The sequence below is a fragment of the Phyllobates terribilis genome, unplaced genomic scaffold, assembly GCF_046119375.1.
Source record: "Phyllobates terribilis strain yellow unplaced genomic scaffold, ASM4611937v1 Scaffold_2__4_contigs__length_985480577, whole genome shotgun sequence".
Lineage (NCBI taxonomy): Eukaryota > Metazoa > Chordata > Amphibia > Anura > Dendrobatidae > Phyllobates > Phyllobates terribilis.
The window spans coordinates 334,923,218-335,462,896 of NW_027362762.1; the positions used below are offsets into that span (position 1 = coordinate 334,923,218).

At 43.5% G+C, this 539,679-nt stretch overlaps 2 protein-coding genes across 2 annotated transcripts; one reads left to right on the forward strand and one right to left on the reverse strand.

Moving 5' to 3' along the window:
* Positions 1-39,560: 39,560 nt before the first annotated feature.
* On the reverse strand, positions 39,561-465,187 carry GABRA5 (gamma-aminobutyric acid type A receptor subunit alpha5). Its single transcript, XM_073664538.1, has 10 exons — positions 464,565-465,187; positions 461,568-461,725; positions 391,323-391,444; positions 292,425-292,492; positions 282,365-282,585; positions 182,578-182,660; positions 163,850-163,993; positions 139,369-139,521; positions 46,350-46,561; positions 39,561-41,451 (listed from the first exon to the last, which is right to left on the reverse strand). Exons 2-10 carry the CDS (start codon positions 461,648-461,650, stop codon positions 41,125-41,127), a joined length of 1,413 nt encoding a protein of 470 aa, XP_073520639.1. The 5' UTR covers positions 461,651-461,725; positions 464,565-465,187; the 3' UTR covers positions 39,561-41,124.
* On the forward strand, positions 272,887-276,707 carry LOC141242243 (uncharacterized). Its single transcript, XM_073668842.1, has 5 exons — positions 272,887-272,983; positions 273,100-273,314; positions 273,716-274,041; positions 276,064-276,227; positions 276,671-276,707. The coding sequence occupies exons 2-5, from the start codon at positions 273,119-273,121 to the stop codon at positions 276,705-276,707; spliced, it is 723 nt and encodes a 240-aa protein (XP_073524943.1). The 5' UTR covers positions 272,887-272,983; positions 273,100-273,118.
* Positions 465,188-539,679: the final 74,492 nt, after the last annotated feature.

Sequence of the window (539,679 nt, forward strand, 5' to 3'; positions counted from 1 at the left end):
CTGGGACACTTTGGAGAAATGGCCGTACCTCTGGTTCCATGACCAAATCAATGTAGTGCCGAGCTGTTAGTATGCCTGGAATGAAGACTAGAGGCGTCCGGCTAATATATCTTATTATAATTATTGTTAATATGAGCATTATTTTATTAAATCTAACTATCATTTTGACCTTTATCATTCTATCAATCTCTCTATTAGGCCTCATTCAGACATCTGTGATTTTTATTGTATGTAAAAATACAGACTGCTGTTTGTCAGTATTTTGGATCTGTGTTTCACTAGCGTTTGGTCACTATTTCAATATTTAACATCAGTGTTTCATCAGTGATTTTTCACATATGAAAAAAAATCTACAAAGCATCTCTTATCCATTATTACAATGTTAACCATACACGATTGTTAATGTGTGATGTCAGTGATTTTTACAGTCCCATAGACTGGCATGAGTAATTTTTATCCATGACTTGAATAAAGATGGATATTTGTCCGTTTTTGAGCAACATACACTTAAATGGGTTCTTGGACTTTCCGTGAAAATCACGGATATAATACATATGTGATTCACAGACAACTGATTGAGGCCATACTACAATCTACTGGGAATATTGAACACGAACAGTTGAAACCAGAAGTTTACATACACTATATAAAAAGACACAAATGCATTTCTTTCTCAATATCTGACATGAAATCAGAATAAACCTTATCCGTTTTAGGTCAATTAGGATTAACATAATTTTTAATATGTAACAAATGCCAGAATAATGAGAGAATGTTTTAAGGCATTTTTATTACTTACTGCAAAACTGGTGTAACTGATCCAGGTTTGTAGGTCGCCTTGCTCACATCTGCCTTTTCAGCTTTGCCCATAAATTTTCAATAGGATTGAGATAAGGACTTTGTGATGGCCACTATAAAGCATTGACTTTGTTATCCTTAAGCCACTTTGTTACCATTTTGGCAGTATGCTTCAGGTCATTGTCCATTTGGAAGACCCATTTCTACCCAAGCTTTAACTTCCTGGCTGATGTCTTGAGATGTTGCTTCAGTATTGCTACATAATCCTCTTTTCCCATGATGTCATCTATTTTGTGAAGTGCACCAGTCCCTCCTGCAGTAAAACAACCCCACAACTTGATGCTGCCACCCCCGTGTTTCACAGTTGGGATGGTGTACTTAGGCTTCCAAGCTTCTCCCTTTTCCTCCAAATGTAACAATGGTCATTACGCCCAAAAATATCAATTTTAGTTTCATCAGACCACAGGACATGTCTCCAAAAAATAAGGTCTTTGTTCCTGTGTGCATTTGCAAACATTAATCTGGCTTTTTATGTTTATTTTGAAGTAATGGCATCTTCCTGGCAGAGTGGCCTTTCAGCCCATGTTGATACAGTACTCGTTTCACTGTGGATATCGACACAATCTTACCAGCTTCCGCCATCATCTTCACAGGGTCTTTTGATTTTGTCCTTGGGTTGATATGCAGATGTTGGACCAAAGTACGTTCATCTCTGGGACACAGAACCCGTCTCCTTCCTGAGCGGTATGATGGCTTCACTTTTTTTCATTCCTATCTGTTTGTACTTGCGTATAATTGTTTGCACAGATGAACGAGGCACCTTCAGGTATCTTGAAATTGTACCCAAGGATGAGCCAGATTAGTGCAAGTCCACAATTCTCTTCTTAATATATTTTCTGATTTCTTTAGACTTTCCCATGATGCTACACAAAAAAGCAGTGTGTTTCTGGTGTGCATTAAAATACATCCATAGGTGTGTCTCAGTGAATGTAAACTTTTGACTTTTGCAGTAAGTAATAAAAATGTCCTAAAGCATTCTCTTTCTCTCATTATTCTGGCATTTGGCAAATATTAAAAATGATGGTAATCCTAATTGACCTAAAATAGGAAAGGTTTGTTCTGATTTCATGTCAGATTTTGAGTCTTTTTGTGTCTTTTTTTATAGTGTGTGTAAACTTCTGGTTTCAACTCTATATGGTTATTCTAAAGTTCTTTCTTCAAGAGCGCACCACTCTGCCGACTTTCAGTTTCATGTTTGCCAGGGGCATGTTTACCACGCTTGCCAAAAGGTCAGATTATTTTGATAGACCCATTGATTTGCATGGGTGAGTATAATCTGATTTATGGAGGAAAATCGTGCATGCTGCAATTTTTTCCTCGGACCGCCTCTGAGTAAAAAATCAGACTTTTGCATGGCCGCATAGAATAACATCGGACTGACAAAAGATCAGATTGCAGTCAGACCGAAAATACGGTGGTCTGTATGAGCCAGGACCTGTTTCCAATAGCCACAATAGAAAAGAAAAACTTTTAAGAAAATGCTAATTGAAAAGAATGTTGTAAAAACTGCTCAGGAAATGACCAAAGAATGCTAAGAAAAGATCCTACAGATCAATCTCCAGAAAACAGGAATGATTTCCAAAGCAATTTCTGCTCAAAAAATTAGCATTTTTGAATCTCGGAAAACAACACAGTGTGACCATACCTATAGGGTACGTGCATACCAGGTCTTTTTCTTTCTTTAGCATAATTTACCATATTTTTCGGACTATAAGACCATAAGACGCACCCCAAATTTTAGGGTGGAAAATAGGAAAAAAATATTTTTTATAAGATGGAGGTCCGTCTTATAGTCTGAATAGGTATCTTACCTGGGGGGGCGGTGGAGCTGGGGTCACAGGAGGCAGGGTCTTTCAGGAAGCCGGCAGAAGTGGAGGCATGCTGGTACCTGGTGGCTGGAGGCCTGGCGCTGGGGGCTTGGTGCCCTGGTACCTGGGGGCCTGGTGCACTGGTACCTGGGGTGCTGGGGGCCTGGTACCTGGGGTGCTGGTGGCCTGGTACCTGGGGTGCTGGGGGCCGAGGGTTCTGGTGGCCTGGTGCTGGGGGCTGGGGTGCTGGGGGCCTGGTACCTGGGGTACTGGTACCTGGGGTGCTGGGGGCCAGGGTGCTGGGGGCCTGGTACCTGGGGTGCTGGTACCTGGGGTGCTGGTGGCCTGGGTGCTGGTGGCCTGGTGCTGGTGCCTGGGGGCTGGGGTGCTGGTGGCCTGGTACCTGGGGTGCTGGTGCCTGGGGTACTGGTTGCCTGGTACCTGGGGTGCTGGGGGGCCGGGGTGTTGGGGGCCTGGTACCTGGGGTGTGGTGCCTGGTACCTGGGGTGCTGGGGGCCGGTAGCTTGGTACCTGGGGCCTGGTACCTGGGGTGCTGGTGGTCTGGTGCCCTGGTCCTGGTAGCCTCGTACCTAGGGTGCTGGGGGGGCAGGGGCCTAGTGCCGGTGTATTGCTGTGGTGGTGGAGCGGGATTGCAGGGCGGCGGCGGAAGAAGAGGTGAGGCAGACCGGTATCTGGCTGTTGTTTGTATTTGGTCCAGATTTTAGACACAGCTGACTGTGAACAACCAACATCTTTTGCAACATTGCGTGATGATTTACCTTCTTTTGAGAGTTTTATAATCATCTCCGTTGTTTCAATTGACATCTCTAATGTTGGAGACATGATTCATGTCAGTCCACTTGGTGCAACAGCTCTCCAAGGTGTGATCACTCCTTTTTTAGATGCAGACTAACAAGTCGATCTAATTTGAGACAGGTGTTAGATTTGGAAATGAAAATTTACAGGGTGATTCCATAATTTTTTCCTCAGAATTGAGTGATTCCATAATTTTTTCCCTCTGCTTGGTCTGAAAAAAAATACCCTTACTGAGTACCACATTTTTAATCTTGATTTCTTTTAGTGTTTCTTAAAGCCCTGAAGTTGCCATTTGAAATGACTTTAGTTTTGTGCCATGTCTGTGATCTGCTTTTTTTCAACAACATTAAACAACTGAATGAACATCCTCCGAGCCCGGTGATTCCATAATTTTTGCCAGGGGTTGTAAAATAAATGCTGGAATGTTGTTATATTTCAGCAAAATGCTGAATTTTGCATTTTGATACATCAATATATTGTTTCATTTTTTTTGTCTCCTCTGCACACTCTTAGCGATTACCTAGGGGCCTGAACTTAGGGTTCTTATAAATAACCTATACTCCTTAGCATTGAAATCGCAACACCAAGAAAGAAAATCACAGAATTGATAGCTACAGTATGTTATTGGTATACAAGTAAAGAAAAAAAAGGAAACAAAATTTTCAGAATATTTTGATTTATTCAGTATCAAATATGAGCACCATGCGCAGAAATACATGCACTTAATCACCTGAGCATGCTATTAATGAAGTTATTAATGGTTGTTTGAACAATATTCTATTATGCTGCCATGGTCTGCATCATCTCCAGGATTTTCTCCCATTGAGTACATCTTGAATATCATGGGTTAGCAATTGCAAAGGGAGCTGCCAGTCGTGGATCTTGATGATTTGCGTGCCCAAGTGGATTCAGTATGGCAGAACATTCCTAATCAACGATTAGTAACCTCATTGAGAGCACGCCAAAGTGTGTAAGTGTGTGTATTTCTGAATGTGGCGAAATATATATATGCTGGGATCAGCTCTGCTATGGATTTAATTCACTAATAAAACATAGAAAGATCTTTTGAATTATTTTAAACTTTAACCTAGATGTGTTATGTCAGCAAGTATCCCATTCTTTTATAAGTGCTAGGCCTAAAGAGGTAGCCTGCCAGGCAAATTAAAATTGTCTTTTTTTAAATTATATAACAAAAGAAAATAAAAAAAGTAGAGAGTGCAATAAAGTGGGCAAATTGCTAACAAATCTGCTGTTTTTTGGCTAGGCTACTCAGGAAAAACAAATAATGAATATATTTTATAAAAATAGGTAATACAGTAGAATAAATAGAGGAGGATTTAGATAAATTGACACCCAACCCTAATAAATGTAAATGTTTACAAATTTTTTACCAATGTTTGAATATGTTTCAATTTTGTAATATTTCTAGCAAAAAGTGGGATGGATAATCCCTTTAACTCCTTTCTGACAGGATACATACTAATATGTATCTGCGTCCTGGGCCTTATGGACCAGATACGTATTACTACGCGCGATGTTTAATACGGGACCGCAACTTTGGTCGTGGTGATCACATTAAATTTCCGGCGCCATCTTACCTCAGGGGAGATGGTATTGGCATCCCAGGGGGTGTCGCTTCCCCCCCCGCAACCACGATCGCTGTGATTGGCTGTTCAATTCTGAACAGCCAATCACAGCATTTCTCACTGTTTCCGGCATTCAGATTGCCGGAAACAGTGATGTGCAGCCTAGGATCGGTGCTCCTAAGAGCACTGATTCTAGGTTGTTGTCTAGCAATGCCAGCCCTCTCTCCAACCCGCTCTGATTGGTGCGGTCACAAATTACATCGATAGCACCAATCAGAATGCCTACTGCGAGGTGACCTGCCTGTCACCTCCCTGTGACCCCCTCTAGTGTCTTTCCAGGCCCCAGCCATCTCTGATTGGAGCGATTGATGATGACATTGATCGCTCCAATCAGAGTGCCTGACCAGGAGGTGACTGGGTGGATACCGGCCTGTGACCTGCCTGTCACCACTCTATCACCCCCCTGTGACCGCCCTGCAGCTCCTCACTCTTGGTGAGGTTTTGTACAGAGCGGTCACAATTTTGATCGCTGGTGTGCTGGGCCTTGTGGTGTCACAGAAGCCTCTGTAACAACACAAGACCATCTGTTACCTGCTCCGGTCTCTGCTCCTGCTGAGCCTGCTGTTTCTCAGGTCTCCTGCTGCTGCTCCCATCGCTGATCGACTGCTATGGTCTCCTGCTGCTGGGCTCCTGCTGGTAAGCAGCTCCCGCTGCTGATCCTGCTACAGAGCCTGCTCCTGCTGCTGATCCTGCTCCAGAGCCTGAAAAAAGAACAGAGAAGATTTTGGTAAGTCCATCTCTGATCTCCCATCATCCACCACCAATCCCCTCCCCCCTCTTCTTACCCACTCCACCACCTCTTTACCCCCCCCTTCTCATCCCCCAGTTAATTTTCTGTGCGTCACAGATCAACGTCCGTGCTCGACTTTTTTTGTCCCTGTCCATTTTTTCTACCCCCCACTGTGTACCACGTCCATGCATGCATCTAGCAGCCGCCGAGAGTTGATCGGTGATGCAAATCACCGATCAGCACTCGCGCTCGCTACCTTACACCTTTTTTCCACTTACCTTTTTTTTTGTAGAGGGCGGTCGCACTGTCCGATTGTGCGCCATACTTGGCCTTGCGGTGCCACAGAAGCCTGTGACACCACAATCATCGCTTCTGCTCCAGAAGACATCTTACAGAAGACATCTTACATAAGACATCTGACAGACAACTGTAAGTAGAATTTTTTGATCCCTCCTCATCCACCCCAATCCCTCTCTCCCACTTCCCCCCTTCCTGTCCACCTTTCTGCCACCAAGTGCTGATCATTACTTGATCAGTACTTGATTACTCGACATTTGTCCGTTTTTTTTCATGCTTCCTGCAGCGGCCGAGCGCTGATCAGTGACCACAGATTACCGATCCACACCCGTGCTCGCTGTTTTACACACTCCCTCCCACCTTTGCACCACATCCGTGCGCACATCCAGCAGCTGCCGAGCGTTGATCGGTCACATAGTTCACCGGTCTCCACTCGTGCTCGCTATTTACACCACCTACGTTTGTTCCTTTTTTTCTAAAAAAAAGTTCACACCAAGCACACTGAAACTGTTAGAACCCTCCTGTTAGTTTTTGCTATCTTGTGTTTTGCGGTCACGTGACCTGCTGCCTATATATTCCAGCTCCGCCCTTCTGGCTTTGATGGACTTCAGTGTTGTTTTGACTGCCTCTCTAGCCTGGTGCTTTTGTGCCTATCTCTCTCTAGCTTGCTTGGTCCTCTGGGACCTCTAGTACTTTTTGTCAGTTTATCTTTTGCTCTGCAACAACTTCTGTTAGGAGGTGTCCCAATTTTGTCCCAGTCCTTAGTTCCTTTAGGGACCCCTCCCTTTCTCTATAGGTCTCCGTTCAGACTAGCCGAGGACGAAGGCGGGTCTGTTCACAAGGAACAGGTAGCCCGCTACAATGTAGGGGCTCAGCTTAGTCTTACTGTAGGGACAGCTCTCCCCATCTTTCCTTAGCCTGTGTTGCAAATCATAACAGTAAGTCCAGCCCAAACAAAAACTTTAAGGAAAGAAATCCGGGGATCAGTATGGTTTCTGTTCAAGATTTGGCTCAATGCCTGTAGGGATTGTCTCTGGAGGTGTCCGAGCTCCGGCAACACGTGAGTAGCTGCTCTGGAGCGCATTTTGTGGAACCAAAGGTTGGACTGCCTGATATTTTTTATGGTAAACAACAAGATTTTTTTTCCTTTAAAAATACTTGTTTATTATATTTTCGTTTGAGACCATGGTCCTCTGGGAATGAATCACAGCGCATTGGGTTTATCATGTCACGTTTGCGCAAGGAACCACAGGGGTGGGCCTTTTCTCTCCAACCTAATGATCCGTGTTTTAGGTCAGTGCTATGGGGCTATTGTATGATGATCCTGATCGAGTCTCATCTGCTGAGACAGAACTGAGACATTTGAAGCAGAGGTCAGGTGATGTTGAAAATTATTGTACACACTTCAGAAGGTGGTCCTCAGAAGTGAAATGGAATGATTCGGCGTTAAAATATTTTTTTCTTGCTGGTCTAAGTGAAAGGGTTAAGGATCTGCTGATTGCATTTCCAGCACCTGAGACCTTGCAGGAAGCCATGCAATTAGTTATACATGTGGACAGGAGACTGCGTGCCAAGATTAATGATGAAAAAAATCCTGCAATGGCAGCTCCTAGTCCCCAGAGGGTCTGCTCGGACGGCGGAGAACCGATGGAGGTTGGGGCGATGTCACTCCACTCTTAGGAAAGAGACCGGAGGTTTTCCAAGGGATTGTGTTTTTAGTGTGGTAAAACTGACCATTTGATTAAGAACTGTGAGCTTCGTTTAAGTAAAGAAAAAAAAAAGGTCAGTTACGCCCGTATTGCTTGTTTGAGCTCTAAGGGAGTATTTCTTTCAGGAAGTACCTCATTGCAGGAAGATTTGATTGAATTTCAGGTATTTGTGGATTGTGGTTCAACACTTATTGTGATTGATAAGGGGTTTTTGGAAAAACTTAAATTGGAATCCAATCCTTTGTCATTACCTATTTCTGTGATTGCAATTGATAACACTCCTTTGAAATGTATTACTCACAAGGTTGGGCATTTCCCCTCACTATCAATGGTATTCACCAAGAAATTTTGGACTTGGTGGTATTAAATAATTTACCCTCTCCAGTCGTTTTAGGTTTGCCTTGGTTAAAACTGCACAATCCTTTACTGGACTGGTCTACTAATGAGATTAAGTCTTGGAGTCCTAAGTGCTATGATAAGTGTTGGAATGGTCACATTGCGGCTGTGGAAAAAGGGGAATTACCTGTTCCTATTCAGGATTTTTGCAAGGTTTTTTCAGAGGAGGAGTCGCAAGTTTTACCTCCTCATAGGGACAATGATTGCACCATTGAGTTTGTTCCTGGAGCTACTCTTCCCAAGAGTCACTTATTTAATTTGACTATCCCTGCGAGAATGGCCTTGGAGGAATACATACAGACGAGCTTGGCTGCTGGTCACATTAGACCTTCTAAGTCGCCTGTGGCCGTTGGATTTTTCTTTGTTAAAAAAAGGACGGGGGATTACGTCCATGTCTGGACTTTCGTCAAATTAATAAGATTACCGTATGCAATTCTTACCCATTGCCGTTAATTCCTGACTTGTTTAACCAGTTAGTGGGGGCCAAGTGGTTCTCTAAAATTGATCTCCGGGGGGGCATACAATTTGTTACGTATGAAGGAGGGTGATGAATGGAAAACTGCTTTTAACACTCCGGTAGGTCATTTTGAGAATCTGGTGATGCCTTTTGGTCATACCAATGCATCCGCGTTTTTTCAGAACCTTATTAATGACATCCTGAGACCATTGATTGGTAAGAATGTGGTTGTGTATTTGGATGACATTCTGATTTATTCACCAGATCTGGAGTCCCATTGGCAGAGTGTACGTGAAGTGTTGCAGTTATTGAGTGATAATTCACTTTTTGCTAAGCTGGAGAAATGTGAGTTCGCTGTGCAGAGAATTAGTTTTTTGGGCTACATTATCTCCAGTGAGGGCTTTGAGATGGACCCGGTGAAGGTTCAGGCTGTGCAGGAATGTCCTAGGCCTATTGGTTTGAAATTGATACAGAGATTTTTAGGTTTCGCCAATTATTACAGGAAATTCAGTAAGAATTTTTCTATAATTGTTAAGCCGCTGACTGATCTCACCAGGAAAGGTGCGAATATGGTCCAATGGACTACTGAGGACATGGAAGCTTTTGTGTATCTCAAGGAGATGTTCAGTTCTGCTCCGATCCTTATGCAGCCTGATGAGACCAAGCCTTTTTTGGTCGAGGTTGATGCTTCTTTGGTGGGGGTCAGTGCAGTTTTGTCTCAGGAGAACAAGGATGGAGTACATCCCTGTGCTTTTTTTTCGAGAAAAATTTCAGAAACCGAACTTAATTACGATGTTGGTAATCGGGAATTGCTGGCTATTAAACTCACGTTTGAACATTGGCATCATTTCTTGGAAGGTGCTAAATTTCCTATTCAGGTTTTCACAGATCATAAGAATTTGATCTATCGGGATGCTGCCAAGCGCTTGAATGCCCGTCAAGCTAGGTGGGCACTTTTTTTTTCTCGGTTTAATTTTTCTGCTACTTACATCCCTGGTACTAAGAATGTTAAAGCCGATGCTTTATCTCGCAGCTTTTCTCCCATGGTTGCTACCGAGGAGGAGGAGAGCATTTTACAGGAAGGAGTTGTGGTAGCAGCATTGGACTCCGTTTTGGAAGATGGGATTCTGAAAGCCCAAGAGGATGCCCCATCTAACACTCCCCATGGGAGGTTGTTTGTGCCTAGAACCTTTAGGAGAGATTTGTTTGTGGAGTATCATGTGTCTCGGTTGGCAGGTCATCCAGGAATTTCTGAGACTAAGAGACTTATCAGTCGCAGTTTTTGGTGGCCTGGGTGGCAGAAGGAAGTCATCAAGTAGGTGCGTCAATGTACGGTGTGTGCTAGGTCAAAGGCTTCACATACCCCTGCTGCGGGGTTGCTTTGCTCTCTGGAGGTTCCTAGTGCACCTTGGACGCATCTGGCAATGGATTTTATTACTGACCTTCTTGTGTCCGAGGGTTTCACTGTCATCTGGGTGGTCGTGGACCGTTTTAGCAAGATGTGTCATTTGGTTCCATTCATTAAGCAACCCTGCGCTAAGACACTCGCTAAGGCGTTTGATAAGGAAATTGTCAGGCTCCATGGCGTTCCCACCGACATTGTTTCTGATAGGGGACCTCAGTTTGTGGCTCGCTTTTGGCGTGCTTTTTGTGACAGGTTGGGAGTCCATTTGTCATTTTTGTCTGGGTATCATCCTGAGTCTAATGGACAGACAGAAAGAAAGAACCAGGATGTTGAACAGTTGTTTTGTGGCAGACAATCAAGAGGGGTGGTCTGAGTTTCTGCCACTCGCAGAATTTGCTCTTAACAACCATACATCCTCCTCTGCTGGGTTTTCTCCTTTTTTTTGTTGTACTGGGAGACATCCGTCTTTTGGTTCTTTCTCCAAATTGGGGTCGGCTGTGCCGGAGGAGGAGAATTTTTCCGGTGATTTGGAGAAAGTTTGGATTAATGTACGTTGTAACCTTCAAGAGGCTAACAAAAAGTCCAAGAAGTATTTTAACAGGAAACGTAAAGAGGTTTTGTTTACTGTGGGTGACATGGTTTGGTTGTCCTCAAAGAATCTGCGGTTGAGGATTCCCTCTAAAAAATTGGGTCCGTAGTTTGTGGGGCCATTTAAGGTGCTTCAGGGGGTTAACCAGTCTGCTGTTAGGTTGGAGGTCCCCACCTCCAGGAAGATTAATCCTGTGTTTCATGTTTCCTTGGTGAAAAAGGCATCTTTCCTTAGCCTGTGTTGCAGATCATAACAGAAACACACACACTCTAAATAAAGTCCTGACACACACACACCACATACATAACAAAAAATGGTCCGCTCATCCCAAACTCACTGTTCAGCGGAGGAGGCACATGCTTTTCTTTCCTCCAACACTGACAGCGAGGGAGAAGATCCCACATTTCTTTATTTTTCCGACTCCTCGTCATCTTCATCCTCCTCCTCCTCTTCCTCCTCCACTTCCTCCTCAGTTGCTGCTGGACCGCCACGCAGTCGCCCCAGGAGAGAAGATGAACCAGCGCCTCCCACTACTGATCCCATATGGACCTCGCCCTCCAAAAATTATGAGCCGTTGATTCCTGATTTTGTGGCGGAATCAGGAATCAAGTTTGACACAACTGGCCTCACAGAACTAGACGTTTTCAAAGTGTTTTTCTCTGAGGATTTTGTAAACCTCATGGTGGGCCAAGCTAATTTGTACGCTCATCAACTTTTGGAACAAAACCCCTCTTCATCATTTTCTAACTGGTCTCCTGTAGACGCAGTAGAAATGATGGGGCCTGGTTCTTCATATGGGGATCCTGAAGAAGCCAGAAGTTCGGAAATACTGGAGTATTGACGTTATGTATAACACTCCAGTGTTCCACATGGCTATGATCCGGACACATTTTGAGGCCATCCAGAAGTTCTTGCATTACAACGATAATGCAAGGTGTCCTGCACGCGATGACCCGAACTTTGATCATCTTTTCAAAGTTCGGCCGGTCATTGAGCACTTCAACAACAAGTTTGCTGAAGTGTACGTGCTCCAAAGGGACATCTGTGTGGATGAGTCCTTAATCCCTTATAAGAGGCGGCTTGGATTCCGGCAGTACCTGCCCAGTAAAAGGGCCAGGTATGGAATCAAGCTGTATAAACTGTGTGAGAGTACCTCACGGTACACTCACAAGTATAGAGTTTACGAAGGGAAGGACTCCCGGATTGAACCCCCTGAATGACCCCCATGTTCTGAGAGTGAGTGGGAAAATTGTGTGGGATTTGGTGCACCCACTGCTGGATAAAGGATATCACCTCTACGTGGATAACTTTTATACAAGTATACCGCTCTTCAAGTCCCTCTCTGCACCAGGTACCACAGCCTGCGGTATGGTCCGCAAAAATCAGAGAAGCCTCCCAAAGAAGCTAATTGGGCAGCTGCTCAGAAGGGGTGAGAGCAGAGCCCAATGTAGCGACCACCTGCTGGTGATCAAGTACTAGGACAAGAGGGATGTCCTTCTCTTGACCACTAAGCACCCTCAGCACTGTACGAGGTTCCACTACACATGTCGTCAAACCAGACTGTGTAGTGGGATACAACAAGTACATGGGGGGGAGTTGATCTCTCTGACCAAGTCCTCCAGCCATACAGTGCTTTGAGAAAGGTCAGGGTGTGGTACAAGAAGCTGGCCGTGCACATCGTACTGATGGCAATACACAACGCTTTCCTTCTGTCACAATGTGCAGGCCAGACTTCTATGTCATACCTTCACTTCCAGGAGGTAGTTATCAAGGCCCTGATATTTGGAGTGGGCTCCAGCACTTCTGGAACTGAAGGACCTCGAATTGTACCAGCCCAGCATTTCCTGGGGGTGGTCCCTCACAGCGGAAAAAAAGGTAAGTGAAAAAAGAGGTGCCAAGTGTGTACCAAAAGGGGAATACGCAAGGACACCATTTATCAATGCCCCGAAAAACCTGGCCTGTGCATGAAAGAATGCTTCAAAAGGTACCATACTTCCATGCACTACTAAATTAATTTCTGACGTATGATAACCTGACGAACACTACACAACTGATGTAGTTCGTCAGGTTGTCATACGTCAGTTGTGTACTGTTCGTCAGGTTGTCCTACACAACTGACATATGACATGGGGGTTCAAGGTGCTCACCAAACATGTAGATAAATTCATTAGGGGGTCTAGTTTCCAAAAAGGGGGCACTTGTTGGGCATTTCCACTGTTTAAGCACATCAAGGGCTCTGAGAACGTGACATGATGCTCACAGACCATTCCATCAAAGTCTGCATTCCAAAGCGTCACTCCTTCCATTCCGAGCCCTGACGTGTGCCCAAACAGTAGTTTTCTCCAACAAATGGGGTATCAGCTTACTCAGGAGAAATTTCACTACAGATTTTGAGGTCCAATTTCTCCTGTTACCCTTGTGAAAATATTTTTTTAACATTTTTGTTGAAAAAATTAGATTTTTTTTTATTTTCAAAAGTCAACATTATAATTTTCTGTGAAGCACCTAGGGGTTCACGGTGCTCACCACACATCTAGATAAATTCATTAGGGGGTATAGTTTCCGAAAAGGGGGCACCTGTTGGGCATTTCCACTGATTAGGCACATCAGGGGCTCTGAACACGTGACATGACTCCCACAGACCATTCCATCAAAGTCTGCATTCGAAAGCGTCACTCCTTCCCTTCTGAGCTCTGATGTGCACCCAAACAGTAGTTTTCTCCAACACATAGGGTATCAGCGTACTCAGGAAAAATTGCACAACAACCTTTGGAGTCCAATTTCTCCAGTTACCCTAGTGAAAATAAAAAAATTGCGGCTAGAAAATCGTTTTTGTGGAAAAAAAGTGATTTTTGTTTTCACGCCTCTATGTTATAAACTTGTGCGAAACACTTGGGGCTTCAAACTGCTCACCACACATCTAAATAAGTTCCTTTAGGAGTCTAGTTTCCAAAATGGGGTCACTTTTGGGGGTTTTCCACTGTTTAGGCACATCCGGGGCTCTCCAAATGCGACTTGGCGTCTGCTGTAAATTCCAGCGAGTTTTGCCTTGAAAATGTCAAAGGGTGCTCCTTCCCTTCTGAGCCCTGCCATGTGCCCAAACAATGGCTTTCTCCCACATATGGAGTATAAGCGTACTCAGGAGAAATTGCACAACAACTTTTTTGGACCAGTTATTCCTGTTACCCTCATGAAAATAAAAAAATTGGGGTCTAAATAAAATTTTAGTGAAAAAAAGTTAAATGTTAATTTTTTTCCTTTCACGTTCGATTAATTACTGTAAAGCACATGAAGGGTTAATAAACTTCTTGAATGTGGTCTTGAGCACCTTGAGAGGTGCAGTTTTAAGAATGGTGTCACTTTTGGGTATTTTCTGTCATAAAGGCCCCTCAAAGTCACTTCAAATGTGATGTCATCCCTAAAAAAAATGGTTTTGTAAATTTTGTTGTAAAAATGAAAAATTGCTAGTCAACTTTTAACCCTTATAGCTCCCTAATAAAAAAATATTTTGGTTCCAAAATTGTGCTGATGTTAAGTAAACATGTGGGAAATTTTATTTGGTAACTATTTTGTGTGACATATCTCTCTGATTTAAAGGCATAAAAATTAAAATTTTGAAAATTGTGAAATTTTCAAAATTTTTGCCAAATTTCTGATTTTTTCACAAATAAACGCAAGTGATATCGAAGAAATTTTAGCATTAGCATGAAGCACAATATGTTATGAAAAAACAATCTCAGAATCAGCGGGATCCGTTGAAGCGTTCCAGAGGTATTACCTCATAAATTGACAGTGGTCAGAATTGTAAAAATTGTCCCGGTCATTAACGTGCAAACCACCCTCCAGGATAAAGGGGTTAAGAAACCATTTCTAAAAGCTTTAGGAAACTTATGCTGCCGACCTGAAGAAAATTTAAAGGTAACCTATCAGGCTGGATAACACTATTAGCCTGGGATAATCGGCAGGTTAATAGCTTTAGGAAGGTGCCCAGCTGCCTTACTAAAAATGTGGCACCCGGGAGATAAAGAAAATTATTTCTCCTGGGGAGTCACACAGACTTGATGGTGTGGCTACAATCACCATTAATAGCAGTGTGAACAGTGCCTATAAGCATACCCTGGCACCTTGACTGACAACCAGTTCTGCAGTGCATCAGTGCTTTCAGTTAAAGTGCTAGGGCATGCTTACAGCCGCCGCTCACAATATAGTGAACAATGGCTGTAGCCACACTGGCCCACCTGTATGACTAAAAGCTAGCGGCTCTTGGGAGAAATAAAGTTCATTTTCTCCCAGGTGCCGCTCTTACAGTACAGAGTCCTTTTACCTTCTTTACAATATTAACCTGCAAATTAACCTATTTCTCCAGGTTAATTGCTTTAGCAGGACCCTTTCTCAGTGATATGTGATCACTGCATGGAAGGACTGAAAACTACATCTTACCAGGAGGCATCCGTGGCTCTTCTTTTGATTAGCCATCCAAGAACACAACATTACGCATGCATCACATCGCAATGATGACATTACGCCAGGCCAGATAATCAAAAGAGGAGCAGGGGAAGCTGTCAAGTAAAAGGCCTCTCTCAGAGCTCTTGTGCAGAAGCCACAAACCATTGACATGGCCAATGGACCAAATTTATTCGCACCAACTCTATCTAACAAAAATGGTGAAGTACTAGTATAGTCAGGTATAGTGACATAGGCTTATCACCAGGAGAGTAATCAGGACCATGAGAGAACAAAGTAAGAAACCCAGGAGTCAAATCCAAAGTATAACAAAAGGTACCTTGTGGACAATCCAAAGAGCAAGGTAGGAAGAATATTTAGGACCAAAGCCAAGGTCAAGGTCTGAATCAATTAGGAGTTAAAATAATAGTCACAAAGCACAGCAAAAAAAGAGGCAAAAGTAATTATCTTCATCTGCAAGCAGGGTGTAACAGACCAATTCCATTTAAAATTACCCACCACTACCACTAGGCATGCCATCATCAGTCGGCGTTGATCTTCACATAACCCTATTACACTGGCTGTATTGTAAAGAGGAGCTCATGGGAGTGGATTGTAGTTAATATTCATGGTTTTTAATAGCGGGCACATGTGACCGCCAAGCAGCTGCAGGAGCTGCGCTGCGGCTACACTGTGCGCGCTGTTAAGGAAAATTTTTCTAGCAGTGGGCACAGTGTAGGCAGCAGCAGGCGCTCCTGCCTCCTGTGCCTAGCTCCTCCGCCACTGCGCTGCCGCTGCCGCACCCTCCACAGTATATATATATACATATATTCGGACTATAAGACACACACCCCACTTTCCTCCAAAAAGTCTGAAAAATATGGTAGATTCAGGGTTAGTGAATACACTATAAAGTTTTATTGTGTTCAATAGGTATATAATTCATAGTGTGAATATTTTCCAAAAATTGCCTTGTGGCTATGTATGCCAAAAGGATAGTTTTTGCACACAGTATATGTATGGATACGCAGTTGCTGGAAAACTTTATTGAACACCTTTCAAGATCTTTAACATAAACACAGCCATAGCAATATCCAGGAGATCTCAACACATATGGCTATGGGAAAACGTGTGCTAACCAATGTTAACCAAAAGCCTTTCTATGAACACACTGCACTAAAATGAAAAAATTACTTAAAAAATTTCAATCAATATTATCAGGGGAAGATTACTACTTTGCCAGTGTTTATACACAGGTGATGTGTATCAAAGAAACAAAACCTTTTTGGCAAGTGTCAGTATAATAATTATCCCAGTATGAAGATTAGCAACAAGTTTATTGTTTGTTAAATTAAAAAGCTATAGATTTTTAACAAACCTTTCCAAAATCATCCTTTTTTGGAAGCAGCAATTGGACTGCTGTTTGGAAATAAAAGAAGCAAACGCTTTTTTTATTAACAAGCCATCTAAAAATGATCCCTATTTTGGGATCAGCAACAGATTTGCTGTTCGAGAAATGAAGAAGTAATAACTTATTAACAAGCCATCCAAAAATAATTCCTTTTTATGGGAGCAGCTACAAATTTGCAGTTTAGAAAGTGTTTAATTAATGGCTCCTTAAAAAGCAGTGGAAAAAAAAAAACTTTTTTTAGAAGCAGTTTGATGCTCATTCACTGTTTACAAGATAGGGCTCCCAGTTGCAATATATAATTATTGCATACAATGGACAAGTAAGAGTTGTGGTTGGCTGTCTGTTACCAGTGGCAAACAAGGAAATTGGCGCTTATAGTAGACAAAATTTAGTGATGGTTTATTAAACAGTACTGCCTCACAGAATATGCATTCTGTAGTGTGAACCACTACAACCTCAGGTTACACAGCCTGCCTGCAACCATGGCTGACAGAAGCATTAACACAGCTAGGTGTTTCACTCATGTTTTCCATCTGAATGTTTATCTCATCCAATAAACTAAGGGCAAAGCCAATGGAGGGGTCATTGACATAACTGAATGCCAGGAATTTTTTAATATAAACTTTTATGGTGGCGGAGGAGTAAGATTGTGCAGAACACCGACTCAAACTGACCCTATAAATGTCAGAGGTAAAAACATCTTCCTGTGATGAGTGATATGCCATATATTTCTTAAAACCCTCTGCTCCTTTTCCACTGATATGCTTTTTAGAGGCAAAGGAGGCCAATTGTAACTTGTATTTAGTTTTGCTGCTGTCCAGATGCCAACAGTGGTGCTGCTGCTAATGGCACTTCATACAATACATAAAACACATACTCTGGTTAGATATGATCATCCAGAGTAAAGAAGAGAACCCCGCCACCTGAAGGAGCTAGAGGCAAAACGCGCATCAGGGTGAGGTTCCCAGGGGTGTGTTTATATGTATTACACGCTTCTGGTTTCTGAGCTTAGAAACAAAAGTTGTGGGAACAAATATTTCCTGGATGTGTCTTGGTTCCCGGGGTTGTGCTTACATGCGTTGCACACCTCTGGTCTCTGAGCTCAGGGACAAATGCTGAAGTAACAATTGTGGCAGCAGTCAGGATGTAGTGACAGTGATTGCCCATAGGGGGTGAGTTGTGTGTTGATTAACACACCATGTGGTCTGAATTTTTCATTTATTATTTAATCAAATATGGTATAAATACCATGACTGGTATAACGTGGGGCTCATACCGCTGAGGAAGCCTGTAAAGACGTAACACATGGGGTTTCCCTTTTGCATCTTCAGGTTTCCACTCTTTTTTATTCACAGGTTGCTACATTGCCAATTTATTCCATATATCTCTAGACACGCAATAGTCATGGGTGGTAGATAGGATCTGATTATTAATCTAGAAACGGACCAAGGGGCACACTACTGGTCTAGGGGTATATTGTATAGCTATAATATTTATGCTGTATAGTTCTGCATTAGGGTCGCACATGTGATATGTATTTTGAATGCATTACAGTTATACTTACATGCCCTTTTTAACATGTTATATGTACCTTAATATGTATGTTTGTTATACTTGTATGCAAGAGGCATTTGTTGTAAAAAACCTGTGTGCACAACCAATTTGTCATTTGTACTTGCAATCTTTTGATTAGTGGCTTACACAGAGGTGGAAACTTCATATGTACTCACACTTCCTCATTGAGGTTGTTGTTTGTTTTTAAATGGTTTTTAATGGTGTCCATATGTTTTCCTAATAAACTTTGTATATACTTTTTGGCTAACTCATGGTTTTATGGGCTACATTTATTAGTACTATAGAAATATTTTATGTTCCGGTGCTTCATATTGCACTATAGTAGATAACAGTTCAGGAGTATCATTTGTGGGTACAATTGCACGGAACATTCTTATATACCTTTGTAGTATGCTGACCTTTCCTTTTGTTTCAATGTCAGGGTGAAGGGACACCGCATCCATATCTCCTCTCCCGCCTATCTGGTATCATCTTTTTAAAAGTATAATTTATATAATTTACTTTATATCTCCACGTGTGGGCTATACCTATGAGCATAATGATGTTATATGCTTCTAACAGTGGCAGTCTATTTCTATCGGATTTTACTATGGTAATATCTACAATCTGTTGCAAAGAGTTTCTCTTGCCCTCTACAGTTACTGTTTACTATACAGTTCCTTTGTATATATCTTATTCCCTTGACTTTATTGGCTCCACACTATGTATTTTTTTATTTTTTGTTATACCATAGGCAGGATGATTCATTTGATATGTCTCAATTCATTTTTATACCTTTTAGAGATAGGATTATTTATGATCTGATTGGATTGATGTGATCGTTGTGACAAATTTTTATGGGGAGTCACTTGTCTTTATTTAAATAAGTACCCCATTATTTTAATCATTACCTCCTCTCTCATCTAGCAGTTATTCACTTAATGTTTTGGATATTGTGGCTTCCCTCAAACTAGGCACTCTATAATTTTTTATTTTTTTCTACATTGGTTTTCTGATAAAGATTTATTGATTTTAATTATGATGGTTCTGTTCTTTACTCTGGATGATCATATCTAACTAGAGTATATGTTTGATTTGATTAACTTTTGTCAATTATTATAACCCCTATTATCCCCCCTAGCCAAAAAGTACACAATAAGATATCCTAGGTAAATAGTATACATCCCAAAATCCAGTAAATGCACCAGGCTGCTGTATTAGTGTAACATGTACAGGAACCAAATTGGAAAAATTTGACTAATGAAACACCTGTGCAAAAACAGACATGCACAGTTAAATGTCTAGATTAAGGATTTGTTTTTAAATTCTCCCTCACTATCTCAACAAATAACATGGCAGGAATTGCTAGGTAGGTAGGAAAACATTCAAAGATCGAGCAACTGCACCAGGCCTCTGTTTATTTGGTGTAGTAGTATGTACAGTTGTCAAATTGTGTGCAAAAAAAATCTGTGTTAGATGGTTCTTAAATTTCTAGTTTTTGCTCATTTTCTTTTGCATTTTACTGGCACCTTAACAAAATAATGTTGCGCAAAAAATGGAAATATCAGCATGGCTTGTGACAGGCACATTTTTTCTGGCTGATTCTGGGTTAAGAGTTTTTTTTAAACATTGTATGGACTTTCTGCTTTATAGTGCATTAAAATTTTTAATTCAAATTCAGTAAGGCAAGCCATTAGTACAGCGCCATTATATTATCTATCTTTCTTTCCCCCTATCAACTGAACCTTTAAATTATTTGCAGAGTACTATACTCATCTTCTTCAGTGCCGCCCTTGTACAAGACACATTAGTCTAAAGTCACTATCTCTATTGCTGACCTATGAGCTTCAGTATCCTCTTACTGTCCTGAATCACCCTAAAATGGCTGCTACAATCTCAACCTAGACTTTTATACAGGTAGTCCCTCCTGATTGGCTGTACAATACCATGTAATGTGATAGCTGCAAGACATTGTGGGAAAGCTTGCCTAGGTAAGCCTGACAGCATGTGACAGCATGTGAGATTAGTTTGGCTGATGCAATCTTGTTCAATTTGTAATACAACATCAGCCATTTTTGCCGATACACATAAAGCGAAATACAAGTTTTTCAATTTCATCAGGTTCAGTGCCTGAGACCATGTGAGCATTCTCTGGCTGATGCAATCTTATGCAATGAGTAAAATGTTTTTGGCTGTTGGTGTTAATCAAATCACACGTTAGAAAATGGAAAAGGAAGGTTCAGCACATCCATCTGGTAAAAAAAAAATAGTTTATTACAAATCCATGAAAATTAGTGAATCCTTTCAAAAATGTTAAAACTGACGTTACTATGAGTAAGGGCATTTGTCGAGCCAGAAACGTGTCATTTTTGGGCATTTTCTATGGATCCACTCGTTTTAATTGATTTCTAATAAATAATTTTTATTTTGCTGGATGGATGTGCTGAATCTCCTCTTTCATTTTAAAATTTTCTGTGATACACAAGCAGAATTCGGCACCTACCGATTTGATACTCTCAGCTGCTTATCCAACAAGCAAGCGTGGTGAGCTCTATCCTTTGTTAAATGTTCAAATTTGTTGGGACAAGCCAATTTTCTAAAATTTTACACAAATTCACTTTTCATCTAATCGATTTGTTCTTCTACAAATTGCCGTGAGGGAAAAATCACCAAACGAAGGAAGGGCAACCAAATTTTTTAATCCCTTAACCCTAGAACGCATACCTGGGGCCTTGCAGACCCGCCCTGTTAATTGTTTTCTATTTTCTGCAAGATTACTTTAGTTAGAATTTTTAAACTCTAGGTATTCCTCAGGTATATAGTTGTTTGTCATTTTTGTTTGAGTTATTCCATGTTATTTGCACACGGGCCTAAAAGGCCCCAGGTATGTGAAAGTGTAGATTTTTATGGCCATGCGTTCTAGGGTTAAAGGTGTGTGACACACATGTATGGCACTCATAGGGAATGGGTGAATGAAATAAACTTAGGAGATGAGTTTGCCAGATTCCCAGCCATCATTTGCCTCTGACAGCTACAGGTGGAGCCAAGCACTTTAAGAATCGATTTGGGATTTGCAAAAAAAACTAATCCATCACCATTTCTTATACTTCTGAAGCATCAGAGAATGGGCTAGTGTTTTTATACGTGGACATGCAGGCTTTTCTATAATGCCCTGCTGCTGTGACATCTAGTGGATTATCATTCCTTGTACAGTGATGGTCAGTACCTGGGCTATCACAAACCCATGGTTCCCAGTAGAGCACAGTTTGTACGATAGAGTTGTTTTCCATCTTCAGAGTCACTGGGTAAGTGTCTTTATTTTGTAGAGTGTAAACTCTTATGATCAGTGAGGTTCTCTTTCTCACATCTCCATATGTGTATTCTCTGAGCAATTACAAACTTTCTAGTACTGAGACTTTCGCAAATTTATTTGCTGTGATTTCGAATTTCAAATGATCTGCTCATATCCACTTCGTAGGATTTCACTCGCCCAAATTATTTATATACAGTTATATGAAAAAGTTTGGGCACCTCTATTAATCTTAAGCTTAATGTTTTATAAAAATTGGTATTTTTTCAACAGCTATTTCAGTTTGATATATGTAATAACTGTTGGACACAGTAATGTTTCTGCCTTGAAATGAGGTTTATTGTACTAACAGAAAATGTGCAATCTGCATTCAAACAAAATTTGACAGGTGCATAAGTATGGGTACCCTTATCATTTTCTTGTTTTAAATACTCCTACCTACTTTTTACTGACTTACTAAAGCACTTTTTTTGGTTTTGTAACCTCATTGAGCTTTGAACTTCATAGCCAGGTGTATGCAATCATGAGAAAAGCTGCTTAAAGTGGCCACTTGCAAGTTGTTCTCCTGTTTGAATCTCCTCTGAAGAGTGGCATCATGGGCTCCTCAAAACAACAAAGATTATTCAACATAGTTGTTCAGGGCAAGGATACAAAAAGCTGTCTCAGAGATTTAACCTGTCAGTTTCCACTGTGAGGAACATAGTAAGGAAATGGAAGAACACAGGGACAGTTCTTGTTAAGGCCAGAAGTGGCAGGCCAAGAAAAACATCAGAAAGGCAGAGAAGAAGAATGGTGAGATCAGTCAAGGACAATCCTCAGACCACCTCCAGAGAGCTGCAGCATCAACTTGCTGCAGATGGTGTCACTGTGCATCGGTCAACTATACAACGTGCTTTGCACAAGGAGAAGCTCTATGGGAGAGTGATGCGAAAAAAGCCGTTTCTGCAAGCACGCCACAAACAGAGTCGGCTGAGGTATGCAAAAGCACATTTGGAGAAGCCAATTTCTTTTTGGAAGAAGGTCCTGTGGACTGATGAAACCAAGATTGAGTTGTTTGGTCATACAAAAAGGCGTTATGCATGGCAGCAAAAAAGCACAGCATTCCAAGAAAAACACTTGCTACCCACAGTAAAATTTGGTGGAGGTTCCATCATGCTTTGGGGCTGTGTGGCCAATGCCGACAACGGGAATCTTGTTAAAGTTGAGGGACGCATGGATTCCACTCAGTATCAGCAGATTCTTGACAATAATGTTCAAGAATCAGTGATAAAGTTGAAGTTACGCAGGGGATGGATCTTTCAGCAAGACAATGATCCAAAACACCGCTCCAAATCTACTCAGGCATTCATGCAGAGGAACAATTACAATGTTCTGGAATGGCGATCCCAGTCCCCAGACCTGAATATCATTGAACATCTGTGGGATCATTTAAAGAGGGCTGTCCATGCTCGGCGACCATCAAACTTAACTGGACTGGAATTGTTTTGTAAAGAGGAATGGTCAAAAATACCTTCATCCAGGATCCAGGAACTTATTAAAAGCTACAGGAAGCGACTAGAGGCTGTTATTTTTGCAAAAGGAGGATCTACTAAATATTAATGTCACTTTTCTGGTGGGGTGCCCATACTTATGCACCTGTCAAATTTTGTATGAATGCAGATTGCACATTTTCTGTTAGTACAATAAACCTCATTTCAAGGCAGAAACATTACTGTGTCCAACAGTTATTACATATATCAAACTGTGTAATGCAGCAGCTTGCTAGCATTACTGTAAATGGTCCAGGATGTGTTTACCGGACCATGTACTTTCCCCTTTAACTGACTGGTCACATGACTGTGACAACACCCAGGTCCTGTATGCACAGTAAAGCTCTGTACACATGACTGGGACAGCACACAGGACCTATACACACAGCTGACTGATCACATGACTGTGACATCAGCAAGGTCCTGTCAGTATGTGGCTGTCTGTGCACAGCATATATAAACCTGCTTAATTTGAAACAGGTGTGTTCGGTGTGAGGCGTGAGGCCTGTTCCCCATGTGTGTGGGATACCGTGATACCGTTTGTGAGAGGCCTAGTGAGGCCGAGAGTGAAGCCTGGCAGCCTGAAAGGCCAAGCCTGGATCCGATGCATGGATGTCAGTGGCCTTTGAGGGAAAGCCGGCTTGTGGAAGAGTCCTGAAAGGCGCAGGCTGGATGTGAGTGGAGACATACCAGTAGCCTTAGACGGAACGACGGCTGGAGACCCCTACCTGGGAAGCCGCAGAGCCACAGTGGTAGCAGAGTAACGGACTGAGACAGCTATACCCGGCAAAGGTAATACCCGGTGCTATATGGACATTGTGATATGAACATTGCTACTTTATTACCTTGCCGTAAGCTGTACCCTGGAGCAAGTGGGCCGATGTGCCACTTGGCTCATGAATTGTTTATGTGTGTAAACCTGCCGGTGGCGGACTAAGATGAACTGTGTGTGAACAGCGGTTTATGAAGTGCCATAATAAACTGCAACACTGTGTGAAAAACGTAAAGACATTGCACGTGTGCATTGATTGACGCAGCGAAGCGAGTTACCCCCAGTATGATGACGAGCGCTGCCTTACATATGGTTCGAGAGTGCGGGCAACGGCAGCCCGGTTGCTAGTGGCAACGACAACCCCGGTTGCTAGGGGCAACGGCACAGGACGACGAGTGTGGATAAAGCATCTTGCGGCAACTCGGCGGGGTTGCGAAGATTGGCGTCGCACTCAAACCTGGTTTGCTGTGGCTCGGCGGGGCTCACGAAGTATAAAGCATCTTGCGGCAACTCGGCGGGGTTGCGAAGATTCTCATCGCACTCAAATCCGGTTTTGCGGTGTCTTGGTGGGGCCACGAAAATTTTTCCGGGAGAGCGATGAAGTGCTAGTGTGAACAGTGTACCGCGATGGCTGTGAGCAAAGCAGCAGATCTGTCTGGAGCTATTGAGCGGTTGAAGGGCCGGTTGGGACCGGAGCAGGTATTTGGGAAACTTTTACTGGACATGGTGCAGGAACCGCAGGAGCTGTGGGCACCATATGGAATGGCGGCAGTGGACCATTCTATGGACTCTCCGGGGGCGCCAGTGTTGTCCCAGAGTGCCCGGGGAGGTGGTAAGAGATGTTGTGAACTGAGTCCTAAGACTACTGCTGATTTTTTGTGTAAAAATTACCCTGCCGGTGTGGTTGTTAAAAAGGGGGCGGAGTCTAAAAAAGGGGCGGATTTTCACAAGAGTGTGGAGTGTAGAAAACTGAAAATTGTTACTGGTGGTGGGTTGGTGCCTCCTAAAAATGACAATGTGACCGTTGATAACGGGGTAACTCCAGTAGAAGGGGGTGACGTCAAAGTGGGAGGTGACCTGTTAGTCCACAACACCATGGGTAGTGACACAGACCCCGTAGCTGACTGTGACACTATTAAAGTAAAAAGTGAGTTCAGTCAGGAGGGGCTAGACGAGGTGAGAGAGTCCCCATCTCGTAGACGGCGCAAGGGCCACAAAAAGGTTGCTCCTGTAGACTTGGCTGAAAATAAAAATAAAGAGAGGGTAGTACTGTGTGCCTTTGCTTCAAGTGTGGATCCTCCATTAGAGGTAGAAGAGGAGGTGACGTTGCCAGTAGCAACCTCCGGTACGGTACCGAGTCAGAAGGATCTGACAGCCCTGGAAGGGGAGGCGGCCAGTCGTGACCAAGAGCTGGAACCTATCGGCCAGCAGGGTCAGAGTGACGGGCAGCAATTATGTGGAAACCTGGGGAACGTGTCCTCAATCCAGTTGATCCTGGAGTCTGAACAGCAGAAAATACACCAGCTTGTGAAGGACTTACAGCGAGATCTAAAGGGAAGCAACGAGGAAATTAACCAGTGGAAGGAAATGTTCTACGCAATTAAGGAGGACCGCCGCAAAATCCAGGAAGAGGTTTTGCAGTTGAAGCTTGAAAAGGAGGCGCGGCAGAATGGTGTTTCTGGACGCGAACAAATCCTAGAACGACTGCGCAAACAGCTCAACCAGGAGCTGTGTGACTTCAAGAAGGAGTGTGGTGAACGCAGTAGGGAACTGCAACAGAGTAAGAGAGATTATGAGGATCTCCTCAAGGTGAAGGAAAAACTAGAGGAGGATAAGGTGGGTGCAGAGCAAGTGCGCCAAGCGGTTGAGACCACTCTGCAAGACACCCGTGAGGAGAATGATGGTCTCCGGGGAAAGACCCTAGATCTGGAAGCTCAGGTGAAGGAGCTACAGATGTCCTGTGATGCTCTCCAGAAGGCGGAGACGTACCTTAAAGAAACAGTCAGCAAGATGGAAGCTGAGCGGAAAAAGATGGAGGAGTCTGTCGGAGAATCCACAGACCAGGGCCAGGAGTTGGCCACTGGTGAGGGGAGGTGTGAAGCAGATACCTCCTCGAGTGATGCGAGCTTGGATGATTCGGTGGAAGTAAGAGCCGAGATCAGGGAGCTCAAGGAGTTGCTACAAACCCAGTGGACGCAAGAGAAGCGTGAGAGACTGGCTATTGAGAGCCGAGTGGGCACATTGGAGACGGAGAGGTCTGAGAGAGCTCTGCTGCTGGAAGAGCAGTTGAAGCAGGAAGAGCTTCAGAGACGGGCCGCTGAGAGGCGAGTAATTGAGCTGGAAGGAGAAGTTTTGGAGCTCAAAGGTCGCCTAGCAAAGTGTCACATGGTGAACGAGGTCTCCTTGGAGAAGGGAAAAGGCAAACAAGTTGCACTTACTCCCTTAGACCATGAGAAGGTAGACCTGAGGAGAGCTAAGAGTATGGTGTTGGAAGATAAAGGTGAAGTGGAGGTGGTCAAGATGAAAAGTTGTGAAGTGGTAGTTGTGAGTCAGCTCAGGGGAAGCATCCAGGGTGAAGAAGCTGGAAGTCAGTTGTCCCTGAAACCTGAGCTGGTTGATCGTCTGGAAACCACTGGTGAGACCGAAACGTCTCGGTACAAGTGCCTCGTAGATGTACCCGAGGACTTGAGAGAAGAATGCACCCGTGAGTTCGTGCATGAAGAGTTTAAGAAGGCTGTGGGAGCCTGTAAGGTGTACTTGACCTCAGAAGCTAAACAGCTGGTGGTCCTGTCCACGACCGAAGTCACAGTGAAGAGGGTGGCGATCCTAAGTGATATGCACTGGCGATGTATTCGCACGAAGCGGTTTCTCCGGTTGAAGACGGAGCAAGCCGTTAGACAACTGGAGCTTAGGAGGAAAGCTCACAGTATGCGTGAAGAGGTCATCCGGGTGCCTCATGTTCTGGTGAGAAAGCTCATTGGGAGAAGCGGTCGAGCCATGCAGATGATGGTCAAAAAGTCTGGTGTGATGAGAGTAAGCAGTCCACGTGATCAACAGGACTGGATACCAGACGAAGACGGCATGGTGTCCTTCACCGCTGTAGGAACAGAAGAAAGCCTAGAATATATACGCATGCTGATTGAGTACCGAGTGACCTACCTGCAGGAGGTAGAACAATTGAATCTCGCTAGACTGCGAGTAGATAGACAGCATCATCTGAGCAGCAGAAGATGGAAGCCGTCTAGAAATAGTGAGACCCGACAGAGAAAGGGCCCCCTAAATAACAGAACAGCTACAGCTGAAGTTTGGGACCTTTTAGGATGTCCTGAGAGTAGTGGGTGTGGGTTTAGAGGTAGTGAGACCTCCAGTAACTCCGGTTTGAGCAGCCCATACAAACGACCCAATAGAGGACGGGACAGTACGGAGTCGAACCGGACCTTAGATACCGGGGCATGTGAGTCGCGCTGCTGTATTGACCGCTGGGAGCGGGGAAGACCTGACAGGGTTTCGAATGACCGCTGGGAGCGGGGGAGACCTGACAAGGTTACAACTGACCGCTGGGAGTGGGGGAGACCTGACAAAGTTACGACCCGGAAAGGTGACCTGGCGAAGTCAGTGACAGTGACAAATGGTAGGTCCCTAAGGAATGGGCTAGTGTCATTGACTAAGGTCCCAGGGGCTGAGTAGCACAATTGTAAAGTTCATGGTCTCTATGTGAGCTGGGGGTTATAATGTTATTGTGTATATTATGTGTTCAACCCCACAAGTTTGAACAGAGGGGGGGGATATGTAATGCAGCAGCTTGCTAGCATTACTGTAAATGGTCCAGGATGTGTTTACCGGACCATGTACTTTCCCCTTTAACTGACTGGTCACATGACTGTGACAACACCCAGGTCCTGTATGCACAGTAAAGCTCTGTACACATGACTGGGACAGCACACAGGACCTATACACACAGCTGACTGATCACATGACTGTGACATCAGCAAGGTCCTGTCAGTATGTGGCTGTCTGTGCACAGCATATATAAACCTGCTTAATTTGAGACAGGTGTGTTCGGTGTGAGGCGTGAGGCCTGTTCCCTATGTGTGTGGGATACCGTGATACCGTTTGTGAGAGGCTTAGTGAGGCCGAGAGTGAAGCCTGGCAGCCTGAAAGGCCAAGCCTGGATCCGATGCATGGATGTCAGTGGCCTTTGAGGGAAAGCCGGCTTGTGGAAGAGTCCTGAAAGGCGCAGGCTGGATGTGAGTGGAGACATACCAGTAGCCTTAGACGGAATGACGGCTGGAGACCCCTACCTGGGAAGCCGCAGAGCCACAGTGGTGGCAGAGTAACGGACTGAGACAGCTATACCCGGCAAAGGTAATACCCGGTGCTATATGGACATTGTGATATGAACATTGCTACTTTATTACCTTGCCGTAAGCTGTACCCTGGAGCAAGTGGGCCGGTGTGCCACTTGGCTCATGAATTGTTTATGTGTGTAAACCTGCCGGTGGCGGACTAAGATGAACTGTGTGTGAACAGCGGTTTATGAAGTGCCATAATAAACTGCAACACTGTGTGAAAAACGTAAAGACATTGCACGTGTGCATTGATTGACGCAGCGAATCGAGTTACCCCCAGTATGATGACGAGCGCTGCCTTACAACTGAAATAGCTGTTGCAAAAACACCAATTTTTATAAAACATTAAGCTTAAGATTAATAGGGGTGCCCAAACTTTTTCATATAACTGTACGTATGTAGCTCCTTCAAAGACAAGTCAGGTAATACCCTTACCTGGCCAGTCAGTTCCTCTGTTAATATTTAAAGGAGGCTGAAGACCTATTGTCAATCTGAGGCCTCTACACTCCAGCTCTATTCCACACCCAGTGTCATCTGCTCCTCCAGCTTCTCATATTTTCACCCTGTAGATTTCACTTCTGATTTTGCTTTACAAATACTGATGCAAAATACTGGCCAAAATACTGTCTCAAAAAAAGATTTATTAGTAAAATCCCAATTACATTGAAAGTAAAACAGAAACCTCTAAGAAGACTTTTTTAAGATTAATTTTCTTATTTTTATATAAATGAAAAAATTCTTGAAAAAAGTATAAATTCAACTTGAACTCAATCCTCTGTGGATCAATTAGCTCATCTTTACTGCTTACAGATTTATTTTCCACTTCTTTCCTGAGTCTGAATAGTATTTCATGTTTAGAACACACAGGTGCACTGAACAAGTGAGCAAATTATTCAGAATATTCTATTGAACTGATGAGGGCACCACATGAGGACTCTTAGTCAGAAGCAGCCCTTAGATTTTTAGTTTTTTAAAAGAAACTATATGCAAATCGCCTCTTCAGAGAAAAAGAGGACTTGTACTCTATAGCGCCACCTATTGGAAGTAGCAATCCTACAAGTCACAATCAACCCTTTAACGAGTCGTGCAATATGACTTAGGATAAAAGCCAAATCAGAATCTCAATTTGCAGACACGGTGTTTCGGGCTGTTGGCCCTCGTCACTGCAAAGTATGAGAACTGATTTGGCTAGGTGAGAGGCTCTGGACTGAGGTCTAAGGGGTAAAATAAACTAAAAATCTTGCAAGAAACAAAAGGGAGGATTTAGTGCTCATCAATTACAAAATTCAAGGAATGAGTGCTCATGAATTACAAACTCCAAAAAGAAAACAAGTTATCCCTACTGTATGTCTAGGATGGGATAGGGAAATACTTGCTAATTACAATTGGTTCAACCAGTGACACCTCAAGGACTCCAAAGAATGGGAATCTTGAGAATAGGTCTCTGTGGCTTCAACTTGAACGGAGCAGGGATGCTTGACTTCCGTTCCTTTCATTGTCCCTTAGAAAATAGCTCAGCACTGCACTTGACTTTTTTCAACAATCCTATTGACAATGAATAAAGCTGAGGCCAATCAGACCCCCAGCAATTAGCAAGTAATCCCTTATCACATGGCTAGGGGCTTATTTGGTTTTTGGAATAACCATTTAACCCAAACTGAGTGCATGATGAATAAAATGGTTAAGTTGGGAGCCATTCAATCAAATCAACCTGATTCTGTCCCTGGAATATAAACTCGCATCTAATATTATACTAATGTTCACTGAATTTAGAATGTAGGCATTCATATTTTTGAAACAGAAGAGTACTGGGAAAGAAACCATGTGAACGCTCTGTAATGCTGAATCTTCTTTTCTTAAGTCTTACACTTTATTTTACAGCATTTATATCTACTATTTTTGTATGTTATCTTCTTTAGTTACCACATCAAAAAAGTGATGTGTATATGTGATCATATACATCATTAAAACACTATACCCAAGTCAATTCATGTAAGTCTTTGTATGAGTCGAGACTCAAGAAAAGAAATATGCTTTAAACGAAAGTGAATTTTAGCCTTCCATTAGTATTATAATAGCTATTGCAGAATGTATTTAGGTGTCAGGTCGGTAATAGATGTCATACAGCGAATGTGATTCAAATTACAGCCAGCAGTGGTTTTCTCTTAAAAGCAAGCTCAGAGGTGGAAAAAAGCATCTATAAAGCGCCAACCCGAGACACACGGAATAGTTTCAAATATTATTTTTCAACACTAGAATCATACACTATGGTTTTGTAACTACATATTGACATGTTGAAAATTACATGACATTGGATGAGAAACTGACATTACTAACACTGTAAAGAGCATGTACCTGCCTAATGTCTTCTTCTAAGTGTTTTCTGATAGAAATATATTTAAACTAATCAATTCTAGCATGTAGTAAATGCTGATAGAAAACCTTTTCCAGTTCTTTAAACAAATGAAGATAAGACTGACTGAAGATCAAGACTACTGCAAATATATCTATTTTATGACTTATGCACATCTCCTATAATGGCAACACTCATCAGTCTGTAGGCTATAGTGTACTGCTTTCTGCTGCTGACTTTCTTTTAAGAAGCATTCTTTCTTTTCTCTATTAGATTGTATATAAATCCAACATAAAAAAATGGTTTGTATCCTTGGGAGGTCGTGACTCTACCATAGAATATTTGCTTTTGTTGAAGAAATATCTTAATAATACAGTACAGTACAAATACATATGGCAGCACAAAGAATGAATGTCTTTGTCTCCCTTAAATTCCATAAAAAACATTTTTTGGTGGAGTTTGGAGTGGGCATTGGAACGGATGTTATTTTTGTAAGCCTACAATTAAAAAAAAAAAAAAGAACAAAATGAAAAGACAGGTTGACTTTAATTTACAACATGTATCAGATCATTCAAAAGACACGTAAGAGCATATGTTATTATGAGTTTTATTAAAGTTAGTGTAACAATAAAAACAGCTTTAGTATACAAAGCATACATTTAGCTTGAGAAATTGCAATATATTTGACACGTGTGAATATTTATAAACAACGTTAAAAGAGACATCCTAGTTTCTTTAATATAAAGAATTACTGAATTCGATGATCCTTTTTATTTGGGATAATTGAAGCATACAATATCTTTAGGTTTAAGACATATTGTCATTGTTACATTCTTAATACAAGATCTCTCAATATCATTGGACATGACAACTGATAGGAATCAAGTGAGAATGGCAATTCTTCCCACTGAAAATAATTTGAAATGATGTTTATTATTTTTTTAATGATCTGCAGGTTCTTACAGCTTTGCTGTTTCGGCTCGCTGACCCTATTAAACACTGTCAATCATGCGTTCTTAAAATGAGGTTGTAATATCAATATGGCAGTGCATTAATGCATTGGAGAAATGATAGCACTGCACACTCATTGATTCATTTTTATTAAATGCTGATATGAATAACATATAAAGAGTGTGCATAAAGATTATATTTTCTAATATATTCCATATACTTGTGAGAATGGATGTCTTTTTATAGTATAAATCAATCAGCCATAACATTAAAACAACCCATGTAATATTCCCGACATGCCACCAAAGAAGATGAATTCCACTAGAATTTGGAAGATGTTCTGCAGTATCTGTCACCAAGACATTAGAAGAAAATCTTTTGAGGATGGCAAGTCTGCATTAGTAAATATTTGCATTCTCTATGAACAGTTTATGAATAAACTAAGAATTGGGTGTGTTATTGGATGTGTCCCTACACACTCTGATTTTGTCCAATTTTTGATGACTCTTTTAATGGAACAGTCAGACGGCTGTATAACTCGGATGAGGATCGCAACACAACATTCAGACTGGCCGGCGGCTCTCCCGACTAGAGCGTGACATCATATATTTCAATGCAGCTGTCACACTCGTGTCAAGAGAGCAGCCGGCCAGTCCAAGCATTGCGTTGCGATTCTCATCCGAGTTGTATGGCCATCTGACTCTTCTCTAACAAGGAGATTATCAACACCCAGTTGTCAATTTATTCCAAAACTTTTATTATGATCAGCTCTAGAAGCCCTGAAAGTTGCCAGATGGTGCTTACTTATTTGGACTTATTTTGCCAGCTCTTCCAACATATACTAGATTGGATTGAGATCTGGATTATTTGAAAGCCATTCATTACCCAGAACTCTTTGTTATGTTCACAAAATTGTTACTTATTTTTCGGTTATCCACTTTGATAGGTACTAACTGCTGCATAACAGTGGTCGGCTCCTGGTACCTAGTTGTCAGATCCATACCAGGGTTGCCAACTTGACTTCTTATTTTTTCTGGACAGGTTATCAAAAAGTTGCAGACAGAAAATATTTTTTACGAGCACATTGTGAAACCATAGTAAATCATTTTGATTATATGTGAAACATGTCTACTGCCTATAATTCTGATCATAAGACATTATCTCCATTCCCTGTAAACTGTAAAATTATGATAATTACTGTCAAAATAATCTGTAAAAGTTTCTTCAGCTTCAAGAAAATCACGGACGCCTTCAATCTTTTGTTTTACGGACAGAGAAACAAGTGCCCTATTTTTATGGACTATCCTGGATTTTCTGGATGGTTGGAAACCCTGATCTATACACTTGCAATTTTTTCTGCTTCCAATACACCCACTTCACCAAATATATTCTGTTCTTTGATTGGTGCCATTGTAATGGGCTAATTACTGATATATACTCTACATCTTTCAGTGCTTTTAATGTTATGACAGCTTGATATAGATTGTATAATAATTTACATAAGAACAATTCCCTAGATGAGAATTAAAAACAAATCGTAATCAGAAGCAAATTTTTTATTCCTTTAACAAAGAAATATTGTGAATACCCCAATTGTTCACTTGCAATAAATTCGGGTAAAACAAAGTTTATTTATCCAATTATTTTATTTGAATTTTTGTCTTGTCATACAAATCCTTCCATCGCGCAGTTGTCTCTTTTATTGTTTGCGGACAAATAGAAAATGTGATATAATGCTGCATATTTGATTGTTATTAATAATCATCCAACTAATTAAAATTACAGTTTAAGGTTTTAACTGATGATTATAGGTTACAAGTGTATGTACACAAATCTCATGCTCGAAGTGTAGTTTAGAAACAAGCAGCCCTCAAGATTTGCTCTCAGTACTCAGGTGGTTACTAGTGTAGGTTACCAATTATGAAAATGTTCCTTGGTTGTTTTGATGAACTTTATGTTAACTTGGGAAATGCCTCTAATACATAATTATACTTTTATTCAGACAAATTAACTATTTAGCTTATTATGTGTCATTATGAATACATAGGATACATTGCACTGTACTGAAATATTACTTGTGTGTTATATAAAGCCGCTAAAAGCAATTACATAACATTTTTTTGTAGCTGATATAAACAAAAGTATAAAAAAAGGCAAGAAACAAGGTGTAAAAGCAATCTTATCAATGTTTTCATATCCAACAAAATATGAAGAAAGTGTAAAACTCCTTTAAATTAAATAAAAAATAATAATATTGTAAATCCCATAAAACATTAAATACTCACACATAACAATCTGCATAAAACTACTAAGTTATTTATTAATTTTTGTATCTTATTCTAATATCTAACCTGATACATGGCCCTATCTAAGACTTGCAGCCATACACATGAGTATACTGAGGCTGCAGCAAGATTTAGAGTGGAATGCAACTAAGCAAATGCTTTACTACATTTAATTTAGAAGAATTGTAAGTTAAAGAAAAAGCAATCAAGTCATTTCACATTGATGTCTTTCTTTATGTGGGTAAGTGGGATTGTGTAATGTAAAATCAAAAGGTGGAAAAATTAGGCACAACAACACAATTTTTGTATCAGTAGAAAGATTTTACCTTACTTTGTTAGTATACTAGATAAAGCTATAGTGATATATTTCTTTAGCATGGAGCTCTATTCCTCTTCTTCACCACAAATATACTTGAAACATGTCAGTTGATTTTTTCACCACTAGGGGGCAAAACTGTATGCAGCTAAATATGCAAGTAGGTACAGAAAACAATTATCAATTTGCAGATGGATCCCCTAGTGGTAAAACATACAGTATGTGTTAGCCTGACCCAGAGGAAAGATTCTGCACCAAAGAGCTAAACCCTTATAGCAATTTAAGTTAACTTACTATATTTAAATTCCTGAAAACCTGCTGATTCTGCTTCCAAAAATCTTAATAGCCTAATGTATTCTCATGTTCTTGTCTATTTTGATAATCTGAGCCACGTGTCAAGGCCTTTTACAAGGTAAAACAATAACACTGACTTTCAGGGCATCCACCTTTTGTAGGCACTAGTGTTCTTTCTTCTAAAAATAGAGCTATTTAATAACTATTTAAAAGAACCCTGTCATCTGCCCCTTTAAACCACCTCCTTGTCTGTTGTACCCTTTTAGTGCATTCTAACAAACCTCTGTTTTGCTGATTAGAAATTGATGAATAAATGTAAAATTTATTTAAAATCCGAACTCGCGCTATATAAATCAGTGGGTGATTAGTTGGGGGCATTGATTTCCCCAAAATAATCCAGCATGTCCCTATGGACATGAGTGACATAACAAGTAAGAGTGATGTCATCACTGGCTTTTTGTAAAACTCGCGGCTGGCCAAGATCTGCAAAACTGCTGCTTCGCTGGGCCTCCCTGCACCAATAAAGCTGAAGAGTGTACAGTCGACTTCACTGCGAATTCCCAGGGAGGCAGAACATGATGCGCATGCACGTGATTTTCAATAAACTAATAGTGACAAATAAACTTGTGCAATTCTCAATAATGGAAAGCTTGTAATTGCTCAGAATATACATGTGAGGGAGAGGAAAGAGAAAAAGAATCCTGCTGGCCATAAGAGCTTAAACTTTCTAGCAGAGAGAGATAGAGAAGATCCCCCTGATCATAAGAGCTTACACTCTACAGAAGAGAGAGAGAGGACCCCGCTGACCATAAGAGCTTACACTCTATAGGAGAGAGAGGACCCCGCTGACCATAAGAGCTTACACTCTACAGGAGAGAGAGGACCTCACTGACCATAAAAGCTTACACTCTACAAGAGAGAGAGGACCCTGCTGACCATGAGAGCTTACACTCTACAGGAGAAAAAGGACCCTGCTTACCATAAGAGCTTACACTCTACAAGAGAGAGGACCCTGTTTACCATAAGAGCTTACACTCTACAGGAGAAAGAGGACACTGCTGACTATAAAAACTTACACTCTGCAGGGAAGAGAGACATACCCAGTGACTCTGGAGATGAAAAACGGCCATACAAACTGTGCTACGCTGGGATACACTGATTTGTGATGGCCCAGGAACTGACCACCACTATACAAGAATGACGTTAGTGCACTCTTAGCAATGTGAGAAATGGTGATGACAACGTTTTTTTTTTTGCGAACTGCAAAGCGAATCTAAAAATATTCGAATTTGCGGGAAACCGCAATCTTCAGGAATATTTGACTCAAACTCGATCCTCAGTGGATAGATCCACTCATATCTTTTCGCTAATTTCCTTTTACATTAAGGCAGTGTGAGCGACAGTTATAGAGTTAGAACGAAGCTGATAATCTACACAACGTTTAGAAAGCATCCTTAGGTATAAATATTTGCTAGCTTACTCTTTACACAGATAAAAACTGCGGATTGTTGAAATGTAAAGATACATTTTAACAAAGCAATAAAGCAATTAAAGTTTGAATGAAATGTAAAATTAGCAGAATATCATGCAAAGGTAGCACGATGCAGAAATGATTGTAAAAGCTGCTTTAATCCTGATTTCACCTTATTTGTGGTATACACATTCATATTGTTTTGTTAAGATTATCATAGTGCTTAGTACTGAATGAATTAGTTTAAATGATGCAGGCTAGAATACAAAATGTATAAACTGATGAAGCTGATGATTTTATAAAAGCATAAAAAGCAATTACTTGCAGATATATCTCAGCAACAAAGTAACTATTGAAATGTGGTGCATTACCATACTACAAGCAGTGGTCTGAATGCTTAAGTACTTAAAGGGAACCTGTCACCAGAAAAAATGCTAATAACCTGCAGATATGGGGTCAATCTGCAGGTTAACAGCGTTACAAACCTGTACAATGCCTGCACTAAGCCGAACGCTGCGAGGAAAAAAATAAGTTTATTCCCTTCGGCAGCGCTCTAGTTTCAGTCACGGGGGCGGCACCAGCGCTGGTTCAGTCATCGCTCTGAGAATACAGATAGGCGACTATAACAACACCCTCAGCCCTGACACTGGCTCAGCATTAGGGTCGGCTGTGACTGAAACCAGAATGTTGCTGGTGCTGGTGAGAATAAAGTTAATTTCTCCCCGCAGCGTTCAGTTAAGTACAGGAGCCAGGCAGGTTAATAATGCTATTAATCTGCACATTAACCCCATATCTGCAGGTCAATAGCGTTTTTTTCTGGTGACAGTTTCCCTTTAAGTAAATTACACACTGGTAACCGAAGACACAATATGTCTCCCATCTAAGCAAAACATTCATAATATGTAATTTCTTAATTTCTAGTTTTAGAAAATAAAGATAGTATTTTAATAATTGTGTTTGCTCTACAGTGATGCATATTCATATATATATATATATATATATATATACTTATTTATATATATATACAGTACAGACCAAAAGTTTGGACACACCTTCTCATTTAAAGATTTTTCTGTATTTTCATGACTATTAAAATTGTACATTCACACTGAAGGCATAAAAACTTTGAATTAATACATGTGGAATTATATGAAAATATGTCTTATATTCTAGGTTCTTCAAAGTAGCCACCTTTTGCTTTGATGACTGCTTTGCACACTCTTGGCATTCTCTTGATGAGCTTCAAGAGGTAGTTACCGGAAATGATCTTCCAACCATCTTGAAGGAGTTCCCAGAGATGCTAAGCACTTGTTGGCCCTTTTGCCTTCACTCTGCGGTCCAGCTCACCCCAAACCATCTCGATTGGGTTCAGGTCTGGTGACTGTGGAGGCCAGGTCATCTGGCGTAGCACCCCATCACTCTCCGTCTTGGTCAAATAGCCCTTACACAGCCTGGAGGTGTGTTTGGGGTCATTGTCCTGTTGAAAAATAAATGATGGTCCAACTAAACGCAAACCGGATGGAACTGCATGCCGCTGCGAGATGCTGTGGTAGCCATGCTGGTTCAGTATGCCTTCAATTTTGAATAAATCCCCAACAGTGTCACCAGCAAAGCACCCCCACACCATCACACCTCCTCCTCCAAGCTTGCCGGTGGGAACCAGGCATGTAGAGTCCATCCGTTCACCTTTTCTGCGTCGCACAAACACACGGTGGTTGGAACCAAAGATCTCAAATTTGGACTCATCAGACCAAAGCACAGATTTCTACTGATCTAATGTCCATTCCTTGTGTTCTTTAGCCCAAACAAGTCTCTTCTGCTTGTTGCCTGTCCTTAGCAGTGGTTTCCTAGCAGCTATTTTACCATGAATGCCTGCTGCACAAAGTCTTCTCTTAACAGTCGTTGTAGAGATGTGTCTGCTGCTAGAACTTTATGTGGCATTGACCTGGTCTCTAATCTGAGCTGCTGTTAACCTGCGATTTCTGAGGCTGGTGACTCGGATAAACTTATCCTCAGAAGCAGAGGTGACTCTTGGTCTTCCTTTCCTGGGGCGGTCCTCATGTGAACCAGTTTCTTTGTAGCGCTTGATGGTTTTTGCAACTGCACTTGGGGACACTTTCAAAGTTTTCCCAATTTTTCGGACTGACTGACCTTCATTTCTTAAAGCAATGATGGGCACTCGTTTTTCTTTACTTAGCTGCTTTTTTCTTGCCATAATACAAATTCTAACAGTCTATTCAGTAGGACTATCAGCTGTGTATTCACTTGACTTCTGCACAACACAACTGATGGTCCCAACCCCATTTATACGGCAAGAAATCCCACTTATTAAACCTGACAGGGCACTCCTGTGAAGTGAAAACCATTTCCGGTGACTACCTCTTGAAGCTCATCAAGAGAATGCCAAGAGTGTGCAAAGCAGTCATCAAAGCAAAAGGTGGCTACTTTGAAGAACCAAGAATATAAGACATATTTTCAGTTGTTTCACACTTTTTTGTTAAGTATATAATTCCACATGTGTTAATTCATAGTTTTGATGCCTTCAGTGTGAATGTACAATTTTCAAAGTCATGAAAATACAGAAAAATCTTTAAATGAGAAGGTGTGTCCAAACTTTTGGTCTGTACTGTATATATATATACAGTGTATATATATATACATAAAATATATACTGTACATATACTGTAAGGGTGTAGTATGTGTATATATTATGTGTATATATTATGTATATGTAAATGAGACTGCAACAACAGACAGAGAAAATCCTGGAATTATGAAAGTAAGAGGATCAATAGACGAGATTATAATATGCAAGTGATTAAAAAGTGAAAACAAAATTTTCAAAACATCTCGATTTATTTAGTATCGAGTATGAGTGCCACGTACAGAGATACACTGATTTATATATTTTGGCATGCAATTAAAGAAGTTATCAATGGTTGTATGAGGAATGTTCTGTCATGCTGAATGCACTTGGGCATGCAAATCATCAAGATTCACTGCTGGCAGCAAACTTTGCAATTGCCGACCAATGACATACCAGATGTGTTTGATTAGAGATAAGTCTGAACACCTTTCAAGCCATGGTAGCATGTTTCGACAACTCAGGCTTCTCACAGTAGCATGAGCAACAGCAACATGTGAAAAACAGCTACTTTGACACTTTGGAGAAATTGCCATAATAAGAGTTCCACAAACAAATCAATGGTACTCCAAGCTGTTAGGGCACTTGGAATGAAGACTAGAAAGGTCCAGATACCAAACATGATGCCACTCCATACCATAATTCCACTTCATAACATTGCATATGTGGTCTTGTTAGATTTGAATTATGGCACGTAATGATCAATTCTGTACTGCAAGTGAAATTGGATGTCCCATATCATGTGTAAGGTGTCAAACAGTGTCTACACAAACCACCAGAAGGTGATTGCATGACAATGGGCTAAAAGCTAGCTGTCAAGCTAGAATTCCTTTGACTGCAATGGAGGCTGTAATGCAGTCAAAGGAATCCTCTTTACCAATGAGTCCAACTTTCTTCTTGGATACAATAATAGCTGGAGATTGGTTTGGAGAACACATGGGCAATACCATGAAAAAAGGCTTCAAAGGGAATGTGAAAAAGTTCTATTAGCCATTTTTCAGCTGAACAACGCCAGGCTGCTTGTTGCTCATGCTACTGTGAGCAACCTGCATGGACTAAACATGCTAACGTTGGCTACAGCGCCTACGGACTTGTCTTCTATAAAACACACCTGGGACATCATTTGTTGGCAATTGCAAAGAGAGCTGCCAGCAGTGGATAGTGATGATTTACGTACCCAAGTGCTTTCAGCATGGCAGAACATGCCTCATATAAAGATCAGTAACCTCATTGATAGTAGCAAAAGAATGTAAGGGCATGTATTTCTACACTCATACTTGATCCTGAATAAATGGAGATGTTTTGAAACTGTTTCCATGTTTTCATTGTTTGCATATTAACATGTCTATCGATCCTGTGATTTCCCCAATACTATGACTTTTGCTTCTTGGTGTTGCAATTTCAATGTTGAGGAGCATATATATACAGGGTGGTCCAAAAGTAGGTGGACAGAAAGTGTAATAAGGTTATGAAGGGGGAGATTTATCAAACATGGTGTAAAGTGAAACTGGCTCACTTTAGCAACCAATCAGATTCCACTTTTCATTCCTCACAAAGTTTATAGTCAAAAACCAAAAAGTATCAGTGATTTGAAAAATTACATCAGAGATGTATTTCAAGAAATCAATACCCAAAGAAACTGGTGCAAAAATGTTTGTCGAAACATAAGAGGCAGACTTCAAAGCTGTGCAAATTGTAATGGAAAACAGTTTAGTTTGAGCACCGGCGTTGATAAAATTTAAGGGCTTTTGTATTATTATTCAGAATAAAATGTAATTGTCAATGTTAAGCTTGTGCTAGTAAATATAATTTTATATAAAAATCAAAATAAATGTTATTATTTTCTGGCCACCTACTTTTGGACCACCCTGTATATATGTACACCCACATCAACAGAGCTTTTCTCCTTCATGCTTACATGCTGTACACTAGTTACTGAAAATCTATTGTTGAACTCTTCTCTCACCAAAATCTGTAGAGAAATATGGCACATACATTAAGAACATTGCCAAATGGAGTTAACATTTAGGATTGTGTAACAGAAAAAAATAGACTAAACAAATTTATGGAAATAATTAGGAGAAACTTTAGGAGAAACATTTATTTCACTGTGGCAAGACAGACCCATATTTGTCCTAATAAAACTAGATATTTACTATTTTTGAATAACTATTAAGAATACTAAATATGGCTTAAGACCTAAAAGTTCACAGAAATTCCCTACTATTTTTCTTCCATAAGTTTATTCAGTTTTAATCAGTGTCACATTATAAAGACGTTTATAATGGGTTTTCCAATATTGGGCAACAAGGGAAAGACCTAGGATATAATAATAAAAGATTAAGTATTCATTTGTTAATTCTGCCTTCCTTTCCAGATCTGCAGCTAATCTAAATCTTATATTATTTTATCTTATTTCACCTATTGAGCAACATTTGCCCAATCTCAGACAATCCTTTTAAGTTTGTTGTCTGGAAACTAGATACAGTATTTACATAAAATATTATTACATGATTTCAATTTTAGCAACGTAAATAGGACAGGTTTTTGGTGTTACAGTTTTTTCTTTCTTTGAAAAAATAAAAAATGAGGTAAGACATTCAGATGAACATGAGCCAGTAACTATTCATGCCAAACAAGCAAACAAAAAAAGACGTTAAGTATTCCACAAAAAAATGTCCTGGATATACTGTATTACTTTCATTGGTATAGTCAGGTGCAAAGATATGGCTCAGATGTGTATTGGCAATACTTGGGATGATTTAGATGAAGCCGCCCCCTTAACGACAGGTTCCCTGTTCAAATATGTTGCCCAATACACAAGATTGAAAGTTCCAAACATAACGGGAAAAACTATTCGAGACATTTTGTCAATCTTACTGACACTGTTGTAAGTCTTTTTGTTTTCTGGGCACTTATCCTCAACTTTCATATGCAAAGAAGCTGGGTTTGAGATGACAGATGAGGTAAGGTCTTTGGAAATATTGGGTGTGTAGGTTATTCTTCCTCCTCCATAGGTGTTGATTGGCTTTCTTCCAAGAGATTCTTGCTCTTTTTTCTGTTTGACATAGGAAAATGTAGATAATGATTGAAGTATTGATACAACTTGAAGTTCAAGACATAATGGCTTTCATAATTTCTTTTTTGAATGAATACTTAAGAGCATCTTTAAGGTTTACGGTTACAAAGTGCTGAGAAAGTCAACTTTTAATGTAAATAAGTCTGCAAATGGATTCAGTGACAGACCAACTCTCTCATCATTCTCCACTTAGCACCACACTGTAAGCTTGATTGACATCTGTCTAGTACTACTCTGAACAATAACATAGTGTTGCTGACCAGTAGTGATCAGCAAGCATACTCCTATAAGGGGTCATCCGAGCATGCTCGGGTGCTAACAGAGAATCTTCGGTGTGCTTGAAAAATAGGTTTGAATCACCGCAGCTATCCATGCATGTGTTGCGGCTGTTGAACAGACTTGTGACATGCAGCTGCGACGATTCAAACCTATTTTTCGAGCATGCTGAAGATACTCGATTAGCACCCAAGCGTACTCGGATAACTCCTTTTCCGAACACTCTCACTCATCAATACAGACCAGACATCAAAGAAGTCCTTATAGAGAGGCACCAGATAAGAAGTAAGAGGAGAATCAGTGCATTCTCTGAGAATTGACTCAGTGTATTATTTAGACAAAGATTTAAAGTTTATTTTCTATGTGATGGAAGATCCTTTTGCAGCTGGAAATTCATGTTTATTAATGTTGAGCGAGCATACTCGACACTGCTCGGTACTTGCCCGAGCATCTCACTACTCTGGATGTTCGGCGAGCACCGAGCATTTCCGGGTTGCTTGGGCAGGAGCTCGGGTCTCCGCCCTGCATGTTTGGCGCTCTTTACAGAGCCAATGAACATGCAGGGATTGCCAGCCAGTCACTGTAATACTGCAGCCATGTTGATTGTGGGCATTACAGTGATAGGCTGGCCACACGGTGTCACCTCGAGTATTTAAAACCAGGCGCCGCCGTCTTGGACACAGTCGCTCCGGATCAGACAGTGTAGGGAGAGTGCTGCTCAGCTAGGGAGAGATTTATACTGTTAAATAGGTAGTGTAGGGTCTCTAAAGCCTGCAAAATCAAACAAACAGTCCTTCTGAGGACTAATATCCATCCCAGATAGACAAGGACTTGCACGGGGATAGTTGCAAGTCTGCATCTTCTGATGCGGCAAGGATCACTTCTGATGGGCTCACTTTTAGGCAGTGACCTTGGTGTCCGAGAAGCTTCCAGGGGTCTTCCCCATGCTGTTCCAATGTCTTTTAAGCACTGTATGCATGTGTCACACAGCACATGGCCAGATAAGGTTGTAAAATGTTAAAATGACATTTCCCAGTGAATGCATTGGTCATGGTTGAAAGCAATACAAAAGTGCTAAAACGCATAAAAAATGCTACTTGTAAACATAGCCCAAGGTGTGGAGGAGTATTTTTGTTTTTGGTTATTTATTTTACCTTATACACAAGTCTTTACCCTGGAAATGATGTTCCTTAACATATTTCACAGGAAAACAGTTTCAGTTTTGTTTTTGAACGTTTTATTGTGAGCCCGTAAAAGTGGCTTAATACCTCTGACCACGTTGTTGACAGCAGTGACCTGGGGGTCAGAAATGCTTCCTGAGGCGATCCCCATGCTGTCCCCATGTCAATTGAGCACTGTCACTATCGTTTTGGGCACTTTTTAGGCTTGCTTTCTACAGACTGCCGGGGGTGCCGCCGCAAAAATGCTCGGGTCTCCCATAGACTAACATTGGGCTCGTTCCTCGGGTCAAGCACCCGAGTATCACGGTGAGCTCGGCCCAAGCATTTTAGTGCTCGATTAACACTAATGTTTAACCTTACATTTCAGTAATGTATTTAGATTACAAAAAGCTCCTGTCAGTTTCCCTTTAACAAGTCAAGGAACAAGTTTACTCTGGTGTTAAAGGGATATTCCTATACACAATATACACAAAGAGATTCATCAGGACATGCAGCAACACAATTTCATAAAAGGAAAAACTGATTAACAGGTGTCACAGTTTCCTGGCCCACTGGGATTTAAAAATGCATTCAAGAAGAATAACCGCAGCATTCCATGAAGCAAATTTACCATATATGTTAAAAAACCCACAACATATGCAATGTTTCATCCTTAAAGGAAACCGGTCATGTCCCAAAATGCTATAAACCTGGAGATATGGGATTAAAGTTCAGGTTAATAATATTTTGAAGCCATGTGGCCACCGTCCTGAAAGTTTGGAGCAAATTAAATTTTTTCCTCCAGGCAGCCTCTGGCTTTCAGTGATCAGTACATAGAGAGTGGTGGCTGTAACCACACCCCAGCACTGACTGACAGGTAGCTCTGCACCGATGCACTGGTAATCCAGCTGTCAGTCAGTGACAGGAGATTGGGTACAGCTATGTATTGAGCAGTGGCTGAAGCCACACCGGTCGCACCTCCATGACTGAAAGCCTGAACATGGCGAATGGAATAAATTTAATTTCCTCCTGGCACCCCTGCAGGTTAAAAGCATTTTTAGACATGACAGGTTCCCTTTAAACATGTTTAACAAGGATCCATTTAGAGTTGAAACATGGCATATGCTGTGGTGTTAATAAACACATATAGTAGATTTTCTCCATGGAATGCTACGGTCATCACTCTTATACCCACAAAATATGCCATAATTGTTCAATAGGTGTAGGTACCATAGTTGCTTGGCTATTTTATGAACCCTCACAGAAGTTAATGGAGTGAGCTGCTCATCCGCCATTTTATTTATGGACGTAAGATAGGGACCTGCGCCTATCAGACAACCAGAATATATGGCATCAATGTCCAATAAGAGAATCATTTTTTAAGAGGCGTAAATATTTTTTTGTGTCACCCGTCAGAGAGCTATTAGTTTTTGATCTTTCCATTGAAGTAGCTGTATATACAGTTCTATTATATGCCCTATGCTCTCATTTCTCTATTAAACTTCTCCATTCTGTCCGATTAGGAAACTTTCATATTTAATTACCTTTTTCATCATAATGTACTTTCTATATATGCCAGTACATAATAATATGCCTACTTAGGACATACCTTTAAGCTCTAATACGCATTGAACATGATTCATCACAATGCTGAGTCATAAAAAGTTTAGCTTTAATGCAGAGCTTTTGAACAATGACCATATGCCTTATTCAGTGCAGGATTAGAACAGGCTGCTCTGAAAGTGACAGGTGAAATTTTTTCACGGACGCATTGACTTGCATTGCCGATTTTGATCCCACCCTCAGATGAAAATTCGACATGTCTCCGATATTTTCTGCAGACCTCTCGGTCCAAGGAAAAAATCGGACATCAGTTTTTCACATACAAGTGCTGATTTTTTACCCATAGCACCTATGGGGCTGTTTACATGTCAGATTTTTTTCTCGGACCGAGTGGTCCGTGTCAAATCATGGAGACATGTCAAGTATTGATCTGATAGTCAGATCAAAATTGGCAATGCAAGTCTATGGATCAGTGAAAAACTGACACCATTCAGATGCCATCTATGTGCTATCCATTTTTCACTGACTGATAGAATAAGGTTGAGAAACTTCTTTTTTCTTATCAGTTAAAAAAATTGATGAAACTCTGACCAAACTCTAAGAAATATCTTATGACACTGATGAAAATCTGATGAAACACGGTCCATTTTTCTTGTACTTCAAAAAACTGATGTCTGAAAAATGCTTAACTCTGCAGTGGGTATCACTACAAACCTTAAACGGGTTTTCCATTTTTGGAAAATCCCTGTACCCGAGCTGAAGATAATTTTAAAAATGCAAACTGTTTTTTACTTACAATCCCGGTTCCAGTTCGGAGTCTCCGCCATGGCTCCCGATGTTTGTTATTGTCAATTCTGCAAACGTCACATGAACTCATCGACTCTGCCTGAGTAGATGGCATGAGTCGTCAAGTTCATTAATTGTCAGCAGTGCTGACAACGTGACATCAACACTGCAGACCATAACAGACACCAGGAGCAATGGCGGGAGACTCAGAGCCGGACAGGAAGGGTGAGTAAAGCTCAATTTGTTTTTTTCTAAAAAAAAATGTTTGCCTGGGAATAGAAGTTTTCTGAAAACCCCCTTAAATGTGAAATAACTTCATATCTCATATTTTTACATTCCAGTCGCATTCTTATTTTTATCTTTTATGGTAAAAGCTTTCATTTGAAAAAGTAAAATAAAATTAATAAAAGGTTTGTAAACATGAAACAAATGTACAGATTTCAGTAACAAAGTGTATTTGAAATATAAATAAAATACCTTTAAGTAAAAGCAATTTATGATTCAAATATAGAAAAATCAGAGGCTATAGGTTGCTTGTTTTAATAAAAACAATTCAAACAATTGTTGCCTAGCTGGGTACAGCAATGGGTATTAAAAGCCTGTTGGCAATCATCGAGTGCAGACAACAATGAAACATGTTATATATAGATCTTCTTACTCTTTTCTAGTGTTCCTCCCTCCCTTTCATACATACAGAACTCAGAATGCGAGACATCAAATAGGTCTCAAAAGTTTTAACTTTATTTTAGCATTTTATGCACCTGCTTTTAGACTACTGCTTAAAAATGAGTGCATGTAAACACGAGGGAACAGTCCACCTGGGGCAGAATAATTAACGATATGTTATTTACAGCAGTACAGCTAATATGTATTTTTCCAATATGTTCTGTGCTTTCCAAAGCTGTTCTGTTTTTATAAAATAACTCTCTAATTTGTTATCAACATTATTTTTATGACTAAAATATAAGAATTTGGCCTTTTTAGAAATGTTCTAGCATCACATTATCTAGTTCATATTTTCCCCAGTGTAATTCTTAAATAAATGAAGATATCGAGTTATTCAGGTTTATAAAATTTAAGTAAAAGAAGCACCTTTATTTTTGCTGCCTCAAGAGCTTTCTTTCCATCCCAGGCCCAGCTTCTTTTGGTAAAGTAGTTGACAGTCGCAAATTCAATGAGTGCCGAAAAAACAAAGGCATAGCACACAGCTATGAACCAGTCCATCGCAGTGGCATATGCAACCTTTGGTAGTGAGTTCCGAGCACTTATACTTAGTGTTGTCATGGTTAGCACTGTTGTAACACCTGTGAATAAAAAGTAGAACATTTCAGTTTATAATTTTTGTTTGTCTAAATTCAAATTTATGTAACATCGATGTAAAGTAACACTGAAAACAAGTGGTAATACGTGCAAGTAGTAAGTGTAATAAATTATTTAAAGTAAATGTATGGCATATAAAACACAAACTCAGAGAAATGATTAATAAGAAATATTTAAAGGATTTTACACAGGTTTGAAGAGAACCCAACTTCACAGATGAGTCTATCCTTCAGGGAAGCTCTCCTTATACCAACAAGCCAACACAGATAAGTAACTAACATAATAGAGGTAAAATAAGGAATTTATTTTCATAAAGCATTGTTCTCCAACTAATGGTTTGAAAGATGTATGCGGCTTTTGTTTTTAAAGATGGCACTATATATCCATTAATCAACAAACTCATTGTGCAATATGCTTATTTGCCTGCGCTTATCAGTGGCCAGTCAGTTAAGATACAATTTACTCATAATAAAATTAATCTGAAGTGCTTGACAGTAATACGGCCCAGCTGGTGGAATCTATGTGCCACCCAGAAGGGAAACATTATGAGAAATGTTATGGGTAGTGTAATGTCATTATTACCAATGCTTCTGCTGTCAATACACCTCTCCATAGCAGAAGCAAAGGATTCTGAAAAATGTGATATACAGTGGCTTGCGAAAGCATTCACCCCCTTTGCTTTTTACCTATTTTGTTACATTACCTTTGTTTAAATATTTTTGTAATCCGATTTGTGCGTGATGCCTCAGCACTAAATAGTCTAAGTTGGTGAAGTGAAGTGAGAACAATATAGGCATAAATTAAATGTATGGGATCAAATAACTAAAAATTAGCATATGTATATGTATTCACCCCTTTTGTTATGAAGCCCTTAAAAATTTCTGGTGCAAGCAATTACCCTCATAAGCCACATGCTTAGTGAAAGGAAGTCCACATGTGTGCAGTCTGTCACATAGTCTGTCAGTATATACACACCTTTTCTGAAAGGCCATAGGGTCTGCAACACCATTATGCAAGAGGCACCACTAAACAAGCAACACAATGAATACCAAGGAGCTCTCCAAACAAGTCAGAGACAAAGTTGTTGAGAAGTACAAGTCAGGGTTGGGTTATAAAAATATATCCTAATCGCTTATGATCCCCCGGAGCACCATCAAATCCATTATCATGAAATGGAAAAAACATTATACCACAACAAACCTGGCAAGAGAGGGCCACCCAAAAAAACTCTCTCCCTGGGCAAGGAGGGAATTAATCAGAGAGGAAGCACAGAGACCAAAGGAGCTGCAGAATTCCAATGCAAAGACTGGCATATCAGTCCATTATGGAAGAATGGGCAGAAAAAAAGTCTTTACTTACACACAAAAATTGTAAAGCTCATTTTGAGCTTGCGAAAAGACACGTGGGAGACTCCCCAAATGTAAGGAAGGAGATGCTGTGGTCAACATTTTTTTTTGGCCACCAAGTTAAATGCTACATCTGGCGCCAAACCAACGTAGCTCATCACCCCAAGAACACCATCTTTATTTGGCAGCAGGGACAGGGAAAATTATCAGAGTCGAGGGGAAGATGAATAGTGCGAAATACAGGGATATTCATGAGCAAAACCTGTTTCATTCTCTCAGTGATTTGAGACTGGGATGGAGGTTCACCTTCCAACAAGACTATGACCCAAAGCATACTGCTAAAGCAACACTCGAGTGGTTTAAGGGGAAACGTGTAAATGTTTTCACATGGCCTAGTCAAAGCCCAGACATTAATCCATGCAACTGTTGACTAGTTGCATTTAATAATTGTGGAACACAACTGTGCTACTGGCTGTCGCCGCAATTTACTTAAAGCATCTGTACTAACAGTGACCTCTTTATTTAGATTTAAGCTTTGTCAAGGGTGGGTGAATTTCTAATAAAAAATTGGTTACGTTTATAAACATAGTTTATAAATAAATGAAATGTCATACTTTTGAGCAAAATGTATGCTAATCTCATACATGGCATGGGTGACGGACATGGCAGAGCTGTAAAAAAAATCCTAATATCATAAATAACAATGTAGTTTCCACTAGCAGCAGCTCTAACACCACCAGTAGTGCAGACAGCAACTGTCTGGGCAGTAGTACTACCAAACACAAGTAACATATGGCCTCATTTGCCTCTGGCAAGTGCATTAGTTGGGAATATGGATGAGCGGACCCATGAAAGATCTGGTTCATCGGATTTGACCAAAATTTAGTCTAAAGTTCGGTTTTGTACCAGAACTTGAACCCAATAGAAATCACTAAGGACCCAAACTTTGGAGCTGGAAAATATTTTCTCTCTCTCTTTCCCAAACTGTAAAATGGACTTCCAGGGTCTCTCTCTACCAAACTGTAAAACGAACTTCCAGGCTCTCTCTCTCTCGAACTGTAAAACGGACTTCCAGGAGAAGTACATGCTTTACAGTTTGGGTTTGCTCATCTTTAGTTGGGAATAAGCAAAGGACATATTGGAGTATATGTCCCATTCCTCACTTTAATCACAGCTGGATGATGTGCCCTCTGACAGTGACACCATCAGCTGGAGTAAATGTTCTGCTCTGTTCATCTCTGTCCATATCTACCACCACCATAACAGATAATGTTGTAGATAGCAGAATTTCCAATCCATAAATGACACCTGTTTTTATTCTGCCCCAATGTTCCATAACCCACAGTACCCTGGTGACAAAGAAACATCATACACCAGAAAAACTTCTTCCAGTTAATATTTTGCCATACGTGAACAGTCAGCCTTTGTTCTTGAAAGACATGGTGCTGGATGAAATGGACAACACAATTCTAATAATACTGTCTGTAGTAGTAGCACTCTGAGCCAGGGCAAACCTCAGGGGAGAAATCAGGCATGGAGGGGTTAGGGGCAAGGAGCACTGGTGAAGAACCTGTGAGCTGAATAATGGATGACGATGAAGATGATGATGTTAATGATGATGGTGACCCTGTGTTGGTCAGAACCTGGGAACCAGAATGGGCTGATGAGAAGTTGAGGTTATTGCAGGAGGAGGTTGCTGGCATCGTTAATACACTGCTTAAGCTACATGCTTTAAAAACATCCTCTAGGGGCTGCCACCAGCACCTGTGGATGAAGCTCAGATAGCCATATATTCCATGTCTATCAATTAATCCATAATATAGAAATACTGTTGCTGGGGCTGCCATTGCTGGTCCTGCACTGCCATACATCTCCCTGCCTGCCCCAATCATAATTCTCTACAGTGTGGTTTTTACTGCAGCCACTGCACAGCCACACCAGCCACACACCTCCTGGCTGCCCTCTGTGTTTCATAGTGCTAGACTACACTGCTGCCACGGCTGCCATTGCTGGTCCTAAAATGTAAAGCATCTGTTTGCCTGTTTCGTCCTAACTCTCTACTATGGTGCTTTTGTCGTAGCCACTGCACAGCCATGCCAGTCTCACATCTGCTGGCTGCCCATTGTTTTTTATAATGCTTGACAGTACTAATGATGCTGAGAAATGTACTGTAATGTTTTTGTACCCTCAAGAATCAGCTCTCAAAATAGGGCTAATATTTTAAAAGAACTGGTGACAACAAGCCATAGCTTCTTCACGAATCAAAATAGTACTCCTGTTTTGTCTACAGAATAAAGAGGATAATTTTTGAAAGGCTTCATAAAAGACTTTTGTAATTGCCTATTTATTTTGTGATTAGCAAGCAAGTTGTAGACCCCCAAAAATAATATTTTTGTTTCTAGTTGATATTGTTTCTTCACATTCAAAACAGTACAATATACTTATTTTGCTTGCCTAAATAAAGGTATACGTTTTGTCGCCTTATGAAAAAGCTATTGCTTCTTCATTTAGCAAAGTGAAAAGCTTTATACTCTCCATACAGGGATAATCGTTACACCCAACCATGTGAAAATGCTACAGCTTCTTTTAATTTCACCACCCGTCTATAAACAACAACAATGCATGCATCTGCCCGCCCAAATAATTTTTAGACCCTTTATACAATTTAGGTATCCTAAAAAGTCTGCTAGTTCAGTAGGTTGTTAGATATGCTCTAGGTTAGTTCTGGTTACCATCTATTTTCCCCTAGCCATATAGGTTAAAGTCATTAGGATAATATAAAGGCAGTGTTTGCATTACAGAGCTCAATTTGTGTTCAATTGACTCCAAGGGAAACTCAACTTTGAACACATTTTCTGAGCAATTAGAGTTTTTTTCAATATTGAATTTGTGCTAATTTATTTGCCGCAAATAATATTTTTTAGGGAAATTCAGGGAAGCTGCCAAATTCAAATTTTAAAAGATCAGCTAATCTCTATTAAATACATTAAAATTATCAAAAATTCTATAAAGTTACAGTTATTAGTTTCTACATATACTCTAAAAATCTATACTTTTTATTTATTCCATTGCTTTATTAAGAAAGTGTTCCACAATGAGTGGCTTGGGAGCCATCTGTAGCTCACGTGCTTCATGCATGTGTCTCTTCAGCTGTGGACAAATAGTATTATTACTGATACTATTGCATACTAGTAGCATTAGGGATTTCATAATATTTATGAACATTGCTAAAACGTTAAAAATCTAATAATTTTCAATTACCACTACGAAAGCCATATCACTTACGGCATGGATATGATAAGCAGGGCTGCCACCAGGAATTTTGGGGGCCCATACTGGCAAAATTTTCAGACCCCCTTGAGACTCCGCCTAGGCTCCCCCCTAGCTCGGCCTCCACCCTTCGAAGTTTCCACAGTCCCACTGCCCACTCTTGGAAAACACTACTTTCTGCACCACGTACTCACCAATCACACAATAATAATTTGCATTGAAGACCATATCACATACATAGCCAGCAGCTTTTGTTTTGGCCAAAAGATTTTTTAAGCCGCCACCATGACAAGGTAGATTCTTTTTGCTGGGCCTTACTCTACTCTAACCTATTAAAAATTCTGCCCAAATGTGTCCATTCTGCCCCCATGTCTCTCCATTCTGCCCCCAATGTCTCCATTCTGCCCCCAATGTCTCCATCCTGCCCCCATGTCTCCATCCTACTCCATGTCTCTCCTTTCTGCCGCCATGTCTCTCCATTCTGCCCCCATAGTGCAGCTTTACAAAAAAAGTAAAAAAAATAAAATTCTCCTTACCTTGCCGAGGTCCAGCGATGCCCTGCTACCCCATCATCCGAGGCAAGGTCTCCGGCGCATGACAGTGACGTCATACACCGGCGAAGTGTGCGCTGACGTCAGCTGCCGGCCTGTGATTGGCTGGCAGCTGTTAACTTTTGCCGTGCGGAAGATTCAATAGATTTCCACTGAATGTGCGTCTGAGGATGCACCTTCAGTAACTGAACTGGCAGCATCCTGCCGCTGGGGTTCGGTGAGCAGAAGAGGGGCCCCTCTCCTCACCGGGCCCCATACAGCACTAAGGGCTGTAATGCCCTGATGGCGGCCCTGACAACAGCATTATAATCTCTCTCTAAAATAATTTTATTTGTACAGTTTAAATTCCCTAGATAAGACATTATCCAAGCATAGTAAGTATCTACAAAAAAAACATTTTGAAGCAGCTCAAATAACATTTATTGCATCCATTTAACAATGTAATTTTATTGTTGGTCTACTAGTACTACTACCCCAGAATGTTAACTAAGCAGCTCTATATAACAACACTCAGGAATAATGCAAAAAGAGCATGATCTGAAATAACTAATATATCTAACAAATTATATTTGGAAAATATCACTTCAGCGCATTTACGGTATTGTTAAGACTAAGATGGATGGAACTCCTACATACAAAACAAGAGGCCTACAGAAAAACTTACAGAAGAGAGATTTATTATTGCATTCAATCACAGTTGATTATAATTACTGTTTTGCATACATTCAACCCTTATGCAAACCTACATATCTCAATTTATTCCGCTCCTATGTAAGGTAAACTTACATGTCTCTTTGTAATTAGCTCCTGTGCAGACCTAAGTATTTCTATAGTTACCATGTCCACTCTTCATGCTTATCAAAAGAAAGAAATAGATAGGGAAGACAGAACAGGATAACACATGACTACCTGACACAGAATTCGTTTGAAGTCCGTAATCTTTGGCAAAGGAGCTGAAGTTACAAAGAAGCTTTATTTATTCCTTTATTATTTTGGATAAGCACAAACAAGTGGTATAGCAATTAGAATGATGATATTAAGTATTCAATGCCAGTTGTATAAATACAGCAGTTGTATTTATTTATTGTATTTTACTTGTTTAATTTGCACAGTGCTTTATATACATCATTATCATTGTCTCCATTGGGGCTCACAATCTAAATTCCCTACCAGCCTGTTTTTGGAGTGTGGAAGGAAACAGGAGAACCTGGAGGAAACCCACAAACAAAGAGAGAACATACAAACTCCTTGCAGATGTTGTCATTGGTGGGTTTTGAATCCAGGAGCGCAGCGCTGCAAGGCGACTGTGCTAACTACTGATATACAGGATATCCAGTATCAGTGTGTTGCCCTCTATGGTTATGGTAAAAGAATCAACATTTGAAGAGCTGACCCCTATAAAGACAGAATAATTATCAAAATTAAAAGGAACCTGTCACCACAAAAAATGGAATTAATCTGCAGATATAGGGTTAATCTACAGGTTAATAGCATATTAACCTGCCCAGCGCCTGCACTTAGCCGAATGCTGGGAGAGAAAATAAACTTTATTCCCCCCTGCAGTGTTCCGCTTTCAGTCACGGGGGCAGCGTAGGCACTAATTTAATCGGTAACGACACCCCCAGCCCTGACTGGCAGCCAGCCCCAATGCAAAGTGAGTGTCAGTTAGGGCCAGGCACAGTTACAGAAACTGCTCTCTATACTTAGAGCGGTGACTGAACCAGCGCCGGTGCCACCCCTATGACTGAAGCTGGAACACTGCGTGGGGGATTAAAGTTAATTTCCCCCCGCAGCATTCGGCTAAGGTTAATAACGGTATTAACTTGCAGATTAACCCCATATCTGCAGGTTAATAGCATTTTTTGTGGTGACAGGTTCCCTTTAAATAAATTATAAAATGTAAATAAAAAAATTGTAAATGATAATTTATTAAATATTATAAAATATGATAGCACAGAATGTAGGACCTAAAAACAAAATGATTTGTAGTTAGAGTTAATACCGCTCAAGCTCAAATATAATATAATTATTATGTTCCCTTCAGACACATATAAAAACAAATTGAAATAATTTCAGTTATTGAAAAAAGTAACCTGAACATAGCTAAATGCAGCCTGGATTGCAGTAGATTACCACAATGGAACATGCTTATTCCAGTTATTTACCATTGTGTTAAATAAAAAAGAACATGTTCATTGAAAAATATTGAATAGAAATCATGATATCAAACTTAGATTCTAAAAGAAATCAACAACCCCTCATTGTTGAGCTTTAAAAAAAAACCTGAAGTGTACGTAACTATGTTTGCAATGTCAGATGTCTTTGTTAGCAACCTACTGTATATTTTTTTATAAACCAGAAGAAGAATCAATCTTTTAATAAAGTTTATACAGAAATTTTACATTGTCATTGTATTTTTGATTTAGAAAACTTTGTACTAAATCTATATTTCAAGAGTCAACAGGAGTTTTCAGCATTTTAAAAGTTGCATCATGGCGCCTCATGGACTTCTTCAGGAGTCACCTCTTTTAGTATGGCAGTTCAAGTTTCAAGTTGATGGGCAACTGTTATGTCTGTGTCTTAGCCCTCTTCAACAACCTCTGCCGCTAGGTGGTACCACACTTGCACTAATGACAGTGTTGTGAGATGCAGGTGAGGTTCTGTTTAATATGAATCTGGTGGGGATTTGTGGTACCACTGAGACAGAGAATCTATGCCTTGATATACTGTGCTGATTATCTTTTAGTATGGCAGTTCAAGTTTCAAGTTGATGGGCAACTGTTATGTCTGTGTCTTAGCCCTCTTCAACAACCTCTGCCGCTAGGTGGTACCACACTTGCACTAATGACAGTGTTGTGAGATGCAGGTGAGGTTCTGTTTAATATGAATCTGGTGGGGATTTGTGGTACCACTGAGACAGAGAATCTATGCCTTGATATACTGTGCTGATTATCTTTTGTAATCAGCTCTCTGGTGTGAGCCTTCGGTGGAGCCACTCCCTATTTAAACCTCTAGCAGCAACCCTGTCACTGTCATAGTTTATTTCCCTGGTCTGTTGGTCTTGACCTTGAATACTGTATATCCTGGTGGTTATATCATGACCATGGGTTGTTTTTTGTTTACCCAAATGGCTTATGATACAGGTAATGATCCGGCTTCCTGACCCTTCTGTCAGCCAGCTTGCACCAGTCACTCGGTGGACGTAACTCAGGGGGCCATCAGGGAGCCCTGTGCAAGTCCCGATCCCTGTTGAGGTGTTAAAGGCCAGGATAAGTGGAAGTCCTAATAAGAACTGCAAGCCTACTACAAATCAAATAACAGTACAGTATAACTGACCCAAAATTAATTCTAAGAAATGGTTGTTCAAGTGCAAGACCTGGCCCAGTTGATCCAGGATCTTGCAGAGCAAGTTCAGCATCGTGAAGTCGCCCTGGCCCAAGCCACTGTAGCATTTCCCTTGACTATTCTCGAACTCAAGGTAAATTTACCAGACCATTTTACGGTAGACCGAAAAGCAAGGGTTCATCAGATCTTGCGCATCACCATTTGGGATAGGTATCTTTTTTAATGTTAAAAAAGATGGTGCTCTAAGACCATGTATTCACTACTGGGAACTCATCAAAATTACTGTAAAGTATCAGTATCCCCTGATATTCTTCCTTGATCTCAATAATCAGCTGTTTGGAGCCTGTGGGTTCACAATTTGATCTCGGGGGTTATAATTAGATCCAAATAAGGGAAGGCGAAAACATTTAATACACCTTTTGGAGTGAGTAATGCCTGAACTGTTGTTATGTATATAAGTGGTCAATATGTGGATGACATTTTGGTTCATTCATTAAATTACACATCATAGAATCATAGAATCATAGAATGGTAGAGTTGGAAGGGACCTCCTGGGTCATCTGGTCCAACCCCCTGCTCAAAGCAGGATTCACTAGATCATCTCAGACAGATGTCTGTCCAGCCTCTGTTTGAAGACGTCCATTGAAGGGGAACTCACCACCTCTCGTGGCAGCCTGTTCCACTCATTAATCACCCTAACTGTCAAAAAGTTTTTTCTAATATCTAATCTGTGTCTCCTCCCATTTAGTTTCATCCCATTGCTTCTAGTCTTTCCTTGTGCAAATGAGAATAAAAATGATCCTTCTACAATGTGACAGCCCTTGACATATTTGTAGACAGCTATTAAGTCTCCTCTCAGTCTTCTTTTTTGCAAGCTAAACATTCCCAAATCCTGCAACCGTTCCTCATAGGACATGGTTTGCAGACCAGTCACCATTCTGGTCGCTCTTTTCTGAACTTGCTCCAGTTTGTCTATGTCTTTTTTAAAATGTGGTGCCCAAAACTGTACACAGTATTCCAGATGAGGTCTGACCAAAGAGGAGTAAAGACCGATAATGACTTCATGTGATCTAGACTGTATGCTTCTGTTAATACATCCCAGAATTGTATTTGCCTTTTTTGCTGCTGCATCACACTGTTGACTCATGTTCAGTCTATGATCTATTAGTATACCTAAGTCTTTTTCACATGTACTGTTGCTTAGCTCTATTCCTCCCATTCTGTATATGCTTTTTTCATTTTTATTGCCCAGATGTAGTACTTTGCATTTTTCCCTGTTAAAAACCATTCTGTTGGTTGCTGCCCACTGCTCCAGTTTATTTAGGTCTTTTTGAATCCTCTCTCTCTCTTCTCTAGTATTAGCTATCCCTCCTAGCTTTGTGTCATCAGCAAATTTAATCAGTTTACCCTCAATTCCTTCATCTAAATCATTGATAAAGATGTTGAACAATACAGGTCCCAGGACGGAGCCCTGTGGTACCCCACTTGAGACATTCATCCAGCTGGATGTGAAGCCATTTACAACCACCCTTTGAGTCCGATCACTAAGCCAGTTATGAATCCACCTAACAGTTGCCTGGTCCATTGCATACTTGGTCATTTTTTCAATAAGGATGATGTGAGATACTTTGTCAAATGCTTTGCTGAAGTCAAGATATACTATATATACAGCATTTCCCTGATCCACCCAGTCAGTGATTCTGTCATAGAAGGAAATTAAGTTAGTCTGACATGACTTGTTAGTTACAAACCCATGCTGACTCTGGTTAATCACTTCATTCTTATCCATGTACTTACATACATGTTGTTTAATAATTTGTTCAAAGATCTTTCCTGGTATAGAAGTCAGACTCACCGGCCTGACTGATATATATCAGAGCTAGACAGGCAGTGTATGTGGCAGACTGCAGTGTATAATACACAACAAGAGGGTCCATTAAACATCCTGTCTGCTGCTGCAGTAATAATTATCGCTATTTCTAGACAGTCCCACATTATAGGGGCCAGGGCAAATTTTTTTTTATCTTAATCCTGATTATTTGCTTAAAAAGAAATCCAGAGTACACCATTTTTCTATTCACTGCACAATAAAGCCAGATCTGTTCCATATTACAGTGATAAAAATCCAGAAATTTGAACTGAACGTGGAAAATATCGGCCTCCTTTTCCATTCTGTGTAGTGTGTTGGTGAAGCTATTCACACTAGGTATCCGTGTAGAATAATATTAGTAAATTACAGGCCTACAATTTAAAGCCATGGTTCTCTGTCAGATATATCATCGAAACGACTTCTAAAAGCATACATTTCTTCCATTTTCATTCCATTGCAGTGTGTCGGTGATGCTATTCACATTAGGTCTCCATGTGGAATAATATTAGTAAATTACATGCCTACAATTTAAAGCCATGGTTCTCTGTCAGACATATCACCCAAAAGACTTCTAAAATCATACATGGACTACATTTTAAAGCTGTGGTTCTCTGTCAGACATATCACCGAAAAGACTTCAAAAATCATACATTTCTTTCATTTTCATTCCGTTGCAGTGTGTCGGCGACGCTATTCACACTAGGTATCTGTGTAGAATAATATTAGTAAATTAAAGGCCTACAATTTAAAGCCGTAGTTCTCTGTCAGACATATCACCGAAAAGACTTCTAAAATCATACAATTCTTCCATTTTCATTCCGTTGCAGTGTGTCGATGATGCTATTCACACTAGATCTCCGTGTGGAATAATATTAGTAAATTACATGCCTACAATTTAAAGCCATGGTTCTCTGTCAGACATATCACCCAAAAGACTTCTAAAATCATACATGGACATGGCTGTGGGCAAGGTGAAATTGTGCCACAACAAACACCACATCTTCAGGCTCAACCTTCCTGTCCCAATTACTAGGGGACCTCTGAGCACCACTATTGAACACAGAGCAGTGGGAAAAGGTTATCGGTTGGATAGCAGATAATGCTTCTAGTCACTTAGCCACCATTACTTCCACCATTACCTCCACCCTGTCTTACACAAGTCTCAGTAGCCGTGAGTCTGGACCACATATTCCTCACCCTGATCCTCCTTCCGACGGTGGTAAGGTGCAATTACTGTCGCAAGAGGTGGATGATGATAATGAGACACAATTGCCAGAAAGTCAGGAGGAGGACCAGTGTGTGGAAGTGGAAGACAAGGTGGTGAATGATATAGTAACTGATCCAACCTGGCGGGGGGACACACAGATTGAGGACAGAAGCACACAGGGGGAGGGAGACAGAGCACCCAACAGGCAGGAAGAAGCAGTGTGGTGGCCGCAGACAGAAGGCGGGCAACCATTCCCTGTAACACCAACACAACGGAAGTTGCCAGTACAACTGTTAGGTATTCCCGAGTCTGGTTGTTTTTTAAAGACTCTATAACCCCAAAAAGGCCATTTGCACCACCGGCCAGGCCAGCATCAGCAGGGGTAGCAAAACTACCAGCCTGACCACCACCAGCATGATCAGTCACATGGCAGAAAAGCACCCGAGGGTCCAGCAACAGTGTCTGCGGGTGACATCACTGTTTGTTCCGCTGTTGTGCGTGCAAGCCAATCCCCTGTCCATGGCGCATGCCAAGATGCCCCCCGCCCTGCACCTGTCGTTGCACACTCTCAACTAGCACCATCAGCAAGCAAGTCCACGTCCTTGTCCCAGCGCAGCATTCAGTTGTCCCTACCCCAGTCCTTGGAACATAAGCGCAAATACGCAGCTAACGGCCCACAGGCCACATTACTAAATTCACACATTTCTCGAATGCTTGAAATGTTGCCTTTTAGGCTTGTAGAGGCGGAAGTTTTCTGCAACCTGATGGTGGCGGCCATCCCTCAGCACTCGGTCCCCAGCCGCCACTATTTATCCCGGTGTGCCGTCCCCGCATTACATGAGCAAGTGTCCCACAATATTAGACAAGCCCTCAACAACACAGTTACTGGGAAAGTCCACCTAACAATGGACACGTGGACAAGTGCTTGTGGGCAGGGACAGTACATCTTGCTGACAGCACACTGTGTTAATATAGTGGAAGCTGGGACCCAGTCGGACCTTTGGATGGAATATGTCTTCCCGACACTGAGGATTGTGGGTCCTGGGTCAATCAGGGTTGCCCTCACATTCTACAGCTCCTGCACCTCCTCCTCTTCAGCATCCATCTCCGAAATGACCACATCAGTTGCAAGCTGGAAGCACTGCAGCACTGCCTTGGCCAAGCGGCAAAAGGCTGTGCTCAAGCTAATATGCTTAGGTTACAAACCACACAACGCTGAATAGTTGTGGACAGCTCTGCAAGAGTAGGTAGATCTGTGGCTGACCCCGCCGACCCTACAGCCAGGCATGGTCATGTGTGACAATGGCCGGAATCTGGTGGCGGCTCTGAGGCGAGGCAAGCTCACACACAGTTTCTCAAAACCTACCCGGATTTTCTGGTTCTTCTTGTCAAAGTACGTCAAGTGTGTGCTAATTTTAGAAAGTCAGCTACAGCTTCCGCCGCCCTTGCCATGGTTCAGCAGCCTTTGCAGCTTCCAGCTCACCGACTGATCTGTGATGTCCCCACTCGTTGGAACTCTGCATTGCAGATGTTGGGAAGGATTTGTGAGTAGAAGAGGCAGTTGTTGACTAACAGCATCAACAAGGCCGTCAGTGTTCAGAACAGACTCCATACATAAAACCTCAGGAGTGGACATGGAGGTCAGACATCTGTACCATCCTCCAAAACTTTGAGGACTCCAACAAGATGGTGAGTGGCGATAACGCCATAATTAGCGTCACCATCCCGCTTCTCTGTCTTCTGAAATGCTCTCTACTCTCAATTAAAGAGGATGCATTGCAGGCGGAGCACGATGAGATGGATCAAGGAACCATACAGGGTGATTACACACAGCCCAGCCTTATCTCTTTCCAACGTGGATTGGGTGACAATGAGGAAGAGGAGGAAGAGGAAGAGCTAGTTTCATGCGCTATAGACGGTACTACCTGCACAACTGTCATACCGTCTGTTCAGCGTTGATGGCCTGAGGACAGGGAGGAGGAAGAGGAGGAGGATGATGAAGAGAGCATGGTCAGTCAACCTCTTGGTTGGTCAGCCTCTTTGCAATCTGGCACACATGGCTGAGTTTATGTTACGCTGCTTTTCCCATGACCCTTGCATTGTCCAAATTTTGGGTGACAGTCATTACTGGTGGGTGACGCTTCTAGACCCACGCTGCAGGGAGAATTTTATGTCTCTTATTCTCCTGCAGGATAGGCCTAATAAAATGGTGCAGTACGAGAAGGCCCTTGTTGCGGAATTATTTAAAAAATTCCGATCTACAAACGCTGGCGGCAGAGGTCACAGTTCATTGGATAACCAAGGAGTACAGGCGAGAGAGACACAAATGCAATCCAGCAGAGGCAGGGGGACACTGTTAAAGTTCTGGGACAGTTTTCTCAGACCCTCCCATCGCCCTGAAGCATGGGGTACTCTCCCAAGGAGTGCAAAGTTTTGGAAGATGGTGAGGGAGTACCTTTCCGACTGTACCAACGTCCTCCGTGATCCCTCTGTGCATTATAACTACTGGGTATCCAAGCTGAACACGTGGCATGAACTGGCTCTCTACGCCTTGGAGGTCCTGGCATGCCCTGCCACTAGCGTTTTGTCAGAGCGGGATTTTAGTGTCGCCGGTGGAATTATAACCGATATGCGCATCCGCCTGTCAACTGAAAATGCTGACAGACTGACTCTTATAAAATTGAACAAGGGCTGGATTGGGCCAGACTTCTCAACACCAACGAATGATAACAGCGTAACATAAACTCAAATACAGTGTCTTTTTTATGGGCGGTCTAACTCTATTCCCATGCACCTCTGTCTTCACACCCAGACATGGGTACACGCTTCCTGATTTTGTCTATTTGCTCTTCTCCTCCTCCTTCTCCGCATCCTCATCCTCCACCAACATATCACCACCATATGTACCATATCAACATATCTACGTCTCTTGCAAGGGGCATTGAAGTTCCTCCAAATTTTTGGCAGCCGTTGCTTCAGTGCATAGGCAAACAGAATGGGATACCCACTTCCTAATAATGGGAACATTGTTTTCAGGAGGACCTCCGACCTCTACGTCTCTTGCAAAGGGTATTGAAGTTCCTCCAAATTTTTGGCAGCCATTGCTTCAGTGCATAGGCAAACAGTATGGGAGACCCACTTCCTAATAATGGGAACATTGTTTTCAGGAGGACCTCCGACCTGTACATCTCTTGAAAGGGGCATTGGAGTGCCTCCAAATTTTTGACAGCCATTGCAGTCACTGCATAATCAAACAGTATGGGAGACCCGCTCTTTTCTAATAGGAATATGTCGTTACTGAGGCCCATCTCTATGTGTCTTTAAAGTGTTATTGGGGTTTTTCCTAAATTTTGGTAGCCGTTGGACTCACTTCATACCTTATAACTGTATAGTAGACCTTCTCCTTTCAAATGGGAACATGTCGATACTGTGGTCCTGCTCTATGTGTCTTTAAATAGTTATTTGGGCTTTTCCTAAATCTTGGCAGCCGTTGGACTCACTGTATACCCTACAACAGTATTGCAGACCCGCTCCTTTCTAATGGAAACATGTAGTTACTGTGGCCCTGCTCTTTGTGTCTTTAAATTGATAGTGTGGTTTTTCCTAAAGTTTGGCAGCCGTTGGACTCACTTCCTACCCTTTAACTTTATAGCAGGCCCGCTCCTTTTAAATGGAAACATGTCATTACTGTGGCCCTGCTCTATGTGTCTTTAAATTGTTAGTGGGATTTTTACTAGATTTTAGCAGCCATTGGACTCACTTCATACCCTATAACTGTATTGCAGACCCGCTCCTTTCTAATGGAAACATGTCGTTACTGTGGCCCAGCTCTATGTGTCTTTAAAACGTTAGTGGGGCTTTTCCTAAATTTTGGCAGCTGTTGGACTCACTGCATACCCTATAACTGTATAGCAGACCCGCTCCTTTCTAATGGAAACATGTCGGAACTGTGGCCCTGCTCTATGTGTCTTTAAATTGTTATTTGGGCTTTTCCTAAATTTTGGCAGCCATTGGACTCACTGCATAACCTATAACAGTGTAGCAGAAACTCTCTTTTCTAATGGGAACATGTCGTTACTGTGGCCCAGCTCTATGTGTCTTTAAATTGCTAGTGGGGTATTTCCAAAATTTTGGCAGCCGCTGGACTTACTGCATACCCTACATCTGTATAGCAGACCCGCTCCTTTCTAATGGAAACATGTCGTTAATGTGGCCCTGCTTTATGTGTCTTTAAATTGTTCTTTGGGTTTTTCCTAAATTTTGGCAGCCATTGGACTCACTGCATACCCTATAACTGTATAGCAGACCCTCTACTTTCTAATGGGAACATGCCGTTACTGTGGCCCAGCTGTATGTGTTATTAAATTGTTAGTAAGGTTTTTCCTAAATTTTGGCAGCCGTTAGACTCACTTCATACCCTATAACGGTATAGCAGACCTACTCCTTTCAAATGGAAACATGTCGCTACTGTGGCCCTACTCTATGTGTCTTTAAATTGCTATTTGGGCTTTTCCTAAATTTTGGCAGCTGCTGGACTCACTGCATACCCTATTACTGTATAGCAGACCCTGTCCTTTCTAATTTGAACATGTCGTTACTGTGGCCCAGCTCTATGTGTCTTTAAATTGTTAGTGGGGTTTTTCCTAAATTTTGGAAGCAGTTGGACTCACTTCACACTCTATAACTGTATAGCAGACCCGATCCATTCTAATGGAAACATGTCATTACTGTGGCCCTGCTCTATGTGTCTTTAAATTGTTAGTGGGGTTTTTCCTAAATTTTGGCAGCCGTTGGACTCACTTCATACCCTATTACTGTATAGCGGACCCTCTCCTTTCTAATGGGAACATGTCGTTACTGTGGCCCAGCTCTATGTGTATTTAAATTGTTAGTGGGATTTTTTCCAAATTTTGGCAGCCCTTGCAGTCACAACATGGGCATTACCACTATAGGAGACCCGCTCCTTTATAATGGGAATATTTTTTTCACTGACACCCTCCTCTATGTCTCTTCAAAGGGGTATTGGGTTGCGTCCAAATTTTTGGCAGCCCTTGCAGTCACTGCATAAGCAACAACAGTATAGGAGACCCACTCATTAATAATGGGAACAGCAAAGCATAGCCGGCTGATGGCTCTCTAACAATAGCGAGGGCCAACTGCTGGCCCATTCAAAATAGTAAGGGCCGCCTGATGACCCTATAAAAAAAGGCCACATGGCCATATAAGGTTGTAAAAAGTTAAAATTACATTTCCCAGTGAATGCATTTGTCTTAAAAAATGAAGTAAAAAAAAAATAAAAACACAGTAGGATATTTGTTTAGTATAAAAACCAGACTCGCCAATGTAACCTCAATATAATCTTATTGTTCAGCTCCTGCACCTCCTCCTCCAGTTTGGCCTCCATCTCCGAAATGACCACATTAGTCACAAGCTGAAAGCACTGCAGCACTGCCTTGGCCAAGCAGCAACAGGCTGTGCTGAACATAACATGCTTAATGCTTAGGTGACAAACCGCCCACCACTGCAGAGTTGTTGAAAGCTGTTACACAGCAGCTTGATCTGTGGCTCTCTGAACATACAGCCAGACATAGTCATGTGCGACAATGGGCAGAACCTGGCGATGGAGAAATGACAGCAGGAGTAGATACGGTTTCCCTCTATGACAGTCCTTTTACCGAGCTAAAGAATATGGCTGTGGTGAAATACAACTCCCACTGAGAAGCAGTTTCAAACTGAAAAACATTGGGCCCACCAGAGGATTTGATTCTGAGGGCTCACCTTTCTTCCCTGCTGCAAAGTTTGCGATATCATGAACTCTCCTGATGGAGAAGCCAGGGCCCACCCGAGAATTCTCTGGTGGGACTGTCCAACCCTGCCGAGAAGCAGTCCTAGCTAAGAAAAGTGTGTGGGAAGGTTTCCGAACACTCTATGGCTCCTTTTTTACTGAGGTGGAAAACCATGCAAAGACGGGGAGGACATACAAAATCCTTGCAGATCTTGTCCTTGCTGGGATTTGAACCTAGGATCCCAGCGCTGCAAGGCTTCAGTGCTAACCACTGAGCCAATGTGCTGCCATTCACCCTCTGTTATCTAACAGGCTGGAGAAACTTGCACCTACTGCCACTCTATCTTCAGCTCCTTTGTGAGAAATGAATGTATTTGGGCAGCCACTCAGTCTACCAAATAAAATTCCTGAGAAGGAAATTGGGGATTGCTTCGCTACTGGTACTGGGGGCAGTGCTAATACCATGGCGTCATACCATAGTTCACTGGAAATATTACAGGCTGGTAGGAGGCAAGCAGATTACCACAGAAAAGTACCAGCAGTAATGTTCAGGGACCCTTGCTTGTGGAAGGCAGAGAAGATTCCGGTAGAAATAGTGGTGGCTGGGGACAGAGTATGGACACCCGGCTGCTACGCTTCCGTCTCCACGAGCCTAAAAGGCCACATTTCAAGTGCAAGAAGGTGGCAAAAATTTGACAGTATAGTTTTGCAGCCTGTGGGTGGGTGGCTAGCTGCATACTTGGGCTTGCATTCCAAGTAACAGAAAACTAAGCAGATGGTGGCCTCTATCATCATCATGGCCTCACCTCGGCACTATGAACACTCCTGAAGGAGAACCCAGGGCCCACTGGAGGAGTCTCCAGTTCTCTGGTGGGCCCGTCCTACCCTGCTGAGAAAAGTTTGTGGGAAGGTTCCCAGGCACTCTATGGCTGCTTTTTTTAATGTGGATTGGACGTGCTTAATTGCATGTTATCTCTGAAACCGCATTGCAGATTAGACCATTTCCCAACTCTGTAGTCATGAAATTAAAGGGCAAAGAAAGATGTTTGTGTGTCAAAGCACCACCGCCAAGTGCAAATTGATGTTGGACGGGCTGCCATTGCTTATGCGACAAGCTGCTTTAGAGGACTTCCTGGGAGAAATGACAGTTGGAGTAGATACAGTTTCCCAAGTCAGTCCTTTCACTGAGCTAAAAAATATGGCTGTGGTGAAATACAACTCTCACCGACAAGCTGTGGACTGGCTCCGTATCATCCCAGGCCATATTCACTTGTTCACGTGTTTGTGGTTAGGCGGTCCTTCCCAGTAAGTGCACTGGTGAGGGCACGGGTAATGTTGCAGGACCCGTGCTTGTGGGAGGTGGAGACGACACTGGGACAAATAGTGGCGGCTGGGGACCTAGTATGGACAACCGACTGCCGCCGCCATAAGGTTGTGGACAGCTTCTGCCTCCATGAGCTTAAAAGGCCACGTTTCAAGTGCAAGCAGCTGTCAAAAATTTGGCAGTATAGTATTGCATCCTGTGGATGGGTGGGTGACTGACTACATACTTGTGCTGCATTCCAAGTAACAGAAAATGAAGCAAATGGTGGCCTCTGTCATAATCATGGCCTCACCTCGGCACTATGAACTCTCCTGAAGGAGAAGCCAGGGCCCACCGGAGGAGTCTCCGGTTCTCTGGTGGGCCTGTCCAACTCTGCCAAGATGCAGCCCTGGCTAAGAAAAGTGTGTGGGAAGGTCCTGGACACTCTATGGCTGCATTTTTAATGTGGACTGGCTCCGTACCATCCCTGGCCACATTCACCTGTCCACATGTTTGTGGTTAGGTGGTCCTTCCCAGTAAGTGCAAAAGGGGAGGGCACGGGTAATGTTCTGGGTCCCGTGTTTGTAGAAGGTGGAGATCACATTGGGAGAAATAGTGGCGGCTGAAGTCCAAGAATGGACAACTGGCCGCCGCCGCCATGAGGTTGTGGAGAGCTTCCGAGTCCAAGAGCCTAAAAGGCCACATTTCAAGTGCAAGGAGCTGTCAAAAATGTGGAAGCATAGTATTGCAGCCTGTGGGTGGATGGGTGGCTGGCTGCATACTTGTGCTTGCATTCCAAGGAATGGGGTAGGGACAACAGAATGCTGCGCTGGGACTAGGACATAGACGGTGATTGTTGCAAGTCTGCAACGACAGAGGCATCTTTGCATGCGCGAAGGATCACTTGTGATGGGCACACTTTGAGGCAGTGACCTGGGAGTCAGAGATGCTTTCAGGGGTCTTCCCCATGCTGTTCCCATGTCTTTTCAGCACTATATGCATTTGTCTGATGATGTGTCACACACATCATGGCCAGACAAGGTTGTAAAATGTTAAAATTACATTTCCCAGTGAATGCATTTGTCTTGGTTGAAAGCAATGCAAAAGTGCAAAAAAGCATCAAAAAGACTACGTGTGAACATAGCCCAAGGTGTGGAGGAGCATTTTTGTTTTTGGTTATTTATTTTGTCTTATATACTAGTCATTACCCTGGAAAGGATGTTCCTTAACATTTTTCCCAGGAAAATTTTGGTTTCATTTTTGCATGTTTTATTGTGAGTCCGTAAAAGTGGCGTAATACCTCTGACAACATTGTTGACAGCAGTGACCTGGGCATCCAAAAAGCTTCCAGGGGTCTTCCCTATGCTGATCCCATGTCATTTGAGCACTGTTCCCATTGATTTGGGCAATTTTTAGGCCCTCTGCAGACTGCCGGGGGGAGCCGCTAGAAAAATGCTCGAGTTTCCCGTAGACTTACATTGGGATCGTTACTCAGTCCGAGCACTCGAACTTTCCAATTTGCTTGACTCGAGCAATGAGTACCCGAGGATTTTAGTGCTCGCTCATTACTAGGTTTCACTAACTTCTATTGTAAGTTTATTAAAAATGATTGTCAAACTATTGACTGAATTAACTAATAAACTGGGAGCGTGAGTAACTGGAAACCTGAGGCAGGTTAAAGGAATGTTTCTCCTCCCACCATGTATTGGTCCAACCTGATCTAAAGCATCCTTGTGTAGTGGAGGTAGATGCTTCAGAGGTTAGAGTTTAAGCAGTGTTATTACATGGTATACCTTATATGTAAATAACAATATACTAACAGCAGCACTACATGCTCCTTTTAAGTGATAGTAAATAGGTACACAATCCATCACTCAACTTCAACGGTATACTTTCTATTCACCAAACTTTAATTTGCCAAAAAGTTTCATTTGCCAAGAAGAATTATGATATTGGTCATTGTGAAATGTAGGCAATCAAGTGGACCAATTGAGGAAAGGCACAATATGCTAGAAGGTATCAAACATAAAATCTCTGTTATCATGATCCACAAAAATTTAACCTATCTAGATTCAGCCAAAAGATAGAGCTAGATGATTTTTATTCTTCCTAAGGTTTGATTTTGTGGTGACACTTAGACATGGTACTAAAAACATTAAAGCCAATTCTCTAAACAAGTTTTTATTCCAGCTTAACATATAGTTGTGTCTTCTGTTTCACTATATATATTGAAGCAATCCATAGATCTCAAGAGTTAGGCGCTGACAATACTCCTATATCAAAATGAGTTTGCTACTTCTTGGTTTCATCTGTGAGTTCTTCAGGAATCCAAAGATTCAGTATTTGCAGGCCAGCTTAAAAATAACAAGAATATTTGACTGATAGTCAATAATTTTTGCTGGCCATCTATTGATCTTATTTACAGGGAATATTTGATTGGATGTGAAGTCTGTGTCTGAGCCAAAACATCACAAAACTGTCCAGATGGATTTGTTCAGTACTTACCTAGTCCTAAAAGTCCTTGGACCCATCTCTCAATGGATTTCATTACTAACCTGTCATCCACTGATAGCAAGACTGTTATTTGCATGGTGATTGACAGATTCAGCAGCGTTACTTTATCCCAAAGTGTAAGCTACCTAACTCCAAGAGTATGGTATTTGTCAAACACATTGTACATCTATATGGAATTTTGGAGAATTTGCTTCCGACAGAGGAAGTCAGATAATTTCCAAATTCTGAATGGAATTGAGTAATAAACTCAGTACTGAAATGTCCTCTTCATATGCCTACCAACAGGAACCAAAGGTCAGACTGAACATGCTAATCAGACACTCAAGCAATATCTTCGGTTTTATGTCTCTGATTATTAGTTTGAATTGGTGGAACATCTTCCTTTAGCTGAGTTTGATATTAATAATCAGTATAAAGAATTCATTAAGACTTCTCCATTATTCTGTAAAATTGGGTATCATCCTTGATTTGTCTTGTTCAGACTTTGAGGCTAACAAGTCCATGGATAAGTTGAAGCTTATCACTTCTGATGTCAGTGAGAACTTGAGAGGGGCATAGGTAGGCAGATCTCTTCTGCTAATAAGCAGTGAACAGGTGATCCTAACTTTGGTGTTGAAGACAAGGTGTTGTTATCCATTTTTCACATTAAACTTATGGCACGTTCAAAATTTATTATATGAAATAACTGACATTATTAACCGAGTAGCCTTCTGCATGAAAGTTCTTCCTTCGTTCTGGATATTCAATGTGTTTAACAAATCCCTGCTTAAGGTACATTGCAATTTGCCAGTTCACCCTGTTAGAAATCCTCCTCCCCCTGTGTTAGCAAGAGGTAGTGCGAACTACAAAAAAAAAAATCTATTTTCCTGGGTACTGACAGGGATCCTACATCATTTTGTACATTGTAAAGGTTATGGGCCAGAGGAGACATATTGGGTATCAGCTAGTACCATTAATGCCGATAACCTGATCAAAAACTTCTCTCAGTCATCTACTATATAATTGTCTTATCCCGTCTGTCTGTCTGTCTGTCTGTCCAGGAAATCCCGCGTCGCTCATTGGTCCGGCAGCGGCCAATCAGCGCCTCGGGATTTCTGAAAAAAGATGGCGGCCGTTAGCGGCTCATCTGCGGTACGGAGCTTAGCGGCGATGCAGCCGGGAGATGACCGGCGCGAGGCGCTCATCTCATAGAATCATAGAATCATAGAATGGTAGAGTTGGAAGGGACCTCCTGGGTCATCTGGTCCAACCCCCTGCTCAAAGCAGGATTCACTAAATCATCTCAGACAGATGTCTGTCCAGCCTCTGTTTGAAGACGTCCATTGAAGGGGAACTCACCACCTCTCGTGGCAGCCTGTTCCACTCATTAATCACCCTAACTGTCAAAAAGTTTTTTCTAATATCTAATCTGTGTCTCCTCCCATTTAGTTTCATCCCATTGCTTCTAGTCTTTCCTTGTGCAAATGAGAATAAAGATGATCCTTCTACAATGTGACAGCCCTTGACATATTTGTAGACAGCTATTAAGTCTCCTCTCAGTCTTCTTTTTTGCAAGCTAAACATTCCCAAATCCTGCAACCGTTCCTCATAGGACATGGTTTGCAGACCAGTCACCATTCTGGTCGCTCTTCTCTGAACTTGCTCCAGTTTGTCTATGTCTTTTTTAAAATGTGGTGCCCAAAACTGTACACAGTATTCCAGATGAGGTCTGACCAAAGAGGAGTAAAGACCGATAATGACTTCACGTGATCTAGACTGTATGCTTCTGTTAATTCATCCCAGAATTGTATTTGCCTTTTTTGCTGCTGCATCACACTGTTGACTCATGTTCAGTCTATGATCTATTAGTATACCTAAGTCTTTTTCACATGTACTGTTGCTTAGCTCTATTCCTCCCATTCTGTATATGCTTTTTTCATTTTTATTGCCCAGATGTAGTACTTTGCATTTTTCCCTGTTAAAAACCATTCTGTTGGTTGCTGCCCACTGCTCCAGTTTATTTAGGTCTTTTTGAATTCTCTCTCTCTCTTCTCTAGTATTAGCTATCCCTCCTAGCTTTGTGTCATCAGCAAATTTAATCAGTTTACCCTCAATTCCTTCATCTAAATCATTGATAAAGATGTTGAACAATACAGGTCCCAGAACGGAGCCCTGTGGTACCCCACTTGAGACATTCATCCAGCTGGATGTGAAGCCATTTACAACCACCCTTTGAGTCCGATCACTAAGCCAGTTATGAATCCACCTAACAGTTGCCTGGTCCATTGCATACTTGGTAATTTTTTCAATAAGGCCGCGACCAATCACCGATCTTGGCTCCACATTTAAACACCGCTGTACCGATTGGTCGCGGACGCTATTTAAATGTGGCGCCAAAATTGGTGATTGGTCGCGCCCAGCGTCGGCGACCAATCAGCACGGCGGTGTTTAAATGTGGAGCCAAGATCGGTCATTGGTCATGGCCGATATTTAAATTTGGCGCCCAAATCGGTGATTGGTCGCGGGTAGCGCCAGCAACCAATCAGCGATTTTTAACACAAATGTCCGGACCTTTGTAACACCATGCGGATACTGTGGGGACATCAGCGGCTAGGGAGTCAAGGGAGGACCGGGGAGCGGCGCTGCGGGTCGGGATACTTCTGCTGCGAGCAGTCGCTCATGTCCCGGCTTCTTGCAGCGGAAGTACCCGCACAGGCAGCAGCGCTCCCCGGTCTTCACTAATACGATTCCGCTCCCCGCTCCTCACCAATACGATTCGCTGATTGGTCGCGCTCTCCGCACGCGACCAATCAGTGATCTCGGCGTTAAAGTTAAACACCGCTCTGCTAATTGGTCGCGGCCGCTGCCCGCGACCAATCACTGATTTGGGCGCCACATTTAAATAGCGGCCGCGACCAATCACGATCTTGCCGCCACATTTAAACACTGCTGTGCTAATTGGTTGCGGACGCCAGCCGCAACCAATCAGCGAGCTTGGCGCCAAATGTAACACCCGCTCTGCTGATTGGTCGCGGTCGCCGGCCGCGACCCATCAGCATTATTGGCGCCAAATTTAAACCCCGCTCTGCTGATTGGTCGCGGCCGCCAGCCGCAAACAATCAGCGAGATTGGCGCCAAATTTAAACCCCACTCTGCTGATTGGTCGAGGCCGCCAGCCGCGAACAATCAGCGAGATTGGCGCCAAATTTAAACAACGCTCTGCTGATTGGTCACGGCCGTCAGCCGCGACTAATCAGCGATTTTGGTGCCAAATTTAAACACCGCTCTGCTGATTGGTCGCGGCCGGCGACCAATCAGCGATTTTGGCGCCAAATTTAAACCCCGCTCTGCATCGCTCTGCTGATTGGTCGCCGGCCGCGACCAATCAGCAGTATTGTCACCAAATTGAAACCCCTCTTTGCTGATTGGTCGCGGTCGTGACTAATCAGCGATTTTGGTGCCAAATTTAAACACGCTCTCCAGTCCTCACTAACACGGTTCTCTGATTGGTCGCGACCGCCGCCCGCGACCAATCAGCGATTTTGGCGCAAAATTTTAACACCGCTCTGCTGATTGGTCGCGGTCGGCGGCCGCGATCAATCAGCGATTTTGGCGCAAAATTTAAACACCGCTCTGCTGATTGGTCGCGGTCGGCAGCCGCGATCAATCAGCAGTATTGGCGCCAAATTTAAACACCGCTCTGCTGATTGGTCGTGGTTGCCGAACGTGACCAATCAGCGATTTTGGCGCCAAATTTAAACACCGCTCTGCTAATTGCGCCCGGTCAGCCGCATACCTATTCTAGAATACCCGATGCGTTAGAATCGGGCCACCATCTAGTTGTCTAATAAACATGATCCTAAGGGACCAAAGTCCTCTTTTTAAAAGGAGAGCAGAGTATGCATACTGTTACATCTATGTCTGAACTCTCTCCTACAGCTACCAGGTTACCACAAACAGCAACAGTTGTATGAAAATATCTAGAAATAAAGAACTCAGTAGCTTACCCTTGTATCAAAGAGTCACCTATGTGATCTTTACTGTTCAGGTGATCCACATAGTGAGGACTCCTCATTAAAGGAAAACTATTGTCAATACAGAGGGAGGGTTCCTGCAGTAACTACTGAGAAAAGTCAACTAGGTATGATGTGAGTACTGGGAGAATAGGGTAAACTGTGAAGACTTCAGGAAGGGAGAGGAATATTGAATGGGAAAAGGTGACTAATGATCTAACAACTTGCATTACAGGGCAAATTTTGCAATCATTACTGTTAAACAGTGATCAAAAAGTAACATGTATAGTGTGGTAGATCGGCTCACTCGGCTGCTTAATGAGGTAGTCAAAGGAATGCTTTTTGTTTAAGTCTTCAGCTAGTTTATTAAAACATGCTTCATAAACCAGTCCAAAACAAAATAGACATGTTCAGTTTGGTTTGCCTAAATAAACAGCTTACATTACAGTCCATATAACTACAGGGTCCCCCGCTCAGAAATTAGGATTCAGATCCTTTAAGCAAGAGCCCAGCTCTTTAGGTCAGCTCTCCTTTAGAGCCCCAGAATAGAACAATCATTAAGTGCAGACTCCAGAGGCTTCACTTTTACCTCATGGACCACACTCTAGGGTGGAGATATGGTGAACAGCCATCCCGCCCAACTCTTTAGCTGTTCACAACGAACCTGGCCCTGTCATGGCCGATTAACCCCTGTGAGCACATAATATGCTGGAGCAAACTTCCAGGTTCATATCACTGAAGCTAATAACCTCAGTGATGCATATCTCCTCTCCAGCACATTACCAGTGACCCTCTTACAATGGCTATGTTTTCCTTACTCTTATTTCCAATTGTAGTACTGTTAAAATATAAAAAATACTACATCTTCTATGCTATAGACTAAAAGGGAACCTGTCATGTCGAATAACGCTATTAACACATGGGTATAGGGTTAATGGTCAGTATTCGGTCATTAATTTTTCTCAGGAGTGGAAGCCAAAACCAGGAGTGGGTGATAAATGCAGAATTGGTGCCCTTGTTTCTATTATACCTTTTCTCTGATTGTTCCTCACCTGGTTTTGGCTTCCATTTCGGAGACAAAATACTGACCGAATACTGATAGTGGGGCCGTGACCTAATTCTGGAACTTACTATGTGATTAGCTCACTCATCAAACACTGTTTTTTTTCTCGCCTGTGTCTGTTCAGTGTCTCTTTTTTGCTTTCATCATATTGTACTTTATTTTTAGATTTATTTAATAAAAGTAATGTTTTTACCAAGGGCAAAGGACATTGTTGTATGTTGTTCCTGGCACGTATTTTTTCTTTTTTTTGGTTATAAATCTCACTGCAAAAAAAAATAAATATATTGTAAAAAATAAATACTGTTAGAAAGCTACTAAATCTGATATAAAGCTCCCAAATCTCTATAAAGTCACAGACTGTATCTGAAAAAAAGAAATCATCAGTCGGTTATATGACATCCAAATACCTTACAACCTCTATACAATTTGCAAATAGGGTCTGATGAAAAAACTATAGAGCTACACATTAGATCTGTAGTCTTTTCTAGCAATTATAATATTCTATCTGGAATATGAATCTGAAACAATCATTGGGTGAAACAAACAGCAATAAATCAAACAGCAAGCAGGGCAAAGTTTATTTGACAGCACTGCCTATATCCAATCTGTTTACCTGTAATGGGGTTTCCTCAGCATCTACTTCCCAAGTTGATTCCCAAATGTGATATTTTTTTCTAAAACGTGCAATCTAAATAAATAAAGGATGATATAACCAATACAAGGAGCTATACATTGAATGTATTTTTAAAATTATACTTTTTTCATATCTCATCAATGCAATTAAATAAAACAAAAGAATATTCCAGGATAAACTAGCATACTGAAAGAGATTATTAAGCTAAATGTGCTGGTATTCGGGTGCAATCTGCACCAATAAAAGTGTCTTTCATGGCTTGCATAACAAAATACATGCACCGTGTCTGACAAAGGGTTCATGACATTACCACCAAAGGACATTACCTAATCTAAAATTACACTGTCTAAAAATTAGCACTGATTAATATGCTCCATATTTTTATGCTAATTGCAAGGCCTGAATGGGGTGATGCATACTTCTGTATTTGGTGTGTAAATGGTCACTGTATTTTCAGGCAACATATTCTGATTTGATAAGACCAGTGTAATTAATGGCACAAATCAGGGGTACCAAGTTATAAATTCTGTATCGAGGCTCATAATCTTTAAGTAATGCCTTTCTTTGCTTTAGTCATGTGCACCAATAGGTTTTCCGGCCTGAGAAAAGTCCGCAGTCACTCTGTGGGAAACCAGATGTAGGTGAGCATAGTTTTTTGTTTTAATTTTTCTTATATTATTGGGCATGGGAGTCAGGAGGGGGGGCATTATACAGTGTAGAGGAGGCTGGGAAGTCCATCATACTGTGTGGGGTGCTGTGAGGGACATTATAATGTATATTGGGAACTAAAGGGATATTATACTGTAAATAGGGAGCCGTGGGGGGCCATCATACTCTATATACAGATATGTGGGGAACATAATAATGTATATAAGTAGCCATGGGGGGGACATCATAATGTGTATAAGGAAGTATGGGGTCATTATTCTGTATATAGGGGATCTGTGAAGACATCATACTGTATAAAAGGAGCTGTGGGAGCTATCATTCTGTGTATATGGGAACTGCGGATGCCATCATAGTGTATATAGGGATTTGTGTGGGTTTCTTGCTGCATATAGGGTGCTATGAAGGCTATAATACTGTGTATAAGGAGTTCTGGGGGCCATCAAACTCTCGTGAGCTGTGGAGGCATCATGCTGCATTTAGCAAGCTCTGGGGGCATCATACTGTATATAGAAGGTTGTAGGGACCATTGTACTACGTATAGGTGAGCTGTGTGGGTCATCATACTGTATATAGGGAGGTGTGAGGCCATCATACAGTATATAAGGAGCTGTAGGGGCTTCACACGCTATATAGGGTGCTATGGGGACCATCATACTGTATAAAGGGAGCTGTGAGGGCCATCATACTGTATATTAGAAACTGTGGGGAGCCTCAATGTATATAGGGAGATGTGTGGGCCATCATGTACATAGAGAGCTAAGGGGTATCATATGTGTACAGGCAGCTGTAGGTGCATCATACTTTATATTGGGGCTGTGGGGAATCATATTGTGATTGAAGGGGCTCTGGGGGGCATCATATAGTGTATTGGTGAACTCTGGAGCCATCATATTATATTTGGGAGATTGTGGGGCCAATCATACTATAAGAGGTGGTATGGGGGCCATCATACTGTATGTGGGGCTATGTAGGCCATCATACTATGTGGGGGGCTGTGAGATACATCATAAAGTGTGGGTGACTGTGGGGGCCATTGTACTGTATGGGGGCTATGGGTGCTAACTTAGTGTATGGGGTACTATGAAGGTCATCATTATGTGGGGGGATATGCAGGCCATCATACTGTGTGGGGGGCTGTGTGGTCCATCATGATCTTTGGGGGCATTTTGGGGTGTGTCATAATTTATGGGGGTAATTGAAGGGATTTTGTAGTAGGCTAAGACAATAATGTGCCTCAGTAGGGACAAAATAACTGTTTAAATACCGCATTACATGTCCCCTTCCCCATCTTCAACACCTGGGAGGTATGCCCTTCTGTGACTGCACCTATCTGCTGTGGTAAGACATTTGTTATAGGGTACCATAATTTATATGTACTTTACTCCCCTGCTCGGGGGCATTATTACAATAAAGAGGCACTGGGGATCATTACTATAAGGAGACACAATACGGGAGGAGGTCGGGGCATTAAAAAGAGACACACTGGGGGATCATTATCAACGTAGTGGAAGCATAGGATGCAATATACAGGGGGTGATTTTTAAAATTAGGAACATATAGTGATTTTATTACTATAAGGAGTTATAGCACCATACGATTTGTGTAGAGGTAGTGAGATGTGAGGAAGGTGCTGGAATGCAGCAAGCCACAGATGGCTCTGTGTTACATTTTGCAGGGAAGAGTTCTGAATGGAAGAAGTGGCCATTGTGATCTGAGCCGAATGGAAAAATAAAGGGAAATTTAATGACTATAATCGTCTGTAATGGAATATGTCCGCCATGACAAAATAGTTAAAGCTGAAGCTGACAAATGACTGCTCACTGGCAGCAGCCTACACCTGATGCAACAAGTCACGTTACTCTAAGGGAACATCGATGCTGATATCTCTGGAACAGCATCGCTGTAGGAGTTGAGTATCCACTGTTTTTATTGTAAGATCTGAATTGATTAATCTGGGGTTGTCTGTTAGTGACCAGTACAAAATTAAAATAACAGATGCTCACCTCCAGCATCGGCGCCATTACAGAGATCAGCTCGATGTCACATGAGCACTGCAGTGGGATGAGCAATACAGCAAAGCAGTGTAGTGCTTATGTGGCAAAACAATGTCATACGAGGCCTAGGAGACCAGGGATGACATCGGTATGCATGGAGGATATCACTGGTATCTGTGAAGTATACACATATATGATGGGAGGAACATTGGTGTAGAACTAATATTATATGTGAAAATCACAGATAGAACACGTACGTGATTCACAGACTCCTTAATGGGGCTTAAGATATGCATATATACATGCACAAAATTGTTGGTACCCTTCTCTGAATATAAAAAAATCACAGTGGTCACTGAGAACTCAAAACTGACAAAACTAACTTTCAGTTTAAATGTATTGAATATCAACTACGGAAAGTCAGAAATTGCTTTTGAATTGTGGTTCAACAGAAACATTTAAAAAACTAGCTAATGAAAATGGCCTGGCCAAAAATGATGGTACCCCTAAAAAAGATTGAAACTAATTTGACAATAAGGAAATATTAAACAAAGATGTGTCTTGTAATCAGCATCATGAGTGTCTACAAACTTGTAATCATTCAGTCTGCTTATTAAAATTGTTAAAAGTAGTCACTGTGCTGTTTGGTATTTTGGTATAACACTGAACATGGACCAAGACAGCTAAAGAGAGCTGTCTCAGGAGATTAGAAAGAAAATTATAGACAAACATGTTAAAGGTAAAGGCTATAAGACTATCTCCAAATATCAATAGATGTTCCTGTTACTACAGTTGCACATATTATTCAGAAGTTTATGGTCTATGGGACTGTAGCCAACCTCCTTAGATGTTGCTGCAAGAGGAAAACTTATCACAAATTGAAGAGAAAGATAATATGAATGGTAACCAAAGAGTCCAGAACAACTTTGAAGGGATTACTGGTGAACTCCAAGGTCAAGATACATTAGTGTCAGACTGCACAATCCGCCACAGAGTTCACTGCATGGAAGAAGACCAATGAGGAAACCAATGTTGAAAGCAAATCATAAAAAAATAAAACTGGAATTTGCTAGAATGCATATTAGCCATAAAGCTTCTGTCAGAATATGCTTTGGATAGATTAGATAAAACCACAGCTTTTTGGCAAGTCACATTAGCTGTATTTTCACAGATACAAAAAATGAAGCTTAAAAAGAAAAGAACATTATACCTACTGTGAAACATGGAGGAGGCTCAGTTGTGTTGAGTCTTTCAACAGGATAATGACCCAACATAAACAGCAAAAAACATCCAAGAATGGCTAAGAGCAAAGCATTGGACTATTCTTGAGTGGGCTTCTATGAGCCCTGATCAAAATCCTACTGAAAGTCTGTGGAAGGTGCTGAAACATGCAGTCTGGAGAAGACACCCTTCAAACCTAAAACAGCTGGAACAGTTTACTCATGAGGAGTGGGCCAAAATACCTAATGCAGAAGTCTCATTGACAGTCATAGAAATTGTTTGTTTGCAGTGATTGCCTCAAAAAGTTGTGCAACAACATATTAAGTTAAGCATATGATCATTTTTATCCAGGCCATTTTCATTAGTAGGTTTTGTTTGTTTTTATTTTCTGTTGAAGCACAATTCAAAAGCATTATCAGATTCTCTTTAGTTGATATTCAGTAAATTTAAACTGAAAATTACTTTTGTCAGTTTCAAGTTATTTCAGTGACTATTGTGGGTTTTTCTTACTTTGACAGAAGGATACTAACAATTTTGACCACATCTGTAGTTGCTCCCCAGCTTACATTAAAGTAAACATGACAGCTGATACATGCTGCCCGATCCACAGGCACTGGCTGTATGATCTTATACAGCTATGTTTGAGTCTGAAATGCTGCAGTGTCTCAGAGAAGTCCCTCAGGACTGTGCCCCACAGGAAACTAGTCAGACAGGTGGGTCCCCGGTGGCTTCTCCACATCTGATTTACTTGAATAACAGGTCTATTCCTACTGAGAACTTGCCTGTCTGACTAGTCTCTCATGCAGCTTTTAAAGTATGTTCTTCTCTTAAGAGTCAAATCTACATGACTGAAATCATGGAATCAGTGCATGATACATGCTGCCCACTTGTTGATCCGCAAGTGTCAGCTGTCAGGTTCCCTATACATACAACTAGTTAAAGGCAATATTTTCATTCTAACACCATTGTTGTTGCTTGTCACTAGTGTTCGAGTTCGGTTCGGTTCGTCGAACACCCGTGTGTTCGCCGAACTGTTCGTCGAACTGTTCGTCGAACACCTTCGAACACCGTTAAAACCAATGGCAGGCAAACAAAAACACATAGAAACACATAGAAAACACCTTCAAAGGTGTCCAAAAGCTGACAAACTGCTCTGAAGACACAACTAACACATGGAAAAGTGACAAGTACATATAGTCATGCGAAAAGAAAAGAGGTGGAGGAGCAAAAGGAGTAAAAGGAGGGGGAGACACAGATATAGGCATGTCATGTTCTTCTAAAATCCAAAAAGTGAGAAGCCGACACGTTCAGTCCGCTCCTGCCCGTGCCACCTCCGTGTCGCCGGGTTTGTGCCAGAGCCGCGGTGAACCCTGACGGCCAGCCCCCCTCTCCCAATACTGGTGCCTGTCTGCTGGTGGGTCGAGCGAGCCCCCCTGTGGTGGAGGCAGCTCTAAGCTTTTTAATTTAAATTGTCTCTCTAATTTGAATGAATACACTTTAAATCCATTTACAAGGATCTATTGGAGGGCAAGTCTCATGCCAGCAACCGCGTAATTCCAGCTCCAGTAGCGTCCACTAAAGCTGCTGCAGTTAAAAAGCTTTTATAAGGATCGAGCTCGGCTGTCCACCGCAAGGCATCCTACTGCCAGTCCCAGCCCCTATGCCTTGGGGTGCCTCCTGATGCTCTTCACTGAGTATCCCGTGGTCCCGAAGCATTTCCTTTGAAAAAATTAAGTGTCAAAACTACAGGTGGTGTAGCTTGCTTAACAGCCGGGATAATCCGCTGACTAGCAGACACTGCTACTAGGCACAAAGTATTTCCTGGGCTAGATGCAGTTAAAAATTTGTAATTAGATACTCTCGTTGGATGCTGAGAAAGCATTCCATAGAGTCTCCTGGCACGCCATATATGATTCTCTTAAAAAGCTTGGGGTAGGGGTCTAGGGGACCCTTTTATAGCCAAAATCACGGCCCTGTATCGCAATACGTCACCTAGGCTGAAGATAAATGGAACTGTAGCACCCTGAGGGCTCGGTTGCTACAGAGGTATTGCACCTCACCGAGAGGTGTGATATCTCACTCTCAGGTAAGGATGGAGTGTGGATCAGGACCCGACACCTGCATGCATTACACCACATTGCCGTGGGGCAGGGCGACCAATATGCCCCTGAGATGGGCACGACAGTCCCTGTCCCTGGCTGGAGTGGGGGGAGGGAACACTGAGGAAGGGGAACCCTGTAGTGCAGGAGCAGGGAGGAAGCAGTTCCTGGGTGCATTGAGAAGGGAGTATAAAAGGTGGGCACCATCTTAGTTCAGTGCAGAGAAGTCTGAGCAGAAGTGGCAGGGAGCAGGGGCTCTGCATGAGCTCTGCTCCGGAGGCGGGCCTAGTAACAGAGGCCCAGGCCTGGAAGAGGGAGAAGGAAGGAAGAGGAGCGGAGAAGGCTCCAGGAACGAGGAACGAAGGGATCCCAGGGGTGCGGACGGGCGAGTCGCCACCGCACGCCCGAATCCACCTGCGTGGAGGGGTCAGGCCAAAGGGGGAGACCGGTCCCCGAAACTAGTGGAGGCAGGAAACGACCCTCAGCTAGAAACAGGAGGCTGTGACATTTTATGTGGCGCAGCCCCTCGCTACACCCGCTAGGAAGGCACCACATAGGGTCAGGGAAACTGGCGCCAAGTTTACCAAGAGGAGGCCCGAGGCAGCCAGACAGAAGGGTTGGTAAGAAAGGCCAGACAAAGGACACACAAAGGGGGTCCTGTGAAGCGCTCCAAAGTTATCTGGGAGTTGTCTGAGCCCCTCACCTGGTGAGCACAGTACGACGTGGGCAGCCGTTACCTGCAGACGTGGTCTGGATAATAAGAACTGTGAGTAAAGGCCCTGGACTGCATCACTGACTCCGTGTCGTTACTGCTGCTGCCCTGCACCATCACCCCCATCCTCCGCATACACTGCCCTGAGGCTATACTCCTCCCGTGGGGAGTTATGCTACGCTCTGCTGCACCCACAACACCAGCCTCAGCGGTCTGCCCTGGAGCGGCGGTTCACTCTGACCGCAATCCACGGGTGGCGTAGTCGGACATTTAAACATCAAAACCACATAAATAGTTCCGCCACTGGTTTGACCGCCCTGAGCCACGGAACCGGGTCGCCGCCACGGAGACTACAACCACCAGCATCCACCAAAAAGGGTCCGGCTCCGGGTGTCCCAAGGCCCAGGGGGCGCGTCAGAACATTTTCATCACCTTTCACAATCACCAATGGGACAAGGCAGGGATGTTCTCTGTCCCCTCTCTTATATATCCTAGTGACGGATCACCTGCTCTCATCAATTCGCCATAACCCCAATATTAGGTGGATTGAGGTGGGAGGCACCGAGTACAAGTGCTCTCTATTTGCTGATGATGTCCTAGTATATATCACTCATTCACATATATCCATCCATGCTGTTATGGCTGAAATAGATCACTTTGTTACATGGTCAAATTTTAAAATCAATGCAGCGAAGTCTGAGGCCCTCGATGTCTCCCTCCCCAAATCCATATAGGATTCCATCCAGTCCAACTTTCCCTTTGCCTGGCCCTCACAGGGTATCAAATACTTAGGAATTCCTATTCATAGAGACCTCTCCCATCTATGTTATCTTAATTTTGGGCCCTTTATTGAACAACTCCATACAGACCACGGTTGGCAAGTTAGAACTGTAAGATTCACTACGTGAACCACTGGTGTTTTGTGGAAAAGCACATGTACACTGTGTTACAAATTATTATGCAAAAAGTGTTTAGGAGTGATAAGGGAAGAATTTGTTTGTTTGTCAGTTAAACTCATTGATGGTGATGTGTGTCAGGGCTCTTTATATCACTGTAAGCAATTGCAGACACCTGTGCTAATTAGTTTGGCAGGTGTGTCCAATGAAAGGCAAGACTACTTAAGAAGGCTGTCTCACATTATTAAGCAGCCTACATTTTCTGCCAAAATGGGAAAGAAAAAGGATGTGTCGGCTGCTGAGAAGCAACAAATTGTGGAGTGTTTAGGTCAAGGCATGACTACAATCAACATTGTGCGATGATCAGGATGAAGTGTCTTGGCAATCAAGAAGTATGTAGCTGATTCACAGTACACACGTGTGCGTGCTGATAAGGGCAAATTGAGGACTCTTTCCTACAGGCAATTACGTCAGGTTAAAAGAGCAGCGGCAAAAAAGCCTTGTCATAGCAGCAGACAAGTTTTTGAAGCTGCTGGTGCCTCCAACGTCCCCCGAACAACAAGATGCAGGGTCCTTCAGAGGTTTGCAGCTGTGCATACGCCATCCTGTCGACCTCCTCTATCCACTTCACACAAGCAGAAACGGCTCCAGTAGGCCAAACATTACATGAAGACTGATTTCAAAACTGTTTTGTTCACGGATGAGTGCCATGCAGCGCTCGATGGTCCAGATGGATGGAGTGGAGGATGGCTGGTTGATGGACACCCCACGCAAACACGGCTACAGCGCCAACAAGGAGGAGGTGGAGTAATGTTTTGGGCTGGAATCATGGGGAGAGAGATTGTCGGCCCCTTTAGGATCCCTGAAGGCGCTAAAGATGAACTCCATAATGTATGTGGATTTTCTCAAACAGCACTTCCTGCCATGGTTCAAGAAGAAGAACCGTGTATTTCACAGCAAGATCATTTTTTTGCATGATAATGCACCATCTCATGCTGCACATAAAACATCTGCATCTCTGGCTGATATGGGCATAAAAGGGGACAAACTTATGGTGTGACCCCCATGCTCCCCTGACCTCTACCCCATTCAGAACCTCTGGAGCATCATCAAAAGGAGTGTCTATGATGGCGGGAGGCAGTTCACATCTAAGCAACAGCTCTGGGAGGGTGTTCTGTCCTCATGCAAAACAATTGAAGCAGAAACCATCCAAAACCTGACAAATTCAATGGACGAGAGAGTTCAGAAGCTCCTTTCGAACAAGGGGTCCTATGTGAAAATGTAACATCACCTAGAATAAAGTTTTGAGTTGATAACTGTTTGATTTCAGTTTCTAATAACCTGCTAATGCTTATAATTTCAAAAATGACCATTTTTTTGGTCTTTATTAAAATGAAAAGGTTGATCGAAAAGTTTGGGGGATCTAAGAGTGTGGCAACCCAGTAGTCATGATTACTTCGAATTCTGACAATATGAGGGTCATGTTGCAGGTAGTGCAGCAAGAAGGCACTTATGTGTCTTGCGCATCTCGGAGCCCCAAAATTATTTTCCGGGCTAGATGCAGCTAAAAATTATTATTAATTTTAAATCTGGTGGAGCTTAGTATAGATGGCCTAATAGGATCAGTGCTGCACACTGCTACAAAGCCCAAATTATTTTCCAGCCAAGATACAGATAAACATGATTAGTAATTTGAAAGCTTAAAACGGTTGGTAGGGTGATTTTAACCAATCATCCATCTTTTACTCTCCCCAGGATGACACAGGGGTAGAAAAGTCGTTTCGGATCCATGATTTGTTCATCTTTATGAACGTGAGTCTGTCTACATTATCAGTGGAGAGCCGCGTGCGCTTATCTGTCAGCACACCACCAGCAGCGCTGAACACACGTTCAGACAGAACGCTGGCTGCGGGGCATGACAAGATCTCCAAGGCGTAAGTGGCTAGCTCCGGCCATTTATCCAGATTGGAAGCCCAAAAAGAGCAAGGGTCCAGTGACACAGTCATGGCTTCAATGTTTACTTGGAGATACTCCTGTACCATCGTCTCTAGGAGTTGACTATGTGTCAGACTTCTTGTCTCCTGTGGCCTTGCAAAGGATGGGCTAAAAAAGTGGTGAAATGATTGCGCAAAATTGATGTTACCAACAGATACTGTGGTTCTGTTATGGTTTGAGTGCTGAACACTTGACGGTCCCACGGTTGGCAAGTTGGAACTGTGAGATTCACTACGTGCACCACTGGTGTTTTGTGGAAAAGCACATGTAAGATTCTGCAACAGTCTCTGCTGATACTCCTGCATGCGTGCATCCCTTTCTATGGCAGGAATAATTTCTGCAAATTTACTTTTGTACCGGGGATCTAACAGTTTGGCAACCCAGTAGTCAGGATTATTTCTAATTCTCACAATTCGAGGGTCATGTTGCAGGTAGTGCAGCAAGAAGGCACTCATGTGTGTTGCGCATCCAGGAGCACCAAGTCCCTGTTGAGTTGGTGGCGAGGTAACAATCATGCTTCCTTCCTCTGTCCTCTCCCCCCAACCTCGCACAACAGAAATGTGATCAAGGTCTCCCTCATCTGATGAGTCTTCCATCAGTTCGTCCTCCACTTCTTCCTGGGCTCCTGCACCTTCCTCACTAGTTTGGCTGCTACCATGCGCCCTGGTAAAACCATCTCCCCCACCCTCACATGCCTGCCACCTTGGTGCTGCCGACCGTCTGGACCTTGCAGATGTTAGCCCTTCCGCATACAACTCCTCCTCCTCTAGTTCCTCCACCTCCTCTTGTGCCACCACCTGACTCCGAATTCTGTTTAACATGTGCTCCAGCATGTAAATCACTGGAATAGTCATGCTGATAATGGCATCGTCAGCACTAAACATCTTCGTCGCCATTCAAAACTGTGCAGAAGGGTGCATAGGTCCCTGATCTGAGACCACTCCTCCAGCGTGATTTGCCCCACGTCTGGATCTCGTTGGCCCAGGCTATATGTCAGAACGTATTGCACCAGGGCTTGTCGGTGCTGCCACAGTCGCTGCAACATGTGCAGAGTTGAATTCCACCGGGTAGGCACATCTCATTTTAGCCGGTGAAGTGGCAGGCCCAACGACTTCTGTAGAGATGTAAGTCGCTGAGCTGCGGGATGCGAACGGCGGAAGTGAGCACACAGCGACCGTGCCCTCTGCAGAAGGCCATCTAGTCTGGGATCGTGGGCTAAAAATTGCTGGACAACCAGGTTCAACACGTGAGCCATACAAGGCACGTGTGTGACATTGCCCCGGCGAAGGGCCGCACCCAGGTTTGCAGCATTGTCGCACACGGCCTTCCCTGGTTTCAGGTCCAGTGGAGACAACCATTCATGAAATTGGTTCTCCAGAGCTGACCACAACTCCTCAGCTGTGTGATTCACATTTCCCAGACATTTCAAAGTAAAAACCGCCTGATGACTTTGAGCCCTACTGCCAGCATAGTAAGGAGGTGTGCAGGATCCCTTCTGCGCAGTTAGAAAGCTTGTGGCATGACCAGACAGGCTTTGGGTGCAGGTGGAAGACCGAGAGGAGGTTGAGGAGGCAGAAGCAATGGAGGAACTTTGACATAAAGAGGATTGACGCACAACTCGTGGGGATGGCAAGACTTGGACAGCAGCCCCTTGTCCTGCTGTCACCATAGTTACCCAGTGCCCAGTCAGCGACATGTAACGCCCCTGTCCATGCCTACTCGTCCAAGTGTCTGTGGTGAAATGCACCCTGTCACACACAGAGTTTCTCAAAGAAGCGGTGATGTTGTGTGCGACATGCTGGTGGAGCGCAGACACACCTTTCTTTGAGAAGTAGTGCCGACTGGGCATCTGGTACTGGGGCACTGCGACGGACATAAGGTCTCGAAAATCCTCTGTGTCCACCAGGCGGAAAGGCAGCATTTCTGTAGCCAAGAGCTTGCAGATGGTGAAATTCAACCTCTTAGATTTCTCATGGCTAGGAGGAAATGGTCTTTTACTTGTCCACATCTGAGGGACCGAGGGCTGGCTATTGTGCTTAGATGGGGTTGATAAGGGTGTCCCCGGCAAACTGCCTGTCTGTGAGGAACATGCAGGCGGACATGTTAGGTTGCCTTGATCCAAAGGTGGTGCTATCGATGTCGGACAGCGCTCAACACCAGCTGGTGTTACCACCTCCAAAGAAAATGATGACCTGCCAATCACGCTGGCTGTTGCGGGTAAAGAGGTGGCAGGTCTGCGCCCCAAAACAGGTGTGACTGCTATCCCCCCAGTCACAGAGGATGAAGAGGCCGCGGATGCACAAGATATGGCAGACGGTGGTTGGCCCGGCCGGCTAGGCCGCATTGTAGCACACTGAGCTTCCCACTGCAACTTATGCTTCATGTCCATGTGCCGGTTCATGCATGAAGTACTCAAACTATGTATTTTTTGGCCTCTACTTAGCTTTTGCTGACAAATGTTACAGATAACACGAGTTGGGTCATCTTTATCGATCTGAAAAAATGGCCAGGCTATGCAAGGCTTAGCACCCATGCGACCTGAAGAGCCACCACGACTTGTGGTGAGAGGCAGAGTTGTGTTTGAGGATGCAGTTGTTGACGGGCTTCCAGTACTACGTCTCTGTCCAGGAAAGCGCAACCTGACCTCGTCGTCACTAGCATCTTCCTCCACCTCCTCTGCTGACCTCATCTCTTGGCTGACTGTGGGTTGACAGTAAGTGGGATCTCCAACCTCATCATCATCACCCTGTGCGTTATCACACCCGTCGTCCTCAGAGCCAACCTGTTCCTGCCCAGACAAAAAACTAAAGTTGTCGCTCCAATCAGGTATTTGAGTCTCATCATCGTCTTCCTCATTGTCTCCACCAACAGGAGTTACAGTTTGGGAATGAGGGTCTACATTATGGTCAGAACCTTCTCCGTCTGGTCCTGGATCCGACTCATAAAGATTCTGGGCATCAGTGCAGATCATTTCCTCGTCTGGATTCACAGAAGCGCTGGAGTCGACCTCTGATTCCCAGGCTATGGTATGAGTAAACAGCTCTGCAGACTCAACCATCTGTTCTACCTCATACTCAGACGGGCAGCTGGAGATTTGGGAGCTGTGAGGAAGCAAGTGCGATTGGGGTGACACCTTTGAGGACTGGAGTATTTGTGATGTTGAAGTTGATGTGGAGGAGAGCCCACTTAAAGGAGCACTTGATATCCGTTGAAGCACCTGCTGTTTTTCTGCCTCATCTGGAATTTGTAGCGATTGGCGTGGCCGTAAGAAAGGGATCTTATCACATTGTCCGCTAAAAGAAGTAGACATTTTAGTTTGGCTGGAAGATGGTCTTTCTTCTGCAGATGTTACTGTTGCTTTAACACCTACCCCACGGACACAACCTTTTTTCCCCTTCCCAACACGCCTATTCCCCTTTCCACCAGCAGCAGGCCTTTTTCCACTCATTTTGCTGGTTAACTAGTTCACAACTCTGGAGTTGTTTGCACAAAAAAAAAATGGATGGGAACCGAGCAGAGCTGAGTGGCCAAACTGTGGTATTAGGCCAAAACTATTGGCTGGGTTAGATGCAGAAAAAAATTATATTCAATTTGCAACCTGATGGAGGTCAGTATAGATGGAGTAATAGAATAAGTCCCACACACAGCTAGAAGCCCAAATATTTTTTCAGAGCTAGATGCAGATAAAAATTATTTTTAATTTGCAACCTGATGGAGGTCAGTATAGATGGACTAATAGAGAAAGTCCCACACACGGCTAGAAGGCCAAATATTTTTTCAGAGCTAGATGCAGAAAATAATTATATTCAGTTTGCAACCTGATGGAGGTCTGTATAGATGGATTAATAGAACAAGTCCCACACACAGCAAGAAGCCCAATATTTTTTCAGAGGTAGATGCAGAAAAAAATATATTCAGTTTGCAACCTGATGGAGGTCAGTATAGTTGGACTAATACAACAAGTCCCACACACAGCTAGAAGCCCAATATTTTTTCAGAGCTAGATGCAGAAAAAAATTATATTCAATTTGCAACCTGATGGAGGTCAGTATAGATGGAGTAATAGAACAAGCCCCACACACAGCTAGAAGCCCAAATATTTTTTCAGAGCTAGATGCAGATAAAAATTATTTTTAATTTGCAACCTGATGGAGGTCAGTATAGATGGACTAATAGAGAAAGTCCCACACACTGCTAGAAGGCCAAATATTTTTTCAGAGCTAGATGCAGAAAAAAATGATATTCAGTTTGCAACCTGATGGAGGTCTGTATAGATGGATTAATAGAGAAAGTCCCACACACTGCTAGAAGGCCAAATATTTTTTCAGAGCTAGATGCAGAAAAAAATTATATTCAGTTTGCAACCTGATGGAGGTCTGTATAGATGGATTAATAGAGAAAGTCCCACACACTGCTAGAAGGCCAAATATTTTTTCAGAGCTAGATGCAGAAAAAAATTATATTCAATTTGCAACCTGATGGAGGTCAGTATAGATGGACTAATAGAATGATGCTATGCCCAAAAGATTTTACTTCACTAGGTGCAGTAAAAAAAATTGGTATTCTATACACAGGTGGTATATCTTGCAACACAGATAGGCTACTCCACTGATTAACACACTCTGCAATAGGCCAAAAAGGATTAGCTTTGCTAGATTCAGCCAAATGCTGTGAAAAATACTTGCACAGCACTGGCACAGACCTGCCTGGCAAAAACTGATAGGAACTGATGTAACCTAGTCCTGAAAAGGACTCCAATTACAATTAGTCTTTACTCCCACAACCTATCTATTTAAGAGCACAGACCTGCCTGATAAAAGTCGTAGGAAATGCTGTAACCTAGTCCTTAAAAGGACTGCAATCACAACTGTTCCCTACTCCCAAGCTATCTGTAGATTTGTGCGAAAATTGGCTTGAAATTAACAAGGTATAGCGCACACAGCAACAGCGGTGCCATCTAACATGCAGCTGCAGCAGTGAGAAAATGGTGGCGACGGGGAAAAAGGCTTGGTCTTATAGGGCAAGGACATGTGACATACACTGCCAATGACACATGCCCTTGCTTGTGTGAAAAAAAGCACTTCGCTCCGTGTGTGCGCTGCTGATAGGCTGACAGATTGCACCTCCCCACTGTAAATGCGGGAAAGAGAAAAAAAAATGGAGATCTTCATTATTCCTGCAGAGATCCATCCCCTGCCCCTCCCCCCACCCCGCTGTACACTCAAACTGCGTATTAACATTAATTTTCATCATTACTGAGAAAAAATCCAGTTATGATTTTGGTGCACGAACAGTTATCGAACATAACCTCGAACAGCCGAATTTTTCTCAAATCGTTCGTGTTCGCCGAACGGCTCGAACACCGCCCAAAACAGCTCGAATTTGAGATTGGCGAACAGTTCGAGTAGAACAACGCTCATCTCTACTTGTCACAACAGGAATATTCCTAGGCAATGTGAACCCATTCAGAGTCAGTGCTGTGAGTTATTATTTCATCTCTGCAGGTGCCAATTTTATCAGTGTTACTACTTAAAACAGACAATGTTCAGGGCAGGTATTAAGTGACCATATCTCTGCATACAGTGTCAAAGGTCTTTGTAGCTTCCAGACCTCTTTCTTCAGCGGGCATGTGAAGATAATGAGTTTCCTCTCAATTATTACCTTTCCTGCAAAGAGCCTCCTTCTGAGAGCTGCTGATGACTCCTTAAAGTTATAAAAAGTAAAAATGTAGTAGAGATGCTGCTGGCAGGGAGATAATATTCAATGGAGGAGATTTGGTGTTGCAGGGGAGATAGGATTCAGTGCTATTCTACAGAGAGTGAGATGGGAAAAGTTATATTGTGAAGGGGTGGGGGTACTGTAATTGGCAGATGGGGAGCTGAAGATTTATACTTACAAGCGGATTGGTGGGTGGCTTGTGCCACAGAGGAAATAGGAAAGATAAACTGCAGTGCTGCAGAGAGCAAAATTAAATTCAGTAGGAGGGGGGCTATTATTGTAACATGTGATTAGAGATGGGCAAACCTAAACAGTAATGTTCGGGGTCCATACCGAACACCTACTGTTCGAGTACCGACCCCGAACACGGAGTTCCTCAGAAAGATCATGTTACTGTTCGGGTGCGGGTGTCTTTCCCACGCTGTCGTCTGTGTGACAGTACAGGAAACAGGGTCTCTGATTGGTGGCAACATCAAGCTTCCTAGGCTATTAATATCAGCCAGCAGCTGTCTGTTTAGCCTTCGCTGGTTAGAATTTATAAGGGGACCCTACATCAATTTATTTTCAGGTGTCCCCTTGTAAACTGTCTATTGTGTATCTATCTATTAATCTATTATCTATCTATTATCTATCTATCTTGCAGTCTATCATTCTATCTGACTATCTATCTGTCTGTCTATCTATCATCTATATATCTATTACCTATCTATCTGCTGCAGGCTGATACTAATAGCCTAGGAAGGGGCCATTAGGCCCAAACGTTCCCTGCCTATTAATAACAGCTCATAGCTGTTTCATTAGTGTTTACTGGCTAGATTACAGGGGGACCCCATGAAAAATTGATGTAGGGTCCCCCCTATAAAATCTAATCAGCAAAGGCTAAACAGACAGCTGTGGTCTAATATTAATAGCCAAGGAAGGGGCCATGGATACTAGCCCCCTCTGAGGCTAATAACATCAGCCCTCAGCCGCCCCAGATATGGCGCATCAATAAGATGTGCCAAATCTGGCGCTTAGCCTCACTCTTCCCACTTGCCCTCGTGCGGTGGCAAGTGGGTTAAAAGGGTTGGGGTTCATGTCAGCCTTATATTGGCAGCTAACATGAAGCCCAGGTTAGTAATGGAGAGGCGTCTATAAGACGCCCTCATTACTAACCCCATAGTAACATTTTGGAAATAAAATTATCCTAAATAAAAGTCCACACCATTTTTTACATATTTAAATAAAAATAAAAAACACATCTATACTCACATAACGCCTAATCCCCTGAAGCGAATGTTCCCTGTAAAAACAGAAAATAAAAAAGCAACCTTATACTCACCTAACGCCCAAACCATTTGAAGCCACTGCCATCTGTAAAAGAACAAAAATAAAAAACAACCATATCCCTCACCTGTCCGACGTGATGACATAATCCACAGTTTCCCACGGCGATTGGATCTTTTGTAGGACAGTGTCACTTCAGCAGTCACTGATGTGACTGCTCTACAAAACAGCTGGCTACACACTGACACTGGAACTCGCCACATTAGGTGTCATAAATTAAATATTAGTAATATACAGTACAGACCAAAAGTTTGGACACACGTTCTCATTTAAAGATTTTTCTGTATTTTCATGACTATGAAAATTGTACATTCACACTGAAGGCATCAAAACTATGAATTAACACATGGAATTATATACTTAACAAAAAAGTGTGAAACAACTGAAAATATGTCTTAAATTCTAGGTTCTTCAAAGTAGCCACCTTTTGCTTTGATGACTGCTTTGCACACTCTTGGCATTCTCTTGATGAGCTTCAAGAGGTAGTAACCGGAAATGGTCTTCCAACAATCTTGAAGGAGTTCCCAGAGATGCTTAGCACTTGTTGGCCCTTTTGCCTTCACTCTGCGGTCCAGCTCACCCCAAACCATCTTGATTGGGTTCAGGTCTGGTGACTGTGGAGGCCAGGTCATCTGGCGTAGCACCCCATCACTCTACTTCTTGGTCAAATAGCCCTGACACAGCCAGGAGGTGTGTTTGGGGTCATTGTCCTGTGGAAAAATAAATGATGGTCCAACTAAACGCAAACCGGATGGAATAGCATGCCACTGCAAGATGCTGTGGTAGCCATGCTGGTCCAGTATGCCTTCAACTTTGACTAAATCTCCAACAGTGTCACCAGCAAAGCACCCCCACACCATCACACCTCCTCCTCCATGCTTCATGGTGGGAACCAGGCATGTACAGTCCATCCGTTCACCTTTTCTGCGTCGCACAAAGACACGGTGGTTGGAACCAAAGATCTCAAATTTGGACTAATCAGGCCAAAGCACAGATTTCCACTGGTCTAATGTCCATTCTTTGTGTTCTTTAGAACAAACAAGCCTCTTCTGCTTGTTGCCTGTCCTTAACAGTGGTTTCCTAGCAGCTATTTTACCGTGAAGGCCTGCTGCACAAAGTCTCCTCTTAACAGTTGTTGAAGAGATGTGTCTGCTGCTAGAACTCTGTGTGGCATTGACCTGGTCACTAATCTGAGCTGCTGTTAACCTGCGATTTCTGAGGCTGGTGACTCGGAAAAACTTAGCCTCAGAAGCAGAGGTGACTCTTGGTCTTCCTTTCCTGGGGCGGTCCTCATGTGAGCCAGTTTCTTTGTAGCGCTTGATGGTTTTTGCAACTGCACTTGGGGACACTTTCAAAGTTTGCCCAATTTTTCGCACTGACTGACCTTCATTTCTTAAAGTAATGATGGCCACTCATTTTTCTTTACTTAGAATTTGTATTATGGCAAGAAAAAAGCAGCTAACAGTCTATTCAGTAGGACTATCAGCTGTGTATCCACCTGACTTCTGCACAACACAACTGATGAAGTGAAAACCATTTCCGGTGACTACCTCTTGAAGCTCATCAAGAGATTGCCAAGAGTGTGCAAAGCAGTCATCAAAGCAAAAGGTGGCTACTTTGAAGAACCTAGAATATAAGACATATTTTCAGTTGTTTCACACTTTTTTGTTACGTACGGTACAGACCAAAAGTTTGGACACACGTTCTCATTTAAAGATTTTTCTGTTTTTTCATGACTATGAAAATTGTACATTCACACTGAAGGCATCAAAACTATGAATTAACACATGTGGAATTATATACTTAACAAAAAAGTGTGAAACAACTGAAAATATGTCTTATATTCTAGGTTCTTCAAAGTAGCCACCTTTTGCTTTGATGACTGATTTGCACACTCTTGGCATTCTCTTGATGAGCTTCAAGAGGTAGTCACCGGAAATGGTTTTCACTTCACAGATGTGCCTTGTCAGGTTTAATAAGTGGGATTTCTTGCCTTATAAATGGGGTTGGGACCATCAGTTGTGTTGTGCAGAAGTCAGGTGGATACACAGCTGATAGTCCTACTGAATAGACTGTTAGAATTTATATTATGGCAAGAAAAAAGCAGCAAAGTAAAGAAAAACAAGTGGCCATCATTACTTTAAGAAATGAAGGTCAGTCAGTCCGAAAAATTGGGCAAACTTTGAAAGTGTCCCTAAGTGCAGTTGCAAAAACCATCAAGCACTACAAAGAAACTGGCTCACATGAGGACCGCCTCAGGAAAGGAAGACCAAGAGTCACCTCTGCTTCTGAGGATAAGTTTATCCGAGTCACCAGCCTCAGAAATGACAGGTTAACAGCAGCTCAGATTAGAGACCAGGTCAATGCCACACAGAGTTCTAGCAGCAGACACATCTCTTCAACAACTGTTAAGAGGAGACTTTGTGCAGCAGGCCTTCATGGTAAAATAGCTGCTAGGAAACCACTGCTAAGGACAGGCAACAAGCAGAAGAGACTTGTTTGGGCTAAAGAACACAAGGAATGGACATTAGACCAGTGGAAATCTGTGCTTTGGTCTGATGAGTCCAAATTTGAGATGTTTGGTTCCAACCACTGTGTCTTTGTGCGACGCAGAAAAGGTGAACGGATGGACTCTACATGCCTGGTTCCCACCGTGAAGCATGGAGGAGGAGGTGTGATGGTGTGGGGGTGCTTTGCTGGTGACACTGTTGGGTATTTATTCAAAATTGAAGGCATACTGAACCAGCATGGCTACCACAGCATCTTGCAGCGGCATGCTATTCCATCCGATTTGCGTTTAGTTGGACCATCATTTATTTTTCAACAGGACAATGACCCCAAACACACCTCCAGGCTGTGTAAAGGCTATTTGACCAAGAAGGAGAGTGATGGGTTGCTACGCCAGATGACCTGGCCTCCACAGTCACCAGACCTGAACCCAATCAAGATGGTTTGGGGTGAGCTAGACCGCACAGTGAAGGCAAAAGGGCCAACAAGTGCTAAGCATCTCTGGGAACTCCTTCAAGATTGTTGGAAGACCATTTCCGGTGACTACCTCTTGAAGCTCATCAAGAGAATGCCAAGAGTGTGCAAAGCAGTCATCAAAGCAAAAGGTGGCTTCTTTGAAGAACCTAGAATATAAGACATATTTTCAGTTGTTTCATACTTTTTTGTTAAGTATATAATTCCACATGTGTTAATTCATAGTTTTGATGCCTTCAGTGTGAATGTACAATTTTCATAGTCATGAAAATACAGAAAAATCTTTAAATGAGAAGGTGTGTCCAAACTTTTGGTCTGCACTGTATATAATTCCACATGTGTTAATTCATAGTTTTGATGCCTTCAGTGTGAATGTACAATTTTCAAAGTCATGAATTACAGAAAAATCATTAAATGAGAATTTGTGTCCAAACTTTTGGTCTGTACTGTACATGGGCCATAAAAAATGAACTACACAAAAAACAGGCATACAAAAAAATTATCTAGTAAATGCGCCAAGAGAAGTGCAGATAAAAAATGTATAGGCAGACATATAGATTAAGAAGTTGATGAAGTCAGAACATCTTGTGTAAGACAAGCGTAAAGTATACAAATCACTGGGCACTAACATCCTGACCAGTGTCATGAAAGAAAGCTCAATAGCAAATGCCGGAACAGTAAATACTAAGATCAGAACACATTAGGTGGAACTAATATAAAGTACACTTGTCCCTATGCATTAGTCTCCAGACCAGTGTCATAGAAGAAGCTCATATGCTCATGCCAGCACACAGTGCAGTGTGAATCAATGGAATTCTAAAGGAATTCTGGTACCCGAACCAGAATTTTTAATAGCTGTTCGGCCAAACCCGCCGGACCCGGACATCCAGGGGTTCGTCCATCTTTAAATGTGATCCAGCAGGATGATAGTTCGAAGGGAGAGGGTAAAGCTGCGGGAGGTATAGAGAACAGAAAGTGCAGTGATGAAAAGATTGAGAAGGAAAAATTGTCATGATGTGAAAGGCAGGGCAGATGATGCCATATTGAGAATATTTTGTGCCATAGGTAGTGGGTAGTAGATAATGCTGCAGAAGAAAAAAATTAAAATGTGATATTCTTAGGAGGAAAAAAGATGATAGTGTCTGAGAAGATATGGTGCTTTAGTGGGGAGAGGAGATAATGGGGTGAAGAAAGACATTTGTTACTTCATGAGGAGAGAGAGGAGATTGTGTTTTGAGAAGGAAGATGTGGTGCTTTAAGGGGACATATAATGCCTCAGTGAGGAAGGGCATGATGGAAGATAATGCAGTGTCAAGTAGCTGAAGGTGCTATGGAAGTGATGTTCCAGATGCACTACAGGCTGTGTGTAGCATTTGGTACTAAGGAGTGCCATCAAACTGTTGGAAGTGGGTCACACAGAAGATATCTAGAAAATGATTGTATGTATTTACTCTCTAGGGATTAGTGAGACTACATCTGATAATAACTTGTTCCAGACCTGGTCATTTTCCGCATTCATAACCATGCAATTTTTTTTTTCTTTCAAACATGAGGATTTTGTCCACCTTAAAAAAATATGGCTATAAACAAATTGAGTATTACCCTCCCTGGGTCCAGCGCCAGCTCTCCACTGCTACACCAGTCTCTATTGTTTGCAACACTGACGTTGCATCAACAGTGCTGCAGCCAGTCACTGGAAAATAAATTAATAGGGTAAAGATTTTAGAGGTAAAGAACACTAGAATATTGTGTGAAGTCAGATGATAATACACAGCGAAGAGCAAAAGGGTAACAATGTTTTGAACTTTTGATTTTCAGGCTCCATATGTCACCATCTACTCCTGCTTTGAATGTGAGACTACTATCAATTTATAGACAATCATCCTGGCTATCTCATACATAAATTTGACTTGTAACTATTTAGCATATGATTAGCTATTCAGATTCTTGTCATGTCACTGCATTGTTTCTGTTTTGCTCCTAAAAATCTAAATTTTATTTTTTTTTATTTTGTTAGTATTTGATAAATCCACCTTTGGCTTTCAACACTGCCTGAATCCTTCTGGGCATGCTCTCAATCAGATTCAAACATGTCTAAACCGACATCTAATCCCAGGTCTCTTTTATATGTTCCCAAAGTTGGTGCATTACTGGTCGACACACTTGGGTATGTATAGAGTTTTTTCTTCAACTCTACCCACAAGTGTTTGATTGGGTTAAGGTCTGGGGACTGTAGGGGCCAATTCAGCAACTCTACTTAATTGTCATTGAACCATTTTTTTGCCAATCTTGATGTATGTTTTGGGTCGTTATCCTGCTGGAACACTATGTCATCCTTTTCATACCCATAGTACTCAAGTGTACAAAGTAATTAGTCTTGTAGGATACTCACATATAGCTAAGTATTGAGACCACCATCGATCCTGGTCAAGTATCCAACGCCTTTGGCTGTGAACCAACCCCATACCATCAGGCTTTCTTCACCGAACTTGACAGTTCATTCAATTTCTCCATCCATTAGCCTCTTTTTCCTTTGCTTCTTCCAGACCCATTTGCACCCATCAGAGCCTAGTCTATTGACTTTTGTCTCATCATCACTCAAAATCACCCGTTTCCAATCTTCTACTGTTCACTTCTACTTTTTTACAAACTCGAGCCGACGCTTTTTATGATATCGAAGTTGAGGCTTCTTCACATTTTTGTGAGCCACCATTTAAGACTTGTGTAAAATGTGTTGCACGATGCTTGCGTGGATGTCTGTGATCTCACTATTACGAAGCATATGAGCCACCTTCACTGCCGTGTTTGTTGCACCAGAACTAATAGACCTTGTGATGAGCCAACTTGTTGACTTCAATATTTTGCCTGGATGTCCACCTCCTGGCTTTTGAATGGATGGATGGACTTCATTTCATATTCTTCCAACTGTCATGACAGTCGCATGATGCAGTTTGGCAATTTTCTTGGCCGAGAGACTATTGATGAACTGGATGATGCTGTTTCTCTTTTCTTGGGAAATCTTCTTCATGGTTGCTTCTCGATTCAAACCAGTGACCTTTCCCTTGGGAATCAACCTAATAACACACTGAGCTACTAAGCAATGTGAGAACAGGTTGTATTTTGTAGTATTCAGGAAGAAAAATATTTTTCCACCACCAGGAGCAAAACAGTAACAATGCAGTGACATGACAAGAATCTGCATAACTAATCATATGCCAAATAGTTGTAAGTCAAATTTATGTATGAGATAGCCAAGATGATTGTCTATAAAATGGTAGTAGTCTCACGTTAAAAGGAATAGTGGATGGTGAGATATTGAGCCTGAAATTCAAAAGTTCAAAACTTTGTTAACCTTTTGCTCTTCACTGTGCATTATCATCTGACTTCATAGAATATTCTAGTGTTCTTTACCTCTAAAAATCTTTACACTATTAATTTATTTTACAAAAGCAAAGAATATTCAGCTCACCTATATGAGGATATGTTATGTGGAAACTTGTAGCGCAACAAGACATTGATAGAGGCAGGGGTAATGATCCAGCATCAATATCTCCAATAAAAATCCAAGTTTATTGTGCAAAAGTTTGAAGTCGTAGCTTTACCATTAAAAACGTTCAAAAATCATGGCAAAATCATGCTTTGAAACTATTGTGTTGAACAGGAAAACCCGGTATAACCTGCGATTTTAATGGTGAAGCTGCAACTTCAAACTTTTGCACAATAAACTTGGATTTTTAGTGGAGATATCGATGCTGGATCATTACCCCTGCCTCTATTCATTTATTTTATTATATATTCCTATAAACCTCTAGTATGCAATAGGCAAGGTGACCAAGAATGTCAACAGCTATATCACATTCTGCAATAGTTCTTCTGCAATAGTTCTTGATTTTCTTAATGTGAGCTCTGTGACTTGTAATGCTAAACAGGAAGGTTAGGGGTTAACTTCTATCTCTGGTTTGTGCTAGCTCCCTGCTATTAGCCCTTTGCATGGCTGCTGGCTATTTAAGTTTCTGAATCCCTGTTCCATACTGCCAGTAATAATGTTCACCTTGATCTTGTCCACATCCCTGCTCTCGGCTCCTGTGGAGCTGTTTTGACTATTATATTATGTTTTCTTACCTTGGCTCATATTCTGACCACCCGCTTTCATTCTGATTCTCCGATTCTGTCTCTGACTTTGGTAGTAAAGCCACTTAATGACCCTTCTTGCCAGTCAACACCCTACTACATGGCTTCTATCCAGAGGCCCCTGTCTAAGTCCAGATTCCTGTACAGTGAAGGCCAGGGCAACGTCTGGGATCTTGTGGACAGATTGGCTAGTGGTAAGCCTGTTTTTAGAAGACGTAATAAGAGCTGCCAGGCTACCATGCTAAGTGACCATATGACAGATACAGGTGTTTCTCAGAAATTATAATATCATCAACTAGTTAATTTATTTCAGTTCTTCAATACAAAAAGTGAACCTCATATATTATATAGAGTCATTACAAACAGAGTGCTTTATTTCAAGTGCTTATTTCTGTTAATGTTGATGATTATGGCTTACAGCCAATGAAAACACAAAAGTCATTATCTCAGTAAATTAGAATGCTTTATAACAACAGCTTGAAAAATTATTTTAAAATCCGAAATTTTGGCCTTCTGAAATGTATGTTCTGTAAATGCACTCAATACTTGGTCGGGGCTCCTTTTACATCAATTACTGCATCAATGAGGCGTGGCATGGAGGCGATCAGCCTGTGGCACTGCTGAGGTGTTATGGAAGCCCAGGTTGCTTTGATAGCAGCCTTCAGCTTGTCTGCATTGTTGGGTCTGAAGTCTCTCATCTTGCTCTTGACAATACCCCATAGATTCTCTATGGGGTTAAGGTCAGGCGAATTTGCTGGCCAATCAAGCACAGTGATACTGTTGTTTTTAAACCAGGTACTGGTACTTTTGGCAGTGTGGACAGGTGCCAAGTCCTGCTGGAGAATGAAATTTCCATCTACAAGAAGCTTGTCGGCAGAGGGAAGCATGAAGTGCTCTAAAATTTCCTGGTAGACGGCTGCGCTGACTTTGGTCTTGATAAAACACGGTGGACCTACACCAGCAGATGACATGGCTCCCCAAACCATCACTGATTGTGGAAACTTCACACTAGACCTCAAGCAGCTTGGATTGTGTGCCTGTCCACTCTTCCTCCAGACTCTGGGACCTTGATTTCCAAATAAAATGCAAAATTTACTTTCATTTGAAAACAATATCTTGGACGACTGAGCAACAGTCCAGATCTTTTTCTCCTCGGCCCTCCTGGCATTGTCTATTGGTCATGAGTGGCTTGACACAAGGAATGCAACACTTGTAGCCCATGTCCTGGATATGTCTGTGTGTGGTTGCTCTTGAAGCAATGACTCCATCAGCAGTCCACTCCTTGTGAATCGCCCCCAAATTTTTGAATGGCCTTTTCTTAACAATCCTTTCAAGGCTGCGGCTATTCCAGTTGCTTGTGCACCTTTTTCTACCACATTTTTTCCTTCCACTGAACTTTCCATTAATATGCTTGGATACAGCACTCTGTGAACAGCCAGCTTTTTTAGCAATGACCTTTTATGGCTTACTCTCCTGGTGGAGTGTGTCAATGACTGCCTTCTGGACATCTGTCAAGTCAGCAGTCTTCCCCATGATTGTGGAGCCTACTGAAACAGACTAAGGGACCTTTTTAAATGCTTAGGAAGCCTTTGCAGGTGTTTTTTGTTAATTATTCTAATTTACTGAGATAATGAGTTTTGTGTTTTCATTGGCTGTAAGCCATAATCATCAACATTAACAGAAATCAACACTTGAAATAGATCACTCTGTTCGTAATGACTCTATATAATATATGAGTTTTACTTTTTGTTATTGAAGAACTGAAATAAATTAACTTTTTGATGATAAACTGTCTAATTCAAATTTTGGCAGATTTGCTCATCCCTAATGTGGATAGATCTTAGTTAATCCATAAGGAGTGTAGTGACATAGTTAAAACAATTTTCTGCATGATTCCACAGGATTGGCACACCTAGATGCACTGGCATACAAAGTAAATACAAATTGCCAGTGGTCAACACTAAAATGACATTTCAGATCTCCTTCTCATTTGGTTTGGAATGATAAGGCTTCCAGTTGTTGATATTATCTCTCTTGGATATTAGCCAACCCAGATTAACAAAAATAAACTTTTATTTTGTGTTAGTGAATAAAAAAGAACACAGAAAAAAATATAGCCGTACCAACACCAAGTCTGATTACCAATCCACTAGCAGGAAGCAGCAGGCCTCCATGATAAAGGCAGGGCCAGCATAGGTGCAAAATACTGATGAAAACAGCCACTCACAACCCTACTAATTCATTGAGGTAGTATTAAACATGAACACAGATGGGGCTTGAATAGGACACCAGTCACACAGATACATGTGATGCACAGTGTCTGGCTTACAGCATATTGATGACGCCCATACTATTAGATCAGGCGCTATATAAGTGCATCCCACCACACAGACGCCCCAATTCACCCAACCAACTCTAAAGGGCCTGGCTGCATCCTGTATAAAAATTACAAAAACAATGAAAAATAAAGTATAAACAAAATACATTACACAAGGTATTGGTCGATATTTTGGCCAAAATACACAATGGCTAACATGGGACAAAATTTCAAAAACCAACACAGAAAAAAATACAGCCTTACCAACACAAGATCAGATTACCAAAGCACTATCAGGATGCAGCAAGCCCCCATGATAAAGACGATGAGTGTCTGTTTTCATCAGTATTTTGCACCTGTGCTGACCCTGCCTTTATCATGGGGGCCTGCTGCATAATTTTAGTGTTTGGACTCGCAAGTGTGAGGACCCTTGACGTGGGTTGCGAGCTTGTGTATTTTGGAAAAAATATTGACCAATACCTCATGTAATATATTGATTTTATACGTTATTTTTCATCTTTTTGCATATTTTTATGCAGGATGCAGTCAGGTCCTTTAGTGTTTGATGGGTGAATTGGAGCATCTGTCTTGGGTACACTTATAGAGTGCTGGAAAGAGCGCCTGATCTAATAGTATGGGCGTAATCAATAGGCCATAAGCCATCACATGTATCTGCGTGACTGGCGTCCTGTGCAAGACTCAACTGTGTGCATGTTTAATACTACACAGCCACACCCTCCATGAATTGTTAGGTTTGTGAGTGGCTATTTGCATCAGTATTTTGCACCTGTTCTGCCCCTGCCTTGTCATGGGGACTAGCTGCCCTGTTAGTGCATTGGTAATCTGATCTGGTGTTGGTAAGGTTGAATTTTTTCTGTTATGTATTTTGTAATTTTGTCCTGTGTTAGCCATTTTGAATAAATAAGTACTTGTTGATATCTGTAAAGAATGAGTAAGATGCCTGAATTGCAGCTTCTTTGTTTGTTTTTTTATACCCTTAACTATCTTTGGACTAATTTTTACAAATTTCAGAATATGCCAATAAGCTTAAGTATTTTTACAAAAGATAATGGTAAAAAACAATTCCTTTTGAAATTTGAGTTTGTTTAGAGTGTCCCCTCTGTGTTCTTTAGCTTGTTTAATAAGTTATATTAAAGGTTTATATGACCATGAACTTCAACTGGAGTGGACTGTAAACATTATGCAACTTTTAGATGAAACACTGTAAGCTATCATTCCAGTTCCTCATTTACTTACATTTTAGGTAAAACTTTCCACTGAATGTAGAACTAGATACTGTGTATTTCATTTTCAAACATTGACTCTCATTAGAAAATAAACTGCACTGCACAGTATCCATAGTATTTTGTTTTTCATACAGTTGTAAATGGATTCAACTATCCTTTTTCAATACAGCTGAGTTATAACAATAATACTTGAGTGGAATATACAATTGTGAGACATTTCATGTCAGATGTTTCATTGTGCCAATGAAGTTCCAAATGTTCTGAAGTACTACATTATTTTCTGCTTTAGACCCTGAAATGATAGAGTTGCAGTGGTACTACAACTTTCTCTACTTTGAAAGATTATAATGGGACAGTTTGAAAAGCCTAGACAATACTATGAATAAAGTCTAGGTAAAGCAAATGATTGTAATTTTAAATGTGATTTATTTTAAAGAGAACCTGTCACATTGTACATGATGTCTGATCTGTGGACAGAGAAGAAGAAGCAGAATGATATAGTGGCATCCAAAAGTTTGGGCACCCCTAGTCAAAATTATTGTTATTGTGAGCAGTTAAGCAAGATGAAGATGAAATGATGTCTAAAAGTCCTAAAGTTAAAGATGACACATTTCCTTTGTATTTTAGGCAAAAAAACATACATTTTCATCTTTTACTTGTTAAAAATTACAAAAAGGAAAATGGGCCGATGCAAAAGTTTGGGCACCCTGTATAGTTAGTAACTAGTAGCACCCCCTTTTGAAAGTATCACAGCTTGTGAACGCTTATTGTAGCCAGCCAAGAGTCTTTCAATCCTTGTTTGAGGGATTTTCATCCATTCTTCCTTGGAAAATTCTTCCAGTTGTCATCTTGCATGCACTGCTATTTTGAGGTCTAGCCACAGATTTTCAATGATGTTCAGATCAGGGGACTGTGAAGGCCATTGTAAAACCTTCAGCTTGTACCTTTTGATGTAGTCTATTGTGGATTTTATGTGTGCTTAGTATTATTTTCAATTTGTAGAAGCCATTCTCTTTTTCACTACAGCTCTTTTAGAGATGGTTTAATGTTTACATCAAGAATCTGTTGATTTGTTTCTAAAATGTATCAGGCTTGTTTAGATGTTATTTTACATACTTCTGACCTTGAATTTTATAGTGAGCAGGCAGGATAGGCTTTCTTCTGATGACTCTTCCAGGAAGGCCATATTTGTGGAGGTGTCTCTGTACAGTAGAACAACTTACCACAACTCCAGAGTCTGATAAATCTTTCTGAAGGTCTTTTGCAGTCAAGAGGGGGTTCTGATTTGCCTCTCTTGCATTCCTACGAGCAGCTCTCACTGAAATTTTGCTTAGTCTTCCAGACCTTTTCTTGACCTCCACTGTTCCTGTAGTGAACACACTATAACCCTAACAGGATAATTAAGGTTTAAAACCTTGGTCAAAGTTATCTGAGCACACAAATCTCCAAGGGTGCCCAAACTTTTGCATTGGCCCATTTTCCTTTTTGTAATTTTTAAAATGTAACATATATATACAGTGGGGGAAATAAGTATTTGATCCCTTGCTGTTTTTGTAAGTTTGCCCACTGACAAAGACATGAACAGTCCATAATTTTAAGGGTAGGCTAATTTTATCATTGAGAGATGGAATATCCCAAAAAAAAATCAAGAAAATCAAATTGTATAAATTAGATAAATTTATTTGCATTTTGCAGTGAGAAATAAGTATTTGATCCCTCTGGCAAACAACATTTAATACTTGGTGGCAAAACCCTTGTTGGCAAGCACAGCAGTCAGACATTTTTTGTAGTTGATGATGAGGGTTGCGCAAATGTCAGGAGGAATTTTGGTCCACTCCTCTTTGCAGATCACCTCTAAATTATTAAGATTTTGAGGTTGTCGCTTGGCAACTCTGAGCTTCAACTCCCTCCATAAGTTTTCTATGGGATTAAGGTCTGGGGACTGGCTAGGCCACTCAATGACCTTAATGTGCTTCTTTTTGAGCCACTCCTTTGTTGCCTTGGTTGTATGTTTTGGGTCATTGTCTTGCTGGAAGACCCAGCCACGACCCATTTTTAATGTCCTGGCGGAGGGAAGGAGATTGTCACCCTGGATTTTTCAGTACATGGCTCCATACATTCTCCCATTAATGCGGTGAAGTAGTCCTGTGCACTTATCAGAGAAACACCCCCAAAACATAATGTTTCCACCTCCATGCTTGACAGTGGGGACGGTGCTCTTTTGGTCATAGGCAGCATTTCTCTTCCTCCAAACATGGCGAGTTGAGTTAATGCAAAAGAGCTACATTTTTGTCTCATCTGACCACAGCACCTTCTCCCAATAACTCACAGAATCATCCAGGTGTTCATTGGCAAACTTGAGATGGCCTGCACATGTGCCTTCTTGAGCAGGGGGACCTTGCGGTCACTGCACGATTTTAAACCTTTAAGGCGTAATGTGTTACCAATGGTTTTCTTGGTGACTTTGGTCCCAGCTGCCTTGAGATCATTAACAAGATCCCCCCGTGTAGTTTTAGGCTGATCTTTCACCTTACTCATGATCAAGGATACCCCACGAGGTGAGATGTTGCATGGTGCCCCAGATCGATGTCGACTGACAGTCATTTTGTATTTCTTCCATTTTCTTACTATTGCACCAACAGTTGCCTCCTTCTCACCGAGCATCTTACTTATGGTTTTGCAGCCCATTCCAGCTTTTTGCAGGTCTATGATCTTGTCCCTGACATCCATAGAAAGCTCTTTGGTCTTGCCCATATTGTAGAGGTTAGAGTTTGACTGATTAATTGAGTCTGTGGACAGGAGTCTTTTATACAGGGGACTGTCTGTATAAAAGACTCATGTGGGAGTCTTTAATGTAGGTAACAAGTTGATTAGGAGTTTCTAACTGGTCTGTAAGAGCCAGAACTCATTTTTGGGGGATATGCTATCAATGTTAAAATTAACCTACCATTAAAATTATAGACTGTTCATGTCTTTGTCAAATTGTGGGCAAATTTACAAAAACCGCAAGGAATCAAATAATTATTTCCCCCATTGTATATATACACACATATATGTATATATATATATATATATATATATATATATATATATATATATATACCGTACAGACCAAAAGTTTGGACACACCTCATTTAAGGATTTTTTTGTATTTTCATGACTTTGAAAATTGTACATTCACACTGAAGGCATCAAAACTATGAATTAACACATGTGAAATTATATACTTAACAAAAAAGTGTGAAACAACTGAAAATATGTCTTACATTCTAGGTACTCCAAAGTAGCCACCTTTTGCTTTGATGACTGCTTTGCATACTCTTGGCATTCTCTTGATGAGCTTCAAGAGGTAGTCACCGGAAATGGTTTTCACTTCACAGGTGTGCCCTGTCAGGTTTAATAAGTGGGATTTCTTGGCTTATAAATGGGGTTGGGAACATCAGTTGTGTTGTGCAGAAGTCAGGTGGATACACAGCTGATAGTCCTACTGAATAGACTGTTAGAATTTGTATTATGGCAAGAAAAAAACAGCTAAGTAAAGAAAAACGAGTGGCCATCATTACTTTAAGAAATGTAGGTCAGTCAGTCTGAAAAATTAGGCAAACTTTGAAAGTGTCCCCAAGTGCAGTTGCAAAAACCATCAAGCGCTACTAAGAAACTGGACCGCCCCAGGAAAGGAAGACCAAGAGTCACCTCTGCTTCTGAGGATAAGTTTATCCGAGTCACCAGCCTCAGAAATCACAGGTTAAGAGCAGCTCAGATTAGAGACCAGGTCAATGCCACACAGAGTTCTTGCAGCAGACACATCTCTTCAACAACTGTTAAAAGGAGACTTTGTGCAGCAGGCCTTCATGGTAAAATAGTTGCTAGGAAACCACTGCTAAGGACAGGCAACAAGCAGAAGAGACTTGTTTGGGCTAAAGAACACAAGCAATGGACATTAGACCAGTGGAAATCTGTGCTTTGGTCTGATGAGTCCACATTTGAGATCTTTGGTTCCAACCACCGTGTCTTTGTGCGACGCAGAAAAGGTGAACGGATGGACTCTACATGCCTGGTTCCCACTGTGAAGCATGGAGGAGGAGGTGTGATGGTGTGGGGGTGCTTTGCTGGTGACACTGTTGGGTATTTATTCAAAATTGAAGGCATACTGAACCAGCATGGCTACCACAGCATCTTGCAGCGGCATGCTATTCCATCCGATTTGCGTTTAGTTGGACCATCATTTATTTTTCAACAGGACAATGACCCCAAACACACCTCCAGGCTGTGTAAAGGCTATTTGACCAAGAAGGAGAGTGATGGGTTGCTACGCCAGATGACCTGGCCTCCACAGTCACCAGACCTGAACCCAATCAAGATGGTTTGGGGTGAGCTAGACCGCACAGTGAAGGCAAAAGGGCCAACAAGTGCTAAGCATCTCTGGGAACTCCTTCAAGATTGTTGGAAGACCATTTCCGGTGACTACCTCTTGAAGCTCATCAAGAGAATGCCAAGAGTGTGCAAAGCAGTCATCAAAGCAAAAGGTGGCTTCTTTGAAGAACCTAGAATATAAGACATATTTTCAGTTGTTTCATACTTTTTTGTTAAGTATATAATTCCACATGTGTTAATTCATAGTTTTGATGCCTTCAGTGTGAATGTACAATTTTCATAGTCAAGAAAATACAGAAAAATCTTTAAATGAGAAGGTGTGTCCAAACTTTTGGTCTGTACTGTATATATATATATATATATATATATATATATATATATATATATACACATGTATAAAAAAATTCAGGGGCAGCTCTCCAGAGTAGAAGAGTAGAGAAAATATTTAATAGGACATAGTGATAGTGGCGACTTTTAATTACAAGTGAGGACCTTTCTCAAGCACTGTTAGCAAAAGTAGAGGGATATTTAAAGGTGCATCAATTGTGGCAGTAATTAACACCTTCATGATGGAGCCAATATTGACCTTAATGACCAGGCCAAATTATTTAAATCAGACCAGTGTCACTTTATGTAGTAATAACTCTAGAATGCTTCAACGTATCCCAGTGATTCTGAGACTGTTTTTAATTACTTATTGTACTTTATATTAGTGGTAAAGTTCAATATTTTTTGCGATTATTTGTGAAAATATCAGAATTTTGGCAAAAATGGAGAAAATTTAGCAATTTTCCAACTTAACATTTTTTTATTCTTAAACCAGTCAATCATGCTGTACAAAATAATTAATAAATAACATTTCCCATAAGTCCACTTCACATCTGCATCATTTTGCAAATTCCATTTTATTTTGTTAGGATGTTATTAGGGTTAAAAGTTTACTAGCAATTTCTCATTTTTTCAAGAAATTTTAAAAACCTGTTTGCTTAGGTAAAATACACAAGCAAATAGAGCAGCTCACCACACCTGCATAATTTCCATTCCGGGTCCTCGGCAGCCTAAGCAGGCATGAAGATAAATGTAATAGATGAAAATGTTGGCACGCTGTCCTCCAGAATGATCTCTTTTTCTTTATTCAAAAAATCATGTGCATAGACATTGTTTCTAAAATACGCATCAGAACATCTTACACGTTTCGGAATAAAATTAGCTGAGCTATGATTAAGGAATTTTATTCCGAAACAAATAAGATGTTGTGATATGTATTTTTTAAATGTTGTCTATGTACAATTTGAGAAAATCAGGTCATCATGTTGAAAATTTTCATTTTTCTTTTCAAAAAATGTTGCTTTAACTGTGAATTTGTCACTTTTGCAAGAGGTAACACCAAAAAGTTGACCCCACAATTTGTCTCCCACTTTTTTATGAGTGCAATGATACCCCATGTAGTCAAAAAGTTCTGTTGGGACAAACGGCAGGGCATGGAACGGAAGGAGCACTGGCTAGAATAGATTGTGGCGCCATGTCGCATTTGAAATGCCTCTATGATGCCTAAACAGAAAAAACTCCCCACAAGTGACCCCATTTTGGGAACTACACCCCTTAAGGATTTCATCCAGGTGTATAGTTAGCATTCTGAACCCACAGATACTACAGAGAATTTGAGAACATTAGGTTGTCATATTGAAAATTTTCATTTTTCTTCACAAAAATGTTGCTTTAATCCTTCACTTTTGCAAGATGTAACACCAAAAAGTGGACCCTACAATTTGTTATCCATTTTCAGTTTGTAAATGTTTTTCCCAGCAATATGCGCTCCTGAAGAATGATGATGGAACTTGATATTCGGATTCAAAGATAATTTTTATTTCAAACTAAAATACAACCGGTTTCGACTTCTTTGAGCCTTCCTCAGGTATAACATCATGCATCATCCTTCAGGAGCGCATATTGCTGGGAAAAACATTTACAAAGTGGTATCGCCCTTGAAAGCACTGTCCAGTGCTCTCATCAGCTCCCAGATTTCTGCAGCAAACTGAATGGAAAGAGGAATGGAGTAATCCACTGATTGGATTTACATGCAGTACCTCAAGACACCAAATAGGTGAGTGGATTTATACTGCATATATACCCTTGGAATCTAACTACTACACTTAGAAGCCTGCGCTTCCTATTTTCTCTCCCTACAATCCCCTCTTGTTTCATATTTATCCATTTTCAGGTGAGCATAGCGATACCCCACATGTAGTCAAAAAGTTTTGGGAAGCAAGACATAGTCTTAAAACAGTCAAGCTAAAATAAATGGTCAAAATGTTTGTTAGTAATCAAGTTGTGGAACATTTGTGGGGTCCACATTCTGGAGTATACAGATATGGGTATGTGGATGAGAATTAGTCTGAATAATAGTTTATTTAGTATGTGAGTGATCTGGAATTAATTGTCACATGACCTTTTCAAAGACATTTGTGGGGTCCACAATCAGGAGTATACAGACGTAGGCATGTGTATGAGAATTTGTCTGAATAATAGTTTGGTATGTTTAGTATGTGATTGATCAAGTTCTGGAATTGTCAGATGACCTGACTTTTCAAGAACATTTGTGGGGTCCACATTCTGGAGTATACCGACGTGGGCATAAGGACTACAATTTGTCTGAATAATAGTTTGGTATGTGATGACCGTGACCTGGAAGTAATTGTAAAATGGGGTAAAATGTGTTTTACTGATGAAAATATTCTCTTCATTACTTTTTCCATAAAAATTACTCTACTAGGGCTCACTAAACAGAAAATATAAATATTAATTATTTGAAAAAATAAGACCCTACCACACAATTTGGTGTAATTCATGGTAATTTAATAATTTTTAGATGTGTGGTGGGTCATAAAACAGGGGGAGATACAAAGACCTGGTTGTGATTGGCACATGGGGCAATAATACTGGGATACTCCTTCTACCATGCTTCCTACAAACCTAGCATCTTTTTTGAGGATACTTTTGGGTGGGAGTGGCAGGAATGGGGCCTCTAAAATAGCGCTCTGAAAGACTACAGACATCTGCAGAGTCAAAGACTGGCTCCTTTGCCGTCGAGTCAAATAGGTGACACTGGACAATTTTCTCTGATTTTCTCAGCTTCTCCATGTCAACAAAGCAGCTGTTACTTTTCCACTCTGCTCTGTCCATGGGGCATAATTTCTGACATCATACTGAATAACAGCCAGCTTACAGCAGTTAGGCATCAGGGAGCCGGCAGTATAACATCGGCAGGCACACCCTGTCAACAGAGCAGAGTGGTAGAGAAGCTGGTGATCAATGTACGTGCTGGAAATGAACTCCACTCATCAAAACAGAGCCACATCTACCAAACAAGAATTAAAGGGGATCATTAAGAAATGCATTCTCTAGAATATCTTTCCAAAATGTATTAACCCCTTTAAAGCCTGGGGCGTATTAGTACGCCCCAGGCCATCACCCCCGGTTCAGTGAGCCCGCACTGAACCGAGCACATGTCAGCTGATTATTACAGCTGACATGTGCTCGCAACTGCCGTGGGTGGAATCGTGATCCACCCGCGGCTGTTAACCAGTTAAATGTTGCTGTCAATCTCTGACAGCGGCATTTAACAGCGCGGCGCCGGAAGCGTGTCACTTACCCCGCCCATCGGTGACCCCGCCCATCGGTGACCCCGTCATGTGATCATGGGTCACTGATGGGTGGGCATGACAACCGTGGGTTGTCATGTAATGATCGCTATGAGCGTCACCTAGTGGTCGGCGCTCATAGCACAGGAGCATTTCTGCTACATAGAGGTGATCTGTTCATCACCTCTATTTAGCAGAGGCGATCTGACAGTTGCTTCTTCTAGTCTACTATGGAGACTACAGAAGCAAGCAAAAAGTGTAAAAAAAAATGTTTTTAAAAATATTTAAAAAATGTAAAAATATAAAAGTTTAAATCACCCCCCTTTCACCCCATTCAAAATAAAATAATAATAAAAAAAACACATACACAACATTTGGTATTGCCGAGTTCAGAATCGCCCGATCTATCAATATAAAAAAAGAATTAATCCGAAAGGTAAACGGCGTAACAAGAAAAAAATTCTAAACGCCAGAATTATGTTTTTTGGTTGCCGCAACATTGCAATAAAATGCAATAATGGATGATCAAAACATCGGATCTACGCCAAAATGGTATCAATAAAATTGGCAGCTCGGCGCGCAAAAAATAAGTCCTCAACCGGCCCCAGATCCCTAAAAATAGAGACGCTACGGGTCTCCAAAAATGACGCCATTTTTTTTTTTAGCAAACTTTGGATTTGTTTTTCACCACTTAAATAAAAAAGAACCTATAGATGTTTGGTATCTACGAACTTGTAATGACCGGGAGAATAAGAGTGGTAGGTCAGTTTTAGCATTCAGTGAACGTGGTAAAAAAATATATATATATCTGTGGTATTGCACTTTTTCTGCAATTTCACCGCACTTGGAATTTTTTCCCCGTTTTTCCGTACAGAATATGGTAAAACCAGTGATGTAGTTCAAAAGTACAACTCGTCCTGCAAAAAATAAGCCCTCACAAGGCCATATTGACCAAAAAATTCAACCGCTATGGCTCTGGGAAAAAGAGGAGCAAAAAACAAAAATGCAAAAACGGAAAATCCCAGGGTCCTTAAGGGGCAGTCACCCCCAGTCAACAGAGCAGAGTGGTAGAGAAGCTGGTAATCAATGTACGTGCTGGAAGTGAACTCCACTTATCAAAACAGAGCCACATCTACCAAACAAGAATTAAAGGGGACCATTAAGAAATGCATTCTCCAGAATATCTTTCCAAAATGTATTAATACATACCAGAACAGGACAACACACAAATAAAACTTATGTACAGCACTAAGGTGCCATCTAAAAGAATGAGCCCACAATCCCCTACTTACCTTATAATACAGCAGAGCGACCAGTATAATAATAAAATACTAGGTCAGTATACAGATGAGCACAACAGCAATAAATAGACTTGTACGGGGGATTATGATTTGTGATTTGTATCACAAATTGACGTATATTTGTAATTATTTTGCGGTACTGACACACAGCTCACAAAAAACACAGATATGTGAACAGCCCCATAAAATATAATGGATAACTGTTCTATCTTTGAAAAACATAGATAGAATACGTATGTGAAAATGGATGTCTGAATGAGGCCGTAGGTCAGGGTCCACAGAAACCCCTCGTGTATCACGGTCCCTGTTTTCTCAGTAGTGTGTCTACTGAAGGTTTGGCTCTAAACTATGAAAAAGGATATGGTAATAATTTACACAATTTTTAAATCGAGTGAATACCGTATTTTTTCAAAATATAAGACACACTTTTTTTCCTCCAAAATTTTTGAGGAAAGTGAGGGGTGTGTCTTATAGTCCGATATATATATATATATATATATATATATATATTTATATATATATATTGGACTATAAGACACACCCCCCACTGCGTCTGTGGGTGGTGGGGAGTGTGGGGGGAGCTATAGTGGCGGAGGAGTGGGGCAAAGGAGGCAGTAGCCCACTGCTGCATCCTACACTGTGCCCGCTGCTAAAGAAAATGAATATTCACTGCTCCCCACGCCCATTGGCGTGGAGAGCAGTGAATATTCATTTTCCTTATTAGCGCGCACACTGTACTTGCAGCGCGGCTCATGGTATGTATGGCACCTTTCATCCTTCATCCTGGTATGTATGGCCCCCTCATCCCTCTTCCCGGTATGCTTGTCACCGCTCCATCCTGGTATGCTTGGCACCCCCTGATCCCCATCACACTGCACACAAAAAATAAACAATTATACTCACCTCCTCTCTGCACCACCGCTGCGTCCTTCTGCATAACTGCCATGCGCCCTCACATTGTGAGATGCTGTGCCAGAATAGTCACTGCTCCCCACGCCGGGACTGTGTGCGTGGGGAGCAGTGACCATTCACTCTCCTTAACAGCGTGCATACTGTACCCGCAGCGCGGCTCCTGCAGCAGCTCTGCGGTCTGTGTGCCCACAATTAGAGACCATGAATATTCTCTACAACCTATTCCCATTGGAGTGGGTTGTAGTGATATTCATGGTCTTTAATAGCGGCCGGCTGCACAGAACATGCGGATTATCATTGGGGACCATGGGGCACGTATTACCAAGCATTTTTTAAGTGTTTTCGCTTTGGAAATTCCATGGCAAAAACGCTTGAAATATGCATAGTGAGCACGCAGCCTTAAGGTGGCACAAGGAGTTTTATTAAGGTAGTACTGCAGAACTCAATGTTGTTGCCAGTACTACCTTAACTGATGCTCCGGACTTTAGCAGAAGTGTCTCTACTCCAAACATACAGAGTCAAGAGAGAGGACCCACTGGATGAAGCTCCAGTGCTCTGCTCAGCCAGTTCTACACTGCCCATAGGCCCCTGTATTTGCAGCGTGGAGAGATTTATATAGGGGGATACTTGTGTAATAATTATCGGTGAATATGTGGTAACCTTAATTTAAAAAAGGCGTCATTATCTCCCAGACAATTTTACCCGGGATGCCATTCATCTGGGGATAGTTTGGTGAGTTTGTTTGCCTTCATATATGAGAAAGGTGCATGTGTACCCTGTTGTGTTCTGGCATATTTTATATAATTTTGTACCGTATTTGGAGCGCTTGGAGTGGATGAATTGGTGGAATGACAGCCCTTGAAACTCATCAAGGACTCGTCAACTGTAACATTTTGCTCACGGGTATAGGAATTTAAAAATAAATGCTTTAGGAGGGAAATTAGAAGTCTCAATTTACTAAGGTGATCATAGTTGAGGTCATTTTTTGCAGGGCTTGGGAATTGTCACTAAAATTAAGGAATCTCATTAGGGTTTCATGACAAGCTTGGGTCATGACAGCTGCAAATACCGGGTTACTGTGGACAGATTTTGTTGCCCAGTAGGGAAAGGTTTTTTTTTTTTTTTTACTAAACCCATGTTGAGGGTAAAGCCCCCCAATTTTTTTTTAATTTCAGGGACATTTGAGGGGATCCATGAACAGGAATGAAAGGATGGGGGTTTTTGGGAAATGTATTGTCAGGCATATAAATTTGTTTGGTGGACAATTAATTGTAGGACTTGTGGGCTGACAAATATTTGGAAAAAGAGGGTAAAATTGGTGACATCTCCTTTTATTCCAGGGGTTGCTAGAAATGGAGGAATTTGAGGGGAAAATTGATTGTCAGGATATCACAATGAAGAGGGGACTATGGAACTTAGCCCAGCCTCTGACATTTCAACAGTGACAACTGACTCCGCTACCATCAGGCTGTGGCATCCCATGGAGGAAGAGGAGTCATCACTGGCTAAAACAGTTCTGCTTCAGAAGAAGATTCGATTTCATTCCCGGAACTGCCGGAGCAAAGCAGGGTGTATTGCTTGCTCCTCAGTGAACATTCTGCGGGCCATTATTTTGTTTTATATGAATGCCTAACATAAAAAAACTAACCTAATCTAACACTAGTAAACCTAACGTAGCAGTAATTTTTATTTTATTTTACTTTTTTCATATTTTTTTTTTTTACCTTTGAAGAAACCCTAACTGTTAACAACAAAGAAAAATAAATAAATGAAAAATATAAAAGAAAAAAATAATAATCTGACTAGGGGGCATGATAACGGGGGGGGGGGAGTGGTGCTTAGGGGGAAAAATAGGGAATCGGGGAATGATTTATTGAAACTGAACTAAAAGTTTGATTCTATTTTCACTGACAAGACAGCCCTTTCGTCATATTGTATCTCTCTTCTCTCCCAGAACAACTGCAAAGGGGAGAAAATAGAGGCACAGCCCTAATGCTGTGTTGTTTGATAAACATTTTGCCTTTTGATAGGGTCTATCACAGTGATCAAACGTTAGGAACCATTCACTGTGCAGGCAGGTAGATATTGCATGTGCCCACCATTTTGCTTCGGGAACAGGAGGAGTGGGCCTGGGGGATGGCGGTACCAGTACCAAGGAACTGTGGGGTGTCTGGGGACACCATTTCTCTCTCCTCTTATATATTAGATCATGTCAGAGGACAGAGAAAAGAGGTATATTGGCGGGCGTTAAGGGGTTAAATAACATTAAGGTTTTACATACATCATCTATAATATATCCAGGGATGTGTCATTCTGTATGAAGCCTCTATAGACTGTGCAAGCACTGCACTTGCCCAGTCTAGCCGGAGGCAGAAGAACACATCTATCCAGACCGGGAGCAGGGCGAGGAGTGTGGCACCGGAGATAGTGGTATGCATATACTGCGATCTCCGTCGCCATGAGGATATACCGGAGAGTAAGTATGGAGCAGTGTGGTGCCGGAGTTAGCGCCTGTGCGTGTGCGCAAAGCATAATCTCTAGTGCCATTTTGTTGAAGACAAATTCGCAGTGTCTTCAGAAAAATAGCGCCGGATAGCATGGTACGCGCACGCACTGACTCTGGCACAATTTTATTTAAATACTTACCTACGCACAATGCCGTCTCACACTCGCCCACTGTCTACGCCCGCCGTCTCCATCCGCGCTGACTGCACGGGTGGAGGAGGGGCCTTTGGCTCCTTCCTCCACCAATCAGCATATGAAACAGGTGACGTGATGACGTCATTTCATCACGTCAGCTGTGAACTGCAGAGAGTCAGCGCACGGGAGACAGGAGGAGAGGCATAGGCAGAGCGCTGGGGGAATGGGACCGAGGTTAGTATGTGGTGTTCTTTTATTTCATGTGTATGGGAGGCTATGGGGATCTCACCCTGGAAATGAGAAGGCTATGGTGGTCCAATGCTGGACATGGGGAGGCTATTGGAGTCTCATGCTGGACATGGGGAGGCTATTAGGGCTCTCATGCTGGACATGGGGAGGCTATGGGGGTCTCATCCTGGACATGGGGAGGCTATGGAGGTCTAATACTGGACAAGGGGAGGCTGTGGGGGTCTCTTGTTGGACATGAGGAGGCTGTGGGGCTCTCATGCTAGACATGTGGAGGCTGTTTGGGTTTCATGCTGGACGTGGGGAGGCTGTGTGGGTCTCCTGCTGGACATGGGGAGGATATGGGGGTCTCCTGCTCAACGTGAGGAGGCTATGGGGGTCTCGTGCTGGACGTGGGGATGCTATGGGGGTCTCCTGCTGGACATGGCGATGCTATGAGGGTCTCCTGCTGAACGTGGGGAGGCGATGAGGGTCTCTTGCTGGACATTTGGGGGACTATGGGGGTCTGCTGCTGGATGTGAGGAGGCTATGGGGTCTCCTTCTGGAAGTGGAAGGCTGTGAGGGTATGCATGTGCGCATACCACGCTATCTGGCGCCATTTTTTTTGAAGACCCTGTGTCTGTAAATTTGCATATATGGTGTCTTCATTAAAATGGCACTGGATAGCACGGTATGCGCATGCGCTGACTCTGGTGTCATTTTATTGAAGTAATGTACTGCAATTTCAACATAGCAGCGCGCATGCACCGAACATCGCCATTATTCCTATGGCCGGCACGTGCGTTCTGCTATGTTGACGTTGTAGCACATTACTTCAATAAAATGGCGTGCACATACCATGCTATCTGGCACCATTTTATTTAAGACACTGTATATGTGAATTTGCAGAGTCTTAAAAAAATTAGACTTGAAATGTACCAATAAAAATGCTCGCCACCAGGGCATGGAACGGGTTCAATAGCTAGGGTACATATCAAGTGAATATGCAAAAACATCAATTAGAAATATACATTGTGATCATGATGCAAAAATCTTTGATATTTTATGATATAATCCATATAGAAATGTTATCCTTTAATTGAACAACTCATATGTGCACAATTATGCTAAGTGGTCACTAATAGAGATGAGCGTTGTTCTACTCGAACTGTTCGCCAATCTCAAATTCGAGCTGTTTTGGGCGGTGTTCGAGCCGTTCGGCGAACACGAACAATTTGAGAAAAATTTGGCTGTTCGAGGTTATGTTCGATAACTGTTCGTGCACCAAAATCATAACTGGATTTTTTCTCAGTAATGATGAAAATTAATGTTAATACGCAGTTTGAGTGTACAGCGGGGTGGGAGGAGGGGCAGGGGATGGATCTCTGCAGGAACAATGAAGATCTCCATTTTTTTTTCTCTTTCCCGCATTTGCAGTGGGGAGGTGCAATCTGTCAGCCTATCAGCAGCGCACACACGGAGCGAAGTGCTTTTTTTCACACAAGCAAGGGCATGTGTCATTGGCAGTGTATGTCACATGTCCTTGCCCTATAAGACCAAGCCATTTTCCCCGTCGCCACCATTTTCTCACTGCTGCAGCTGCGTGTTAGACGGCACCGCTGTTGCTGTGTGCGCTATACCTTGTTAATTTCAAGCCAATTTTCGCACAAATATACAGATAGCTTGGGAGTAGGGAATAGTTGTGATTGCAGTCCTTTTAAGGACTAGGTTACAGCATTTCCTACGACTTTTATCAGGGAGGTCTGTGCTCTTAAATAGATAGGTTGTGGGAGTAAAGACTAATTGTAATTGGAGTCCTTTTCAGGACTAGGTTACATGAGTTCCTATCAGTTTTTGCCAGGCAGGTCTGTGCCAGTGCTGTGCAAGTTTTTTTCACAGCATTTGGCTGAATCTAGCAAAGCTAATCCTTTTTGGCCTATTGCAGAGTGTGTTAGTCAGTGGAGTAGCCTATCTGTGTTGCAAGATATAACACCTGTATATAGAATACCAATTTTTTTACTGCACCTAGTGAAGTAAAATCTTTTGGGCATAGCATCATTCTATTAGTCCATCTATACTGACCTCCATCAGGTTGCAAACTGAATATAATTTTTTTCTGCATCTAGCTCTGAAAAAATATTTGGGCTTCTAGCAGTGTGTGGGACTTGGTCTATTAGTCCATCTATACTGACCTCCATCAGGTTGCAAATTAAAAATAATTTTTTTCTTCATTTAGCTCTGAAAAAATATTTGGGCTTCTAGCAGTGTGTGGGACTTGTTCTATTAGTCCTTCTATACTGACCTCCAGCAGGTTGCAAATTGAATATAATTTTTTTCTGCATCTAGCTCTGAAAAAATAGTTGGGCTTCTAGCGGTGTGTGGGACTTGGTCTATTAGTCCATCTATACTGACCTCCATCAGGTTGCAAATTAAAAATAATTTTTTTCTGCATCTAGCTCTGAAAAAATATTTGGGCTTCTAGCAGTGTGTGGGACTTGGTCTATTAGTCCATCTATACTGACCTCCATCAGGTTGCAAATTAAAAATAATTTTTTTCTGCATCTAGCTCTGAAAAAATATTTGGGCTTCTAGCGGTGTGTGGGACTTGGTCTATTAGTCCATCTATACTGACCTCCATCAGGTTGCAAATTAAAAATAATTTTTTTCTGCATCTAGCTCTGAAAAAATATTTGGGCTTCTAGCAGTGTGTGGGACTTGGTCTATTAGTCCATCTATACTGACCTCCATCAGGTTGCAAATTAAAAATAATTTTTTTCTGCATCTAGCTCTGAAAAAATATTTGGGCTTCTAGCGGTGTGTGGGACTTGGTCTATTAGTCCATCTATACTGACCTCCATCAGGTTGCAAATTAAAAATAATTTTTTTCTGCATCTAGCTCTGAAAAAATATTTGGGCTTCTAGCAGTGTGTGGGACTTGGTCTATTAGTCCATCTATACCGACCTCCATCAGGTTGCAAATTAAAAATAATTTTTTTCCTCATTTAGCTCTGAAAAAATATTTGGGCTTCTAGCAGTGTGTGGGACTTGTTCTATTAGTCCTTCTACACTGACCTCCAGCAGGTTGCAAATTGAATATAATTTTTTTCTGCATCTAGCTCTGAAAAAATAGTTGGGCTTCTAGCGGTGTGTGGGACTTGGTCTATTAGTCCATCTATACTGACCTCCATCAGGTTGCAAATTAAAAATAATTTTTTTCTGCATCTAGCTCTGAAAAAATATTTGGGCTTCTAGCAGTGTGTGGGACTTGGTCTATTAGTCCAACTATACTGACCTCCATCAGGTTGCAAATTAAAAATAATTTTTATCTGCATCTACAGTACCTCTGAAAAAATATTTGGGCTTCTAGCAGTGTGTGGGACTATTTGTATTAGTCCATCTATACTGACCTCCATCAGGTTGCAAATTCAAAATAATTTTTTTCTGCATCTAACCCAGCCAATAGTTTTGGCCTAATACCACAGTTTGGCCACTCAGCTCTGCTCGGTTACCATCCATTGTTTTTTTGTGCAAACAACTCCAGAGTTGTGAATTAGTTAACCACCAAAATGAGTGGAAAAAGGCCTGCTGCTGGTGGAAAGGGGAATAGGCGTGTTGGGAAGGGGAAAAAAGGTTGTGTCCGTGGGGTAGGTGTTAAAGCAACAGTAACATCTACAGAAGAAAGACCATCTTCCAGCCAAACTAAAATGTCTACTTCTTTTAGCGGACAATGTGATAAGATCCCTTTCTTACGGCCACGCCAATCGCTACAAATTCCAGATGAGGCACAAAAACAGCAGGTGCTTCAACGGATATCAAGTGCTCCTTTAAGTGGGCTCTCCTCCACATCAACTTCAACATCACAAATACTCCAGTCCTCAAAGGTGTCACCCAAATCGCACTTGCTTCCTCACAGCTCCCAAATCTCCAGCTGCCCGTCTGAGTATGAGGTAGAACAGATGGTTGAGTCTGCAGAGCTGTTTACTCATACTATAGCCTGGGAATCAGAGGTCGACTCCAGCGCTTCTGTGAATCCAGACGAGGAAATGATCTGCACTGATGCCCAGAATCTTTATGAGTCGGATCCAGGACCAGACGCAGAAGGTTCTGACCATAATGTAGACCCTCATTCCCAAACTGTAACTCCTGTTGGTGGAGACAATGAGGAAGACGATGATAAGACTCAAATACCTGATTGGAGCGACAACTTTAGTTTTTTGTCAGGGCAGGAACAGGTTGGCTCTGAGGACGACGGGTGTGATAACGCACAGGGTGATGATGATGAGGTCGGAGATCCCACTTACTGTCAACCCACAGTCAGCCAAGAGATGAGGTCAGCAGAGGAGGTGGAGGAAGATGCTAGTGACGACGAGGTCAGGTTGCGCCTTCCTGGACAGAGACGTAGTACTGGAAGCACGTCAACAACTGCATCCTCAAACACAACTCTGCCTCTCACCACAAGTCGTGGTGGCTCTTCAGGTCGCATGGGTGCTAAGCCTTGCATAGCCTGGGCATTTTTTCAGATCGATAAAGATGACCCAACTCGTGCTATCTGTAACATTTGTCAGCAAAAGCTAAGTAGAGGCCAAAAAATACATAGTTTGAGTACTTCATGCATGAACCGGCACATGGACATGAAGCATAAGTTGCAGTGGGAAGCTCAGTGTGCTACAATGCGGCCTAGCCGGCCGGGCCAATCACCGTCTGCCATATCTTGTGCATCCGCGGCCTCTTCATCCTCTGTGAATGGGGGGACAGCAGTCACACCTGTTTTGGGGCGCAGACCTGCCACCTCTTTACCCGCAACAGCCAGCGTGATTGGCAGGTCATCATTTTCTTTGGAGGTGGTAACACCAGCTGGTGTTGAGCGCTGTCCGATATCGATAGCACCACCTTTGGATCAAGGCAACCTAACATGTCCGCCTGCATCTTCCTCACAGACCGGCAGTTTGCCGGGGACACCCTTATCAACCCCGTCTAAGCACAATAGCCAGCCCTCGGTCCCTCAGATGTGGACAAGTAAAAGACCATTTCCTCCTAGCCATGAGAAAGCTAAGAGGTTGAACTTCACCATCTGCAAGCTCTTGGCTACAGAAATGCTGCCTTTCCGCCTGGTGGACACAGAGGATTTTCGAGACCTTATGTCCGTCGCAGTGCCCCAGTACCAGATGCCCAGTCGGCACTACTTCTCAAAGAAAGGTGTGCCTGCGCTCCACCAGCATGTCGCACACAACATCACCGCTTCTTTGAGAAACTCTGTGTGTGACAGGGTGCATTTCACCACAGACACTTGGACGAGAAGGCATGGACAGGGGCGTTACATGTCGCTGACTGGGCACTGGGTAACTATGGTGACAGCAGGACAAGGGGCTGCTGTCCAAGTCTTGCCGTCCCCACGAGTTGTGCGTCAATCCTCTTTATGTCAAAGTTCCTCCACTGCTTCTGCCTCCTCAACCTCCTCTCGGTCTTCCACCTGCACCCAAAGCCTGTCTGGTCATGCCACAAGCTTTCTAACTGCGCAGAAGGGATCCTGCACACCTCCTTACTATGCTGGCAGTAGGGCTCAACGTCATCAGGCGGTTTTTACATTGAAATGTCTGGGAAATGTGAGTCACACAGCTGAGGAGTTGTGGTCAGCTCTGGAGAACCAATTTCATGAATGGTTGTCTCCACTGGACCTGAAACCAGGGAAGGCCGTGTGCGACAATGCTGCAAACCTGGGTGCGGCCCTTCGCCGGGGCAATGTCACACACGTGCCTTGTATGGCTCACGTGTTGAACCTGGTTGTCCAGCAATTTTTAGCCCACTATCCCAGACTAGATGGCCTTCTGCAGAGGGCACGGTCGCTGTGTGCTCACTTCCGCCGTTCGCATCCCGCAGCTCAGCGACTTACATCTCTACAGAAGTCGTTGGGCCTGCCACTTCACCGGCTAAAATGCGATGTGCCTACCCGGTGGAATTCAACTCTGCACATGTTGCAGCGACTGTGGCAGCACCGACAAGCCCTGGTGCAATACGTTCTGACGTATAGCCTGGGCCAACGAGATTCAGAAGTGGGGCAAATCACGCATGAGGAGTGGTCTCAGATCAGGGACCTATGCACCCTTCTGCACAGTTTTGAAATGGCGACGAAGATGTTTAGTGCTGACGATGCCATTATCAGCATGACTATTCCGGTGATTTACATGCTGGAGCACATGTTAAACAGAATTCGGAGTCAGGTGGTGGCACAAGAGGAGGTGGAGGAAGTAGAGGAGGAGGAGTTGTATGCGGAAGGGCTAACATCTGCAAGGTCCAGACGGTCGGCAGCACCAAGGCGGCAGGCATGTGAGGGTGGGGGAGATGGTTTTACCAGGGCGCATGGTAGCAGCCAAACTAGTGAGGAAGGTGCAGGAGCCCAGGAAGAAGTGGAGGACGAACTGATGGAAGACTCATCAGATGAGGGAGACCTTGATCACATTTCTGTTGTGCGAGGTTGGGGGGAGAGGACAGAGGAAGGAAGCATGATTGTTACCTCGCCACCAACACAACAGGGACTTGGTGCTCCTGGATGCGCAACACACATGAGTGCCTTCTTGCTGCACTACCTGCAACATGACCCTCGAATTGTGAGAATTAGAAATAATCCTGACTACTGGGTTGCCACACTGTTAGATCCCCGGTACAAAAGTAAATTTGCAGAAATTATTCCTGCCATAGAAAGGGATGCACGCATGCAGGAGTATCAGCAGAGACTGTTGCAGAATCTTAAATGTGCTTTTCCACAAAATACCAGTGGTGCACGTAGTGAATCTCACAGTTCCAACTTGCCAACCGTGGGACCGTCAAGTGTTCAGCACTCAAACCGTAACAGAACCACAGTATCTGCTGGTAACATCAATTTTGCGGAATCATTTCACCACTTTTTTAGCCCATCCTTTGCAAGGCCACAGGAGACAAGAAGTCTGACACATAGTCAACGCCTAGAGACGATGGTACAGGAGTATCTCCAAGTAAACATTGAAGACACGACTGTGTCACTGGACCCTTGCTCTTTTTGGGCTTCCAATCTGGATAAATGGCCGGAGCTAGCCACTTACGCCTTGGAGATCTTGTCATGCCCCGCAGCCAGCGTTCTGTCTGAACGTGTGTTCAGCGCTGCTGGTGGTGTGCTGACAGATAAGCGCACGCGGCTCTCCACTGATAATGTAGACAGACTGACGTTCATAAAGATGAACAAATCATGGATCCGAAACGACTTTTCTACCCCTGTGTCATCCTGGGGAGAGTAAAAGCTTGATGATTGGTTAAAATCACCCTACCAACCGTTTTAAGCTTTCAAATTACTAATCATGTTTATCTGTATCTTGACTGGAAAATAATTTGGGCTTTGTAGCAGTGTGCAGCACTGATCCTATTAGGCCATCTATACTAAAGCTTCACCAGATTTAAAATTAAAAATAATTTTTAGCTGCATCTAGCCCGGAAAATAATTTTGGGGCTCCGAGATGCGCAAGGCACATAAGTGCCTTCTTGCTGCACTACCTGCAGCATGACCCTCATATTGTCAGAATTCGAAGTAATCATGACTACTGGGTTGCCACACTCTTAGATCCCCCAAACTTTTCGATCAACCTTTTCATTTTAATAAAGACCAAAAAAATGGTCATTTTTGAAATTATAAGCATTAGCAGGTTGTTAGAAACTGAAATCAAACAGTTTTCAACTCAAAACTTTATTCTAGGTGATGTTACATTTTCACATAGGACCCCTTGTTCGAAAGGAGCTTCTGAACTCTCTCGTCCATTGAATTTGTCAGGTTTTGGATGGTTTCTGCTTCAATTGTTTTGCATGAGGACAGAATACCCTCCCAGAGCTGTTGCTTAGATGTGAACTGCCTCCCGCCATCATAGACACTCCTTTTAATGATGCTCCAAAGGTTCTGAATGGGGTAGAGGTCAGGGGAGCATGGGGGTCACACCATAAGTTTGTCCCCTTTTATGCCCATATCAGCCAGAGATGCAGATGTTTTATGTGCAGCATGAGATGGTGCATTATCATGCAGAAAAATGATCTTGCTGTGAAATACACGGTTCTTCTTCTTGAACCATGGCAGGAAGTGCTGTTTGAGAAAATCCACATACATTATGGAGTTCATCTTTAGCGCCTTCAGGGATCCTAAAGGGGCCGACAATCTCTCTCCCCATGATTCCAGCCCAAAACATTACTCCACCTCCTCCTTGTTGGCACTGTAGCCGTGTTTGCGTGGGGTGTCCATCAACCAGCCATCCTCCACTCCATCCATCTGGACCATCGAGCGCTGCACGGCACTCATCCGTGAACAAAACAGTTTTGAAATCAGTCTTCATGTAATGTTTGGCCCACTGGAGCCGTTTCTGCTTGTGTGAAGTGGATAGAGGAGGTCGACAGGATGGCGCATGCACAGCTGCAAACCTCTGAAGGACCCTGCATCTTGTTGTTCGGGGGACGTTGGAGGCACAAGCAGCTTCAAAAACTTGTCTGCTGCTATGACAAGGCTTTTTTGCCGCTGCTCTTTCAACCTGACGTAATTGCCTGTAGGAAAGAGTCCTCAATTTGCCCTTATCAGCACGCACACGTGTGTACTGTGAATCAGCTACATACTTCTTGATTGCCAAGACACTTCATCCTGATCATCGCACAATGTTGATTGTAGTCATGCCTTGACCTAAACACTCCACAATTTGTTGCTTCTCAGCAGCCGACACATCCTTTTTCTTTCCCATTTTGGCAGAAAATGTAGGCTGCTTAATAATGTGAGAGAGCCTTCTTAAGTAGTCTTGCCTTTCATTGGACACACCTGCCAAACTAATTAGCACAGGTGTCTGCAATTGCTTACAGTGATATAAAGAGCCCTGACACACATCACCATCAATGAGTTTAACTGACAAACAAACAAATTCTTCCCTTATCACTCCTAAACACTTTTTGTATAATAATTTGGAACGCAGTGTACATGTGCTTTTCCACAAAACACCAGTGGTTCACGTAGTGAATCTTACAGTTCTAACTTGCCAACCGTGGTCTGTATGGAGTTGTTCAATAAAGGGCCCAAAATTAAGATAACATAGATGGGAGAGGTCTCTATGAATAGGAATTCCTAAGTATTTGATACCCTGTGAGGGCCAGGCAAAGGGAAAGTTGGACTGGATGGAATCCTATATGGATTTGGGGAGGGAGACATCGAGGGCCTCAGACTTCGCTGCATTGATTTTAAAATTTTACCATGTAACAAAGTGATCTATTTCAGCCATAACAGCATGGATGGATATATGTGATTGAGTGATATATACTAGGACATCATCAGCAAATAGAGAGCACTTGTACTCGGTGCCTCCCACCTCAATCCACCTAATATTGGGGTTATGGCGAATTGATGAGAGCAGGTGCTCCGTCACTAGGATGTATAAGAGAGGGGACAGAGGACATCACTGCCTTGTCCCATTGGTGATTGTGAAAGGTGATGAAAATGTTCTGACGCACCCCCTGGGCCTTGGGACACCCGGAGCCGGACCCTTTTTGGTGGATGCTGGTGGTTGTAGTCTTCGTGGCGGCGATCCGGTTCCGTGGCTCAGGGCGGTCAAACCAGTGGCGGAACTATTTATGTGGTTTTCATGTTTAAATGTCCGACTACGCCACCCGTGGATTGCGGTCAGAGTGAACCGTCGCTACAGGGCAGACCACTGAGGCTGGTGTTGTGGGTGCAGCAGAGCGTAGCATAACTCCCCACGGGAGGAGTATAGCCTCAGGGCAGTGTATGCGGAGGATGGGGGTGATGGTGCAGGGCAGCAGCAGTAACGACACGGAGTCAGTGATGCAGTTCAGGGCCTTTACTCACAGTTCTTATTATCCAGACCACGTCTGCAGGTAATGGCTGCCCACGTCGTACTGTGCTCACCAGGTGAAGGGCTCAGACAACTCCCAGATAACTTTGGAGCACTTCACAGGACCCCCTTTGTGTGTCCTTTGTCTGGCCTTTCTTACCAACACTTCTGTCCGGCTGCCTCGGGCCTCCTCTTGGTAAACTTGGCGCCAGTTTCCCTGACCCTATGTGGTGCCTTCCTAGCGGGTGTAGCGAGGGGCTGCGCCACATAAAATGTCAGAGCCTCCGGTTTCTAGCTGAGGGTCGTTTCCTGCCTCCACTAGTTCGGGGACCGGTCTCCCCCTTTGGCCTGACCCCTCCACGCAGGTGGATTCGGGCGTGCGGTGGCGACTCACCCGTCCGCACCCTTGGGATCCCTTCATTCCTCGTTCCTGGAGCCTTCTCCGCTCCTCTTCCTTCCTTCTCCCTCTTCCAGGCCTGGGCCTCTGTTACTAGGCCCGCCTCCGGAGCAGAGCTCATGCAGAGCCCCTGCTCCCTGCCACTTCTGCTCAGACTTCTCTGCACTGAACTAAGATGGTGCCCACCTTTTATACTCCCTTCTCAATGCACCCAGGAACTGCTTCCTCCCTGCTCCTGCACTACAGGGTTCCCCTTCCTCAGTGTTCCCTCCCCCCACTCCAGCCAGGGACAGGGACTGTCGTGCCCATCTCAGGGGCATATTGGTCGCCCTGCCCCATGGCAATGTGGTGTAATGCATGCAGGTGTCGGGTCCTGATCCACACTCCATCCTTACCTGAGAGTGAGATATCACACCTCTGGGTGAGGTGCAATACCTCTGTAGCAACCGAGCCCTCAGGGTGCTACAGTTCCATTTATCTTCAGCCTAGGTGACGTATTGCGATACAGGGCCGTGATTTTGGCTATAAAAAGGGTCCCCTAGACCCCTACCCCAAGCTTTTTAAGAGAATCATATATGGCGTGCCAGGAGACTCTATGGAATGCTTTCTCAGCATCCAACGAGAGTATCTAATTACAAATTTTTAACTGCATCTAGCCCAGGAAATACTTTGTGCCTAGTAGCAGTGTCTGCTAGTGAGCGGATTATCCCGGCTGTTAAGCAAGCTGCACCACCTGTAGTTTAGACACTTAATTTTTTCAAAGGAAATGCTTCGGGACCACGGGATACTTAGTGAAGAGCATCAGGAGGCACCCCAAGGCATAGGGGCTGGGACTGGCAGTAGGATGCCTTGCGGTGGACAGCCGAGCTCGATCCTTATAAAAGCTTTTTAACTGCAGCAGCTTTAGTGGACGCTACTGGAGCTGGAATTACCGCGGCTGCTGGCATGAGACTTGCCCTCCAATAGATCCTTGTAAATGGATTTAAAGTGTATTCATTCAAATTAGAGAGACAATTTAAATTAAAAAGCTTAGAGCTGCCTCCACCACAGGGGGGCTCGCTCGACCCACCAGCGGACAGGCACCAGTATTGGGAGAGGGGGGCTGGCCGTCAGGGTTCACCGCGGCTCTGGCACAAACCCGGCGACACGGAGGTGGCACGGGCAGGAGCGGACTGGCCGTGTCGGCTTCTCACTTTTTGGATTTTAGAAGGGCATGACATGCCTATATCTGTGTCTCCCCCTCCTTTTACTCCTCCACCTCTTTTATTTTCGCATGACTATATGTACTTGTCACTTTTCCATGTGTTAGTTATGTCTTCTGAGCAGTTTGTCAGCTTTTGGACACCTTTGAAGGTGTTTTCTATGTGTTTCTATGTGTTTTTGTTTGCCTGCCATTGGTTTTAATGGTGTTCGAAGGTGTTCGACGAACAGTTCGACGAACAGTTCGGCGAACACACGGGTGTTCAACGAACCGAACCGAACTCGAACACTACGGGGGTGGCTCAACACTAGTCACTAACCCTCACCAGATAATCATATTTCAAATTATTAGCTCCAAAAATGGCATGCTACAGATATGCACATGTCCATGAAACAAAAATAAAGAGAGAAAGAAAGAATCAGCTTCCTAGCACTGCGCATGCATCCAGACATATTGAAGTCCAGCAGCAACCTTTGTTGTAGTCACTCACATTGCACATGTCTGCACATACGCCAAACAAAACCGAAGTCAGAGGCACCATCTTGGTTAAGTGTGATACTCTTAGATGCACATGCGCACACGGAATCCAACCGCCATTTTAGAGAAGGAAAAGTCATCAAGTTTTCCCTGAGGTATATGTATCTCAATTAACCTATGGAGCCAGATCGGAGGGTTATAGAGACAAGTCCCCTATCTGCTGGGGCTGATTTTCCCAAACCCCTGGATAAAAGGGAGGAGAATTAAAGCCATCTTCTTGTACCCATAATCCAATCAGAGCTAACCACTACCAATATAAAGAATAGGATACAACCTCAGGACCTTGCTATCATCATATACATTGGCTAGTAAGAGACACTTAGTATAAAGAGGAACACTTAGCATAATCAAAGCAATGAAGAAAAAATAGGAGAGGTGGCGATAGAGATGTGGCAATAGAAAAAAATTGCTCAATAGTAAGGAATTAGAATGGATTTATGGATTTATAGGCGTCAGGGATTCAGGTGATCCAGATTACTCACAGAGACCACCCACTGTGATCTCTTGAGCAAACAGCTCTCTGCTGCCTCCTATCATCCGGACAATTGCACGATTGGCTGACAATCAATATAGGAGTCTGCAGGCTGTTCTCACTAAGTACTTATCAGCAAGCTAGCAGTGAGCGTACAGCATACACACCACTTTGAAACGCATGGAATATATGTATATATCCTCGTACTATCACTGATAGCCTCACCTACTTAATATTATTCGCTGCCACCACTGATCAATTTTAGAATATAATACAGGCCTGATAGTACGCATGCTTTCTGGTAGCGAGTATGGCTTGTGGGGGAGGAGCCATTACAGGACAAAAGAAACAGGACTATTAAATTTTATATTTAATCCCAAAAGGGAGGCAGTATTTATGAAAAATATACAAAAGGTTTTACAAAGGGAGACATTACAATACAGAATATACAGTTACACAAATAAAATGGGATTAAAGAAGACCTTACTATGCAGATTGCAGAGATGATTCTGTTTAGCTGGAGGGGAGGCGCTCCAATTGATTTGACCGTTATCGAAAGGGACCCCTTGTTTATAGAATGTATACCTCCCGGCAATGAGTATGGACCCATCTTCGGCTGGGTCTTTTATGCCGAAGGGGAGGGACCTGCCCACACACCCACTGTGATGACATCACGTGGGCGGGGCTCCACCCTTCATATCTAACTTCCGTGATAACTCCTCGCGGGTTGATCGCAGAAGCGTGCGAGTGATACCATATTTTCCAATATGAATTTACCTTTCTTTAGAGACCACACAGGGCATAGCTACGGTCTGTTATTTTGTACTTTTGCATTACAACTGCCCGGAAAGCATACAGATTTGGAATTAGGCGTATTGTTCCTTAGATGATCCTGCCACTAAAAATGTGTCCCATTATTATCAGAAGTATAGAACTTTCGATATTCCATATTTCGTGTCGGTGCCGGCAAGACTGTAGATTTCTGTTGAGCAAAAGGGGGATGCCCTAGGGGTAAGAGATAATTGTTTTGAAGCCAGGAACTGCATCCCTCTCACCTAGGTGTATATTTATCACAGGTCTGTTCTGCTAATTAGGTTAGGGGCTCCTTTTGTACTAGCATTTGCGTATTAGCCACTTCTCCAGTGTGTTATAATTTGCATAGCAACAGCTCCTTAGATGGTGAGCTTATTTGACATGGTATAGAGGAGGGGGAATGAGGGATTTCAGGGGGAGAGAGAAGTTCTTAATATTTTCTATGACAATAGGCTAAACACTCAAAGTCTTAATGGTCTAAATGTGTATGTATATATATATATATATATATATATATACATATATATATATATATATATATATATAAATAAATTTATTTTTTTAACATATATGTATAAGTATATCATTATATATTTACATATATATATATGTAAATATTTCATTATTTATTATTTCACTTGAAAATAATATTTTTTTTGTAGCAGTCGCCCACTCATTTCATGTTCACCTTCTTTAACGTTATCAGACATTCATATTTTTCAAGGGAAATTCAAAAAACCCAGAGAATAAAGAGAGTGTTCCTGCAATGCTTTATCATTCATTCTAAATGAATAGAAAATAAAATATGACATAATTGCATCAACGTTTAAATATTTCATTTTATTAGCTATCTGCTAATCATCTACTTTTCCTGTACAAGAAGTGAAACTACTTTCTTTAGTTGCAAAAATATAAATCTTTTTTTTTTCTTGCGGCCGTAACTACTCAATACTATAGGTGCACTGCTGTCTGTGAACTATGCCTCTTTAACTACCTGACAATTAAAGAATTAATCCCTCTAATGCAAGAAGTCTTTCTAGCCATCTATCACATACTATACAGAACAGCTTGAAAGGGCACGGAATAGAGTGCACACAATGCCACTTCTCTATTCTGTTCCTGGATCCAAAATTCATGTGGGAGATGTTCTGTGCAATTGTAACAATCATGCTGACCCTATTTCGGGCTGCAAGCTTATCATGTGTCTTTGGCTATGTGCCCACGATGCAGAAATGAAGCAGAAAATTTCTGCAGCATTTCTGCATCTCCCTGGCAGAAAAAAACGCATGCAGAATGTGCATGCGTTTTTCCTGCAGAATACATGCGGATCCACATGCGGATTCACATGCGTTTCTGCATGCAGATTGACAAGCGCTTTCCTGGTGATAGCATCACTTGGAAAGTGCTTGACAACTAGGTCACACTGTATAAATCCATGCAAACAGCATGGATTTATACAGTGTGAACCGTAAAAATTAAAACAAATAAAGCTATACTCACCCCGGAGGCCCCGGCGTGGCTGCAGCGCTCGTTACTGTCTGGTTCCTGGCTGCCGGCATCTCGCGAGACAGAGCGGTGAAGGGCCTGCGGTCACATGACTGTGACGTCACCGCAGGTCCTCAAGCGATGCCGGCATTCAGAGACAAGAAGCCGGACAGGTGAATATAAACTTTATTTGTTATTTTATTCTTTTCTTACAGGTACAATGGTACCCAGGTCTGGAAGAGAGTCTCCTCTCCTCCAGAACTGGGTACCATCCGCACATAGAGACGCATAGAAGCCGCTTGTACAAATGTACAGTCGCGGTTTCTATGTGTCTCAATGCAAGTCAATGGCGGGAGTTCCGCTGCGCTTCCGCAAAATTAAATGACATGCTGCGGATTTTTGTACGCAGCATAAACGTTGCGGAAAAATCCGCAGCATGTGCATAGAACATGCGGAATCCCCTTGGGGACCATGGGGTGCGGATTACCTAGCGTTTAACAAGCGTTTCCGCTGCGGAAATTCCGCAGCATAAACGCTTGAAAAACGCTACGTGGGCACACAGCCTTTAAGTTCTAATGTACAGTACAGACCAAATGTTTGGACACACCTTCTCATTTAAAGATTTTTCTGTATTTTCTTGACTATGAAAATTGTACATTCACACTGAAGGCATCAAAACTATGAATTAACACATGTGGAATTATATACTTAACAAAAAAGTGTGAAACAACTGAAAATATGTCTTATATTCTAGGTTCTTCAAAGTAGCCACCTTTTGCTTTGATGACTGCTTTGCACACTCTTGGCATTCTCTTGATGAGCTTCAAAAGGTAGTCACTGGAAATGGTCTTCCAACAATCTTGAAGGAGTTCCCAGAGATTCTTAGCACTTGTTAGCCCTTCTGCCTTCACTCTGCGGTCCAGCTCACCCCAAACCATCTCGATTGGGTTCAGGTCTGGTGACTGTGGAGGCCAGGTCATCTTGCGTAGCACCCCATCACTCTCCATTTTGGTCAAATAGCCCTTACACAGCCTGGAGGTGTGTTTGGGGTCATTGTCCTGTTGAGAAAAAAATGATGATCCAACTAAACGCAAACCGGATGGAATAGCATGCCGCTGCAAGATGCTGTGGTAGCCATGCTGGTTCAGTATGCCTTCAATTTCGAATAAATCCCCAACAGTGTCACGAGCAAAGCACCCCCACATCATCACACCTCCTCCTCCATGCTTCACGGTGGAAAGCAGGCATGTAGTTCACCTTTTCTGCGTCGCACAAAGACACGGTGGTTGGAACCAAAGATCTCAAATTTGGACTCATCAGACCAAAGCACAGATTTCCACTGGTCTAATGTCCATTCCTTGTGTTCTTTAGCCCAACCAAGTCTCTATTGCTTGTTGCCTGTCCTTAGCAATGGTTTGCTAGCAGTTATTTTACCATGAAGGCCTGCTGCACAAAGTCTCCTCTTAACAGTTGTTGAAGAGATGTGTCTGCTGCTTGAACTCTGTGTGGCATTGACCTGGTCTATAATCTGAGCTGCTGTTAACCTGCGATTTCTGAGGCAGGTGACTCGGATAAACTTATCCTCAGAAGCAGAGGTGACTCTTGGTCTTCCTTTCCTGGGGCGGTCCTCATGTGAGCCAGTTTCTTTGTAGCGCTTGATGGTTTTTGCAACTGCACTTGTGGACACTTTCAAAGTTTTCCCAATTTTTCAGACTGACTGACCTTGATTTCTTAAAGTAATGATGGCCACTTGTTTTTCTTTACTTAGCTGCTTTTTTCTTGCCATAATACAAATTCTAACAGTCTATTCAGTAGGACTATCAGCTGTGTATCCACCTGACTTTTGCACAACACAACTTATGGGCCCAACCCCATTTATAAGGCAAGAAATACCACTTCTTAAACCTGACAGGGCACACCTGTGAAGTGAAAACCATTTCCAGTGACTACCTTTTGAAGCTCATCAAGAGAATGCCAAGAGTGTGCAAAGCAGTCATCAAAGCAAAAGGTGGCTACTTTGAAGAACCTAGAATATAAGACAGATTTTCAGTTGTTTCACACTTTTTTTAAGTATATAATTCCACATGTGTTAATTCATAGTTTTGATGCCTTCAGTGTGAATGTACAATTTTCATAGTCAAGAAAATACAGAAAAATCTTTAAATGACAAGGTGTGTCCAAATTTTTGATCTGTACTGTATGTATGTGAATCTCTAAATCTGCAAAGAATATTCTTAAATATGTAATAACTCAGCTTAGTTTACTGATAGAATTTTGTACACCCACAGCATTACAAAAACATAAAGAAACGCCTATCAAACATTTATGGTATACACTTTTGATATACTGTAAATGTCATAGAAGGTAATACCTCCTTTAATTTTCATTGCGGCCACTGGGATTGGTTCAGCATGATAAAGTTGCTCTAGGACGTGTCTCTCCTTCATATTCTTCTTCTTCATTCTTATTTGTGACAGGCATTCCTGTAGTTGTTACCTATAAAAGTTTGAAGATTACTCCTTCCGTTCTGCCTGTCACAAAAGATTTACAACAGGATTTTTCCGCGTTCAGTTTGGCCTGCAGCAGGTATTTTCCAGGGGCACCATGAGGAGGAACGGACTTACCCCCATACACTGCTTAGTCTTCTTCTGCTTATAATTTAGATAATATCTTTTGCTCTGATTTTTAGTCTTATGCTTCATGTTCTTCTGCTTTTTGTTCTGCAGCTTCTTGTTCTTCTGCTTCTTGGTCTTCTGTCTCTTGTTCTTCTGTATCTTGGTGGTTGTCTTCTTGTTCTTTGTCCTCTTGGTCATCTTCTTCAGGGTCATCTTCTTGGTCTTCTTTAGGGTGGTCTTCAGGGTCGTCGTCTTCAGGGTCATCATCTTCGGGGTCGTCGTCTTCTTTGGGGTGGTCCTCAGGGTTGTCGTCTTCAGGGTCGTCATCTTCGGGGTCCTCATCTTCTTCGGGGTGGTCTTCAGGGTCGTCGTCTTCAGGGTCGTCATCTTCGGGGTCCTCGTCTTCTTTGGGGTGGTCTTCAGGGTCGTTGTCTTCAGGGTCGTCGTCTTCGGGGTCCTCATCTTCTTCGGGGTGGTCTTCAGGGTCGTCGTCTTCAGGGACGTCGTCAGGGAGATCCAGAGTGATTACCAAAAACCATTTCAAAATGCTTGAACTTGGAAATGTAGCAGAAGGTACAAGAAGGCTGAGGAACTGCCAAGAACCAGCTGACGGTACTGGAACCCGGATGGGTAGCAGAAGGTACAAGGCCAATGGAACTACCGAGGACCAGCTGATGGTACTGGAACCCGGTTACTAAGCAGGAGGTACCTGTGCCAGAAAGCACTACCAAGGACCAGCAGACATTGGTGGAACTTGGATACCGAGAAGGAGGCACCTAAGCCAAAGGCACTGCCTGGAACCAGCTGATGTTACTGGAACCCAGGGGCATATATTCAAGATTGACTTCCAAAGAACCAGCTGGAACTCAGATAGGCAGCAGAAGGTACACATGAAAAAAAAAGTTGCAAGGACGCGAGCCGGCCGGAGTTACCGAAACCCAGTTCTACAGGGGGTGCTTGTCCTATTGACACTATGGAACCAGCCTTCATTGCCAGATCCCGCAGTCCACATAGGAGTCACCTAAACTGCAGGCACCATAGAGTCGGCTAACCTGACCGCAACACAACAGGACAAAGTATTGGAGGCAAAGTAACGTTGACACTACCCGGAAACAGCTGGCGTGCTGGAAACAGGCTGGGCAGGAGGGAGTACCCGTGCTAAAGACACTGCTGGGAAACAGCTGGCGGTGCTGGAACCTAGGGTAAATACTAAAAACAGAGTGGAGCCAGAGGCCTAATTGGAGCAAGTTTAAAATCAATAGTAGTGTCAATGTGGACAGAGCAGGAGAAATTGCCGGACACACAGCAGGGGATCAGCTGACGTTACTGAACCCCAATAACACTGGAGCAAGTGTTGACTGTGCAGACGACACTTCTGAGCAGCAACTGGCGGTGTTGGAGCCCAGGGATTACAGTTCAGGTGGTAGAAACATGAACACAACAGGAGACCTGGATACTGTTGCCAACCAATTATTTAATCTGGAAGAGGACTGGCAAATTCATGTGAGATCCAGGCCTTGTTCATTTTCAGAAAACTAAGCCGGTCAACGTTATCGGAGGATAGTCGGATGCGACGGTCTGTTAGTACACAACCTGAGGCACTAAAGACGCGTTCCGATAATACACTAGCAGCAGGGCAAGCCAGCACCTCCAATGCATACTGGCTAAGCTCTGGCCATGTATCCAGCTTAGAGACCCAAAACTTGAAGGGGGAAGAGCCGTCTGGGAGTACACTGAGAGGGCAAGACATGTAGTCTGTCACCATCTGACGGAAACATTGCATCCTGCTGACTGGAGCCGTCTGTGGTGGTGTAGACATTTGTGGCGGGGACACAAAACTTTGCCACATTTGGGCCATACTGGTCTTGCCTTGTGCTGAGGCGCTGCTTCTGCTCCCTCTTTGTGCAGAGATTCCTCCACTGTCTCGATGCACTGAGCTGCTTTGTAAAGCACTAGCAGCACTGCTCTCGGTTGGAATGGAGAACATGATGGAATGCATCACTGTGTCTTGGTACTCCCGCATTTTACGCTCCCGGTTCAACTTTGTTATGAGGCTTTGTAAGTTGTCCCGGTAGCAAGGATCTAGTAGGGTGGACACCCAATAATTGTTGAGAATGTGGGCGATGCGGCGGTCATTTCTCAGGCACTGCAGCATGAAATCAACCATGTGCTGCAGACTGCCAACTGGCTAAGAAACGCTGTCCCCTGCTTGAGGCGTGATCTCTGCCTGCTCTGCATCACCCCACCCTCACTCTAGATACTGACTACTAGAGCATTGTGTACCTCCCTCCTCTGGACAGATGTCTTCCTCCTCCATTGACTCCTCCTCACAAAGTGTCCCCTGCCTAGGCCTTTGTGAGGAACCACGTTGCACAGACTGTACAGAAGCAGATGGCATCTGTGACTCCTCATCCTCCATCTCTTCAAAAACCTCCTCCCTTAGTGCTTGCAGTGTTTTTTTCTAGCAGGCAGATAAGGGGGATAGTCATGCTGACTAGTGCGCCATCCGCGTGGAATAATCGAAGGCACGTAAAAAGTGGAAGATGTCCTTCATAGAGGCCCACTCAGTGGTGGTGAAGTGTGAACGGCGCGCAGTGCGACTTGTTTGTGCCTGCTGCAGCTGGTACTCCACTACTGCTGCCTGCTGCTCACACAACCTCTCCAACATATGTAACGTTGAATTCCACCTGGTGGGTAGGTCACATATGATGCGATGTTCCGGAAGGCGTTGTCGGCGCTGCAGAGCTGCAATGCGCGATCTTGCGATGCTGGAACGCCGCAAGTGAGCGAACTCTATGCGGACTTTGTGCAGCAGTGCATCAAGATCCGGATAGTCCCTCAAAAAACTCTGCATGACCAAGTTGAGCACATGTGCCAGACATGGGATGTGAGTGAGGTTGCCTAGGCCCAGAGCTGCCACCATATTTCGGCCATTGTCACACACTACCATGCCTGGCTGGAGATTTGCTGGCACAAACCACACGTCCCTCTGCTGCTTGATGGCATTCCACAGCTCCTGCGCTGTGTGGCTTCCATTCCCCAAAGAAATTAATTTCAATACGGCCTGTTGACGTTTGGCCACGGCTGTGCTCATATCGGTCGTAACAGGTAACCGTTCATCGGTCAATGTGGAGCGCTGATTCAGAGGAACTGGAGTATGAGGAGGAGTCAATGTGTACAGACTGGATTCCTGCAATCCTTGGAGGTGGCAGAACACGTACAGCGCCAAGATCTGTACCCAGCTTCACAACATTTACCCAATGGGCAGTGAGGGAAAGGTATCGTCCCTGTCCATGCTTACTGGTCCACGCACCGGTGGTCAGATGGACCTTGCTACTGATAGCGTTTTGTAGCGCATGTTTAATTTTTCCCTCCACATGCTGTTGCAGGGCAGGGACGGCTTGCCTGCTGAAATAAAAGCGGCTGGGCATGTTGTATTGTGGGACTGCCAATGCCATCAAGTTATGGAAGGTGTCAGTCTCCACCAGCCTGAATGATAGCATTTCAAGGGACAGTAGTTTTGCAATGCCAGCATTCAGAGCCTGTGCTCGGGGGTGGTTTGCTGAGTATGGGCGCCTTTTCTCCCATGCCTGTGCTAACGATGGCTGTAGACTGGCCTGGGAGTGTGAGGATGACAGGAAACGTGGTGCTGTGGGTGTAATAACACTGTGTCTCTGTACAACAGTGCCAGAGGATCTTCCATGGCGATCCTGTGAGGAAGCCGAACCAGCTGTGTGTGAGCTGGAGGAAGAGGCTACAACACGAGCTGAAGAGGTGGTAGGTGGTGCTGTAGGTTGGCCTAGGTCTTCAGTGTGTCTTTGTAACTCCACCACATGCTTGGTCCGCACATGTTTCCACATATTTGTGGTATTGAGGTTGCTGACACTTTTCCCTCTTTTCACTTTTTGATTACACAGCTTGCATTTGACAAAGCAAATGTCATCTGCAACTGTGTCAAAAAAGGACCAGGCACTGCAAGTCTTGGGAGCGCCCGTTTTGGGTTTTGGAACATGCATGCTCCTAATGGGTGCCGAAGTGGAGGCTACAGGCAACCAAGTCTGCCCTCTCCCTCCTTTTTGGGCCATTCAGGGAATCTCTTCCTCAGAGCTTCTCCCACCACCTTCCTGTACCTCACGCCATGATGAGTCAAGGACCTCATCATCTATACCACCCTCTTCAAACAACTGCTTCTCCTGGGTATTCTCGACAGCACAGTATGCACCAGAAAGTGGCACCTGAGTCTCATCATCAGAGGCGTACTGAGGTGTGCTGACCATAGGCACTGGCCCACCGGCCACTTCAGATTCAGAGAGACAAAGCGGTTGCGCATCACTGCATACTACCTCTTCTTCAAATTCTAGAATTCTGCTTGGCTGGCCCCCTCTTTCCAAGCCAAGAGATTCAGAGAACAGAAGTAGAGATGGCTTCTGTCCAGGGCTCTCTGACTGCCTGGGCAATTTGGCAGGTGGTGAAGAGACAGATGGGTGCTCTTCAGTGCTCAGGATCTGAGTGGATCTGGAACTAATTGAAGTCGATGCGTTAGCTGCCATCCATCCGACAACGGCTTCAATTTGGTCCTCCCGCAGCAGTGGGGTGCGGCGAGCTCCTACAAAGCTGTGCATAAAGGACTATTCTCTGGTAAAACTGGGGGATGCTGAGTCACTGGTGCCCGCAGCAGGCACAGAATCCCCAAGTCCTCTCCCTGCAGAAACTCCAAGCCCACGCCCAAGACCACATGCCTTACTCCCTGCCTTCTTCATCTTGGTAGACTGATAAAGATAGGTAGAAAAGTACTAAGGGCTTAGTGTGCTTATTCCTGAACAGCTGCTAACAGGTATAAGAAACACTAATTGAGCTAATGTGGCCTACACAACTGTAAAGTGGAGTGTTTGGCGAACTTTATTTACGTTTTTTTTTTCACAAAAAGACACTGAATGTGCCCAAAAATGTAAAACCGATAGTATCACAAACTTGTTGTAGCTATTACAATGCAGGAAGGTAACCTACAATGCAATAGCTGAGGCTACAAAAAATAAGCTAATACTAATCTGGCTGGGGCTGCAGGGCACAAGGCTGCAGAAAGGCTCCTCTATCTACTCCTATATAGTTTGCTTGCAAGCAATCTAGCTGGATACGGATGGAACCACACTAACAGGAGAAATCAGGAAAAATGAGCAGCACTAATGCAAAAAAGGACAATGTATGAGGCAGTGACGCACGCTGAGCGGACTACAACCGGACATGGCTGCAGAACACACTACAGCATGAGCTGCACTCACACACAGAGACCTCGCAGACAGCCATGAACAGTGCAGAGAACTGTGCACTAGTGCTGCAAGGCAAAAGAAAGCTTCTCTATCTACTCCAATATAGTGTGTTTGGAAGCAATCTAGCTGGATACGGATGGAGACCCACTAGTAGGAAAAATCAGGAAAAATGAGCAGCACTAAAGCAAAAAAGGACAATGTATGAGGCAGTGACGCATGCTGAGCGGACTACAACCGGACGTCGCTGCAGAACACACTACAGCATGAGCTGCACTCACACACAGAGACCTCGCAGACAGCCGAGAACAGTGCAGAGAACTGTGCACTAGCGCTGCAAGGCAAAAGAAAGCTTCTCTATCTACTCCTATATAGTGTGTTTTTGAAGCAATTTAGCTGGATATGGATGGACCCACACTAATAGGAGAAATCAGGAAAAATGAGCAGCACTAATGCAAAAAAGGACAATGTATGAGGCAGTGACGCACGCTGAGCGGACTACAACCGGACGTGGCTGCAGAACACACTGCAGCATGAGCTGCACTCACACACAGAGACCTCGCAGATAGCCATGAACAGTGCAGAGAACTGTGCACTAGCGCTGCAAGGCAAAAGAAAGCTTCTCTATCTACTCCTATATAGTGTGTTTGGAAGCAATCTAGCTGGATACGGATCGAACCACCTTAATAGGAGAAATTAGGAAAAATGAGCAGCACTAATGCAAAAAAGGACAATGTATGAGGCAGTGACGCACGCTGAGCGGACTACAACCAGACGTGGCTGCAGAACACACTACAGCATGAGCTTCACTCACACACAGAGACCTCGCAGATAGCCGTGAACAGTGCAGAGAACTGTGCACTAGCGCTGCAAGGCAAAAGAAAGCTTCTCTATCTACTCCTATATAGTGTGTTTGGAAGCAATCTAGCTGGATATGGATGGAACCACACTAATAGGAGAAATCAGGAAAAATGAGCAGCACTAATGCTAAAAAGGACAATGTATGAGGCAGTGACGCACGCTGAGCGGACTACTACCGGACGTGGCCGCAGAACACACGACAGCATGATCTGCACTCACACACAGAGACCTCGCAGACACCAGTGAACAGTGCAGAGAACTGTGCACTAGCGCTGCAAGGCAAAAGAAAGCTTCTCTATCTACTCCTATATAGTGTGTTTGGAAGCAATCTAGCTGGATTCGGATGGAACCACACTAATAGGAGAAATCAGGAAAAATGAGCAGCACTAATAAAAAAAGGACAATGTATGAGGCAGTGACGCACGCTGAGCGGATTACAACCGGACGTGGCTGCAGAACACACTACAGCATGAGCTGCACTCACACACAGAGACCTCGCAGCAAAAAAGGACAATGTATGAGGCAGTGACGCACGCTGAGCGGACTACTACCGGACGTGGCTGCAGAACACACTACAGCATGAGCTGCACTCACACACAGAGACCTCGCAGACAGCCGTGAACAGTGCAGAGAACTGTGCACTAGCGCTGCAAGGCAAAAGAAAGCTTCTCTATCTACTCCTATATAGTGTGTTTTTGAAGCAATTTAGCTGGATATGGATGGAACCACACTAATAGGAGAAATCAGGAAAAATGAGCAGCACTAATGCAAAAAAGGATCATGTATGAGGCAGTGACGCACACTGAGCGGACTACAACCGGACGTGGCTGCAGAACACACTACAGCGTGAGCTGCACTCACACACAGAGACCTCGCAGACAGCCGTGAACAGTGCAGAGAACTGTGCACTAGTGCTGCAAGGCAAAAGAAAGCTTCTCTATCTACTCCTATATAGTGTGTTTGGAAGCAATCTAGCTGGATATGGATGGAACCACACTAATAGGAGAAATCAGGAAAAATGAGCAGCACTAACGCAAAAAAGAACAATGTATGAGGCAGTGACGCACGCTGAGCGGATTTCAACCGGACGTGGCTGCAGAACCCACTACAGCGTGAGCTGCACTCACACACAGAGACCTCGCAGACAGCCGTGAACAGTGCAGAGAACTGTGCACTAGCGCTGCAAGGCAAAAGAAAGCTTCTCGCACAGCGGTTTATAAAGTATCCTGGGTAAAGCACAATAAAGCAAATCGCTGGCTCAAACTGTCCCTCAGAACAGCAGCGTCCTGTCCCTAACTGAATTCACAGCAGAGTGAACCCAAAATGGCGGCGGCGACTTTTATAGTGCATCATGACATCATTTCAGCAGCCAATCACAGCCATGCCATTAGTTAACATGCCTAACATGCCTAACAGGATGTGCCCACACTTCTTAGGATCCTCATTGGCTGAATAAAATCAAACTGGCTCATTGCATTATGGGAACTTCCGATTCCGGTATTCGATATTCTAAAAGTATCGGAACTCAGTATCGGAACTCCGATACAGCGAATATCGGTCGCTACCCGATATTTCAGTATCGGAATGCTCAACACTAGCAATGACTGAATAGGGATATCTCATTGTTCATTTACTGACAACATGTATGTTAGGTACAGTTATTGGCATTTTTGTTAGTTTTCTTTTAAAACAAGTCATTTTTTAAATCACAGTATGCTCGAAAAAAAGTCACCCTTTTTCCTATTTTAACACAGCATGCTCTATCTTCAATGTGGACTATAAAGAAAGGCTGTTTTTTTTTCTTTTTTAAAAGAAAACATCCATCCTCTAACACCATAATCCTTGAAGTATTAGCGAATGCTCCCAGATGGTGAGCCATTATGAACTGATAGGTCTGCTTTAACTACAAAGGAGAAGTTAATGAGAAGTACAATTAAGTACACTGAAATATATCAAATATATCATTCAGCAACAAGTGCCGGTTACTATACAATATTGTATCTTCCTAAGGATGACTTTACACTTACCGAATACTGTTCGAGCAGGAACTGATTCTCTGTTTAACCAAAATGACACCTGGGATAATATGACGGTCATTATACAGGGCAGATAGGTCTGGATAACGAAATAGCCAATTTTTCTTTTTAAATGGAAGTGTGCAGTCATCACTGTGTATTCACCTAGGAAGGAATGAGAGATACATAGTAACATGCCTAGTCCAAATTACTTAAATACATTGCAAACAATCCTGGGCACAGGAAACACAACACCAAATGAGAAGTCAGAACGTAGAAAAAGTGATTACTGAGAGCATGATGAGGTCTAGAAAATCCATTGATGACTGATGCTTTCCCTGTGCAAAATCGGATTTCCGTATTTTACTAATCCCTGGTTACAATCTGTGTCCTGCTCTTTGTCATGCATCCTGCAATCAGAATCCTCCCTGCCCAGATGGACTGTATATGGGCTGCACTACCCACTGCGCTGGGCACACAGCACTCACTAGCTCCGGATACAGGATTCAGCAACAGTGCAACAGGGACACACTGCAGGCCTAACTTTTTTGGCTCTCACTTCACTTGGATACTCAAGACATGTCTTACTGCATCGTTTGCCTTTTCTCTCTGCTGCTCCTTCTACGTGTCAGAGGAGAATTACCATTTATTTCTGAAAACAATGCGGCCATGATGGTGAACTGGTGAGCTGACATCATGTTTCATGAAATAATCATTTTATAGAGAAATCATAACGTCATCACTAATTTATGTTTGAAAAGTTTCCAAAAGTGGAGGCTTTTATTGAATCCATTGCATTATACATAGACGTGAACAACATGCTTAATGCAATGCAGGCATCATAGTATGGAGAAGAACTTTTATAATAACGGATATTGGAATGTTCATGTTCTTGCTGCATTTATTTGTAGACCAACTGTGCAATGGTCACTGTAAGTATATAAAGAATAAGTATATTACCCACTGAGTAGCGGATATGGCAGGCATCAGCATCTTTTTTATTTTTAACACTATCATTTCCAGAGTGTAAAGCTTAGAGGGAACAATGATACCATTACGTGTTAATCCTGTATTATATAAGAAAGAAGCATTTATGTGACCTGAGGGCACGTGTTGTCAGGATTCCCTACTCCTCCTTCTCCCCCAGCATACAATCAGATCAGCCGAGGGAAGCACGGAGCTACCAGAGCAGCAAGCTTTTAAGAGGCGATCAGCACGTGTCCCATCCGGATTAAACCTTTCTTTTCATCTAATGCTTACACATCTGGCGGTTGTGTCTGCATACAGTGAGGTACCCCGGCTGCTTGTGCACCTCAGCTGACACATGTCTCATCGTTTTTGGGATGATGTTTATGTTGGAGATTTTTTGGGTGACTGGGGCTTTAATTGAGAGAACCGTTGGATTTTATTGATTTTAGGATTTTTTTTTAAAGGTTGCTTAAAAACAAACCATATGAAGTGAATGTCACCATTTCACAGTGTACATAAAATTAATGCAGTTCATATGTATTTCAGTCTTTGCACGTTGAAAATTTGGCATTATTTATTTTACTCACTTATGTAGCGCTTTACAGATCTTATCGGCACTGTCCCCATTGGGGCTCATAATCTGGATTCCCTATCAGTATGTCTTTGGAAGAAACCAGGGAGAACATACAAACTCCTTGCAGATATTGTCCTTGGTGGGATTTGAACCGAGGACCTCAGTGCTGCAAGGCTGCAGTGCTAACAACTGAGCCACCATGCTGCACTATGACCAAAACCTTACAATTCATGCCTAATTGCTGATCTTTACTACATGGACTGATAGGAGTAGGATGAATGACTTTTTATATACAATTTTTATACATTATTTACTGTATATACATATACATTTATATATGTGTATAAATATATATATATATATATATATATATATATATATATATATATATATATATATATATATATATATATATATATATATATATATATATATATATATATATATATATATATATATATATACATACAGTGGTGGCCAAGAGTATTGGCACCCCTGCAATTCTGTCAGATAATACTCAGTTTCTTCCTGAAAATGATTGCAATCACAAATTCTTTGGTATTATTATCTTCATTTAATTTGCTTGCAAGTAAAAAACACATAAGAGAATGAAGCAAAAGTCAAATCATTGATCATTTCACACAAAACTCCAAAAATGGGCCAGACAAAAGTATTGGTACCCTCAGCCTAATACTTGGTTGCACAACCTTTAGCCAAAATAACTGCGAACAACCGCTTCCGGTAACCATCAATGAGTTTTTTACAATGCTCTGCTGAAATAGTAGACCATTCTTCTTTGGCAAACTGCTCCAGGTCCCTGATATTTGAAGGGTGCCTTCTCCAAACTGCCATTTTGAGATCTCTCCACTGGTGTTCTATGGGATTCAGGTCTGGACTCATTGCTGGCCACCTTAGAAGTCTCCAGTGCTTTCTCTCAAACCATTTTATAGTGCTTTTGGAAGTGTGTTTTGGGTCATTGTCCTGCTGGAAGACCCATGACCTCTGAGGGAGACCCAGCTTTCTCACACTGGGCCCTACATTATGCTGCAAAATTTGTTGGTAGTCTTCAGACTTCATAATGGCATGCACACGGTCAAGCAGTCCAGTGCCAGAGGCAGCAAAGCAACCCCAAAACATCAGGGAATCTCCGCCATGTTTGACTGTAGAGACCGTGTTCTTTTCTTTGAATGCCTCTTTTTTTTTCCTGTACACTCTATGTTGATGCTTTTTCCCAAAAAGCTCTACTTTTGTCTCATCTGACCAGAGAACATTCTTCCAAAACATTTTAGGCTTTCTCAGGTAAGTTTTCGCAAACTCCAGCCTGGATTTTTTATGTCACGGGGTAAGAAGTGGGGTCTTCCTGGGTATCCTACCATACAGTCCCTTTTCATTCAGACGCTGACGGATAGTACGGGTTGACACTGTTGTACCCTCGGACTGCAGGGCAGCTTGAACTTGTTTGGATGTTAGTCGAGGTACTTTATCCACCATCAGCAAACTCTTGCATTGAAATCTCTCGTGAATTTTTCTTTTCCGTCCACATCTAGGGAGGTTAGCCACAGTGCCATGGGCTTTAAACTTCTTGATGACACTGCGCACGGAAGACACAGGAACATTCAGGTATTTGTAGATGGACTTGTAGCCTTGAGATTGCTCATGCTTCCTCACAATTTGGTTTCTCAAGTCCTCAGACAGTTCTTGGTCTTCTTTCTTTTCTCCATGCTCAATGTGGAACACACAAGGACACAGGACAGAGGTTGAGTCAACTTTAATCCATGTTAACTGGCTGCAAGTGTGATTTAGTTGCCAACACCTGTTAGGTGCCACAGATAAGTTACAGGTGCTGTTAATTACACAAATTAGAGAAGCATCACATGATTTTTCAAACAGTGGCAATACTTTTGTCCACCCCCTTTTTTAGGTTTGGTGTGGAATTGTATCCATTTTGGCTTTAGGATAATTCTTTTTGTGTTTTTTCATTGAAGACAAATTAAATGAAGATACTAATACCAAAGAATTTGTGATTGCAATCATTTTCAGGAAGAAACTGAGTATTATCTGACAGAATTGCAGGGGTGCCAATACTTTTGGCCACCACTGTATATACTGTATGTGTATATATATATATATATATATATATATATATATATATATATATACAGTACAGACCAAAAGTTTGGACACACCTTCTCATTTAAAGATTTTTCTGTATTGTCATGACTATGAAAATTGTACAATCACACTGAAGGCATCAAAACTATGAATTAACACATGTGGAATTATATACTTAACAAAAAAGTGTGAAACAACTGAAAATATGTCTTATATTCTAGGTTCTTCAAAGTAGCCACCTTTTGCTTTGATGACTGCTTTGCACACTCTTGGCATTCTCTTGATGAGCTTCAAGAGGTACAGTGGTCACCAGAAATGGTCTTCCAACAATCTTGAAGGAGTTCCCAGAGATGCTTACACTTGTTGGCCCTTTTGCCTTCACTCTGTGGTCCAGCTCACCCCAAACCATCTCGATTGGGTTCAGGTCTGGTGACTGTAGAGGTCAGGTCATCTGGCGTAGCACCCCATCACTCTCCTTCTTGGTCAGATAGCCCTTACACAGTCTGGAGGTGTGTTTGGGGTCATTGTCCTGTTGAAAAATAAATGTTGGTCCAACTAAACGCAAACCAGATGGAATAGCATGCCGCTGCAAGATGCTGTGGTAGCCATGCTGGTTCAGTATGCCTTCAATTTTCAATAGATCCCCAAGAGAGTCACCTGCAAAGCACCCCCACACCATCACACCTCCTCCTCCATGCTTCACGGTGGGAACCAGGCATGTAGAGTCCATCCATTCACCTTTTCTGCGTCGCACAAAGACACGGTGGTTGGAACCAAAGATCTCAAATTTGGACTCATCAGACCAAAGCACAGATTTCCACTGGTCTAATGTCCATTCCTTGTGTTCTTTAGCCCAAACAAGTCTCTTCTGCTTGTTGCCTGTCCTTAGCAGTGGTTTCCTAGCAGCTATTTTACCATGAAGGCCTGCTGCACAAAGTCTCCTCTTAACAGTTGTTGAAGAGATGTGTCTGCTGCAAGAACTCTGTGTGGCATTGACCTGGTCTCTAATCTGAGCTGCTGTTAACCTGCGATTTCTGAGGCTGGTGACTCGGATAAACTTATCCTCCGAAGCAGAGGTGACTCTTGGGCTTCCTTTCCTGGGGTGATCCTCATGTGAGCCAGTTTCTTTGTAGCGCTTGATGGTTTTTGCAACTGCACTTGGGGACACTTTCAAAGTTTGCCCAATATTTCGCACTGACTGACCTTCATTTCTTAAAGTAATGATGGCCACTCATTTTTCTTTATTTAGCTGCTTTTTTCTTGCCATAATACAAATTCTAACAGTCTATTCAGTAGGACTATCAGCTGTGTATCCACCTGACTTCTGCACAACACAACTGATGATCCCAACCCCATTTATAAGGCAAGAAATCCCACATATTAAACCTGACAGGGCACACCTGTGAAGTGAAAACCATTTCCGGTGACTACCTCTTGAAGCTCATCAAGAGAATGCCAAGAGTGTGCAAAGCAGTCATCAAAGCAAAAGGTGGCTACTTTGAAGAACCTGGAATATAAGACATATTTTCAGTTGCTTCACACTTTTTTGTTAAGTATATAATTCCACATGTGTTAATTCATAGTTTTGATGCCTTCAGTGTGAATGTACAATTTTCATAGTCATGAAAATACAGAAAAATCTTTTAAAGAGAAGGTGTGTCCAAACTTTCGGTCTGTACTGTATATATTATATATATATATACATATATATATATATATATATATACATATATATCTATAATATACTTACCTTGTAATGTCTTCACATCCTGTTCCGTCCAGATGTGTCCGGATCCTAGAATTCCAAGCGGCGGAAGTTCGTCGACCGCCATATTGGGACACCCAAGTGATGGGTGTCTCAATATGGAAACCGGTGGTGCTACCAGCCTCTTGCGCGGTACCACCTGCGGAATACCGTCGCGAACACTCCGTACACTCCGCCGCCAGGATCAGCCGAATAATTCACTGACCGCCGCCATTTTTCTTCAGGAGGAGTGCTTGCGCAGTTTTAATGTGACCGTCGCTATCTGCCTGCACAAAGATGGCAGCGGTCTGATTTACTTGCGCGAGGAGACAGCTCAAATGAGAGAACACATGAGGGAAGAAGACAGCACAGGGGTGGAGAGAGAGCAGACAAGGGGGAGAGCACATGGGGTACAGAGGTCAAAGAAGAGAGCACAGACAGGAGAAGACAACAGATGGGGGAGAGAGAAAGCACACAGGAGGGAGACAGCTCAAACGGGACAGCACATGAGGGGAGAAGACAGCACAGGGGTGGAGAGAGACAGCAGACAAGGGGGATAGTACATGGGGTAGACAGGTCAAAGAAGAGAGCACAGACGGGAGAAGTCAGCACATGGGGGAAAGAGAGAGTAGATAGGTGGGTGAGCACATGGGGGGGAGAGATTCTCAATGCTGCAAAGCCTGCCCCCATCGTGACATTACTGCCCTCCCGATGCGATAGCATCGGTCCTCCATCTAGTATATATTTTTATATATATATATATATATATATATAGATATATATATATATATATATGGACGGTAAAACGTATGTACAGAATGTGTGTCTTTCTATTGCATATCAAATGGCATTTGCTACCAGCTTATTATGCTATTTCTACATCCTTGGTTAAAGCATAAATTTTCTTAAACGTGCAAAAACAATTTAAAAAATACATATAATAAAATAATACCAATCTGGTCACACCTCATTTGTAGTATCTTTACTGTTACCAAGAGTTGCCCTCTCTCGTGCAGAATTCGCTTGTAGATTAACTCATTGACCACATTCATAATAGTATACAGTCTGTTTGTTAGAAACAAATACAGTTCTTTTTATTAGAATAGAGAAATGGTTATTCCTTCACAAATCACCAGCATTTGGATGTACTGTAAGCAAGGACTTATGCAAAACGCTCCAATGCACAAAGATTTAAACAGATTATTATTCAGAGCGCGGATAAATCCGACACAACAAGGATCAACTGCCAAAGTGCATATAATAGTTCAATTACTGATTAAAATTGCTTATACATAGTGTGTATATATATATACTGTATATTGATATATACTGTATAGTACAGTATATACAGTATATTTACACATATACACAGGCAAAGATATGGATTGCAATTATTGCAACTGACTTGTGGACAATTACGGCATTTTTTCTTTTGCAATTTTTTATAATACACAGTAATAGTTCACCATTCCGTGACAGAGAGCCCTTATAGAAATGAAGTCCTCTTGGTCACCCTTACACTGTTACGCAGTAAGGATGCCCCCTGAGTGCCTCTTCACTGTCATACTGATTTCCCCTTAGAGCCCTCCATACAGTAATGATGTCTATTTCATGCCTGCTACACAGTAGTGATGACCTCTTACACTCACTATAGAGTAATGGTGACCCTTGTGGTGTCCTCACACACTATGAGAAGTATGATGGCCCATAGTACTTTTCCACAAAATATTGCTCACCTTGAAAATATAACTAATGATAAGTCAGGAACACAGACAACTGAACACAGGCAGCAGCCAGTGGAAATACATTGGTCCTTTGTGACTAAAGTCATCTGACAAATGATATAGGGACTTCAGTATACAATAAGAAAACAGACAATAGCCCTATATAAATACATAAAAGACATAGCTGATAAACCGTGTGCATATGTATACGGTCAGCATAAGTTCCACTCAAAAAGCAATATAACATCAGAAGAGAAAAAGGAGTGATTTATATCAAGAAATTTTTATTATTACATATCAAAAAATTACATAAATATATCAAAGTAGTCGTCACAATTATTAGCACTTTAAAATGGGGAGCACAAAAGGGAACCAGGGAATAATAGCACTAGATGATACGTAAAACCACATAGCCAACCCCACATGTAGATGTCAAATATCAAACTGGTGCAGTGGGGACCCCTAAGGCAAGAGGCTCACTCAGATAACAATTATAACAGGACAAAAGGTATGCCAAGTAACATCAAAATAGACAATAAGCCACCTAAATGTAACCTTCACTCAGTATTATAAGAAGAGCCATCTTACCAAAGGATGCGAGGGATTAAAGTGCTGAGTGCAAGATACCCATGCAGACAAACGCCTCCAACCGTGAGGCTTTCTCAAGAGGCAGATCTATTGATGTGTGTGAGGACCATAAATATAGTAAACGGGAGGATCACGTGACGTATCACGTGATCATCCCGATGACGCGACTTCCACATAGTGGCGCATGCGCCGCGGGCCTCCTGTCGGGCGCGCGTGACCAAGCCGTCACGCCCCCTTGCACGTGTGAGCCACACAGTGCAGGAGACGGCAGATAGCGGGGCACGCGCTCCAGAGGGAAGCCACATGGCACGCATGCGCACAGCGTGTGTCGATGTTCCAGCAACCAACCCTATGACAGGGAATAGGAATGGCCCACAGCTATCATTACAGCTACGGGTAAACCACCATTTATACTGGTCGATCCAGTCACTTTTATACCAGCAGCCCATCCCATAGGAGATATAGCAGTATAAGTCACCCCATGTGATATTTGGGGGTGACAATAGTAACCACAAAAGACTACATAATAAATATTACCTAGGATAAAAGGGTGAAAATTATAATCCCTGGTGGGCTACATAGTATGAGACATCATACATATTATATTCATGCATCCTATAACCATGAATGGTTATGATGTTATATTTTGATGCAGATGTCCAGCATAATGGCAGTTGTTTGAAACAGCGGAAGTGGTCCCAAAGAAGATTTTCAACGGTTGTACAGCACATCAATACTAAATAAAGGGACAATAAAAAAATATTAATTAAAAGTTAGCAATACAGCCAAAATTAAAAGAAAGAAACTCTGAAAAAACACACATGGGAGAAAATTCCAGAGAAAACAGGAGAATAGAGCCAACAACCACAAAAGTTTATTTAAAGAAACGCAGCAAAAGTTAGAGCCTCATTCAGACCATGTGGGCTCACGGTGTCCAGATTCACGATCCATCGTGCCTCCCTCTGAGCAAGGCGCTGTTTCATATTGCCACCCCGAGAGCCGAGACGCACCACCTCAATGCCGCGTATAAGCAATGTTTTTGGATCACATCCATGAACGGCCTTGAAGTGTCGTGGAAGCGTCTTCAGCTCCCGGGGGTCGATCACCTTCTTGGCCGCGCCAATGTCCCGCACGTGCTCACGCACCCTGACCCGAAGCTCGCGGGAGGTCAAACCAATGTAAATCAAGTTACAACCACAGGTGGCATAGTATACCACGCTACTAGTGCCACATGAGATGTACTGTAGGATTTTGAATTCCCGGGAGCTGTCAGAGGACATGAAAACAGCATTGCGCAGGACATTGGCGCAGGCAAGACAGTGGCCACACGGAAAGCATCCCACAGTGGGACCACGAGAGACAAATGGGTTAGATACAGGGGGGACATAATGGCTTGAGACGAGCAGGTCCCCCAAATTCCTCCCACGACAAGCAGTCATAGATGGGAAGGGTGCGAGATGGTCACGTAATAAAGGTTCGGTCCCTAGAACCGCCCAATGGCGACTAAGAATCTGACACATCCCTTCCCATTCGTGGTTGAAAGAAGAGATAAACCTAATCGTCCCAACCCCGTCCCCACCTCCCATCTGGCCAGCCCGATCCGGATATAATAAACCACTGCGGGACGCACTCCGTGCCCTATCATAGCCACGTCTGATGCTTCGGTTGCTATAGCCGCGATTTTGAAAACGTCTAGTGAGGTCGGCAGCCTTGGCTTCAAACCTAGAGTTAGTTGAACAGATACGCCTCATCCTCAGGAACTGTCCGATCGGGACAGGCCGGATCGTGGGTAAGTGGTGGGCAGACTTGGCGTGGATCAGAGAGTTTACCGACGTAGACTTCCTGAAGACGTCAGTCTGGATGGCAGAAAATGCATCTATCTCCAAAGTCACGTCCAGGAAGTCAATACGTTTGGTATGATAAGTATAGGTAAGTTTAATACCACGCGAATTGATGTTTAAATATCCCATAAATTTCTCAAGCTCCCCTTGCGGATACTCGGCATTGAGGTGGTGCGTCTGAAAAGTGGCTTGCGCCTCGGTGCACCTCGCCACAAATTTTACTCCAGTCAAGGAATGAAAAATGATTTCTGGTGTAAGGTACACCACATCTCGTCATGAATTAGATTAGTTGTGGCATCATGCCCCATTCTGTTTCTGTTCTGCCCCAGTTCTATCCATTTTAGTGCAGTTGGTTAAAACTAGTGCGAAATTGCCCAAAATTGCTAAAATAAACCTCAAGTTATGCAAAAATTTTGCAACTTTTCAAAGTTTTTTTTGCCAGATTTCTGGTGAAAACACTTTGATGAATCAAGGCCATAATGATATTGTGTGTTTGACAATATTGGAAATTAAATCTACGCACATTCCTCAACATTTTATTGCTTTGGGAAAAAATAATCACACTATTGAAAAAGCTTTCAATACACTTCAATGTTTTCCACATTTTATGCATATGCCGGCATGTTTTCCATATTCTGATATAACAAGACTAGCTATTGAACCCGTTCTACGCCCGGGTGGCGAGCATTTTTATTGGTATATGGTCTCCCATGCTGGTGTGTGCTGCCCCCCTCCTGGTATTTGTGCTGCCCCCATCCTGTCCCCACCATCCTATCCTGGTACGCATGGCACCCCTCATCCCCAATCCTGGTATGCATGACACACCTCATCCCCATCCTGGTATGCGTGGCACCCCTCACCCCCAATCCTGGTAGGCATGGCACCCCTCATCCCTATCCTAGTATGCATGGTACCCCATCCCTCATCCCCATCCTGGTATGCATGGCTCCTCATCCGAATCCTGGTATGCATGGCACTCCTCATCCCTATTCTGGTATGCATGGCCTCTCATCCGAATCCTGGTATCCATGCCCCCTCATCCCCAATCCCGGTATGCATGGCACCCCTCATCCCCAATCCCGGTATGCATGTCACCCCTCATCCCCAATCCCGGTATGCATGGCACCCCTCATCCACAATCCTGGTATGCATGGCACCCCTCATCCCCAATCCCGGTATGCATGGCACCCCTTATCCCCAATCCTGGTATGCATGACTCCCTCATCCCCAATCCTGGTATGCATGGCACCCCTCATCCCCAATCCTGGTAGGCATAGCACCCCTCATCCCCAATCCTGGTATGCATGGCATCCCTCATCCCCAATCCTGGTATGCATGGAACCCCTCATCCCCAGTCTTGGTATGCATGGCTCCCTCATCCCAAATCTTGGTATGCATGATACCCCTCATCCCCAATCCTGGTATGTATGGCACCCCTCATCCCCAATCCTGGTATGCATGATACCCCTCATCCCCAATCCCGGTATACATGTCACCCCTCATCCCCAATCTCGGTATGCATGGCACCCCTCATCCCCAATCCCGGTATGCATGGCACCCTTCATCCCCAATCCCGGTATGCATGGCACCCTTTATCCCCAATCCTGGTATGCATGGCTCCCCTCATCCCCAATCCTGGTATGCATGGCACACCTCATCCCCATCCTGGTAGGCGTGGCACCCCTCACCCCCAATCCTGGTATGCATGGCACCCCTCATCCCTATCCTAGTATGCATGGTACCCCATCCCTCATCCCCATCCTGGTATGCATGGCTCCTCATCCAAATCCTGGTATGCATGGCACTCCTCATCCCTATTCTAGTATGCATGGCCTCTCATCCGAATCCTGGTATGCATGGCCCCTCATCCCCAATCCCGGTATGCATGGCACCCCTCATCCCCAATCCCGGTATGCATGTCACCCCTCGTCCCCAATCCCGGTATGCATGGCACCCCTCATCCACAATCCCGGTATGCATGGCACCCCTCATCCCCAATCCCGGTATGCATGGCACCCCTTATCCCCAATCCTGGTATGCATGGCTCCCTCATCCCCAATCCTGGTATGCATGGCACCCCTCATCCCCAATCCTGGTAGGCATAGCACCCCTCATCCCCAATCCTGGTATGCATGGCATCCCTCATCCCCAATCCTGGTATGCATGGAACCCCTCATCCCCAGTCTTGGTATGCATGGCTCCCTCATCCCAAATCTTGGTATGCATGATACCCCTAATCCCCAATCCTGGTATGTATGGCACCCCTCATCCCCAATCCTGGTATGCATGATACCCCTCATCCCCAATCCCGGTATACATGTCACCCCTCATCCCCAATCTCGGTATGCATGGCACCCCTCATCCCCAATCCCGGTATGCATGGCACCCTTCATCCCCAATCCCGGTATGCATGGCACCCTTTATCCCCAATCCTGGTATGTATGGCTCCCCTCATCCCCAATCCTGGTATGCATGGCTCCCTCATCCCCAATCCTGGTATGTATGGCTCCCTCATCCCCAATCCTGGTATGCATGGCACCCCTCATCCCCAATCCTGGTAGGCATAGCACCCCTCATCCCCAATCCTGGTATGCATGGCATCCCTCATCCCAAATCCTGGTATGCATGGCACCCCTCATCCCCAGTCTTGGTATGCATGGCTCCCTCATCCCCAATCTTGGTATGGATGATACCCCTCATCCCCAATCCTGGTATGTATGGCACCCCTCATCCCCAATCCTGGTATGCATGATACCCCTCATCCCCAATCCTGGTACGCATGGCTCCCTCATCCACAATCCTGGTATGCATGGCTCCCTCATCCCCAATCCCGGTATGCATGGCATCCCTCATCCCCAATCCTGGTATTCATGGCTCCCTCATCGCCAATTCTGGTATGCATGATACCCCTCATCCCCAATCCTGGTATGCATGGCACCCCTCATCCCCAATTCTGATATGCATGGCTCCCTCATCCCCAATCCTGGTATGCATGGCTCCCTCATCCCCAATCCTGGTATGCAATGCTCCCTCATCCCCAATCCTGGTATGCATGATACCCCTCATCCCCAATCCTGGTATGCAGGTCTCCCTCATCCCCAATCCTGGTATGCATGATATCCCTCATCCCCAATCCTGGTATGCATGGCACGCCTCATCCCCAATCCTGGTATGCATGGCTCCCTCATCCCCAATCCTGGTATGCATGGTCCCCTCACCCACCAATCCTGGTATGCTTGGTCCCCTCACCCCCCAATCCTGGTATCTGTGGTACCCCTCACCCCCCAATCCTTGTATGCATGGTCCCCTCACCCCGCATTCCTGGTATGTGTAGTACCCTTTACCCCCCAATCCTGGTATGCGTGGTACCCCTCATCCCCCAATCCTGGTATGCATGGTCCCCTCACCCCCCAATCCTGGTATGCATGGTCCCCTCACCCCCCAATCCTGGTATGTGTGGTACCCCTCACCCCCTAATCCTGGTATGTGTGGTACCCTCACCCCCCAATCCTGGTATGTGTGGTACCCCTCACCCCCCAATCCTGGTATGCATGGTCCCCTCAACCCACAATCCTGGTATATGCATGGTCCTCTCACTCCACAATCTTGGTATATGCATGGTCCCCTTATCCCTCAATCCTGATATGTGTGGTAACCCTCACCCCCCAATCCTGGTATGCATGGTCCCCTCACCCCACAATCCTGGTATATGCATTGTCCCCTCACCCCACAATCCTGGTATGTGTGGCCCCCTCATCCCTTTCACACTGTACACACATACAAAAAAAATAAACAGTTATACTCACCTTTCTTCTCTGTACTCCAGCGCTGCTGCGTCCTGTTCTGTTGGAGGCTGGGGCAGGAGTGCAGCACCGGAGCACCGTGCTGTCGGGCGCCATTTTGCTGAATACACACTGTAAATGTGTCTTCAGTAAAATGGCGCCGGATAGTGCTATGCGCACGCACCGATCTGACGCCTCACTCCTGCCCCAGTCTCCGGCGAAGAGAGGCACTGCGGCAACGCTCCTCCCGGTCAGGTAAGTATGTAAGTATGGCGCCGGAGATCGCGGAATGCGTTCAGTGCCTATACATACCGCGATCTCCGGCTCCATACACTCCTCTTACCTGTAACGGCTGGATGCCTGCTTCTGCCTGGAGCCAGACTGCGCGTCACGCATGCGCAGTCTATCGAGGCTTCAGACAGAGGGACGCATCCCCGGTTATATTATAGATATCTGAAGATGTCATTTATGTGAACCCAAATATGTAAGACAGTTCACAGACCAACACAGGAATAATTTTGACTTGATTCTACTAAATTCTTTGTGAAGAGCTTTAGACAACTTATGAAGACAGATTAGTCTCACCAATGGAAGAGGTGGGGCATGCAAGGCAACCTTATTCTAACTAAGAACTGGCAAAGAACAAACTTATAGGTAAAGCTTTAAACAGTACAGCATACTCAAAACTGGGCTTTTAACAGGAATTAGAATGACAACTACAGCAGATGGAGGCCGTGAAATATGTCTACAAGATTTTTCAGGAACAATTCATAACCAGTGTGGTGTCTTTAGCAGGTCATACACATGTGTAAGCTGAAGCCGGAACACTCATTTGCTCGATAGCTATTTCTTCTTAGTCCCCCATACAACTGAACATTCAGCTTGGCCAAGCATTCATGGTTTTTCAATGGGGAGAATGAAAAAGATACTGACAGTCACCTCTGCCAGTCAGCTCTACAGTGAGTTTAACACAGTGAATAAAAGGGTTGGCTGATTGAATTATAACTGCACAGCCTTTATCTCCTTTAACATCATCTGTTGGGGAAGAGTTGTTAGGCCGTCAACCACAATAGAGTGTCCTCCACGGGTTCAGCTGATATTAGTCTAAAGTGTATGTCTAACCACTCTTGCAAGTTTATTGCCCAGGAGCCACCACATGTGGAACAGATTATCTCCGGGTGTACTAGACACTATAGACACCGTAGAAAAGCGATTTAATTTATTCCTTACTTCTCATTATAAGATTCTGCTGTTTGTTCTTCTGAGTAAAGCAGGAAAGGATTACATCAAGAGGGGGATTTTCTGAGCTTGTCTTGTATACATATACTAGCTCTAAATTAAAAATTGATCAATAGCTGATGGTATTTATACAGGTATTGTGCGAATGAAAATTTAAAGCATCCATATTTTTTAAAAAAAGTATTTTCTTTCCTTTGCTGTTTTCTTCTGAGGAATGTTTTGCCACGCTGAATAGACTTGAGCACGCAAATCATGAAGATCTGAGTCTGACAGCTTCCTTTAAAATTGCCAACCAATGACATCCCACATGTGCTCGATGGAAGACAAAGCGTAGGCCAAGGTAGGACATTTAGGCCATACAGGCTGCTCACAATAGCACAAGTAATATGCAGCATGGCATTGTCTTGTTAAAAAGCAGCTCTTAGAGCTGGAACATTTCTTGGAGAAATGGTCATACCACTGTTACCATGATTGATCCAATTTAACTGCAGGTAAAATTGAATATCACACCATGCCTGAAGTGTCAACAGGTGTCTAAGCAAACTATCAGAAGGTGTTTGCACAACATTGGGCTATGAACCAAATATCCAGCTATAGGTGTTTCATTGACTTCATGATACCGCTTATAAAGACCATCATGGTGTAGAACAAGTCAACAATGGAGACAATAATAGAGGTCTATCCTTTTCAGCGATAAGTCCCGCTTTTGTTTGGACGTAATGATAGTCGTAGATTGGTCTAGAGAAAACGTGGGCAATGCCATGATAAGGACTTTACAAAGGAACATCTTATCATTCCTTCACCCTTCATTATGGTGTGGGGTGGCATGGTGTATGTTAATAAAAACCTGTAGTCTTCTTTGCAGGTATACTAACAACTCGGTACATTGATTTGATGGTTTAAATCAGGGGTCCTCAAACTACGGCCCGCGGAGGACTTTCATCCGGCCCGCTGGGCTATGGGCGGAGGAGAGGAGAGCAGTACCATTGCCCGCCCTTCCTCCCGCTTGCTCAGGGCCCCGGCAGGCGGATACTTACCTCTCCCCGTGCCTCCGCAGATCCGCTGTCTTCCATGCTCTGCGCTTCCTGTGACGTCTCCGAGTGCTGTCACAGGCAGCGCAGAGCGGGACAACGCCGCCGCAACGCTGGAGTCCAGACCAGAGCAGCGGCAGCAAGTGAGAAGTGAGGTGAGTATTGGATTTTTTTTTTTTTAATGTATGGAGGCATAGGTCATTATATGGAGGGTGACATCCTGCAAGGGGTATAATATGGGGGGGTGACATCCTGCATGGGGCATGATATGGGGGGAAAGGGACATCCCGCATGGGGCATAATATGGGGGGGTGACATGCTGCATGGGGCATAAAATGAGGGGGTGACATGCTGCATGGGGCATAATATGGGGGGGTGACATGCTGCATGGGGCATAATATGGGGGGGTGACATCCTGCATGTGGCATTATATGGGGGGATGACATGCTGCATGGGGCATTATATGGGGGGGTGACATGCTGCATGGGGCATTATATGGGGGGTGACATGCTGCATGAGGCATCATATGGGGGGGTGACATGCTGCATGGGGCATTATAAAGACAGGGGAGTGATATCCTGCATGGGGCATTATATGGGGGGTGACATCCTGCATGGGGCATGATATGGGGGGTGACATCCGGCATGGGGCATTATATGAGAGGGAAAGGGACATCCTGCATGGGGCATTATAAAGACAGGGGAGGGATATCTTGCATGGGGCATTATATGGTGTGAGAAAGGGACATCCTGCATGGGGCATTATATGGGGGGTGGCATCCAGCATGGGGCATTATAAGGGGGGAACAGCCTGCATGGGGTATTATAAGGGGGGGAACAGCCTGCATATGGCATTATAAGGGGGAAACAGCCTGCTTATTGGGAACATTTACCTGCCCATTGAGGACCTATGCTGCCTATTGGGGACCTATGCTGCCTATTGGGGACCTTTGCTGCCTATTGGGGACATTTACCTGCCTATTGGGGACATTTACCTGCCTATTGGGGACTTATGCTGCCTATTGGGTACATTTACCTGCCTGTTGGGGACCTTTGCTGCCTATTGGGTACAGTTACCTACCTATTGAAATACCGGTTGATTTAACTTTACTTGTTCTTCATTTTAAATATTGTATTTGTTCCTGTATTGTTTTTTTTACTTCAAAATAAGATATGTGCAGTGTGCATAGGAATTTGTTCATAATTTTTTTAAAAAACTATATTCCGGCCCTCCAGTGGTCTGAGGGACCGTGAACTGGCCCCCTGTTTAAAAAGTTTGAGGACCCCTGGTTTAAATAGTCGTACATCCATTTCTCCAAAGTGTACCAAGAGCTGTTTTTCAACATGACAATGCAAGTCTGCAAGTAGCTTGTACAACTCTATCATTGGTCGACAATTACAAAGGCAGCTACAAGCACAGGATCTTGATGATTTGCTGCCCAAGTGGATTCATGATGGTTGGACATTCCTCAGACAACCAATAATATCCTCATTGATAGTGTGCCTAGGGGTTTAAGTGCATGAAAATATTGTTTACATATTGTTATCATTTGCATATCATTAACATGTCTATCGATCCTGTGATTTCCATATTACTACAACTTTTTCTTTTTGATATTGCAATTTCAATGTTGAGGAGTTTATGTTTTAGATGTGATAGACCTGTGTTTACTATACTGTATATTCCATACAGCTGATGATAAACTATTGTTCTGACCTAGAATGTCACATCTGTTAGCAGGAAAATCCCAATGTTTTATACATACAACTTTCACATCAGAGCATATGTTAATAAAGGATGAGTCCACATTTACAAGTGACTAGAGTTGAACAAAAAGATTCACAGGACCCTAGTACAGTGGCCATGTTAATAGTTCATGGCTGCCATACTTTGTGAACCTTTCTCCTGCCTGTATCCCTGGTGTCTCTTCTGATTACATGGACCGGTGTAAAGTCATACAAGATGTTGCACCAGGCCCACTAATTAGAAGTGGATCTGGGGATGTCGGTATGTAGGATGAGGTTCACAGAGCTGCTAGACTAGGGTACTGAAATTTTTTTTACTGAATTCTACAAGTGACCCATTTTTGCAGATTTTCTGGGCAGATTCTGCATTGAAAATTTGCAACAAAGTACAGTTCAATGCCTGGGACATTCACAAAAACCGATTTATAAAAAATAAGAAAAGTTCCTTGCAGATTTGTGGGCATAAGGGAAAATGTTCAACTAAGCTGTTAGAAGTAGAGCTGAATTGATGTCTCAGCAATTTGCCATCAGATGGCACTCAATCATGGATTCCTGTCACCAACATAATGTTTAGTTAATTTTGGGAAAAGGAAACTTCAAATTATTCATCATTAGGAGAATATATGGCAAAGGAAATCTCATGCACACGGATAAGTCATGTACAAAGAACCTATAAGGGGGAGCTCAGTTACCATGACAATGTATCATGCTATATTATAAAATGTCTCCATAATGCTGCTCCAAATAATGCAAGTTATGTTTTTTTTAGATGATTCTATACATACTCTGCAAGACCACATAGCACTCAATGGGTGGTTATCTCAGATCCATGCAATTCATGCAATGCTGTATATGCATGAAAATCTAGAGTAATGAAGTAGGATTCCAAAATGTTTAGATTTATTTTGTTTAGTGTATATCTACACAATTTGTTTCAAGAAGTCATAAAATAAAGTTGTTACTTCCCAAAAGCTCACTGCCCAGGAATTATACAGCATTTAATTTCTTTATAATACATGCTGGATCTCCTAAGTAATATCCTTTTATATACTTACCATGGATAATAGTCCAGCCAGAAATAGTCTTACATTATCTCATTTATCTTTATGTTATGTTTGCCTTCACTCCGTGTGGCCTGCTGACTATTACAAATGTATCTGTCCTCAATGACACAGAGGACTGAAACTGTATTTTCGATACAGATCAACAAAGAAGAACCATTAACTAGCTTGAGGTAGAGAGATGGAGTCTGTGTACAAGATTAAGACCAGCAATAGAAGCAAAACTTCATGCTGGGTTTCTGTGTTCAGCATTTATCAGTTTAATAGCAGCAGTATCAGAACTATTAACACCGTGACATGAGATTTCACAAGGGATGCCATGCATTGTCAGTAGCTCTGAGGTGCCTGCCTATTCCCTAAGTGTTATATCCAATAGTTTTTGGAAATAGCTTGAGTGTCCATTAGACTTAAAGTTCAGACCAAATATATTTGGTCTATATAAAGTACAGACCAAAAGTTTGGACACACCTTCTCATTTAAAGATTTTTCTTTATTTTCATGACTATGAAAATTGTACATTCACACTGAAGGCATCAAAACTATGAATTAACACATGTGGAATTATATACTTAACAAAAAAGTGTGAAACAACTGAAAATATGTCTTATATTCTAGGTTCTTCAAAGTAGCCACCTTTTGCTTTGATGACTGCTTTGCACACTCTTGGCATTCTCTTGATGAGCTTCAAGAGGTAGTCACCAGAAATGGTCTTCCAACAATCTTGAAGGAGTTCCCAGAGATGCTTAGCACTTGTTGGCCCTTTTGCCTTCACTCTGTGGTCCAGCTCACCCCAAACCATCTCGATTGGGTTCAGGTCTGGTGACTGTGGAGGCCAGGTCATCTGGCGTAGCACCCCATCACTCTCCCTCTTGGTCAAATAGCCCTTACACAGCCTGGAGGTATGTTTGGAGTCATTGTCCTGTTGAAAAATAAATGATGGTCCAACTAAACGCAAACCGGATGGAATAGCATGCCGCTGCAAGATGGTGTGGTAGCCATGCTGGTTCAGTATGCCTTCAATTTTGAATAAATCCCCAACAGTGTCACCAGCAAAGCACCCCCACACCATCATACCTCCTCCTAAATGCTTCACGGTGGGAACCAGGCATGTAGAGTCCATCCGTTCACTTTTTCTGCATCGCATAAAGTCACGGTGGTTGGAACCAAAGATCTCAATTTGGACTCAACAGACCAAAGCACAGATTTCCACTGGTCTAATGTCCATTCCTTGTGTTCTTTAGCCCAAACAAGTCTCTTCTGCTTGTTGCCTGTCCTTAGCAGTGGTTTCCTAGCAGCTATTTTACCAGGAAGGCCTGCTGCACAAAGTCTCCTCTTAACAGTTGTTGAAGAGATGTGTCTGCTGCTAAAACTCTGTGTGGCATTGACCTGGTCTCTAATCTGAGCTGCTCTTAACCTGCGATTTCTGAGGCTGGTAACTCGGATAAACTTATCCTCAGAAGCAGAGGTGACTCTTGGTCTTCCTTTCCTGGGGCGGTCCTCATGGGAGCCAGTTTCTTTGTAGCGCTTGATGGTTTTTGCAACTGCACTTGGGGACACTTTCAAAGTTTTTCCAATTTTTTGCACTGACAGACCTTCATTTCTTAAAGTACTGATGACCTGTGAAGTGAAAACCATTTCCGGTGACTACCGCTTGAAGCTCATCAAGAGAATGCCAAGAGTGTGCAAAGCAGTCATCAAAGGAAAAGGTGGCTACTTTGAAGGGCCTAGAATATAAGACATATTTTCAGTTGTTTCACACTTTTTTGTTAAGTATATAATTCCACATGTGTTAATTCATAGTTTTTATGCCTTTGGTGTGAATGTACAATTTTCATAGTCATGAAAATACAGAAAAATCTTTAAATGAGAAGGTGTGTCCAAACTTTTGGTCTGTACTGTATATATATATATATATATATATATATAAATACATGTATATACAGTACAGACCAAAAATTTGGACACACCTACTCATTTAAAGATTTTTCTGTATTTACATGAGTATGAAAGTTGAACATTCACACTGAAGGCATCAAAACTATGAGTTAACACATATGGAATTATATACTTAAAAAAAAAGTGTGAAGCAACTGAAAATATGTCTTATATTCTAGGTTCTTCAAAGTAACCACCTTTTGCTTTGATGACTGCTTTTGCACACTCTTGGCATTCACTTGATGAGCTACAAAAGGTAGTCACCGGATATGGTTTTCACTTCACAGGTGTGCCCTGTCAGGTTTAATAAGTGGGATTTCTTGCCTTATAAATGGGGTTGGGACCATCAGTTGTGTTGTGCAGAAGTCTGGTGGATACACAGCTGATAGTCCTACTGAATAGACTGTTAGAATTTGTATTATGGCAAGAGAAAAGCAGCTAAGTAAAGAAAAATGAGTGGCCATCATTACTTTAAGAAATGAAGGTCAGTCAGTGTGAAAAATTTGGAAAACTTTGAAAGTGTCCCCACGTGCAGTTGCAAAAACCATCAAGCGCTACAAAGAAACTGGCTCACATGAGGACCGCCCCAGGAAAGGAAGACCAAGAGTCACCTCTGCTTCTGAGGATAAGTTTATTCGAGTCACCAGCCTTAGAAATCACAGGTTAACAGCAGCTCAGATTACAGACCAGGTCAATGCCACACAGAGTTCTAGCAGCAAACACATCTCTTCAACAACTGTTAAGAGGAGACTTTGTACAGCAGGCCTTCATGGTAAAATAGCTGCTAGGAAACCACTGCTAAGGATAGGCAACAAGCAGAAAAGACTTGTTTGGGCTAAAGAACACAAGGAATGGACATTAGACCAATGGAAATCTGTGCTTTGGTCTGATGAGTTCAAATTTGAGATTGTTGGTTCTAACCACAGTGTCTTTGTGTGACGCAGAAAAGGTGAACGGATGGACTCTACATGCCTGGTTCCCACCGTGAAGCATGGAGGAGGAGGTGTGATGGTATGGGGGTGCTTTGCTGGTGACACTGTTGTGGATTTATTCAAAATTGAAGGCATACTGAACCAGCATGGCTACCACAGCATCTTGCAGTGGCATGCTGTTCCATCGGGTTTGCGTTTAGTTGGACCATCATTTATTTTTCAACAGGACAATGACCCCAAACACACCTCCAGGCTGTGTAAGGGCTATTTGACCAGGAGGGAGAGTGATGGGCTGCTACGCCAGATGACCTGGCCTCCACAGTCACCAGACCAGAACCCAATCGAGATTATTTGGGGTGAGCTGGACTGCAGAGTGAAGGCAAAAGGGCCAACAATTGCTGAGCATCTCTGGGAACTCCTTCAAGATTGTTGGTAGATCATTTCCAGTGACTACCTCTTGAAGCTCATCAAGAGAATGCCAAGAGTGTGCAAAGCAGTCATCAAAGGAAAAGGTGGCTACTTTGAAGAACCTAGAATATAAGACATATTTTCAGTTGTTTCACACTTTTTTGTTAAGTATATAATTCCACATGTGTTAATTCATAGTTTTGATGCCTTCAGTGTGAATGTACAATTTTCATAGTAATGAAAATACAGAAAAATCTATAAATGAGAAGGTGTGTCCAAACTTTTGGTCTGTACTGTATGTATAGGTGGATCTAATTAAATTAGAGTATCATCAAAAAGTTAATTTATTTCAGTTCTTGAATACAAAAAGTGAAACTCATATATTATATAGAGTCATTACAAACAGAGTGATCTATTTCAAGTGTTTATTTCTGTTAATGTTGATGATTAGGGCTTACAGCCAATGAAAACACAAAAGTCATTATCTCAGTAAATTAAAATAATTAACAAAAAAACACATGCAAAGGCTTCCTTTTTTCAATATGACAACTTCAGGCTGCATGCTGCTCATTCTACTGTAAGAATCTACGTGGCCTAAATGTTCTACCATGGACTTCAGCATCCCACAACTGTGACGTCATTTGCATGCCCATGAATGGCAAAAAAGAGTTACTAATACATCATACAACAGAGAAAGGTCTAATAGATGTTGGAGGGACTAACCAACGCCTTAAAAAAAAATAAAAACTGCAGAAAATTTTATAGAGCAAAAATAAAAGATACAAACTTCTTTTCCCCAGTATCCCAGTGCGGGTGCTCCAGCTATCTCCTTGGTCTTTGTTTGCAAGCAAGCAGCCAGAAAGCAGTGTTGTCAATCAGCGGCCACGGCGGTGTCATGCTGTTCGTTTCTGGCATTACAGCTCAATGGAAAACAATGATAGCATTAGTATGGCACATGACCCCTGAAACCACTGACTGACTGCAGCGGTCACATCCTGGGTACACTTGTAAACAAACATCTAAACATGTTCACTGGCTAAAGGGATTTTTTTGTTATATAACAGTTGCTGCAGATAGCGTTTCAGAAGTTGGACGACTCCTTAATAAGAGTGCAGGGAGGAATTTGAAAGGTAAATTTTAGACAAATATTTAGCTGCAGGATTTAAAGTGAAATATTTAATACTTAATATTTAGAGATTTAATATAAAATATTTAGAATAGTAAACTATAATGCCTTATTGGCATTATGAGTGACTTCCAAAGACAATGATTAATATGACATTTTAAAAGATCCTATTGATCTTAAATGAGCTTCTTCAGGTCTCTTTTTTGAACACAGTAAGCCACATTGTTTAGTCCATCAATTGGAAAAGAAAGCCGATAGAACCGGACATACAAACACCAGTGGGGACAAAAGACATGTCTTTGTATATATTACGCAACATGTAAAATGATAACACTTGTTTAATGTATAGAATGTATACCTTGCATGGTAAATATACAGCAGTACCATAATTAAAAGGCTTCTTTAAAATTAAAAAAGACATGGCTGCTTTCATCTAGAAACAGCACCACTCATGTCCATGGGCTGTATCAGATATTTCAACTCAACTCCATAGGAGAGAATGAAGCTGAGCAGCTATACAACCTGTGGAAAAAGATGGCACTGTTTTTAAACCATATTGTTCTAACCTTGTGCAATTCTTTTAAATATACTGGAATCCTCATCCATTTGATGCCAATGCTGTTAGAACCATGCTTCCATTCACTAAACCATACACTATTTTTATAGTGACATATGAATGCAATGAAGTCTTATTCTTAAAGGGAAAATAATGAGTATGTGCTGTCATAGACCACTGAGACTTAAGTGAATGAGTGATCATGGCGATGATGTGGTCATTTGTCAATGCCACCTAATTCTGGCACTAAATGCCTCCTGACATGCTGAGAATTGTGCAGTAATAGAGCAAGATATCAAAATCATTTTTCATTTTCTCTGCTGTATATTAATCATTGTCAGCAGATTTGTAGACGTTTCTAAATTACATATTATTTTTTCTTATTATTTTTTTAAGCAGAATTATAAAAACTGATAAGAGAAGCACTCCAGCACACGAACATAAAATTTAGAATAGCCCCACTAGAGATGAGCAGATCTGACAAAATTTGAATTCACCAAATTGCAAGGATTTTTCTAGGAAATTCAACTTGTAGCAAAGTTATTATCTGCAAATTAAATGAATCTTATTATCTTATTATGCTTTTAGGTCTCTCCAGACCCCAGAGCATAAAAAGCATAAGATGTAAAAAATAAATAAAAAATTCTTATACTCACCTCCACTTTTCACTGTCCTCCATCTAATCCTCCAAGCCTCTTCATGCTTAGCTGGGACTTCCGGCTCTGTCAAGGCTGCGACCTTGAGCGTGCATGGGTGGAAACGTCCCTGGGTTCATCAGAACCTAGCCTGAAGATTCAGCATGGAGATACAGTGCAGGGCAGTAGTGACCAGACAGGGGCCAGAGAGGTGATTGGTAATGTGAATCTAAGAATTTTTTTTAACCTTTTGATGGCCCTTTACAAATGAACAAAATGGTGGCCATTCAGCCGCCATGTTGCTAAATCCGTGTGAAAGCAGATTACAAAAAATAGTTTAATTCCACTCAAATATATTTGCTCACCTCTAATCTCAACCTTGGTGTAATTTATAATACTTGCATCATTTTATATTGGCCCTCTTAGGTACTAGGACTGAATGACAACCATGTACTTTACACATACCATAAAACATGTAGACTCGTGCTTACCTGTGCTTGTGCTGATATTTTCAGTACCAACTGTCTGACCAATCAAATGGTATTGATTTAGACGAGAGCCATCTTCTGCCACTACCACAGATTTGTGGGTCACATTGGTCCATTCATACCTCAATTCAGAGTTAGGATACGCATCTTTAAGGAAAAAATATTTTTGAAAAAATATATATTATGCTTAAAATTTTTATATTTGTTTAGAGTAGATTTGTCACTAGATTTCATAATACAAACTGTATACATAATTAAAAAGATCTCAAAGACTTGATGTGACTAGTGTAATTACTTTGAAAATTCATGTCAGAATGGCTACATAATGCTACCATTAAACTAAGCATTTTATGAGTCCAGATATAGAGTGAGAGAGCTCATGAGTCCAAGTGCATTCAGTTTCAGCCAGCCTGACTGACAGCTGCAGCTTGTAATGAGCAGTGTGAGGTCTCAGCAGCAACAGCAGCACAGAGGAAGGATACTAAGTAGTGCTGAGCGAGCACTAAAATGCTGGGGTACTCGTTGTTCAGATCGAGCAAATTGGAATGCTTGAGTGCTCGATCCGAGCAACGAGACCAATGTAAGTCTATGGGAAACTCAAGCATTTTTCAGGCGGCTCCCCCCGGAGGTCTGCAGAGGGCCTAAAAATTGCCGAAATCGATGGGAACAGTGCTGAAAAGACATGGGCACAGCATGGGGAAGACCACTGGAAGCATCTCTGAGTCTCACATTACTGCTGTGAACAATGTTGTCAGCGTACTATGCCACTTTTACGGACAATAAAACATACAAAAAGGAAACCAAAATGGATTTTCCTGGGAAAAATGTTAAAGAACATCTTTTCCAGGGTAATAACTTGTATATAAGGTAAAATAAATAACCAAAAACAAAAATGCTTCTCCACACCTTGGGCTATGTTCACACATAGCGCTTTTGATGTGATTTTGCACATTTGCATTGCTTTCAACGGTGAAAAATGCATTCACTGGTAAATGTAACATTTTACTACCTTATCTGGCCATATTGTGTGTGAGACATGATCAGACACATCCTGTTTCATTTATGAAGGAGGGACTCTGAAAGTTACAAAGACTATTATTATAGGGCCATCGGGCGGCCCTTATTATTTTTAAAGGGCTATCAGGCGGCCTTTGATATTGTTAGAGAGCCATCAGCCGGCTATGCTTTGTTGTTCCCATTATTAACAAGTGGGTTTCCTATACTGTTATTGCGTATGCCAAAAATTTGGACGCACCCCAGTACCCCTTTGAAGATATATAGAGGAGGGCCTCAGTAAAAAAATTGTTCCCATTATAAAGGAGTGGGTCTCCTATAGTGGTAATGCCCATGCAGTGACTGCAAGAGCTGCCTAAATTTAGGAAATAACCCAATACCAATTTAAAGACACATAGAGGTGGGCCACAGTAACAACATGTTCCCATTAGAAAGGAGCCGTTCTGCTATACAGTTATAGGGTACGCAGCGAGTACAATGGCTGCCAAAATTTGGGAACAACCCTAATAGCAATTTAAAGACACATAGAGGTGGGCCTCAGTAACGACATGTTCCCATTAGAAAAGAGCGGTTCTGGTATACAGTTATAGGGTATGCAGTGAGTTCAATGGCTGCCAAAATTTAGGAAAAAACCCAATACCAATTTAAAGACACAGAGGTGGGCCTCAGTAACGACATGTTCCCATTAGAAAGGAGCGGTTCGGCTATACAGTTATAGGGTATGCAGTGAGTTCAATGACTGCCAAAATTGGGGAAAAAAAACAATACCAATTTAAAGACACATAGAGGTGGGCCTCAGTAACTACATGTTCCCATTAAAAAGGAGCAGTTCTGCTATACAGTTATAGGGTATGCAGTGAGTACAATGGCTGCCAACATTTGGGAAAAATCCCAATACCAATTTAAAGACACATAGAGGTGGGCCTCAGTAACAACATGTTCCCATTAGAAAGGAGCCGTTCTGCTATACAGTTATAGGGTATGCAGTGAGTACAACGGCTGCCAAAATTTAGGAAGAACCCCAATACCAATTTAAAGACACAGAGGTGGGCCTCAGTAACGACATGTTCCCATTAGAAAGGAGCAGTTCTGCTATACAGTTATAGGGTATGCAGTGAGTACAATGGCTGCCAACATTTGGGAAAAAACCCATTACCAATTTAAAGACACATAGAGGTGGGCCTCAGTAATGACATGTTCCCATTAGAAAGGAGCGGTTCTGCTATACAGTTATAGGGTATGCAGTGAGTACAATGGCTGCCAAAATTTGGAAAAAAACCCAATACCAATTTAGAGACACAAAGAGGTGGGCCTCAGTAACAATATGTTCCCATTAGAAAGGCCAGGGTCTCCCATACTGTTCTTGCCTATGCAGTGAGTACAACAGCTGCCAAAAATTTGGACGCACTCCATTGCTCCTTGCAAGAGACGTAGAAGAGGGCCTCATGAAAAAAATGTTCCCATTATTAGGAAGTGGGTCTCCCATACTGTTATTGCCTATGCAGTGAATGCTTTGGCAACCAAAAATTTGGAGGCACTCCAATGCCCCTTGCAAGAGATGTAGTGGAGGGCTTCATGAAAAAAATGATCCCATTATTAGGAAGTTAGTCTCCTATACTGTTATTGCTTATGCAGTGAATGCAAGGGCTGCCAAAAATTTGAAGGCACTCCAATGCCCCTTGCAAGAGACGTAGAGGAGGGCTTCATGAAAAAAATGTTCCCATTATTAGGACGTGGGTCTCCCATACTGTTATCGCCTTTGCAGTGAATGCAACGGCTGCCAAAAATTTGGAGGCACTCCAATGCCCCTTGAAAGAGACGTAGATATGGTAATATGGTAGATATGGTGGTGGAGGATGAGGATAAGGAGAAGGAGGAGGACAAGACCAAAAAGACAAAATCAGGAAGCATATACCCATGTCTGGGTGTGAAGACAAAGGTGCGTGGGAATAGAGTTAGGATATGTGAACACGGTCAGAAATGGCAGCGGATTGGACGCAGAGAACTTGCAGCGGCCCAATGTTAGAGCATAGTGGATGGGATTTCAAGAAATCCCATGCCCATTATGCATCTCCAAGCTCCTGCGGCTCACCCGCAAAATTTAGCATCACTCTTGAACCTTATAACATGAAAAAAATTTCCAAATGTCACTTGATAGTCACTACTATCTGAACACAATGATATATTCTGGTTTCTTTAACTCATTTTAAACATTATGCTTTATCCTACAGTACATGTGGAAAATCCAGCTAGCTTTGTTAAAACGTCTTAAAATATAGAAATTAAAGTTTCAATAACATTTTAGAATAAATGCTTATTTTTCAAAATGGCTCTTTTTGTATTGATCGACCCAAATTTGACACCTTTTCATGTGCAGGTAGCGAAGATGAGAAAGAGATCTTACATACTTGCTAAGTGACAGCCACCAAATGTTGCAGTAAGCAATTAACATAATTGTCAAATCCAATCATTGAGATTAGCTCTGTAATTAGTAGAATCTTATCCAGCAAACATGGAAAGGAAGGGACAGACATTTACCAAATATATAAATGTTAAAAAACATATTATCTAAAAAAAAAACAACTGAAATCTATATGCTGTAACATTACAGATAATTCTATGATACTTATCAGTGTATCTTGCATTTAGGAATAGTTTACTAAACTGTAGATCTATGAAGGTAGACGTGTACTCACAATAGTTCAACTGCCTAATGAAACTATACTGTACATCTATTAAAGATTGAAAATTAAAAGACTTAATATATGCCAGCCTTCAGCAACAATGATGCCTCCTTATCATACTAGAAGTCCTCATGCTTGAAGTATTTCAAATGCTCTTTTTAAATGCTCTTAAACTACCTTTTAAATTACTTGAATGGGATTAGATAGAAAATGCTGAAATGTGTATAAGCATAATTCTTTAGAAAATGCTGAGCGCAGATTTGGAAAGTGACCCGCTAATCAGATTTTAAACAAAGAATCAGGTCTAGTTTTTGACTCTTTTCTGTAAGTCAGGGCAGCACAGTATACATGGCAGCATGGTACAATTTATAGAGGACATAAGAATGACTTCCTTTACATATGGACTCAATTCAACTACAAGTGGTCCAAAAGGGGATGTTCTTCAGCGCACGGTAGTTATAAGCATTATGGGCTTTCCTTTTCAATATGTGCACATACTCCCAATTTTGTTTATCTGATATAATTAAAGGCTAAGTTTTAAATACTTTCCTTTGGTGCTGGAGAACATCCCCTTTTGGACCACTGAGAGCTATTTGGCCTGGAAGCCAGACGAGTGCATACTTTGTGCACCCAGACCACAGAATGTCTACCCTGGAATTCTCCTGCGATATTTATCTCTAACACATAAGTGGTGAGCTGAATTGACACTTTTTCTACCTTTTGTGGTAGTCTGTATCATGTAAATTGAGCTATCATATGCAAAGCAATATTAACCCATGGCCATACTCCAAGGGTTTCAGGAATATTGGGCCACCTCCAGTGCTTCAATCTTTCACTTCACTACAGCTGTCAGTAGTGCTGACCTCTTTTCTCACAGTGCAATTGTTCTTCCCATTCTGGAAGCCTGACTTGTGCGTGTATATATCATGGCAGGCGTTTGTTTTTCTTAATAATTTAAAATAATAACTGTCTTGGTTAGCCCGAGTAGCCTATGGGAACGTACGAGCAGACATGATCAAGGTCACGAGAAGACTGTATTACTCTTGAAGGTGTAATAAGCGAGGAAAAGGCATGTTGCAGGTGCTGGTTTTTTATGATGTCATTTTTGTTAAGTGGGCTGAATTTATTTAAAAAAAAAAACAATATTTAAAAAATAAATAAATAAATATAGACGCTTAACTTTCCATGTCTGTTTTTGCACAACTGTTTTACTTGTCAAATTTGACAAACGTAGATGCCACAACCATACTGCAACCTGCTGCTTCATTTAGCTTTTTGTATGTGTGCCTACATAGTATTTCTTATTACATTCTTTTTAGCAAGGGTTGAATAATTACGGATGTAGAAATTGTTGAAAATTATATGTGCTATATAGTTAAAGAAAAAGTGGTAATGGCAATGAACGCAGTGTGAAAAAAAAAAGAAAATGCATACTATGAAGCAAGTGAAACCTGCTAGCAGCAAGAACACCACCAATTGCACCCGCTGTCCAGGCAGTATTACTACCAAACACAGGCCACAATTGGCCTCCTTCGCCTCCAGCAAGCATACTAGTGGGAGGAAAGCTGAAGACATTATTGAAGATATTGCACATCACTCATTTCAGTCACAGCAGGATGATGTTACTTCTAACAGCGACACCGTCAGTTCGATTATGTGTTCTGCAAAGAATCCTCTGTCTGATCACAAATGACTGGAGACTAGAGAAGGTTAATATTTGGATCATTTTTTAATTTGAAAAAACATGAAATGTCTTTCAGTATGCTGTATAAACGGCTGTTAGTTACTACTGAGTTACCATTCATTTCTATGGTGAGGACATTACTAAGGCTGTGTTTGTGTCAAAAAGCTTGAAAGTGTTTAGATACAGTTCTAGGAGACCTTAGAGAGGCCTCAATGGTGACAGATACATGCAGATATTATCCATCATGTAATATCACCAGGGAGGTGTCTGATGGCTCCAAATTTATTCTAGAGCAGGATAATGACCTCAAACATACAGTCAATGTAATTGAGAACTATCTTCAGCTTGAAAAAGAAAAAGGAGACCTGGATGTGATGACATAGTCCCCACACAGCTCTGATTTCAACATCATTGACCATGTCTGGAATTACATGAAAAGAAGAAGGATTTGCACAAGACTACATTCACAGAAGATCTGTGGTTAGCTTTCCAAAGTTAAAGAACAGCATTCAAGTATAACTAAAAGAATTGATACTTTGATGCAGTTTTAAAGGTAAAGGGTGGTGGTCACACCAAACATTGAGTTGATTTAGATTTCTCTTTTGTTCATTCACTTTTCATTTTGTTAATGGATACAAATAAACAATTAGCCCATCTGTTTTTGAAAGCATTCTCACTTTGCAGCATTTATTCCACACTCGCCTAAAACTTTTGCATAGTACTGTATATTATTTACATGATAATTTCTTATTATTACTTAGCCGCTCAGATACTCAATATCATATGTCAATGCTTTTCCTTCATTGTTCTTATTGCATTTCATCTTGCAACTTGCAAGTCTATCAATAGTTTGTTAAAGTCATGTAGCTCTGTGTGCCTGTGTGTAACTCCCTACTCCTGCATAGTAGACAGGTGCAGGAGCTGCATACATACTCTAGTGTGGCCCATAAATCAAATCATACTACCGCATGATGGCATTTTTTTTCATACGAACCCTAAGTCTATATGATCTAGTACACAGGCTAACAATGGGTCCATATGTGCTGTCCATTTCCCACATGAACAGCACATGAACTAAAAAAAACAACTTTCTTCTGAACATATTCTAATACAGTCACTTATACTTGATTTCAACATAAATCTCTTTTCTATCTGCTTTTATTTCTTGGGCAGGTCTCCACTCCTAACCAAGGTCCACTTCACAGTCTTTAGAAGATCTTGCATAATCAATGGCTGCCTTTAGTGCCTTTAGAGTGCCACAGAAACTCTGAGTGGGTTCCTCTTCACAGCCATGCAATTACTACCATACCCAGGCTTTCAGTGCCTTTCTCTACCCTTTATCTCTTCTCCCTTTCTGTGTCAGGAAGCATTGGTAAGAATAGCGGTGTCTGCCGGGACATGGGCATCATACACTTAGTAGTCTTGAGTTGGTTCTCAGCAGAATTCTTTAAGACTGAGCACCAGTCAGCGAGCACAGCAATGACAGGTTCACAACGTACAGGGACAGATAGAGGACACAATCAGCAGATGAGTAACTGCATAATAACATGTTAAAGTCAATTATAGCTGGACGGGCAAAGGGACTACCATCTTTACTTGCATATACGTTTACATATAGACCAAGGTATGAGTCTGAATCTTGTCTACTTCTGTTAAAGGGGTTTTAAACGTTAGGAAAAGTGTTCCCCTAAGGATTGCCTACTTGTAAAGCAACCAGCTCAGATAGTACTCACCCTTCCCCAGTGCTACGCCGGCTTTCCATCTTTCCTCTGATGATGTGCACTTTGGACATGAATTCACCGCTGCAGGCAAAATACAAAGATCGGAGCAACAGGGGAGAGACAGTGCTGGACACGGAGGGTGTGAGTACTAGTAAGTTTGTTGTCTTACAAGTGTACAGTCTTTTGAATTTTATTAAAGTGGAAAATCTCTTTAATATTTAGCTAGATGGACTCATTAAAATTGCTCCTTCATAAGCAGCTGTACAATAATTTTTCTGAATATAGCATCTCTCACATATTTTTTTATATTTTAAAATTTTACATGCACAAATGCATAACATATTGAACTCCGATGGCACATCTACACTTTTAATGAGATATATATATACAGTAAGTGATTCCAATTTTCTTATGTTTCCTCTTCTTTAGCCAGATGTCATTAAAATGGTATTTCAGAATTACCATATTTTCCGTTTATTCAGCACTCTCCTCCAGAAAATGTCCACATTCATTGCAACAACATCACATATCACTTCTTTTTATTTCAATACATGTGGCATCATTGTCTAAGCCTCATTGCTTTGTGAAAATAATGAAACCTTTATGAAGAATGGAGAAGATTATAATTTTTTAATGACTACAATAAACTATAGATAGACTCACAAGTTACAAGCTACAAAGTTACAATTTACAAAGATGAAACAAATACATTAAAATAATGTAAGAATTAAGGTATTGTGTATCTGAGTGGGTGAGTAAGAAATTATCACGTAACTATGTAGCTTACCATATACATGTGTGTATGTATGTACACAAGACAGTAATATACTGTATATCACTATTATTTAAGTGATATGTATCACTATTATGTATAGATATATATATATTTTATATACATATATACACAAATACTATATGTATATATAAATATGTATATATATATATATTATATATACTGTATATACTGTATATATAGTATATATTATAAACCACTTAAATACAGTACTGTGCAAAAGCTTTAGGCAGGTGTGGAAAGTGCTACAAAGTAAGAATCGTTTGAAAAGTAGAAGTGTTAATAGTTTATTTTTATTAAATTTACTTATGAATTTATATTTGTTGTGATCACCTTTAGCATTAAACATAATTCTTCTAGATACTTGCACACAGATTTTGAAGGAGCTGTGCTGGGAGGTTGTTACAAACATGTTGGAGAACGATCAACAAATATTCTGTGGATATACATTTGCGCAAATCCTTCTGTCATTTAATTCCAGACAGGGTTGATTATATTGAGATCAGGGCTCTGTGGGGACGATATCATCACTTCCAGGACTTCTTGCTCTTTTGTATTTTAAAGATAGTTCTTAATGACATTGGCTGTCTGTTCGGAGTCATTGTTCTGCTGTAGAATAAATTTGGAGTCAATCAGATGCCTGATTGAAGTCATTGTATGATGGATGTGCTTGTTTTTCACAGCACTGAGGACAACATTAATCCTGACCAAACTCCCAACTCCATTTGCTGAAATGCTGTCCCAAACTGGCAAGGAATATCCACTATGCGTCACTGTTGCTTGCAGACATTCATTATTGTACTGCTCTCCAGCTCGTCAGCGACCAAGCTGCTTCTGTTACAAACATTTCACATTTTTACTCATCAGTCCATAGTTTTCTGCACCCAAGTTCCTATGTTTTTGTGCATAATTGAGTCTTTTGGTCGTGCTTACATGTAGAAGGTATGGCGCTATGGTTCTTGCAATATGACTTAGGATATTAGCCAAATCAGAATCTCAATTTGCAGACACAGTGTTTCGGACTATTGACCCTCATCAGTGCAAAGTATGAGAACTGATTTGGCTAGGTGAGAAGCTTTGGACTGAGGTCAAAGTGGTAACATTTCTCCTTGTGGAGAGGAACATACCAGCTATGGCATGCCAAGGTAAGGAGGCTTATTCGCCGTGCAGTGCTCCTCCTATCCTAAGTCATATTGCATGACTCGTTAAAGGGCCAATCGTGACTTGTAGGATTGCTGCTTCCAATAGGTGGCGCTATAGAGTTCAAGTCCTCCTTCTCTAGAAGAGACAATTTGCATATTAAATTTCCCAGAGGAGCACTACACGGTGAATAAGCCTCCTTACCTTGGCATGCCATAGCTGGTATGTCACTCTACACGAGGAAAAATGTTAGCCCTTAGACCTCAGTCCAAAGCCTCTCACCTAGCCAAATCAGTTCTTATACTTTGCATTGATGAGGGTCAATAGCCACAAATACTGTGTCTGCAAATTGAGATTCTGATTTGGCTATTATCCTAAGTCATATTGCAAGACTTGTTAAAGGGTCAATTGTGACTTGTAGGATTGCTGCTTCCAATAGGTGGCACTATAGAGTTCAAGTCCTCTTTCTCTAGAAGAGACAATTTGCATGTTTACTCAGCATACATCTCTACTCAGCACACATCTGTTCTGAATTCAGATATATGCTCAGTATGAGCTCCCTTGTTACTGTGCGGTATTACTTTCAATGCACAGTTACAGTGCGCTTCCTCTTCGGCTCTAATAAGAAAAGAGTGCACTGTCAGTCCACATTGTAAGGAGCAAACCGATCTTTACTTACCTCCCCAGGCCCAGTGCTGTGTCTCCATTTTTGCTCTAGTTTTTCTTGATCAGCTGCAGGAATGACAGCATGTTTATACCTCTACAGCCAATCACGTGGCTCTACTGACAGCATGAATTCTTGAGCTGTGAACAGTGCTGTCGATATAATGTGGCGGAGGCATAGCACTAGACTAGTCTTAAAGAGGACCTTTCAATAGTTTTTGCATGTTAAACTGGCTAGATCAAGGAATAGTGGCTGCAAAGCTGAGTAAAAAGTCGTTTTTATGTTTTATTTTCTCCTTTTGTTTGCAAGGATATTAGCTTGCATAGTTTATGTTATAATCTATGTTAGACACAAAGAGGTGTTACCAGAGATTTTTCAATGGGGGCATGTACTTCTTCCCTTGCCTGAGGTAGACCAGTCATAAACAGGCAGCAACATGCTGGGGAAATAAGAACACACCCCCACAAAAGCTGTAACACATCATGACAGACAGTCCGATTTCCTCATTAGTCTCACTGCAGTGCTGTGAGTGATTATAAAGTTCCAAGAGTACAGCAGAGCTGAGTTTGATTACTAACACTTCTTCAGCTTTCATCTCATGATAACCAACATGAGGAAAAGGCAGTACAGCAGAGCTGAGCTTTATCTCATTACTTATGCTTCTGGCAGCCTTCCTTTCATAGTGTTGTCAGATCAGCTGTATCCACTCCTCCTACACTGACTGTGAAATGAATTGAAAGGTATATGCAATCAAACTCATGTTTGCTCAGCACATCACACATAGGTTTCATACCCGAAATTTGTTCTGGTCTATTTTGGGGGCGTATTCATTTTTACCCAGTATGTTGTTGCGTGCTTATGACTGGTGAACGTCATGTAAATATCTGGCAATACCCCCTTAGACTTTATATAAATTATAACCTAAGCCTTTACTAGCTAATATCTTAGCAACTATGTTATGTTCAACTAAATTTCATGAATATTAGTTCAAATCTCCAATCAGCATATAACCTTAACCTACTGATTGACAGGGTCTACGTGCTCCAGAGAGTATCTCATCCCTTCACTGAATGCAGCATTACCTTCCAGCTCAGTACATTGTATGGAACCAAGCTGCTGAAATCTTTAGTACCAGTCATAGACACAGCAAAATCTACAGAGCTGTGCCTAGTAAACAATAAAGGATGTGCAATATGGAGCACTTTGACCTATTTAATCAACTAATCAATAAAGAGTCCGGGAGTAAAACTTCCACCCATATTATACTAATGATCCAGTATACTAATGATTCAGTGCTCCCCACGCCAATGGGCGTGGGGAGCACTGAAAATTCATTCTCCTTAATTGCGGCGTACAGTGTCTGCAGCAGCCGCGGCTCCTGCAGCACTCGGTGGTCATTTGTGCCTGATACTAAAGAGCATGAATATTCACCCCCTCTCCAAGCCCATGGGAGTGGAGAGGGGGTGAATATTCATGCTCTTTAATACAGTTCACACGAGGCTGCCTGGCAGCTGCAGGAGCCGCAGCGTGGCTAGTGTGCGTCCGCTATTAAAGAGAGTGAAGTCACTGCTCCCCACACCAATAGTCCTGACGTGGGGAGCAGTGACTATTCTGGCAGCTGATCTCCCTGTGTGAGCATGCATGGCAGTGACGTCATGCGCAGTTCACACAGTGAAATCAGTGCAGGCAGCAGAGCAGGACACAACACTGGAGCAAAGGGAAGAAAAGTGAATGTTTATTTTTTTGTGTGACGGGGATGGAGGTGCCATACATATCAAGATGTGGGGGTGCAATGAATACCAGGATGTGAGGGTGCCATGCCTACAAGAATGTGGGGGTGCCATGCATACCAGGATGTGGGGGTGTAATGCATACCAGGATGTGGGAGTGCCATGCATACCAGGATGAGGGGGGACATGCAAACCAGGATGTGGGATGAGGGGGGCCATGCATACCAGGATGAGGAATGAGAGGTGCCATGCATACCAGGATGAGGGGGGCCTTGCATACCAGGATGAGGGGTGCCATGCATATCAGGATGAAGGGTTCCATATATACCAGGATGAAGGGTGCTAAGCATTCCAGTATGAGGAATGAGGGGGGCCATGCATACCAGGATGAGGGATGTGGGGGTGCCAAGCATACCAGGATGAGGGGGGTGCCATGCATACCAAGATGAGGGATGCCTTACATACCAGGATGAGGGGTCTCATGCATACCAGGATGGGGGTGCCATGCATACCAGGATGAGGCGTGCCATGCATACAAGGATGAGGGGTGCCATGCATACCAGGATGGGGGTGCCATGCATACCAGTATGGGGGTGCCAAGCATACCAGGATGAGGGGTGCCAAGCATACCAGGATGAGGGGTGCCATGCTAACCAGGATGAGGGGTGCCAAGAATACCAGGATGAGGGGTGCAATGCATACCAAGATGAGGGATGAGGGGTGCCATGCATACCAGGATGAGGGATAAGGGGTACTAAAAATGTGTTAGCAACAGACCCCCTCCCCCATAACAGTGCATCATGACCACATTTTTTGCTTACATTTTTCTTATATATTTCTCCTCTAAAACCTAGGTGCGTCTTATGGTCCGGTGTGTCTTAAAGTCGGAAAAATACGGTAACTCTGCATGTCTACTTTTGCACAACTGTGCTTACTAGTCCAATTTAACAACTGTACATTCCACACCCATACTGCAGCCTGTTGCCACATTAGCTTTCAGTACATGTACGTACAATACCTACCTAGCTTTTCTTATTACATCCTTTTTGGCAATGGTTGAAAAATTAGGGTTCAGAAGATTGTCAAAAATTGATTATAGTGTTGCACAAAATGTATGGTAAAAGAAAAACAGGCAACAGAAAAATGATCATACACAAGAAAGGATGACAAAAGACGGGAGTGATTTTCATCCTACAACAGCTTGACAGTATGCCAAAAAGTCTAGAAAGTTAATTGCTGAGAATAGAGGATTTGATCAAATCCTAGTTTGAAGCACTAAATTGTTCTTTTCAAGCGGAAGCCAAGTTATTGCATTAAAAATATTTAATATATTTTATTTCATTTTACAACTTTATCTCTAAAAACAGCATTAGTTTACATGGAAAAATTTTCAAAAATCACAAACTTTTAAATGGTAGTTAAAAATTATTCTTAGCAAGAGCAAGATGCGTACAATGGTTCCTAAATTATCTACTATTATTTCACAGAAAGTGCTACACAATTATCTAGACATTGTCAAATAAACCTCTTTCCTGTGGGGATTTCAAAACATTATTTGTATAAAGGTCACTTGCAATGTCTGTAGTAAATGGCCAGGAAGAATGTAACATTTACATGGTTATTATTTCAAACAATTGCAGAAATACAAGTCGTTCTTAAAGATGAGTTTGTTCATTGTAACATTTATACCAGTTTAGCAGCCTTCAGAAGTGATGCATGAGCACTGCAATGTGTGAACATATGCTGCTCAAGGTCACAACTAAAGAAGTAAGACATAAGTCTGCGAGGTGTTCTTCCTGAAAAATAGTCCTCATAAATAAATACAGATTGTACTCATTAGAATTTCTACAGATTTTGTTTTGGACAGGTGTACTTTTAACCCACTAGAGGTTATTGTGGGGGCCTATCCTCCATCTTCATAGAACAAGTACTTGTGAATTTTCAATTGTGCTAGAAGTTATTTGCAAAACAACTAGAAATAAACCTAAAATACAAGCATGCTAGAAGATTATTTGCAAAGTTTCTTCGTGATTTTGAGATTTATATTACAAAAAAAGTATTTTCCCTGTCATTAATATTTTATACAGAACCCTATTGCAGCCTTTATTGTTTTGATTTTGAGAAATATATCTTTGTATTGTATTATAGAATTTGCATAAGAAAAAAAATGAAAGACATTTTTTGTTGATTTGTTAATTTCTTTATGTAAAGCATCCAAGGGGTAACGTTTCTCCTTGACGAGAGTGACATGTCAAGACTTGCATGCCAAGGTGTGGAGACTCTTAATCTTTGCAATGCTTCTCTGGGAGATTAAATATGCAAAATGTCTCTTTGGAGAGGAAGAGGACTAGAACTCTAGTGCCACCTATTGGAAGTAGCAATCCTAAAAGTCAAAATTGACCCTTTAACGAGCCTTGTCACATGATTTAGGATAAAAGCCAAATTGAGATTCTGGTTTGGCTTTTATCATAAGTCATGTGACAAGGCTCCTTAATGGGTCAATATTGACTTTTAGGTTTGCTTCTTCCAATAGGTGGCGCTAGAGTTCAAGTCCTCTTTCTCTCTGAAGAAACAATTTGCATATTTAATGCAAAGCAAGAAGCCAATGGTTGCACAAGATATCTTTGTGTATATGGCTACACGCACACGTTCAGGATTTGCAGCAGAAAAAGTTGCTGCAAATACTGATGTGCAGACAGGAAAAATGCATTTTTTATGTGTTTTTTTCTTAAAATGGATGAAAAATGCAACAAAAATGCTGAGAGAATTAACATGCTGCAGATATGAAACTGTTTCAAATCTGTGAGGAAAAAATAAGTATAATGTGCATGAAATTTCAGAATTCTCATTCACTTTGTTGGGACAGCAAAATGCTGCATTTTTTGAGGGAAAAATAGACACAGGAAAAACGCAGGACAAACACGGTTAAAATGCAATGTGTGAACATAATCTATTTGTTGTTGACCAGTCATAAGATTATTAGGTCCAATTAACATAAGGAAACCAGAAAACCCAAACAGAAGTCTGGACACTCTAGAGAAACAAAGGGCTAACTGTCACATAAGAGTAAGGCCATGTTCACACATTCAGTATTTAGTCTGCATTTTACATCGGTATTTTTAAGCCAAAACCAGGAGTGGGTGAAAAATACAGAAGTGGTGACGTGTTTCTGATATACTGTACGTTTCCTCTGATTGTTCCACTCCTGGTTTTGGCTTACATATACTGATGTAAAATACTGAACAAATACTGAATGTGTGAATGTCGCCTAATACTAATTTCTAGGTTTTTGTTAATTAGCAGGTTTTTTATTATGGCAATATGGTTGTCTGTACAATAAATAAATTCTAATTTTCTAATTCCTTATTTTGCTTAATTACTGCTAATTTTGCCACATGTCTGTATAGCTGTAAAAACAGCTGATTTCATCAGTGATATGACTTTTAGTTTTCTTTCCAACTTTTCCTGAAATCACATATGGCAGGATGAGATTATCACATATGTACAGTATTATATAATGCACTATTCAGCCAAATTATTATTTAGTCACACTCCAGGTTTATCAGATTGGGAAGCGCTAAAGTGTACAGATTGCTTACAATCATGTAGTAACATGAAAGCTGGATTATTGAAGCAATGAAAATGATCATGTTACAGAGTGGTGCAAGCTTAAAATCTAGTCTGCTCAGGGCTATTTCACCCTTGCAGACTGTGTTTCAACACCCAATGAAATATCACCCCCGCAGAGTAGGTTTTACATTAAAACCACTGGTGTGAAACAGTTTGTCTGGGCAGATATACTTTAGGTTATATGCAGCATGTCACTCAATTTGCTGTCATAGTTCTTGACAACATGCCTAAAATAGCATTCTATGGTAAGATGTCCTACAGCTTCTTTATATTAAGAGTGGATTTAACAGTGGAATTGCATTCAATTTAGGTCTGTCGAAAAATTAAGACCAGAAAGACCCAATCCTTCTATAAGAATATATATATTTTTTATGCAAATCTACAGTTATCATCTCTCTACGCTTTAAGATGTGGTAAGAAGAGAGATAAAACAACACTCTAATAAGATTAATAAGCCCAATTGTATTTATACCTATTCACAGGTACTATGGAAAGCATACTGACCCAATATTATCATGCTTGCCAGTGCATACAATAATTATGTGGACAGATGGTCTGTTTTTCTCTGTTTTTTCACAAAGGAAACAAACATGCGTATAACAAACATGTGTAATTGCAATAATTTTCTGGGAGAAATACTTAATTGAATGATTCCATAATTTTTTCCCTCTGCTTGGTCTGAAAAAAAATACCCTTACTGAGTACCACATTTTTTATCTTGATTTCTTTTAGTGTTTCTTAAAGCACTAAAGTTGCCATTTGAAATTACTTTAGTTTTGTGCCATGTCTGTGATCTGCTTTTTTTCAACAACATTAAACAACTGAATGAACATCCTCCAAGCCCGGTGATTCCATAATTTTTGCCAGGGGTTGTAGTTATTACTAGACTGTTAGATCCAAGGTCTGGCCATAAAATAATGAGAAACCAATGAATATTTATGTGGGCAATCAATTTGGAGAATGGGAAATTCTCCTCAAGAATACAGAGGAGTCATAAGTTGGGTTTAATGCATTCTTTCTGAATTGCTATTAGCCTAACGCAACATTTTAATTGCCACTTGGACTACTAGTCCATACTAGAAAATATAATATTTTGCCCTTAACTCTGTTCTAGAGTTGTTCCCTATACTGCTAATAATATGTGGGTATCATATGCTCTAATGGAAGTAAAACTGAGAAAGTCTCCTGTTGAGAAGGATCTGAGTGTACTTGTAGATCACAATCACTATATAAAGAATTAGTTTTGTCTCATCTGGAATATACAATTAAATGTGGGACACCAAGACATAGAAAGGAAGGTTTGAAGTCAATTAAAGTACAAAGAGCCACAAAGCTTATGAGTAGCACAGAGAATCTTACTTATGAGGAAAGATCTAAGGAACATGTATTTAATGTTGAGAAAGATGTCTAGGGGGAGCATGATTAAAATGTTCAAATATATAAATGGCACATACAAAAAATATGGTCAAAAAGGTTTTCAAAACTCCCACAAGAGACAAGTGAGCATTCCCTTTGTGTGGAAAAAAAAACGTTCCATCTCTAAAAGAGACAAGGTTTCTTTACCATGAGAATTATTAGTCCTTTAAACAGGCTACGTCAAGAGTTGATCACTGTGGGAATAGACAATGGTTTCAAAAAGGACTTGGATGCTTTTTAAGAAGAAAATAACATACCTATGTAGATGTATAAAATTCTAGTTCTAACTGATCGACACTCAATCAGGAGCGAAAAATTAACTATTTTATGGCTGACTGGATAATGCATTATGGTTTTAGTTATTCCCAATTCCATTTATCCTCGGGTTGAATTTGAGGAACAAGTGTCTTTTTTTCAACTGTAGTAATTATGTAAAGATAAAACTATACTGTATCTTCATGTGTGCCTCATACCTGTCTATCATTCTCTTTGTGTAGCTCATTGCTATCATCCTCTGATCTACAGAACTTCTTCCATGTTGCATCCGTATTTTAGCACAGTGTTAAAATGAATGAAAACTATTGGATGCATGCTGATTGTCTTATTAGTATTAGTAAAAGCATATCTAATATATCCATTTGGAATTTATAGCATGAAAAAAAATATGACTGCGGGATCAGACTATACAGGGTTTGTTGTCTGTTAACATTTGGTCACATAAGTTACATAGAAGTTGTATAAAACATTTTAGTGAAGAGGAAGACCTATTGCAAATAACTATTTAATAGTCTAATATTTTAAATGAATTATCACTGTAAAAAAAGTCATGATGTACATAGCCTTGAGTTTTCAGGATTATTTTCTGCATTCTTTGCACATATTGATTGCTTCATATATACATTGTTCTTAAAGGACCTCTTTAGCAATTTTTTATTGCCCCTCTCCATTAGCCATCAGTAATTAAGCTATAGTGTATAGTGTATAGATTAAAATACCCACACAGTGTTGTTGTCTTCTACACAGTTCCAGTCGTCTCCAGCGCCATGTAACCATAGATCTGATTTGACAGCTCAAGGACCATTAGTTCCTTTCCTAATGTAAGCCTATGAGTACCCTGTACTCATCTCATAGATGGAGATTGACAAAGTGACTTCTGGTCCACACTGGAGATGCTGTGTGAGCTGACTGGTCATAGTTTTGGTCACATGATGCAGGAGAGGAATGGAGTAGCACTAGAAATAGCATAATACATAAATAGGTACACAATACCCAGGAACGTAAAGCTTAATTTATTTCCTTACCAGTTTATATGCCATATGGAGAACCTAGAGTGACTGATAGGAGTAAATTTTGCTCTAACAGTCTCAGCATATCAGTGCAAGCTGAGCAAACTGTACACTCACTGTCAAATTTCACTACATCGTACAGCTGATGGCTGTCCCAGCACTTCAACCCTATATGTTTGACTTAATTCCAGGGAACTTTTGCAATAAGAATGGATTGTCAAAATGTGGTCTCAAAGCGTTTTTTCTTTATTTTTAAAGTTAAAGGGGTTGTCCAGCACATCCCTTTCTTGATCAAAATGTTTTGCCCAGATAAAATAAAAAAGCCTATACTCACCTCCAGTGCTGGCGCTGTTCCCGCGGGGTCAGCACTCGTGGTCCCATGGGCTCCTGTGCTGTTGTGACACGTGACGCCGGCGTCCAATCAGCGCTGTCGTCATTGCCCCTGCCTTCGAACAAATAGAACAAGAAAAGGAATTCCGGGCTGCAGCTGAATCTTCTGACTTCTTCTTCATGCTCAATTCGACAGGAGGCAGGGACAGTGACACCAACTCTGATTGGAAGCAGTGTCACAACAAAAACAAGGGAGCCCCGGGTGGAGAGAGTGCGACATCGCCAGCACGCCACGAGAAGTTAGTATAGGCTTTATTATTTTATGGGGGCAAAGCAAGGAGTATGAACATGGGTTGTTCAAGTAGTGGGCAACTTATTTAATGTTTATGGGGCCAGGGTGGGCAAAAACCTGTGTTCCTCCCAGTCTACTGACTTAACATCACATGACAGCTGCAACTTTTAAAATAAGGGAAAACCCCTTTAAATGCGGTAAATTAGCATAACTCACAAATGTATATGTAAAATGCAAAAAACATATATACTTTTATTGTACACACATTATGAATTGTCACTATAGAAAATAAGCAAGGTATAGGAAGTAGGCAAAATGTTTAAATAAAAATTATAAGTATAACTTACAGCTTCCAAATTTTAGTGGGCATGCATGAGCATCCATCGGAAAATCTTCTAGCTGCATGGGGCATTCTGCTGAAATTGTCAATCTGTCCAAATCATTAGGGATAAAAGAAAAACAAAATAAAATTACGCAAAATCCTGCCAGTAGGCATTTAATCATTATACATTTGCTTACGCTTGACAGCTGTGGCACTGGTATATGAAACCTGAGAACTAGCTAAAATGTGCAACAGTATATTATCATCCCTCAAAATATTTTAGGTTTTTCATATAGACAGAAAAAAGCAGATGTGGCAGATTTTACCTGCTAAGTCCCACTGCTGTCAAATTGCATTAAGAAGAGATATTCCAATCTGTCTATCTCTTCATGTAAAGTACAGCCTTTCTTCACATGGCACAATTCCTCAAAGGACAGCTCTCTTATCATTGAGCCAAATGTCTCACTGCTAGCATATTTATATGCTGAGCAACCAAATGCATTTCTTCTGAATTACCTTTAAAACAGAGGCGACCTGCGATTTCCAACAGGAGCACCAAAGGCAAAATAGTAAAGCATGATATATTTCTAATGTACACTTTAATTTGCATGGTTCTAATGAGAAATTGTAAGACATTCAAGGTTGCTATAGAAACTTTTTTTTCCCCACACACTTGAAAGTGATTTATATTTTATTTGATTCTTTGTGAACTTCAAACATATTTAAGCCATTCGTAACATAACTAAAAGACCATCTTTGTACAAGGTAAAATGCTTTAAAAACAGTTTATTTATTATTGAATATAGCGAATAAAATGACAACTTTTAAGAAGAAATTTAGAATTGCAACAATGGGAAAATAAATGATTGGGTAACTTTTTTTCTGCATAAATATTCGGAAACCCATGAAATATGCAACTAAATGTATGCCAGCTTCAACTTGCTTGCCAACATACAGAATAGAAATAATGGAAAAAATAATGCTTAGAATGTAGATTTATTCTGCAAACACTATAACATTATCACAATTTTAGGTTGTTTTATCATTGTGATGCAGTTGAGTCTTTCAACTGAACTGTTGATGCTAGAAGCGTACGAAATATTGGCAGAAGTTCCTATGCCGCCAGGCAGCTCATTTATACCATGATTCAGATCTCTTTACATGCAGATCAGTCACAAGCTCTTAACACACAAAAGACATGTATGAATCTGGCAGCTATAAAAAGTGAATAAGTGGCAGAAGATGCAGTATCTCCATACACGTCTTACTACAATGTAACTCTCCATGTCATGTCCTGGTTTAATGCTCAGAAGTCAGAGATAAAGTTCAGCTACATATTGTCCTTTTAAGTTAAATGCTACTAGATTCCTATCAAAAGATTTGGCTTTGAAGAAAAAGTCGTCATGGCAAAGGTGAACACCAAAGTTAAAGTTTGTACGGAGAAAAAAAAAGAAGCTTCTAAAAATGACATACTGTATATATGCATTTACTAAAAGTTTTTTTTCCAGATTTAGTTCAAATTCTATTTTTCTGCTCCATCACAGAAGTACCAAAATGTTCTTAAAACTGTTTTGGATCTATTGGAGGATCAACACCAATGGCATCCCATTTCATTTCTAACCCCTTCATAACCGGGTTATTTTTCGGGGTTTTTTTTAGTTTTTTCTCCTCTTTTTCCAAGAGCCATAACTTTTAGATTTTTTCCATAAATACAGCCATATGAGGACTTGTTTTTTTGTGGAAAAAGTTGTAATATTGAATGACACCATTCATTATATCATAAAAGAAAAGTAAAAAAATTCCAAGTGCCTTGAAATTGCAAAAAAAGTGCAATTCCACAATTGTTTTTTTTTTAGTTACCATGCTCACTATACGGTAAAACTGACCAGGCAATATGATTTTCCAGGTCAGTGTGAGTTTGCAGATACCAAACATATATAGTTTTTTTGTAGTTAAGTGGTGAAAAAAAATTCAGATATTTGTAAAAAAAAAATTGCTTGTGCTTCCATTTTCTGAGATACATAATGTTTTCATTTTTTGGGACCTGGGGCTGTGTGAGGCCTTTTTTTTGTGCCCTGTGCTAACGTTTTTATTGATATCATTTTGGGGTAGATATACACTGTGTGCAGAATTATTAGGCAAGTTGTATTTTAGAGGATTATTTTTATTATTGATCAACAACTATATTCTCAATCAACCCAAAAGACTCAAATATCCTAGCTTAATATTTTTGGAAGTTGGAGTGGGTTTTTTTTAGATTTGGCTATCTTAGGAGGATATCTGTTTGTGCAGGTAACTATTACTGTGTAGAATTATTAGGCAACTTAATAAAAACCAAATATAATCGCATCTCACTTGTTTATTTTCACCAGGTAAACCAATATCAGTGCACAAATTTAGAAATAAACATTTCTGACATGCAAAAACGAAAACCAAAAAAATTAGTGATCAATATAGCCACCTTTCTTTATGATGACACTCAACAGCCTTCCATCCATAGATTCTGTCAGTTGCTTGATCTGTTTTCGATCAGCATTGCGTGCAGCAGCCACCACAGCCTCCCAGACACTGTTCCGAGAGGTGTACTGTTTTCCCTCCCTGTTGATCTCACATTTTATGATGGACCACAGGTTCTCTATGGGGTTCAGATCAGGTGAACAAGGGGGCCATGTCATTATTTTTTCTTCTTTTAGACCTTTACTGGCCAGCCACGCTGTGGAGTAGTTGGATGCATGTGATGGAGCATTGTCCTGCATGAAAATCATGTTTTTCTTGAACGATACCGACTTCTTTCTGTACCACTGCTTGAAGAAGTTATCTTCCAGAAACTGGCAGTAGGTCTGGGAATTGAGCATCACTCCATCCTCAACCCGAAAAGGTCCCATAAGTTCATCTTTGATGATACCAGCCCATACCAGTACCCCACCTCCACGTTGCTGGCGTCTGAGTCGGAGTGGAGCTCTCTGCCATTTTCTGATCAAGCCTCTGGCCCATCCATCTGGCCCATCAAAAGTCACTCTCATTTCATCAGTCCATAAAACCTTTGAAAAATCAGTCTTAAGTATTTCTTGGCCCATTCTTGACGCTTTATCTTATGTTTCTTGTTCAAAGGTGGTCGTTTTTCAGCTTTCCTTACCTTGGCCATGTCCCTGAGTATCGCACACCTTGAGCTTTTTGATACTCCAGTAACGTTGCAGCTCTGAAATATGGCAAAACTGGTGGCGAATGGCATCTTGGCAGCTTCACGCTTGATTTTTCTCAATTCATGGGCAGTTATTTTGTGCCTGTTTTGGCCAACACGCTTCTTGCGACCCTGTTGGCTATTTGCCATGAAACGCTTGATTGTTCGGTGATCACGCTTCAAAAGTTTGGAAATTTCCAGACTGCTGCATCCCACTGCAAGACATCTCACAATTTTGGACTTTTCAGAGCCCGTCAAATCTCTCTTTTGACCCATTTTGCTAAAGGAAAGGAAGTTTCCTAATAATTAAGCACACCTTATATAGAGTGTTGATGTCATTAGTCAACACCCCTCCTCATTACAGAGATGCACATCACCAGATTTACTTAATTGGTAGTTGGCTCTCAAGCCTACGCAGCTTGGAGTAGGACAACATGTATAAAAGGTATCATGTGATCAAAATACTCATTTGCCTAATAATTCTGCACACAGTGTAATGTTTCGATCCGCTCTTATTGCAATGTTGCGGAAGCTAAAAAAACATGGTATGGCATAAAAATTTCCTTTCTAATTACACCATTTATCAATCAGATTAATCTATTTTATATTTTGATACATCAGACTTTTACGAATGCGGCGATACTATTTTTATTTTTAATCGGGCAAAAGTGGAATGATTTGTACTTTTGTATTTTTTTTACTTTCTTCACATTTTTAAAAACTTTTTTTTCACTGTATACTGTATTTGTTAGTCCCCTTAGGGGACTGAATCAGCGTTTGTCTGATCACATGTATTATACATAGCAGTGCATCAGCACTGTTAGGCATAGCAAAAATCACAGTGACCTATGAACGCCAGCTAAATGCTGGCTTTCACAGGAGAATTGTCATGACAAGCACGGGGATTTCCAGCAGACCGTCAGCAGTCAAGTCAACTCATCGGCACATCGCGATCATGTCATGGTCGCGTAGAATGATGCACCCCCTGCTTGCGTGTCTTAATTGCCACTGTCAGAATTTGACAGCGGCATTTAACATGTTAACAGATGTGGCAGAGTTTACCTGTTAGAGGCAGATGGCTGAATAATTCAGCCATCATCTGCCGGGAAAGATGCAGGCTCAGCGTGTGATCCCGCATCAAAATGAGGGACCCAATATTAACTAAACAGGTTAAATATGTCTGTCAGGTTCCATCATTGCATCCATCATTTTATTGGAAAAATAATGCTACATTTCCCAATGCCAATGTGAACAAAGCGTTGGCTAAATAGGCTTAAAGATGTGAACATTGATAAAGTTACCCTACACAGCTTACTAAGGTTCTTACCCACTCTGCACTCTTGTTTATAAAGTATATATTGTACAATGGAGTCATATAGCAGAGAAGTCAGTCATGTGAGAGAACTTGGAAACTTAATTTCTGTGAAAATTATTTAAAGTTATGTTCCCACAATTAATTTTTGGTGCGTTTTTGAAGCTATTTTCGGTGCACAAAAAGACGTCGCGTTTTACAGTTTCAGCAAAGTGGATGGAATTTATAGAACTCTCATGCCCACTCTACTTTTTTATGCTGTGTTATCTTGACCTGTAGTGAGATGTTTAAATCTGCAACATGTCAATTTCTCATGAAGATGCGCAGAGTTTTATGTTCAGATTTTCCCCATAGAATTGCATTAGAATCTGCAGGTAAAAAACTCATGTTTAGAGGGCATTTCCACTTTGGAAACTCACCAAAAATGCATGTAGTCTGCACATGGTTATAAAATTATAAAATTACAAAAACTCAATAAATCAGGTGTAAAAAAAATACACAGAAAAGAATGCAACAAAAAAGACAGGTGTAAAAAATACACAGAAAAAAATGCAACAATACTAATTACTACATTAAAGTGCAGAAATGCTGCAGAAAATCTACATAAAAAACTCATCAAATACTCATTGTTGGAAAGTAGCCTTAAAGGTCTGTCTGTCTGCCACTGAGTATCTTATCAAATACAATGTTTCTCAGCATGAAGTCAGCCAATGATCCTCCAGACAATGGCTGCATCAAAATCTCAGTATTGCCTGAGAATCACAGAATTGACTTCAATATATATATATATATATATATACACACGAGGGTCAGTCAATAAGTAATGCCTCCTATTTTTTTTCTCCTTAAATAAGGTAGTTATGTTAAATATTCGAATTTGGCACAATTCCTCAGACCTTCTTCTCCAATCCACAGCAATTGCAACTTCCTGCACCAAGAGGTGGCAGGACTGTGTCCGTTTGCAAAATGGCTGACATCAATGTTCGTATTAGACAACGTTCTGTGATTGCATTCTTGCATGTAGAAGGTGAAACGCTCATTCGAATTCATGAGAGACTGAAAAATGTGTACGGTGATGCAACAATGGATGTCAGTACTGTTAGACGATGGGTTCGTCGCTGTAACACAGCTGAAGGGCCATCACCATTGGCTGACAAAATGCGGAGTGGCAGGCCAGTAACCGCAGTGACTGCAAGCAACATTCAGCGAGTCGATGACATCATTCGTGGTGACCGCCGGGTGACTGCAGATGAAATGTGTGGCATTATCTGACTCAGTAAAGGCAGTGTGATGAAAATTATTGGACAACTGGGATACAGAAAAGTTTGTGCACGGTGGGCCCCAAGAATGCTTTTTACCATGCTGGAATGCATGCTCTTGTTAAACGGTGGACCAAGACTGTGGAAATGGATGGAGATTATATTGAAAAGTGACAACTTAATCGTTAATGTTGTGGTTTTCAACCTATGTAATTGCATTTGAATTTCTTGTCAATTAAAAGGAGAAAAAAAATAGGAGGCATTACTTATTGACCCTCGTATATATATATATACATATATGAATATATAAAATGAGGAAAATAGATGGATATGAATATGGTATAATAATAATAATGTTAATTCTTTTTTATTTCTATAGCACCAACATATTGAGCAGCACTTTACAATTCAGTGGGTACTTGTACAGACAAGATAAGACATTAAAGAGTAAGGCTATGTGCCCACGATGCAGAAATGCTCTGGATTTTTTCCTGAGCATTTCTACATCTCCCTGGCAGAAAAAATGCATGCGGATTGTACATGCGTTTTTCCTGCCAGGGACAAGCGGAAGTGAAACGTTCTTCACATGCATTTCCGCATGCGGGTTGTCAAGCAATTTTAGCATCACTTGGAAAGTGCTTGACAACTTGGTCACACTATATAAATCCATGCAAACGGCATGGATTTATATAGTGTGACCGTAAACAATGGTAAAAAATTAAAAAATATATATATATACTTACCTTCTGATGGCCCCCGGAGTCTTTATTCGATCCGTCCTGGCTTGCCGGCAGCTCACGGTACACTGAAGGATGTGCCGCCACATGACTAAATGACGTCAGCGCAGGTCCTTCAGTCCACCGTGATCTGCCGGCAGGCAAAGACTAGCACACCGGGGACCATCAGAAGGTAAGCATCATATTTATTTTTTATTTTATTCTTTTTTTTACAGGTTCTATGGTACCCGGGTATGGAGGAGAGTCTCCTCTCCTCCAGACCCGGGTACCATCCGCACATTGAAACGCATGTAATCCGCATGTGCAGATTCAATGATGCAGATTACATGCGTTCCAATGCAAGTTAATGGCGGCGAAAACGCAGCGCTTCCGCAAAATAATTGGTGGTGCTGCGTTTTTTTCCGCAGCATGTGCACACCACATGTGGATTATCATTGGGGAACATGGCAGGCCTTCTACCACATGTTTTTTAAGCTTTTCTGCAGCGGAATTGCCGCTGCGGAAACGCTTAAAAAACGCATCGTGGGCACATAGCCTAACACATAGTTTGACACATACCAAGAGGCATGAGGGTCCTGACTTGTGTATGATCTAGCTAGCAATATAATACATAAGGGCATTCAAATAACTTTAAACGGTTGGGCACCTGTGGTGAAAATTACTTTTATTGTGAACAGTTAAGCAAATTGAAGATGAAATGATCTCTAAAAGACCAAAAGTTAAAGATGACACATTTCCTTTGTATTATAGGAAAAATATCGTAATTTTTTACATTTTAAAAATTACAAAAAGGAAAATAGGCTAATGCAAATGTTTGGGCACCCTTGGAGATTTGTGTGCTCATATAACTTTGACCAAGATTTCAGTCCTTAATTAGTCTGTTAGTGTTATGGCTTGTTCACTATCATCATTAAGAAAGGTCTGGTGATGCAAATTTCCCAGCTTTATAAAAACCCAGCCTCCTCTACCTTGTGCCAAAAACAGCAGCCATGGGTTCCTCTAAGCAGCTGCCTACCACTCTGAAAATGAAAATGGTAGAGGCCCACAAAGTGTTTTCAAGTTGTCCTTTTCTCAGTTTGAAATGTAATTAATAAATGGCAGTTAACAGGAACAAAATTTCAGTGAAAGCTGCTTGTAGGATTCCTAGAAAGGCAAATCAGAACCCTCGCTTGCCTTTTAAAAACCTTCAGAAAGATTTAGCAGACTCTGGAGTTGTGGTACATTGTTCTACCTTGTTCAGAGACACCTGCACAAATATGGCCTTCATGGAAGAGTCATCAGAAGAAAACCTCTCCTGCGTCCTTACCAAAAAATTCAGCGTCAGAAGTATGCAAAAGAACATCTAAACAAGCATGATGCATTTTGGAAACAAGTCCTGTGGCCAATGACGTTAAAATAAAAGTCTTCGGCCACAATGATCAAAGATACAGTGCTGGCCAAAAGTATTGGCACCCCTGCAATTCTGTCTTCTTCCTGAAAGTGATTACAATCACAAATTCTTTGGTATTATTCTCTTCATTTAATTTGTCTTCAATGAAAAAAACACAAAAAGAATTGTCCTAAAGCCAAATTGGATATAATGCCGCACCAAACCTAAAAAAGGGGGTGGACAAAAGCATTGGCACCCTTTGAAAAATCATGTGATGCTTCTCTAATTCGTGTAATTAACAGCACCTGTAACTTACCTGTGGCACCTAACAGGTGTTGGCAATAACTAAATCACACTTGCAGCCAGTTAACATGGATTAAAGTTGACTCAACCTCTGTCCTGTGTCCTTGTGTGTACCACATTGAGCATGGAGGAAAGAAAGAAGACCAAAGAACTGTCTGAGGACTTGAGAAACCAAATTGTGAGGAAGCATGAGCAATCTCAAGGCTACAAGTCCATCTCCAAAGACCTGAATGTTCCTGTGGCTTCCGTGCGCAGTGTCATCAAGAAGTTTAAAGCCCATGGCACTGTGGCTAACCTCCCTATATGTGGACGGAAAAGAAAAATTGACGAGAGATTTCAGCGCAAGATTGTGCGGATGGTGGATAAAGAACCTCGACTAACATCCAAACAAGTTCAAGCTGCCCTGCAGTCCGAGGGTACAACTGTGTCAACTCGTACTATCCGTCAACGTCTGAATGAAAAGGGACTGTATGGTAGGATACCCAGGAAGACCCCACTTCTTACCCCGACACATAAAAAAGCCAGGTTGGAGTTTGCCAAAACTTACCTGAGAAAGCCTAAAACGTTTTGGAAGAATGTTCTCTGGTTAGATGAGACAAAAGTAGAACTTTTTGGGAAAAAGCATCAACATAGAGTGTACAGGAAAAAAAAAGAGGCATTCAAAGAAAAGAACATGGTCCCTACAGTCAAACATGGCGGAGGTTCCCTGATGTTTTGGGGTTGCTTTGCTGCCTCTGGCACTGGACTGCTTTACCGTGTGCATGGCATTATGAAGTCTGAAGACTACCAACAAATTTTGCAGCATAATGTAGGGCCCAGTGTGAGAAAGCTGGGTCTCCCTCAGAGGTCATGGGTCTTCCATCAGGACAATGACCCAAAACACACTTCCAAAAGCACTATAAAATGGTTTTAGAGAAAGCACTGGAGACTTCTAAGGTGGCCAGCAATGAGTCCAGACCTAAATCCCATAGAACACCTGTGGAGAGATCTCAAGATGGCAGTTTGGAGAAGGCACCCTTCAAATATCAGGGACCTGGAGCAGTTTGCCAAAGAAGAATGGTCTACAATTCCAGCAGAGCATTGTAAGAAACTCATTGATGGTTACCGGAAGCGGTTGTTCGCAGTTATTTCGGCTAAAGGTTGTGCAACCAAGTATTAGGCTGAGGGTGCCAATACTTTTGTCCAGCCCTTTTTTGGAGTTTTGTGCGAAATGATCAATTATTTTAATTTTGCTTCATTCTCTTTTGTGTTTTTTCCTTGCAAGCAAATTAAATGAAGAGAATAATACCAAAGAATTTGTGATTGCAATCATTTTCAGGAAGAAACTGAGTATTATCTGACAGAATTGCAGGAATGCCAATACTTTTGGCCAGCACTGTATGTGAGGAGAAAAAAGGGCACAAAATTTCAAGAAAAGAACATCTAGCCAACCATTAAGCATGGGAGTGGATCAATCATGTTAGGAGGGCGGTTGCAGACAACTTTATTATAATGGAACGCAACCGACCCCGGCGTCCGCGATGCAGCCTGGTGGACTGCTGCCGAACACTTTTCGGGTGAAAAGGAAAGCAACCAACTTAAATGATAAACCCCTCTGTGTTACAGCACACTGGAACGTCTATAGGAATGCGCACTCTCTCCGTTAGCAGCACTAGAGATATGCGGTAAAAAACTATCTGTAGTTACAGCACAGGGACTACACTGGCGGCGCTAGGATGCGTGTGTCACTACGCCGACGGTTACACGTGCCTCCAGCCGGCGTGCTACCGGACTGAAAGGTACTACTCCACGTGGCTGACAGGCGTTAACCGTGGATAGGACATCGGCAGGCTGCTCGGGGTGTTAGGTGACCCCTTTGGCAGAGCCAGACTGCTAGACGAAGCTACCTGCCTATTTCCACTAGCTTGCCTATTTCCACTACACCTGCCTATGGAAACTACGTGGAACACAGTCGTCCACACAACAGCATCACTTGCTCAATGATCAGAGCGCACCGCCATGTTTGTGGGCGGGCCTTTTAAAGACTAAGCCCTGCCCACCGTTGCACCATTGGTGACGCTACCCATGGACCAATCAGGCGGTGCCAGGTCACTGGGTCAGGTGGTTGCCAAACCACCAATCACGGTCCGCCAGGTCATGGGCATGCTCTGTACCGAAAATCCTGGACTTGGGCTCCAACAGCCCTGTCTCCCTCTGCAACCTATGCTTAATGCTGCTAGGCACAAATACCTGAGAGACAATCTGTGCATCTCGTGGACCAGCTAGGCGTTGGGGCTGATGATGATGCTGAGCAGCATCAGCCCTGGCTTGACCAGAATGGGAGACCACAGAAGGTTCTGGACCCATTTTGAATCCAGCAACAGCCTGACGGTTAACAAATAATGCTATGGGTTATGTTGCAGCCAATGGCACAGGGAACATTTCACTGGCAAAGGGAATAATGGATTCAATGAAATTTCAACAAGTTCTTGAAGCAAACATAACACTATCTGTAAAAAAGCTGAAGTTGAAAAGAGGATGGTTTCTACAAATGGATACTAATCCTAAACACATGTCGAAATCCACAACAGATTACCTCAAAAGGCTCAAGCTGAAGGTTTTACAATGGGCCTCACAGTCCCCTGATCTGAAAATCTGTGGCTAGATCTTAAAATAGCAGTGCATGCAAGACGACCAAGGAATATCACAGAACTAGAAAAATTTTCCAAGGAAGAATGGATGAAAATCCCTCGAACAAGAATTTAAAAACTCTTACCTTGCTATAATAAGTGTTTACAAGCTGTGATACTTTAAAAAGGGGGTGCTACTAGGTACTAACCATGCAGGGTGCCCAAACTTTTGCATTGGCCCATTTTGCTTTTTGTAATTTTTAAAATGTAAAAGATGAAAATATATATTTTTTGCCTAAAATACAAAGGAAATGTGTCATCTTTAACTTTAGGCCTTTTAGAGATCATTTCATCTTCAACTTGCTTTTCTGTTCACAATAGCAACAATTTTGACCAGGGGTGCACAAACTTTTACATGCCACTGTATACATACTGTATATATATCTGTCACCAAGACCTCAGAACAGGGATCAATACTTAACAGAAGTATATTACTAAGTTGCATTTATTTTAGTGTCAGATGAGTAGGCAATATGTAATAAAAGTTGACAACTAGTTTAATGTGTATACCCAGTAATTCAGTGATTGTGTTGACAGTGTGTTTATTGGAAGTGAAGTCAGGTATTATATTGCATACATAGTGCATGTAAATTATGTCCCAGGATACTTATTTACTTCAAGCACATTTACATTCTTGCTTGTGTAACTTGCCCGTGAGAAACTAACATTAATTATCTTCCTTATAAATGAATGAGACTGTTTATAAATAAATAATTACCCTATGATTGCAAGAGTCAAATTCAATGCACCATGTTTGGTTCTTTAATTTTCTTTGCTATCTTTCCATTTAAGAATATTTCATACTTTTATTTCCTCAATATAATATCCATCCTTATGTTTGGTGAAGAATACCAAGCATTGTTTGCATGTTAATGTTACTGTTCAAAGAGGCATGCATCAGGCAGCAAGAGACCGAAAAGAATTAAAAATACTAAATTGAAGTTGAGACGTGTTATCCTCTAGGCAGTCCATGGCTTCCCAGGGGATATCCATTTACCATTCGCAATGTAATGTACTTTCCCTTCAGTGGCATGAAACTAAATGGGTCTCCTGGTTGCATGCTTGCTACTGATTTGATTCTATGATGTTAGAGTCAAACACTTTGCCTGATAGGAAAAGTGATTGCTTGAGAGTTAGTTGATATACATTACTTTATAAACAGCATGAAATGGTCTTAGGCTAATTTTTGGTGTTCTCTAAAAAGGTTATATTAAGAGATTTCAGCACTTTCCAATTTATACCATGATAATGGAAGAAGAAGCAATCTATAAAATAATAAATCGATAATGCAACATGGTATGGAATCTGATACATTGGGTCAAGCTAAGGCAAAATATTATTCACTGACACTCATGAATGGCAGGGTTATGAAAAATATGTGAGGTTCTGCACTGTATTTTGGAAATGTAATATAAAATACTTTCCACTTTACTATATAGCAATACCAAGTATTTCTACACACATATTTAACCCTACAATGCGTATCGGGGGCCCCGGTGTTTACTTTTTTGCTATTATCTGCAAAATTACTTTAGTTAGAATTTTGAAACTCTAGGTATTCCTCAAGTATGTCGTTGTTGGTAATATCCAGTTGTTCATATAATTTTTTTGATAGGCATTTTGGTGTAACAATGCTTTTTTGGGGAAAACCACATCTGTACGGAACGGGGGCTTTTTAGGCCCCTGCTATTTTTATCATGTACTCAGCAGTGTTTGTGTCTCAAGTTACAGTTAGGGTTGCTGGTGGAGGGGCCAGGTGGTGGATCATGCCATGTGAGGATATCATGTGATTTTGGGAGAATCAGAGAATTATTTCTGGACCCACTTTCTGATCCACACTATAAGGGTATGTGCCCACGTAGCGTTTTACAAGTGTATTTGATGCGGAATTTCCGCAGCGGAAACGCTTGTAAAACGCTTGGTAATCCGCACCCCATGGTCCCCAATGAGTTTCCGCAAGTTCTATGCCCATGCTGCGGATTTTTCCGCAGCGTTTTTGATGCGCACAAAAATCTGCAGCATGTTAATTAATTTTGCATTTCCGCATGCGGAATTGCCTTTGCAAGGCAGTAAAAAACACGAGGCAATTCCGCATGTCGAAAACGCACGAAAAACGCACACTAAACGCTTGCGGAATTCCGCATGCGTTTTTCTGGGAAAGGACATGCAGAAATGAAGTAGAAATTTTCTGCTTCATTTCCACAACGTGGGCACATAGCCTAAAGCAACAATGGCAGTGGACAGATATGAGTAAATAAGAAGAAACATTCGATTTGATGATAAGCAAACTCATGCAGCGAGGTTCCAAACAGACAAATTAGCCCCTATCAGGTATATCTGGAACATATTTATCAAAAATTGCACCAAATTTTACAATCCTAGTACTAATGTTACAGTAGATGAGCAACTTGTACCCATCATAGGATGTTGCAAGTTCATACAATACATGCCCAGTAAACCAGCCAGGTATGGAATAAAAATCTTCTGGATGTGTGATTCTGCAAATTATTATGGCATAAATGAGCATATCTACTGTGGCAAAGAAGTTGATTCACCAGTACAAAAAGATCTAGGGTCTGAGATTGTGAAAACACTTGCTGTACCAATGTACAATTCAGGTAGAAACATTACCAAGGACAATTATTTTACCAATGTTGCACTGGGCAATTTTCTGCTTGAAAAAGCTGTTACACTTGTTGGTACTATGAATCCAAACTGACGAAAAATTCCTTAAGCAATGAAACACAATCCACAGCGAGCACTTTATGAGAGTGTCTTTGGTTTCAGCAACAAAGTGACACTGGTATCTTACAAAGCGAAGAAGGAGAAATCCGTTATATTACTCAGTACTAGTGTTGAGCCACCCCCGTAGTGTTCGAGTTCGGTTCGGTTCGTCGAACACCCGTGTGTTCGCCGAACTGTTCGTCGAACTGTTCGTCGAACACCTTCGAACACCGTTAAAACCAATGGCAGGCAAACAAAAACACATAGAAACACATAGAAAACACCTTCAAAGGTGTCCAAAAGCTGACAAACTGCTCAGAAGACACAACTAACACATGGAAAAGTGACAAGTACATATAGTCATGCGAAAAGAAAAGAGGTGGAGGAGTAAAAGGAGGGGGAGACACAGATATAGGCATGTCATGCCCTTCTAAAATCCAAAAAGTGAGAAGCCGAGACGGCCAGTCCGCTCCTGCCCGTGCCACCTCCGTGTCGCCGGGTTTGTGCCAGAGCCGCGGTGAACCCTAACGGCCAGCCCCCCTCTCCCAATACTGGTGCCTGTCCGCTGGTGGGTCGAGAGAGCCCCCCTGTGGTGGAGGCAGCTCTAAGCTTTTTAATTTAAATTGTCCCTCTAATTTGAATGAATACACTTTAAATCCATTTACAAGGATCTATTGGAGGGCAAGTCTCATGCCAGCAGCCGCGTAATTCCAGCTCCAGTAGCGTCCACTAAAGCTGCTGCAGTTAAAAAGCTTTTATAAGGATCGAGCTCGGCTGTCCACCGCAAGGCATCCTAGTGCCAGTCCCAGCCCCTATGCCTTGGGGTGCCTCCTGATGCTCTTCACTGAGTATCCCGTGGTCCCGAAGCATTTCCTTTGAAAAAATTAAGTGTCCAAACTACAGGTGGTGTAGCTTGCTTAACAGCCGGGATAATCCGCTGACTAGCAGACACTGCTACTAGGCACAAAGTATTTCCTGGGCTAGATGCAGTTAAAAATTTGTAAGTAGATACTCTCGTTGGATGCTGAGAAAGCATTCCATAGAGTCTCCTGGCACGCCATATATGATTCTCTTAAAAAGCTTGGGGTAGGGGTCTAGGGGACCCTTTTATAGCCAAAATCACGGCCCTGTATCACAATACGTCACCTAGGCTGAAGATAAATGGAACTGTAGCACCGAGGGCTCGGTTGCTACAGACGTATTGCACCTCACCCAGAGGTGTGATATCTCACTCTCAGATAAGGATGGAGTGTGGATCAGGACCCGACACCTGCATGCATTACACCACATTGCCGTGGGGCAGGGCGACCAATATGCCCCTGAGATGGGCACGACAGTCCCTGTCCCTGGCTGGAGTGGGGGGAGGGAACACTGAGGAAGGGGAACCCTGCAGTGCAGGAGCAGGGAGGAAGCAGTTCCTGGGTGCATTGAGAAGGGAGTATAAAAGGTGGGCACCATCTTAGTTCAGTGCAGAGAAGTCTGAGCAGAAGTGGCAGGGAGCAGGGGCTCTGCATGAGCTCTGCTCCGGAGGCGGGCCTAGTAACAGAGGCCCAGGCCTGCAAGAGGGAGAAGGAAGGAAGAGGAGCGGAGAAGGCTCCAGGAACGAGGAATGAAGGGATCCCAGGGGTGCGGACGGGCGAGTCGCCACCGCACGCCCGAATCCACCTGCGTGGAGGGGTCAGGCCAAAGGGGGAGACCGGTCCCCGAACTAGTGGAGGCAGGAAACGACCCTCAGCTAGAAACCGGAGGCTCTGACATTTTATGTGGCGCAGCCCCTTGCTCCACCCGCTAGGAAGGCACCACATAGGGTCAGGGAAACTGGCGCCAAGTTTACCAAGAGGAGGCCCGAGGCAGCCGGACAGAAGTGTTGGTAAGAAAGGCCAGACAAAGGACACACAAAGGGGGTCCTGTGAAGCGCTCCAAAGTTATCTGGGAGTTGTCTGAGCCCCTCACCTGGTGAGCACAGTACGACGTGGGCAGCCGTTACCTGCAGACGTGGTCTGGATAATAAGAACTGTGAGTAAAGGCCCTGAACTGCATCACTGACTCCGTGTCGTTACTGCTGCTGCCCTGCACCATCACCCCCATCCTCCGCATACACTGCCCTGAGGCTATACTCCTCCCGTGGGGAGTTATGCTACGCTCTGCTGCACCCACAACACCAGCCTTAGCGGTCTGCCCTGTAGCGGCGGTTCACTCTGACCGCAATCCACGGGTGGCGTAGTCGGACATTTAAACATCAAAACCACATAAATAGTTCCGCCACTGGTTTGACCGCCCTGAGCCACGGAACCGGATCGCCGCCACGAAGACTACAACCACCAGCATCCACCAAAAAGGGTCCGGCTCCGGGTGTCCCAAGGCCCAGGGGGTGCGTCAGAACATTTTCATCACCTTTCACAATCACCAATGGGACAAGGCAGGGATGTCCTCTGTCCCCTCTCTTATACATCCTAGTGACGGAGCACCTGCTCTCATCAATTCGCCATAACCCCAATATTAGGTGGATTGAGGTGGGAGGCACCGAGTACAAGTGCTCTCTATTTGCTGATGATGTCCTAGTATATATCACTCAATCACATATATCCATCCCTGCTGTTATGGCTGAAATAGATCACTTTGTTACATGGTAAAATTTTAAAATCAATGCAGCAAAGTCTGAGGCCCTCGATGTCTCCCTCCCTAAATCCATATAGGATTCCATCCAGTCCAACTTTCCCTTTGCCTGGCCCTCACAGGGTATCAAATACTTAGGAATTCCTACTCATAGAGACCTCTCCCATCTATGTTATCTTAATTTTGGGCCCTTTATTGAACAATTCCATACAGACCACAGTTGGCAAGTTAGAACTGTAAGATTCACTACGTGGACCACTGGTGTTTTGTGGAAAAGCACATGTACACCGCGTTCCAAATTATTATGCAAAAAGTGTTTAGGAGTGATAAGGGAAGAATTTGTTTGTTTGTCAGTTAAACTCATTGATGGTGATGTGTGTCAGGGCTCTTTATATCACTGTAAGCAATTGCAGACACCTGTGCTAATTAGTTTGGCAGGTGTGTCCAATGAAAGGCAAGACTACTTAAGAAGGCTCTCTAACATTATTAAGCAGCCTACATTTTCTGCCAAAATGGGAAAGAAAAAGGATGTGTCGGCTGCTGAGAAGCAACAAATTGTGGAGTGTTTAGGTCAAGGCATGACTACAATCAACATTGTGCGATGATCAGGATGAAGTGTCTTGGCAATCAAGAAGTATGTAGCTGATTCACAGTACACACGTGTGCGTGCTGATAAGGGCAAATTGAGGACTCTTTCCTACAGGCAATTACGTCAGGTTGAAAGAGCAGCGGCAAAAAAGCCTTGTCATAGCAGCAGACAAGTTTTTGAAGCTGCTTGTGCCTCCAACGTCCCCCGAACAACAAGATGCAGGGTCCTTCAGAGGTTTGCAGCTGTGCATACGCCATCCTGTCGACCTCCTCTATCCACTTCACACAAGCAGAAACGGCTCCAGTGGGCCAAACATTACATGAAGACTGATTTCAAAACTGTTTTGTTCACGGATGAGTGCCGTGCAGCGCTCGATGGTCCAGATGGATGGAGTGGAGGATGGCTGGTTGATGGACACCCCACGCAAACACGGCTACAGCGCCAACAAGGAGGAGGTGGAGTAATGTTTTGGGCTGGAATCATGGGGAGAGAGATTGTCGGCCCCTTTAGGATCCCTGAAGGCGCTAAAGATGAACTCCATAATGTATGTGGATTTTCTCAAACAGCACTTCCTGCCATGGTTCAAGAAGAAGAACCGTGTATTTCACAGCAAGATCATTTTTCTGCATGATAATGCACCATCTCATGCTGCACATAAAACATCTGCATCTCTGGCTGATATGGGCATAAAAGGGGACAAACTTATGGTGTGACCCCCATGCTCCCCTGACCTCTACCCCATTCAGAACCTTTGGAGCATCATTAAAAGGAGTGTCTATGATGGCGGGAGGCAGTTCACATCTAAGCAACAGCTCTGGGAGGGTATTCTGTCCTCATGCAAAACAATTGAAGCAGAAACCATCCAAAACCTGACAAATTCAATGGACGAGAGAGTTCAGAAGCTCCTTTCGAACAAGGGGTCCTATGTGAAAATGTAACATCACCTAGAATAAAGTTTTGAGTTGAAAACTGTTTGATTTCAGTTTCTAACAACCTGCTAATGCTTATAATTTCAAAAATGACCATTTTTTTGGTCTTTATTAAAATGAAAAGGTTGATCGAAAAGTTTGGGGGATCTAAGAGTGTGGCAACCCAGTAGTCATGATTACTTCGAATTCTGACAATATGAGGGTCATGCTGCAGGTAGTGCAGCAAGAAGGCACTTATGTGCCTTGCGCATCTCGGAGCCCCAAAATTATTTTCCGGGCTAGATGCAGCTAAAAATTATTTTTAATTTTAAATCTGGTGAAGCTTTAGTATAGATGGCCTAATAGGATCAGTGCTGCACACTGCTACAAAGCCCAAATTATTTTCCAGTCAAGATACAGATAAACATGATTAGTAATTTGAAAGCTTAAAACGGTTGGTAGGGTGATTTTAACCAATCATCAAGCTTTTACTCTCCCCAGGATGACACAGGGGTAGAAAAGTCGTTTCGGATCCATGATTTGTTCATCTTTATGAACGTGAGTCTGTCTACATTATCAGTGGAGAGCCGCGTGCGCTTATCTGTCAGCACACCACCAGCAGCGCTGAACACACGTTCAGACAGAACGCTGGCTGCGGGGCATGACAAGATCTCCAAGGCGTAAGTGGCTAGCTCCGGCCATTTATCCAGATTGGAAGCCCAAAAAGAGCAAGGGTCCAGTGACACAGTCGTGGCTTCAATGTTTACTTGGAGATACTCCTGTACCATCGTCTCTAGGCGTTGACTATGTGTCAGACTTCTTGTCTCCTGTGGCCTTGCAAAGGATGGGCTAAAAAAGTGGTGAAATGATTCCGCAAAATTGATGTTACCAGCAGATACTGTGGTTCTGTTATGGTTTGAGTGCTGAACACTTGACGGTCCCACGGTTGGCAAGTTGGAACTGTGAGATTCACTACGTGCACCACTGGTGTTTTGTGGAAAAGCACATGTAAGATTCTTCAACAGTCTCTGCTGATACTCCTGCATGCGTGCATCCCTTTCTATGGCAGGAATAATTTCTGCAAATTTACTTTTGTACCGGGGATCTAACAGTGTGGCAACCCAGTAGTCAGGATTATTTCTAATTCTCACAATTCGAGGGTCATGTTGCAGGTAGTGCAGCAAGAAGGCACTCATGTGTGTTGCGCATCCAGGAGCACCAAGTCCCTTTTGTGTTGGTGGCGAGGTAACAATCATGCTTCCTTCCTCTGTCCTCTCCCCCCAACCTCGCACAACAGAAATGTGATCAAGGTCTCCCTCATCTGAGGAGTCTTCCATCAGTTCGTCCTCCACTTCTTCCTGGGCTCCTGCACCTTCCTCACTAGTTTGGCTGCTACCATGCACCCTGGTAAAACCATCTCCCCCACCCTCACATGCCTGCCGCCTTGGTGCTGCCGACCGTCTGGACCTTGCAGATGTTAGCCCTTCCACATACAACTCCTCCTCCTCTACTTCCTCCACCTCCTCTTGTGCCACCACCTGACTCCGAATTCTGTTTAACATGTGCTCCAGCATGTAAATCACCGGAATAGTCATGCTGCTAATGGCATCGTCAGCACTAAACATCTTCGTCGCCATTTCAAAACTGTGCAGAAGGGTGCATAGGTCCCTGATCTGAGACCACTCCTCCAGCGTGATTTGCCCCACCTCTGGATCTCGTTGGCCCAGGCTATACGTCAGAACGTATTGCACCAGGGCTTGTCGGTGCTGCCACAGTCGCTGCAACATGTGCAGAGTTGAATTCCACCGGGTAGGCACATCGCATTTTAGCCGGTGAAGTGGCAGGCCCAACGACTTCTGTAGAGATGTAAGTCGCTGAGCTGCGGGATGCGAACGGCGGAAGTGAGCACACAGCGACCGTGCCCTCTGCAGAAGGCCATCTAGTCTGGGATAGTGGGCTAAAAATTGCTGGACAACCAGGTTCAACACGTGAGCCATACAAGGCACGTGTGTGACATTGCCCCGGCGAAGGGCCGCACCCAGGTTTGCAGCATTGTCGCACACGGCCTTCCCTGGTTTCAGGTCCAGTGGAGACAACCATTCATGAAATTGGTTCTCCAGAGCTGACCACAACTCCTCAGCTGTGTGACTCACATTTCCCAGACATTTCAATGTAAAAACCGCCTGATGACGTTGAGCCCTACTGCCAGCATAGTAAGGAGGTGTGCAGGATCCCTTCTGCGCAGTTAGAAAGCTTGTGGCATGACCAGACAGGCTTTGGGTGCAGGTGGAAGACCGAGAGGAGGTTGAGGAGGCAGAAGCAGTGGAGGAACTTTGACATAAAGAGGATTGACGCACAACTCGTGGGGACGGCAAGACTTGGACAGCAGCCCCTTGTCCTGCTGTCACCATAGTTACCCAGTGCCCAGTCAGCGACATGTAACGCCCCTGTCCATGCCTACTCGTCCAAGTGTCTGTGGTGAAATGCACCCTGTCACACACAGAGTTTCTCAAAGAAGCGGTGATGTTGTGTGCGACATGCTGGTGGAGCGCAGGCACACCTTTCTTTGAGAAGTAGTGCCGACTGGGCATCTGGTACTGGGGCACTGCGACGGACATAAGGTCTCGAAAATCCTCTGTGTCCACCAGGCGGAAAGGCAGCATTTCTGTAGCCAAGAGCTTGCAGATGGTGAAATTCAACCTCTTAGCTTTCTCATGGCTAGGAGGAAATGGTCTTTTACTTGTCCACATCTGAGGGACCGAGGGCTGGCTATTGTGCTTAGACGGGGTTGATAAGGGTGTCCCCGGCAAACTGCCGGTCTGTGAGGAAGATGCAGGCGGACATGTTAGGTTGCCTTGATCCAAAGGTGGTGCTATCGATGTCGGACAGCGCTCAACACCAGCTGGTGTTACCACCTCCAAAGAAAATGATGACCTGCCAATCACGTTGGCTGTTGCGGGTAAAGAGGTGGCAGGTCTGCGCCCCAAAACAGGTGTGACTGCTGTCCCCCCAGTCACAGAGGATGAAGAGGCCGCGGATGCACAAGATATGGCAGACGGTGATTGGCCCGGCCGGCTAGGCCGCATTGTAGCACACTGAGCTTCCCACTGCAACTTATGCTTCATGTCCATGTGCCGGTTCATGCATGAAGTACTCAAACTATGTATTTTTTGGCCTCTACTTAGCTTTTGCTGACAAATGTTACAGATAACACGAGTTGGGTCATCTTTATCGATCTGAAAAAATGCCCAGGCTATGCAAGGCTTAGCACCCATGCGACCTGAAGAGCCACCACGACTTGTGGTGAGAGGCAGAGTTGTGTTTGAGGATGCAGTTGTTGACGTGCTTCCAGTACTACGTCTCTGTCCAGGAAGGCGCAACCTGACCTCGTCGTCACTAGCATCTTCCTCCACCTCCTCTGCTGACCTCATCTCTTGGCTGACTGTGGGTTGACAGTAAGTGGGATCTCCGACCTCATCATCATCACCCTGTGCGTTATCACACCCGTCGTCCTCAGAGCCAACCTGTACCTGCCCTGACAAAAAACTAAAGTTGTCGCTCCAATCAGGTATTTGAGTCTTATCATCGTCTTCCTCATTGTCTCCACCAACAGGAGTTACAGTTTGGGAATGAGGGTCTACATTATGGTCAGAACCTTCTGCGTCTGGTCCTGGATCCGACTCATAAAGATTCTGGGCATCAGTGCAGATCATTTCCTCGTCTGGATTCACACAAGCGCTGGAGTCGACCTCTGATTCCCAGGCTATAGTATGAGTAAACAGCTCTGCAGACTCAACCATCTGTTCTACCTCATACTCAGATGGGCAGCTGGAGATTTGGGAGCTGTGAGGAAGCAAGTGCGATTTGGGTGACACCTTTGAGGGCTGGAGTATTTGTGATGTTGAAGTTGATGTGGAGTAGAGCCCACTTAAAGGAGCACTTGATATCCGTTGAAGCACCTGCTGTTTTTGTGCCTCATCTGGAATTTGTAGCGATTGGCGTGGCCGTAAGAAAGGGATCTTATCACATTGTCCGCTAAAAGAAGTAGACATTTTAGTTTGGCTGGAAGATGGTCTTTCTTCTGCAGATGTTACTGTTGCTTTAACACCTACCCCACGGACACAACCTTTTTTCCCCTTCCCAACACGCCTATTCCCCTTTCCACCAGCAGCAGGCCTTTTTCCACTCATTTTGGTGGTTAACTAATTCACAACTCTGGAGTTGTTTGCACAAAAAAACAATGGATGGTAACCGAGCAGAGCTGAGTGGCCAAACTGTGGTATTAGGCCAAAACTATTGGCTGGGTTAGATGCAGAAAAAAATTATTTTGAATTTGCAACCTGATGGAGGTCAGTATAGATGGACTAATACAAATAGTCCCACACACTGCTAGAAGCCCAAATATTTTTTCAGAGGTACTGTAGATGCAGATAAAAATTATTTTTAATTTGCAACCTGATGGAGGTCAGTATAGATGGACTAATAGACCAAGTCCCACACACTGCTAGAAGCCCAAATATTTTTTCAGAGCTAGATGCAGAAAAAAATTATTTTTAATTTGCAACCTGATGGAGGTCAGTATAGATGGACTAATAGACCAAGTCCCACACACCGCTAGAAGCCCAACTATTTTTTCAGAGCTAGATGCAGAAAAAAATTATATTCAATTTGCAACCTGATGGAGGTCAGTATAGATGGACTAATAGACCAAGTCCCACACACTGCTAGAAGCCCAAATATTTTTTCAGAGCTAGATGCAGAAAAAATTTATTTTTAATTTGCAACCTGATGGAGGTCAGTATAGATGGACTAATAGACCAAGTCCCACACACTGCTAGAAGCCCAAATATTTTTTCAGAGCTAGATGCAGAAAAAAATTATTTTTAATTTGCAACCTGATGGAGGTCAGTATAGATGGACTAATAGACCAAGTCCCACACACTGCTAGAAGCCCAAATATTTTTTCAGAGCTAGATGCAGAAAAAAATTATTTTTAATTTGCAACCTGATGGAGGTCAGTATAAATGGACTAATAGACCAAGTCCCACACACTGCTAGAAGCCCAAATATTTTTTCAGAGCTAGATGCAGAAAAAAATTATTTTTAATTTGCAACCTGATGGAGGTCAGTATAGATGGACTAATAGACCAAGTCCCACACACTGCTAGAAGCCCAAATATTTTTTCAGAGCTAGATGCAGAAAAAAATTATTTTTAATTTGCAACCTGATGGAGGTCAGTATAGATGGACTAATAGACCAAGTCCCACACACCGCTAGAAGCCCAAATATTTTTTCAGAGCTAGATGCAGAAAAAAATTATTTTTAATTTGCAACCTGATGGAGGTCAGTATAGATGGACTAATAGACCAAGTCCCACACACTGCTAGAAGCCCAAATATTTTTTCAGAGCTAGATGCAGAAAAAAATTATTTTTAATTTGCAACCTGATGGAGGTCAGTATAGATGGACTAATAGACCAAGTCCCACACACCGCTAGAAGCCCAACTATTTTTTCAGAGCTAGATGCAGAAAAAAATTATATTCAATTTGCTACCTGCTGGAGGTCAGTATAGAAGGACTAATAGAACAAGTCCCACACACTGCTAGAAGCCCAAATATTTTTTCAGAGCTAAATGAAGAAAAAAATTATTTTTAATTTGCAACCTGATGGAGGTCAGTATAGATGGACTAATAGACCAAGTCCCACACACTGCTAGAAGCCCAAATATTTTTTCAGAGCTAGATGCAGAAAAAAATTATATTCAGTTTGCAACCTGATGGAGGTCAGTATAGATGGACTAATAGAATGATGCTATGCCCAAAAGATTTTACTTCACTAGGTGCAGTAAAAAAATTGGTATTCTATACACAGGTGTTATATCTTGCAACACAGATAGGCTACTCCACTGACTAACACACTCTGCAATAGGCCAAAAAGGATTAGCTTTGCTAGATTCAGCCAAATGCTGTGAAAAAAACTTGCACAGCACTGGCACAGACCTGCCTGGCAAAAACTGATAGGAACTCATGTAACCTAGTCCTGAAAAGGACTCCAATTACAATTAGTCTTTACTCCCACAACCTATCTATTTAAGAGCACAGACCTCCCTGATAAAAGTCGTAGGAAATGCTGTAACCTAGTCCTTAAAAGGACTGCAATCACAACTATTCCCTACTCCCAAGCTATCTGTATATTTGTGCGAAAATTGGCTTGAAATTAACAAGGTATAGCGTACACAGCAACAGCGGTGCCGTCTAACACGCAGCTGCAGCAGTGAGAAAATGGTGGCGACGGGGAAAATGGCTTGGTCTTATAGGGCAAGGACATGTGACATACACTGCCAATGACACATGCCCTTGCTTGTGTGAAAAAAAGCACTTCGCTCCGTGTGTGCGCTGCTGATAGGCTGACAGATTGCACCTCCCCACTGCAAATGCGGGAAAGAGAAAAAAAAATGGAGATCTTCATTGTTCCTGCAGAGATCCATCCCCTGCCCCTCCCCCCACCCCGCTGTACACTCAAACTGCGTATTAACATTAATTTTCATCATTACTGAGAAAAAATCCAGTTATGATTTTGGTGCACGAACAGTTATCGAACATAACCTCGAACAGCCGAATTTTTCTCAAATTGTTCGTGTTCGCCGTCCGGCTCGAACACCGCCCAAAACAGCTCGAATTTGAGATTGGCGAACAGTTCGAGTAGAACAACGCTCATCTCTACTCAGTACCATGCATTATGATTGCAGTATTGACAGCAATGACAGGAAATTGAAACCAGAAATCATCCTGTATTACAATAAAACTAAAGGAGGTGTAGCCAAAATGGATGAAATGGTGGGAGAATATTAATGCAAGAGGCAAACAAGACGTTGCCCTGTAGTAATTTTTTCAAATATGCTTGATGTAGCAGCCCTGAATTCATTCATTATTTATATAGAAACTCATCCAGAATTCCATGCAAGGAAGAAGCACAAGAGACTCCTATTCTTGAAGGACCTTTGCCATGAACTTGTAATGCCTCACATGATGGAGTGAAGCAACATGAAATGCTTGCCAAAGCAAACTAAAGAAGCAATGAAATGGTGTGGCGTACAGTTTCAGGATATTCCAGGGCCAGGAGAAAGAAAACAAAAGCGTTGTTTCATTTGTCCAAGAAACTTAGAGTGGAAAACTGAGCGATATTGTACCACTTGTGGGGAAAATGTCTGTAAAGAACATTCTTCAGAAAAGATAAGATGTGAAAATTGTTTGGAAGACCAATAAAATTTAAAAGAAAAAGTTAGAAAAGAAATGTAGCTGCAGCTAGTTTACTCTAGATTTATATACCTTTGTGTGTTTTTCATATCTTTGTTTTGAAATTTGGAAAAAAAAAGTTTTTTGGTGTTTTCTACAAAAAATTATAATTAAAATGTGCATTATTCATATCTTATTTTGCAATTTTGAAATAAACTTGTAAAAATTATTTATGTGAGTTTCTCCATATGATTTGAACGGGGGCCTAAAAGGCCCCTGTTACGTAAAAGTGTAGATTTGTGACGTCACGCATGCTAGGGTTAATTAAAGGGGTTTCCTCCTTTGAAATATTTTTACTAATTCATCTTGACCAGGTTAAAAGTAATAAAATAATTCAGTACTTACTATCTTGAGGTCCAATGATTAACCTTTGCCACTGTTCCAGTGTTTAGCCGAACAGTGATGTGACATCAACAGCTCTACAGCCAATCACTGTGCTCAGCAGAAGACAGGAGCCATTAAACCCAGTGATTGGATGTAGAGTTGTTGATATGATGTCACTGCTGCAGCCTGTACACAATTACCAGAGGAACAAAGGAGATACAGAGCTAGACGTGATCAAGGCGAGTACTAAATGATTTTAGTATTTTTAGTAAAAAAAAGTTTAAAGGGGTGGTCCAAAGTTAAGGTAAATTTCATTCTAAATCCACATCTATTTAGTGCCATAATCTAAACTATTTTGTAATATGCTTGCATTAAAAATTCCCTACCAATCCCTAACTACACTAACTGCTTTTCTTCTTTTTTTCCCTACTTCCTTTCTGATGATGCTTTGAGAATCCCAGTGCATGTTGTGATAATCAAACAATGTATCATAAGGGGGACTAGGCTGTGGTCACTGCCACAGACCCTTCCCCCTCCTTGAAATGAAGCATCATCAGTGACGTTCGTTTCAGGGTCTCTACTCGTTCCTGCGCGTTGTGCACTGTGTGATGTGCACAATCACAACGCGCGCTATGTTGCTTGCTCAGATCAGCAGTGACGAGTGCCAATATTCAGAAATCAGGGGAAAAATAAGTACACTTTTCATATTTTCTCAGTCATTAAAAGTGTTATTAGCAACCACATGTTAATCATTTAATGCATAACAATAGGTAATTAATTATCAAGAAATGTGACTACCTCTATAGAAGCAGAATTCTTGGCAGTTTGGTATTCTGAATCACTCATGTGTGTATACATTGTGTTAAAAATAAAAGACAGCAACCATGACCTCAGGAATGTAATTTATGCTGCTCATGAAGCTAGGAAGGATTTTAAGGCTTTTCCATTTGACAGTAAGGCTGTGTGCCCACTATGCATTTTTTAAGCGTTTCCGCAGAGGCAATTCTATTGCAGAAACGCTTAAAAAATGCTTGGTAGAAGGTCTGCAATGTTCCCCAATGATAATCCGCATGTGCTGTGCACATGCTGAGGAAATTTCCGCTGCGGATAATCATTGCGGAAAAATCCGCAGCACTACCAATTATTTTGTGTAATCGCAGCGTTTTCGCCACCATTGACTTGCATTGAATCGCTTAATATCCGAATGACTACATGTGCACATGCGGATATTAAGCGATTCAATGTGCGGATGGTACCTGGGTCTGGAGAAGAGGAGACTCTCCTCCAGACCCGGGTACCATAGTACCTGTAAAAAAATATAATATCAAAAATATACATTATACTCACCTTCTGATGTCCACCGGTCTCCATAGCGATGCGTCCTGGCTCCCCGGCAGCTTGCGATGGTCTAAAAGGACCTGCCATGACGTCATTTAGTCATGTGACAGGTCACGCGACTACCGACGTCAGCGGTCGCGTGACCTGTCACATGACTAAATGACGTCATGGAAGGTCCTTTTACACAACCGCGTGGATTTATATAGTGTGACCAAGTTGTCAAGCACTTTCCAAGTGATGCTAAAATCACATGGAAAGTGCTTGACAACCCGCATGCGAAATCGCATGATCAAAACGCTTCACTTATGCTTGTCCCTGCCAGGAAAAACGCATGTAAAATCCACATGTGTTTTTTCTGCCAGGGAGATGCAGAAATGCTCAGGAAAAATCCGGAGCATTTCTGCATCGTGGGCACTTAGCCTAAAAAAGACTATTTACACATGGATAATCTTCAAGACAGTTGAACATTTTCCAAGGCACTAGTCTACTAGAAATTTAGTCCAGGGTCAGACGGTTTACTGTTATGGGAATATTGATGGAATGGGAACTCCGTTAAGTCCAGTTATGCTTTCCTGGACCTATCATGTTCATACATTACATGGACCACCATGTAATGTTATATCTCCTCCGCAGTAGCCACTGTAGAGGAAACATATGATAGACAATGCTTTCCTTAGAAACATCAGCTATTCACTGCGGTTAAGAAAAGCTGTACTGGCAATCACATGATCAGCACACTTGCTTCACTTTAAAAAAATATCAGGGTTCACATCTCCAAAACTGAGTGCAACAATGAGTTAGGTGGATCAAAACTGATTTAAGCAAATATTATTTTGTTTTATAGAATTATGAAAAGCCTCTTTGAAAAGACTATTTCACAGATACTCTGCCTTTACAACAGAGAAGCTTTTTCTAGTGATACCTGGTCATCCACTTCTTTTACCTTGAGTTAGAGTGTTTATATACTCTTTCAGATTGCCGTACATTAAAAAAAAGAATGGTCCATTTATATGTTTCCACAAATTGTTCATGACTCCCTTGAAAAGGTCTTTTCTAAACTTTCTTTACCACTGTGCCTTTCTGATCCTTTTTTCTAACTCCACGTTCTTTTGCAAACCGATTTCCATAACTGCATACTCTAGACAGCAACAAGTTTATGCTTATGTCTCTTGAGTACATTCCTCCTCTAACAGAGCACTATCATACTGGCTTCTTATTTAATTCACTGTATGTTCTATATTCAGTTCTGGTAGTAATTTCCCAGTTTGAAGTTTGTGATAAAGGAAAACTATAGTAATTGGCAAATCGGTTAGTATAGGTAGGATGGTAAATATTTGATGAAAGAGTTCATGTAGCACATGCAATCGCACAAAGAACATGTCACACTAAGATGTCTGTTGCTTTCGGCATTTAATGTCACCTTGTTTAGTGAAAGATCATCAGTCTACGAGATAACTAATCTCAATTGGGAAGTATCAATACTGAAATATGCAGCAAGCAGAAGAGTGAAGGACAAACGCAAGTCGGATGTAGCCTTGTAGAACTGGAGGCTTGCAATCTAAGAATTGCGAATGGCGAAAACATATAAATAGAAAAAGATTTAGGCAAGTAAGTTGAAAAACAGAAAACATGGGATTGGAGGCAGATGGCAGACATTCACATCTGCTTTTAAGACAACATAAGAAATAGAATGGAAGAAAGGAAACAGTTGGGGACTATAAGCATGGAAATGCTTACATAATAAAGATCCTAATCCTTAAAGTCATTGGCTTCTTTAAACCAGATTAGTTAAATGTATAGCAAATTAATTAACTTTACATTCAACACAAGCTTTGGCATACAAGTAATAGTTTTCACCATAAAAATATGTTTTCTTGTAAAATAAAAAAACTCTACATTTTTCAGTATCATGCAAACAGAATCTGAGGTATAGTAGTAGAGATGTGTTGTATGGCCCTCCTGGACTATGCTCACATTGCCACAAATTGAGTAAGAGAAAGTAATGGAGGCTAGAAGGTGGGTATAGTGCAGCATGCATGAGTTGCAATTCACACTTTCCAATCTTTGTTGCTCATTTGTTCACTTGTGACTGACACATACCTCCTATTGTCATTAGTTACCTACAAGTTAGATGACCGAGGTCAATAGAACAAGACAATTCTTTTAGATCTAAAGAGCATGTATGGAAGCTTCCTTATGGCCCTTTGAGGGAAAATGTTGAGGGAGGTAAGTGGAAGAAAGATGCATCATCTTGAGTTTCAACATGTCAGAGCCTTTGTTCTGCTGGGAGATAACCCAGAAATGTCTAGTTGAGGTTTATTTTCTTCAGCTCATAGAGATAAATACGTGAGCCATGCTGAGTTGGGTGAGATAGCAGGCGATAGACTTACATGTACGCCTAGCTTTAATTGTCTTTAGTGTATCTAACTATATTGTATTCTGTATATTAAGCAATATATTAGCAAAACAAAAGTTTGACTTCTAAAGATATGTAAGAAAATAAATCAGGATAGAATTGTGGACTTAATTAGATTCAGAAAAATAATGAAACAATAGGTAGAACTTAAAGAAATATGGTTTTGTGTATTGTAGCACTACAAATGGGATTGGAGTTAGGCTGTTTTAGATCCATTGCTTCTATAAAGTATAAAATACAGCACATGTGTAAAATCTAACAGATTGGTAAAGAATAAGATAACATTTGTCCATATTTGTGGTTAGCAACCTGGATGTAATAGCTTGAGATGTGACATTTGTCTTTATTGAAGGACCACAGTTGATATCTATAATAATTGTCATATTTATTTTTTATTAAGAAATCATATCATTTAAATATACAGACCATGTGATGAACACCATACCAATTTTGCATAGTAGGTTTAGAAGAAATGGATTTAAAGAAGTTATAGCTATATACAGTGGGGGAAATAAGTATTTGATCCCTTGCGGTTTTTGTAAGTTTGCCCACTGAACAGTAATAATTTTAAGGGTAGGTTAATTTTAACATTACGATATTGAAAATCACATTGTATAAATTAGATATTTTTTTTTCATTTTGCAGTGAGAAATAAGTATTTGATTCCTCTGGCAAGCAACACTTAATACTTGGTGGCAAAACCCTTGTTGGCAAGCACAGCAGTCAGACATTTTTTGTAGTTGATGATGAGGTTTGCGCACATGTCAGGAGGAATTTTGGTCCACTCATCTTTGCAGATCATCTCTAAATCATTAAGATTTTGAGGCTGTCGCTTGGCAACTCGGAGCTTCGACTCTCTCCATAAGTTTTCTATGGGATTAAGGTCTGGAGACTGGCTATGCCACTCTATGACCTTACTGTGCTTATTTTTGAGCCACTCCTTTGTTGCCTTGGCTGTATGTTTTGGGTCATTGTCTTGCTGGAAGACCCAGCCATGACCCATCTTCAATGCTCTTACTGAGGGAAGGAGGTTGTTGGCTAAAATGTCACAATACATGATTCCATCCATCCTCCCTTCAGTACAGTGCAGTAGTAATGTCCCCTTTGCAGAAAAGCACCCCCAAAGTATAATGTTTTCCCCACCATGCTTCACTGTTGGGACGATGTTCTTAGGGTTGTACTCATCCTTCTTCTTCCAAACATGGCGAGTTGAGTTATTGCCAAAGAGCTAAATTTTTTTCTCATCTGACCACAGTACCTTCTCCCAATGACTCACAGAATCATCCGGGTGTTCATTGGTAAACTTCAGACGGACCTGCACATGTGCCTTCTTGAGCAGGGGGATCTTGCAGGCACTGCAGGATTTTAAACCTTTTAGGCGTAATGTGTTACCAATGATTTTCTGCGTGACTGTGGTCCTAGCTGCCTTGAGATCATTAACAAGTTCCCCCCGTGTAGTTTTAGGCTGATCTCTCGCCTTCCTCATGATCAAGGATACCCCACGAGGTGAGATTTTGCATTGTGCCCCAGATCTATGTCGATTGACAGTCATTTTGTATTTCTTCCATTTTGTTACTATTGCACCAACAGTTGTCTCCTTTTCACCAAGCGTCTTATGGTTTTATCCCCTAAACCAGGGATTGAAGCTTGAAGAGGACAATTTGCATATTCCAGGTGCCTTCTGGTTAAAGCAAAGAGTCTCCTTCAGCTAGAAGATCGTTGGGTACAGCCGGGACCAGCTGCTTGTAAAGCATCGCCAAATCAGGGATGGAAGCTTGAAGAGGACAATTTGCATATTCCAGGTGCCTTCTGGGAAAAGCAAAGAGTCTCCTTCAGCTAGAAGATCGTTGGGTACAGCCGGGACCAGCTGCTTGGAAAGCATCGCCAAACCAGGGATTGAAGCTTGAAGAGGACAATTTGCATATTCCAGGTGCCTTCTGGGAAAAGCAAAGAGTCTCCTTCAGCTAGAAGATCGTTGGGTTCAGCCAGGACCAGCTGCTTGGAAAGCATCGCCAAACCAGGGATTGAAGCTTGAAGAGGACAATTTGCATATTCCAGGTGCCTTCTGGGAAAAGCAAAGAGTCTCCTTCAGCTAGAAGATCGTTGGGTACAGCCGGAACCAGCTGCTTGGAAAGCATCGCCAAACCAGGGATTGAAGCTTGAAGAGGACAATTTGCATATTCCAGGTGCCTTCTGGGAAAAGCAAAGAGTCTCCGTCAGCTAGAAGATCGTTGGGTACAGCCGGGACCAGCTGCTTGGAAAGCATCGCCAAACCAGGGATTGAAGCTTGAAGAGGACAATTTGCATATTCCAGGTGCCTTCTGGGAAAAGCAAAGAGTCTCCTTCAGCTAGAAGATTGTTGGGTACAGCCGGGACTAGCTGCTTGGAAAGCATCGCCAAACCAGGGATTGAAGCTTGAAGAGGACAATTTGCATATTCCAGGTGCCTTCTGTGAAAAGCAAAGAGTCTCCTTCAGCTAGAAGATCGTTGGGTACAGCCGGGACCAGCTGCTTGGAAAGCATCGCCAAACCAGGGATAGAAGCTTGAAGAGGACAATTTGCATATTCCAGGTGCCTTCTGGGAAAAGCAAAGAGTCTCCTTCAGCTAGAAGATCGTTGGGTACAGCCGGGACCAGCTGCTTGGAAAGCATCGCCAAACCAGGGATTGAAGCTTGAAGAGGACAATTTGCATATTCCAGGTGCCTTCTGGGAAAAGCAAAGAGTCTCCTTCAGCTAGAAGATCGTTGGGTACAGCCGGGACCAGCTGCTTGGAAAGCATCGCCAAACCAGGAATTGAAGCTTGAAGAGGACAATTTGCATATTCCAGGTGCCTTCTGGGAAAAGCAAAGAGTCTCCTTCAGCTAGAAGATCGTTGGGTACAGCCGGGACCAGCTGCTTGGAAAGCATCGCCAAACCAGGGATTGAAGCTTGAAGAGGACAATTTGCATATTCCAGGTGCCTTCTGGGAAAAGCAAAGAGTCTCCTTCAGCTAGAAGATCGTTGGGTACAGCCGGGACCAGCTGCTTGGAAAGCATCGCCAAACCAGGAATTGAAGCTTGAAGAGGACAATTTGCATATTCCAGGTGCCTTCTGGGAAAAGCAAAGAGTCTCCTTCAGCTAGAAGATCGTTGGGTACAGCCGGGACCAGCTGCTTGGAAAGCATCGCCAAACCAGGGATTGAAGCTTGAAGAGGACAATTTGCATATTCCAGGTGCCTTCTGGGAAAAGCAAAGAGTCTCCTTCAGGTTGAAGATCGTTGGGTTCACCCGGGACCAGCTGCTTGGAAAGCATCGCCAAACCAGGGATTGAAGCTTGAAGAGGACAATTTGCATATTCCAGGTGCCTTCTGGGAAAAGCAAAGCGTCTCCTTCAGCTAGAAGATCGTTGGGTACAGCCGGGACCAGCTGCTTGGAAAGCATCGCCAAACCAGGGATTGAAGCTTGAAGAGGACAATTTGCATATTCCAGGTGCCTTCTGGGAAAAGCAAAGAGTCTCCTTCAGCTAGAAGATCGTTGGGTACAGCCGGGACCAGCTGCTTGGAAAGCATAGCCAAACCAGGGATTGAAGCTTGAAGAGGACAATTTGCATATTCCAGGTGCCTTCTGGGAAAAGCAAAGAGTCTCCTTCAGCTAGAAGATCGTTGGGTACAGCCAGGACCAGCTGCTTGGAAAGCATCGCCAAACCAGGGATTGAAGCTTGAAGAGGATAATTTGCATATTCCAGGTGCCTTCTGGGAAAAGCAAAGAGTCTCCTTCAGCTAGAAGATCGTTGGATACAGCTGGGACCAGCTGCTTGGAAAGCATCGCCAAACCAGGGATTGAAGCTTGAAGAGGATAATTTGCATATTCCAGGTGCCTTCTGGGAAAAGCAAAGAGTCTCCTTCAGCTAGAAGATCGTTGGATACAGCTGGGACCAGCTGCTTGGAAAGCATCGCCAAACCAGGGATTGAAGCTTGAAGAGGACAATTTGCATATTCCAGGTGCCTTCTGGGAAAAGCAAAGAGTCTCCTTCAGCTAGAAGATCGTTGGATACAGCCGGGACCAGCTGCTTGGAAAGCATCGCCAAACCAGGGATTGAACCAGGGACGCCTTTCTTGAGAACAATAAAATTACATCTTATGCTTAGTGATAGTTAATTAATCCAGGGATTTAATCTGACTGCCAGATTGGTGTCGGGAAGTGAATTTTTCCTCAATGATGTAAATTGGCCTATACCGCATGGTTTTTTGTTGCCTTACCCTGGATCAATGCTGCGGAATAGCTGCAGTGCACAAGAAATAGGCTGAACTGGATGGACGCTTGTCTTTTTTTGGCCTTATAAACTATGTAACTATGTATATTCCAGCCTTCTGCAGGTCTTTGATCTTGTCCCTGACATCCTTAGAAAGCTCTTTGGTCTTGCCCATGTTGTAGAGGTTAGAGTATGACTGATTAATTGAGTCTGTGGACAATAATCTTTTATACAGGTGACTATGTAATACAGCTGTCTTTAATGCAGGTAACAAGTTGATTAGGAGTGTCTAACTGGTTTGTAGGAGCCAGAACTCATAATGGTTTGAAGGGGATCAAACACTTACTTCTCACTGCAAAATGCAAACAAAATGTATCTAATTTATACAATGTGATTTTCTTGATTTTTTGGGGGATATTCTGTCTCTCAATGTTAAAATTAACCTACCCTTAAAACTATAGATTGTTCATGTCTTTGTCAGTGGTCAAACTTACAAAAACAGCAAGGGATCAAATACTTATTTCCCTCACTGTATCAGTATAGTGCTCATTTTTGTTCTATCATCTTCCCATGCCTGGAATATGAGTTGTGTTTACATCATTTTATGTGCAATCTGTCCTGGAAAAGCTCCCCTGACATTTGTTGAATGTTGCTATAGGTTTCTATCATATACATTGGGCCACAAAAAAAGTATTCTGCACGGTATTTTCTCATTTTATTTTTACCTTTTGACCAATGATTGATATATACATTGGCAAACTGTATATTAGTGATATGAGTCTGATGTACACTTTGGGAAAAACTTCTATACTCCTAATCAGTATGTGACCTTTTGCCCTGACTTAATATGAGCAAAATGTTATAACTTAAAAGTCTCTTCACCTTGACATGCTTAACATGTCACTGACCACAAGGAGAAATGTTACCCCTTGGATACCGGTCAGATGCCTCTTACACAGCCAAACCAGATCTCACACTTTGCACTGACGAGGGGCAATACCCCAAAACACAGTATCTGGAAATTGAGATTTTGGTTTTGGCGATTATCCTAAGTCATTTGACAAGGCTCATTGGATAGTCGATATTGACTTTTAGGATTGCTACTTCCTATAGGTGGCACTAGAGGTCTAGTCCTCTTCCTTGCTGAAGAGACAATTTTCAACTTCAATATTAAAAATTTGTCTTTAAAAGCAATAATTAATGCATGATCAGATGATATTTTAAGCATTTTTTATGATCACTATCGATCCAACTATTTGATCAATTCCACGCTCTTTTGAATTTACTCTGTTATTTGTGCTCATCTTCTCACTACTTTTTTTCTCTTTACTGTGTGTGACTTTTCACTCTTTCCATTTTCTCCGTTTTCTTATGTGCACTTAGGGTGCAATGTAGATTTTACAAATAGCCTCCTTCTCTACAATGACAACCTGCTGGAATAACTTTGGGTTTTTCTGTGATAAGCTTTGCTGCTTAGAAAAGAAAAAAAATACTTTTTGCTTCAGCTCCTTCTATCCCTTGGTTATATTTGTTTCAGCATTGGGTGGAACTGTTAAATATACTTTCTGTAAAGATTGATTGTGACTCCACAAAGCAGTTCTGCTGGTGCTTGCCATTGTATCTGCTTATCCTAGCCAATACATCTGGAGAAACTGTCAGCTAGGTACAGTATGCTGTGCTCCTGGTCACCAGGGAAACAAATGAAGACTGTGTGATGTGTGCATTATGCGCCACTAGTCCATATGTTTTTGAATAACTGAAGCATATCATTTAAAGATAAGGACTATTGCAATGCTATGTATTAAGATTATGGCTCTTGGGACACCAGCAGAATGAGTTTAAGGCTACATTCACGCATCCAGAAGATTTTGTTTTTCTCAAAAGTCATCCTAGTTGCATCCTACATGCCTCTGTTTTTTTCCAGTCATTTTTTTCTAGTGAAGCAGGTAGACTGTCTGAATAACTTTTTTATTCATTGACACTTAACAATGAATCAGTAAAAAATGGCTGAAAATAGAATGTAATTCTCAAGCACAAAGTCTGTCTTCAGTCTGTCACCCATAGACTTTAATGGCAGAGTCTGATCCTCAAAACGAATGAGAATAAAAGATGCTCAGTCTCACGGACCGGAAACATGTATCAGTTTTTAAAGCTCATGTGTTTGTGGATCAATGAAACTCAATGGGTTGATGTGCTGTCCGAGAAAAAAAAAGAACAGCACTAGGACGTGTCATATGCAAGTGTGAATGAAGCTTCTTGCACAGTGTCCTGTGAATAGGGCTGTATTGTTGTTCTCTGTGCATCATGTGTAAAATTCTGTAGCCACAGTGCTTAACCAGCGATGCTGCACCTTCATTATGTGGATCAGTGCAAATTGCAGCAATCATCCCCCCACTGATCAATAAGGGATAGCAAACATAAGTAAACTGCCATCAGTTACTTTAGGGCAAATTTCCTTCTATCATTACAGTAACTGCCACAACAACACTGTGCATATCGTCTCTAGACATGTATGTCTCTTATGACTATTCAGGCCTTGTATTTAATCGATAAAATATATAAAATGGGTTATACAAACTGATTGAAGTCATAATGGAAGCACATTAGCTCGTAGGAGAGATTAACAAATGTCAGAAATGTCTGCGGCTGAGTCTGAATGTTATTTAAGTAAATAATTTACCGGTAAATAATCAGCATTTTGCTGTCCATTTTTTTATTTATTTGTTTATTTATTGTGTTTAGCTAGAAAAATAGACGTTATAAATGCTAGACATAGAGCGCTGCAAGTAAAACCTGTAATATTTATGTGGATATTTATTAAATCAGTCAACATCTATTTTGTAGAAGGTAGATTAGATTAGAAACAGATTACTCACATTAAAAATAAAGGCAAAGTCTGAACAGTGACATCCTTATCACTAGAAATGCTTTACTGCCCTCTAGTGTCAAATGGAAAAACTGTCTATTGTCAGACTTGTCAAACACCATTTTAATAAGATTTTTTCAGGGGCATAGCTATAGGGTGTTCAGTGGTAACAGTTGTACCTGGGGTCTAGCAAAGACTCTGCCACTAGATCCCATTCGAAACACAAGCATAATAAAAGGCACTTGGTGCATGTGTAGCCTTGTCTGTCTGTCTGTCTATCTCTCAACTCTATTTATCTATCTTTCATCTATGCATCTACCTATCTAATATGTATGTATCTATCAATCTATCTATCATCTAAATATCTATATATATCTATATATATAACTATCTATTATGTATGTATCTATCCATCTCGTATCTGTCTATCTATCTCATCTATTCAGTGGCGTAACTAGAGTTCAATATATTCGAGTGCAAAATTTGGACCCGGGTTCCCACCCGCATCTTGGTCAAATGTATGGGCCCTTCTAGCATTCTAGATCCATAAAGACATACGTGTTTGCCCCCCATTTGGTAATGTCTCCATCCTAGCCCATTCCTGTAATAGAGTCCCCTGTCCTGTAATAATGTCTCCATCCTGGCCCCTTCCTGTAATAATGTCCTCTGTCCTAGCTCCTTCATGTAATAATTCCCTTCCTAGTATAATGAAACCTTATCCTGGCCCCTCCTTGTAATAATATCCTCCATCCTGGGCCCATTTCTGTAATAATGTCCCCCATTCTGGCCCCTTCCTATAACAATGTCCCCCGTTCTGCCAACCTTCTCCTAAGACATTTAAAAAATAAACAATTCTTTTTACCTTTCCCTGCTCCCATGACATGCTGTATCCTTTTCCATAGCTGGCGCAGAGGCCGTCAGCTGATTTCGGCATGCCTACCAAGGGCACACTGACCTCTGATTGGTTGGCAGTATTTATTATGGTGTGAGGTAATGGCGTCGGCAGGCCCCCGTATGCATAGACCTGGGCGCAGTCACACCCTCTGTGACCGCAATCTTTATGCTCCTGCATCTATCCATCTTTCTCTGGTCTATCTATTTCTCTAGTAATCTATCTCATGTCTTTCTTTCTTTCATTCTTTTTTTTTCTTCTTTTCCTTCTTTACAATATTTTGATGATACAAACTTTATGCTTTAAACGTTTAAAAATTATACCTGGTTATGATTTAGAAATCTATACAAAGTTTCAATCAAAAATTTTCAATTCTCATTGCAAACTAGGTATTATTGTAAAGATTTGCAAACATTCTGCTGATTTCAATAAATCAATTAAAAAAGAAAAAATTTAAAAGCTCAACACAACTAATAAAGCAAGTCATTTCTCCAAATTGAATACAAACTGCAGTGCTACTTTTCATGGCTACTGCAATCTCAGAGTTATTCAACCCCTTCCTAACAAGTTTGTTAAAGGGTTAGTTTGATTACACCGTATTGATGACCTACTCTAAACTGATCAGCTGTTATCTGCACTGACGGCGATCATATGTTAGTTTGAACGGAATGCTTATTCTCTTAAATCAAAACTGTTCTGTAGCAACCAGGCAACTGCACACTAAATGGATATGTGCTTTGCAGCTTCATTCAAAGTGGAAGCAAAGTGAAATGATCCTATCTCCAATTTACCTGTTGTTATTCCTTGGACCATTTTTAGGTATACTAACCACGGCAAAAAAGAATTATCGTGCAAGACCTGCTGTTTTTAAGATGTTCTGACCTCTCGATGTTTAACCACAACAATTTGAATCTGGTCACTCCAATTCTAACACTTACATTTTCTGCTTCTTACACATCAACTTCAAAACCTGTTTACTTGCTGACATTTATATACACACTATCGCAATTAGATATTATACACAGTATTAGAACTGTATAGCTAAAATTATAAAACTGTATATAAGCAATTTGCAAACAATAACCAATAAATCAACATATCTTTAACTCCACAATAAAAAATAAAAAAAACGAGAACGTTGTTGAAATAGGTTTCACACACTATGCAGTTTTAAAATCTGGACTTACCCTGACCTCTAGTGGTGAGAAATGATAACTTGCCTTACTTAGTTTTAACAGCCTCAAAAATAATTTTCATAGAGTTTTAAGTTTATAGAGGAACTACACTTATATACAGTATATATTTTTAAGATTTTTCAAGATTGAAATACAATTAGGATATATTTTGTGCAAGGGTTAATTATTAGTGTTGATCGAGCACTAAAATGCTCGGGTGCTCAAAGCTCGGGCCGAGCTCACCGTGATATTCGGGTGCTCGACCCGAGCAACGAGCCCAATGTTAGTCTATGGGAGACCCGAGCATTTTTGCGGCGGCACCCCCGGCAGTCTGTAAAAAGCCTAAAAAGTGCCCAAAACGATAGTGACAGTGCTCAAATGACATGGGAACAGCATGGGGATCGCCCCAGGAAGCATTTCTGACCCCCAGGTCACTGCTGTCAACAACGTGGTCAGAGGTATTAAGCCACTTTTACGGACTCACAATAAAACATACAAAAACGAAACTGAAACTGTTTTCCTGTGAAATATGTTAAGGAACATCCTTTCCAGGGTAAAGACTTGTGTATAAGGTAAAATAAATAACCAAAAACAAAAATACTCCTCCACACCTTGGGCTATGTTCACAAGTAGCATTTTTTATGCGTTTTTGCACTTTTGTATTGCTTTCAACCGTGACAAATGCATTCTCCAGGAAATGTCATTTTAACATTTTACAACCTTATCTGGCCATGTGCTGTGTGACACATGCATACAGTGATGAAAAGACATGGGAACAGTATGGGGAAGACCCCTGGAAGCATCTCTGACACCCAGGTCACTGCCTAAAAGTGTGCCCATCAGAAGTGATCCTTGCCGCATCAGAAGATGCACACTTGCAACTATCCCCGTGCAGTCCTTGTCCCAGGAGAGTGTTCAATTGTACCGCCCCCATTCATTGCAATGCAAGCGCAAATATGCAGCCTGCCACCCACCCACCCCCAGGCTACAATACCATACTGCTTGCTTGCACTTGAAGTTGGGCCTTTTAGGCATGTGGAGGCGGAATCTGGCCACCACGTCAAGGCTGCGTCAGCGGCCTGGTATCCATACTCAGTCCCCGGCCGCCCGGCGGCCGGGTGTCCACGCTTGGTCCCCAGCCACCATGGGGCGGTCGGGTGTCTATACTCAGTCCCCAGCCGCCCCGCGGTGGGGTGCCCATACACGGTCCCCAGCCGCCTGGGGGCGGCTGGGTGTCCATAAACGGTCCCCAGCTTCCCCTATTTGTCCCAACGCGCATACCAAGCGCGCATACCAAAACATTACCTGTGCCCTCCCCAGTGCATTTAGTGGGAAGGATAGCCTAACCACAAACACGTGGACAAGTGAATGTGGCCAGGGATGGTCCATCTCACTGACGCCTTCACACTGGGTTAATATTGTGGAAGCCAGGACACAGTTGGACACTGGGATACAACATATCCTCCAGACATAGAGGATTGTGGGTCCTGGGTCAATCAGGCTTCAACACAAAGTTCAGAAGGTAGACAGCAGCAGTGGTCTGCCTCCTACACAACAAGTAAATTATTCATGATGATGAGGCCATCCATCTCCTTAGCTTTCTGTTCCTTGGAATGCAAGCGCATGTATGTAGTAGCGGCTAGGCCTGAGGTGGTCAGCGTTTTGGTGCATATCCTACTTCCTCCGAGGATTGCTGGATGTTTTCCTGCTACTATCCTAGTTCTATGACTCCCGTTAAAACAAAGCTTCAGGTGATGAATGATGGATGAGGTGGTGGCAAAGGAGAAAGAGCAGAAGGAACAGGGACCATTCACATCAATATCAGGCCAGTCAACCACACATGTCTTGTCTTGTAGGATATGTTTCTGTACCAAAAGGAGCGGTTCGGCTACACAGAGGCACACCAATGCCCCTTGGAAGTGACATGGAGGTCAGAGGGCCTTAACTAAACAGTTTTTTCCATTTATAGCAACTGGGTCTCCTGTACACTGTTGGCCTAAGCAGTGAATTGAAGGCTTTCCTAAAATTATGTGGAACTGCAATGCCCCTTGAAACAGATGTGGATAACAGCGTACTAAAAACCTTCTACCCATTATTGGGGAGTGGGTCTCCCTTAGTGTTCGCCTATGTATTGAAAAGCAAAAGCTGACTAAAATTAGGAGGAAATGCAATGCCCGTTGGAAGAGTCGTGGAGGTTAGAGGTAATTAAAAACAACATTTCAATGCCCCTTTGAAGAGCTGTGGAGTTCAGAGTGGTTTAACAAGACGGTTTTAATGCCCCTTGGAAGAGACGTGGAGTTCAGAGTGGTTTAACAAGACGGTTTTAATGCCCCTTAGAAGAGACGTGGAGGTCCAATTGGAATGAAAAGACAAAATCAATGCCCCTTGGAAGAGTGGTGGAGGTCCCAGTGGAATAAAAAGACAATATCAATGGCCCTTGGAAGAGTGGTGGAGGTTACAGTGAAATAAAAAGACAATATCAATGCCCCTTGGAAGAGTGGTGGAGGTCACAGTGCAATAAAAAGACAATATCAATGCCCCTTGGAAGAGACGTGGAGGTCACAGTGGCTTAACAAGAGAGTTTTAATGCCCCTTGGAAGAGACATGGAGTTCAGAGTAGTTTAACAAGACGGTTTCAATGCCCCTTGGAAGAGATGTGGAGGTCCCAGTGGAATAAAAAGACTATATCAATGACACTTGGAAGAGATGTGGAGGTTACAGTAGCTTAACAAGACGATTTTAATGCCCCTTACAAGAGCCATGCAGTACAGCATATTAAAAACATTCTTCCCATTATTGGGGAGTGGGTCTCCCATAGTCATTGCCTATGCTTTCCAAGCAAAAGCTGCCAAAAAATAGGACGGAGGAACTTGCAATGCCCCTTACAAGAGCCATGCAGTACAGCATATTAAAAACATTATTCCCATTATTGGGGAGTGGGTCTCCCATAGTCTTTGCCTATGCTTTCCAAGCAAAAGCTGCCAAAAAATAGGACGGAGGAACTTGCAATGCCCCTTACAAGAGCCATGCAATACAGCATATTAAAAACATTATTCCCATTATTGGGGAGTGGGTCTCCCATAGTCTTTGCCTATGCCTTCCAAGCAAAAGCTGCCAAAAATTAGGACGGAGGAACTTGCAATGCTGGCAACACAGACCACGGTAACCCTGGTGGTATAGTGGTGGTGGAGGCGGAGGATAAGGAGAAGAGCAAAAAACAGCCGAAATGAGGAAGCGTATATTCATGTGTGGGTGTGAACCGGTGCATGGGAACACACCTCCTGAAATAACACAGTGGATTTGACTTTATGTTACTCTGCTGTCATTTGGTGGTGATGAGAAGTCTGGCCCAATCCAGCCCTTGTTCATTTTGATAAGGGTCAGCTTTTCAGCATTGTCAGTTGACAGGCGAGTGCGCTTATCAGTTATAATTCCCCCAATGGCAATAAAAACACGCTCCGATAACACGCTAGTGGCAGGGCAGGCCAGGACCTCCAAGGTGTACAGAGCGAGTTCATTCCAAGTGACCAGCTTGGATACCCAATATTTAAAAGGCACAGAGGAATCACGGAGGATGCTGGTACGGTCGGCAAGGTACTCCCTCCCCATCTTTTGAAACTTTCCACTCCTTGTGAGAGTACCCTGCGCCTCAGGGCCTGTAAGCTGGGCGGGTCTCAGAAAACTGTCCCAGAACGTTGACAGTGTTCCCCTGCTTCTGCTGGATTTGAGTTGCGTCTCTCTCGCCTGTACGCCTTGGTTGGGCAACGAACTGTGACCTCTAGCGCTAACGTGTACAGATTGGAATTTTTTTAACAGTACTGCAGCAAGGGCCTTCTGGCACTGCCCCATTTTTGTACACCTCTCCACCTCAGGAATAAGAGAGTGAAAGTTCTCCTTGTAGCGGGGGTCTAAAAGTGTCACCAACCAGTAATGACTGTCACCCAACATTTTGACAACGCAAGGGTCTTGGTTAAGGCAGCGTAACATAAAGTCAGCCATGCGTGCCAGACTGGTAACGGGCAAGACTTCCGTGTCCTCACCAAGATGACGACTGACCATGCTCTCCTCCTCCTCCTCCTCCCCCCTGTCCTCACGCCACCCACGCTGAACCGACGGTATGACAGTTGTACAGGTACTACCGTCTACAGCGCATGATACCAGCTCCTGTTCTTCCTCCTCCTCCTCTCCCTCATTGTCCCCCAATGCACGTTGGGATGAGATGAGGCTGGGCTGTGTGTAATCGCCCGCTACAGCTTCTTGATCCATCTCATCATACTCTGGCTGCAATGCCTCCTCTTAAATTCTCTTCAGAGAGCGTCGCAAAAGACAGACAAGTGGGATGCTGACGCTAATGATGGCATCATCACCACTCACAATGTTGGTGGACACCTCAAAGTTTGTCAGGATGGTACATATGTCAGACATCCAGGTCCACGCCTGAGGTCTTATGTGTGGAGTCTGACCTGAATATTGACGGCCTTGTTGCAGCTGGTACTCCACAACTGCTCTCTACTGCTCACAATTCCTTTGCAACATGTGGAGGGTAGAGTTCCAACATGTGGGGACATCACACACCACTCGGTGTGCCAGAAGCTGCAAACGCTGCTGCAACACAGCAAGGGCGGCAGAAGCTGTAGCCGACTTCTGAAAATGAGCTAACAGGTGGCGTACTTTGACGAGCAGATCTGGCAACTCGGGGTACGATTTAAGAAACCGCTGAACCAAGAGGTTAAGCACATGAGCCAGGCATGGTACGTGTGTGATCTCACCTCGCCTCAGAGCCGCTACCAGGTTACGGCCATTGTCACACACGACCATGCCTGGATGTAGGTTCAGCGGTCTCAGCCACAGATCTGCCTGCTCTTTCACAGCTGTCCACAACTCACAAGCAGTGTGAGGTTTATCACCTAAGCTTATGAGTTTCAGCACAGCCTGTTGCCGCTTGGCTGAGGCAGTACTGCAGTGCTTCCAGCTTGTAACTGATGTGGTGATATCTGAGATGGAGGCTGAACATGAGGAGGAGGAGGAGGATGATGCGCAGGAGCTGTACACTGTGGGGGCAACTCTGACTGACATAGGGCCCGCAATCCTCGGTGTGGGGAGGATGTGTTCCGTCCCAAGGTCCGATTGGGTCTCGGCTTCCACTATGTTTACCCAGTGTGCTGTCAGGGAGATGTACTGTCCCTGGCCACAAGCACTTGTCCACGTGTCCTTTGTCAGGTGGACTCTCCCAGTAACTGCATTGTTGAGAGCATGGCAGATGTTTTAGGACACTTGCTTGTGTAGTGCGGGGATGGCCCACCGGGCAAAATAGTGTCGGCTGGGGACCAAGTACCGAGGGACGGCCACCGCCATAATGTTGTGGAAGGATTCCGTCTCCACCAGCCTAAAAGGCAGCATTTCCAACGCAAGCAGTCGTGAAATGTGCGAATTTAGGACTATGGCCTGTGGGGCGTTGGCTGCGAAGTTGCGCTTTCGTTCAAAGGTCTGGGATATGGACAATTGAACGCTGCGGTGGGACATGGACGTGGACGTTGATGCTGTTTCTTGAGAAACTGCCATAACAAGTGAAGATTGAGAGGAGGGGGCATCTTTGCATGCAGCATGGAAAGGGGATTGCCTTGCACGCGCAACAGGGGGTTCTCTTACACGCACAACAGGGTTAGAAACAGTGGTGACACCTGCTGACACTGGTCGTGGACCCTGGGGTTCACACCACAAAGTCGGGTGCTTTGCTGCCATATGCCTGATCATGCTGGTGGTGGTCAGGCTGGTAGCTTTGTTACCCCCGCTGATGCTGGCCTGGCAGGTAGTACAAATGGCCTTTTTGGGGTTATCAGCAGAGTCTTTAAAAAAATTCCAGACTCTGGAAGACCTACCGGTTGTACTGGCAATGTCCCTCATGTTGGTGTTACGGGGAATGGTTGCCCGCCTTCTGTCTGCGGCCACCACACTGCTTCTTCCTGCCTGTTGGGGTACTATGCCTCCCTCCCCCTGTGTGCTGCTGGCCTTGCTCTGCATGTCCTCCTGCCACATTGGGTCTGTTACTAGATCATCCACCACCTCCTCCTCTTCCACTTCCGCACCACGGTCCTTCTCCTCACTTCGTGGTAATTGTGTCTCGTCATCGTCCACCTCTTGTGACAAATTGCAAGCGTCGCCTTCCTGTGGCCGTGGCTGTTCAAATATCTGGCTATCGCTACATGGGATCTCCTCTTCCACCACTTCAAGCAGAGCAGGCGAGGGGCCCAAATACGGAAATGGACCAGTGAACAGCTCTTCAGAGTGTTCAACTGTGGGATCAGTTGCTGTCTGATGACACTCGCCATGGTGGGAGGAAGGAGCATCAGGGTGAGGAGGAGTATGCGATCGAGACTCACTGCTACTAACACTTGACCGTGTGGAAGACAGACCGGAGGTGGTGGTGCCCAGGTGACTGGAAGTATTATCTGCTATCCAATTAATAACCTGCTCACAATGATCATTTCGCAATAGTGGTGCTGTTGTGTGCTTCCCTAGTAATTCGGTCAAGAACTGGGAGCGAGAAGATGTGGCTGTTGGTTGTGGCACATTTTCACCTTGGCCACGGCCCGGTCCTCTGCACACACCATCACCAGAATGTCCAGTTCCACGTCCCTTGCCACGCGCTTTGCCCATTGTAAATGAAGTAAAATAGCTTACACTCGCACTATCAATGGCAAAAGGGTAATAAAAAGGAGATTTGAACCGTGGAAGAGAAAAACCACAGTTCTAGTTCTCTGGCCTACACCAGAATCTTTTAAACAGATATATTTGTGTCTGAACAGTCAGCGAGACACTCAAACTGTTTTTTCTTTTATAGAAAAAAGTGGATAATACAGAGATTTGAACCTTGGAACTGCAAAACCACAGTTCTAGTTATCTGGCCTACACCAGACTCTTTGGTGTACAAACAGATATATTTGTGTCTGAACACTCACAGACACACTCAATTTTTATTTTTTTTTGGGGGGGGAAATACCAAAAGGTTAATAAGACGGGTATTTGTACAGTCTGAGGAAAAAAAAAAAAAAACAGGATTTAGATGAAAAGAAAAGGATTTTTCCTGGCCCCTGAGACCTGGGGTTAAGTCTAGCAATTTGAAAAGCAGCACACAGGACTGTAATGCAGTGTTTGTTGGTATAACCACTGCATCTCCTATACAGCCTGCCTGCCTGCCTAATATCTGGGATGGATATTAGTCCTGAGAAGGACTGTTTGTTTGATTTTGCAGGCTTTAGAGACCCTACACTACCTATTTCACAGTATAAATCTCTCCCTAGCTCAGCAGCACTCTCCCTACACAGTCTGATCCGGAGCGACTGTGTCCAAGATGGCGGTGCCCGGTTTTACATACTCGAGGTGACGCTGTGCAGCCAGCCAATCACTGTAATGCCCACAACCAACATGGCCGCGGCATTACAGTGACTGGCTGGCAATCCCTGCATGTTCATTGGCTCTGTAAAGAGCGCCAAACGTGCAGGGCGGAGACCCAAGCTCCTGCCCGAGTAACCCGAAAATGCTCGGTGCTCGCCGAACATCCCGAGTACTGAGATGTTCGGGCGAGTACCGAGCAGTGTCGAGCATGCTCGCTCAACACTATTAATTATCCTATTTCGTGCCTTCATGCAGAATGCTGAAGCTTGGTTTACCAAGTGCATTGATCTGTACACCATATTTTGTGTACATACCGGTCTCCCAACTATGGGTGCAGGGGATGTGGAGTCTCCACAATGTGTACGGTCTTTCCTAGTGTATAGCAATCACAGTGAGAGAAGAGGAGTAGCCTGGTCTGAACAGCATTCTCATTGTAACTGCAGCAGTTCTCTTCTATACACACTTGAATAGAAGGGAGCACTCTATAGTAGTGCTTGTCACCATGGCCATAGAATGACTGCCTGTCTGCCTTTATTTACAAGCATTCTGAGACTCCTGCACTGCGCTCTCAGTGTGGTTGCATCATGACAGTCACAGTGAGAGTGCTGTGTGGGAGCGGGATTCCCCAAGAACTTGTGCGGAAAGCAGACATTGAGTCAGTGGACCTAGTGGCAAGTGCAACTGTAGCACTTTCTGGTCTATAAAAAGGGGTATAAAGGAGAACATGCTGCAGTCACAATGAGCGCACTGTTTAGACTCGGCTCCTGCATTTCTCTGTTCATACTGCATCTTTTTTTATATAACAAAAATGATCAAAACTATGTTGATGCACTGGGGTATCAGAATGTTCCTAGACATAAGATCATACCATACATGTCATATATACGAACACCATATACCTTATAGCATACTTGAATGAGCCAACCTCTCTAACCTTCCAGATATCTATAAATGTAGTGCTGAAGCAATACCTTACATTTAAATGAATGAGTTTATCATTTGATTTATTTAACTATTAACACAAAATATATTTCAATATTTTTCATACAATTTATTTTTATAATGCTAAAATGTTCCACAGCATTTCCCAATCTGGAAAATCAGTAGACATACTGCACAATAGGACATATTTACTGTTGAGCAAGCATGCTCGACACTGTTCGGTACTCGCCCCGAGCATTTCCGGGTTACTCGGGCGGGAGCTCGGGTCTCCGCCCTGCATGTTTGGCGCTCTTTACAGAGCCAATGAACATGCAGGGATTGCCAGCCAGTCACTGTAATGCTGCAGCCATGTTGTTTGTGGGCATTACAGTGATTGGCTGGCCGCACAGCGTCACCTCGAGTATTTAAAACCGGGCGCCACCATCTTGGACACAGTCGCTCCGGATCAGACAGTGTAGGGACAGCGCTGCTGATTTAGGGAGAGATATATCCTGCGAAATAGTTAGTGTAGGGTCTGTAAAGGCTGCCAGATCAAACAAACAGTCCTTCTCAGGACTAATATCCATCCCAGATATCAGGCAGGCAGGCTGTATAGGAGACGCAGTGGTTATACCAGCAAACGCTGCATTACAGTCCTGTGTGCTCCTGTTGCTGAAATTGCTGGACTTAGCTCCAGGTCTCAGGGACCAGGAAAAATCCTTTTTTTACATCTAAATCCTCTTTTTTTTGCCTCCTTCACACTGTACAAATACCCGTCTTATTAACCTTTTGGTGTCGTCCCACCTCCCCCCCCCAAAAAAAAAAAGTGTGTCTCTGATTTTTCAGACACAAATATATCAGCTGAAAATAGTCTGGTGTAGGCCCGAGAAATAGAAGTGTGGTTTTGCAGTTCAACGGGTCAAATATCTGTATTATCCTGCTTTTGCCATTTTTTGCAGTAAAGATAAACAGTAGTAGTGTCTCCTGATTGTTCAGACACAAATATATCTGTAGAAAATAGTCTGGTATACACCAATAAATTATAACTGTGGTTTTGCTGTTCCACGGTAAAAAATCTCTATTATCCTGCTTTTGGCATTTTTTGCTGTAAAAAAAAGATAATAGTGTCTCCTGATTGTTCAGACACAAATATATCTGTTGAACATAGTCTGGTATACACCAGTAAATTATAACTGTGGTTTTTCTGTTCCACCGTAAAAAATCTCTATTATCCTGCTTTGGCATTTTTTGCCGTAAAAAAATAATAATAGTGTCTCCTGATTGTTCAGACACAAATATATCTGTTGAAAATAGTTTGGTGTAGGCCCGAGAAATACAAGTGTGGTTTTGCAGTTCCACGGGTCAAATCTCTGTATTATCCTGCTTTTTTGCATTTTTTGCCGTAAAGAAAAACAGTAGTGTCTCCTGATTGTTCAGACACAAATATATCTGTTGAAAATAGTCTGGTGTAGGCCCGAGAAATAGAAGTGTCGTTTTGCAGTTCAACGGGTCAAATCTCTGTATTAACCTGCTTTTGCCATCTTTTGCCTTAAAGAAAAACAGTAGTAGTGTCTCCTGATTGTTCAGACACAAATATATCTGTTGAAAATAGTCTGGTATACACCAGTAAATTATAACTGTGGTTTTGCTGTTCCACGGTAAAAAATCTCTATTATCCTGCTTTTGGCATCTTTGCCGTAAAAAAAAAATAATAGTGTCTCCTGATTGATCAGACACAAATATATCTGTTGAAAATAGTCTGGTATACACCAGTAAATTATAACTGTGGTTTTGCTGTTCCACGGTAAAAAATCTCTATTATTCAGCTTTTCGTATTTTTTCCGTAAAGAAAAACAGTAATAGTTTCTCCCTGATTGTTCAGATTGTTTAAAAGAGTCGGGTGTAGGCCAGAGAAATAGAACTGTGGTTTTCTTCTTCCACGGTTCTAATCTACTTTTTATTACCCTTTTTCCATTGATAGTGCAAGTGTAAGCTATTTTACTTCCTTTACAATGGGAAAGGCGCGTGGCAAGGGACGTGGAACTGGACGTTCTGGTGATGGTGCGTGCAGAGGACAGGGCCGTGGCCAAGGTGAAAATGTGCCACAACCAACAGCCACATCTTCTCGCTCCCACTTCTTGACCGAATTACTAGGGAAGCACAGAACAACACCAGTATTGCGAACTGATCAGTGTGAACAGGTTATTAATTGGATAGCAGATAATACTTCCAGTTACCTGGGCACCACCACCTCCGGTCTGTCTTCCACACGGTTGACTCTTAGTAGCCGTGAGTCTCGACGGCATACTCCTCCTCACCCTGATGCTCCTTCCTCCCACCAGACAGCAACTGATCCCACACTTGGACACATTGAAGAGCTGTTCTCTGGTCCATTTCCAGATTTGTGCCCCTCGCCTGCTCCGCTTGAAGTGGTGGAAGAGGAGATCCCATGTAGCGATGCCCAAATTTTTGAACAGCCACGGCCACAGGAAGTCGACGCTGGCAATTTGTCACAAGAGGTGGATGATGACGAGACACAATTGCCAGGAAGTGAGGAGGAGGATCGCTGTGCGCAAGTGGAAGAGAAGGAGGTGGTGATCTAGTAACTGACCCAACGTGGCAGGAGGACATGCAGAGCGAGGCCAGCAGCACACAGGGTAAGGGAGGCAGAGTACCCCAACAGGCAGGAAGAAGGAGTGTGGTGGCCACACACAGAAGGCGGGCAATAGTTCCCCGTGAAACCAACACGAGGGAAGTTGCCAGTACAACCTGTAGGTCTTCCAGAGTCTGGAATTTTTTTAAAGACTGCTGATAACCCCAAAAAGGCCATTTGTACCACCTGCCATGCCAGCATCAGCAGGGGTGACAAAACTACCAGCCTGACCACCACCAGCATGATCAGGCACATGGCAGCAAAGCACCCGACTTTGTGGGGCGAACCCCAGGGTCCACGACCAGTGTCAGCAGGTGTCACCACTGCTTCTTCCACTGTTGTGCGTGCAATAGAACCCCCTGTTGTGTGTGCAAGGCAATCCCCTGTCCATACTGCATGCAAAGATGCCCCCTCCTCTCAGTCTTCACTTGTTATGGCAGTTTCTCAAGAAACAGCATCAACGTCCACGTCCCACCGCAGCGTTCAATTGTCCATATCCCAGACCTTTGAACGAAAGTAGAAATTCTCAGCTAACACCCCACAGGCCACAGTCCTAAATTCGCACATTTCACGACTGCTTGCGTTGGAAATGCTGCCTTTTAGGCTGGTGGAGACAGAATCCTTCCGCAACCTTATGGCGGTTGCCGTCCCTCGGAACTCGGTCCCCAGCCGACACTATTTTGCCCGGTGTGCCATCCCTGCACTACACAAGCACGTGTCCCAAAACATCTGCCGTGCCCTCAACAACGTAGTTACTGGGAGAGTCCACCTGACAAAGGACACGTAGACAAGTGCTTGTGGCCAGGGACGGTACATCTCCCTGACGGCACACTGGGTAAACATAGTGGAAGCCGGGACCCAGTAGGACCTTGGGACGGAACACATCCTCCCCACACCGAGGATTGCGGGCCCTATGTCAGTCAGAGTTGCCCCCACAGTGTACAGCTGCTGAGCATCATCCTCTTCCTCCTCCTCATGTTCAGCCTCCATCTCAGATATCACCACATCAGTTACAAGCTGGAAGCACTGCAGTACTGCCTCAGCCAAGCGGCAACAGGCTGTACTGAAACTCATAAGCTTAGGTGATAAACCTCACACTGCTTGTGAGTTGTGGACAGCTGTGAAAGAGCAGGCAGATCTGTGGCTGAGACCGCTGAACCTACATCCAGGCATAGTCGTGTGTGACAATGGCCGTAACCTGGTGGCGGCTCTGAGGCGAGGCGAGATCACACACGTACCATGCCTGGCTCATGTGCTTAACCTCGTGGTTCAGCGGTTTCTTAAATCGTACCCCGAGTTGCCAGATCTGCTCGTCAAAGTACGCTGCCTGTCAACTCATTTTTGCAAGTCGGCTACAGCTTCCGCCGCCCTTGCTGTGTTGCAGCAGCGTTTGCAACTTCCGTCACACCGACTGGTGTGTGATGTCCTCACACGTTGGAACTTTACCCTCCACATGTTGCAAAGGATTTGTGAGCAGAAGAGAGCAGTTGTGGACTCCCAGCTGCTACAAGGCCGTCGATATTCAGGACAGACTCCACACATAAGACCTCAGGAGTGGACCTGGATGTCTGACATATGTACCATCTTGACAAACTTTGAGGAGTCCACCAAGATGGTGAGTGGCGATGACACCATCATTAGTGTCAGCATTCCACTTGTCTGTCTTTTGCAACGCTCTATGCAGAGAATTAAAGAGGAGGCATTGCAGCCAGAGTATGATGATATGGATCAAGAAGCCGTAGCGGGCGATTACACACAGCCCAGCCTCATCTCATCTCAACGTGCATTGGGGGACAATGAGGGAGAGGAGGAGGAAGAACAGGAGCTGGTATCATGCGCTGTAGACGGTAGTACCTGTACAACTGTCATACCGTCGGTTCAGCGTGGGTGGCCTGAGGACAGGGGGGAGGAGGAGGACGAGAGCATGGTCAGTCATCATCTTGGTGAGGACACAGAAGTCTTGCCCGTTACCAGTCTGGCACGCATGGCTGACTTTATGTTACGCTGCCTTAACCGTGACCCTCGCGTTTTCAAAATGTTGGGTGACAGTCATTACTAGTTGGTGACACTTTGAGACCCCCGCTACAAGGAGAACTTTCACTCTCTTATTCATGAGGTGGAGAGGTCTACAAAAATGGGGCAGTACCAGAAGGCCCTTGCTGCAGAACTGTTAAAAAAATTCCCATCTGAACACGCTACCGGCAGAGGTCACAGTTCGTTGACCAACCAAGGCGTACAAGCGAGAGAGAGGCAACTCCAATCCAGCAGAGGCAGGGGAACACTATCAACGTTCTGGGAGAGTTTTCTGAGACCCGCCCAGCTTACAGGCCCTGAGGCGCGGGGTACTCTCACAAGGAGTGGAAAGATTCAAAAGATGGTGAGGGAGTACCTTGCCGACCGTACCAGCATCCTCCGTGATTCCTCTGTGCCTTTTAATTATTGGGTATTAAAGCTGGACACTTGGAATGAACTCGCTCTGTGCGCCTTGGAGGTCCTGGCCTGCCCTGCCGCTAGCGTGTTATCGGATAGTATTTTTAGTGCCGCTGGGGAATTATAACTGATAAGCGCACTCGCCTGTCAACTGACAATGCTGACAAGCTGACCCTTATCAAAATGAACAAGGGCTGGATTGGGCCAGACTTCTCATCACCAAATGACAGCAGAGTAACATAAAGTCAAATCCACTGTGTTATTTCGGGAGGTGTATTCACATGCACCGCTTCACACCCACACATGGGTAAACGCTTCCTCATTTTGGCTGTTTTATGTTCTTATCCTTATCCGCAGCCTGCACCATACTATACCACCAGGGTGACGTGGTCCGTGTTGCCATTATTGAAAGTTCCTCCGTCCTTATTTTTGTCAGCTTTTGCTTGGAAAGCATAAGCAAAGACTGTGGGAGACCCACTCCCCAATAATGGGAATAATATTTTTAAGATGCTGTACTGTATGGCTCTTGGAAGGGGCATTAAAAGTGTCTGGTTAAGCTACTGCGACCTCCACCACTTTTCCGAGGGGCATTCAAACTGTCTTGTTAAGCTACTGCGACCTCCACCATTTTTCCAAAGGGCATTAAAAGCGTCTTGTTAAATGACTCTGAACTCCACAGCTCTTCCAAGGGGCATTGAAACACTGTTTTTAATTAACTCTAACCTCCACGACTCATCGAACGGGCATTGCATTTCCTCCTAATTTTTGGCAGCTTTTGCTTGGAAGACATAAGCAAAGACTATGGGAGGCACACTCCCCAATAATGGGAATAATGTTTGTAATATGCTGTACTGCATGGCTCTTGTAAGGGGCATTGCAAGTTCCTCCATCCTAATTTTTGGCAGCTTTTGCTTGGAAGGCATAGGCAAAGACTATGGGAGACACACTCCCCAATAATGGGAATGTTTGTAATATGCTGTACTGCATGGCTCTTATAAGGGGCATTGCAAGTTCCTCCGTCCTTATTTTTGGCAGCTTTTGCTTGGAAGGCATAAGCAAAGACTATGGGAGACACACTCCCCAATAATGGGAATAATGTTTGTAATATGCTGTACTGCATGGCTCTTGTAAGGGGAATTGCAAGTTCCCCCGTCCTAATTTATGGCAGCTTTTGCTTGGAAGGCATAAGCAAATACTATGGGAGACACACTCCCCAATAATGGGAATAATGTTTGTAATATGCTGTACTGCATGGCTCTTGTAAGGGGCATTGCAAGTTCCTCCGTCCTAATTATTGGCAGCTTTTGCTTGGAAGGCATAAGCAAAGACTATGGGAGACACACTCCCCAATAATGGGAATAATGTTTGTAATATGCTGTACTGCATGGCTCTTGTAAGGGGCATTCCAAGTTCCTCCGTCCTAATTTTTGGCAGCTTTTGCTTGGAAGGCATAAGCAAATACTATGGGAGACCCACTCCCCTAAAATGGGAATAATGTTTGTAATATGCTGTACTGTATGGCTCTTGGAAGGGGCATTAAAAGCATCTTTTTAAGCTACTGCGACCTCCACCACTTTTCCGAGGGGCATTAAAACCGTCTTGTTAAGCTACTGTGACCTCCACGTCTCTTCCAAGGGGCATTCAAACTGTCTTGTTAAGCTACTGGGACCTCCACGTCTTTTCCGAGGGGCATTAAAACCATCTTGTTAAGCTACTGTGACCTCCTCGTCTCTTCAAAGGGGCATTAAAAGCGTCTTCTTAGGCCACCCTGAACTCCACAGCTCTTCCAAAGGGCATTGAAATGTTGTTTTTAATTACCTCTAACCTCCACGACTCTTCCAACGGGCATTGCATTTCCTCCTAATTTTAGTCAGCTTTTGCTTTTCAATGCAAAGGCGAAAACTAAGGGAGACCCAATCCCCAATAATGGGTAGAAGGTTATTAGTACGCTGTAATCCACGTCTGTTTCAAGGGGCATTGCAGTTCCTCATAATTTTAGGAAAGCCTTCCATTCTCTGCTTAGGCCAACAGTGTACAGGAGACCCTGTTGCTATAAATGGAAAAAACAGTTCAGTTAAGGCCCTCTGACCTCCATGTAATTTCCAAGGGGCATTGGAGTGCCTCAAAATTTTTGGTAGGCATTGCACTCACTGTATGCCCTATAACTCTGTAGCCGAACCGCTCCTTTTGTTACAGAAACATATCCTACAAGACATATGTGGATGACTGGCCTGATATTGATGTGAATGGTCACTTTTCTTCCTGCTCTTTCTCCTTTGCCACTATCTCATCCATCATTTATCACCTGAAGCTTTGTTTTAACGGGAGTCATAGAACTGGGATAGTAGCAGGAAAACATCCAGCAATCCTCGGAGGAGGTAGGATATGCGCCAAAATGCTGACCACCTCAGGCCTAGCCGCTACTACATGCGCTTGCATTCCAAGAAATCAAAGCAGATGCTAACTTCTATCATCATCATCATGCTCCTTACCTTGGCACTCTCAACTCCCCTGATGGAGAAGCCAGGGCCCACCGGAGGAGTCTGGTTCTCTGGTGGGCTCGTCCAATGCTGGGCTAAGAAAAGTGTGTGGGGGGATGTTCCAAGGAGAAATAGGGGTGGCTGGGGACCGAGTGTGGACTCCCGGCCTCCGGGCAGCTGGGGACTGAGTATGGATACCAGGCCGCCAACGCAGCCATGACGTGGTGGCCAGATTCCGCCTCCACATGCCTAAAAGGCCCAATTTCAAGTGCAAGCAAGCAAGCAGTATGGTATTGCAGCCTGGGGGTTGGTGGCAGGCTGCATACTTGCGCTTGCATTGCAAGGAATGGGAGAGGTACAATTGAACACTGCCCTGGGACAAGGACTTGAACGGGGATAGTTGCAAGTCTGCAACGACAGGTGCAGGGTGGGAGGCATCTTCGCAAGTACCATGAACAGGGGTTTGGCATGCACACACTACAGTGGAGTAGGCTGTCCTTCCCACTAAATGCACTGGGGAGGGCACAGGTAATGTTTTGGTATGCACGCTTAATCTGATGTATAAGGCACACCGGGACAAATAGGGGCGGCTGGGGACTGAGTATGGATACCTCGCTACCGAAGCAGCCATGAGGTAGTGGCCAGCTTCGGCCCCCTCTAAACTAAAAGGCCCCATTTCAAGTGCAAGCTAGCAGTATGGCATTGCAGCCTGGGGGTGGGTGGGTGGCAGGCTGCACACTTACGCTTGCATTAAAAGAAAACAAAGCAGATGCTAACTTCTATCATCATCATCATGCTCCTCACCTTGGCACTCTCAACTCCCCTGATGGAGAATCCAGGGCCCACCAGAGGAGTCTGGTTCTCTGGTGGGCTCGTCCAATGCTGCCCTAACGCAGGCCAGGCTAAGAAAAGTGTGTGGGGGGAAGTTGACAGGAGAAATAGGGGCGGCTGGGGACCGTTTATGGACACTCGGCTGTCCTCAGGCATCTGGGGACCGTGTGTGGACACCCGGCCACCCCCTGGCGGCTGGGGACCGAGTGTGGACACCCGGCCGCCGGGCGGCTGGGGACTGAGTATGGATTCCAGGCCGCCAACGCAGCCATGACGTGGTGGCCAGATTCTGCCTCCACATGCCTAAAAGGCCCAATTTCAAGTGCAAGCAAGCGGTATGGTATTGCAGCCTGGGGGTGGTTGGGTGGTTGGCTGCATATTTGCGCTTGCATTGCAAGGAATGGGGAGGTACAATTTAACACTGACCTGGGACAAGAACTTGCATGGGGATAGTTGTAAGTCTGCATCTTCTGATGCGGCAAGGATGACTTCTGATAGGCACACTTTTAGGCAGTGACCTGGGTGTCAGAGATTCTTCCAGGTGTCTTCCCCATGCTGTTCCCATGTCTTTTCAGCACTGTATGCATGTGTCACACAGCACATGGCCAGATAAGGTTGTAAAATGTTAAAATGACATTTCCCGGTGAATGCATTTGTCACGGTTGAAAGCAATACAAAAGTGCAAAAACGCATAAAAAATGCTACTTGTGAACATAGCCCAAGGTGTGGAGGAGTATTTTTTGGGGGGGTTATTTATTTTACCTTATACACAAGTCTTTACCCTGGAAAGGATGTTCCTTAACATATTTCGCAGGAAAGCAGTTTCAGTATCGTTTTTGAACATTTTATTGTGAGCCCTTAAAAGTGGCTTAATACCTCTGACCACGTTGTTGACAGCAGTGACCTGGGGGTCAGAAATGCTTCCTGGGGCGATCCCCATGCTGTCCCCATGTTATTTGAGCACTGTCACTATCGTTTTGGGCACGATTTGCCAGGGGTGCCGCCGCAAAAATGCTCGGGTCTCCCATAGACTAACATTGGGCTCGTTGCTCGGGTCGAGCACCCGAGTATCACGGCGAGCTCGGCCCGAGCTTCGAGCACCTGAGCATTTTAGTGCTCGCTCAACACTAGACATATTACATAAGCATGCATCTGACTGTGTAGTATAGTGGGGGAGAGGGGTATCTTGTCCTTAGAAGTTTACACTTTGAAGATAGAGGGAACCATCCTTCCAAATAAAATAACAAATGATATATAAAGATGAAAGAAGCATTCATGCAGCTTCTGTTTGTGCATGCACAGATATCAAATTCATTTGGGTTGTGAAAGAGTTAAGAAGTTAAAAGGACAGCAAATGAATAAAGAATTGTGAGTAAAATTTGATAATGTAGCTTCACAAAGTTCCATTGAAACTCAGCCTGTAGGTTTCAAAGGAGACTGTGATATTTGCTATATACAGCAATCCTGTGGTATTGCTGTATGTAGAACAAGTGATCAGTGATCAGACATGTTCAAGTCCCCTAATTGGACTAAAAAATACAGTAAAAATGTAAAAAAAAGTTTTAAAAATATGAAAAAAATAAAGAAAAAATATAAACATTCGAATCACCCATTTTTCCCCCATTAAAAATAAAAATATATTTAAAAAAAACATATGTGGTAAGGCCGCATCCATAAAATTCCAATCTCTCAAAATGCAAAATTAATTAACCCAATTGTGAAACAGAAAAAATGAAAACCGACAAAATTGCAAATTGCAAAAAAAATGTTGTAAGAAGCGATCAAAATGTCATATCTATATCAAAATGGTATCAATGAAAACGTGTTGCCCACAAAAAGGAAGCCCTGACACAGCTCCATCAACTGAAAAATTAAAATGTTATGGGTCTAAAACAATGGCGACATAATAAAAAATTAGTTTTCACAAATTTCCAAAATTTTTTGCTTTATTGCCAGGTGATATTTACCACCGTAAAAACAATTCCCAAAAAATAAAGTCAAAACTGCATTTTTGTTATTTCACTGCACTTAGATTTTTTTCTCGTTCTCTGGTACACTATATAGTACAATTAATGGAGTCATTCAAAGTAAAAACCAAGCCCTCACATGTCCATATGTACAGAAAAAAAAAGTTATGGCTCGTGGTAGAAGGGGAGAGAAAAACAAAAATGTAAAAACAGAAATTGGCTATGTTGGGGTTAAAAATGGAAAACTGTATTCTATAGGTGTAAAAAAAGTTTAAAGACTAAACAGTAAACTCATTAGACAGAGATATTAATTTTGTGTTTGCATTTATGATGGAGACAGTTTAATTAAAGGAATACCTGGTTTAGGAATGCTCAAGGCTATATTTATACACTGTTTTATGCCAAGTACAAGCCCTGGGGCACAGTATATGACATAGCGATTTTCTCTTTTGTGTTTTTTGGATCAGTGAGACACATATTGACCCCTCAGGCCGTGAATATTATAGTCACTCTCTTGATGAAGTTGACATGATTTGACAGTGGACTGAATGAAATGACAAATATGAATCCAGTATAACCTCAAGACAATTACCTTGGGTTTTGAATAGACAGTGACACTATAAATATCATTTTGTTCCTAGTGTGATCTGTGCTGTTAAATAAAGCATCTTAAACCTAATTAAAAGTACAGTGAAAGTTTTTATAAGCAAGTTTCAGTAGAATGAAAAGTCCATAGAAAATTAGCAAGAAATGTTAAAGAGTAACTAAATGTTATTTTTTTAATGTTATAGCCCTTTTAGTAGTGTTGATTGGTAAAGGCCTGGGTTCTGAGATCCTGACGTATAGTTCAAATCAAAAGTGTTGGAATAATGCTTATTATTGTGTATATTGCATCCACTACTAGAACTACCAATTCTGGAAATTCAAGGTAAAAATGCTGCTGATAAGAGAAGGTATGTGGAAATACACACAGGAGTCTAGACCTGATACACCTGACAGAAGACTGTTTAGATAATGATCAAAAAAGCACAAACTACTATCTCCCTCAGTATAGATGCTGATCAGATTGGGTATGTATGTAAATGTGAAACGGCAAAAGAAATGTGGAAACAGATGCAAAAAGTGCATAGAAGGATAAATATCAGGAATAAGTTCTATGTAATTAGAAAGCTGCATATGCAGGATTACATAAGAAATACTCTAAAAATTGTGGAGTGCATGCGAGGCATTGGGGAAGATCTAAAAGATTTCCAGGTTGCTGCACTACTACTAAGCGGTCTCTGAAATAGATAACAAATTTGGAAGAATGCCAAAAATTCTGCATACATATAATGGAACTAAATATACAAATAACGAGACACAAAGCTTTTTAAGGAAAAATGAAATCGTGTCACAGACCCACTGTATCATACTACCCTGAACAAAATAGTGTAGCGGAAAGAAGGAAACGGACACTTCGTGAAAGTGGAAGAAGTATTCTATTTGACGCAGATTTGCCAACCACATATTGGGGTGAAGCAATCATGACAGCTTGCTATCTTCAAAACAGACTACCAGGTAAAGCTACTGCGATAACTCCATTTGAGCAATGGGAGAGCAAGAAGCCTGAACTTCAACACATAAGAGTATTAGGAATAGTGTTGAGCCACCCCCGTAGTGTTCGGGTTCGGTTCGGTTCGTCGAACACCGGGATGTTCGAGGGACTGTTCGTTGAACTGTTCGTCGAACACCTTAGAACACCGTCGAACACCGTTAAAACCAATGGCAGGCAAACAAAAACACATAGAAACACATAGAAAACACCTTCAAAGGTGTCCAAAAGCTGACAAACTGCTCAGAAGACTCTCTCTTTAAAAAAGCCAGCCGGCAAATTCAGCAGCGACATACACCGGTACACGACAATTTAGACAAGAAGGAATAGAGCTTCACACATAGATTAGATAGATAGAAACATGTCAGTCACATATATATGAAGTACAGTGACAGTGTTGGTTACTGTACTTGTCATTTAGTGTAAAGGATTTATTAAAAAAAATAATAGTGTTTTCATGCACCGTCTCTTTAAAAAAGCCGGCCGGCAATTCAGCATCTGTACCCGACAATTTAGAACAGAAAGAATAGAGTATCACACATAGATTAGATAGATAGAAACATGTCAGTCAGATATATAATAAGTACAGTGATAGTGTTGGTTACTGTACTTGTCATTTAGTGTTAAAATAAAGGATTTATTAAAAAAAAAATTAGCATGGGGTTCCCCGTAATTTTAGTCTATAGCGGAGGTTAAGCAGACGGCTGGGCTGATGTTTGAAGCCTGGGAAGGGGGTAATGCCCATGGAGCTTCCCAGGCTACTAATATCAGCCCCCAGCTGAATACCTAGCCTTTACTAGCTATTAAAATGGGGGACCCCCCCAAAAAAATGACGTGGGGTCCCCCCTATTTTAATAGCTAGCAAAGGCTAGGCAGACAGCTGGGGGCTGATATTAATAGCTCAGGAAGGGTGCCATGAATATTGGCCCCCTCCCAGGCTAGAAACACCAGCTGTCAGCCGCCCCAGAAATGGCACATCCATAGGATGCGCCAATTCTGGCACTTAGCCTCGCTCTTCCCACTGCCCTGTAGTGGTGGCAGTGGGGTAATAGAGCTGGGGTTGATGTCAGCTTATAATGCCAGCTGACATCAAGCCCAGGTTAGTAATGGAGATGCGTCTATAAGACACCCCCATTACTAACCCCATAGTGAAAGTTAAAAAAAACACAAACACCCAGAATAAAATCCTTTAATTGAAATAAACACACAATTCTTTATTGTTCTAAATTAAACCATACTTACCGTCACGCCCATTCCAGCTGAAGCCAACGATCTCCTGCAATAAAAATAAAATAATAAACCAACATCATCCTTACCTTTCGATGGTTCCCAGGACAGCTCCAGCTCTGCTACATCGATATGACAGGCTGGACCGCAGCAGAACGCTGCCATCCAGCCTGTCAACCCGCAGACACTGAGAAGAGCAGGCATGCTTGCGCTCCTCAGTGTCTCGCTGTGACGGCATCCAGATGAGCCGAGGTCATGTCCAATGAACTCGGCTCACCTCATGCACGTCACTGACAGCGTGGGAAAATTCTCCTGCACTCAGCGCTTCAGCGTGGGAGAATTCTCACGCTGAAGCGCTGAGTGCAGGAGAATTTTCCCACGCTGTCAGTGACTTGCATGAGGTGAGCTGAGTTCATTGGACATGAGCTCACCTCTTGCACGTCACTGACAGTGTGGGAGAATTCTCCTGCACTCAGCGCTTCAGCGTGAGAATTTTCCCACGCTGTCAGTGACATGCATGAGGTGAGCCGAGTTCATTGGACATGACCTCGGCTCATCTGGATGCCGTCACAGCGAGACACTGAGGAGCGCAAGCAAGCCTGCTCTTCTCAGTGTCTGCGGGATGACAGGCTGGATGGCAGCGTTCTGCTGCGGTCCAGCCTGTCATCTCGAGGTAGCAGAGCTGAAGCTGTCGTGGAAACCATGGAAAGGTAAGGATGATGTTGGTTTATTATTTTTCTTTTATTGCAGGAGATCGTTGGCTTCAGCTGGAATGGGCGTGACGGTAAGTATGGTTTAATTTAGAACAATAAAGAATTGTGTGTTTATTTCAATTAAAGGACTTTATTCTGGGTGTTGTGTTTTTTTTAAATACTTTACTAGAAATTCATGGCGGTCATGTCTAATACTGGCGTGACCCCATGAATTTTGAGCTTAGGGCCAGCTGATAATACCAAGCTGGCCCTAACCCCTTTATTACCCAGTGAGCCACCGCACCAGGGCCCTGGATGAGTTGGGTACAGCGCCAGAAGATGGCGCTTCTATGAACGCGCCATTTTCCGGGGTGGCTGCAGACTGCAATTTGCAGCGGGGGGGGGCCCATAAAGCTTGGGCCTCCCTGCGCTGCAGATTCCAGCCCCCAGCTGCCTAGTTGTACCTTGCTGGACACAAAAATAGGGTGAAGCCCAACGTATTATTTTTTTAATTATTTCAGGAAATTCATGAAATAATTAAAAAAAAATTGACGTGGGGCTTCGCACTATATTTGTGTCCAGTCAGGTGCAGCAGGCAGGAACGGGCTGCCCCCAACCACCAGCTGCCTATTTGTACCTGGCCGGACACAACAATATAGGGAAGCCCTTTTTTTTTTTAAATTATTTCATGAAATAATTAAAAAAAAATTGACGTGGGGCTTCGCACTATATTTGTGTCCAAGCCAGGTACAGCAGGCAGGAACGGGCTGCCCCCAACCACCAGCTGCCTATTTGTACCTGGCCGGACACAACAATATAGGGAAGCCCTTTTTTTTTTTAATTATTTCATGAAATAGTTAAAAAAAAATTGACGTGGGGCTTCGCACTATATTTGTGTCCAGCCAGGTACAGCAGGCAGGAACGGGCTGCCCCCAACCACCAGCTGCCTATTTGTACCTGGCCGGACACAACAATATAGGGAAGCCCTTTTTTTTTTTAATTATTTCATGAAATAATTAAAAAAAAATTGACGTGGGGCTTCGCACTATATTTGTGTCCAGCCAGGTACAGCAGGCAGGAACGGGCTGCCCCCAACCACCAGCTGCCTATTTGTACCTGGCCGGACACAACAATATAGGGAAGCCCTTTTTTTTTAAATTATTTCATGAAATAATTAAAAAAAAATTGACGTGGGGCTTCGCACTATATTTGTGTCCAGCCAGGTACAGCAGGCAGGAACGGGCTGCCCCCCACCAACAGCTGCCTATTTGTACCTGGCCGAACACAACAATATAGGGAAGCCCTTTTTTTTTTAATTATTTCATGAAATAATTTAAAGAAAATTGACGTGGGGCTTCGCCCTGTTTTTGTGTCCAGCCAGGTACAACTAGGCAACTGGGGGCTGGAATCCGCAGCGCAAGGAGGCCCAAGCTTTCTGGGCCACCCCCGCTGCAAATTGCAGTCCGCAGCCACCCCGGAAAATGGCGCGTTCATAGAAGCGCCATCTTCTGGCGCTGTACTCAACTCATCCAGGGCCCTGGTGCGGTGGCTCACTGGGTAATAAAGGGGTTAGGGCCAGCTTGGCGTTATCAGCTGGCCCTAAGCCCGAAATTCATGGAGTCACGCCAATATTAGACATGACCACCATGAATTTCTAGTAAAGTATTTAAAAAAAACACAACACCCAGAAAAAAGTCCTTTAATTGAAATAAACACACAATTCTTTATTGTTCTATATTAAACCATACTCACCATCACGCCCATTCCAGCTGAAGCCAACGATCTCCTGAAATAAAAGAAAAATAATAAAGCAACATCATCCTTACCTTTCCATGGTTCCCATGACAGCTTCAGCTCTGCTACATCGAGATGACAGGCTGGACCGCAGCAGAACGCTGCCATCCAGAGTGTCATCCCGCAGACACTGAGAAGCGCAGGCTTGCTTGCGCTCCACAGTGTCTCTCTGTGACGGCATCCAGATGAGCCGAGTTAATGTCCAATGAACTCGGCTCACCTCATGCACGTCACTGACAGCGTGGGAAAATTCTCCTGCACTCAGCGCTTCAGCGTGGGCGAATTCTCACGCTGAAGCGCTGAGTGCAGGAGAACTTTCCCACGCTGTCAGTGACGTGCATGAGGTGAGCTGAGTTCATTGGACATGAGCTCACCTCATGCACATCACTGACAGCGTGGGAGAATTCTCCTGCACTCAGCGCTTCAGCGTGAGAATTTTCCCACGCTGTCAGTGACGTGCATGAGGTGAGCTGAGTTCATTGTCAGCTCATCTGGATGCCGTCACAGAGAGACGCTGAGGAGCGCAAGCAAGCCTGCGCTTCTCAGTGTCTGCGGGATGACAGGCTGGATGGCAGCTTTCTGCTGCGGTCCAGCCTGTCATCTCGATGTAGCAGAGCTGAAGCTGTCGTGGGAACCATGGAAAGGTAAGGATTATGTTGCTTTATTATTTTTCTTTTATTGCAGGGGATCGTTGGCTTCAGCTGGAATGGGCGTGATTGTAAGTATGGTTTAATTTAGAACAATAAAGAATTGTATCTTTATTTCAATTAAAGGACTTTATTCTGGGTGTTTGTGTTTTTTTTTAACTTTGACTATGGGGTTAGTAATGGGGGTGTCTTATAGACGCCTCTCCATTACTAACCTGGGCTTGATGTCAGCTGGCATTATAAGCTGACATCAACCCCAGCCCTATTACCCCACTGCCACCGCTACAGGGCAGTGGGAGGAGCGAGGCTAAGTGCCAGAATTGGCGCATCCTATGGATGTGCCATTTCTGGGGCGGCTGACGGCTGGTGTTTCTAGCCTGGGAGGGGGCAAATATTCATGGCACCCTTCCTGGGCTATTAATATCAGCCCCCAGCTGTCTGCTTAGCCTTTGCTAGCTATTAAAAAAGGGGGGACCGCACGTCAATTTTTTGGGGGGTTCCCCATTTTAATAGCTAGTAAAGGCTAGGCATTCAGCTGGGGGCTGATATTAGTAGCCTGGGAAGCTCCGTGGGTATTACCCCTTCCCAGGCTTCAAACATCTGCCCCTGCTGTCTGCTTAACCTCCGCTAGAGCCTAAAATTATGGGGAACCCCACGCCAATTTTTTTTTAAATAAATCCTTTATTTTAACACTAAATGACAAGTACAGTAATCAACACTGTCACTGTACTTCATATATATGTGACTGACATGTTTCTATCTATCTAATCTATGTGTGATTCTCTATTCCTTCCATTCTAAATTGTCGGGTACCGCTGCTGAATTGCCAGCCGGCTTTTTTAAAGAGACGGTGCATGAAAACACTAATATTTTTTTAAATAAATCCTTTACACTAAATGGCAAGTACAGTAATCAACACTGTCACTGTACGTCTTATATATGTGACTGACATGTTTCTATCTATCTAATCTATGTGTGATGCTCTATTCTTTCTATTCTAAATTGTCGAGTACCGCTGCTGAATTGCCGGCCGGCTTTTTTAAAGAGACGGTGCATGAAAACACTAATATTTTTTTAAATAAATCCTTTACACTAAATGACAAGTAAAGTAATCAACACTGTCACTGTACTTCTTATATATGTGACTGACATGTTTCTATCTATCTAATCTATGTGTGAAGCTCTATTCTTTCGGTTCTAAATTGTCGGGTACCGGTGTATGCCGCTGCTGAATTGCCGGCTTTTCATGTTTCACTGTGAGCACTGTTCCCATCGATTTGGGCAATCACTCTAATGCCACAACCACCATGGCTGTGGCATTACAGTGAGTGGCAGACAATCCCTGCATGATTGGTGCTCTAAATAGCGCCAGACATGCAGGACACGCTTTTTGGTGCACGAACAGCTATCGAACATAACCTCGAACAGCCAAATTTTTTACAAATCGTTCGGGTTCGTTGAACAACTCGAACACCGCCCAAAACAGCTCGAATTTGAGATTGGCGAACAGTTCTAGTCGAACACCGCTCATCTCTAATTAGGAAGTAAAGTATTTGTACATATTTCCAAAGAAAAAAAAAACAAAATGAGAATCTCATGCAAAAGAGGTTATACTGGTGGGCTACAGTGAAACGTAGAAAGGATATAGAATCCTGCACCCAGAAACGAACGAGGTCACAATAAGCAGAGATCTAATGATTGATAAGAACTTTGTGTCGCTCAAGTTTCATGACGTCATTCCAATAGTTCAGCTGAAGCCACAACAATCTCAGTCACATTTTCAAAATAACAAGGAAAAGGATGTAGAAGTTTGGTTAGGTTCTGCAACCATTGAAGAAGCAACAGAAAAAGGTGAACCTTTGGTTCAGTGGTTAGCACTGCAGCCTTGCAGCGCTGGGGTTCTGGGTTCAAATCCCACCAAGGACAACATATGCAAGGAGTTTGTATGTTCTCCCCGTGTTTGCATGGGTTTCCTCAGGGTACTCTGGTTTCCTCCCACATTCCAAAGACATACTGATAGGGAATTTAGATTGTGAGCCATTGGGACAGTGCCCATAATGTCTGTAAAGCGCTGTGGAATTAATGGTGCTATATAAGTGAGTAAAATAAATAAATAAACCTGAAGTCAGGAAATCATCAAGATCAAACAAGGATAGCTAAGTGTCTATCCTACTTTGTCAAAACACTACCTAAGTCAGAGCTGCAGTTATGGAATGAGATGAAACAACTACCTGTCCATGATAAACTAAAGTAGATTAATACTGCTAATGAGGAAACAAAGTCCCTTCATCAACTTCAAACTTAGAAACTCACTAAACTACCAAAAGGCAAAAAACAATCAAATGTAAATACTTTTTTAAGACCAAGTATGACTCTGAAAGCAAGTTTCATAGATTTAAAGCAAGATTAGTCGCAAAAGAATATTTTCAGAAATATGGTGACGATTATGATGCCACATTTTCTCCAGTTGCTAAGCAGACCACATTTAGGACTCTAATGGCTATAGCTGCTGTACAAAAGAGGTTTGTCAGACATTTGGACATCATAACTGCCTTTTTTAAATGGTGACATTGAAGAGAACTTGTACATGATTCAAATCGGGGGGGTTATGTCAAAGATGGTGAAGAGAATCTTGTTTACAAACTACAAAAATGTCTCTATGGTCTTAAGCAATTGGCAAGAGCATGGAACACCAAAATTATCAAAGTCTCATTGGAATAAGGATTTAAAAGAGGTCAAGAAGATCTGTGTTTATACACAAAATGTATAGATGAAAAGAGGATATTCTCTTATATGTGGAAGATTTGATTATGGATCATCAAGAGGAAACAGGAATTTCAAAGGTGACTAAATGTCTGAATCAGCAATTTGAAACTAAAGACCTTGGAAATATGACATATTATCTAGGAATCCAGATCCAAAGAGAAGCAGATAAAAATTTTCGGATACAGCAAAGTGCAAAAATCAAATCAATTCTGAATCAGTATGGAATGTCAGAAGCCACAAGTATATCAACCCCACTGGAACCATCCTACTTAAAATAGGAAGGAGAAGATGTTGTTATCTAACAATGAGAAAAACAGACAGGCAGTGGGGGCACTTCTATACTTATAAACTATGAATCGACTGGCTATTGCAGCAACAATTGGAATTCTCTGCAGATATGAGGAAAAACCATGCCAAAAGGACTGGAATGCTGTTAAGAGAGTTCTTTGATATTTGAAAGAGACTCAAGACATAAATTTAAGGATAGCGGTGATAGGAGATCTAAACTCACAGGCTATGTGGATGCAGGCTGGGCTGGTGACTTAAGTGATTGTAAATCAACAGGAGGTTATTTGTCCAAGCTTGGAGAAAGTTCAGTTTCTGGGTCTAGCAGAAAACAGGTGAAGACAAGCAAGGATGCATTAAACTTGCATGTAGTGAGAAGATCAATGCGAGAACCAAACACATTGACGTTAAACCTCATCACCAACTTGATTTGCTAGAACGTGGCATAATTGAGTTTGTTCATTGCGAGACTGACCAGATGATAGCTGATTTTATGAGAAAACCACTTCCAAGAGCCACATTTTAAGAATTCAGAACCACTATGGGACTAACAGGATTAGTAGTTGTTGAGTGGGGGTGTTGGAGTAATGTTTATTATTGTGCATATTGTATCAACTACTATATACTACTGTTTAATAATGCATGAGTTTCTGTCTCCAGAAATAGTGTTATTTTGCCAGTAAAGCATTGTTAAAAAAAAAAAACAGAAAATTCCTGTTAACTGTGTGTGCAGCTGAAGCATGTTTTACTTTCTCTTTGAAAGCTGACAGAAAAGATGCTAAGCTCCTAAGCAATAAGAAATTTCAGTTGTAAGTAGTGTTGAGCCACCCCCGTAGTGTTCGAGTTCGGTTCGGTTCGTCGAACACCCGTGTGTTCGCCGAACTGTTCGTCGAACTGTTCGTCGAACACCTTCGAACACCGTTAAAACCAATGGCAGGCAAACAAAAACATAGTTATGTCTTCTGAGCAGTTTGTCAGAAACACATAGAAAACACCTTCAAAAGGTGTCCAAAAGCTGACAAACTGCTCAGAAGACATAACTAACACATGGAAAAGTGACAAGTACATATAGTCATGCGAAAATAAAAGAGGTGGAGGAGTAAAAGGAGGGGGAGACACAGATATAGGCATGTCATGCCCTTCTAAAATCCAAAAAGTGAGAAGCCGACACGGCCAGTCCGCTCCTGCCCGTGCCACCTCCGTGTCGCCGGGTTTGTGCCAGAGCCGCGGTGAACCCTGATGGCCAGCCCCCCTCTCCCAATACTGGTGCCTGTCCGCTGGTGGGTCGAGCGAGCCCCCCTGTGGTGGAGGCAGCTCTAAGCTTTTTAATTTAAATTGTCTCTCTAATTTGAATGAATACACTTTAAATCCATTTACAAGGATCTATTGGAGGGCAAGTCTCATGCCAGCAGCCGCGTAATTCCAGCTCCAGTAGCGTCCACTAAAGCTGCTGCAGTTAAAAAGCTTTTATAAGGATCGAGCTCGGCTGTCCACCGCAAGGCATCCTACTGCCAGTCCCAGCCCCTATGCCTTGGGGTGCCTCCTGATGCTCTTCACTGAGTATCCCGTGGTCCCGAAGCATTTCCTTTGAAAAAATGAAGTGTCCAAACTACAGGTGGTGTAGCTTGCTTAACAGCCGGGATAATCCGCTGACTAGCAGACCCTGCTACTAGGCACAAAGTATTTCCTGGGCTAGATGCAGTTAAAAATTTGTAATTAGATACTCTCGTTGGATGCTGAGAAAGCATTCCATAGAGTCTCCTGGCACGCCATATATGATTCTCTTAAAAAGCTTGGGGTAGGGGTCTAGGGGACCCTTTTATAGCCAAAATCACGGCCCTGTATCGCAATACGTCACCTAGGCTGAAGATAAATGGAACTGTAGCACCCTGAGGGCTCGGTTGCTACAGTGGTATTGCACCTCACCCAGAGGTGTGATATCTCACTCTCAGGTAAGGATGGAGTGTGGATCAGGACCCGACACCTGCATGCGTTACACCACATTGCCGTGGGGCAGGGCGACCAATATGCCCCTGAGATGGGCACGACAGTCCCTGTCCCTGGCTGGAGTGGGGGGAGGGAACACTGAGGAAGGGGAACCCTGCAGTGCAGGAGCAGGGAGGAAGCAGTTCCTGGGTGCATTGAGAAGGGAGTATAAAAGGTGGGCACCATCTTAGTTCAGTGCAGAGAAGTCTGAGCAGAAGTGGCAGGGAGCAGGGGCTCTGCATGAGCTCTGCTCCGGAGGCGGGCCTAGTAACAGAGGCCCAGGCCTGGAAGAGGGAGAAGGAAGGAAGAGGAGCGGAGAAGGCTCCAGGAACGAGGAATGAAGGGATCTCAGGGGTGCGGACGGGCGAGTCGCCACCGCACGCCAGAATCCACCTGCGTGGAGGGGTCAGGCCAAAGGGGGAGACCGGTCCCCGAAACTAGTGGAGGCAGGAAACGACCCTCAGCTAGAAACAGGAGGCTGTGACATTTTATGTGGCGCAGCCCCTCGCTACACCCGCTAGGAAGGCACCACATAGGGTCAGGGAAACTGGCGCCAAGTTTACCAAGAGGAGGCCCGAGGCAGCCGGACAGAAGGGTTGGTAAGAAAGGCCAGACAAAGGACACACAAAGGGGGTCCTGTGAAGCACTCCAAAGTTATCTGGGAGTTGTCTGAGCCCCTCACCTGGTGAGCACAGTACGACGTGGGCAGCCGTTACCTGCAGACGTGGTCTGGATAATAAGAACTGTGAGTAAAGGCCCTGGACTGCATCACTGACTCCGTGTCATTACTGCTGCTGCCCTGCACCATCACCCCCATCCTCCGCATACACTGCCCTGAGGATATACTCCTCCCGTGGGGAGTTATGCTACGCTCTGCTGCACCCACAACACCAGCCTCAGCGGTCTGCCCTGGAGCGGCGGTTCACTCTGACCGCAATCCACGGGTGGCGTAGTCGGACATTTAAACATCAAAACCACATAAATAGTTCCGCCACTGGTTTGACCGCCCTGAGCCACGGAACCGGGTTGCCGCCACGGAGACTACAACCACCAGCATCCACCAAAAAGGGTCCGGCTCCGGGTGTCCCAAGGCCCAGGGGGCGCGTCAGAACATTTTCATCACCTTTCACAATCACCAATGGGACAAGGCAGGGATGTTCTCTGTCCCCTCTCTTATACATCCTAGTGACGGAGCACCTGCTCTCATCAATTCGCCATAACCCCAATATTAGGTGGATTGAGGTGGGAGGCACCGAGTACAAGTGCTCTCTATTTGCTGATGATGTCCTAGTATATATCACTCAATCACATATATCCATCCATGCTGTTATGGCTGAAATAGATCACTTTGTTACATGGTCAAATTTTAAAATCAATGCAGCGAAGTCTGAGGCCCTCGATGTCTCCCTCCCCAAATCCATATAGGATTCCATCCAGTCCAACTTTCCCTTTGCCTGGCCCTCACAGGGTATCAAATACTTAGGAATTCCTATTCATAGAGACCTCTCCCATCTATGTTATCTTAATTTTGGGCCCTTTATTGAACAACTCCATACATACCACGGTTGGCAAGTTAGAACTGTAAGATTCACTACGTGAACCACTGGTGTTTTGTGGAAAAGCACATGTACACTGTGTTCCAAATTATTATGCAAAAAGTGTTTAGGAGTGATAAGGGAAGAATTTGTTTGTTTGTCAGTTAAACTCATTGATGGTGATGTGTGTCAGGGCTCTTTATATCACTGTAAGCAATTGCAGACACCAGTGCTAATTAGTTTGGCAGGTGTGTCCAATGAAAGGCAAGACTACTTAAGAAGGCTCTCTCACATTATTCAGCAGCCTACATTTTCTGCCAAAATGGGAAAGAAAAAGGATGTGTCGGCTGCTGAGAAGCAACAAATTGTGGAGTGTTTAGGTCAAGGCATGACTACAATCAACATTGTGCGATGATCAGGATGAAGTGTCTTGGCAATCAAGAAGTATGTAGCTGATTCACAGTACACACGTGTGCGTGCTGATAAGGGCAAATTGAGGACTCTTTCCTACAGGCAATTACGTCAGGTTAAAAGAGCAGCGGCAAAAAAGCCTTGTCATAGCAGCAGACAAGTTTTTGAAGCTGCTTGTGCCTCCAACGTCCCCCGAACAACAAGATGCAGGGTCCTTCAGAGGTTTGCAGCTGTGCATACGCCATCCTGTCGACCTCCTCTATCCACTTCACACAAGCAGAAACGGCTCCAGTGGGCCAAACATTACATGAAGACTGATTTCAAAACTGTTTTGTTCACGGATGAGTGCCGTGCAGCGCTCGATGGTCCAGATGGATGGAGTGGAGGATGGCTGGTTGATGGACACCCCACGCAAACACGGCTACAGCGCCAACAAGGAGGAGGTGGAGTAATGTTTTGGGCTGGAATCATGGGGAGAGAGATTGTCGGCCCCTTTAGGATCCCTGAAGGCGCTAAAGATGAGCTCCATAATGTATGTGGATTTTCTCAAACAGCACTTCCTGCCATGGTTCAAGAAGAAGAACCGTGTATTTCACAGCAAGATCATTTTTCTGCATGATAATGCACCATCTCATGCTGCACATAAAACATCTGCATCTCTGGCTGATATGGGCATAAAAGGGGACAAACTTATGGTGTGACCCCCATGCTCCCCTGACCTCTACCCCATTCAGAACCTTTGGAGCATCATTAAAAGGAGTGTCTATGATGGCGGAAGGCAGTTCACATCTAAGCAACAGCTCTGGGAGGGTATTCTGTCCTCATGCAAAACAATTGAAGCAGAAACCATCCAAAACCTGACAAATTCAATGGACGAGAGAGTTCAGAAGCTCCTTTCGAACAAGGGGTCCTATGTGAAAATGTAACATCACCTAGAATAAAGTTTTGAGTTGAAAACTGTTTGATTTCAGTTTCTAACAACCTGCTAATGCTTATAATTTCAAAAATGACCATTTTTTTGGTCTTTATTAAAATGAAAAGGTTGATCGAAAAGTTTGGGGGATCTAAGAGTGTGGCAACCCAGTAGTCATGATTACTTCGAATTCTGACAATATGAGGGTCATGCTGCAGGTAGTGCAACAAGAAGGCACTTATGTGTCTTGCGCATCTCGGAGCCCCAAAATTATTTTCCGGGCTAGATGCAGCTAAAAATTATTTTTAATTTTAAATCTGGTGGAGCTTATTATAGATGGCCTAATAGGATCAGTGCTGCACACTGCTACAAAGCCCAAATTATTTTCCAGTCAAGATACAGATAAACATGATTAGTAATTTGAAAGCTTAAAACGGTTGGTAGGGTGATTTTAAACAATCATCAAGCTTTTACTCTCCCCAGGATGACACAGGGGTAGAAAAGTCGTTTCGGATCCATGATTTGTTCATCTTTATGAACGTGAGTCTGTCTACATTATCAGTGGAGAGCCGCGTGCGCTTATCTGTCAGCACACCACCAGCAGCGCTGAACACACGTTCAGACAGAACGCTGGCTGCGGGGCATGACAAGATCTCCAAGGCGTAAGTGGCTAGCTCCGGCCATTTATCCAGATTGGAAGCCCAAAAAGAGCAAGGGTCCAGTGACACAGTCGTGGCTTCAATGTTTACTTGGAGATACTCCTGTACCATCGTCTCTAGGCGTTGACTATGTGTCAGACTTCTTGTCTCCTGTGGCCTTGCAAAGGATGGGCTAAAAAAGTGGTGAAATGATTCCGCAAAATTGATGTTACCACCAGATACTGTGGTTCTGTTACGGTTTGAGTGCTGAACACTTGACGGTCCCACGGTTGGCAAGTTGGAACTGTGAGATTCACTACGTGCACCACTGGTATTATGTGGAAAAGCACATGTAAGATTCTGCAACAGTCTCTGCTGATGCTCCTGCATGCGTGCATCCCTTTCTATGGCAGGAATAATTTCTGCAAATTTACTTTTGTACCGGGGATCTAACAGTGTGGCAACCCAGTAGTCAGGATTATTTCTAATTCTCACAATTCGAGGGTCATGTTGCAGGTAGTGCAGCAAGAAGGCACTCATGTGTGTTGCGCATCCAGGAGCACCAAGTCCCTGTTGTGTTGGTGGCGAGGTAACAATCATGCTTCCTTCCTCTGTCCTCTCCCCCCAACCTCGCACAACAGAAATGTGATCAAGGTCTCCCTCATCTGATGAGTCTTCCATCAGTTCGTCCTCCACTTCTTCCTGGGCTCCTGCACCTTCCTCACTAGTTTGGCTGCTACCATGCGCCCTGGTAAAACCATCTCCCCCACCCTCACATGCCTGCCGCCTTGGTGTTGCCGACCGTCTGGACCTTGCAGATGTTAGCCCTTCCGCATACAACTCCTCCTCCTCTACTTCCTCCACCTCCTCTTGTGCCACCACCTGACTCCGAATTCTGTTTAACATGTGCTCCAGCATGTAAATCACCGGAATAGTCATGCTGATAATGGCATCGTCAGCACTAAACATCTTCGTCGCCATTTCAAAACTGTGCAGAAGGGTGCATAGGTCCCTGATCTGAGACCACTCCTCATGCGTGATTTGCCCCACCTCTGAATCTCGTTGGCCCAGGCTATACGTCAGAACGTATTGCACCAGGGCTTGTCGGTGCTGCCACAGTCGCTGCAACATGTGCAGAGTTGAATTCCACCGGGTAGGCACATCGCATTTTAGCCGGTGAAGTGGCAGGCCCAACGACTTCTGTAGAGATGTAAGTCGCTGAGCTGCGGGATGCGAACGGCGGAAGTGAGCACACAGCGACCGTGCCCTCTGCAGAAGGCCATCTAGTCTGGGATAGTGGGCTAAAAATTGCTGGACAACCAGGTTCAACACGTGAGCCATACAAGGCACGTGTGTGACATTGCCCCGGCGAAGGGCCGCACCCAGGTTTGCAGCATTGTCGCACACGGCCTTCCCTGGTTTCAGGTCCAGTGGAGACAACCATTCATGAAATTGGTTCTCCAGAGCTGACCACAACTCCTCAGCTGTGTGACTCACATTTCCCAGACATTTCAATGTAAAAACCGCCTGATGACGTTGAGCCCTACTGCCAGCATAGTAAGGAGGTGTGCAGGATCCCTTCTGCGCAGTTAGAAAGCTTGTGGCATGACCAGACAGGCTTTGGGTGCAGGTGGAAGACCGAGAGGAGGTTGAGGAGGCAGAAGCAGTGGAGGAACTTTGACATAAAGAGGATTGACGCACAACTCGTGGGGACGGCAAGACTTGGACAGCAGCCCCTTGTCCTGCTGTCACCATAGTTACCCAGTGCCCAGTCAGCGACATGTAACGCCCCTGTCCATGCCTACTCGTCCAAGTGTCTGTGGTGAAATGCACCCTGTCACACACAGAGTTTCTCAAAGAAGCGGTGATGTTGTGTGCGACATGCTGGTGGAGCGCAGGCACACCTTTCTTTGAGAAGTAGTGCCGACTGGGCATCTGGTACTGGGGCACTGCGACGGACATAAGGTCTCGAAAATCCTCTGTGTCCACCAGGCGGAAAGGCAGCATTTCTGTAGCCAAGAGCTTGCAGATGGTGAAATTCAACCTCTTAGCTTTCTCATGGCTAGGAGGAAATGGTCTTTTACTTGTCCACATCTGAGGGACCGAGGGCTGGCTATTGTGCTTAGACGGGGTTGATAAGGGTGTCCCCGGCAAACTGCCGGTCTGTGAGGAAGATGCAGGCGGACATGTTAGGTTGCCTTGATCCAAAGGTGGTGCTATCGATGTCGGACAGCGCTCAACACCAGCTGCTGTTACCACCTCCAAAGAAAATGATGACCTGCCAATCACGCTGGCTGTTGCGGGTAAAGAGGTGGCAGGTCTGCGCCCCAAAACAGGTGTGACTGCTGTCCCCCCAGTCACAGAGGATGAAGAGGCCGCGGATGCACAAGATATGGCAGACGGTGGTTGGCCTGGCCGGCTAGGCCGCATTGTAGCACACTGAGCTTCCCACTGCAACTTATGCTTCATGTCCATGTGCCGGTTCATGAATGAAGTACTCAAACTATGTATTTTTTGGCCTCTACTTAGCTTTTGCTGACAAATGTTACAGATAACACGAGTTGGGTCATCTTTATCGATCTGAAAAAATGCCCAGGCTATGCAAGGCTTAGCACCCATGCGACCTGAAGAGCCACCACGACTTGTGGTGAGAGGCAGAGTTGTGTTTGAGGATGCAGTTGTTGACGTGCTTCCAGTACTACGTCTCTGTCCAGGAAGGCGCAACCTGACCTCGTCGTCACTAGCATCTTCCTCCACCTCCTCTGCTGACCTCATCTCTTGGCTGACTGTGGGTTGACAGTAAGTGGGATCTCCAACCTCATCATCATCACCCTGTGTGTTATCACACCCGTCGTCCTCAGAGCCAACCTGTTCCTGCCCTGACAAAAAACTAAAGTTGTCGCTCCAATCAGGTATTTGAGTCTTATCATCGTCTTCCTCATTGTCTCCACCAACAGGAGTTACAGTTTGGTAATGAGGGTCTACATTATGGTCAGAACCTTCTGTGTCTGGTCCTGGATCCGACTCATAAAGATTCTGGGCATCAGTGCAGATCATTTCCTCGTCTGGATTCACAGAAGCGCTGGAGTCGACCTCTGATTCCCAGGCTATAGTATGAGTAAACAGCTCTGCAGACTCAACCATCTGTTCTACCTCATACTCAGACGGGCAGTGTCACGCTGTCTCTGTATACTGGAGGTAGGGGGCCTAAGCTGACCCTAAGCTGGGGCCCTGACTAGTCCCTCAACCTGGAGGTACTGTTAAAGGTACAGAGGTCCAGGCCGCCAGCGTAACCCCTACCTCCTGAGGATCCCTGCACCTAAGTAATCTAGTCCTGAGAAGGACCCCGATCACAACAAAAGGGGACAAGTAATAATATGCCCACACACAGTACTTAGACGAACGAGACAGTACAAGGGAAAAACCAAAACCACCTTGCATACAACAACTACACAACTACAACAGAGGGAACACCAAAGGGAAAGGAGATAAATGATAAAGCGAGGAAGGGAAAAAACACTCCAAATACACTTATCTCAGAAACTCCAAACACCACGATCCGCTCTTTTAGTCTGAATGAAATGCTTTCACCGACACTTCCCAAACAGACCAGCAGGCATTTGAAGGAGTCTCACTACAGCAGTATTGATTGCAGCTGGGCGAGGCTGGACCTCGTCTAGCACAGAGAGAGAGAGAATTAACTCCCTCACTGCCGAAAAACACAAAGCACCAACAAGTCAGCTGCGAGAAGTCAGGCTGTGTACTCGTGACGATCTTCGTGGCGACACACCCGTGACAGTACCCCCCCTTCTACGAGGGGCCTCCGGACCCTCAGGGCCAGGTTTATCCGGGTGAGTCGTGTGGAAGGCCCGAACTAATCGGTCTGCGTTAATATCCGACGCAGGAACCCACATCCTCTCCTCAGGACCATACCCTTTCCAATGAACCAGGTACTGAAGGGACCGGCGATTAAAGTGTGAATCGATAACCCTCGATACCTGGAACTCCAAGTTACCATTGACCACCACTGGAGGGGGAGGTAAAGGTGACGGTACCACCGGCGCCACATACCTCTTAAGCAACGATCTGTGGAACACGTTGTGAATTTTAAACGTAGGGGGGAGGTCAAGACGGAATGCCACCGGATTAATAATAGAACTGATTCTGTACGGCCCGATGAACCTGGGACCCAGTTTCCAGGAGGGAACCTTAAGTTTAATATTCCTGGTAGACAACCATACCCGATCGTTCACACTTAGGTCCGGACCAGACACTCTCCTCCTATCAGCCATACGTTTGTATCGGTTCCCCATAGTATTCAGATTCTTCAGCACCCCTCTCCATACTGAAGCGAGTGATGAGGAAAATCGTTCCTCCTCAGGAACCCCCGAAGAGCCCCCCCTACTGAAAGTACAAAACTGGGGGTGAAAACCATATGCCCCAAAAAACGGGGACTTACCAGTGGACTCGCTCCGCCTATTATTAAGAGCAAACTCTGCCAGAGGTAAGAAAGGACTGGGCCCTCCTGGTTCTCTGACACAAAACACCGGAGATATGTCTCCAAGCTCTGGTTCATACGTTCCGTCTGACCATTGGTCTGAGGATGAAAAGCCGATGAGAATGACAAATGCATCCCCCGCCGTGCACAAAACGCCTTCCAGAACTTGGACACAAACTGAGACCCCCGATCAGACACCACCTCGGAGGGTACCCCGTGAAGCCTCACAATCTCCCCAATGAACACCTGCGCAAGAGTTTTAGCATTAGGGAGAGCCGGAAGAGCGATAAAATGTGCCATCTTGCTGAACCTGTCCACTACAACGAGTATGACCGTTTTACCCGAAGACGGAGGGAGGTCCGTAATAAAGTCCATAGACAGATGAGTCCAAGGACGCTCCGGGATCTTCAAAGGTAAGAGGGCCCCAGACGGACGGGTATGTGAGGTCTTAGAGCGCGCACAAACCCCACAGGACGCGACAAAAGTTACCACCTCCTTATGTAAGTTAGGCCACCAAAACCGACGCGAGAGGAGATCCACAATTGCTTTACTCCCCGGGTGTCCTGCAAAAACTGAGTTATGGTGTGCCTCGATCACCTTTTGTCGCAACTGATCTGGAACAAACAGTCTCCCCGGAGGTCCAACAGGGGCGTCCCCCTGAGCCTCCAATACCTCCTCCTCCAGCTCAGAGCATACTGCCGAAACCACCACCCCCTCCTGAAGGATAGGAATCGGGTCGTCCGTATTCCCGGCCCCAGGGAAACTACGAGATAAGGCATCCGCCTTTACATTTTTTGACCCAGAACGATATGTAACAACAAAATTAAACCTAGTAAAAAACAATGACCACCTAGCTTGTCTGGGATTCAGACGTTTCGCGGACTCCAGATATAGCAGGTTCTTGTGATCGGTGATGACGGTGACCGGATGGACTGCCCCCTCCAAAAAATGGCGCCACTCCTCAAAAGCTAACTTAATGGCCAAGAGTTCCCTATTGCCGACATCGTAATTCCTCTCAGCGGACGACAATTTTTTAGAGAAAAAGGCGCACGGATGCCACTTACCAGGGGACGAACCCTGTGACAATACTGCTCCCACCCCTACCTCGGAAGCGTCTACCTCTACAATGAATGGCTGTGACGCATCAGGTTGAATGGGTATGGGTGCCGAGGCAAAACATTTTTTCAAGGAGGAGAATGCTTGACAAGCCTTGTCAGACCACCTAGAAAAATCCGTCCCCTTTTTAGTCATGTCTGTGAGAGGCTTAACCATGGACGAGAAATTACGAATGAACTTCCGGTAATAATTAGCAAACCCCAGGAAACGTTGTAGTGCCTTAAGATTCTCTGGCCGATCCCACTCAAGAACTGCCCGCACTTTCCCAGGGTCCATACGAAAACCGGACGCTGAAACCAGGAAGCCTAAAAACTGGAGTTCCTGTACGGCGAACACACACTTTTCCCATTTGGCATACAGTTTATTATCCCGCAAGATCTGTAACACCTGCCTAACGTGCTCCTGATGAGACACCAGATCCGGCGAGTAAATTAAGATATCATCCAGATATATGACAACAAACTGTCCCACCAGGCGGCGAAAAATGTCATTAACAAAGTGTTGGAACACCGCCGGGGCATTAGTCAGACCGAATGGCATGACAAGGTTCTCATAATGCCCCTCCGGAGTGTTAAACGCCGTCTTCCACTCATCCCCCTCCTTCATCCTAATCAGATTGTACGCCCCCCTGAGATCCAACTTAGAGAACCATTTGGCGCCCACGATCTGATTAAAGAGATCGGGAATAAGTGGGAGCGGATACGGATCTCGGACCGTAATCCGATTAAGTTCACGGAAATCCAGGCAAGGGCGTAGGCCTCCATCTTTCTTCTTAACAAAGAAGAACCCCGCAGCCACCGGTGAAGATGAAGGTCTAATATGCCCCTTAGCCAGACTTTCTGAAATATAATCCTTCATGGCCTGCCTCTCAGGACCAGAAAGGTTATACAACCTAGCTTTAGGTAACTTGGCCTCAGGGAGCAGTTTTACAGAACAGTCATACTCGCGATGAGGAGGTAGTTCCTGACACCCTTTCTCCGAGAATACATCCTCAAAGTCCGCCAGAAATGGAGGTAAGACCCAAGGAGTAACCGCACCGATGACCGTGTTCATGCAGTTTTTATTACAGAATTTACTCCATTGGCTTATCTCTCTGGTTTGCCAATTAATAACCGGGTTATGCTTAGCTAACCAAGGAAGGCCCAACACTATAGGAGTGGGAAGACCCTCCAACACGTAGCAAGACAACAGTTCTTTATGTATCGCCCCCACTTGAAGTTTTACGTCATGCACAGCTTGCAAAAAACTTCCCTGACCGAGAGGCCTGGCATCGATCGAGAATATGGGGATGGGTTTAGCCAACTCACTCAATCGCATACCTTGAACCCGGGCAAACCGAGCATCAACCAGATTAGCCCCGGCCCCACTATCCAGAAGAACAGATATCCTCTCAGTTCTCGTACCCACCACCTCCGCCGGTACGAGAAACTGAGACGAACCTAGGGACGAAATACCTACTCCCAGATTGCCGTCCACCACACAACCTGGGATCAACAGTTTTCTGACGACTCTTCACTCTGCAAGGGACGGGATGGACACCCCCCAATAAAATGTCCCTTTCTCCCGCAGAAGAAACACCTTCCTGTCTTATGGCGCACCACCGGTCCCCTCCCCCGAAATGATGTCCCTCCTAATTGCATAGGCTCCTCTGGACTGACCAGGGGAACCACCATATGAGGGGACCTTGTAGGAGGTGGAGTCATCAAAGGGGGTAGAGTTATCCCGCACCTCTCCCGAAGCCGTCTGTCAACGCGAATAGCAAGGGCCATAGCGGCTTCCAGTGACGCGGGAGAGTCATACTATGCCAACACATCCTGTAATTTGTCGGATAAACCATGACAAAACTGGCTCCTAAGAGCCGGGTCATTCCACTGGGTGTCCGTGGCCCACCTACGGAACTCCGAACAGAATTCCTCCGCCAGACGATCTCCCTGCTGGATCCTACGTAACTTAGACTCAGCAAGGGAGATCCGATCTGGGTCATCATATACGAGTCCCAGAGCAGCGAAAAACCTATCCACTGACTGGAGAGCCGGGGAGCCCGGGAGAAGAGAGAACGCCCAAGATTGTGGGTCCCCTTGTAGGAGCGAGATGACAATTACCACCCTTTGTTCTTCACTCCCCGATGACCGAGGCCGCAGCCGAAAGTACAACTTGCAGGCCTCCCGGAAAACAAAAAACTTGTCCCGCCCCCCAGTGAACCTGTCAGGGAGAGCTGCTTTAGGTTCTGGTCCGGCTTGCTCCTGAGGATGCAAAACCTTGGACCTAACGTCCGCCAGCTCCATGGACAAACTCTGCAACTGACGAGCTAGACCGGCTACTGGATCCATGGTAGCTGGAGAAAAACTAAGTGGGTCGGTGAAAATGTCACGCTGTCTCTGTATACTGGAGGTAAAGGGCCTAAGCTGACCCTAAGCTGGGGCCCTGACTAGTCCCTCAACCTGGAGGTACTGTTAAAGGTACAGAGGTCCAGGCCGCCAGCGTAACCCCTACCTCCTGAGGATCCCTGCACCTAAGTAATCTAGTCCTGAGAAGGACCCCGATCACAACAAAAGGGGACAAGTAATAATATGCCCACACACAGTACTTAGACGAACGAGACAGTACAAGGGAAAAACCAAAACCACCTTGCATACAACAACTACACAACTACAACAGAGGGAACACCAACGGGAAAGGAGATAAATGATAAAGCGAGGAAGGGAAAAAACACTCCAAATACACTTATCTCAGAAACTCCAAACACCACGATCCGCTCTGTTAGTCTGAATGAAATGCTTTCACCGACACTTCCCAAACAGACCAGCAGGCATTTGAAGGAGTCTCACTACAGCAGTATTGATTGCAGCTGGGCGAGGCTGGACCTCGTCTTGTACAGAGAGAGAGAGAATTAACTCCCTCACTGCCGAAAAACACAAAGCACCAACAAGTCAGCTGCGAAAAGTCAGGCTGTGTACTCGTGACGATCTTCGTGGCGACACACCCGTGACAGGCAGTTGGAGATTTGGGAGCTGTGAGGAAGCAAGTGCGATTTGGGTGACACCTTTAAGGACTGGAGTATTTGTGATGTTGAAGTTGATGTGGAGGAGAGCCCACTTAAAGGAGCACTTGATATCCGTTGAAGCACCTGCTGTTTTTGTGCCTCATCTGGAATTTGTAGCGATTGGCGTGGCCGTAAGAAAGGGATCTTATCACATTGTCCGCTAAAAGAAGTAGACATTTTAGTTTGGCTGGAAGATGGTCTTTCTTCTGCAGATGTTACTGTTGCTTTAACACCTACCCCACGGACACAACCTTTTTTCCCCTTCCCAACACGCCTATTCCCCTTTCCACCAGCAGCAGGCCTTTTTCCACTCATTTTGGTGGTTAACTAATTCACAACTCTGGAGTTGTTTGCACAAAAAAACAATGGATGGTAACCGAGCAGAGCTAAGTGGCCAAACTGTGGTATTAGGCCAAAACTATTGGCTGGGTTAGATGCAGAAAAAAATATATTCAGTTTGCAACCTGATGGAGGTCAGTATAGATGGACTAATACAACAAGTCCCACACACAGCTAGAAGCCCAATATTTTTTCAGAGGTAGATGCAGAAAAAAATATATTCAGTTTGCAACCTGATGGAGGTCAGTATAGATGGACTAATACAACAAGTCCCACACACAGCTAGAAGCCCAAATATTTTTTCAGAGGTACTGTAGATGCAGATAAAAATTAGTTTTAATTTGCAACCTGATGGAGGTCAGTATAGATGGACTAATAGAGAAAGTCCGACACACTGCTAGAAGGCCAAATATTTTTTCAGAGCTAGATGCAGAAAAAAATTATATTCAGTTTGCAACCTGATGGAGGTCAGTATAGATGGATTAATAGAACAAGACCCACACACAGCTAGAAGCCCAATATTTTTTCAGAGGTAGATGCAGAAAAAAATATATTCAGTTTGCAACCTGATGGAGGTCAGTATAGATGGACTAATACAACAAGTCCCACACACAGCTAGAAGCCCAATATTTTTTCAGAGGTAGATGCAGAAAAAAATATATTCAGTTTGCAACCTGATGGAGGTCAGTATAGATGGACTAATACAACAAGTCCCACACACAGCTAGAAGCCCAAATATTTTTTCAGAGGTACTGTAGATGCAGATAAAAATTAGTTTTAATTTGCAACCTGATGGAGGTCAGTATAGATGGACTAATAGAGAAAGTCCGACACACTGCTAGAAGGCCAAATATTTTTTCAGAGCTAGATGCAGAAAAAAATTATATTCAGTTTGCAACCTGATGGAGGTCAGTATAGATGGATTAATAGAACAAGACCCACACACAGCTAGAAGCCCAATATTTTTTCAGAGGTAGATGCAGAAAAAAATATATTCAGTTTGCAACCTGATGGAGGTCAGTATAGATGGACTAATACAACAAGTCCCACACACAGCTAGAAGCCCAATATTTTTTCAGAGGTAGATGCAGAAAAAAATATATTCAGTTTGCAACCTGATGGAGGTCAGAATAGATGGACTAATACAACAAGTCCCACACACAGCTAGAAGCCCAAATATTTTTTCAGAGGTAGATGCAGAAAAAAATATATTCAGTTTGCAACCTGATGGAGGTCAGTATAGATGGACTAATACAACAAGTCCCACACACAGCTAGAAGCCCAAATATTTTTTCAGAGGTACTGTAGATGCAGATAAAAATTATTTTTAATTTGCAACCTGATGGAGGTCAGTATAGATGGACTAATACAACAAGTCCCACACACAGCTAGAAGCCCAAATATTTTTTCAGAGGTACTGTAGATGCAGATAAAAATTAGTTTTAATTTGCAACCTGATGGAGGTCAGTATAGATGGACTAATAGAGAAAGTCCGACACACTGCTAGAAGGCCAAATATTTTTTCAGAGCTAGATGCAGAAAAAAATTATATTCAGTTTGCAACCTGATGGAGGTCAGTATAGATGGATTAATAGAACAAGACCCACACACAGCTAGAAGCCCAATATTTTTTCAGAGGTAGATGCAGAAAAAAATATATTCAGTTTGCAACCTGATGGAGGTCAGTATAGATGGACTAATACAACAAGTCCCACACACAGCTAGAAGCCCAATATTTTTTCAGAGGTAGATGCAGAAAAAAATATATTCAGTTTGCAACCTGATGGAGGTCAGTATAGATGGACTAATACAACAAGTCCCACACACAGCTAGAAGCCCAAATATTTTTTCAGAGGTAGATGCAGAAAAAAATATATTCAGTTTGCAACCTGATGGAGGTCAGTATAGATGGACTAATACAACAAGTCCCACACACAGCTAGAAGCCCAAATATTTTTTCAGAGGTACTGTAGATGCAGATAAAAATTATTTTTAATTTGCAACCTGATGGAGGTCAGTATAGATGGACTAATACAACAAGTCCCACACACAGCTAGAAGCCCAAATATTTTTTCAGAGGTAGATGCAGAAAAAAATATATTCAGTTTGCAACCTGATGGAGGTCAGTATAGATGGACTAATACAACAAGTCCCACACACAGCTAGAAGCCCAAATATTTTTTCAGAGGTACTGTAGATGCAGATAAAAATTATTTTTAATTTGCAACCTGATGGAGGTCAGTATAGATGGACTAATACAACAAGTCCCACACACAGCTAGAAGCCCAAATATTTTTTCAGAGGTACTGTAGATGCAGATAAAAATTAGTTTTAATTTGCAACCGGATGGAGGTCAGTATAGATGGACTAATAGAATGATGCTATGCCCAAAAGATTTTACTTCACTAGGTGCAGTAAAAAAAATGGTATTCTATACACAGGTGGTATATCTTGCAACACAGATAGGCTACTCCACTGACTAACACACTCTGCAATAGGCCAAAAAGGATTAGCTTTGCTAGATTCAGCCAAATGCTGTGAAAAAAACTTGCACAGCACTGGAACAGACCTGCCTGGCAAAAACTGATAGGAACTGATGTAACCTAGTCCTGAAAAGGACTCCAATTACAATTAGTCTTTACTCCCACAACCTATCTATTTAAGAGCACAGACCTCCCTGATAAAAGTCGTAGGAAATGCTGTAACCTAGTCCTTAAAAGGACTGCAATCACAACTATTCCCTACTCCCAAGCTATCTGTATATTTGTGCGAAAATTGGCTTGAAATTAACAAGGTATAGCGCACACAGCAACAGCGGTGCCGTCTAACACGCAGCTGCAGCAGTGAGAAAATGGTGGCGACGGGGAAAATGGCTTGGTCTTATAGGGCAAGGACATGTGACATACACTGCCAATGACACATGCCCTTGCTTGTGTGAAAAAAAGCACTTCGCTCCGTGTGTGCGCTGCTGATAGGCTGACAGATTGCACCTCCCCACTGCAAATGCGGGAAAGAGAAAAAAAAATGGAGATCTTCATTGTTCCTGCAGAGATCCATCCCCTGCCCCTCCCCCCACCCCGCTGTACACTCAAACTGCGTATTAACATTAATTTTCATCATTACTGAGAAAAAATCCAGTTATGATTTTGGTGCACAAACAGTTATCGAACATAACCTCGAACAGCCGAATTTTTATCAAATTGTTCGTGTTCGGCGAACGGCTCGAACACCGCCCAAAACAGCTCGAATTTGAGATTGGCGAACAGTTCGAGTAGAACAACGCTCATCTCTAGTTGTAAGCTGTGTTATCTTTGTTCCTGAAAAAATATATATTCACTGTTGAATGGTGGACAGTACAGAGATTAATCCGCTGCCAACCAAAAGACAGAAGCAATAATGCTTGCTCTTAAGACTGTTTGCCCTTATGCACAAGAGCAAACAGATCCGGGTACGCTCAATAGAAATTGTATGGGTCTGTGCACCTCTTTGCTCATGCTCGAAGATTAGCTGAGCCCCATTGCCTCTTGGTTTGAATGATCAGTGTAGAGCTGCAGAACCTAATAGTACTAAACCGGGACTATAACAAATGTTTAAAATATCAAATGTGCTTCAAACAGGCAACCAGGCCTTCCAAGAGTTTAGAAGCAAAGAAAAGTCATCAAGACAGGAACAGATTCATAAGGAAGACGGAGCAGGGAAATTTCTTTTTTAATTATACTTGTAATCAACCATAATCCTTATAAGTAACAGTTGGAAATATCCTCTTTGCTTCTTTTTTCCTCTTCATCTCTGAGTGCCATCACATTAGGTCCAAATGTATTCCAGATCAGGACATTGATCCCAATTCATCATGCCTCTTAATGAATTAGTAGCATCTGTCAAATGGTGGGCACCTCTGTGAACCTCACTACTAGTACCTCAGATACTGGAGTAAGATTTCTGGCATAAGGAATGCCACAGCTCTTCATGAATTAGATGAGCAATTTGGTGTCATGCCCCACCTCCAGCCCCAGCTCTGCCCATTATGGTGGAGTTGGGCGTAACTGGTGTGAAAACGCAAAATTCGCAACAGTTTTGTGCTACTCCAAGTTAAGCAAAGATTTTGCACCTTTTCAAAGTATTTAAAAGCTTTGATGAATTAAGGCCATAATGTGTAGTGATCTAATTATTTGGCTTTTTTTTGCCTCTAGACTTGTATTTGAAAGCTTTTTTCTTCATCTATTTTGGTGTCTGAATTCAGTGATATAAACTTGGGCTTCCATTTATTCTTAGTCTTGGATCTAAATTAATTTTGGAGGGTCCAGTCTGAGGTCTACTGTACTTGTCAATTTTAATTTATTCTGCATGTAAGCTGCATCTGTAAGCTGCATCTTAGTCAAAAGATGCCTTTTTTTAAAAAATTTTTTACCAAAGCAAAGAATGGATTTAAAAGACATAAGAAATAAAGAAATATGAAAGAAAGACTATTCTACTTCCCATTTCTATTAGATCCACTTTTGGTACAGGCTCAAAAAAATATAAAAAACTACATGTGTGACTTCAGCCTTAGCCTGTGTTCACATGTTGTGTTTTTAGTTTTGTGGGTTTTTTTGTTTTGTTTTTGTTTTTTTATGCAAATGTATGCAAATTAAAATATGCGTTTTACAGTACCAGCAAAAGCTATGAGATTTCAAAAATCTCATGGACACACATTTTTTTTTTCCTGACTGGATTGGAAAACTGCTAAGTTTTTGAAAACTGCAGCAAGTCATTTCTTTCAGCATTTTTGCTGCATTTTTTCACCCATAGAAAGCAAAGAGTAAGTGAAAAATGCAGCAAAAAATGTAGGTACCATATTTTGCTGCATTTTTTCTGCAAACCCATTTATTTTTGTGATTTTCCCAAGGTTAAACTATAATGTCTTGGTGTTCTCACCTGAGAATGGCAGTCAGGATTAGTACAGTTTAATTAAATTAGTGATGTGTGCAAAGTAAACATTGGCTGACCAAGGTGTGAAATTGAACAATATCTGACCAACTCAAGGGCTGACCAAAGTATTAAAGTAAACAGTGTCCTACAAGCTCAATGCTCTGTCAATGTCTAAGGTACACTATTCCCAACCAATTCACCTCCCCTGCTGTTACATTTGTTATTGTGTATTTTTTCTTGAACCCATATGAACTTTTTTGTTCAGAATAATCACTATTTTTTCAGACAAAAAAATATTTTTTCATTAAATAATTTGATAAAATTGCCCTTTTTCCAAAAATGGTTTTATGGTTTCACATATGTCTTGCATTGGTGATCTGAGCTCATGCATCTGTGGCAGAAGCAAAGCTGAACTTTGGGATCCTGAAAAATGCAGCAAAAGACACAGCAAAAACACAGCAAAACCTGGTTTTAGTAGGCATCTTCTTTACTACCAAGAGAGTATGTTTTGCCTGCACAAACAAAATGCAATGTGTGAACTTACCCTTAAGTAGCTGTTCAAAGGTTATGGGTTTTAGTTAAGTAAAAGTACTTCATAAAATTATTGGGCCATAATGTCACAAAATGTTTGCATTGGTTTTATATTGTGCTTTTACTGAGAAAAATGAGCAATGCAATGTGCAGTTAAGTAGAAAATAAGGATAACAATATCTAAATTAATTATTTAAATATATTAATTTTGAAGATAAAAAACTATTTATAATAAAAATGTAGAGATGAGCAAACTATTTGGATGAAAATCAATATTGTGTAAATTGTTTAGAAATTTGCTGAACCTGGTTGATCAGTTTTACACATTGCAAAAGATAGCATCAGCCAGATAAGTGTCATATGACCCCAAATGAGGCAAGGTGGATGTTCCCATAACTAACGCCTTGCAGCAATCACATCATATTACAGTCAAGCAGGAGAGATCTTTATAGAGTGTATTAAAGCAGAAGAAGGGAATGCAGTTGCCATTTTGTGGTAAATCAGGATAATGAGAAGACTCTGTATCTCACCACTTAGCTATAGAGTTCAAGAGAGATAAAGAAATAAACCAATAAACAAATTGTTTAGATAGTGTGTTATCTCATATGCAAATTGCCTTTTCAGATAAAAAGAGGACTTGAACTCTATAGCACCACCTATTGGAAGCAGCAATCCTACAAGTCACAATCAACCCTTTAACGAGTCGTGCAATATGACTTAGGATAAAAGCCAAATCAGAATCTCAATTTGTAGACATGCTGTTTCGGGCTGTTGGCCCTCATCAGTGCAAAGTATGAGAACAGATTTGGCTAGGTGAGAGGCTCTGGACTGAGGTATAAGGGGTAACGTTTCTCCTTGTGGAGAGTGACACACTGGCTCTGGCATGCCAAGGTAAGGAGGCTTATTTGCCATGCAATGCTCCTCTGGGAAATTTAATATGCAAATTGCCTCTTCAGAGAAAAAAGGACTTGAACTCTATAGCGCCACCTATTGGAAGCAGCAATCCTACAAGTCACAATGATCTCTTTAGCGAGTCGTGCAATATGATTAAAGCCCCCGTCACACTAAGCGAGATCGCTAGCGAGATCGCTGCTGAGTAACAAGTTTTGTGACGCAACAGCGACCTCTGCTGCGATCTCACTATGTTTGACACATAGCAGCGACCAAGCCCCTGCTGTGAGATCGCTGGTCATGTCGGAATGGCCTGGACCATTTTTTGATCGTTGAGGTCCCGCTGGGTAGCATGCATCGGTGTGTTTGACACCTTACCAACGACCTCGTTGGCGACTCAGAACTGAGACACATAGGCATACATTTGCATTGCCTTTTCCACGCCCCCTCAGCTCCTATTGGTGGTTGCTACTGCGGTGTGATTGGTGGCCTTGCCTTAAAAGAAGGCAACATATAGGTATCAGAAGAACCGTTGAAGAATAGATAAATCGATGTGGAGTCACAGCCCGGAGAACTCTACTACGATCTGTAAACCAGCACGCGGTCAGGAACAAAGGACGGAAGCGCTACTATGTTGCCTTCTTTTAAGGCAAGGCCGCCCAATCAGAACGCGGTAGCGACCACCAATCGGAGCTGAGGGGGCACGGAAAAGGCAACACAAATGCATGCCTGTGTGACTACAGCGTCACACAGTACGTCCCTCATTGGGGTCTGAATCGTCAGAGTAGCTGCTATGTGACAGGGTCCCAACGACCGCCGACATCATTAAACAGGTCACTACGGGTCACCGTATCGTTGCTGCGTCGTTGGGAAGATTTGACTGTTTGACATCTCACCAGCGACCACATAGCGACGCAGCAACGATCCCTGCCAGGTCGTATAGTTGTCGGGATCGATGTAGCGTCGCTAAGTGTGACGGTACCTTTAGGATAAAAGCCAAATCAGGCAGCAGCACTACATTAAAAACAATTAAGATTGGTTGTTTAATTCACTGTTTACTTCCAGAAATCATTGACTGACTGGAGTACACAAGAGCAGACAAAGACAATAGAGGGCCCCTATGCAAGAACAGTGGATAGACCCTTTGCAGTCCAATAATGTGTCTGTAGTAGAAGTAGTTTGCTGTTTTGGAGATGAAGTGGGACCCCTTAACTCTTTAGCTCCTTTGCAGCTACACAGGTTGCACCAAGGGTATATTCCTCTCTGGAGGTACACATCTTATAGTGGCAATGTGCTCCCCTTAATGAATTAGGTGCACCTTACTCCAGTGAGCCGGTTCATTAAGAATAGCGTGTGCAACTCCAGTCTTCTTGAATCAGTCCCTGCTTTTAGACATTTTTTGTGAGGCACTTAAAAAATAACCTGCCTTAGTGGGAAAAGGACATGGCATACATTATGCCAACATGCACGAACATTTGCAAAAAAAATTCTAAAATTAAAGAAGTTGTCCGGTCCTTTTTTAAAGCTGCCCAATGCATTCAGCATGTGGGTATAAGTATATTTGTAAATACCTTGTGTTGCAGATAATGCCTGTGAGCGGCGCTATTATAAGGAGACATAATATTTATAGTCATAACCGAAAATGTTGGCACCCTTAAAATTGTTCCAGAACATTAAGTATTTCTCCCAGGAAATTGTTGCCATTGCACATGTTTTGTTATACACTTTTTTATTTCCTTTGTGTGTATTGGAACAACACAAAAAAAATTAGAAAAAAAGGCAAATTGGATATAATTTCTTACAAAACCCCCAAAATAAGCCGGACAAAATTGTTGGCACCTTCACCTTAATATTTAGTTGCACACCCTTTGGACTAAAGAATTGCGATCAATTGCTTCTTATAATCATCAGTAAGCTTCTTACACCTCTCAACTGCAATTTTGGACCACTCTTCTTTTGCAAATTGCTCCAGGGCTCTCATATTTGAAGGGTGCCTTCTCCCAACATCAATTTTAATATCTCTCCACAGGTGTTCAATGGGATTTAGATCCAGACTCATTGCTGGCTACTTCAGAACTCTCCAGCAATTTTTTATTCATCCATTTCTGGGAGCTTCTTGAAGTATATTTGGTGTCATTGTCCTTTTCGAAGACCCACGACCTAGGACACAAACCTAGCTTTCTGACACTGGCACTACATTGTGGCCCAAAATCCTTTGGTAATCTTCAGATTTTATGATGCCTTGCACACAATCAAGGTACCCAGTGCCATAGGCAGCAAAATACCCCCAAAACATCTTTGGACCTCCACCATATTTGACTGGAGGTACTGTGTTCTTTTCTTTGTAGACCTCATTCTGTTTTCGATAAACAGTAAAACGATGTGCTTTCCAAAAAGCTCTATCTTTGTCTCATCTGTCCACAAGGCACTTTCCCAGAAGGATTTTGGCTTACTCTTGTACATTTTGGCAAACTACAGTTTAGCTTTTTTATGTCTCTGTGTCAGCAGTGGGCTCCTCCTGGGTCTCCTGCCATTGCATTTCATTTTATTCATTGATGCAGCCTGAGCCTGCAGGACAGCTTGAATTTCTTTGGAACTTGATTGGGGCTGCTTTTTCACCATCCAGGCTATCCTACGTTGCAACCTTTCATCAATTTTTCTAAGTCCACGTCCAGGGAGATTAACTACAGTGCCATGGGTTGTAAACGTCTTGATTATGTTGCACACTGTGGACAAAGGAACTTAAAGATCTCTGGAGATGTTCTTGCAACCTTGAGATTGTTGATATTATTCAACAATTTTTGTTCTCAAGTCCTCAGACAGTTCTCTCTTCTCTCTCTGTTGTCCATGCTTAATGTGGCATACACAGACACACAATGCAAAGATTGAGCCAATGTCTCCCCTTTTAATCTGGCTCCAGGTGTGATTTTAATATTTCCCCATACCTGTTACTTGCAGCAGGTGAGTTTGAACGAGCATCACATGCTTGAAACAAAGTTGTTTAGCCAAAATTTTGTAAAGGTGTCAACAATTTTGTCTTCCCATTTTTGGGGTTTTGTGTGAAATTATGTCCAAATTTGACTTTTTTTCTCCGTTTTTTTTTAATTGTTATAATACACACAAAGGAAACGTGTATACATGTCTATAACAAAACATATGTAATTGCAATAATTTTCTGTAACAATTTTAACACTAGAACTACTGATGGAGTCATTTTGACTCCTTTCCTTTTTTATTTCTCTTCTGTGACTACATTTTTCAGAATTCCGGCTTGAAACTCGGTGACTTTTCCTCAAATATGATGTGAAAAAAGATTTTGTGAGAATAAATAATTTTGGTGAAAAATTTGCGCGTTTTTTTCAAAATTTACCAAGAACTACTGAAGGGAGTCATTTTGACTCCCTACTATATTTTGAGGTCCTTTTGTCACTAAATGTTGCTATAAAGTTTTGTGCATAATTTTTTCACTCTGTCTTATTTACCCTGATGTTCATATAGATGTAGTTCAATTTACATGTCAACTTTTCACATTTTCCTTGTGTTTTACCTGCTTGTATTACTGTGTAATGCTGAACAAAATAGCTTGTTTACTCTAGGCTCTTATCTTATGCTAATGAAGGGTGGTGTTTTTCTAAGGTCCTAGCAGGAGACAGTATTCTGGATAGTAACTTTACTTTCAGTTCAGCTGAAGAGACAAAGAGAACAGACGCAGACATACGAGCTCTGAAGACTCATACAGGTATGAATTGTTATGAAATAGTTTAGCTGTCTGTCAACTGATTCAGCCCACCTACTTTTGAAGGTGGCAGAACAGTTATTATTTCTTTTAGTTTTCATTTCATTTCTATTTTTCAGCAGGGAACTATATAGAATTATGGAATTTGTGAGGAATATGGAGAGAAGACGTTTGATAAAGCCTCAGGATATTCTGGCTACTTTGCAATCCATACCGGAGGATGAATTGGAATCCGAATTGCAGGAACATGTATTTGATTCTGACAGTGATGAAGATTTCATTCCTCAGAACATATCAAGTGAATCTGAAGACTCAGAAGGAACAAATCCAGAAGGTAAGTAGTTATGTGTATTTATTTGTTCTTCCACACACTGAGTTAGGGCCTGTGCACACTAGCAGAATTCTGGCTGAATAGCCATCTGGATATTCTTGCCGCAATACAGGCCGTACCTGCCCGCTCATGCCTGAAGCTCCGCTCCGAACCCCGGGCTGGAGCCGCTGTCAGGGACAGAGCAGCGCTTGCTTACGCGCGAGCACGGCTCCGTCCCAGACAGCGGCTCCAGCCCGGGGTTCGGAGCGGAGCTTCAGGTATGAAACTCCGCTCTGTACCTGAGCGGGCAGGTACGGGCCGGATTGTGGTGAGAATATCCGGTCAGATATTCCGCCGCTAATCCAGCCAGTGTGCACGGACCATTACAAAACAAAAATTCTAAATATTCATCAACTTTTTTACAGATATTCCAAGCACATCAACTGGGGATCGGGCTCATGCAGTTATGTTGCCTCGTGACCATCCTCCTGGTCGTGGACAGAAAAAATCAGCAAAACGTCCCAGAAATGAAAGAACAACAGATAACGATGGCGGCGAAGGTAATGCAACAACAAACACCAGAGAAGGCGAATCTGAAGGAATACTAGTTTCAGCGGATGGTATTCAATGGAAACCTGTTGAAATTGGAGAACACTTGCCTGGTAGGCGTGACAGCCAAAATATTCTTCGAGAAGCACCTGGCCCTACAGGATACGCCAGAAGAAATATCATTATCGATAGTCCTTTGAGCGTATGGCGTTTATTTTTTGATTCATATATACTGACACATATAAAGAACTGTACGCTTGCAGAAGCATGCAGGAACAATAATTTACAGTTTACTCTATCTGATGAGGAGCTAGATGCATTCATTGCGATATCCTATGCTCGTGGAATATCTGGCACGAACCGTCACTCGATTAGCAGTATTTGGTGTAATGACTGGGGAATACCGTTTTGCAAAGCGACAATGTCTAGGGACCGCTTTGTTGAAATTATGAGGTTTCTCAGATTTGATGAGAAATCTACTCGATCGGAGAGACTGCAAACGGACAAGTTTGCTCTATTTTCTACTGTGTGGGACAGGTTTATTGAAAATTGTATTGCGTGTTACAAACCTGGCCCATACATAACGGTGGTTGAGCAACTTTTCCCAAGCAAAACTAGGTGTCCATTCACGCAGTACATGCCTTCCAAACCAGATAAATATGGCCACAAATATTGGCTAGCTGTTGATAAGAGGAGCAAATATCTGGCAAATGGCTTCCCTTATCTAGGCAAAGATGACACACGCCGTGCTGAGGACCGTTTAGCTGACCATGTGGTAATGAAGTTATTGGACCCGTTTTTGAAAAAAGGTCGCAATGTTACAACCGATAATTATTTTACTTCAGTAAAATTAGCTAAACAGCTAAAAAGCAAAGGAACAACCATCGTGGGAACACTGAACAAGATAAGGCGAGAAGTGCCTAAAGAAATAAAATCCATGAAAGAGGAATTGTACAACACTAAAGTGTTTAGAAATGAAGACAATTTTACACTTACAGTATATCAAGGAAAGCCCAACAAAAATGTTGTCATTTTGAGTTCCGTCCATCCAGATGTTGTTGTTGCGTCTGATTCCGCTAAAAAAACTCCAGAAACGGTAAAGTTTTACAATGAAACAAAATATGGAGTAGATGTAGTGGATCAGATGGCACGAAAATATACCACACGAACATGCACAAGGAGATGGCCTGTTCATGCATTTGAAAATGCCTTAGACTTTGCGGGTATAAATGCATGGATAATATTCAAGGAGATTACCCACCAAAAAATGTCACGCAAGGCATTTTTGCAAACGCTTGTGAGAGAGTTGAGTGGTCCTTATGTCACAGATAGGGAAAAGGGTTCCACGTCCCAAGTTTCTACATGCTCAGAAGTGATGGTTCAAACAAAATTTTGCCAGATCAAAGAAAAGTGCAAGAAAAATAGATCTGTCGGAAATTGTAAGACTTGTGGTAAGTCTTTGTGTGGGCAATGTACTGCCATAAATCAAAGGCAATGCCTAAAATGCGAAACACCAAATGTTTAGAAGGTGAATTCTGCGCCATATTTTTATTTTTATGCTCCTCCACCTACATTTTCTCTGCTTTTTGTTCTTCAGTTGTTGTTTATATGTGTGCACTTGAATAAAAAAAAATGTTTGAAAAACGTCTATTATAATTATTGTTATTTTCTGTAGAAAAATAAGAAAAGCAGAAAAAAAACAATCAAAAGCATTACTGTTGGATCTCACAATAATAATACATTACAAAAAATATAATTATTAATAAATAACCACAAATGAAACTCTAAAAATAAACGAAAACAAGCAAGGAGTCAAAATGACTCCTTTCAGTAGTTCTAGGCGGGGTCACGAGTCCAGTAGTCCTAGTGTTAAAGGTGCCAAGTTCCAACACTTTCGGCCATGACTGTATATGTCTTTTGTTGTAGAACTTTTTTTGTTTACAAATTGCATGTATATTCCTGTAAATACAATTGTTTACCTACTTCTCGTCTGATGCATGGTCTGGGTGCCATTTCCAGTGTGTAAGGCTTTATTACTGTGAGCATCCAGAATGAAGTTCATTGTTATGTAGCAATCTCACAAATTTTTCAGTACATTTCATTTCCTTTATGAAACTCATTTAACAGTTGATCATCCTTGGAAGCTATTGTGGATGTATCTTTTTAATTTTACTGCCTTGTAATTGCCATTTCTGCATTGTAAATGTCTTTACTATTGACTTAGATTAACAATAATGTTCTAATTGTAAAGTGTCCACTGGACATTTCTTTGTTGTCTAAGCCATCTATTAAGCGGAGATCAGTGGTAAATAATAGAAGATTGATGAAGACTCAGAAACTGGCCATGAAGTTACAGCTCGTTTCTCTGTATTTGACATTGCATTTCACGTAAGTAGTGTTGGATTGCAATAACATAAATTCTAAATAAAAAAAAAAAAAAAAGTAAAAGGATTCTACAGAATGTACCCTATAATACTCAACAGATACAAATTTGTTAAATATTGTTTATAAATATTAAAGGTATAATGTATCACTGTATTAGATAAATGTATCACTGTAGTAGATAGTAGTTAAGTGTATGTTTTGCTTACTTTGAAAAATGTAATCAAAATAATAATACAAAAAAGAAATATTAAAGCTCTAATAAAATAAATATGTTATTTAACTACTATGGTTTGAAAACACTGAGTCGGTCTGCATATGACTCTGCAAGGACGTTCTAAACACAATTACAGTAGCGGGTAGCTGATGTCTGAGACAACCAAATTCTTCATAGAAAAGGCCGAGATGATTTATTACAATCTCTGTATTTTTGTTTGTTGTGTATACAGCGCTGATAGTAAGATGACACTTGGATCAAACACTTAGAGTTTGAGCTTAGTCTCATTAGCATAATCAGCCCAATTCTCTGGCATGAGAAAATATACGGCAGCGTGAGTGAACTCTTAGGTTATCTGCGCACGTTCAGGATTTGATTGCAGAAATTTCTGCAAGGTTTCTGCATGTATTGGCAGCAAAATCGCTGTGGCAAAAACGCGTGTTTTGCTACAATTTTGGTGATTTTTTTATGCATTTTTTATGTGTTTTTTAATGCGTTTTTTTGATGCGTTTTTGAATAGCAATGAACGCTTTTTAGAGCTAAATAAAGATATTTGAGAAAAGAAACGTGGGACATCACTATAACCCTTGGATTACTGCCAGACCTGGGGTGAGTATATTGATTAATTTAAATGATTAATGAATGTGTCTGTTGTATTTCAAATAAAGCGTTTTACTCTCAGTGTGTGTGTTTATTTAACTCTTTACTTATAGGTTTAGTAATGAGGGTGTCTGGTTGACGCCTCTTCATAACTAAACAAAGGGCTTGGTGTCAGCGACACCTAATCCCATAATCCCTAATCCCATTAGCCCTAATTCCCATTCATGTCATTTGTGGGGCAGCTGAGAGCTGCTATTTTTAGCCTAAGAAGGGGTCATTAGGCCAACATGTTCCCTGGCTATTAATAACAGCTCACAGTTGTTTGGTTAGCCGCTATGTCCCCACGATCAGCAATCAGCAAAGCTTTGGACACACTGTATTTTTGCTGCATCCAAAACACTGTGTTCTAATGCCGCACTTGTTTTGTCAGTAAATGTGAATCCACCGCATGTAATGACATTTCAATCGGTCAAAATCAGCAGTGGAGACTAGTGTCTCCGCTACAGAAATTGACATGCGGCGGGTGAGTTTGAGTATGTGCCCATGATCAGGAAATGCTGCGGGTTTGACGCTGCGTATTTATGAAGTGTCAAACTCGCAGTGGCCAGATGTTACAGCATCTGAGGCCGCAGATCACCCTTTGACACTGACATGCGGCGCGTCTTTTAGGACCGCAGCATGTCAAATTCACTTGCGGAGTCGCTAGTCTCTGCAACAGAAATTTGACCACTAGAATGTTTTGAATGCAGTAAATTTGCATGGTTCAGTGAACACATGCGGATTTACCTGTGTTCAATAGAATATGCTGCATCCAAAGCGCTGCTATGTCCAGATCGTGGGCACATAGTTTAAAATTAATGGCGTGGGCGTGGGTTCCCTCGTCAATATCATTACCAGCAGATGGAAAGCCAACCACTGGGGGCTGATATTACTAGCCAAACAAGGGACCATTAGCCAAAAATGTTCCCTGGCTATTAATAACAGCCCACAGCTGTTTGCTTAGCCTTTACTGGCTAGATTACAGGGGGACTCCAGAAAAAAATTGATGTAGGGTCCCCATATAAAATATAAACAGCTAAGGCTAGGCAGACAGCTGCTGGCTGATATTAATAGCCAGGAAAGGGGCTATGGATCCTGGCCCCCTCCAAGGCTAATAATATCAGCTCTCAGCGGCCCAAGAACTGGCGCATCCATAAGATGTGCAAAATCTGTCTCTTAGCCTCCACTCTTCCCACTTGCCCTGGTGCGGTGGAAAGTGAGGTAATAGGGTTGGGGTTCATGTCAGCCTTGTATTGGCAGCTGACATCAAGCCCAAGTTAGTAATGGAAGGCATCATTACTAACCCTTTAGTAAAGTTTTTGAAATAAAGACACGGCCAGAATAAAGTCTTTTATTTTAAATAAAATTACACACGGTAAAAAAAACACCATATACTCACCTAATGCCCATTCCGCTGAAGCCATTGTCCCCTGTGAGAAACCAAAAATAAAAAACAACCATATCCCTCACCTGTCTGCCATGATGACATAATCCACAGTGTCCCATGAAGATCTGGGTCACATCTACAGCAGTCACACCAGCAATCACTGTTGTGACTGTTCTAGAGGACAGCACTCTATAAACTGACAAGAGTGTAATCACTCCAGTCAGAGTATAGCGCTGAGCTGCTGGGACTGAGGTCACTTGAGTTCATCAGCTGAAGATCAGCTGAGAGCTCTGGTGACCTCACTAACTGCATCTGTGTTGCGTGAGAAAATTCTCACGTCAATGTGTTTTTTTATTTTAATATCAATTTAGCATAATTTTTTTTTTTTTTACACTGCACATAGACGCCAGCTGAGGAGACTACTTCTCTCCTCAGCCGTGCCTGCTCCCACTATTGTCAGCGGGAGTGGCCATAGGATGATGGGAGATGTAGTCTCCCGTGGGTAATTATTTGTGCGTTTTTGCTGCATTTCTGACTCATTGACTTGAATTCAGTCAGGTCAAATACGCAGCAAGAATCCGCAGCAAATACGCAAATATTTTTATACCTGCGTTTTTGCTGCGGATTTGACTCAATTCAAGTCAATGGGTGAAAAACGCTGCAGAAACACACAAAGAATTGACATGCTACAGATTTAAACGGAATGACAATCCTGACAGGAAAATTCTTGATCATGTGCACAGCACTTCAGGATTGTCATTGCATTAGCTGGCACATGGATTACCTAGCATTTTTGGCCCATTTTCGCGCAGAGAAAACGCACCAAAAACGCACGTAGTGCACGTAGCCTTATATTGATTCCTAACACATACATTTTTTATGCAAATCTCCCTGCACTCAAAAATTGCTATTTAATATTGTGGTGCCACGTGCTTCTGACTGACTAGTCCAAAAAGTGTGTGATCATTGCTCTGCAGTCAATGATACATACAGTGGGTACGGAAAGTATTCAGACCCCTTTAAATTTTTCATTGTTTCATTGCAGCCATTTGGTAAATTCTAAAAAGTTATTTTTTTCTCATTAAAGTACACTCTGCACCCCATCTTGGCTAGAAAAAAAAAGAAATGTAGAAATTTTTGCAAATTTATTAAAAAAGAAAAACTGAAATATCACATGGTCATAAGTATTCAGACCCTTTGCTCAGTATTGAGTAGAAGCAGCCTTTTAAGCTAGTAAAGCCATAAGTCTTCTTGGGAATGATGCAACAAGTTTTTCACACCTGGATTTGGGGATTCTCTGCCATTCTTCCTTGCAGATCCTCTCCAGCTCCGTCAGGTTGGATGGTGAACGTTGGTGGACAGCCATTTCCAGGTCTCTCCAGAGATGCCCAATTGATTTTAGGTCAGGGCTCTGGTTGGGCTAGTAAAGAATGGTCACAGAGTTGTTCTGAAGCCACTCTTTTGTTATTTTAGTTGTGTACTTAGGGTCATTGTCTTGTTGGAAGGTGAACCCTCGGCCAAGTCTGAGGTCCAGAGCGCTCTGGAAGAGGTTTTCATCCAGGATATCTCTGTACTTGGCCGCATTCATGTTTCCTTCAATTGCAACCAGTTATCCTGTCCATGCAGCAGAAAAACACCCCCATAGCATGATGCTGCCACCACCATGTTTCACTGTTGGGATTGTATTGGGCATGTGATGAACAGTGCCTGGTTTTCTCCACACATACCGCTTAGAATTATCACCAAAAGGTTCTACCTTCGTCTCATCAGACCAGAGAATCTTATTTCTCATAGTCTGGGAGTCCTTCATGTGTTTTTGAGCAAACTCTATGCAGGTTTTCATATGTATTGCAGTGAGGAGAGGCTTCCGTTGGGCCACTCTGCCATAAAGGCCTGACATGTGGAGGGCTGCAGTGATACTTGACTTTGTGGAACTTTCTTCCATCTCTCTACTGCATCTCTGGAGCTCAGCCACAGTGATCTTGGGGTTCTTCTTTACCTCTCTCACCAAGGCTCTTCTCCCACGATTGTTCAGTTCAGCTGGATGGCCAGGTCTAGGAAGACTTCTGGTGGTCCCAAACTTCTTCCATTTAAGGATTATGGAGGCCTCTGTGCTCTTAGGATCCTTGAGTAATACAGAAATTCTTTTGTAACCTTGGCCAGTTCTGTGCCTTGCCACAATTCTGTCCCTGAGCTCCTTGGGCAGTTCCTTTGAGCTCGTGATTTTCATTTGGTCTGACATGCACTGTGAGCTGTGAGGTATTACATACCGTATTTTTTGGACTATAGGACGCACTTTTTTCCTCCAAAATTTTGGAGGAAAATGGGGAGTGCGTCTTATAGTCTGAATGTTGGGGGGGGTGTATATATATGTGGGGTGTGGGGGGAGCGGTAGCGGTGGAGGAGCGGAGCACAGTAGGCAGCAGCCGCCTACTGCAGCCTACATTGTCCACGCTGCTAAAGAAAATGAATATTCAGTGCTCCCCACGCCCATGGGGCGTGGGGAGCACTGAATATTCATGCTCCTTAATAGCGGTATACAGTGTAGCCGCGCTGCGGCTGCTGCTGCTGCCGGCTATCTCCTGTGCACACTATTAAAGGGCATGAATATTCATGGGCGTGGGGAGGGGATGAATATTCATGCCCTTTAATGAGCGGGCACAGGAGAAAGCCGGCAGCAGCCGCAGCGCGGCTGCACTGTGTGCCGGTTATGAAGGAGAGTGAAGTCACTGCTCCCCACGCGTGTGTGAAATGATCAATGATTTGATTTTTGCTTCATTCTCTTTTGTGTTCTTTCCTTGCAAGCAAATTAAATGAAGAGAATAATACCAAAGAATTTGTGATTGCAATCATTTTCAGGAAGAAACTGAGTATTATCTGACAGAATTGCAGGGGTGCCAATACTTTTGGCCAGCACTGTATATATATATATATATATATATATATATATATATATATATGTATTTATATATATTATATATAGTTGACCTATTCTCCTTCTTTCTTTACTAAGGGTTACCAATTCTCTGTAAATAATCTGTGTCCACCAAATCAATTTTTCTATGTTCACCATGGGCACTAACTTTTTTAAACTTTGCTTTTAAGATCTTGTGTTTATTCCTGGTCCCATCAGTTATATTACATCTAGTTCTTACTATTCCCAATACAGTTTTATTACCGATTGACTATGTTTTTTTGCATTGGGTAATTAGCCCTATTCATAATTCACAGGCCATTAAAGGTAATCTGTCAGTAGGATCAACCAACCTAAACCATCAATATGGGCATGCAGGTCACAAGAAGCTGAATAAAATTATACCTTTATATCTGTGATCCAAATTTCTATTCCAGAGAAATACACATTTTTCTTATTTGTAAATGAGCTGTTGAGATCTATGGGCAGGACACTGATTTGCGTGAGAATCTGCCTCCAGAGATTATTTTGTATAAAAGGGGCGTTACCAGTGTGATATATAATGTCCATTTTACTTTCCTGATCTTACTGCAGAGCTGTGTGTGATTATAACTGACACATCTGCAGGGTCCTCTCAGTGCTTCAGCTTCCACCTCACAGGCGGACAGTGTTGAATGGCAGCAAATATGTTTATGAGACAAAGTTTAGTTCTCCTGTTCTGTGTTAGTTACTTGTCCCACACTGGTAATGGCCCCTTTTATTTAAAATAAGCTCTGGAGGCAGATTCTCATGCAGATCAGTGTCCAGCCCATAGCCATTAACAGCTCATTTACATATAAGAAAAACGTGTATTTCTCAGGAATAAGACATCAGGTCGCAGATATCAGGGTATCATTTTATTCAGTTTCCTATGACCTACATGCCCGGCTTAGGAGGGTTGATCCTACTAACAGATTCCCTTTAACTGCACTGGTAGTTCATCTTACCTCATTGTATAGAGCAATGTGCCATCATCTTCGAGACGCAGTAGTTTGTTGGGGGTTGTTATGTTGTGAGCAATTGACTTTTTACCATTGTGGAAAAAAGTGTCAGGTGTCCAAATTTTACTGGCCAGTAAGTTGTTCAGAGGAAGACGCTGCATAGGTCCTTGAAAGCTAAGTCTTTCATCCTTCCAGCTCTGGCGGAAAAATACATCAATGGTATACTCCTAAAACATAAAGTCAAAGGTTGTCACTTTTTTAAAAGTATTTAATGTTAGCTCATTAACATTTAATTAAAAGATGTATCTTATGTATCTTATATAAGACTGAAGGCTAGGGGAGCACATCCACTCCATTTCAGCTTTGATACCAGGGAGGACATATTTGTGCATGTGATGGCTGGACTGCATCCTGACCATTTATCCAGGTGCAGATCCAACTGGGTCACCTGACTGCTTAGTAGGCATCATTAGGAAGTCTACAGACCCCTCAGAGTTTATTATTTCTCTGTTGCTTTATGTTAGAAACATATTCTATAACCGTGAATAGAGATTGTCATAATAATAATTATTTTCATTTAATAGCACCAACATATTCTGCAGAACTTTTATAATTTTTGGGGTGGACTTGTATAGACAATAAAGACATTACAGAATAAACATAGCTCAGATATCAAAAGGAGTGATGGCCCTGCTCGCTAGCTTACAATCTATGAGGAAATAGGGGCGACACGAAAGGTAAATGATAAAATTTGCTTATATTGTACGATACAGCCATAATATACTGAATAGGGTATGCACATAACGCTGCCAGTATGTGTACAAGTACAGACACAGAGAGCTATTAAGTGCATTGACGGTGTGTGAACAGATGCTATGAGGGTCATGATTTTGAAGAAAATTGTGTGGACAAAACAGGGATAGTTAGATAAGTGAGGTGAGGCGACAGGCCAGTCTAAAGAAATGTGTTTTTAGGCCACACTTAAAACTGTGGATATTTGGAATTAATCAACTTGTCCTGGGTAGTGCATTCCAAAGAATTGACGTAACACACAAGAAGTCTTGGAGACAGGAATGGGAGGTTCGAACTATTGAGGATTTTAGTTTTAAATCATTATCAGAATGGAGGTAACGGGTAGGGTGATAGACTGAGACAAAGGAGGAGATATAGGGTGGTGCTGAACCGTGGAACGCTTTGTGAGTAAGAGTGTAAGTTTATATTGAACTCAGTATCGAATGGGCAGCCAGTGCAATGACTGACACTGGATAGAGGCATTGATGTAGTAGTTGGAAAGGAATATGGTCCTGGTTGCTGCATTCGGGACGGATTGGAGAGGGGAGAGTTTGGTAAGAGGGTGACTGATTAGTAGAAAGTTGCAATAGTCCAGATGAGAATGAATAAGAGCAACAGTAAGAGTTTTGCTGAGTCAAAGATAAGAAAAGGTCAAAATCTAGAGATGTTATTGAGGTGTAGGCGACATGAGTGGGAATGGGGAGTGAAGGAAAGATCTGACTCAAATATGACACCAAGACAGCGGGCATGTTGCTGGGAAGTAATGGTGAAACCGCAAGCGGAAATGGCAATATCGGTCATAGGTAAGTTAGTGGAGGGAGGACACACAACTAATTCAGTTTTTGACTCATTCAGTTTTAGATAGAGAGAGGACATAATGTTAGAGACAGCAGAAAGACAATCAGTGGTATTTTGTAATAATGCAGAGTTGATGACAGGAGATGGTGTGCATAATTAGGTGTCATCAACATAGAAATGGTATTGAAATCCGAATCTACAGATTGTTCATCCAATAGGGGCGGTGTACAAGGAGAAAAGGAGGGAGCCTAGGACGGAACTTTGAGGAACCCCGACCGTAAGGGGAAGGGGAGAGGAAGAAGAGCAAGCAAAAGATACAGTGAATGAGCAGTCAGAGAGGTAGGCAGAGAACCAGGACAGAATAGTGTCCTTGAGCCTGATAGAATGGAGCATAATGAGGAGGAGCTGGTGATCCACAGTGTCGAATGCTGCAGAGAGATCCACGAGAATCAGCAGGGAGTAGTGACCATTGGATTTGGCTGTTAGTAGATCATTAGAGACTTTAGTGAGGGCAGTTTCAGTAGAGTGTAAAGAGCAGAAACGAGATTGTAAAGGGTCAGGAAGAGAGTTCTCTGAGAGATAGCGGATTAGATGGGAGTGGAACATGAATTTCAGAAGTTTAGAGAAGAAGGGGAAATTAGAGACCTTTATGTAATTAGCAGCGCAGTTCTGGTCAAGGGATGGTAATGGATGTGTGCTGCTGTGTTTAAATGAGGAGGAAAAGATACCAGATGAGAGGGAGAAATAAAATATTTTAGTTAGGTGAAAGGGAAAGTTCGGGGAAAGGGACTGGAGGAGATGTGAGGGAATAGGGTCACTGGTATAAGTAGTAGGGTGGGAAGATACAAGGAGCCTGGTCACTTCTTCCTGTGTGACTGATACAAAGACAGAAAGTGAGCTAGATGCAGTGCAGGAAGGAGGAGAATGCATATGTTAGCAGATTGGGAGAAAATTTTCTGCCGAATATAGTACATTTTTTCTTTGAAATAATTGGCCAGATCATAAGTGATGAGGTCGGGGTGGAGACCTGCAACTCTTGGATTGAGGAGAGAGTGAAAATTGTCAAGGAGTCATTTAGGATTATTGAATAGTGAGATGATGAAGGTGTTGAAATAGGCTTCTTTGGAGAGATGAAGGATGGAGTTGTATGTTTTAAGCGTAAACTTATAATGGATGAAATCTTCGGCCAGATTGGATTTTCTCCACAGACGTTCAGCGCATCTGGAGCACTGCTGGAGAAAACGTGTTTACAGCGTGTGCCAGGGTTGTTGCCATCTGTGCTGAGTTGTTCTTTGTGTAGGAGATGCAGCTTCATCCAGGGCACTTGCAGTGTTTCATTATAATGTTTCAGTGTAGAGTCAGGATATGAGAGGGAGGAAATTGGGGCCAAAGATGACTGCAATTTCTTCATAAGTTTCTGGGTGTTAATGGCACGTATACACTGAGCATAGCCAGGAGAAGACCAGGTCCAGCATATTTTCATCTTCATGTGTATGCGAATCAGTACGCTATGAAAGGCTGAATGTTATGATCTGCAACATGTACTAAGGAAAGATAGGGGAAAGCTGTCCCTACAGTAAGACTAAGCTGAATCCCTACGATGTAGCGGGCTGTCTGCTCCTAGCGAACAGACCCACCTTAGTCAAAAAGGTACAAAAAGGTACTAGAGGTCCCAGAAGGACCAAGCGAACTGACAGAGATAGGCACCGAAGAACCTGGCTAGAAAAACAGTCAACAACACTGAAGTCCAGCACAGTCAGAAGGGCGGAGCTGGAATATATAGGCAGGTGGTCATGTGACCGCAAAACACAGGATGGAAAAAACAAACAGGAGGGTTCTAACAGTACCCCCTCTAATTATGAGGATCCTCCAGATTCTCCAGGCCCAGGCTTATCCGGAAACCTCCTGTGGAAAGCTCCAACAAGCCTAGGAGCAGAGACATCATCCGTCCTTACCCAGGAGTTATCTTCTGGACCGAAACCCTTCCAGGAGACAAGATACTGTAATCTACCCCTATGCCATCTAGAATTCAAGATACGAGAAATTTCATATTCACCGTCTTCCACCACAGGAGGAACTGCGACAGTGGAATCCCTATTAGATACATCAGCCTTTTTCAACAAGGAAACATAAAACACAGGATTAATCTTCCAGGAAGTAGGAACATCCAACCTAACAGCAGATGGGTTAACAACCTGAAGCACTTTAAATGGACCCACAAACTTAGGACCCAGTTTTTTAGAGGGAATCCTCAACTGCAGGTTCTTTGAGGACAACCAAACCATGTCACCCACAGTAAACAAAACCTCCTTACGTTTCCTGTCAAAATACTTCTTGGACTTCTTGTTAGCCTCTTGAAGGTTGCAACGTACATTAGTCCAAACTCCCTCCAAATCACCGGAAAAATTCTCCTCCTCCGGCACCGCCGACCCCAATTTGGAGAATGAACCAAAAGACGGATGTCTCCCAGTACAACAAAAAAGGGAGAACACCCAGCAGAGGATGATGTATGATTGTTAAGAGCAAATTCTGCAAGAGGCAGAAACTCAGACCACACCTCTTCATTGTCCACCACAAAACAACGCAAAAACTGTTCAACATCCTGGTTCTTTCTTTCAGTCTGTCCATTAGACTCAGGATGATACCCAGATGAAAATGACAAATGGACTCCCAACCTGTCACAAAAAGGACCCCAAAAGCGAGCCACAAACTGAGGTCCTCTATCAGAAACAATATCCATGGGAACGCCATGAAGCTTGACAATCTCCTTAACAAACACTTTAGCGAGTGTCTTAGCGCAGGGCAACTTAATGAACGGAACCAAATGACACATCTTACTAAAATGGTCCATGACCACCCAGATGACAGTAAAAACCTCGGACACAGGAAGATCAGTAATAAAATCCATTGTGAGATGCGTCCAAGGCGTGCTAGGAACCTCCAGAGGGCAAAGCAACCCCGCAGCAGGAGTATGTGATGCCTTTGACCTAGCACACACCGTACATTGACGCACCCACTTGATGACTTCCTTCTGCCATCCAGGCCACCAAAAACTGCGACTGATAAGTCTCTTAGTCTCCGAAATTCCTGGATGACCTGCCAACCGAGACTCATGACACTCCGCAAACAAATCTCTCCTAAAGGTTCTAGGCACGAACAACCTCCCATGGGGAGTGTTAGATGGAGCATCATCTTGAGCTTTCAGAATCCCATTCTCCAAAACGGAGTCCAATGCCGCCACCACAACTCCTTTCTGTAAAATGCTCTCCTGCTCCTCGGCATCGACCGTAGGAGAGAAGCTGCGAGATAAAGCATCGGCTTTAACATTCTTAGTACCAGGGATATAAGTAACAGAAAAATGAAACCGAGAAAAAAAAAGTGCCCACCTAGCTTGATGGCATTCAAGCGCTTGGCCGCATCCAGATAGATCAAATTCTTATGATCTGTGAACACCTGAATAGGAAATCTAGCGCCTTCCAAAAAATGACGGCAATGTTCAAACGCGAGTTTAATAGCCAGCAACTCCTGATTTCCAACATCATAATTCAGTTCGGTTTCCAAAATTTTTTCGAAAAGAAGGCACAAAAATGTACTCCATCCATGTTCTCCTGAGACAAAGCTGCTCCGACCCCACCGATGAAGCATCGACCTCAACAGAAAAAAGGCTTGGTCTCATCAGGCTGCATAAGGACAGGGGCAGAACTGAACCTCTCTTTGAGATACTTAAACGCTTCAATGGCCTCAGTAGTCCACTGGACCGTATTCGCACCCGTCCTGGTGAGATCGGTTAGAGGCTTAACAATTACAGAAAAATTCTTAATGAATTTCCTGTAATAATTGGTAAAACTCCAAAATCTCTGTATAGATTTCAAACCAATAGGCCTAGGCCATTCCTGCACAGCCTGAACCTTCACTGGGTCCATCTCAAAGCCCTTTCTGGAGACAACGTAGCCCAAAAAACTAATTTTCTGCACAACAAACTCACATTTGTCCAGCTTAGCAAAGAGTGAATTATTACTCAATAACTGAAAATCTTCACGTACACTCTGCCAATGAGACTCTAGATCTGGTGAATAAATCAAAATGTCATCCAAATACACAACCACATTCTTACAAATCAAAGGTCTCAGGATGTCATTAATAAGGTTCTGAAAAAATGCAGGTGCATTGGTAAGACAAAAAGGCATCACCAGACTCTCAAAATGACCTACCGGAGTGTTAACAGCAGTTTTCCATTCATCACCTTCCTTCACTCGTAACAAATTGTATGCCCCCCGGAGATCAATTTTAGAGAACCACTTGGTCCCCACCAACTGGTTAAACAAGTCAGGAATTAACGACAATGGGTAGGAATTGCATACGGTAATCTTATTAATTTTACGAAAATCCAGACATGGACGTAAACCCCCGTCCTTTTTTTTAACAAAGAAAAATCCAACTGCCACAGGCGACTTAGAAAGTCTATTGTGACCAGCAGCCAGGCTAGTTTGTATCTACTCCTCCAAGGCCTTTCATTCAGGAATAGTCAGATTAAACAAGTGACTCTTGTGAAGAGTAGCTCCCGGAACAAACTCAATCGCGCAATCATAATCCCTATGAGGAGGTAAAACTTGCGACTCCTTCTCCGAAAAAACCCTCCAAAAATATTAAATAGGTACCGGTATTTCCCCTTTTTCCACAGCTGCAGTGCGACCATTACAACATTTATCATAGCACTTTGGACTCCAAGACTTAATCATTACATTAGTAGACCAGTCCAGTAAAGGATTGTGCAATTTTAACCAAGGCAAACCTAGAACGACCGGAGAGGGTAAATTATCTAATACAACCAAGTCCAAAATTTCTTGGTGAACTCCATTGATAGTGAGGGGAAATGCAGCAACCTTGTGAGTAATACATTTCAAGGGAGTGGTATCAATTGCAATCACAGAAGTAGGTGATGACAAAGGTTTGGATCTCAATTTAAGTTTTTCCAAAAAACCTTTATCAATCACATTAAGTTTTGAACCACAATCCACAAATACCTGAAATTCAATCAAATTTTCCTGCAAAGTAGTACTCCCTGAAAGAAATACTCCTGCAGAGCGTAAACAAGCTATACGGGCGTACCTGACCTCTTTTTTTTCTTTACTTAAATGAAGCTCACAATTCTTTATCAAATGGTCAGCTTTACCACAATAAAGACACAATCCCTCGGCGAACCTCCGGTCTCTTTCCTGAAAGGAGAGCGACTTCGCCCCAGCCTCCATCGGTTCTCCGCCATCATAGCAGATTTTCTGGGGACTAGGACCTGGCATTACAGGAGTCTTTACCTCATTCTGTCTAAATCTCAGCCTCCTGTCCACAGGAACAGCTAATTGCATGGCATCCTGCAGAGTCTCAGGTGCAGGGAATCCAATTAGCAAATCCTTAACCCTTTCACTCACACCAGCAAGAAATAGATATTTCAGAGCAGGATCATTCCATTTGACTTCTGAAGCCCATCTTCTAAAGTGTGTGCAATAATTTTCAACATCACCTGACCCCTGCTTCAAATGCCTGAGTTCTGCCTCAGCAGATGAGATTTGATCAGGATCGTTATATAATAGACCCATAGCCGAAAAAAATTCTTCTACAGACTTTAAGCATGGATCATTAGGTTGGAGAGAAAAGGCCCACCTCTGTGGTTCTTTGCGCAAAAGTGACATATTAAAACCAATGCACTGTGATTCATTCTCAGAGAACCTAGGTCTCAAACGAAAATATAACAAACAAGCATTTTTAAAAGAAAAAAAATCTTGCTGTTTACCATAAAAAATATCAGGCAGTCCTACCTTGGGTTCCACAAAATGCGCTCCAGAACAGCTACTCACGTGTTTCTGGAGCTCGGCCACCTTCAGAGACAATCCCTGCAAGCGTTGAGCCAAATCCTGGATGGAAACCATACTGATCCCCGAATTTCTTTCCTTTTAGTTTTTTGGGCTGGACTTACTGTTATGATCTGCAACATGTACTAAGGAAAGATAGGGGAAAGCTGTCCCTACAGTAAGACTAAGCTGAATCCCTACGATGTAGCGGGTTGCCTGTTCCTAGCGAACAGACCCGCCTTAGTCCTCGGCTAGTCTGAACGAAGACCTATAGCATAAGGAGAGGGGTCTCTAAAAGAACTAAGGACTGGAACAAAAATGGGACTCCTCCTAAACAGAGAAGTTGTTGCAGAACACAAAAATACAAACAGACAAAAAGGTACTAGAGGTCCCAGAAGGACCAAGCGAACTGATAGGCACCGAAGCACGTGGCTAGAAAAACAGTCAACAACACTGAAGTCCAGCACAGCCAGAAGGGCGGAGCTGGAATATAAAGGCAGGTGGTCATGTGACCGCAAAACACATGATGGACAAAAACAAACAGGAGGGTTCTAACACTGAAGGAGGAAGTTAGCTATGAAAGGTGGGAGGCAGGTGGGGAGAGGGGAGCACCAATGGGGATGTTAAAGTCCACCATGATGAGAAGGGGATGTTACAGGATAGAAAGTTTAGAAGCCAGGTGGAAAAGTGATCCAGGAACTGATGGGAGGGGCCTGGAGGGCGATACACAACCACCAGTCGCAGGGAGAAGGGCTGGTAGAGTCTGACAGTGTGGACCACAAAAAAAGGGCAGATAAGGGAGGATGCTGGGGGGATGACCTCAAAACTATATTTTGTTGAAAGGAGCAGACTAACACCTACACCTGATCTGTTGTCACGTCTCGGGGTATGAGAAAAATGAAGGCCTCCATATCAGAGAGCAGCAGCGGAGGTGGTGTCTGACTGCTGGATCCAAGTTTCTGTAAGAGCCAGAAGATTAAGGGAATTTGAAAGGAAAAAATGATGAATGTTCGAGAGTTTGTTACACTCTGACCGTGCATTCCAAAGGGCACAATTAAAAGAGACAGAAGGCATGTAATGAATATTAATGAGATTATCAGGGTTTCTGAGTGTAGCAGGGAAAGAGTTAGCCTTATTATTACAAGAGGGGCTTGGATTAGCAGAGATATCTATTGCAACTAGGAGAAGGAGAATAGAGAGAGTTAACAGATGGTTGAGTAATTTATGAAAGCTTCTCTTGTGTTGCATGGTGGGAGTTAATGGATCTCTGTGGTTTAACATTGTGAAGAGAGCATGAGAGCTGTACATTGGAGAAGAGAGGAGAGAGCGGTTGATATGGTTCAAAGTCTCCAATGCGGCAGTCAAATGACCTATAACGTGTATGAAGAAAACAGGTTACCCCGAAGAAACCCATAAAAACATGTTATACAGTATATGCTGACCTCCAGAGTTAATAAGTCCTGCATATCAAATCAATACGTATAACAGAAAAAAAGGAACATTATGTTAATATACAAATATCGGCTTAAGATAATCTTCAACTAATGTTCCCCCTTAGACCACATTGTGTGAACAGTGTTTTTACTTAGAGGGATCATATAGTGAAAACAAGTTATCACCTATCCACAGGATGAGTGGCAATTTATTGATCGTTAGAGTCTGGTCTGATTGCTTGGACCTGCACCAATCAGTAGAATGGGGAATTTTTATCCCCAGTATAGCGCAACTTCAGTCCAATGCTGGGTGCTGGGGAAAAAAATTCCCTGTCGATCAGTGTAGGTCCCAGAACTCAGACTCCCACCGATCAATGTTATAACCTATCCAGTGAATAGAAAATAACTTGCTTTCACTGGACAACTTCTTTAATATTGTTAATCCACAGGTAGTGGTAATATTAAAGGAAATGTAATTCCAGCAGCTAAATACAACCTCTACAAATCCTATTAGATTTTCTAAGTGTTTCAAAGTCTGGCCTAAATAATAAGGCCACTGGCCAGGTTACACAAGCCCCAATTTATCATTTGCCTTTTACTAAGTCACTTTTTTTTTTAGTCTTGTTGTATTTGTTGCCATTTTTGTGCCAAATTCTTTAAAATGGTGCACAAAATTCATGAATTTTGTGCGAAGTAAAAAATGGTCTTTTTTATGTCTTTAGCTGTCTTTGTAACTTTTTAGCCCAAAAAAATCATGTATTGCAAAATGTTTCAAAACTAGCACCAAAATAACTTTCATACTCAAAAACACTTGATGAGTGGACCTGAAGACATTGGCACCTTATTTTCTTACTTTTTAAAAAGTCGCAATTGATAAATCAGGTGAAAATATATGGAAATCCAAAATTACGCCCACAACATTAGGAACTTAGAATAAAATAAGTGAAAATAGACTAAATATTAAATAGACTTTGAAAACAGCAAAAACTACAGGAAGAATTAGGTGCAAATGAAAATCATGTGAAAAATACCAAAAATATATATATAAAAAACAGATAAATGCAATAATGAATTGGAGCCATAGTGCCTTAAAATTCAGTAATAATATAATTGAAGTAAGTTAGTACTATAGAATTAAGCTAAATTACTCTTACAATTATTATAGTATGAATTACTTCTATGTTTTTAGTAACTTACCATTTCTGTATCTGATACTGGTCCAAAGCTTGTAACATAAATGTCAGTTTTTACTTGAGTAATTCTCTCTGAAAACAAACAAACATTAATTATTGATGGGAAAACAACCAAACATTGATTATTTATGGGAAATATTTTATATGCACACGACTTTTTTAGTAATGTCCATTTTTATGTCTTACTGTATATCGTATTTACTGTACTGTGAATAGTATTAATATATTTCACAAGCTAGTGGTGATACAGCATTGGTTTGTGGTGTTCCCTCCATGCTGCTCCATCCTTTGTTAAAAAGGACCTTTCACCAAATTTTCAGGCTGAACTGGACAGACGATCTAATAGTGGCCGAAGAACGGAATAAAACGTTTTGGTTTTAAATTTCATCTCCCAAAGTATTTGGCACCTAATGAGTTAACTTTAGTAAAGTACATGTCAGTGTTTTCACTGGGGGCGTGTGTAATATGTGTAAATTATTCTTCAATATGTCTATACATAATTTGCTGTTGCATTGATGGTACAGTAACAGTTAACATACTCACCAAGGCAGGTTGCTAAGAAAATAGTTGGTGGATGGAGTTTTTGCACATAAAAAGTAAGACACAATTTAGTTAGTAGTCGTTGATTAAAGTTAGCATGGAGTGAGAGAAGAAGAAGAAGAGAGGGAGAGAGTCCAAGGTGGGAGTTTAGAAGAGAAGCTCAGTGAGCACAACTACAGCTACACTCAAATATGTGAGGGGACGTCTCCCCTGTTATAATCTGGCTGCAATGGAGTGGCTAACTCAAGGGAAAGTGTGAGGGAGCAACAACGCCTGCCAGTTGGGGTGAGTGATCGCCTAACTCTACAGAGCTCATATGCCTATTGCTGCTGCAAAACTTGGGCGCAACATTCGGCCAATCGGTTGTTACTAATAGAAGACTATGGGGATAACGTTAAGCCATTGCCCTTCATGCTATATGAAAGTTAGTGAGGTTGGGACAAGGAGACCATACATGGATAGAGAACCTGAAAGGGTGAAATGGAAAACTCTATAGCGTCAGTACTGGACACCAGATCTTAGACACCCGGAAGGACTTACTGATACCACTCCTCATTTGTTACCCATCGTTGTGCCTCCGCCACCATATGCTGTCTGTAATGTGGAACTGTTTATCATCAGCGCGTGTTGCCTGTACTGTACCCCCTTGGACTGTGAATGAGTAAAAGATTACCATCTGTTTTACCATTACCAAAGTCTCCTGGCTACAATCTCACTCCCTAACCCATCTCCCTCTGCACCAAAACACCATGGGGAACATCGAACACACCGCATGCCATCCGGGAGGGGACAGAAGAAACGACGTTTAACCCCCGCACACCCGCAGCCGTGTGTCCCTATATCTGTGACCTCCTCAGTGCCAGGCTTCAGGCATGGCCACAAGCGACCTTGTGACCAGGGACCACAGAGTAGATCCGACCCATGCCCGACGTACTGGATGGTTATCCATCGCCCTCCGGCGCCGTGTTACACATGTACTTCTCTCTGTAGGATAACACCCACTTGGACTTAACAAAAGTTAATTATTTAGGTGCCAAATACTTTGCTGCAAATACTGAATGTGTACACACACCCTAAAGAGTATAGGAAACTTTTTGGAAACATATTGTGCTGACTACCAGAATCTATGAAGGAAGGAAGCAGTATTAAAATCAAGCCATTTCTCTAATACTAATGCAAACATTAACGTACTGGCCAGGATAAAATATAAAATAGTTTTTTTTCTGCATGAATATAAGGGTATGTGCACACGATCAGTAATCGCTGTGGATTTCCGCAGCAGCCAGATGTTACAGCATAATGTATCACTGTAATGTATAGGATGCGGTGAATCCGCATGGTTCAATGAAAACGTACGGATTCACCTGCGTGCAACGCTTTGGACACAGCATAAAGTATACTGCGTTCAAAGCGCTGCCAATACCGACCGTGTGCACATACCCTTAGAGTTCAGACTATAATTACTCGTACTTTTAGACTACATCCTTAAATGAAATGTATCATCAGAGAATAACCTATAGCTGAAATCAGACTTAAATCAGACTTTTGTGTTAAATGTATTTTTTAAACATTTTTGACAATATATTTTTTTACAATTTGTATAAAAAAAATTAGAAAGTAATTCATTAGACCCTTAACTCCTTTTGTAATTTGCTTTATTATAAAATTGCCTGTATGTGCTTTTTTTTATTTATCACATGAAGATGGCCCTGCAGTCAATTCTCCGTGGTTTCAATCAGCCTTCTAAAACAGGACATCATCAGGGGGTTGCACCATAGTCACATACTACAACAGCTTCTGTCACTGCCATTCCCTGATGGTGTCCTGCTTCAGGCTGGATGACAGAGAAGTGACTGCAGCTTCAGTGTCGCTGATACAGTTCATACTTCTGAAACCGCCGCCTCTTTCCATGAAATGAGACATCAACGGAGTCGGTGATAGAAGCAGGGTGAGTGACATCAGTGCCTCTCACTAATAACAACTCATTTGAGAGTGGTGATAGAAGCTGTGGGCTGCACTAGTGTCACTCACCCTTCTTCTGTCACTGCCCCTTGATGATGTCTCATTTCAGGCAAAGAGGCAGCAGTGTCAAAAGCATGGACTGTAGTGTCGGTGACCAAAAAATGTGGCAACGGCAGACACAAAAGAAGTGTGTTGGTGGCCATTGAAGCTGTGGTCACAATACCATCACCCAATCTGAAACAGGGGATGGCGATGACAGAAGTTGTATTAAGTAATAGCAGTCCTGTCCCCAGATTACATCCTGTTTCAGGTGGGGGGTGATAGTGACTGCAGGGCCATCCTCCTGTGATGATCTTTTTGAGACTTCCTTCAAACTAAATGTCATAGGAAGTATAGAAAAAAAGAACAGATACGGAATAGCTGTATAGGAAGAATAGTAGAGAATGTTATAATAAAGCAAATTATAAAGTGGTTAGGTAGATAGGTATTTATAAAAGACATTATAGGTATTGGACAGCCCCTTTAAAACCCATAAGAGCTGAATCTCCTCAATACATGGCAGTTGCTGTTGGTATTATACCATCAACACCTGTCTGTAATAGCAGTTATATCTGACAGTGGCATTTAAGTGGTATGATTGCACAGGTTCAACGATTCAGGTGCCCAATGCCCAACACAGGTGACATGACAGTGGGGTGCTAATGGCTTGTGATAGCAGTCAAAGGCCTGCTGAAAGTCCCACCACTGCCATCTTTGTGCCTGCGGCTACTTTCCATAAGGGGCAAATAAATTCACTTTTTAATGCACTGCTGGAGAATTTCAGTATAAAATACAAGCAAACACTGGTTTAAGTTCCTTAAGAACCTAGGAAGACTAAAAAAATTATTGTTTAAATTTTAAAAATGTGAAGAAACATACAAGTTAGAATCACCCTCTTTTTCCAATACAAACATAATGAAAATAAAAAATTAAACATATTTGGTATCAATATGTTCACAAAACCCTAGTCTATCAAAGTATTAAATGATTTAACCTCTATGGTAAATGCCATCAAGAGAAAAAAATATCTGAATGCCAGAATCAGCATTTTTTGGTTCCCACACCTCCCAAAAATGTAATCAAAATTAATCAAGACATCATATCTAGGCCATAATGACACTATTAATAACTACGGCTCACCACAAAAAATAAATCTCATACAGCTCCAGAGATGAGAGATATCAAAGTCCAGATAGAGTGAAGATGTGTGAAATTTATCATCTAAAACTGTAAATTGTAGAAAAACAAAAGCAAATAGCTTACCATTTAATTGTTCCTGACACTGTCTGAATGTGCACGCTGCATTCACTACTACTGCGCGTGCATTAAAGGATTACGTCCTGATGCATATCAGCATCAGGACATACTTTGTAGTTGGAGTCAGTGTAGTCTGCGCTCCTGTCCCGCCGATGATGACAATAGCAGCGGCAGCCTCAGCCCCTCCTGTGATGGTTATGTCCCCAGCCCCTCCTGTGATGGTTATGTCCCCAGCCCTTCCTGTGATGTATATGCACCATTCCCTCCTCTGATGTATATGTCTCCAGCCCCTCCTGTGATATACATTCCCAGGTGTCTCCTGTGATGTATATGCCCCCAACCTCTCTGATGATGTGTGAGCCCCAGGCCCTCCTATGATGTATTGTCACGGGTGAGTCAGATGCAACAGACAGTCGCTCTGCATCTGGCTGCAGAAGGTCTCTGTGTTTGGCATTGCAGATGCCTTCTTAATCTTTCTGACTTTTGGACCCAGCGACTACCTCCCTCATGCTCTGATTGACACACCTTGGTCTGGGTGTTTATAAACTCTCAGTCTGCTTCAGGGAGACGCCGCTGATATTCTCATTTTCCCTTGTGAAGGCTTGGAGCTATTGCAGTTAGCTAACTTCCTCTCTGGTGCCCTTGGAGGACGTTTGGAGTTAACTCTCTGGAGTCTGCTCAAGCTAAGTTTCTCCCCCTTTTTTTGTCTCCCTTGTTGTCTTTAGTTTATAGTGGGGACTGACCAGTTCTCATTCCCCCTCCCTATCCAGGGCCTAGCTCTAGGGATATACAGGGCTTAGGTTTCCTACTTGGCGATTGGTGTGAAACCAATATAGGGACAGTAAGGTAGGAAGGGCGTTATTAGATCTGTCTAGGGGTCTCCACTACCCTTTCCCTAGTGTTTGGGCTTCCTTCCCCTCATCCCTTCGTGTTGTACTTAGTCTTTTCCACACTGTGCATGACATGTATGTGCCCAAACCCTGCTGTGATGCAAATGCCCCAGCATCTCCTATGATGTATTTGCCTCAGCGTCTCCTGTGATGTTTATGCCCTCAGCGTCTCATGTGATGTTTATGCCCTCAGCCGCTCCTGTGCTATATATGCCCCCATGCGCTCCTATGATGAATATGCCACTGCATCTCCTGTGATGTTTGTGCCCCAGCATCTACTATGATGTATACGCTCCCAGCCCCTTCACTGATGTATATGCCCCAGCCCCTCCAGTGATATAGATATATAACTCCCAGCATCTTCTGTGATGCATATGCTCCCAGCGCCTCCTGTGATGTATATACCTTCAGTGTCTCCTGTGAGGTGAATGCACCCAGAATCTCCTGTCGTGTATATGGCTCCAGCATCTCCTGTTATGTATATGCTCCCGGCATCTCCTGTGATGTATATGACCCCAGCCCCTCCTGTGATGTATATGTCCCCAACCCCTCTTGTGATGTTTATGCCCCAGCATCTCATGTGATGTATGTCCCCAGCCCCTCCTGTGATATAAATATCTCTCCAGTGTTTCCTATTATATGCTACTGCCCCGGTGGATCCTATGGGATATATATTCTCCAGTCCCAGCATCTCTTGTGTCCCCTGTGTAATGTATATGCTCCAATTCCAGCACATCCAGTGTAAAGTATATGCTCCAGCCCCAGTGTCTCCTATGCGATGTATATGCTGCAGTCCCAGTGTCTCCTATGTGATGTATATACAGTAGTCTGCATGTATCCTATTTGATGTATATATCCCGTGTAGTGTATATGCTACAATCCCAGCATCTCCTCTGTAATGTATATGTTCCAGCCCCAGTGTCTCCTATGTGATGCATATGATGCAGCCCCAGTGTCTCCTATGTGATGTATATACAGTAGTCTGCGTGTCTCCTGTTTAATGTATATACTACAGACCCCCTACTGCTTGAGTTCCATAAATGTTACATGAGCAGTGATGAATTTCCTATTTTTGTGTTCAGAACTTACTGCTTTGAGTTCTTTTCAAAATTAATTGAAAAAAGCCGACTATGATCCAAACCAACACAAATATGGAAAAGCAGTTGCAAGTAGCAACATCATCAATACCACCTAATACATTGTTGCACCAAAGAGAAGCAGTTCCAGCCATCACATTAGGGGTGAGTTAATTAAATGTTTGATAAATTTCAAATTGATAATTTTGTACGACCCCCGATTGATGGTATAAATATCAAAATGGCCTGGTAAAAAACAACAAAATAATGAAAATATATACTGTTTATGGTATAGGCTGGATAATTGGTTTAGCTAGTGAGAAATATCTAGAAACAATATTCCTTATTTTCTTTTCTTAATGACATATTAATTAACACCACAGCTCGTTCAGTTCATTCAGTCAAAGTGCCATTATCAAATTGAACTAATTTGGCAGGTTTATTATATCCACAAAAATAATCTTGTTAAAATGGATATACAGTGCCCCAGGGCAGCCAATGAATCACAGCAGTCTTATCTAAAGCTTTATTTCCAGTAAAAAAATGGCTAGTATTGAAGGAGTTAATGCATAGAAAATACATAGAGAGATTGATATGCTCACCATTCTTGTGCTGACTGGCAGATACATGGTAGAGCTTGATGGCCAAACAGGGTGCTTTGCACCCTATTTAAATGTTGTCTATACATTAAAGGTGCATTTCACAACAGCCAATTTTAAGGCATTAAATGACCATTAATCAGTAAATATTTAGCGATTCACTGCTGTTTAAAGGGAATCTGTCACCCCCTGGCACTTATCTGACCCCTAATATGGGCATACAGGTAATAGAAATATGAATCTACACTTATCTGTATGCCTCATATTAGAGGTCAGGTTTCTTTGAAATTACTTTTTATTCAATCCGTTTTCTGATGCCTTGCGGGCCAGGGGACGGGAAGAATCCCCCCCCCATATTTGTGAATTATAAAGTCCCCCCTCTCCTGCACGTCACAGTGACTCCCTTGCGCCTGCGCACAAGATCACTGCTGAAAACAAAATAGCCGGGAGCAAAAAGTGCACCGTGCGTTAAAGGTGATGTGCGCATGCGCAGGATTAGGAATACGAGACTGCACGTCACAGTGCCCTGTGACGTACAGGGGAGGGGGAGAAAATTGCAAGTCACAAAGTAGGCTGGGATTGCATCCCGTCCCCTGGCTGGCAAGGCATCAGAAAACAGATTGAATAAAAAGAAATTTCAAAGCAACCTGACCTCTAATATGGGGCATACAGGTAGGTATAGATTCACATTTCTATCACCTGTACGCCCATATTAGAGCTCAGATAAGTGCCAGGGGGTGACAGATACCCTTAAATAACAGACCAAATCAATCTTCAGATATGCATGATCTAAATTAGATAATTTAGTGTGCACAAACTGCCATTGTCCTCAGCAGCGTAAGCCCTGTTTACAAAGGACGATGAGCTGCCAAGAATGAGAATCTTTTTTGCAGCACAAAAGATCATTTCATCCAATGAAAGATCATTTCCCTGTTCATCAAGTGATTATTAGCCTGTTTAGACTGCACGATTATCATGAAAGAGCGGCGCTCTTAGGAAAGCTTTTCACAATAATTTTGCATTGTAAAGGACCTTTAGTCCTTGCTATTGTACTACTGACTCTAACTTGCTTCTCTTGTTGTTTATTCCTAATATTTAACCTGTTATACCTGAATTTGACCTTACACTTAAAGAGTGTGTCCACTACTCAGATACCACCTTCTTAAATACTGCCTCCTGTAACAGCGCCGTTCGATGTATGTGGGTCTCCCGAGGCTCACGTGACATTGTAATACCACGTGAGCCCTGCAGCCAATCAGCAGTTGCTAATGTTCTGCTGCGCTTTCGCTTCCTTCAAAAGTCCGAGTTACATCGGAATAGAGGGAGAGCATTGCAGCTCAATAGCGACCCCTGATTGGCTGCAGGAATCACTTGGCATAGCAATGTCACGCAAACCTCGGGAACCCCATCCTGACATCACTCGAACACAGCCAGTATGGGATGTGAACATAAGGTATTTTTATTTTACTTTGTGGAATATAGTATTTAACAAGGGGTTGTTTGAGGAGTGGACAACTCCTTTAACCTTTGACTTGACGATTTTGTCTATGGCTCTGCTCTTGTTTTGACCTCGGCTATTCTTCTGATTACGCTATTGCCAGAATCAGATCTCAATGGTTTGGGTAGAGGAAGTGATAAGGAATTTGAATGATCTCAATGGTTTGGGTAGAGGAAGTGATAAGGAATTTGAATGTTTATTTTCAGTAGGAATCAAGAAGCAACAAAGAACAACAGAGACATTTTATCAACAGTCTTTAGGTTTGTGATTAAAAAAATAATGGTAGCATCATTAATAACTTTGGTCAATTTTACCCTTTTTCTCCCCACACACACCCCATTTTGTAGACTTTTCAAAGAATACAAGAACATGCCACAACATTTTTTTTTGCATTTTGCACCTCATAATTACAGTGCATTAAGCTTAAAAAGTCCCCAATATATTAGAAATACTGTACATACTACAATCTCTTCAAGGTTAAACCAAAATATCTCCTAAACACAAGGCCTAGTCTGAGGATATGTTCAATTGCAGCGTTTTTACAGCACCAGTGTCACATCTCCACTAGAACCTGCTCCTGTGGTGTCCAGTTCTGTTACCAGGCGGCGCCATATTCACTCTGCAGGCACTGGTGATAGAAGAGATGTCAGATTCAGAAGCTTTGGATAGCGTAGGCTCTGTCCAGCCACTAAGTTTAGCGTGGCTGGGACCTACAGTGTTATGCAGTCTGATGGTATGGGTGTGTGTGCTGTCCAACTGATGTTATCAGCTCCTTGCTTCAGTCAACTGGAAAGCATAACACACTAATACAGCATCCAACTTACTGCTGGAAGCTGCAAGATATAGCCTTGTGTTCCTTGGTTCAGTCTCTTTAGTTAAGCTCGTGTGTAGTGTGTTTCTTGTCTTTGACCTCAGCTTGTTTTTTTTACTATTCTTGCGTCTTCCGATTTTGTACTTTTTCCAGCCCTCTTGGATCTGACCCGGCTACCTGACCACTCCGGCTAGCCTGCACTACCATACATTAGCTTATTCCGCTACTTGGACAACTCCTTCTTGAACTAAATGTTTGGCCCCGACAAAATAAAAAAGTTTATACTCACCTCTCATGCTGGCACCATTCCAGCGGTGTCAGCACTCATGGTCCCAGGGCTGCCGTGCAGTTGTTGTGACACGTGACCCTGGCGCCCAATCAGCGCTGACGTCACTGTCTCCACCTTCGGACAAATCGAACATGCAGAGTGTAACATCCCTGGCGGTGTGCTTGCATAGTGCACCACCTCCCACTATGCAAGATCGCAATCTTACCTGTCTGTCCAGTCTGCTATTCCTGCTCCAGTTCTTGCTGTGTGCTTATCCCTTGACTGACTGCTTAGGGCGGCGGCCCGGTTACTTCCTGATTCTTGTAGCTGCTGTGGGCGCACCCCTTATGCGTCTCCAGCCTATTGCTGTGAGTCACTGGATATTTAAACCCCCTCCACCCTGTAGGAGGTGCCTGAGCAACTCTTACCTTCAGAGGGCTCCTTGCCTCTCATGTGCCAGGTCCTGTCCCGTTCTGTTTCTTGCCTGTCCGCCAACCTGGGGGCTGTATTCCCAGGCCTGTCTGGGCTATCTCCTGGCCTGCTTGTCCGCCTCTCTGGGGGCCGTATGCGCAGACCCGCTCCTGAATCTTGTTGCGGTGTTTGTTCCTGTCTGAACACTCTCCTAGCCTGTTTGTCTCTATGTGCATATTTTCCCTTTTCTTGCAGTGTCTGAACCTGCACCTAACTCCAACTCGTTGTCTTTGTACTTCTGTTTGTGAGTTTGGAGTCCACTCGCTACTTCATTGCAAGTACCTTGTGTGTATCTGGTTCTGCTTGTCCCTTCCAGTCTGTTCCGTGTGAACAGAGCCCTGTCCTCTCTGCTCTGCTTTGCTCACCGCTTTGGCGGTTCCTCTCTGCTCCACCTTGCTCACCGCTCCGGCGGTTCTTCTCTGCTCTACCTTGCTCACCGCTCCGGCGGTTTCTCTCTGCTCTGCCTTGCTCACCGCTCCGGCGGTTCCTCTCTGCTCTGCTTTGCTCACCGCTCCGGCGGTTCCTCTTTGCTCTGCCTTGCTCACCGCTCTGGCGGTTCCTCTCTGCTCTGCCTTGTCCACCGCGTCTGCGGTTTTGCTCTGCTCCGCTTGTTCACCGCGTCTGCGGTTTTGCTCTGCTTTGCTTGTTCACCGCGTCTGCGGTTTTGCTCTGCTTTGCTTGTTCACCGCGTCTGCAGTTTTGCTCTGCTTGGCTTGTTCGTCGCATCTGCGGTTTTGCTCTGCTTGGCTTGTTCCGCGGGTTTTGCCTTGCTCTGCTCATTTACCGCACCTGCGGGTTTTGCTTTGCTCTGTCCATTTACCGCACCTGCGGGTTTTGCTCTGCTCTGTTCGTTTACCGCATCCGCGGGTTTTGCTCTGCTCTGTCCGTTTACCGCACCTATGGGTTTTGCTTTGCTCTGTTCGTTTACCGCACCTGCAGTTTCGCTCTGCTCTATTTGCTCACCGTTCTGGCAGTTTTGCTCTGCTTTGCTTGTCTACCGCATCTGCGGCTCTGTTCCTGTATACCAGACTGTACTGGACTCTATCCAGCCTGCGCTTCAACCTGCTAGTATCTCCCTGTCCAGCCGTGTTTGCCAGTACCCACCTGCCTGCACTCCAGCCGTGCTCACCAGTAACCACCTGTCTGCATATCAGCCGTGCTTATCAGTGCCCACCTGTTTGCATATCAGCCATGCCTGCCAGTGCCCATCTGTCTGTATACCAGTCTAGCCTGCCTGTTCCTGCATTCCCCGGTGTGGTCAACAGCTGTGACGGGGGTCTGACCTGGAGTTGCACCTGGTCCCTCTGCTCGGTTCCTCCTTGTTTCACGGAGTCGTTAGCCGCCATGCGACCTAGGTTGGATCGGGTAGATAGTTAGTTATGCCCCTCCAGGCACTCCTCGGTTCATGGTACAGTGGGATCACTAATCACGCTCACGCCAGTCAGTCCGGGCGCGAGCGCAACAGTTTGCTCAGGCCATGGTTCCCGTTGAGCCCCACGGCCTTTCGCTCTCAGAGACATTTTGAATCCTTGTCTGGCGAATACGTGCACCAAATTTTTTTCTCAAGCTATGGCCCAGGCGATTTATGCACCAGCCCAAATGGATCTATCAGCACTCGTTCCTGCGGATCCACCACGGTACTATGGGGATCCAAAACGAAGCCGTGCATTTGTGGAGCAATGCATGCTGCATTTCAAGTTCTATGCTCATTATTTTCCTACCGATCGGGTTAAAGTGGCATTTATGATGTCCTACCTAGCGGGTGATGCCTTGAAATGGATCACCCCCCTATGGGAAGCATGTGATCCTATCATCTTTGACCTGCAGGCCTTCCTGGTGGCCTTTCTAATGGTCTTCGATGACCCTAACCCTGAAGCCTCTGCTAAAGCTTCCCTTTCCAGTATCCCGGAGCAGTCCTGATGGGTGATGTGTGTGGGTAGCTCCCCAGTTCTCCAGCCTGAAGAGACTGCTGCTCATCCAGAATCCACACAGGATGACTACGCTCCGCAGAATACTTCTCTTCCCAACCTCAAGAGGCAGTCCAGACGTGCAAGGCGTAGAGGCAAACCATCACGCCAGGTTCTGTCCTCCCAAAGACCTCCTATTCCCCAGCCTGTAAAAGCAGCTACCCACACTGAATCCATGAAGGTTGACCATGTTTGTCAGGCGAAGCAGAGGCCAGAACTCAGTCACAAAATCGGATTGTGGTCCCGCTGCGGTTGTTTGGGACCCCCTGACGGTCTTTGTCCAGAGAAGGTTGGAGAATCCCAAGACATTAGGCCTGTAGGAGAGGCTGCCCTTGGCCTTAGTGTTTCCTCTCCACAGATGACCATGACTGTCTCCGTGGCAAGTAAAAGCCTCGGATTAACCGGAAGTTTCGGGCTTAATGCCTTGAAGAGTCAGTGTTTGATTCCGGTCCGTAAACTCCAGAAGCCGGTTTGGGCATTGTCAGCGGAAGGACAAGCCCTATTCAGAAACAGTCAAAAGATGTCTGTACAAATTAAGCTCCAGATTGGAGCATTACATATGAAGAAGTTCACATTCCAGGTACTGACTGGCTTACCCACAGGGTGTCCAGAGCCGAAAGATCTAGTGCCCGCTCAGGTCTGGAGATCCTGCATGGTGTATCCTGCGGGACTGCTAAGGTGCAAGGGGTGTCCAGTCCCCACATCTTCAGGACAGTCAGCAGCTTCTTCTTCTTCTTTACCAGATCTGCTAGTCGCTGACTCGCAGTGCGCTGAAGTCTCCGAAGAAAGAGAAGCGGAGGCGTTGTCCCCACACAGTCTCGACAATTGTACCAATGATCTGGCTTCAGGTACCATCCCGTCTTACAGACAAGTCATCTCTGAAACTAGTCTGAAGATGGTCCTAAAGCAAGGACCCTCTGTCTCTAATAAATCTGGTCCTACGTCTATCAGGGCGGTGATTACCCCCGAGTCTCTGCACCCCTCCAACCAGGCGGAGGACCTCCAGTTGTCACCTGAATTCCCCGGGGTGCTACCTGTTAAACAGAGAGACTTTCCTACACCCGGTACCTGGTACGCCGCCCACTTCATCCAGTAAGCTTGGCAAAATGTACTCCGAAGCAGTGATTACCCCCGAGTGTCTGCATCCCTCCAACCAGGTGGAGGAACTCCAGTTGTCTCCTGAATTTCCTGGGGTGCTACCTGATAAACGGAGAGAGACTTTCCAACACCCAGTACCTGGTACGCCGCCCACTGCATCCAGTAAGCTTGGCAAAGTGAACGTCAAGGCGGTGGTTACCCCTGAATCTCTGCACCCCTCCAACTAGGCGGAGGACCTCCAGTTGTCTCCTGAATCCACCGGGGTGCTACCTGATAACAAATGGAGAGAGACTTTTCTGTGTGCTGTTCCCGGTACTTCATCCACTTCATCTGTTGCTGAGGATGGCTCAATGGGAGAAAACATCCTAGTCACCAAAATGATGAGACCAGTTTCTTTTCCTCTAATGGACAGAAGAGGTGGTCCTCTTGAGGAGAAGGATTGGCCTCCAAATTCTCTACAGACTACCCTTGCAGGCTTGAAGAAGAGGGGTGTAAGGGGGGGGTACTGTAACATCCCTGGCGGTGTGCTTGCATAGTGCACCACCTCCCACTATGCAAGATCGCAATCTTACCTGTCTGTCCAGTCTGCTATTCCTGCTCCAGTTCTTGCTGTGTGCTTATCCCTTGACTGACTGCTTAGGGCGGCGGCCCGGTTACTTCCTGATTATTGAAGCTGCTGTGGGCGCACCCCTTATACGTCTCCAGCCTATTGCTGTGAGTCACTGGATATTTAAACCCACTCCACCCTGTAGGAGGTGCCTGAGCAACTCTTACCTTCAGAGGGCTCCTTGCCTCTCATGTGCCAGGTCCCGTCCCGTTCCGTTCCTCTCTGCTCCACCTTGCTCACCGCTCCGGCGGTTCTTCTCTGCTCTACCTTGCTCACCGCTCCGGCGGTTCCTCTCTGCTCTACCTTGCTCACCGCTCCGGCAGTTCCTCTCTGCTCTGCTTTGCTCACCGCTCCGGCGGTTCCTCTTTGCTCTGCCTTGCTCACCGCTCCGGCGGTTCCTCTCTGCTCTGCCTTGTCCACCGCGTCAGCGGTTTTGCTCTGCTCTGCTTGTTCACCGCGTCTGCGGTTTTGCTCTGCTTTGCTTGTTCACTGCATCTGCAGTTTTGCTCTGCTTTGCTTGTTCACCGCGTCTGTGGTTTTGCTCTGCTTGGCTTGTTCGCCGCATCTGCGGTTTTGCTCTGCTTGGCTTGTTCGCTGCTTCCGCGGGTTTTGCTTTGCTCTGTCCATTTACTGCACCTGCGGGTTTTGCTCTGCTCTGCCCGTTTACCGCACCTGCGGGTTTTGTTTTGCTTTGTTCATTTACCGCACCTGCGGTTTCGCTCTGCTCTGTTTGCTCACCGCTTCAGCGGTTTTGCTCTGCTTTGCTTGTCTACTGCATCTGTGGCTCTGTTCCTGTATCCCAGTCTGTACTGGACTCTATGCAGCCTGCGCTTCAACCTGCTAGTATCTCCCTGTCTACATACCAGCCGTGTTTGCCAGTACCCACCTGCCTGCACTCCAGCTGTGCTCGCCAGTAACCACCTGTCTGCATATCAGCCGTGCTTATCAGTGCCCACCTGTTTGCATATCAGCCATGCCTGCCAGTGCCCACCTGTCTGTATGCCAGTCTAGCCTGCCTGTTCCTGAATTCCCCGGTGTGGGTCAACAGCTGTGACCGGGGTCTGACCTGGAGTTGCACCTGGTTCCTCTGCTCGGTTCCTCCTTGGTTCACGGAGTCGTTAGCCACCGTGCGACCTAGGTCGGATCGGGTAGATACTTAGTTACGCCCCTCCAGGCACTCCTCGGTTCATGGTACAGTGGGATCACTAATCACGCTCATGCCAGTCAGTCCGGGCGCGAGCGTAACACAGAGGAAGTCCTGGCTGCAGCTGCTCTCTCACTTCATTTTCATGTTCAATTAAAAAGGAAGTGAAGACAGTGACACCAGTGCTGATAGGGCGCCGGCATCATGTGTCACAACAACAGTATGGGAACCTTGGGGTAAGCTAGTGATGAAACCGTGGGAACGGCGCCAGCACAGGATGTGAGTATAAGCTTTTTTATTTTAAAGGGGCCAAGCATAGGGTATGAGAACGAGTTGTTCAAGTAGTAGATAACTTCTTTAAGTCCAGATCCCTTTATAGGGTTAAATGGTGAAGGCCAGGGCTTCCCCTGGGACCTGGTAAGTGGAGTGGCTTGCTCTAATCATGTCCATGGTAGCTATTTTAGAGCTGCCAGGTGACCATTGACAGAGCCACTTTACATTATATCTGGCCATGCAAATTAAGGAGGATCTTGCAGACCAGTTGCACTATAGTGAAACTGCTCAGGCCCAGGCACCCACAGCACCTCCCTTGACCTATTCAGAACTGAAAGTAAACCTGCCTGACAAATTTTCAGTTGACCATAAAGTTTTCTTTTCCTTTAAGGAAAGCTTCCATCTCTATTTAAGGCTCTGCCCAAGTACATCTGGTTCTAACACTCATCGTGTGCAACTCATCATTTTCCTGCTGTAGCGAGACCCCCAGGCTTGTGCCTTCTCCCAACCCCCTGATGCTTCAGAACTCTCCACTGTAGATTTTTTTGAGGCCTTAGGGCTCCTGAATGACGACCCTGACCAAGTAGCTTTTGCTGAAAGTAAATTAACTGCGCTCTGTCAGTGGCGACCTCTTGCCGAGTATTACTGCACAGAGTTTTTGCATTGGGCAACAGATTTGATAACACAGCCTAAGAAGAAATGAATAAAATGCAGAGAAAATTGCAATATTTCTAATAAATCTATCATCATCAGAGAGATGATGATAGATTTATTAGAAATAGCTGCATAGCAATGGCACAAATATTGGTTCCTGCAGGGACCACACATCCAGCGTTTGCGCATTTAAATGAGAACAACACTGAAAAACGCTCACAATTCTTACCAATTACCAAAAAGAACTAAGGTAATATTTAAGTGTGCAAGAAATATCCTGGTAGAGTTAATGCTATTTCTACTGGTTCTTCTATGAATAATGAGAAAAATGTGAACACCAATATTTTTCTCATTCAATAACTTTACTGTAAGGAGGCCTTTCAAATTGGAACTAATGAATATGCACGAGTATTCCAGTGATGTAAGTAGGAGGTCTATATTCTCAGTAGGCAGCTTCAACTTTGCTATTACATAATTGATACAAAATAATCAAGCTCTAAGGGACTCTTGCAGGCTAGCGGAAAATGACAGAAAAGGATGCAAGATCTTATAACAGGAGGAAATGAGCCTAGAAAATGTACATGACTGTAAAAAAGGGCAGAAAGTAATAAGTATCACTAAGTTGCCCCAATAATGCATTTGTTTCCTTATTAAAGTCTGATTTGTCTGCAGTTTGCATGCTTATTGCTGCCATAAAATACACAGAGAAGAGACATAAAGTCAACTGTTGAAATGTAAGCAAAGGAATATATTATGAGTAATCTTTATAGTAATAAAATACATCTAAAAACACTCCTGCGACACTTAAAGTGCTTGCTGGGAATAGAAAAAAATAAATAACTAAAGGAAATGTCATTATACATAAATTCCTAGACACATTTAATTAGCAAATCACAATTGTTTTGTCTATAATCACTATAGAATTAAAATAGCAGTCACCTTGTTACACTGACAGAATCCTGGAATATTAGGACAGATGCCGGTGAGCATGTGCAGTAGGAAGCTTCACCCCCTCCCTTCATATGTCAGAGGATGTGCTCCACTAATACTACAGGAAATAACAGGAGTGTAAGACGCTGAATATTATACATGGGCGCCCCATCTTCCAGAATGAATATCTTCAGGTCACAGCAGTGGTGCTCCCTACTGCACATGCCCCCAGGCAATCTTGGGATGGTTACTCTCAGTGAAACAAGTTGGTAGCCATTTTAATTTTATAATGATCACCTCACCAAACAAAAGATTGATTTTGATTTGCCAGATAAATGTATTTAGAAACTTATTTATACTGACATTTCCTTTAATTATTTATGCTTGGATATTCTCAGAGAACCCGTTTAAGTGCAAACAGTAATGAACATTCTCTAAAATCATAAAAAAAAACAATAAACACCTAAAAAAAACCTAATACATGGGTCTAAATTGTAAAGTGACTGTTGTCCTTTTGCTTTTTTCACAGAGAGGAGTTCATCCATAAATTTAATAGCATACTGCTTAAGTTTCATTTAGTAAAATCTATCCCATCCAAATAAATGATATCTGCCCTATTTCATTACGTCTTCTTGAGCCAACCACATTACCACACGTAAAAATCTGAATATTAAAAAAAATACCATATTATTTTGCACCGTATTCAAAAATTCTAAATAATGGATGCCACCCTGGTTGAGCTAACTACTGTTCATACAACATGATTAATAGTAATTCACTTAAACAATGCTCAAAAAATAAATATGTTTAATAAAAATGTGTTTATTAGAAAAAAAGCATGCGACTGACAAAATCCTCATGCATTTATTAAAATGCAAAGAATTCAATAATCCAATTTTACCTCTGGGGGATCAAGTGTCCAAATTAAAAATCCATCTGGATTCTGGTAGGCACATTTTTTATATAGTCCTCTCTTCCCATATCCCATAGGGACCTTCTCAATTCTGAAAACCTCTGTTCCTTTCAACTTTCCATCGTATTTCTCCACAAAATTATTCAACAGTGGGTGACCCATAAAAGCACATTTATTATTCCTAAAATGCTCATACACACCAGTAGACAAAGATCTCTTGGCTTTTGGTGAGTCCCATGTACAGCGAATTACTGGTGCAGCAGACAGCATATATTGTGCCCTTTGTTAGAAAGTGATAGTGTCCTTAATTATAAATGATTTTTACTATTTGTATCTTTAATGGAATTCATAGTTTTGCATAGTTTCGCTGAAATGATAATGTGTTTTATCACTTGTTCTTATACCAGAGGTGAAATCAAATTCCCAATTGTTTTACCTTTTCCAAACACAAATCCAGTAATTTGTTCTCTATTACCATATGATGGCTGAAAATAGGCTAGTATTATGAACAATTATTTTTGACATTTTTTCTTGGTCAAAGTTTTAGGTGATAATAGGAATTATTATTTTTTCATTGTCATTTGACTGTTATATTTTGTCATTGCCACTTTTATTTTTACAGACATTTTGAAGCAATGAATCTCATTGGAGAATTCTCACCTCCTATTTAGTTTCTTACAATCTTTCCAAACTGTATCTGTTTATGAATTGCTATTTTAATTAGTTTATTTCCCTTATATACTCATCCACTTCAGTTTAGTTTTTTAGGGAATCTGTGAGCAGGTTTTTTCTATTTAATCTGAAAGTAGCATAGTATAGGGCAAGTGAGTCTGATTCCAGGGATGTGTGACTTTGTTTACTGGGTGCAGCAGTTGTGACACGATCTGAGTTTTTAGATGCAGCATGAAGCAGAGCTGAGAAAGCTAACTCCGCCCACAAAAGACTCTATATGTATATAGTCTATGGACAGTGAGCTGCTTATCAGAGGAGGGGACGTGGCTAGACGAGGGCTCACACGCTGCTGTTCTCCACCAGTGATGATCTCCTAGTGATAAAACCTTCATTGCAAGCAAACAGCAGCACACAGCCAAATAAGTGACACATTGTTGAATTCAGTGCTTTAGCTGCTATCTCATGCTGTCCTCAGATTACATACCAAAAACCTGCTGACAGATTCCCTTAAAGAGCCTTATTTAGTGGCGAACATAACGTTGGTGCGACCTGTGTAGCCGCACAGGGGCCCAAAAGGGGGGGCCAGTTCAACCTCCCAAACAGGTAGCATTGTGCATTATGATGAACTGTTTGACAGTAAAGGGCCCATATACTATTCTTGCATGGGGGCACTTTTCTGTCAGTGTCCACCATTATCAGCTTCCTTGTGAGAGCTGTTTGTTAAGATTTTTTTCACTAAAATATAAATAGTTAAATTGAAAAAATTCATTCATACTTTGCTATTAGGGTAAAGGATAAAAAATATGAGTTGTTACTAATTTCCTCAAGAAAAAGCTGCAAAAATTCCTGACTGCTCTTCCATAGACAATGTCATCAATGAAACACTACTAGAGTAACAAGTTCACAGCATGACCCCAGGGAAGATGGTTTTGTGTTCCCATCTCCCCATATACAGATCAGCGTAACTTGATATCAACCTGGTCCCCATTAGCAGTACTCCACTTCTGCAGTGATACAATACTTCAATTAATATAAAAAATAACTATGAACTAAAATGACATTTTTCTGCACAACCTCACTTTGTACAAATAACTTTTCAAAGCTTTTTTATCCAAAAATCTTTGGTGAATTGGCCCTTATAAGTTTTAGTTTTCCAAAGTAACGACATTTACTTATGATAGTCACTATTATCTAAAATCACTATGCCATCCCATTGATCGAATGTTATAACCTGTGCAGCATGTCTGGTGATCTACTATCTGCTACCTCTGCACAGGGTGAATAATGATAGTAATTAAATCACTAAATAATTAACAATGCTATGTCTTACACACAAATGTGACTATAACCTTTGCACTTTCCATAGTTATGCCTCTTTGAAATATAGCTGATTAGTGAGATTTTAATTGGCCATTCACCGTGCCTTTCAGCCCCACACATTGAGCAGAACTACTTTATGTACAGTGGGCTACTTGGCTGCACACAAAGTCCTTATAATAATAGAATAATCTTTTTATTTATATAGCGCCAACATATTCCACAGCACTTTACAATTCAGACAATATCAGCACTGTCCCCATAGGGGCTCACAATCTACATTCCCTATCAGTATGTCATTGGAATGTGGGAGGAAATCAGATAACCTGGGGGAAACGGACGCAAACACAGGGAGAACAAACAAACTCCTTGCAGATGTTGTCCTTGGTGGGATATGAACCCAGGACCTCAGTCCGGCAAGGCAACAGTGCTAACCACTGAGCCACCGTGCTGCCCATAATATTTGTCAACATAAAAAACTTCTGTACAGTAGGGTTCTACAGTAATTATCAGTACATGATGATAATGCCATAACACGGAGAAAAGAGGTATGCTAATGTGCAGTGATCACTGCATATTAGCATACCTCTTTTCTCTTGGACACTCTCTATATGTATATGGTATGCTGCATGTTGATCCCATACATTGGTGCCCTCCATATGATGTATTTGATAATGCCATAACACCTAATGACTTCATGGAACTGTAATATAGCCATATGCTACAGGTCATAGGTCAGTGCATTTTTACCTCTCATTTTGTACATTATATAGATATTGGTGCTCAGTTTTTTAAATGGATTATCAGTAATAATCATAATATCAGTAATAATTAGCTTGGGTTCAGTTTTTAGCTAAAATCATGACATTTGAGCTAAATGATTTACACAACCCCTGGACAAAGTCATCGGCTGCTTCTTAATACCTGTCGGCAGCTTGGGCGCCTCCTCTGATTAGTAGGATCCTTGCAATGTCAGTAGCTAAGCTCCAGTGCAGTATATGGTGATTTGAAAAGGTAGATGCTATCGGCAGGGACAGTGTAGTGCAGGGCTGAGGGCGCAGATAATGACCAGACAACACAAGAATGGCGGTTTCCTATACTTTTACTTCAGGTTTGACGGTGCAGACCGGGGCACTGCTAATAGCTTTTGATGGAGATCCGGGCGGCCTAGAAGCAATTTGGGGATCCACCTCGCCAGGTGGAGTTGTAGGCCTTCCCTCTGTGCTATCCTCTTTGGCCCTGCTGCTTAAAGCTATGCTACAGCCCTTGTTCCTGAACAATCATTAAATCCTCACCAGTATGGCAGGCAGCTCGAGCCCTTTTCAGGTGTTGCTCCTTCGTGGCGGCGCTGGGCCCTAGTATCCTACGGAGCCGCTGGGTGTTTGGTGGGGCCAGGAGACCTGCAGTCTCCTGCCCTCCGGATTTAGCTATCGGGACTTTAGTACCCGAACAACCACAGACTCCAGTGTTTCTTGCGCTTTTCTCTGGGGAGAGCTTGGTCACAGCTCCCCTTCCCAGGTTCTCCCTCGTCTCTCCTCTCCTGTCTCCAACTGCCTTTTCTCACTCCAACTGACTTTTTTAAACCCCGCCTCCAGGCTCCAGTTTGAAGGAGAAGCTCCCCTGAACCGGGTTAGAGCTTCCCCTTCTGGTCTGGGGCCAGAAAATATGTTGGATGCTGGTGTCACCTGATAAGGGGACCCCTCCTTGCTTCTAGGCATTGCATCACCCCCTGTGAGGAAGGCAATGCCAATGTGGCATCCGGACTCCTGGGGTGCCACATTCCCCCCTAGTTAAATTCAGTACTCCCGGACTGAGGACACCTTTAGAATCAAACAATTAACAACAATAACGATTTATATTCCAAAAAATTTACAAAGTCTCAAAAAGGCAAAAATTGCAGAAAAACAAAAACCAAACAAAAATTGGGAGCGGTCATTGGGGCGCTTAGTCTTTATGCCGCTATCCGGAAATTGTCTTTTTCCGGGCTCCTGAAGGTTGGTTGGTGGGAACCGCCTCAAGCCACTTTGTGTATCGTCCCTGGGCGTGGCTTCAGGGCACTCTGTCGGTGGGCCTGGTTTTCAGCCACACCTGCGGTTTATTTTCAAGGCCAACAATTAACTTTACTCAACATTGTTCTGACCACACCTAGTCCTGTGGTCCATTTGTCCATAAACATAATAACTATATACACTCATGATTGCTTAAAAGTTCTTACAGGAAGTCTCTGTAGGCTCTCATGCTTAACGGTTGCAATTATGTACTATACACTATTATCTTATTATACCTTAGTCCCTATAATGGGCAGGGAGCTGACCTCTGGTACTATGGGTTGATCTATGGAGTACATTTATTGCCAATGAGCTACCCAGGTCTCTAGTGTCTACCGCTGGTGTGGTGGGAGCATTATGGACTACACTTCGGTTAGTCTGACGTAACACCGGTAGGCTTGGTAGTTTTCTACGACCTCTTTGACTCACCATGGGTACGACAGATTCACCGCTTGCAGGGGGTGGATTCACTTGTTCCTCTTCAGTTGTGGCATCTATTGCTGGGGCCGTCTGGTCTCCAGGCTGTTCTGGAGTCTCTGCGGCTTACAGTAAGGCTACTTGGGGAAAGGTCAGGACAGGTACAACGATTGCTTGGTTCACCTGCGTCCAAGACCGGACGCAGGTTGGTTTGAACCGTTTCTTCCACCTTTTCTGTGTGCTGGGGGCAGGTTTGGTCTTCCTCTTGGTGTCTTAATTGATCAGGGCATATCTTCAGATGGTCTCTTGAGACTGCCGCCGAAGTCTCTCCTCCATCTTTACTGATGAGGCATACTTTGGTGTTGTCGAAATTTGAAGACGCTGTATGCCTCAACCTCCCACTGATCATCTAATTTGTGAACTCGTCTCTTCCTTTTGAGTACCTGTTCTCCAGGTGATAAGGGAACTGCAGGTGCATGCTGATTATAAGTTCTCTCCTGCCTCTGTCTCGCCTGGGACAAACTTCTCTCTACACATTCTTGCACCTTGCGGTATTATTGCTGCCGCTCCGTATCCCAGTCTGCATCTGGTGATGTCGTCTCAGGTGTTAATACTCCCATGTCTAAGTCAATGGGTAACTTGCCAGGTCTTGCCCTCATCAGGTAGGCGGGTGTACAGTTGGTGGAGTTCACCAGGATGTGGTTATATAGGTCTTCCAAATCTGGTAAGTTCTCTGGCCACAGGCTACAATCTTCAAGGAGCAATGTCTTCAACAGGTCTATTACCACCTGGTTCATTTTCTCGCACAACCCGTTGGTCTGGGGATGATACGGCGGCGTCCTTATTTTCTTGCAACCGTACAAGTTACAGAATTCTTGAAACACTTCTGCTTCAAAGGCTGTGCCTTGATCGGTGAGCACTCGTTCAGGGTAACCGTGTGGGCGACAAAAATGTTTTTGAAATGTTTTGGCTGCCGTCTTAGCCGTCTGATCTTTCACTTACACTACTACCAGGAACCGAGAGTAGTGGTCTACTATGGTGAGAGCGTAGACATAGCCTGACCGGCTTGGAGCTAGCTTTACGAGGTCCAAGGCTACCAGTTCAAGTGGTTGTTTGGTGGTTATGGGCTGCAGGGAGCCCTCTGGCTGTCACTGTCTTTCCATCTCAGGTTGCATGGACCACATTCTCGACACCATCTCTCGATTGCTTTCCTCATGCCAGCCCAGTAGAATCGCTCATGTAGCAGGACATCCAACTTCTTCCACTTGAAGTGTCCTGCTCCATCGTGGTACGCTCCTAAGACCATTGGCACATCCCGACTCGGGACTACCAGCTGCCTGACCAGTTTGTGCGTCCAGGAGTTGATGCTTCTCCGACACAGCTTTCCCTCATAGATGAACAGCTTGCCCTTCTCCTTCCACAACTGTTGGGTCTTCTGTGGAGCATCTGGATCAGGGTGCGAGTCAGCTTGTGTCAGCAACTCCTTTACTAGGTGGACAGCCTGGTCGCTATCCTGCGTTTCTGCCCATCCATGGTGGGGCAATGGGTTAAACGTGGCCTCCCTGTTGGCGGAGCGCTTGTTCCTCACACAGTGGGAGCACTGGGTCACCCTGTGACGATGGAAAGCGGGTATCTCTATCTCCTCCAGCTCTTCCGGGTCTTCTCCCCCATCTGGCAAGTTGGGCATTCTGGACAGCGCATCAGCATTAGCATTTTTATGCCCCTCCCGATACTTGATGGTAAACTCGTAGTTGGACAGCCAGGCCATCCATTGCTGCTCCAGCGTAGCTAGCTTCGCCGTTTCAAGGTGGGTCAGTGGATTATTGTCTGTGAAGATTGTAAACTTCGCGGAAGCCAGGTAGTGTTTGAAGTGCTCTGTTACAGCCCAGACTATGGCTAAAAACTCCAACTTGAAGGAACTATAGTTGTCAGGGCTCCTTTCCGTGAGACGGAGCGTCCTGCTGGCATAGGCAATCACTCTCTCTCTGTCCTGCTGTACCTGGGACAGCACCGCTCCCAATCCCACGTTGCTGGCATCCGTATAGAGTACAAAGGGTTGGCCATAGTCGGGGTAGGCCAGGACTTCGTCTCCCATAAGAGCCACTTTCAGTTGAGTGAAGGATTCTTCTTCGGTTTTACTCCACTTGAACGGAGGATTCGGGTTTTTGGCCTTCTTTGACTGGCCCACTAAGAGGTCCTGCATGGGTGCCGCTATCTTGGTGAAACCCTTGATGAATCACCTGTAGTAGCCTACCAGCCCGAGGAACTGCCGCACTTCTTTGATAGTGGAGGGCCTTGGCCAGTCCTTGATCACAGTGACTTTTTCGGGGTCTGGTGTTACAACTTTGGCGCTTACCACATGACCTAGGTACTGCACTTTGGGCTTCAACAGGTGAAACTTGGATGGCTTTACCTTCAGGCCATAACCAGATAGGCTTTAAACACCTCGGCCAGGTGCTCCAGGTGGTCTTCATATGTCTTTGAGTAGACAATTACATCGTCTAGGTACAGCAGGACGGTTTCAACGTTTTTGTGTCCTAGGCAACACTCCATCAACCGCTGGAAAGTTCCTGGGGCGTTGCAGAGCCTGAATGGCATGCAGATGAACTCGCAGAGGCCCATTAGTGTAGTAAACGCGGTCTTTTCTCTGTCCGCCTCTGCCACTGGAACCTGCCAATACCCACTGGTGAGATCCAAAGTGGAGAAATAGTTAGCAGATCTTAGTGCAGCTAATGATTCCTCAATTCTGGGTAATGGGTAGGCGTCCTTATATGTAATGCAGTTAATCTGCCTATAATCAACACACATCCTCATTGTACCATCTTTCTTTCTAACAAGGACTAATGGAGCTGCCCAGGGGCTACAACTATCTCTGATCAACCCAGCCTCCTTCATCTCTCATAACATTCCTTTGGCGCATTGATAGTGAGCTGGGGGTACAGGCCGGTACCACTCTTTAATGGGCGGATGATCTCCTGTGGGGACATGATGTTGGACCCCTTTTACCTGCCCAAAATCTAGTGGGTGTTTGCTAAAGACTCACTCATATTATTGGACCACCCAGTATACTCCATGCTTTTGATGCAAAGGGGTGGAGTCAATGCCTACTTGTAGCTTCTGACACCAATCCTCCATCTGCCCCTTGGAGTCATTATCCTCCGCCTGTTTGGATGGAGGCAAGGGTTCCACTGCCTTTATTGCGCTGTTACTGACAGTGAACAGCTTAGCAAGGGTGGCATACTGGGGTAAACCTCTTTCTCCCCACAATTCAGGATGCGTATCGGTACTCTCCCCTTGCAGACATTGACCACCCCCCGGGCCGGCAAGATGGTGGGCCTGATATCAGAGTACACGGGTACTACCACAGCCTGATAATCTTGACCCCTGAGACCTACTGCTGCCCGACACCATATTAACATTTCACTCCTAGGGGGCATTGCAATGGGGAACGGATCACTCATTCTGACTTTGCTGATTTGTCTTCCAGACTGTTCTACCTGTTGTCTTTGCATCAGGGCTTTGATCTCCTTCTGCAGAACTCGCTGCTGACTGGAATTGGCAGTCTCTGCGACCTGTTGCAACAAAACAATAATTTCCCCAAGACAATTCTCAATCACATTGGTGCCTATAGTTATCATAGGATGGCTTTCTCGGCGATCAATATCAACAATAATCATCCCTTGTGATAGCAATTCTACTCGGCCAACCTTTATGGTCACCTCTTTATACCCCACCTGAGGCAAGGGCTGACCATTGCTGGCAAAGATGTTAATATGTTCATCTGGATTGCGGGTAATGTCTGAATCAGTCCAGTATCTTTTGAAAAGGATATACGGCATTGTTGTCACCTGGGAACTGGTGTCCAGCAATGCGTTCATCGGGATGCCATCAAGCACGACAGGTAGGACCGGTCGTCCTCCCACGTACTTGTCTTGCCAGCTTTGTGGGCATGGTCATCTTACTCCTGGGGTTGGCCCTCTGCCCCTGGAGTTGCTCTTTTAAATTGCAGAATCTTGCGAGGTGCCCCGCCTTTTGACAGTGGCAGCAGATAGGTTGTCCGTCCTGGTTGTAGTGATCGCTGTTTCTCCCTCTGGTCGGTGGAATCCTTCTCTGCTGTCGCCACGGTACGTCATCTGGACTGGAAGCCTGCTGGATTCTTTCCTTTGGAGACACTTGCATGGCCTGCACGGTTTTGGTTAGTGTAGCCACACTTTTGGTCAGCTCCTGGACCTGAAGGCGTAGGTCTGCAGAGGGGTCATTATCTAGGGTCTGCACGTCAGCCTCCACAGGTGCCAGGGAAAAGGATGCCACCTCCTGGTGGTATGTGATAGCTGGGCGCCGGAGGGGTGCAGTGCCACTTGGGGTTGGTTCTCGCAGCACCCGGATGGCTCGGTCTTTAAATTGCGCAAAGTCCAGATCAGGGTTTTGCAGAGCCATTATGCGCAGCTGTGTGTGGTGAGCGTTAGACAGGAGACCCTCAATAAACTGCTCAGTTAGCAATCTGTCCTCGTCTCGCACACTGTCGGGGTCTACCTGTTTAATGGCCCGAGACCTCCTGCAGGTTTAGAGCTTAGTCCCGTACACTGTCCTGCACCCTTTGTTTGCACCCGTAGAACTTCATTTTAATCTCTGCTGCTGTGCGGGTGTCAAAGGTATCCTTCAACCGGGCCAGTATTTCCTTAACAGTGCTTTTGTCCCTGCCCGGCGGGGACTGCATCTCTCTCTGGGCTGCACCGATTAGATGGCCTATGAGGATGCTGACTTTTGCTCCTCTGACAGGGGGTACACTTGAAACAAACTGCGCAGTCTCTCCTCAAATTCGCTCAGGGTGTGCAACTCCCCTGAGTACTGGGGCAACCATGCCGCCCCTGGTATATACGGCATGGATAATGGCATTACAGTGGCGGCGGCCGCGCCCGCCGCTGAATCCTCTCCCAGGTTGGGCATCTTCCTCCCCCCTAGTGAACCTCAGCCAGGTCCTAGGTTTCTGCTGACGTACCAGTATGCTGCCTGGCGGTTCCGGATCGGGGACTCCTGCTTCCCCTTGGCTGACGGCAAATGACTTGATGATACATTTCAGCAAAGTCTATGGCACACAGTACCCGGTTATACCGGGGTTCAAATTCTGTTTGTGACGCCAAGCTGACGCGCCCCCTGGGCCGTGGGGTACTCGATAGCCGGGCCGGTCCTGTATTGGGGTAATCACGGTGGCAGTGACCCAGTCCGTGGCTCAGGGCGGTAAAATAAAGAACAGTCAATTGGCGAAATAAAGATTTTGAGATATTGTTCGTGATGCCACCCGTGGTATGCGGCTATATGGGGCCGCTGCTGCGGTGCAGATCCACTGGGGCTGATGGTGATGCAGCAAAAATAGTTCAGCTCTCCACGGGCAGAGCTAAGCTCCAGGGCAGTAAATGGCGATTTGAAAAGGTAGATGCTGTCGGCAGGGACAGTGTAGTGCAGGGCTGAGGGCGCATATAATGACCAGAAATCACAAGAATGGCAGTTTCCTCTACCTTTACTTCAGGTTTGACGGTGCAGACCGGAGCACTGGTAATAGCTGGTGATGGAGATCTGGGCGGCCTAGAACCAATTTGGGGATCCACCTAGCCAGGTGGAGTTGTAGGCCTTCCCTCTGTGCTATCCTATTTGGCCCTGCTGCTTAAAGCTATGCTGCGGCACTCGTTCCTGAACAATCATTAAATCCTCACCCGTATGGCAGGCAACTTGAGCCCTTTTCAGGTGTTGCTCCTTCATCGCGGTGCCGGGCCCTAGTATGCTACTGAGCCGCCGGGCATTTGGTGGGGCCAGGAGACCTGCAGTCTCCTGCCCTCCGGATTTAGCTGTTGGCACTTTAGTACCCGAACAACCACAGACTCCGGTGTCCTGTTTCTTGCGCTTTTCTCTGGGGAGAGCTTCGTCACAGCTCCCCTCCACAGGTTCTCCCTCGTTTCTCCTCTCCCGTCTCCAACTGCCTTTTCTCACTCCAACTGACTTTTTTAAACCTCGCCTCCAGGCTCCAGTTTGAAGAGGACGCTCCCCTGAAACCGGGTTAGAGCTCCCCCTTCTGGTCTGGGGCCAGGAAATGTGCTGGTATCACCTGATAAGGGGACCCCTCCTTGCTTCTAGGCATGGCATCACCCCCTGTGAGGAAGGCAATGCCAATGTGGCATCCGGACTCCTGGGGTGCCACACCAGCACTTCTACAGGTAATTGACAAGTCCCTCACATGAGGGAGAGACTTGTCAATCACCTAGAGTAGGTAGCTCTGAAAGGAGTCAGAATTGGGTGCCCTTGGACTTATCTAGTCTCCGGCTATGGTCCCTGGCCAGATCTTTAAAGTATATTTTTCCTGAAATGCTGAGGAGTTTTCAGATAATTAGTAATTAGTTTCTGATTTATGCTGCTCGGTGTTTGGGCAGCATCAACCATATGACAGGTTCACTTTAACAGCTTGATACATGGCAGACTTTCTATTTAAAATAAAATCGGTATTACTGTAATAACTAATCAATATTTGCATTCAAGAATAACAGTGATTTAAAAAAATGATGTGAAAATCATAGTTACAGTATTGACAAAATATTTGAAAATCATTTTACAGCTGACTTGTAGTATATTCTCTGTTAAATGTAGCATCCTAATAAAAAACAGCATCTAATACTGAGAGCTCTCTAATGCAGAATAAATATTTAGTAATTAGGGGATTACTAAAGTTTTTTAGAGCCTAAAATGCTTAAATCATTTTACAAATAGCTATACTTTAAAGGGAACGTGACAGCAGGATTTACCGCTATTAACTAATCACAGCCCTGCATGTATCACGTTACACTCATTGCTTGCAACCCCAAGTTAAGGGAAGTTTCCAGCATAATTGTAAAATCAGAGTTTTAATCTTGTGGTGCCGCATATTCTAATCAGTATGACTGGTCAGACTGGCATGCACATAGTGCTGAGCAGCCCAGCCATTCACACAGGCGTGGTTATAGTCTCTGTAGTTCTCCTATTACTAGCTGCATCCTTAATTCTAGAAATGCCCAGTGGCTGCCGTCACTTCGGACGTGCACAGTGATCTTCTGCCTATGTGCCACTAGACCCGATGTCTGACCAACCAAGCGTTTCTCTCTGCAATCTCACAGCAGACGTCCTATGGTGCTGAGCCTGCATGTACATGTGCCAACACTTACCGGCTCAGAATTGTATCCAGCAGCACAGCACGCCTTCACATTGTGGACACTAGAAATCAGCATTACAAATATAGCACTGTAATTAGCTAATAGGGGTAAACCGTGCTGTAGATTTCCATTTCAAGAACTATTATTGGCTGTAACATTATTTGGACAATTTACTGTTATTCAATTTGCTCCCATTGTTGTGTACTTCATGTACAGTATGCTTAGGATTAGTATTTTATGGCTTCTTGTAGTTTCATTGTCAGCTTAGAGTTTTAGCCCAATCTAAGAGTGCTACATGGTTTCATTCAACCTATACCAAATGGTTAAACTGTAGTATATAGCACAAGGAATGAACTCCCCGGAGTACCAGGTGAATGATACGCATGACTGAAGGAAAGGATGGGCCCTCAAATCCTGGAGTTCGTATCATCTATATTTATCTATATTTATATTGATTGTATTAGGTGGGGTGTTTCCCCTTTTAGAACCAGCAGCCCATTTGTGTGCTTGGTTTTGTATTACTGTTGGGAAGTAGTAGTTAATGAAAATAATAACTCACTGTCTCTTTCTTTTTCTCCTACCAGAAGAGATGGCAATAACATGTCTACAGGCTCAAGGAGTATAATACAGGGTTTATTACCTCACAGAACTGGACACTTTCACTTTATACATCAAGAGCTAGTGTAGTGTCATCTAACTCAAATATTCAGGAAAGTTTTACCTCAGACATTGTGTGCTCCTCCATTTTCCACCTCATGTAGTAGTGAGTGTCATCTGCATCACATACTGTACAGAAGAAAGTTTTACCTCAGACATTGTGTGCTTCTCCACCATTCACGTCTGTACTAGTGTAGTGTAAATGTTTTACCTCAGACATTGTGTGCTCCTCCATTTTCCACCTCATGTAGTAGTGAGTGTCATCTGCATCACATACTGTACAGAGGAAAGTTTTACCTCAGACATTGTGTGCTTCTCCACCATTCACGTCTGTACTAGTGTAGTGTAAAAGTTTTACCTCAGACATTATGCTCCTCCATTATCTACCTTATGTAACAGCCTGACTCATGGCCCCTGCATTCACACTGCAGGCATGGCTGACATCTCATATAGTGATGGTATACCCCACGTGTGATGTCTGCCGCTTCTCATAGTCCGGGTGTGATGGTGACTGTGGAGAGTGTGTGACAGTAGGAGCAGTGCAAGGACAGAGTAGCAAGGATGGAGTAGCAGGGTGGACACATATTACAGACACTGGAGAGGAGCAGTCTGGGGCCAAAAGCATGTCACATAGATGATGGGCCAGTATGAAGAATATACTGTTCTCATTATTCCTCATGTCTAGCTTCTTGCATACAGATTATTAGTCCCCCTCCATGTAAATAGCCTACATGCTGTATACTGATATTGCTGTATACTGATCTATCTGGTATCAGATACCATGTTATCAATGCAGTATATGGTTGCTGCTGTGTGACAGTAAAAAGGTCACATCAGCAATGTCTGTGCGTCTTATTTTTACGCAGCAACAATACGCGGCATACAAAGCGACAATGCGCTGCGTACAAAGCGACAATATACTGCGTACAAAGTGCTGCTGTTCGTGATCGTGGGAACGGAGCTTAAAAGTAGCACAATTAATAAATGAAATTAAGTAATTACTTTTTTTTTTTTAGGAGTCTACCCAGGTTTTGAACCCACAAGTTGCAGACCACAACCTTCACATAACAAGTAGATGGGAGCTTTATTGTGCTGAGCCTCAAGCTCCAGTAATGCAATGAGGAGGATTTTATTTACTTGATCTTTAGTGCATGATCTGACTATAGGGTGATAGATATACAGTACAGACCAAAAGTTTGGACACACCTTCTCATTTAAAGATTTTTCTGTATTTTCTTGACTATGGAAATTGTACATTCACACTGAATGCATCAAAACTATGAATTAACACATGTGGAATTATATACTTAACAAAAAAGTGTGAAACATCTGAAAATATGTCTTATATTCTAGGTTCTTCAAAGTAGCCACCTTTTGCTTTGATGACTGCTTTGCACACTCTTGGCATTCTCTTGATGAGCTTCAAGAGGTAATCACCGGAAATGGTCTTCCAACAATCTTGAAGGAGTTCCCAGAGATGCTTAGCACTTGTGGGCCCTTTTGTCTTCACTCTGCGGTCGAGCTCACCCCAAACCATCTCGATTGGGTTCAGGTCTGGTGACTGGAGGCCAGGTCATCTGGCGTAGCACCCCATCACTCTCCCTCTTGGTCAAATAGCCCTTACACAGTCTGGAGGTATGTTTGGGGTCATTGTCCTGTTGAAATATAAATGATGGTCCAACTAAACGCAAACCGGATGGAATAGCATGCCGCTGCAAGATGCTGTGGTAGCCATGCTGGTTCAGTATGCCTTCAATTTTGAATAAATCCCTAACAGTGTCACCAGCAAAGCACCCCCACACCATCACACCTTCTCCTCCATGCTTCACAGTGGGAACCAGGCATGTAGAGTCCATCCGTTCACCTTTTCTGCGTCGCACAAAGACACGGTGGTTGGAACCAAAGATCTCAAATTTGGATTCATCAGACCAAAGCACAGATTTCCACTGGTCTAATGTCCATTTCTTGTGTTCTTTAGCCCAAACAAGTCTCTTCTGCTTGTTGCCTGTCCTTAGCAGTGGTTTCCTAGCAGCTATTTTACCATGAAGGCCTGCTGCACAAAGTCTCCTCTTAACAGTTGTTGAAGAGATGTGTCTGCTGCTAGAACTCTGTGTGGCATTGACCTGGTCTCTAATCTGAGCTGCTGTTAACCTGTGATTTCTGAGGCTGGTGACTCGGATAATCTTATCCTCAGAAGCAAAGGTGACTCTTGGTCTTCCTTTCCTGGGGCGGTCCTCATGTGAGCCAGTTTCTTTGTAGCGATTGATGGTTTTTGCAACTGCACTTGGAGACACTTTCAACGTTTTCCCAATTTTTCGGACTGACTGACCTTAATTTTTTAAAGCAATGATGGCCACTCGTTTTTCTTTACTTAACTGCTTTTTTCTTGTCATAATACAAATTTTAACAGCCTATTCAGTAGGACTATCAGCTGTGTATCCACCAGAGTTCTGCACAACATAACTGATGGTCCCAACCACATTTATAAGGCAAGAGATCTCACTTATTAAGCCTGACAGGGCACACCTGTGAAGTGAAAAACATTTCCGGTGACTACGTCTTGAAGCTCATCAAGAGAATGCCAAGAGTGTGCAAAGCAGTCATCAAAGCAAAAGGTGGCCACTTTGAAGAACCTAGAATATAAGACATATTTTCCGTTATTTCACACTTTTTTGTTAAGTATATAATTCCACATGTGTTAATTCATAGTTTTGATGCCTTCAATGTGAATGTACAATTTTCATAGTCATGAAAATACAGAAAAATCTTTAAATGAGAAGGTGTGTCCAAACTTTTGGTCTGTACTGTACACTGCTATGTACATTGAATGTATTTTTATTCTACAGGGAGAATAAGAGATTTTTCATCTTATAAAATTGCTAAAATAAATAATAATGAAAAACACATGAAAAAAATGTCATTTTTAATGCATTTATTTTTAAATAATGATCATTGCAAATCAGCAAATAACACAAACATATCTGGTGTCCCTGTAATTGTAACGACTCACATAACACAGCGATCAGATTATTTACGGCGATCGTTAAATGAAATAAAAAAATAGAGTAATTTACATTTCTCTCTATTGCACCCATAAAAAATGTAATGAAACTGTAATGCTGAGGCCGTGTTCACACGTAGCGTAAATGTTGCGTTCTTTCTGCTGCTTTTTTTTTGCAGGTGTCCGCACCACACAACGCAGTAGCAATCTCCTCTGTTTATTACATGTTTGCTGCATTTCTTTTATTTCTTTTATATTTAACCCATATTTGATGCGATTTTGGTGCAGATATGAAGCAGAGCTATTAACTCTTTCTAATAGTACAGAAAAATTTGATTCTCCACTTAAAAATGCAGCGGCATTTTTTTTTTCTTCATGCGTTCTTTACAGAACAAGCCTATAGAGAAAAAATGTACCAAAACTGCAAAGTTCAGTGGCATCTTCAGACCACAGAGAGCGGAGATTTCATGGAATCACATCCACTTTGCTTCAAAACTTAGACCGTGTTCACATGTAACGTAAATGCTGCTTTTTAAGCACAAAAATTCTGCTGTGTTTAACTGTTCAAGCAAAGTGGATGTGATTTCATGAGAACTGCGCCCGCTATTAGAATTCAACAAACAGTATTTTACAATATTTAAAATTTAGTATTTCTCTATATTGACGTCTCTCCAGCTGCTTTTTCAGGTGTTCTTCCTTTCCCTTTTCTTTCCTTGCCTTTCCCATTCCTTTTCTTCCCCTCCTACCTCTTAAATGTTTTATATATAAGTATATATTTATCGTAACCCCTTTCACTTGCCTATCCTGTACATACCAATCTTTTTCCTTCTTTCCCTTTAATTTTTTCTCTTTCCTTTTCCCATTTTCCTTATCTAATATATATAATTGTCTTATCCCGTCTGTCTGTCTTTCTGTCTTTCTGTCTGTCTGTCTGTCTGTCTGTCCAGGAAATCCCACGTCGCTGATTGGTCAGGCCGCGGCCAATCAGCGACGCGGGATTTCAGAACAAGATGGCGTCCGTTAGCGGCTCACCCTCACACGCTCACCCGCACATGCTCACCCTCACACCCTCAGACGCTCACGCTCTGACGCTCACGCTCGGACGCTCAAGCTCTGACGCTCACTCTCAGACGCTCACGCTCTGACGCTCACCCTCAGACGCTCACGCTCACGCTCTGACGCTCACGCTCGGAAGCTCACGCTCTGACGTTCATGCTCACGCTCTGACGCTCACGCTCTGGCGCTCACGCTCACACTCTGACGCTCACGCACGGACGCTCACACTCGGACGCTCACGCTCGGACGCTCACGCTCATGCTCTGACGCTCACGCTCTGAAGCTCACGCTCACGCTCGGACGCTCACGCTTGGACGCTCACGCTCTGACGCTCACGCTCTGACGCTCATGCTCATGGTCAGACGCTCACGCTCTGACGCTCACGCTCACGCACTGACGCTCACGCTCTCACTCACGCTCTGACGCTCACGCTCTGATTCTCACGCTTTGACGCTCACGCTCGGACGCTCACGCTCAGACGCTCACATGCTCACGCTCGGACGCTCACACTCTGATGCTGACGCTCGGACGCTCACGCTCACGCTCTGACGCTCACGCTCACGCTCTGACGCTCACGCTCTGATTCTCACGCTTTGACGCTCACGCTCGGACGCTCACGCTCTGACGCTCACACTCACGCTCTAACGCTCTGTAATAATTGGCGAAACCCAAAAACCTCTTTATCGATTTCAAACCAATAGGCCTAGGCCATTCCTGCACAGCTTGAACTTTCACCAGGTCCATCTCAAAGCCCTTGCTGGAGATAATGTAGCCCAAAAAACTAATTCTCTGTACAGCGAACTCACATTTCTCTAGCTTAGCAAAAAGCGAATTGTCAATTAATAACTGTAATACCTCACGTACGCTCCGCCAATGAGACTCCAGATCAGGCGAATAAATCAAAATGTCATCCAAATACACAACCACATTTTTGCCGATCAAAGGTCTAAGGATATCATTAATAAGATTCTGAAAAAATGCTGGTGCATTGGTAAGACCAAAAGGCATAACCAGATTCTCAAAATGACCCACAGGAGTGTTAAAAGCAGTCATCCACTCATCACCCTCCTTCATGCGCAACAAATTGTATGCCCCCGGGAGATCAATTTTAGAGAACCACTTGGCCCCCACTAACTGGTTAAACAAATCAGGAATCAATGGCAGTGGGTAGGGATTACGTACAGTAATTTTATTAATCTCACGAAAGTCCAGACAAGGACGTAAACCGCCGTCCTTTCTTTTAACAAAAAAAAATCCAACAGCCACAGGTGACTTAGAGGGTCTGATATGACCGGCGGCCAAGCTCGTCTGTATGTATTCCTCCAAAGCCTTTCTCTCAGGAATAGTAAGATTAAATAAACGACTTTTAGGAAGAGTCGCTCCAGGGACAAATTCAATGGTATAATCATAGTCTCTATGGGGAGGCAAAATTTGCGACTCCTCCTCAGAAAAAAATTTCCAAAAATCCTGAATAGGTACAGGTAATTCCCCTTTATCCACAGCAGCAATGCGCCCGTTACAACACTTGTCATAACTAGTGTTGAGCCACCCAGTAGTGTTCGGGTTCGGTTCGGTTCGTCGAACACCGGGATGTTCGAGGAACTGTTCGTCTAACAGTTCGTCGAACACCTTAGAACACCGTCGAACACCGTTAAAACCAATGGCAGGCAAACAAAAACACATAGAAACACATAGATAACACCTTCAAAGGTGTCCAAAACCTGACAAACTGCTCAGAAGACGCTGTCTTTAAGAAAGCCGGCCGGCAATTCAGCAGCGGCATACACCGGTACCCGACAATTTAGACAAGAAGGAATAGAGCATCACACATAGATTAGATAGATAGAAACATGTCAGTCACATATATAATAAGTACAGTGACAGTGTTGGTTACTGTACTTGTCATTTAGTGTAAAGGATTTATTTAAAAAAATATTAGTGTTTTCATGCGCCGTCTCTTTAAAAAAGCCGGCCGGCAATTCAGCAGCGGTACCCGACAATTTAGAACAGAAAGATAGAGCATCACCCATAGATTAGATAGATAGAAACATGTCAGTCACATATATAAGAAGTACAGTGACAGTGTTGGTTACTGTACTTGTCATTTAGTGTTAAAATAAAGGATTTATTAAAAAAAAAAAAATTGGCGTGGGGTTCCCGGTAATTTTAGGCTCTAGCGGAGGCTAAGCAGATGGCTGGGGCAGATGTTTGAAGCCTGGGAAGGGGGTAATACCCATGGAGCTTCCCAGGCTACTAATATCAGCCCCCAGCTGAATACCTAGCCTTTACTAGCTATTAAAATGGGGGACCCCCCCAAAAAATGATGTGGGGTCCCCCCTATTTTAATAGCTAGCAAAGGCTAGGCAGACAACTGGGGGCTGATATTAATAGCCCAGGAAGGGTGCCATGAATATTGGCCCCCTCCCAGGCTAGAATCACCAGCCGTCAGCCGTCCCAGAAATGGCGCATCCATAGGATGCGCCAATTCTGGCTCTTAGCCTCGCTCTTCCCACTGCCCTGTAGCGGTGGCAGTGGGGTAATAGGGTTGGGGTTGATGTCAGCTTATAATGCCAGCTGACATCAAGCCCAGGTTAGTAATGGAGAGGTGTCTATAAGACACCCCCATTACTAACCCCATAGTCAAAGTTAAAAAAAACACAAACACACAGAAAAACGTCCTTTAATTGAAATAAACACACAATTCTTTATTGTTCTAAATTAAACCATACTTACCATCACGCCCATTCCAGCTGAAGCCAACGATCTCCTGCAATAAAAGAAAAATAATAAAGCAACATCATCCTTACCTTTCGATGGATCCCAGGAGAGCTCCAGCTCTGCTACATCGAGATGACAGGCTGGACTGCAGCAGAACGCTGCCATCCAGCCTGTCATCCCGCAGACACTGAGAAGCGCAGGCATGCTTGCGCTCCTCAGTGTCAGGCTTTGACGGCATCCAGATGAGCCGAGGTCATGTCCAATGAACTCAGCTCACCTCATGTACGTCACTGACAGCGTGGGAAAATTCTCCTGCACTCAGCGCGTCAGCGTGAGAATTTTCCCACGCTATCAGTGACGTGCATGAGGTGAGTTCATGTCCAATGAACTCAGCTCACCTCATGCACGTCACTGACAGTGTGGGAAAATTCTGCTGCACTCAGTGCTTCAGCGTGAGAATTTTCCCACGCTGTCAGTGACGTGCATGAGGTGAGCTCATGTCCAGTGAACTCAGCTCACCTCCTGTACGTCACTGACAGCGTGGGAGAATTCTCACGCTGAAGCGCTGAGTGCAGGAGAATTTTCCCACGCTGTCAGTGACGTGCCTGAGGTGAGCCGAGTTCATTGGACATGACCTCGGCTCATCTTTATGCTGTCACAACGAGACACTGAGGAGCACAAGCTGGATGGCAGCGTTCTGCTGCGATCCAGCCTGTCATGTGAATGTAGCAGAGCTGAAGCCGTTGTGGGAACCATCGAAAGGTAAGGATGATGTTGCTTTATTATTTTACTTTTATTGCAAGAGATCTTTGGCTTCAGCTGGAATGGGCGTGATGGTAAGTATGGTTTAATTTAGAACAATAAATAATTGTGTCTTTATTTCAATTCAAGGACTTTATTCTTGGTGTTTGTGTTTTTTTTTAACTTTGACTATGGGGTTAGTAATGGGGGTGTCTTATAGACGCCTCTCCATTACTAACCTGGGCTTGATGTCAGCTGGCATTATAAGCTGACATCAACCCCAACCCTATTACCCCACTGCCACCGCTACAGGGCAGTGGGAAGAGCAAGGCTAAGTGCCAGAATTGGCGCATCCTATGGATGCGCCAATTCTGGGGCGGCTGACGGCTGGTGTTTCTAGCCAGGGAGGGGGCCAATATTCATGGCACCCTTCCTGGGCTATTAATATCAGCCCCCAGCTGTCTGCCTAGCCTTTGCTAGCTATTAAAATAGGGGGACCCCACGTAATTTTTTGGGGGGTCCCCCATTTTAATAGCTAGTAAAGGCTAGGTATTCAGCTGGGGGCTGATATTAGTAGCATGGGAAGCTCAGTGGGTAGTACCTCCTTCCCAGGCTTCAAACATCTGCCCCAGCCGTCTGCTTAACCTCCGCTAGAGACTAAAACTATGGGGAACCCCACGCCAATTTTTTTTTTAAATAAATCCTTTATTTTAACACTAAATGACAAGTAGAGTAATCAACACTGTCACTGTACTTCATATATATGTGACTGACATGTTTCTATCTATCTAATCTATGTGTGAAGCTCTATCTTTCTGTTCTAAATTGTCAGGTACCGGTCTATGCCGCTGCTGAATTGCCGGCTTTCCATGTTTCACTGTGAGCACTGTTTCCATCGATTTGGGCAATCACTGTAATGCAACAACCACCATGGCTGTGACATTACAGTGAGTGGCAGACAATCCCTGCATGATTGGTGATCTAAATAGCGCCAGACATGCAGGACACGCTTTTGGTGCATGAACAGTTATCTAACATAACCTCGAACAGCCGAATTTTTTGCAAATCTTTCGGGTTCGTCGAACAACTCGAACACCGCCCAAAACAGCTCAAATTTGAGATTGGCGAACAGTTCTAGTCGAACACCGCTCATCTCTAGTCATAACACTTAGGGCTCCAGGACTTAATTTCATTAGTAGACCAATCCAGTACAGGATTGTGCAATTTTAACCAGGGTAGCCCCAAAATTACTGGAGAAGGCAAATTATTTAATACTACCAAATCCAAATTTTCTTGGTGAATACCATTAATAGTGAGAGGAAATTCATAAACCTTGTGAGTAACACATTTCAAGGGAGAGCCATCGACAGAAACCACGGCAATAGGGGATGACAAAGGTTTGGGTTTTAATTTAAGTTTTTCCAAGAATCCCCAATCAATCACATTCAGAGTAGAACCACAATCCACAAATACCTGAAATTCAATTAATTCTTCCTGAGCTGCAGTAGTAGCAGAAAGAAATACCCCCTTAGTGTTTAAACAGGCTATACGGGCGTAACTGACCTTTTTTTTTTCTTTGTTCATACGAAGCACACAGTTCTTAATGAAATGGTCAGATTTTCCGCAATAAAAGCACAAACCTTCAGAAAACCTGCGGTCTTTTTCCTGAGAGCGGGGTGACATCGCCCCAATCTCCATCGGCTCTCCAATGTCAGTACAGACCCTCTCAAGACTAGGTGCTGACATGGCAAAGGATTTACTCTCATTAACCCTTGCACGCAGTCACCTGTCCACCCGTATAGCTAATTGCATTGCCTCCTGCCAGTTTCCAGGTGTAGGATAAGCAATAAGCAGATCCTTAACCCTTTCACCTAGCCCAGCAAGAAACAAACTTTTCAGAGCTGAATCGTTCCACCCCACCTGAGCAGACCACCGACGGAAGTGAGTACAATAGTTTTCCACATTACCTCATCCCTGTCTCAAAAGTCTCAATTCCGTCTCAGCTGATGAGACACGATCAGGATCATCATACAACAACCCCAAAGCAGAAAAAAGAACTATCCACTGTTCTAAAGCACGGATCACTAGGTTGGAGAGAAAAGACCCATCCCTGAGGTTCTATGCGCAAAAGTGACATTATGAACCCTATGCGCTGTGATTCATCTCCAGAGGATCTGGGTCTCAAACGAAAATACAATAAACAAGCATTTTTAAAGGAAAAAAAAATCTTGTTGTTCACCAAAAAATAAATCAGGCAATCGTACCTTTGGCTCCACAAAATGCGCTCCAGAACAGCTACTCACGTGTTGTTGGAGATCGGCCACCTCCAGAGAGAGTCCCTGCAGGCGTTGAGCCAAATCCTGAACCGACACCATGATGGAAACTGGAGGTCTTTCCTTAGAGATATTTTTGGGCTGGACTTACTGTTATGATAGGCTAAAAGCATTAAGGAAAGACAGGAGATCTGTCCCTACAATAGAACTAAGCTAGATCCCTACGATGTAACGGGGAACCTGATCCTGCGATCAGACTCGCTAAAGTCCTCAGCTAGTCTCACGCTCACGCTCTGACGCTCACGCTCACGCACTGACGCTCACGCTCTGACGCTCACGCTCTGACATTCACGATCACGCACTGACGCTCACGCTCACGCTCTGACGCTCACGTTCTGACGCTCACATTCTGACGCTCACGTTCGGACGCTCATGCTCACGCACTGACGCTCACGCTCTGACGCTCACGCTCACGCACTGACGCTCATGCTCTCGCTCACGCTCTGACGCTCGCGCTCTGATTCTCACGCTTTGACGCTCACGCTCTGACGCTCACGCTCTTACGCTCACACTCGGACTCTCACGCTCGGACGCTCACGCTCAGACGCTCACATGCTCACACTCGGACGCTCACGCTCGGACGCTCACGCTCTGACGCTCAAGCTCGGACGCTCATGCTCTGACGCTCGGACGCTCACGCTCGGACGCTCACGCTCTGATGCTCACGCTCATTCACTGACGCTCATGCTGTGATGCTCACGCTCACGCACTGACGCTCACGCTCCGACGCTCACGCTCTGACGCTCACGCACTGATGCTCACGCTCTGACGCTCATGCTCTTACGCTCACGCTCGGACGCTCACGCTCTGACGCTCACGCTCGGACGCTCACGCTTTGACGCTCACGCTCAGATGCTCACATGCTCACGCTCGGACGCTCACTCTCAGACGCTCACGCTCAGACGCTCACATGCTCATGCTCGGACGCTCACACTCTGACGCTCACGCTCTGACGCTGACGCTCGGACGCTTACCCTCACGCTCTGACGCTCACGCTCTGACGCTCACCCTCGGACGCTCACCCTCAGACACTCACTCTCAAACGCTCACTCTCAGACGCTCACGCTCAGACGCTCACACGCTCATGCTCGGACGCTCACACTCTGACGCTCATGCTCACGCTCGGATGCTCACCCTCACGCTTCGACGCTCACGCTCTGACGCTCACCCTCGGACGCTCACCCTTGGACGCTCACCCTCAGATGCTAACACACTCACCCTCACATGCTCACATTCTCACGCTCACATTCTCACGCTCCCAAGCTCACCCTCACACGCTCCCACGCTCACCCTCACACGCTCCCACGCTCACCCTCACACCCGCTCCCATGCTCACCCGCTCCTACGCTCACCCTCACATTCTCACCCTCCCACGCTCACCCGCTCCCCCGCTCACCCTCACACACTCCTACGCTCACCCTCACGCTCACCCTGTGCTAGCCAGTCATCTCCCGGCTGCTCGCAGCAGAAGTACCCCGACCGGCGGCCTCGATACCCGGTCCTCCAAAATTCATTAGGGGGCCCCGGGGGGATACATTGGGGGGTTAATTTAAAGTAGTGCACAACCCATTTAAACTCTGCTTTGCTGATTAGTCGCGCCCGGTCAGACGCATACATATTCTAGAATACCCAATGCGTTAGAATCGGGCCACCATCTAGTTAAACCATATTTTTCCTTCCCCCTTCACATTCTTAACCCTTTCCACCCATTATTTTACCTATATCTTTCATCCCTTTCAATTTTGCTTTTATATTGTTCTTGTTTGCGTCTGTATTACTGTGTATTTATAATATGTCTCCCTCCTTTTTCTGTATTACTGAGTATTTATAATATGTCTCCCCCCCTTTTTCTATATTACTGTGTATTTATAAAATGTCTCCCTCCCCCCTTTTTCTGTATTACTGTGTATTTATAATATGTCTCCCCAATTTTTCTTTACCCCATTTATGTAAAAATCTTTAATAAAAATTACTTTAAAAAAAAAGGTGACCGCTGTGCTCCCAAAGACGCAGATGAACAGTGCGGTTTTGGTGCTTTTTTTTCTCTAGACGCTTCTATGTGGAGCCTAAGAAAAAACGCAGATACTTTAATAAGTGCAGAATCAAAGCTTTTCTGTACAATAAAAAGCACATTAAAAACGCGGCTTCACATCTGCACCAAAAGCACTTGAAAAAAGGGGGAGAAGATTGTTATTGTGTAGTTTGGTGCGGACATCTGCTGAAAACAAAAAAAACACAGCATTTCTGCAACGTGTGAACGCGGCCTTACAGACTCAAAAAGGCCGGATGTTATATAGTGAAGAAAGTTCTGGCGGCTCCGACTGTGAATGAAGGAGCAAAAAATAATTCACTGGTCCCAACTACAGATGAGCAGGATGCACAGATGATGTTGCGCTGCCCTGGGTGATTAGAAGCTGCACCGGGGACACCAAAAGGTAAGAGATTCGTGGCCTCCTGTACAGCTGCCAGGTACCACTGACCTGCACGCTGGACCAGAGACCCATGAATCGATCTGCTGATCTCTAGTCCCAACTGTACTGCATACAGTGGACAGTCCCGGATTTGGGTCTACGCCCTGCAATCTCGAACATCTGCTGAATGTCCCTCACTACCACTGCCCCTGTGACAACTCATCCTACCAGGGGAGAAAGATAATGATAAATGGGTGTGGATTGGGGTGTGGCCAGGGGCGTGGTCAAAATTTGCCACGGTGTGCTATGCGTTCCACTTGTTCCTCTTTTTATTCTTCAAAAGTTGGGAGGCATGTTATTAGTGATATGTCACTGTATTCATAGCAGCTCCCTGTATAGTCCCCCTTATAGTTTTATTATGGGTTGACCCTGGTTTTGGCTGCTGGAACCTATCAGCCCCCGCTCTATTGATAATATGATTTTACCCTTAGTTACATTAGGTTTATTGATGGAATATTTTTCTATTTAACATAATGGTAACATTTCTGGCTGCTAGTATGAGTATCCTTGGATTTATTGAGCAGTCTGATTTGTTGGTCTATGTCTGTGGTGTTTTTCCTGGTGTGAAGGTCTTCTGGTAAAATATATTATATACCCCCCACTTTTTATGGCATGGTTCTAGGTGTCTGAGGGGTACAGGTGTGTGCCCGTAAAGCAGATACATGTTACAGGATGGCTAGGATGCAGCCCCCATATTTTTTGTGAATTCAAGGGCTTAGTTAACATGTTTTTAATATTACACTCAGCATGTGATTTATTTATTTTCAGGGCAAGTGCAGCAATATGATGCCCAGGGGTCAGGTAAATAGGGGGTCCAGAGCTGGAATTTGTAAATCTTCTACCATCATCTCGATGTTTTTCACTCACAGGCGCTGCACATTTTCGTAGTTTACCTGCACAACCTTCAAATGGTGTTTAGCATAATCAGCTTTCTATTGGTATATACACCTGATTGTGGGCAGATTTCTGGTACTGTGGTATCGGCAATAGCTATACCAAAGCTGCAAGAAATTGTGACAGATTTTGCAGTTTGGGAGCACAGCAGTGTCTTTATGTTAATATACTATTTTTTTTACTAATCATTAACACAGCTTATTATGTATGAGCTTCTCTAAGTGGGGAAACCTGGGACGAGGCTCTCACTAAAATAGTTTATTGATATGGAGCTTTATTGCTTGCATTTAAAGTAAATTTATAAAATAAATTCTGGCTACAAATTTTGATGCTACATTGTAGGATGCCACTTTTAAAGGTTGTAATACGCAGATACCCTGATTGTGCCAATAGCTAGGTTGGTTTGCTACTAGTGGGTTGTTGCATCTACAGGTTATTATTAAAAAAAATAGGTTTATTTTTTCTTTTTAGTTTTCCTAATCAAGCATGCATGTTGTGACGGGTTCTTGGCGACAAGAAGGGGTTCAATTACATGACTGTTTCACGTACCAGACTGGATGGATGATTAACCAATAGTTATCTCCTCTAAGAGACGGACCCCGAGGAGTGATGGCTGATGTTTTCGTAGGAGCCGTTGTACACCACTGTAGTTGGCTGGAGGTTTTAGAGGCTAGTGGTGGAGGCTAATGCTGCACATATCTGTGCACATGGACATATCTCCTCTAAGGGACGGATCCTGGGGAGTGATGGCTGATTTTTGAGGGAGGCATTGAACACTACTGTAGCTGGTTGGAGGTTTTAGAGGCTAGTGGTACAGGCTAACACTGTATTTATTTATGCACATGTGCATATGCGTGGAGACGTATATCTAATTTTGCAATTTTTGCAGTTTAATGATGGAGACACTTTTGGCAAGGACCCAACCTACACAGTATTTTGTATCTAGAAAAAAATATTTAAAAACAATTTGTTACTAGTTTTTCTAATTGCAATACCCAAGTGGTGCCACTATAGCTGTATTGGTTTTGCGGCTAGTGGTTTGTAATATTGAGGTAGATTTTGGTTATGTAAATCTATTTTTATTACACGTTTTTCCCTATTACACCAAATAGGTGATGCCACTATAGCTGGTTTGGTTGTGCAGCTAGTGGTTTGTGGTATTTGTGGACTGGTTAAAAGAATGGTTGTCGGTCTTCAACCTGTCTACAGTTTTGTTAAGCTGAATTGTATATTAATGTAGTTTTCCTTCAGGCAATACTCAGATGGCGCTACAGTAGTTAGGCTTAGTCTGTGGCTACTGGACTGTGGTGGTTTCAGACTACTTAGTTATCAAGAGTCTGGCTAAATATTATCGAAAAGGGTTCAGAATGTTTTCCAATGTAGACGATATAGAAACATGTTTGGATCAGTATTTTATTTCATAGTCTTGAGTTGTTACAATTTACATGTTTTTCAATTATTGAGTCATTCTTAAGGTGTCAGAGGTAAAATGGGATCCCTATACCTAGATTACAGTTTACAATTACCGTTCTACTTTTGTAGTCTTAAGTTTTATAATTACTGACTCAATACTTTACTGACAGCCGGGGCGAGGCCAAGATTATATTATTTCATTATTTATGTTACTTAGTTTAAACTTTAGCAATAATCAGGTCTGGGGCTGTTGTATACATTTTTGCTGGTAAGCTAGTACTACAGATAAAATGGTTAAAATTGAAAGTTAAGATTGGTTAGTTTGGCGATGGGGGTTGAGTCATTAAAGGTGTAAAATGGCCTCTCCTGTGAAGTTTGGGGAATCAGGTGGAAGTCGGTGGCAAGTTATGGTGGACTAATTTTAATTTCATAGAAGCTGTTGCACAATGGTAGGCTGAGTTTTAGTGGCCAGCCTGAAGGATGTGATAATGGTAATGTCATCCAGGGGCGGTTTAGCTGTTATGCGCAAGAATGAGGATCTTTGGTAGGGTCATTTGAGCAATTGAAGTGGACTGGCTGTGCTACTGTGGCAAGTCAAAGTGTGCCGCCCCTGGATTGCTGTCTGCCAATTGTTGTCACTCTATCTCACCTATCAGGCTATCTCTTTGCAGCTCAAGAATCTCACGGTATCCGTGAATCTCATAAATTACTTGCCTAGTATTTCACCTGACTCATAGTATACTCATATATGATTTTTAATAAAAGCTGTGGCCTTTTTGACATAAAAACAACGTATTCTGTATTTTATTTTATTTTATTTTATTGGGCTATGTAGTTTGGGTCACGTGCTAATAAATGAGAGTCCATCCGATATCCAGAAGTCATGCAAGTAAGCAGACTAAGCACAAAATAAAAGTAAAAATGTCTGGTTGGCATTCTCATGAAATTACAAATAGAATACAAGGTACTGTAGTTCTGCATAACATAAAGCATAAAATAATTACAATGAAATGGGGCTAAGTGAGTGACAAACTGGTACAATGAGAGAGAGGATCCTGAGCATGAGAGGTTATCATGTACAAGTAAAATATAAACTAGGTAGATAATAAACCATTGTTAAATAGAAATATTATATTTCACACACAGATATCCCTAGTAGTGATGAGTGAGCATGCTCGCTACTGCTCGGTGCTCGTCCGAGCATCTCACTGCTCGAGATGCTCGGCGCTCACCGAGTATTTCCGGGTTGCTCGGGCGGGAACTCGGGTCCCCTCCCTGTATGTTTGACGCTCTTTAGAGAGCCAATGAACATGCAGGGATTGCCTGCCATGCACTGTAATGACGTAGCCATGTTGGTTGTGGTCATTACAGTGATTGGTTGGCCGCACAGCGTCATCAGGTCTATATCAGACCTGACGCCGCCATGCTCGTCACAGTCACTCCGGAATCAGACAGTGTAGGGAGAGGTGCTGCTGCGTCAGGGAGAGATTTGCTTGTGTATTAGGTAGTGTAGGGATAAAAACTGTACATTACACATATCCATCTTAAACAGTCCTTCTTAGGACTAATCCATCTGCAGAGATATCAGGCAGGCAGGGTGTATAGGCAGGCGGTGTATATAGCAGAATGCAGTGCATATAGCACAAGAGGCTCCATTCCAATTCTGCCTTCTGCTGCTGTTAGATATTTCTATACAAAGGCCCAGGTCACAGGGGCCAGGAATACTTTTCTTTGGATCTTAATCCTCATTATTTGCTTAAAAAGCAATCCGGAGAACACAGTTTTTCTGCGCCATTTGTTTGTGTAGGGAGAGGTGCTGCTGCATCAGGGAGAGATTTGCTTGTGTATTAGGTAGTGTAGGGAGAAAAACCGTATATTACACATATCCATCTTAACAAACAGTCCTTTTGAGGACTAACTAATCCATCTGCAGAGATATCAGGCAGGCAGTGTATATAGGCAGGCAGGGTATATAGCAGACTGTAGTGCATATAGCACAAGAGGCTTCATTCTGCCTTCTGCTGCTGTTAGATATTTCTATACAAAGGACCAGGTCTCAGGGGCCAGGAATACTTTTCTTTGGATCTTAATCCTCATTATTTCCTTAAAAAGCAATCCAGAGAACACTGTTTTTCTGTGCCATTTGCTTGTTGGCACTGCAGAATACAGCCAGGTCCTTTCCATATTACAGCGCTAGAAATTCAGCTATTTAAAACTGTGTTTTCTCTGTCACACAGATCACATATACGTTGTCAGAAAATACTGCCATTTCTGGCCTCCATTAAAAATTTCCTTTAGTGTGTCAGTGAAGCAATTCACAGCAGTTTTCTGTTCAAACTACTTACCTACAGGCCAGGTATTTAAAACTCTGTTTTCTCCGTCACATGGATCACATATAAGTTCGCTCCAAACTCAGTCATTTGCAGTGAGCGTGGAAGATACTGTCCTCCATTTAAAATGGGCAAGGCATGTGGCAAGGGACGGAGAACTGGACGTGATGGTAATGGTGCATGCAGAGGCCGAGGACAAGGCCGTGGGCAAGCCGAAATTGTGCCATAACAAACACCCACATCTTCTCGTCTGACCTTCCTGTCCAAATTTCTAGGGGACCGCAGCACACCACTATTGAACCCAGAGCAGTGTCAAAAGGTTGTTGGTTGGATAGCGGATAATGCTTTCAGTCACTTTGCCACCACGACCACCAACACCCTGTCTTTCACACGGTAAAGTCTCAGTAGCCATGAGTCTGGACCACATATTCCTCACCCTGATCCTTCCTCCCACCATGCCGAGTACCCAGAGAAAACTGATCCCATACTTGGACACTCTGAAGAGCTGTTCACTTTTCCATTTATAGATTTGGGCCTCTCACCCGGTCCACTTGAAGCGGGGCAAGAGGAGATTAGGTGTAGCAATGCCCAAATATTTGAGCAGCCATGGTCACATGAAGGCGATGGTGGGAAAGTGTCACAAGAGGTGGACGATGATGAGACACAATTGCCAGAAAGTCAGGAGGAGGACCAGGGTGCGGAAGTGGAAGACGAGGTGGTGGATGATATAGTAACTGACCCAACCTGGCAGTAGGACATGCAGAGCGAGGACAGCAGCTCACAGGGGGAGGGAGGCAGAGCACCCCAGCAGGCAGGAATAAGCAGTGTGGTGGCCGCAGACAGAAGGCAGGCAACCGTTCCCGGTAACACCAACACGAAAGAAGTTGCCAGTACAACTGTTAGGTCTTCCCGAGTATGGTTGTTTTTAAAGACTCCTGAAAACCCCAAAAAGGTCATTTGCACCACCTGCCAGGCGAGCATCAGCAGGGGTGGCAAAACGACCAGCCTGACCACCACCAGCATGATCAGGCACATGGCAGCAAAGCACCCGACTTTGTGGGCCGAACCCCAGGATCCAAGAATAGTGTCTGTGGGTGGCACCATTGCTTCTTCCGCTGTTGTGCATGCAAGCCAATGCCCTGTCCATGGTGCATGCAAAGATGCCTCCTGCCCTGCACCTGTCGTTGCACACCCTCAAGTAGCAGCATCAGGAAGCACATCCATGTCCTTGTCCCAGCGCAGCGTTCAGTTGTCCATACCCCAGTCCTTGGAACGCAAGCGCAAATATGCAGCCAACACCCCACAGGCGACACTACTAAATTCTCATATTTCACGACTGCTTGCATTTGAAATGTTGCCTTTTAGGCTCATGGAGGCGGAAGCATTCCACAACCTGATGGTGGCGGCCATCCCTCGGTACTCGGTCCCCAGCCGCCACTATTTCTCCCGGTGTGCCGTCCCCGCATTACACAATCACATGTCCTAAAACATTAGCCGTGCCCTCAACAACGCAGTTACCGGTAAAGTCCACCTAACCACGGACACGTGGACAAGTGCTTGTGGGCAGGGACGGTACATCTCGCTGGGTTAACATAGTGGAAGCCAGGACCCAGTCGGACCTTGGGATCTCAGGAGTGAACATGGATGTCAGACATATGTACCATCCACCATAACTTTGAGGACTCCACCAAGATGGTGAGCAGCGATTATGCTATAATTAGCATCACCATTCCGCTTCTCTGTCTTCTGAAACGCTCTCTGCTCACAATCAAAGAGGATGCATTGCAGGCGGAGCACGATGAGATGGAGCAAGGAACCATACATTGTCATCCCAATGTGGATTGGGTGACAATGAGGAAGAGGAGGAGGAGGAGGAAGGACAGAAGCTAGTTTCATGCACTATAGACGGTACTACCTGCACAGCTGTCATACAGTCTGTTCAGCGTGGATGGCCAGAGGACAGAGAGGAGGAGGAGGTGGAGTGCATGGTCAGTCATCCTCTTGGTGAGGACACGGAAGTCTTGCCTGTTAGTAGTCTGGCACGCATGGCTGAGTTTATGTTATGCTGCCTTTCACATGACCCTCACATTCTCAAAATTTTGGGTGACAGTCATTACTGGTTGGTGACACTTCTAGACCCACGCTACAAGGAGAGCTTTATATCTCTTATTCCTGAGGTGGACAGGTCTACAAAAATGGGGCTGTACCAGAAGGCCCTTGTTGCGGAACTATTAAAAAAATTCCCATCTGAAAACGCTGGCGGCAGAGGGCACGCTTCATTGGACAACAAAGGAGTACAGGCGAGAGAGACACAAATGCAATCCAGCAGAGGCAGGGGAACACTGTCAAAATTATGGGAGAGTTTTCTCAGACCCTCCCATCGCACAGGCCCTGAGGCGCGGGGTACTCTCACAAGGAGTGCAAAGTTTGGGAAGATGTTGAGGGAGTACCTAGCCGACCGTACCAACGTCCTCCATGATTCCGCTGTGCCTTATAATTATTGGGTGTCCAAGCTGGATACGTGGAATGAACAGGTGCTCTATGCCTTGGAGGTCCTGGCCTGCCGTGCCGCCAGCGTTTTATCAGAGCGGATTTTTAGTGCCGCTGGTGGAATCACAACTGATAAGCGCATCCGCTTGTCAACTGAAAATGCTGACAGGCTGACTCTTATAAAAATGAACAAGGTCTGGATTGGGCCAGACTTCTCAACACCACCGAATGATAGCAGAGTAACATAAACTCAAATCCAGTGTCTTTTCTAGGGAGGTATATTCTCATGCACCATTTCACACCCACACATGGGTATACGCTTCCTCATTTTGGATTTTTGCTCTTGTCCTCCTCCTTCTCCTCATCCTCCACCACCATATCACCAGGGTGACCGTGGTCCGTGATGCAACACCCGCATAATATTTTTAAAGGGTGTTTATGATGACTGTAAAAAAAAATTTTTATACAGTATGTTCATGTATACCTCCCAGGGGTAAATGTTTTTCAGCCCATACACTTAGTGCATGGGCATTACAAGTATAGGAGGCCCTCTCCTTTCTAATGGGAACATTTTTTTTATGAGGCCCTCTCCACATCTCTTTCAAGGGGCATTGAAGTGCCTCCAAATTTTTGGCAGCCCTTGCATTCACTGCATAGGCTAACACTATAGGAGACTCTCTCCTTTCTAACGGGAATTTGTCGTTACTGTGGCCCTGCTCTATGTGTCTTTAAATTCTTAGTGGGGTTTTTCCTAAAATTGGTTAGCCTTTGGACTCACAGCATACCCTATAACTGTATAGCAGACCCCCTCCTTTCTAATGGGAACATGTCGTACCTTGTTACTGTGGCCCTGCTCTATGTGTCTTTAAATTCTTAGTGGGGTTTTTCCTAAAATTGGTCAGCCATTGGATTCACTGCATACCCTATAACTGTATAGCAGACTCTCTCCTTTCTAATCGGAACAAGTCGTACTTGTTACTGTGGCCATGCTCTGTGTGTCTTTAAATTCTTAGTGGGGTTTTTCCCAAATTTTGGCAGCCCTTGCAGTCACAGCATGGGCACTACCACTATAGGAGACCCGCTCCTTCATAATGGGAACATTTTTTTACGGAGACCCTCCTCTGTGTCTTTTCAAAGGGGTATTGGGTTGCGTCCAAATTTTTGGCAGCCCCTGCAGTCACTGGATATGCAATAACAGTATAGGAGACCCACATGTTAATAATGGGAACAACATAGCATAGCTGGCTGATAGCTCTCTAACAATAGCGAGGGCCGACTGCTGGCCTTTTAAGAATAGTAAGGGCCGTCTGATGTCCCTATAAAAATAGGCTTTATGACTTTCAGAGTCCTTCCATCATAAATAAAGCATGATGTGTCTCATGATGTGTCACACACCACATTGCCAGATAAGGTTGTAAAATGTTAAAATTACATTTCCCGGTGAATGCATTTGTCTTAAAAAATAACGTAAAAAACCCAAAACAATAGGATCTTTCTTTAGTATAAAAAACAGCGTCATCAATTTAACCTCAATGTAATCACATTGTTCAGCTCATGCACCTCCTCCTCCATCTCCGAAATGACCACATCAGTCACAAGTTGACAGCACTGCAGCACAGCCTTGGCCAAGCGGCAACAGGCTGTGCTGAAGATAACATACTTAATGCTTAATTGACAAACCACCCAGCGCTGCAGAGTTGTTGAAAGCTGTAACACAGCAGCCTGATCTGTGGCTCTCACCGCTGAACATACAGCCAGGCATGGTCGTGTGTGATAATGGGCGGAACCTGGTGACGGAGAAATGACAGCCGGAGTAGATACGGTTTCCCTCTATGCCAGTCCTTTCACCGAGCAAAATACAACTCTCAGCAAAAAGAGTTGTGGACTGGCTCCGTACCGTCCCTGGCCTCATTCACCTGTCTACGTGTTTGTGGTTAGGCGGTCCTTCCCAGTGAGTGCACTGGGGAGGGCACGGGTAATGTTGTGGGACCTGTGCTTGTGGAAGGCGGAGATGATACCTGGAGAGATAGTGGCGTCTGGGAACCAAGTATGGACACCCGTCCGCCGCCGGCATGAGGTTGTGAAAAGCTTCCGCCTCCACGAGCTTAAAAGGCCATATTTCAAGTTCAAGCAGCTGCCCAGAAAACTGGCAGTTTAATGTTGCAGCCTATGGGTGGGTGGGTGGCTGGCTGCATACTTGCACTTGCATTCCAAGTAACAGAAAACTAAGCAGATGGTGGCCTCTATCATCATCATTGCCTCAACTCAGCACTATGAACTCTCCTGAAGGAGAAGCTGCTTTTTTAATGTGGATCGGCCATATTTATGCATGTTATTTCTTAAACCGCATTACAGATCAGGCCATTGTCCCACTCTGTATTCAAGAAATTAAATGCGCAAAGAAAGATGTATGTGTGTCAAAGCACCACCGACAAGTGCGAGTTGATGTTGGACGGGCTGCCATTGCTTCTGCAACAAGCTGCATTAGAGGACTTCCTGGGAGAAATGACACCCAGGGTAGATGCAAAAGTGCAAAAACGCATCAAAACGCTACGTGTGAACATAGCCCAAGGTGTGGAGGAGTATTTTTGTTTTTGGTTATTTATTTTGCTTTATATACATTGTACATGTCATGGAAAGGATGTTCCTCATCATATTTCCCAGGAAAATCCATTTTGGATTTGTGAGTCTGTAAAAGTGGCATAATACCTCTGACAACGCTGCTGACAGCAGTGACCTGGGAGTCAGAAATACTTCCAGGGTTCTTCCCCATGCTGTCCTCATGTCATTTGTGCACTGTTCCCATCAATTTGGGCAATTTTTAGGCCCTCTGCAGACCGCCAGGGGGAGCCGCCTGAAAAATGCTCGAGTTTCCCATAGACTTACATTGGGTTCGTTGCTCGGGTCGAGCACCCGAGTATTCCAATTTGCTCGACACGAGCAACGAGTACCCGAGCATTTTAGTGCTCGCTCATCACTAATCCCTAGGTCTCCTTTAATTTAGGACATAACGATTAGCACATTTAGAGAGGTCCATAACCTTAAAACTCACACAGTAAGCAAAATAAATAAAAAACAAAACACGATCTATGCTGATGCTACAATATATATGGTTGACCCAACATTGCTCAGAAAGACGTTAACACACAGAGCATAAAAGCAGCCAAGGTTCTTGCATGAAAGAGCCATTAAAGTCATAACTGTTTATATCACAATGTTATATTAATGATTTATTTATGATATCTTAGTCCAATAAAGGTACAGTACATAAAGGACACTGTATATACGCACAAAATGAAATACGCCAAAACAAAACTCAGAAGCTGTACAACAGCTTGTTCAACATGGTTAGATTTAAAAAAAGGATACAAGACCATCGATTTCAACCCATTATCATGCATTGCTGATCCGGAGGCAAAAATTAAATATGTTTACTACTATCTAATATAAGAGGGAAGCAATTCACTGAATCCACAACATATATACCACAATTTAGTATATATACAATTTTTATATGTGGATATACGGTATGTGCATAGCGTGTGTATATATACACTGATGATCAAAAGGGTTACAATGTTTTGAACTGACTTTCAAGCTCTATATCTAACCACCCACTACTGTTTCGAATGTGAGACTATCATCATTTTATAAACAATCATCTTGGCTATCTCATACATAAATTTGTCTTGCAACTATTTAGCATATGATTAGTTATGCAGATTCTTGTCATGTCACTGCATTGTTACTGTTTTGCTCCTAAAAATCTAAATTTAAACTTTTATTATTTTGTTAGTATTCTGTAAATGCACATTTAGCTTTCAACACTGCCTGAATTCTCCTGGGCACTCTCGATCAACTACAAGCATGTCTCAACCTAAATCTGATCCCAGGTCTCTTCTACACGTTCCCAAAGTTGGTGCATACTGGTCTACTCATTTGGGTATATACAATTTTTTCTTCAACTCTACCCACAAGTGTTCAAATGGGTTGCGCTCTGGGGACTGTGGGGGCCAATCCAGCACCTCTACTTCATTGTCATTTCACCATTTTTTTGCCAATTTCGACGTATGCTTTGGGTCATTGTACAGCTGGAACACTATGTCGTCTGTTTCATACACATAGTACTTGAGTGTATGAAGTAATTTGTCTTGTAGGATACTCACATATAGCTCAGCGTTGAGACAACCATCGACCCTGGTCAAGTATCCACCTTTGGCTGTGAAACAATCACATATCATTAGGCTTACTTCACTAAACTTGACAATTCCTTCAATTTCTCGATCTGTTAGCTCTTTGTTTCTTCCAGACCCATATGCACCCATCAGAGCCTAGTCTATTGCCTTTAATCTCATTGCTCCAAATCACCCGTTTCCAATCTTCTACTGTCCACTTTTTGTAATTTTTTCAAACTTGAACCAACGCTTCTTATGATGATATTGAAGTCCAGCTTCTTCACCTTTTTGCGGGCCACCATTACAGACTTCTGTAATGTGCATTGCACGGTGCTTGCATGGACGTCTGTGATCTCACTATTATGACACATACATCCACTGCAGTATTTGTTGTGCCAGAACTAATAGACCTTGTGATGAGCCGACTTGTTGAAATTATGTCTGGGCGTCCACCTCTTGCCTTCATTTATGTATGAGATAGCCAATATGATTGTCTATAAAATGATGGTAGTGTCACGATTGAAGCATTAGTCGATGGTGAGATATGGAGCCTGGAAGTCAAAATTCAACTCATTATTATCCTTTTGCTCGTCAGTGTGTATATATATATACATGCATACATACAGTACATACACACACACACACATATATATATATATATATATATATATATATATATATATATATATATACTGTATAGTAGCAAAGCCAGTTGGGCTAGGGTTAAATCCTAGCTCTATAGGTGCTGATTAGATCTCCTGGCTGGCCCTGCATATAACCAAGCTGGCTGCTCTCCTTAGTCAGTCAGGATAGAGAAGCCGACCAGACTGGATGTGTCTTTGAGCTAAAGAGAGAGACAGGATAGAATCCCTCTCTGAGAGGAGTCTGCCCAGGCTGTGTCCAGAGAACCACAAGTATCAGTGGTTGCTATGGACAATAGCTGTTTTGTTTCACCTAGCTGGGGCTAGCTAAGCTGTGTATCTGTAGCCAGGGTCTGTTCTGATTAGTTAGTGCCTGGACAAGGCTAGGAATTTAGGTTTATGAGTTTATTTTGGAGCTGTGGAAAGCAATAAAAATTGCATGTATTTGGACCAAAACTGCATTGCCTTTGTGATATATATATCTATTTATATTTACAGTTAGGTTCAGAAATATTTAGACAGTGACCGAATCTTCGTGATTTGGGCTCTGCATGCCACTATTTTTTATGTAAAATGAAAGAACTGAGATGTAATTGAAGTGTAGACTTTCAAGTTCAATTAAAAGGGTTTAACAAAAATATTCTGTGAAATGTTAAGGAACTGCAACCACTTTTCTACAAAGCCTATACATTTGAGGGGCACAAAGGTAATTTGAAAATTTTACTATACTATAAATAAAATGTTCATTTTTAATACTTTGTAGAGAATCCTTTACAGGCAATGACTGTCTGAAGTCTTGAAGCCCTGGATGTCACCAAACACTGTGTTTCCTCCTTTGTGATGCTTTGCCAGGCCTTTACTGCAGCTGACTTCAGTTGTTGCTTGTTTGAAGGTATTCCTGTCTTAAGTTTTGTCTTAAACATTGTGAAATTCATGCTCAAATGGGTTGAGATGTGGTGATTGACTCAGCCATTGCAGAATATTCCACTTCCTTGACTTAAAAAACTCTTTTGCACTATGTTTTGAGTCATTGTTCATCAATACTTTGAAGCACCGTCCAATCAATCTTGCTGCATTTGGTTGAATCTGAGCAGAAAGTAGACTGCAGAATTCATCCAGCTACTTCTGTCTTCAGTCACATTATCACATTATCAATTATCGCTAGTAACTCAGTGCCATTGTAAGTTATGTACGCCCATGTCATGACACCACCGCCACCATGTTTTACAGAGGATGTGGTGTGCTTTGGATTATAAACAGTTCCAAGCTTTCTCCATACTTTCTTCCCATCATTCTGGTACAGGTTTATCTTAGTTTCATCTGTCCAAAGAATGCTCTCCCGGAACTGGGCTGGCTTCTTTTGATGTTTCTTGGCAAAGTCTAATCTGACCTTTCTATTTTTAAGGTTGATTAATGGTTTGCACCTTGTGGTGAACACTCTGAATTTACTCTCATGAAGTCTTTTCTTTATGATAGACTTAGATACTGAAAAACCTACTACCTGGATAGTGTTCTTCACTTGGGGGATGTTGTGAAGGGGTTTTCTTCACCATGGAAAGGACACTGCGATCATCTACCACTGTTTGACGTTAACGCTCAGGCCTTTTTGAGTTCCCAAGCTAACAAGTGGAATCTTTTTTTTTTTTTGCAAAATGTACCAAACTACTGATTTGGCCACTCCTAACATTTCTGTTATCTCTCTGATGGATTATTTCTTTTTTTTCAGCCTAATGACTGTCTATATCTTTTCCACTGAAAAGATACAGCTCCTTTGCCCGCATGTTGTGGGTTCACAGGAACAGCTTCCAAATGCAAATGCCACACCTGAAACCAGCTCCAGACCCTTTACCTGATAAATTGATAATGGAGCAAAATGGGAATAGCCCATGCAGCCCATTCTAGAGCTTTTAAGATAACTGTCCAATTACTTTTGGTCCATTTAAAAATAATCAGCTACATATTAAAGAGGTTCCTAAACCCTTACTCAAACTAGGATGCGAATATCCTCAAATTAAAGCGGAGAGTCTGAACTTTAAGCCCATAGTGATTTACTAACTGTAGCTTGAATATCTACTATATAATTGTCTTATCCCGTCTGTCTGTCTGTCTGTCTGTCTGTCTGTCCAGGAAATCCCGCGTCGCTCATTGGTCTGGCAGCGGCCAATCAGCGCTGCGGGATTTCAGAAAAAAGATGGCGGCCGTTAGCGGCTCATCTGCGGGACGGAGCTCAGCGGCGTTGCAGCACATTTAAATAGCGGCCGCGACCAATTGGATGTCAGCGCCGCTCCCCGGTCCTCCCTTCACACCCTTGCCGCATGGATGTCAGCGGCGCTGCCTGTGCGGATACTTCCGCTGCGAGAACCCGGGACATGAGCGGGCGCTCGCAACAGAAGTATCCCGACCCGCGAGCAATCAGCAGTATTGTCGCCAAATTTAAACACCTCTTTGCTGATTGGTCGTGGTCGCGACTAATCAGCTATTTTGGTGCCAAATTTAAACACGCTCTCCATTCCTCACTAACATGGTTCGCTGATTGGTCGCGGCCACTGCCCGCGACCAATCAGCGATTTTGGCGCCAAATTTAAACACCGCTCTGCTGATTGGTCGCAGCCGCCATCCGTGACCAATCAGCGAGATTGGCGCCAAATTTAAACAGCGCTCTGCTGATTGGTCGAGGCCGGCGACCGCGACCAATCAGCAGAGCAATGCAGAGCGGGGTTTGAATTTGGCCCCAAAGTCGCTGATTAGTCACGTCTGACGGCCGCGACCAATCAGCAGAGCGTTGTTTAAATTTTGCGCCAAAATCGCTGATTGGTCGCGGACAGCGGCCTCGACCAATCAGCGATTTTGGCGCCAAATTTAAACACCGCTCTGCTGATTGGTCGCGGCCGGCGACCAATCAGTAATTTTGGTGCCAAATTTAAACCCTGCTCTGTATCGCTCTGCTGATTGGTCGCGGTCGGCGGCCGCGACCAATCAGCAGTATTGGCGCCAAATTTAAACACAGCTCTGCTGATTGGTCGCGACTAATCAGCGATTTTGGTGCCAAATTTAAGCACGCTCTCCAGTCCTCACTAACACGGTTCGCAGATTGGTCGCGGCCGCCTCCCACGACCAATCACCGATATTGCCGCCAAATTTAAACACCCCTTTGCTGATTGGTCGCGGTTGCCTAACGCGACCAATCAGCGATTTGGGCGCCAAATTTAAACGCCGCTCTGCTAATTGCGCCCCGTCGGCCGCATACCTATTCTAGAATACCCGATGCGTTCGAATTGGGCCACCATCTAGTGTTTGGATAAACAGCTAAAATGCCAAAACTTGTCACTGTCCAAATATTTCTGCTCCTAACTGTATTCAGTACATATATAAAGTATACTTACAGTACATTTGTATATAGTAATTAGATCTCCTCCAAGATGGCTTTCTCATTATAACATTACCAAGAGCAAGTAACCAAAGTAATCAGAAATGGAATGAGCAGTTGTCATCTTTGATAGATTATCATCATTCACTGTAATAGCTCTTGACAGCTCTATTGTAAAATGCACAAAAAGGCATACTAAACATTCGGGAAATGAGATAGACATGTTATTTGTTCATAGCAAACAAGATTATCATCCACTTTTATACATTAAACAAATGTTTCCTCTAAAATAAAATGTAGTATGCTTCATAGTGAGTTGTAAAATATTGGCAGATTTATTTATTTTATTAAATTTGCAGTTCAATTTCTAAAATATGATCACATTGCTCTAGCAAAAATCTTGATACTCAGCAATGGTATCTCGTCTAAATTTTCATTTAAATGTATTGTACACATGACTTTCAGCAGAAATGTTTAGTATACATTGGTTTTTCAAAGATGAGATGAGAGTTTGAATTAACCACTGTCAAATCTGTCCACACTACTCCAATACGCCTGGTCCAAGAAATAAGGAACTCCTGAACAAGCTCTTCTGTATTCTCAGCAAGAAGGATTCTCCTGCCCTAATAATTATCACCCTAGGATTTCTGATTACATGTATTATACATTTTATTTGGGCTGACAGTCCTATTTATAGAATTTGCTCTATGAATGTCTAGATAGTAGCATCAGTACAGTATCAATCTTTTTGTCACACTGCCTATATTGAGAATAACTAATCATGTGTATATGTCACAGTTGCTGAGAAAAGTAGTCTTAACTGTTTAATTATAGACAACCTGTCAGCAGATTCATGCTGTCCAAGCACAGTAATTTAACTATGCTTAATTCTCAAATGCTGTATTGTTTTAGAGAAAACTATGGTTTAAAGGGGTTGCCAACAACTTGGACAACTTCTTCTCAATTACAGTATTCCCCCACATAGAATAAAAAACCTTATAGCCACCTGTGATGCTGGCACCTTTCCAGTGATATTTCCAGTGAAGTAGCCACTAATTGGCTGCAGGGCTCACGTAACAAAGTCACGCAAGCCTTTGGAGACCAGGCACCAATATCGGTGGTACCGTTGAGATTAAGGTTGTAGGGATTGTACTCACTCAGGTGCAATGAGAGGCAAAAGGAAGGCATGTTTCTTTAAATGTCTATAGCGGGTTATTGGCTTCATAAACCGTGAAAATAAAAATCCAAACAAACAGCGTTTAGTGCAGACAAAAGCAAAAGTAAAACAGTCCTTTTAGCAAAGTCTCTGGTAAACCAGAGACCTGTGGTCACACAGGACGGTTCTCTGGTCCAGCACACAGCTCAGTCTGGAGACAACACACAGGAGACCTTCTCCCTCCAAACACAGACCATGTGCCAAACAACAGCCTCCATTATATAGGCTGGTAACCACACCCAGAGGTGAGGTATGTGGGTTGCTGGACCTGCCCATTCTCTACTAGCAACCCGTAACCCATCTTCCAGGTGCACCAATTAGACCTCTTAGTGCATGCGTGCACTAGAGGAAATACTCCGGGTTACATCACAGGGACAAGCTATCTATGTGATACATACTTCCCGTCGACTACGCGACCATTAGCCACCTTGCATACCTCCCCCTCTGCCTAAAGCCGTGGGGCTTGGCACCTTCTACTGCCAGACAGGGGTTTCTCGAGAGGGCATCGGTATTACCATGTAGCTTCCCTGCTCTATGTTCTACATGGAAGTTAAAATTAGTGTTGAGCCACCCCCGTAGTGTTTGAGTTCGGTTCGGTTCGTCGAACACCCGTATGTTCGTCAAACACCTTCGAACACCATTAAAACCAATGGCAGGCAAACAAAAACACATAGAAACACACCGAAAACACCTTCAAAGGTGTCCAAAAGCTGACAAACTGCTCAGAAGACCCAACTAACACATGGAAAAGTGACAAGTACATATAGTCATGCAAAAAGAAAAGAGGTGTAGGAGTAAAAGGAGGGGGAGACACAGATATAGGCATGTCATGCCCTTCTAAAACCAAAAAAAGTGCGAAGCCGACACGGCCAGTCCGTTCCTGCCCGTGCGACCTCCGTGTCGCCGGATTTGTGCCAGAGCTGCAGTGGACCCTGACGGCCAGCCCCCCTTTCTCAATACTGGTGCCTGTCCGCTGGTGGGTCGAGCCCCCCCGCGGTGGTGGGGAGTAACATCTGCAGAAGAAAGACCATCTTCCAGCCAAACTAAGATATCTACTTCTTTTCGTGGACAATGTGATACGATCCCTTTCTTATGGACACGCCCATCCTACAAATTCCAGATGAGGCACAAAAACAGCAGGTGCTTCAACGGATATCAAGTGCTCCTTCAAGTGGGCTCTTCTCCACCTCAACTTCAACATCACAAATACTCCAGTCCTCAGAGGTGTCACCCCAATCGCACTTGCTTCCTCACAGCTCCCAAGTCTCCAGCTGCCCGTCTGAGTATGGGGTAACACAGATGGTTGAGTCTGCACAGCTGTTTACTCATACTATAGCCTGGGAAACGGAGGTCTGCTCCAGAGATTCTGTTAATCCAGACGAGGAAATGATCTGCACTGATGCCCAGAATCTTTATGAGTCGGATCCAGGACCAGATGAAGAAGGCTCTGAGCATAATGTAGACCCTCGTTCCCAAACTGTAACTCCTGTTGGTGGAGACAATGATGAAGACGATGATGAGACTCAAATACCTGACTGGAGAGACAACTTGACTTTTCGGTCAGGGCAGGAAGAGGTTGGCTCTGAGGACGACGGGTGTGAGAACACACAGGGTGATGATGACGAGGTTGGAGATCCCACTTACTGTCAACCCACAGTCAGCCAGTCTATGAGGTCAGCAGAGGAGGTGGAAGAGGATGTGACTAGCCCAGGGGATGGGGATGACTCGGTACCCGGGCCTTTGCCTGGCCTTTGGGATGTCGCAGTGGTCGGCTCCCGGGCCCGTACCCTGGGGTCAGTCTTTAAAAGGGTGGATAATTGTTAATTTTATAAGAGTTCGTGACACCACCTGTGGTGTCTGGTGAGAAGCACCAGCGCTGCAGTAGTCCACTGAGGCCGGTGATAAGGCAGCTCGAAGGTATAGCTCCCCAACAGGTGGAGCTAGGTCTCAGAAAAGCATATGAAGGGGGAATGCAGGACAGGCGAGACCCAGCTGGGTCAGAGCAAGAACGGGAACGGACACGGTAGTCACTTCAGTACCTTTTACTGGTGGAAATTCAGGCACATCCCGGAGCACTGTAGGGTGAAGGGTGCATATCAGGATCCTCCCCAATGAGCGGGTGTAGGGCCTCCTGTTTCTTGCCTCTGCGTAGTAAGTTTCTGACCTGCCTGGAGCTAGGCCTAACTTTGTCTCTGTCCTGCGCTGGCTGACCTTGTGGTAGGGCCTTGTCTTGGAGTTCATGCTCCCAGTATGCAGGGCCTAAGCATCTCCTGGCTCTGTTACGTATCAGCACCTTAGCGATCCTGGGACTTGTAGTTCTCCAGGGATTCCGGTTATGCCTTACTGGGTCATAGAGATCCTGGTAAGCTCGGATCCGGTGTCCGGTAAATGCTTCGGGGTGAGCTGGTTAAGCTCCTCTGCCCCCTATGTACTAACTCTCCACTCGCCTTCGGCCTACTCGGGCCCTCACTTGGCTATACACACTAAAGGCAACTTGCCGTGCTTCACCGATCTTATGGCGCCGGCACACCTTAAGCTTTAACTGGGCTCCCTGAATCTAGCTAACAGGAGCCTCTTGCTCCACTGCTGAACTATTAACGGAGTTCTCTAGACTAGAGTGAGCTCCACTGCAGACTGACCTCTCTTAGACTTCTCTACTGCAGGAACTCTTCAGAGGAACTGAACTGCCCAGCTCCACCTTCCCTATTTATATCCCTAACGGGTTCCCTCTGCTGGTCTGAGGTGGAAGGTGGAGATGTGTGAATGTTTATGGGGGCCTCTTGTGGAGGATTCCATCAATGCACTCTTCTAGGATCTGTGATACCAAGCGCAGCTGGGTGTCACAGATGCTATTGACGACGAAGTTAGGTTGCGACTTCCTGGACAGAGACGGAGTACTGGAAGCTCGTCAACAAGTGCATCCTCAACCAAAACTCTGCCTCTGACCACAAGTCGTAGTGGCTCTTCAGGTCGCATGGGCTCTAAGCCTTGCATAGCCTGGGTATTTTTTCAGATCGATAAGGATGACCCAACTCGTGTTATCTGTAATATTTGTCACCAAAAGCTAAGTAGAGGCCAAAAAATCCATAGTTTGAGTACTTCATGCATGAACCATCACATGGATATGAAGCATAAGTTGCAGTGGGAAGCTCACTGTGCTACAATGCGGCCTAGCGGGCCATGCCAACCACCGTCTGCCCCATCTTGTGCATCCGCAGCCTCTTCATACTCTGTGACTGGGGGGACAGCAGTCACACATGTTTTTGGACACATCATTTCATTTGGAAGTGGAAACACCAGCTGGTGTTGAGCGCTCTCCGACATCGAGAGCACCACCTTTGGATCAAGGCAACCTAACTTTTCCGCCTGCATCTTCCTAACAGACCGGCAAGTTTGCCGGGGACACCCTACTCAACCCCATCTAAGCACAACAGCCAGCCCTCGGTCCCTCAGATGTGGACAAGTAAAAGACCATTTCCTCCTAGCCATGACAAAGCTAAGAGGTTAAATTTCACCATCTGCAAGCTGTTGGCTACATAAATGCTGCCTTTCCGCCTGGTGGATACAGAGGATTTTCGAGACCTTATGTCCGTCGCAGTGCCCCACTACCAGATGCCCATTCGGTGTGCCTGTGCTCCACCAGCATGTCGCACACAACATCACCGCTTCTTTGAGATACTCTGTGTGTGACAGGGTGCATTTCACCACAGACACTTGGGCGAGTAGGCATGGACAGGGGCGTTACATGTCGCTGACTGGGCACTGGGTAACTATGGTAACAGCAGGACAAGGGGCTGCTGTCCAAGTCTTGCCATCCCCACGAGTGGTACGTCAATCCTCTTTATCTAGAAGTTCCTCCACTGCTTCTGCCTCCTCAACCTCCTCTCGGTCCTCCACCTGCACCCAAAGCCTGTCTGGTAATGCCACCCGCTTTCAAACTGCGCAGAAGGAATCCTGCACACCTCCTTACTATGCTGGCAGCAGGGCTCAAGGGCATCAGGCGGTGTTTACTTTGAAATGTCTGGGAAATGTGAGTCACACAGCTGAGAAGCTGTGGTCAGCTCTGGAGACCCAGTTTCATGAATGGTTGTCTCCACTGGACCTGCAACCAGGGAAGGCCGTGTGCGACAATGCTGCAAACCTGGGTGCGGCCCTTCGCCGGGGCAATGTCACACACGTGCCTTGTATGGCTCACGTGTTGAACCTGGTTGTCCAGCAATTTTTAGCCCACTATCCCGGACTAGATGGCCTTCTGCAGAGGGCACGGTCGCTGTGTGTTCACTTCCGCCGTTCGCATCCCGCAACTCAACGACTTACATCTCTACAGAAGTCGTTGGGCCTGCCAGTTCACCGGCTGAAATGCGATGTGCCGACACGGTGGAATTCAACTCTGCACATGTTGCAGCGACTGTGGCAGCACCGACAAGCCCTGGTGCAATACGTTCTGACGTATAGCCTGAACCAACGAGTTCCAGAGGTGGGGCAAATCACGCTGCTGGAGTGGTCTCAGATCAGGGACCTATGAAGTTGATGCGCCCCCTGGGCCGTGGGGTACCCGGAGCCGGGCCGGTAGAAGCTGGGGGATGTAGTCACTGTGGCGGCGACCCGGTCCGTGACCCAGGGCGGTCAATCCAAGGGTAATTTGTATATATGGGTTTTATAATGTCCGACTATGCCACCTGTGGAGTGCGGCCAAAGGGGCCGCCGCTGCGGAACAGTTCTCTGAAGCTGGTGGTTTTGCAGCAATTGTATTATTACTCCCCACAGGAAGAGTGTAGCTTCAGGGCAGTGTGGGTGGATGATGGTGGTTGTAGTGCAGGGAGTCAGTAATGAACACAGCGTCCATGTGATGCAGTCCCAAGATCTTTACTCACAGTTGTTGCAGTCCAGATTACAGGTACCAGAGCAATCTCCCCCGTCGTGCTGTGCGTACACAGTGAGGGACTCAGTACACCCCCAGATAGCTCCGGAGTACTTAGCAGGACCCCCTTCTGTGTGTCCTTTCTCTGGCCTTCTCCCTGCACCTCACACCCAGTGACACTTCTATCCGGTATCCTCGGGCCTTGGCGGGCGATGTGTGTTCCGTCCCCTGGGTCCTATGTGGCTACCTTCTTAGTGAGACTGGTGTGGACTTTGGCCTGCAGTACATGAAATTCTGCAGCCTCCGGTTTCTAGTTGAGCCTTGCTGTTTCTCCGCTAGTTGAGGGACCAGCTCCCCTTATCTGGCCTGACCCCTCTACCTCCTGGTAGCAGCGGGCGTACGGGTGGCCTTCTGCACAGCCTGTACCCTTAGGGTCCCTTCAGTTCCTGGAGCCTTCCTGCTCCCACTCCTCTCTTCTCTCCTTCATTCCTGGGCCTCCCAGGCAAGGCCCGCCTCCGGAGCAGAGCTCATGCAGAGCCTCTGCTCCTGTCACTTCTCCTCTGACTGGCTTGCTCTTTCTAAGATGGCTTCCTATTTATACTCTCCCTGTCATGTGCTCCCCTAAGCTGCTTTCTCCACCCACACCCACTACATAGGACCCTCCCACCAGCTAGGGACCTGGGACTGTGCTCTCCCTTAGGAGCAATCTCGCACTACCCCCACTGCGGGTATGTGTTGGATGCAGTTGTTAGGGTCCCGAGCCATACTCCTTCCTTACCTGAGGGTGAGATACCACACCTCTGGGTGAGATTCAGTACCTCTGTGGCGACTGAACCCTCAGGGGCACCACACACCCTTCTGCACAGTTTTGAAATGGTGACGAAGATGTTTAGTACTGATGACGATGCCATTATCAGCATGACTATTCTGGTGATTTACATGCTGGAGCACACGCTAAACAGAATTCAGAGTCAGGTGGTGGGACAAGAGGAGGTGGAGGAAGTAGAGGAGGAGTCGTATGCGGAAGGGATAAAATCTCCAAAGTCCAGATGGTCAGCAGCAGCAAAGCGGCGGGCATGGGAGGGTGGGGGAGAGGGATTAACCAGGGCGCATGGTAGCAGCCAAACTGTTGAGGAAGGTGCAGGAGCCGAGGAAGAAGTGAAGGACGAACTGGCGATGGGCATGTAAGACTCATCAGATGAGGGAGACCTTGATCACATTTCTGTTGTGCGAGGTTGGGGGGAAAGAGCAGAGGAAGGAAGCATGATTCTTACCTCGCTACCAACACAACAAGGACTTGGTCCTCCTGGATGCGCAAGACACATGAGTGCCTTCTTGCTGCACTACCTGCAACATGACCCTCGGATTGTCAGAATTCAAAGTAATCCCAACTACTGGGTTGCCACACTCTTAGATCCCCGGTACAAAAGTAAATTAGCCTAAATAATTCCTGCCATAGAAAGGGATTCACTCATGCAGGAGTATCAGCAGAAACTGTTGCAGAATCTTAAATGTGCTTTTCCACAAAACACCAGTGGTGCATGTAGTGAATCTCACAGTTCTAACTTGCCAACCGTGGGACTGTCGAGTCTTCATCACTCAAACCATAACAGTAGCACGGTATCTGCTGGTAACAGCAATTTTGTGGAATCGTTTCACCACTTTTTTAGACCATCCTTTGCAAGGCCACAGGAGACAAGAAGTCTGACACATAGTCAACGCCTAGAGAGGATGGTACAGGAGTATCTCCAAGTGAACATCGAAGATATGACTGTGTCACTGGACCCTTGCTCATTTTGGGCTTCCAATCTGGAAAAATGGCCGGAGCGCGCCACTCACGCCTTGGAGATCTTGTCATGCTCTGCAGCCAGCGTTCTCTCTGAACATGTGTTCAGCGCTGCTGGTGGTGTGCTGACAGATAAGCACACGTGGCTGTCCACTGAGAATGTAGACAGACTCACGTTCATAAAGATGAAGAAATCATGGATCCGCAAGTACTTTTCTACCCCTGTGTCATCCTGGGGAGACTAAAAGCTTGAGGATTTGGCAAAATCACCTCACCAACCGTTTTAAGCAACTCTGCGGCAATTGATGCCACTTAAGTGGTGTCTGTGCCACAATTTTTGGAAAAAATGGAGACTCTTTTTGGAGTCCCCTTGCTGTGTTTTACGTGACGTTGGCATCGTCAATTCCAGGTGGGTTGGGTCGCTCCCCCCCCCTTTTAACTGTAAGAAACTACATACACTATGGCTTGGGGTAACACAGATGGTTGAGTCTGAAGAGCTGTTTACTCAGAGGTCTGCTCCAAAGCTTCAGTGTCTGCTAGTCAGCGTAAAATTTATAACTGCATCTAGCCTAGGCAATCCTTTGGGCATAGTAGCCCAGCTGCGAAGCAAGCTGCACCGCCTGTGTATCTAATAAGAATTTTTAAATGCATCTAGCCTAGGCAGACTGTGGGGACCCCCAACCAAACCCAGACGCTCAGGCCCCCTACCGCCCCACTTTCCTTGACAATACAATAATGTAACTCTTATAACTGGATGGGTGAGGATCGGTCACAGCTTTATTAACTCTTTATACTCATTCCATTAGAAAGGCATTTTATTTCTAAAATAATTCAGCTTGTTGCAGCATGCCCTGGTTCTCCACACCGGCAAGTTGGCCAACAAGTGTAACTCTCCAACATATCTCTTCTATTTCCAGGCCACGGAGGATCCTGCGTACTCGTATGCAGGACTCTGACCCCCATCCATCACTCTTAACGCTTGTTCCACTCCATCCTGGAGTCCTGACAGGAAAATGTTCAGTCCAATATCCATTAAGTGAACACCGTCGGACCGTATGAGGCCTGCTTTATCTCCTTCCAGTTGTCGGTGTTGTATCACTACACCGCCTCTGTCTCTTCTAAATTTTGCCATCCGAATATTTATTACCCGCCTTCTCCGTTCGATGGCCGTGATGTCTCGCGCACCTTGCCATACCGCTATTGGCACAATCTCTGACCATACTATAGTTAGTTTTGTGAAAAATTCTCTGAAGCGCTCAGTGTCTAGTTTCATTATTGCCATTAGTTATGCGCTCTTGTGATGACCTAGGTCGTTTCATCGGTCCTGTATAACTAAGATGACCGGACCTCTTGCCTCTCTCCCTACCTTGATTACCTCCATTAGTACTTGTGGCCACAGCAGGCCTTTAATACCTCTCCAGTTGAAATATGTGTTATGAAACTCTAATTTCCTCCCGCCTGGGTGGACTTTCGCCCTTTTTTCTGCCCAATATATATACGAGTGGCCTATCACCCACACTGTTAGCTTAGCGTCACCTGTAAAAGAAACAAACCACGTTAGGATAACAAGTCTGGTCTTATGTATCTCGCCAAACACGTGGATCGCCATCTCCCTATCCTCTGAACTTCCGTTTCTGACAGTCCTGCTCTTGCTGCTTCTGTGGCCGCACCTATGCGGAATGAGTGTGTCACGAAATCTTTGGGGTGGTTCTCTGCCGATGTTATGCATTTATTAAATATAGCTTGGAACTGGTATCTTGATAATGGCGTTCCATCAATGTGTGATAGGAAGAAATTACTTTGTGATCTGACGGTTATATATGTTTTTACTATTGTTACCCGACTCAGTGTACCGTTTGTGGGTTGTAGAAGTACCCAAGTGCCCCTGCCCGCTGGAACCGTTTTCGATTGGCGTATGCGTAGACATATTGCATTATTGGCTATGACTACGTCCTGGTGTAAAAAGCCTCCACTGGTGGTAATTTTGGATTGAGGGACTAACTCGCTTATGCATAGCGCCCCGAAGAAGGTGATCGCAAATGCAGTAGACAGTAGTGTTGCTTCAAATTGTGAGTGTCATGTTAATGGTGTTAGGGATATGATGTGAGAAATCAATTTTAGTGACACGGGATGGGACGTCTACACTCCTGACTTGGCTGACCCCTTTTCCACCCTTTTATGCATTGTCTGATGATGAATCTCTTTGTCACATCTCCCCAATTCAGTAGTTGGAAGTGAAATGCTACTCCGGTCAGACACCACTGCGCTGACGCCCCTGATATGCCCCTCAACATTAGCTGGTGGAGAAATTCTATGGTGACTTTTAATCTGACTTGTTCACATTGGTCAACCCGTCTGCCTGCTACTAGTCGTGTCCACTCTTCCCATGCCTTAGCGTATGCTTGCCACGTCAACGAGGCAACTGACGCTCTAATTAATGGCATCAACTATTCACCACTAGATCCCATAGGGAGGGTGGGCAACTGTTGCCCAATGGGTGGGCGTTGGGGAGGAGCTCTGTGAAAATCTGCCAATTGAATTGTGATAAAGCGTTAGCAGCAGCGATAGACCCCTCAGCATCGTGGCTAGCGCGGACCCATTCATTGTGTTTTAGGCACAGGAATGCTAGCCGGCATAGACGGGAGAGACGATGATGCCATCTTATTAATGCAGTGCGCTAAGCTGGTGTTTTTTGTTATGAAGCGTATATTTTTGTTAGCCAGGAGCGTGCCCCATATTTCTATTGCTACCACTATTGGGAAGAAAAAAATTTTTCTGGGTTAGATGCAGCTAAAAATTATTATTAATTTCAAAAGCTGGTGGAGCTTGGTATAGATGGCCTAATACAATGAGTACCACACACTGCTACTATGCCCAAAATTATTTTCCAGGCAAGATGCAGCTAAAAATTATTACTAATTTGAAAGCTGGTGGAGCTTAGTATAGATGGCCTAATAGAATGAGTACCACACACTGCTAATATGCCCAAAATTAGTTTACAGGCAAGAAGCAGCAAAAAATGATTATTAATTTGCAACCTGGTGGAGGTTAGTATAGATGGACTAATATAACAAGTCCCACACACTGCTACAAGCCGAAGCCCAAATATTTTTTCAGAGCTAGATGCAGATAAAAATTATTTTGAAATTGCAACCTGGTGGAGGTTAGTATAGATGGACTAATAGAATAAGTCCCACACACTGCTACAAGCCAAAATATTTTTTCAGAGCTAGATGCAGAAAAAAATTATATTGAATTTGCAACCTGGTGGAGGTTAGTATAGATGGACTAATAGAACAAGTCCCACACACTGCTACAAGCCGAAATATTTTTTCAGAGCTAGAAGCAGAAAAAAATTATATTGAATTTGCAACCTGGTGGATGTTAGTATAGATGGACTAATAGAACAAGTCCCACACACTGGTACAAGCCGAAATATTTTTTCAGAGCTAGAAGCAGAAAAAAATTATATTGAATTTGCAACCTGGTGGAGGTTAGTATAGATGGACTAATAGAACAAGTCCCACACACTGCTACAAGCCGAAATATTTTTTCAGAGCTAGATGCAGAAAAAAATTATATTGAATTTGCAACCTGGTGGAGGTTAGTATAGATGGACTAATAGAACAAGTCCCACACACTGCTACAAGCCGAAGCCCAAATATTTTTTCAGAGCTAGATGCAGATAAAAATTATTTTGAAATTGCAACCTGGTGGAGGTTAGTATAGATGGACTAATAGAATAAGTCCCACACACTGCTACAAGCCAAAATATTTTTTCAGAGCTAGATGCAGAAAAAAATTATATTGAATTTGCAACCTGGTGGAGGTTAGTATAGATGGACTAATAGAACAAGTCCCACACACTGCTACAAGCCGAAATATTTTTTCAGAGCTAGAAGCAGAAAAAAATTATATTGAATTTGCAACCTGGTGGATGTTAGTATAGATGGACTAATAGAACAAGTCCCACACACTGGTACAAGCCGAAATATTTTTTCAGAGCTAGAAGCAGAAAAAAATTATATTGAATTTGCAACCTGGTGGAGGTTAGTATAGATGGACTAATAGAACAAGTCCCACACACTGCTACAAGCCGAAATATTTTTTCAGAGCTAGATGCAGAAAAAAATTATATTGAATTTGCAACCTGGTGGAGGTTAGTATAGATGGACTAATAGAACAAGTCCCACACACTGCTACAAGCCGAAATATTTTTTCAGAGCTAGATGCAGAAAAAAATTATATTGAATTTGCAACCTGGTGGAGGTTAGTATAGATGAACTAATAGAATGATGCTATGCCCAAAAGGTTTTACTTGACTAGGTGCAGTAAAAAAAATTGTATTCTATACAAAGGTGGTGTAGCTTGCAACACAGATAGGCTACTCCGCTGACTAACACACACTGCAAGAGGCCAAAAAGGATTTGCTTTGCTAGATTTAGCCAAATGCTGTGAAAAAAACTTGCACAGCACTGGAACAGACCTTCCTGGCAAAAAGTGATAGGAACTGATGTAACCTAGCCCTGAAAAGGACTGCAATTACAATTAGTCTTTACTCCCAACCTATATATTTAAGAGCACAGACCTGCCTGATAAAAGTCATAGGAAATGATGTAACCTAGTCCTTAAAAGGACTGCAATCACAACTATTCCCTATTCCCAAGCTATCTGTAGATTTGTGGGAAAATTGGCTTGAAATTAACAAAGTATAGCACACACCGCAACAGCGGTGCCGTCTAACATGCAGCTGCAGCAGTGAGAAAATGGTGGCGACGGGGAAAATGGCTGGATCTTATAGGGCAAGGACATGTGACATACACAGCTAATGACACATGCCCTTGCTTGTGTGAAAGAAAGCAGTTCGCTCCGTGTGTGCGCGGCTGATAGGCTGACAGATTGCACCTCCCCACTGTAAATGCGGGAAAGAGAAAAAAAAATGGAGATCTTCATTATTTCTGCAGAGATCCATCCCCTGCTCCTCCCCCTGCCCCGCTGTACACTCAAACTGCATATTAACATTAATTTTCAGCATTACTGAGAAAAAATCCAGTTATGATTTTGGTGCACGAACAGTTATCGAACATAACCTCGAACAGCCGAATTTTTTTCAAATTGTTCGTGTTCGACGAACCGCTCGAACACCACCCAAAACACCTTGAATTTGAGATTGGTGAACAGTTCGAGTCGAACAACGCTCATCTCTAGTTAAAATCCTGCAGGGCTAAAAACCAGCGGGTGACCCTGGCATTTTTTCCCTCTGAGTGGGGTATGGTCGGATACTAGTCTAAATTTTCGAACTAAGAGGTAGTACTGTAATGTGTCCACCACCCACTTTATGGCCATGCACTCTTTCTCTATGACCGAATAATTTTTTTTGCAGGAGGACAGCTTTCTACTCAGGTAGAGGATAGGGTGCTCCTCCCCGTGTATCTCCTGGGAAAGGACTACTCCCAAACCGACATCTGAGGAGTCCGTTTGGAGTATAAACTCTTTCTTAAAGTCGGGGGCCACCAGGACCGGTAGCTTACACAGCGCAATCTTCATTTTTTGAAAGTCCGACTTCGCCTCTGCAGTTCACTTGGCCATAGCAGCTTTCGTTCCCTTAAGGAGGTCAGTCAGGGGTGCTGCCATCATGGCGAAGTTTGGGATGAACCTCCTGTTGTATTCCATGATCCCCAGGAAGGTTATAACCTGCTTTTTGATAGCGGTCTCAACCAGGCTTGGATTGCCTCTACTTTACAGATTTGGGGTTTGATCTCGCCTCTACCAACTACATAACCAGGTATTTGGCTTCTTCTTTCCCCATGGAACATTTCTTCAGTTTTATTGAAAACCCCGCCTTCCTTAGATGGAAACACTGCCTGGATCTTTTCCAGATGACTCTCCCAGTCCAGGCTGAAGATAACAATATCGTTGAGGTATTCTGCGGCGTATTGCATATGGGGATCAAGCTTTCGATCCATAGCTCTCCAGAAGGTGTCAGGGGCCCCCTGCAGTCCAAAGGGCATCCAGACATTCAGGAAGCATCTGTCCAGTGTAGAAAATGCAGTCTTCTCTTTAGCTCCCTGTGCCATGGGGATCTGCCAATATCCCTTTGTCAAATCCAAGGTGGTTATGTACCTTGCTGGCCCAAGTCGCTCTGTGCAGTCAGGCAGTTCCGAAAACAGATCTTGGTTCTTCTGTAACAACTCCCGACACTGCAGTTTCTGGGCCTTCGTTAGCATTTCCGCTATTGCAACTCCTCCAATGTCACCTTCTGGCTTGCCCAGCAAGCACAGAGCCTCCACAGCCTCTCTGTCTTGCCAGGGCTTGATGAGGTTGACGTGGTATATCTGGTACAGCTTACAGCATCCTGGTTGATGAACCTTGTAGTTCACTTCACCAACTTTTTCCATCACTTCATACAGCCCTTGCCATTTGGCCAAGAACTTACTCTCCACCGTAAATATTAGCATGAGGACTCGGTCTCCCGGAGTCTAGCAACACCATTATCTGCCACCCGTTCACTTTCACGTGACACACTTGTGGCCCCTTGCTGGGTGGACAGTTCAAAATGCAAGCTAGATACCCATAATATGAGCAGCGGCGTCCTATGCTGCAGTCCATCTGCTCGGGGGTCAGGGGACAATGGGCAGCAATATGACCAAAGCCGTGGCACCTCCAGCAAATAATATCACCCATAGGGTCCTTGGGCACCACCTCTCCCGCCCCTTTGAACCGTGGATGCCCCACCCCCTTTTGGGCCTTTGCCCCCTGTTGGGACCCCCAGTATAGAGTGGGCTGCCTTCCCAAGGAACCCTCAATCCCCTAGTATCTCTCGACCAGTCCAATCAGTTCATCTGCATTCCGGGGATCACCCTGGGCAACACAAGTCTGTATTGGCCTCGGCAGGGGATTCACAAATCGGTCTATTACCATTCGCTCCACCTTCTGCGCAGGTGTACAGGACTCCGGCTGCAGCAAGTTTTGGACCAGGTGCAAAAGGTCAAACATTTGGGAGCGAGGAGGTTTGTCCCGGTGATATGCCCAGCCGTGGACCCGCTGTGCCCTGACAGTCATTGTCACCCCCAAGCGCGCCAGAATCTCGGTCTTTAGCTTGCCATACTCCTTAGCGTCCTGTAAAGCTAGGTCATAGTATGCTTTTTGGGGCTCCCCCGTCAGGTATGGTGACAGTACCTCTGCCCACTGCTCTGCCGGAAGTCTCTCTCTCTCGGCGACCCTTTCAAACACCATCAGAAAGGCCTCTATATCACTCACTGGATCATTTTCCGCAGGGCTCCCCTTACTGCCTTCCGGATGAAAGAATTTCCCACTGACCTTGTCGTCGGAGCTGTTGCCATGCCACGGATCGCCTCTGCTAGCAAATCGATCTGCTGCTGTTGTCGGCACTGGTACTGTTGGGCCTGCTGCTGGAGATGGAGCTGCTGCATAAGCAATTTGGTGGTCTCCTGTTGGGCCATCTGCTCTTGCGCCATCTGCTGTTAATCCTGCGTTTGCTGCGCCTGCAACAGATGCTTGAGCCGGTCCTCCATCTTGTCTGGTGTCACTTGCTGGCTTATGGCAGACTTCACCCAGGACATGCGGTTCTTCTTATAGCAGTCACACGTGTCTGCTGGGAATGCTGCCCACACGTCTAACACAAATTGTAGGGATTGTACTCACTCAGGTGCAATGAGACGCAAAAAGGAGGCATGTTTCTTTAAATATCTATAGCGGTATATTGGCTTCATAAACCGTGAAGAGAAAAATGCAAACAGCCTTTAGTCCAGGCAAAAGCAAAAGTAAAACTGTCCTTTTAGCAAAGTCTCTGGTAAACCGGACCTGTCATCTCTGTGATAGTTATATGAAAATGTTTGGGCACCCCTATTAATCTTAAGCTTAATGTTTTATAAAAATTGGTGTTTTTGCAATAGCTATTTCAGTTTGATATATGTAATAACTGTTGGACACAGTAATGTTTCTGCCTTGAAATGAGGTTTATTGTACTAACAGAAAATGTGCAATCTACATTCAAACAAAATTTGACAGGTGCATAAGTATGGGCACCCTTATCATGTTCTTGTTTTAAATACTCCTACCTACTTTTTACTGACTTACTAAAGCACTTTTTTTGGTTTTGTAACCTCATTGAGCTTTGAACTTCATAGCCAGGTGTATGCAATCATGAGAAAAGCTACTTAAAGTGGCCACTTGCAAGTTCTTCTCCTGTTTGAATCTCCTGTGAAGAGTGGCATCATGGGCTCCTCAAAACAACTGTCAAATGATCTGAAAACAAAGATTATTCAACATAGTTGTTCAGGGTAAGGATACAAAAAGCTGTCTCAGAGATTTAACCTGTCAGTTTCCACTGTGAGGAACATAGTAAGGAAATGGAAGAACACAGGGACAGTTCTTGTTAAGGCCAGAAGTGGCAGGCCAAGAAAAACATCAGAAAGGCAGAGAAGAAGAACGGTGAGATCAGTCGGCTGAGGTATGCAAAAGCACATTTGGAGAAGCCAATTTCTTTTTGGAAGAAGGTCCTGTGGACTGATGAAACCAAGATTGAGTTGTTTGGTCATACAAAAAGGCGTTATGCATGGCGGCAAAAAAACAGAGCATTCCAAGAAAAACACTTGCTAACCACAGTAAAATTTGGTGGAGGTTCCATCATGCTTTGGGGCTGTGTGGCCAATGCCGGCACCGGGAATCTTGTTAAAGCTGAGAGACGCATGGAATCCACTCAGTATCAGCAGATTCTTGACAATAATGTTCAAGAATCAGTGACAAAGTTGAAGTTATTCAGGGGATGGAACAATTACAATGTTCTGGAATGGCCATCCCAGTCCCCAGACCTGAATATCATTGAACATCTGTGGGATCATTTGAAGAGGGCTGTCCATGCTCGGCGACCATCAAACTTAACTGAACTGGAATTGTTTTGTAAAGAGGAATGGTCAAAAATACCTTCATCCAGGATCCAGGAAATCATTTAAAGCTATAAAGGAAGCGACTAAAGGCTGTTATTTTTGCAAAAGGAGGATCTACTAAATATTAATGTCACTTTTCTGGTGAGGTGCCCATACTTATGCACCTGTCAAATTTTGTTTGAATGCAGATTGCACATTTTCTGTTAGTACAATAAACCTCATTTCAAGGCAGAAACATTACTGTGTCCAACAGTTATTACATATATCAAACTGAAATAGCTGTTGCAAAAACACCAATTTTTATAAAACATTAAGCTTAAGATTAATAGGGGTGCCCAAACTTTTTCATATAACTGTACATACCTCCCGTCGACTACGTGACCATTAGCCACCTTACAAGGTGTATTTATTCTACATGGAGGAGTATTGTAATTGCCCAAGTAGTGGATAACCTCTTTAAGAAAAGATGGACATGGAAAGAAGGAGCTTTCCTTCAGCTTCTACCAAACTTTGCTTGGGTTGATTGACAAGTCTCTCTCCTGCATGACTCAGCTTGATTGACAAGTCAAGAAGGGAAATGCCACAGGGAAGCAATGTTTGGATCTTTTGTAACCATGTTGCTGCATGCAGTATGTCAGAATGTCAAAGTAAAACATAGTTCATTGTAATAAGAGTTTCTGTGATTGAAGAATATATGCTGACAGTTTCTCTTTAAAAGATTATTCTGATTTGAAGTTATTACTCATCCAAAGAATAGGTGATAACTTGTGGATTGAAAAGGGTCCGAGCTCTGGCGCTATTTACAGCGTGTGAAAAAAGTAATGAACAAGTCACCAATGTTCTAAGTAAATATATTTCTAAAGGTGATATTGACATGAACTTATCACCAGATATCGGTAAAAACCCATTCAATTCACACAAGCAAAGAAATCAAACCATAGATGTCTATAAATTAAGTAATGTGGAATAATGAAAAATGGCACAGGGAAAAGTATTGAACACATACAAGAAAGAGAGATGCAAAAAGCCATGGAAAGTCTTGATACCAGCTAAAATCCATCAGTAATTAGAAAGTAATCCTACCACTCAGTGAAAAATAATAGCAGCTGGTTCAACTGATGACCTGTACAAAGGTGTCTCATTACCAAGTTGCCACACAAGAAACATCTCATGATGGATAAAACCAGTGAGCTGTCTCAAGCCCTTTGCAACCTTAATGTGGCAAAAAATACTGATGGTATTGGTTATATAAGAATTTCTAAACTGTTGAAGGTTCCAGTGAGCACTGTTGGGGCCATAATCCGGAAGTAGATAGAACATAATTTCACCATAAACTGGCCAAGACCAGGTGTGCCCCGCAAGATTTCAAACAGAGGAGTGAAAATAATTATCAGAAGAATTGTCAAAGAAATAAGGACCACTTGTGGAGAGCTACAGAAAGACCTGGAATCGGCAAGTACAATTGTTTCAAAGAAAATAATAAGTAATCCATGCAACTTCTTTGGCTTGTATGCTTGCTCATCAGGTAAGACTCCATTGCTGAACAAAAAGCATGTTCAATCATATTTAAAGTTTGATTAATAACATTTAGACATGCCTGTGAAATACTGGGAGAATATAGTCTGGTAAGATGATGCCAAAATTGAACTCTTTAAATGCCACAATACACAATATGTTTGGAGGCCAAAAGACACTGAATATCACCCCAAAAACACCATTCCAAAAGTGAAGTTGGTAAGTGGGAACATCACGGTGTGGGGCTGTTTTTCAGCATATGGCACTGACAAACTTCATATAATTGAAGGAAGGATGAACGAACAAATGTACCGAGATATTGTTGATAAAAATTTACTACCATCTACCAGGATGATGAAAATTAAACAAGGGTAGACATTTCAGCAAGACAATGATCCCAAACACACAGCCAAGGAAACTCTCAATTGGTTTCAAGAAAAAGTTGCTAGAATGGCCCAGCCAATCACCTGACTTGAATCCAATAGAAAATGTATGGAAGGAAATAAAGCTCAGAGTTCATAGGAGCCCACAGAACCTTCAGGATTTGAAGAGTGTTTGTGTGGAAGAATGGGTCAAAATTACACCCGAGCAATGCATGCGACTAGTTTCTTCATACAGGAAGCGTCTTGAAGCTATCATCATCAACCAAGGCTTTTGTATGAAGTATTAAATAAATTTCAATAAGCATGTTCAATACTTTTTCCCAGTGCCATTTCTCATTATTATACATAACATAATTTATGGACATTTATGGTTTGATTTCTTTGCCTGTGTGGATTGGATGGGTTGTTACAGATGAGAATTTCATCTCAATAGCACCTTTAGAAATATATTTACTTAGAGAAATTGGTGACGTGTTCAATACTTATTTCACCTGCTGTATGTTTGTTGAGAATGAGGCTCTAAAAAAATGTCAGCATGGAGCAATGGTCATGTATGTGCTCCACCTCTCCATTCAGCTTCTGTTGGACTGTTGGAAATAGCCGACTACACTGCTAAGCTTTCGCCAACAGACACCATACACACTATTCAGGCAGTCCCACATACAGAATGAATGACACAATGCTGAATATGCAAGACTCCAAAAGGGCATTTAATGGCCCCATTTCTAGAATTAGTGGGCATCCAACAGGGGTTAGACCTCCACCAATCTGCAAGTTATCATCCATCCTTTGGATAGGTGATAATTTGATGATGGGAATTACACTGTAATACTAAATCTGTCTTATGTGTGACCAAAGTAACTAAACCACTGAAGTAGAAAAAATAGTGAAAATTAGCATACTTGATTATATAAGAATATAAGCTTTTTGTGTCCTGCTTTTATTCGTATTAGCTACGTTGTATGTACACATGTTTAGGTGAGGTGTAGTACACTTATTACTTTTCTTTCAAGCTTGTATAGAAGCATAATAATTTTGTATTATTACGAGTAGTGTTGAGCGATACCTTCCGATATCGGGAAATATCGGATCGGATTGGATTGGACTGATACCCAAAAAATATCGGATATCGCCGATTACGATACCGGAAACCAATGCAAGTCAAAGGGACACAAATATCGGAATAAAAATAAACCCTTTCTTTCCTTGTAGGTTAATTCTACATGAAGGAAAACAACTAAGAATAATGTAGAATGTATTATATTAAAAGCCGGCAATTCAGCAGCGGCATACACAGGTACCCGACAATTTATAACAGAAAGAATAGAGCATCACACATAGATTAGATAGATAGAAACATATCAGTCACATATATATGAAGTACTGTGACAGTGTTGGTTACTGTACTTGTCATTTAGTGTTAAAATAAAGGATTTATTAAAAAAAAAATTGGCGTGGGGTTACCTGTAATTTTAGTCTCTAGCAGAGGTTAAGCGGATGGCTGGGGCAGATGTTTGAAGCCTGGGAAGGGGGTAATACCCACGGAGCTTCCCAGGCTACTAATATCAGCCCCCAGCTGAATACCTAGCCTTTACTAGCTATTAAAATGGGGGTCCCCCAAAAAAATGACATGGGGTCCCCCCTATCTTAATAGCTAGAAAAGGCTAGGCAGACAGCTGGGGGCTGATATTAATAGCCCAGGAAGGGGGCCATGAATATTGGCCCACTCCCAGGCTAGAAACACCAGCCGTCAGCCACCCCAGAAATGGCGCATCCATAGGATATGCCAATTCTGGCACTTAGCCTCGCTCTTCCCACTGCCCTGTATCGGTGGCAGTGGGGTAATAGAGCTGGGGTTGATATCAGCTTATAATGCCAGCTGACATCAAGCCCAGGTTAGTAATGGAGAGGCGTCTATAAGACACCCCCATTACTAACCCCATAGTCAAAGTTAAAAAAAACACACAAACACCCAGAATAAAGTCCTTTAATTGAAATAAAGACACAATTCTTTATTGTTCTAAATTAAACCATACTTACCATCACGCCCATTCCAGCTGAAGCCAATGATCTCCTGCAATAAAAGTAAAATAATAAAGCAACCTCATCCTTACCTTTCCATGGTTCCCACGACAGCTCCAGCTCTGCTACATTCACATGACAGGCTGGACCGCAGCCGAAAGCTGCCATCCAGCTTGCCATGCCGCAGAGACTGAGAAGCGCAGGCATGCTTGCGCTCCTCAGTGTCTGGCTGTGACGGCATAAAGATGAGCCGAGGTCATGTCCAATGAACTCAGCTCACCTCATGCACGTCACTGACAGCGTGGGAAAATTCCCCTGCACTTGCAATGAGCATGAGAGAATTCTCCTGCTGAAGCGCTGAGCGCAGGAGAATTTTCCCACGCTGTCAGTGACGTGCATGAGGTGAGCTCATGTCCAATGAACTCAGCTCACCTCATTCACGTCACTGACAGCGTGGGAAAATTCTCCTGCACTCAGCGCTTCAGCAGGAGAATTCTCCCATGCTGGGATGGCATTGAGATGACAGGCTGGATCGCAGCTGAGTGCAGGCATGCTTGCGCTCTGCAGTGTCTCTGAAGGATGGCATGCTGGATGGCAGCGCTCAGCTGTGATCCAGCCTGTCATTTCAATGCCATCCCAGCGTGGGAGAATTCTCCTGCTGAAGCGATGAGTGCCGGAGAATTTTCCCATGCTGTTAGTGACGTGCATGAGGTGAGCCGAGTTCATTGGACATGACCTCGGCTCATCTTTATGCCGTCACAGCGAGACACTGAGGAGCGCAAGCATGCCTGTGCTTCTCAGTCTCTGCGGCTTGGCAAGCTGGATGGCAGCATTCTGCTGCGGTCCAGCCTGTCATGTTAATGTAGCAGAGCTGAAGCTGTCATGGGAACCATGGAAAGGTAAGGATGATGTTGCTTTATTATTTTACTTTTATTGCAGAAGACATTGGCTTCAGCTGGAGTGGGCGTGATGGTAAGTATGGTTTAATTTAGAACATTAAAAAATTGTGTGTTTATTTAAATTAAAGGACTTTATTCTGGGTGTTTGTGTTTTTTTTTTAACTTTGACTATGGGGTTAGTAATGGGGGTGTCTTATAGACGCCTCTCCATTACTAACCTGGGCTTGATGTCAGCTGGCATTATAAGCTGACATCAACCCCAGCCCTATTACACCACTGCCACCGCTACAGGGCAGTGGGAAGAGCGAGGTTAAGTGCCAGAATTGGCGCATCCTATGGATGTGCCATTTCTGGGGCGGCTGACGGCTGGTGTTTCTAGCCTGGGAGGGGGCCAATATTCATGGCACCCTTCCTGGGCTATTAATATCAGCCCCCAGCTGTCTGCCTAGCCTTTGCTAGCTATTAAAATACGGGGGACCCTACGTCATTTTTTTGGGGGGGTCCTCCATTTTAATAGCTAGTAAAGGCTAGGTATTCAGCTGGGGGCTGATATTAGTAGCCTGGGAAGCTCCGTGGGTATTACCCCCTTCCAAGGCTTCAAACATCTGCCCCAGCCGTCTGCTTAACCTCTGCTAGAGACTAAAATTACGGGGAACCCCACACCAATTTTTTTTTAATAAATCTTTATTTTAACACTAAATGACAAGTACAGTAATCAACACTATCACTGTACTTCTTATATATGTGACTGACATGTTTCTATGTATCTAATCTATGTGTGATGCTCTATTCTTTCTGTTATAAATTGTCGGGTACCGCTGCTGAATTGCCGGCCGGCTTTTTTAAAGAGACGGTGCATGAAAACACTGTTATTTTTTTAATAAATCCTTTAACACTAAATGACAAGTACAATAAGCAACACTGTCACTGTACTTCATATATATGTGACTGACATGTTTCTATCTATCTAATCTATGTGTGATGCTCTGTTCTTTCTGTTGTAAATTGTCGGGTACCAGTGTATGCCGCTGCTGAATTGCTGGCCGGCTTTTTTAAAGAGACGGTGCATGAAAACACTATTATTTTTTTTAATAAATCCTTTAACACTAAATGACAAGTACAGTAAGCTAAGCGCTGTCATCCAGCTTGTCATCCTTCAGAGACACTGCAGAGCGCAGGCATTATGGGAACTTCCGATTCCGGTATTCGATATTCTAAAAGTATCGGAACTCAGTATCGGAACTCCGATACCACGAATATCGGTCGATACCCGATATTTCAGTATCGGAATGCTCAACACTAATTACGAGTAATGCTAAAAATAATACTGTTATAGCAAATGGCAAAAAAAAAATTAGTGGCACACTATAGAAATAGTTTCTACGGTATTCTACAGTAACTACACAACACACCCCACTGCATTAGCACCTCATCGAGAGGCATTATTAATGTAAAGAGAAAATGCATATTTATAAGGAATTAACAAATGAAAGACTAAATACGAATTATGCAGCTATGACATATTTCAGGTTACACAATTTATAATACCCATCTATAATTGTCTATGGAGTGATAGGATTTTTTTTTAAACAAAAGATATTTGGTCGCTCCTCCATATATGTACATGTGCATTTCAAGTCCCTGAGTATGATTCAGGATCACGCTCATACTTGGCAGATGTTGGCTTTGTTAAGCAGGCAGCATCTGCCTCTAACAACAGCAATTAGACCTAAGCTCCTATTGCTGCTCTTAACCCTTTAAATATTGTCGCTAATCGCTGACAGTGGCATTTAAGTTGCATGGTACTTGGGGAGCACCACTCAGTGAGCCAGCCGACTGGCTCCCTCTCAATGCAATCATGGGTTACCAATGGGTTGCAATGGTATCCAGATCCCTGCTGAAAGCCCCTTGTCTGCCATATTTGAACTCCTGTAAAGCCCAGAAATAGCCTGGACCTCATAAGTAATGTCTTCTTTTCACATTTTCGCACCAGAGTATTCACTTTAGAATTGGACTTGCAGCCATGCCCATGTCTTCAACTTCACAGTGCATTGTGTAGTAAAGACACTATGCCTCGTAAGTCACGGTCTGTTATGTCGTGACTTTATGACACATCCTGACCTCTGAGATCTTTTCTTGACCAGAAGCAGTGGGGGTTCCGATACTAGTAAGAAATGTGGTGAGTATAAGGTTTTCTTTTATTTTTGACATGTTACATTTATTATGCTCTGGGACCTGAAGATACCCCAGATTTGCAGAAAATAGCATAGCTGCAAATCGAATTTACTGGTAAAATCCACGCAATTTGACAAATTTGAATGCTGCAAAATCCGATCATCTCTAATATTTCCACTGAAATGGCATAAGGGTATGTGCCCACGTTGCGTTTTACAAGCGTATTTGCTGCGGAATTTCCACAGCGGAAACGCTTGTAAAACGCTTGTCAATCCGCACCCCATGGTCCCCAATGAGAATCCGCAAGTTCTATGCCCATGCTGCGGATTTTTCTGCAGCGTTTTTGATGCGCAGAAAAATCCGCAGCATGTCAATTAATTTTGCGATTCGGCAAGCGGAATTGCCTTTTCAATGCATGAAAAAAAGCAAGGCACTTCCGCATGTAGAAAACGCGCGAAAAACGCGCGATAAACGCTTGCGAAATTCCGAATGCATTTTTTCGGGAGAGGACATGCGGAAATGAAGCAGAAATTTTCTGCTTCGTTTCCGCAACGTGGGCACATAGCCTAAATAGAAATGTCATCTTGCCCTTCAAAAAACAAGCTCTCACACAGCTCAATTGACAGAAAAATAAAATCTACAGATGTCAGAAAATGGTGACACAAACCAATTTCTTTTTTTACATATTTCTGAATTGTTTTCACCAATAAAATATTGAAAAAAATATACAACTTTGATATCACAATAATTATGGCATTTTACCACAACAAACACCATAAAAACAAATCCCACAAAACATTGGGGGAATTGCAGTTTTTTCATCATTTCACTACACTTAGAATATTTTTTCCACTTTTCAGTAGAGATGAGCGTTGTTTTACGCGAACTGTTCGCCAATCTCAAATTCGAGCTGTTTTGGGCGGTGTTCGAGCCGTTCGGCGAACACGAACGATTTGAGAAAAATTCGGTGTTTTTGGGCGGTGTTCGAGCCGTTCGGCGAACACGAACGATTTGAGAAAAATTCGGCTGTTCGAGGTTATGTTCGATAACTGTTCGTGCACCAAAATCATAACTGGATTTTTTCTCAGTAATGATGAAAATTAATGTTAATACGCAGTTTGAGTGTACAGCGGGGTGGGGGGAGGGGCAGGGGATGGATCTCTGCAGGAATAATGAAGATCTCCATTTTTTTTTCTCTTTCCCGCATTTGCAGTGGGGAGGTGCAGTCTGTCAGCCTATCAGCAGCGCACACACGGAGCGAACTGCTGTTTTTCACACAAGCAAGGGCATGTGTCATTGGCAGTGTATGTCACATGTCCTTGCCCTATAAGACCAAGCCATTTTCCCCGTCGCCACCATTTTCTCACTGCTGCAGCTGCGTGTTAGACGGCACCGCTGTTGCTGTGTGCGCTATACCTTGTTAATTTCAAGCCAATTTTCGCACAAATCTACAGATAGCTTGGGAGTAGGGAATAGTTGTGATTGCAGTCCTTTTAAGGACTAGGTTACAGCATTTCCTACGACTTTTATCAGGCAGGTCTGTGCTCTTAAATAGATAGATTGTGGGAGTAAACACTAATTGTAATTGCAGTCCTTTTCAGGACTAGGTTACATCAGTTCCTATCAGTTTTTGCCAGGCAGGTCTGTGCCAGTGCTGTGCAAGTTTTTTTCACAGCATTTGGCTGAATCTAGCAAAGCTAATCCTTTTTGGCCTATTGCAGAGTGTGTTAGTCAATGGAGTAGCCTATCTGTGTTGCAAGATATACCACCTGTGTATAGAATACCAATTTTTTTACTGCACCTAGTGAAGTAAAATCTTTTGGGCATAGCATCATTCTATTAGTCCATCTATACTGACCTCCATCAGGTTGCAAATTGAATATAATTTTTTTCTGCATCTAGCTCTGAAAAAATATTTGGGCTTCTAGCAGTGTGTGGGACTTGTTCTATTAGTCCATCTATACTGACCTCCATCAGGTTGCAAACTGAATATAATTTTTTTCTGCATCTAGCTCTGAAAAAATATTTGGCCTTCTAGCAGTGTGTGGGACTTTCTCTATTAGTCCATCTATACTGACCTCCATCAGGTTGCAAACTGAATATATTTTTTTTCTGCATCTACCTCTGAAAAAATATTGGGCTTCTAGCAGTGTGTGGGACTTGTTCGATTAATCCATCTATACAGACCTCCATCAGGTTGCAAACTGAATATATTTTTTTTCTGCATCTACCTCTGAAAAAATATTGGGCTTCTAGCTGTGTGTGGGACTTGTTCTATTAATCCATCTATACAGACCTCCATCAGGTTGCAAACTGAATATAATTTTTTTCTGCATCTAGCTCTGAAAAAATAGTTGGCCTTCTAGCAGTGTGTGGGACTTTCTCTATTAGTCCATCTATACTGACCTCCATCAGGTTGCAAATTAAAAATAATTTTTATCTGCATCTACCTCTGAAAAAATATTTGGGCTTCTAGCTGTATGTGGGACTTGTTCTATTGGTCCATCTATACTGACCTCCATCAGGTTGCAAACTGAATATAATTTTTTTCTGCATCTAGCTCTGAAAAAATATTTGGCCTTCTAGTAGTGTGTGGGACTATCTCTATTAGTCCATCTATACTGACCTCCATCAGGTTGCAAATTAAAAATAATTTTTATCTGCATCTACCTCTGAAAAAATATTTGGGCTTCTAGCTGTGTGTGGGACTTGTTCTATTGGTCCATCTATACTGACCTCCATCAGGTTGCAAACTGAATATAATTTTTTTCTGCATCTAGCTCTGAAAAAATATTTGGCCTTCTAGTAGTGTGTGGGACTATCTCTATTAGTCCATCTATACTGACCTCCATCAGGTTGCAAATTAAAAATAATTTTTATCTGCATCTAGCTCTGAAAAAATATTTGGCCTTCTAGCAGTGTGTGGGACTTTCTCTATTAGTCCATCTATACTGACCTCCATCAGGTTGCAAATTAAAAATAATTTTTATCTGCATCTAGCTCTGAAAAAATATTTGGCCTTCTAGCAGTGTGTGGGACTTTCTCTATTAGTCCATCTATACTGACCTCCATCAGGTTGCAAATTAAAAATAATTTTTATCTGCATCTACCTCTGAAAAAATATTTGGGCTTCTAGCTGTGTGTGGGACTTGTTCTATTAGTCCATCTATACTGACCTCCATCAGGTTGCAAACTGAATATAATTTTTTTCTGCATCTAGCTCTGAAAAAATATTTGGCCTTCTAGCAGTGTGTGGGACTTTCTCTATTAGTCCATCTATACTGACCTCCATCAGGTTGCAAATTAAAAATAATTTTTATCTGCATCTACCTCTGAAAAAATATTTTGCTTCTAGCTGTGTGTGGGACTTGTTCTATTAGTCCATCTATACTGACCTCCATCAGGTTGCAAACTGAATATAATTTTTTTCTGCATCTAGCTCTGAAAAAATATTTGGCCTTCTAGCAGTGTGTGGGACTTTCTCTATTAGTCCATCTATACTGACCTCCATCAGGTTGCAAATGAAAAATAATTTTTATCTGCATATACCTTTGAAAAAATATTTGGGCTTCTAGCTGTGTGTGGGACTTGTTCTATTAGTCCATCTATACTGACCTCCATCAGGTTGCAAACTGAATATAATTTTTTTCTGCATCTAGCTCTGAAACAATATTTGGCCTTCTAGCAGTGTGTGGGACTTTCTCTATTAGTCCATCTATACTGACCTCCATCAGGTTGCAAATTAAAAATAATTTTTATCTGCATCTACCTCTGAAAAAATATTTGGGCTTCTAGCTGTGTGTGGGACTTGTTCTATTAGTCCATCTATACTGACCTCCATCAGGTTGCAAACTAAATATAATTTTTATCTGCATCTAGCTCTGAAAAAATATTTGGCCTTCTAGCAGTGTGTGGGACTTTCTCTATTAGTCCATCTATACTGACCTCCATCAGGTTGCAAATTAAAAATAATTTTTATCTGCATCTAGCTCTGAAAAAATATTTGGCCTTCTAGCAGTGTGTGGGACTTTCTCTTTTAGTCCATCTATACTGACCTCCATCAGGTTGCAAATTAAAAATAATTTTTATCTGCATCTAGCTCTGAAAAAATATTTGGCCTTCTAGCAGTGTGTGGGACTTTCTCTATTAGTCCATCTATACTGACCTCCATCAGGTTGCAAATTAAAAATAATTTTTATCTGCATCTACCTCTGAAAAAATATTTGGGCTTCTAGCTGGGTGTGGGACTTGTTCTATTAGTCCATCTATACTGACCTCCATCAGGTTGCAAACTGAATATAATTTTTTTCTGCATCTAGCTCTGAAAAAATATTTGGCCTTCTAGTAGTGTGTGGGACTTTCTCTATTTGTTCATCTATACTGACCTCCATCAGGTTGCAAATTAAAAATAATTTTTATCTGCATCTAGCTCTGAAAAAATATTTGGCCTTCTAGCAGTGTGTGGGACTTTCTCTATTAGTCCATCTATACTGACCTCCATCAGGTTGCAAATTAAAAATAATTTTTATCTGCATCTACCTCTGAAAAAATATTTGGGCTTCTAGCTGTGTTTGGGACTTGTTCTATTAGTCCATCTATACTGACCTCCATCAGGTTGCAAACTGAATATAATTTTTTTCAGCATCTAGCTCTGAAAAAATATTTGGCCTTCTAGCAGTGTGTGGGACTTTCTCTATTAGTCCATCTATACTGACCTCCATCTGGTTGCAAATTAAAAATAATTTTTATCTGCATCTAGCTCTGAAAAAATATTTGGCCTTCTAGCAGTGTGTGGGACTTTCTCTATTAGTCCATCTATACTGACCTCCACCAGGTTGCAAATTAAAAATAATTTTTATCTGCATCTAGCTCTGAAAAAATATTTGGCCTTCTAGCAGTGTGTGGGACTTTCTCTATTAGTCCATCTATACTGACCTCCATCAGGTTGCAAATTAAAAATAATTTTTATCTGCATCTACCTCTGAAAAAATATTTGGGCTTCTAGCTGGGTGTGGGACTTGTTCTATTAGTCCATCTATACTGACCTCCATCAGGTTGCAAACTGAATATAATTTTTTTCTGCATCTAGCTCTGAAAAAATATTTGGCCTTCTAGCAGTGTGTGGGACTTTCTCTATTAGTCCATCTATACTGACCTCCATCAGGTTGCAAATTAAAAATAATTTTTATCTGCATCTACCTCTGAAAAAATATTTGGGCTTCTAGCTGTGTGTGGGACTTGTTCTATTAGTCCATCTATACTGACCTCCATCAGGTTGCAAACTGAATATAATTTTTTTCTGCATCTAGCTCTGAAAAAATATTTGGCCTTCTAGCAGTGTGTGGGACTTTCTCTATTAGTCCATCTATACTGACCTCCATCAGGTTGCAAATTAAAAATAATTTTTATCTGCATCTACCTCTGAAAAAATATTTGGCCTTCTAGCAGTGTGTGGGACTTTCTCTATTAGTCCATCTATACTGACCTCCATCAGGTTGCAAATTAAAAATAATTTTTATCTGCATCTACCTCTGAAAAAATATTTGGCCTTCTAGCAGTGTGTGGGACTTTCTCTATTAGTCCATCTATACTGACCTCCATCAGGTTGCAAATTAAAAATAATTTTTATCTGCATCTACCTCTGAAAAAATATTTGGGCTTCTAGCTGTGTGTGGGACTTTCTCTATTAGTCCATCTATACTGACCTCCATCATGTTGCAAATTAAAAATAATTTTTATCTGCATCTAGCTCTGAAAAAATATTTGGCCTTCTAGCAGTGTGTGGGACTTTCTCTATTAGTCCATCTATACTGACCTCCATCAGGTTGCAAATTAAAAATAATTTTTATCTGCATCTACCTCTGAAAAATATTTGGGCTTCTAGCTGTGTGTGGGACATGTTCTATTAGTCCATCTATACTGACCTCCATCAGGTTGCAAACTGAATATAATTTTTTTCTGCATCTAGTTCTGAAAAAATATTTGGCCTTCTAGCAGTGTGTGGGACTTTCTCTATTAGTCCATCTATACTGACCTCCATCAGGTTGCAAATTAAAAATAATTTTTATCTGCATCTAGCTCTGAAAAAATATTTGGCCTTCTAGCAGTGTGTGGGACTTTCTCTATTAGTCCATCTATACTGACCTCCATCAGGTTGCAAATTAAAAATAATTTTTATCTGCATCTAGCTCTGAAAAAATATTTGGCCTTCTAGCAGTGTGTGGGACTTTCTCTATTAGTCCATCTATACTGACCTCCATCAGGTTGCAAATTAAAAATAATTTTTATCTGCATCTACCTCTGAAAAAATAATTGGGTTTCTAGCTGGGTGTGGGACTTGTTCTATTAGTCCATCTATACTGACCTCCATCAGGTTGCAAACTGAATATAATTTTTTTCTCCATCTAGCTCTGAAAAAATATTTGGCCTTCTAGTAGTGTGTGGGACTTTCTCTATTTGTTCATCTATACTGACCTCCATCAGGTTGCAAATTAAAAATAATTTTTATCTGCATCTAGCTCTGAAAAAATATTTGGCCTTCTAGCAGTGTGTGGGACTTTCTCTATTAGTCCATCTATACTGACCTCCATCAGGTTGCAAATTAAAAATAATTTTTATCTGCATCTACCTCTGAAAAAATATTTGGGCTTCTAGCTGTGTGTGGGACTTGTTCTATTAGTCCATCTATACTGACCTCCATCAGGTTGCAAACTGAATATAATTTTTTTCAGCATCTAGCTCTGAAAAAATATTTGGCCTTCTAGCAGTGTGTGGGACTTTCTCTATTAGTCCATCTATACTGACCTCCATCTGGTTGCAAATTAAAAATAATTTTTATCTGCATCTAGCTCTGAAAAAATATTTGGCCTTCTAGCAGTGTGTGGGACTTTCTCTATTAGTCCATCTATACTGACCTCCATCAGGTTGCAAATTAAAAATAATTTTTATCTGCATCTAGCTCTGAAAAAATATTTGGCCTTCTAGCAGTGTGTGGGACTTTCTCTATTAGTCCATCTATACTGACCTCCATCAGGTTGCAAATTAAAAATAATTTTTATCTGCATCTACCTCTGAAAAAATATTTGGGCTTCTAGCTGGGTGTGGGACTTGTTCTATTAGTCCATCTATACTGACCTCCATCAGGTTGCAAACTGAATATAATTATTTTCTGCATCTAGCTCTGAAAAAATATTTGGCCTTCTAGCAGTGTGTGGGACTTTCTCTATTAGTCCATCTATACTGACCTCCATCAGGTTGCAAATTAAAAATAATTTTTATCTGCATCTACCTCTGAAAAAATATTTGGGCTTCTAGCTGTGTGTGGGACTTGTTCTATTAGTCCATCTATACTGACCTCCATCAGGTTGCAAACTGAATATAATTTTTTTCTGCATCTAGCTCTGAAAAAATATTTGGCCTTCTAGCAGTGTGTGGGACTTTCTCTATTAGTCCATCTATACTGACCTCCATCAGGTTGCAAATTAAAAATAATTTTTATCTGCATCTACCTCTGAAAAAATATTTGGCCTTCTAGCAGTGTGTGGGACTTTCTCTATTAGTCCATCTATACTGACCTCCATCAGGTTGCAAATTAAAAATAATTTTTATCTGCATCTAGCTCTGAAAAAATATTTGGCCTTCTAGCAGTGTGTGGGACTTTCTCTATTAGTCCATCTATACTGACCTCCATCAGGTTGCAAATTAAAAATAATTTTTATCTGCATCTACCTCTGAAAAAATATTTGGGCTTCTAGCTGTGTTTGGGACTTTCTCTATTAGTCCATCTATACTGACCTCCATCATGTTGCAAATTAAAAATAATTTTTATCTGCATCTAGCTCTGAAAAAATATTTGGCCTTCTAGCAGTGTGTGGGACTTTCTCTATTAGTCCATCTATACTGACCTCCATCAGGTTGCAAATTAAAAATAATTTTTATCTGCATCTACCTCTGAAAAAATATTTGGGCTTCTAGCTGTGTGTGGGACATGTTCTATTAGTCCATCTATACTGACCTCCATCAGGTTGCAAACTGAATATAATTTTTTTCTGCATCTAGCTCTGAAAAAATATTTGGCCTTCTAGCAGTGTGTGGGACTTTCTCTATTAGTCCATCTATACTGACCTCCATCAGGTTGCAAATTAAAAATAATTTTTATCTGCATCTAGCTCTGAAAAAATATTTGGCCTTCTAGCAGTGTGTGGGACTTTCTCTATTAGTCCATCTATACTGACCTCCATCAGGTTGCAAATTAAAAATAATTTTTATCTGCATCTACCTCTGAAAAAATATTTGGGCTTCTAGCTGTGTGTGGGACTTTCTCTATTAGTCCATCTATACTGACCTCCATCATGTTGCAAATTAAAAATAATTTTTATCTGCATCTAGCTCTGAAAAAATATTTGACCTTCTAGCAGTGTGTGGGACTTTCTCTATTAGTCCATCTATACTGACCTCCATCAGGTTGCAAATTAAAAATAATTTTTATCTGCATCTACCTCTGAAAAAATATTTGGGCTTCTAGCTGTGTGTGGGACATGTTCTATTAGTCCATCTATACTGACCTCCATCAGGTTGCAAACTGAATATAATTTTTTTCTGCATCTAGCTCTGAAAAAATATTTGGCCTTCTAGCAGTGTGTGGGACTTTCTCTATTAGTCCATCTATACTGACCTCCATCAGGTTGCAAATTAAATTTTTTTTTTTTTCTGCATCTACCTCTGAAAAAATATTGGGCTTCTAGCTGTGTGTGGGACTTGTTCTATTAATCCATCTATACAGACTTCCATCAGGTTGCAAACTGAATATAATTTTTTACTGCATCTAGCTCTGAAAAAATATTTGGGCTTCTAGCTGTGTGTGGGACTTGTTCTATTAGTCCATCTATACTGACCTCCATCAGGTTGCAAAGTGAATATAATTTTTTTCTGCATCTAGCTCTGAAAAATACTTGGCCTTCTAGCAGTGTGTGGGACTTGTTCTATTAGTCCACCTATACTGACCTCCATCAGATTGCAAATTCAAAATAATTTTTTGTCTGCATCTAGCTCTGAAAAAATATTTGGCCTTCTAGCAGTGTGTGGGACTTTCTCTATTAGTCCATCTATACTGACCTCCATCAGGTTGCAAACTGAATATATTTTTTTTCTGCATCTACCTCTGAAAAAATATTTGGGCTTCTAGCTGTGTGTGGGACTTGTTCTATTAGTACATCTATACTGACCTCCATCAGGTTGCAAATCGAATATAATTTTTTTCTCCATCTAACCCAGTCAATAGTTTTGGCCTAATACCACAGTTTGGCCACTCAGCTCTGCTCGGTTCACATCCATTGTTTTTTTGTGCAAACAACTCCAGAGTTGTGAATTAGTTAACCACCAAAATGAGTGGAAAAAGGCCTGCTGCTGGTGGAAAGGGGAATAGGCGTGTTGGGAAGGGGAAAAAAGGTTGTGTCCATGGGGTAGGTGTTAAAGAAAACAGTAACATCTGCAGAAGAAAGACCATCTTCCAGCCAAACTAAAATGTCTACTTCTTTTAGCGGACAATGTGATAAGATCCCTTTCTTACGGCCACGCCAATCGATACAAATTCCAGATGAGGCACAAAAACTGCAGGTGCTTCAACGGATATCAAGTGCTCCTTTAAGTGGGCTCTCCTCCACATCAACTTCAACATCACAAATACTCCAGTCCTCAAAGGTGTCACCCCAATCGCACTTGCTTCCTCACAGCTCCCAAATCTCCAGCTGCCCGTCTGAGTATGAGGTAGAACAGATGGTTGAGTCTGCAGAGCTGTTTACTCATACTATAGCCTGGGAATCAGAGGTCGACTCCAGCGCTTCTGTGAATCCAGACGAGGAAATGATCTGCACTGATGCCCAGAATCTTTATGAGTCGGATCCAGGACCAGACGCAGAAGGTTCTGACCATAATGTAGACCCTCATTCCCAAACTGTAACTCCTGTTGGTGGAGACAATGAGGAAGACGATGATGAGACTCAAATACCTGATTGGAGCGACAACTTTAGTTTTTTGTCAGGGCAGGAACAGGTTAGCTCTGAGGACGACGGGTGTGATAACGCACAGGGTGATGATGATGAGGTTGGAGATCCCACTTACTGTCAACCCACAGTCAGCCAAGAGATGAGGTCAGCAGAGGAGGTGGAGGAAGATGCTAGTGACGACGAGGTCAGGTTGCGCCTTCCTGGACAGAGACGTAGTACTGGAAGCACGTCAACAACTGCATCCTCAAACACAACTCTGCCTCTCACCACAAGTCGTGGTGGCTCTTCAGGTCGCATGGGTGCTAAGCCTTGCATAGCCTGGGCATTTTTTCAGATCGATAAAGATGACCCAACTCGTGTTATCTGTAACATTTGTCAGCAAAAGCTAAGTAGAGGCCAAAAAATACATAGTTTGAGTACTTCATGCATGAACCGGCACATGGACATGAAGCATAAGTTGCAGTGGGAAGCTCAGTGTGCTACAATGCGGTCTAGCCGGCCGGGCCAACCACCGTCTGCCATATCTTGTGCATCCGCGGCCTCTTCATCCTCTGTGACTGGGGGGACAGCAGTCACACCTGTTTTGGGGTGCAGACCTGCCACCTCTTTACCCGCAACAGCCAGCGTGATTGGCAGGTCATCATTTTCTTTGGAGGTGGTAACACCAGCTGGTGTTGAGAGCTGTCCGACATCGATAGCACCACCTTTGGATCAAGGCAACCTAACATGTCCGCCTGCATCTTCCTCACAGACCGGCAGTTTGCCGGGGACACCCTTATCAACCCCGTCTAAGCACAATAGCCAGCCCTCGGTCCCTCAGATGTGGACAAGTAAAAGACCATTTCCTCCTAGCCATGAGAAAGCTAAGAGGTTGAATTTCACCATCTGCAAGCTCTTGGCTACAGAAATGCTGCCTTTCCGCCTGGTGGACACAGAGGATTTTCGAGACCTTATGTCCGTCGCAGTGCCCCAGTACCAGATGCCCAGTCGGCACTACTTCTCAAAGAAAGGTGTGACTGCGCTCCACCAGCATGTCGCACACAACATCACCGCTTCTTTGAGAAACTCTGTGTGTGACAGGGTGCATTTCACCACAGACACTTGGACGAGTAGGCATGGACAGGGGCGTTACATGTCGCTGACTGGGCACTGGGTAACTATGGTGACAGCAGGACAAGGGGCTGCTGTCCAAGTCTTCCGTCCCCACTAGTTGTGCGTCAATCCTCTTTATGTCAAAGTTCCTCCACTGCTTCTGCCTCCTCAACCTCCTCTCGGTCTTCCACCTGCACCCAAAGCCTGTCTGGTCATGCCACAAGCTTTCTAACTGCGCAGAAGGGATCCTGCACACCTCCTTACTATGCTGGCAGTAGGGCTCAACGTCATCAGGCGGTTTTTACTTTGAAATGTCTGGGAAATGTGAGTCACACAGCTGAGGAGTTGTGGTCAGCTCTGGAGAACCAATTTCATGAATAGTTGTCTCCACTGGACCTGAAACCAGGGAAGGCCGTGTGCGACAATGCTGCAAACCTGGGTGCGGCCCTTCGCCGGGGCAATGTCACACACGTGCCTTGTATGGCTCACGTGTTGAACCTGGTTGTCCAGCAATTTTTAGCCCACTATCCCAGACTAGATGGCCTTCTGCAGAGGGCACGGTCGCTGTGTGCTCACTTCCGCCGTTCGCATCCCGCAGCTCAGCAACTTACTTCTCTACAGAAGTCGTTGGGCCTGCCACTTCACCGGCTAAAATGCGATGTGCCTACCTGGTGCAATTCAACTCTGCACATGTTGCAGCGACTGTGGCAGCACCGACAAGCCCTGGTGCAATACGTTCTGACGTATAGCCTGGGCCAACGAGATCCAGAGGTGGGGCAAATCACGCTGGAGGAGTGGTCTCAGATCAGGGACCTATGCACCTTTCTGCACAGTTTTGAAATGGCAACGATGTTTAGTGCTGACGATGCCATTATCAGCATGACTATTCCGGTGATTTACATGCTGGAGCACATGTTAAACAGAATTCGGAGTCAGGTGGTGGCACAAGAGGAGGTGGAGGAAGTAGAGGAGGAGGAGTTGTATGCAGAAGGGCTAACATCTGCAAGGTCCAGACGGTCGGCAGCACCAAGGCGGCAGGCATGTGAGGGTGGGGGAGATGGTTTTACCAGGGCGCATGGTAGCAGCCAAACTAGTGAGGAAGGTGCAGGAGCCCAGGAAGAAGTGGAGGACGAACTGATGGAAGACTCATCAGATGAGGGAGACCTTGATCACATTTCTGTTGTGCGAGGTTGGGGGGAGAGAACAGAGGAAGGAAGCATGATTGTTACCTCGCCACCAACACAACAGGGACTTGGTGCTCCTGGATGCGCAACACACATGAGTGCCTTCTTGCTGCACTACCTGCAACATGACCCTCGAATTGTGAGAATTAGAAATAATCCTGACTACTGGGTTGCCACACTGTTAGATCCCCGGTACAAAAGTAAATTTGCCGAAATTATTCCTGCCATAGAAAGGGATGCACGCATGCAGGAGTATCAGCAGAGACTGTTGCAGAATCTTACATGTGCTTTTCCACAAAACACTAGTGGTGCACGTAGTGAATCTCACAGTTCCAACTTGCCAACCGTGGGACCGTCAAGTGTTCAGCACTCAAACCGTAACAGTACCACAGTATCTGCTGGTAACATCAATTTTGCAGAATCATTTCACCACTTTTTTAGCCCATCCTTTGCAAGGCCACAGGAGACAAGAAGTCTGACACATAGTCAACGCCTAGAGACGATGGTACAGGAGTATCTCCAAGTAAACATTGAAGCCATGACTGTGTCACTGGACCCTTGATCTTTTTGGGCTTCCAATCTGGAAAAATGGAAAGAGCTAGCCACTTACGCCTTGGAGATCTTGTCATGCCCCGCAGCCAGCGTTCTGTCTGAACGTGTGTTCAGCGCTGCTGGTGGTGTGCTGACAGATAAGCGCACGCGGCTCTCCACTGATAATGTAGACAGACTCACGTTCATAAAGATGAACAAATCATGGATCCGAAACGACTTTTCTACCCCTGTGTCATCCTGGGGAGAGTAAAAGCTTGATGATTGGTTAAAATCACCCTACCAACCGTTTTAAGCTTTCAAATTACTAATCATGTTTATCTGTATCTTGGCTGGAAAATAATTTGGGCTTTGTAGCAGTGTGCAGCACTGATTCTATTAGGCCATCTATAATAAGCTCCACCAGATTTAAAATTACTAATCATGTTTATCTGTATCTTGGCTGGAAAATAATTTGGGCTTTGTAGCAGTGTGCAGCACTGATTCTATTAGGCCATCTATAATAAGCTCCACAAGATTTAAAATTACTAATCATGTTTATCTGTATCTTGGCTGGAAAATAATTTGGGCTTTGTAGCAGTGTGCAGCACTGATCCTATTAGGCCATCTATACTAAGCTCCACCAGATTTAAAATTAATAATAATTTTTAGCTGCATCTAGCCCGGAAAATAATTTTGGGGCTCCGAGATACGCAAGACACATAAGTGCCTTCTTGCTGCACTACCTGCAACATGACCCTCATATTGTCAGAATTCGAAGTAATCATGACTACTGGGTTGCCACACTCTTAGATCCCCCAAACTTTTCAATCAACCTTTTCATTTTAATAAAGACCAAAAAAATGGTCATTTTTGAAATTATAAGCATTAGCAGGTTATTAGAAACTGAAATCAAACAGTTTTCAACTCAAAACTTTATTCTAGGTGATGTTACATTTTCACATAGGACCCCTTGTTCGAAAGGAGCTTCTGAACTCTCTCGTCCATTGAATTTGTCAGGTTTTGGATGGTTTCTGCTTCAATTGTTTTGCATGAGGACAGAATACCCTCCCAGAGGTGTTGCTTAGATGTGAACTGCCTCCCGCCATCATAGACACTCCTTTTGATGATGCTCCAGAGGTTCTGAATGGGGTAGAGGTCAGGGGAGCATGGGGGTCACACCATAAGTTTGTCCCCTTTTATGCCCATATCAGCCAGAGATGCAGATGTTTTATGTGCAGCATGAGATGGTGCATTATCATGCAAAAAAATGATCTTGCTGTGAAATACACGATTCTTCTTCTTGAACCATGGCAGGAAGTGCTGTTTGAGAAAATCCACATACATTATGGAGTTCATCTTTAGCGCCTTCAGGGATCCTAAAGGAGCCGACAATCTCTCTCCCCATGATTCCAGCCCAAAACATTACTCCACCTCCTCCTTGTTGGCGCTGTAGCCGTGTTTGCGTGGGGTGTCCATCAACCAGCCATCCTCCACTCCATCCATCTGGACCATCGAGCGCTGCACGGCACTCATCCATGAACAAAACAGTTTTGAAATCAGTCTTCATGTAATGTTTAGCCCACTGGAGCCGTTTCTGCTTGTGTGAAGTGAATAGAGGAGGTCGACAGGATGGCGTATGCACAGCTGCAAACCTCTGAAGGACCCTGCATCTTGTTGTTCGGGGGACGTTGGAGGCACCAGCAGCTTCAAAAACTTGTCTGCTGCTATGACAAGGCTTTTTTGCCGCTGCTCTTTTAACCTGACGTAATTGCCTGTAGGAAAGTGTCCTCAATTTGCCCTTATCAGCACGCACACGTGTGTACTGTGAATCAGCTACATACTTCTTGATTGCCAAGACACTTCATCCTGATCATCGCACAATGTTGATTGTAGTCATGCCTTGACCTAAACACTCCACAATTTGTTGCTTCTCAGCAGCCGACACATCCTTTTTCTTTCCCATTTTGGCAGAAAATGTAGGCTGCTTAATAATGTGAGACAGCCTTCTTAAGTAGTCTTGCCTTTCATTGGACACACCTGCCAAACTAATTAGCACAGGTGTCTTCAATTGCTTACAGTGATATAAAGAGCCCTGACACATATCACCATCAATGAGTTTAACTGACAAACAAACAAATTCTTCCCTTATCACTCCTAAACACTTTTTGCATAATAATTTGGAACACAGTGTACATGTGCTTTTCCACAAAACACCAGTGGTTCACGTAGTGAATCTTACAGTTCTAACTTGCCAACCGTGGTCTGTATGGAGTTGTTCAATAAAGGGCCCAAAATTAAGATAACATAGATGGGAGAGGTCTCTATGAATAGGAATTCCTAAGTATTTGATACCCTGTGAGGGCCAGGCAAAGGGAAAGTTGGACTGGATGGAATCCTATATGGATTTGGGGAGGGAGACATCGAGGGCCTCAGACTTCGCTGCATTGATTTTAAAATTTGACCATGTAACAAAGTTATTTCAGCCATAACAGCATGGATGGATATATGTGATTGAGTGATATATACTAGGACATCATCAGCAAATAGAGAGCACTTGTACTCGGTGCCTCCCACCTCAATCCACCTAATATTGGGGTTATGGCGAATTGATGAGAGCAGGTGCTCCGTCACTAGGATGTATAAGAGAGGGGACAGAGGACATCCCTGCCTTGTCCCATTGGTGATTGTGAAAGGTGATGAAAATGTTCTGATGCACCCCCTGGGCCTTGGGACACCCGGAGCCGGACCCTTTTTGGTGGATGCTGGTGGTTGTAGTCTTCGTGGCGGTGACCCGGTTCCGTGGCTCAGGGTGGTCAAACCAGTGGCGGAACTATTTATGTGGTTTTGATGTTTAAATGTCCGACTATGCCACCCGTGGATTGCGGTCAGAGTGAACCGCCGCTGCAGGGCAGACCGCTGAGGCTGGTGTTGTGGGTGCAGCAGAGCGTAGCATAACTCCCCACGGGAGGAGTATAGCCTCAGGGCAGTGTATGCGGAGGATGGGGGCGATGGTGCAGGGCAGCAGCAGTAACGACACGGAGTCAGTGATGCAGTCCAGGGCCTTTACTCACAGTTCTTATTATCCAGACCACGTCTGCAGGTAACGGCTGCCCACGTCGTACTGTGCTCACCAGGTGAGGGGCTCAGACAACTCCCAGATAACTTTGGAGCGCTTCACAGGACCCCCTTTGTGTGTCCTTTGTCTGGCCTTTCTTACCAACCCTTCTGTCCGGCTGCCTCGGGCCTCCTCTTGGTAAACTTGGTGCCAGTTTCCCTGACCCTATGTGGTGCCTTCCTAGCGGGTGTAGCGAGGGGCTACGACACATAAAATGTCACAGCTTCCGGTTTCAAGCTGAGGGTCGTTTCCTGCCTCCACTAGTTTCGGGGACCGGTCTCCCCCTTTGGCCTGACCCCTCCACGCAGGTGGATTCGGGCGTGCGGTGGCGACTCGCCCGTCCGCACCCCTGGGATCCCTTCATTCCTCATTCCTGGAGCCTTCTCCGCTACTCTTCCTTCCTTCTCCCTCTTCCAGGCCTGGGCCTCTGTTACCAGGCCCGCCTCCGGAGCAGAGCTCATGCAGAGCCCCTGCTCCCTGCCACTTCTGCTCAGACTTCTCTGCACTGAACTAAGATGGTGCCCACCTTTTATACTCCCTTCTCAATGCACCCAGGAACTGCTTCCTCCCTGCTCCTGCACTACAGGGTTCCCCTTCCTCAGTGTTCCCTCCCCCCACTCCAGCCAGGGACATGGACTGTCGTGCCCATCTCAGAGGCATATTGGTCGCCCTGCCCCACGGCAATGTGGTGTAATGCATGCAGGTGTCGGGTCCTGATCCACACTCCATCCTTACCTGAGAGTGAGATATCACACCTCTGGGTGAGGTGCAATACCTCTGTAGCAACCGAGCCCTCAGGGTGCTACAGTTCCATTTATCTTCAGCCTAGGTGACGTATTGTGATACAGGGCCGTGATTTTGGCTATAAAAGGGTCCCCTAGACCCCTACCCCAAGCTTTTTAAGAGAATCATATATGGCGTGCCAGGAGACTCTATGGAATGCTTTCTCAGCATCCAACGAGAGTATCTAATTACAAATTTTTAACTGCATCTAGCCCAGGAAATACTTTGTGCCTAGTAGCAGTGTCTGCAAGTCAGCGGATTATCCCGGCTGTTAAGCAAGCTACACCACCTGTAGTTTGGACACTTAATTTTTTAAAAGGAAATGCTTCGGGACCACGGGATACTCAGTGAAGAGCATCAGGAGGCACCCCAAAGCATATGGGCTGGGACTGGCAGTAGGATGCCTTGCGGTGGACAGCCGAGCTCGATCCTTATAAAAGCTTTTTAACTGCAGCAGCTTTAGTGGACGCTACTGGAGCTGGAATTACGCGGCTGCTGGCATGAGACTTGCCCTCCAATAGATCCTTGTAAATGGATTTAAAGTGTATTCATTCAAATTAGAGAGACAAATTAAATTAAAAAGCTTAGAGCTGCCTCCACCACAGGGGGGGCTCGCTCGACCCACCAGCGGACAGGCACCAGTATTGGGAGAGGGGGGCTGGCCGTCAGGGTTCACCGCGGCTCTGGCACAAACCCGGCGACACGGAGGTGGCACGGGCAGGAGCGGACTGAACGTGTCGGCTTCTCACTTTTTGGATTTTAGAAGGGCATGACATGCCTATATTTGTGTCTCCCCCTCCTTTTACTCCTCCACCTCTTTTCTTTTCGCATGACTATATGTACTTGTCACTTTTCCATGTGTTAGTTATGTCTTCTGAGCAGTTTGTCAGCTTTTGGACACCTTTGAAGGTGTTTTCTATGTGTTTCTATGTGTTTTTGTTTGCCTGCCATTGGTTTTAACGGTGTTCGAAGGTGTTCGACGAACAGTTCGACGAACAGTTCGGCGAACACATGGGTGTTCGACGAACCGAACCGAACTCGAACACTACGGGGGTGGCTCAACACTACTTTTCAGTACATTTTATGCTGACATAAATATTGTCACTACAACTCATCCCACAAACAAATTAAGCCCTTATACAGCTATTTACAAGGAAAAATTAAAGAATTATGGCTCTTGAAAGAAGGGGAGGGAGAAACAAAATTGCAAAAAGGAAAATTGGTAGTGATGGGAAGGGTTTAAAGCAAGGGTGGACATAATGGGGCATTAGTGCAACCTGCGCAGGTGCACATGGGGCCCAAGAGGTAAGGGGTCCCACCTCCACTTCCAATGCAGCAAGCAGTTTCTGTAACTGTGCCCATATACTGTTCTTTCACACGGAACCTCTTCTGTCTGTGTACGCCTCTGGTTTATGGCATGTGATGGCCATGGCTTAATGTTTATACAGTATTTTCATGTTTAACATTTTTCAGAAGCCATTCATAAATATGCTACAGAAATAGTAGTTCTTTACCTCCAAGCCCAGGTCGTAGTCTGTTGTCATAACCATCCAGCAAACCATCGAGTATCCGTGTAAATATGGTGATGTTATCATTTGTGTCTTCTTTGATTGAAGCAGTAGTCATCTGTGAAATACTGGTTTAACATAGATAAAAATGCGTCACTTTATGGATAACTAATATACTAGAACTTTGAATTTTTCTCATAAACAGCATAATCCTTAATAGTTAACATTTAAATCTTAAAATCTATTACATTTTGTACAGAAGTGCAGGCACATCTCTTAAGCTGTAAATGTCAGCTTAGAACTGTTTCTGTGTGCTTGATCTGTGGCCAATGGTTTGATCTTTGGATCGCTACTTTTCTAAATGTTTGAATCACTACTTTTCTAATCTGCTTATCCCATACGTCAAATATTTAATCCATCAAGGAAAAAATATCTCAAACATACGTGTTCCCTAATTATGATTGTTAAATATAATAGTAGCCCTATAAAGTTCATGGTGATCTAGAGCTTCTCATGTTAGATTAGAAAACAGCATAATATAATTAGAGCGCAATTAGTGTAATTAGTGTACTTCTAATATGAAAAAAATAGATATAAATTTGCATAATCCCCTATTTTGATTTGCTCTCTGAAAAAAACAGTCAGTAGTTGAGTCAGATAGATGGATAATTACACTTATTTAAAAACCCCAAAGCGCAAAGTTATGTACAGTACAGACCAAAAGTTTGGACACACCTTCTCATTTAAAGATTTTTCTGTATTTTCATGACTATGAAAATTGTACATTCACCCTGAAGGCATCAAAACTATGAATTAACACATGTGGAATTATATACTTAACAAAAAAGTGTGAAACAACTGAAAATATGTCTTATATTCTAGGTTCTTCAAAGTAGCCACCTTTTGCTTTGATGACTGCTTTGCACACTCTTGGCATTCTCTTGATGAGCTTCAAGAGGTAGTCACCAGAAATGGTCTTCCAACAATCTTGAAGGAGTTCCCAGAGATGCTTAGCACTTGTTGGCCCTTTTGCCTTCACTCTGCGGTCCAGCTCACCCCAAACCATCTCGATTGGGTTCCGGTCTGGTGACTGTGGAGGCCAGGTCATCTGGCGTAGCACCCCATCACTCTCCTTCTTGGTCAAATAGCCCTTACACAGCCTGAAGGTGTGTTTGGGTCATTGTCCTGTTGAAAAATAAATGATGGTCCAACTAAACACAAACCGGATGGAATAGCATGCCGCTGCAAGATGCTGTGGTAGCCATGCTGGTTCAGTATGCCTTCAATTTTGAATAAATCCCAAACAGTGTCACCAGCAAAGCACCCCCACACCATCACACCTCCTCCTCCATGCTTCACGGAGGGAACCAGGCATGTAGAGTCCATCCGTTCACCTTTTCTGCGTCGCACAAAGACACGGTGGTTGGAACCAAAGATCTCAAATTTGGACTCATCAGACCAAAGCACAGCTTTCCACTGGTATAATGTCCATTCCTTGTGTTCTTTAGCCCAAACAAGTCTCTTCTGCTTGTTGCCTGTCCTTAGCAGGGTTTCCTAGCAGCTATTTTACCATGAAGGCCTGCTGAACAAAGTCTCCTCTTAATAGTTGTTGAAGAGATGTGTCTGCTGCTAGAACTCTGTGTGGCATTGACCTGGTCTCTAATCTGACCTGCTGTTAACCTGCGATTTCTGAGGCTGGTTACTCGGATAAACTTAACCTCAGAAGCAGAGGTGACTCTTGGTATTCCTTTCCTGGGGCGGTCCTCATGTGACCCAGTTTCTTTGTAGCGCTTGATGGTTTTTGCAACTGCACTTGGGGACACTTTCAAGGTTTTCCAAATTTTTCGCACTGACTGACCTTTATTTCTTAAAGTAATGATGGCCACTCTTTTTTCTTTACTTAGCTGCTTTTTTCTTGCCATAATACAAATTCTAACAGTCTATTCAGTAGGACTATCAGCTGTGTATCCACCTGACTTCTGCACAACACAACTGATGGTCCCAACCCCATTTATAAGGCAAGAAATCCCACTTATTAAACCTGACAGGGCACACCTGTGAAGGGAAAACCATTTACAGTGACTACCTCTTGAAGCTCATCAAGAGAATGCCAAGAGTGTGCAAAGCTGTCATCAAAGCAAAAGGTGGCTACTTTGAAGAACCTAGAATATAAGACATATTTTCAGTTGTTTCACACTTTTTTATTAAGTATATAATTCCACATGTGTTAATTCATAGTTTTGATGCTTTCAGTGTGAATGTACAATTTTCATAGTCATGGAAATACAGAAAAATCTTTAAATGAGAAGGTGTGTCCAAACTTTTGGTCTGTACTGTACATATATGTCAGCGCTGGAGTCACCATGTTTTGAGAGGGCTCAGGAGCTGAGCATCCTCCACCTGCATTAGACGCTAGCTAAGTTACATAGCCTCTATCTGTCTCTAACAGCAGCTCAGATCACTGATTTTAACCATTTAGATGCCGCTGTCAATCCCTGACAGCTGCATTTAAATGGAGTAGTTGCTGCGGTGCTCGTGGACACAAGCTTACATCAACCCCTCCATAATGCAATCATGGGGTAGCTAAAGGTTACAATGGCAGTCAGGGGCTTGTGGAAGATACTGCCATCTTGGTACTCCTCACTGCCATTTTGGCTCTAGTGTCAAGCTCAGTCGCAGGCTGAACTTCATAGGGGATGACTATTTTTACTTGATATTGCAATATTGCTGTGTTACTAAAGTCCCCCAGACACATTAGACTAATGTTGGCTGAAGCCTCTGACAGTTTCGACCAATGGTCTAACGTGTATGGAGGTGACAGCTAACTGATGGGTGTAGGAGATGTTGATTGGACATATCCAATTTCGATTGTTCTCCTGAAGATAAGCCACCGGTTCAAGTCAGCCGATGACTTACTCATCAAGAACACAGGAGCGCTCAACTGAATGAGTGCTCCTGTGTATGGGTGAGATAGCTGTGCATCTTTAGGCCAACATCCATCTAATGTGTACGAGGACCTTTAGTAACCAAGTTGAGAGGTCTTCTCTCAAAGACCAAATTGTGTCATAGTCTTTGTAGCAATGTACAAGTAACATGAATATAATTTACACTTTCTTTGGGCTGTGCAAGTTTTTGAAGCTTTGACCTTTATTGAAATAAATAGGAATGAATAGAAACCATGGGAAGATGAGTTTATGTGGGTATGTTTGGGCTGTAACAATGGCATTTCTCCTTCACTATTGGATTGACAACCTCATATGCTATTATGCATAAGTGCATAGTTAAGTTACAGAACTATAGTAATTCACATTAGTTACAGATATGGAAGAAAAGCACAGATAGGAAAAGGAAAGCTAAGGATAAACAATAGTTGTAACAAGAGAAAATCAGAGCATACCACGTTAGCCTATAATCATAACATCCTGGAACCATAATAGAGCTCCACATGATGGCTAAAAAGTCTCATGCGTTTCTTGCACATAGAAAGCCCATAATCATAGTACTAAGGGTGTTCTACTGCACCAGAAACACATTTGATTTTTTAGTGGTCATGTGGAACTCTGTTTTTTATGCATTATAAAGAATTTTAATATCTTAAGTGATTGTTGTGTCAAAAAGCCCTCTTTTTTGACTAGTGCATTTTAGCATGGCCGTGCAGAAAAAAAGCCCACTTCCAATTTGTCAGGGCCTATGCTGAAAAATATGAAGACTACTGGGATTACATACTCTAGAATGATGAGACCAAGATAAATGTGTTTGGAACTGATGGCTTCAAAACTATATGGCATCACAAAGGTGAGGAGTAAAAAGTAAAATGCTTAGTGCCTACAGTGAAACATGGTGGTGGCTGTGTCTTTATGTGGGACTGCATCAGTGCTTCTGGGTTCATTGTTGGTACCATGAATTTATAGATGTGCTGCTTAATATTAAAAGAGAAGATGCTACCACCTTTCCGCGCCCTTGGTAAATGTGCACTTTTCCAACTTGACAATGATCCAAAACACACATCTAAAGCCTCTGTTGCATTTCTGAAGAACAGGATGAAAGTGATTCAGTGGCCAAGTATGTCTCCTAATCTGAACCCAATCGACCATCTATGGGGAGTTCTGAAGAGACAAGTTGAGCATCACTCACATGAGCATATAAGACGGGCGAGTGCTGTGCGATGTTTTATCGCATAGCACTCAGAAAAGTGGCACTGCACAATGGGGCAGTGCAGATCTGCGATTATTTTGTCATGCCGACTGCATTTAAAAATCTGATAGCACGCACCCATACAAGTCTATGGGTGCGTGTGAAACATCAGACTGCCGTCGAATGTCATCCGAGGGTGGTCCAATTACCGCGGATCTTGGCAATGGAGGAGATGGAGAAATTACTTTCCCTGTCTCCTCCACACCTGTGCTGTGATTCTCTCATGTGAGAAAATCAGAGCACAGTGCACTGACACTTGGCTCAAACTCCAAGGCTCGTCCAGGCTCTAAAAGAGATCATTCTTGAAGAATGGAAAATAATACATTTTGCAATATGTCACCAACTTGTTCATTTCGTGTCTAGAAGAATTGGTGCTGCCCTTAAAAATCATGGCGGTCATACAAAATACTAGATGTAGTTGTTTTTGATGTGGGGTATATTAATTTTTCCATCAATTAGTTTGAGTAGAGCTGAAGATTTTGTAATGAAAGTTATATTATTATTCTTACTTTCAAGTTATGGGTTAAAAAATGTTTTATGAAACTCTCAGCCTTGTAAAAATTGTTTTTCTGTTCAGTTGGATACTGATTAAAATCTGACTTTATATATATATATATATATATATATATATATATATATATGTATATACATACAGTACAGACCAAAAGTTTGGACACATCTTCTCATTTAAAGATTTTTCTGTATTTTCATGACTATGAAAATTATACATTCACCCTGAAGGCATCAAAACTATGAATTAACACATGTGTAATTATATACTTAACAAAAAAATGTGAAACAACTGAAAATGTGTCTTATATTCTAGGTTCTTCTAAGTAGCCACCTTTTGCTTTGATGACTGCTTTGCACACTCTTGGCATTCTCTTGATGAGCTTCAAGAGGTAGTCACCGGAAATGGATTTCATTTCACAGGTGTGCCCTGTCAGGTTTAATAAGTGGGATTTCTTGCCTTATAAATGGGATTGGGACCATCAGTTGTGTTGTGCAGAAGTCTGGTGGATACACAGCTGATAGTCCTACTGAATAGACTGTTAGAATTTGCATTATGGCAAGAAAAAAGCAGCTAAGTAAAGAAAAACGAGTGGCCATCATTACTTTAAGAAATGAAGGTCAGTCAGTTCGAAAAATTGGGCAAACTTTGAAAGTGTCCCCAAGTGCAGTTGCAAAAACCATCAAGCGCTACAAAGAAACTGGCTCACATGAGGACCGCCCCAGGAAAGGAAGACCAAGAGTCACCTCTGCTTCTGAGGATAAGTTTATCCGAGTCACCAGCCTGAGAAATTGCATGTTAACAGCAGCTCAGATTAGAGACCAGGTCAATGCCACACAGAGTTCTAGCAGCAGACACATCTCTTCAACAACTATTAAGAGGAGACTTTGTGCAGCAGGCCTTCATGGTAAAATAACTGCTAGGAAACCACTGCTAAGGACAGGCAACAAGCAGAAGAAACTTGTTTGGGCTAAAGAACACAAGGAATGGACATTAGACCAGTGGAAATCTGTGCTTTGGTCTGATGAGTCCAAATTTAAGATCTTTGGTTCCAACCACTGTGTCTTTGTGCGACCCAGAAAAGGTGAACGGATGGACTCTACATGCCTGGTTCCCACGGTGAAGTATGGAGGAGGAGGTGTGATGGTGTGGGGGTGCTTTGCTGGTGACACTGTTGGGGATTTATTCAAAATTGAAGGCATATTGAACTAGCATGGCTACCACAGCATCTTGCAGCGTCATGCTATTCCATCCGGTTTACGTTTAGTTGGACCACCATTTATTTTTCAACAGGACAATGACCACAAACACACCTCTAGGCTGTGTAAGGGCTATTTGACCAAGAAGGAGAGTGATGGGGTGCTACGCCAGATGAACTGGCCTCCACAATCACCAGATCTGAACCCAATCGAGATGGTTTGAGGTGAGCTGGACCGCAGAGTGAAGGAAAAGGGCCAACAAGTGCTAGGCATCTCTGGTAACTCCTTCAAGATTGTTGGAAGACCATTTCTGGTGACTACCTCTTGAAGCTCATCAAGAGAATGCCAAAAGTGTGCAAAGCAGTCATGAAAGCAAATGGTGTCTACTTTGAAGAACCTAGAATATAAGACATATTTTCAGTTGTTTCACACTTTTTTGTTAAGTATATAATTCCCCATGCGTTAATTCATAGTTTTGATGCCTTCAGTGTGAATGTACAATTTTCATAGTCATGAAAATACAGAAAAATCTTTAAATGAGAAGGTGTGTCCAAACTTTTGGTCTGTACTGTATATACACACATACACACACACACAATGCCATGTAAAAGTATTTATACCCTGTGAACTTTTCCATATTTTCTGACATTACACCCACAAACTTAAATATATTTTATTGAGATTTTATGTGATACACCAACACAAAGTAGCAGGTATTTGTGAAGTGTAAAGGGGATGAATCATGATTTCCTAAATATTTAAAAAATATAAATCTGAAAATTTTGACGAGCACTTGTATTCAGCCCCCATGTATTTTGCTACCCCTAAATAAAATTAAGAGTGGCAAATTGCCACTAGAAGTCACAAAATTGGTAAATTGACTCCACCTGTATGTAATTTATTCTCAGTATAACTAAAGATGTTATGAAGGCCTCAGGGGTTTGTTTGAGAACATTGGGGATCAAACAGCATCATGAAAACCAAAGAAAAACACCAGACAGGTCAGGGATAACAATTACACTACAAGCCCCCTGAAGAAGACAAGGGCGAAACGTGCGTAGGGTCGGCGAGGCTGACCGCACATACTCATAAATCATGCCACATCAGACAATTACCAACCTATAATGATCAAAACCCTGTTACATGCTGATTGGCAATTCTGCATTTACTGCACATTACCTGCACTTTACTATTTGTTGAAGGGAAATATGGTCACTTAAGCAGAAACTGCATGAGTTTGCTTATGTACATATTGCACAAGGAGCACTTTACTGCTTGATGGTTGATTTACTTTTCTGTAGCTGGGATGATCTTTTTATTAATATTTAACTGGGACATAATGAGGTGCCCTGATTATTGATCATAATGCTGTACTAAATCCCTCGCTTTCATGGTATGCACTTTCACTTATTCTATGGTATTTTTTATCAACTATTTTAATAAAGATTATTTGTTTGACAAAATAGTCTCAGCTCATCTTAAACATAATGGTTTGGAGGAACATAGTGTTATAGGTCAGAGATAAAGTTGTGGAGAAGAGTAAAGCAGGTTTAGCTTGAAAAAATAGCCCAAGCTCTGAACATCTCATGGAGCACTGTTCAATACATCATCCAAACAGGAAAGGAATATGACCACAAAGCTAACAAGACATGACCGGCTACCTAAACAGACATTCCAAGCAAGGAGAACACTAATTAGAGAAACAGCCAAGAGGCCCATGGTCAAACTGGAGGAGCTACAGAGATCCATAGCTCAGGTGGTAAAATCTATCCACAGGACAACTGTTAGTCATATACTCTACAAATCTGGCATTCATGGAATAGTGCTAAGAAGAATGCCACTTTTGAAAGCAAGCCATAAGAAATCCAGTTTGGAGTTTGCAAAAAGCCATGTAGAGGACACAGCTAGCATGTGGAGGAAGGTTGCTCTGGTAAGATGAGGCTGAAGTAAAACTTTTTGGGCTAAATGTAAAACACTATATGTGGAAAACTCACCCCCCCTCCCTTCAAAAATGATGGTGGCAGCATCATGCTGTGCGGATGCATTTCTTTAGCCGGGACTAGGGAGCTGGGTAGAGTTGATGGATGGAGCTAAATGCAATGTAATTCTGGAGGATTGGAGGCTGCACCTTACAGCAGGACAATGACATACTAAACATACGGCTAGAGCTACAATGGAATGGTTTAGATCAAAGCATATTCATGTGTTTGAGTGGCCAAGTCAAAGTCCAGACCTAAATCCCCTTAAGAATCTGACTTGAAAATTGCATTAAAGAATCTGTGAGCTGGTAAAATCTAATGGATTCATTTGCTGATGATAGTTCAGCATCTGTAACTGGAGTATGATCCAGATAAATAGCGCCAAAATGCTGTAGCAAATCATCAAACTATGTTACAAGAGAACACAGCTGTTCCAGGCAATAACTTCTTGACAGAAATGTAATGTTAGCGTGTGTAATTGAGTTTGATATATCACCCCCTCTGGGGATCTATTGCTACGTTTCATATTTTTAAACAAGAGCAAATACATAAAACATCATCCATATTTAACAGATGCATGAATATTATTTTGCATATGTCCTTGTGGTTTATTTCTGAGGATATAATAACACATTCAGGTCTATTATGTCAATAATAATATGAAAAGAAATCATCCCCGTTATGTCACATGGTACAACGCTTTGTGAAATAATATGTTATCGATATTTTTATATGATTGGATGGAAGCTATGGCTATAGCTCCATGGTAAGTTTTAGTCGTACAGGGTACCTAGGATGTTACAGTGAAAGTCACTTTCTGCAAACTGAAATAGTGAAGGTCATTCCAAATTTAACTGCAACAGTCGCATGACAAAAGTCACTACGGTGCTCAAGCCCAAAATGACACAATCCTTACTTATTATGTAACTAGATGGTGGCCCGATTCTAACGCATCGGGTATTCTAGAATATGTATGTAGTTTATTTATGAAGATTTAAGAATAATGCAATGAATACACAGGATTTTCCGGGTAAAATATATACATTATCATTACATTTTATTGCTCATAGAACTTAATACAACTGAACAAAATTATTAAACAGATCATCAAAATATGTAAACCATTACATGAATATCTAACTGTATTTAAATAAATCATCGGACGAAAGAAGTACATCGACACTATAATATATTTGTTAACAATATCAACCCAAAATATTTTTGTACACCACATTTCTTGTGAATACGTTTTGACTATCTATAAGCAACTTTCCTTGTAAAGGGGTAGGAAGAACTTGCACCTTGACGTTGGATCTCATTTTAGCTCTTGAAAATGCAACGTAGAGTTGTCCATGACAAAAAAGGGCTCCGGTAGATATATGCCAACACGGTGTAGAGTTTGACCTTGTGACTTGTTTATTGTCATGGTAAAAGCTGGTTTTACTGGAAACTGTCGGCGCTGAAGCATAAATGGAAGACCGGTGTCCGAAGGACATAAATCAATGCGTGGAATGAACACTTTGTCTCATTTTGCTGATCCAGTGATCACTCTTGCTTGAATTACGTGGGAAAGGAGTCCAGTAACAATAAGGCGAGTTCCATTACATAGACCATTTTTTGTATTTAGATTCCGCAACAACATTATGATTGTTCCAACTTTGAGTTGTAGTCTGTGGGATGGCATTCCTGATGGCGTAAGACTATTTAAAAATTCAACTGGATAATGTTCTCATTCATCTTCATTGTCTACATCCAGTGAATCATCACTTTTGTACAACTTATACTCTCCAGGCATTCTATCCATCACACGGGAATTTAGCAGAGCAACATCATCGTTCTTGGGACAGAGAATTGCATGGGAAGAGGCCCTCTCAACACTGCTTTGGTCGTTCACATCAATTTCAACGCATTGTCCAAAAACATCAATTACTATGCAGTCAGTGCACAACAAGTCTTCTGGTATTTCAATAATGTTTTCTCCAAAGTTGTATTCGTTGCTAAGCTCACCGTTACCAAGTTTAAGAAGCCACTTGCTGTTCTCTGGGTCAGAAGATCACATGATGTTAATTAGTTGGAGTTTATTAAACTGTTTCCAAAGGTCAGCCATTTTTAAGCTGGACTCAATAACATTTGTTCTTGCTCCATTTGGTATGACTGGAAGGCAATTCCTAAAATCTCCGCCAATGACAATAACTTTACCTCCAAACGGAATTTCATTTTTTTCAGCGTCATTTGTAGTCATTACTTCACCTAGAAATCTGTCGATGAAACTCAAAGCGTATTTGGGTGCCATGGTGCACTCGTCAAGTACCAAAAGACTTGCGTTGTTTAACTGTCTTCCTGCAAATGTGTCTTGTTTTATTCTGGAAACTGAGATTTCATTGACTGGAACTGATATCGCAAAGACTGAATGGATAGTGCGACCTCCTCGTAAACGGTTTGCTGCAATACCTGTTGTAGCTGATGGCAAAATGACTTTTCCAAACCCTCTAACGTGATGCATTAAAACTTCATAGAGGTATGTTTTACCGCTAGCTCCTGGACCGTCAATAAAGAAACATTTTGGCCTTGCATCTGCTTGGTTTTCTATAGCACTCACAATAGTGTCATATGCAATCCGTTGTTGTTCATTTAAGGAGTTTCTCTTCTCTGATGCCAACAATAATTCGGAACCTTCGTCATACTCTGGAACTTGTGGAACTTGAATTGCAGGCTGTGGCAAATTAAAGTCTGAAAACATTTTTCCATGCAGTAGTAAGACATTTTGGACATCTTGCATGGCATAAGATTCGCAATTTTGACAATTTCCACTTCTGTTGTGAAGATGTAAGCAGTAGTGTTGAGCCACCCCGTAGTGTTCGAGTTCGGTTTGGTTCGTCGAACACCCGTGTGTTCGCCGAACTGTACGTCGAACTGTTCGTCGAACACCTTCGAACACCGTTAAAACCAATGGCAGGCAAACAAAAACACATAGAAACACATAGAAAACACCTTCAAAGGTGTCCAAAAGCTGACAAACAGCTCAGAAGACATAACTAACACATGGAAAAGTGACAAGTACATATAGTCATGCGAAAAGAAAAGAGGGGGAGGAGTAAAAGGAGGGGGAGAACACAGATCACAGATATAGGCATGTCATGCCCTTCTAAAATCCAAAAAGTGAGAAGCCGACACGGCAAGTCCGTTCCTGCCCGTGCCACCTCCGTGTCGCCGGGTTTGTGCCAGAGCCGCGGTGGACCCTGACGGCCAGCCCCCCTCTCCCAATACTGGTGCCTGTCCGCTGGTGGGTCAAGCGAGCCCCCTAGTGGTGGAGGCAGCTCTAAGCTTTTTAATTTAAATTGTCTCTCTAATTTGAATGAATACACTTTAAATCGTTTTACAAGGATCTATTGGAGGGCAAGTCTCATGCCAGCAGCCGCGTAATTCCAGCTCCAGTAGCGTCCACTAAAGCTGCTGCAGTTAAAAAGCTTTTATAAGGATCGAGCTCGGCTGTCCACCGCAAGGCATCCTACCGCCAGTCTCAGCCCCTATGCCTTGGGGTGCCTCCTGATGCTCTTCACTGAGTATCCCGTGGTCCCGAAGCATTTCCTTTGAAACAATTAAGTGTCCAAACTACAGGTGGTGTAGCTTGCTTAACAGCCGGGATAATCCACTGAATAGCAGACACTGCTACTAGGCACAAAGTATTTCCTGGGCTAGATGCAGTTAAAAATTTGTAATTAGATACTCTCGTTGGATGCTGAGAAAACATTCCATAGTGTCTCCTGGCACGCCATATATTATTCTCTTAAAAAGCTTGGGGTAGGGGTCTACAGGACCCTTTTATAGCCAAAATCACGGCCCTGTATCGCAATACGTCACCTAGGCTGAAGATAAATGGAACTGTAGCACCCTGAGGGCTCGGTTGCTACAGAGGTATTGCACCTCACCCAGAGGTGTGATATCTCACTCTCAGGTAAGGATGGAGTGTGGATCAGAACCAGACACCTGCATGCATTACACCACATTGCCGTGGGGCAGGGCGACCAATATGCCCCTGAGATGGGCACGACAGTCCCTGTCCCTGGCTGGAGTGGGGGGAGGAAACACTGAGGAAGGGGAACCCTGTAGTGCAGGAGCAGGGAGGAAGCAGTTCCTGCGTGCAATGAGAAGGGAGTATAAAATGTGGGCACCATCTTAGTTCAGTGCAGAGAAGACTGAGCAGAAGTGACAGGGAGCAGGGGCTCTGCATGAGCTCTGCTCCGGAGGCGGGCCTAGTAACAGAGGCCCAGGCCTGGAAGAGGGAGAAGGAAGGAAGAGGAGCGGAGAAGGCTCCAGGAATGAGGAACGAAGGGATCCCAGGGGTGCGGACGGGCGAGTCGCCAAAGCACGCCCGAATCCACCTGCGTGGAGGGGTCAGGCCAAAGGGGGAGACCGATCCCCGAAACTAGTGGAGGTGGGAAACGACCATCAGCTAGAAACCGGAGGCTGTGACATTTTATGTGGCGCAGCCCCTCGCTACACCCGCTAGGAAGGCACCACATAGGGTCAGGGAAACTGGCGCTAAGTTTACCAAGAGGAGGCCAGAGGCAGCCGGACAGAAGGGTTGGTAAGAAAGGCCAGACAAAGGACACACAAAGGGGGTCCTGTGAAGTGCTCCAAAGTTATCTGGGAGTTGTCTGAGCCCCTCACCTGGTGAGCACAGTACGACGTGGGCAGCCGTTACCTGCAGAAGTGGTCTGGATAATAAGAACTGTGAGTAAAGGCCCTGAACTGCATCACTGACTCCGCGTCGTTACTGCTGCTGCACCATCACCCCCATCCTCCGCATACACTGCCCAGAGGCTATACTCCTCCCGTGGGGAGTTATGCTACGCTCTGCTGCACCCACAACACCAGCCTCAGCGGTCTGCCCTGCAGCGGCGGTTCACTCTGACCGCAATCCACGGGTGGCGTAGTCGGACATTTAAACATCAAAACCACATAAATAGTTCCGCCACTGGTTTGACCGCCCTGAGTGATGGAACCGGGTCGCCGCCACGGAGACTACAACCACCAGCATCCACCAAAAAGGGTCCGGCTCCGGGTGTCCCAAGGCCCAGGGGGCGCGTCAGAACATTTTCATCACCTTTCATAATCACCAATGGGACAAGGCAGGGATGTCCTCTGTCCCCTCTCTTATACATCCTAGTGACGGAGCACCTGCTCTCATCAATTCGCCATAACCCCAATATTAGGTGGATTGAGGTGGGAGGCTCCGAGTACAAGTGCTCTCTATTAGCTGATGATGTCCTAGTATATATCACTCAATCACATATATCCATCCCTGCTCTTATGGCTGAAATAGATCACTTTGTTACATGGTCAAATTTTAAAATCAATGCAGCGAAGTCTGAGGCCCTCGATGTCTCCCTCCCCAAATCCATACAGGATTCCATCCAGTCCAACTTTCCCTTTGCCTGGCCCTCACAGGGTATCAAATACTTAGGAATTCCTATTCATAGAGACCTCTCCCGTCTATGTTATCTTAATTTTGGGACCTTTATTGAACAGCTCCATACAGACCACGGTTGGCAAGTTAGAACTGTAAGATTCACTACGTGAACCACTGGTGTTTTGTGGAAAAACACATGTACACTGTGTTCCAAATTATTATGCAAAAAGTGTTTAGGAGTGATAAGGGAAGAATTTGTTTGTTTGTCAGTTAAACTCATTGATGGTGATGTGTGTCAGGGCTCTTTATATCACTGTAAGCAATTGCAGACACCTGTGCTAATTAGTTTGGCAGGTGTGTCCAATGAAAGGCAAGACTACTTAAGAAGGCTGTCCCACATTATTAAGCAGCCTACATTTTCTGCCAAAATGGGAAAGAAAAAGGATGTGTCGGCTGCTGAGAAGCAACAAATTGTGGAGTGTTTAGGTCAAGGCATGACTACAATCAACATTGTGCGATGATCAGGAAGAAGTGTCTTGGCAATCAAGAAGTATATAGCTGATTCACAGTACACACGTGTGCGTGCTGATAAGGGCAAATTGAGGACTCTTTCCTACAGGCAATTACGTCAGGTTAAAAGAGCAGCGGCAAAAAAGCCTTGTCATAGCAGCAGAAAAGTTTTTGAAGCTGCTGGTGCCTCCATCGTCCCCCGGTGCCTCCACGGATAAGTGCCGTGCAACGCTCGATGGTCCAGATGGATGGAGTGGAGGATGGCTGGTTGATGGACACCCCACGCAAACACGGCTACATTGCCAACAAGGAGGAGGTGGAGTAATGTTTTGGGCTGGAATCATGGAGAGAGAGATTGTCGGCCCCTTTAGGATCCTTGAAGGGGTAAAGATGAACTCCATAATGTATGTGGAGTTTCTCAAACAGCACTTCCTGCCATGGTTCAAGAAGAAGAAAGGTGTATTCCACAGCAAGATCATTTTCATGCATGATAATGCACCGTCTCATGCTGCACATAACACATCTGCATCTCTGGCTGATATGGGCATAAAAGGGGACAAACTTATGGTGTGACCCCCATGCTCCCCTGACCTCTACCCCATTCACAACCTCTGGAGCATCATCAAAAGGAGTGTCTATAATGGCGGGAGGCAGTTCACATCTAAGCAACAGCTCTGGGAGGGTATTCTGTCCTCATGCAAAACAATTGAAGCAGAAACCATCCAAAACCTGACAAATTCAATGGACGAGAGAGTTCAGAAGCTCCTTCCGAACAAGGGGTCCTATGTGCAAATGTAACATCACCTAGAATAAAGTTTTGAGTTGAAAACTGTTTGATTTCAGTTTCTAATAACCTGCTAATGCTTATAATTTCAAAAATGACCATTTTTTTGGTCTTTATTAAAATGAAAAGGTTGATCGAAGAGTGTGGGGGATCTGAGAGTGTGGCATCCCAGTAGTCAGGATTACTTCGAATTCTGACAATCTGAGGGTCATGTTGCAGGTAGTGCAGCAAGAAGGCACTTATGTGTCTTGCGCATCTCGGAGCCCCAAAATTATTTTCCGGGCTAGATGCAGCTAAAAATTATTATTAATTTTAAATCTGGTGGAGCTTAGTATAGATGGCCTAATAGAATCTGTACTGCACACTGCTACAAAGCCCAAATTATTTTCCAGCCAATATACAGATAAACATGATTAGTAATTTTAAATCTGGTGGAGCTTAGTATAGATGGCCTAAAAGAATCAGTACTGCACACTGCTACAAAGCACAAATTATTTTCCAGCCAAGATACAAATAAACATGATTAGTAATTTGAAAGCTTAAAACGGTTGGTGAGGTGATTTTAACCAATCATCAAGCTTTTACTCTCCCCAGGATGACACAGGGGTAGAAAATTCGTTTTGGATCCATGATTTGTTCATCTTTATGAACGTGAGTCTGTCTACATTATTAGTGGAGAGCCGCGTGCGCTTATCTGTCAGCACACCACCAGCAGCGCTGAACACACGTTCAGACAGAACGCTGACTGCGGGGCATGACAAGATCTCCAAGGTGTAAGTGGCTAGCTCCGGCCATTTATCCAGATTGGAAGCCCAAAAAGAGCAAGGGTCCAGTGACACAGTCATGGCTTCAATGTTTACTTGGAGATACTCCTGTACCATCGTCTCTAGGCGTTGACTATGTGTCAGACTTCTTGTCTCCTGTGGCCTTCCAAAGGATGGGCTAAAAAAGTGGTGAAATGATTCCGCAAAATTGATGTTACCAGCAGATACTGTGTTTCTGTTACGGTTTGAGTGCTGAAAACTCGACGGTCCCACGGTTGGCAAGTTGGAACTGTGAGATTCACTACGTGCACCACTGGTGTTTTGTGGAAAAGCACATGTAAGATTCTTCAACAGTCTCTGCTGATACTCCTGCATGAGTGCATCCCTTTCTATGGCAGGAATAATTTCTGCAAATTTACTTTTGTACCGGGGATCTAACAGTGTGGCAACCCAGTAGTCAGGATTATTTCTAATTCTCACAATTCGAGGGTCATGTTGCAGGTAGTGCAGCAAGAAGGCACTCATGTGTCATTCGCATCCAGGAGCACCAAGTCCCTGTTGTGTTGGTGGCGAGGTAACAATCATGCTTCCTTCCTCTGTCCTCTCCCCCCAACCTCGCACAACAGAAATGTGATCAAGGTCTCCTTCATCTGATGAGTCTTCCATCAGTTTGTCCTCCACTTCTTCCTGGGCTCCTGCACCTTCCTCACTAGTTTGGCTGTTAGCATGCGCCCTGGTAAAACCATCTCCCCCACCCTCACATGCCTGCCACCTTGGTGCTGCCAACCGTCTGGACCTTGCAGATGTTAGCCCTTCCGCATACAACTCCTCCTCCTCTACTTCCTCCACCTCCTCTTGTGCCACCACCTGACTCCGAATTCTGTTTAACATGTGCTCCAGCATGTAAATCACCGGAATAGTCATGCTGATAATGGCATCGTCAGCACTAAACATCTTCGTCGCCATTTCAAAACTGTGCAGAAGGGTGCATAGGTCCCTGATCTGAGACCACTCCTCCAGTGTGATTTTCCCCACCTCTGGATCTCGTTGGCCCAGGCTATACGTCAGAACGTATTGCACCAGGGCTTGTCGGTGCTGCCACAGTCGCTGCAACATGTGCAGAGTTGAATTCCACGGGGTAGGCACATCGCATTTTAGCCGGTGAAGTGGCAGGACCAACGATTTCTGTAGAGATGTAAGTCGCTGAGCTGCGGGATGCGAACGGCGGAAGTGAGCACACAGCGACCGTGCCCTCTGCAGAAGGCCATCTAGTCCGGGATAGTGGGCTAAAAATTGGTGGACAACCAGGTTCAGCACGTGAGCCATACAAGGCACGTGTGTGACATTGCCCCGGCGAAAGGCCGCACCCAGGTTTGCAGCATTGTCGCACACGGCCTTCCCTGGTTTCAGGTCCAGTGGAGACAACCATTCATGAAATTGGTTCTCCAGAGCTGACCACAACTCCTCAGCTGTGTGACTCACATTTCCCAGACATTTCAAAGTAAAAACCGCCTGATGACGTTGAGCCCTACTGCCAGCATAGTAAGGAGGTGTGCAGGATCCCTTCTGCGCAGTTAGAAAGCTTGTGGCATGACCAGACAGGCTTTGGGTGCAGGTGGAGGACCGAGAGGAGGTTGAGGAGGCAGAAGCAGTGGAGGAACTTTGAAATAAAGAGGATTGACGCACAACTCGTGGGGACGGCAAGACTTGGACAGCAGCCCCTTGTTCTGCTGTCACCATAGTTACTCAGTGCCCAGTCAGCGACATGTAACACCCCTGTCCATGCCTACTCGTCCAAGTGTCGGTGGTGACATGCACCCAGTCACACACAGAGTTTCTCAAAGAAGCGGTGATGTTGTGTGCGACATGCTGGTGGAGCGCAGGCACACCTTTCTTTGAGAAGTAGCGCCGACTGAGCATCTGGTACTGGGGCACTGCGACGGACATAAGGTCTCGAAAATCCTCTGTGTCCACCAGGCGGCAAGGCAGCATTTCAGTAGCCAAGAGCTTGCAGATGGTGAAATTCAACCTCTTAGCTTTCTCATGGCTAGGAGGAAATGGTCTCTTACTTGTCCACATCTGAGGGACCGAGGGCTGGCTGTTGTGCTTAGACGGGGTTGATAAGGGTGTCCCCGGCAAACTGCCGGTCTGTGAGGAAGATGCAGGCGGACATGTTAGGTTGCCTTGATCCAAAAGTGGTGCTATCGATGTCGGACAGCGCACAACACCAGCTGGTGTTACCACCTTCAAAGAAAATGATGACCTGCCAATCACACTGGCTGTTGCGGGTAAAGAGGTGGCAAGTCTGCGTCCCAAAACAGGTGTGACTGCTGTCCCCCCAGTCACAGAGGATGAAGAGGCTGCGGATGCACAAGATGTGGCAGACGGTGGTTGGCCCGGCCAGCTAGGCCGCATTGTAGCACAGTGAGCTTCCCACTGCAACTTATGCTTCATGTCCATGTGCCGGTTCATGCATGAAGCACTCAAACTATGTATTTTTTGGCCTCTACTTAGCTGTTGCTGACAAATGTTACAGATAACACGAGTTGGGTCATCTTTATCGATCTGAAAAAATGCCCAGGCTATGCAAGGCTTAGCACCCATGCGACCTGAAGAGCCACCACGACTTGAGGTGAGAGGCAGAGTTGTGTTTGAGGATGCAGTTGTTGACGTGCTTCCAGTACTACGTCTCTGTCCAGGAAGGCGCAACCTGACCTCGTCATCACTAGCATTCTCCTCCACCTCCTTTGCTGACCTCATCTCTTGGCTGACTGTGGGTTGACAGTAAGTGGGATCTCCAACCTCATCATCATCACCCTGTGTGTTATCACACCCGTCGTCCTCAGAGCCAACCTATTCCTGCCCTGACAAAAAACTTAAGTTGTCGCTCCAATGAGGTATTTGAGTCTCATCATCGTCTTCCTCAAAGTCTCCACCAACAGGAGTTACAGTTTGGGAATGAGGGTCTACATTATGGTCAGAACCTTCTGCTTCTGGTCCTGGATCCTACTCATAAAGATTCTGGGCATCAGTGCAGATCATTTCCTCATCTGGATTCACAGAAGCGCTGGAGCCGACCTCTGATTCCCAGCCTATAGTATGATTAAACAGCTCTGCAGACTCAACCATCTGTTCTACCTCATACTCAGACGGGCAGCTGGAGATTTGGGAGCTGTGAGGAAGCAAGTGCGATTGGGGTGACACCTCTGAGGACTGGAGTATTTGTGATGTTGAAGTTGATGTGGAGGAGAGCCCACTTAAAGGAGCACTTGATATCCGTTGAAGCACCTGCTGTTTTTGTGCCTCATCTGGAATTTGTAGCGATTGGCGTGGCCGTAAGAAAGGGATCTTATCACATTGTCCGCTAAAAGAAGTTGACATTTTAGTTTGGCTGGAAGATAGACTTTCTTCTGCAGATGTTACTGTTGCTTTAACACCTACCCCACGGACACAACCTTTTTTCCCCTTCCAAACATGCCTATTCCCCTTTCCACCAGCAGCAGGCCTTTTTCCACTCATTTTGGTGGTAAACTAATTCACAACTCTGTAGTTATTTGCACAAAAAAACAATGGATGGGAACCGAGCAGAGCAGAGTGGCCAAACTGTGGTATTAGGCCAAAATTATTAGCTGGGTTAGATGCAGAAAAAAATTATATTCAATTTGCAACCTGATGGAGGTCAGTATAGATGGACTATTAGAACAAGTCCCACACACTGCTAGAAGCCAAAATATTTTTTCAGAGCTAGATGCAGAAAAAAATTATATTCAATTTGCAACTTGATGGAGGTCAGTATAGATGGACTAATAGACCAAGTCCAACACACTGCTAGAAGCCCAAATATTTTTTCAGAGCTAGATGCAGATAAAAATAATTTTTAATTTTCAACCTGATGGAGGTCAGTATAGATGGACTAATAGAACAAGTCCCACACACTGCTAGAAGCCCAAATATTTTTTCATAGCTAGATGCAGAAAAAAATTATATTCAATTTGCAACCTGATGGAGGTCAGTATAGATGGACTAATAGACCAAGTCCCACACACTGCTAGAAGACCAAATATTTTTTCAGAGCTAGATGCAGAAAAAAATTATATTCAATTTGCAACCTGATGGAGGTCAGTATAGATGGACTATTAGAAAAAGTCCCACACACTGCTAGAAGCCCAAATATTTTTTCAGAGCTAGATGCAGGAAAAAATTATATTCAATTTGCAACCTGATGGAGGTCAGTATAGATGGACTAATAGAACAAGTACCACACACTGCTTGAAGCCCAAATATTTTTTCAGAGCTAGATGCAGAAAAACATTATATTCAATTTGCAACCTGATGGAGGTCAGTATAGATGGACTAATAGACCATGTCGCACACACTGCAAGAAGCCCAAATATTTTTTCAGAGCTAGATGCAGATAAAAAATATTTTTAATTTGCAACCTGATGGAGGTCAGTATAGATGGACTAATAGAACAAGTCCCACACACTGCTAGAAGCCCAAATATTTTTTCAGAGCTAGATGCAGAAAAAAATTATATTCAATTTGCAGCCTGATGGAGGTCAGTAGAGATGGACTAATAGAACAAGTCCCACACACTGCTAGAAGCCAAAATATTTTTTCAGAGCTAGATGCAGAAAAAAATTATATTCAATTTGCAACCTGATGGAGGTCAGTATAGATGGACTAATAGAACTAGTCCCACACACTGCTAGAAGTCCAAATATTTTTTCAGAGCTAGATGCAGAAAAAAATTATATTCAATTTGCAACCTGATGGAGGTCAGTATAGATGGACTAATAGACCAAGTCCCACACACTGCTAGAAGCCCAAATATTTTTTCAGAGCTAGATGCAGAAAAAAATTATATTCAATTTGCAACCTGATGGAGGTCAGTACAGATGGACTATTAGAACAAGTTCCACACACTGCTAGAAGTCCAAATATTTTTTCAGAGCTAGATGCAGAAAAAAATTATATTCAATTTGCAACCTGATGGAGGTCAGTATAGATGGACTAATAGACCAAGTCCCACACACTGCTAGAAGCCCAAATATTTTTTCAGAGCTAGATGCAGATAAAAATTATTTTTAATTTGCAACCTGATTGAGGTCAGTATAGATGGACTAATAGAACAAGTCCCACACACTGCTAGAAGCCCAAATATTTTTTCAGAGCTAGATGCAGAAAAAAATTATATTCAATTTGCAACCTGATGGAGGTCAGTATAGATGGACTAATAGACCAAGTTCCACACACTGCTAGAAGCCCAAATATTTTTTCAGAGCTAGATGCGGAAAAAAATTATATTCAATTTGCCATCTGATGGAGGTCAGTATAGATGGACTGTTAGAACAAGTCCCACACACTGCTAGAAGCCCAAATATTTTTTCAGAGCTAGATGCAGAAAAAAATTATATTCAATTTGCAACCTGATGGAGGTCAGTATAGATGGACTAATAGAAAAAGTCCCACACAGTGCTAGAAGCCCAAATATTTTTTCAGAGCTAGATGAAGAAAAAAATGATATTCAATTTGCAACCTGATGGAGGTCAGTATAGATGGACTAATAGACCAAGTCCCACACACTGCTAGAAGCCCACATATTTTTTCAGAGCTAGATGCAGATAAAAATTATTTTTAATTTCCAACCTGATGGAGGTCAGTAAAGATGGCTAATAGAACAAGTCCCACACACTGCTAGAAGCCCAAATATTTTTTCAGAGCTAGATGCAGAAAAAAATTATATTCAATTTGCAACCTGATGGAAGTCAGTATAGATGGACTAATAGAACAAGTCCCACACACTGCTAGAAGCCCAAATATTTTTTCAGAGCTAGATGCAGAAAAAAATTATATTCAATATGCAACCTGATGGAGGTCAGTATAGATGGACTAATAGACCAAGTCCCACACACTGCTAGAAGCCCAAATATTTTTTCAGAGCTAGATGCAGATAAAAATATTTTTAATTTGCAACCTGATGGAGGTCAGTATAGATGGACTAATAGAACAAGTCCCACACACTGCTAGAAGCCCAAATATTTTTTCAGAGCTAGATGCAGAAAAAAATTATATTCAATTTGCAACCTGATGGAGGTCAGTATAGATGGACTAATAGAACAAGTCCCACACACTGCTAGAAGCCCAAATATTTTTTCAGAGCTAGATGCAGAAAAAAATTATATTCAATTTGCAACCTGATGGAGGTCAGTATAGATGGACTAATAGACCAAGTCCCACACACTGCTAGAAGCCCAAATATTTTTTCAGAGCTAGATGCAGATAAAAATTATTTTTAATTTGCAACCTGATGCTGGTCAGTATAGATGGACTAATAGAACAAGTCCCACACACTGCTAGAAGCCCAAATATTTTTTCAGAGCTAGATGCAGATAAAAATTATTTTTAATTTGCAACCTGATGGAGGTCAGTATAGATGGACTAATAGAACAAGTCCCACACACTGCTAGAAGCCCAAATATTTTTTCAGAGCTAGATGCAGAAAAAAATTATATTCAATTTGCAACCTGATGGAGGTCAGTATAGATGGACTATTAGAACAAGTCCCACACACTGCTAGAAGCCCAAATTTTTTTGCAGAGCTAGATGCAGAAAAACATTATATTCAATTTGCAACCTGATGGAGGTCAGTATAGATGGACTGATAGAACAAGTCCCACACACTGCTAGAAGCCAAAATATTTTTTCAGAGCTAGATGCAGAAAAAAATTATTTTCAATTTGCAACCTGATGGAGGTCAGTATAGATGGACTAATAGACCAAGTCCCACACACTGCTAGAAGCCCAAATATTTTTTCAGAGCTAGATGCAGATAAAAATAATTTTTAATTTGCAACCTGATGTAGGTCAGTATAGATGGACTAATAGAACAAGTCCCACACACTGCTAGAAGCCCAAATATTTTTTCAGAGCTAGATGTAGAAAAAAATTATATTCAATTTGCAACCTGATGCAGGTCAGTATAGATGGACTAATAGAACAAGTCCCACACACTGCTAGAAGCCCAGATATTTTTTCAGAGCTAGATGCAGAAAAAAATTATATTCAATTTGCAACCTGATGGAGGTCAGTATAGATGGACTATTAGAACAAGTCCCACACACTGCTAGAAGCCCAAATATTTTTTCAGAGCTAGATGCAGAAAAAAACTATATTCAATTTGCAATCTGATGGAAGCCAGTATAGATGGACTAATAGACCAAGTCCCACACACTGCTAGAAGCCCAAATATTTTTTCAGAGCTTGATGCAGAAAAAAATTATATTCAATTTGCAACCTGATGGAGGTCAGTATAGATGGACTAATAGAACAAGTCCCACACACTGCTAGAAGCCCAAATATTTTTTCAGAGCTAGATGCAGAAAAAAATTATATTCAATTTGCAACCTGATGGAGGTCAGTATAGATGGACTAATAGACCAAGTCCCACACACTGCTAGAAGCCCAAATATTTTTTCAGAGCTAGATGCAGATAAAAATTATTTTTAATTTGCAACCTGATGGAGGTCAGTATAGATGGACTAATAGAACAAGTCCCACACACTGCTAGAAGCCCAAATATTTTTTCTGAGCTAGATTCAGAAAAAAATTATATTCAATTTGCAACCTGATGGAGGTCAGTAGAGATGGACTCATAGAACAAGTCCCACACACTGCTAGAAGCCCAAATATTTTTTCAGAGCTATATGCAGAAAAAAATTATATTTAATTTGCAACCTGATGGAGGTCAGTATAGATGGACTAATAGAATGATGCTATGCCCAAAAGGTTTTACTTCACTAGGTGCAGTAAAAAAATTGGTATTCTATACACAGGTGGTGTAGCTTGCAACACAGATAGGCTACTCCACTGACTAACACACTCTGCAATAGGCCAAAAAGGATTAGCTTTGCTAGATTTAGCCAAATGCTGTGAAAAAAACTTGCACAGCACTGGCACAGACCTGCCTGGCAAAAACTGATAGGAACTGATGTAACCTAGTCCTGAAAAGGACTGCAATTACAATTAGTCTTTACTCCCAACCTATCTATTTCAGAGCACAGCCCTGCCTGATAAAAGTCGTAGGAAATTCTGTAACCTAGTCCTTAAAAGGACTGCATTCACAACTATTCCCTACTCCCAAGCTATCTGTAGATTTGTGCGAAAATTGGCTTGAAATTAACAAGGTATAGCGCACACAGCAACAGCGGTGCCATCTAACACGCAGCTGCAGCAGTGAGAAAATGGTGGTGACGGGGAAAATGGCTGGGTCTTATAGGACAAGGACATGTGACATACACAGCCAATGACATATGCCCTTGCTTGTGTGAAAAAAAGCACTTCGCTCCGTGTGTGCGCTGCTGATAGGCTGACAGATTGCACCTCCCCACTGTAAATGCGGGAAAGAGAAAAAAAAATGGAGATCTTCATTATTCCTACAGAGATCCATCCCCTGCCCCTCCCCCCACCCCGCCCCGCTGTACACTCAAACTGCGTATTAACATTAATTTTCATCATTACTGAGAAAAAATCCAATTATGATTTTGGTGCACGAACAGTTATCGAACATAACCTCGAACAGCCGAATTTTTTTCAAATCGCTCGTGTTCGCCGAACGGCTCGAACACCGCCCAATACAGCTCGAATTTGAGATTGGCGAACAGTTCGAGTCAAACAACGCTCATCTCTAGTAAGCAGTAATCCTCGATTATATGTTCTTTGAAATTTGTCCAAAGTTGAGACGGATTTGTAGGCGGTCCAAATATGCAGATGTTGGTAAACAATTCACGAAGTTGCTTAGGTATATGTAGGGTAACTGCGTCTTCTAAAGCAAGTCTCCACACAGTATCATCCAATAGAAGTCCTAAACCCAAAGCTGCATTTTAAATGTATCGTGCAATACTCCGTTAACTGTTTTCAAATTGTCATAACTTGTAGCTCCTTTCACATGCAGTAGTAACAGCCGAAGGCAATATCTTTCTTGATCCTTGACACTAACAGTATACATGCGTCCAATTATTCTGCTAAGTCCTCGTTATCTTGGATTCCAAGTTTTATTCCAAACGTAATGCTCTGGAATCTCTCGATACAAATACTGCCTTGCGTTTTCGTCACATTGGTTCAGCAAAAAACATTTCATTAATGTTGAGGTCATGCTTAAAGTTTTTGAGACATCTTTGACTTGAGTATCTTCAAAGAAATAAAGCTGCTGTTGATTTGGTAAATGAATAGCTAAACGTATAATGGCATGGGACTGTGAATGCATTGGAAATGCAAATATCCTCCAAGCAGCTTCTGGAGCGCTCACATACAGTAGAGACCAAAAGTTTGGACACACCTTCTCATTTAAAGATTTTTCTGTACTTTCATGACTATGAAAATTGTACATTCACACTGAAGGCATCAAAACTATGAATTAACACATGTGGAATTATATACTTAACAAAATAGTGTGAAACAACTGAAAATATGTCTTATATTCTAGGTTCTTCAAAGTAGCCACCTTTTGCTTTGATGACTGCTTTGCACACTCTTGGCATTCTCTTGATGAGCTTCAAGAGGTAGTCACCGGAAATGGTCTTCCAACAATCTTGAAGGAGTTCCCATAGATGCTTAGCACTTGTTGGCCCTTTTGCCTTCACTCTGCGGTCCAGCTCACCTCAAGCCATCTCGACTGGGTTCAGGTCTGGTGACTGTGAAGGCCAGGTCATCTGGCGTAGCACCCCATCAGTCTCCTTCTTGGTCAAATAGCCCATACACAGCCTGCAGGTGTGTTTGGGGTCATTGTCCTGTTGAAAAATAAATGATGGTCCAACTAAATGCAAACCGGATGGAATAGCATGCCGCTGCAAGATGCTGTGTTAGCCATGCTGGTTCAGTATGCCTTCAATTTTGAGTAAATCCCCAACAGTGTCACCAGAAAAGCACCCCCACACCATCACACCTTCTCCTCTATCCTTCACGGTGGGAACCAGGCATGTAGAGTCCATCTGTTCACCTTTTCTACGTCAAACAAAGACAAGGTGGTTGGAAACAAAGATCTCAAATTTGGACTCATCAGACCAAAGCACAGATTTCCATTGGTCTAATGTCCATTCCTTGTGTTCTTTAGCCCAAGCAAGTCTCTTCTGCTTGTTGCCTGTCCTTAGCAGTGGTTTCCTAGCAGCTATTTTACCATGAAGGCCTGCTGCACAAAGTCTCCTCTTAACATTAGATGTAGAGATGTGTCTGCTGCTAGAACTCTGTGTGGTATTGACCTGGTCTCTAATTTGAGCTGCTGTTAACCTGCGATTTCTGAGGCTGGTGACTCGGATAAACTTATCCTGAGAAGCAGAGGTGACTCTTGGTCTTCCTTTCCTGGGGCGGTCCTCATGTGAGCCAGTTTCTTTGTAGCGCTTGATGGTTTTTGCAACTGCACTTGGGGACACTTTCAAAGTTTGCCCAATTTTTCGCACTGACTGATCTTCATTTCTTAAAGTAATGATGGGCACTCTTTTTTCTTTACTTAGAATTTGTATTATGGCAAGAAAAAGCAGCTAACAGTCTATTCAGTAGGACTATCAGCTGTGTATCCACCTGACTTCTGCACAACACAACTGATGGTCCCAACCCCATTTATAAGGCAAGAAATCCCACTTATTAAACCTGACAGGGCACACCTGTGAAGTAAAAACCATTTCTGGTGACTACCTCTTGAAGCTCATCAAGAGAATGCCAAGAGTGTGCAAAGCAGTCATCAAAGTAAAAGGTGGCTACTTTCAAGAACCTAGAATATAAGACTTAGTTTCAGTTGTTTCACACTTTTTTGCTAAGTATATAATTCCACATGTGTTAATTCATAGTTTTGATGCCTTCAGTGTGAATGTACAATTTTCATAGTCATGAAAATACAGAAAAATCTTTAAATGAGAAGGTGTGTCCAAACTTTTGGTCTGTACTGTATCTTGAGTCAACAAAAGTTGATGATTCATCATGATTGACTGTTTTCTGTTATATTTCGACGTTAGCTTTGTCATGCCCCTTGTAGATGTACTTGAAAAGATATTTTACACTTTTTATTGAAGCACAGATTTCTACATTGATGTGACAGTTGTAGCATTTTGATAAGTACGGGTTGTATGGAACTATCCATGAGTTATTTATAATTTTTTTGTTGTGAACAATGTTATCAATGTGTTGTCGCCGGTAGGATGGGTAGCCATCCAAGTCTTTAACAGTGTGCTGTTTGAACTTCTTTGGAAACCTTTTTGTACACTTTCCATTTTCCATGCATGGACTTTTTGGATGGGCCATGAACCATATGAGAGATTACAATATTATGCAGTTCAGGATACTTTTCTTGGTTAGGAATTTCAGCCCACCCTATGTTGTCGATTTTTTCCTCCGTGCGAAACTTGGAATCCGCGTCTAAGATAATTAGTATATGTGCATGTGGGAGACCTCGTTTCTGAAACTCTATGACGTGTACCATTGCTACGACTGTTCCAAAAAGCTCATTTTTGATGTCTTTCAAAAGGCTGCTGAGTTTCAGTGAAAATACTCGTGCGACTAAGTCCGGCCTGTGTTCAACTTGTTGCCAGGGTTCTAGATTTTCAGTAATTTCCAGCCATTTAGGATTACAGGTCATTGTCACAAAAATGTCAGGTCTTCCATACTTTGTTACTATTGCCATTGCATCTTGATAACACTGTTGCATGTTGTGGGGGCTACCTTCAAACAACAATGGGAGAATTACTGTTTTTCCAATTGGAATTCCATTTTGAATTGATTGTTTTTGCAAATGTTCTTGAAGAACGCAGTAGTCTTCAACTCTAAGTTGTTTTTGGTTCATTCGTATGAAATTTAGACTATTAGCTTCAATTTTAACGTATGCGTCGACTAAGTACTGTTGTGTCAGTTTTAGAGATGAGCGTTGTTCTACTCGAACTGTTCGCCAATCTCAAATTCGAGCTGTTTTGGGCGGTGTTCGAGCCGTTCGGCGAACACGAACAATTTGAGAAAAATTCGGCTGTTCGAGGTTATGTTCGATAACTGTTCGTGCACCAAAATCATAACTGGATTTTTTCTCAGTAATGATGAAAATTAATGTTAATACGCAGTTTGAGTGTACAGTGGGGTGGGGGGAGGGGCAGGGGATGGATCTCTGCAGGAACAATGAAGATCTCCATTTTTTTTTCTCTTTCCCGCATTTGCAGTGGGGAGGTGCAATCTGTCAGCCTATCAGCAGCGCACACACGGAGCGAAGTGCTTTTTTTCACACAAGCAAGGGCATGTGTCATTGGCAGTGTATGTCACATGTCCTTGCCCTATAAGACCAAGCCATTTTCCCCGTCGCCACCATTTTCTCACTGCTGCAGCTGCGTGTTAGACGGCACCGCTGTTGCTGTGTGCGCTATACCTTGTTAATTTCAAGCCAATTTTCGCACAAATCTACAGATAGCTTGGGAGTAGGGAATAGTTGTGATTGCAGTCCTTTTAAGGACTAGGTTACAGCATTTCCTACGACTTTTATCAGGGAGGTCTGTGCTCTTAAATAGATAGATTGTGGTAGTAAAGACTAATTGTAATTGGAGTCCTTTTCAGGACTAGGTTACATCAGTTCCTATCAGTTTTTGCCAGGCAGGTCTGTGCCAGTGCTGTGCAAGTTTTTTTCACAGCATTTGGCTGAATCTAGCAAAGCTAATCCTTTTTGGCCTATTGCAGAGTGTGTTAGTCAGTGGAGTAGCCTATCTGTGTTGCAAGATATACCACCTGTGTATAGAATACCAATTTTTTTACTGCACCTAGTGAAGTAAAATCTTTTGGGCATAGCATCATTCTATTAGTCCATCTATACTGACCTCCATCAGGTTGCAAACTGAATATAATTTTTTTCTGCATCTAGCTCTGAAAAAATATTTGGCCTTCTAGCAGTGTGTCGGACTTTCCCTATTAGTCCATCTATACTGACCTCCATCAGGTTGCAAATTAAAAATAATTTTTATCTGCATCTACAGTACCTCTGAAAAAATATTTGGGCTTCTAGCTGTGTGTGGGACTTGTTGTATTAGTCCATCTACACTGACCTCCATCAGGTTGCAAACTGAATATATTTTTTTCTGCATCTACCTCTGAAAAAATATTGGGCTTCTAGCTGTGTGTGGGACTTGTTGTATTAGTCCATCTATACTGACCTCCATCAGGTTGCAAACTGAATATATTTTTTTCTGCATCTACCTCTGAAAAAATATTGGGCTTCTAGCTGTGTGTGGGTCTTGTTCTATTAATCCATCTATACAGACCTCCATCAGGTTGCAAACTGAATATAATTTTTTTCTGCATCTAGCTCTGAAAAAATATTTTGCCTTCTAGCAGTGTGTGGGACTTTCTCTGTTAGTCCATCTATACTGACCTCCATCAGGTTGCAAACTGAATATAATTTTTTTCTGCATCTAGCTCTGAAAAAATATTTGGCCTTCTAGCAGTGTGTCAGACTTTCTCTATTAGTCCATCTATACTGACCTCCATCAGGTTGCAAATTAAAAATAATTTTTATCTGCATCTACAGTACCTCTGAAAAAATATTTGGGCTTCTAGCTGTGTGTGGGACTTGTTGTATTAGTCCATCTATACTGACCTCCATCAGGTTGCAAACTGAATATATTTTTTTCTGCATCTACCTCTGAAAAAATATTGGGCTTCTAGCTGTGTGTGGGACTTGTTGTATTAGTCCATCTATACTGACCTCCATCAGGTTGCAAACTGAATATATTTTTTTCTGCATCTACCTCTGAAAAAATATTGGGCTTCTAGCTGTGTGTGGGTCTTGTTCTATTAATCCATCTATACAGACCTCCATCAGGTTGCAAACTGAATATAATTTTTTTCTGCATCTAGCTCTGAAAAAATATTTGGCCTTCTAGCAGTGTGTGGGACTTGTTCTCTTAGTCCACCTATACTGACCTCCATCAGGTTGCAAATTCAAAATAATTTTTTGTATGCATCTAGCTCTGAAAAAATATTTGGCCTTCTAGCAGTGTGTGGGACTTTCTCTGTTAGTCCATCTATACTGACCTCCATCAGGTTGCAAACTGAATATAATTTTTTTCTGCATCTAGCTCTGAAAAAATATTTGGCCTTCTAGCAGTGTGTCGGACTTTCTCTATTAGTCCATCTATACTGACCTCCATCAGGTTGCAAATTAAAAATAATTTTTATCTGCATCTACAGTACCTCTGAAAAAATATTTGGGCTTCTAGCTGTGTGTGGGACTTGTTGTATTAGTCCATCTATACTGACCTCCATCAGGTTGCAAACTGAATATATTTTTTTCTGCATCTACCTCTGAAAAAATATTGGGCTTCTAGCTGTGTGTGGGACTTGTTGTATTAGTCCATCTATACTGACCTCCATCAGGTTGCAAACTGAATATATTTTTTTCTGCATCTACCTCTGAAAAAATATTGGGCTTCTAGCTGTGTGTGGGACTTGTTGTATTAGTCCATCTATACTGACCTCCATCAGGTTGCAAACTGAATATATTTTTTTCTGCATCTACCTCTGAAAAAATATTGGGCTTCTAGCTGTGTGTGGGACTTGTTGTATTAGTCCATCTATACTGACCTCCATCAGGTTGCAAACTGAATATATTTTTTTCTGCATCTACCTCTGAAAAAATATTGGGCTTCTAGCTGTGTGTGGGACTTGTTGTATTAGTCCATCTATACTGACCTCCATCAGGTTGCAAACTGAATATATTTTTTTCTACATCTACCTCTGAAAAAATATTGGGCTTCTAGCTGTGTGTGGGTCTTGTTCTATTAATCCATCTATACAGACCTCCATCAGGTTGCAAACTGAATATAATTTTTTTCTGCATCTAGCTCTGAAAAAATATTTGGCCTTCTAGCTGTGTGTGGGACTTTCTCTGTTAGTCCATCTATACTGACCTCCATCAGGTTGCAAACTGAATATAATTTTTTTCTGCATCTAGCTCTGAAAAAATATTTGGCCTTCTAGCAGTGTGTCGGACTTTCTCTATTAGTCCATCTATACTGACCTCCATCAGGTTGCAAATTAAAAATAATTTTTATCTGCATCTACAGTACCTCTGAAAAAATATTTGGGCTTCTAGCTGTGTGTGGGACTTGTTGTATTAGTCCATCTATACTGACCTCCATCAGGTTGCAAACTGAATATATTTTTTTCTGCATCTACCTCTGAAAAAATATTGGGCTTCTAGCTGTGTGTGGGACTTGTTGTATTAGTCCATCTATACTGACCTCCATCAGGTTGCAAACTGAATATATTTTTTTCTGCATCTACCTCTGAAAAAATATTGGGCTTCTAGCTGTGTGTGGAACTTGTTGTATTAGTCCATCTATACTGACCTCCATCAGGTTGCAAATTGAATATAATTTTTTTCTGCATCTAACCCAGCCAATAGTTTTGGCCTAATACCACAGTTTGGCCACTCAGCTCTGCTCGGTTACCATCCATTGTTTTTTTGTGCAAACAACTCCAGAGTTGTGAATTAGTTAACCACCAAAATGAGTGGAAAAAGGCCTGCTGCTGGTGGAAAGGGGAATAGGCGTGTTGGGAAGGGGAAAAAAGGTTGTGTCCGTGGGGTAGGTGTTAAAGCAACAGTAACATCTGCAGAAGAAAGACCATCTTCCAGCCAAACTAAAATGTCTACTTCTTTTAGCGGACAATGTGATAAGATCCCTTTCTTACGGCCACGCCAATCGCTACAAATTCCAGATGAGGCACAAAAACAGCAGGTGCTTCAACGGATATCAAGTGCTCCTTTAAGTGGGCTCTCCTCCACATCAACTTCAACATCACAAATACTCCAGTCCTCAAAGGTGTCACCCCAATCGCACTTGCTTCCTCACAGCTCCCAAATCTCCAGCTACCCGTCTGAGTATGAGGTAGAACAGATGGTTGAGTCTGCAGAGCTGTTTACTCATACTATAGCCTGGGAATCAGAGGTCGACTCCAGCGCTTCTGTGAATCCAGACGAGGAAATGATCTGCACTGATGCCCAGAATCTTTATGAGTCGGATCCAGGACCAGACGCAGAAGGTTCTGACCATAATGTAGACCCTCATTCCCAAACTGTAACTCCTGTTGGTGGAGACAATTAGGAAGACGATGATAAGACTCAAATACCTGATTGGAGCGACAACTTTAGTTTTTTGTCAGGGCAGGAACAGGTTGGCTCTGAGGATGACGGGTGTGATAACACACAGGGTGATGATGATGAGGTTGGAGATCCCACTTACTGTCAACCCACAGTCAGCCAAGAGATGAGGTCAGCAGAGGAGGTGGAGGAAAATGCTAGTGACGACGAGGTCAGGTTGCGCCTTCCTGGACAGAGACGTAGTACTGGAAGCACGTCAACAACTGCATCCTCAAACACAACTCTGCCTCTCACCACAAGTCGTGGTGGCTCTTCAGGTCGCATGGGTGCTAAGCCTTGCATAGCCTGGGCATTTTTTCAGATCGATAAAGATGACCCAACTCGTGTTATCTGTAGCATTTGTCAGCTAAAGCTAAGTAGAGGCCAAAAAATACATAGTTTGAGTACTTCATGCATGAACCGGCACATGGACATGAAGCATAAGTTGCAGTGGGAAGCTCAGTGTGCTACAATGCGGCCTAGCCGGCCGGGCCAACCACCGTCTGCCATATCTTGTGCATCCGCGGCCTCTTCATCCTCTGTGACTGGGGGGACAGCAGTCACACCTGTTTTGGGGCGCAGACCTGCCACCTCTTTACCCGCAACAGCCAGCGTGATTGGCAGGTCATCATTTTCTTTGGAGGTGGGAACACCAGCTGGTGTTGAGCGCTGTCCGACATCGATAGCACCACCTTTGGATCAAGGCAACCTAACATGTCCGCCTGCATCTTCCTCACAGACCGGCAGTTTGCCGGGGACACCCTTATCAACCCCGTCTAAGCACAATAGCCAGCCCTCGGTCCCTCAGATGTGGACAAGTAAAAGACCATTTCCTCCTAGCCATGAGAAAGCTAAGAGGTTGAATTTCACCATCTGCAAGCTCTTGGCTACAGAAATGCTGCCTTTCTGCCTGGTGGACACAGAGGATTTTCGAGACCTTATGTCCGTCGCAGTGCCCCAGTACCAGATGCCCAGTCGGCACTACTTCTCAAAGAAAGGTGTGCCTGCGCTCCACCAGCATGTCGCACACAACATCACCGCTTCTTTGAGAAACTCTGTGTGTGACAGGGTGCATTTCACCACAGACACTTGGACGAGTAGGCATGGACAGGGGCGTTACATGTCGCTGACTGGGCACTGGGTAACTATGGTGACAGCAGGACAAGGGGCTGCTGTCCAAGTCTTGCCGTCCCCACGAGTTGTGCGTCAATCCTCTTTATGTCAAAGTTCCTCCACTGCTTCTGCCTCCTCAACCTCCTCTCGGTCTTCCACCTGCACCCAAAGCCTGTCTGGTCATGCCACAAGCTTTCTAACTGCGCAGAAGGGATCCTGCACACCTCCTTACTATGCTGGCAGTAGGGCTCAACGTCATCAGGCGGTTTTTACATTGAAATGTCTGGGAAATGTGAGTCACACAGCTGAGGAGTTGTGGTCAGCTCTGGAGAACCAATTTCATGAATGGTTGTCTCCACTGGACCTGAAACCAGGGAAGGCCGTGTGCGACAATGCTGCAAACCTGGGTGCGGCCCTTCGCCGGGGCAATGTCACACACGTGCCTTGTATGGCTCACGTGTTGAACCTGGTTGTCCAGCAATTTTTAGCCCACTATCCCAGACTAGATGGCCTTCTGCAGAGGGCACGGTCGCTGTGTGCTCACTTCCGCCATTCGCATCCCGCAGCTCAGCGACTTACATCTCTACAGAAGTCGTTGGGCCTGCCACTTCACCGGCTAAAATGCGATGTGCCTACCCGGTGGAATTCAACTCTGCACATGTTGCAGCGACTGTGGCAGCACCGACAAGCCCTGGTGCAATACGTTCTGACATATAGCCTGGGCCAACGAGATTCAGAGGTGGGGCAAATCACGCTGGAGAAGTGGTCTCAGATCAGGGACCTATGCACCCTTCTGCACAGTTTTGAAATGGCGACGAAGATGTTTAGTGCTGACGATGCCATTATCAGCATGACTATTCCAGTGACTTACATGCTGGAGCACATGTTAAACAGAATTCGGAGTCAGGTGGTGGCACAAGAGGAGGTGGAGGAAGTAGAGGAGGAGGAGTTGTATGCGGAAGGGCTAACATCTGCAAGGTCCAGACGGTCGGCAGCACCAAGGCGGCAGGCATGTGAGGGTGGGGGAGATGGTTTTACCAGGGCGCAAGGTAGCAGCCAAACTAGTGAGGAAGGTGCAGGAGCCCAGGAAGAAGTGGAGGACGAACTGATGGAAGACTCATCAGATGAGGGAGACCTTGATTACCTTTCTGTTGTGCGAGGTTGGGGGGAGAGGACAGAGGAAGGAAGCATGATTGTTACCTCGCCACCAACACAACAGGGACTTGGTGCTCCTGGATGCGCAACACACATGAGTGCCTTCTTGCTGCACTACCTGCAACATGACCCTCGAATTGTGAGAATTAGAAATAATCCTGACTACTGGGATGCCACACTGTTAGATCCCCGGTACAAAAGTAAATTTGCAGAAATTATTCCTGCCATAGAAAGGGATGCACGCATGCAGGAGTATCAGCAGAGACTGTTGCAGAATCTTACATGTGCTTTTCCACAAAATACCAGTGGTGCACGTAGTGAATCTCACAGTTCCAACTTGCCAACCGTGGGACCGTCAAGTGTTCAGCACTCAAACCGTAACAGAACCACAGTATCTGCTGGTAACATCAATTTTGCGGAATCATTTCACCACTTTTTTAGCCCATCCTTTGCAAGGCCACAGGAGACAAGAAGTCTGACACATAGTCAACGCCTAGAGACGATGGTACAGGAGTATCTCCAAGTAAACATTGAAGCCACGACTGTGTCACTGGACCCTTGCTCTTTTTGGGCTTCCAATCTGGATAAATGGCCGGAGCTAGCCACTTATGCCTTGGAGATCTTGTCATGCCCCGCAGCCAGCGTTCTGTCTGAACGTGTGTTCAGCGCTGCTGGTGGTGTGCTGACAGATAAGCGCACGCGGCTCTCCACTGATAATGTAGACAGACTCATGTTCATAAAGATGAACAAATCATGGATCTGAAACGACTTTTCTACCCCTGTGTCATCCTGGGGAGAGTAAAAGCTTGATGATTGGTTAAAATCATCCTACCAACCGTTTTAAGCTTTCAAATTACTAATCATGTTTATCTGTATCTTGACTGGAAAATAATTTGGGCTTTGTAGCAGTGTGCAGCACTGATCCTATTAGGCCATCTATACTAAAGCTTCACCAGATTTAAAATTAAAACTAATTTTTAGCTGCATCTAGCCCGGAAAATAATTTTGGGGCTCCGAGATGCGCAAGACACATAAGTGCCTTCTTGCTGCACTACCTGCAGCATGACCCTCATATTGTCAGAATTCGAAGTAATCATGACTACTGGGTTGCCACACTCTTAGATCCCCCAAACTTTTCGATCAACCTTTTCATTTTAATAAAGACCAAAAAAATGGTCATTTTTGAAATTATAAGCATTAGCAGGTTGTTAGAAACTGAAATCAAACAGTTTTCAACTCAAAACTTTATTCTAGGTGATGTTACATTTTCACATAGGACCCCTTGTTCGAAAGGAGCTTCTGAACTCTCTCGTCCATTGAATTTGTCAGGTTTTGGATGGTTTCTGCTTCAATTGTTTTGCATGAGGACAGAATACCCTCCCAGAGCTGTTGCTTAGATGTGAACTGCCTCCCGCCATCATAGACACTCCTTTTAATGATGCTCCAAAGGTTCTGAATGGGGTAGAGGTCAGGGGAGCATGGGGGTCACACCATAAGTTTGTCCCCTTTTATGCCCATATCAGCCAGAGATGCAGATGTTTTATGTGCAGCATGAGATGGTGCATTATCATGCAGAAAAATGATCTTGCTGTGAAATACACGGTTCTTCTTCTTGAACCATGGCAGGAAGTGCTGTTTGAGAAAATCCACATACATTATGGAGTTCATCTTTAGCGCCTTCAGGAATCCTAAAGTGGCCGACAATCTCTCTCCCCATGATTCCAGCCCAAAACATTACTCCACCTCCTCCTTGTTGGCGCTGTAGCCGTGTTTGCGTGGGGTGTCCATCAACCAGCCATCCTCCACTCCATCCATCTGGACCATCGAGCGCTGCACGGCACTCATCCGTGAACAAAACTGTTTTGAAATCAGTCTTCATGTAATGTTTGGCCCACTGGAGCCGTTTCTGCTTGTGTGAAGTGGATAGAGGAGGTCGACAGGATGGCGTATGCACAGCTGCAAACCTCTGAAGGACCCTGCATCTTGTTGTTCGGGGGACGTTGGAGGCACAAGCAGCTTCAAAAACTTGTCTGCTGCTATGACAAGGCTTTTTTGCCGCTGCTCTTTCAACCTGACGTAATTGCCTGTAGGAAAGAGTCCTCAATTTGCCCTTATCAGCACGCACACGTGTGTACTGTGAATCAGCTACATACTTCTTGATTGCCAAGACACTTCATCCTGATCATCGCACAATGTTGATTGTAGTCATGCCTTGACCTAAACACTCCACAATTTGTTGCTTCTCAGCAGCCGACACATCCTTTTTCTTTCCCATTTTGGCAGAAAATGTAGGCTGCTTAATAATGTGAGAGAGCCTTCTTAAGTAGTCTTGCCTTTCATTGGACACACCTGCCAAACTAATTAGCACAGGTGTCTGCAATTGCTTACAGTGATATAAAGAGCCCTGACACACATCACCATCAATGAGTTTAACTGACAAACAAACAAATTCTTCCCTTATCACTCCTAAACACTTTTTGCATAATAATTTGGAACGCAGTGTACATGTGCTTTTCCACAAAACACCAGCGGTTCACGTAGTGAATCTTACAGTTCTAACTTGCCAACCGTGGTCTGTATGGAGTTGTTCAATAAAGGGCCCAAAATTAAGATAACATAGATGGGAGAGGTCTCTATGAATAAGAATTCCTAAGTATTTGATACCCTGTGAGGGCCAGGCAAAGGGAAAGTTGGACTGGATGGAATCCTATATGGATTTGGGGAGGGAGACATCGAGGGCCTCAGACTTCGCTGCATTGATTTTAAAATTTGACCATGTAACAAAGTTATTTCAGCCATAACAGCATGGATGGATATATGTGATTGAGTGATATATACTAGGACATCATCAGCAAATAGAGAGCACTTGTACTCGGTGCCTCCCACCTCAATCCACCTAATATTGGGGTTATGGCGAATTGATGAGAGCAGGTGCTCCGTCACTAGGATGTATAAGAGAGGGGACAGAGGACATCCCTGCCTTGTCCCATTGGTGATTGTGAAAGGTGATGAAAATGTTCTGATGCACCCCCTGGGCCTTGGGACACCCGGAGCCGGACCCTTTTTGGTGGATGCTGGTGGTTGTAGTCTTCGTGGCGACGACCCGGTTCCGTGGCTCAGGGCGGTCAAACCAGTGGCGGAACTATTTATGTGGTTTTGATGTTTAAATGTACGACTACGCCACCCGTGGATTGCGGTCAGAGTGAACCGCCGCTACAGGGCAGACCGCTGAGGCTGGTGTTGTGGGTGCAGCAGAGCGTAGCATAACTCCCCACGGGAGGAGTATAGCCTCAGGGCAGTGTATGCGGAGGATGGGGGTGATGGTGCAGGGCAGCAGCAGTAACGACACGGAGTCAGTGATGCAGTTCAGGGCCTTTACTCACAGTTCTTATTATCCAGACCACGTCTGCAGGTAACGGCTGCCCACGTCGTACTGTGCTCACCAGGTGAGGGGCTCAGACAACTCCCAGATAACTTTGGAGCACTTCACAGGACCCCCTTTGTGTGTCCTTTGTCTGGCCTTTCTTACCAACACTTCTGTCCGGCTGCCTCGGGCCTCCTCTTGGTAAACTTGGCGCCAGTTTCCCTGACCCTATGTAGTGCCTTCCTAGCGGGTGTAGCGAGGGGCTGCGCCACATAAAATGTCAGAGCCTCCGGTTTCTAGCTGAGGGTCGTTTCCTGCCTCCACTAGTTCGGGGACCGGTCTCCCCCTTTGGCCTGACCCCTCCACGCAGGTGGATTCGGGCTTGCGGGGGCGACTCGCCCGTCCGCACCCCTGGGATCCCTTCATTCCTCATTCCTGGAGCCTTCTCCGCTCCTCTTCCTTCCTTCTCCCTCTTCGAGGCCTGGGCCTCTGTTACTAGGCCCGCCTCCGGAGCAGAGCTCATGCAGAGCCCCTGCTCCCTGCCACTTCTGCTCAGACTTCTCTGCACTGAACTAAGATGGTGCCCACCTTTTATACTCCCTTCTCAATGCACCCAGGAACTGTTTCCTCCCTGCTCCTGCACTACAGGGTTCCCCTTCCTCAGTGTTCCCTCCCCCTATTCCAGCCAGGGACAGGGACTGTCGTGCCCATCTCAGGGGCATATTGGTCGCCCTGCCCCACGGCAATGTGGTGTAATGCATGCAGGTGTCGGGTCCTGATCCACACTCCATCCTTACCTGAGAGTGAGATATCACACCTCTGGGTGAGGTGCAATACGTCTGTAGCAACCGAGCCCTCAGGGTGCTACAGTTCCATTTATCTTCAGCCTAGGTGACGTATTGTGATACAGGGCCGTGATTTTGGCTATAAAAGGGTCCCCTAGACCCCTACCCCAAGCTTTTTAAGAGAATCATATATGGCGTGCCAGGAGACTTTATGGAATGCTTTCTCAGCATCCAACGAGAGTATCTAATTACAAATTTTTAACTGCATCTAACCCAGGAAATACTTTGTGCCTAGTAGCAGTGTCTGCTAGTCAGCGGATTATCCCGGCTGTTAAGCAAGCTACACCACCTGTAGTTTAGACACTTAATTTTTTCAAAGGAAATGCTTCGGGACCATGGGATACTTAGTGAAGAGCATCAGGAGGCACCCCAAGGCATAGGGGCTGGGACTGGCAGTAGGATGCCTTGCGGTGGACAGCCGAGCTCGATCCTTATAAAAGCTTTTTAACTGCAGCAGCTTTAGTGGATGCTACTGGAGCTGGAATTACGCGGCTGCTGGCATGAGACTTGCCCTCCAATAGATCCTTGTAAATGGATTTAAAGTGTATTCATTCAAATTAGAGAGACAATTTAAATTAAAAAGCTTAGAGCTGCCTCCACCACAGGGGGGCTCGCTCGACCCACCAGCGGACAGGCACCAGTATTGGGAGAGGGGGGCTGGCCATCAGGGTTCACCGCGGCTCTGGCACAAACCCGGCGACACGGAGGTGGCACGGGCAGGAGCGGACTGGCCGTGTCGGCTTCTCACTTTTTGGATTTTAGAAGGGCATGACATGCCTATATCTGTGTCTCCCCCTCCTTTTACTCCTCCACCTCTTTTATTTTCGCATGACTATATGTACTTGTCACTTTTCCATGTGTTAGTTATGTCTTCTGAGCAGTTTGTCAGCTTTTGGACACCTTTGAATGTGTTTTCTATGTGTTTCTATGTGTTTTTGTTTGCCTGCCATTGGTTTTAATGGTGTTCGAAGGTGTTCGACGAACAGTTCGACGAACAGTTCGGCGAACACACGGGTGTTCGACGAACCGAACCGAACTCGAACACTACGGGGGTGGCTCAACACTAGTCAGTTTCCCACCATTTAAAATAGGATTGAAGTAATTTCGGACAGACAGAAGAAAACTGTAGTACTGCAGTGGTGTAATTCTTCTTGAAGTTCCTTGCTGGTGTAGGTTTTCATGCCTCCCTTGATCACCTCTTGGAAAGAATAGTGGAACCAGAAGAGCATCAAGATTGCTGTGCAAAATGCTAATTCGTTGTGTCTTAGGAACCAAAGGGTTGTTTTGGTCTGGCTTAAGATGGACTAATATATCCCTTTGAAAAGGAGGCTCTCCGTCATCGTTTTGAAAAACAACTGTGACCTAACTTACACGTGGTTTGTTGTAAAGTCGGGGATCCCGCTTACGTTCTTGTTTAATGGACATGACAATAGAAGGCATTTCAGTCCCATTTTGTATAGCTCTCTGTTCCTCCTCAGCTTAGACGTCTTTTAGCATGCGATATGCGGCAGCAAATGGGCTGATTTTTTGTAAATGTACGACAATTCATTGAAAGATCGAGCGGTGGATGCCGGGTGTGACGCGATGGGGGATAACCCTGCCCACAACCCGTCACTCATCGTGAAACGCGGAACAGGAGACCCCTGGCTGCAGCCGCAAATAGTTGTGACATAAGCGGAAGCAAGAGCCGGCTGCAGCCGGGGGTCACGTGCCGCCTGTGCGTGGTCAGTGATAGCGCCGTGCACAGGCAGTATTGGCAACATGAGGTATTTACAAAATTCATTAGGGGCCCCGGGGGATACATTGGGGGGTTAATTTAAAGTAGTCACGCCAATACTGCTGATTGGTCGTGCCCGGTCGGCCACGACCAATTAGCGAAGCGTGGTTCAAATCCCGCGCCAATTCGCGGCCGGACTGCGCCAGTCACTGATTGGTCACGGGCGGCTAGCGCGACCAATCAGCGAAGCGGGATTTCCGTTGCAGACAAACAGACAGAATTAGACGATTATATATATAGATTTAAGGTGGTAAAAAAATGGTTGATCTACTTGATTGTTGATCTACTCCTCTACTAATCTATTAATGTGTGTATATGTAGAAATCTGAACCAGGACTCTCAGAACAATGAAATCAACACATCAGCATTTATATAGATGTGTCTTGTACAAGCCTAAAGGGTAACGTTTCTCCTTGTGGAGAGTGATATGCCAAGCCTGGCATGCCAATGTGAGGAGACTTTTAAGCCTTGCAATGCTCTTCTGTAAAATTAAATATGCAAATTGCCTCTTCAGAGAGGAAGAGGCTGAGAATTCTAGTGTCATCTATTGGAAGTAGCAATTCTAAAAGTCAATATCAACCCTTTAACAAGCCTTGCCATATGACTTATGATAAAAGCCAAACCGTAATCTCAATTTGCAGACACACTGTTTCGGGGTGATGCCCCTCATCAGTGCAAAGTGTGAGATCTGGTTCGGCTAGGTAAAAGGTGTCTGACCACGATCAAAGAGGTAACATTTCTCCTTGTGGAGAGTGACATACCAAGCCTGGCATGCCAATGTGTGGAGACTTAAGAATTGCAATGCTCTTCTGAGAAATTAAATATGCAAATGGCCTCTTCAGAGAGGAAGAGGACTAAAACTCTAGTGCCACCTATTGGAAGTGGCAATTCTAAAACTCAATATCGACCCTTTAACGAGTATTGTCATATGACTTAGGATAAAAGCCAAACCGGAATCTCAATTTACAGACACGGTGTTTCAGGATGCTGCCTCTCATCAGTGCAAAGTGTGAGATCTTCTTTGGCTAGGCGAGAGGCATCTGACCGGGATCCAAGGGGTAACGTTTCTTCTTGTGGAGAGTGACATGCCAAGCCTGGCAAGCCGATATGAGGAAAATTTTAAGCCTTGCAATGTTCCTCTGATAAATTAAATATGCAAATTGCCTCTTCAGAGAGGAAGAGGACTAAAACTCTAGTGCCACCTATAGGAAGTGGCAATTCTAAAAATCAATATCGACCCTTTAACAAGCCTTGCCATATGACTTAGGATAAAAACCAAACCGGAATCTCCATTTACAGACACAGTCTTTCAGGGTGCTGCCCCTCATCAGTGCAAAGTGTGAGATCTGCTTTGGCTAGGTGAGAGGCGTCTGACCGGGATCCAAGGGGTAACGTTTCTCCTTGTGCAGAGTGACATGCCAAGCCTGGCATGCCAATATGGGGTGACTTTTAAGCCTTGCAACGCTCCTCTGGCAAATTAAATATGCAAATTGCCTCTTCAGAGAGGAAGAGGACTAGAACTCTAGTGCCACGTATTGGAAGTGGCAAACCTAAAAGTCAATATTGACCCTTGCCATATGACTTAAGATAAAAGCCAAACCAGAATCTCAATTTGAAGACATGGTGTTTCGAGATGCTTTTCTAGTCCTCTTCCTCTCTGAAGAGGCAAATTGCATATTGTACAAGCCCTTCATACTCCAAAAAGCAGCTTATCTCTGCTGATAATTGGTGAACAAGGGTTAAGCTTCTTCTAAACACACATTGATAATGTTAGGGACAGACGGATGGGCACGCTGAAATATCAGGCTCAATAGTTTTGTTTTCACCTTTGGATAAGCGGAGGTATCTGTCAATGGCTCTCCACATTTTAGTTTTTCCTTTGGATAAGTTGATGTACTTGGCAGTGGCTCTCCCCATTTTAAATAGATAACTTAGTTGATAACTCAGTTTCTCTGGCACTTTAGTAAGGGCAAAAGGGTTCAGTTTGTTGAACTCTACGGCTGCATCTACATTTGCCAACTTTGTGTCATTAACAGACAGACAATCAATAAATATTTGTTGATTGACAATTCTATAACACTTTAACGACCGCCAATACGTATAAAAACAGTGGCCCTTAAGGGGCATTATTTTCTCATTTTGGTTTTAAAACGGTGATAATTGGGAACAGCTGGTTTTTATTCATTCTGGACCTTAAAAATCAGAATAAAAATAATTTAAAAATCTGGTATTGCTGGAATCGCACTGACCATAAAGAATAAAGCCGTCTAATCACTCATACCACACGGCGAGCTGTGCAAAAATTAAAAAAAAAAACTATTCTTGTACTGCTGTCTATACGTTCATTCCACCTCCCAAAAAATCCGTACAAGGCTCGGTTCACATTTATCCTGCTCTGTCCACTGAGCACTTACATCAGGGTTTCTGTGTCAATCCTCAAAACCGCAATTCAGACAAAACAACTTATGAGGCAGATGGAGTCCCTTCAGATTCTGTATGGTCTCTGTTTCGGCAGTTGTACAGCATGACTAACTGGTTTAAGGAAAATAAAATTGAATTAAACCCCCTCTAATCCATATGGATTAGAGGGGGTTTAATTCAATTTTTTTCAGCACTTTATTGTTAGGGAAAGGGTGCAATAGAGATGTCATAGATTTTCTGCATGCAATAAAAGAGATAACTTATTGTAATAACATAAGCCACAATGGAGATTTGATTGTTGTAAAATTTGAAGGTACCTGTTTTTTTATATTTAAAAAAAAAATTGTAATTATTGAAATAAAGACAAATTAATTTTAACAAATAATTGTATTTAATCTTCCTCAAAACCGGGCTCATGTAGCTCGAGGTGTCTGTTGATATTATATGAATTGGAAGTTGCAAATCATTGACCCTTTTTGATATATATAAAGTACAATGTGTCAAGAAAAAATTATCTCAGAATCACTGTGATATATTGAAGCATTCCAAAGATATTGTAACGGGTCTGGGAGGCGGAACCTCAGAGCTACTATACAAGGGGGCGGTCCTTGTAAGGGAGCGGGTGGCAACCAGGGAAGACGGGCTGGAAGACTCAGTAGGTGAACGGGACAGTCTCTGAGTGAACGGGACAGTCTCTGAGTGAACGGGCTGGAGGTCACGGCAAGTGACCGAGGCAGTCTCTGGGTGAACGGGCTGGTGGTCACGGCAAGTGACCGGGGCAGTCTCTAGGTATAGGGTTGGTACGACCTGTGGCGGCTGAAGATAGATGTGAGCTCCCAGGTGAGCAGGCGAGAGTCTCTGGATGAACGGGTGGTCACAGCATGTGACGGCGGAGCTTCCAGGAAGACCAGCAGACAGGCAACAGATGAGCGCTCCCAGGTGAGCGGGCAGAAGTCTCTGGACAGGCGGGTGGTCACAGCACGTGACGGCGGAGCCTCCGGGTAGGCAAGCAGACAGGTAGCAGATGAGCGCTCCCAGGTGAGCGGGCAGGAGTCACTGGACAGGCAGATGGTCACAGCACGTGACGGCGGAGCCTCCAGGTAGGCTAGCAGACAGGTAGCAGATGAGCGCTCCCAGGTGAGCGGGCAGGAGTCACTGGACAGGCAGGTGGTCACAGCACGTGACGGCGGAGCCTCCTGGTAGGCTAGCAGGCAGGTAGCAGATATGCGCTCCCAGGTGAGCGGGCAAGCTGGTCCATAGACAGACTGACAGGAGTTGGAAGGCAGACCGTCGGACCTCAGGCAAGCAGGCAGGTAGCTGAAGTGCGCTCCCAGGTGAGCGGGCAGGCTGGTCCTTAGACAGACTGACAGGATTAGTAAGGCAGACCGTCGGACCTCAGACTAGCGGGCAGGTAACAAGTAATCAGGCAAGAATCTGGCAGGTAACTGGCAGGTAACTGGCAGGAAACTGGCAACGGGACCTGAGGGCTGAAGCACAGGTGAGACACAGGTGCAAACAACATTGCTCGGGCACCTCCATTTTGGAGGAGGTGCCTTATATATGGTCAAGTCCTCCGGCCATTGGCCGGGGACTCCTTAGGACGGCGCGCGGCCCCTTTAAGAGGGAGGGAGAGCGCGCGCGCCCTAAGCACAGTGGCCGGGAAGGAGCGCGCGCTGCCAGCAGAGCGGGAGGAGGACGCCGAGCACGGAGCAGAGAGGTGAGGGGAACAGCGTCCCTACCTAGCAGAGGGCAGGGACGCCGGCGCTACAGATATTACCACATGAAGTGACACTAGTCAGATTGCAAAAATTTGGCCTGGTCATTAAGGTTAAAATTGGCTCGGTCACTAAGGAGTTAAAACCATGTTGTAACAGATAGTTCAGTGACCAATGGCTGTCATTGTTCTCAACAGCACATGTCCTGTTTAGACAGGGAAATGTGCTGTCGAGAACAATGATCTTTTGGGAGAAAAATGCAATTATCATGTTTAGTTTGCATGACTATTGTGAACGGATGTTCCTATTATTGCTCGTTTACAAATAATCATGTTGTGTAAATGCACCTCAACTTTAGAATCTGACATTGGTAAGCCAGAAAACTTTCATACACATCTGATGGTCTTCCAGTTCAAAAATCAGCAGGCTTAGCTGAAATATATATGGCCAATTTGTTGATCACATAAATAGAAGCTTCCAGGCAGTGTCCCTCTATGGTCTTTGTTCTTAGAAGGAAAGTGTAAAAACAACTTAGGTCAATAAATCCAATAAAAACTCTACCTATCTGCAAGGTCTGGGATTTTAATGCATTTATTTCCAGACATAGCCAAAAGGCAATAGTATTTACCAGCCAAGGTCACAAAGGAAAATGCACAAACAGGATGCAGCAGACCCCTAACTAAAGGAGGTAACACAGGTGCAAAGATGAAGCTTGCAATAGGGCGCAAATCACACACATGTATAGCACAGTGTCCAGCTAACAGCCTATTACACGCCCTACTATTCGATTAGGCGGGATGTCCGACACTCTATTATTGCATCATAGCAGTGATGCAGGCTTCATCTATGTGCAATTCTAATACTAGGCAATCACCCCCTCCATGGATTGGTAGGGTGAGAGTGGTAGTTTCATCAGTATTTTGCACCATTTTCCTTTGTGACCTTGGCTGGTAAATACCATTGCCTTTTTCCTATGTCTATAATTTAATTTTTTAAATTAATTTTATTGCTTATTATTTCATTTATTTCCAGAATTCACAGCTTAGAGTAAATAGTGTTTCAATACAAATTAGTGGATGAGCCTATTTACAATATACCAATTAATTTAACATCATAACACTTGGCTAAAATACTGTCGTTTGTTTAGCCTGCAGGTTTTTAGAGCATCTTATGGTCTGTGCACAGTCACAGATTGCAGTCAGTTTGATGACGAAGTACATACTATACTACTATGTGCAGTGTACAGTGTTAAATATTTGGAAACCAAAGAGACAATGATGATTGCTGAAATACTGGAGGAATGCTGAATATTGAGCAGTATCATTCATTTCTTTCATCTTTGAACAAGTTTATAGTACATCTGTATGAATGTAGGTACCCTTTAAATTTTCATGAACTACTCCCTTGAAAAGGCTTTCCGTGATCTTTGCAGGATTACATGTTAATATAGAAACCACAATAGATGTAAAACTGGATTCTAGTACTTTAGAATAATTCCGTTTACCAAAGAAAAACTAACCACACATACTTAACCCCTTCACGACCAATGACATATACTGTCTCTGCCTTTGATGCAGGCTCACACGCTGAGCCCGCATCTTTTCCCGCACTTGATGGCTGATTTAATCCGAGATCCACGCATGGCTGTTAACAAGTCAAATTCTGCTGTCAATCACTGCACGTCATTGATCCTGCCCATTGGTGAGCCCGTCACGTGATCACGGGACGCCGATGGGTTGTCTTGACAGCCAGGGGTCGGCTGATGACCCCCTCATGTGTGTCATCATGATCATCCTGTGATGACAGACACAGTGATTTTTGCTATACATACAATACATAGCATAGAATGTATGGACTCTTCGTTGTGTATATATGTGCTCTGCATACATGTGTGCATGTGCTCTGTATATGCACACACATACGGTATATGTATGTATGTGCTCTGTGTATACATGCGTGTGTGCAATGTGTATATACATATGTGTTTGTGTGTATATGCTTGATGTGTACATGCTTGTGTGCTATGTGTGTGTATACATATATACAGTGGGTACAGAAAGTATTCAGACCCCTTTAAATTTTTCACTCTTTATTTCATTGTAGCCATGGTAAATTATAAAAAGTTAATTTTTTTTCTCATTAAAGTACACTCTGCACCCCATCTTGACTGAAAAAAAACAGAAATGTAGAATTTTTTGCAAATTTATTGAAAAAAAACTGAAATATCACATGGTCATAAGTATTCAGACCCTTTGCTCAGACACTCTTATTTAAGTCACATGCTGTCCATTTCCTTGTGATCCTCCTTGAGATGGTTCTACTCCTTCATTGGAGTCCAGCTGTTTTTAATTAAACTGATAGGACTTGATTTGGAAAGGCACACACCTGTCTATGTAAGACCTCATAGCTCACAGTGCATGTCAGACCAAATGAGAATCATGAGCTTAAAGGAACTGGAAAAGGAGCTCAGAGACAGAATTGTGGCAAGGCACAGATCTGGCCAAGGTTATAAAAGAATTTCTGCATTACTCAAGGTTCCTAAGAGCACAGTGGCCTCCATAATCCTTAAGTGGAAGAAATTTGGGACCACCAGAAGTCTTTCCTAGACCTGGCCGTCCAGCCAAACTGAGCAATCTTGGGAGAAGAGCCTTGGTGAGGGAGGTAAAGAAGAACCCCAAGATCACTGTGGCTGAGCTCCAGAGATGCAGTAGGGAGATGGGAGAAAGTTCCACAAAGTCAACTATCACTGCAGCCCCCCACCAGTCGGGCCTATATGGCAGAGTGGCCCGACGGAACCCTCTCCTCAGTGCAAGACATATGAAATCCCGCATAGAGTTTGTTCAAAAACACATGAAGGACTCCCAGACTATGAGAAATAAGATTCCCTGGTCTGATGAGCTGAAAATATAACTTTTTGGTTATAATTCTAAGCGGTATGTGTGGAGAAAATCAGGCACTGCTCATCACCTGCCCAATACAATCCCTACAGTGAAACATGGTGGTGGCAGCATCATGCTATGGGGGTGTTTTTCAGCTGCAGGGACAGGACGACTGGTTGCAATTGCAGGAAACATGAATGTGGCCAAGTACAGAGATATCCTGGATGAAAACCTCTTCCAGAGTGCTCTGGACCTCAGACTTGGCCGAAGGTTCACCTTCCAACAAGACAATGACCATAAGCACACAGCTAAAAGCTGAGTGGCTTCAGAACAACTCTATGACCATTCTTGACTGGTCCAGCCAGAGCCCTGACCTAAACCCAATTGAGCATCTCTGGAGAGACCTGAAAATGGCTGTTCTCCAACGCTCACCATCCAACCTGACGGAACTGGAGATGATCTGCAAGGAAGAATGGCAGAGGATCCCCAAATCCAGGTGTGAAAAACTTGCTGCATCATTCCCAAGAAGACTCATGGCTGTACTAGCTCAAAAGGGTGCTTCTACTCAGTACTGAGCAAAGGGTCTGAATACTTATGACCATGTGATAATTCAGTTTTTCTTTAATAAATTTGCAAAAATTTCTACATTTCTGTTTTTTTTCAGTCAAGATGGGGTACAGAGTGTACTTTAATGAGAAAAAAAAATGAACGTTTTAGAATTTACCAAATGGCTGCAATGAAACAAAGAGTAAAAAATTTAAAGGGGTCTGAATACTTTCTGTACCCACTGTATTTGTGTGTGTACATGGTGTATACATGCATGTGTTTAACATACAATGTGTGTGTCACATAGTGTGTGTATGTAGCATCCACATATATACATTGCCTACAAGTAGTATTCAACCCCCTGCAGATTTAGCTGGTTTGATAAGATGCAAATAAGTTAGAGCCTTCAAACTGCAAACGAGAGTAGGTTTTATGAACAGAAGCATAAATCTTACAAACCAAAAAGTTATGTAGCTCAGTTGAATTTTATTAAATTTTAAACATAAAAGTGTGGGTCAATTATTATACAACCCCTATGTTTAATATTTTGTGGAATAACCCTTGTTTGCAATTACAGCTAATAATCGTCTTTTATAAAACCTGATCAGGCCGGCACAGGTCTGTGGAGTTATCTTGGCCCACTCCTCCATGCAGATCTTCTCCAAGTTATCTTTGTTCTTTGGGTGTCTCAGGTGGACTTTATTCTTGAGCTCCTTCCACAAGTTTTCAATTGGGTTAAGGTCAGGAGACTGACTAGGCCACTCCAGCACCTTGACTTTTTCCCTCTTGAACCAGGCCTTGGTTTTCTTGTCTGTGTGCTTTGGGTCATTGTCTTGTTGGAAGATGAAATTACGACCCATCTTAAGATCCTTGATGGAGGAGTGGAGGTTCTTGGCCAAAATCTCCAGGTAGGCCGTGCTATCCATCTTCCCATGGATGCGGACCAGATGGCCAGGCCCCTTGGCAGAGAAACAGCCCCACAGCATGATGCTGCCACCACCATGCTTGACTGTAGGGATGGTATTCTTGGGGTCGTATGCAGTGCCATCCAGTCTCCAAACGTCACGTGTGTGGTTGGCACCAAAGATCTCGATCTTGGTCTCATCAGACCATAGAACCTTGAACCAGTCAGTCTCAGAGTCCTCCAAGTGATCATGAGCAAACTGTAGACGAGCCTTGACATGACGCTTTGAAAGTAAAGGTACCTTACGGGCTCGTCTGGAACGGAGACCATTGCGGTGGAGTACGTTACTTATGGTATTGACTGAAACCAATGTCCCCACTGCCATGAGATCTTCCCGGAGCTCCTTCCTTGTTGTCCTTGGGTTAGCCTTGACTCTTCGGACAAGCCTGGCCTCGGCATGAGAGGACACTTTCAAAGGCTGTCCAGGCCGTGGAAGGCTAACAGTAGTTCCATAAGCCTTCCACTTACGGATGATGCTCCCAACAGTGGAGACAGGTAGGCCCAACTCCTTGGAAAGGGTTTTGTACCCCTTGCCAGCCTTGTGACCCTCCACGATCTTGTCTCTGATGGCCTTGGAATGCTGCTTTGTCTTTCCCATGTTGACCATGTCTGAGTGCTGTTCACAAGTTTGGGGAAGGTCTTAAATAGTCAGAAAGGGCTGGCAATAGAGATCTTTAATCCACACATGTGAAGCTCATTATTCTTGGTGCCTGAACTACTTCTTAATACTTTAGGGGGACCAAACAGAATTCTTGTGGTTTGAGGGGTTGAATAATAAATGACACTCTGAATTAACTTTTAACGTTTTAAAAAAAAAAAAAATTGGCTGCAGTGCATTTCGCACTTCCAGGCTGATCTACAGTACAAATGTCACAATGCCAAGTTAATTCCGCATGTGTCAACCAGCTAAATCTGCAGGGGGTTGAATACTACTTGTAGGCACTGTAAATCCCGGCAGCGCAGACAAAAGTTCATAGGTGTAAACATGTCGGCAATCGCCCAACGAAAGAGTAAAATGCTGCCTATTCATTGAGAGATCAGATTGTTTATGGTTGAAAAAAAATCATTGTTCTCGGCAGCACATCAGCGGTGTAAACTGTAGATGTGCTGCTGATAACATTATACTGTATGCGGACAGATTGATCTATTAGTGATCGTTCTGTGGCCATCATTCTTTGTCAGCCAGGAAACAAGCGCTGAACTTCAATATTGTGGATCATGCTCATTTAGCTTTCTGAACTCAGCACATGTAAATGCAACCGAAATGTTTGATGGTGCAATATGTGAGGATTTAGGACCCTACATTACACTTTTTCCCAGGGCCCCACTTTGTCTAAAACCAGCCCTATACATGTGATACATTGTTTTTCCTTTATATGAGAAGGTAAGATATGCACAGAATGTTTAGCATTCTAAGCTGCTCCATTACATTCTGAGCAGATGGATAGCCTATGCTAGATGAGCCATCATATCGCTTATGATAAGTTGTGATGTTAGGATGGTGGAAAAAGAAATTAAGGCAATTAAGATTTTAGATTGTATAATTTTCTGAATATAAGTTTTCAAGCTTAGCAATAGTGGGATTTTTTTTTCTTTTGTGAAGCAGTAAAACAAAGGAACTGAAGATGCTGAGTGATAAAATGATTGTGCAGTCTGACTTAAAAAGGTAATATGTAAAAGTGAATAAAGGAAAAGTGATGATTATTACATTAGGATAAGACATGATCTTCATGTTTGGGTGGTTTTTCATTTTTGGAAAGGTATAAACAAAAGATTAGGAAGCAGCAGAAAAATGGGTCAGAGTTACGTTCATGGAACAGGTTGGAATAATACTCAGAACAAAGGATATGAGGGATAAACGTAGAATGATACATGCACAGATGTAGATAAAAAAGGTGATGACCCAAATGCTTGGAACACTAAGACAAGCAGTTGGAGAAAAGAAGAACTATTTTATTCTGAAAAGTGAAAATTCAAGTTTGGTTCATGATAAATCACCTACATGTGCATTGACCCTGATTTATCATTGCATTTGCCACTGGTTTTTGTCTCGTTTTGTGCCTTTTTTTCATTTGCACCCATTTTAATACTCTTTTTGTGCCTTTTTTGAAGTATATTTTATATCTACTCATCTGTGGTTTTTGTTTTCCGCTTTGTGGGCAGAGTTTATGAATTTCAGATGTGTGTTATTCATTAATTTTTTTAATGAATTTTTTTAATGAGTTTATTTTTTTAATACGTTTGAAAATTTGGCACAACTCTACTCCATACATCCCCCTCCAAGTGTACTTTTGAGTATGCCAAACCTTTTGCGTGATTATTGTCACAAAAAGTCACAAACAATTCACGATAGGAAGTAAAACCATTTTTGACTTTGTGCCAAAGTTATGAATCGAGTGCATCATTTTGATGAATTTGGCACCAAAAATTACAACTAATTCCACAAGATAAAAAAGGAAAGTAACTTAAAAAACCCACAAATGAATCAAGACTAGTGCATTTCTTCTTCTATTACTAATACTGCTTTTTTATTTAGCCATACACAATGTATCTCTACATGACACAGATATAGCAAATGTTCGTGATTCCATAATTTTTTCCTCAGAATTGAGTGATTCCATATTTTTTTACCTCTGCTTGTTCTGAAAAAAATTACCCTTACTGAGTACCACATTTTTTATCTTGATTTCTTTTAGTGCTTCTTTTAGTGATTCCATAATTTTTGCCAGGGGTTGTAGAAGAAGTCAAACAGCAAAAGCAGCTCTCATTTCTTGCACATGTCAGTTTCGTCTGAAGGAAGTGAGATTAAAGTGGCCGCTGATTGGCTGTCATAATAATGTCACGTGAGACTTGGGAGAGAAGGGGCTGACATGGCTGGAATAGCACCAGCACTGGAGATGAGTATAGTTATTATTTTAAATGGGGGAAATATAATGATTGAGAAGAGTTTTTCCAAGTAGTGGACAATCCCTTTAAATTGAATGACTGACCATGTTAATTACCAAATTACCAAACGGACCGTATCTGCTAAAGTTAGAACATCTTTGTGTAAGCTGCTTTCCACTCTGGCAAATTGAGGGGGTCCTAATCTAGGAGACCCATCTGAGATGCATATGTCATAATATAGCTTATTAAACTGGGTTGTCATTATGAGACAATTCCTTTATTTTTAGATATTTGGCTAAAGGGCCAATTATATCAAACTACATTATCAGTTTGCTTCAGTTTTAAAATATATTATACTTTTATTGATATGTGATTAAACAGAATTCTCCAAATCAATGCAGCTATGTTTGAATGCTTAAAACAAAAACATTTTAAACATGCTTCATTAATTCTAACTAAATTTCTACAGTGCCTTCATTAAAATACCGCTGATGATTGCAAAATTTATACTCTATTTCGCTTTGATACACATTTTACAGTAAAGCAAAACAACATGGAGCTTTGAAGTGCAAAAGTTCGAACAGTTGGGAAACCAGCTGCAAATGACCTTGAACAAATCATTTCATCTCAACTTTCTTTCAAGTCAATGAATTCTATAGGCTATGTGTAGCGCTGGCGTCCCTGCCCTCTGCTAGGCAGGGACGCTGCTCCCCTCACCGCTCTGCTCCGTGCCCGGCGTCCTCTCCCCGCTCTGCTGTCAGCGCGCGCTCCGTCCCGGCGTCCTCCTCCTGCTCTGCTCTCGGCGCGCGCTCCTTCCCGGCCCCTGTGCTTAGGGCGCGCGCGCGCGCGCTCCCCTCCTCTTAAAGGGGCCGCGCGCGCCGCCCTAAAGAGTCCCCGGCCAATGGCCGGAGGACTTCATCATATATAAGGCACCTCCTCCAAAATGGAGGTGCCCGAGCAATGTTGTTTGCACCTGTGTCTCACCTGTGCTTCAGCCCTCAGGTCCCGTTGCCAGTTACCTGCCAGTTACCTGCCAGTTACCTGCCTGATTCCTGCCTGAATACTTGTTACCTGTCTGCCAGTCTGAGGTCCGACGGTCTGCCTTACTACTCCTGTCAGTCTGTCTAAGGACCAGCCTGCCCGCTCACCTGGGAGCGCATATCAGCTACCTGCCTGCTTGCCTGAGGTCCGACGGTCTGCCTTACTACTCCGGTCAGTCTGTCTATGGACCAGCTTGCCCGCTCACCTGGGAGTGCTTCTCCGTTACCTGCCTGCTTGCCAGCCCGGAGGCTCCGTTGTCACGTGCTGTGACCACCAGCTATCTCAGAGACTCTTGCCCGCTCACCTGGGAGCGCATCTCCGTTACCTGCCTGCTTGCCAGCCCGGAGGTCCCGTTGTCACGTGCGGTGACCACCAGCTATTCCAGAGACTCTTGCCCGCTCACCTGGGAGCGCTTCTCCGTTACCTGCCTGCCTGCCAGCCCGGAGGCTCCGCCGTCACGTGCCGTGACCACCTGCTATTCCAGAGACTCTCGCTTGCTCACCTGGGAGCACCCATCTACCATCTGCCTGCTAGCCTACCCGGAGGCTCTGCCATCACAGGTCGTACCTACCCCTTACCCAGAGACTGCCCTGATCACTTGCCGTATCTCCCTGTCCGTTCACCCAGAGACTGCCCTGATCACTTGCCGTATCTCCCTGTCCGTTCATCCAGAGACTGCCACCCGCTCCCTTACAAGGGCCGCCCCCTTGTATAGTAGCTCAGAGGTTCTGCCTCCCGGACCCGTTACAGTTTGCTCGGGCCATGGAACCCGGTGGCACCCAAGCTCCCTCGCTCTCGGACCTCTGTCTTGAACTGTCCCGTCAGAGGTCCCAACAGGAGACCATCCTGGGTCACCTGCGGAATGTTAATACTCGCCTGAACACTCTGTCTGATCCACCAACAACCTCCGCCAGTACCATGGTATCCTTTTCCGGACCCCGGCTCTCTGCACCTCCTCGCTTCGGAGGCGACTCCGTCCTGGCTCGGGGCTTCATAAATCAGTGCACCCTGCATTTTGAACTATTATCCCACCAGTTTAACTCCGACCGAGCCAAAATTGCCTTTATCATGTCCCATCTCACCGGGGTGGCCCTGGCCTGGCTAAATCCTCTATGGGAGAGAGGAGATCCCCTGGTGTCCGACTTGCCTGCCTTTCTCATGGCTTTCCGGAAAGCCTTCGACGAACCCGGACGGAGGACCTCATCCGCATCTTCTCTGCTTCGCCTCCGTCAGGGAAGCCTCACCGTGGGCCAATATGCCATACGGTTCCGTACCCTTGCCTCGGAGCTGGCCTGGGATAACGAAGCCCTGGTATCCGTCTTCTGGGAGGGTCTGTCCGGCCGTATTAAAGATGAACTTGCTGGTCGGGACATTCCTACCACTCTCGATGATCTAATAACCCTTGCCACCCGGATTGACCTACGGTTCCAGGAGCGTGCCAAAGAGGTCACCCGTGAGAGAAGGATTCCACGTCTAGCTCCTACTTTCCAGGAACCCGTCATTCCTTCCGTTTCTCCCCAGGTACACTCTCCTGAGCCTATGCAGGTCGACCAGACCAAGATGGTCAAATCCCGTCAGGATTTCCGCCGTGCCGAGGGGAGCTGCTTCTACTGTGGCAGTAAGGAGCATCTGATCCGTGCCTGCCCGGAGAGGTCGGGAGAACGCCTGTATCTAGGTTCACTCAGAGGGGTCGATCTAGACAAAAATAAATCCTCTCCATCCCTGCTGTTGTCAGTCTCAATCATCTGCGGGGAGAATCGTTATTCCGAACTAGCCCAACTTGACTCTGGAGCAGCCGGAAATCTTATTTCACAGTCCCTGGTGGAGAAATTCCGCATCCCCACCAAACCTCTGGCTGTACCCTTGTCTGTTGTTGCCGTGGATGGGGGCCTCTTACCTCGCCCCATCCAATTCATCACCGAATCCATTACTCTGCAGGTGGGAATGCTGCATTCAGAGAGTATCTCCTTTCACGTTCTGCCTGGTCTCTCTCACGCCCTCTTGCTAGGTCTGCCTTGGCTCCAGAGACATGCACCCGTGCTTGACTGGCAAACCGGAGAAGTCCTTCACTGGGGACAGGCCTGTCATAAAACCTGCCTGGTTCCCGTCCATTCCGTCCGTCCCTCTCCTATCCCAGCTAATCTACCTGGACTTCCGATTCCTTATTGGTCTAGTGCTGATGTCTTTGTTAAGGAGGAGGCAGAGACATCACCACCTCATAGACCATGTGACTGCCCCATCGATCCCGCCAGAGTAATGCAGGTGGCTCCCGTGAGTCTAAATTGTCTCCCTCCTGGTAAGACGTTCGTATCGGTACCTGATCGGGAGAGAATCCTACACTGGGGTCATTCGTCTAAACTAGCTGACCACGCCGGTCGGAAAAAGACCCTCCAGCTTATTACCCGACACTACTGGTGGCCTAACCTGCACAAGGATGTTATGGACTTTGTTTCTGCCTGTGTGTCCTGCGCCCGCAACAAAGTTCCGAGACACCTGTCGGCCGGCCGCCTTCTTCCTCTGCCAGTACCTGCTGCCCCCTGGCAGCATTTAGCGATGGACCCTCCTCAATTCCGTCCTGGGGATAAAGTCTGGCTCTCGTCCAAATATGTCCGACTCAAGATCCCTTCCTATAAGTTAGGGTCTCGGTTCATCGGCCCACTGGAGGTCATCGGTCAGATCAACCCGGTAGCCTATAAATTGAAACTCCCGGCCAACTTACGGATCCCTAACTCCTTCCATGTATCTCTCCTCAAACCTGTGGTACTTAACTCTTTTTCTAAGTCTACAGGTACGCCTCCTGCTCTGGTTTCTGCTGAGGACAAGTTTGAGGTAGAGAACATTCTTGCCAGCAGAAGGGTAAGAGGAAAGACCTTTTTTCTGGTAGATTGGAGGGGGTTTGGTCCTGAGGAGAGAACGTGGGAGCCCCGGGAGAACATCCATGCCCCTCTCATCCTAGCTAAATTTCTGTCTGGCCTAAAAAAGGGGGGGCCTAAAGGGGGGGGTACTGTAGCGCTGGCGTCCCTGCCCTCTGCTAGGCAGGGACGCTGCTCCCCTCACCGCTCTGCTCCGTGCCCGGCGTCCTCTCCCCGCTCTGCTGTCAGCGCGCGCTCCGTCCCGGCGTCCTCCTCCTGCTCTGCTCTCGGCGCGCGCTCCTTCCCGGCCCCTGTGCTTAGGGCGCGCGCGCGCGCGCTCCCCTCCTCTTAAAGGGGCCGCGCGCGCCGCCCTAAAGAGTCCCCGGCCAATGGCCGGAGGACTTCATCATATATAAGGCACCTCCTCCAAAATGGAGGTGCCCGAGCAATGTTGTTTGCACCTGTGTCTCACCTGTGCTTCAGCCCTCAGGTCCCGTTGCCAGTTACCTGCCAGTTACCTGCCAGTTACCTGCCTGATTCCTGCCTGAATACTTGTTACCTGTCTGCCAGTCTGAGGTCCGACGGTCTGCCTTACTACTCCTGTCAGTCTGTCTAAGGACCAGCCTGCCCGCTCACCTGGGAGCGCATATCAGCTACCTGCCTGCTTGCCTGAGGTCCGACGGTCTGCCTTACTACTCCGGTCAGTCTGTCTATGGACCAGCTTGCCCGCTCACCTGGGAGCGCTTCTCCGTTACCTGCCTGCTTGCCAGCCCGGAGGCTCCGTTGTCACGTGCTGTGACCACCAGCTATCTCAGAGACTCTTGCCCGCTCACCTGGGAGCGCATCTCCGTTACCTGCCTGCTTGCCAGCCCGGAGGTCCCGTTGTCACGTGCGGTGACCACCAGCTATTCCAGAGACTCTTGCCCGCTCACCTGGGAGCGCTTCTCCGTTACCTGCCTGCCTGCCAGCCCGGAGGCTCCGCCGTCACGTGCCGTGACCACCTGCTATTCCAGAGACTCTCGCTTGCTCACCTGGGAGCACCCATCTACCATCTGCCTGCTAGCCTACCCGGAGGCTCTGCCATCACAGGTCGTACCTACCCCTTACCCAGAGACTGCCCTGATCACTTGCCGTATCTCCCTGTCCGTTCACCCAGAGACTGCCCTGATCACTTGCCGTATCTCCCTGTCCGTTCATCCAGAGACTGCCACCCGCTCCCTTACAAGGGCCGCCCCCTTGTATAGTAGCTCAGAGGTTCTGCCTCCCGGACCCGTTACACTATGTAGGCAAATATTTCACGATGCTTTTAAATGATCTGCTCTACTGTGCAGTCCTCGCATGCATATTAACGCAACATTGTTATATTTTAGTACAGTATGTTCCAGTCAAATAGCAATACTAGCTTCACAAAGAACTGAAATGTTTTGACTGAATTTCTCAAGCACATATATACAGTACAGACCAAAAGTTTGGACACACCTTCTCATTTAAAGATTTTTCTGTATTTTCATGACTTTGAAAATTGTACATTCACACTGAAGGCATCAAAACTATGAATTAACACATGTGGAATTATATACTTAAAAAAGTGTGAAACAACTGAAAATATGTCTTATATTCTAGGTTCTTCAAAGTAGCCACCTTTTGCTTTGATGACTGCTTTGCACACTCTTGGCATTCTCTTGATGAGCTTCACGAGGTAATCATCAGAAATGGTCTTCCAACAATCTTGAAGGAGTTCCCAGAGATGCTTAGCACTTGTTGGCCCTTTTTTCCTTCACTCTGCGGTCCAGCTCACCCCAAACCATCTCGATTGGGTTCAGGTCTGGTGACTGTGGAGGCCAGGTCATCTGGCGTAGCACCCCATCACTCTCCTTCTTGGTCAAATAGCCCTTACACAGCCTGGAGGTGTGTTTGGGGTCATTGTCCTGTTGAAAAATAAATGATGGTCCAACTAAATGCAAACAGGATGGAATAGCATGCCGCTGCAAGATGCTGTGTTAGCCATGCTGGTTCAGTATTCCTTCAATTTTGAATAAATCCCAAACAGTGTCACCAGCAAAGCACCCCCACACCATCACACCTCCTCCTCCATGCTTCACGGTGGGAAGCAGGCATGTAGAGTCCATCCGTTCACCTTTTCTGCGTCGCACAAAGACACGGTGGTTTGAACCAAAGATCTGAAATTTGGACTCATCAGACCAAAGCACAGATTTCCACTGGTCTAATGTCCATTCCTTGTGTTCTTTAGCCCAAACAAGTCTCTTCTGCTTGTTGCCTGTCCTTAGAAGTGGTTTCCTAGCAGCTATTTTACCATGAAGGCCTGCTGCACAAAGTCTCCTCTTAACAGTTGTTGTAGAGATGTGTCTGCTGCTGGAATTTTGTGTGGCATTGACCTGGTCTCTAATCTGAGCTGCTGTTAACTTGCGATTTCTGAGGCTGGTGACTCGGATAAACTTATCCTCAGAAGCAGAGGTGACTCTTGGTCTTCCTTTCCTGGGGCGGTGTTAGAACTCTCCTGTTAGGTTTTTTCTATTTTGCTGGTCACATGACCTTTTTGCCTATTTAATCCTGCTCCGCCCTTCTGGCCATGCTGGACTTCATTGTAATTTCTACTCTTAAGCTAGCCAGGTGCTTTGCAACCTTTCTCAGTCAGTTTAGCTAGGTCTTTTGACCTTTATGTTCTATGATGTGTGTTTGTCTTTTTACTGCTATGCTACAATTTCTGCTAGGAGGTGTCCATCTTTCTCCCAGTCCCTAGTTCTTGTAGGGATCCCTCCCTCACATCTATAGGTCTTCGTTCAGACTAGCTGAGGACTTTAGCGGGTCTGATCGCAGGATCAGGTTCCCCGTTACATCGTAGGGATCTAGCTTAGTTCTATTGTAGGGACAGATCTCCTGTCTTTCCTTAGTGCTTGTAGCCTATCATAACAGTAAGTCCAGCCCAAAAAATTCTCTAAGGAAAGACCTCCAGTTTCCATCATGGTGTCGGTTCAGGATTTGGCTCAACGCCTGCAGGGACTCTCTCTGGAGGTGGCCGAGCTCCAACAACACGTGAGTAGCTGTTCTGGAGCGCATTTTGTGGAGCCAAAGGTACGATTGCCTGATTTATTTTTTGGTGAACAACAAGATTTTTTTTCCTTTAAAAATGCTTGATTATTGTATTTTCGTTTGAGACCCAGATCCTCTGGTGATGAATCACAGCGCATAGGGTTCATAATGTCACTTTTGCGCAAAGAACCTCAGGGATGGGCCTTTTCTCTCCAACCTAGTGATCCGTGCTTTAGATCAGTGGATAGTTTTTTTCTGCTTTGGGGTTGTTGTATGATGATCCTGATCGTGTCTCATCAGCTGAGACGGAATTGAGACTTTTGAGACAGGGATCAGGTAATGTGGAAAATTATTGTACTCACTTCCGTCGGTGGTCTGCTCAGGTGGGGTGGAACGATTCAGCTCTGAAAAGTTTGTTTCTTGCTGGGCTAGGTGAAAGGGTTAAGGATCTGCTTATTGCTTATCCTACACCTGGAAACTTGCAGGAGGCAATGCAATTAGCTATACGGGTGAACAGGAGACTGCGTGCAAGGGTTAATGAGAGTAAATCCTTTGCCATGTCAGCTCCTAGTCTTGAGAGGGTCTGTACTGACATTGGAGAGCCGATGGAGAATGGGGCGATGTCACCCCGCTCTCAGGAAAAAGACCGCAGGTTTTCTGAAGGTTTGTGCTTTTATTGCGGAAAATCTGACCATTTCATTAAGAACTGTGTGAAAAAGAAAAAAAAAAAAAAGGTCAGTTACGCCCGTATAGCCTGTTTAAACACTAAGGGGGTATTTCTTTCTGCTACTACTGCAGCTCAGGAGGAATTAATTGAATTTTGGGTATTTGTGGATTGTGGTTCTATTCTGAATGTGATTGATGGGGGATTCTTGGAAAAACTTAAATTAAAACCCAAACCTTTGTCATCCCCTATTGCCGTGGTATCTGTCGATGGCTCTCCCTTGAAATGTGTTACTCACAAGGTTTATGAATTTCCCCTCACTATTAATGGTATTCACCAAGAAAATTTGGATTTGGTAGTATTAAATAATTTGCCTTCTCCAGTAATTTTGGGGTTACCCTGGTTAAAATTGCACAATCCAGTACTGGATTGGTCTACTAATGAAATTAAGTCCAGGAGCCCTAAGTGTTATGACAAGTGTTGTAACGGGTGCATTGCTGCTGCGGATAAAGGGGAATTACCTGTACCTATTCAGGATTTTTGGAAAGTTTTTTCTGAGGAGGAGTCGCAAATTTTGCCTCCCCATAGAGACTATGATTGTACCATTGAATTTGTCCCTGGCGCGACTCTTCCTAAAAGTCGTTTATTTAATCTTACTATTCCTGAGAGAAAGGCTTTGGAGGAGTACATACAGACGAGCTTGGCCGCCGGTCATATCAGACCCTCTAAGTCACCTGTGGCTGCTGGATTTTTTTTTGTTAAAAAAAAGGATGGCGGTTTACGTCCTTGTCTGGACTTTCGCGAGATTAATAAAATTACTGTACGTAATCCCTACCCACTGCCATTGATTCCTGATTTGTTTAACCAGTTAGTGGGGGCCAAGTGGTTGTCTAAAATTGATCTCCGGGGGGCATACAATTTGTTGCGCATGAAGGAGGGTTATGAATGGAAGACTGCTTTTAACACTCCTGTGGGTCATTTTGAGAATCTGGTTATGCCTTTTGGTCTTACCAATGCACCAGCATTTTTTCAGAATCTTATTAATGACATCCTTAGACCTTTGATCGGCAAAAATGTGGTTGTGTATTTGGATGACATTTTGATTTATTCGCCTGATCTGGAGTCTCATTGGCGGAGCGTACGTGAGGTATTACAGTTATTAATTGACAATTCGCTTTTTGCTAAGCTAGAGAAATGTGAGTTCGCTGTACAGAGAATTAGTTTTTTGGGCTACATTATATCCAGCGAGGGCTTTGAGATGGACCCGGTGAAAGTTCAAGCTGTGCAGGAATGGCCTAGGCCTAATGGTTTGAAATCGATACAGAGGTTTTTGGGTTTCATCAATTATTACAGAAAATTCATTAAAAATGTTTCTATTATTGTTAAACCACTGACCGATCTCACCAGGAAAGGTGCTAATACGGCTCAGGTGACTACTGAGGCCATTGAAGCGTTTGTGTTTCTAAAGGAGAGGTTCAGCTCTGCCCCCATCCTTATGCAGCCTGATGTGACTAAGCAGTTTTTGGTTGAGGTTGATGCTTCTTCTGTGGGGGTCGGTGCGGTGTTGTCTCAGGAAAACAAGGATGGAGTACATCCCTGTGCCTTTTTTTCAAAAAAATTTTCTGAGACTGAACTTAATTACGATATTGGTAATCGGGAATTGCTGGCTATTAAACTCGCATTTGAACACTGGCGTCATCTCTTGGAAGGTGCTGAATTTCCCATTCAGGTTTTCACTGATCATAAAAATCTGATCTATCTTGATGCTGCCAAGCGCTTGAATGCCCGTCAGGCTAGGTAGGCACCTTTTTTCTCGCGGTTTAATTTTTCCATTACTTACATCCCGGGTACCAAGAATGTTAAAGCTGATGCTTTGTCTCGCAGCTTTTCTCCCATGGTCGGTGCTGAGGAGGAGGGGAGCATTTTACAAGAAGGTGTTGTAATTGCTGCATTGGACTCCGTTTTGGAAGTTGAGATTCTTAAAGCACAAGAGAATGCCCCATCTAACACTCCCCATGGGAGGTTGTTTGTGCCTAGGACCTTTAGGAGAAATTTGTTTGTTGAGTGTCATGAGTCTCGGTTGGCAGGTCATCCAGGAATTTCTGAGACCAAGAAACTTGTGGGTCGCAGTTTTTGGTGGCCTGGATGGCAGAAGGAAGTCATTAAGTGGGTGCGTCAATGTATGGTGTGTGCTAGATCCAAGTCTTCACATACTGCTGCAGCGGGGTTGCTTTGCCCTCTGGAGGTTCCTAGTGCACCTTGGACACATGTGGCTATGGACTTTATTACTGACCTTCCCCCCTCTGAGGGTTTCACAGTCATCTGGGTGGTCGTGGACCGTTTTAGCAAGATGTGTCACTTGGTTCCTTTCATCAAACTGCCCTGCGCTAAGACACTCGCAAAGGCCTTTGTCAAGGAAATTGTCAGACTCCATGGTGTTCCTACTGACATTGTTTCTGATAGGGGACCTCAGTTCGTGGCTCGTTTTTGGCGTGCCTTTTGTGACAGGTTGGGAGTTCATTTGTCGTTTTCATCTGGATATCATCCTGAGTCTAATGGCCAGACAGAAAGGAAGAATCAGGATGTTGAGCAGTTCTTGTGTTGTTTTGTGGCAGACAATCAAGAGGGGTGGTCTGAGTTTCTGCCGCTTGCTGAATTTGCTCTTAACAGCCATACATCCTATTCTGCTGTGTGTTCGCCTTTTTTTTGTTGTTCTGGGAGACATCCGTCTTTTGGGTCATTCTCCAAATTGGTATCAGCTGTGCCTGAGGAGGAGAGTTTTTCCGGTGATTTGGAGAGAGTTTGGACAGATGTGCGTGGTAATCTTCAGGAGGCTAACAAAAAATCTAAGAGGTACTTTGACAGGAAACGTCAAGAGGTTTTGTTTACGGTTGGTGACATGGTTTGGTTGTCCTCTAAGAATCTGCGGTTGAGGATTCCTTCTAAAAAATTGGGCCCCAAGTTTGTAGGGCCCTTTAAGGTGCTTCAGGTAGTTAACCAATCTGCTGTTAGGTTGGAGGTTCCTACCTCCTGGAAGATTAATCCGGTGTTTTATGTTTCTCTATTGAAAAAAGCTGATGTATCAGATAGAGACGCCACTGCCACTGTTCCTCCGGTGGTGGAGGACGGGGAATATGAAATTTCCCGCATCCTTAATTCTAGACGGTATAGGGGGAGTTTGCAGTATCTCGTCGCTTGGAAGGGTTTCGGTCCCCAGGATAACTCATGGGTGAGGGCGGATGATGTTTCTGCTTCCAGACTTGTCAGAGCGTTTCACAAGAGGTTTCCTGATAAGCCTGGGCCTAGGGGATCCGGAGGATCCTCTTATAAGAGGGGGTACTGTTAGAACTCTCCTGTTAGGTTTTTTCTATTTTGCTGGTCACATGACCTTTTTGTCTATTTAATCCTGCTCCGCCCTTCTGGCCAAGCTGGACTTCATTGTAATTTCTACTCTTAAGCTAGCCGGGTGCTTTGTAACCTTTCTCAGTCAGTTTAGCTAGGTCTTTTGACCTTTATGTTCTATGTTGTGTGTTTGTCTTTTTACTGCTACAATTTCTGCTAGGAGGTGTCCATCTTCCTCCCAGTCCCTAGTTCTTGTAGGGATCCCTCCCTCACATCTATATGTCTTCGTTCAGACTAGCTGAGAACTTTAGCGGGTCTGATAGCAGGATCAGGTTCCCCGTTACATCGTAGGGATCTAGAATAGTTCTATTGTAGAGACAGATCTCCTGTCTTTCCTTAGTGCTTGTAGCCTATCATAACAGGCGGTCCTCATGTGAGCCAGTTTCTTTGTAGCGCTTGATGGTTTTTGCAACTGCACTTGGGGATACTTTCAAAGTTTGCCCAATTTCTCAGGACTGACTGACCTTCATTTCTTAAAGCAATGATGGCCGCTCATTTTTCTTTACTTAGCTGCTTTTTTCTTGCCATAATACAAATTCTAACAGTCTATTCAGTAGGACTATCAGCTGTGTATCCACCTGACTTCTGCACAACACAACTGAGGGTTAAAACCCCATTTATAAGGCAAGAAATCCCACTTATTAAACCTGACAGGGCACACCTGTGAAGTGAAAACCATTTCCGCTGACTACCTCTTGAAGCTCATCAAGAGAATGCTAAGAGTATGCAAAGCAGTCATCAAAGCAAAAGGTGGCTACTTTGAAGAACCTAGAATATAAGACATATTTTCAGATGTTTCACACTTTTTTGTTAAGTATATAATTCCACATGTGTTAATTCATAGTTTTGATGCCTTCAGTGTGAATGTACAATTTTCATAGTCATGAAAATATAGAAAAATCTTTAAATGAGAAGGTGTGTCCAAACTTTTGGTCTGTACTGTATATATATATATATATATATATATACTGCATGTATAATCATATATCTATATATCTCTCTCTCTCTATATATATATATATCTTAGAATTATTTGTTCAGAGGCCTATGTACATGGGTGTATTATTGATATGTACGGGACCGATCATTACTACAGCACATATGGGCTACTACAGTACATGTTTTTCATTAAAACAAAATAATATAAAGTCATTAAGAAATAGATTGTGACATGATCTAATTCCTGGTATATTAGTCCAGTAGTCTCACCTAAAGTCACTATGTAATGGAAAATCTGTCAACTCTTAATAGACACGATGCAAGTCAATCTGCTTAGCAGGTCCCAGGGAATGCTCTGATTTTCTCATTTTCACCCCTATCTGGCCTTTGTGGCAGAGGCGTCTATGTTAAGTCCACAGAGTAGCTGTGGGCCAGTGGAGCAGGTTGACAGCAGAATAATCAGCAAACAGGGTCAATACCAGAGATAGGGACAATGGCAAAATCAACTAGCAGGAATTTAGGCAATATAGCAGGGGGCAAGTCCAGGGTAGTCATATTTTAGGCCAAAAAGGTGTACAGGGTCAAGTCCAATAAGGAATCTGAGGGGTTAAACAGTAGAGTGGTGAATTCAGAAGCCAGTACAGCATATCAATCAGGAATAAATGCACCAGGAGCAATATATAAAAGCAAAGAGAGGATATCACTAAGGTGTTTAGATAGAGCACCAAGTGATCCTATTGCCCACCAATACATATAAATAACTGTGTTGCAATCAAACTGCCAGCAATAGTAGCTAAGCACAGACAACGTCAAGGGTCAAGCCATTGCAGGGCAGCAAGCATGCCACACAGTAGACGCAGAGATCACTCTCAAAATACCATGATGGGCTAGGTGACAGACCTGCTGCCTCACTCTCATCGACTCAGTCAGTATGTCACATATTTCTTCTAAAGGATCATACAGTGCATTTCAATGGCACCATATGTCACTACAGAGTACACTTTTGGCTCCATCTTATAGATCTTTATGAAATTCATGCCAGAAGAATTTATGCCACTACTTTTGGTAGTGAAAAAAAAATCCTGTTACTACTTTGAAACTAGCGTTAGGCATGTTAGTGGTTGCAGATAGGATGTAATGGATTATGGATTTATTTTTAGTTTAATTATGGCTGGTAAGCCTTAATAGTCCTACAGCTCAGCTCATTAACATCGGTGCTACGCTGGTTCCACACTTTATGCACAGAGAGACACAATTAAGTTTACAGATCTTTCAACATCAGCTTGTTGATGGTTTTAACAATGAAAGAAGATGGTGAATGTAAGGTAATGAAGAAATAGAACAAAGATGTTGGCTTTCAAGCCAAAGCTAATTTCAGGTAGAGTTTAAATTTCAATTTACTGGAATTTGTCAGATGATAGACTGCTGAGTTTATTTGTCACTTCTCATCTTAATATCACAATTAATTATCATAGTACTGCATGTAACTCTTTACTCAAAAATTTGAACAACTAAGTTCACCTTTACAGTAATTTATGTTCATAAATTATTATTTCATGTAAAAAAAATGATTGCAGACATTAAACAGGTTATCCACTTTTTAAAATTGATGCATATCCTTAGGATAGAGCGCTAGATTGGTGGCAGTCTTAATCCAATTAGCTCTCTGTTGAGGCCACAGTCTTCCTACTAGTGGAATTTCTACTTCATTGTTTACACTGGTACTTTTAGTAGAATCTGTCCTTAGTATTACAGCTTTGTCTCATTAAAGTGAATAGGACAAAGCTGCAATACCAAGCACAAATTCTACTATTGTATATGAGAAGAGAAGAGAAAATCCACTCTGATATACTAGGCATGCATAGGTATTACATGGTCTGAATTTATCAAAATTAGTGTATACTATATTACATTTTCCTTATAGACACGGGAAATGGAAAAACTGTACTGTTTAGAAAAGGGAAAAGGGTTTTCTAGAAAAAAGAAACACACCCTTAATTTATTTATTCATTTTTAAAGACGTATTTTTAGCATGCTTCATAGAAACACAAAAAGAAGAGAAGGATGTGCTACACCTATAGCTTATATTGATATGCATAATCTCTTTTACCCTTTCTCATGTTTTAATGAAGCATAACCATTGAAGGAGTAACCATTAAACACTTCCATTCTTGAAGCTTGTCAATATTGTATAAAGAAAAAAGCCACGAGATAAATGATAAATACAAAGGTTATATAATAAAACATTATATTGAACTACAAAAAAAAGAAAAAAAGAGGTTGCATCTATAGCTTCTATACTTGGTATGTTCAACTTTTTTTGTGTGTTCCAATATAGTACTTTGGTTGTCAATGCTTCAAGATTGACAAGAATGGTTAGAAATGTTCAATGATTATTGAGAATCTATAACCTGGATGTCTTAGAAGGGTTTGATTGTGAGATCTTATTAGTAACCTGACAGTTAATACATAGTTTAACCCCTTCACCATCTTGCGATTTTCAGTTTTTGTGTTTTTGTTTTTTGCTCCCCTTCTTCCCAGAGCCATACGTTTTTTATTTTTCCATCAATATGGCCATGTGATGGCTTGTTTTTTGAGGGATGAGTTGTACTTTAGAACGACACCATTGATTTTACCATATAGTGTACTGGAAACAAGAAACAAATTCCAAGTGCGGTGAAATTGCAAAAACAGTGCAATTCCACAATTGTTTTTTTTTTTTTTATTTACCATTGTCACTAAATGCTAAAACTGACCTGCCTATTATGATTTTGAAGGTCAATACGAGTTCTCAGATACCATACATGTATAGGTTCTTTTTTAAGTGGTGAAAAAATATTCTGAAATCCATAAGAAAAAAAAAGGCACCATTTTTCGAGAATCTAGGCGTCTTCATTTGTAGTGACCTGCGGCTGTGTGAGGGCTAATTTTTTGCATCCTGAGCTGACATTTTTATTGATACCATTTTAAGGTACATACAGTGTTTTTATTATCTGTTATTGCATTTTATTGAAGTGTTGCGGCGACCAAAAAAACGTAATTCTGCCATTTTGATTTTTTTCTCATTATACCGTTCACCGATCAAATTAATTTGCTTTACACTTTGATAGATCGGACATTTTTGAATGCAGCGATACCGAATATGTGTATTTTCTTATTGTTTTATTTTGAATAAAGAAAAAGGGGGATGATTTGCACTTTTTAATATTTTTTAAAACATTTTTTTTTTTTACTTTTTACTTGCTTCAATAATACTCCCCTTAGGAGACTTGAGGCTGCGATCTTCCAATCATTTGTGCTACATATAGCAGGGCTTCAGCTTTTATAGGAGATGTACAATGACAAGCTTGGGAGTCTTCTACAAACCCCCGGCTGTCATTACAATCCATCCGTACCCCGCGATCATGTGACAGGGCGCCAATGGGCGAATCTTATGACGCGCTTCCGGCATGCTCGAGTTAAATGTTGCTGTCAGAGATTGACAGTGATATTTAACATGTTAACAGCCGCGTGTGGATCGTGATTTGACCGGCGGCTGTTAAAGGCACATGACAGCTGATCAAATCAGCTGTCATATGCCGGGAAAGATGTGGGCTCAACACCGGAGCCTGCATCAAAGCGAGTGAGACGACCTTGGATGTACCTATACGTCCAGATTTGTAAAGGAGTTAAAATCTGGCAGGGATCAAGCCTTACTGGAGACTAGTTAGACAGGCCCGTCCCTGGCGGCTTCTCTCCTGCTCCCCTGGAGTGACAGGTCTCTCCCAATATCCGTACATAGGGACCGTTACTGCAGGGCAGCGGGAGGCGAGAAGCTGCCAGGGACCTACCTGTCCGACTAGTTTCCATCGCGGCTCGGTCCCTGGCGGCAATTGAACTGTGTTTTTCTCTGTAACGCCGCAGCATTTCATAGTCAAACATACCTGGTTGCGATCATACAGCCAGTGTCTGATATATGCTGCCTGTGGATCGGGTAGCATATATAAGCATATATCAGCTGTCAGGATGATTTTAAACACAATTGTTAACCTATATAGAGAATTAATTGTTGTTACTGTATGTGCGGTGCTGTGGGTGATTTTAAATAAGTGTTTTTCTATGCTGGTTGGATTTTGCACAAATCTTCATAGTATGAATTTCATACTATCATAACCTCATACCTTGGGACCATTGTCGAAACAAATATCAGCCTTCATCAAAATCACAGTTATCTATAGAATTATTCAATGCTACTCTGATTACATTGACAACACTGTGTTGTTCTTCATTAGAGAAAATCAGTAACAGAAGAGCACAGTGACCGTAGAGATAATATAAATTACTCCGAGGTCACAGGTATGTAGCTTATTACTGAATCATGAGTCAGTATGTCTTAGCATTTATATCAAATTTAACTAGACGTCAGTCACAATACATTGTTATCATTGCACGCACGGCAGGTTGTTATCAAAGAACATTCTACTAGCATATTACAGTAATATACTTGACTCTTCCTTTCCCATGAAATGTTACCTTGTAAACCTGCAGACACTTTTAAATATATATTAAAGATGGATAGTAAAATCATTGTGGCATGCCTTAACAACAAGAATCATATAATGGGCTTGAATGACTACATGTTAACTATTGTAAATCTTATGATGTTTTCCATAAAATATCAAGAGCCCAGGAGGTGACCAAAGTCAAGCTTTTACTGTATATCCACGGTTGAAATTCGTTTTCATCCTCTTACTGTACTTACTTCTTCCTTTTTGCATAAGGGTGCTTTCACACAGCATTCTTCGCCACATCCAGTGGTCCCATCGGGGCTTACCTTTGAACCTCCCACTAAACGGGTTTCGAGCATATGCACCAGCGGGGCCATTGACTATAATGGTGCAGACGGAGTCACCATGTGCTACTAAAGGTAAACACCCAGATGCAGTCTACTATGTCTGGATGTCAGCCTCCAGTAGTCGCATATGCCCAAAAATTATGCACAACAGAGCACATGTTGACTCTGTCTGCACCATTATAGTCAATAGCCCCGTCGCCGCATAAGTCCGAATCCGAGTTTGCGGGAGGTTCGAACATAAGCCCAGACAGGACCACTGAACATGGCAAAGAACGCAGTGTGAAAGGGGTCTAAGGGATTTAAAGAGTAACTTTGCATTATACCTTCTTGGAGAAGTTTGCTTCTTTCACCTCCTCCTAAACTCTGTATTCAGTGATAATCAACTTCCCCATTGTTGAGATAGGAGAAGACGGTGCTTTTGAAATTCTATGGAGAAGGGAGTGGGGAGGAGGAGGAAAACACAGGCATTCTGCTGCAAGTTCTCCTGAAATGACCATTACAGTTCTTCATAGAATTTTATGAGCACTAACTGCCAACTCTTTTTTCTGTAATCAGAAAATCTTTAGTGACTAAAGACAAATGGTCCCTGTGAAATGAGGATTTGAGAATGATTGATCAGTGTAAGAGTAGGAAAAGGCAAATTTCTCTATTAAGATATATTACAAAGTTTCTTATTTTCACGTGTACTACTGATTTCTAAAAGAAAAATGAAACAACGGTTACTCTTAACATTTACAACTGAATAATAATTTATCAAATGTATGGAATTGATTAATAATAATAATAATTTTTATTTATATAGCGCCAACATATTCCGCAGCACTTTACAATTAAGTAGGGACATATACTGACAATATAAACAATACAATTTATCACATTTCAACAGTTACAGGAGGATTGAGGGCCCTGCTCGCAAGCTTACAATCTATATATTAGAGATGACTGAATCGATCTGTGAAGAAATTAGTGAATTCAAACTCTCTCTTCCTCTCTCCTGTATAGTGTAATCTGTTACGGTCAGTGGGGTTGTCTCTCCCTCTCTCTCTCCTGTAGAGTGTAAGCTTTTATGGGCAGCGGGGTCCTCTCTCATGTGTAGTTTAAGCTGTTATGGTCAGTGAGGTCATCTCTCCCTCTCTCTCTCCTGTAGAGTGTAAGCTCTTATGGTCAGTAGGGTCCTCGCTCTCTCACTCTCTCTTTTTCTCTCTCCTATATGGTGTAAGCTGTTATGGTCAGTTGGGTTGTCTCTCCCTCTCTCCTGTAGAGTGTAAACTTTTATGGGCAGAGGGGTCCTCTCTCATATATAGTCTAATCTGTTATGGTCAGTGTGGTTGTCTCTCCCTCTCTCCTGTAGAGTGTAAGCTTTTATGGGAAGTGGGGCCCTCTCTCAAGTATAGTGTAAGCTGTTCTGGTCAGTGTGGTCCTCTCTCTCCCTCTCTATCTATCTCTCTCCTATGTAGTGTAAGTTGTTATGGTCAGTAGGGTTGTCTCTCCCTCTCTCTACTGTGGGGTGTAAGATCTTATGGTCAGCGAGGTTCTCTCTCCTATCCCCCATGTGGATTTCCGAGGCAATTACAAGCTTTCTAGTATTGAAATTTATTCATCGCAAATCAATTTTTTGGGGAAAAAAGTCGGCAAATTCGAATTTCAAATGATTCACTCATCTCTAGAATTGATCACACACGAACACATATTCACATTATGTTGATATATTGCAAAGATGTGGATGTCTGTAGTACTGACTGAATAATAATAACTATGTCATGACATGGCATTTCAATAAATGGCATTTCACCAAACAAATTATGTATAACAGCTTGGCTAATCACGTGAACAGTGTAACTGAAATGAGCCCTCTTGAATCACATGGTTGGGTGCTTCATGGAAATGACATTTAACTTCTACAATATTAAATTGTGAACACATTGCTCGGTCTGCTGTGGCTCTGTATTACAAGGTAAGGTAAAATCACTAAGTCTAAAATTACGATTTCATTGTAATTATCAAATATAAATCTAAGCTTTATATTTAGGATATGTCAGTAGTTCAGTAGATCAATGATGTAATCATCTAATGGACTTTTATGGGTACTACTTAAACATATTCATATTGTTTCCTTTTAATTAACTTTTACAATGAATTTCTAATTATGAATGGTTGAACACACTCTCAAAGTTATGACCATGCATTATTATTTTATATTATTTTTTTTTTAGAAATAATGGACCAGTTTGCTGTTCAATGCATTAAGTGGCAGGAGCCGAGGATAAAACTAGTTAGAAATTCTACTTACCTGGGCATAATGTGCAAACTGAAGATGAGACAGGACACAAATATTTTTTTGATGAAAGTGAAAGGTGACTTGACACAGTCCATCTCCAGTGTGAAGCTGAGTTAAAGATAAGTGGATGGCCTTGTATTTAGGTGCGAATGATGTTGTCTACGACCACTCTAAATTTGAAAGACAAAATATTTTAGAGAATAAATTATGCATTTTTTGCATTCAAACTTTATGCAGTTTATTAAGCATCTAAATTCCATATTTATATGTTTTGATATTATATCACATTCATCAATCGTTTCCTTATATGAAGAATGGTTTGGAAAGGTTATAGCGGCTGCAATCAAATAATGATGTCTGTAAAGCACTATGGAATTAATGGTGCCATATAAATGAGTAAAATAAATAAATAAATTAAATAAAATTGTGGCAATCAAGCTAGTTTATGAAAAGCTGAAATATAATTAATACCTTATGTATCCTTCACTAAATGTCACTGTTAAATAATCAATATGGCTAACAATGCTCCCTCATCCCAATATGACCTGTCCTACCAGTATTTGGTGTCCACAGAGGTAGCATTGAACTTTAATCCATTACTCTGACAGCTATTCATATTGCCTCTTCAGGGAGGAAGAGGATTTGAACTCTAGTGCCACCTATTGGAAGTATCAATCCTAAAAGTCATTATCGACACTTTAACGAGCCTTGCCATATAACTATGGCAAGCTAAACCAGAATCTCTATTAACAGACACGTGTTTTGGGGTGTTGCCCCTCCTCAATGCAAAGCATGACATCTGATTTGCGGGTATGAGAGGCCTCTGACTGGGGACTATGGGTTAACATCTCTCCTTGTAGAGAGTGATATGTCTGACATGCCGGTGTAAGGAGACTTATAGGCCATGCAATGCTCCTTAGGGAAATTAAATATGCAAACTGCTTCATTAATTTGCATATTTAATTTCTCACATGTACACACACTCTGCAGGATCTATCCAGTGAGATAGTACTGAACCCTGGGGCACTGCTATAAGCTAAAAAAAAGCTTCACATTATACAAATAACTAGCCAATTACTAGCTATACAAATAACAAGTAATTGGAGATATTCAATAGTATAATCCTGAACACTAACCACTAATCTAACAGGTACACTTACCTGCAAGTAATAGGAGGTAATCACTAGTGTAGTCCTGACTACTGACCATTACTCTGACAGCTACACTTACCTGCAGGTTACACAGTAATAGGAGGCAATAGCTAGTGTTATACTGAACAACACAGGCAAACATACCATTGGTGCAACCTGTGCAGCCATATAGGGGCCCAAGAGGTAGGGGGACCCACTTTCTCCTGCAAAGCATCATAATGAGCTGTTGCACTGCAAAGGGCCCATATATTGCTCTTACACAGGGGTCTTCTTCTGTTTGTGTCTTCTGTTGTTGAATACTAACCTTTACCATGACAGGTACACTTATCTGCAGGCTATAAAAGTAATAGGAAGTAATCACTACTGTAGTCCTGAACACTGACCACTACTCTGACAGGTACACACTTATCTGCAGGTAATACGAGTAATAGGAGGTAATCACTAGTGTAGTGCTGTAAACTGACAAGTATCCTAACCTTTTTATACACTTACCTGCAGGGAATACAAGTAGTAACCGGTAATCACTACTGTAGTCCTGAACACTGACCATTGCTCTGACAGGTACACTTACCTGCAGGTAATACAAGTAATAAGAGTTAATCACTAGTGTAGTCCTGAATACTGACCACTACTCTGACAGGTATACACTTACCTGCAGGTAATACAAGTAACAACAGGTAATCACTAGTATAGTACTGAACACTGACCACTACTCTGACAGGTATACACTTACCTGCAGGTAATACAGGTAAGAACAGGTAATCACTACTGTAGTCCTGAACACTGACCACTTCTCTAACAGATACACTTACTGCAGGTTATACAGGTAACAACAGGTAATCACTAGTGTAGTGCTGAACACTGACAAGTACCCTAACCTTTTTATACACTTACCTGCAGGGAATACAAGTAGTAACAGGTAATCACTAGTGTAGTCCTGAACACTGACCATTGCTCTGACAGGTACACTTACCTGCAGTACTGAGCACTGACAAATACCCTGACATGTGTGGACACTTAGCTGCAGGGTATAGTAATGTCAGTAGCTGTCCACTATTGTAGTCCTGAACCCCAACCAATTGCTGTAACACACTGTACACACAGTAATGTAAGCTTTTAATTAGGGGTAATACTGAACCTGAACCTTGACAGGTGAAACACCTTCATCTAGAAGCTGCCATAGTGCATGGAGCTGCTCTTGGTTAGTCCTGGACCGTCCACCTTTCTTGTGATCTATGCAATTAGCCGCATGTAGCTCCAGCTGCCTGTTTACATTGCTCCGTTTTTGGGACAGAGCTGTGGCTTATTCTATCTACTATATCACAAAAAACTGCACCAAATCCCGGAATAGTCCCTGAGTCAGTGAGCAGAGAAGTCGCAGATCGCCGTGTGCCACCAGTGCTCCAGCGTTCTCCATGCACAGAGCTTCTCCTCATCATCGCAGTGTTCTCCTCAGAATGAGGGGGGCTGCAGCTTCTGTTACACAAAGGTCAGCTGCAGACTAGCAGATCCCACATCTGACCATGCAGACCCTGAGACTCTGAGGACCTCGCTTGTCCTTTTGCACAGCTCGCAGCTTGTGTGCTGACACTTGTTATGAGCACTGTTGCTTTTACACTATGTCTGCCAATCAGCCGGGCAATTATTATAGTCTCCTAGCCATTATCTAGCATTTCTTTGTGCAGTGCTGCAGGGAAAGCTCCTGCTGATTCTTCCTTCTTGTCCTCTCAGACTGGTCCCTCAGCAGGTACTTATTGCAGACATCACAATCTAGGTGATCCTTCTACTCTTGCAGACATCAGTCATTGTTACTGCATGCATTGCAAGTACCCAGATTGAAATAAAGGCTAGGACTTACCTTGTCAGCTCTGATTGCGCTTGTATTGGGGCCTGAGGTGATGTCAGATGTTCTTCATCTCCCAGCCTTCATATCACCTCATGATCTGGCTCACACCTTGGCTGTGGTCCCTCAGCAGAAGAGGTGCTAGGCAAGCTGGCTGCTGCTGGTGGCCCCTTACAGTCCTGGTATTGCTCAGCTCCTCCCTCAGGGATGAACAGCTTCCCAGTCCCTGTATTAATGAACAAGTGTTCTGGCTATGATCTATATCTCCTCTACTTTCCCTCTGTCCTTGTCCTCTCTCAGTCTATGGACTATACACTCACAGTAACTAGTGGGATCTCTGTAGAGAACTGGATCATAGAAGCTACCCAGCCTCATAATGAGGTCCCCTGAGAAATCCACAAGTTCAGAGCATGGAGTGTCCAACACATTGCAGGAAGCAGCCACTTCACCTGCTTAGGCAAGGGGCACAAGTGCCAGGGTCTTCTGCGAAGTGAATGTCATCTATTCCCCCATTCCTGGCTGCAGCTGCTGTGTCTGTTACAGCAGAATGCTGATCGATCACCCAGTACTCTGAGCATGGTGGAATGAGAGCACCAGGTCACACTATATAATGAGAGACTTTCCATTGTGTGAAACAGAATAGAATATTACTTCTTTCCTCCTTGTGTCTGGGTCTCTGTCATTACACCTTGCATCCTATGTGTCATCTCATACAGCTGCCAAATTTGGATTGTGCTTCTCATTTCCTTAAGAGAATCATTCTCCCTGTACAAGGCTCTCCCAGATTTATAGCTGTGTCCTTGATTGCATCTGTGTAACAAGCTGCTTTATTGGATACCTATAGATGGCTTACAGTATGTGCTCTGTATGATGCCCAGCACAGAATACTTTAGTCTTTGTAGATTCTGCAGTAACATTACTATCAGTGCTGAATAATGGCTAACTGTGCAAATGGTGAGTATCTCTGGATGAGAACTGCTCTGCTATGTACAAATAGTAGCAATTATTTGTATTAATATTGACATAATAAACAATTGATATACAAGTCTTGTCTGTTTATTCAGTGTACCTACAAATAATACATGATAGATAAATGATAGATAGATAGATAGATAGATTATAGATAAATAATAGCTAGATAGATAAATTAGATACTATAGATAGATAAAAGAAAGATAGTTAGATAGATACTACAGATAGATAAACGATAGATAGATAGATAAATAGATTGATAGATACATACTATAGATAAAAGATAGATAATACTATAGATAGATAAATGATAGCTAGAGACTATAGATAGATAAATTATAGATAAATAGATAAATGATTGATAGATGGATAGATAGATAGATACTACTATAGATAGATAGACAGATAAATATATGAATAGATAGAGATAGATAGATAGATAGATAGATAGATAGATAGATAGATAGATAGATAGATAGATCGATAGCTACTAAAGCACTGGCAGACACAGACACAAGTGGTCCCTTGTGCCAGAACAGTATATAGACCCTTTGCATTCCAAAGCTCATCATAATGTACAATTCCACCTGGTTTGGAGGTGGATATGGGCCCTCCTGACTTCTGTGTGGCTGCACACGTTGCACCAATAATATCTCCGCCCTTGACTATAGAGAGATAGATTATATATAGATAAATACTCAAGAGTAATTTGCTCTGATTACTTCATTTTTGTTGCTTTTTAATGCTTTTTTATTTTTTATGCATTTTTGATGCGGGTTTGATGTAGCATTCACAATGCTTTTTTTTTTTGGTGCTGAATTGTTGGGATTCCGGACGTAAAAACGCAAGAGTGTTTTTTACAAGCTTTTTTTTCATGCTCTTCTTACAAGCCCATAGGGGAAAAAAGCACCAAAAACGTACATTTCCAAAGCATTTTTAAAAACATAGCTGTCATGAGTTTGCATGAAATCAAATCCACTTTGCTTGAACTGTTTCTGCTTTTTGCACAAATAAACTCAGTGGATCAATTATGCTAGATGGAAACATGGCCTAAGTCATCCGGTTTGAAATTGTTTCTATTCAGGAATTTGTCAGCATTTCGGAAATAAGAAACTTGACTTTGCAATCTGATTTTGCACCAATAGAGGTCAGTATGTTTCCACAAGGAAATCTAGCTAGTTGTAGAATTGTGATATTTCTTTGTCTCATCTGTGGGTGGAGCAATTACACTATAAATGCACAATTTATTATCGCATTGCTTAACAAAGGTAATCTGGAATACCACGCATTGTCTTTCTATTAGCTGACCAGTGTATGTTGGAAAATATATTGTTGGCACAAGTTCTTCATTTCTTGGAAACATATTTAACTCAGCGTGCCATTAACATAGTCCTGTATGTAACAATGGGCTTGTAAAAACAGTTCAAGTATGAAGTGTACTGCATGCTGTAGGAAATAGGGAATATATCAAAAGGGACAGTTTAAAAAAAACATCCAGCTGAATAATACAGATGTGTGAAAATGGAAAACCAACAGAGTATTTGAAAACAGGATTAACAATACGGAAAATCAAACTATGGTACATGGTTCTTTCATCAAGCCATTTAATCTCATCATTGACATACTGTATTATTAGCCATACTAGAACGACAGCTGTTGGCATTATGGGGCCATGTGGGCTAATAAGCACAAGTGGTAAAACTACAACTACAATATACACAGAAATTTAGAAAACAAAAAAGGCTTCTTATCACTACATACAGACATGGCCGAAAGTGTTGTCAGCCTTGAAATTGTTCCTGAAAATGAAATATTTCTCCCAGAAAATTATTGCAATTACACACGTTTCGTTATACATGGTTATTTCCTTTGTTTGAATTGGAACAACACAAAAAAAACAGAAAAAAGGCAAATTGGACATAATTTCGCACAAAACCAAAAAATGGGCCAGACAAAATTGTTGGCACTCTCAACTTAATATTTGGTAGTAACTAGAGTTGAGCCACCCCCGTAGTGTTCGGGTTCGGTTCGGTTCGGTTCGTCGAACACCGTTAAAACCAATGGCAGGCAAACAAAAACACATAGAAACACATAGAAAACACATTCAAAGGTGTCCAAAAGCTGACAAACTGCTCAGAAGACACCACTAACACATGGAAAAGTGACAAGTACATATAGTCATGCGAAAAGAAAAGAGGTGGAGGAGTAAAAGGAGGGGGAGACTCAGATATAGGCATGTCATGCCCTTCTAAAATCAGGAAAGGCTGGAGTAAAAATCTAAAATCAGCCTACCAACACAAAGACGTCGTGACAAGAAAATTAAAAAAAGAAATATCTTTAGGTAGAATGGCGGTTCCATTCAGAACACTTTCCTTACAAGACGTAGTGGTATCCCCGTTGTGAGTTGTGCCAAAAACTGAACCCAATACATTCAGACTAATCCACCATTTGTCATATCCAAGGGCAGGTCAGTAAACGACAACATCGACGCAGAACCAAGTACAGTAGTATATACTGTACATCCTTTGACAAGGCAATCAAGCGGATCAAGAAGTTGGGAAGGGTCACCCTAATGGCCAAAACAGACATTGATGCGGCGTTCCGGTTACTTACTACCTGTGCCTCCGAATAGTGTTCACCTATTGGGCTGCTTCTGGGAAGGAGCATACTATATAGATCGCTGTTTGCCCATGGGGTGGTCCAGATCCTGCTCGCTATTTGAGGCGTTTTGTTGCTTCCTCGAATGGGTTGTAACCGACATTTCTAAGGGGGCACATATTATCCATTACCTCGACAACTTCTTATGCCTGGGCCCAAAAGATTCACCACAGTGTGAATACACGTGGTAGTCCACCTGTGAGAAGGAGAGAGCTGGAGGGAGAGCGGACACCACAGAGCCGAGGGGTTAGATGGAGAACGGAAGAAGGAAAGAGGGCGAGGGAGGTAAGGGAGTACTGGTGCCTGTCCGCTGGTGGGTTGAGCCCCCCCGCGGTGGGGGGAGGAGTAACATCTGCAGAAGAAAGACCATCTTCCAGCCAAACTAAGATGTCTACTTCTTTTCGAAGACAATGTGATACGATCCCTTTCTTACGGACATGCCCATCGCTACAAATTCCAGATGAGGCACAAAAACAGCAGGTGCTTCAACGGATATCAAGTGCTCCTTCAAGTGGGCTCTCCTCCACCTCAACTTCAACATCACAAATACTCCAGTCCTCAGAGGTGTCACCCCAATCGCACTTGCTTCCTCACAGCTCCCAAGTCTCCAGCTGCCCGTCTGAGTATGGGGTAACACAGATGGTTGAGTCTGCACAGTTGAGTCTGCACTATAGCCTGGGAAACGGAGGTCTGCTCCAGAGCTTCTGTTAATCCAGGCGAGGAAATGATCTGCACTGATGCCCAGAATCTTTATGAGTCGGAACCAGGACCAGATGAAGAAGGTTCTGAGCATAATGTAGACCCTCGCTCCCAAACTGTAACTCCTGTTGGTGGAGACAATGATGAAGACGATGATGAGACTCAAATACCTGACTGGAGCGACAACTTGACTTTTCGGTCAAGGCAGGAAGCGGTTGGCTCTGAGGATGACGGGTGTGAGAACACACAGGGTAATGATGACGAGGTTGGAGATCCCACTTACTGTCAACCCACAGTCAGCCAGTCGATGAGGTCAGCAGAGGAGGTGGAGGAGGATGCTATTGACGACGAGGTTAGGTTGCGCCTTCCTGGACAGAGACGGAGTACTGGAAGCACGTCAACAACTGCATCCTCAACCACAACTCTGCCTCTGACCACAAGTCGTGGTGGCTCTTCAGGTCGCATGGGCTCTAAGCCTTGCATAGCCTGGGCATTTTTTCAAATTGATAAGGATGACCCAACTCGTGTTATCTGTAATATTTGTCACCAAAAGCTAAGTAGAGGTCAAAAAATCCATAGTTTGAGTACTTCATGCATGAACCGTCACATGGATATGAACCAGAAGCTCACTGTGCTACAATGCGGCCTAGTGGACCGGGGCAACCACCGTCTGCCCCATCTTGTGCATCTGCGGCCTCTTCATCCTCTGTGACTGGGGGGACAGCAGTCACACATGTTTTTGGACACAGACCTGCCACCTCTTTACCCGCAACAGCCAGTGTGATTGGCAGGTCATCATTTCATTTGGAAGTGGAAACACCAGCTGGTGTTGAGCGCTCTCCGACATCGAGAGCACCACCTTTGGATCAAGGCAACCTAACTTTTCCAACTGCATCTTCCTCACAGACCGGCAGTTTGCCAGGGACACCCTACTAAACCCCGTCTAAGCACAACAGCCAGCACTCGGTCCCTCAGATGTGGACAAGTAAAAGACCATTTCCTCCTAGCCATGACAAATCTAAGAGGTTGAATTTTACCATCTGCAAGCTGTTGGCTACAGAAATGCTGCCTTTCCGCCTGGTGGACACAGAGGATTTTCGAGACCTTATGTCCGTCGCAGTGCCCCAGTACCAGATGCCCAGTCGGCACTACTTCTCAAAGAAAGGTATGCCTGCGCTACACCAGCATGTCGCACACAACATCACCGCTTCTTTGAGAAACTCTGTGTGTGACAGGGTGCACTTCACCACAGACACTTGGACGAGTAGGCATGGACAGGGGCGTTACATGTCGCTGACTGGACACTGGGTAACTATGGTGACAGCAGGACAAGGGGCTGCTGTCCAAGTCTTGCCGTACCCACGAGTTGTGCGTCAATCCTCTTTATCTAGAAGTTCCTGCACTGCTTCTGCCTCCTCAACCTCCTCTCGGTCCTCCTCCTGCACCAAAAGCCTGTCTGGTAATGCCACCCACTTTCTAACTGCGCAGAAGGAATCCTGCACACCTCCTTACTATGCTGGCAGCAGGGCTCAACGGCATCAGGCGGTGTTAACTTTGAAATGTCTGGGAAATGTGAGTCACACAGCTGAGGAGTTGTGGTCAGCTCTGGAGACCCAGTTTCATGAATGGTTGTCTCCACTGGACCTGCAACCAGGGAAGGCCATGTGCAACAATGCTGCAAACCTGGGTGCGGCCCTTCGCTGGGGCAATGTCATACACATGCTTTGTATGGCTCACATGTTGAACCTGGTTGTCCAGCAATTTTTAGCCCACTATCCCAGACTAGATGGCTTTCTGCAGAGGGCATGGTCGCTGTGTGCTCATATCCGCCATTCGCATCTCGCAGCTCAACGACTTACATCTCTACAGAAGTCGTTGGGCCTGCCAGTTCACCGGCTGAAATGCGATGTGCTGACACGGTGGAATTCAACTCTGCACTTGTTGCAGCGACTGTGGCAGCACCGACAAGTCCTGGTGCAATACGTTCTGACGTATAGCCTGGGCCAACGAGATCCAGAGGTGGGGCAAATCACGCTGCAGAAGTGGTCTCAGATCAGGGACCTATGCACCCTTCTGCACAGTTTTGAAATGGCGACGAAGATGTTTAGTGCTGACGATGCCATTATCAGCATGACTATTCCGGTGATTTACATGCTGGAGCACACGTTAAACAGAATTCGGAGTCAGGTGGTGGGACAAGAGGAGGTGGAGGAAGTAGAGGAGGAGTCGTATGCTGAAGGGATAACATCTCCAAGGTCCAGACGGTCGGCAGCACCAAGGCGGCTGGCATAGGAGGGTGGGGGAGAGGGATTAACCAGGGCGCATGGTAGCAGCCAAACTGTTGAGGAAGGTGCAGGAGCCGAGGAAGAAGTGGAGGACGAACTGGCGATGGGCATGGAAGACTCATCAGATGAGGGAGACCTTGATCACATTTCTGTTGTGCGAGGTTGGGGGGAGAGGACAGAGGAAGGAAGCATAATTCTTACCTCGCTACCAACACAACAAGGACTTGGTCCTCCTGGATACGCAAGACACATGAGTGCCTTCTTGCTGCACTACCTGCAACATGACCCTCGGATTGTCAGAATTCGAAGTAATCCCGACTGCTGGGTTGCCACACTCTTAGATCCCCGGTACAAAAGTAAATTTGCCAAAATAATTCCTGCCATAGAAAGGGATTCACGCATGCAGGAGTATCAGCAGAGTCTGTTGCAGAATCTTACATGTGCTTTTCCACAAAACACCAGTGGTGCACATAGTGAATCTCACAGTTCTAACTTGCCAACTGTGGGACTGTCGAGTCTTCATCACTCAAACCGTAACAGTAACTCAGTATCTGCTGGTAACAGCAATTTTGTGGAATCGTTTCACCACTTTTTTAGACCATCCTTTGCAAGGCCACAGGAGACAAGAAGTCTGACACATAGTGCCTAGAGAGGATGGTAAAGGAGTAACTCGAAGTGAACATTGAAGCCATGACTGTGTCACTGGACCCTTGCTCATTTTGGGCTTCCAATCTGGAAAAATGTCCAGAGCTCGCCACTCACGCCTTGAAGATCTTGTCATGCCCTGCAGCCAGCGTTCTCTCTGAACGTGTGTTCAGTGCTGCTTGTGGTGTGCTGACACACACGCGGCTGTTCACTGAGAATTTAGACAGACTCACGTTCATAAAGATAAACAAGTCATGGATCCGCAAGGATTTTTTTACCCATGTGTCATCCTGGGGAGACTAAAAGCTTGAGGATTTGGTAAAATCACCTCACCAACCGTTTTAAGCAACTCTGGGGCAATTGATGCCACTTAAGTGGTGTCTGTGCCACAATTTTTGGAAAAAATGGAGACTCTTTTTGGAATCTCCTTGCTGTGTTTTACGTGACGTTGGCATCGTCAATTCCAAGTGGGTTGGGTCGCTCCCCGCCCTTTTAAACGTAAGAAACTACATACACTATGGCTTGGGGTAAAACAGATGGTTGAGTCGGAAGAGCAGTTTACTCAGAGGTCTGCTCCAAAGCTTCAGTGTCTGCTAGTCAGCGTAGTAGCCCAGCTCTGAAGCAAGCTACACCGCCTGTGTAGCTAATAAGAATTTTTAATTGCATCTAGCCTAGGCAGACTGTGGGGACCCCCAACCAAACCCAGACGCTCAGCCCCCCTACCGCCCCCCTTTCCTTGACAATACAATAATGTAACTCTTACAGCTGGATGGGTGAGGATCGGTCACAGCTTTATTAACTCTTTATACTCATTCCATTAGAAAGGCATTTTATTTCTAAAATAATTCAGCTTGTTGCAGCATGCCCTGTGTCTCCACACTGGCAAGTTGGCCAACAAGTGTAACTCTCCAACATGTCCTTTCTATTTCCAGGCGACGGAGGATCCTTCGTACTCGTATGCAGGACTCTGACCCCCATCCATCACTCTTAACGCTTGTTCCACTCCGTCCTGGAGTCCTGACAGGAATATGTCCAGTCCAATATCCATTAAGTGAACAACATCGGGCCGTATGAGGCCAGCTTTATCTCCTTCCAGTTGTCGGTGTCGTATCACTACACCGCCTCTGTCTCTTCTAAATTTTGCCATCCGAATATTTATTACCCGCACCTTGCAATACCGAATATTTATGTCTCACGCACCTTGCAATACCGGTATCGGCACAATCTCTGACCATACTAAAGTTAGTTTTGTGAAAAATTCTCTGAAGCGCTCAGTGTCTAGTTTCATTATTGCCATTAGTTATGCGCTCTTGTGATGACCTAGGTCGTTTCCCCCGGCCTGTATAACTAAGATGACCGGACCTCTTGCCTCTCTCCCTACCTTGATTACCTCCATTAGTACCTGTGGCCATTGCAGGCCTCTAATACCTCTCCAGTTGAAATATGTGTTATGAAACTCTAATTTCCTCCCGCCTGGGCGGACTTTCGCCCTTTTCTCTGCCCAATATATATACGAGTGGCCTATCACCCACACTGTTGGCTTAGCGTCACCTGTAAAAGAAATAAACCACATTAGGATAACAAGTCCGGTCTTATGTATCTCGCCAAACACATGGATCGCCATCTCCCTATTCTCTGAACTTCCATTTCTGACAGTCCTGCTCTTGCTGCTTCCGTGGCCGCGCCTATGCGGAATGAGTGTGTCCCATAATCTTTGGGGTGGTTCCCTGCCGATGTTAGGCATTTATTAAAAATAGCTTGGAACTGGTATCTTGATAATGGCGTTCCATCAATGTGTGATAGGAAGAAATTACTTTGTGATCTGATGGTTATATATGTTTTTACTATTGATACCTGACTCAGTGTACCGTTTGTGGGTTGTAGAAGTACCCAAGTGCCCCTGCCCGCAGGAACCATTTTCATATGCGTAGATGTATTGCATTATTGGCTATGACTACATCCTGGTGTAATAAGCCTCCACTGGTGGTAATTTTGGATTGAGGGACTAATTCGCATATGCATAGCGCCCCGAAGAAGGCGATCGCAAATGCAGTAGACAGTAGTGTTGCTTCAAATTGTGAGTGTCATTTAATGGTGTTAGGGATATGATGTGAGAAATCAGTTTTAGTGACACGGGACGGGACGTCTACACTCCTGACTTGGCTGACCCCTTTTCCACCCTTTTATGGATTGTCTGATGATGAATCTCTTTGTCACATCTCCCCGATTCAGTAGTTGGACGTGAAATGCTACTCCGGTCAGACACCGCTGCATTGACGCCCCTGATATGCCCATCATCATTAGCTGGTGGAGAAATTCTATGGTGACTTGTAATCTGGCTTGTTCACATTAGTCAACCCATCTGCCTGCTACTAGTCGTGTACACTCTTCTCATGCCTTACCGTATGCTTGCCACGTCGACGGGGCAACTGACGCTCTGATTAATGGCATCAACTATTCGCCACTAGATCCCATAGGGAGGGTGGGCAACTGTTGCCCGATGGGCGGGCGTTGGGTAGGAGCTCTGTGAAAATCTGCCAATTGAATTGTGATAAAGCGTTAGCAGCAGCGCTAGAACCCTCAGCATCGTGGCTAGCGCGGACCCATACATTGTGTTTTAGGCACAGGAATGCTAGCCGGCGTAGTAGGCCTAGCACTGGGAGAGACGATGATGCCATCTTATTAATGCAGTGCGCTAGGCTGGTATTTTTTGTTATGAAGCGTATATTTTTGTTAGCCATGCGTGTGCCCCATATTTCTATTGCTACCACTATTGGGAAGAGTTCCAGGAGTGTCTGTTTTTTTGTCAGCACTTGTTCTGCACAATACGGAGGCCATAAGCTTAGGCACCATTGGTTATTTAGTATCGCTGCATATCCGTACAGATGGGCTACTACAATGCGTAATAGACACTGCTACAGGCCCAAAAGGATTTACTGGGCTAGATGCAGTAAAAAATTGTTATTAAATACAAAGGTGGTGTAGCTTGGTACAGATGGGCTACTCCACTGACTACCAGACACTGCTACTATGCCCAAAAGGTTTTACTTGGCTAGATGCAGTAAAAAATTGTTATTAAATACAAAGGTGGTGTAGCTTGGAACAGATGGGCTACTACAATGCGTAACAGACACTGCTACAGGCCCAAAATGATTTACTGGGCTAGATGCAGTAAAAAATTGTTGTTAAATACAAAGGTGGTGTAGCTTGGTACAGAAGGGCTACTACAATGAGTAACAGACACTGCTACATGCCCAAAAGGATTTACTGGGCTAGATGCAGTAAAAAATTGTTATTAAATACAAAGGTGGTGTAGCTTGGTACAGATGGGCTAGTACAATGCGTAACAGACACTGCTACAGGCCCAAAATGATTTACTGGGCTAGATGCAGTAAAAAAATGTTATTAAATACAAAGGTGGTGTAGCTTGGTACAGATGGGCTACTACAAAGCGTAACAGACACTGCTACAGGTACAAAAGGATTTACTGGGCTAGATGCAGTAAAAATTGTTATTAAATGCAAAGGTGATGTAGCTTGGTACAGATGGGCTACTACAATGAGTAACAGACACTGCTACAGGCCCAAAAGTATTTACTGGGCTAGGTGCAGTAAAAAATTGTTATTAAATACAAAGGTGGTGTAGCTTGGTACAGATGGGCTACTACAATGAGTAACAGACACTGCTACAGGCCCAAAAGTATTTACTGGGCTAGATGCAGTAAAAAATTGTTATTAAATACAAAGGTGGTGTAGCTTGGTACAGATGGGCTACTACAATGCGTAACAGACACTGCTACTGGCCCAAAAGGATTTACTGGGCTAGATGCAGCAAAAAATTGTTATTAAATACAAAGGTGGTGTAGCTTGGTACAGATGGGCTACTACAATGAGTAACAGACAATGCTACAGGCCCAAAAGGATTTACTGGGCTAGGTGCAGTAAAAAATTGGTATTACATACACAGGTGGTGTAGATTGCAACACAGATAGGCTTCTCCACTGACTAACACACATTGCTAGAGGCCCAAATGGATTGGCTTAGCTAGATTTAGCCAAATGCTGTGAAAAACACTTGCACAGCACTGGCACAGACCTGCCTGGCAAAAAGTGCTAGGAACTGCTGTAACCTAGCCCTCAAAAGGGCTGCAATTCCAACTAGTCCCTACTCCCTAAACCTATCTGTCTAGTTAAGATCAAATTCGCTTGCAATTCACACAGTTACAAAGTATAGCGCCCACAGCAGCAGTGGTGCCGTCTAACACTCAGCTGCAGCAGTGAGAAAATGGTGGCGACGGGGAAAATGGCTGGGTCTTATAGGGCAAGGACATGTGACATACACAGCCAATGACACATGCCCTTGCTTGTGTGAAAAAAAAAGCACTTCGCTGCGTGTGTGCGCTGCCGATAGGCTGACAGACTGCACCTCCCCACTGTAAATGCGGGAAAGAAAAAAAAAATGGAGATCGGCATTATTTCTGCAGAGATCCATCCCCTGCCCTTTCCCCCGCCCACTCTACACTGAAACTGTCTATTAACATTGATTAACAGTATTGCTGTGAAAAAATCCAGTTACGATTTTGGTGCACGAACAGTTATCGAACATAACCTCGAACAGCCGGATCTTTTGCAAATCATTCGGGTTCGTCGAACGGCTCGAACACCGCCCAAAACAGCTCGAATTTGAGATTGGCGAACAGTTCGAGTCGAACACCGCTCATCTCTAGTCAAGTCACATAGTGCCAGTGGTAGCAAAAATAACCTAAAAACATCTTTTAACCTCCACCATATTTGACTACTGTACTATATACTGTGTTCTTTTCTTTGCAGGCCTCATAACATTTTTGGTAAACAGTAGAATGATGTGTTTTTCCAAATAGCTCTATCTTGGTCTCATCTGTCCACAAGACGCTTTCCCAGAAGGATTTTGGCTTACTCACGTACATTTTGGCAAACTGAAGTCAGGTTTTTTTAGGTCTCTGTGTCAGCAGTGGGGTCTACCTGGGTCTTCTGCCATAGCGTTTCATTTCATTCAAATGTTGACGGACAGTTCGCGCTGACACTGATGTTGTACTCTGGGCCTGCAGGACAGCTTGAATTTCTTTGGAATTTAATTGGGGCTGCTTATCCGCCTTCCAGACTATTTGTTGCATTCTTTCATCAATTTTTCTCTGCCCTCCATGTCCAGGGAGATTAGCTAAAATGCCATGGGTTGTAAACTTCTTGATTATGTTGTACACCATGGACAAAGGAACAACAAGATCTCTGGAAATGGACTTGAGTCTTTCAAAGATTACTACTAGGCCTCATTAAAGTCTTCGATGACTAGCGTGTGCCACCCCAAGTGAATTTTTTCCTCCACTGGTAGCATTATTTCCCAGCTTCACATCACTTCTCCACTAGCAGCAGCATTGCGCCCTTCTCACTTCATTCACTCTAAAAGTAGCTCTAAATCGACCTTCCCCAGTAGCAGCAGCAGTTTTTCTACTCCTATTCATCCCAGACTGGGGCACAATGTATACCTGGAGATGGTGGAAGAGTGTAAATAAGAATTACTAGATTCCTCAGTGCAATCTGTATTTTCTGTGTGCAGGTTGTTTCCTTACTGATTGGTCTTAGCCTGGCAGTACAGTGCCCTTTCTCCATTTCTATTTCTGACTGCCAAACTGACAGGAGAGTGAACAAGAAGCACAGGTGAAGGTGGGAAACCTTCTGTGACTGTACGGGGCCACTTTGTGTCACTGCACAGGTCGCACAAAGTTAAGGCCAGCTCTGCAGAGGAGCAAAAAAACCTCTAGCCTGAGCTTTTAAATGTGAGATCTAACCCATGTAGAGATCAGTCCAGACACCAATTTAAGCACAAGGAATACCACAGTAAAGGCAAGGCTGGTTTTAGACAAAGTGGGGCCCTAGGCAAAAGTTTAAAGTAGGGCCCTAAATGCTAATAAACAGCACCATCACAGTTAAACATTTAGATTGCAGTCACATGTGCCAAGTTCAGACCATTAAACGAATGTGATCGACAATATTGAAGTCATTCGGTGCTTGTTTCCTTTACATACGGTGACAAAGAATGATGGTGGCAGAACGATCACTAGTAGGTCAACTTGTCACCATAAAGTACCATGTTATCAGCAGAACATCTGCAGTTTACACCAGGCGATGTGCTGCTGAGAACAATGATTTTTGTTCCTCAATAAGCAATCCAATCACCAAATGAATGAGCAACATTTTGCGCATTCATTGTGCGATTGCCAACATGTTTACATCTATGAACTCTTGTCTGTGCAGCCGGGATTTATAAATGGATGCTAAATACACACAATGTGGACCCACGGGGGTCAGTGGGTGCTCTCGTCCATTTGCCTGAGACCAGGGCTCATCCCACTGAACACCTCCTCTCCTTTACTGTGGGCATAATACTACACAGACAACATAGGGTTTGAGTAAAGCAATGTGGAAATACTTTATTGAACCACCAACAGACAATAAACATATAGAACGCTCCCAGCAAATACCCAAGATGGTGCAAATTATAGAGTCTCACCCTTCTGCTGACTCGCCAGGCTTAGAGCAGCTGCGACTTTAGGGCTTTAAGGGCTGACTAACCCCACCAATGGAAGCCCGCTTTTGGTGGGTACCCACAGAGAGGAGGTGACAACAAGCTTAGGTAGCTGACAGTCATTGAGGTATGTGACCAGGTGACAAGAGGGTCCCAGCCTGGCTTCTCCGAACATCTCCATGGCACCAGGTGACCAGAGGGTCCCAACCTGGCTTCCCCAAACATCTCCATGGGGCCAGGTGACCCGAAGGTCCCAACCTGGCTCCTTCAAATGTCTCCATGAATTCAGTGATAGTCAATGGAGCAGATATGTATTCTTCCAGCTAGGGCCGTGGGCCCTTAGGCTGGCATCCTGTGTCTTTCTTGATACAGCCATAGTGTCCTTGCTGCTGTGCTCTGGAGTCTCCTTTCTGAAGGATAGAGATCCCTTTTTATACCCATATCTGTGGTTCATGCCAGCATCCACAGGTCAGGGGGAAGGTGGGATTAGATTAATTCTCATTGTTTGAGTACGTGACCAAGTGACTGGAGGGTCCCAACTTGATGTCCTCAAATATCTTCATGGCACCAGGTGTCCAGAGGATCTCAACCTAGCTTCCCCAAACGTCACCATGGGGCCAAGTGACCGGAAGGTCCCAAACTGGATTCCCCAAACGTCTCCATGGGTTCAGTGATGGTCAATGATCTGTATTCTTTCAGCTAGGGCCGTGGTCCCTTAGGCTGTCATCCTGTAGAATGTCAAATCTGTATCCCTCTTGATGGAGCCATGGTGTCCTGGCTGCTGTTCTGTAGAGTCTCAAATCTGTATCCCTCTTGATGGGGTCCTGGCTGCTGTTCTGTGGAGTCTCCTGGCAGAAGGATAGAGATCCTTTTTTATACCCACATGTGTGGTTCAAGCATTCATCCACAGGTGAGGGGGAAGGTGGGATGAGATTGACGCTCATTGTTTGATTATTTAATCAAGCAGCATAGTTTATCTTTAACTGTTTTGTATGTCAACAAGTACATACAATGGATAATCAACATATTAACAAATTAGTAATTGTTTAATGACCCTGCGTCTCTGTCCTCCAAAGATAGCAACACAATCACCTGTAGGAGCTGATATAAAAGGTAAACAACAGCCATTCAACATTTCACAATCATCAATTTAAGAGTCAACATTCAGACTCATATGAACAATAGTCTATGTCTCCTGGCCTACTGAAAATATACATCTGGCAGAATTAAGATCAAATGCTGTGTTGTCACACACAGTATGTGACACAAATAGTGATGAGCGAGTATGTTCGGTTAACCCTTTCGGCGAGTATGCTCGGGCGAGTACCGAGTATCTTCAGCATACTCGGTGATATGTTTGAATCACTCCCGTGTGCATGATTTGCGATTGTTTGACAGCTTTAATACATGTGAGGAATGCTTAAGAAACAAGCATTTCTCACATATATTAAAGCTATCTAATAGTCGCAAATCACGCACACGGGAGTGCTTCAAACATATCACCGAGTACGCTGAAGATACTCGCCCGAGCATACTCGCCGAAAGGGTTATCCAAACATACTCGCTCATCACTAGACACAAACACTGTATGTTACACACATATATACACACACATAGCACACATGCATGTATATACCGAGCACATACACACACACATACAGTACAGACCAAAAGTTTGGACACACCTTCTCATTTAAAGATTTTTCTGTATTTTCATGACTTTGAAAATTGTACATTCACACTGAAGGCATCAAAACTATGAATTAACACATGTGGAATTATATACTTAACAAAAAAGTGTGAAACAACTGAAAATATGTCTTATATTCTAGGTTCTTCAAAGTAGCCACCTTTTGCTTTGATGACTGCTTTGCACACTCTTGGCATTCTCTTGATGAGCTTCAAGAGGTAGTCACCGGAAATGGTTTTCACTTCACAAGTGTGCCCTGTCAGGTTTAATAAGTAGGATATCTTGCCTTATAAATGGGGTTGGGGCCATCAGTTGTGTTGTGCAGAAGTCACGTGGATACACAGCTGATAGTCCTACTGAATAGACTGTTAGAATTTGTATTATGGCAAGAAAGAAGCAGCTAAGTAAAGAAAAATGAGTGGCCATCATTACTTTAAGAAATGAAGGTCAGTCAGAGCGAAAAATTGGGCAAACTTTGAAAGTGTACCCAAGTGCAGTTGCAAAACCCATTAAGCGCTACAAAGAAACTGGCTTACATGAGGACCGCCCCAGGAAAGGAAGACCAAGAGTCACCTCTGCTTCTGAGGGTAAGTTTATCAGAGTCATCAGCCTCTGAATTCGCAGGTTAACAGCAGCTCAGATTAGAGACCAGGTCAATGCCACACAGAGTTCTAGCAGCAGACACATCTCTTCAACAACTGTTAAGAGGAGACTTTGTGCAGCAGGCCTTCATGGTAAAATAGCTGCTAGGAAACCACTGCTAAGGACAGGCAACAAGCAGAAGAGACTTGTTTGGGCTAAAGAACACAAGGAATGGACATTAGACCAGTGGAAATCTGTGCTTTGGTCTGATGAGTCCAAATTTTAGATCTTTGGTTCCAACCACCGTGTCTTTGTGCCACGCAGAATAGGTGAACGGATGGACTCTACATGCCTGGTTCCCACCGTGAAGCATGGAGGAGGAGGTGTGATGGTGTGGGGGTGCTTTGCTGGTGACACTGTTGGGGATTTATTCAAAATTGAAGGCATACTGAACCAGCATGGCTACCACAGCATTTTGCAGCAGCATGCTATTCCATCCGGTTTGCGTTTAGTTGGACCATCATTTATTTTTCAACAGGACAATGACCCCAAACACACCTCCAGGCTGTGTAAGGGCTATTTGACCAAAAGGGAGAGTGATGGGGTGCTACGCCAGATGACCTGGCCTCCACAGTCACCAGACCTGAACCCAGTCGAGATGGTTTGGGGTGAGCTGGAACGCAGAGTGAAGGCAAAAGGGCCAACAAGTGCTAAGCATCTCTGGGAACTCCTTCAAGATTATTGGAAGACCATTTCCAGTGACTACCTCTTGAAGCTCATCAAGAGAATGCCAAGAGTGTGCAAAGCAGTCATCAAAGCCAAAGGTGGCAACTTTGAAGAACCTAGAATATAAGACATATTTTCAGTTGTTTCACACTTTTTTTGTTAAGTATATAATTCCACATGTGTTAATTAATAGTTTTGATGCCTTCAGTGTGAATGTACAATTTTCATAGTCATGAAAATACAGAAAAATCTTAAAATGAGAAGGTGTGTGCAAACTTTTGGTCTGTACTGTATATGCTCTGTGTATATGTGTGTGTGTCTGTGTTCTATGTATACTCTGTGTGCTATGTTTATATACATGTGTGTAAAACATGCAGTATTTGTACATAGATATGTGTGTATATGTGTTTGTGTCACATATTATATGTGTAGCATCCTGATTTATAAATTCCGGCAGCGTAGACGAGAGTTCATAGGTGTAAACATGTCGGCCAATGATTGAGAAACATAATGCTCATTCATGTGGTGATTGGATTGTTTATGACGAACAAAAATCATTGTTCTCTGCAGCACATCGCCCGGTATGTACTGTAGAAGTGAAGGTGATAACATGATACTGGATAGGGACAGGTTGATCTATTGGTGATCATTCTGTGCCCATCATTCTTCATCAGCCGGAGTAAAGAGGCCGGTAAATAAGCCCCGAACGACTTGAATATTGTCGATCGCTCTTGTTTATCAATCTGAACTCAGCTCATTTAAATGCAACCTTAATGTTTCTGTGTGATGGTAAAATATCTTTGTCAGCATTTGGGATCTCACTTTTAACTCTTGCCCAGGGCTCAACTTTGTCTAATCTGACCCTGTGATTAAGGCAGTGCACGTCTAGTCAGCACATGATCGTATGTAGGCAAATCGCATATTTGTGGTCATATGGTCGCCCATCCCCATCGCTGAATTCTCACGGCTCACACTTTGCATGCTGTGAGGATTCACAAGTCTGCACTCACATAGAGTGACTGCAGACATGAGCCCCAAGCCTGGACAACCCCTTTAATAACTCTTTTACAGCTGCTTACAGGTCGGTTTCTCATTTGGTTAATATCTTTAGGTCACGTTGGAAGGAAGTTAAAAGATCGAACATTGACTTACAGATGTAGCAATTGCCAATCATACTGGCATTAGCGATCCACTCGTTTACTTTATATAGAACAGGATTTGCTATGCAGTTTGTATATGAATACTTAGTGCGGTGAACACGTGCTCCTGGAGCTTTGAGTGTTCATTTGAAAAACATTTATATAGAGTTGTTACCTTGCATAGGTGGCACTACAGAGACAGTTTTCCTCCCTCTGGAAGAGAGCTAATCCTGGAGCTTTGCCAATTGCACGTCTCAGCAGTTCAAAAGCTGCTACTACACTTTATTGTACTTTTTCCCAAGCCATAATACCTTAACTGCCATAATTCTGATTAGGTATTTTTCTCTACTGCAAAGTCTTTACACAACTACTAGAAAACAACATTGATGCACATTTGTAAAATGTCTACAAGCAGAAATAATGCACAGGCTGCTTTTCTCTCGTTATTAATATAAAATTGAGTGCATTTGTTTTTGTATTTGTTGTTCTTTCAGTCCAAACACTTACATTAAATTATTATGAAACAGTATAAACTGCTAGAAAACTGCCAGGTCTGTACTTCATTTCATTGTGAGGCTGGTAACTATTGTTCAAGTCTATCATACTGAATCATAAAGTTTCACCATAAAACACTATAGAAACAATTCTAGAAATCTGAGATACATTTTGAAGGAGTCTGTCAGCTCAAACTGACAGTAAACTTAGCATATTGGCCTCAATTCATCATTTACATTTTTTAAGTCTCGTTTTTTTTCTCTCCTGTTCTTCGTTGCAGTTTTTGGAAACAAATTCTTCAAAAGGCCAAAAATGGTTCATGAATTTTATGCAAACTCAGGAATAGTCTTTATTTTTTTCCTTAACTTTTTGTGTGACTTTTTAGTGCATGTTTCACAAAATGGGGTGCAAAATCTATAAAAATATCTGGCATACATAAAATCACACCAGGGGGACTAGAACACATTTGTGAAAAATGTTATGGCTTTTAGAATAACTGGACACAAACATCCGGAAATCCTAAATTCTGCCCAGAGTGGTGCATTAAAAAAAGGGAATACATATACAGTAAAATAGACGTGCAACTGGACCGATCCGATTAATTATTTGCTGATATTGATAGATCGGGCGATTCTGAACTTGGTGATACCAAATATGTGTGTGTGTGGGGGGGGCGGGGTTACTGTTTTATTTTGAATGGGGCAAAAAGGGGGAGATTTAAACTTTTATATTTTTTTTTTTTTTTTATATTTTTAAAAACTTTTTTTTTATACTTCTTGCATGCTTCAATATCTCCATAAGAGAAAAAGGCTGCGTGCCCACAATACGTTTTTTAAGAGTTTCCGCAGCGGCAATTCTACAGTGAAAACGCTTAAAAAATGCTTGGTAGAAGGTCTGCCATGTTCCTCAATGATAATCCGCATGTGCTGTGCACATGCTGTTGAAATTTCCGCTGCGGATTATCATTGTGTTAAAATCTGCAGCACTACCATTAATTTTGCATAACGCGGCATTTTCGCTGATTGTACAGCAGATTGCGTCTCTGTGAAAGACGCCACCATAACTGACCCCGGAATGTCGTGAGACCTGGGATAAGGTCCGTTCCGCATTGAGGAGGCTGAGTCCGAAGGACGATGTAGAAGCCTTCCTCACTGTCTATGAGTGCACAGCGGAGCGGGAGAACCTGCCAACTTCCCAATGGGCTGAAATGGTGGCTCCGTTCCTGATGGGCGACGCACAGAAGGCCTACTTTGACCTCAGTTGGGAGGATGCCCAGGACTATGGGAAGCTGAAAGGTGAGATCCTTGCCCGACTGGGTGTTAATACATATGTGAGAGCCCAACGGGTGTTTTCATGGACCTTCATGGAGGCCCGACCTACCAGGTCTCAGGCATATAACTTGCTGCTAGTTAAAAGATGGCTCCAGTCTGAAACCTTGACTCCGGCCCAGATGGTGGAGAGGGTGGTGGTCGATCGGCTAGTGAGAACTCTGTCAGCCGCTATGCAGTGTTAGGTGGGGCAAGGGGAGCCGGGCACTCTAAACCAGGTGGTTAGCCTGATCTAGCAGTACACGGCCACTTAGGTCTTCATACGGGACTCTGCACCAATGTGAGTCGGGCCTCTGCAAGTCCAGGAGCCTGGGAAAGGGTCACGCCCCTCAGCTGGGGACAGTCAGAACTGAGCCCATACTGAGGGGGTACCCTGGAGGGAGGGTGCAGGAGACCAGATTCCCCTAAATCGGTCTCCAGGACTAGTGGTGCCAATGCTATTAGATGCTGGCGATGCCAAGGGCCAGGATATATGGCTGCCAAATGCCCCCAGACTGTTGAACCCATGGACTGTGGGTTTAACTGCAGGTTGTCTATGTACGCTCGGACCGTCTACACCGCGGACCCTGTTGGTTCAACAGGGGAACTCCATCTGTGCCAAGTGTGCATCAATGGACATCGAGCGGAAGCTCTCTTGGACTCAGGGAGCCTAGTGACCCTTGTCCATTGGGTCATTGATCTCTGGGTTGGAACCCACTGGGGAGGTCGGGGTCATATGCATTCATGGCGAACTCCGCGAGTATCCGACGGCAGAGGTTACCATTTCCACTTCGTGTAGAGAGGTTAAACATGTGGTTGGAGGGGTATTATTTTTATTATTATTATTATTTATTTATTTATATAGCGCCATTGATTCCATGGTGCTGTACATAAAAAGGGGTTACATATCAAATACAGATATCACTTACAGTAAACAAACTAACAATGATAGACTGGTACAGAGGGAAGAGGACCCTGCCCTTGCGGGCTTACATTCTGGAGGAACGAGAAAGTAGACAGTAGGTTGGGGGGTTGCAGTAGCTCCGGTGTTGTTGAGGTGGCAGCAAGCAAGGTCATGGCAGGATGTAAGCTTGTTTGAAGAGATAGGTTTTCAGGTTCCATCTGAAGGATCCAAATGTGGCGGATAATCGGATGTGTTGAGGCACAGAATTCCGTAGGATTGGAGATATTCGGGAGAAATCTCGCAGGCGATTGGGTGAGGAACGAATAAGTGTGGAGGAGAGGAGATCTTGGGAGGACCAGAAATTACATAAGGGAATGTATCAGGAGATTAGTTCAGAGATGTAAGGACGAGAGAGGTTATGGATGGCTTTGTAGGTCAGTGTTTGTAGTTTGAACTGGATACGCTGGGCAATTGGGAGCCAGTGAAGGAATTTGCAAAGGGGGGTTGCAGAGGAGTAGCGAGGCGAGAGATGAACCAGTCGCACAGCAGAGTTAAGGATTGACTGGAGGGGTGCAAGAGTATTAGCAGGTAGGCCAGAGAGGAGGATGTTGCAGTAGTCGAGGCGGGAGATGAAGAGGGCATGCACAAGCAGTTTAGTAGATTGAGGGTTGAGGAAAGGACGGATTCTGGAAATTTTTGAGCTGGAGGCGACAGGAGGTGGCGAGAACTTGGATGTGGGGTGTGAAGGATAGGGCAGAGTCAAGGGTTACTCCGAGGCAGCGTATTGCCGGTACAGGGGAAAGTGTGATGTAATTTATTGTGATAGAAAGATCTGGTGGGGAAAATATGCGAGATGGGGGAAAGATGATGAGTTCAGTTTTGACCACATTGAGCTTGAGGAAGCGGGAGAAGAAGGAGGATATGGCTGTTAGACATGCTGGGACTCTGGACAGCAGAGAGGTGACGTTTGGGCCAGAGAGGTAGATCTGGGTGTCATCAGCATACAGATGGTACTGGAAGACATGGGATTTTATGAGCTGTCCCAGGCCAAGGGTATAGATAGAGAAGAGTAGGGGTCCTAGGACATAGCCTTGAGGGACTCCAACAGAGAGGGGGCAGGGTGAGGAGGTAGTGTGAGAGGGAGAGACGCTAAATGCGTGGTTAGAAAGGTGGTGGTAAAGTGGGAGCGGTGGTAAAGACTCTTCCTTATGGGACTGTGCTAGGAAGAGACTTAACCTTGTTTTTGTCCTTGTGGGAGAGAGAGATTGACCCTCCCAGAATAAAGATGTGTCCGGATGCAGAACCTGAAGATCCCGAGTCAGGGATACCTGCTGTAGGGGTCGCCAACCTAGGGACAGAGTGTAACCCGATAGGTTTCCCCTAGAGGTACTTGCAGGAGAGATTGAGGAGACCCTATCGATCCCAAAGCTGAAAGTGTCCCGGGGAACGTTTGGGACAGCTCAGCTGCAGGATCCTACCCTGACCTGGGCACGGGAAATGGTAATAGAGGTAAATGGGGTGGCTAGGCAACCGGGTGCAGAGACGGTTTTTCCATGCATGGCAGTCAACCAAGATTTACACTATAGGGTTGACAAGATCTGAGACGAGGTGGTGGAACAGCTAGTAGTGCCTCAGTTGTACCGTTGGGCGGTACTCGAGATGGCCCACACACACCTGCTGGGTGGGCATCTAGGGGTTAAAAAGATGCAAGAGCGCATCTTGCAACTGTTCTTTTGGCTTTGGATTTACGCTGAGGTACAGAGGTATTGTGAATCTTGCCCGGAATGTCAGCTAACCACACCCACCGCAAGCCTCCATAGCCCATTGGTACCTCTACCGGTTATAGAGGTTCTTTTTGAACGGATTGCGATGGATTTGGTGGGACCCATTGTAAAATCATCTCGTGGCCACCTGCTGGTTATAGAGGTACCTTTTAAATGAATTGCGATGGATTTGGTGGGACCCATTGTAAAATCAGCTCGTGGTCACCAACATATACTTGTGGTCATTGATTATGCCACGCGTTACCCAGAGGCCATTCCGCTACACCAACTTCGGCTAAATTTATTGCCTGGGAGTTGTTTGCCATGTTCTGTCACCTTGGGCTCTCTATGGAGATCCTTACAGATCAAAGGACTCTTTTTGTCCAAGGTGACAAAGGAACTGTGCAAGCTGCTAAAAATAAAACAGTTACACATGTCGGTGTACCATCCACAGGCAGATGGGTTAGTTGAATGGTTCAATAAGACCCTCAAGTCCATGTTAAAAAAGGTGGTTTCCAAGGATAGGAGGGATTGGGACATGTTACTGCCCTATTTAATGTTTGCCATTCGTGAGATACCACAGACTTCCACAGGGTTCTCATCCTTTGAGTTACTGTATGGCAGGCACACCAGGGGGCTGTGGGATGTAGCCAAAGAGTCATGGGAACAGGAGCCTACCCCACATCGGAGTGTCAAAGAACATGTGGCAAGTATGCAGGACTGGATCTCGGCGGTCATGCCTATACCAAAGGAACACCTCCTGGATGCTCAGGCAGCACAGAGTCGAGCGTATAATAGAAAGGCCATGGTCAGGTCCTTTAAAGAAGGTGATCAAGGCTTGAGAAAGGTCCACAATTTTGGACCGTAACATTGCCATATTGGCTATTAAACCTTATCACTTTATTCTACTCTGTGTGCTGCCTCCATTTTCGCATGAATATCTACAGGACTGGTATGTACCTGGGGGGCTTTTTTGCCTTTTTTGCACCAAAAACATAATTTTTTGGGCTGTTTCCTATTTTTTGATTATATATATATATATATATATATATATATATTAGATTCTGACTGAATGCAGAAAAAAACATGAAGGAATACATATGGAAACAAGGAGTAAAAGAAACACATGTGAAACAAAAGAAAATATGTGTTAAACATAGGACTATGACAACTTTACACACCTTTAACATTCTCCAAAGCATCATCATAAGTACCGTAGTTACTGGTTTCCAATGAGTCGGCAAGAGTTTATTTGTGGAATCACCAACGTGTTTCTTTATTACTTATTTTTGTGTGTGTTCCTTCATAGATTTGTTGCCTTTAGTTTGAATTTACAATGTGCAGATTCCAATAAAAACAAGAAAAACCACTGCATGATCAGCTGTAACCAAACTTTTGACCAGCACTTTGCATGTATTTACATGAAAAAAAAACTTAATTCACACATATATACATGAATAAAGTCCACTTTTTCACATTTCCATTTGGAGGCTTTTTGGCTGGTTGCTTGCAGAAGTATTGTACCTACAATATTAGGACTATGTTGCTATTTCTCCTTGTTATTATATATATATATATATATATATATATATATATATATATATGTATATATAGTTTATTTTTATCAATTAACAAAATGCAAAGTAAATGAATACAGGAGAGATCTAAATAAATTCAATATTTGATGTGAACTCTCTTTGCCTTCCAAACAGCATCAATTATTCTAGGAGCACTTGCATAAAGTCAGGGATTTTGTAAGATTATTATCAGGTGTATGAGTAACTAATTATACCAAGCAGGTGATAGTGATCATCATTTTCATATGTAGTTTGAAATACAGTCATCAACCGAAACGGAAACAGCTGTTTAGGAGGCTTAAAACTGGGTGAGGAAGTTGGCTATAAAGGTGAGGTTGTGGAAGACTGAGCGCCGTAACAATAAACAATGTAGTAACACTGCATCAGCAAGGTCTCTCCCAGGCAAATATTACAAAGCAGACTATGCTTTCAATATGTGGTATTCAAGCTTTTTTGAAGAAGCACCAAGAAATGGTCAACCTTGAGGACTGAAGATTCAGTGCTTCCAATGAAACTTAGTACAGCAGATGAGAGACACATCATGCTTGTATCCTTTCAAAATCAGAAGATGTCCAGTAGTGCCATTAGCTCAAATCTAGCAGCAACCAGTGAGACCCAGCTACATGCATCTACTAATCAAAGAAGTCTGGATAAGAAGTGGTCTTCATGGAAGAATTGTGACCAAAAAGGCATACCTTCAACAAAGAACAAGGCTAAGCACTCAACTAAAACAATATCAAATGATCCAGAATGTAGATAAAAATAAAACTTAGCTTAGGCCATGATTAAGACTCGTTGTCGAAACGCGTAGGTCTTAATCTTTGCACAACTGCACTTTGCCTGTAACACCATGTGGAGCAACATTTTATATGGCTAATTAAAAGCTAAGTTTTATTTTTATCTACATGCCGTCTTTGCTGGATCATTTGATATTGTTTCGGATCCTCTCCTAGTTGCATGGCATAGATTTCTCCACATCCCTAACAGGTGAGCTGACTACTTTTCTTGTATTTAAGCACTCAACTATGTGCGAAAACATAGGAACTGGGATGCAGAAAATGGCAGCAGACGCTGTGGACTAGTAGTGAGCTAAAATCTGAAATATTTGACTGTAACAAAAGACAGTTTGTTCACCAAAGGGCTGGAGTGCAGTTGTTTTAACTGAGCCCTAACACTTACATGGGAATGAACAAACCAGGGGAGATGTTAAATCTGCACACCACAGGTATGTATACAGACTTGGCAATCCCTAACCTGACCCTGATTTGTCCCTGCCTGACCGCGGAGGTTGGCAACCTAAAATTAATAGTGCCCCCACTCAACCTCAGCTGACCCTGAGTGTCCTTAACTGCACCCTCAACTATACACAGGGTGTAACCTAAAACCACAATAACAGAACTGAGTACACACAGACAGAAGGTGAAAAACAGAGCTAAAGCGTGTTCACACAGTCATTAATGAAAGAAGGAAGGAAAATAAAGGATCCCAAAAAGTCCTTTGGTATATGTGAAAACCCACAGACACTGAATGTAATAAAATGGGAAAAAAGCTGGGAAGGGGAATATGCAAACAAACCTCAGGAGAAGCAAAAGAGAAAAACCTCAGCAAGATAATCCTTCACTGGGGAGGTGGGACTCCAAACATCTATCAAACTTGGAATATAGCCAGCAAAGACTGCATGTGCCAGGAGAATATAAATAGCCCCTCAAAACATATGTCATAGGACAAACCAAAATGATGAAGTGAAAACACCTGCATAGAAGCAACACAGCAAAGACAAGAGCTTGATCAGCTGTTGGACAGATACAACACAGGCTGTGATCAAACAAAGAGGGAAACCGACCCACAGCTAGAGATCACCAGATCGAGTCCCGGAGTTGAGCTATGACAGTGGTACAATAATGAGTGTCTGCAGACAGCAGTGAAGCATGGTGAATGTTCTATACAAGGTTGGAACTACACTTGAGCAATTGGAGTTGTGGATTTGCTCAAGATTAATGGTGTCCTCAATGATGAGCAATACAAGTAGATACTTGTCCATCATGTAATATAACCAGGGAGTCATCTGATTTGCTCATAATTTATTCTGAATCGTGACATTGAACTCAAATATACAACCCCTGGCAAAAATTATGGAATCATCGGGCTCGGAGGATGTTCATTCAGTTGTTTAAAGTTGTTGAAAAAAAGCAGATCACAGACATGGCACAAAACTAAAGTCATTTCAAATGGCAACTTTAGGGCTTTAAGAAACACTAAAAGAAATCAAGATAAAAAATGTGGTACTCAGTAAGGGTAATTTTTTTCAGACCAAGCAGAGGGAAAAATTCTGGAATCACTCAATTCTGAGGAAAAAATTATGGAATCATGAAAAACAAACACACAAAAGAACACTCCAATATATTACTAGTATTTTGTTGCACCACCTCTGGCTTTAATAACAGCTTGCAGTCTCTGAGGTATGGACTTAATGAGTGACAAACAGTACTCTTCATCAATCTGTCTCCCTCCAACTTTCTCTGATTGCTGTTGCCAGATCAGCTTTGCAGGTTGGAGCCTTGTCTTGGACCATTTTCTTCAACTTCCATCAAAGATTTTCAATTGGATTGAGATCCAGACTATTTGCAGGCCATGACATTGACCTTATGTGTCTTCTTTCAAGGAATGTTTTCACAGTTTTTGCTCTATGGCAGGATGCATTATCATTAGTGTTGAGCGATACCTTCCGATATCGGGAAATATCGGATCGGATTGGATCGGACTGATACCGAAAAAGTATCGGATATCGCCGATTCCGATACCGGAAACCAATGCAAGTCAATGGGACAGAAATATCGGAATGAAAATAAACCCTTTCTTTCCTTGTAGGTTAATTCTACATGAAGGAAAACAACTAAGAATAATGTAGAATGTATTGGGGGAGGTGGGGGAGACAATAAAGGCATAGAGGTTTAGCCCAATCAAATGGAATAGCAGGAATTAATATTTTTTTTAAGACGTTCTGAGTTACGGAAATATTGACTATGTTAAGTATTTTTATATTTTGTCAGATATTTATGTTTCACTACTTCCATGCTCTTCACCTTCTTTTTTACTTCTCCCACACTTTCTCCTTCATCATCCTCAGCATCTTTTTCATCCTCTTCTTCTTCATCTTCTTCATCTTCTTCTTCACCTTCTTCGCATTATTCTTTTTTTTACATTCTTCATATTCTACTTCTTCATCTTCTTCATATTCTTCTTCTTCATCATATTCTTATTTGTGACAGGCATTCCTGTAGTTGTTATCTATAAAAGGTTGGACATTACACCTTTCGTTCTGCCCGTCAGAAAAGATTTACAACAGGATTTGTCCGCGTTCAGTTTGGCCTGCAGCAGCAGGTCTTTTCCAGGGGCACCACGAGGAGGAACGGACTCACCCCCATACACTGCTTAGTCATCTTCTGCTTATAATTTAGATATTATCTTTTGCTCTGATTTTTAGTCTTATGCTTAATGTTCTTCCGCTTTTTGTTCTGCAGCTTCTTGTATTTCTGCTTCTTGGTTTTCTGTCTCTAGTTCTTCTGTATCTTGGTGCTTGTCTTCTCTTCTTTGTCCTCTTGGTCAACTTCTTCAGGGTCATCTTCTTGGTCTTCTTCGGGGTGGTCTTCAGGGTCCTCGTCTTCAGGGTCGTTGTCTTCGGGGTCCTCGTCTTCTTAGGGTTGGTCTTCAGGGTCCTCGTCTTCAGGGTCCTCGTCAGGGAGATCCAGAGTGATTACCAAGAACCATTTCAAAAAGCTTGAACTTGGAAATGTAGCAGAAGGTACAAGAAAGCTGAGGAACTACCGAGAACCAGCTGACGGTACTGGAACCCGGATGGGTAGCAGAAGGTACAAGAGCCAATGGAACTGCCGAAGACCAGCTGACGGTACTGGAACTCGGTTACTAAGCAGGAGGTACCTGTGCCAGAAAGCACTACCAAGGACCAGCAGACGTTGGTGGAACTTGGATACCGAGAAGGAGGCACCTAATCCAAAGGCACTGCCGAGAACCAGCTGACGGTACTGGAACCCGGCCGGATGGGTAGCAGAAGGTACCCATGTAAAAAAAAGTTCAAGGCCGCGAGCCGGCCGCAGTTACCAAAACCCACAGTCCTACAGGGGGTGCTTGTCCTATAGGCACTATGGAACCAGCCTTCATTGCCAGATCCCGCAGCCCACATAGTGTTATGTTCTGCTACCAGAGCTAAGGAAAGAGAGGAGATCTGTCCCTACGATAGAACTCAGCTTTATCCCTACGATGTAACAGGGGACCTGATCCTGCGATCAGACCTGCTAAAGTCCTAAGCTAGTCTGTACAGAGACCTATAGATGTGGGAAGGAATCCCTACAAGTACTAAGGACTGGGAGGAAAATGGGACACCTCCTAACAGAAATAGTAGCAGACAGACAAACAAACAAAATATATAGAACACTGAGGTCCGTAGACCAAGCAAACTAACAGAGTTAGATACAGAGCACAGGCTAGCTAGAAAGTAGTTATACAATGAAGTCCAGCAAAGCCAGAAGGGCGGAGCAGGATTAAATAGGCCAACAAGGTCATGTGACCAGCAAAGGAAAAAACCTAAGAGCAAGGTTCTAACAGTACCCCCCCTTCTAAGTGGATCCTCCGGATCCCCTAGGACCAGGCTTATCAGGAAATCTCCTGTGAAATGCTCTGATAAGTCTGGACGCGGAAACATCATCTGACCTCACCCAAGAGTTATCCTCGGGTCCGAAACCTTTCCAGGCCACAAGATACTGCAAACTACCTCTATACCGTCTAGAGTTAAGGATGCGAGAAATTTCATATTCCCCGTCCTCCACCACCGGAGGAACAGAGGCAGAGGCGTCACCATCCGACACAACAGCTTTTTTTAACAGAGAGACATGAAATACCGGATTAATTCTCCAGGAGGTAGGAACCTCCAACCTAACAGCAGATTGGTTGACAACCTGAAGCACCTTAAAGGGCCCTACAAACTTGGGACCCAATTTCTTAGAAGGAATCCTCAACCACAGATTCCTAGAGGACAACCAAACCATGTCACCAACAGCGAACAAAACCTCCTGTCGTTTCCTATCAAAGTAGTCTTTAGATTTTCTGTTGGCCTCCTGAAGATTACCATGCACATCCGTCCAAACTCTCTCCATATCACCGGAAAAATTCTCCTCCTCAGGCACGGCAGATCCCAACTTGGAGAACGACCCAAACGACGGATGTCTCCCAGAACAACAAAAAAAAGGCGAACAACCAGCAGAAGAAGATGTATGATTGTTCAGAGCAAATTCAGCAAGTGGCAGAAACTCAGACCACCCCTCTTGATTGTCTGCCACAAAACAACGTAAGAACTGCTCAACATCCTGGTTTTTCCTTTCTGTCTGGCCATTAGATTCAGGATGATACCCGGACGAGAACGACAAATGAACTCCCAACCTGTCACAAAAGGCACGCCAAAAACGAGCCACGAACTGAGGACCCCTATCAGAAACAATGTCAGTAGGAACGCCATGAAGTCTGACAATTTCCTTGACAAAGGCCTTAGCGAGAGTTTTAGCGCAGGGCAGTTTGACGAAGGGAACCAAGTGACACATCCTGCTAAAACGGTCCACGACCACCCAGATGACAGTAAAACCCTCAGAGGGGGGAAGGTCAGTTATAAAGTCCATAGCCAAATGTGTCCAAGGAGCACTGGGAACCTCCAAAGGACAAAGCAACCCCGCAGCAGGAGTATGTGAGGACTTAGATCTAGCACATATAGTACATTGACGCACCCACTTAATGACTTCCTTCTGCCATCCAGGCCACCAAAAACTGCGACCCACCAGTCTCTTGGTCTCAGAGATTCCGGGATGACCTGCCAACCGAGATTCGTGACACTCAACAAACAAATCTCTCCTAAAGGTCCCAGGCACAAACAACCTCCCATGAGGAGTGTTAGATGGGGCATTCTCCTGTGCTTTAAGAATCTCATCTTCCAAAACGGAGTCCAAAGCAGCTATCACAACACCTTCTTGTAAAATGTTCTCCTCTTTCTCAGCACCGACTATGGGAGAAAAACTGCGAGACAAGGCATCCGCCTTAACATTCTTAGTACCAGGGATGTAAGTAACGGAGAAATTAAACCGCGAGAAAAACAGTGCCCACCTAGCCTGACGGGCATTCAGGCGCTTGGCAGCATCAAGATATATCAGATTTTTATGATCCGTAAGAACCTGAACGGGAAATTCCGCACCTTCCAAGAATTGGCGCCAGTGTTCAAATGCGAGTTTAATAGCCAATAATTCCCGATTACCAATATCGTAATTCAGTTCAGTCTCCGAAAATTTTTTTGAAAAAAAAGGCACAGGGATGTAATCCATCCCCGTTATCCTGAGACAATACTGCGCCAACCCCCACAGAGGAAGCATCAACCTCAGCCAAAAACGGCTTAGTCACATCAGGCTGCATAAGGATGGGAGCAGAGGTGAACCTCTCCTTGAGATACACAAAAGCTTCAATAGCCTCAGAAGACCACTGAACCGCATCAGCACCTTTCCTGGTGAGATCGGTCAGAGGTTTGACAATACTAGAAAAATTTTTTATGAATTTTCTGTAATAATTGGCGAAACCTAAAAACCTCTGTATCGATTTCAAACCAATAGGCCTAGGCCATTCCTGTACAGCTTGAACTTTAACCGGGTCCATCTCAAAACCTTCGCTGGAGATAATGTAACCCAAAAAACTAATTCTCTGTACAGCGAACTCACATTTCTCCAGCTTAGCAAAAAGCGAATTGTCCATTAACAACTGTAATACCTCACGTACGCTCCGCCAATGAGACTCCAGATCCGGCGAATAAATCAAAATGTCATCCAAATACACAACCACATTTTTGCCGATCAAAGGTCTAAGGATGTCATTAATAAGATTCTGAAAAAATGCAGGAGCATTAGTAAGACCAAAAGGCATAACCAGATTCTCAAAATGACCCACAGGAGTGTTAAAAGCAGTCTTCCATTCGTCACCCTCCTTCATGCGCAACAGATTGTATGCCCCCTTAAGGTCAATTTTAGAGAACCACTTGGCCCCCATTAACTGGTTAAACAGATCAGGAATCAATGGCAGTGGGTAAGGATTGCGTACAGTAATTTTGTTAATCTCACGAAAATCCAGACAAGGACGTAAACCACCGTCCTTTTTTTTTACAAAAAAAAATCCAACCGCCACAGGAGACTTAGAGGGCCTAATGTGACCGGCGGCCAAACTTGTCTGTATGTATTCCTCCAAAGCCTTCCTCTCAGGAATAGTAAGGTTAAATAAACGACTTTTAGGAAGAGTCGCTCCAGGGACAAATTCAATAGAACAATCATAGTCTCTATGGGGAGGCAAAACCTGCGATTCCTTCTCAGAAAAAACTCTCCAAAAATCCTGAATAGGAACAGGCAATTCTCCCCTATCCAAAGCTGCAATACGCCCATTACAACACTTGTCATAACATTTATGGCTCCAGGATTTAATTTCACTGGTAGACCAATCCAGTACAGGATTGTGAAATTTTAACCAGGGCAATCCCAATATTACTGGAGAAGGCAAGTTATTCAAAACTACCAAATCCAATTTCTCATGGTGAACACCATTAATAGTGAGAGGAAATTCACAGACCTTGAGAGTAATATTCTTCAAAGGGGAACCATCCACAGAAACCACAGCAATGGGGGATGATAAAGGTTCGGGTTTTAAATTGAGACTTTCCAAGAATCCCCCATCAATTACATTCAGAGTAGACCCACAGTCAACAAACACCCGAAATTCCATTAATTTTTCCTGAGCAATCGTGGAAGCAGCTAAAAATACACCCTTGGAATTTAAACAGGCAATACGGGCATGACTGACCATTTTTTTTTCTTTCTTCATACGAAGCTCACAGCCTTTAATCAAATGACCAGATTTTCCGCAATAGAAACACAAGCCTTCAAAAAATCTACGGTCTTTTTCTTGAGAGCGAGGTGCCACCGATCCAATCTCCATCGGTTCACCACTGTTAGTACACACATTCTCATAACCAGAAACTGACATAGCAGAGGATTTGCTCTCATTAACCCTTGCACGCAGCCTCCTATCCACCCGTATAGCTAATTGCATAGCCTGTTGCAAATCTTCAGGTGTATGATAAGCAATTAGCAGGTCTTTAACCCTTTCATTGAGCCCAGCAAGAAATAGACTTTTCAGAGCAGAATCGTTCCACCCTGTTTGAGTAGACCAACGACGGAAATGAGTACAATATTTTTCCACATTACCTGATCCCTGTTTCAAACGTCTCAACTCAGTCTCAGCTGATGCGACACGGTCAGGATCATCATATAATAGTCCCAAAGCAGAAAAAAAAACTATCCACTGATCTGAAGCATGTATCACTAGGTTGCAAAGAAAAGGCCCACTCCTGAGGCTCTTTGCGCAAAAGTGACATTATGAACCCTATGCGCTGGGATTCATCCCCAGAGGACTTGGGTCTCAAACGAAAATACAATAAGCAAGCATTTTTAAATGAAAACATTCTCGGTGTTCACCAAAAAATAAATCCGGCAAACATACCTTAGGCTCCAAGAAATGTGCTCCAGGACAGTTACTCACGTGCTGACGGAGCTCGGCCACCTCCAGAGAGAGTCCCTGCAGGCGATGAGCCAAATCCTGAACCGACACCATGATGGAACAGAAAAATCTTTCCTTAGAGAATTTGCAGGCTGGACTTACTGTTATGTTCTGCTACCAGAGCTAAGGAAAGAGAGGAGATCTGTCCCTACGATAGAACTCAGCTTTATCCCTACGATGTAACAGGGGACCTGATCCTGCGATCAGACCTGCTAAAGTCCTAAGCTAGTCTGTACGGAGACCTATAGATGTGGGAAGGAATCCCTACAAGTACTAAGGACTGGGAGGAAAATGGGACACCTCCTAACAGAAATAGTAGCAGACAGACAAACAAACAAAATATATAGAACACTGAGGTCCGTAGACCAAGCAAACTAACAGAGTTAGATACAGAGCACAGGCTAGCTAGAAAGTAGTTATACAATGAAGTCCAGCAAAGCCAGAAGGGCGGAGCAGGATTAAATAGGCCAACAAGGTCATGTGACCAGCAAAGGAAAAAACCTAAGAGCAAGGTTCTAACAGTACCCCCCCTTCTAAGTGGATCCTCCGGATCCCCTAGGACCAGGCTTATCAGGAAATCTCCTGTGAAACGCTCTGATAAGTCTGGACGCGGAAACATCATCTGACCTCACCCAAGAGTTATCCTCGGGTCCGAAACCTTTCCAGGCCACAAGATACTGCAAACTACCTCTATACCGTCTAGAGTTAAGGATGCGAGAAATTTCATATTCCCCGTCCTCCACCACCGGAGGAACAGAGGCAGAGGCGTCACCATCCGACACAACAGCTTTTTTTAACAGAGAGACATGAAATACCGGATTAATTCTCCAGGAGGTAGGAACCTCCAACCTAACAGCAGATTGGTTGACAACGGTTCTAACACATAGGAGTCACCTAAATTGCAGGCACCATAGAGTCGGCTAACCCGACCGCAACATGACAGGACAACGCATTGGAGGCAAAGTGACGTTGACACTACCCGGAAACAGCTGGCGTGCTGGAACCAGGCTGGGCAGGAGGGAGTACCCGTGCCAAAGTCACTGCCGAGAACCAGCTGACGGTACTGGAACCCGGATGGGTAGTAGAAGGTACAAGAGCAAATTGAACTACCGAGGACCAGCTGACGGTACTGGAACCCGGATGGGTAGCAGAAGGTACAAGAGCCAATGGAAATGCCGAAGACCAGCTGACGGTACTGGAACTCGGTTACTAAGCAGGAGGTACCTGTGCCAGAAAGCACTACCAAGAACCAGCAGACGTTGGTGGAACTTGGATACCGAGAAGGAGGCACCTAATCCAAAGGCACTGCCGAGAACCAGCTGACGGTACTGGAACCCGAATGGGTAGTAGAAGGTACAAGAGCAAATGGAACTACAGAGAACCAGCTGGCGGTGCTGGAACCCAGGGTAAATACTAAAAACAGAGTGGAGCCAGAGGTGTAATTGGAGCAAGTTTTAAATCAGTAGTACAGTGGATGTGGACAAAGCAGGAGAATTTGCCGGACACACAGCAGGGGAATAGCTGACGTTACTGAACCCCAATAACACTGGAGCAAGCGTTGACTGTGCAGACGGCACTTCTGAGCAGCAACTAGCAGTATTGGAGCCCAGGGTAAATACTAAAAACAGAGGTGTATTTGGAGGAGGTTTTAAATCAGTAGTACAGTGGATGTGGACAAAGCAGGAGAAATTGCCGTCCGCACAGCAGGGGAACAGCTGACGTTACCGAACCCCAATAACACGGCAGCAAGTGTTGACTGTGCAGACGGCACTTCCGAGCGCCAACTGGCGGTGTTGGAGCTCAGGGATAATACTGAAAACAGAGGAGCCAGAGGTGTATTTGGAGGAGGTTTTAAATCAGTAGTACAGTGGATGTGGACAGAGCAGGAGAAATTGCCGTCCGCACAGCAGGGAACAGCTGACGTTACTGAACCCCAATAACACGGCAGCAAGTGTTGACTGTGCAGACGGCACTTCCAAGCGCCAACTGGCGGTGTTGGAGCTCAGGGATAATACTGAAAACAGAGGAGCCAGAGGTGTAATTGGAGCAACTTTAAAATCTGTAGTAGTGAGAATGTGGACAGAGCAGGAGAAATTGCCGTCCACACAGCAGGGGAACAGCTGACGTTACCGAACCCCAATAACATGGCAGCAAGTGTTAACTGTGCAGACGGCACTTCCGAGCGCCAACTGGCGGTGTTGGAGCTCAGGGATAATACTGAAAACAGAGGAGCCAGAGGTGTATTTGGAGGAGGTTTTAAATCAGTAGTACAGTGGATGTGGACAGAGCAGGAGAAATTGCAGTCCGCACAGCAGGGGAACAGCTGACGTTACTGAACCCCAATAACACGGCAGCAAGTGTTGACTGTGCAGATGGCACTTCCGAGCGCCAACTGGCGGTGTTGGAGCTCAGGGATAATACTGAAAACAGAGGAGCCAGAGGTGTAATTGGAGCAACTTTAAAATCTGTAGTAGTGAGAATGTGGACAGAGCAGAAGAAATTGCCGTCCGCACAGCAGGGGAACAGCTGATGTTACTGAACCCCAATGACACGGCAGCAAGTGTTAACTGTGCAGACGGCACTTCCGAGCGCCAACTGGCGGTGTTGGAGCTCAGGGATAATACTGAAAACAGAGGAGCCAGAGGTGTAATTGGAGCAACTCTAAAATCTGTAGTAGTGAGAATGTGGACAGAGCAGGAGAAATTGCCATCCGCACAGCAGGGGAACAGCTGACGTTACTGAACCCCAATAACACGGCAGCAAGTGTTGACTGTGCAGACGGCACTTCCGAGCGCCAACTGGCGGTGTTGGAGCTCAGGGATAATACTGAAAACAGAGGAGCCAGAGGTGTAATTGGAGCAACTTTAAAATCAGTAGTAGTGAGAATGTGGATAGAGCAGGAGAAATTGCCGTCCGCACAGCAGGGGAACAGCTGACGTTACTGAACCCCAATGACATGGCAGCAAGTGTTGACTGTGCAGACGGCACTTCCGAGTGCCAACTGGCGGTGTTGGAGCTCAGGGATTACCGTTCAGGTGGTAGAAACATGAACAGAACAGGAGACCTGGATACTTTTGCCAACAATTATTTATTCTGGAAGAGGACTGGCAAATTCATGAGAGATCCAGGCCTTGTTCATTTTGAGAAAAGTAAGCCGGTCAGCGTTATCGGAGGATAGTCGCATGCGACGGTCTGTTAGTACACCACCTGCGGCACTAAAGACGCGTTCCGATAATACACTAGCAGCAGGGCAAGCTAGCACCTCCAATGCATACTGACTTAGCTCTGGCCATGTATCTAGCTTACAGACCCAAAACTTGAAGGGAGAAGAGCCATCTGGGAGTACACTAAGAGGGCAAGACATGTAGTCTGTCACCATCTGACGGAAACGTTGCCTCCTGCTGACTGGAGCCATCTGTGATGGTGTAGACATTTGTGGCGGCGGGGACACAAAACTTTGCCACATTTCGGCCATACTGGTCTTGCCTTGTGCTGAGGCGCTGCTTCTGCTCCCTCTTTGTGCAGAGCTTCCTCCACTGCCTCGACGCACTGAGCTGCTTTGTAAAGCACTAGCAGCACTGCTCTCGGTTGGAATGGAGAACATGATGGAATGCACCAGTGCGTCTTGGTACTCCCGCATTTTACGCTCCCGGTTCAACGGTGTTATGAGGCTTTGTAAGTTGTCCCGGTAGCGAGGATCTAGGAGGGTGGACACCCAATAATCAGCCGTGTTGAGAATGTGGGCGATGCGGCGGTCGTTTCTCAGGCACTGCAGCATGAAATCAACCATGTGCTGCAGACTGCCAACTGGCCAAGAAACGCTGTCCCCTGCTTGAGGCGTGATCTCTGCCTGCTCTGCATCACCCCACCCTCGCTCTAGATACTGACTACTAGAGCATTGTGTACCTCCCTCCTCTGGACAGATGTCTTCCTCATCCATTGACTCCTCCTCATCCTCCTCACAAAGTGTCCCCTGCCTAGGCCTTTGTGAGGAACCACGTTGCACAGACTGTAGAGAAGCAGATGGCATTTGTGACTCCTCATCCTCCACCTCTTCCAAAACCTTGTCCCTTAGTGCTTGCAGTGTTTTTTCAAGCAGGCAGATAAGGGGGATAGTCATGCTGACTAGTGCATCATCTGCACTCGCCATCCGTGTGGAATAATCGAAGGCACGCAAAACGTGGCAAATGTCCTTCATAGAGGCCCACTCAGTGGTGGTGAAGTGTGAACGGCGCGCACTGCGACTTCTTTGCGCCTGCTGCAGCTGGTACTCCATTACTGCTGCCTGCTGCTCACACAACCTCTCCCACATATGTAACGTTGAATTCCACCTGGTGGGTAGGTCACATAGGATGCGATGTTCCGGAAGACGTAATCAGCGCTGCAGAGCTGCAATGCGTGATCTTGCATTGCTGGAACGCCGCAAGTGAGCGCACTCTATGCGGACCTTGTGAAGCAGTGCATCAAGATCCGGATAGTCCCTCAAAAAACTCTGCATGACCAAGTTGAGCACATGTGCCAGACATGGGATGTGAGTGAGGTTGCCTAGGCCCAGAGCTGCCACCAGATTTCGGCCATTGTCACACACTACCATGCCTGGCTGGAGATTCGCTGGCACAAACCACATGTCGCTTTGCTGCTTGATGGCATTCCAGAGCTCCTGCGCTGTGTGGCTTCGATTCCCCAAAGAAATTAATTTTAATACGGCCTGTTGACGTTTGGCCACGGCTGTGCTCATATTGGTCACCATAACAGGTAACCGTTCACGGGTCGATGTGGAGGTAGACCGTGACGGCTCCTGCAGCGCTGATTCAGAGGAACTGGAGTATGAGGAGGAGTCAATGTGTACAGACTGGATTCCTGCAATCCTTGGAGTTGGCAGAACACGTACAGCGCCACTCTCAAGATCTGTACCCGGCTCCACAACATTTACCCAATGGGCAGTGAGGGAAAGGTATCGTCCCTGTCCATGCTTACTGGTCCACGCATCGGTGGTCAGGTGGACCTTGCTACTGACGGCGTTTTGTAGCGCATGTTTAATTTTTCCCTCCACATGATGTTGCAGGGCAGGGACGGCTTGCCTGCTGAAATAAAATCAGCTGGGCACGTTGTATTGTGGGACTGTCAATGCCATAAAGTTACGGAATGTGTCAGTCTCCACCAGCCTGAATGATAGCATTTCAAGGGCCAGTAGTTTAGCAATGCCAGCATTCAGAGCCTGTGCTCGGGGGTGGTTTGCCGAGTATGGGCGCCTTTTCTCCCATGCCTGTGCTAATGATGGCTGTAGACTGGCCTGGGAGTGTGAGGATGACTGGGAAAGTGGTGCTGTGGGTGGAATTACACTGTGTCTCTGTACAACAGTGCCAGAGATTCTTCCATGGCAATCCTGTGAGGAAGCCGAACCAGCTGTGTGTGAGCTGGAGGAAGAGGCTACAACACGAGCTGAAGAGGTGGAAGGTGGCGCTGTAGGTTGGCCTAGGTCTTCAGTGTGTTTTTGTAACTCCACCACGTGCTTGGTCCGCACATGTTTCCACATATTTGTGGTATTGAGGTTGCTGACACTTTTCCCTCTTTTCACCTTCTGATTACACAGCTTGCATTTGACAAAGCAAATGTCATCTGCAACTGTGTCAAAAAAGGACCAGGCACTGCAAGTCTTGGGAGCGCCCGCTTTGGATTTTGGAAGAGCCATGCTCCTAATGGGTGCCGAGGTGGAGGCTACAGACAACCAAGTCTGCCCCCTCCCTCTCCCTCCTTTTTGGGCTGTTCGGGGAATCTCTTCCTCAGAGCTGCTCCCACCACCTTCCTGTCCCTCACGCCATGATGGGTCAAGGACCTCATCACCTACACCACCCTCTTCAAACAACTGCTTCTCCTGGGTAGTCTCGACAGCACAGTACGCACCAGAAAGTGGCACCTGAGTCTCATCATCAGATGCGTACTGAGGTGTGCTGCTGACCATAGGCACTGGCCCACCCGCCTCTTCAGATTCAGAGAGACAAAACGGTTGCGCATCACTGCATACTACCTCTTCTTCAAATTCTCGAATTCTGCTTGGCTGGCCCCCTCTTTCCAAGCCAAGAGATTCAGAGAACAGAAGTAGAGATGGCTCCTGTCCAGGGCTCTCTGACTGCCTGGGCAATTTGGCAGGTGGTGAAGAGACAGATGGGTGCTCTTCAGTGCTCAGGACCTGAGAGGATCTGGAACTAATTGAAGTCGATGCGTTAGCTGCCATCCATCCGACAACGGCTTCAATTTGGTCCTCCCGCAGCAGTGGGGTACGGCTAGCTCCTACAAAGCTGCGCATAAAGGACTGTTCCCTGGTAAAACTGGGGGATGCTGAGTCACTGGTGCCCGCAGCAGGCACAGAATCCCCACGTCCTCTCCCTGCAGGCACAGAATCCTCACGTCCTCTCCCTGCAGAAACTCCACGCCCACGCCCACGACCACATGCCTTACTCCCTGCCTTCTTCATCTTGGTAGACTGATAAAGATAGGCAGAAAAGTACTAAGGGCTTAGTGTGCTTATTCCTGAACAGCTGCTAACAGGTATAAGAAACACTAATTTTATAAAGTGTGGACTAGACTTTAATATGAGCTAATGTGGCCTACACAACTGTAAAGTGGAGTGTTTGGTGAACTGTATTTAGGTTTTTTTTTGTCACAAAAAGACACTGGATGTGCCTAAAGATGTAATAACGATAGTATCACAAACTTTTTGTAGCTATTACAATGTAGGAAGGTAACCTACAATGCAATAGATGAGGCTGCAAAAAATAGGCTAATACTAATCTGACTGGGGCTGCAGGGCCCAATGCTGCAGAAAGGCTCCTCTAACTACTCCTATATAGTGTGTTTGGAACCAATTTAGCTGAATACGGATGGAACCACCACACTAATAGGAGATATCAGGAAAAATTATGAATTGGCAAAAAAGGACATTGTATGAGGCAGTGACACACACTGAGTGCACTACAACCAGACGTGGTTGAAGCACACACTACAGGGTGAGCTGCACTCACACACCAGACCTTGCAGACAGCGGTGAACAGTACAGATGCAGAGCACTGTGCACTAGCGCTGCAAGCCCAAAAAAAATTCTCTATCTACTCCTATATAGTGTGTTTGGAACAAATTTAGCTGAATACGGATGGAACCACCACACTAATAGGAGATATCAGGAAAAATTATGAATTGCCAAAAAAGGACAATGTATGAGGCAGTGACATACACTGAGTGCACTATAACCAGACGTGGCTGAAGCACACACTACAGGGTGAGCTGCACTCACACACACAGACCTTGCAGAAAGCGGTGAACAGCACAGAGAACTGTGCACTAGCACTGCAAGGCACAGCGATTTATAAAGTAGCTTGGGTAAAGCAGAATAGACCAAATAGGTAGCTAAAACTGTCCCTCAGAACAACAGCATCCTATCCCTAACTGAATTCACAGCAGAGTGAGCTCAAAATGGCGGCGGCGGCTTTTATAGTGCATCATGACATCATTTCAGCAGCCAATCACAGCCATGCCATTAGTTAAGATGCCTACATGCCTAACAGGATGTGCCCACACTTCTTAGGATCCTCATTGGCTGAATAAAATGAAAATGGCTCATTGCATTATGGGAACTTCCGATTCCGGTATACGATATTGCAAAAGTATCGGAATTAAGTATCGGAATTCCGATACCGCGAATATCGGCCGATACCCGATATTTCAGTATCGGAATGCTCAACACTAATTATCATCTTGAAAAATGATGTCATCATCCCAAAACATCCTTTCAATTGATGGGATAAGAAAACTGTCCAAAATATCAATGTAAACTTGGGCATTTATTGAAGATGTAATGACAGCCATCTCCCCAGTGCTTTTACCTGACATGCGGCCCCATATCATCAATGACTGTGGAAATTTGCATGTTCTCTTCATGCAGTCATTTTTATAAATCTCATTGGAACGGCACCAAACAAAAGTTCCAGCATTATCACTTTTAAATGCCATCACTGGTTTTACCATATCGTGTGCTGGAAAATGGGAAAAAAAATTCCAAGTGCGGTGAAACTGCAAAAAAAATGCAATTCCACCGTTGTTTTTTTGGGTCCTTTTTTTACCACGTTCACTGATTGCTAAAACTGACCTGCCATCATTATTCTCCAGGTCATTATGAGTTCGAAGACACCAAACATGTAGAGGTTCTTTTTTAATTAAGCGGTGAAAAAAAATTCCAAAATTTGCTTTAAAAAAAAAAAAAAAATGACGCCATTTTCCGAGACCCGTAGCGTCTCCATTTTTCGGTATCTGGGGCTGGGTGAGGGCTTATTTTTTGTGCGCCGGGCTGATGTTTTTATTGATACTATTTTGGGGGTAGATCCGATGTTTTGATCGCCCGTTATTGCATTTTATTGCAATGTTGCAGCGACCAAAAAAACGTAATTCTGGCGTTTAGAATTTTTTTCTCGTTACGCCGTTTACTGATTGGATTAATTCTTTTTTTATATTGATAGATCGGGCAATTCTGAACGTGGCGATACCAAATATGTGTATGTGTTTTTTTTTATATATATTTTATTTTGAATGGGGCAAAAGGGGGGTGATTTAAACTTTTATATTTTTTTTTATGTTTTTAATATTTTTAAAAACTTTTTTTTTACACTTTCTGCTTCCTTCTATAGTCTCCATAGGAGACTAGAAGCAGCAGTTGTCTGATTGCTTCTACTGCATACAAGCGATGAGCAGATCGCTTGTATGCAGGAGAAATGCTCACTTGCTATGAGCGCTGACCACTAGGTGGCGATCATAGCAATTGAGACATGACAACCACAGGCGTCTGCTGCAGACCCTGGGTTGTCATGCCCACCCATTGGTGACCCGCGATCACGTGACGGGGTCACCGATGGGCGGGGCTTGACAGCGGCATTTAACATGTTAACAGCCGCGGGTGGATCGCGATTCCACCCGCGGCTGTTGCGGGCACTTGTCAGCTGTAATAATCAGCTGACATGTGCTCGGTTCAGTGCGGGCTCACCGCCGGAGCCCCCGCTGAACCGGCCTTCCCGAACTGGTGCGTACTATTACTGACCAGGTCGGAAAGGGGTTAAGTTTCCGGTCTTGATGCTTTGATGTCTTCCTTGGTCTACCAGTGTTTGTCTTTAACAACCTTCCCATGTTGTTTGTATTTGGTCCAGATTTTAGACACAGCTGACTGAACAACCAACATCTTTTGCAACATTGTGTGATGATTTACCTTCTTTTAAGAGTTTGATAATCCTCTCTTTTGTTTCAATTGACATCTCTCATGTTGGAGCCATAATTCATGTCAGTCCACTTGGTGCAACAGCTCTCCAAGGTGTGATCACTCCTTTTTAGATGCAGACTAACGTGCAGATCTAATTTGATACAGGTGTTAGTTTTGGAAATGAAAATTTACAGGGTGATTCCATAATTTTTTCCTCAGAATTGAGTGATTCCATAATTTTTTCCCTCTGCTTGGTCTGAAAAAAATTACCCTTACTGAGTACCACATTTTTAATCTTGATTTCTTTTAGTGTTTCTTAAAGCCCTAAAGTTGCCATTTGAAATGACTTTAGTTTTGTGCCATGTCTGTGATCTGCTTTTTTTCAACAACATTAAACAACTGAATGAACATCCTCTGAGCCCGGTGATTCCATAATTTTTGCCAGGGGTCGTATATACAGTGGCATGTAAATGTTTAAATTGATTAGGTTAGAATTTATCTATTAGAAAGCCACGTGAATGGGCTTTTATTCCTGGAATCCTCACCATTGTCTTGAAGGCAGCAATTGACCTGTGAGTTCATAAAGCAAAGGTTACACATTCATTACATATGGCTACATATTTCCATGTCAGTCAATGTACTCTATTCCCATTTTCTCTAATTGTAAATCTTAGGCCAGGTTCGATTTTTGTTTCATCAAACTTGCTTTTTCGGTAGTATTTTTGTGAACCTTTAAACCCACAGATTATAATAATAAATAAATATCATTGTGTCTTTTGCTGAGACTTCTCTTGGTGCAGACCAAGTAAATGTGTATTTTCTTTTGTAGGAAAGCAGTTGAAGAAAACAAAAGACTCTATGCAATTTACGATACAAGGTAGGACAGTTTCTAGTTTTTATTTGCAGAGTGAAAATAATTCTAATTACACAAGAATGACTACATTGATCTTTCAAGTGCATCTTATGTTTGATTCTCTCTTGCAATATGAAATATAGTGGTCAGATGGTTCATGGTAACTGTAATGCATACATGTCAATGAAAAAATATTTGTTCTTATTCATTATGTATGTTATATAAACTAAAAAGAAGAAGGTGAAAACTGTTTGCATAGATATGAATAGATTAATGGGGTTGTCCCATTAAAGAAAACTTTTATCTATTTGCACAGTTCATTGTAAAAAAAAATAGATTGTGATTTACTTACATTACTCAGGTCCATTGCTGTGTCTCCACTGCTGCCCTAGTGGTTTTTTTGAGCTGCAGTGGTGCCATCATGCTGACATTGCTCAAGCTAATCACTGAGCTCAGCGGCTCGACCAATGTAGATGGAACAAGTCGTTTAGGTCAGTGACTGACTGCAGCGATGTCACCACTGCAGCCAAAAAAAGAAACTGGGGCAGTGATGGAAACAAAATGTTGGGCCTAGTGAGGATAAGTAGTTTTTTACAATGAACTGTGCATATATGGAAAAGTAAAGGAGCACTTTTCTTCAGGATAAATTACAAAGTTACTTATTTTCTTGTGTGCTATTGACTTAAAATTAAAATGAAAGTTACTTTAAGCATGTACATATATGGCCAGAATGAATGACTGTAACGGCCAATATAGACGAAAATGAGTATGGCTATGTCGGCATAACTATTGCTCATCATGCAATTGATCATACAATGTTTGTTCAGCCATAAACCTACATATTACAAAGACTGATAATTGTGCTATTACCACTACATGCTCCAGCACCATGTCCACACTTGTTCATAGCTGCTGTGCCCTACCACTGATAAATCATCATCCTGGAGCCTTCTTTGCTGAGTGCCATGCTATTGTGACATCCCTGGGCATGTCATCACACCCTCCTGCAGCTTGTGTTAATTAACTCCTTTTGTGCTGTGCTCTGTTGTTTTTTTGCAGCAACACCTTCAATTGACTTCACTAATTATAAGGTCATAAAAGATTTAATATATATTGCCCAGCTAGTTCAGCCAAATGCTCCCTAGGCGTCAAAGCCAGTTCAGTTCTTTGTTGTCTGCCTCCAGCCTTTTAAATTCTTGTTTTTCAGCCAGTGTATGATGTAGCTCCTTTCCTGGACTTTACTTTTTGCCTATTCCCTTTAGATTTTCCTTATGTGACTTGTTATTCTACACCTATATATTAACTTCAACACACTCTTGACTTTGTTCCCACCATGCCCATCAGATACTATGCTTGGAATGTTTTATTCTTTTATATTGATGCTGCCCCCTGGCTCTATCTGTTTATGTATTTACCCTGCGTCCTGTTGTCACTGCAATGTCCGGCTACCACTGGTGGCTACTCTGGGTACTACTTCTCATTTCAGCCATTCTCAAGCCGGTTGACGCCACAAGAGTCCACATCCAAGCCATGTGTACATGACATGTCTATTTATTCATAAGGCTACCTCATTGAAAAGTCTCCAGAGTGAAGTTACATATTAAGGCCACGACCCCACTATCAGTATTTGGTCAGTATTGGGTTAGTATTTTTTCTCAGGAGTGGGAGCCAAAACCAGGTGAGGAACAATCAGAGAAAAGGTATAATAGAAACAAGTCACCAATTCTGCATTTATCACCCACTCCTGGTATTGGATCCAACTTCTGAGAAAAAATACTGACCGGATACTGACCAAATACTGATAGTGAGGCCGTGGCCTAAGAGTTAACAACACACAGTATGTAAATCTTTAACTCTACATATATTCATTTTACATTTGTCATTAGCTGTATTCAATGGAGAGAATTTATTATCGCCTTTATGGCAAAAATCTGAAGTGAAAACATTGCAAGGTTTGTGGCAAGTGGTAATTGTGACATATTTTGAGACTTTATGCAGTTTTGTGCTGGCCCCAACATGTTCTAAAAAAGTGGATGGAGATGGCCTATCACGGCGTGATAGATTTACTATAATGTACACCAGATAACTGGCATATATTGAAGCTGAAAACTATGGCAGCTTATATGCTGGCGCAGAGTTAATTTTCTGGTGCTTGTACAGCCCAAAGTGGTGCTAAATTTACTGAGGAATGGGCCTCATTTTGGTGCACCATTCTCCATTTGGCAATAGGTTCAAGACTGGCGTATGATACATCAGTCTAGATAAATTCCCTCCAATGTCTTTGTGCTAATTATATGACTAGTGTTATAGATAATAAATTGGCTCTTTCCTAGTATCCCCAAAGAAAAATAAAACATATTGCAGAATACTGGGATCACCAACAAACAAATTTAATCTGTGGCAGAATCTGGCAGTAATACCACAGGGGAAAAGAAGTTTTACATAGTGGCAATCAGGAGTGGTGTCCTGTCACTCAGTGAGCGCAGCTCTGGGGCCTGCTCACTGGAGTGGCTCATTCTCCCCGGCTCCTCAGCGGTCAGAGGATTACAGCAGGAGACATCTCCGGACAGGTGAGCATAAGGATTTTATTATTTTATTCTTATCTTTACACAGAGACACTGCGGGAGCAGACACTACTACTCCCAACATTGTCTCTTGTTTGTGCTGATCACAGCGCAAGCAAGGAACAATGATGAGGGCAGAGTTCAGCACCCGGCGCTTGGGAACAGCACTAACTGTACTGCTGATTCCCAGGCACCGGTACGTGTGACACTTTTACGGACCGTGCATCCAGAAAAAAACGGACATGTCAGCATGTGGAGCCCATGAACACAGGGTTCGCGGAAACACATTGACTTGTGCGCAGACCCATAGATTTCAATGGGTCTGCGTGTGTCAGTGTCTCCGGTACGTGTGTAAACTGTCACCACATGTACTGGAAATACGGACATGTGAAAGAGCCCTTAAAATGTGTGGATACAAGGTCTTTTCAGCTTAATAAATTGAACATATTCATTTCTATGTAAAAACGACTCGCTGTGCATGTGTTCAGTCTTTTTAGCGTCTTTCAACTGCTTCAGTTTCCAAGGAAGCCAAGCGGTTTAAAGAAATGAGCTGACCATTCTTCGGGCATTTTCTGCTCTGAAGATTCTCCATATTTTATAACAGAAGTCATTGAGAAGGTTCAAAAGACACCAAGGCATATTTTTGAATGTTAACGATTTCTTTATTGCTGAAGGCATAAAAAAACTAACTGCAAAAAAAGCAATAAAAAAAACACTGCAAACATGCTGGAAAAATGCTTAAAACACTTGCAGTCAAAAATGTCAAAAAATATCTCTGTAAACGACTAAAAAAAGGTAAAAAAAAAGAAATTTCAGGAAAAAAATATTTCCTGGAAAACTCGGCGCCTGAAAAAGGCATGGTGTGCACATACCTTAAGAGTATTTCAATAGTAAATTTTGACACCAGAAAAGTCTCGGGAAACATTTAATTTCCAGTCATGAGTAAATAGTTATTGCAAAGAAAACACTATTAAAGGGAATTGCAGAGTTTTATTTTGCTATGAGGGTACAATTCATTTAGTGTAATTTGTTCCCATATAGTAAAATATCTCCATGGGTGAGCAGGCAGATGAGATGAAACTCCTAATATCTCATGTGGAAATGCAATTTAACTGTATCAGCAAATACCAACTCAACCACATTTTGAAATGCCAAGAGGATTCACGGAGGACAAAAACACAATGTAAAGAAAACTGGACAGACGTAGTGCTATAATTCTATTGATTAGGCTTTCATTTATTCATTATATAGAATAAGGATCATTTTTAACAATGAAAAACTACAACATTCGGTCAGGTAATGTAATTTATTTTACAAAACATTGCTGTATGTGCATTCAACTAAATTGAGCATGGTTCACAAATTATTAGATTTTTTCCTGAACAGTTCAGCAATTTTTGTGTTTGCTTTTTTTTTTTTGCTGTGTGACTCAATTGTACCCCACTATAAATATCATATACACTTTACTTGCATCAGTGAAAGCTAGGAATCTGCAGACTATTTTCCCCAGATATTCACTATCCATGTGGAGAATCTTGTAAATTGTCTTGTTTGTCATGGTCAGCTATCATCAAAAAATGACCTATTTCTTAAATCAGATTGTTGTGTTAAATGTATTTTTTTGCAATATATATTTTTTTTTCAGAATCTTTATTAAAAAAAATTCTTACAATTTTCACATTGGCCATTTTGAGACTCATACGTCTTGTTGTTTCAAGAAATTCACTTGTACATTAGGCACAATCACCAGAGTTTGGCCCTATCTTTTGTATTCAAGCATCTAATGAGCATGTGAAAAGGTCATTGAGAAGGGAGGTGGCAGTGAGGACTGTGACATCTCCTATTGTGATTGGTGGATCCTGTGTTATCAGCTGTGTATATAGGTGTTACCTGTCATTGTAATCCTGCCTTGGATGATAAGGAAACTGCTGTAAACTCAGGAAGAATAAATCTAAAAAAGCTAAAGTGGCCAATGTGAAAATTGCAAGATTACCAATTTTTTTTTTTTTTTTTTTTAATAAACATTGTGATATTTAAAAAAGTGGTCTTTTTTTCTCTAAACAAAGTCAAATTTACACATTTGTTTTATTTTTCGTCCATAAAAATGTAATGACCGGGGGTCCGAGAGAGATCCAGTGAGTCACAAACTGAGACAGAGGCAGAAATAAACAACACTTTCATTACTAAAAGAGGGATAAGACTAAAATTCAGTATTGCATGAATCAGTCTCAGGTTCTACCTGGGACACTGTACCTACTAAATACACACAATCAGCAAAAGCTGAAATCAATGTGCCAATCTCAAGGTTTCCAGCTTATGTGAATTATTCTAGGGATCTGGAACAATTTTACCTAAACACAGTGTCAGTCTAGTGAGGGCAGTCTATAGGGACCCCCTGAGATGGCACACTGAGTACAATCCTATCATTATTAACAATAACAATGCATGAAACTATACCAATTGCTCTTATACCCCTATTACAAGGATACCCGGGTATCTTAAAGTTACGTTACCGTTAACCTCAGATGCAGTCTATCACAGGCCTGTGAATCGCGGTGTCTGCAGCTAGTCCCGGAAAACTTTGGCGCCAAAACAAAAACAACGTTCACAAAATCAGCAAAGGTTCTTTGTCTTGTCGGCCGATGCCGAGCCCATACGCCGGGGCCTTTAGTCCTGTAACCTCAGGTTAAGGTCTGGGAAGATCTCTTCACAAGACTTGTCAGTATCCTCTCAATGGGAATGGCACCGGACCCCTTCTTTCCTCTCGCAGTCACTCACTCTTTTCCAGACCACCGACCACATGCTCCTTCACAGAAATGGATTCCTCAGACCCTTCTCACTCAACACTTGGCTCCTTCAGCACAAAATCTATAGTCCACTCAGCAAGGACTTCCACAAAACTCCACAGAGCCACACAGCTTTCCCCAGCTCAGCACTTGTTCTTAAGCAGGGACAGGGGTTAACAAACTCCACAGGGAAGTGTGTAGAGACAGTGTCTTGTTGCAGCTCAGTTCTTTCAGACTTCCTGTCTCTCCTCTCACACAGCAGACACTCTCAGAATGCACAGGGTTTCCAGCTCTGCCCCTGCTCTGAGCTCAGCCCAGCAAAAGTCACAGAGTCCTAATGATCTCCTGCTGCTATCACAGTTCACACTCTAACGAAAAGCATACTGTGTCACTTAATAACAGCACACAGATGCAACTGGGATGGCATCTGCATGCTGCCTGATTTAGTTTTTTTGTTTTCTTTTGGGTCAACCCATTCACTTGAATATGCCAGTTTGATAAAAATAAAGTATGTACACCATCTGTTAGCTAAAAAATGTCTAAGTTCATACAGAAACACCTATGTGCAAAAAAAAAAAAAAATCATACTTATTGCATGCTGTATTGTGACAAAACATATGCAATATGGCAAAAACAGACCAACACAACAAAAAAAGTCACAAAAATGATCATATCGAAGTATTTTTATGATCGGATAGCTATTATCACTATCAGATCAATTGGAGTTTAACACCTGTCATCAACACAGATCAGGTGTTTAAGCTTTGGGGGTGACCAGATGCAACATTAAGCAGAACTAAACTGTGCGGCGCTGTTCAATCTGTCGGGGTCTGCAGTAGATCGCAGAGGCCTCCAAACAAATAGATCTGATCAGGAAAACCAGAGCAGATTCCTATACACTTTTATAGGAAAAAAAAATCAGTATAACTTAGCAGTCAAGTGGGTGGTCACAATCACTGTTTGATTGCCTTCCCTTTATAAGCGATAAAGATAGCTATTAGTCATTGATTAGAACTGATTGTCTTTGACTGCTTACTCGACAATGAGTAGGAATTTCTATGAATAAAATAAAATGTATGTTGAATCTTTTCAAATCAGTATGTTCAATGTTCAGCTCCTCCTGATCTTTAACAAGAGGCTAGCAGCAGTGGCATATTGCTAAGTAGCAAACCATTCGGTCGCTATATTGGCCCATAAGCTGGAGGGTCAAGGTAGCAATCAGCACCACTCCACAACCCATCCCTGTATAAAATTCAACAGCATCTACATCTTGGGGATGCAGAAATGGTTGAATACTGTTATGATCTGCAACAAGTACTAAGGAAAGATAGGGGAAAGCTGTCCCTACAGTAAGACTAAGCTGAATCCCTACGATGTAGCGGGCTGTCTGTTCCTAGTGAACAGACCCGCCTTAGTCCTCGGCTAGTCTGAACGAAGACCTATAGAATAAAGAGAGGGGTCCCTAAAAGTACTAAGGACTGGGAAAAAATGGGACACCTCCTAAACAGAGAAGTTGTTGCAGAACACAAAAAGACAAACAGACAAAAATGTACTAGTGGTCCCAGAAGACCAAGCGAACGTGACAGAGAAAGGCACCGAAGCACCAGACTAGAGAAACAGTCAAACACTGAAATCCAGCACAGCCACAAGGGTGGAGCTGGAATATAAAGGCAGATGGTCACGTGACCGCAAAACACAAGATGGAAAAAACAAACAGGAGGGTTCTAACAAATACAATAATGGAAGAGAAAGTCATCGGCTTCCTGCTCCACGTTTTAACTGTGCATCTGAGTGTATTGCTGAATACACTGATGCTCAGTGTATTGCTGGCAAATCAGGTCAGCGCATGCGCGGTGAGTATTTTCACACACGCATGCACTGACCTCATTTGCCGCCAATACACTGAGCATCAGTGTATTGCTGGCAAATGAACAGAGTGGTCACATTTTACAATGTGGCCGTTCTGTTCATGGGATTATCGTGGTACCTTCGCTATTTGTACTGCGGCGGACAGGTGAGGATGAGGTTGCTTTATTATTTTACCTTTTTTACAGGTGATCATGGCCATGGAGAACATCGGGGACAAGGTGTAGGCGAGTATAATGTGTTTTATTTTTATTTGAATAATTTTTTATTCATTTTAACACTTTTTTTTTACCTTGAGAACAGGCACTGCTGGTGAGAGACTACTGCTCCCATCCATCAGCACCTGCGCTCGCTGTTTCCTATGGCAGTAGGTGCCGGCTGATAGTGGTAGTAGTACCATCAGCCGACACCTATGACCCGCGGTAAGCTTTTTACTGCGGGTCACAGTCACAGCTGTGGGATCATCCTGACATGAAAAAGACCCAGAATGGGTCGAAACATCAAGCAATACCTGATGCTTTTTGTACCTCTACCCAGCACTATGGTGAAATATTGTGTATGAATAAAAAACAGCATTTATTTCAAGTTCTTTGTGAGTGCAGTTGAGTCTCCACAGTTTAATGCTCGGGCTTCCCAGTTCAACCTGCACCCCCTGATCACGCTGAGTGCGCACCGTATCTCTCTACAGGCAAAATGTTACACATGTTAAGGCCTTAAGAGTTTTTATCACTCTGAATGTCTAGTAAGTCTCCCATTAGTCTTTGCAATCCATTTTCTCACCTAGTGAGACTATTCGCTAATATGTTTATTGTAAATAAGATTGCTAAATCAAAATAATTCTAAATAATTCTAATACAAAATAACAAAAAATCTCTGACTTGTATTACAGTGGTAGGCAAGATTACGACTTCGTGACTTTCAGTGGCTCATAAAATCCAGTGTAATTACCTTTCATAATACAGTACCACAGTTTCCTCAAGGGTTTACATTAAACTGTAGCTATACTTCTCACCAGTTATTAGGAAACAGCTTATACAGTAATTCTTTGGTACAATTTTAAAAGCAAAAAATGCTCAGTTTAGAATATTAGCTATTTGAAATCACTATCCTTGAAGCTGCAGGATTTCATGTATTGTGTACCAGCCATTCGCTTCTTTATTTCAGAATTAACTAATTTTATCTGCATTGAGGAACAAATTAACTATCCATAAACTGCAGGTAAAGATATATTCAGTATGTAGTCAGAAAGCAAAAAAATATGGGATGAACTGAATTTCTATGACAATTACTTATCTGATCATATGTTTTGCAGTTCAACTCTGGGCACATTTGGAAAAAATTACACATGGCAGATTTCATGCAAAATCTTTATGTAGCATTTCCATGGGTTTACAGGGACAGGTGAAGAACTGTATGCAACAAATCTGACTGATGTTAATTTATTCTTAAAGAAGTTGTCTCATATAGGAACAGACTATTTTGTCAGGTAAATCAGAGAGTTAAGCCATACAGTACGTCTATAGTAAAGTCAGAGTAGTCAGGTTAGTAGCACAGAAATCCAAAATCCCGAATGCAGCATCAACAGGAAATAGAGGAGAGGTCATTAAAGCACCACTCCGGAATTTTTTTGTTTTACAACTGGAGTTGTGCCTCTAATCTAAGGTCACTGACCCTACTCTCATACTCACCTGCCACTGTCTTCTCTTTCTATCACCACCACTCCCGTCGGTCTCCGGCAGGTTGTAATCTGCCGTATCGCACCAGTGTTTCGTGGAGCAAGCCGCAGGTCACAACTCAACACAAGTTTATGAGACCCTCATTCTGACTCTCATAGACTTGTATTGAGAGCTCGTGTCGTAACGTCTGACTTCCAGCCTGTAAGAAGCTACACTCACAAGAAGGAGCCGCATGCCAGAGCGCCTCTGAAAAAAAGGTGAAGCTGTCGAAGCGAGAGTATAAGACGGGGAGCAGAGACCTTACATTAGAAGCACCAGGTATTGGCTTATTACTAAAGCACCATTTCAGCATTTTGCTGTTTTTTTTCAGCGCTGGAGTGGTGCTTTAATAATAATAAGCCAATACCTAAAAAAACATAAAAAGGAGTTAGACCAGAAATAGGATGTCAGATTAGTAACCAGAATGCCAGATAACACTACCAAGAGGTATATGACCCCAAGGCTATAGGGTCTAGGAGAGGGGAAAAGACAGAAAACACAGGCGCAGATCTAAGTGCAGATTATTAGGTTCAGCTATTTTTCAGAAGCTAATTTGCTCACCTTTGATGTAGCTTGTGGCATAGCGTATCGACCTCTTAGGTCTGACTGAGATGCCTTGACTCCTTGGTGTGCAGCTATAGTCTGGATACAACGGATCTCTCAGCCAGGAGACCGTGGAATGAAGGTCAGGAGAAATTGAAAGGATTCATCCAGTCAGTTCAGCGCTCCCAGGAGACAGGCACCAGGCAGAGGTATTAAAAGTCTTCAGAAATTTACTTAGATAAAAATCATCATAAAAAAAGATGATTTTTATCTAAGTAAATTTCTGAAGACTTTTAAGACCTCTGCCTGGTGCCTGTCTCCTGGGAGCGCTGAACTGACTAGATAACACTACCAAGGCTGACAACCCACAATGTTAGGCAGTCTTCATTTTTTTTTCAATGCCTGATTTATACAGCATAAGAATAGTATTGTAAGTGGGCTGAAAATGGATTTACAACCCTTTTAAAAATAAAATAGACTGTTGCTTTTAAACCCCGTTGCTACCTGTCAAACTTTCCAGGACTGTAATAATGCCATGTTAATGTTAATATCTGTTGCTGTCTGTAATACAATGTATTATACTATCCAATGTGTTTATATGTATGGTGTAATGACTGTGACAGATCCTATGAAGTGCAACATGTCTAATGCAAGGAACAGGTGTTATGGGCATCAAAATATTTCGTAGGACATGTGCCCAAGGTCTAACATGCCCAGGCACTGTGCTACTGAGCAGCAGGAGTGATGTTTGTATTGATGGATGCAGATCATAAAGAGTTAACACAATGAGCTGTTGTGTGAAATGCTGAGTCATAGGAAGAGAGGAATTAGCATTATTAGGTGTTCCACACCCCTGAATGTGTACAGAGTGGTGCTGTTTTGTTTTTCTTAAATTGAAAAGGCTTTACAGATAAGTTGCATGCAGAACTAAGCAAGAAAGCTGGCAAGTAAAGGGTTGTTACTAACAATTGGTGTGCCACGCCAGGGAACTACTTTGGACCAAAGAGGAGCATGTAAGAGTCTCCAGACTACTCTACAGTTTTTTGTAGTATACCCCAGGTGGAAAAGATTCCCCCTCCTGGACAGCAGAGCCACCATTACAATTTGAGGGTGAAGATTCGTAATAGAGAAGAGAAAATTGAGGTTTTCCCTGTGAGTAAAGAGTCTATCTGATGGAAAAACCAAAGTTTAACTGCCAAAGAATTGAAGATAAGACACAGCTGAAGCATATAGGCTTTTTCGTCACAATTGCCTGTGTATGAAGAATTACCACAGAGTAAGTGAGTGAGTAGAGTATAAGAATGTGCCAGTTTCCAGACAAGAGCTACTGCAGGATACCACTACCAAAAAAAGTGACTGTGAGACGGGGCCATGCGACCATCACTGTAGATATGTGCTTTGCTGCACTGTGACAGAGACAAAGAGATTGTGTTAGGCTATGTGCCCACGATACAGAAATGCTGAATATTTTTTCCGCTTCTCCCTGGCAGGAAAAACGCATGCGGATTTTACATGCATTTTTCCCGTTAGGTAGAAGCGTTTGTCAAGCGTTTTTGCATACATTTCTGCATGCGGGTTATCAAGCGCTTTCCAAGCGATTTTAGCATCACTTGGAAAAGTGCTTGACAACTTGGTCACACTATATAAATCCATGCAACCGGCATAGATTTATATAGTGTGACCAAGTAATAGTTAAAAAAAGAATAAAAATGTTAAAAAATAAAGATTATACTTACCTTCCGATGGCCCCCGATCTCCTTCTCCGCTAAGTCCGGTCTCCCCGGTGTCTCGCGGTGGTGTGAAGGACCTGCGATGACGTCATTGAGTCATGTGACAGGTCACGCGACCGCCAACATCAGCGGTCGCGTGACCTGTCACATGACTCAGTGACGTCATGTCAGGTCCTCACACCACCGCGAGCCACCTAACACATCGCACACATCGCTGAGGAGGCCGGGGGCCATCGGAAGGTAAGTATAATCTTTAGTTTTTATTTTAAATTCTTTTTTTTACAGGTACTATGGTACCCGGGTCCGGAGGAGAGTCTCCTCTTCTCCAGACCTGGGTACCATCCGCACATTGAATCGCTTAATATCCGCATGTGCAGATGCAGTGATGTGGATGTTACGCGGTCCAATGCAAGTCAATGGCGGCGATTATGCTGCGTGTCCGCAAAATTAATGGACATGCTGCGGATTGTTCTGCAATCATAATCCGCGGCAGAAATTTCCGCAGCATGTGCACAGCACATGCGGATTATCATTGGGGACCATGGGGCACGTATTACCAAGCGTTTTTTAAGCATTTTCGTTGCGGAAATTCCGCGGCAGAAATGCTTGAAAAATGCATAGAGGGCACGCAGCCTCAGTGTGAAGGAAGTGATGCTGTGGTGCTTGTCAGCAGATTGTCGCAATTACAGGCAAAGTGTTGAAAGGAGCACAATGCTACCAACCATCTATTTCTGTTCAAGCCAGTTCCCTCTAAATTAGACTTTGTAACCATAAAGCTCATTGCCTCACAGTGAGTGAAACTGACATGAACTTTTCCTGCAGCGGAAACGCTTTTAAAACGCTTGGTAATACGTGCCCCATGGTCTCCAATGACAATCCGCATGTTCTGTGCACATGCAGCGGATTTTCTGTGCGGAAAAATACGCAGCATGTCCATTTGTGCGTTTCCGCATGCAGATTTGCCTACTCAAAGCATTTGAAAAACGCATGGCAAATCCGCAAGTAAAAGCGCTTCAAAAACACATGTTAAAATCCGCATGCGGTTTTACTAGCAAGGACATGCAGAAATGCTGCGGAAATTTTCTGCTTCAATTCTGCATCGTGGGCACATAGCCTCTCTGTATTACTTTTACTGTCCCTGTCCAGTGAGGGCCAGTGCACCCTTACTATTTAAAGGGTCACACCAACATCCCTTACAGCATCATATAAACTTATGCACGTAATTGTGATTCTGTGACATTTCCTACAATTGGAATGGCTTGTGAGGCCTTTTAGATGATGATCTGCTTTATACTGGTAACAATATAACAGCCACTGTAAAAAACATCAGTTCTAAGTAAAATCATATGTAACCAAGACAAAAATGGTAGTGTATCACCTAGTATATATTCCCCATATAATTGCTGAATAGTGTAGATTGACTCCACACAATACTGACACTTGAACTTCCTCAGTCTGCACTCGAATTCCAGCATCCTAGAAAAACACTTGCAACTAAGTCCCCTCTGCAACATGATGTTGTGGAGCAACCCACATCATAATCTTGTGTGAGGCTTGGTGAATGGGTCTCACGCGACATAACGTTGCTGGGACCTAGTAATCACAGGATGCTGGCATTCGACTGCCAGCGGAGGAGATTCCTACTGCTCTGGTTTGCATGAGACAGAGAAGTGGAAGCATGATATGGTGACTAGTGTTGAGCGATACCTTCCGATATCAGGAAATATCGTATCGGATTGGATCGGGCCGATACCCAAAAAGTATCGGATATCGCCGATTCCGATACCGGAAACCAATGCAAGTCAATGGGACACAAATATCGGAATGAAAATAAACCCTTTCTTTCCTTGTAGGTTAATTCTACATGAAGTAAAACAACTAAGAATAATGTAGAATGACATGAAAAGCCGGCAATTCATCAGCGGCATTCACCGGTACCCGACAATTTACAACAGAAAGAATAGAGCTTCACACATAGATTAGATAGATAGAAACATGTCAGTCACATATATATGAAGTACTGTGACAGTGTTGCTTACTGTACTTGTCATTTAGTGTAAAGGATTTATTAAAAAAAATATTAGTGTTTTCGTGCACCGTCTCTTTAAAAAAGCCGGCCGGCAATTCAGCATCTGTACCCGACAATTTATAACAGACAGAATAGAGCTTCACACATAGATTAGATAGATAGAAACATGTCAGCCACATATATAAGAAGTACAGTGACAGTGTTGCTTACTGTACTTGTCATTTAGTGTAAAGGATTTATTTAAAAAAATAATAGTGTTTTCATGCACCGTCTCTTTAAGAAAGCCGGCCGGCAATTCAGCATCTGTACCCGACAATTTAGAATAGAAAGAATAGAGAATCACACATAGATTAGATAGATAGAAACATGTCAGTCACATATATATGAAGTACAGTGACAGTGTTGCTTACTGTACTTGTCATTTAGTGTTAAAATAAAGGATTTATTTAAAAAAAAATTGGCGTGGGGTTCCCCTTAATTTTAGGCTCTAGCGGAGGTTAAGCAGACAGCTGGGGCAAATGTTTGAAGCCTGGGAAGGGGGTAATACCCACGGAGCTTCCCAGGCTACTAATATCAGCCCCCAGCTGAATACCTAGCCTTTACTAGCTATTAAAATGGGGGAACCCCCCCAAAAAAATGACGTGGGGTCCCCCCTAATTTAATAGCTAGCAAAGGCTAGGCAGACAGCTGGGGGCTGATATTAATAGCCCAGGAAGGGAGCCATGAATATTGGCCCCCTCCCAGGCTAGAAACACCAGCCGTCAGCCGCCCCAGAAATGGCGCATCCATAGGATGCGCCAATTCTGGCACTTAGCCTCGCTCTTCCACGCTGCCCTGGTGCGGTGGCAGGGGGTAATAGGGTTGGGGTTGATGTCAGCTTATAATGCCAGCTGACATCAAGCCCAGGTTAGTAATGGAGAGGCGTCTATAAGACACCCCCATTACTAACCCCATAGTCAAAGTTAAAAGAAAACACAAACACCCAGAATAAAGTCCTTTAATTGAAATAAAGACACAATTCTTTATTGTTCTAAATTAAACCATACTTACCATCACGCCCATTCCAGCTGAAGCCAACGATCTCCTGCAATAAAAGTAAAATAATAAAGCAACCTCATCCTTACCTTTCCATGGTTCCCACGACAGCTTCAGCTCTGCTACATCGAGATGACAGGCTGGACCGCAGCAGAACGCTGCCATCCAGCCTGTCATCCCGCAGACACTGAGAAGCGCAGGCATGCTTGCGCTCCTCAGTGTCTCTCTGTGACGTCATCCAGATGAGCCGAGTTCATGTCCAATGAACTCAGCTCACCTCATGCACGTCACTGACAGCGTGGGAAAATTCTCCTGCACTCAGCGCTTCAGCGTGAGAATTTTCCCACGCTGTCAGTGACGTGCATGAGGTGCGCCGAGTTCATTGGACATGACCTCACCTCATGCACGTCACTGACAGCGTGGGAAAATTCTCACGCTGAAGCGCTGAGTGCAGGAGAATTCTCCCACGCTGTCAGTGACGTACATGAGGTGAGCCGAGTTCATTGTCGGCTCATCTGGATGCCGTCACAGCCAGACACTGAGGAGTGGAAGTATGCCTGCGCTTCTCAGTGTCTGCGGGATGACAGGCTGGATGGCAGCGTTCTGCTGCGGTCCAGCCTGTCATCTCGATGTAGCAGAGCTGGAGCCATCGTGGGAGCCATGGAAAGGTAAGGATGAGGTTGCTTTATTATTTTTCTTTTATTGCAGGAGATCGTTGGCTTCAGCTGGAATGGGCGTGATGGTAAGTATGGTTTAATTTAGAACAATAAAGAATTGTGTGTTTATTTCAATTAAAGGACTTTTTTCTGGGTGTTTGTGTTTTTTTTAAATACTTTACTAGAAATTCATGGTGGTCATGTCTAATATTGGCGTGACCCCATGAATTTCGGGCTTAGGGCCAGCTGATAATGCCAAGCTGGCCTTAACCCATTTATTACCCAGTGAGCCACCGCACCAGGGCCCTGGATGAGTTGGGTACAGCGCCAGAAGATGGCGCTTCTATGAACGCGCCATTTTCCGGGGCGGCTGCGGACTGCAATTTGCAGTGGGTGGGGCCCAGAAAGCTTGGGCCTCCCTGCGCTGCAGATTCCAGCCCCCCAGCTGCCTAGTTGTACCTGGCTGGACACAAAAATAGGGCGAAGCTCCACTTTTTTTTTTTTTAAATTCATGAAATTCATGGAATAATTAAGAAAAAAAGGGCTTCCCTATATTGTTGTGTCCAGCTAGGTACAAATAGGCAGCTGGTGGTTGGGGGCAGCCCGTTCCTGCCTGCTGTACCTGACTGGACACAAATATAGGGCGAAGTCCCACATAATTTTTTTTTAATTATTTCATGAATTTCCTGAAATAATTAAAAAAAAATTGACGTGGGGCTTTGCACTATATTTGGGTCCAGCCAGGTACAGCAGGCAGGAACGGGCTGCCCCCAACCACCAGCTGCCTATTTGTACCTAGCCGGACACAACAATATAGGGAAGCCCTTTTTTTCTTAATTATTTCATGAATTTCATGAAATAATTAAAAAAAAAAAAACGTGGAGCTTCTCCCTATTTTTGTGTCCAGCCAGGTACAACTAGGCAGCTGGGGGATGGAATCTGCAGCGCAGGGAGGCCCAAGCTTTCTGCCTCCCGCTGAAAATTGCAGTCCGCAGCCGCCCCGGAAAATGGCGCGTTCATAGAAGCTGGATGCTGTACCTGGCTGGCATACAAAAATATGGCGAAGCCCACGTCAAAAGTTTTGGGAAAAATTAATTAAAAAATAAATAATAATTTAGGGACTGCATCTTTATTAACTCCTCAAATGTCATTTAGTGTTAAAATAATGGATTTATTTTAAAAAAAAATAGCGTTGGATCCCCCATAATTTTAGTCTCTAGCGGAGGTTAAGCAGACGGCTGGGGCAGATGTTTGAAGCCTGGAAAGGGAGTAAAACCCACGGAGCTTCCCAGGCTACTAATATCAGCCCCCAGCTGAATACCTAGCCTTTACTAGCTATTAAAATGGGGGACCCCCCCCAAAAAAATGACGTGGGGTCCCCCCTATTTTAATAGCTAGCAAAGGCTAGGCAGACAGCTGGGGGCTGATATTAATAGCCCAGGAAGGGTGCCATGAATATTGGCCCCCTCCCAGGCTAGAAACACCAGCCGTCAGCCACCCCAGAAATGGCGCATCCATAGGATGCGCCAATTCTGGCACTTAGCCTCGCTCTTCCACGCTGCCCTGGTGCGGTGGCAGGGGGTAATAGTGGTGGGGTTCATGTCAGCGCCAGCTGCCATGAAGCCCAGGTTAGTAATGATGGGCGTCTATAAGACACCCCCATTCCTAACCTACAAAGTGTTAAAAAGAAAAAACACACTACACCCAGAAAAAAATAATTTATTTGAAATAAAACACACAATTTTATTTAATTCTTAGTTTACTAAAAATAATAGTTACCTGTCCACGTTCCTGTGCTGATCTCCCATGCACAGCTGTCACATCTGGAGATGGTGACAGCTGTGCATGGCTGCTGTAAGCTCACGCTGCCGGGAACACGTCCGCTCCCGGCAGCGGGAGCCCCTGACTGAGGTCACCGGAGTGCATTCAGTCAGCGCAGCTCCGGAGACCTCGTTTACGGCAGTGCTGTACCGTGGGAATTTCTCACGATACAGCAGGGCCGTAAAGCAGCTAACCGGAGCACCGCTGCCTTAACTCTGGTGAACCCTTACGGCCCCGTCATTCTAGCGGCGGCAGCGGTTCAGAGCGGTCACATTCTATGTGGCTGCTCTGAACTGGAGATCTTCGTGGGACACTCGTGGACTGCTACGGAGGGGTAAGAATAAGGTTGTGGTTTATTATTTTATATTTTATTACAGGAGATCGATGGCTTCGGGGAATTAGGTGTCTTGGTGAGTATAGGTGTAGTTTTTTATTTTTTACTTTATTTTAGGTGGCGATCGGCGGGGACAGGTAATGTATGAACTAATTTCTTTTAGGTAACCACTGGCCACCAATGACATGTATTTAACATTTATTGGGGACACAGTAGGGCAATTTATATAGCAGGATCAGTCTGATGGGAACTACTGCTCCCATCGAGCTGATCCTGCTGGCACGAGTGGACCGGGGACAGACATAGGCCGATGGGAGTAGTAGTGTCACATCGGCCTATGTCTGCCTGCACGCACACACCCGCACACACACCGCGCACACCCGCACAAACATCGCGCACACACCCCGCACACCCGCACAAACATCGCGCACACACCCCGCACACACACTAATCATGACGGGTCTGGGAGGTGAGGCTGACCTGTGCGGCCGTGGGAAAGTTCATGTGAGTTCATGCAGTCAAGCATGAACTCACATGAACCCTCAGAGGGCACCGCGGCGACTTCAAATGAACAGCTGATCAGCATCACCTGATACCTCAGCTGTTCATTTGAAATAACCGGCGGGAAAGCGCAGCACAGAACGGGAAAGCCGGCGGTGAAGTCTTTTCACTGCCGGCTTCCCCGCCCGGGTCCTTCACTCCCCGCTTCTTGGAGCTGCGCTCCCCGCCCGGTCCTAACTTACTATCGGGATGGGAGGTGGCGAGGGGAGCGGAGGATCGGGGTGGGAGGCTGCGGGGAAGCAGTATGGGGCTGTGTGATTGTTTAAAAGCCGGCGGCTTTATACCGCCCGCCGGCTTTTAAACAATCAGGAGAATTCTCCCCCGCTGGGATGGCATTCTGATGACAGGCTGGATCGCGCTGCCATCCAACTTGTCATCCTTCACAGACACTGCAGAGCGCAGGCATTATGGGAACTTCCGATTCCGGTATCCGATATTGTAAAAGTATCGGAATTAAGTATCGGAATTCCGATACCGCGAATATCGGCCGATACCCGATATTACAGTATCGGAATGCTCAACACTAATGGTGACTCTTTTTGCTCATCTCTGGTACATTCATAGGGATCAGTTATGCAGCCAACTGTCCAGACAGAAAATCTGCTGCATATTACCTCACAGTAAGGCTATGTTTCCACATGTTGTGTTTTATTACATCAGAAATCTGCAGCAAAACTGATCTTTGGCAGGAAATCATCTGCGTTTTTTCAGCTTTTTTTTCACTGTCCTTCTGTCTCTATTTGTGCATGTACATAAAGTTCTGTGAAAAAAAAGAACCCCATTCTATTTTGCCATTAAAAACATTCAAAATATGCTGAAAAAATGTACCTGTGTTTTTTCTGTGTTTTTTTTCATCACCCATTACTTCCTATGGGTGAACAAACGCTGAAAGAAGTGACATGTTCTGTTTTCCAAAAACACAATCAAGGCACAAAATACACAGCAAAAAAACCAACCATAATGTGTGAACAGAGGATTCTGATTTCTCATAGACTTTGCTGGTACTGCAAAACGCAGCTGAAAATTTGCATAAAAATCTGCAGCAAAATACGCTGAAAAACCCAACATGTGTGAACTTAGCCTTAGTGTGGATGAGACTTTCCAAATTCTCATGCACGTGGTAATGAGGAGATCTGCATCATAAACTGAGTGGAGCAGATTTGAGAACCACAGCCTATCCTGTAATATTTTTTTTACCAAACAACTAAAAATTCAGTATGTGTGAGCATACCATGAAAAGGAGATAAGCAACAGTAATTTGATCTTTTTACTATGGGTAATTTTGGTGATGCATTTTTTCAGACACCCAGAATATTTTTCGAATTCACCCTTTTACATTTCCAGCCATAACTTATTTTATTTACATAAACTTTTACTATATTAAGTCTTGTTCTTTTGCAAGCTGAAGCGACAATTAGTTCAAATGCAACACCTCTGCTTTGACCTGACCACATCAGAGATGTGCAGAGTACATCCAAACAGTGCCATACAATGACAGGCAATTATTAAAGGGGTTGTCCGGTAATAAACTAGAAGTCTGCAGTGATGTGACTGCATACTTTTGAAAACGCACAGTGCGCTGTGAGGATTCTATGAAGCCGATGCAAGGAGGGGAGGGGGGATGATTGCAAGTATGTGATTTGCATACATGCGGTCATGTGCTAACCAGACTGTATGCTGCCTCGTCCAATACAAGTGTATTGAGCAAGGCCAAATACAGTTCGATCGGATTGTGGCCGGAAGTATGCAAATCGCATACTTGTGGGCACATGATCGCTCGCTGCCGGCACCGGAGAATACTTATGATCATCTAAGACAGTGGTGGGGAACCTATTTTCTGCTAGTGGCCATTTGGATTTTTAGACCATCACTCAGTGGCATACAAAATTTTCAACTTGAATTTTATTCTGCTATATTTGGTCAAACATTTAGTTAACTCCCCCCTAATGTGATGTCTGGAGTTGCTTCTCTTTGGTATGGCTGTGATGTTACATGGTATGGATGATGTTGCTACTCACAATTGCTGTTACAGGTTTGCATCGGTTTGGAGCACAGTCGACACTTTGCAACGAATTTTGAAAAGGACTCGCAGCTGTAAGTTCTGAAAACAGATGTATATTACACTGCAGGTCTCCACCCAGGGGGAAATCACGGCTCACGTTACATTTAAAGGACTCAAACAGTGGGGGGCCTTCAGTATGTACATCACATATGAAACACCAAGACATATAAATCACAGGAGGCGCCGGGTCACATACATCAGAGGTGATGCTGGGGGCACATACATCACAGGACACGCTCGGAGCACATACAGTGGGTACGGAAAGTATTCTGACCCCTTTACATTTTTCACTCTTTGTTTCATTGCAGCCATTTGGTAAATTCTAAAAAGTTCATTTTTCTTCTCATTAAAAGTAAACTCTGCATCCCATTTTGACTGAAAAAAAAACAGAAATGTAGAAATTTTTGCAAATTTATTAAAAAAGAAAAACTGAAATATCACATGGTCATAAGTATTCAGACCCTTTGCTTAGCATTGAATAGAAGCACCATTTTGAACTAGTACAGTCATGAGTCTTCTTGGGAATGATGCAACAAGTTTTTCACACCTGGATTTGGGGATCCTCTGACATTCTTCTTTGCAGATCTTCTCCAGTTCCGTCAGGTTGGATGGTGAACGTTGGTGTACAGCCATTTTCAGGTCTCTCCAGAGATGCTCAATTGGGTTTAGGTCAAGGCTCTGGCTGGGTCAGTCAAGAATGGTCACAGTTGTTCTCAAGCCACTCCTTTGTTATTTTAGCTGTGTGCTTAGGGTCATTGTCTTGTTGGAAGGTGAACCTTCGGCCAAGTCTGAGGTCCAGAGCACTCTGGAAGAGGTTTCCATCCAGGATATCTCTGTACTTGGCCGCATTCATGTTTCCTTCAATTGAAACCAGTTGTCCTGTCCATGCAGCTGAAAAACACCCCCATAGCATGATGCTGCCACCACCATGTTTCACTGTAGGGATTGTATTGGGCAGGTGATGAGCAGTGCCTGGTTTTCTCCACACATACCGCTTAGAATTATCACCAGTTCTATCTTCATCTCATGAGACCAGAGAATCTTATTTCTCATAGTGTGGGAGTCCTTCATGTGTTTTTGAGCAAACTATGCGGGCTTTCATTTGTCTTGCACTGAGGAGAGGCTACTCTGCCATAAAGGCCTGACTGGTGGAGGGCTGCAGTGATAGTTCCACAAAGTCAACTTTCTCCCATCTCTCTACTGCATCTCTGGAGCTCAGCCACAGTGATCTTGGGGTTCTTCTTTACCTCTCTCACCAAGGCTCTTCTCCCAAGATTGCTCAGTTTGGCTAGACGGCCAGGTCTAGGAAGACTTCTGGTGGTCCCAAACTTCTTCCATTTAAGGATTATGGGAGCCAGTGTGCTCTTAGGGACCTTGAGTAATGCAGACATTATTGTAGATCTGTGCCTTGCCACAATTCTGTCTCTGAGCTCCTTGGGCAGTTCCTTTGAGCTCATGATTCTCATTTGGTCTGACATGCACTGTGAGCTGTGAGGTCTTATATAGACAGGTGTGTGACTTTCTAAATCAAGTCATATCAGTTTAATTAAACATAGCTGGACAACAATGAAGGAATAGAACCATCTCAATGATGATCACAAGGAAATGGACAGCATGTGACTTAAATATGAGTGTCTGAGCAAAGGGTCTGAATACTTATGACCATGTGATATTTCAGTTTTTTTTTTTCAATACATTTGCAAAAAATTCTACATTTCTGTTTTTTCCAGTCAAGATAGGGTGAAGATTGTACTTTAATGAGAAAAAAATGAACTTTTTAGAATTTACCAAATGGCTGCAATGAAACAAAGAGTGAAAAATGTTAAGGGGTCTGAATACTTTCCGTACCCACTGTACATCACAAGAGATGCTGGGGGCACATACATCACAGGAGACACTGGGGCATGTACATGACATGAGACGCCGAGGTACATACATCACAGGAGGGTCTGGGGGAATATACATCACAGAAGACGCTGGGGCACATACAGTGAAGGAAATAATTATTTGATCCCTTGCTGTTTTTGTAAGTTTTCCCACTGAAAAAGACATGAACAGTCTATAATTTTAAGGGTAGGTTAATTTTAACATACAGAGATAGAATATCCCCAAAAAATCAAGAATCACATTGTACAAATTAGATAAATTTATTTGCATTTTGCATTGAGAAATAAGTATTTGATCCCCTACAAAATATTATGAGTTCTGGCTCCTACAGACCAGTTAGATGCTCCTAATCAACTCGTTACCTGCATTAAAGACAGCTGTCTTACATAGTCACCTGTATAAAAGACTCCTGTCCACAGACTCATTTCTTAATTGACAGCACTCAAGCGAGCGCTGCCTGAACTCAATCGTACAGCTTGGCTCCTGTAGTATCAATGTGCGCTGTCATCACTGGGTCCCATCTGCAGATACGGCAGACAGGAGTCAGCGAACAAAGCTTGCAAAAATACTATAAGAGCACGGAGGCAAATAGGAGCCAGCGACGAGAACGGATGCTGACACTGAGCACGGCTGGGCTCCTGCAATGTCCCTACTAAGGAGAAGCAGATCGGCCGATTGTGCTCAAGTAACCCTCCCTTGAGCTCTGTCATTCAAGATATGACACATTTTTCAGTGTTTATTTTGAGGGGTCATAATGGTAAGTGGAGTTATTGGTCAACAGTGCACCGAAAACCTCCTGTAGCGCCGGCGTCCCTGCCCTCTGCTAGGCAGGGACGCTGTTCCCCTCACCTCTCTGCTCCGAGCCCGGCGTCCTCCTCCCGCTCTGCTGGGAGCGAGCGCTCCTTCCCGGCCACTGAGCTTAGGGCGCGCGCGCGCGCGCTCCCTCCCTCTTAAAGGGGCCGCGCGCGCCGTCCTAAGGAGTCCCCGGCCAATGGCCGGAGGACTTCACCATATATAAGGCACCTCCTCCAAAATGGAGGTGCCCGAGCAATGTTGTTGCACTGTTCACTACTCTGCTTCAGCCCTCAGGTCCCGTTGCCAGTTACCTGCCAGATTCCTGCCAGTTTGCTGTCTGATTCCTGCCTGATATTCTACTTACCTGCCTGCTAGCCTGAGGTCCGACGGTCTGCCTACCGACTCCTGTCAGTCTGTCTAGGACCAGCTTGCCCGCTCACCTGGGAGCGCTCCTCTGCTACCTGCCTGCTAGCCTGAGGTCCGACGGTCTGCCCTCCAACTCCTGTCAGTCTGTCTATGGACCAGCTTGCCCGCTCACCTGGGAGCGCACATCAGCTACCTGCCTGCTAGCCTACCTGGAGGCTCCGCCGTCACGTGCTGTGACCACCTGCCATTCCAGAGACTCCTGCCCGCTCACCTGGGAGCGCACACTTGTAACCTGCCATTCCAGAGACTCTCGCTTGCTCACCTGGGAGCACACATCAACCATCTGCCTGCTAGCCTACCTGGAGGCTCTGCCATCACAGGTCGTACCTACCCTTTACCCAGAGACTGCCCCGGTCACTTGCCGTGACCTCCTGCCCGTTCATCCAGAGACTGCCCCGGTCACTTGCCGTGACCTCCTGCCCGTTCATCCAGAGACTGCCCCGGTCACTTGCCGTGACCTCCTGCCCGTTCATACAGAGACTGCCCCGGTCACTTGCCGTGACCTCCTGCCCGTTCATCCAGAGACTGCCCCGGTCACTTGCCGTGACCTCCAGCCCGTTCACTCAGAGACTGTCCCGGTCACCTGCTGTGACTGCCTGCCCGTCTTCCCTGGTCGCCACCCGCTCCCTTACAAGGACCGCCCCCTTGTATAGTAGCTCAGAGGTTCCGCCTCCCAGACCCATTACAGTTTGCTCGGGCCATGGAACCCGGTGGCACCAAAGCTCCCTCGCTCTCGGACCTGTGTCATGAACTGTCCCGTCAGAGGTCCCAACAGGAGTCCATCCTGGGTCACCTGCGGAATGTCAATTCTCGCCTGGACACTCTGACTGCTCCGCCAGCAACCTCCGCCAGTGCCATGACTCGCAATCCGGCAGCTCCGCTGCCCACCAATACTATGGTATCCTACCCCGGACCCCGGCTTTCTGCACTTCCTCGCTTCGGAGGCGACTCCGCCCAGGCTCGGGGCTTCATAAATCAGTGCACCCTGCACTTTGAACTCCTGTCCCACCAGTTTAACTCCGACTTGGCCAAAATTGCCTTCATCATGTCCCATCTCACCGGGGAGGCCCTGGCCTGGCTAAATCCTCTATGGGAGAGAGGAGACCCCCTGGTGTCCGACTTGCCTGCCTTTCTCACGGCCTTCCGGAAAGTCTTCGACGAACCCGGACGGAAGACCTCATCCGCATCATCACTGCTACGCCTCCGTCAGGGAAGTCTCACCGTGGGCCAATATGCCATACGGTTCCGTACCCTTGCCTCGGAGCTGGCCTGGGATAACGACGCTCTGGTATCCGTCTTCTGGGAGGGTCTGTCCGGCCGTATTAAAGATGAACTTGCCGGTCGGGACATTCCTACCACCCTCGATGACCTAATAACTCTTGCCACCCGGATTGACCTACGGTTCCAGGAGCGTGCCAAAGAGGTCACCCGTGAGAGGAGGTTTCCACGTCTAGCTCCTACTTTTCAGAGACCCGTCACTCCCTCCGTCTCTTCCCAGGTACACTCTCCTGAGCCTATGCAGGTCGACCAGACCAAGATGGTCAAAACCCGTCAGGACTTACGCCGTGCCGAGGGGAGCTGCTTCTTCTGTGGCAGTAAGGAGCACCGGATCCGTGCCTGCCCGGAGAGGTCGGGAAACGCCTTTGTCTAGGTTCGCTCAGAGAGGTCGACCTAGACAAGAATAAATCCTCTCCACCTCTGCTGTTGTCAGTCTCAATCGTCTGCGGGGAGAACCGTTATTTCGAACTAGCCCAACTTGACTCTGAAGCAGCCGGGAATCTTATTTCACAGTCCCTGGTAGAGAAATACCGCATCCCCACCAAACCTCTGGCTGTACCCTTGTCTGTTGCTGCCGTGGATGGGGGTCTCTTACCACGCCCCATCCAACTCATCACCGAATCCATTACTCTGCAGGTGGGAATGCTGCATTCTGAGAGTATCTCCTTTCATGTTCTGCCTGGACTCTCTCACGCCCTCTTGCTAGGCCTACCTTGGCTCCAGAGACATGCACCCGTGCTTGACTGGCAGACCGGAGAAGTTCTTCGCTGGGGACAGGACTGCCATAAGACCTGTCTGGTTCCCGTCCATCCCGTCCGTCCTTCTCCTACCCCAGCTAATCTACCTGGACTTCCGATTCCTTATTGGTCTTATGCTGATGTCTTTAATAAAAAGGAGGCAGAGACACTACCCCCTCATAGACCATACGACTGCCCTATCGACCTGTTACCCGGTACTACTCCTCCCCGTGGGCGTATTTATCCATTATCCGCTGCTGAGACCCGGTCGATGTCCGAATATATTGAGGAGAATCTGGCCAGGGGATTCATCCGGAAATCTACCTCCCCGGCGGGAGCAGGCTTCTTTTTCGTCAAAAAGAAGGACGGCTCTCTCCGTCCCTGTATAGACTATAGAGGCCTTAACCAGATCACGGTGAAGAATAAGTACCCCCTTCCGCTCATTCCGGAGTTATTTGATCGTCTGAGGGGGGCTAGAATCTTCACCAAACTGGACCTCCGTGGGGCGTACAACCTGGTTCGTATCCGTCAGGGGGATGAATGGAAGACGGCATTCAACACCCGGGACGGCCACTATGAATATCTGGTAATGCCCTTTGGTTTCTGTAACGCTCCTGCCGTCTTTCAAGAGTTGGTCAATGACATCTTCTGGGACCTTCTCTACTCGTGCGTAGTGGTGTACCTGTACGACATCTTGGTCTTCTCTCCGGATCTCCAGACTCACCGGAGGGACGTTCGCCAGGTCCTGCTCAGGCTCAGGCAGAATCACCTCTTCGCTAAATATGAGAAGTGCCTCTTTGAGCAGACCTCGCTTCCGTTTTTGGGCTACATTATTTCTCAGACCGGCCTACGAATAGATCCAGAGAAACTGTCTGCCATCGAGAAATGGCCTCGACCGGAAGGGTTGAAGGCCATTCAGCGATTCCTGGGCTTCGCCAACTACTACCGCCTCTTCATACCACACTTCTCTTCCCGGACTGCCCCAATTTCCGCGCTCACCCGTAAGGGTACTAATCCCAAAGAGTGGCCGCCCGAAGCAGAGGAGGCCTTTCTTTCCTTAAAACAGGCCTTCTCTTCCGCCCCGGTGCTGCATCGCCCGGACGGCAACAAGCAGTTCTTCCTGGAAGTTGACGCCTCCTCCTCTGGAGCCGGAGCGGTACTTACTCAAAAATCATCTTCCGGGAGGATGGTAACTTGTGGCTTCTTCTCTAAACTCTTCTCCTCCTCAGAGCGCAATTATTCCATAGGAGACCGAGAGTTATTGGCCATCAAACTGGCATTGGAGGAGTGGCGTTACCTGCTCGAGGGGGCTCTTCACCCGGTAATAATTTACACTGACCACAAGAACTTGGCTTACCTCCAGCATGCCCAGAGACTTAACCCGCGCCAAGCCCGGTGGTCCTTGTTTTTTGCTCGCTTTGATTTTGTTCTTCATTTTCGCCCGGCTGACAAAAACGTCAAGGCGGATGCCTTGTCTCGATCCTTTCTGGTGTCTGATCTCGAGGAAGATCCGAAACACATCATCGATCCCGCCAGAGTAATGCAGGTGGCTCCCGTGAGTCTAAATCGTCTCCCTCCCGGAAAGACGTTCGTATCTGTACCTGATCGGGAGAAGATCCTTCACTGGGGTCACTCGTTTAAACTGGCTGGCCACGCCGGTCAGAAAAAGACCCTCCAGCTTATTACCCGGCACTACTGGTGGCCTACCCTGCACAAGGACGTAATAGACTTTGTTTCTGCCTGTGTGTCCTGCACCCGCAACAAGGTTCCGAGACATCTGCCAGCCGGTCGCCTCCTTCCGCTTTCTGTACCTGCTGCCCCCTGGCAGCATATAGCAATGGACTTTATAACTGACCTCCCAGTCTCTGCCGGTTGTACGGTCATTTGGGTGGTCGCTGACCGCTTCTCCAAGATGGCTCATTTCGTTCCCCTGCCAGGCCTCCCGTCTGCACCCGAGCTAGCTAAAGACTTTATTCGTCACATCTTTCGTCTTCATGGCCTGCCCCTCCACATCGTGTCGGATCGTGGGGTACAGTTCACCTCACGCTTCTGGAGAGCCACTTGTAAACTGCTAGACGTCACCCTGGACTTCTCTTCCGCTTACCACCCACAGTCCAATGGTCAAGTGGAGCGGATCAATCAGAACCTGACCAGTTACCTCCGGCACTTCGTTAATGCCCATCATTCAGACTGGGTGGATCTCCTACCATGGGCCGAGTTCTCTTACAACAATCACGAGAGCGAATCCTCCTCCAAGTCCCCGTTTTTTTTAGTCTTCGGTCAGCATCCTCGGATTCCTTTTCCTGTCTCCACCTCTGTGGACAACCCGGCTGCGGAATTAGCAAATTTTCCTCCATTTGGGAGAGTACCCGATCCGCACTCCTTCAGTCGTCCGAACGGATGAAAAGACACGCTGACAAAAAACGCCTGAATCCTCCACAATTTTGTCCTGGAGATAAAGTCTGGCTCTCATCTAAATATGTCCGACTCAAGATACCTTCTTACAAGTTAGGGCCTCGGTTCATCGGTCCTCTGGAGGTCATCAGTCAGATCAACCCGGTGGCCTATAAATTGAAACTCCCGGCCAACTTACGGATCCCTAACTCTTTCCATGTATCTCTCCTCAAACCTGTGGTTCTTAACTCTTTTTCCAAGTCTACAGGTACGCCTCCTGCTCCGGTTTCTGCTGAGGACGAGTTTGAGGTAGAGAACATTCTTGCCACCAAAAGGGTAAGAGGAAAGACCTTTTTTCTAGTAGATTGGAAGGGGTTTGGTCCTGAGGAGAGAACGTGGGAGCCCCGGGAGAACATCCATGCCCCTCTCATCCTAGCTAAATTTCTGTCTGGCCTAAAAAAGGGGGGACCTAAAGGGGGGGGTACTGTAGCGCCGGCATCCCTGCCCTCTGCTAGGCAGGGACGCTGTTCCCCTCACCTCTCTGCTCCGAGCCCGGCGTCCTCCTCCCGCTCTGCTGGCAGCGCGCGCTCCTTCCCGGCCACTGTGCTTAGGGCGCGCGCGCGCTCCCTCCCTCTTAAAGGGGCCGCGCACGCCGTCCTAAGGAGTCCCCGGCCAATGGCCGGAGGACTTCACCATATATAAGGCACCTCCTCCAAAATGGAGGTGCCCGAGCAATGTTGTTGCACTGTTCACTACTCTGCTTCAGCCCTCAGGTCCCGTTGCCAGTTACCTGCCAGATTCCTGCCAGTTTGCTGTCTGATTCCTGCCTGATATTCTACTTACCTGCCTGCTAGCCTGAGGTCCGACGGTCTGCCTACCGACTCCTGTCAGTCTGTCTAAGGACCAGCTTGCCCGCTCACCTGGGAGCGCTCCTCTGCTACCTGCCTGCTAGCCTGAGGTCCGACGGTCTGCCCTCCAACTCCTGTCAGTCTGTCTATGGACCAGCTTGCCCGCTCACCTGGGAGCGCACATCAGCTACCTGCCTGCTAGCCTACCTGGAGGCTCCGCCGTCACGTGCTGTGACCACCTGCCATTCCAGAGACTCCTGCCCACTCACCTGGGAGCGCACACTTGTAACCTGCCATTCCAGAGACTCTCGCTTGCTCACCTGGGAGCACACATCAACCATCTGCCTGCTAGCCTACCTGGAGGCTCTGCCATCACAGGTCGTACCTACCCTTTACCCAGAGACTGCCCCGGTCACTTGCCGTGACCTCCTGCCCGTTCATCCAGAGACTGCCCCGGTCACTTGCCGTGACCTCCTGCCCGTTCATCCAGAGACTGCCCCGGTCACTTGCCGTGACCTCCTGCCCGTTCATCCAGAGACTGCCCCGGTCACTTGCCGTGACCTCCAGCCCGTTCACTCAGACTGTCCCGGTCACCTGCTGTGACTGCCTGCCCGTCTTCCCTGGTCGCCACCCGCTCCCTTACAAGGACCGCCCCCTTGTATAGTAGCTCAGAGGTTCCGCCTCCCAGACCCGTTACACCTCCTCACATGCATGCAAAAAATTTTTTTTTTTCTGACTACTATACCAGTAAAACCTATACTTCAGTTATGCTTAATACTGGGGCTTAGTTCCCTACATACCTTTTATAAGTGGTTTTATTAGCATTTGTAGGTGAAAGACTCATTTTAACAGTTTTTTTTATTATTTTAATGCATTTTGTGTTATTAACATCTTAAATTGATTACTTTGCAAGCTCAGAAAAAAAACCATTACCTGTAGAGCCACATGATTATATTAGGAAACAGCATAAAAATAATTTAAAGTAAAATGTAAAAAACTGCAGTAGCGCTGCTGCTATAGAAAGATCAGATAGGCAAAGAGCCGCAATCTCAAAGCACCGTATGCCCTGGTGCAAATAATAATGAAATGATAAAAAGAAAAGAGATGTGCTGCAAACCACTCATAAAATACCAAGAGAGTGATTCCTACCTGTCTAAGAGAAAATGGTAGTCCAAATGAAGATATACACGTGCAGCTTCCAGGGGTCCTTTGAAGAAGTCACAACTGCAACTAGAGGTGATGGACAAGTGCTGGAGTCTGTAGAGCAAGCCGTGAGTGTTGCAGAAAATGGGTTCAAACAGCGTATTAACGCCGGAGATAGAGGGCTGCAGAGACTCTGAGACTCTGGCTTTCAGGTACATGCAGCCATTGCACTAGGTGGATACAGGGATGAAGATCATGGGTGAGAAGAACTGCAGACAGCCTGGTAGGTGTGCCGGCCGGTCACACCTGCAGGACCGCTGATAATCAAGGATGTGAGCGCTTAGTATCTGTGTGATGTCACAACAGCTGGGGGATTTCTCCATCTTCTCCATTCTGTGAGTCTCCAGAAATCGGACTGCACACGGATGTTGTCTGAATGCAGTCTGATGTTTTCCACGCACCCATAGAGTTGAATGAGTACGTGCCATTCGATTTCAAACTGAAATTGAAGCATGCTACAATTTTCTTCATTGGCAGATTCAGCATGAGAAAAAAATCGTGTATCAGCACTGCCCCATTGAATAACATTGGTCCGAGTGCTATCCGATAAAAAATCAGATAGCACCCATTCAATGTATGCGCTGGTGTGAACGAACCCTTAGCCTGAGGCTCTTAGGTAAAACAGAGCACTCACTTACTTGTAATTTTTCATGATATTGCAGTCATGTTAACATGCAACATCAAGAAGGAAAATTGTTGGCATTATGGGAATCACAGGATGGATAGACATTTTAATGACAAGCAACTGATGAATAAAATGGATACAACATTTCAAAACATCTTTATTTATCCAATATTGAGTATAAGTGCCATGTGCAGAAATTCACACACCTTGCCATGCTGAATACACTTAGGTATGTAAATCATCAAGATTCTCTGCTGGCAACTTTCTTTGCAATTGCCGACCAATGATGTTCCAGATGTGCTTGATAAGAGACAAGTCCAGAGATTTTACAGGCCATGGCACAAGAATAGCACAAGAAATATGCGGCCTGGCTTTATCGTGTTGAAAAATGACTCATGGGATGCTTTCACATTCCCTCGTACAGGTCACTTAATGGTGTTGCTAATGTGGGCTCCAAACCAATATCCAGCTATCATTGCATCCAAGACAAAAGTGGAACTCATCGCTGAAGAGGAAAGACCTCCATTCCAGCCTCTATTGCTGTGTTGCTCTGCACCATGATAGAATTTGAAAGTGGTGGTGTGAAGTCTGTGGAAAATATGGTTGAACATCTGGCTTGTTGCCCAGTGTTGTGCAGATGCCTTCTAATGGTTTGACGCCTTAGACTTGGTATGTGACATCTAATGTCACTTGCACTACAGAATAGATCACTACGTACATACTGTAGGACCATATGAGCAACACCATGAAGAGGTCTTCACAACACCATGAAGAGGTCTTCACAAGGGAATGTCACACCAGTCATACTCATAGGATTATGGTGTTGGGTCCCACAATATACGGTAGATGGACCCCCTGGTCTTTATTCCAGGTACTCTAACAGCTTGGTTTTTATTGATTTGGTGATGGAACAAGTGGTATGGCAATTTCACCAAAATGTCCCAGGAGCTGTTTTCCAACACCAAGGTAGGCAGCATGTTGCTGGTGCTATTGTGAGCAGCCTGCTAGTCGTAAACATGCTTCCATAGCCTGCAGTATCTCCAGACTTGTCTCCCATTGAGCATATCTGGGATGTCATTGGTTGGCAATTGCAAAGGGAGTTGCCAGCAGTAGATCTTTATGGTTGTGTGCCCAAGTGCAATCAGCATGGCAGAACATTTCTCAACCATTAAAGAGGTTGTCGACTACCTGGACAACATCATTTAAATGAAGTAGTCCCCCTTATAAAATAAAAACACCATATACTCACCTCATGTACTAGCGTTGTTCCAGCGAAGTCAGCGCCAGGTTTCCCTCAGTTCACATTACCTTCTTTTGTCACATAAAACCTGCAGCCAGTCAGTGGCCGATAGTAGGATACTGCGCTCTCACTGCTTCTGTTTGTCCGAAGACGAGAACCTTGGACAAACGGACAAAGTGAGAGTGGAGCAGCCATTAGTTGATTGGTTCCAGGGCTGACATTGCATCACAATGGCACACAAGCCAGAGAACTGGCGAGAACCGGCGCTGACATTGCTGGAATGGCAGCAGTGGAAAGGGAGTACATTGTGATTTTATTGTATAAGGGGGACTACTTTATTGAAAAAGGGGTTGTCCAGGTAGTGGACAACCCTTTTAATAACCTCATTGATAGCAAGCCAAGGCGTGTAAGTGCGGATATTTCTGCTTGTGTCGCTCATACTCGAAACTGAATAAACTGAGATGCTTTGAAAATTTTGTTTCCATTTTTTAATCATTTGCATATCATTATCCACCCTGTGATTTTTGTAATTTGAGGACATTTTCATATTGGTGTGGCAACTTAAATGTTGAAGAATATTAAGGAATATTATCTCTAGTATACTATAGCATAGCATGTCTCTCACGGCACTCTACCATGAAATATGCTTGTGTGATAATCACCCGTGATACATCGCCATAGAGCGCTGGCCTTAATTGCATTGTAGACTGTTGAAGAAACAGTCAGCAGATCAAGACAGCTTACACTTGCAGTTTATTGTCTCAATGCACTGAAGCTTTGCAGGTTTTCATTGGATGGCTCCTGTGGCTACATAGAGATTTTCTGATAATACATTGGGAAATTGTTACCTATGCTGTGTCCTGCTATATTCTTTAAATCATGTCCAAAAGTTGATCTGCAAAAAAATTTAAGAAATGAGATAATTTTTCTTCACATTGAACTTAGATCTTATTAATGAAATGAGTGTATTTGGCCATACACCACTAATGTATTTGTTTTTCAACATTAACCTCTATTTATCCAATCCAGTCAATAGTATCTGTATTCCTAAAAAAGTAAAGGAACATTATGCAGTCAGTTGTCTTACTAATGCCATGCAGTACAGTAAAGTGCTTCTGAAAGCAGACTATGCTGAGGTCAGTGGTACTATAGACTATAGGAAGATTAGCCAGCTTCAATTAGTAAAATCCTATTTGATCCAAGCGGCAGGGTTTTAAGTGCAGCACTTACAAAGTGCCGTGATGCTTGGA

Excerpts from the sequence above, each read along its gene's own strand:
- LOC141242243 (XM_073668842.1), top strand. The coding sequence starts at position 273,119 with ATGGAATTTGTGAGGAATATGGAGAGAAGACGTTTGATAAAGCCTCAG. Across the intron at positions 274,042-276,063 it reads TTATCGATAGTCCTTTGAGC|ATTAACAATAATGTTCTAAT; the intron begins GTATGGCGTTTA and ends CTATTGACTTAG. Across the intron at positions 276,228-276,670 it reads TATTTGACATTGCATTTCAC|CGCTGATAGTAAGATGACAC; the intron begins GTAAGTAGTGTT and ends TTGTGTATACAG.
- GABRA5 (XM_073664538.1), bottom strand. The coding sequence starts at position 461,650 with ATGGACTGTGTCAAGTCACCTTTCACTTTCATCAAAAAAATATTTGTG. Across the intron at positions 391,445-461,567 it reads AGTTTGCACATTATGCCCAG|TATTTCACAGATGACTACTG; the intron begins GTAAGTAGAATT and ends ATGTTAAACCAG. Across the intron at positions 46,562-139,368 it reads TCCTGCTCGAACAGTATTCG|GTGTTACAACAGTGCTAACC; the intron begins GTAAGTGTAAAG and ends TTTTATTCACAG.